At 42.2% G+C, this 576716-nt stretch overlaps 1 protein-coding gene and 1 non-coding gene across 2 annotated transcripts; one reads left to right on the top strand and one right to left on the bottom strand.

Annotated features, from left to right (window-relative positions):
• Positions 1–184443: 184443 nt before the first annotated feature.
• LOC124606339 lies at positions 184444–556851 on the bottom strand. Its single transcript, XM_047138321.1, has 5 exons — positions 556738–556851; positions 292122–292182; positions 231372–231503; positions 196656–196770; positions 184444–184727 (listed from the first exon to the last, which is right to left on the bottom strand). Exons 2-5 carry the CDS (start codon positions 292128–292130, stop codon positions 184444–184446), a joined length of 540 nt encoding a protein of 179 aa, XP_046994277.1. The 5' UTR covers positions 292131–292182; positions 556738–556851.
• Positions 390760–390834, top strand: Trnas-cga. The gene has a single exon. It is a non-coding gene; the product is annotated as a tRNA-Ser (tRNA).
• Positions 556852–576716: the final 19865 nt, after the last annotated feature.

Genomic DNA, 576716 nt, shown 5'->3' with positions numbered 1-576716 from the left:
TAAATTGAAATGCTTTCATGAACAACAAATACAAATGAAAAATGCGGTGGTACGACTGACCTAAGGTGCCAATTACTTGCGAATTAGTAACATTACACAAAGGTAAGAAAATAATTTGAAAGAGAAGAAAAAAACGTCATGAGCGATTAAAAAGTGAATAAAATAACATAGAAGAACAAAAATGTGGGCTAAGATGAAAGAGTGCGAAGAAGGGTATAAAACAGGTATTTACAGTTATAATACTATGCCATCAGAGTAAGCACTCTACAGTAGATCATCAAAAAGTTGAAAAAAAAAGTTTTTATTTGAAGCCGAGATGCTCATGCATTACAGATGAGGGTTTGTTTTTGTAATATGAATAAATTTCGAATTCTCCTAACGTATGATGAAGTAGCCGTTTGGGTGCATTATGTAAAATTTTCATATTGCTAGAAATGCAAACTTCAGAGTGATCATGCTCATCGAGATGCTGACCAAACAAACATTTGGTACGTGCAGTACCAGTGGTATGCTCTACAAACCCTATTAAAAAGTTGCAGCCAGGTTGTCCAATACACTGTTTGCCGCAGCCGTTGCACTGTATTTTCTGGATGCCAGATATATGATATTCATTAGATTCGGAGATTTCATGTTTTAATTTCTTTTGTTGTAGGTTGTTAGTTGTGAAGGCTATCGTCAAATTACGTTGTTTTAAAAAATTATTTTATCGTGTATTAACCAGCTGTTTCTTCATTATTGTAAAATTATTCTATCTAATGTTGACGTGTTATTTACTAATAAATCCATCTTTCTGTACATAATTCTTTCGGCTTGTACCTGACAGGCTAACGCCGACATGCTGTCAGCTGTAGGCGGATTGTCCAATATTTAAGGAATAGATTTACTGCTCTCTGCAGCAGTTGACTACTGTCATTCAACGGTTCCAGCTCCATACACAAGAACAGCTGTCGTCGGAGAAGACCTGAAGCATTAAGGGACGGGGGCAGGAGAACGTCTCCCATAACATAATACTGCTCCCACCAGCCTGCATCCATGGCGCGCTACGCGTTTCGGCCCGCAGTTCACCTTCATGACAGCGTTTTTGGAGACGACCATCGATGGAATGTAGCGAAAGTGTCATTCACTCGAGGAGCCGACACGTCTCCATCGATCGATGGTCGAATCTCGATGGACCCGTCTCCACTGCAGTAGTAATTGACGATGTCGTTGCGTCAACATGTGAAGACGTAGAGGTTGTCTACTGCGTAGCTCCATGTTGGACAACGTACAATGAACGGCGTGCTCCGAAACAATTGTGCGTGCACCAACATTGTTCTCTTTCGGCCGAGAGGCCAAGGATCACCTTCCATCCTAATTTACAGACCAGACAAGCCTCCGAACCCCACGTTCTGTGAAGAAGCAAAGACCTCCTACCATTTAACACCTAGTGGTAATTTCACCACCACCCGTGGTTTAGGGGTAGCGTCTTTGATTCATAGTCAAAACGTCTTCGGTCCCGGGATCGATCCCCTCCACTGCCTAAATTTTGATAAATAATCACCATTGGCGGCCGAAGACTTCCGGCATAAGATGTCAGCCTCATTCTGCCAACGGCCTTGTCAAAGAGGGCGGAGGAGCGGATAGAATTTCAGGGCACTCTCTTGTCCTAGGGGTGGGAAATTGTCCCTAAAGGCGGAAGAATCAGCAATGATCAACGACATGAGGATGCAGAAGGCAATGGAAACCACTGCATTAGAGACACGTAACGTGTAACCACAGGACATGTGGCCTGTAATTGAAGAAGTGTCATGATGATCTCTCCATTGGCAAAAGATTCCGGAATAGTCCCCCATTCGGATCTCCGGGAAGGGACTGCCAAGGGGGAGGTTACAATGAGAAAAAGATTCAGTAATCAACGAAAGGATAATGTTCTACGAGTCGGGGCGTGGAATATCAGAAGCTTGAACGTGGTAGGGGAAGCAGAAAATCTGAAAAGGGAAATGCAAAGGCTCAATCTAGATATAGTAGGGGTCAGTGAAGTGAGGTGGGAGAAAGACAAGGATATCTGGTCAGATGAGTATCGGGTAATATCAACAGCAGCAGAAAATGGTATGACAGGTGTAGGATTCGTAATGAATAGGAAGGTAGGGCAGAGGGTGTGTTACTGAGGACAGTTCAGCGACCGGGTTGTTCTAATCAGAATCGACAGCAGACCAACACCGACAACGATAGTTCAGATATACATGCCGACGTCCCAAGCTGAAGATGAACAGATAGAGAAAGTGTATGAGGATATTGAAAGGGTAATGCACTATGTAAAGGGGGACGAAAATCTAATAGTCATGGGCGACTGGAATGCAGTTGTGGGGTAAGGAGTAGAAGAAAAGGTTACAGGAGAATATGGGCTTGGGACAATGAATGACAGAGGAGAAAGACTAATTCAGTTCTGTAACAAGTTTCAGCTAGTAATAGCGAATACCCTGTTCAAGAATCACAAGAGGAGGAGGTATACTTGGAAAAGGCCGGGAGATACGGGAAGATTTCAATTAGATTTCATCATGGTCAGACAGAGATTCCGAAATCAGATACTGGATTGTAAGGCGTACCCAGGAGCAGATATAGACTCAGATCACAATATAGTAGTGATGAAGAGTAGGCTGAAGTTCAAGACATTAGTCAGGAAGAATCAATACGCAAAGAAGTGGGATACGGAAGTACTAAGGAATGACGAGACACGTTTGAAGTTCTCTAACGCTATAGATACAGCAACACGGAATAGCGCAGTAGACAGTACAGTTGAAGAGGAATGGACATCTCTAAAAAGGGCCATCACAGAAGTTGAGAAGGAAAACACAGATACAAAGAAGGTAGCTGCGAAGAAACCATGGGTAACAGAAGAAATACTTCAGTTGATTGATGAAAGGAGGAAGTACAAACATGTTCCGGGAAAATCAGGAATACAGAAATACAAGTCGCTGAGGAATGAAATAAGTAGGAAGTGCAGGGAAGCTAAGACGAAATGGCTGCAGGCAAAATTTGAAGACATCGAAAAAGATACGATGGTCGGACGGACAGACTGAGCATACAGGAAAGTTAAAACAACCTTAGGTGACATTAAAAGCAACGGTGGTAACATTAAGAGTGCAACGGGAATTCCACTGTTAAATGCAGAGGAGAGAGCAAATAGGTGGAAAGAATACGTTGAAAGCCTCTATGAGGGTGAAGATTTGTCTGATGTGATAGAAGAAGAAACAGGAGTCGATTTAGAAGAGATAGGGGATGCAGTATTAGAATCGGAATTTAAAAGAGCTTTGGAGGACTTACGGTTAAATGAGGCAGAAGGGATAGATAACATTCCATCAGAATTTCTAAAACCAATTGGGGGAAGTGGCTACAAAACTACTATTCACGTTGGTGTGTAGAATATATGAGTCTGGCGATATACCATTTGACTTTCGGAAAAGCACCATCCACACAATTCCAAAGACGGCAAGAGCTGACAAGTGCGAGAATTATCGCACAATCAGCTTAACAGCTCATGCATCGAAGCTGCTTACAAGAATAATATACAGAAGAATGGAAAAGAAAATTGAGAATGCGCTAGGTGACGATCAGTTTGGCTTTAGGAAAAGTAAAGGGACGAGAGAGGCAATTCTTACGTTACGGTTAATAATGAAAGCAAGGCTAAAGAAAAATCAAGACACTTTCCTAGGACTTGTCGACCTGGAAAAAGCGTTCGACAATATAAAATGGTGCAAGCTGTTCGAGATTCTGAAAAAAGTAGGGGTAAGCTATGGGGAAATAAAAGAAAGGTTCAGGAGTGGAATAAAAATACAAGGTGAAAGGATATCAATGATACGATTCGCTGATGACATTGCTATCCTGAGTGAAAGTGAAGAAGAATTAAACGATCTGCTGAACGGAATGAACAGTCTAATGAGTACACAGTATGGTTTGAGAGTAAATTGGAGAAAGACGAAGGTAATACGAAGTAGTTTAAATGAGAACAGCGAGAAACTTAACATCAGGATTGATGGTCACGAAGTCAAAGAAGTTAAGGAATTCTGCTACTTGGCAGTAAAATAACCAATGATGGACGGAGCAAGGAGGACATCAAAAGCAGACTCGCTATGGCAAAAAAGGCATTTCTGGCCAAGAGAAGTCTACTAATATCAAAAACCGGCCTTAATTTGAGGAAGAAATTTCTGAGGATGTACGTCTGGAGTACAGCATTGTATGGTAGTGAAACATGGACTGTGGGAAAACCGGAACAGAAGAGAATCGAAGCATTTGAGATGTGGTGCTATAGACGAATGTTGAAAATTAGGTGGACTGATAAGGTAAGGAATGAGGAGGTTCTACACAGAATCGGAGAGGAAAGGAATATGTGGAAAACACTGATAAGGAGAAGACACAGGATGATAGGACATCTGCTAAGACATGAGGGAATGACTTCCATGGTACTAGAGGGAGCTGTAGAGGGCAAAAACTTTAGAGGAAGACAGAGATTGTAATACGTCAAGCAAATAATTGACTTAGGTTGCAAGTGCTACTCTGAGATGAAGAGGTTAGCACAGGAAAGGAATTTGTGGCGGGCCGCATCAAACCAGTCAGTAGACTGATGACCAAAAAAAGGTAATTTCACTCCCCTTTTACCTCCTTCCGTAGATGCTCACGACTGTAGCAAGTGAACACTAGACCAGCTTCGACGTTGCCGAGATACTCTTTCAGCATCTTTGCGTAATAATCATCTGCCCTTTGGTTCAAATGTCACTGAGCACTATGGGACTTAACATCTATGGTCATCGGTCCGCTATACTTAGAACTACTTAAACCTAACTAATCTAAGGATATCCGTACCCGAGGCAGGATTCGAACGTGGGACCGTAGCAGCAGCGCCGTTACGGACTGAAGCGCCTAGAACCGCTCGGCCACAACGGCCGGCACTGCCATTTGTCAAAGCCACCTATCTCAATTTATTTCCCCATTTGCAGCCGATATCTTCGCTAGGGTGATCCCCTGACCGTGTCTGCTCCGCATGCATGCTTCTGTTACCGCGTCACCTGCCCGCAGCGCCACCAGGTGGCTCCAACCTCACGGTGGACATTGGTCAAAACGTTTTGGCTCAAGTGTGTACATGTACGTTTTGTAATTTTGTAGCTAATTTTAAATTCTTTTAATGTATCGCTCTAATACGTGTTCTGTATTACATTACAGCTGTAGGTCTGAAGATGATCAGGTGATGATGAAAACGGCCAACTATCAATAAATGTGCCTATCGAACTAGATTGATAATTATTGTTAAAGATTATATTTTGATTCCTGATATCTGAAATAATGTTTGAAAAAATAACCAGTATTCAAATGTGATATCCAAATAAGAGACGAACTGCGTAATCTTTATTTGTATGCACAAAATAGGTCGCTGAAATAGAAATTGTTAGCATATCGAAGCATGTAGTGCTCTTCGGGTCAGTTTGCGAAACGTAAGGACGAAAGTAACTTCCGCATGATGTGTCACAGTCATGTAATACAGCTCGATGAAGCCTGGACCCATACAAAGAAATCGAAGGAACTGCGGCAATATAGTACTGAAGGTCATTGAAAGAAGTAGCCCATGAGACGAACAGAAATGACGCCGTTGTTCAAAGACAAGAATTACACTGAGGCCAACGCTGCTCCTGATGATGCCCTGGATATTACGAAAGACGGGGCATTGTTCTTAATAGGGTATGTGATCACCATAGATGGCAACGCGTGCTTTGCAACCTGCCCTCAAACTGGCCACGTGGTTGGTAAAGAGTTCTTGTGGTAGAGCGATCCATTACTCAACAGTGCAATTGGCAAACGTTCGCTGGTCAATTGTGGATGTGGATGTGCTAGAGTAAGTTTCCTCAACGCAGCCTACACATGCTCGGTGGTATTTAAGTCGGGGAAACCGGCAGGCCAATCCATTCGCCGAATATCGGCTTCTTGCATGAGCTTCTCCACCTGCACCATTCGATGCTGTCTCAAATTGTCATCCGTGAAGATGAAATCACGACCAAATGTACCCCTAAAAAGACACAAACACAGGGGAGGAGTACAGACTTACACAGCTGAGAGTACTATGTTCAGAGATTTTGGAGTTCAGTACCGACATTCGACACTATGCTTCCCCACGCCATAACAACTAGCCCACCGAAACGATCATGTTCGACATTGTAGCTGGGTGCATTACTTTCACCAGCCACTCAACATATGAAGATACTTCCAGAATTGTCGAATATTGCTTTAATGGTCGAAGTGTTATAGAGCGAGTAGGTGTAACGTCGCAAGGGCGTACTGGTATCCTGATCTGTGAACACTGAACACTCCGGTCAACGTTATTGCGAAACTGACTCCTTCCCATCATGCCTCTTTTCGAGGATGCGTTCGATCAACAACTGCGCTGATGAAGGAGGTTTTGGAATGACAGGATTTTTGGCAAATGGACTGGCGCAACCGTCCCCGCGACTTAAACCTCATCGATGACGTAGTGGGATACATTCTTCAGACGTATTGAATCACCTCCAAACGCACCAGGAACCACCAAGCGATTGTCAACCACGTTGTTAGAGTAATGGGACGTCATACCACACGACCTTTTTACTTACGTTGTAGCCAGCTTGTAGGCACATTGCAAAAAATGCATCGTCGCCATGGTAATCACACACCCCATTCAGGACCATACCCTGCTATGCAGGACACCTTCAAGAGTCTCGTTGACTTCACTGTAATCATTGCCTTTGAATAGAAACGTCATTTCTGTTCGTGTCACTGCATGTTTCTTTCAGTTACCATCTGTACTATAATGCAGCAATCCTTTCTTTGTAAGCTTCAAGTTTCTTCGAGAAGTATTACTTGGTGGTGATTCACAATAGGGAAGCTGCTTTCGTTCTGACGTTTGGCACACTAGTGTATTATTGAGGCTGCCTTAATGCTGTTACTATTGTGACGTCTGATAGTGTACTTACGACTGCCAGTAGTGTTAATGTGAAATACAGTAATAAATGTATCGCAATTTACGATGTCTTGGTTTGGGTCAAGTTCGTCCCACTTCTGCAAAAAATTCAAACATGTCTTTCTTTGTAACCTTTACCAATCTTTCCTAGTGTTAATTAAAGATAACGTCTGAAAAAACCTGTAATATTCCATTCGAACAGACCATTGCGACTGCTGCTGCAATCAAAGACGCGGACGATTTCCTACCTAGTATGTTAGAATCGTGGAAAAGATTTCAAATACTAGTGTAACGTTTCTGAGCTATTGTGAAAGGGTTATAGGACGGTAACACGGGATCCGCAAGTCGACTGTGAGACGCGCTCATCTCCTAGAGTGGGCGAGTCATCGGCTTGGCGGCGTATCGCTGAGCCGGCACGCTGCCGCAGATCCGACGGCAGCGACGTAACGAGATGGTGCTGCGGGCTTATCGCACGGTCCACAGGCCGAGTAATGACTGGAGTGCTTCGCCAGAGGTGGCAGACGGCGGTGCTTCGAGCCGGATGATCTGTGCCAGTATCTCGTAGACCTTCCAGGCTTGGGAGCGGTTTTTGCAAGCGCCTTTGTTATGTAAGCTTGGTGAAGCTAGAAATCGAAATATCAGTTGAGGAGTACACCCTAGATTTTATGATAATTTTTATTTTCCGGTTATTCTTCTAAATTCGAGTTCACAAATGTGCATCCAGGTCGTATAGAGCACAAAAACTGCTTCTTATTTTTTCAGTTTCCTTTCTTTGCTATCTTCTGTCCTGTCGTACCTTATAGCTTTGTTGCCTGTTGGTACTTCTAAGTACCACCTTTTTCAGTCTTTGTTTATTCCGACTGTGAACATATTTCTTGTATCCTGGGTTGATGGTTCTTTTAACTACATGTTTATCTCGAAATGAAAACACTTCACTGCCTCCAAGATCTTGTTTACTCTTCAGAACTAGTACTTGTATAATCTTTTACTAGCTTAGGTACACCTCTTTGTAATAAATTTATAGTTTTTATTTACGAAATAAATTAAAACCTTATAGTACTTTGGAGAACCGTCTGGCCGTGTGTGGGCTTTTCGTGCACAGTTATGCAAGCAGTACTCGTCGAAATCTCGAGATTTTATTCCGAATTGACGCGACAAGAAAACGGAGAATGATTAGCATATGAGTGCCACCGCGAAAGACTTCGTTCTTATATGGAAGCGCTGTTTTTAGCTTTTCTGATGTTTTTCGTTGCATTTCTGTAGCTTTGTAGATCTGGTTTCATACCCCTCAAGCTCATTTTAATAATGGCAGTGTTTTCATTACTGTAAATGTTTTAATCAGCAGGTCCACTTTCTGTGCGCGGACAGTAGTGCAGGTGACGAAATTTTTGCAGCTCTTCTCGAAGATTGACCCGATGATAATGATGCTACTGAAGCACAGGATGATGAAGACAATGCTGCTAATGCAACTGATGCTAATAATCCTGCAGCTTGATGTTCTGATTTTGTTTTCAAAACAGGGTTGATGGAATTTGCATATTTGAGCTCGAAATCAATTTACCTGAAACTGTAGAGTAAACTCTCGCAAAAGCGGAAAGCTTTCTGAGGCTGTAGTTGACCCAGGATGGAGGGAACGTGGATACCTCATTTTCTTCAAGCGAATAAATACAGTGGATTAACACAACTCACTGAAGCCAGTATTTTGCGGTTAGATACTGTGGATTCTTGCGGACAGAAAAGGCTTCATTACTTTTACGTTTATCAAGGGGGATAAGAAGCTTTGGAGAAACAATATGAAAACAGTGTGTTAGGAGGAAGTATAGTTGCAGGTTTGTGAAAGAAAATTTGTTGCGGAAACAAGATACTATTTTTAGGTAACTATTTTACTCACTTTGCTCTTTGATAGAAGTAGAATAAACTTTCTCTCGTGGCATAGTGAGGATAAACTACAAACGTTTCGCAACAGGCATTTCAAAAAAAAAAAAATGGTTCAAATGGCTCTGAGCACTATGGGACTCAACTGCTGAGGTCATTAGTCCCCTAGAACTTAGAACTAGTTAAACCTAACTAACCTAAAGACATCACAAACATCCATGCCCGAGGCAGGATTCGAACTTCCGACCGTAGCGGTCTTGCGGTTCCAGACTGCAGCGCCTTTAACCGCACGGCCACTTCGGCCGGCACAACAGGCATTTCACCTCCTAAGGAAATTAAAAGAGGTACTATGAGCCGTATGGCAAAATTCCACTTCTTGAGATTAGGGGAACTGTTGCCGAGGGACTGATGGATCAAATGAATGCAGAATAGCGTATTAGTTCTGGAATTGCGAGGAAAATTCTGACGGAAAGCAGTAAATGTAACAAAAGGAAGAACTTAGTCCAAAAAACATAAGCCTTTCTAATATTGACTGATTTGTAGCCCTAGCACATTTCAATATATTTCCATTCACTATTTAGGAAAAGTGCTGTACTGAGAATTGTTGGTCTGCAGGCTATTGGAGGGCCATACAGTACTAAAAAAAAACCACCTTCCCAAAATGAAAAAAAAAAACAGAATTGCGATTCCCCACGCCCTCCGAACACCGAACACCAAAAAAAATTTTTTTGAATGACTTCGACAGTTCATACAATGAGGCGTTAAATCAACTTCGAGACTGAGATTCATTCTGTTACGTTGCATGTAGATGATTCTGAATTCTGTCGAGGTCATGGTAATGATTGATATGAGTGTAGACATTCAATAAAACTCTTCTGGGTGTGTGAAGACGTAGTGATAGGATAAATTTACCGACGCTAGTGGGTGGGACGGGCAACAGCACAGACAGGAACTCTAATAATTCAATTGAGAATGATGTGATAAAGCGAGCTTCAGCAAAGCGACACGCTGGTGTTGGGCCTGTTCTGAGGCACCACGACCAACCTTACTTAAACTTAATTAGAGGTGGAACAGCTGCTGGATCAGATAAGGGATCTCACATCGATGTGGTTCCTGTCGATTCTATCAGCTGGTGGTACTGTACTAGGCGTTGCCTTCACCTCAACAGGAAAGCAAAGGGAAAACTGTCTAAGCCAATAGCAAATAACTTAAGGGGGCGGGGCACAATCACAAGTGGTAAAGTAGTAGTACTTACAAGTTATAGAGCGGCAATTTTTTAGGTTAGGGAGGAGAGAAACAGAAGATGTTCAGAGACAGGGTGAAAAATGAAATTTACATTGACGAAAACAGGCAGGCAGAAAGAAAATTTTAGTGTACCTAAATCATGCAGACAACCTCTGATTGAACCTGGAGATACTCAAAAATTAACAGGAAAATTAGGTTCCTCTAGTTATAATTAAGCCAGAACCACAAAAATTAAGTTAACGTTATTGCATCACAATATCCGAAGGGTAAGGTTAATGAGTTGCTTATCTGTGTTGAAAAATTGGAGTGAAACACACCGGTTGATATAATCTGCCTCTCTGAACGTCATGTGACTACTGGTATAGAATGTTAGATGTTACAGTATTCAAGTTTGCCTCTTACTTATGTAGAGAAAATATGGAGACAGGGGGGGGGGCTGCCACTTGCCACATTTGTCGAAACTTTTTTGATTTCAAGAACATTGATATTAATAAATTTTGCTCAGAGCAGCATATAGAAGCTTGTCCAACAGAAGTAGTATTTCATAAGAAGTGCTTTATAATAGTGGTCCGTTGATCGTCAACGGGCCAAATATCTCACGAAATAAGCGTCAAACGAAAAAACTGCAAAGAACGTAAATAAATATGAATGTTTTAGCTGGACCACATTTTTCGCTTTGTGATGGATGGCACTGTAATAGTCACAAACATATGGCTCACAATTTTAGACGAGCAGTTGGTAACAGGTAGATTTTTTAAATTAAAATACAGAACGTAGGTACGTTTGAACATTTTATTTCCGTTGTTCCGATGTGATACATGTAGCTTTGTGAACTTGTCATTTCTGAGAACGCATGCTGTTACAGCGTGATTACCTGTAAATACCACATTAATGCAATAAATGCTGAAAATGATTTGCGTCAACCTCAATGCATTTGGCAATACATGTAATGACATTCCTCTCAACAGCGAGTAGTACGCCTTCCGTAATGTTAGCACATGCACTGACAATGCGCTGACGCATGTTGTCAGGCGTTGTCGGTGGATCAAGATAGCAAATAGCCTTCAACTTTCCCCACAGAAAGAATTCCGAGGACGTCAGATCCGGTGAACGTGCGGACAATGGTATGGTGCTTCGACGACCAATCTACCTGTCATGAAATATGTTATTCAATACCGCTTCAACCGCACTCGAGCTATGTGAAGGACGTCCATCACTTAGGAAATACATCGTCATTCTGTCATGCAGTGAAACATCTTGTAGTAACATCGGTAGCACATTACGTAGGAAATCAGCATACATTGCCATCGATAAAATGGGGACCAACTATCCTTCCTCCCATAATGCCCCACCTTACATTAACCCACCAAGGTCGCTGATGTTCCACTTGTCGCAGCCATCGAGGATTTAACGTGTCCAATAGCGCATATTATGCCGGTTTACGTTACCGCTGTTGGTGAATGACGCTTCGTCGCTAAATACAACGCGTGCAGTAAATCTGTTATCTTCCCGTAATTTCTCTTGCGCCCAGTGGCAGAACTGCACGCGACGTTCAAAGTCGTCGCCATGCAATTCCTGGTGCATATAAATATGGTACGGGTACAATTGATGTTGATGTAGCATTCTCAACACGGACATTTTTAAGATCAGCGATTTTCGCGCAATTTCTCTGCTACTGATGTGCGGATCAGCCGCGACAGCAGCTAAAACACCTACTTGGGCAGCATCATTTGTTGCAGCTCGTAGTTGACGTTTCACGTGTGGCTGAACGCTTCCTGTTTCATTAGATAACGTAACTATCCGGCTCACCGATACTTGGATGATGTCGCCCAGGATACCGAGCAGCATACATAGCACACGCCCGTTGGGCATTTTGATCACAATAGCCATACATCAACACGATATCGACCTTTTCCGCAATTGGTAAAAGGTCCATTTTAACACGGGCAACGTATCACGAAGCAAATACTGTCCGCACTGGCGGAATGTTACCTGATACCATGTACTTATACGTTTGTGACTGTTACAGCGCCATCTATCACAAAGCGAAAAAGTGGTCCAACTAAAACATTCATATTTCTTTACGTACTACACGAATATGTAATAAAAAATGGGAGTTCCTATTTAAAAAACACAGTTGATATCCGTTTTATCTATGGCAGCGTCATCTAGCGGGCCAACCAGAGAGCCATCTGGTTTCCCCCTCCAACCTAGACGAGTTTCGTTCTTTGTAGTTTTTTTCGTTTGATGCTTATTTCGTGAGATATTTGGCCCAGTCACTATCAATGGACCACCCTGTACACAGGCGTCCTTTAGGAAATTTTAACCTCTTCACAAAAAATCTAGACTCTCTGTTGTCCCACGTCATACTAACAAACAAGGAAATATTGGTTGCTGGTGATTTTAATGTGAATTTATTTAATAGCTCTGTCAGTGAGCAATTACTGCCAGCAGTAACACTATCGTTCGACTTAGCTCTTACTGTGAACTTTGCAACTAGGGTATGTAAATGCTCTGAGATTGATATCGATAATATCTTTGTATACAGATCTACGGAAAGAAGTCATATCACAAAACCAGCAGTGAATCGGCTATCTGATCATGTCAAGCAGCATCTTGTCTTAAATGATGAAACGTGTCGTGATAAAAAAATCTATTAACTCTGGGTACAGGATAGTAATAAATCAGTCAAAAATTGTCAGGGACTTGTTCAAAGACATGAACTCGATAGACGTTTAAAATACTTCTGACTAAAATTGAAAATACAAAGCATTCATTAATTAAGTTACTTCCACTTTCTAAATTTTTTTTCTTAAAGGTAACTCAGCTCACACAGAAGTCAGAAAATAAACCATGCATTATACAAGCAATAAAGACATCATGTGGCACAAAAAGGAGACTCTATATACTATCTAGGAACAGCTCTGATGTTAGCATTGTAATGCATTACAAAAAACACTGCAAAATATTGAAGCAAGTAATCCAGAAATCGAACATGCTTCATCATGAGAAAAAGATGATCACATCAGGCAGCAACAAAAAAAGTGTATGGGATGTAGTGAAGACAGAGACAGTTGCAGCCAAAAAGGAAGAGGAACAGATAGCTATAAAAATAAATATACTTTGGTAACGAATGCATGTAGTGTTGAAAACCTCTTAAATAAGTACTTTATTTCAGTTACTGACAGCTCTTGGGGTTATCAGGTTTGGTGGGCAGTGCAGTGGAGTATCCGAGACCAGTCTTTAAAAACAATTTCAGTAAAACAGAAATGACATTCAGATCTGAGTATTCTAGCGGGTAAGATATCATATCAACGAAGTTAATGAAAGAGGGCTATCTTAAGTTGTTCGTGTAATCGATCTCTTATCAGCGGAACATTTCCAGACTGGCTAAAATATGCCAAAGTTAAGCCTCTTTACGAGAAGGGCCATAACGAGATACCATCAAACTATCGACTAATTTCCGTTTTGCAAACTTTCTCAAACAGATTCGACATAATTGTGTTGAATTGTCTTCTTAAGCATCTGGCTGCAAATAATATGTTTCCCAAGTTACAGCCAGAGTTTCTTAAGGGTTGTGATGAAGACAAAGCTATTTACACTTACAGTGAGAATGTGCTTAATTCATTAGATAATAAATTAGACGCTACTGGCATTTTCTGTCACTTGTCAAAAGCCATTGACTGTGTGAACCACAGCATTCTCTTAAGTAAATTAGACTATTATGGTGTCACTGGGAATGCTGCGAAATGGTTCGAGTCTTATTTAACTAACAGGTAAGAAAGGGTATTGTTGCAAAAAGCCAGTCTTCATATGATTGGTCTTTAATTACATGTGGTGTTCCTCACAGTGCCATCTTGGGTCTGTTGCCTTTCCTTGTGTATATTATGACCTTTCGTCTGTTATATCGCCAGATGCTAGGTTTGTTTTGTTTGCAAATGACACAAACATTGCAATAAGTAGAAAGTCAAGGACAGATTTAGAAATAAATGCTAATCAAATTTTTAAAACATTAATAAATGTTTTAAAGCTAATTCAATGTCATTAATCTATGAAAAGACCAACTATATGCATTTCAGAACCTGTAAGAAATTTCCATCCAGCATGTGCATAACATACGAAGACATGCAGATCAAAGTGGTTGATAGGGTTAAATTTCTGGGATTACAAGTCGATAATAATTTCAGTTGGGAAGCGTATAGAACAGAATTGCTTAAGCGCCTAAACAAGTCTGTATTAGCAGTGAGTATTAAGTCAGATATAGGAGATATAAAGAAAACATGCATACTTTACTTACATTCATTCTATTATATCATATGGGATCATATTGTGGGGTAACTCATCGAACTGAGAAAAAGATTTTAGTGTGCAAAAGTGTGTTATAAGAATCATTTGTGGTGTAAATTCAAAAACATCACGCTTACCAGATCAAGGAACTTTGTATTCTAACCACTGCTGCTCAGTGTGTTTATTCCTTAATGAAATTTGTTGCAAGTAATATATCTCTATTTCCAAACTATAGCTCAGTACTAGGAATACCAGGAATAAGAACAATCTACATAAAGACCTAACACCACTTATCGTGGCCCAAAAAGGGGTCCAATATTCAGGAACACACATTTTCAAAAAAATTTCCAGCAACCATTAAAAACTTGGTTTCAGATAAATCATGATTTAAACGTAGATTGAAATAATTTTTATAGTCAACTCCTTATACTCTATAGATGAATATCTTAACAGGAACTATTAGACCAGCTTAATTAAAAAATGTCCGTTAGATTTCAGTTTTGACAGCACTTGGTCACAACAGTCAACATTTTGTGTACTATAAGTTTTTTTTAAAAAGTGCATAACAATGTTTCATTCTGACAGCATATTAATTCTGTAAATATTAGCAGTTCCAGTTTATTGTAATGTAATCACATATTTTGACTATTACCAGGGTAGTACTACAAATGTTTTATGTTTTCTTATGTTATACTTTTTGACATGTTCCACACCCACGAGAATCATCTGTATTTAGGCCCATGGAACTTAAACTGAATATAATCTAATAAGTGTTCGTTCTCGATAATGGTCAACTTAGGGCTTACAAAACATCTTGGCACATCATAAAATCATCAAAGTATTTTTAGTGCCTGGTAAATATTAAGAGTTGACACTAGACTACTGGAAAGGTAAGTTTTCTTGGTGGGCTCTGACCTAGTAATTTTACAATAAATTTATTGTTAGAAGAGGAACTTCAGGAAGATGTGGCAGTTACGTTTGCTCAGTTTTGTCGCACATTGTCTATAAAGATAAGACCCTACCAGAGTGGTATGACGTATGTAGGTATGTACTGCCAGTCTTCACTGCTGAGAAAATCAACGGCACACCAGACTACAGCGACCTCAAAGGTTGGCTGTGGTGCAAAATTGCCTATCAGTATTACATGCAATGGATTACGAACGTACTAAGATTCTGGTTCAAATGGCTCTGAGCACTATGGGACTTAAAATCGATGGTCATCAGTCCCCTACAACTTAGAACTACTTAAACCTAAATAACCTAAGGACATCACACTAAGATTCTGATTCCGATATTGTGTAATTAGAGAATCCATCGAGATTGGAATAGGAGACTTGCTGATTAGTTGTGATAGTGATTACATTCTCAATCTACGTACCTTCACTTTATCTGATTAAGGGGGGATAGAAGTATTCAATAATGAACTGACTTCGGCGGCAAGCGGAGCAACAGCTAAGGCACTGTCAGCACACATTGGTGGGAGTGAAACGTGGAGAGAGCGAAGTGTTGGAAGGAGGAAGGAGAAGGAGATGCTGGAAACATGGACCGCTTCTGGGCGCTGACCATTCACATGGTAGCAGGCCGTCGAAAGATGGGGAAGGGGGAGGGTGGAAGGGAGGAGGGGAGAGGATTTAAAGACCCGGCGACAGCTCCCAGGGAATCAGTTCATCAACGCACCTCATAGTCGTTGCCGAAATATTGTGCCCGTTGGACACTAGCACGAACTATTTCGCCAATCATATTATCATGTGATAATGATTGTGTTACGTTACTCACACCATATCATCAGGGCTGAAAGCACTAACACCCGTCTCATTGCCAATACGAGCCAACTTGTATATGTCTTTGGTCTGAAATGTTCCATAGCGACTTAAATTAATGTTTTGCCACTCTGAGAACTGTATGTGCTATATCTTGGACAGATATGGTTTTATCCTACTGGTAACTGATAGTGGTTACAACGTTATTTACGTTTTGCCGAAAAACAGCCGCGTCGTTAAAGGTACGAGATTTGTTGCTTACTATGGAACTGATTGCACTCGTTTTTCGATTCGGGCTCAATCTTTACGCCGTAAACGTTTTCACCAAATTCTTGCAGCTGATTAAGTGGACCAGCAATTAAGTACAGGCGTGTCTTTCCGTTCCAACTTATAATATCATATAAGAGGAATATCACGGAAGTAACTGGACTTTCGCAATATGATTGAATGATTACCAGTTATCTGCAGTTGGCGTCATTGTTTTCATTGGAGTGCAAATTTCATTCCACAGATGTCTGCCGTCGTTGGTTTCACTGCTTATGAAAGTTACAGCACGGTTTCTACGGGACTTTCTAGACTTTCCGAGAGTATTTCTGTCTAACGGAACGAAATGTAATGTCCACAATAAACTTTTAAGCCATTGTCATTCAGTCAAGAGATTTTGTTGAAAGTAGTAGTTCCTTTGTACTGCGAGAAGCTTTGTTTCTTTTCTGAAGACGTAGTATTCTCTACTTTTTAAGTATTCTGCGATCTTAGTTTACTTGATAATTAAACTACTGAAAGCAAGATTCCATCGCAAATATATTAATGTTGACTAATTATTCCACCGCACAAATTTTACTTCACAGCACTGGTATTTATTTATTTCAAGTAAGTTTTCTCCTTATTATATCACTTTCATGTTACGTAATTCGGCTGAAGATTTACCTCGCGTGCTGTCTGGTACAGAGAAACCGATCTACTGAAACCGCCTCGAATTTTATATGGCTGCAAGATACAATAGTAATATTTGTGGTACGGCGTACGTAAACAAATTAACTAAATTAGCTCGCTGTTTACGGAAGACAAGGTGGAATTCTTCCTTTCACACCATTATCAGTCTCCATGGCCCATTAACTCGAAGCCGTGTCTGTTATTCACTTTTTACTCAGATTATGAGATGGAGTGTAACCGCAGAGCACGTAGTCGCCGGTGGGAGGGGGCCATTTGGCTGGGATACCGTCACGTACTAACCCCGCGACGAGCGGTTGGCCGAGGGCGCAATTCGAGGGCGTTATGACCTTTTAAAGAGGCGCTGTGTGTCTGCGGGGTCGATGTCTGCGCCGCTCTTTGTATGAGAGCAGCCACCCATAACACGAGCGGAAATGTCAACAATAACATCGACGTCCACCTGTCTATACAACGAAAACCTCAGCAAAGCGCATAAAAGAGTATGCTTCCCATTGTTCCACGTACTGGGATTCAGTACCGGTCCATTCACATATCGATAACGGGGAAGGTGGTAGCTTAAATGTCTCTTAGGGGGCTGTAACTCACATCTACATGTGTAATCTGCAAAACACCTTCAAATGTACCTGTTATCAGGCTTAATTTTCCCGTTCCATTCACGTTTGGAACGCGGGAAGAATGATTGCTTAAGTGCTTCTGTGTTTGTGCTATAAGTAATCTACTCTTATTCTCATCATCCCACGGAAACGATACTTAGTGAGGTGTACATTCCTAGTCATAATTTAAAGCCGGTTCTCGAAACTTTCTAAGCAGGCGTTCTTGCGACTTCAGTGGACCACCTGAAGATGATGGGCTGGTGACCAACAGAAACATCGTACAATGAATTAAACGGTGTCCGCTATGGTCCCAAACTTGTTTGAGCAAGAAATCCTGAATCCAGTCACAAATTTCGTTGGATACACGTTATGATCTGATGTTATCTGTCCGATTCACACAGGAATGGTGCCAAAGAGTTTGTAGTGTATCCCTAGATTCGTCACTTCATAAAAGTCCGTGAGACTTTATAAGGGGTATTTTGCAGGAAAGTTGGTGTATTTCTTCGATTTTCTACCAGTTGGTGAACTTCAGTATTTCCATGACGCACTCACAGACTCAAATATTGCTGTAACCATTAGCACTCCACTTGTTATTTATGTGCAGTGTCCCCAATTAGTCCTATTTCTCCAACATTCTGGAATGGATTGCATAAGCATTTTTATGCTATTTCCCTTGTAGATATATTACTTTTGCCCAATAAGGTACTCAAGAACAAACGTCTGCAACCTTCTTGGCCTGCGACTGAGCATTTCATTCTTTTGAATACAAATCTTCTCGCTTTTCAGTCTATGTGACTTTGAATAAAACACTCGAGCTTTCAGCAGCTGGCAAGAACAGCTGTCGAAAGCTCGAGTGTTGTATTCGACGTGATGCAGTTTGAAAAGGGACAAGATTTTATTCAGGCATGTCACGGAGAAAAACTCCGACGACACGTATAATACTCAGATAAACTGTCACTACGAGGTATTTGTAACTGTTAAGTTATTCTTATATTGCTTTTGTAAAACTGACACTTTCGAATTTTGCTTTGGGTAGCGCCTACTATTTTACAACTCTAAACTTTCCAAAAAAGACGCCAGTCTTTGCACCTCATTGTAATCTTAGGACAGTCGTACTGACTAAATGCGCTGCGTCATCTGGAAGAAGAGGTTATAATTAATATGGTATGCAAGGTCATTAATATACAGTTTAAGAAGCACCGACGCAAGTATAACTTCCTAGGGCAAACCTGAAGCTACTTCAACATCTGTAGACGACCCTCGATCCAAGATAACATGCAGCATCCTCTCTACGACGATATCCTCACTACTGACACAATTTCTGTTTCATGGCCCATAAAGGTGTAATTTTGTCAATAAGTTATGTTTTGTTTCTGAATTGAATGGTTGTAGGAAGTCAAATAATACTGCATGTAATAGCCTACCCAGTGGCTCTCAGGAAGTCGTGCGAGAATTGCGAGTGGCGGTTCGCATTACTGGTATTTTCGGACTTAGTGCTGGTTGCCATGGGGCAGGTCCTGATTGTGGTTGCTCAGTATCACTGAGTTCGCGGTACGTCAAAAAATATATCATAGATATTGGATCACTTCTTTTATCTCAAATGATTCAAATGGCTCTGAGCACTATGGGACTTAACTGGTGTGGTCATCAGTCCCCTAGAACTTAGAACTACTTAAACCTAACTAACCTAAAGACATCACACACATCCATTCCCGCGGCAGGATTCGAACCTGCGACCGTAGTGGTCGCGCGGTTCCAGACTGTAGCGCCTAGAATCGCTCGGCCACTCCAGCCGGCCTCTGTTATCTCCACTACTGTATACAATTCGCAGTGCTTCATTCCGTCAGACTGAGAAACTGCTTAACCAGTGAACGATCGTTCGTAGATGCAAACATCGAATGACGGTTCCTAATTTTTAATTTCTCATCATTTCTTGCAGACAGATTATGACGTACAACGTTTGCTTCCTTTCATTCTTCATTGCGTTGACTTTAGAATGAATGCGTTGTTAGCTGCGACAATAAGTACTGCAGAAAGCTGGGAGGGGTCTGAACGACGCCAATCTAAGCTATTTTCTAAATAGGCAAGGAAAAGTAATTGTCACTAGACACTGTGTTCATCTTAACTGAAGACACTGAAATACCTCGAAAACTACACATCGGATAGAAAAAAGTTACTATTCCAATTTATTCTCCTCGGAGGGGCACATCCTACGATACCACACTCAATCCACCACATCACCCCATGAGTGGGTGGCGGTGGCAACTTTGAAAAATTCAACTAAAACACCCATTTTTAATCGCAGATTAATTTTCTACGCCAGAAACTACATACGTTTTGTCTTAAGCAGTTTCACTGCTTCACCACAGACGGCGCCGTAATCGGAGGAACAGAAATGGGTACACAACCATTATTTACAACATGCTGCTGAGTGGTCCTTGGATATCCAATGGTACGCAGGATCCCACTTCCATGCTGCGGGGATAGGACAGGCCAGTATGTCATACCTTCGAACTGGAAACCTCATTCGCAACGTTGTAATCCTCCGACATATCGAACAGAGGGCTACTCGACGTGCCGTTGTGGCTGTGGCTCGAAGTGAACGCTACTCTACTGTTTCAATTAGAGTAAATGTTCAAACGTAGTACCGCAAACTTAGAAACACTTAGTGATCCGCTTTTAAATGACCCAAGACACGACAAAGGCATATCTTCGGGAGTGTTAGCACGTCCTGTTGGCACTTGCTGGTAAACCTTAACCTTTAAATGCCCCCACAGAGAGAAATCTGGCGACGTCAAATGCGATGCCATCAAATCCGAGGACTTAGCGAGCCATTTAATAGGGCCACCCCTACATATCCTCCGACGACTGTAAACATGATCTAATACCTCCCGTGCTTCAACTGCGTAGTGTGCTGGACAACCGTCATTGTGAACCCACATACGTAGTTGAACGTCGAGGGCAACATCCTACAATAATACCCGCAGTTCCTGTACCTAAAACGTTCTTCAATATTTGGATCCATTCAGCATGCTGTCGATAAAATACTAACCAATGAGTTTGCTCCTAATGATTCCACACCATACGTTAACCGACCAAGTAGCTTGATAGCTTGCCTTAACCACTAGGGATTGTCTACAGTCCTGCAACACATGTTATTCCGGTTAACGCTGGCATGGTTTGTGAATATAGATTCATTGGGAAATAGTACTTCGCAAAGAACGTGGGGGTCGTTTGTATTTTTTCACGAGCCCATTCTCAAAATACTACCTGGTTATGGAAATCGATGCATGAGGTTCTTGATGCGGTGACACGTGGCTTGTATGACACTTATGATGATGTAATGTGGTGTCAATGCTGCCTACGAACATACCGAAACTGCAGTGTAATTGCCGGGCGCTAATCCGTGGATTAGGGTAAACTGCCGCTACTACGGCTGTGTCATCAGCTTCTCCTGTAATATGTTTGCTTCGTTTCCTTTTGCCATCAGGCGTAAAGGCATTCACAACCTTGTAAAACAACGAGCGAGCGGGAGCTTTCTCTGGAAAACACTCTGCGTACGATGCAACAGCAGCCTCAACATTTCTCCTACAGTCTCTGAAAATCAGGATCACTTCAATATTTTCTTCTATGGTTGAAACAGTCATCGCCACTTGCAAGTCTGTTCTCCAACTGATACGCAGGTGTGTAGCAACAACCACAGCGAAAGTATGCTTGGTGCCGTTATGTGTCATACGTCTGAACGATATGTGAGATCAGGTGGAAGTGCACGCCTGTTATGACTCGTCGTAGTTCGCTACATAGCCGCGGTGGCGCTTCGAGTAGTCCCCTGTTCGATGTATCCCATCCGCGCAGCAAGGAAATGCAGTCCCATGTGCCTCTGGATACTCAAGAGCCACTGAGAGATGCTGTCGTTCAGTCACGACTGTCTACCCATTTCTATGCCTCCGATTATAGCGCCATCTGTGGTGTAACGAAGAAAATGCTCCTGACAAGATGTTTGTAGATTTTGTCGTAGAATCGTAATCTACAATAAAAAATGGGGGTTCACATTGAAGATTTAGAAGTTTCCCCCGACACCCAAGCACGGGGTGCATGTCGGATGGAGTGTTGTATATTTGGATGTCCCCTGCCGCACCAAACAAATTGGAATTGTAACTAATTATGTCCGATGTGTATTTTTCGATACATTTCAACATCTTCAGTTAAAATGAACACACACTACAGAGATAGAAATCTAGAGTTTCTGAATAAGGATATTATAATACTTTTTTGATCTGCATTTATACGAACTATCTAATGAATCCTTCCTCTTGAGCTGCGTCTCATATTAGTGTCGTTCGATCCCGCAAAGCAGTTCTTGAGCTGCTGTTCCTAAGTGAAAAGTTAACAAATAGTCAATGATTATTGGGTGCAGTTCCTAGATATACAGTTACCCTTATCAGCTAGCTACCAACATGGTAAAGAGACTGGAAACACAAATGTATGACGATCTCAACGAGTTTCTTTAAGTACATTTCAGGAGACGACAATGTTTGTTTATTACGTGGGACTGAAATCTGGCAGTTAAAATTGGAAGGGAAAGAAAAGTAGTAGGGGCCCATGGTCTGAGGAAAATGAAACTTTCCATGGTAGAATTCCGCACATAGTGGAAGTTTATCAACACGTTTAATAACTTCAGACATTTGTAGACGAAGAAAAAGCTGGAAACGCAGCAGGTTTTCATATTCGTTACAGTATTGTATTGCAGAGATCAGAAAACTAGCTTTCATATTTGCAGGAGCAGATGTGAAATTTGGCCATAATTGATTTGTTATGGACTTCACGTTTAGGTTGAAGAAATAACAGATGGGCAGGAAATAAGGGGGACTGGATCTGGATAATTTGAAAGACACAGAGGATGTTACCCGGTTTCAAGAGAGCATTTGGTATTGTCCGAAAAATGAGAAAAAAATTCAACAGATGACGAATTATTACTATGAGGAATAAAATTTTGCAGGCAGCAGAGATTCTAGACAAAGAAACGAGGCGTAGCTTAGACCCGTGTGTACATTACTTTACAAGAGCAGTAAACATAAAAGTGTAGAAAATGATGCAGGAAAAAAGGAAACAGATATCATGACTAAGGTAAAAATGCCGCCTACTTGCAACACGCGTCCTCAATTATTTGGATATCTTCCATTCTCGGTCTTCAACTACAGTTTTCACCCTCTGCAGCTCCCTCTAGCACCATGGAAGAAGTTCGCTGATGTCTTAACAAATGTCCTATCATCCTCGTCAGTGTTTACCATATATTCCTTTCCTCGCCGGTGCGCCAGAGAATCTCTTCGTTCCTTACGTTATCAGTCCGCCTAACATTCAATGATCTTCTGTGCATCACATTTCAAATGGTTCGATCCTCTTCTGTTCCAGTTTCCTGCAGTGTCTCACTACATACAATTCTGTGCTCCAAACGTACATTCTTAGAATTTTTTTTATCAAATAAAGACCTATGTTTGACACTAATAGAGTTCTCTTGGCCAAGAATGGCATGTTTGCCAGCGCTATCTACTTTTTATCTTCTTTTAACTCCGACCATCACGGGTTACCTTGCTTCTCACGTATCAGGTCGTACTCATTAGACCATTCAACATATCGTATATTTCCCCTTCACTTTCACTGAGGATGGCAAGATAATCAGTGACACTTATCATTGATATTCTTTCATCTTGAATATTAATCCCGCTCTCGAACCTAAAGAAATAAAATAAAGACATTATTATAGGAGAGGAATAGGCAGTAGATGGAAAAAGGATGGGAGATACGGTGTTGTGAGAAGAATCTGGCAGGACACTAAGTAACTCGAAACAAGCACCCTCGAGTAAATGACTTTCATCCGTAATTATTAAGGTACTTGGGAAACCAGCCATGGTAATACATTTCTACCTGGTGCGCTAGCTTATGAAGCACGCTTAATTCCCTCTTAGGATAAATAGGGAGATATAATGCAGCTCGCTACAAGGAAGCTACGGACGTCCGACGTCTCAAAAGATTGAATTAGTGCAACATAATATCACATATTGCTTATCATGAACAGTCTGTCGATGTCCATGATAGTTTTGTGTGCTACACATTGGAGGCAAACGGTTTCAAATGGATCTTATTGAACGATTAGAGATTTAAATTCTCAGCTAAAATGATCTCAAAAAATCTCTAACGAAGCAACTGAATCTATGCAAAAGTTCTTCTCCTAGAATTTCCAAAACTTCCTGCCACAGAAAGGCAAAACGACTATACTAAGACGTATCCACCGTCCTGTATTAACTATATTCTCTTAGTCGTGTGGTCAACTGAGGCCTTCTGTAATTCATTTTCTCTTCAGTTATTTGGTAAATATTTCACTCTTTTAGTCATGTAACAACTATGGCACTCTGTAACACAGTCTGTCTTTAATTAAATAATAGACATTTCACTCCATTTGTATATCTTTTTTGTAAATTTTTTATCCATATAAAATTTGTACTGCCAATAAAAGAACACAAATGAGGCTGTACTTGTAAACATTTATTTTATAGTACAATGCACTTTATGCCATAATTCACGTAGCAAAGTGTAGTATCTATGAATTTCATATTCACTGTAATTATATTCAGTGTTTAACTTCTGTAAATAAGTGTAAAACAGAGTGCAACTAGACACTGTGAGAATTTGTGTGTATTACTTGGTAATGTACGAGGGTTGAATGAAAAGTAATACCTGCACCTTCACTAACTTGGTTGAGACGCGAATGTTTTAAATAAATCAAACGCAGAAATAATACTTAGAATGTGATCTTTAACTACCAATATTCACTTTTCCACATTCTCACAAGCCAAATGGATACATTTATGCCAATGATGGAAAAGTTTTGTGAAGCCGTCACGGCAGAAGTTGACACACTGTTTCCTCAACCACAGTCTCACATTCCTCTCAAAGTCTTCATCAGAAGCATAATGATGTTCCGCAGATCGTCTTTCATTATCGGGAATTGATGGAAGTCAGATGGTGCTAAGTCTGGACTGTATGGAGGATGCCGTACGGTGGTGAGATTGTCTCTGGAGTTCTGCTGTGGTGGCACGAGCAGTGTGTGGTTTGGCATTGACATGCTGCAGGAAAATATATCCTTTTCCCTGCGGACCCTTGTTATGCTTCGTTTCAGTGTTCGCAGCGTTGTGATGTAACGATATGACCATCGTCCTGAATTAATCTGTCAACATTTTGCTTGCGAAACTCGGTCGTTGCTGTCACAGGACGTCCAACTCTTTGTTTGTCACGCAGGTAAGATGTTCTCGCCTCAATATCTTCAAACTCACTCGCCCAACGACGCACAGTACTCACATCAACACAATCACCATAAACTGCTTTCATTCTCTGATGAGTCTCCTTCGGGTGACACCTCCTGCTGTCAAGAATTCGATGAGTGCACGTTACTTAAATCGCATTGACCGACCGTCTGCGTAGGGTTCCATACTTAACAACACAACCGTTCAATGCAAAGGTTTCCCGCCAACTGGAGCTGTAGAGAAGATGCTACGGAACAAGCCAATACCTACCACATACCTACGCTGTAAACTGTTGAAGAGTTACGAAGGTGGAGGCATTAATTTTCAGACAGCCCACGTACATTAATGAGAAGGATTAACAATAGGTATCGCGATGCAGTACACTGCAAGTACCCGAGACATACCAACTTTACTTTCATTAACATTTAGTTACCGACTATTAAATTTCCGAAATTTTCGGCAGCATCATCACAAACCGCGTCTTGCTGTACTTGGTCCACGATATAACATTACTCTAAAAACTCGACCTGATGATGAGCTTGCAGTTGCTCGAAATCTAGTTAATGGTACAATAAATACTATTGAAAAAACCAAAACGGGGTGCTTGTGCAGTACATTTATACCCAGATAAATCGCCAGTTTTAACGGCGCAATGTTGATTTTCTTGTAGCTTCTCACTCAAATACTATTTCTTACTAGCCATTCTAATGATTAATTAACGTTTTCAAGTTCCATATAGAGATCTTTTACTTCTTCGTCTTGGAATTGGCTGAAAACCTCTTCGATCGCCAACGACGGAGATGACGTCGTTGACGTCAGTGACAGACTGCATCCGTTATGTTATACAGTGACGTAAATAAGGTGTCTACACACACTGGCAAATGCCATTTCTTATGTGGGGTGCTTACTGGCATGACACTGAAGCTAAAAGGGGACACAAACTCCAATAATTCAGTGTCAAGCCGCGACCGTACCGCAGACTCCTCCTATCTCCAGTACCTTCGCTGTAGTCTTTGTGTCATTAATACCTGATTCCGCTCTCTTCGTTGTTACTGAGGGCTGACACTCCACGCCCCTGGAATTTAAATTTTGTCTTACGACAATGGATCCAGAAAAAGTTTACTTTCATGGACCTGACCGTTGCAAAACCGTTGGAAGCAAGATCGCACATGAGCAGCGTCACCCCATCGCCTCTGTAAGCAAGCGGTTATCTGAGAGAAAAGCGACGCCGTAAGATACCTAAAACTAAATTTACACATATCACGAAAGAGGGAGCTGCATGTATAAGTAAGGAGTAAGCTCATGAGGCGTGTGTTAGATAACATTGTGGTTACGCTTATAGTGGGTAATCGCTCAATAATTCAGGTACATAGTTCAATATCACATACACGTCATCAACACGTAGTTCTAAAGAAAAAGCCGAAATATAAATTAATGTAGCTAGAGACAGCTTATGAGACTAGGCGAAAGTCAGTATCAAAACCTATAAATAAAGAAGGCAAATTAGGTCCGTAACTGAACGTAGACTACAATTCCGGCACTACTCTTTACTTGATAGTACTCTTATTTTTATTGTTTCTTGTATAAGGATTTTGTTGGGGAAGGTATAAACAATGAGAATTTTTATATTAACATTCCGATGAGCTCTCGGAATCACTAAACTTTAAGTGAGAAATAAATCAAGAAGAAATATGCAAATATCAGTTAGTTATTTAATTAAAGAGGAAATCACCAATGTTTCTCTAAGACTGTTCTGGTACTGAGAAATTTATTTCAGGATTAGAAACTGCCAGAAAAATAATTTTTCCCCTGTATTTGACATTTCACGGGAGCTATGAAATGTTTCTCTCCAGTACGCCTACTACTTACTAACACCAACGTACGTAGTTTCATAAATCGCCTTATGCATTACAAACATAAGCATGGCCCTACAAATCTACAGCTTTGTAACTAAGGCACATATGTGTGACAAGGTACGAGTTCTTTTCACGAGAGCCAAAGGCTGCGATTGGAGGGTGAACACAGCGAAAGCAGGGGACTAGTGATGGTAAATACAATGTGCGAAGCGACAGCGGCGTAATCAGCTTACAAAAGCTGTTTACAGAAACGTTAGCGATCCGCTATCCAGCGGTGGTTGGTGCTGAGAAATTCTGTCGCCTACTTCAAAGAAATGTTAACTTTACACATCATCACGGTCAGACGTGTTGTTTCTGTTTGTGTCGAGTATCGTGTGACTTATAATGGAAGTCCCTCAATTAATTTTGTCAAAGGGATTTTCCATCAACGCGTTTGTGAAGCATGTTTGCGAAGTCGTTATTTCATTAAAATGGCAACAGGTAAATTCATGTTTGCTTGCAGAGACGTTTATAGTTTCAGAGTTTACTAGTGCAAGCCCATCGTGATCTGTATGAAATCATATGTTATAATCAGACTAAGAGCAGCCGACCAGTTGCAAAGGATAAAATAATCTTTACCTAGGTTTCAATAGATATAAATCTATCTTCTTCAGAAGACGGCAGTATTATAACAACATGAAGTGATATGTCCTTATCGTTTAGGCAAACATCTGCATAGTTACATTAATCATATAAAATATAGCCCTGAAAACAGGGTTTGTCAGACAAATAAAATAGGTACGTGGAAGTTGGAGGGTCTTTCCTCTTCTTTGTGTTGATTGATGGTGGAGAGGATTTCCCTACGTCAGAACGTATACAGCGGCACCCCAAGTCCTCTTCCGCCGCGCCCAATTCATCTCGGCGCCAGTAGGCTGAGGGACATTCCGCTGCAGCTGGTTCTTACTGGTGCGTGCTGTTGCATTCAAGAGTAGGCCTGAAACATGTTTTTAAAAACTTCATAAAAATTCCAATGCATAAAATCACTTTTCTCATTAAGTAGTAGGTCTGGGTTTTTCACTTGATGAGCGTATATTTCAATCTCTTCGAGCACGTTGAGATAGAGACTTTTTGGAGTTTTATGTAGCACCTACATTTGTTCATTTATATTGCTCACTTCATGTTTACTATCCTTTACATGCGCTCCAAATACTGTCCGATTGCTATGACTGCAATGTTCCCAGTATCGAATTTCAAAATTCCGCCCTGTCTGCATTTACTCTATAGGTGCATATTGGCCGATATATTGTGTTTAAATAGACATCTAGCTTTATTTACCGTATATGTTTGTGCGATTGGTGGTATTTCAGCTTTTGATTCACTTCTGCGGAAAAAATCCCTCATTTGGATCCTCTATTAGGAATTCTCAGTACCTGCAATTTCTTTTGCTTCCATTTAACCCAAACTTCACTCCCTCACTTATTATTTCAATATTTACTGTATTTTATGCAAGGTTGTAAATCGTTGTTGTTTTTTGGCTCTACTGCATATAATTATCAGTGGATAGCTATAAAATGTTCTACAAAAATGCATCTGTGTTGAGAATATATTAGTCAACATTTTCCGTAGTGAAGAACTGATGGTGGCGATTCAGTGTTGAAGCGAAGTTGCTTAGATCATCAGTACTGCGGCGTAATAGGAAAACATCCCTCTCATTAAAACTAAACCTTTGGAACCTATGGAATGTTGCTCCCCCACAGTAAATTCTGATTACAGGTATCGGATAAGATCACCAATTTATTCTTATTCGAATGCTGTTGAGTCACTGGGTGATGTCTTCAGCCATCTGAGATAATAATGACATCACCGTTACCACTTATTTCCTCCATGCACACAACTGTCACGCAAAGTACCACTTAAATCAACACAGATAAGATTCTGTAAGAGTAGTAGATGTTTCAGTTAGCAACATTATTCCACATTTGACAGCAGACTCCCTCGACGAAATGGTTCTCTCTGCGTTGCATAGGCTGGCAAGTAGGTTTTGTTTCTCTAACTCTGTGAGCGAAGTTCCTGATGTGCTGAAGCTGGTAATTCATGGACGGAGTACAAGCTTGCAGCAGTTTTGTCAGTTCTTTCGTTAAAATGTTGATGTAAAGCGAAAGATGCAACACCTAAAATTATTAACAAGGAAACTTAGCTTGTTTTAGTCATAAATCTACCAGAGGATGTCTATGATTTTTTTTTCAGTATAGGCATAGGTGACGAAGACGCAGCTTAAATTGGATGTACGGTTTGTTCAGCAGATTTATATTGACGTGAACATAAACAACGAGAAATTAATTTTAATTCTTTATTTTAAATATTTTGTAGTGGACATAGTTCTACTGGTGAAGTGATAAATTACTGATATTTGTTATAGTTATTTTGAGATACTGCGTGGCTTCACCTATTGAACCTCATAATCCCAGCTATTATCAGTTAGGAAATGTTTGTTAAAAGTCTTGCAACACTGCACACATCTCATACTCTTAATGACATCTCCTCTTCATATATGATTCTATCAGTCTCTTCCTTCACTATATCAACATTGCCTTTATACTGTTACTAGGTGTGACTTTCTTGTCCCGCGTGCCAGAAGTCGTTGGGACTTATCGTCTAGTAGACGAGGGGGGACCCAAAAGAAACCGGACTCCGAGGGTGCTGCAACTCGTAGACGTAGTGCAGGGTTCTCAAGCTAGATGGTGTTAGTAGAGACCTCCATGAAACAGCTATTCAGACGGCGTCAGTGTAGAGATGAACGTACAAGTGTGGTATTGTGTTTCTCTGACTGTTGGCGGGTTACCTCTGCGAAGTCGTTATGGCACCTTTATAAGAACAAAGAGTGTGTGTTAAATTTTGTATCCTGCTTAAAAAAACTGCAACGGAGACACACCAAATGCTTCAGGAAGCTTTCCAGGAGGACTCTATAAGCCGCACACAGGTTTTCGAGTGGTTAGGGCGCTTTAAATGTGGTGAGATGGGTGTTGAAGACCGAGCTAGTTCTGGACACCCTTCAACATCGCGAAATGAAGAGAACATTGAAAAGGTCTGCCACAAGATCAGCGAGGGTAGTCGCCAAACGATCGACCAAATTTCAGCAGAGACAGGAATCGGTTGGAGCTCGTGCCAGCGGATTTTGAGTGAGGAATTGCACATGAGACGTGTTGCTGCTAAATTTGTTCCGCGCCTTCTCCCACAGGAGCAAAAAACCAACCGCATGAATGTGTGTCAGGACTTGAAAACAAAGATTGCACGTGATCCAAACTTCTTGAACAAAGTCATTACAGGAGATGAGAGTTGGTGATACGGGTATGACCAAGAAACCAAGCAAGCGTCAAGCCAGTGCAGGACTCCCAACTCTCTCAGACAAAAAAAAAGCAAGACAAGTGAGGTCAAATGTGAAGACGATGATCATGGTCTTTTTTGATGTTCGTGGAATTGTGCATCGGGAATTCGTACCCCCTGGCCAGACTGTTAACCAGCACTTTTACTTGGATATTTTAAGGCTTCTGCGAGAGGATGTGAGGAGGAAACGCCCGGAACTTTAGCGATCAGGTGACTGGTTTCTGCATCACGACAACGCTCCAGCACACACGGCCTTAGGAGTGAGCCACTATTTGGCATCTCAGAGGTGGTCTGTCGTTCCCCACGCTCCCTATTCGCCGGATCTAGCCCCGTGCGACTTTTTCCTATTTCCACGAATGAAAAAAAAGGCAAAAAGGGGACCATTATGACGAGGTGGAGGCGGTAAAAACAGCTTCGCAAAGGGCACTGGACAATATCAAACTTGAAGACTTCCAAACATGCTTTCAACAGTGGGGAAAGAGACTTGACAAGTGCATCGCATGTGATGGAGGATATTTTGAAGGTGACTGAAGCAATATTGTAAAATGCTCATCAATAAATTTTTATGACAACAATCCGATTTCTTTTGGGTCCCCCCTCGTCTATTCTTTTCAGCTTCTGCTCTTTGACCGCTTTTGTCTGAACGAACTTCCGGGTTCCCAGGGGTCGATGCCAGCCGAGTAACGAATACCTGAGGAACAGCACAGACAATACAGTGCAGAGTCGCCTGGAGGAGAAAGCGAGAGTGTGGCGTGGGGTGTGCTTTGGCTGTCCACTTCTTGTTCGTACAGGCAACGGGTGTGTGGTCGTAACGAAAGGGGCAGTCTATGTTGTCAGCCGCCCAACCTGCGGTGCGTTCTCTGTTATAATATTGTGCAAGGCAGAGCTTCATAAGAAAGCAGATACTGGAACGACTTCACCACAGCACAACAGACTGTAATGGTGGGCAATTTCTTGTTTGAACTTCGCCATTCTGCTTCTGTGCGCTTCAAGTTTTGTAGACATTGTCCGTTAAGTGGTGAATGTTGCATGATCTTTCTGTCTCATTCCACCAACGTTCTGTGCTGGCGGTAAGTGCAGATCTTATTTAGTTTACTATTATTATTATTATTGCTATTGGGGGAATACCCGTCAGCATAGTCTTGCTGGCATTCAGCTGCAGTTCGGCAAGGTAGTATACATTTTTGTGTATCTTCTTCGCCTCTCTGTGTTCCTTGATGAAGAAAACTTTCTTTCCTAATTATTTGTCTTATACTACGTAGGTTAACATAATATTCTGTGTTTTGAACACAACTGGTTCCGTACTTGTGTTGTATGATGATTAACGGAACCTACTGAGCCGTTGGCGGCAGTTTAGCTTAATGCAGTGAGCTGAAGAAATACGGCTGGTATTAACGCGTAACTGATCAGCGCTCAGTAGATACGGTAAAACTGTTGCATGATTGTTTGTCGGTCTTGGCGCTGCTGTCGTATATCAATGTGAAGCAAATTTCATGAGGTTACTATAATATAAGTTAACAATACTACTATTTGTGGCACACTAATTAAACTATCACGTATTAAAATTTCCCACCAGGTCATAGATTTGAACTTCCATCTATCAGATATATCTCCTTGGCCGCTTCATCAGATATATTTTCCTGTGTGTCAGAAACGTTTCCTTAGAATATACGGCTGCATCTTTAATAATTTTGAGAATGCTGTACTTCTTGTCATGTGTGATTATGTACTACCATGGCTCGTGGGGAGGATTATAAATTATTCTGTCCAAAAGACACTTAAACGAAACAGTGATATCTCAACAGTTGTTAGAATGATGTGGGTCGTTGCTGTTTTCAGTCATATCAAAATTGTGGCTTTCATTCAAGGAGGACTTATAATTGTGTATTAATTTCAGTTACTGGAATAATAATTTGCTATCTGTTTTCTTTATTGCCTGTTTTATTCTCCAGCGTTACGTTTGTTCTGGTAGTTTTTTTTTTTACGTTCACTGCCTTACTGAAAGTCTTCAGTACTTTTTATTTGGTACATCCAAAGGGAATTCATCCAAAATATTAATGGTCTTGCTTATTACGAAATTTTCGGAACTGTCTGTCGTTAATAAACCTTTGTAACATATCGACCACAGACTCTTTCGGAGGATACAAATAACATGAATTTAAATCTATCCTGGCAGCAGGCTCATGGATACTGATAGGAGTCATGAGAGTGTAATTTTTAAATAAATGTATTTGTTGGAGATGTAATAATCTTATTTTTTTTTAGGGTTGCTTGAGTATTTTTTTATTTTATATTTTCAGATCGTGTTCCTGTTGCATACTAGATCTGAATAATTGTTAAACAAATGTTACCTGATGGGATTTTTTTTCTGACTTCAATTGTGTTCAGTTCAAAATCAGTTCCCAATCCCCTCCCTGCCGTCTTGTATCTCTTTCTCTTAATGTATTTGCTGTGATGCACCTATTACTATCTTTGATATTTGGCAGTTCGTCTTGTAATGAGGTTTAACATTAACATGAGAGTTGTTCCTGACTGGCAGGTATACTGTCCTTCATATCTTGCAAGAGTCCTGTAAGCCATTAGTAACTCATGCCTTCCTTGTAGCCCGCATCTCGTGGTCGTGCGGTAGCGTTCTCGCTTCCCACGCCCGGGTTCCCGGGTTCGATTCCCGGCGGGGTCAGGGATTTTCTCTGCCTCGTGATGGCTGGGTGTTGTGTGATGTCCTTAGGTTAGTTAGGTTTAAGTAGTTCTAAGTTCTAGGGGACTGATGACCTAAGATGTTAAGTCCCATAGTGCTCAGAGCCATTTGAACCAAGCCCTTCCTTGTAAACTTTGGTATAATCTGGGTTACATTTACGTGAAAACAGATGCGGACATCCTTGATAACAGTGTTACGTTTTTCATTCATATTCTGAGACTGAAAGTGCTACTGAAATTCATGTCTTTTTACAGTTTCCTAAAATACTAACATTTTGTATACTGACGACCTCCCTAAACCCCGATTTCATAGATTCCGTATCTTAATCGGTACTACTATTACCACAAGGAATTTCATGTAATGCTTTGGAAAGCTATAGACTATTGGTTTTGTAGTATAATTTTTTCTCACCTCCTTATTTAGGCGATTTCGCTTAGAGGACCAGCGCAGCCATCAGGCTCCCCTTTCACTGGATTCAGTTCCCTGCTTTCTCTCTCTAATCAGCCTCTACGTCGATCTCAACAAGTCCTCACCTATTCCATATCCCCAGATTTTCTTTGGCCTGCTCTGTGGCCTTCTATCCATGTAACATGCCCTATCCATACAAGTTCTTTGGTTCTCAACTTGTCTACGATATTAGGACTGCTGCAGATGTCATCCAGCCGCAAATATGCCCGATCCTCCATTCCTCAGAGGTCTCATTTTGCGCCGGGGTATAGGTCTTCCTTCACACTTTACGCTAGAAAACGAAAAGATCATTTAAGTCCTTTTTCCGTACTCCCAAGTTTCGTAATCGTATAGCCTTATAAAATACGTTTTGTAGTACTACAGTTTGAAATTCCTTGTTAGTCTGTGATTTGAAAGGCTCACTCAGGCTGAAGCACTATGTGTTTGTGGTCTGCATCCTCGCTTGGATATATGCCTCACACGATGCGTCTTCTGCAAAGATTGGCACCCAAATATTTAAAGTTATGAACCGTTCTAGAGGATCAGGTTTCGATTGCCAGTGGCTGGAATGGGTCTCTTGTAAAGGCAAGTCTCTTACTTATCATAACACATTCAGCCTTCGGCTCATAATCAAGGAGACTGATTCTGCTCCCTGTCGCCTTCTCATTACCAGTCATTTCCATCAGTTCCTCCTCAGAATCTGACAGCAGGGCCACAATGTCGGCAAGTACGAGATCCTCGCGAAAGTCCTAAGAAAAGCGTCTTTAATTATCTTTTCAAGCTCTAGGTTAACAATATTGGTGACACATGGTGTCCTTTCCTGATCCATTGTGTTTGTGTTAAAGCCCACTGTTACTTGTCTCCCGAACTTCATTTTGCCTTTCGAATCAGTGAGACGAACTTCAATTAAGCTGACGAGTTTCTTCGGCATTCCACATTCTGTTAGAAAATGTGCCAGACTCTCCCTGTGAATGCAGCTAGATAAAACTAAACTCGGCCCCAACAGACCGTGAAGACAAAACGGGTCCGACCGGCCGACATGTCATCCTCAGTACAGGCGGATATGGAGGGGCATGTGGTTAGCACAAGGCTCCCTTCTGCTATATTTGATCTTAAGTCTTCCAAAGCTATCTTAAATTCTCATTCTAATTGTAAGGTATCAGGCAAATCCAACACCTTCCATGAAAACCCTGACATGATAAGCAAATCCAGTAGTATGTCACATAGCTTCAAATAAATCGTGACATTAAATTAACCAAAGTAATACGAGTAACGAGTGAACAAATGGAATACCACAGACAAACACAAGAATGCCTAAATGCATGTCATACCTTCCCACCGTTAGACAGACGCAGTTCCGAGGGGAGAAACGAGAGCAGAAGACGAGACCAGAACCGTGTTAAGTTAGAAGGCCCTGCGATAAGGGACGGACACCCACGTCGCCAGCTAACCGCTAGGACCACACCACAGCCGCAAGTTTTAGCGTGAGACGTTTTCGCGTCTCTGTTACGTCAGCACCACCCCCAAGCCCATGTTAAAAGCTAGAGCCCTCCAGAAGAACAGTATACATCTTACGATAACACAGAAAGGGCCACGCCAACCACAAGTTTTAGCGTGAGACTTTTTCGCGTCTCTGTTACGTTGCAATCTTTAAAAACATTGCCCCACCACGAAAAGTATAACGTATCTCATTGGATGGACAGAATTTTTGTAGGCGGAGCTTAAGGTTAACATTGAGACCCTGACTGGTCAGATGAAAACACAGCAGGATAGTTTTTTTAAACCGTGCCGTTGGTGGGGAGGCTTGCGTGCCTCAACGATACAGATAGCCGTACCGTAGGTGCAACCACAACGGACGGGGATCTGTTGAGAGGCCAGACAAACGTGTGGTTCCTGAAGAGGGGCAGCAGCCTTTTCAGTAGCTGCAGGCGCAACAGTCTGGATGATTGACTGATCTGGCCTTGTAACACTAACCAAAATGGCCTTGCTGTTGTGGTACTGTGAACGGCTAAAAGCAAGGGGAAACTACAGCCGTAATTTTTCCCGAGGGCATGCAGCTTTACTGTAGAGAGCTGCATCAAACCAGTCTCAGGACTGAAGACCACAACAACAACAACATGTGCACACATGTTAGGAACAGTGGCAGAAACCATGCAGAATGTTGCGGCGACATGCCGATCGTACGAAGATTTCAGAGAGAAGTTTCTCTCACGATATTGGTCCAGCGAAGCACAGAACAGAGTGAAGTACGAATTATTACAGAAGCCATATTTTGAAAATTCAGGAGAGAAGAGTCCCGTGAAATTTTTCGAATTAATGGCAAAGAAAAATCAATGCTTAGATGTACCATACAGTGACGGCGTGTTGATTAAATTATGTGCGATGAAGCTACCATTGAAATACCAGCAATGATTAGTAGGTCGCGCAGGCAATGAAGTCGAAGCATTTAAAGGTATTCTAAGGGAACTAGAGTTCATATTTTCGGAAGATGACGCAAGAAAAAGACGAAGCGCACGTGAAAACGAAAGCCAAAAACAGTGGAATCCACGAGACACAGTTCGAAGAAACAGTAATTACGAACCATGTGATAACTTCGCACCAAGAAACGACAATAGATTTCAACAAAGAACCAGTTATGGATTTAGAAGAGAATATGGCAGTAACTGTAATTCACCCAGGAACGGCAACAACTATTACAGAGGGAATAACGACAACCGGAACGGGTACTGGAGAACCAATAGACTGACAAATTATCAACAAAGAAACCACTATCATCAAGCTGAACAAGAGAAGAGAATACAGATAGAAGAGGTGGAGGTAAGACCACCAAACCCCGATAAACGTTCGAATTGACAGCTAAGCGCCCATGCCAAAGAGAATGACGCAACGACCCAGGACAATTGCAGCACCTTGAACAGAGAAGTATAAATCTTATCACGAGAAGAGAACATGGAAGGAACAAATCCGCAGGGACCAAATGAAAACGAAGACAAGAAAATGACAATATCGTGTTGGGACAAAATTAATTGGGAGAATACTGACGAGAAATATGAATTACCAGAAGCATGCACAACGAATGTAGGAGGAAAGGAGAGCTATTTGAGATGGAAACCAGGGAAAGTGAATTCAATGAGGATAATGCGCAGTTGACAGAAGTTGAAACTAAGTTACGAGTGGGCACGCAACCAAACGTATATAATGAAGGAAGTTATGAAGCGATAATTAGAGCATTTAGATGCGATTATGTGGAAGTAGCGAGGAAGAAGGAGAAGATAGACAAGGATGAGAAAAAAGTAGAGGATGTTGAAGAAAGTGTAAATGAAGGAAGAAATAGAGAAGAGGAAATAAAAGAGAGAGAAGTAGCAGTCGAAGCTTATCCTACAGAAAGTTCGAATTCACAAGGGGAATTCCTAAAAAGACTCATGTATGATTCAGTGGAGGATTCGTTGATGCAAGAAGAAGAACAGAACCAACCCTTTCAAATTCAACCAATTGTGAAGGCCATGGTAAAGCATATCCCAGTCAATATTGTAATTGATAGCGGAAGTGAACTGACTGCGATCTCAGAAAATTTATTCATGCAGTATAATGCCAATGAGGAATTGCCAGTTCTGAAAACACGTAAGAATAAAGTAAGAGGTCCTATTAGAAACAATGCTGAGGAAGTTACAAGACAAACAAGGTTAACTCTTTCGTGTCAAGGTCAAAATATCGAAGCCAACTTCGTGATTATACCTAAACTAACTGTAGATTTGATTATAGGTGCAGATTTTTTAAATGAGAGACGAGCGATAATAGATACGGGGAAAGGTAGCGTAACATTCAGGAATGTCACTCTTCTCTTTGAGCAAAAGCTAAAATTAGAAGAAATACCAGTTATAAACAAACAATTAAGAATGACAAGAGATAAAGAGGATGAAGAATTAGAATGGTGTGCACAAAAGCGGGAATCGCCTCAACTCATGTTAGAAGTCCATAAAGAAATCGACAAAAATTTGCAAGAAGTTCAAGATACTTCGGAACGAAGTAAAAGAGAATTTGAGGGTATTTTACGAGATAAAGCAGAGGTATTTTCACCTAAGACTGGCAGTATTAAAGACTTTCAGTACAAGTTTGAAGATTAATTTTATTACTGGTAAATAATCAGAACAATATTTCAAGATTATGTTGCAGATAAGATCGTCAGGAGAAAGAAGAATGAAGAGAGAGGAAGGTGGAAAAAAGAAAGTAGTTTCAATAAAAACAAAAACAAAAATAACACCAATAGCACCATAGATTAAGGTGAAGGGATAAAGCGTAGATAGTCTAACAGTATGAAATACTGAAATGCTGTACACCACAACACTACACAAAAAATAAAAAAATAAAAGAAATAAAAACGAATTTGAGGATTCTTTTAGAAGTTGTGACTCAAAATATCTTAGAATTGTAACATGGAAAGGGCGCCGAAATTTGTAAAGCTTTTAAGAAGACGTAAAACAATGTAGGTACTAGACATATGCTAGATGACTGTAAGTAAAACTTTTTGTAAGAACCATTGTAAAAACTCCAGGAAGGACGAGATGCAACGACCCACAAGTTGCTACAAGAGAAGTATCAAGACAGAAAAGGACGTAATTAGCAAGACACGATTCCTACAAGGCAGAATTGTCGAGAGAAGGGAAAGGACAGTGAGACCAACAAAGGGCACTTGTAAATCTACTGGTGAAGGGACCGGTGCAGGGACTGACAAGAAAACACCAGACTTTCACCGCTCGTAAACCCCGGGATGCCCCCACTCAGTGGAGCGAGCAAAAAACGGCCCGACGAGAAGACCGCTTGGGCAAGCCACCACTGGCAAAAAAATATGTGTAAAAGTCACACAACCGCTATTAAACAGCACGCTGATGCACGAAACTGAAGAAAACGTCCACAAAGTGGAAATGACATGCACAAACCATTTATCAAACTGTTACTAAGAGGAGAACTTCAAAGCGACTAGTTATCAATAAATATTTCCATATCCTGCCAGAGAAGAACCAAGAAGCAAGTAAGAAGCAGAGAAAAAGCAGGAAGAACAGAAGTTGAAGATACACAAGATTGAGACCAAGAAAGAAAATGGGTGAAGAATAGATGACATACCTTCCCAAATCCCTATCCTATTGTAAACTAGTCGTCTGCGAAGTATTACAACGAAAAACGACCGCTTTCAGCGACACATAGCGATGAGTTTCACGCATACAAAGCCAGTAAACCATGAGATTCTGCACTCACAGCTCCATTCCATTATGGGACCTCCACAACAGCAACACACACTTGCAAAACCAACAACGAACGACGAACGAAGCTGTACATCAAATACTTGCCGACATCCATCTCGCTCAAGTCCATCACCTTTGTGCAAAAACATTCGCCAACCTCATGCTTAAACATTCATAGGACTGTGTGAATGTGTGAAATCAAATTATGTGATGTAGGAATTGTGCAAGAGAAATATGTGAAAAACTAAATAAGTTAAGCACACCAAACAGCTAATAAACTACAAAATAACAGTCATTGATTATGGACTTAAGTAAAAAAATAGACTATCGATAAAAATAAGTCATTAGTACTGAAATAGACAGTATATAAAGAAAAAAAGTAAGGCATAATAAACACTAAAACTATATGCCACTTATTTTCTCCTCATAAAAATAAAAGAATAACTATATTTTAATTATTTTCTCCTAATAAAAACAAAGAATAAAAAATTATCTTGTTGGATGTTTTCCCTTTTTTTAACATTTGTACCATTTGTTAGGAAAATACCTCAATACTTGTGTATATATATTTCTTTGTCAAAGCAATTCTTGGAAATAATTCTTATTTGTTAGTGTAACAATGTTGAAATGAGTGTCTAGAAACAAAAACATTTTTCTTGTACGTGATATCTAGAAAATGTGTTAGGATTAGATTTTACTTAATTACTACATTTATAAAAAAATATATTTCTAAGAAAATCGATGTGAAAGACTCCTCACTTTCGAAAACAAACTTCTTAAAAAACAAACTTCACACTTAAATAAAGGAAGAAAATAATTAAAAATTAATAATAGCATAAAAATATTCTTCTCTTGTCATTTTTGAGAATAATGTGGAAGAATATAAATATACAAACTACTAATAAAAACAGAATAAAGTGGCTGAACAGTAGGAAATAAAATTTAGATAAAGGAATAAATTTTGAGTGACTTAGACAACGATTTAATCATTGCCGAAATTCAGTGCAAAAATTAAGTTCGAAGGGTGGTGTTACGTAAGGGTCAGGCAAATCCAACACCCTCCATGAAAACCCTGGCATGATAGTCAAATCCAGTAGTATGTCACATAGCTTCAAATAAATCGTGACATTAAATTAACCAAAGTAATATGAGTAACGAGTGAGCAAATGGAATACCACACACTAACACAAGAATGCCTAAATGCATGTCATACCTTCCCACCGTGAGACAGATGCAGTTCCGAGGGGAGGAACGAGAACAGAAGCCGAGAGCAGAACCGTGTTAAGTTAGAAGGCCCTACGATAAGGGACAGACATCCACGTCGCCAGCTAACCGCTAGGACCACACCCCAGCCGCAAGTTTTAGCGTGAGACTTTTTCGCGTCTCTGTTACGACAGGACCACCCCCCAGCCCATGTTAAAAAATAGAGCCCTCTAGAAGAACAGTATAGATCTTATGATAACACTAAAAGGACCACACCAGCTGCAAGTTTTAGCGTAAGACTTTTTCGCGTCTCTGTTACGTTGCAAAATTTAAAAACATTGCCCCACCACGAAAAGTATAACGTTTCTCATTGGATACACAGAATTTTTGTAGGCGTGTAACGCCAGAAATGCATATCCTCCTATTTCCATCTATTGCATTGCAAATTTTTTCCTTATTTTGTTACCTGAATATATAACATTTCTGTGTCTTTGTATATTGTAATTGTTTTACTCTTTGTATATATATGAATTTATGTCGATGTATAATTGGTTTGTTTTGTGAATATTATTTGTATTTATGTCCTGGGTCTGGCCTAGGGAAAACTATACTATCGAACGAATACATCGATAGGTCGTGTGGAGAACGAAAGTGTTTAGGATCTTTGGTAGTGTTAACTCTGCCGCGTGGAGCGCGGGCTGAACAGATAGGGTCTGGCTGGGGTGGTGCAGTGGAGCAGGTGTGTTGTGTGAAGCTCCCGCGAGTTGCCGCGCTTTCGGGGTTTGGCAGCATGTAATGGTGCTCGACTTGCGATGATAGTTTCTGACATGGTGTCGCGGACGGGAAGCATTAGCTGGCGCACATCAAGAGCCCGTTTCATCTGGTGACCGTGTCGAGAAGAAGGCGCGCCAACATCCAGCTTCTGCAACAGCGACGGCCGACAGTGAGGGACTGTCGCCACCTCCTCGATCGACGGCTTCAAACCTTCAATCAACCAACAAGGAAGACTGGAAGCGCGTAAAGTTTTAGAACTGTATGGCAGACCTCAGCTTTTCAAACTTTTAAAATTGTTGCATCACAAAATTACAGCATCTTAGCATGAACGTTTGTTGCTCATTGTCCCAATTGCATTACCAACCAGGGTCCTTTCCCTTTCCAAAAAATGAACCCGAGTGTCGTTGAAATTCAAACGCCACCATTAAAGTAATATAATCCGATTTCACTGCTTTAATTTCAAAGGTCAGTTAAGGTATTCATTGCTGGCTACAATATTTAGATTACACAAGCACAAATGAAGAGTGCGAGTTTTGTTACCATATTTTAGCTTATCTGTGACTGCAGCTCAGCTTGGTATGTACTAAATTTTACTCTTGTTAATTGTTCAGAATCATTTAATTCAAGTTCAAAGTTAAATCTCTTATTTCTAAATTGCGTAGATTCAAGTAGCTTTTGAAATGAATGTTGAGGTAGTCCAAGACTAAAGGTATTTTACTGAACATCGATGTGCTTCAGAAAGAAAGCTCACTATTAACTTCAGTCACTAAATTAACTTTCAATTTTCCGGTTTTATTAATTCTTTTGCTAAATTATGTCAGAGTGTAGCGAAATTTATTACTTCTGACAAACTTTCAGTTTTCACACTGCACGTGTCAACCTTCAGTCGCCACGCTTCTAGTGCTAATTATATGTGTAATAACCTTTCTTCTTCAATTACTATAGTAATTGTCCTTAGGACTGGCGACCGTAATTTCCCCAAATCTCAAATATCTAATTACCGCTAGTTAATTGTTAACGTAACGGTCGCACATTTACTTTCTTTATTAACTTTACCCCTTTTCAAAATTAATTTCCACCTGTTTCATTAGCATTTTTCCTTTCATTAAGATGTAACCCTTTCCTCCCTCTTTACCGACGGTTTAACTTCGGTGACGATTGCTTTTCCCAAGTTTCCATTAGGTACACGCGGTTTAATTTTTCACTGTCATTAAGGTCGATAAGTGAGGGGGAGGTTACAGGCGGAGCTTAGGGTTAACATTGAGACCCTGACTACTCAGGTGAAAACACAGCCAGATATATTTTTTAAACCAAGTTTGGTAAATTGTTGTAAGGTGAAGTTAGGGGAGGGTTGCTTCCGAGACGGCGAGGTGAGCGGAGCTGTGCTGCTCGCCGCCCCCTGACGAACACCGTCAAGGTAATGAACGCACACGATGCCGCATAACAGCGCATAAAGCTTCACTCAGAACTGCAGAAGTCTCATCTGTTACACCTCCTTTTTGCGTAATACTAGTGTCGATCGTCAATTAAAGCTCATGGTGTTCACATTTGCCACTTGAAGTAAAAATCTGAAACGCGATGATTTTTCTGTTACACAATTATTGAGAAGCCACATCAGCCGCTGTAATTTACGCCAAGTTAGATAAGTAATTAAAGAGAATTGAGAGTCACTGTAGACCATTCTGATAGTTTTCTCTCTTGTGAAACTTAATTTAAACCTAGATTATAGATGTGACATGGCATAGGCCATCCTTCGATCCATTGTAGAAGTCAGGGAATATTCGTCCACATTTTTGTTGAACGCAGTTGGTTTTTACCGTCCTGTATTAAAGCATTTCCTTTTATCAATAGTGCAATTTATAAACAATGTTGTGTGAGTAGAATAAAATTGCCAATGGTAAACTTAACTGCTTTTTCGACGTTGTTTTACCAGCTAACTAAAAATAGGAAAGCCTTGAACCCCTTCCACTAAATTTAGTTAGTACTAAGATTCTTTTACAGGGAGTGCAGTGGAGCTGACGCTGAAATCATTAAGTATTTGGTTATATCATCGCTAGTCTCACTGAACTCTTCTGAATTCTGCATGTCATGTGTGGTCTGGCGTCTCCTTACCAGCAACAGGTCCCAGGTTCAAAGCAGTCAATTCCCTAAAAAACACGCTCAGAGCGTCGTTGCGCGAAAGTGGTAGGGAGACACGATACAGAACAAACAGACAACACGCAGAATGTTAGATAATAACAGCTTACCTATCTCTTCTAAATCGACTACTTTTTGCTCTTCTATCGCATCGGACGTATCCGCCCATTCACAGAGGGTTTCATTGTATTCTTTCCACCTATCCGCTCTCTCCTCTGCATTTAAGAATGGAATTCCGGTTGCACTGTTCACGTTATCACCCTTGCTTTTAATGTAACGGAAGGTTGATTTCACTTACCCGTATGCTGAGTCCGTCCTTCCGACACTCATTTCCTTTTCCATTTCTTCACATTTTTCATACAGAGATATCTTCTTACGGGGGAACCTCCCCATGGCACCCCCCTCAGATTTAGTTATAAGTGTTTCACAGTGGATAGGCCTTGAAAAACTGAACACAGGTCGACTGAGAAAACAGGAAGAAGTTGTGTGGAACTGTGAAAAAATAAGCAAAATATACAAACTCAGTAGATCATGGGAAGATAAGCAAGGTTAAGGAGACTGGGAATACAGGAGCGCCGTGGTCTCGTGGTAACGTGAGCAGCTGCGGAACGCAACGTCCTTGGTTCAAATCTTCCATCGAGTGTAAAGTTTAATTTTTTATTTTCAGTTTATGTGACAAACTGTTATGTTTTCATCACTTTTTTGGGAGTGATTATCACATCCACAAGAAAACCTAAATCGGGCAAGGTAGAAGAATCTTTTTACCCATTCACCAAGTGTACAAGTTAGGTGGGTCGACAACATATTCCTGTCATGTGACGCACATGCCGTTACCAGTGTCGTATAGAATATACCGGATGTGTTTTCCTGTGGAGGAATCGGTTGACCTATGACCTTGCGATCAAATGTTTTCGGTTCCCATTGGAGAGGCACGTCCTTTCGTCTACTAATCGCGCGGATTTGCGATGTGGTCGCAAAACACAGACACTAAACTTATTACAGTGAACAGAGACGTCAATGAACGAACGGACAGATAATAACTATGCAAAAATAAAGAAAGTAAACTTTTCACTCTAGGGAAGACTTGAACCAAGGACCTCTCATTCCGCAGCTGCACACGCTACCACGAGACCACGGCGCTCCTGTTGCATATGATGTTGCATATGTGACCCATGAAGTACTCAGTTTGTATATTTTGCTTATTTTTTCACAGTTCCACACAACTTCTTCCTGTTTTCTCAATTGATCTGTGTTCAGTTTATCGAGGCCTATCCACTGTGCCAACTTATAACTAAATCTGAGGGGGGTGCGATGGGGAGGTTTCCTTGTTAGTTCCCCTACACTTCCTATTTGTTTCATTCCTCAGTGACTTGTATTTCTGCATTCCTGAGTTTCCTGGAACATTTTAGTACTTCCTTCTTTCATCGATCAACTGAAGTAGTTCTTTTGTCAGCCATGGTTTTGTTGCAGGTAACTTCTTTGTACGTATGCTTTTCTTTTCAAATTCTATAATGGCACTATCAAGAAATGTCCATTCCTCTTCAAATGTAATACCTACGAAGTTATTCCTTACTGCTGTATCTATAGCCTTAGAGAACTTCAAGCGTATCTCGTCATTCCTCAATACTTTCGTATCCCACTTCTTAGCGTATCTTTTTGTATCTGATTTAGGAGTCTGTCTGACCATGATGTAATCTAGCTGAAACCTTCCCATATCACTCAGCCTTTTCCAAGTATGCCTCTTCCTCTTGTGATTGTTGAACCGAGTATTCACTATTACGAAGGGAAATTTATTACAGAACTCAATTAGTCTTTCTCCTCTCTCTCATTCCTTGCCACAAGCCCTTCTGTAACCATTTCTTCTATTCCTTCCCCTTCAACTGCATTCCAGTCCCTCATGACTATTAGGTTTTCATCTCCCTTTTCGTACTGTATTACCATTTCAATATCCTCATATACCTTCTCTGTCTCTTCAACTTTAGCTTGTGACGTCGGGATGTTTACCTGAATTATGTTGTCCGTGTTGGTTTCCTGTCAGTTCTGATAAGAAGAGCCCTATCGCTGAACAACTCACAATAACGCACTCTCTCCCCCACCTTTCTATTCATACCGAATCCTGCTGCTGATATTACCCTATACTCATCTGACCGGAAATCCTTGTCTTCTTTCCACTTCACTTCATTGATCCCTACCATATCTAGAGTGAGCCTTTGCACTTTGTAAAGAAACTGCTTCTCTACTTCTAAGAAAAAAACCCTTTTGAATAATAAAACATGACCTTTACAAGGAATCTGATTGCCCCTGTTTGTCATGGACGAAAAAAAAAATTGGCATAGTCTTTGTCAGAACGTGCAAATTCTTATGTGAGGCCAATCTAAATATGGTATGCCAATGTTTACATAATAAAAAAATAAATTAGGTAAATCAGTTAAATTATTATATAGATGCGATAAATCACTTTAATGGGGGCCAAATTCCAGTAAACCCGCAAAAGTAAAAACAAATTATTGTAGGGGCCTACATAGACATCGAGCATCTGCTAGATACCCACGAAATACGTAATTTTGTTTTGAAGCTAACAGCCAATGAGAAAATAAGTGCAGTATTCACCCGGAAGGTGTGGCCGATCGGTTCTAGCCACTATAGTCTGGAACCGCGCGACCGCTATGGTCGCAGGTTCGAATCCTGCCTCGGGCATGGTTTAAGTAGTTCGAAGTTATTGGGGACTGATGAGCTCGGAAGTTAAGTCCCATAGTGCTGAGAGCCGTTTGAACCATTTGCAATTTTAAAGCAATAATGGCGGACAGTATCAGCTGGTAATATACGTAATTTTATGGTAGCTAATATTAATATGTACTCCCTCCAAAAGAAGTTACAAACAAACATCAAAATAAAATTATAATGAGCAACAAAATTTCTGAAAAGAATTTTGAAAGAAAATTATTAATTGAAATTTAATTTGGCGGGTTTTCAACAGTGTCAACAAGACGAAATAATGAAAAGAATATTTACTGGAGTTTTACAAAATTGAGATATTGTGACTGTATTTTTAAAATAGTTAATTTAACTGCAATTGTCTTTAATTTTGAAATGAGAGCGAGCGTAATAATTTTCTTTTAATGTCGTAACTGTTGCTGCAGACAGTGCGATGGCGTCAGTGGTGGTCCGCGCGGACGATGTTCGAAGTAAATCCTGGTTCGTGGCGTGAAGATAATGATGGATCCTCCTGTTTCATAATATTTCAGTTACGGCGATGGTCCACGTCTCCGTTGTAGTCGAATCAGCTGGCAGCACTGGCGCGATAATAGTAGTTGCAGTGTGTGCGTTGTCATTACGCGCGCGACGTTTTATTATTAAAAGTTTATTAATCACGCGGTGCGGGTAGGTCGGAATAATGCAATGTCTTTAGTATTTATGATATATAGCCGGTTAATGCCAATACTTCGTGCAGTTCTTTCACCGTGTTGCCACACGAAAACAGTTACATGTGTTTATCACTATAACAGTCCATTAAACATCAGTTCAAATTACGTCGTCGTCATTAAGACAATTTGGACGATATAGTAAATGTTTCTTGATCAAATCACAGCACTGTTCTTTTACTTAACATTTTGATTTGTTCTACTTTCACGCAATTCTAACAGTGTCTCCACGACAATGGTGTCTGATTCATGGCTAATTGTCACAAGTTCACCCAGTTTGTTAAATCGTCACCGGAAACACTCGATATACTTTTCAGGTTTTACTGTTCACTTAATGATGCACAATGTGCTATTAACAAAGCGGACGCGCTGTAATTAACTGTTCCTCCTCATACCACCGTCTTTCACGCCGAACTTCGCCACGTTTTTCCTCCCGCGAACCGGCCACGTACCACAACAACTCGCACGCTCTCTATCGGTAATCGTTCGCTCTCTCTCTGACAGAGTACTTCTCCTAGCCTAACCAAATATTTACAAAGCATATAAAGCCAGAACATACATATTCGTACAATATAAAAAATAAAACAGTAGCAAAATGAATGAAGAAACAATGTGACGTATTAACAAATAAAGAATAGTTGAAAGAAATGATACATACGTACTATGACAAGGTAATGCACAAAAGAAAAAAAATATTATCGACTTTCGGGGAAAGCAGAGTCTTTACAAATTCCCTTTTCAGATTTTCTAGTTTCCCTACCATGTTCGCGCTTCTGACATTCCACGACCCGGCCCGTAAAATGTTACTATTTCCTTGATTATTCAATCTTTTCCTCATGGTAACCTCCCTCTTGCCAGTCCCCTCCCGGGGACTATTACGGAATCTTATAGTAAAGGAGAGATAATCACGACACTTCTTCAGTTACAGGCCACATGTCATGTGGATACGTTTCACGTGTCTTTAATGCAATAGTTTCCACTGCCTTCTGCATCCTCATGCCGTTTATCCTTGCCGATTCTTCCGCTTTTAGGAGCAGTTTCCTAACTCTAGGACAAGAGTGCCCCGAACCTTTGTCTGCTCCTCCGCTCTCTTTGACAAACCGTTTGCAGAATGAAGGTGATTTCTTATGCTGGAAGTCTTCGGCCGCCAATGCTGATTGTAAATCAAAATTCGAGCAGCGGCGTGATTCGAGCCCAGGACCGAAGACCTTCTGAATGTTAATCAAAGACGCTACCCCAACACCACCAGTTTTCATGTCTGCCGTTTATACTCTCAAGTTGCCACTTATTTACACACAGTGATGTGATCAGAACTGTGCAAATAATTAACTTCTTAAAAAACAAGAAAACAAAATTTCTAATATACAGGATGTGACAAAAAGGTACGGCCAAACTTTCAGGAAACATTCCTCACACACAAATAAAGAAAAGATCTTATGTGGACAGGTGTCCTGAAACGCTTGATTTCCATGTTAGAGCTCATTTTAGTTTCGTCAGTATGTACTGTACTTCCTAGATTCACCGCCAGTTGGCCCAATTGAAGGAAGGTAATGTTGACTTCGGTGCTTGTGTTGACATGCGACTCATTGCTCGACAGTACTAGCATCAAGCACATCAGTACGTATCATCAACAGGTTAGTGTTCATCACGAACGTGGTTTTGCAGTCGGTGCAATGTTTACAAATGCGGAGTTGGCAGATGCCCATATTGATGTATGGATTAGCACGGGGCAATAACCGTGGTGGGGTACGTTTGTATCGAGACAGATTTCCGGAACGAAGGTGTCCCGACAGGAAGACGTTCGAAGCAATTGATCGGCGTCTTAGGGAGCATGGAGCATTCCAGCCTATGTCTCGCGACTGGGGACGACCGAGAACGACGAGGACACCAGCAATGGACGAGGCAATTCTTTGTGCAGTTGACGATAACCCTAATGTCAGCGTCAGAGAAGTTGCTACTGTACAAGGTAACGTTGACCACGTCACTGTATGGAGAGTGCTACGGGAGAACCAGTTGTTTCCGTACCATGCACAGAGTGTGCAGGCACTATCAGCAGCTGATTGGCCTCCACGGGTACACTTCTGCGAATGGTTCATCCAACAATGTGTCAATCCTCATTTCAGTGCAAATGTTCTCTTTACGGATGAGGCTTCATTCCAACGTGATCAAATTGTAAATTTTCACAATCAACATGTGTGGGCTGACGAGAATCCGCACGCAGCTGTGTAATTACGTCATCAACACAGATTTTCTGCGAACGTTTGGGCAGGCATTGTTGGTGATGTCTTGATTGGGCCCCATGTTCTTCCACCTACGCTAAATGGAGCACGTTATCATGATTTCATACGGGATACTCTACCTGTGCTGCGAGAACACGTGCCTTTGCAAGTACGACACATGTGGTTAATGCACGATGGAGCTCCTGCACATTTCAGTCGAAGTGTTCGTACTCTTCTCAACAACATATTCGGAGACCGATGGATTGGTAGAGGCGGACCGATTCCATGGCCTCCACGCTCTCCTGGCCTCAACCCTCTTGACTTTCATTTGTGGGGGAATTTGAAAGCTCTTGTCTACGCAACCGCGGTACCAAATGTAGATACTCTTCGTGCTCGTATTGTGGACGGCTGTGATACAATACGCCATTCTCCAGGGCTGCATCAGCGCATCAGGGATTCCATGCGACGGAAGGTGGATGCATGTATCCTCGCTAACGGAGGACATTTTGAACATTTCCTGTAACAAAGTGATCTCACGCTGGTACGTTCTGTTACTGTGTGTTACCATTCCATGATTAATGTGATTTGAAGAGAAGTAATAAAATGAGCTGTAAAATGGAAAGTAAGCGTCCACATAACATATTTTCTTTCTTTGTGTGTGAGGAATGTTTCCTGAAAGTTCGGCCGTACCTTTTTGTAACACCCTGTATATTGTAAGTTTTGTTCACTCTGTGTCCAGTGATGTACATCGGGTATCCTAGCACGGTGCTATTACCGAAATCTTACACAGTTAATGCATGAAAATTGTTCAACATAACTGAGACTTGTTGGCTGCACTGACAATTTTTAAGAGTTCGATATTGTCTGTTCAGTGCTCGGTGATTCCACTGTATGTGAGTGAATAAAATTAAATTAAAAATCCTTTTTTTAAAGTACTCTCCTCGTAATTTTTATTTAAGCCGAAGTATTGCTCTTACTGTAATGTCTTTTACTCATCTCCTTATGGTAGTAGTTCCGAAACGCGCCATGCATATTTGGTGATCAATAAAGGCATTCTTATAATATTATATAGGTTATTGGACGTAGAAAACTCAACTACAGAAATTGAGGGCGTTCTGTACGGATTAGACCTTGTTCCATTTTAACAGGGCCCCCTTCGGTCTGTCCATGATTGCGACCGATTTGTGGCACCTCTTACATTTGATCCTGCGGGATTCTGAATACAAGTTTGTATGTAATTACCTGGGGCTGTAGAGATGCACACCGTCTGTTTTGAGAAACACCCAGGTCACCTCAGGCAAGTGTAGGGGCATTTGCAGGAAACTGACCTCTTTGTGAAATATTCGAAGGTGGTGTTAGGTAGAAGAGAGTTTTCCTTTCTGGGACTTGTAGCTACTGGTCATACTCGAACCGAGGCCTTTTATGATTTTTCGGTGCCGTTCGGGATTAGCGGAGCGGTCTCAGGCGCTGTAGTCATGGACTGCGCGGATGGTCTCGGCGGAGTGCTTGTCCTTAGGATAGTTTAGGTTAAGTAGTGTGTAAGCGTAGGGACTGATGACCTTAGCAGTTAAGTCCCATAAGATTTCACATACATTTGAGCATTTGATTTTTCGGTTCCGCATGATAAAAAGGCCATACTACCTGATTTGTCGGCATGGTCATACCTTTATAGAGAAGTCGTGTAGAGATTCGCACAATTTAGGTTCTCTCATTAATCAGTTACGTCAGAATGTGGAAAAGTTCATTTGGAGTGACTGCCATCAGGTGGCGTTCTGTGCAGTAATGCTCCTGTACTACGGACAAATGGTTCAAATGGCTCTGACCACTATGGGACTTATGATCTGAGGTCATCAGTCCCCTAGAATTTAGAACAACTTAAACCTAACTATCGTAAGGACATCACACACATCCATACCCGAGGCAGGATTCGAACCTGCGGCCGTAGCGTACTACGGACACCCTATTTTAACTTGACTTTCATTTTGCAGACTGATGTATCCAGTGTGCATGTAGCATCAATCGTGTTACGGGAATGTAACAGGTAAGATAGGGCCTTCGCTTACGCTTCACGTGTATTTTCTCCCACCGACACCAAATATTCCTTTTACGAACATCAATCCCTCGTGGTGGTCTTTGAATTGGAGAGAATAAAGACTTTGTTTGGAACCTCGTAAATTTCATCTAGGGACCTATAAGCAAGCGTTGAGTTGGGTTTTGGCGAGGCCGTAAAGACAAGGGTAATACGCCGTTATTCTGTATGCACTTCTACGTTCCAGTTAGAGGTGGCGCATAATACAGGCTGTCAAAATCAGATTGGAGATGCCTTGAGCCGGATTTCCAAGCGCCGGAGTTAGAAAGTAAGCAAATTCCAGGAGTGGAATTGGAAGAGGTCAAGGTAGTCTTGACGGAGATGCTACCTGTGCTCACTGACCTCAAGGAAGAGATAAGTCAACAGCCGAAGTTACAGTCCCTTTGAGGTGGCCTGGAAAGGGAGTAGAGAGTTATCCCTTGAAGAAGGGAATGTTTTTCGGAACCCACTATGATGCGAGGTCGAAGTTTTCTATGGCCAGAATATTTATTCCAGATATATTTCTTCCTTCAGTCGATATACAGAGGGCATTCTGGTTTCTTTAAGACTAGGCTTAAGAACAGAGTGCAGTTAACCTGGAAGGAAACGGACGCTGATATCGGCCGGCGGGTTGCAAGTTACAAGGTCTGTAAGAGGGCCAAACCTAGGACAGGAATGAAGAAGGGGTTGCTTCCGTCTACTAGGGAATATCAGCCGGCATGCAAGTTGCTTGTCGATTGCCTGGTTCCGTTACCACATGCCCAAAAGAGTAATCTTTCTCATTTCAACGTAGTTACTAGACGTGTGTGTAGCTGATCTGTAGTAGAGGCACTACATCTGTCCTAAGTATCCAACATCTGGATGGGATAATTGCCAGCTTTGGCCCTCCTAGACGTGAAGTGAGCGACAGTGCTCCTCCTCTTATTTATAGAGAACTTAAAAGGTTTTCTTTAGACCATGTTTTATCATATACCGAACACCTCTTACTTTCCCCAGCAATCATTTTGTGAGAGGAGTTGGAACCGGTCACTGAAATTCGCATTTAACACAGCAAATCGTGAGACGCACAGAGCGACACCAGCATAATTAATGTTTTCCTTCTCCCTTAATTCTCCTTTGCTCAACATGAGATTGTTAAATGATCTTTTGCCCGAGAGGCTCGACCAAGATGGTCTTAGACATAAATGGAAGCCTGCTAAAAGCAACATTAGACTGTCACATCATAGGAACACTAACATGCGTAATGGAGGCAGAAAGGCTGTTTCGATAGCGGTTGACAATCGGGTCTTCGAAAATTTTTGGAGGAGAGGTCGCGGCGCTTAAGGGGTAGCTGGATAGTTACCTGGCAGTTATTGCTCAGGTCCCATGGACAATGTTTGGTCGTTAGCAGATTGTCGCCCATCAATTTCTTGCTCAATGATGAAGCATAAGGCAAAACAATTAGGGCACAGTTGAATCAAATTAAATGTGGGTACAGTGATAGGGGTTAAAAGCGCACTAATGCCCCTCAGCTCCCCCCCCCCCCTCCCCCTTTCACACTTTATCGCCCAAAGATTCTTCCGTCACCAGGCGAATACTGATGGCGGTATGGTCTTTGGAATGGTGAGCTTTTACAGCAGGGAGCACACGCACATCGGAGGGAGAGAGGGTACGAAGAGGAGGTGTGGTGCTGCAACACAGGTGGCGCTCTCTGGTACTGCTGAGGGTGAGCAGCGAGTCGTAGCCAGTGAACGGACGTATACGGCAGTCTGAAGTGTGATGCATAGTGGAACCATGTGAAGCAATGGGTAGTGGGACTGCGTTTCGTCGTGACGATGTGGTAGGTAGTTATGCACGGAATAGCCGTCGTGGTTGTTGTCCTTATCGACACTCGCCTCCTGCAAATGACTGCTGCTGCACTCTGCAGGGTTTCATCGGGAGTTAAATCCTGTAGAACAAACTTCAATATTCCGTAGTGAGCTGCCGAAATTTGAGTTTTGCCTTTGCACAATTTGATTATGGAGGTGACATTAACAAAATCACTACCCAGTGTTAGGTACTTTGTTACCGCTCGGATGGCTGCAATATCCAGCAAGACTACGTTGCATATGCTGATTTTGTTCAACTGTGCCCCCATTCTCACAATGTTAGATGTGTTCAAACTGATCAGATTGTGCCAACACATTACCGATAAAGTGTAGTAACAGAATAAATCTAGAAAATCACTTGCCGTGCTGAATGGCAACCTATCTAAGTAATGTAGATAACGGTGCCTTTCACACTTGAGTGGGTGTATTACACTACTTTATCGTCTTGTCATCTCACTAATTTTTCCTGTTTATTTTTGATTACTGTCAATGCTAAAAGAAAGCAGTTACTTTTGACGTGTTTTAGATTTAGTCTAATGTTCTCGTAAGTTTCCACCTTCATCTGTTCTGTTCGGTTACGCAGAGCGGTGTGTTTAGAGCTCTGTAAGAGGGTCCCTAAAGGGCATCGGCGCTGCTGGCGGCTGTGCTATACGAATGTGGTGGGTAAAAATTGTGCTACCTTTTAACAGTTGTGTGATGAAATGCCGTTTTCTTGTATTTTAAGTGGGTCTGAGTATTTATTTATTTACACGTCAAGTTCCGTAGGACCAAATTGAGGAGCAAATCTCCAAGGTCAAGGAACGTGTCAGTACCCGAAATAACAACATAAAAGTAATAACAGATAAAATAAGATGTGAGTAGGCTGTTTAGGTGTTTATATTGGTAACGCCACGTAGCGCTCTGCATGGAAATCACTGGCTGTGCTGTGTGGAGTCTGTGGCTGGGTGGCACTGTTGTAATATTTGCTATTGTAGAGTTGGGCTGCTGGCTGTTAACAGCGCGTAGCGTTGCGCAGTTGGATGTGAGCCGCCAGCAGTGGTGGGTGTGGGGAAGTGAGATGGCGGATTTTTGAGAGCGGATGATCTGGACGTGTGTCCATCAGAGCGAGTATATTTGTAAGAATGGATGTCATGAACTGCTATATATATTATGACTTTTGAACACTATCAAGGTAAATACATTGTTTGTTCTCTATCAAAATGTTTCATTTGCTAACTATGCCAATCAGTAGTTAGTGCCTTCAGTAGTTTGAATCTTTTATTTAGCTGGCAGTAGTGGCGCTCACTGTATTGCAGTAGTTACAGTAACGAAGATTTTTGTGAGGTAAGTGATTTTTGAAACGTATAGGTTAATGTTAGTCAGGGCCATTCTTTTGTAGGGATTATTGAAAGTCAGATTGCGTTGCGCTAAAAAATATTGTGCGTCAGTTTAGTATTGATCAGAATAGGTAAAGAGCGAAATGTCTGAGTACGTTCAGTTTTGCTCAGCTGTTTGAAAATCAAATAATGTAAGAGATTTATCAGCACAGTAATTCAATAATTTTTCTAAGGGGACGTTTCATAAGTCGACCCTTAGCCGAGGATACCTCACTGGAATCTTCTGATTTTTTTCTCGTAGTTTGTATAATTAGTGTAGCTTTCGTTTATTGCTAGCGCGTAATTGTAGAGAGAATCTCCTTTGTAGTTGCAGTCTTTCATTGTTGTACAGTAAAACAGTTGTGACATGTATGTAGATTTGCACCAAGTAGATATTATTTTCAGTGCTATGTTAATGTGTTTTCTTATTTTGCTCTTCAAATTGTAGTTTTCTGTGTTATCGTGTGAAATATTGTGACAATAATGGCGTGTGAAAATCGTAACACTAGGCTCCAAAGTGAACTGAGAAATAATAGTGACGACGAGCGTAGCTTATCGGCACCACTGTGTAATGAATTAACAGACATTCAAAGTGTTAATTCGGTAATTGTGCATAGGGTAATAGAGCGGGCGGCAAATAATGGCGTAGACAGTGAAACAATTAGTGAACACGGAAGCATTAACGATCGATCGGTCGGCAACAGCTCGCCTCAGGAATCCGAAATGACAGGACACAATCTCGCAAATACTGTAGATTCAGGGTTTGGGTCCTCACCGTTTTCTGAAATAAGTTAAGACACATTTTCTGCTTGTCAAAATGTGAATGTTGCCGGTGCAAATTCACTGCCGAAAAGATCTGAGGAACATGTTTCAGACACCAGTGCATTGGTATTACAATTAATACAACAAATGGGACGAACACAGCAAAAGGTTCAAAAGTTAGACACAATGGAACAAAATCTTCAAAAGCTAGACACAATGGAACAAAATCTTCAAAAGCTAGACACAATGGAACAAAATCTTTAAAAGTTAGACACAATGGAACAAAATCTTCAAAGGTTAGACACCACACTTGAACAAACACGTGAAGATTTAACTACTGAGTTACATAAAATCGAATCGAAAGGTCTGTAATGACGTAAAAACACAAATTTGTGAACATTTCCAACCCATTTTTTGGCGGCATGAAAATACATTACAGAATCACGAAGCAGCCATAAAAGAACTGTAGGCTATTGTTCATGGAAATCACGACACCTTGCAAGCTAAGATTGACTCAGTTGCATCTACTGACTTAGAATCTGTTAACATGCAACAATGTTTGAAGTTAAATATCCAGTCAAGAACCAAGAGAAGTTATTTAAACAGAAATTACGAATGCATTGTTATAGTGAACTGAGGACACGGTGTTATTGTGTGTGTACCTTCTTGCTTGTTAATTGCAGGATTACATAATGATTATAAGGCTTACATACTTAGAAAATATACTGCTAATGAGATTTTAATGCAACGTTTTAGTTTACCTGAAAATACATTCTGGATTTACTTTCTGAGAGATACCAGATGACACAGTGGTTAGTTTATTTGACAGCTACACGATTATGTCACGACACTACACTACTAATGAGTGACACAATTTACATTATTGCTTTCGCGCTGCAACTGTTTAATATCTGCACTGTTTTTCTGAATTCTTCTGGAAAGTAAAACATGTTTTAGTAGTAACTTATGTGGTATAGCTGCAATGAGACAGCCTTTTCCGTAGCACAACAATACGTTACAGCACAGTACTTTCTTCATCACAGCAATAAGCGTAATAACTAACATATCTATACGCAAAGCATTTCACTTTTTATTATGAGGAGGTGAGTACACTGACTTCAGCAGAACTTAGCTTTCGGTGGACGATAACTACGACACTTCCACAGAGATTATTTTACAACAAGACGCACAGTTTAGTGCTACAGTACACGTATTTGAGTGATTAATTTTGTATTTAAAATATTTATTTTTAAAGATTTTTGAATTACAACGATACAAAGGTTTTCCGTGACACATTTCATTCCATTGCTGTAATCTGTAACTCCTGAAGATATAATTACATTAATCCTCAGGGGGTACACGTTTACTTTGTGTACCATGTGTTTGGCAAGCACAAGGAACACTAGCTAATATGGTATTTGCTTATACAACTTTACAGAGTTGCACCATATTTCTCTAACACGTAATTACACAGGTATCTGATCATTTAACTGAAAGAGACAAACATTTTTTTTTACGTCAGTGACAGATATTTACGTACTTACACAGTTGGATAACTTCACACTTATGAAATTGTATTTTGTCTGTACTTTGTGAACTGTTCAAATTTTTTCGGAACCATTGTGATACTATGAGAGTTTTTAATGATTTATTTGGTATGGGATCATGATTTTAAAGTATGTTTGAGGTTGATGACACTGTTGAAATGAGCAGAGAATTTTTTTTTAGAGTTTGAAATTCTTGCAGAAATCTACGACGTTTTTGAGATTTGACTCAGGTGTTATGATGTTATAATTATGACAACGATGTGTATTATGCTGTTGAGGTGTGTTTATGATCAATGAGATGATGCTACATGAGGAATTTGATTATGCTACGTATTTATTATGATGAAATATTGAAGAAGTGTCGACGAATATGTATACGTGTAATATGATAAGGAATAATGAGTAGTGGTTAGGGACGTTGATTTGTGAAAAAGGATGTTGGAAACCAAGAATCGTACTTTAACAGTTATGAAATATGTGTAAATGCATGAATGTATTACAATGCTGACGAAAACTTTTTGGACACTGTTATATATATATAGGACTTTGTTTCTACACATTTGTAACGGAAATTCTCGACCTATGAAATTTTTTATATGAGACTGTCACTGTAGTGCAAACTGCTGTCGTAAATATTTCAGTAAGAAAGTTAAGTGACCTTGACGTAATGCGTTATGCGCGACCAGCTTTGCGAGTCGCCTGGAGAAAAAGCCATTAGGTGAAAAAAAAAGAGACCATTAACCTCGCTATAGACATTCCTTTGTAGAAAGCATTGCAAATGCGACACGCTCTTAACCTCGCTATTGACATTCCTTTGTAGAAAGCATTGCAAATACGACACGCTCAAACTTGAAAACATATGATTACACTGTGGAGCTCTTAATTTATGATATTTACTAAAATGCCTAATGAAATGATGAGAAACATTTTACATCTATTGTCTTTCTAGTTGAGAGATTGCTCATTTTGTTTAATATCTAGTTTCTAGCTGCACTGCAGCATTGATTAAAATAAAATTTAGTAGATGTACTAATATAGACATTTTATGCCTACAGATCCAGTAAATAATAATTTTATGATATACTTCCAAAAAAAATGAGGGAGCACAAAAAGACATTTCCCTTCACAGGAACTGCATACACAATTTTCTTTTCAAGTACTTGGTAATTTATTTTGTAGAATAAGTTGTGGTGCACCACTTTAATTACATAGACATTAAGATGTGAATATACATTTCCCTTATCTGCATTGTTGTCTTTAGTGTAATATTTTTTTTGCTTAAGCTTTGTCATTTTTAGATATTAGTTATTGCATTTGCTGCAGCTGTTTGCCAGGCAGAGTGCTACTGAATTTCACTTTGCATTACTCTGTTAAGCCACTTTTACTACTGATTTATTTTTCTTGTTTGCTGCACAGTGCCTTATATTAGTTGTAATATTGGAATTGCTTTGCCTATTTAGATTTACTGCCGCTGGCTTTGCCAATTTGTATTTTTTGTCATTGCTGCTTGTGTTAATTGTTTTGTGCTGCTGCATTGCCTCATCCCTTAGTTTAGCATCTGAGCTCAGTAGATTTAAGTTAGCTTAAGATGGGGTAGGCTATATAAGAGAACAAGTTGTGATGAATTGGAAGAAATGCATTGAGAAGCTACTAGAAAATGGTTTGGCCAAAAAAGTATTTTGAAAGAGGATGTGAACAAAAAAGTAAGGTTCAGGGACAACAGGTTTAGGTAGGATTTTCTTGGAAATAAATGATGAGGTAAGATAATGGAAATAAATAGTGAGATAAGAAAAATGTGAACATATAAATACAGAAAGCATGCTTGGATAGGATTTTTTTGGTGGAAACAAATGTTAAAATAAGAGGAAAGATATTTCGAATGAAGTTTTGGGGTGGACTGCAGTACCAAATGTCACACTGAAAACAAACCGTGTCCTCTCCTTTTGTATCATTGCGCTATGTGTTTGTGTATCCTTGTGTATTTGTGTTCTTCATGTATTTATGTGGTTAGCTAATAAGAGATATGTTGTAGAATTTCTCTAATTATATGTTATTTTCTTTGTAAAGATGTTTAGACATTATTTATCCTGTTTTGTTTTAATGCTCATGTGTGAAGTTGATGTTTCAAAAGTTATTCTGATCTTTTATGTATGTACTTATGTCACAATTCCTGTAACACTGATGTTTATGTTATTTCAATTCTTTAGTAAATCCCGTATTACTACAAATGTTATCTGTGCTGTTATGTTCTTTAATGATGAATTTTGTAACTTTGTTATTGTATTCTCATGTTATAATATAGTAATTGACATCAGTTCATCAAATTAAGTAACTTGTAAGCATTCATTTCACTGCACACATTTCTGTTGGTCATAATATATGCACAATATGTGAAAAACAAAGGGGACTGTTAGTGCTCCCACATATGTTGATAATTCAGCAAGGGACTAGTTAACAGCGTTTCTGGTTCTAAGGACAACTTTGTGAGTGCACAAGTGGTGGTTTATGGACTTTCTGTATAGTACAAGACTCTTCAATGGTGATTGTGCACCTGCACAGTCGCAACAGATGGCTGCTGGCCGTCTCTACAAGGACTGAAGTGGTTCTGCACCTTTAATGGCCCATAAATACCATTATTTCTACAAGGACTGCAGTGGGTCTGCACCTATGGTGGCCCACCAATACCATAATCTCTACCAGGACTATAGTGGGTCTGCTCTGTGATGACCTACCTACCAATATTCTTCAAATCTTCGACTGACTCTGCTGTGGGTTTGCTCTGTTGTGGCCCATTACCTGTGCGTGCATTTGATTTCTTTGTTATTGTAATTATGAAATTTTTTTTTCAAATCTGTATTGGCCACTGCCCAAAACAATTTGTAAAATTTTTTTTGGGGAACATGGGGGCTATGTAAGTACACTGTTTAGGTTTTTATATTGGTAACGCCACGTAGCGCTCTGTATGAAAATCACTGGCTGTGCTGTGTGCAGTCTGTGGCTGGGTGGCATTGTTGTAATATTCGCTATTGTAGTGTTGGGTTGTTGGCTGTTAACAGCGCGTAGCGTTGCGCAGTTGGAGGTGAGTCGCCAGCAGTGGTGAATGTGGGGAAGTGAGATGGCGGATTTTTGAGAGTGGATGATCTGGACGTGTGTCCATCAGAGAGAGTAAATTTGTAAGAGTGGATGTCATGAACTGCTATATATATTATGACTTTTGAACTCTATTAAGGTAAATACATTGTTAGTTCTCTATCAAAATGTTTCATTTGCTAACTATGCCTATCAGTAGTTAGTACCTTCAGTAGTTTGAATCTTTTATTTAGCTGGCAGTAGTGGCGCTCACTGTATTGCAGTAGTTACAGTAACTAAGATTTTTGTGAGGTAAGTGATTTGTGAAAGGTATAGGTTAATGTTAATCAGGGCCATTCTTTTGTAGGGATTATTGAAGGTCAGACTGCGTTGCGCTAAAAAATATTGTGTGTCAATTTAGTGTTGATCAGAATAGGTAAAGAGCGAAATGTCTGAGTACGTTCAGTTTTGCTCAGCTGTTTGAAAATCAAATAATGTATGAGATTTATCAGCACAGTAATTCAATAACTTTTCTAAGAGGACGTTTCAATAACAGATAAAAATAAGATGTTTATGAACCCGAAAAAAGTCAATCCATAATTTTAAATAAACGCAAGCAACGATACAGCAAGAACCACCTTAATTTTTCAGGTAACTCCTCGACAGAATAGAGGAAGTGTCCTATGAGGAAACTCATCAGTTTCGTCATTTTTATGTTTTCCGTCTTTACCTTAGTTGCCCTAAATTCGTGGAGGTATGAACCGCCTATGAAGCTAAATGAAGGCAGTTTGTTCGTTGCCAGTTTCGATTTGAATGCGCGTGGCTTACTTCTGATTTTTTTAATTCGAATGGTAGCTTAAGTAAAATGGATGCAGCAGTATACTGCACACCTTTCTGCACAAGAGTTGAGGAAGTCCGATCCAAATGCAGATTAGTTTTCTGCCGATTATTACCTTAGTGAAAGCTATTTAACCTTCGGAATAAGCTAATACTGTTGTCAATAAATGACAGTAAATAATATATATATTAAGAGGCCAATGTCAGACTCGTGAACAGGGATCGACAAGAAGTTCGTGAACTTACACTACTTACTGCACTAACTGCCCGTTTCTGGCCACAAAATATCTTTTTAGAGTGGGAAGAGGTACCCCAAAATAGAATACCATATGACATTAGCGAATGAAAATAAGCAAAGTACACTAATTTTCGTGTTGAACGATCACTCACTTAAGGTACAGTTAGAATAAGAGAAATCGCTGCATTAAATATTTGAACAAGATCCTGAACTTGGTCTTTCGAAGACAGTTTACTATCCATCTGAACACCAAGAAATTTGAACTGTTCAGTTTCACTAATTTTATGCCCATTCTGTGTAAGGAAGGCGTCAGGTTTTGTAGAATTGTGTGTTAGAAACTGTAAAAACTGAGTCTTACTGTGATTAAGCGTTAGTTTATTTTCTACAAGCCATGAACTTAGGTCATGAACTGCACTATTAGAAACCAAGTCAATGTTGCACAGAACATCAGGAAACAGAAATACTTTAGAAATAGTCTTAATACTAGAGGGCATACCATTTATATAAATAAGGAACATGATGGAATGTCCCCAGAGAAAATACCCTCTACCACGCACCAATTAATCATTTTCAATCAAACCATCCACATTCATTCACTTTGGAAAAGTTATCTGATCTGATTTTCTCGTAATATATGCGGCGACAGCTCGACGACGCCAAAGTATTTTCTAGTGCGTTTATTCTTTGAAATAACAGAGATGCATATATGCATTCTCCATGGTTGTTAGAGTGGTAACTAGGACAGCTTCTGGAGTATCTGTTGAGGGATTGACGTGTTTCTGAGAGATACATATCCTGCTATTCTTCTCGCTAAAGCGAGCCAATTAACATTTGTGCCGCTAGCGGTTTGTTTGAAGAGAAAGAGACTGTAAAAGGAAAATAATTAAGGCGTGGAATCACCGGAGATCTGGACATGTAATGTAATGGAGATGGATTTAAACACAATTTCCTTCATAATTAAGGTTTGTGACTTTTTTGTTCTGGAGTGAATGAACGAATGAGTTTTTTCTGAATCATTTGATGATCACGTTGGCCCTGTATTTAGTGGGGAAGTTTCAGCTGTGCCAAAGAGAGCCTGCAGTCACTGAGTCTGTGTTAAATCGTCCAAAAAGGCTTCGTACACATCTTGAATTCGCAATATTTCGTAAAAGGAACAAATTGTCCAAACGATTGATTCTCCCGGCTAACAGCAGTGTTTAACAGTAATAATAAATGTTAAGATCTCTTACAGCATGCCAGCCGCTGATTACCAAGACGAAGGATTCCACCAAAGATCCTATTTGACTGACTTCACGTAATGAAATATTATATTAAAAACTGTACATAGATAATGGAGAGAAGGAGAGAGAGCGAACGAAAATAGAGATAATACTAATAATCCTCCATTAGTCTAATTTTTTCGTCTGTCTTATCACGCATGAGCCAAGAACAGGGAGGGCCTTACTTTATAGATTTATGTGTGAAGGTGAAGGGATCTAAAAGGCAACAGATACACGTCTATACAGACAAGACATCACACAGAGATAGCTGCTAGCTGAATTCATCATCTATTCTTAGATAAAGAGACGGCAACTTATTATCCGAACATTAAAATGTTAAAATGGCCAATCCGTGACAGGACACGTTTTTGGACGTTGCTAAAATAATTTTTTTCTCTGTTTCATGTCAACTACGACGAGCTAACCTAACTGACGCTTGGAAAAGAGAGGAAAGACTCGTAGGTAATATAATTGGATCTACAAATAAAGCCGAAAGACAGCACGCTGGGCGCTTAGAAAAGGCCAGATCTATATTTTTATTATTAAACCTAGCTAGTACAGTTGAAGTATACGCTTTTCTGTGTTATTTGATATTTGAATATTTATTAATAGCGTTCATGTTAGATATAGGAAGTGTTTTGATTGACCTATCCCAGTTGCATATATCTGTTTATGTATATTAAGAAAGTAGACACAGAAGTACTCTTGTGTGAAGGGAGTTACATATAGTGACAGTAGAAGGGAGTTATATATAGTGACAGTAGAACATTTATATGGTTTTAACTAAGGCAATGTCTGGGATGAGTCAAGCAGAGCAAATCAGCCTTCAGCTGTTAGCACTGATAATAATGATGCAGTAAGAAGTCTTGTAGGACCGATGGTAATAGATTAGCGCAACAGAACGCCCTGTAGACACGGCTGGAGGTGTAACATCAAGTACGCAGCAGGGATTAGATCCATTGGTAATTATCATGAGACAGATGCAGATGATAATCGAGAGCATGAATACTTTGAAAACCGACATTAATGCGAAATTTGCCTCAGTTACTGAAGGGCAGGAAAATCTCAAAACCGATATTAAAGCACAATTAGTGACAGTCAATCAAACTCAAGAAGAGATGAAATTAGTCCAGACTGAGATTAAGCAGCAGTTACAAGACAGTTTTTCCGAATTAGGGCAGTGGTTAGAGGCGAAGACCAAGGAACTCAAAGATCAGGCCAAAGAGACGGAACGAAAATTAACTGCACAAATAGAATTGGTGAAAGTACAATGTGAGGAATCTACTCACCGCGTACGTGTCGAAATGAAGGAGTATGTGGCTATTAAGATAGATACTGTACGGGAATTAGTGGAAATGTTTCCGCAATTAGTACAAAAGCAAGACGCCATGTCATGTGCAATTGCGCAACTTCCTGAATTGGCACGTACACAGACTAACCTAAAGGAAAGCGTTGAACATCTGACAGAGCGTCAAGACGTTATAGACCACCAAATTAACGTATTTACGGGTAAATTATCCGAAATCACATTAGAAAACAAAATTCTAATGTGTGAAAACGTTGAGCAAAATGTTAAGGCAGCATTCAAGTGTTTATCTGGCAAACAGGAAGAGAATTTGTTTGGGAAAGAACTTGAGGAGGTGTGACAGCAGTTAGGTGCTGATTTGGAGCATTGGAAACAAACGATAGAAGAGTCGATGCGCGCTTCACAACAAAGCTCAGAACAAATGAATACAGGGCAGCAGCAGAAGTTGGCAGCGACTATAGAGCCAGTAACTGCCCATTCGCATACAATACCGACTTATGCGAGTGATTCAAACATTAAATTGCCACAAGCTGGTTGTTCACTTGAATTCTTATCTGACGGAGATTACGAAAGCCTTTGCTATGGCGAAGAAAAAGTGATAAAGCATCGACAATTCCAGATTTTTAACCCTGACAAAAGGGGGGTCCATCCAATTATTTTTATTCGAAGTTTCAGAGGAGTGCTACCCTGAAATTGGTCGGAGTGGCCGAAGATCAGTTTTGTTACAGGATATATACAAGGTTCGGGGGCGATCTGGGCATCGGACATGACTTCTGTTTGCCCGTCGTATGACGATTTTTAGCAAAGTTCTGGTCAGATGGGGTACAGGAACGCCTAAGGCAGGAGGTGCTCTACCCAGAGCCTTTCTCCTTTTCGATAGGAAGCCTTAGAAGGTATTTCGAAAAATATATAAATAAAACGAGATACTGGGACAGATCTATGCCCTTGCCAGACATAATAAACATACTTAAGGCAAGACTACCAACTAGCATCCGGAATCAATTGATTTACGGCAACGACAAAGACTTGGAGTCGTTCCTCATGACGTTAGACCATATAGATATTATCGACGAGAACAACCAGAAAGCCCGTGATAACAGATTCCAATATAGGGTGATAGAACCTCTGCCAAACGGTAGGAAATGTGGAAGAATGGCTTATACCAATGGCGATCGATCGACACTTAGAAGGAATGAACAGAGATCGTTAAATAATGGAGGAACCCCTAAAAATCTCAATAGTAATCCCGGCAATGATCTTGCGAGGGGCCATTCAAGGAACAACAGGAACGGGAAAAGATACAACCCCGTGTGGGGGAACGAAAGAAATTTCAGACCCCAAGCCTGGAATAATAACAATAATAGAATGTGGAATCAACTGGGAGGAATGAATTCAAATAGCCAACATCAGTGGGGACGGACATCTACGAATCAACCGGTAATTACCGAAGTGATGGATGATGTCAACCAGCAGACAAATCAAAATCCAACAAACTTGTAAGGACCCCATCGTGCCCGAGAGGAGCGGTCAACAATTGATTGGGGGGCAACAGGATATGTGTGCCCATGCTAACGTATAATGATGGACAATTACTGGCAGATGAACTGACCGAGGAACCACAATATGAGGATAAGGAACAGGTGGCAGTAGCCGAAGTGCAAGTCATTGTGGAGACCGTACCTATAGTGGCGGTTTTATACACAGCTGCAACCACAAATGTTGTTTCGGAGGCACTATTCAACAGGATCAGAAATATAAGACGAGTACCAGTATTTCCAGTTAAAATTGCAGAATAATTGGCGCCGTTGGGGCTCGATCGGCTAATGTAAAGGTGCAGTCACTACTTGGTGTGGAATTCGGAAATGTAGCAATATTAAGCACATTCCTTGTTGTGAAAAATTTGGTGGTAGATTGCATTATCGGAGTCGACAGCCTACGTCAATACGGATGCAGAATAGATTTTAAAACAGGAAAAATTTGGTTGAATGTTAATATACAAGAAATTGCGTTGGAGTTGTTGAAAAAAAAAAAGCCTTACGAGGAAATATAATTGTGGGATCAGTGTGCAAGTAATCAGGACGGCCCAAAATTCTAAAGAGCACGTAATTAATGAGTTCCAAGTCAACGAAGATTTCGGTCAATTAGTGTTCGGAAAGTTAAATGAATCCGACTGCATTATCGAAGATCAGAAGAAGCAGCTCAATGAATTATTATGAACGTATGAAAACGGTTCCAATGAAACGCCAGGAGTTATTAAGGGATACATATGCCATATCTACGTTAAGCCGCACGAAACGTATTGTAGAACTTTCTATCCTGTTCCCTGGAGGTTAAAGGCTCAAGTTCAAAAGGAAATAGATCGCAAGTTGAAATGGGGTTTGACCGAGCCCTCTACAAGCCCATTCTGCTCCCCATTGTTAGTCATGCCAAAAGCAAATGGGACTGTTAGAGTGGTACTCGACGCCAGAGAAATAAATAAAATCATAATTCCAGTGAGAAGACATCCGGAAAACTTAGACGAACTTAAACGACGGTTCCAGGATGTCCAATATTTGCCGAGCATTGATTTGCGGAGCTCTTATTGGCAAGTCAAGCTGGATGAGTCATCAAGGAAGTATACGGCTTTCATTTATTCCGGAAGAAGTTACCAAATTCCTTTTGGACTCAACATTAGTGCTGGAATCTTTATAGCAGCTCTAGATTATGCACTAGGCCCAGAACTCAGAAGCAGGATAACAGTGTTTGTTGATGATTTGCTTATTGCATCGAAAACTTGGGAGGAGCATATTACCTTACTGAACCGAGTGTTGGACGTGTTTAAAACCATGGGAATAACTGCTAACCTACAGAAATCCCATTTTGCATGAAACTTAATCAAGTTCCTGGGGCATATAATTGACGCAAAGGGAATTTTACCAACCAAGGAGAAGCTAATTGCAATTAGTAAGTTTCCAACACCCAGAAATAGGAGGCAATTAAAAGGGTTTATGGGCCTTGCCTCATTTTTTAGAAGATTCGTAACAAATCAGGCAATGAACGCAACAGCTCTAAACAGTCTGTTGAGGAAGGATGTGCCCTGGCTCTGGACATTAGAGTGTCAAGAAGCATTCGAAGAGATTAAGAAGCAATTAGTAAATGCACCGCTTTTTTACCATCCGGACATGCGAGAAGAATTTTACTTGTCAACAGATTCTTCGAACGTGGGTATTGGAGGGTGCCTTTTCCAAGTACGCAAGATAAATGGACAACTCACCTTCTGTCGTATTGTGTTTGCTAGTCGTGTTTTGTCCAACTGTGAACGAACTTACACGACGACAGAATTAGAGGCTCTTGCGGTCGTCTGGGGATTTAAAAAATTTCATTATTATGTATATGGGTCAGAGACTATCGTATATTGCGATCATCAATCATTAAAGTTTTTACAAACGTGTAAACTGTAACACCCCAGGCTGATGGACTCTCGCTCTGCAACAATACCAATTTAAGATCGTGCATGTCTCAGGACAGCAAAGAATTACTGCTGACGCTCTATCAAGGCCACCACAGGGTTTGACCAAAGAGATTGAAGTAAATAATAATTCAGAATTCCCTGTTTTGCTGCTGCAGGAAAATCCATATAAGATGTACTACGTGAATTTGTGTGCGCATATGGCACAGTTACAGAAAAGGGATGCTCAATGGGGAAGTGTCTTTCCAAGGTTACAACAGCAACCCTCGGATCAGATGGCAAATTATTACAAGCTGGTAAATGGCGTATTATTTTTCCGCTGTGGAAGGCCAAACAAAGGCCGTTGGTGTGTTTGTATACCTGAGGCGCAAATAGAGAAACTCGTATGGATCACCCATTTAACCCGGGGACATTTCGGTGCGACAAAATGTGCAGACAAGATAAGTGTGTACTGTTATTTTGCCAACATAAAGTGCAGAGTGCATCAGGTCTTGAAGAAATGCTTAATCTGTCAAAAAGCAAAGCCGGATTCAATAGGGAGTAAGCACCCATTATGCTCTATATTAGTCCGAGAACCAAAAGAATTAATTTTGTGCGATCTGTGTGGACCGTTACCTACTTCAAGATGATGTGTTAGATATGTGTTGGCATTTCTCGATGTGTGTACGAAATACGTAAAGCTATACCCGATAAAGGAGGCTACAGCCAAAGTAATTGTATATGGCAAGGGATTATCTTCCACATGTTGGTATACCTAAGGCGATAATAACAGACAATGCTAAGATATTCACGGGACTCCGATGGAAACAGGCTTTGCCTCAAGTCAGTGTGAAACACATACTAACATCATTTTACCACCAACAACGCAATTTGGTTGAGAGAATTTTAGAGAGTTCAATCGATTTATGAGGGACTATTGCCATAATAAGCAGACTGCGTGGGCAAATTATGTGGAGGAATTTGAGCAGATATACAACAACTCCTCCACTGGATATACACCTCATGAATTGATGTTCGAGGCAAAAGAAGAAAACTTCTGGACTGAACGTATGCCCAAAACTCAGGAGATGCCTTGGGAAGAAAAAATAAGACAAGCCATCATAAATATGACGCAAAAGGCTGATCAGAGAAAATAACAATATGGCAAATTAATCAAGAGGGTACAGGCGTACCACGTCAGAGAGAAGGCACTAGTCAAAAGACATACCAAATCATCCTTAATAAAGAAAAGTATAAAGAAATGGGAGTTATTATATACTGGCCCATACATCATTCTACAAATTCCGAACCCTGGGGCTTATCTGTTAGCATACCCGGGATCTAACAAAATTAAATGGTTATTTTCCCATAACGACTTGAAAAAATTTAATGCAGATTAGAAGATAGGGAGGAATGCTGTTGCGAGTGACAGAGATGAACGCTCGTAAAAACATAACAATAAACTGTGTGTGATTAGTGTTAGAAAACTTTAAACTGAAATAATTAATCAGTGACACAGATTGTAGAAATAGTGAATAACTATTACTATCGAGTGCAGCAAAGAAGATAGTGGAGATAGGCTTCACCTGTGTTTGGGTAAACACAGAACTTTAGCATTGCTAATGTAATCAAGAATTACAAAGGATATGAATGACCTTCAAGAAGAAAGAAATATTTCCCGAAAATGACGCTGCATAATCAAAAGAGGTTCCCAGTGAATGTTCATATATAATTTCAAGTGCACGCTTAGATGTGTAAACGTGTGAAGTGAAGTTTTGCGGTTAAGTAGTGAATCATGAGTGATGGTTAACGCCGCAAAGATAATTTCCCGAGCAAAACAATTGACGTCGGCGCGAGAGTTAGAATCGATATAGACGACACAGATATGCTTTGTAAGAGACTCGCTTTAAATGCGAGGCAAAACTGATTGATGTTGAACTTCAAAAAAGTGTCATACTTAGACGTTAAAAGTTCTTGATTTATTGTTTAATGTCAAAAGAAAGTATTATTCATAGAATTAGTGGTTATTTAATGGGTCTTGTTCACTTTGGAATTTTGTTCGAAAATCTATTTCCATATATGTGCATGTATGAATGACGGATGAATCAGAGAATAAATGAAAGAAGTGAATCCACACTCCTCACTACTAATAACTTTTACATTACAGCAATCAAGCGGAGAAATATATGTATTTAGGATAAAATTTTTATGAGTATAGATAAGTGATATGACTTTTCAAGGAAATGATGGATTATGTCCTTGTATAAAATGAACCACACTTTTCATTATTCGATGATTTGAATCCAAAATTTACTACAAGTTGCATGAATCCTTTAAGTTACGAAGAATCAGTCATTGACAGAAAATGTGTCAGAATTTTTGGACATATAAGCACAAGTGTTCATGCGAAGTCTAAAAGAAAATTCAAACTAGAGCAAATATTATGATGTTTTCGGCAACAGCATTAGTCAATAGATAAATGGAAACCGTAGGTCAATGGCTAAATTCCTTGCAGTACATCGTAAGAAATGGGATGCATGAAGCCATAGGGATTTTGTTTTCAAATAGGAGAATCTTGTATGGTGCAACCTAACCAGTTCTTTTAAAGGAAGAGTTTCCCGGTCGTTGCTAATTCTTTTGGAATGAATGTTGCATGTGAAATCTGGTATCCCTGTCCCCTCTACTCTTCCCATTGTGGGCCGCGTAGAAGACCGACTACAAATGTGGACGTCGGGGACATGCAAGATCCGGGGGAGTTTCAGCACCGCAAGATATTGTCCTGGGAACAAGATTGCAAAAAAAAAAAAAAAAAAAAAAAAAAAAAAAAAAAAAAAAAAAAAAAAAAAACTCGAGTTATTGATTGTAAAATCTTTTTTTTGCTAGAGGCACAAATCACTCTTCTCCAAATCGTTATGTAAATCGATCCCTATCTTTCCTTTAGGGATCAATTTGAAAATTATTTTTTCTCTTCTGTAGGCTTTCCTATCTTCTATGTACCGTAGGCTGGGAGTCTAGGCTTAAGAGGTTTTCCAAGGTTAACCCGCTTAAAAAAGTTCCCGAATGGGTAGACCTTGATAACAGTTTCATGAGAGATCATCTTCCTTGTTTGTGCACAGCAGACACATGACCTTGATGCACGTAAAAGCAATACAACCGCGGTACCTGTCTCTTTATTTCTTCTGTTTTCAATGTTTCTTTTCTTCGTTTATCTTAAACATAATTTTTTTTTCAGTCGGAGGACTGACACTCATCACTTCCGGGTTACCCACATTAATAGATAGCTCGCAAAGTGTGTTCGGTAAATCAAAATTAGGCTCACAAACTTCACTCGCTGCGAGGGGAATTGTAATGTCCCCACAGAAAATACCCTCTACCACGCACCAATTAATCATTTTCAATCAAACCATTCACTTTGGAAAAGTTATCTGATCTGATTTTCTCGTAATATATGCGGCGACAGCTAGACAACGCCAAAGTATTTTCTAGTGCGTTTATTCTTTGAAATAACGGAGATGCATATATGCATTCTCCATGGTTGTTAGAGTGGTAACTAGGACAGTTTCTGGAGTATCTGTTGAGGGATTGACGTGCTTCTGAGAGATACATATTCTGCTTTTCTTCTCGCTAAAGCGAGCCAGTTAACATTTGTGCCGCAAGCGGTTTGTTTGAAGAGAAAGAGACTGTAAAAGGAAAATAATTAAGGCGTGGAATCACCGGAGATCTGGACATGTAATGTAATGGAGATGGATTTAATACACAATTTCCTTCATAAATAAGGTTTGTGACTTTTTTGTTCTGGAGTGAATGAACGAATGAGTTTTTTCTGAATCATTTGATGATCACGTTGGCCCTGTAATTAGTGGGGAAGTTTCAGCTGTGTCGAAGAGAGCCTGCAATCACTGAGTCTGTGTTAAATCGTCCAAAAAGGCTTTGTACACATCTGGAATTCGCAATCTTTTGTAAAAGGAACAAATTGTCCAAACGATTGATCCTCCTGACTGACTGCAGTGTTTAACAGTAATAATAAATGTAAAGATCTCTTACAGCAAGCCAGCCGCTGATTACCAAGACGAAGGACTCCACCAAAGATCCTATTTGGCTGATTTCATGTAATGAAGTATCATATTAAAAAATGTACCTAGATAAAGGAGGGGAAGAGAGAGAGCGAATGAAAATAGAGATAATACTAATAATCCTCCATTAGTCTAATTTTTTCGCCTGTCTTATCACGGATCAGTCAAGAATTGGGAGGGCATTACTTTATAGATTTATGTGTGAAGGTGAAGAGATCTTAAAGGCAACAGATACACGTCTATACAGACAAGACATTACACAGAGATAGCGGCTAGCTGCATTCATTATCTATTCTTAGATAAAGAGACGGCAACTTATTATCCAAACATTAAAATGTTAAAAGGAGTGGCCCCAACACTGATCCCAGCGGCACCCCCCACTTGACCCTACCCCCACTCAGAGCCTACATCACAGCCATTCTCAACATTGCGAACAATAACCTTTTTCTGTCCTTTGATAAAGTGAGAGGTGAACCAATTGTGAGCTACTCCCCATATTCTGCAATGGTCCAACTTCTGGAGCAATATTTTGTAATCAACGCAATCAAACACCCTAGTTAAATCAAAAAATATGCCTAGCGTTCGAAACCTTTTATTTAACCCATCCAGTACCTCACAGACAAAAGAGTATATAGCATTTCCAGTTCTTAAACGACTTCTAAGCCGAACTGTACATTTGATAGCAAATCGTGTGATATAAAATGATCAATTATCCTTAGATACACAATATTTTCAATAACTTGAGCAAACACTGATGGCATAGAAGTAGTTCTACAATTATCTGCATTACCTCTTTCTCCCTTTTTATAATGCGGCTTTACTAGTGAGTACTTTACTCGTTCAGGAAACTACCACTCCTAAAGGAAAAATTACACATATGGCTAAATACAGAGCTATCATGAGCACCATAGTACTTTAATATTCTGCTAGGCACTTCATCATATCCACGAGAGTCCTTAGTCTTCAGTGTTTTAATTAGTGTCTCCATCTCCCCCTTGTCTGTATGCACAAGGAGTATTTCAGACATCCATCTCGGAAAGGTATTTGCCAAGAAAATTATATGATTCCCTGTAGAAACAAAATTTTTAATTTATTCACCAGCAATGCTCGGAAAATTATTGTTAAATACGGTACATATTTCTGGTTTAACAGTAACAGAAATATTTTTACTACGAATTCACTTGATATCGTCGACTTTCTGCTGCTGACCAGACACTTCCTTCACAGCTGACCATATTGTTTTCATTTTCTGCGGAGAATTAGCTATTCTATTTGCATTGCACATACTCTTTGACGTCCGAATAACATTTTTAAGCACCTTACAATACTGTTAGTAAGGGGCTACTGAAGCTTGATTGTGACTACTTCTAACATTTAGGTATAATTCCCACTTCGTTCTACATGATGTCCATATCCCACTAGTCAGCCACCCGGGCTGCCTATTACTGCTAGTACCCAGTTTAGAACGTTCTAATGCGAAAAAACTCTCAAAGAGCGTGAGAAATGTGTTAAGGAACGTATTTTATTTATCATCTTGGTTATTGGCACTATAAACATCCTGCCACTCTTGTTGCTTGACAAGGTTTGAAAAGCACTCTATTGCAGTTGGATCTACTTTCCTACATAGTTTGTAATTATATGTGACATCTGTTTGAGTACAAAAGCCTTTCAGTTTTGATATTTGTGCATCATGGTCTGAAAGTCCATTCACCCTTTTACCAACAGAATGCCCAACTAGCAATGAAGAATGAATAAAAATATTCTCTGTGGCTTTGCTACTGTTCCCCTGTACTCTAGTTGGAAAGAGTACAGACTGCATCAGATTATATGAATTTCGCAGATCTACCAACATCTTTTTTCTTGCTTCATCAAATACAAAATTTATATTGAAGTCCCTACATATAAGTAAGTTTTGGTACTTTCTACAAAGTGAATCAAGAAACATCTGTAGCTTGAGCAGAAATGCTCTGAGCTGAGAGTCAGGGGACCTATAAACAACAATAATTAGAAGTTTAGTTTCACTAAATTAAACTGCCCCTGCACAACATTGAAATATCTGTTCAGTGCAGCGCCTTGGTACGTCTATGGACTGAAATGGGGTACTGATTTTTACGTACATAGCCACTGCCCTCCCCCCCCCCTCCCCCAAGGAACTGCTTGAAAAACAGCCAGCTAATCTGTATAGTGGTAAAGGAAGCCTCTGAACTGGCAAATTATTTAAAGGTGCTCTGAGATGCCAATAATTTCAGAGTTATCATCTATAAGCAGTTCACTAACTTTCTGTAATATCTCATATTTTGATGAAATATGCTAATTCCTTCTCTACTTGGAAACATGATGTCCTCTGAGGGTAGGCTCCTAGTTAGAGGAACTCCCCTTCAACAGCTGACTTCTGTCTAAAAGAAGGTGCAGCTCTAACAACAACTACTAGAGGAATTTTTCCATGAGTGATCCCACCAGTTGCACGAAATTAGTACCACCAGTTTGAGTAGCTATCTTTATCAGGTCACCACCTACTTCATATTCCCTGTCCTTATCAAGACTGTCTTCTGCTCCATCCACTATCACTACCTGATCCTCCCTCGTAAAACTCCTACATCCCTACGCTGTCAGTCACCTGAGCCAACCCTGCACTAGGCTTCACAATGCTGGTTACCTGGTACTCACTCCCCAACACTTCCTGCGACTGCTGGCCCACACCTCTAATGTGCGAACTACCTAGCAGCAGAACCTTCTTCTTCCTGTTAGACTTTGCAACTGACCTAGGCCTCCTAATTGCTGGGGACTGCGGCATGTTCCCTAAACTGTCTGAATACCTCCTCTTCCTAGCTACCTTCTTGCCAACTGCCAGTTCCCACTCCCCACACCCTTCACCCTCCTCAACCTATCTAGTTCCTCCTTTGCGCACTGTAAGTGCACCTTATGGGCAAAGATCTTACGATCCTACTCTTCTATATATTTAGCTATTTTGGAAAATTTGCTCGCGCTGATTGTTTAGCAATGTGGGGCGACCGTTTTGACACATTGCTGTTACCAGAACCTTACGCGAATAAAGGGCGATAATGGTTCAATAAAATTCGTTTTGACTGGGTACACTGGCAAGTTTTATATGTGCAGTTTTGTCAGACACTGAAGTTAATGTGCTTTTCAACGTATTTTATTTTGTTTTAAAATAAGGTTAAAATTGTTCACGAAAGTAATAACTGGTTGTCTGCGCACTGCGCAAGGCAGACATCTTACTGAAGGAAAGAACTTACTCCTGTGCCTTAGAAGGGAGATTAATTTTTTCTTCTTTCTTGTGTCGTTAGATTGTTCTGAAGTGAGATAGAAGGTCACGAGATTCCTCTGAGTGGAAACCAGTGGGCTCATGTGAGAACACACCAATTTTATTTCAAATACTTGACGATACACGCTAGTTGCAGCAGACAACCAGTCAGTATTTTCGTGAGCAATTGTAACCTTATTTCAAAACAAAATAAAATATGGCGAAAACCACATTAACTTCAGTGCCTGCCAAAATTGCACATATATAACTTGCCAGTGTACACAGTCAAGGTGAATTTCATTGAACAATTATCGCGCTTTATTCACGTAAGGTACTGGTAACAGCAATAAATAGGGTGAAGGAACAGGATGATAGGACATATGTTACGATATGAGGGAATGATTTCCATGGTATTATAGGGAGCTATAGAAGGCAAAAACTGTAGAGGAAGCAGAGATTGGAATTCATCCATCAAATAATAGACGATACAGGTTGCAAGTACTACTCTGAGGCGAAGAGGTTGGCACAGGTGAGGAATTCGTGGCGGGCCTCGTCAAATCAGTCAGAACACTGATAACCTCCACCAAAAATAGGCAGAAATAAAAAATATCAAGACAATTAGTCATTAAATGACCAAATCAGAGATCATCTGCTATAACTGGAAATAAAAGGTCATTTATAGTGACATTCAGAACACGAAATTTACGAGTGGTGCCCGTAGATTAGCAGAGGAGGAGGTAGACTAAATGTGGTAATCTAGTTACCTTATGCTGTGTGAAAGAATGGTTTACTGCTTTTTTCGTTCGAGAATTTCCGTTAGCTAATTAATAACGTTTAGAAAGTGATAGTAATATTGTCAAATACAAGCACTGCATGTGAAAAAAAAATTATTTTTCTTTTTGTCCTAACATCTTTAAATTTTTCAAAAAAGTGTGATTAATGTGTAAAAACCTTAAAATTAGCGGAAAAATAAGTGTATCACATAAATATAAAATAAAATTATTAAAAGTATTTTATTTTAAATTAAATTTATATCACACAAAAATACTTTACACATATCTATTATAGAAAAGTGCTTCACAAACATACTTCACTCCCAAAAATCGCACGTATAAATGTCAAATTCACTTCCTGTACACAAAGAGTGAGTCGACCCCTCACATACTACATACTTAATACGCCGTTCTCCCGAACGTCTTGGTAAATTCGCCTTGTGAAGATAACGTTGCAGCCTGATACACATTTTTAATTGCGTTTTTTTAATAATTTCTCTTACTTCCTTTCTCTTTTATCTTCATCAAACATTGGAAAGGTTATTTAACGACGAATTTTGAAAATTTAATTCTAGCTATAACTGTATTTCTGTCCAGATAGTTATGTATGTGATTGCCATTTTCAATTATTTCAACGTTGTATACTTTCTTATTTGATAACATGTTATTTGAATTAATTTTCTATGGACAGAGTGACACGATGTTTTTATCTTGTATAAAACTGTAAATTGATGTATTAAGACTCTTCGAAAGTGTTACGTGAAGCAGGATGTATGAGCGAGATAGAATCATGTGGATAGGTCGAAAGAGAAGACATCAACGTAGAGTCGGAAGCGAGATGAAGGGTGTGAATGTGACTGACATGCGTATGTACTGCTACACATTGGTGTTCATGGCAGGTGAAAAATGTTATTGTATGGATACTGCTACACTTACGATGTCGGTGTGTACCATAATTAAAGAACCTTGACTTTACATGTTGAGGTGCCCATTCATCAGAACTCCTTGAAAATAAAAAATTTGTCCGCATGCTTAGTAGGGTGGTATCGTTCTTGGCTCCCTTGCAGCGGGACAGGGTTCGATTCCCGGCCGGGTTGGAGATTTTCTCCGCCCGTGGACTGGGTGTTGTGTTGTCCTCTTCACCATTTCATCCTCATCATTGGCGCGCTAGTCGTCCAATGTGGCGTCGACTGAAAAAGACTTGCACTTGGCGCGCCGAAACTCCACGAATGGCGCCTCCTGGCCAACTATGCCATAGGCTCATTTCATTTCATAAAACTTTGAAAAACCTGCCGATGGGCTATGAGCACAAGCTGTTTAGTGCTTACCACGTACTGTGAAATTAAACAGAAAATATGGAACGCGATTTTACGTTCTATATAAATACTAAGAACTCTAATAGTGGATGTACGGTGTGCTGACCACCACGTAATTGAAGTGATTACGGAGACAAATGCACACGTCATGTATTATTTGGTAAAAACAACACACGGATAGTTTGCGGTTGAATTAACTTGATTTACTGCCGTAAAGCGGACTGGTGTACTGCGGTCGGTAAGCCTTAAACCTGATAACTGTTGCTAAAGTGTATAAAAAACATTTAAGACGTCAGGTTACGTCAGGCGATAATGGAAATAAGAGCGTTTTATTCTCGTCGTTGTATCCAGATAAGCAGATTGGAATTAATTCTGCAAACATCGAGCGTACCTGGTACTTACGGAACTGGTGTTCACGACGAAAAAGATCAGCAAGATGAGACCAACTATGTGATTAAAAGTTCAAGGTACCTGGACTAATGATGCAGATGTCGACGACTAGCAGGCAGCATCAGCTAAGTAGAAACTGTTATGGACGAATATTGGATCACATCGCGAACAACAATGCTGTAAACAGTGATGTAAAACTCTTATACAGGAGCGACAATAACTTTTCATGGCCAGCCTCTGTGACCGAGCGGTTCTAGGCGCTTCAGTTCAGAACCCCGCTGCTGTTACGGGCGCATGTTCGAATCCTGCCTCGGGCATGGATGTATGTGATGTCCTTAGGTTAGTTAGGTTTCAGTAGTTGTAAGTCTAGGGGACTGTTGACCTCAGATGTTGAGTCCCATAGTGCTCAGAGCCATTTGAACCATTTTTGAAGATTTCTTGGTCACTCATTTTGCGTAACAGTAAATAGCTTTACTGAAATAACATTGAGAACGGTAGGTAAAAATTGGTCAGGCGCAGCGCGGTTGGTGGCGTGGCCTTTCAAATTCCTGGCGCCAGTAGCTCGATTTGTCATGTGATGTCCCTCGAGTTTGAGGCCACTACGATCTTTGCTCGAGGTTGGTGATGGGGAATGGGACGTATTATGGCGTGGCGAGTTGGGGTGTGATAACGAAGGGGGAAGGATGGTGTGAGAGGCCGCCTGGTGCCTAACGCGAGGACCTGTGCAAGTGCCTTCGGCACGGACTCCAGTGAGTGGTTGCTGGGCATATTTGTGGGCCATTTGAATCCGTGGCTGACTTATAGTGGCGTTTCGTGCGCAGCGTGGCCAGCCAGCTCAGGGACATGGCACAGCAATCAGAGAGTTGAAGACAGTTTAGCTGTGCTGTGTCCTGGCAAACTTAAGCTACTCGTTAACATCACAAAGTTTTGGATTTTGACGTCTCAGCTGTTATTTTCATATCGATAGCAATAGGTCCGTTCAGATCATTGCAGTTTATTAGTTGATTTATTTCCTCACCTGTTGGTTCCTTGAACTGTGTCCGTTGCTTGCTTTTCCGGACTCTATACTGGCCTTGGTTGCTTGTTAACAGGGTAGCTTAAACTGAGTGAGCCGATTGGAGTTCCCGAGCTGGAGAGATAACGTTTTTCTTCTATGCTGTGGCCGGACCCCCCCCCCCCCCCCCTCCGCGTGTCACGCAGTACGTAGATGCTTGAGTTTTAGCTGACCTCCCTGCCAAACGTCTTGGAACACCAGTTAACTACCTCTCTCTTCTAATACGGCCGGGTGCCAGTTTCGAGATAATCTTCGTGCATTGCAGACGTCATCGCTCTGCAGAATATATTGGCTTAGGAGGTGTCTGCGTTTCAAAATTTGCAATTGCTGAGGCTATGTATTTGGGTTTGGCAGCCTTGTTTTCTTACGGGTGTACACAACGAAAAGGGCCTCGGAAGGCCGGTCCTCTCTTTGTAGCCTTTCTTGGCCTTCCAATTTGGTGTAGTCTTCTGCTTCTTGCGTTTAAGCCTTCTGCTGAACATTCAAACTCTTGGCTACTTAACTAAAGCAGTTATTCATGAAGGCCAACCTGTTTTCTCTTTGGTAGTCTTACTTGACTGGAGTTGTTATTAAAGAAGGCTTACCTTTTGGTGTTTGGTAATTTTACTTCACTCAAGCTGTTATTATTTTCGGCCTGTCTGATTTCTATTTGGTAATTTTACTTCACAGAATTTGATATTAGAGAAGACTTCCCTGTTTTCTATTTGGTGGTTTCATTTAACTGTGGCTCTTATTAAAGAACGCCTGCCTGTAGTTGGTAATTTTACATAACAGAAGCAGCTAATACTGAAGACCTGCCTGTTCCCTTTTAATTAAATGAATAGCACTCCGTCGTCAGGCCACGAGTGGCCTACCGGCACCATCCAACCGCCGTGTCATCCTCAGTGGAGGATGCGGATAGGAGGGGCGTGGGGTCAGCACACCGCTCTCCCGGCCGTTATGATGGTATTCTTGACCGAAGCCGCTACTAATCGGTCGAGTAGCTCCTCAATTGGCATCACGAGGCTGAGTGCACCCCGAAAAATGGCAACAGCCTATGGTGGCCTGGATGGCCACCCATCCAAGTGCCGACCAAGCCCGACAGCGCTTAACTTCGATGATCTAACGGGAACCGGTGTATCCACTGCGGCAAGGCAGTTGCAAATTAAATTAAGAGCTATTTCTTAATTTTGGTTAGCTCAGACTCTTATGTAACAAGGCCTACGCGTTTTTATTGCCCTATGGTTGAGATCTGATGTCTTACTCAATCCGTGCTGTCATTAACTGAAATTGTGATTGCCTCTGTTACAGAGGTATTTATCTCATTAAGGTAATAACAAGAAATGGCTCATGATCCTACTTGGGTCCTACGTCCTACGTCCATTTATCCATAATTGTACGTTTTATGTGGTTTCATTAATTTAATTACTTCTCTTTACAACCATAATTACTTTGGAAACATGTTCGGACACATTCATTCCTGCAAACAATAGCGTCTCATAGTAATGAGATAAGAGTTAAACCGTTCCGATTTTATTTCATTTGCTTTTAATTTCCAAAGTTTCTTTATGTAGTCTGTTTTTGCATATTTTGTTTTTCTGCATTCAATCTTGTACGAATTATTGTGCTCTGCAGATGAATATTGCGCACTATGCATTTTTTGCTATTACATGACTAGAAACACATCACGGGTTGTTCAATTCGTAGGAGGATAGTTTATCTGTGGTAATCTCTTAGGATTAGTTCAATAGTTAATCATTGATAATGTTTATGTTTTTGGGTAATTACTTGCACATGTGAATGTACTGTTCAGCCAAATTGAAGAACAGTACGGTATTACTTGTTCCAGTTAACTTAAAATTCCCAGGGAGATTGATCGCAATATTGGCAGTCCGAGTCGTTGAACACCGTCTGTTCAACACGAGTTGTGGTTCGAGGAGGTGCTGTTTCAGATGGTACAGTTATATTTTGTGACTTCCTTTGATCCGTTAACTCCACAACCTCCACAAATAATGCTAATAGCATCTTCATCAGAAAGTTTTCCTTTCTCAATAGTAATGTCCAGATCCAATTAACTCAAGATATATTTGATGCATTGGACTCTTCGTCTGAACCCTGATTTAACTTACGAGATTTTTTGTTCGTTTTTCTAGGATCAGCTTAAGGTTTTTCTGTTTTTGGCATGGGCCTTCGGCATCTTCTGTTTACCCTTAAATAAGGAGTCTTTGAAGCGTGTTTTATGAAGTGAAAATGTGAAACCGACTGATGGGCCTGTCTTACGATATCTGTCAGAAACTTGTTTGAGTGGGGGATATTTCATAATATTTTTTGGACACACTCTTATGTTTGATGTGACATTAACCAACAATTTGAACATCTACTTTCTTTTAACTGAATTTCTCTTGGGCTGCTTGTTGCTTTGTGTCTAAAGATGTTCTGATAGTTTTCCTGCCTGAAGTCATTATTTACGTCTGGAGAGGCTGCATTCCCATCAGTTACTGGGTTGTTTCTGATTTTCTCTCAAACTTTTTCCCCATCTAATGACAGTAGTGCTTGCAGAGACTGAGGAGCTAGATGGTGGTATGAAGTACCTCCAGCGCTCATTATAGGATACGATAGTCACCAGAGAGCCTAGATGTGCTGATGCAATTCCACCTACTTGATGTTCACGTCTCAGTCCAATAACAAATCTTCCTCTAGACGACAGTGATCCCATTCTTGCCTGTGTTGTAAACACCATCAGCACTATATGAGAAATTGGAATTACGGAAGTGCCCGATTCCATCCTTCTGCTTTGACCCATGACGTCATCAATATGGAGGCAACGTCTGTTCTAAGTATTTCCAATATGGCACCTGTGGCGTAACTACATACACACGGCAACGAACACGAAAATACACATAAATAAGACAATAACATCTCCATGCAGAAATGCAATCACACTAACGGGACAACGTGAAAAATTGGGGGTTTTAGGGTGGGGACAAGCTATATACAGCAGTGAAAAAACACGTCACAATTCCAAAACACACAAAATGTAAAAAAAACAAACATAATTGGAATCGGTCATTTCCCTTGATCTATATAGGTCAACAACAACTATTGATACCAAAAAACCAACTACAACTACTAAAAACAAAACGAAAACCACAACACTTCAATCTAAAAATCAAACATCCAACAATAAGTTCAAAAATGGTTGAAATGGCTCTGAGCACTATGGGACTTAACTTCTCAGGTCATCAGTCCCCTAGAACTTAGAACTACTTAAACCTAACCTAAGGACATCACACCCATCCATGCCTGAGGCAGACTCTAGCGCCTAGAACCGCTCGGCCACTTCGGTCGGCCCCACAATAAGTTAAAACACATTCAGTGCACCATAACTATACAAAACATCGAAATTCGGGAGGAATAGACCCAAAATAACAATTACTTAAGAACCAACAAATTCTGCTGCAGCAAACTAGGTGGGACACACAAACACGCACACACAAACACGGACGCACGCACAGACGCGCGAACGCTCACGCACACGCACATAGCCACATGTACCCATCCCTGGTCCAAGATGACGGAACCCTGATCAACCTCATGTTCTCGTAACAAATACTACACAACCTCAGCGATCAGTCCAAATAACTGGAGGAATTTAATAACGGACAACATATCCTCCCCCATCTCCAACCGAAACATAATGCGGTTACATTTCATTGTCATATTCAGACCTAACAACAGAAGACACAAAAATTCAACATCTTACCGCACCACATACAGCAAACCAGTAACACCAAACACATAAACAAAAAACATTAATTGAAAACTCACTGGAAAAGCTTCCAATCCTTACATTCCTAGCTACAAACACCGCCAATGATTTCACACATCCAACACCAAGGCTCAAATGAACCCAATACAACATATTACACACACACACACACACACACACACACACACACACAGAGAGAGAGAGAGAGAGAGAGAGAGAGAGAGAGAGAGAGAAAGAGAGAGAGAGAGAGAGAAAGAGAGAGAGGCACCAGTAGCAGGCGCCATCAAACACAACAAGACATGTGCAAATACAACCAACTCAAAAACCCTGTACCGTAATGAAGTCACACACAATATTCTTACGTCACAGGTGAAAGCAGACGGGTGTAATCTGACCTTTTCATTGACCAAAGAAATTACTGTACTCACCACCCAAAATGCAAAAACTTATCATCAAGCACAAGAAGACATGTGCAAATACGAGGTGCATTCAAGTTCTAAGGCCTCCGACTTTTTTTTCTAATTAACTACTCACCCGAAATCTATGAAACTGGCGTTATTTCTCGACGTAATCGCCCTGCAGACGTACACATTTTTCACAACGCTGACGCCATGATTCCATGGCAGCGGCGAAGGCTTCTTTACGACTCTGTTTTGACCACTGGAAAATCGCTGAGGCAATAGCAGCACGGCTGGTGAATGTGTGGCCACGGAGAGTGTCTTTCATTGTAGGAAAAAGCCAAAAGTCACTAGGAGCCAGGTCAGGTGAATAGGGAGCATGAAGAATCACTTCAAAGTTGTTATCACGAAGAAACTGTTGCGTAACGTTAGCTCGATGTGTGGGTGTGTTGTCTTGGTGAAACAGCACACGCGCAGCCCTTCCCGGACGTTTTTGTTGCAGCACAGGAAGGAATTTGTTCTTGAAAACATTTTCGTAGGATGCACCTGTTACCTTAGTGCCCTTTGGAACGCAATGGGTAAGGATTACGCCCTCGCTGTCCCAGAACATGGACACCATCATTTTTTCAGCACTGGCGGTTACCCGAAATTTTTTTGGTGGCGGTGAATCTGTGTGCTTCCATTGAGCTGACTGGCGCTTTGTTTCTGGATTGAAAAATGCCATCAACTTCTCATCCATTGTCACAACCGACGAAAAGAAAGTCCCATTCACGCTGTCGTTGTGCGTCAACATTGCTTGGCAACATGCCACATGGGCAGCCATGTGCTCGTCCGTCAGCATTCGTGGCACCCTCCTGGATGACACTTTTCGAATTTTCAGGTCGTCATGCAGGATTGTGTGCACAGAACCCACAGAAATGCCAACTCTGGAGGCGATCTGCTCAACAGTCATTCGGCGATCCCCCAATACAATTCTCTCCACTTTCTCGATCATGTCGTCAGACCGGTTCGTGCGAGCCCGAGGTTGTTTCGGTTTGTTGTCACATGATGTTCTGCCTTCATTAAATTATCGCACCCACGAACGCACTTTCGACACATCCGTAACTCCATCACCACATGTCTCCTTCAAGTGTCGATGAATTTCAATTGGTTTCACACCACACAAATTCAGAAAATGAATGATTGCACGCTGTTCAACTAAGGAAAAAGTCGCCATTTTAAGTATTTAAAAGAGTTCTCATTCTCGCGGCTGGCGGTAAAATTCCATCTGCCGTATGGTGCTGCCAACTCTAGGACGTACTGACAATGAACGCGGCCTCATTTTAAAACAATACGCATGTTTCTATCTCTTTCCAGTCCGGAGGAAAAAAAAAATCGAAGGCCTTAGAAATTGAATGCACCTTGTACAACCAACTCAAAAACCCTGCACCGTAATGATGTCACACACAATATTCTTACGCCACGGGTCAAAGCAGATGGGTGTAATCTGACCTTTTCATTGACCAAAGAAATTACTGTACTCACCACCCAAAATCCAAAAGCTTACCTGTAGCATATCATTGAACTTATTTGTTGTTGAAAGTGATGTCCCAACAGGTGTGTAATTTTTCATTATTTTCGAGTCGTCTAAGAAGGTCAAACCTTGATCCACCACCAGCACTTGAAGTAAATGGATGATTTACTCATATTTTATAACATTTTCTCACCTTGATAGCCAGTCTCTTGACATGTTGCGTGGTAAGGCAACTAAAGCGATTATACACACATAAAAATTTTTTACATCACTTCGGTTCCAAGATTTCCTTAACCGTTACAGAAAATTGGAATGGAGATCGACATAAACATCATTTCCACCCTTTTTGTTGCTAATGAAAACCACACATTGCACGTTGTACCACCATACAGCCAGACATTGAGGTGGCGGTCTAGATTGCTGCACACACCGGTACCTCTAATAACCAGTAGCACGTCCTCTTGCATTGAAGCATGCCTGTATTCGTCGTGGCATACTATACACAAGTTATTAAATATCTTCAACATTTTGCGGTCCTGTCGGCAACTGTATAAATATTAATTTTAATTTCAATAATCAACATCCTCAGTTGCACCGTTTACCTAGAATTTACCTGGGTTTCAGAGGGATAACCTAACCTTCTTCAGAATAATTGTGACTAGCGGTAGTCCAAAGTTCCAGCACAGCACTCGTGGCTGCCGCGTCACGGTCGCGAAATGGGACTGAGGCAGTTCCAGGTAAGTTTTACAGTCTAACTATAATTTGTGGATTTGTAGTTTTAGCTTGACAATTCCACTATGGACAAATGGTAGTTACTATTATTCTTAAGGAGGTTGGGTTATCCCGACTGAAACCTAGGTAAATTCTAGGTAAACAGTGCAACTGAGGATGTTGATTATTAAAATTAAAATTAATACACAAGTTCATCAAGGCACTATTGGTCCAGATTGTCCCACTCATCAACGGCCATTCGGCGTAGAACACTCAGGGTAATTAGTCGTCACGTCTTCCATAAGCAGTCCTTTTCAGTCTAGCCCAGGCCTGTTCGATAGGATTCATGTCTGGAGAACATACTGTTCACTCTAGTCGAGCGATGTCGTTATCCTGATAGAAGTCATTCACAAGATGTGCTCGATGGGGGCGCGAATTGTTGTCCATGAAGACGAATGCACCGCCAATATGCTGCCAATATACTTGCACTATCCGTCGGAGGATGGCATTCACATATCGTACAGCGATTACGGCACCTTCCATGACCACCAGCGGCGTACGTTGGCAACACATAATGCCACCCCAAAAGAGCAGGGAACCTCCACCTTGTTGCATTCGCTGGGCAATGTGTCTAAGGCGTTCACCCTGACCAGGCTGCCTCCAAACACGGCTCCGTCAATTGTCTGGGTGAAGGCATATGCGACACTCATCGATGAAGAGAATGTGTTGCCAATCCTGAGCGGTCCATTCGGCATACTGTTGGGCGCATCACCGCGCTGCATGGTGTCGTGGTTGCAAAGATGGACCTCAACATGGATGTCGGAAGTGAAGCTGCGCATCATGTGGCCTATTACGCTCAGTTTGAGTCCTAATACGACTTCCTACGCCTACAGGAAAAGCGTTATTTAGCATGCTGTCGGGGTTCTTCCGAGCCGTAATCCGTAGGTGGCGGTCATCCACTGCAGTAGTAGCCCTTGAGCGGCTTGAGTGAGGTATCTCATCGACTGTTTCTGTCTCTCTGTATCTCCTCCATGTCCGAACAACATCGCTTTGGTTCACTCATAGATTCCGGGACACTTCGTTTGTTGAGAGCCCTTCCTGTCACAAAGTAACAATGCAGACGCGATCGAACCGCGGTATTGCCAGCGAGGCATGGCTGTACGACAGACAACACGAGCCGTGTACCCCTTCCTGGTGGAATGACTATAACTGATCGGCTGTCAGACCCCCTCCGTGTAATAGAGCGCTGCTCATGCATGGTTGTTTACATCTTTGGGTGGGTTTAGTGAGATATCTAAACAGCCGAAATGACCGTTGTAAGTAGGCTGTTTAGGTTTTCTTATTGGTAACGCCACGCAGCGCTCTGTATGAAAATCACTGGCTGTGCTGTGTGCAGTCTGTGGCTAGTTTGCATTGTTGTCTGCCATTGTAGTGTTGGGCAGCTGGATGTTAACAGCGCGTAGCGTTGCGCAGTTGGAGGTGAGCCGCAGCAGTGGTGGACGTGGGGAAGTGAGATGGCGGGTTTTTGAGAGCGGATGATCTGGACGTGTGACCATCAGAGACAGTACATTTGTAAGACTGGATGTCATGAACTTATATATATATATATATATATATATATATATATATATATATATATATATATATATATGACTTTTGAACAATATTAAGGTAAATACATTGTTTGTTCTTTATCAAAATCTTTCTTTTGCTAACTGTGCCTATCAGTAGTTAGTGCCTTCAGTAGGTTGAATCTTTTATTTAGCTGGCAGTAGTGGCGCTCGCTGTATTGCAGTAGTTCGAGTAACGAAGATTTTTGTGAGGTAAGTGATTTGTGAAACGTATAGGTTAATGTTAGTTAGGGCCATTCTTTTGTAGGGATTTTTGAAAGTCAGATTGCGTTGCGCTAAAAAATTGTGTGTCAGTTTAAGCACAGTCATGTATAATTTTTCTAAGGGGACGTTTCACCGTGTCTATGATACATTATCCACAGTCAACGTATATATTCAGGAGTTCTGGGAACCAGGGTGTTGGAAAACTTTTTTTGATATATGTGTATATTCCAACATGGAACTCCAATATGGCAACTTAACAATAGTGTCGGTAATTACATGCTAAACCCAACTCTACAGGAAAACACTTTCCCCATTTGACATATCACTAGGTAGAAATCTTTGAAGTGTCGCATGATGTACCTTGAATCCTTCACTGCTCTTTTTAACAACATCTGCATTTCCCTTAAGGCTCCTATAGCCTTACACATGTTTCCAGCAACCCATTCCTTCAAAATAGCCCATCGCATCCGATCTGTTTGCTTCGGTGGCATAACAAATGCAAAAGTATATTAAAAGTAATTTATCTGGTGTAGGTATTCCCAAAACGTTTCCACAGTACAACCTTGTGTGCGCTTCCACTTTATACACTGTAGGCTATTCTAAATTTCGTTAGTTAACATTAATAAATTAACCATCTAAATTTGAGTAAAGACTGTCACAATGTTCTATGTACCATCTTGTATAATCTACCTGACGTAAATAAAAATACCCACAAGATTAGCAGACAGATTTAGTATCAAGAACATGTTTTTAAAAAGGTTTAAAAAATTCATGAATGTAAACTGAATCACTGTTACGGTGTGTATTGCTTTTCTAACTCTTAGCTCACCAATCGTGACAGGTGGATAACAGCAACAATTTTCCGCTAACCCTGTTAGAGTACAGCACTCTCCAGTCCAGATAATAGACATTCACATACTGCCCTCATTCATGTTGCTGTTGTGGTCTTCAGAACAGAAACTGGTTTGATGCAGCTCTCCATGCCACGTTAACCTGTGCAAGCTGTATGTCCTGCACCCCACATCCCTCTGAATCTGTTCTGTGTATTTATGTCTAGGTCTCGCTCTTCAGTTTTTACCCTACGTACTTCCCTCCAGTACTAAACTGATGATCCCTTGATACCTCAGAACGTGTCCTACCAACTGATCCTTTCTTGTGGTCAAGTTGTGCCACTAATTCCTCTTCTCCCTAATTCTGTTCACTACCTCTTCAATAGTTATGTAATCTGAGAGAATGCAGGGCACTCTCACTTCTGATTTGGCCATGCCGCTTAATGTTCTTAGGGAAGATGATCTTTATTACGATCTGACTTCATTCATCACGATGAAATGGTGGGCAGTAGTTAAGTCTATTGCTCTAGTGAAGGAATAGCGGTCAGCTTTACCTGCGTTCAAAGAAACAGTGTGCCGATTTAAATGACTGCTGGAAATGCGTACGGCAACTGAGGGCCGAGGGGAGCGCTTTCTTTCTGCGGAACCTGGGTGGAAACATTTCCGCACTGCCGAGTTCCGCAGTATCATTCTGCAGACACATTGGTTGGTGCCGGTCAGTCGGCAGCCACGTCCAGGTAGACTAACTAGCGCTGAGAAGTCGCCGCTGCAGTGGCCAGCTCATTATAGACCAGCAATTGAACATATGATGGGCCATTGTTAGGCAGGAAGCTGACGAGACAACTGTGAGCGTTCTGCGAATTTCCGTGGGACAGGTCACTGGTGCCCAGACGTCCAGACTCTGTTACAAAACGTATTTGTGAAGGCACTTGGCTTTTAGCTAGTTTATGGCCATTCTTTGGAAACTTCGAAATGGATGCAACAGGGGAGATAATGATCTTTTTATGGAGGGCTGTGGTCCCATCTTGGTCGTATTGTTAGCAAAAGACACAGCATAAATGCGTGGGAAAGACGCCATGAAGTTGAATATTTATGTTTTTCTTTTATCCCAATTAACTTTAAAGTCTCTGATTGGTCAAATCGGTGTATGCCGAGCAAGGAGCTGTCTCCTATCTGGAATGCATCACTACAGCTCGTGATTGGCTTGTGCTAACGTGGGAGAAGTCTAAGATATAAATGTGCTTTGCTACCGAGCTGCCGAGGGAAGTGAAGAGAAAGAGAAGTAGTCACTCTTGTGTCTGATGCTTCGCTAGTAAATAACTGCAGGTCTCTACCTAAATGGTGATACTTGTGTCCTTTGCTAGTGTGCCACTTACCAGCCTGTGCCAGTCACCTTCTAAACCCTCAGAGGTAGTGCTTCTAACATCACGCCCACAATGAGTAATGCATGGGTATACTTATTTGAGTCGTCTGTCAAAAATTTGGCATATTCCGTCACGCATTGTCGTGGGACAGAGTCATATTGGTTTGGCAGACCAGCAAACGGGTCCCACTGCACACTGGGGTTTCAGACGCTCATAGGGAAGTACCTGTGTTCTGAATTACCTGAACACGAAACCGCGCACTTGTATTTTTCGGGCGTGTTCAATTAATAACAGATTGTTGCCTTCCATGACTTCACTGCCCAGTGTGGCCGAGTGGTTCTAGGCGCTTCAGCCTGGAACCGCGTGACCGCTACGGTCGTAGGTTCGAATGCTGCCTCCGGCATGGATGTGTGTGATATCTTAGGTTAGTTAGGTGTAGGTAGTTCTAAGTTATAGGGGTCTGATGACCTCAGCTGTTAAGTCCTATAGTGCTCAGAGCCATTTGAACCATTTTCTTCCATGACTTCAGCCACCGAAAGCATCGTGGTGTGCCGCCCTGACCAGCAGAGGGGTAAAGTATTTGCTGCTACGGCGTAGGGCTCCGATATATGTTTCTCAGCACCCTATTCTTTCGAACCATATTTTCGTTCTTGGAATAGTGGAGTATAGATGCTTGACTGTGGGGTAGTTTTTGTGCCATACCCCGGATTCACGTGTACGAAGTCAGATAGAGCGATAAGTGTTCTGGTTAGTGTCGTGTGTTGATACCAGCTGATTACTATGTCCACCATAGACCCCATATTAGTGAAGGGGTTTCTCAAATGAAAATTTGTGTGTGACCTTTCTTTACCATTTTTTTGTCTTGTGATGTTAAGAATGAATAAATCTATTGTCATTTAGATCACAACTCCCTCCTGTGTTCTGATTAACATTTACGTTTCCATTTTTATCAAAGTCCAGAATGTAAAAGAAAGTAATAAGTTTGCATTTCTACCCATCTAATCTTCAGCATTCTTCTGTAGCACCACATTTCGAAAGCTTCTATTCTCTTCTTGTCTAAACTTTTTATCGTCTATGTTTCACTGCCACTGATGGCCACACTCCATACAAATACTTTCAGAGAAGACTTCCTGACGCTTAGATGTAAACTTGATGTCAACAAACTTCTCTTCTTCAGAAATGCTTTCCTTGCCATTGCCAGTCTACATTTTATATCTTCTCTACTTCGACCATCATCAGTTATTTTGCTTCCCATATAGCAAAACTCATCTACTACTTTACGTGTTTGAATTCGAGGTACTTCAAGCGTTGCTGTAGAAATAAAAGGTTTCCTTGTTGTTGCTAGAAGAAATTGTGGGTCACGTAAACATTACGGTGTTATACTCCTAGATTTTTATTTTTTGGTAGCAGTTTCATAGCCATGACAAACACCATAACCAACAGACATATTCGTACAACTGTTAGTTAAGTATTGGTTTAGTAGTTAACGACAAATTTTCGGTGATTTCATAGAATTTTAGCTTCTTACGTTAAAAGTAGCTGAACATGTGATAATGAAAGAAACTGTCGAGTGTAATGTACAGCAATTAACTGAAAATGCCGTGTCAGCTTCTACAGGCACTCAACCAAGAGATCCATTAATGGAATTGTTTCGGAAATTAGAAATGTGAGTGACAATGACCGCAGTGCTTAATCAAGTCGCTGTTGTGCCGACAAAGCCGGAGAGTGTGGTGCTATCGATATTTCGCATCGTGAGACTCACGACCGGCACCACCGCAGACGCTACTGGAAGCGTGTCAACCAGAAAGAGGCCCGAGCATGACGTGGCCGAGGGCGCACCTACGCGGAAGCGTTGCCACGCTATTTATCCAGTCCCAACAGCTCGATACTCTAGGTTCGATTGCGATTCTACTGTTAGCCGACCACAAAATTATTGCACCTCGGAGTGAGGGAGCCTCGTTTGGGTTACCATGAGTTCTCATCGTGATACTTCACGAGCACCGCGTGGCGTTGCCGAGCGATCTGAGACGCCTTATCACGGTTCGCGCGGCTCCCCGTGGTGGAGGTTAGAGTCCTCCCTCTGGCATGGGTGTGTGTGCTGTCCATACCGTAAGCTAATTTAAGTTAGATTAAGTAGTGTGTAAGCCTAGGGACCGATGTCCTCTGCATTTTTGTCCCGTAAGACCTTACCACAAATTTCCAGATGTCACGAGCACATGCTGAACCAGTTGATAGTATCTGCAAAGTTGTCTTGAAATCATTCACAATGCAATGCGTTTTCCTTAGCCACCACTGTATTGATTTTGTTAAACGTCACCGCATTTTACCGATAACGACCACTGGCGACGAAGAGCATTCGGATCGTGGTAGTTACTGGAGTGTGTCAATAAGTGTCACGGGACGAAGTATTGTCCACATAGTTCAGGCAGATTGTCTCTACGTAGTGGGTGCGATGTCCTGTCAGCAAACTTTGTGTAAATAGCGGACTTGCGCTCATTGCTGTACTGTTCCACATATGGGTCGCACTTCATACATAAGTTAAGTAATTGTCTTCATTAATAAGTAGTTCATTTCGAATTGTGTCAGCGTTCTTTATTGTTTAAGGATGAATGTCCTTACCCTCAAAATGTGACGTAGTATTGTCCACCAGTTGTCTCAAAACCTATGGTTCTGTGTCCTTCCCCTAACAAGTGGCAACGCGTCGTTTACTGTGTGTGCTCTTTTTTAATAATCATGCCTCTTTCCTCACTGAACCACTTTCTCTGTCACAAGTCATTCATTACGAAATTTATTCGCTTACTGAGAATACTTTGATATCAGAGGCATAAGGTACAGATTTTCTACCAATGAGGACAAGAAAATTTTATACCAGACCGGTATTCGAACCTGGAATCCCCGCTTTCTATCAGCAGTCGTATTATGCACTTTGTGTACATGTGCATTCTCCCCAGACCGATCCACACCGTTATATGTCACACTGTCTGCATACCCCAATCCTCACAACATTACTTGGATTCTCGCAGTAAGGAGAATGAAACCACGTGTTCAGTGTTACTGTCGTAGATTTTGCCCATCTAGGTTTGTAGTTGCAGATGTAAGTGGTCTGACTGAAAGGGGTGTAATACAGGGATGTAGTTTTTCGTCCCTATTGTTCAACGTCTACATCGAAGAAACAATGATGGGAATAAGAGGTTCAGGAGTGGAATTAAAATTCAAAGTGACAGGATATCATTGAAGCAATTCGCTGATTACATTGCTACCCTGCGTGAAAGTGATGAAGAATTACATGATCTGCTGAACAGAATGGAGAAACTACTGAGTAAAGAATATGGATTGACAGTAAATCGAATAAAGACGAAAGTAATGAGAACTAGCGGAAATGAGAACAGCTAGAACCTTAACATCAGGATTGTTGATCGCGAAGTAAATGAAGTTATGGAATTCTGCTATCTAGGCAGTGAAATAACCAATGACGGACAGAGTAAGCAGGACATCAAAAGCAGACTAGCAATGGCAAAAAGGGCATTCCTGGCCAAGAGAAGTCTACCAAAATCGAACATAGGCCTTAATTTAAAGAAGAAGTTTCTGAGAATGTACGTCTGGAGTACAGCATTGTTTGGTAGTGAAACAAGGACTGTGGAAAAACAAGAACAGAGGAGAATAGAAGCAACTGAGACGCGGTGCTACAGAAGAATCTTGAAACCTGGGTGGACTGACAAGGTAAGGACTGAGGAGATTTTGTGCAGAATCAGAGAGGAAAGGAACATGTGGAAAACACTGATAAGGAGAAGGGACACGGTGACAGGATACCTGTTGAGACATGAGGGAATGACTTCCATGGTGCTAGAGGGAGATGTAGAGGGCAAAAACTGTAGAGAGACAGAGATTCGAATACATCCAGATAATAATTGAGGACTAAGTTACATGTGCTATTCTGAGATAAACAGTTTGGCATACAAGAGGAATTCGTGACAGGCATCACGCCAGTCAGAAGACTGTTAACCCTCCACCCCCCCTCCACCCCCCCCCCCCCCAACACCACCCCCAAGAAAATAAACACTTAGATCTATATCCAACAACAAATTTCTTTTTTAAAGAAATGCTTTTCTTGCCTTTGCTGGGCTACATTTTATATTCTCTCTACTTCAGCCACCTTCAATCATTTTGCTGCCCCAATAGCAATACTCATGTGCTATCTTGAGTTTCTAGTTTTCTAATCTAATTCCCTCAGCACCATCTTATTTCATTCGACCACATTCCTAAAAATTAGTCCCCACCCGGAAATCCGAATAGGGAACTATTTTACCTCCGGAAATATTTTTCCCAAGAATACGCCATCGTCATTTAACCATACAGTACAGCTGCATGTCCTCAGGAAAAGTCACAGCTGTAGTTTCGCCTTGCCTTCAGCCATTCGCAATACGAGCACAGCAAGGCCGTTTTGGTGTATGTTACATGACCAGGTAAATGAATCATCCAGTTTGGTGCTCCTGTAACTAATACGGCTGCTGCCCGTCTTCGGGAGCCATACGTTGGTCTGGCTTCTCCACAGATATCCCTCCGACGTGACTGCACCTGCTGTACAGCTATCCCTATCGCTGAGGCAGTAATGTATCTAACGAACTTGATAAGTCAGCCAGCAAAGTAATACATGCGTTACTTGGAATTAAGGAAAAAATGGGTTTGCTTAATAAAGGACAAGCTCAAGATAAAGTAACGGTGCTGCGCTTCAACACAAACTGGTGCAGTAATGTGAGCTGTTGTTGAGTCGGACACAGTGTAAGCAATGCAACGCAAATGCCTGATTGTTGCAACATTTGTAAAGCGTGGAAACTGCTGAAGCAAACTACACATCGAAGCTCTCGGTGCAAAATGACATACAGAAAGTAGGATTCGCCAGTGGATACATCATTGATGATGTTGCTTTGTGGGCTATGGGGGCCGCAGAATACTGTCAAACCAACGAATGAGAACCACTGTTTCTAGCCAAATCCTGGCCGTCTCGCATACAACTACACCTCAGAAAAGAAGTGTTTAACGGAGAACAACTCTATTTCCTACAGGAATAACTGGAAAATTACTTTGAGAAGCATATTGATAAGACATGTTGCTGCATTGGCCAGTGTCACATCGTGACATTCTGCATATCATTAAAGCGAAGCTGCCTATTGATGTTAAGGAAAAATTGATACAAGAATCCGAAACAATCTCACAGGAATTCATGCCAGTTCTCAATTCTATAGAGCTGATACATGAAGATGCAAAAGCTAGAGCAGGTAAGCCAGTAAATCATTTGGCTGTTGCCAGTGATAGCAACATACGTGTTACCGTGAGGGACGCCACAAGCATCGATAAAATGCTGATGACCAGAAGCGCAACAACACATATTACAGGAGTAACAGCAACAATCAAAAGAAAAACTACAATATGCACAAGACAGGAGCATTGGTACAACCCTGGTTTATGCTGACTAGTAACAACCAATAGCCCAACAGCCAGTAGAATAGGCAGAATGACCTGATCTGGCCAATAATAATGGAACTTATCGACGATACTACATATGGTCATATCTAGCCCTGATCTTTTGGTCGGTGAGTGGAGTATGCGCTGTTATAGAATGATAAATATTCTTAGGTACAAAGACGGTAAGGATGGTAGACGGTAGCTATGTCACCCTGCTTGTCACCCTGCTTACTGCGAACGCCCTTGGTGATTTTAAATTTAGTGTAGTATACGAGAGCTGCAGTCCTGCATATGGTTTTTAAATAATACTGCCGCGCGGGATTAGCAGAGCGTCAAAGGTGCTGCAGTCGTAGACTGTGCGGCTGATCACGGCGGAGGTTCGAGTCCTCCCTCGGGCATGGGTGTGTGCGTTTGTCCTTAGGATAATTTAGGTTAAGCAGTTTGTAAGCTTAGGGACTGATCAACTTAGCAGTTAAGTCCCATAAGATTTCACACAAATTTGAACATTTAAATAATATTCTACATTTTCATGAGGATCAGAACTATATATGTACCGTATCTGCATTCGTGGCCGCGCGGGGTAGCCGCGCGGTCTAGGGCGTATTTCCACGGTCCGCGCGGCTGGTCCCGTTAGAGTTTCGAGTCCTCCTTCGGACACGGGTGTGTGTGTGGTCCTTAGCGTGAGTTATTTTACGTTAGATTAAATAGTGTGTAATGGTAGGGACCCATGACCTAAGCAGTTAAGTCCCATAAGACCTTACCACAAATTTCCAAATTTTTTGCATTTGTGGATGAGTCTAAATATGGTGACCCCTCGGCTACTAAATTAATCTGATCATGTCCTCAAGATCCGATTCCCGAAACAATTCGCGGTGTTAGATGCAGAATTAAACTGGCAAAAAAAAAAAAAAATAAATAAATAAATAACAGCACAAAGGAAGAGTTCCGCAACATAAATTTTAGTTGGGAGGCATTTTTTACATCTGAAAAACGACTATTCAAATTTCGTGCCAGATGCTTAAGGGGGGATTGGGTTGATTTGGTGGAAGAGACCGAACAGCGAGGTCATCGGTCTCATCGGATTAGGGAAGTATGGGGAAGTAAGTAGACCGTGCCCTTTCAAAGGAACCAACCTGACATTTGCCTGAAGCGACTTAGGAAAATCACGGAAAACCTAAATCAGGATGGCCGGACGAGGGATTGAACCGTCGTCCTCCCCGAATGCGATGCGTAAGAGCGGCGCTAGTAGCGCCGCTACGGGGAGGCACGTGGCACTAACGACAGGAAGGACAATCGTGTCCGGCGTATGACAGTGGCGCATCGAACTGCATCTGCAGCAGCAATTTTAGCAGCAGGTGGCACCACAGTGACGCAATGAACTGTTACAAATCGGTTACTTCAAGGATAACTTCGAGCCAGTTGCCCTGTGACGAGTGTCACACTGACGACAAACCACCGTCATATGTGAATTCAGACGTGAAACCTCATTGGAAGGCAGGATGGAGATCAGTTGAGGGCGTGCAACCAGCATGTCTGCGTGCAAGACACGTTGACCTACACCTGGGGTTACAGTCTGGTGTGCGATTTTGTATAACAGCAGGAGCGCTAACGTGGTAATCTCATGCACGCTGACTGCAAATCTGTACGTCAGTCTGGTAATTCGCCCTGTCATATTGGCATTCATGGAGAGCATTCCAGGGGTTGTTGCAGCCAATCATTTTGTGCGGAGTATCGATATGATGCCTTCGCCTGCTAGATCACCAGATCTGCGTCCCGTCGTGCACGTATGGGAAATCATCGGACGACAACTTTAACTCCTCCACAAACAGCCTTAGGCGTCCATGCATTCACTGACCAAGTGCAAGAAGCATGGGACTCCACTCCACAAACTAAAATTCGGTACTTGTAAAACACAACTGTTGCACCTTTGCATGCTTGCATTCAACACTCTCGCGGTTACACTCGTTATTAATGTATCAGCATTTAACGTTTGCAATGGCTTATCTCTTCGTTATATTAACCCGTAACCATGGAATAGTGGAACGTCCACTTATAACACTTAATGAATTACTGTGCTGATAAACCTCTTACATTATTTGCTTTTCAAACAGCTGAGCAAAACTGAAGGTACTCAGACATTTCTCTCTTTACTTATTCTGATCATCACTAAACTGTCACACAACATTTTTAGCGCACCGCAATCTGGCTTTCAAAAACCCCTACAAAATAATGGCCCTGACTAACATTAACCTATACGTTTCACAAATCACTTACCTCACAAAAATCTTCGTTACTCGAACTACAGCAATACAGCGAGCGCCACTACTGCCAGCTAAATAAAAGATTCAAACTACTGAAGGCACTAATTACTGATAGACATAGTTAGCAAATGAAAGATTTTGATAGAGAACAAACAATGTATTTACCTTAATAGTGTTCAGAAGTGATAATATATATATAGCAGTCCATGATATCCAATATTACAAATTTACTGTCTCTGATGGACACACGTCCAGATCGTCCGCTCTCAAAATTCCGCCGTCTCCTCCCCACATCCACCACTGCTGGCGACTCACCTCCAACTGCGCAACGTTACGCGCTGTTCACATCCACCTGCCCAACACTACAATGGCAGACAACAATGCAAACTAGCCACAGACTGCACGCAGCACAGCCAGTGATTTTCATACAGAGCGCTCCGTGGCGGTGGCGTTACCAATATAAGAACCTGAACAGCCTACTTACAATATCCTTCACTTAAATTTGTTTCCTAGATACATATATTCACGAAATTTCATTAATTTACATTACCTGTTCTCTGGTGCTGCAATTTTTTTCCGTCAGTGTACATGCGATCTTGAGACCACTGTAGTAGACGAGACGGTTTGTTACTGCTGAATTCCTTGTCTGTTCCGTCTTCAAGAACCACTTGACTCTTTTAACACCCAGGATGTCCCTCTATGCCTACAACGGCTGGGAATGGACGTGTCATCCTACTGGGTACCAGGCCACTTGTGTATTATGTGAAACGATATGAGTTGCAGCAGCCAAGGAGGCATGTCACGTCACCAGGTAGTTCAACGCTCTATGCCGCTATACCCTTTCGCCTCACTGTTGAGGTACGACTCAGATGCAGATGGGCAGAATAGCAGCTGGAAGTGTCAGACAGCAGGGTATGTCCATGAAAGGGAACAGCTGGATCATTGCCTATCTCCTGCCAGTCGCACAGATGTGATAATGTCCTTTCCAGTAGTCTTCAAATGGGACACAGCCCTATGACACGTGGCCTCTTTTTCCGGTGATAGGTCCAACGTGTGAATCGCGTGGCGTACAGACCACAGTGTACCACATTTTAGTACAATGTATTTTATATCCAGACAAGAGAGCAGCAGATAATTTACCGACAGATTTTCCCCTCTATTACCCCATTTTTATTAAGTCTATTTCTTGTCTGACTATGTTCGTTACAATTTAGCCAAGTGGTTCGAGTGTAACTTCCCAATGAGCAAGATATTTCAAATTTTACATATAGGTCAGTAGTGAGTGACAGTGGAATGTTATCTCCATTCCATGTTGGTCCGTGTACAATGTGTGGGGGGTAGGGGTGAAGAAGTATGATTATGGCTGACATCCCGGTTGCTTTGCAGGACCAGTGCGTTGTGAGGGTAGTGGCACAATGTGTTTCACGCAGTATGGGAGATGATGGGCAGAATACACACACACACACACACACACACACACAGAGAGAGAGAGAGAGAGAGAGAGAGAGAGAGAGAGAGAGAGAGAGAGAGAGAGGAGGGGTTGGGGTTAAAGGAAAATTTTTCTTGTCCATGCGTTCAGTACATGCGTTCAGTAGAAGCCTTACAGTTGAATTGAAACTAACTTTCCAGTGAGCAACCAACAATTTCAGACATTGCCCAGAACTGGAAAACAGTGCAATATTAACTCGTTTACTTGTCTGGTATGTACTGGAGGATACTTTATTTACCACCGCTATTTTCCACCTTTCCTGTTCCAGTCCCAAATGGTTCACAGGAGGAATGATTGCTAGTCAGCCTTTATGTGAGTTCGAATTTCTCTAATTTTTACAGTAAAAGTCATCGCGCGACATATAAATTTTAGGGACAATGTATTGGATGAGTCAGGTGCAGAAAAACGTAAATAAGCCTCAAAATTTCCAAGTGTCTGTGCCGTAATCTCGTTCATATGTCTGAAATCGATTGAACAGTTTCACATACGTCAAACTAAAAATTAGAAAGTAAATATTTAAATAAAAATAATTTTTTAATTCATGACGTATCTTAATTGGATTTAAAGGATAAAAATAATATCTCCCAGCCCCATACAGATCACTAACCCCATACAGATAGTGCTGATATTTTGGGATTGTGAAATTTTTATAGCTAATTTAAGACTGACAACGAAATAACCTGGGGCAAATGCTGTATTTACCTGATGTATGAATAGTTAACCCCATGACAACTATATACTGCATGTGACCCACATTACGTTTAGCATCAAAGAGTGTAACATCCTCTATGATTAATGGAACACCACAGACAGCAATGCATTCACATCACAAGACGCTAGGTAAAGGTATGGAGTATAATGCAAATTATTTGCGTAAACTCTGACGACTAGAAGCTTTATACCATAGATTATGCTCCTCTTGGTGGGCAACTGTGGATTTAGCGGTAGTTTTCCAGCCCAAGGACAAAACAGTGACCTGAACCCTCTGTCCACTCCTCCGCCATCTTTGCAATGCCGTTGCCAGAATGAGGGTGACTTAATGCACCGTACGTCTTCGGCCGCCAAAGCGCATTATTTATCAAAAATTAAGCAGTGGCATGTTTCGAGTGCAGGATACAGGACGTTTTGATTAGAAATACCAGTCCCCGCATGCCTAGATAGACTTACTCATACAACCGTCACTTTTGGATATTCTTATTACACTAAAAGACAAACTGCAGAACGTAATTAAACACCACACAGCAGTTGTTCTGTAAGTTATTAGTTGACACCATGTGGATGTGATTGGTACAGAGTACAGTGGAGCACATTGAAAATACTGTTTGTTAAAGACTAATACATTTAAGCAGGCTTTTGTATGTTCAAACACATGACCGTTTCTTGGCTACATATTGTAGCCTCTAGTCTCGTTATACCACACTCCTGAGTGCAGGAAGACGTAAAAGTTTCTCAGAGTCAAATTTCTGGGAACGTAAAATCTGTAAGATGGTTACCAATAATTTTGTTTACCTCCAAATTGTGATTTGACATATAAATTTATTTTATATATTTACTCTGCAATAAAAGGCCAACTGTGTTAAATTTGTTCATAATCGCATTTTTGTTTCCCTGGTGCTCTCCATCCTTATAGGAGTTACAGATTACTATCAGGTAGTTGAGTTTCTCCCACTTGTTAAAAATCCCTGCAGAAATCCTGCGTTATATGCAAAACTATGTACATTAAGCTGATGCAATATTCCAGGAAGCTCATCGAGTAGAACATTTTAATGTGACCTAATTCCACTTTATATGGTGTACCAGCAGGATAATTATATTTCTTCAAAGTTGTTCCAGTGTTCCTTACCGACTTTTACCAATATTACTTTTGCTGTCACATTGTCATTCCCAGAGTGGAAGAGTTAGTTTCGTCTTGCCATATGTCTTGCCGTGACGAGCTTTGATAATTTACTATGAAGATAGATTCACACATCTCCTTTAACATTTCAGACTCCAGTTTTCTGACTGCTCCTGTTGGTCCAGAAACGTTACAGACACGTTTTGTGACAGCATTGTGGTCGTTAAACTCTTTGGTCAAGTGGACTCTCAGCCTTTATTAGAGGAGGGGCAGTCCATAACCTCAAAGGATGAGATGTGTTGATCATTTAAGTGTGGACAGGCATTTTAAGTAATTCCAAAATGTTCAGCACTTCATACATATTAGTTATAGTATCATGATGTCACAGAACTGGAGGCACAAGGCTCATGGGAGCACAGGTGCATGGAGCATGGTGCAGGGTGTTCTTCATGCAATTCGCTGGAGCATAGGACTTGGCGGGGGCAAGCTGTGCTTCTGGTTGGATGATGATACCAGCGAAATATGACATGCATGCAGACTGCAATCCAGTTTCCCTCCCTCAAAAGTGCGAAAGCAGTGCTGTACCTCATGCTGCATTGGTTGCAGAGTGGGGAGGGGATAGGGTGCTCAGGGTAGGGTGGGTCCCTCCCCTCTTATCTTTGATCTTTCCACATGACAGGATGTCATAATTTCTGGCGTGCCCTCAAATATAAGGGAGTGCTGATGCCGATGTCAGGAGCATTGCATGAGATTTCCGAAAATGACCTCTTGGGTTGGGTCAAAGTTTCTAGAATGCCCACTACCATATTACTCCTAAGCCCAATTCATAACTGAGGATTGTGTTTGGTCAACACACGGATGCACAATGGATGCCTGCTGCAGTCGGCCCCATGTTCGGCAATTTTCGCTCAATGTTGTGCTTTGAATACTTGTGGCAGCAGGAGCATTACGTACTGTCATTAAATTAACCACACATTAAAACTACAGTGCTTTACAGAGCAGGACCTCCACGTTATTTAATGAGCCAGGTATGACCAAATACCCAATCGCCTAAATTCTTCGTTTGTGTTTCTTATTGTCTGTAGTTCTTTTATAATTATTCAAGGTATTTTAAAATGCCTGCAATTATGTTGACATCAACTCATGGGTATTCCGCTATCTAAACCTTAACCATAGACATTTGTGACACTAAAGCACTAACAGCCCAGCAGGCTACCCATTCCCGAGATTCGCCAGGATATAAAAATCAGCTCTTTTTAAATTCGCTGATGTCAGTGGATTGCGCATTTGACGGTCATTTTCATAGCTGGACTGATTCCCCATCCTCGTCTGCACTGATTATACCTACTGTGTCACATGCTTACTTCACCATTACATGGTATTCGAGATCACGGTCGACACTGGGTATAGTAATTTCGAGCATCGGAGCATTATATAATGAACGTATTGCACTTGGTTAGGTTGAAAATAACAAATCAAGGGCTTATTTCAATAGTGGTACAAGTCCATTTTTGTTCATTCTGAGATACAGAGTGCTAAAGTTAAATGAGCGCTGAAAAATCTGCAGCCGGCCGCGGTGGTCTAGCGGTTCTGGCGCTGCAGTCCGGAACCGCGGGACTGCTACGGTCGCAGGTTCGAATCCTGCCTCGGGCATGGGTGTGTGTGATGTCCTTAGGTTAGTTAGGTTTAAGTAGTTCTAAGTTCTAGGGGACTTATGACCTAAGATGTTGAGTCCCATAGTGCTCAGAGCCATTTGAACCATTTTTTTGAAAAATCTGCATTTGAGATACCAGAAATATTCAAGTATATATTGAAGTATATATAGTTGAATATTTTTGTTATCTCGACTGCAGATTTTTCAGTACTCATTTAACTTTAGGACTCTGTATCTCAGAATGAACAAAAATGGACTTCTACCACTGTTGAAATAAGCCTTCAAATGTAAGTATTTCACACAATACTGCATAGAGATCATTTATGAGGTTACCAAAACGTGCTTCTGAACACGAAATCAGAACCAGGCCACTACTGTACCTCATGCAGGTTTCCTAACACAGGACTGCCACCTTCCCTATTTAGGTAATCTGGAAGTAATCGATCTACCTATGTCGAGTAAAAGTGCAAGCGTACATGAACCGACATTCCAGGGACTTCTGATATATTTCCTTACGTGATGTTTAGTAGTCCTTATATGTTTTACATAAAATTGTTCATATCTTATTAAGCTGGCTGAGAAAAGGGACGTTTTGTACGTAATGAACAAATTGCTCTGCACATTTAGCAAGAAGTGAAGCAATTTTTTTATAGCATAAGTTTAAGGTTATCTCTTCTTTCAGTTCGGTGAACGAGATAATGGCAGGAAGGATCAACTAGGAGTTTTAAATGCAAGCGTTTAATTTGTAAAGCATTGAGAAGTGTCCTGTGTACCGGCGTGGTTTTAACGGCTTCGTTAACAGGTGGCGCGCAATTTATGAGGAACGTGGTGTTTATATACCGCCTCTGTGCCTGACGGACGCTGACGACAGACAATATACGCGAAACGCACCGCAGGTGTTATTCGAACTCGCTCGCTCGTCCCCCAGCGCTGCGTCCCCAAATATTCTGCATTTCTTCCGATGGCTAATTAGAGGGCACTGCATATAGAAGTTGACCTGCTGCCCCGATGTAACTGGATACGTCAATTTGTATCGCAGTTTATGGTGTGTGACGCATAGAAGCTGAACTGACATTTTTCATTGCATTCGGGGTGTCAATGTGTACCCTGGTAAATATATATAGACTTCTATTATTGCTATAAAACGTAAGTCAGAACTGCTGTATATTTCAGGAATAAATAAAGAGGTACGGTTAATTGTAGTTTACTTGGTGCTATTTAGCTTATATACTTGTAAAGCAGTAATAGCAGACTGCCTCTATAGAAAGGAGAGATTAAAAGAACAAAAGCACTAAACGAAGATTAGTTTCACTAAAGGTAAGGCAAAAAACAAGGGAAGCAACATCACAGATAAACGGCAGAACACTCTTTCTTTGAGTACCCACAACGCAATTTAGTGACGTAGTTCGTTGCAATCACAACAAATGGCATACCACAGGGAGACAGATAAATCACCTACTATATGAACAAAAAACTAAGTAGGAGTAAAAAATACGAAAGACCAAAATCATATTAATACTAGAAACCGTACCATCTACATCTACATGTACAACCATGCTGTGCAAACCACTACGAAGTGAATAGCAGGAGGTACTTCTCATTGTTACTGGAGGCCTTTCCCGTTCCATTCACGTACGGAGCGCGGAAAGAATGATTGCTTAAACACCTCTACGCGCGCTAAAAGTAATACAGTCTGATCATGACTTTGCTATCGCTTCAGGACTGATGCGTAGGAGCTATAGTTTCCAGCATTCAGTGCTGTTTCTGTTGCATTGACTGCTAACCTTTGTGTCCTTATTTCTTCCTACCACTGCTCTGTGACAACAATTTGCCACGTCGGAACAATAGACGTTGGGGGTCCTAGTATGTTTTACTACATTCCTCACTTAAAGCTGATTCTTGAAACATTGTAAGTAGTCTTTGACATGCTAGGCTACGTGTATATTCAAGCGCTTCATCGTTCTGTTTCTTCGTCGTATCCGTCATGCTCTCCCATGGACCAAACATACCTGTGACTTTTCGCGCTGCCCTCCTTTGCATAAGTTCAATAGCTTTAGTTAGTCGTATGTGGTACGGGTCCTACACACTTGATTAATATGCTACAGTGTAAGCAGTCTCCTTTATATATCGATAACATTTATAACATTGCCGTAGTAGCTTACCAATTATGAGCTGACCGCTACCTGGGAAGACGGAAAGATGATAATGAATAAAGGTTGTTATTACTTTCGCCTCCTCAGGGGTCAACTATTTACTTTTCTGGAAAAGCTTCGCTCCACGAAGAATATTATCCACAATGAAGGGTGATAATGATCATTGTAGTCTACCACAGAGTAATACTGGAAGTAGCGATGGCACTCGATCCGGGAGTAAGTCGGTTCAAATTGTGTTGGTGGAAAAAGTAGAAGCGGTAGTGGTGGCTTAAAGTTCCTGAGCACCAGACTTGAGCCTATGTGCTGGTTTAAATACAAAACCTCTCCATAGTATCTCATGAAGTGAGAGCGTGTGACACTGTCGATGGTGATATGTCCGTTGGATGGGAACAGTAGGCTTGACTTCCCCTTTGCTGCTGTTCAGGAGAAGTAGGCTGTCTGCCGGCAGCCCTTTCAACCTCTCCCTTCTATCATCATTAACATCATCATCATACAACATAAACGTTACACAACACAAATTCACACATACGATACATACGTGGTCCATTATAAATAATATAATGGTGTACGTTGTAAATAAACAGAAAATGAATAAGTAAATAGTGGAAAGTTACACTAAGTTAAAGATACAGGCTGTCGCCATTTTTAAAAGTATATCCATAATGAGGACGGTCAATCACGTTTTGTTATACTGTTAATTAAATGCAAGACTTCCTTTCTGAGAGACTGCAGCTTCATTGGTGCCAAAAAAGAAGTAAATATTCCCACACATTAGTATTTCTTATTATTGACTGCGGCGGACAGAGAACAGGCCTGAAATTCTGTGTCTCCTTTCATACAATAGCTGTAAATGAAAAGCGGATAATTACGTGGCATTAATATACGATGATATTGTCTGGCTTTGAAATATATTTAATGATTCGATATATTATTACTTAGAGACTAACCTGTTGGTGCTTACACTGTGGTAGGTGGAACAAGAAAAATAGCGCGAAACAGCAAGGGTCTTTCTCGCTGCTAATAGAGAAAAGTGAAGGTTGTGCCTTCTTTTTTTTTTAAGCGATATTATTACAGCAAGTTAAATATTACTAGCGTATTCTTTGGTCCTTTTTCTCATAGTATACATTTTATACTTTACGTATGGCTAGAAAAAGAAAAAATTGACATGAGGTTCATATATTTGCCCCTTTAAATGGCTATGTCACATGCTGTTATGGAGTAACAGTTCATATTATAAGCACAATGAATTTATAAGATTAGTATATACAAGAGAAGATAACGTGCAGTTTTACATATTTTAAGTAAACAGTTCGGCAAGTTATTTACAGTCACTGGTACTGGAATTCCATGATGAGTTAAATTAATGTCTGAGCAGTATCATTGCTCGGAGGAAGGATGATAGAGCTTTCCAGTGACGCGTTTTTCTCGGGCGTTGGCGCAGTAGGTCCACTGCTGGAGTGACGTTGCAGATAGCTTCTATGACGTCGTCTGGTTAGATTGAGCATCGTTGATGCCCCTCGCAGTCCGCATACACAGCGTCGATCAGTTGTTCCCCAGCTCGATGCCTGCTCGCCCAGCGCTAAAATTTCCGGATACATGAAACAATCGTAGTATAACATTAGTTTCTTCAACAATAAAAAAAAGCTGTACCAACTTGGCACAGACAAAAACAAAACACATACAGAAATGTACGTCAAACTTACATAGATTTTCTTAACAAAAATAACAGAAATATACTCTCTTACTCTAGATGTTATGTGTTATGCATCATTTATTATTTATGTGGCGTTAATTAAATAAGGACTTGGATTTTCCCAATGTATGCTGAAGATCAGACTAGTAGATCACGTAACTAATGAGGAGGTTCTGAATAGCATGGGGAGAAGAGAAATGTGTGGCACAACTTGACTAGAAGAAGGGGTCGGTTGATAGGACATGTTCCGAGTCATCAAGGGATCACCAATTTAGTAGTGGAGGGTAAAAATCATGGAGGGAGACCAAGAGAAGAATACCCTTTGCAGTTTCAGAAGGAAGTAGATTGCAGTAGGTACTTGGAGATAAGGAATCTTGCTCAGAATAGAGTAGCATGGAGAGCTGGACCGAAGACACAGAACAGCATAAGAAGAGATTTGACACTGAGTCAAGTGTAACAGTGCGTTACTCATAGTGACCAACAATCGTCTTTCCACAAGTCAATAACTATCAGTTCAATCGATTATATACATTTTTATTGTTTTGTGGTGCTCACTTTATTTTTGTAAATATGCAGTATCGCGTATATCTGAATGCTCCATGAGTCCCAAAGCGTACTCCCGCGCAGTCCTTTTAACTTTGGCGTACCTGCCGCTCATTCGACAAATGTTCGCTGCACGTTACAGGATATGTATGTGTTCTACAGTTTCATCGTCGAAGGCTGGTGATGGAGTCGTGTTTTGAGGAGTCTTCCGTCTTGGGATCGATAGGCTTCTCTTTGGTGACGCACTACAAGGAGTAAGCGGTCCTAGCTCTCTACAAGGTAAATACACAATGCTGTCTTCTCGACCTAGTGTTTTTCAGCATTGTGACAACTTCCATGCAAAGCACTCTGTCTTCACCCCAACACACTGACCATCACTAACCTATCACCTCACTGTTGCTGATTTCGGGTTCAGTCGCTTAAAAGTTCAGGTACCCTTGTACTATTTCTTTTGTTTACGATTGGGCTTTCATGTATGCATACAGTGTGTCCTAGTCTTTTGCATTTACATCCCTTAATCGTTTAGGTATTTTTTAAACAATGGTTAAAATGTTCGCTTATCATCTTTTCTCAATTTTAATAATTAACATAATCTGGGTAAAAATTTGTACTCTACTAGAACTAGTCTTACAATGCGTCTCACTTATGGAAAGACATGATAGGGGTACGTCACTACTACACACTATTATCCAAAGTATATGAGTGTGCATTAGCAAAACTCCTATTAAAGATACAAATTAAGCACGAAACACACAGTGGCCCAGTTAAAGCAAGCAGAGAAACTCTCGAGTGACCGAGCGAGGTGGCGCAGTGGTTAGCACACTGGACTCGCATTCGGGAGGACGACGGTTCAATCCCGTCTCCAGCCATCCTGATTTAGGTTTTCCGTGATTTCCCTAAATCGTTTCAGGCAAATGCCGGGATGGTTCCTTTGATAGGGCACGGCCGACTTCCTTCCCAATCCTTCCCTAACCCGAGCTTGCGCTCCGTCTCTAATGACCTCGTTGTCGACGGAACGTTAAACACTAACCACCACCACCACCACCACTCTCGAGTGACAGATCACAGGTCAGCTATACATTCTTCCCTTTGTTTCTTTTTCTCTTCTTAGTGTACTACCTGATCCTGATTTGTGAACAAGCCGTATCTTCGTGTCGTTGTGGTACAATTCAGTTGGTTCAGAACATACAGTTGTTTGTAGCTGGATCCAATTACCCTCTTTAATTGTTGTTTTTGCGGCGACATGTTCATATTCTACTAAACTCTAGCCATTCTTCGACTTGAAGCGCACTTCTGCATTCGGAAAAACAGATCGTAATCCCATAGGAGCTTATCAGCATGAAACAAAACCATAATCAAAATAAGTTGGTGCTATTACAATTCCTTTTTGTTCGCTAAACAAATATACATCTACAGATCAAATTTCGCTAAATATTGTTTCGGTGTAACCGATACAGGTGCATTTCGTGAGTATTAGTGTCAGTGTTCACTCTTTAGGCAATACAAAATCTGTTACTGTTTTGGTTTAAATACGTTGTCTGCAAGTCTGCGGTTTCATTGGATTAGCGCGGCAATTGGAGTATGTCTCGCACTCGGAGTTAAGCACGTCGTGTGCTTTCGTGGCTGATACCTAATTTGAAAGTTATTTATTGACGGCGTTTTGCGCAAGTTAAAATTTCATTAAATTCTTATGCGGATGTAAACCTTGGATTTTGTTGGTTCTAGGATTCACGAGCAGATAACAACCAGCAGGTGGAATGTGTTTGATGATATATGGTCCTTCATAAAGAAAAGTCCATTTTCTATTCCTGAGATTGAGCTGCGAAGATTTTCGGTGGCTTTACAGTAAACCATAGTTTCCTACTTCGTAATTTTGTATGTGAGATTCTTGTTGTGCTGAAATTTCCAAATGTGTGCTTTTAGGGTGAGTGGAGCTGACACAGTCTTTCCCTTATGTTCGTACGATTCATTGTTTTTACTAACGTTCACCATAAAGTCTGCAGAAGTGTGTTGTGTATCACAATTAGGATGATGATTCACTAGCTGCTCAAATAAGTTGAGACACTCTAACCAGTTAGTGGGTTGATTACGTGCATATCTTCGTATAAAACGATTAAACTCATGGAAAACCCGTTCGCATGGATTTCCTTGCCAATTAAATAGGGATATTAAAATTTTTTGTATGTCTTTTGCCGTAAAAACTTCCTCAATTTTTTCCAGTGCTGTAAGATGGATTATCAGTTAACTGCTAATCGGGTTTCCTACTGCTTTAATGGAGTTACCTGCGATTCATTTGATAATTGAAGTAGCTGTAACTGGCTTATTAGCTTATAGTCTTACAAATTTGGGAAAAGTTATACAGTGCAATTAAACACACATCAAAGAAGTTTTGCATCATCTCGGTTCCAAGAGTTCTGGAACCTGTACAGAGAATTGAAATAGAGATCAACATAAGAATCATTTCCGCCCCATTTATTGCGCATGAAACCCACACATTGCGTATAGTACCGCCATACAGCTAGACCTTCAGATGTGTCGGTCCAGATTGCTGTATACACCGGTACCTCTAATACCTAGTAGCACGTCCTCTTGCATTGATGCATGCCTGTATTCGTCATGGCATACTATCTACAAGTTCGTCAAAGCACTGTTGGTCCAGATTGTCCCAGTTATCAACAGCGATTCGGCGTAGATACCTCAGAGTGGTTGGGGGGTCACGCTGTCCATAAACATTCTTTTTCAGTCTATTCCAGGCATGTTAGATAGGGTTCATTTCTTTAGAATATGCTGGCCACTCTAGTTCAGCACTGTCGCTATCCTGAAGGAAGTCATTCCCAAGATGTGCACGATGAGGGCGTGAACTGTCGTCAATGAAGGCGAATGCCCCGCCAATATGCTGCTGATATGGTCGAACTATCGGTCGGAGGATGGCACTCACGTATCGTACAACCGTAACGACGTCTTCCGTGACCACCAGCAACCACGTCGGTCCCACATAATGCCACCCCAAAACAGCAGGGACCCTCCACCTTGCAGCACTAGCTGGACAGTGTTTCTAAGGCGTTCAGAATGACGGGGTTTCCTCCAAACACGTCTCAGACGATTGTCTGGTTGAAGACGTATGCTACACTCATCGGTGAAGAGAACTTGTTTCCAGTCCTGATCGGTCCATTCGGCATGTTGTTTGGCCCATCTTTACCGCGCTGCATGGTGTCGTGGTTGCAAAGATGGACCTCGCCATGAACGTCATGAGTGTAGTTGCGCATCATGCGGTCTATTCCGCACAGTCTGAGTCGTAACACGACTTCCTATGCCTACAAGAAAATCGTTATTCACCATGGTGGTGTTGCTGTCAGGGTTCTTAATTTCCATAATTCGTAGGTAGCGGTCTTCCACTGCAGTAGTAGCTCTTGGGCGGCCTGAGCGAGGCATGTCATCGACAGTTCCTGTCTCTTTGTATCTCCTCCAAGTCCGAAAAACATCTCTCTGGTTCGCTCTGAGACGCCTAGGCATTTCCCTTTTTGAGAGCCCTTCCTGGCAGGAAGTAACAATGCGTATGTGATCGAACCGCGGTATTGACCGTCTACGCATGGTTGAACTACTGACAACACGAGCCGTGTACCTCCGTCCTGGTGGAATGACTGGAATTGATCGGTCGTTGGATCCGCTCCGTCTAGTAGTCCCTGTTCATGTATGGTTGTTTACATCTTTGGGCGGGTTTAGTGACATCTCTGAACAGTAGAAGGGACTGTCCCTGTCATACAATATCAACAGTCAACGTCTGCCTTCAGGAGTTCTGGGAACAGGGGTTATGCAAAACTTTTATTGACGTGTGTATATTTGACATCTCCACGGGCAGCAGGACATGGCCCTGCAATGCTGAAGACAGTTATATGGAATGGTTTACTAGGCAAGATAGGATGCAGATCAGTCTTACAGGTTATGTTAATCGGTTTTGTCTTTTGACAGATGACATAAGTGCATAACTGTCCATGTACCTTATGTCACGTGTTGGGACAGTAGCGAAATAAGTTAAACAGCCTCATACAGTTCGTGGTATCGCAATGCCACCAGGTGTGAAGTGTGTAAGAAATAAGATTATCTTCACTATCGTATGGTATGCATATACACCAAGAGTTTGTGTTGAGGTGCTTTCTATAGAACAATACGTTATAGTAAAAGGTTTAGTATTGTCCCAACTGCTTGCATTATCTTGTCTAAGGTGTTTCTCACTTTATGCCACCATGGATGTGCTTCTTCAGTTTTTCCGTGTTTCTACACATGTCAATATAGTATTATTGGTAGTGTTCATCTTTCGTGAGTGAAATGCGATAGTCTGTTACTTGTTTTATAGTTCCCGAATTTTCGTTTAGACATCGTAGCAGTTTCGAAAACGTGTCAGTTACAAAGATTTCTTTTCCTGCTCTATGAATTGTTTCAAATGAATATTTCTTTAAGGACAATGCTCATCACGCTAGTCGAATATGCAATAATCTACATGACATCAAAAAACCCAAAGCTTGATCAGTATATGTCTTCAAGTTTCTCCATAAATGTAGCAACAGAATTTTTGAATGACCATACTGATGCTAATGTTTCTAATTGCATTGCTGTAAAGGAACGCTCGTATTCATTGAGTATTCTATTCACAAAGGCAGTCATTTTGGCTTCATAGTTACATTGCTTTTATCAGTTTGAAATAGTCACGAGCCAAAATCTCTGAAGCGTCTGTAGCTACACAAAACTCTTTGTTCATATCAAGATAGGATACCTGAATTAACTAATGCTTCCTTGATTGCGTTACGATTATTTATACATTCCTGTCTCCAAAGCCATAAGATATTTATCTGAAGTGGATTAGTAATTCTGTTATCTTTTGTAACTGATGTCGAAGAAGAACCAAAGATCAGGAAATGCTTTTAGGTCTTTCTTCGTATGTGGAAATGGGAAATATCTGGAGTGGATTAATCTTATCAGGATTTGGTTGTTTTCCCTGTGATGACATTGTGTCTTAACCACTTGATATTTTCGTTTTAAGTTTAGACTTTTGAAGGATTGCCCTAACTCTTGCCTATGAAGTTCTTTATTATTCGATTTATTTCTATCAGAATGTTGTAAGCAAATAGCACTCCAGAACTGATATTGATCTGAGAGGTAGGAAGCTAAACTGATAAATCTACCGCCAAAAACAACGGTTCTATATTTTCTAGATTCTGGCATCCGTTTCAGCTGCCAGTAGAACGGTTTCAAATCTGTAGTGGTAAGATACCTGACATCATGAAACTTTTCGAGTTGTTCCTCAAGGCTTTCAGGCCAGTTACATACTAGTATGGTTATCTTATTTATGGCTCGTATGTCTAGCAGATGGTGAATTCTTCCACTATGCTTGGTTGCAGCTAGCAATGGACTGCGATATGTTGATTTGCAAGGTTAGGTTATGTACCATTCAAGCATTTATCTAATTTCATCCCTTACTGCTGCTAACTTTGAACAAGGTATCACGTAAGTGTTATGGCAAAACGTCGTGGGGGCGAACTTCCATATTGTAAACATGTTTAAATAACACGTGGTTTGTTTGTAAATTCTAGTAAATAATATAGCAGTATATCATATAATTTAAATTGTTGTTCTTCTGTATTAGCAGTAGATGCAGTTACTTTGTGGCCTATGGGTTTCTTTAAATATGTTATCTCGTCATTGGTCGCATGATGGCTAGCGTATTGTCTGTCATAATTTCCTCATAATTGTATACGATAGTTTCGGCCATGATTTAACTTTTGTCAGTCAGGAGTTAGCATAATCTTTCCGCCATTGAGCGTTAAGAAACATTTCCTAAGCAGAAATCGTTTGTTCTGTCTTTGTACCTTACAAAATCCACGTATACACGGTAACTATCAGTCACTAACTGATCAGTTGCTAAGAACGGACATCAGTTCACTCAATTTCACAGCTCATCAATAAAATACATATCTCACCCGAAGTGACTTAACGCCAACTGTGCAAACGATTTTGCACTTCTGTGCAGGAACGGATTGGGGCCTAGTTCCCTCATTCTTTCATACAAGTAACATGTCACAGTATACATCGCTGCCCCCATATCCAAGATCCCAGACAAGTATAGTAGGGGTACCACCAACAACAGCTTCTGTTGTGACCTGAATTCCTTCGCTCTTTTGACCACGACACTTAGTATCTTCTTCTGTCAACTGATCTTGAATATCTGCGTCATTATTATACCATAGCATGTGAACGGGATTCGTCAGAAAACTATTCCTTGTAGTTTTCTTTGGTTGTAACAGGTTGTTAGCCCTTTTATGGTCCTTACTCACCATCAGGGGGTATGGTGAAGCTGTTTTCAGTTTGACTTACCGTCATTTGATGGCTGTGGCTTCTTTGCAACTTATACTGCATTTACGAGGGTTGACTGAAAAGTAATGCCTCCACCTTCTTAATTCTTCAACAGTTGACAGCATTGATCTGTGGTAGGTACTGTCTTGTTCCGTAGCCTTTACACCTCCAGTTTGCGGGAAGCCTTAGCACTGAACGGTTGTGTTGTTACAGTGTACAGTATGGAACCCAGCGCAGACGGTCGGTCAATGCGATTTAAGCAACGTGCAGTCATTGAATTCTTGACAGCAGAAGTCGTCACCTCAAAGGAGAGAAAGCAATTTATGGTTATTGTGTTGATGTGAGTACTGTGCGTCGTTGGGCGAGTATTTTTAAAGAGGCGGGAACATCTGAACTGCGTGACAAACAAAGAATTGGACGTCCTGTGACAGCAACCACCGGGTGTCACAAGCAAAACGTTAACAGATTGATTCAGGACGACCGTCGTATCACTCAGAGAGAAATTACAGGCACAATCGGCATTTCACAAGAACGTGTGGGTCACATTATTGCTTTGCTTGGCTGTCGGAAGATCTGTGCATGATGGGTACCCTGGAATTCCATTCAACAAATCTTGCAATACTTCTTCACTTGCACTGAGGGTAGCAATGTCAGGAACGAATTTTATCACTGATGTAATATCGCCCTGAATTTTAGTTCCACTCTTTAACCTCTCTTTTATTTCCGTCACAGCTTCTTCGTGATTGAACAGTGGGGCCCGAAGACTACATCCCAGTGTCACATCCTTTCTAATGCGACAACTTCGTTCTTAACCTTCCCGTCTTATTGTTTCCTAGTGCTTATTGTAACATACATATTGTGTATTATTCATCTTTGTCAACAGCTTAACTCTCGTTCTCTCAACATTTCTCAGATCTTGAAGCATTTCACAATCCCTAGCACTTTTTGCGGTCGACAAACACTATGAACATTTCTCGACGTTTTTTCGCCCCTGCTTCCATTATTAACCTCAACGTCACAACCGCCTCGCTGGTGCCTCTCCTAAAGCCAAACTGATTTTTGTCTGACATATCCTCAATTTTGTTTCCCATTCTTCTGTATATTATTCTTGTTATCAACTTAGATGCATGACCTGTTACAATGATTGTGCGACAATTCTCGCTTTTATTGGCTCTTTCAATCTTCGTAACCGTGTGGATGCTGTTTTTCTGAAAGTCTGGTGGTATATCGCCAGAAAGTCTGGAGGTCTGTATCTCATAGATTCTATATATCGACGTAATGGTTCTTTATTACCGCTTTTCTCAATGATTTTAGAAATTCCGGTGGATTGTTATCTGCCGCTTCTACCTCATTTATCGTCCGAAGCTCTTTTAAATTCTGGTTATAATACTGGATCCCCTATCTCTTGTATGTAGATTCCCGTTTCTTCTTGTATCACGTCAGACAAATCTTCACCCTCATAGAGGCCAACAACATACTCTTTCCACCTATCCGCTCTCTAAATTGCACCGAGCGAGGTGGTACAGTGGTTAGTATACCGGACTCGCATTCGTGGAGACGATGGTTGAAACTCGCGTCCGTCAATCCTGACTTAGCCCCCCTCACGGATCTCACAGTTCTTTCCTGAGTTCGCGCGTGGCGCACACAGTGCCCCGAGCTATTGCAGGTCATTCTTCATTCCCTAGCTGCATTTCCTTCTCCCTGCCCCCTCCCTCCCTCCCTCCATATTCCCGCTCCTTCCCCGTTGCCATCTGCTTCCCCTCTCATTTATGTCGACCTGGCTATTCCCCTCGTTTCCTGTTTTGGTTGCAGTTTTGTTCCTTTTGCCTGTTCTTTCACCCTTTTGGCGTTTCGGTTCTCACTTGAGGTTTTACCTCCACTTAAAAATTTCTTGTTTCTCGTGTGAGCCGTATGGGGAAGAACTCCCTACCTAGCATCTACGGTGTGGATTCCTCTCCCCTCTCCCTTCCCCTCACCATTCCCAACTGTAGCCCCCTTCCACCCTGCTAGGTCACTATCACGTGTAGCCAGTCCGTGTGGTGGGGCTGTTACGTACCCATATGGCTGAGCCCCCTGACAACACAGGGATCACAGGGATCACTGATAACTGAGCTGTTCCCTCCCCGTGTACCCAAGGAGTGGTTGCTCGTCTTCTTGGAGCATCGGAACTCCCGGTAACCGCCGCCATGCCAGACGGCCCTTGCTGTGCCTGGGTGGTGTAACGTAGCAGGTTATTACGAGATTCCATTCATTGCAGTAAGGCACGCAGCCGTTTGTTACGGTGGCTGCATGACGACTACTTTCTTTTTTTTTTCTTTTTTTTTCGCTTTGTTCACAACGTAGCTGACGCTGCCTGTGCCTGCTGTGAGATCTGTATAGAGTAACATTCAGTCGGTACGAAAATTAACACCCTCTATGAATCTAACTAATCGATATTACGAGGGTCAGTCAAAAAGTAATGCCTCCTATTTTTTTTTCTACGTTTAATTGTCAGGAAATTTAAATGCAATTACATAGGTTGAAAACCACAACATTGAGGATTATTTTGTCATTTTTCAATGTAATCTCCGCCCATCTCTACAGTTTTGGTCCATCTTTGAACAAGGGCATGTATCCCAGCACGGTAAAAATCACAGCTCTGCTTCCTAAGCCATTGACGCACGGATGTTTTGACGGCCTCCTCATCTTCAAAATGAATCCCACGATGAGCTTCTTTTAGTGGCCCGAACAGATGGAAGTCTGATGGTGCCAGGTCAGGGCTGTATGGGGGATGAAGCAAAACTTCCCATCCAATTTTGACAATCTCGTCAGAGGTGTGACGACTGGTGTGTGGTCTTGCATTGTCATGCAAAAGAAGAACATCTGCCATTGATTTTGTTGGGCGAACTCGCTGAAGACGTGCTTTAAGTTTGTTGAGGGTTGTGACGTATTGAACAGAATTTATTGTGCATCCCTGCTCCAAAAAATCAACCAGAATCACACCCTCTGTATCCCAGAAAACTGTTGCCATAACTTTCCCTGCCGATCGCACAGTTTTGAATTTTTTCTTCCTCGGCGAGCTTGTGTGACGCCACTCCATTGACTGCCTCTTTGATTCGGGTTCAAAAAAATGCACCCATGTTTCGTCCCCGGTCACAATTTTTTTCAGAAACTCATCTCCCTCCAAACGGAAGCGCTGCAAGTGTTGGGAGGCTATTGTTTTCCTTGCCTCTTTATTCTGATCGGTTAACATTCTTGGAACCCACCGTGCACAAACTTTTGAGTACCCCAATTGTTTAATAATCGTGATCACACTGCCTTTACTAAGAGAAATAATGCGACACACTTCATCTGCAGTCACCCGACGGTCACCACGAATGATGTCATCAACTTGCTGAATGTTGTGTGGAGTCACTGCACTCACCGGCCTGCCGCTCCGCTTTTCGTCAGTCAACGGTGTTAGCCCTTCAGCTTCCTTACAACGACGAACCCATCGTCTAACAGTGCTGACATCCACTGTCACAACACCATACACCTTCTTCAGTCTTTCATGAATGCGTATGGGCGTTTCACCTTCTGCATTCAAGAATTCAATCACACAACGCTGTCTCAAACGAACATCGATGTCGGCCATCTTACAAACTTCTGCTGTGCTGCCACCTGTTGACACAGAAAGTTACTACTGCAGTGGATTGCAGAAGAAGGTTTGAGGAATGGCGCCAAATTCAAATTTTTCACTTAACTTAATTTCTTTAAGTAGAAAAAAAATGGGAGGCATTACTTTTTGACCGACCCTCGTAGTTACCACTCGGTTTTGTTCAAATTTGGTACACAGGCTTTTGTTATTTAGAGGATCATGCTGTCAAATTTTCAGAATTTTAATTATTGTAATTCACGAGATAATGAAAATTACCTAAAAGTTCTAAAACCGACGCTTATGTTTTAAAACCCAGTTAGGAACAATAACAAATTGACTTTCATTATCATTTGAAGCCATTACTAAGTTATCAGTGCATAAAATCAATTAATTAGAATTTTCTTTTCAAAACTTTAGTTACTTTACATTAAATAATACAAAAATCGGGTAAAATTATTATTTGATTATATTTTATTGTGTCAGTGTGAGTGTGTGTGTGTGTGTGTGTGTGTGTGTGTGTGTGTGTGTGTGAGAGAGAGAATCATTGACAAAGTGTATGTGGGACATACGTTAAAACGTAATGTAATTTTTCATAAAACGTTGTACAAACGAACCGTGGGGAAGTTATGGTGCAGTCACGATTCGGATGACGTATGTCTGTGTGAGCTTGCTTTTGTGTTGAAGCAGCCAGAATGTAAGTTAGATGCGAAATAAGTTTATTTATCAATTTGGAGAATATTTTGAACTTCACTTATTTTGCTTGTTCAATATACTAGAAATTGAAGTTTTAATTACATTAATTACGCCGGCCAGTGTGGCCGAGCGGTTCTAGGCGCTTCAGTCTGGAACCGCGCGACCGCTGTGGCCGCAGGTTCGAATCCTGCCTTGGGCATAGATATGTGTGATGTCCTTAGGTTAGTTAGGTTTAAGTAGTTCTAAGTTCTAGGGGACTGATGACCTCAGATGTTAAGTCCCATAGTTCTCAGAGTCATTTGAACCATTTTTGAACATTATTTACTATCAGACTAGTGATTAGATAAGGCAAGTTTGCCGCGGGAACGATCTGGAAGTAACATTCTGATTGGTCGCTTAGATAAACAGCCAAACAGAATTAAGCTGTTCCCGCGCGAATATAGTGAGGTGGGCAGAGTGTACAGGAGCTCGAGATAGTCACTTGCTAACCGTCCTACGGATAACACCATGTTAGACAGCTCCGTAATAATAGTCTGTAAGATGATGAACTAGTGAGTTCACTTCGCTTCGAAAGTGTCGTGGCTGAAGCGACTGGAGTAAAGAACATTTTAATGAAAGTTTGGTGTTTATTAATTAAATAGTTGGAGATTTGAGTGTGTGAACTTTCTGGTCGTAGTAACAGTTCCGCGTGGCATATTTCGGGCTCTGTACGAAATACTTTGGCGAGCACTTCTTACTAACGAGACCATTGAAACAACCGAATGTTAACTCGCGAAGAGTGGTGGATCTGTGACTGTTATATCGTGAAAATTAGTCAGGTCGGACTTGCAACTATTCTGGCTGCTTTTAGAGTGAAAATGTGTTTTACAGACAGGGAATTTTGAAGGATAGGCTAATACCATAGAAAATACGGACTTGATAGCCATTTCATGTGTTTCTAAATGAACGAAAAGCACATTCAACATAATTTTAAATGATTTCTTAAAGTAGACTGCATCATTCGAACGCCAGATTTGTAAAAAATGAACTTTCAGGAACTGACTTTCAACTCAAGGTAATGGTCTCTGGGTGGTAGATATTAGGTAGTGATTTTATCAACGCTGCTTTACACTACCAGAACGTATCTGCTACTGCAGAGTGAGAGGACGTCGGAGAGAAGCATTTCGTGGTAGCTGGACTTTCGACAAGTGATAGAGGGAACGCAGACGACCGACTCCACAGGTGGCGCCCATGGAGAGAGCCTCTGGTCAGAGTGGGTGGTAATAGGGTGGATCCTTGGTGCATGAAGCGTATCAAGTTGCAAAAATCTGGCCGTTCTCACACGGCCATTTCTTTGAATGGTGAAGGATCCATAAATAAATGCTGCCTTGTATGGCCTGGCAGCCTTCCTTTCCCTTGCTGCACCATGGGAGGAGGGCCAGGCTCGCCGTGTTAGGCTGAAACCCTTTCTCCGTTACTTTGTCTGTACTAGGACGGATTGGGACACATTCACTGCCACAAATCCACTGTTTTTTGGGGAAAATATCGAGGACAAGTTTGGTGAAGTGGAGTCTATTAGTAAGATAGTAAGATGCGGTCAGGCTCCCTGTTGATCAAAGCTTCTTCTGCCGCCCAATCCGCAGCTCTTCGTGCCTGTGATCGTCTTGGCAACGTCTCAGTGTCTATCACTCCTCGCCTATCTCTGAATCACTGAATGGTCCAGGCAGTCATTTTTCATAGGGACCTCATCCTGCAAACTGATTAGGAACTCGGGGCTAATCTGTAGTGGCATGGCGTTCATTTCTTTCCACATGTGCAGAAGGGACGTTTCCCTACATTGGTCATCCCATGATGGTCTTTGTGACAGTGACCACTTCCCAGTGACTCTATCGTTCCCCTGCTGCCGGCAGGCAGGCCCCCACTTGAAGCATTCCGCAGGGCCAATTGGCCATTATACACGTCTTCTGACCGTTTTGGCACCTCCCTCTCTAATTCCATTGATGTAGTCGTTCAAGGCACCTCAGCCGCTCTTCTTCATGCTGCTGGCACTGTTGTTCCCCTATCCACAGAGCCCCCTCGTCATCGGCCGGTACCATGATGGGTCAAGGACGTTGCAATCACTGTCCAGGACTGCCCACGGGCGCTGCAGTGATTTAAGTGACACCCCTTCCAGAGCAGACTACTCACTTTTAAGGGTCCTCGTGCTAAGGCTCGTTATCTTGTTAAGCGGAGTAAAAAGAAATGCTTGGAGTGCTATGTTTCCTTCCTGGGGACATATACCTCTTTATCGTAGGTTTTGTCAAAGCTCCGTAGCGTTCTCGGCAGTCAGCAACAGTTAACTGTCCAGAGTCTCAACATCCAAGGAGCTCTGTGCACTGATCCATTGGTCCTCGCGGTACATATTTTGTGATGGCATCGTCGTCCGCGTCCTACCCTCCTACCTTTCTCCAACAGAAACGCAGAGTTGAACAGACACCCCTCCATTTCATCCCACACCACGTTGAGCATTAAAATGCACCTTTTTTTGAATGGAAATTGGTGCAGGCTCCTAGCTCTTCATGAGACACAGCCAGACGGCCAAACTCCATTCACAATCAGATGATCGACTGCTTGGACGTTTCTCAGAGGCAACAGCTCCTCAGGGTCTTGAATCACATGTGGCTCACAGGTGCTTTTCCGTCACAGTGGCGAGACAGTATAGCTATACCCATCCTTAAGCCCAGGAAAAACCCAATGTATCTAGACAGCTACCACCCCATTAGCCTTACGAATGTGCTTTGTAAACTGCTCGAATGGATGGTCAACTTGAGATTACGTTGGGTACTCGAATCCATGGGCCTTTTGTCACCATATCAGAGTGGCTTCCGGGCAGGGCGATCTCCTACTGACCATTTAATCCGATTGGAATCAGTCAACAGATAGGCTTTTACTCACCGCCGGCACCTTGTCGCAGTTTTTCTTTGACCTACATAAGGTGTATGACATGGCTTGGCGCTATCACATTTTATTTACCCTCCATGACTGGGGCTTCCGTGGCCCCTTCCAGTTTTTATCCGTTAGTTTTTATCATACCAGCTCTTCCGGATTCGAGTTGGTACTTCACTCAGCACCCCTCAGCCTCAGGAGAATGGTATCCCACAGGGTTCTGTGCTAAGTGTCACACTCTTCCTCATGCCATAAACGGGCTTGTGATCCCTGTTGGGCCTCTGGTTACCCTGGCATTACGTGTTGACGATTTTGATTCTGGTGCAGCTCCCACTCAGTGACGTCTGCTGAGCGCCATCCCCAAGGCGCTATCGGACCAGCCTCTGCGTGGGCCACCACCCATGGCTTCCAGTTTTCCCTCTCCAAAACGCGGTTTATGCAATTTGTTGTCGATCCTCAGTACACCCTGTTCCAGAGCTTTAGTTAGGCAACCAGCTCCTCAAACGTTTTTTATTCCAAGTCTCTGATCATAATATCAATTCTCTAGACGATGACCGGTTTCAGTCCATAATGACCATCCTCAGACCTTTTTTACACCTGTGAGACGTCCATATTTCTATTGTCTATTGTCAAACCACAATTTATGAAAGATGTTTATATTTTATTAATAGGATTAAGTAGGAATAATTAATATTTGTCATATTGGAAATAATTGTGGTGGCAGGGAATGTCTGCACCAAAGTATTGTTGGCAGGAGAGACCTAATTTTGAAAAGGGCGGGAGAGACCGCGTATCGATACATTTTAAGGAAAGATCGGGAAAGACCTCGCATTGATACATTTTGTAATGGTAGCAGCGATTGTCTGCACCAGAAAGCATTGTTCGCAGGAAAGGCCGCACATTAGCGTTCGTAGGAAGTCAGTAGTAAGCGAGACGTGAAGCGAGTCGGTAGCAGGTCTGAAGCGAGAGGTTGAGAGGAGCGGTTTGCCTGCCCGCCGCGAGCTATGATTTACAAGAGATTATAAACGGATGCACAGAGACATCAGCTAACTATTATCGTAAGAGGAACTAATATCATTGAATAATTTTCTTCAGAATCTCAAGACTACTGAAGGTATGTTTGCGCAATGTTAGTTGTAAGATTTTTGTAAAAAGTAAGTCAGATTTGAACGTTTGTAAAATCATTTCATCCAGAATATAATTAATTTTTGCCAGAAATATTGCATTACTGATTATAATCCATCCCAAAAACCATCAACATAAAATTTTGCAAAATTTTATTATTGTCAAGAAAAAGTTTAACTATGAATTACGTAACTTCAACCGAATTAATTAAAGAATAACGTCAGCTTTGCTATTAAAGAATAACCTCAGCTTTGGTAATAAATACAGCCACTTATTATGACAGCCCACCAGCAGCTAATAGAGTATGGTAAACCAGAGTAAGTATATTCATGTCGCAGTTCGATGTAGCAGTCAGATGGTGATCCAGTAACAGTAAAAAAGGTAAGGAACAGTTTTGGGGTATTGCAGGTATACGCTGAGGACCACAACGACGACACATTCTATGTTTCGTCGAAATAATCAGCAAATCACTTTTAATAAGTAGCATTTAAATTTGTATGCGAAGATTGAGAAAGAGAATTAATTTCAAAGGGAAGATTTAATTTGTTATTATTAAGCAAGAGATAGAAAACCTAAGGGAAGGTTTTATAGGTTATTGTAGAAGGGAAGGTTGCGTAGCAACAAAAGAGATATAGAGGAGATGGGTAGGTTTCACACCATGTCCTAAAGTGATAAGGCCATAATGGCATCACTTAAGGACATGGTGTAAAAAAGATCTGAGGATGGTCATTACGGACTGAAACCGGTCATCGTCTAAAGAATTGATATTGAGCTCAGAGACTGGAATAAGAAACATTTGACAGTATTGGATCACTATTTGTGTACGCGATTATGTCGCAGTTGGTGAAACCAGCTCCTCGATGTTGCTGCACAGACCTGTTTCTTTGGTCTTATTTTTGATAAGAAGCGACATGGTTGCCCCATATTTGCCACTTAAAGACTGCATGTGGAAAGTTAATGCTCTCCACGACCTGGTCCACACATCTTCGGGTGCACACTGCTCCCCTTTTCTCCATCTTTACCATGCTCTGGTATTGTCCAGACTCGATTATGGTAGTCAGGTTTATGGCTCAGCAGCTCCTTCCACTCTGAAACTCCTTGACCCTGCCCATTATTGTGGGGTGCGTCTGGCTATTGGTGTCTCTCGCACTAGTCCTGTTGATAGTCTCCTCACAGAAGCAGGGAGTCCCCTCTACACACCTGACAGAGCCAACTCCCTGTTTCTATTTCAGTCGCCGTTCGCCAATTCCCTGACCATCCTGTGTATGCTGTGATCTTCGCATATGAGGGATGTCTCCCTCCTAACATCCGCCCATTGGTGGGATTGCCAGTTGGTATGCATCTCGCTAACCTCTGCTGGGATCTCCACCTGCACTCCCAGGACTGCACCCCCTGTCCTTCCTCACATAACCCCCCACCCCCTGGGATAGTGCCAGTGCCTCGACCTCGGATTATCTCTTAAAGGGTCCCAAGGTCTCTGTTGCTCCTATGGTTCACTGTTTACTGGTGTCTTGTCTGTGTCATCCTTGCAGAGTTCTAGGATGCCATCATCTTTTACACTGATGTTTCTAAGACTACTGATAAGGTGGGATATGCTTTCACGTCTCCCACCAGCATCGAGCACCATTTGCTGCCAGGATCATGCAGTGTATTTACAGCAGAGCTTCTAGCCATTCACAGGGCCCTCTTTTTTGTTTCTCAGACCTCCCACCATAGTGTTGTAATTTGTTCCGACTCCTTGAGCAGCCTGCGGGCTGTTGATCGATGCTGCTGTCGTCACCCCTTGGTCTCGGCCATCCATGACCTTCTCTCTGCCCTTGAGCGTGCCGTCTGTTCAGTAGTCTTCCTTTGAGTCCCAATTCATGTGCGAATCCCAGGGAATGAATTGGCTGACCGTTTGGCTAGAGAAGCAGATACTTATCCCCCATTTCCTTTATCGATTCTAGCTATGGATGTGGGGCTCTACGTCAAATCTTCCTTTGCCCAACAGTGGAATGCCATCTGGAACGCCACTGTTCCTAGTAATAAAGTCCGCACAATCAAGGGGTCTACTGCAGTTTGGGTCACGTCTCACGCCCCTCTTGGAAGGAGTCCAATGTTTTATGCCACTTACACATTGACCATACCCGGCACACCCATTGTTTCCTCCTGCGTAACGACCCCCACAATGTGGTTGTGGCACCAGACTGACGATATCTCACGTATTGGTGGCATGTCCCCTTCTTTCGTCCCATTGTGCTAAGTATAGTCTTCCTGCTTCCTTAAATTTAATATTAGCAGACGATCCATGGATGGTTGACCTGGTCTTCGGTTCCCTCCATGAAAGTGGTTTTTCCAGATATAAGGTTCTTCTATAGTCTTGGAACAGGGGCGGGATGGTTGTGGATGGGACTCCTTCTGCGGTCTTCACGGTCTGTGACCTAATGAACTCCCACTTTTTTTACAATTTTTAGATTTGGTCTCATCTCTTATGCCCTTACTGTGTGTTTAATGTTCATTCATCTGCAGTTTGACTCCACTGACTGAATCCGTCCACCTTTAGCAGACCCACTTTCTTCTGTAACCCACTTCGGAATCACAGGACTAATGACCTCCCCGTTTGGTCCCATACTCTCTCAATTAATTAATCAATCAATCCTGATTTAGGGTTTCCGTGATTTCCCTAAATAGCTTCAGGCAACTGCTGGGATGGTTCTTTTGAAAGAGCACGTCCGATTTCCTTCCCCATTCTTCCCTAATCCGATGGGACTGATGATCCCGCTGTTAGGTCCCTCCTCCAAATCAACCAACCAACCAACCGATCTCTCATCTGCATTTAATAGTCGAATTCCCACTGCACTATTAACGTTACCGCCCTCACGTTTAATTAATCGATTGTTGTTTTTATTTCTCGATATTCCGAGTCAGTTTTTTCTACTCACTTCATTTTAGATTTCTTCACAACTGTTATGCTGGCGTTCCACTTTAGCTTCCCTGCTTATTTCCCTCATTCATAAGTGCCTTTTATATCGGTATCCTTGTACCTGTATTTCCCTGAGCTCCATATTCACTCATGGCGAGTGTCACCTTTTGCCATATTCCAAATACATGTTACAGACGTTGCCTGTGAGTTGACTGACGAATCGCTTTATCGGGAAAAGACGACTTCAACGTTCCGCACAATATATAATTTCTTCTGCAAACGCTTGCATTCGTCGACTTCTTTGTCGAAAATGCGCGCATGTATTCGAGAGTCTTTATACTTAAATCCAACGGTAACGGACGACTATTTAAACGGCATTCATTTATTTCATTACGGTCTCCGAAATAAACAAAAACTATCGATTCACAGTAGCGTACATTTAATAAACGAAACGGCAGCACGTATTCCTTTCATGGAATACACAACCGCCTCAACAGCGCCTTCCGTAAACCGCCCTCGCACACCGCACTTTGTGGAGCCGGCCGCGTATTCACCACGTGGGTCTGTGAGTAATCACCTGGCAGCCGCGCACGTCCTAACGAGGCAGCCGCCAGCCAGTGCTGCCCTTGGTTTTCATTACGGCGCGGCTTCTGGGGACGTGCCTCGCCGCGGTGCATTGTGGGTGACCCTACGCCGCCGAGGCACAACAAAAGACGGCGGTCATTACAACGCGGGGCCTCACTGCGCCAGAGAGCAGAGCCGCCAAGAACGAGCAAGTCCACCTGAGCCGTGCTCAGTGAAACTGTCTGTTAATTTGCTAACGTCTCTCACCAAAATGCCTTGGCTCGAGATGTTCATTTATTACTTCGCGCACCACAAAAAAGGAAGTTGAAGCAGTTCCTTTTCTTAATGAGGCGTTGCCACTCACTTGTCTGGATATTAACGACTGATGCTGTTCTTACTGCTTTTCACTATCTTGATGTGTTTTCATAATTATTGTATGTACCAAGTACCTAAATGTTAATAAAATCTATCACCAGTCAAACCATTTTTTTTTTTTTTGTACAGCTATCGGTCATTACCGATATAAATTTAGTAAGGTGAAACAATTTTCGGTATGCCGGCTTCTCTTACGTGTAATCATGCTTACTTCGAGTTATTTAATGAAATACTCTTAACCTTCCTGTCACGTAGTAATTCCCCTATGCACCTATTGCACCAGACTTCGTATTTGCTACTGCGTATCCTCTGTCCCGAGCATAAATTAAAAGAACACGTGGCTGCTACTGTGTTACATTCTTTATGTTAATGCTAGTGAACAATGTATAACCCTGAAAAAATTTTCAAGCCAAAGTGAATTTTCTATAGAAGGAATGATATTGGCACCTCAGGACTTGAGCATGACAATTACACACACAAATTACAGCTTCATTTTGTTTAATTAAAAAAAAAACATAAATAAAAAATAAATTAAGGAAGCTCTCATAAGCATTACACGTATTCCTTTTATTTGCTGTAGATTTCAAGACCACAACTTACAAAAATTATAACTGAACAATTCAAAATACTTGAACAAAATTACCACAGCAAAGTTTTCAAAGCATTTTTCATTTCCTGATACTACCGCAATGATCAGTGTTAAGTTGACATTATTTGTCCTAATTTAATTTTCTTTTCGTGGAATGTGTAAAACATTTCCTGTGAGCAGCGAAGCAAAGGAACATTTGCACTGCTCACGCTGTAGGTAGGTAAAGCCTCCGCAACGTTCCACCCTGCATTTGGATATCGTCTTCTGAAGATGGAAATCAAGCTGTAAAAAAATATTACCCCATTCTCATGACATAAACAAGATTGGCATTGAGGTCCAAGATATCACGTATGTTGCCCAAACTTTTAAAACATATAAATCCGTAACAAAATTAATTTATACTTTGCAGTAACTGAGGAATATCTAAACAGTATTAATAAGTAAATAATGGGTATGAAAACACTTTTAATAAGAAAAAGATACGTCTTTTGCTGCTGTGCAGTTGCATAAACCGAAGTTTGCTATCGGTGCTGCCACCTTGTGTTGCTCGGCAGAAGATTGATCAAGTGAGCTGTGACAAATCAATGTGCATCGTACTGATACCAGAGGGCAGGAAAGGCCAGCTGCGAACACACCAGAGCAAAGAATAAAACGTGGAGGTATCATATATGATACCCCAGGACTGAACATTTTAAAGTAATCTTTACCACCTTCACAATTTATTCTCTTTAAGAAGTCTTCGACTTTCAAGATACGAAATCCTGAATAAGAACAGCACAAGTGTTAATCTTTCTAAAGCTCTGCTACAAACTTCCATGAATGTCTGCTCTCTCTAACACTTCTTCCATTACCTACAAAGAATTGTTAACATCCTTCTATTGTACCATATATCAATTTTAGTACCTTATCCGTCTTCAGCAACTGTAGTTGTATTTATTGAAAAAATCAGCAACCACTTGCACAAAAGAAATTTTGTTTCCTTAACCGGTATGAGGCACCTAGTGCCCTTTTTCAGAAGGTTATAACTGACGCATTATTTGAGAGTGTCAAAAATAAGAGGCATTCAGCATATTACTGCCTTCAGTTAGGGCAGATTCAGGAGGCGTTCATCAACACTGACAGTCATTCTCTGCCAAGGGGTGGTAAACTATTTGTGCATAAGATGACTTCTAGCGCGTCTGAGGTCACATTGTAACTGTGGTTCGGGAACCCCATTCCCGGCACAATTGTCGTCTGCAACGGCAAGACGCTGCTCTGTTGTGGCACACCTCGCGTACTGTACACACACTCAGCTGACTGCCAGATACCTGCCGAATACGCTGCAGCTGACCACAGAAGTATACTGAATGCATCATACTTTTGACACCTGAGAATAACTTTCTGAAGAAGGGCACTGGTTGCAGGTTGCTGATTATTTCAATGAATGTGTCAGTTGTATCGACTGCTCTGCTTTGTCCACGGCAAAATTTTCACATTCAAACTAGACTGTGCTCCTGTCGTAGTGTTTTGCTTACTAGAGGCAGTCAAGTTTAGGTTAATATTTGATACTTGGAACATCATTTTCACTGCGGAAATTTTTCTTCACTCCTCTATTCAGTTGTATTGTGTAATATTGTATCCTACTTGCTTACTGAAATACTTGCTGCATATTCTTCATCTCAGATATTCAGCGAATAGCTGCCCTTCCTTCAGGTGATTAACTATGAATTTCATCTTGATCTTTTATAAATGTCTTAATGTAGATTCTGTGATGAATGTCCATCCATTAATATCTCAGCATTTCTTGTAAGTCTAGCTTTCTTTTTACTAAGTCTGCAATTACCACAATGTTTGTGTTTGCTTTACATTTTCTATTGATATTCTCTTCTCATCTCGGCTTTCCAGAGTACTAATTACATCTCGGTAGTGACAAGCTGCAACCTTTATTTAACCATCATATTTGCAGATTTTTACATTTTAAATAGTACTTCCATTTATTAATTTCAATACTGTTTATCATCATTTCTTAGATTCTCTACTTCGTCCTAGTTCACTTCAGGATTCCGAACTTCTTATCCCTCTACCATTCTCTGGGTCTTGGAATGCGTTGGTTTATGGATTATACATTGTCGTTATTTATCTTTACGAAATACAAAGTCAGATTTTGTTTCTGTATTTTTCCTATCTATTTGGTAATGAAACTACTGTTCTCACAAGAGTACAGTTGTTTCAACCCAATTTATTACACCTTGTACTATTATTCATCAAATATCTCCATAACTGAAACGCTTTTGCCTTTTCATGGAGATATACAGGCGGGATACAGGCATCTGGGTGTAGAAAATAACTGTTCAGGGCTCATCAAATAACATTAAACAATTTTATTTGTTAATTACAGTTCCACATATAGCACATGTTGATCGATAAAAGACGAAAGTACAGAAATGCTCAGTGACATTCAAGAATAAAGAAATTGAAGTCACTTGGGAATGAAATAAATTGAAAGTGCAGGGAAGCTAAGACGAAATGGCTGGATGTAGAATGTGAAGAAATCGAAAAAGGATAGATTACCGGAAGGACTGACTCAGCCTACAGGAAAGTCAAAACAACCTTCGATAAATTAAAAGCAAGGGTTGTAGCACAGGGTTCAACGGGATTTCCACTGTTAAATGCAGAGGAGAAAGCGGATAGGTGTAAAAAAATACATTGAAAGCCTTTACGAGTGGGAGAAACGTTTGACTACGTGATACAGGAAGAAACAGGAGTCGATATAACAGAGATAGGGGACTGAGTATTAGAATCAGATATTGAAATATCTTTGGAAGACCTAAGATCAAGTAAGGCAGGTGAGGTAGATAAAACTCCATATTAATTTTGAAAACTATATGGAGAAGTGGCAAGAAACGACTCCTTATATTGATACGTAGCATGTCTGAGTCTGGCTATATACACTCTGGCTTCCAGAAAAACGTCATGTACACAGTTCCAATTATTGCAACAGCCGACAGGTGCGGGAACTACTGCACAATCCGCTTAATAGCTCATACATCGAAGTTACTGTCAAAATTTATATACAGAAGAATGGAAAAGTGGGAATGTTTAGATGACGATCAGTTTGGATTTAGGAAAGGTAAAGTAACCAGAGAGGCAGTTTGACGATGCGGTTGATAATTTAACCAAGAATGAAGAAAAATCAAGGCACGTTCATAGTACTTGCTGACCTGGGAAAAGTGTTCGACAAGGTAATACACTAGAGGTACAAGAGCAAAGAGTGAACAATGAGTATGGAACATCAAGAAGAAAGTGCTCGGTTTAAGACGGGTGTAAGACAGGGATTTAGTATTTCGCTTCTACTGTTCAGTCTATACATCAAAGAAACGATGATGGAAAGAGAAGAAAGGTTCATAAGGGGAATGAAAATTCGAGTGACAGGATATCAGTGATTAGATTTGCTGGTGACATTGCTGTCCTTAGTGAAAATGAAGAATAATTACAGGATGTGCTGAGTGGAATAAACGGTGCAATGAATAGCGACTATGAACTGAGAGTAAATCGGAGAAAGATGAAAGTAATAAGAAATAGCGGAAATGAGACAGCGAGAAACTTAACATCAGGATTGATGGTCACGAATTAGATAAAGTTAAGGAATTCTGCTACCTAGACAGTAAAATAACCAATGATGGACAAAGCAAGGACGACATCTGAAGCAGACTAGCAACGAGAAAAAGGCCATTACTGATCAAGAGACGTCTCCTAGTAACAAACATTGGGCTTATTCTGAGGAAGAAATATTTGAGAATGTACGTTTGGAGTACTGCATTGTATGGTAGTGAAGCATGGACTGTGGGAAAACCGGAACAGAAAAGAATCAAAGCATTTGAGATTGGAGCTACAGAACAATTTTGAAAATTAGGTGGACTGATGTAATGAGTGAGGAGGTTCTACGTGGAATCGGCGAGGGAATTAATGTATGTAAAACACTGAAAAGGAGTGACAGGATGGTAGGACTTCTGTTGAGACTTCAGAGAGTAACTTCCATGACACTAGAGGGAGACGTAGAGGGTCAAAACTCTGAGGAAGACATTTATTGTTGCATATCAAGCAACTAGTTAAGGTAGGTTGCAAGTTCTACCTTGAGATGAGGCGACAGGCCCGGAGAGGAATTCGTGGCGTTCGGCACCAGACCAGCCAGAAGACTGACGTCTCAAAAAATAAGTACATAAATCAAATAAGTAATAAAATCGCGATGGCTGCACTAATATCGTCCGAACTACTACGGGTATCAACGATTCGCGAGTAGGGGGTTAATCGGCGATGAACGCTGCGTTACAGCGTGCGGTAAACTGGAAATTTAAGTCAGTCAGGGATCGCGTCCGGATGGCCGAGGCGGTTAAGGTAATCGCTCATGAGAAGCAGCAAGCCAGGATTCGAATCACGGTCCAGCATAAAGTTTCGAATTTCGCCATTGCATTACAACAGTGCTTTGTGCGGCCGAACGTCACGAATTTCCACGCAGCCCTTTGTTTTCTTTCCACATTCTTTATTTCATATAAATGCCTGTCAACGTCCGACTCGCGCATCGCCTTCAAACCGTCTCTTGTCACTGCGCGCGCCCTCTCGCCGCACTAGCAGGAAGCGAAACAGCCGCACCAGCGAGGTTGGACGGCTTCGTATCAGTACGAACGTATCAGTATCGCTAGTGCTGTTATAAAAACTGTTAAACTAGAGCTCACCTTACAACGAAAGATTCTCTGCAAACAGTAGACGGTACTATTGTTCGGCCTGTATTGTAAGACCATGTTCAGAACGCTTGTTCGCCTATTTCTTCAGTTATTTTCTATTCTGGTGGCTGATATGCAAGGAAAGTTACTTCGTGTCTTCTGGAAACCTTCTTTAACAATAATGTGTGACATTATGCTTCGTGTTTTATTTCTTCCATTTATATAGCGACTTTTTTCTACGCTGCGGATAAATTTCATTATATCCGAACATAGGTCTCTGTGACATAGGTATCTTTCGTCCTCATTACATTATATGGAGAGATACTTCGTTTAGGTCCGTAGTGGCGTTCCGAAGGCCACCAAAAAAGCTAGTGCATTGTTTGCAATAGTTATTTCTTCAGTTTGATTTAAGTTCACGAGACAGTTAACTGATGCTGTTATTCTGTTCGACTTTTATTATACACTGCTGGCCACCGTAAATGCAACACCCTGAAGGAAGCATCCGAATCAAGTGAAATTTACACCATGAGTTTGCAGCGATGAGATATGCAACTGATTAGAATTTCAGCGCAGACACACATCACGCGCGCCAGTGGCGCCACCTCATAACGCCATTTAAGGCTTGGCGATTTCGACGAGTGTACGTTCGGCACGTGTGTTAACCTTGTGGTTGTTTCACAAGACGATCAGTTATGCCTCGTAGACAACAGAGAACATCTTTCGATCAAGTATCCGAGTTCGACAGAGGAAGAATAGTGGCTTACCGATATTGTGGATTATCATACAGAGAAATCGCTAGTCGTGTTGGACGAAACCAAACAACTGTAATGCGGATATGTGACCGTTGGATGCAGGAGGGTACGACGGACCGACGTGGTCGATCGCATTCACCTCGGTGCACCACTGCACGTGCTGATAGGCAAATTGTGCGCATGGCAGTGACGGATCGCTCAGTGACATCCCGAACCATAGCACAGCATATTGCGTCTGTAACGCATCATCCAGTGTCTGCGCGTACCATTCGACGCCGTTTACAGCAGAGTGGTCTGTCCGCAAGACGTCCATTGCTTCGTCTACCATTGACGCAGAACCACAGACGTCTCCGTCGCCAATGGTGTGATGACAGACGGATGTGGACGGCAGAATGGAATGACGTTGTCTTTACTGACGAGGCACGCTTCTGTCTGCAGCACCACGATGGACGGATTCGAGTGTGGAGACACCGTGGAGAGAGGATGCTGGACAGCTGCATTATGCACCGCCACACTGGTCTTGCACCGGGTATTATGGTATGGGGCGGTATTGGATATTACTCTCGCACGCCTCTAGTACGCATTGTCGGTACTTTAAATAGCCGGCGCTACATTTCCGAGGTGCTGGAGCCAGTTGTCCTTCCTTACCTTCAGGGCTTGGCCACAGTCATATTTCAACAGGATAATGCGCGACCACACGTGGCACGCATTGTCCAAAGGTTCTTCGTCAATAACCAGATTGAATTGCTTCCCTGGCCGGCTCGCTCTCCGGATCTTTCGCCGATAGAAAACATGTGGTCCATGGTTGCTCAACGAGTGACCCAGATTACATCCCCAGCTGCCACACCAGATGATCTTTGGCAACGTGTGGAAGCTGCTTGGGCTGCTGTACCCCAGGAACATGTCCAACGTCTCTTTGACTCAATGCCGAGACGTGTGGCAGTGGTGATCTCCAAAAATGGCGGCTACTCTGGCTACTGAATCTGGCAGGAACCACATGTCACAGACGCCTGTAAACGTAATCATTTGATACTTGGTCAACATGTTATCTACAAAATAGATTTTGTTGTGCTACCTCTTGTCTTTCTTGGTGTTGCATTTACGGTGGCCGGCAGTGTATTTGCAGCCGTAGCGAGAACCATTCATATTACTGCAGACTTTATAGCACAGTGCTGTGACGTTTGTTTGGTGCGTCGTCAAGCTCTCCTCAATATTACTTTACTGCCGGCGCAACAACTTTAACGCCGCGACTGATCTGTCAGTGGATCATTAAACTACTCACACCTTCTTCAGGAATCTCTGGAAGTAGTTAACGGGGCAATACCGCCCACTGGCTTCGTACTTAAATTATATTTACACTATTTCAGGCTGTTGTTGAAACTTCTTAAAGCCGACTATGTTTATGCAAGCTTAATACTTTCAAATAACTTTCTTTGTTTGCCATAATCAGGCAAATGGCTCTTCTGGGAAAAAAATACCAGCGATATTGTCAGTATCATAGAAGTTGGTCACTATAGGAGTTACGACTGCTACGGAAGGCATCATAATCGTGAATCTAATAATTACACGGTCCAGTCACATTAATGTGATCATTTGTGTAAAGGCTGAGTAACCAGCTTTTGCAGCTTCGATCGTTATGAGGCTTGCAGGAAGAGAGTAAATGATATTCTGGAAGGTACCGACAGGGATGTGGAGCCATGCCGACTCCGGTGCAGCGGTCAGTGGCGCTAAATATCTCGGTAGGTGATCCGTGCCACGGACAGTTCGATCAAGGAGGGTCCGCAGATTCTCGAGTGGGTTTAAATCTGGGGACTTTCGTCACCAGGGGAGCACGCTAAACTCACCCTGACGCTCCTCAAATCACCCACATGCACTGCCAGTTTTGTAACATGTTGCTTGTCCTGCTGGTAGTTGCCATCGGGCCGACGAAGAACAGATTACATGTAGGAATGGAAATGGTCCCCAAGGATAGATCCATTGTGCCTTCCAGAAAGACGATATCACCCAGGGAATGCCGCGATAACATTCTCCACCCCATAACACTTCCTGTTCCGGCCTGACCCTTCCGATGATTGATGGATGATGTTTGTTTTCATTCATGTGGAACATAAAATGTGATTCATTTGAAGAGGCTACCCCTCACCACCCTGTGGACGTCCACTGGTACTGTTGGAGTGTAAATTCTCGCCCTCGTTGGCATCGAACCAGCCAGAATGGGTGCCTGAACCAGGCGTGTGCTGTGGATGCCAATAAGCGCAGTGCGAAATTTTCGCTCTCCAGCGGAGTGTGTGCTGATAAGAAACTTCCTGGCAGATTAAAACTGTGTGCCGGACCGAGACTCGAACTCGGGACCTTTGCCTTTCGCGGGCAAGTGATCTACCGACTGAGCTACCCAAGCACGACACACGCCCCGTCCTCACAGCTTTAATTCCGCCAGTACCTCGTCTCCTACCTTCCAAACTTTACAGAAGTCGTGCTTGGGTAGCTCAGTCGGTAAAGGAATTGCCCGCGAAAAGCAAAGGTCCCGAGTTCGAGCCTCGGTCCGGCAAATACTTTTAATCTGCCAGGAAGTTTCATATCAGCGCACACTCCGCTGTAGAGTGAAAATTTCACTCTAGAAACAATCCTCAGGCTGTGGCTAAGCCATGTCTCCGCAATATCCTTTCTTTCAGCAGTGCTAGTTCTGCAAGGTTCGCAGGAGGCCTTCTGTAAAGTTTGGAAGGTAGGAGACGAGGTACTGGCGGAATTAAAGCCGTGAGGACGGGGCGTGAGTCGTGCTTGGGTAGTTCAGTCGGTAGAGCACTTGCCAGCGAAAGGCAAAGGTCCCGAGTTCGTGTCTCGGTCCGGCGAACAGTTTTAATCTGCCAGGAAGTTTCATATCAGCCCACACTCCTCTGTAGAGTGAAAATTTCATTCTAGAAACAATCCTCAAGCTGTGGCTAAGCCATGTCTCCGCAATATCCTTTCTATCAGGAGTGTTAGTTCTGCATGGTTCGCAGGAGAGCTTCTGTAAAGTTTGGAAGGTAGGAGACGGGGTACTGGCGGAATTAAAGCTATGTGGACGGGGCGTGAGTCGTGTTTTGGTAGTTCAGTCGGTAGAGCACTTGCCCGCGAAAGGCAAAGGTCCCGAGTTAGAGTCTCGGTCCGGCGCACAGTTTAATCTGCCAGGAAGTTTCATGAATGTTTTAGTTGGACCACTGTTTTCGCTTTGTGGTGGATGGCGCTGTAATAGTCACAAACATATGCCTCACAATTTTAGACGAACAGTTGGTAACAGGTAGGTTTTTTAAATTAAAATACAGAACGTAGGTACGTTTGAACATTTTATTTCGGTTGTTCCAATGTGATACACGTACCTTTGTGAACTTATCATTTCTGAGAACGAATGCTGTTACAGCGTGATTACCTATTAATACCACATTATTGATCAAAATGATGTCCGTCAATCTCAATGCATTTGGCAATACGTGTAACGACATTCCTCTCAACAGCGAGTAGTTGGCCTTCCGTAATGTTCGCACATGCATTGACAATGCTCTGACGCATGTTGTCAGAAGTTGTCGGTGGATCACGATAGCAAATATCCTTCAACTTTCCCCACAGAATGAAATCAGGGGACGTCAGATCCGGTGAACATGCGGGCCATGGTATGGTGTTTCGACGACCAATCCACCTGTCATGAAACATGCTATTCAATACCGCTTCAACCGCACGCGACCTATGTGTGGGACATCCATCATGTTGGGAGTACATCGCCATTCTGTCATGCAGTGCAACATCTTGTAGTAACAGCGGTAGAACATTGAGTAGGAAATCAGCATACATTGCACCATTTAGACTGCCATCGATAAAATGGGGTCCTATTATCCTTTCCTCCCATAATGCTGCACCGTACATTAACCCGCCACGGTCGCTGATGTTCCACTTATCACAGCCATCGTGGATTTCCCGTTGCCCAGTAGTGCATATTATGCCAGTTTACGTGACCGCTGTTGGTGAATGACGCTTTGTCGCTAAATTGAACACATGCAAAAAATCTGTCATCGTCCCGTAATTTCTCTTGTGCCCAATGGCAGAATTGTACACGACGCTAAAAGTCGTCGCCATGCAATTCCTGGTGCATAGAAATATGGTACGGGTGCAGTGAATGTTGATGTAGCATTCTCAACACCGACGATTTTGAGATTCCCGATTCTCGCGCAATTTGTCTGCTACTGACGTGCGCGACAGCAGCTAAAACACCTACTTGGGCATCATTTGTTGCTGTCGTGGTTGACGTTTCACATGTGGCTGAACACTTCCTGTTTCCTTAAATAACGTAACTATCTGGCAAACAGTCCAGACACTTGTATGATGTCGTCCAGGATACCGAGCAGCATACACAGCACACACCCGTTGGGCATTTAGATCACAACAGCCATACATCAACATGACGTCGACCTTTTTTTTTTTTTCTTTATTGTGATTTCATTCCCCTGCCCCATATGGGGCAGGGGAGGGCTGTCAGCGGCACAATCCGCCGCACTTCAGCCGAGTGACATGAGCTTAAAATAAGAATAAAATGGTACATACATAAGGCGATAAAGGGGAACCTAAAACAGAATAATGGGAGGAATTGGAGGGAAAAAATATAGACTGACACGGAGACGTTCATGGAGGACAGTTAAAAAAAAGTCACCAGAAAGTTAAAAAACACAGTTGGCGATTCTTCAAAACCCAGAGAAGACACTGAATTCACATGCACACGTTAAAAGTCGGCCACAGTAGTAAAAACACTCCAGAACAACACACTTAAAACCTGCTTGGAGCTCACACGACGATGAAGAAAACTGCCAGGTGGGACCTGCCGAGGGAAAGGGCAGAGAGGATGGAAAAATAGGGGAGAGCAAGGGGCAGCAGGGGAAGCGGCAGGAAGAAGAGAGGAGGGGCATCAGTGGGTACACAAAGAGGCACGAGACACATGGGGCAGCAGATGAAGAGGGAAGACAGGGCAGGATAGAGTGCAGACACACTGAATGGAGGCACAAGAGATGGAGGGCGAGTAGGAGGGGGAAGCCGCTCAGGAGGAGGGAGGTGGAAGAGAGGAAGCCCTGACGAGGAGGCAATAAGATGGGGTAGATGTCAGGGCGAAGCTCATCATCCGGGGGGGGGGGGGGGGGGGTAGACGGTGGAAGTTGTGCTGGGAAAGGAGATGAAGGGTGTGGAGATGGGGAGAGGGTGGGACACAAAAATAAAGGTGCGGCAACTGGTTGGGGGTGGAGAGGAAGGGAGACACCATGGGGCGAGGGGGATCAAGGCGGCAGACAATATAAAGTGTGCAGATGTCTTCAAGGAAAAGGAGAAGGTGGGGGAAGGGGATGAGGTCATAGAGGATGCGCATTAGGGATGGAAGGCGGATGCAGAAGGCGAGGCAGAGCGCATGCCGTTCGAGGATTTGGAGGGCTTTATAGAACAGGGGAGGGGCGGAAATCCAAGCTACGCTGGCATAACAGAGGTTGGGGTGGATCAAGGATTTTCGACCTTTTCCGCAATTGGTGAATGGTCCATTTTAACATGGGTAATGTATCACGAAGCAAATACTGTCTGAACTGGCGGAATGTTACGTGATACCACATACTTATACGTTTGTGACTATTACAGCGCCATCCATCGCAAAGCGAAAAAAGTAGTCCAACTAAAACATTCATATTTCTTTACATACTACACGAATATGTAATAAAAATTGGCTTCTTATTTTAAAAAAAAACTCAGTTGATATCCGTTTGATCCATGGCAGCGGCATCTAGCGGGCCAATCATAGCGCCATCTGGTTTCCCCCTTCAATCTAGACGAATTTCGTTCATTGTAGTTCTTTCGTTTGATGCTTATTTCATGAGATATTTGGCCCTGTCACTATCAATGGACCACCCTGTATATACTCCACTGCTAGTGATGCAAGCTATCGTCTGTGAGTGGTTATTGTACACTGTCATCGTATAGATCGGGTGGCCACATTAATGTAACTGGACCGTGTATATGAAGTGTTCAGTTATATGACTGGCTTCAAGCTTACAGTTCGTGCCACATATTAAGATCTTTTCTACTACATGAGATGAAAGTCATTCAGTGACAGGTGGTTAGAAAAATTAACACCACATTGTCGGCCAATCAACAAATGGGCCACTACACATGTATCGAAGAGGAAGTAAACCACTAGTCATACATTGGGCTGTTAAAATACTGCTGTGAAAGTCAACCACCAAAATACCCAAAGAATCATACATGTCATCTCGTTTACGAACGTATGAAAATATCCTGTTGTGATGCAAACTACATAGCCTTGAGACAGAATAGCATACGTAGATTCATAGTGTGCATCACTTACAGAATTGTAATATGTGCCTTTGGACCTTATGATAGAAAACTTATTTGTGTATGTTATGCGATTTATGACAGTATAAGAAAGGATAGAAACACAGCCAAACACTAGGTAATAGAGAGCTATATTTGAATAAGAATGGAAGATGTTTCCTGCCGGACATATTTTCTTACATATCTCTGGCACAAGTCCAAATTGCTCTTCAGTTAATTTTGTGTCCAGCATATTCTCCAGGCACTGCTCATAAAATTCGGGATGTTAACAGCATGCAATGCCCACCAGCATAACACCGAGATCCTAACAAGCATTCACAGAGTGGTATGCCGTGCTTTTCTAAATTGCGTGAATTGTGTGTAGTTAATTTGTGTGAGGAATAGAGGGTTGTGAAATCCATTCCCACAGTCACTGAAGTTGTTTTGTAAGTCAAAGATGGACCAATCTGTGCAAGTCGATGGTGTTCATGTTATGCTTGAGAAAAGTTAAAATTATTTCCTTCGAAGTGCAGGTTACTTTCAAAACTGATACCATAACATAATGAATCACATCATATAACATTAAACTACAAACTCTATTTATTTAGCTGCATCAAATTTCCTCAATTTCTTACCGACTTATCTGAAGTGCCCGCAGAATGTAGCTTGTCAAAAGCCTTAAAACCTTGATGTAACATTAAAGGAAGGAGTGGATTTCAGAACAAGCCTTGATCAGTGACAAAATTTAAAAAGAGAAATACCAAGCTGAGGAAATATTAGCCTGCTTATAAGGTGTACAGGAAACATAATTATTTACGCAGGCTGACAACCCCACAATCCTACAAACGAAGTATTGTCGATGTTCTTGTTTGGAGAAATCATGTTTCATGTGCTACTTTTTTCACCTTTCCTTTGTCTTATAATGGTTTTCTTTTTCAAATTAGCGATCAGGAATTGTATGTGTCTGAAGCAACTGTTTGTCAACGGGTTTCTGACAACCAACTATATATGACAGAGATGCTTTAGCAGAGAAGCCAGTCATTGATAGCTACAATAATAACCGCCTTTTGGTGACATGCGTTAGACAGTAGTTTTAAGACCAACCCCTCAGGGTCCAAGAAAGAAGACTATCGCTTTTGCACTCATCTGTTTTGCTTAGTACACTCTTAGCATTATTCTACTAGCTCCTTCGGTCCTTAATTTCTGGGTCAAAGCTGTAACATGTAGAGATGGACGATTTGTTCCTGAACTGATTCAGAGACGTGGAGCCTTCTGCGCCGTGAGTAGTCAGTGACTCAAGAGAATGTACTGGTAGCTCTTTTGATCCAAAATGTCTCCCTAGTGACACAGGCGAGCAGAACGAAGTTTCTATGATAGGCTTCTGCAACAGTGTCCCTCACAACACAATAAATTAATCACAGTGATGCAGATGTTATATATTCCATTATAATAAAAAAAAGCTCTCAGGCTGCTGTGGACGTTGTTTATGGATTTGTTAGTGCTTTAGTCAGTCATCAAAAGAATAAAATGCTAAGAAGTGTCAGTTTTTTAGATATTGAATGAACACAGAAAACAGTTTTCTGCCTTTCATTTCGTGTCTTGATTTTGAAAAGCTTGTAAGAAGCTACTGTGACAGACCATTCGATGCCTCACAGTGCGTGGTGAGCAAGGTAGCCCACTACAGATTGAATGAGTTGCGAGGTACTGACTCACAAGAGAACGTGAGCTGGTTCTGTGCTCACTACTCATCGCGCGCTAGCTGCTTACGACTTCACTAGAGTGAGTTGATGCATTCTTGACCCACTCACTGATTCACTTTGCAGTGCACTTCGTCCATTCACAGATTCAGCTTGCAGCTCACACTCATTCCTTACTGGCTGAGCACTCTCCATTCGAGCTCAGTTCGCCTTGTGTATTCATCTTAATAATAATTTGAATCTTATGTCATTCATATCAGGAGATAACTTAAAGTTCTTCTGACTCCTCATAAGACCGAGAGAGACGTCTTGGGTTTAAGCTTTCAACAGTACTACTGGAACAATGGAGGACTAAATTAAAAACTCAGTTAAAGTAGTATGTTGTAGACAGTTTCCAGTCTTAATAGAGACATACTACAGAATGTATTTAAAACTGGGTAAGGCCGATTATAACGCGTCTGGTATAAAATCACTGCCATAATAACTCAAACACCAGAGAGAAAGGCTGGCTAGTGCTGAGTTTCTGGACGGAATAAATTGATACAATTAGTATATTTAATAATGAACTCAGACATGAAAGGCAACAAAAATTTTTATCTTAATATTCCAGGCACACACTTTATAAAAGAAGTTTACATTTGGTAAGCACCCAGAACAATGAGGACAAAAGCAATAAAACATAAATTTAAAGTACTGCAAAATAAAGGAACGCAATTATTAACTAAGTGGCTTGACGACGACCAATGTGTTTAAAATATTTTTAAAACAGTTGCATTTAGTAACTCACCCTAGTCGGCAACCAAGATAATCAAAATTTTTAAGTAAATAGTATTTGGGAACCAGATGTGGCAGCAGTCAGATTAAACTACCGAAACAACGAACATGAGGATATAACTATTGGCTTCACTATGTTTAAAATGAGTAACCAAAACTCAGAAAGCACCTCCTGAAGTGAAATCTTTAGAAAACAAGACTCTTCACTGGACTGTTTTTTAAGATTTTCAATTTCTTACAGTATGAGAACCCATAAACAGTAAGCGACTGCCGTAACGTCGACGTTTTTCCTGAAAGAAATAATTAACAACGCCTCAAGCCTACTGTCCACTAGACATGGCATCAAATTCAGGGACTTAGGCTCCAACCCACGACTCGCTGCTGCCCAAACAGTAAGCAAACAGCCATATCCAACAGCATGCACTCCCCGTTAACTGTCAATACATTTGCCTCGATACTCCAAGTAGACACAACTCCTGAACCCAGTCCTTGAGTCGTTAACAGAGCTATTAGCTAAATATCGCTCGTAAGTTGTAACTACTGCAGTGGGTGCTCACCCACATCATCTGTAGCTCGTATGCGAGCCTAAATCCCTTGAAGCACTACCTCGTTACACCTAGTGGGACGCCTGAGATGCAGTAGTTACCTAGCAAAGGGTCAATCCCTCAACAGCAGGATCTGATTTATTACGTATCTCAGCTATGTTCAGGCACTGTGAGAGTAACTTTTCAAAAAGTGGACGATTGGAATGAGGTGGCAACAGTCATTGGATAGTAATATGCATGTATACAGACGGCAGGGATTCATGTGAAAGGATTTCCGACGTGATTTAACAGATATTGAAGGTGGAATTGTGGTTGGAGGTTTACGCATGGTACCTTCAATTTCGGAAGTCATTAGGGAATTCCATATTCCGAGATGAACTGCACCAATACAGAATTTCACGTTGTACATTTCACCACCGACAACGCGGCCTTCACTTAACGATAAAAGAGCAATGGCGTCTGCATACAGTTGTCACTGTTAAAAGACAAGCGTCACAGCGCGAGATAACCGCAGGAATCAGTATGGGACGTACGACGAACATATTAGTGATGACAGTGCAGCGAAATTTTGCGTTAATGGGCTATGGCAACAGACAACTGATGCGAGTGTCTTTGTTAACAGCACGACATCGCCTGCAGCGCCTCTCCTGGGCTCGTGACCGTATTGACTGGACCGTAGACGATTGGAAAACCTTGGCCTGGTCGAATGAGTCCCGTTGTCAGTTGGTAAGAGCTGATGCTAGGGATCAAGTGGACGCAGACTCACAAAGCTATGGACCCAAATTGTCAACATGGCACTGTGCAAGCTGGAGGTGGCGCCATTATGGTGTGGGCTGTGTTTACATGGAATGCACTGGGTCCTCTGCTTCAGCTGAAACGATCATTCACTGCAAACGGTTATGTTCGGCTATCTGGACACCATGTGCAGCCATTGACGTATTTGATGTTGTAACACCGAAAATGCAGATAAAATGCTTTATGCACCAGCCAAAATTTTTCAACGTTTAATATCGTTTGGTAACTTGTAATATACTGCTAATTCTGAATATGTTACCTTTATCACAAAAATTATATTTAATACGTAATGGATGAAATACTGTAGTTTTTTTGTGAACGTAGATAACTCATTGTAATTACAATGTAAATGTTGAAAATTGCTGGATAATCGCCAAGGGATCTGACTTTAACTGTATCGATAGCAACGACGAAATGGCAGTAACTGCGTCGTTGTTTCCCTTTGCGTATGGAGAGCCTCTGTCGCGCTACGAGCAGAAAGGAGATACAGCAGCTGGAGTCTGAAAGAGTGTGTGAGTGTTTGTTGGGCGCTCCTGCAGTTACAATCGCGCCAGTGTATGCGCACTAATTTGTTAACCATAGAGTATTGAGAGCACGATCGGAGTGAACAACTGGAGGAAGCTGCAATTCTAATTATTGCTTGTCCCATAATGATCCGTGGCTCTCGAAACGACTCATAGTTCTCAAGTAGCAATAGCAGCTGCTACTCAGCTTTGTCATCTTCTTTTCAACCAACATGCTTCTGGAGGTGTGTAGATGACATATTTTTCACCTGGCCACATGAACGTGATGCTCTCAGCAGATTTTTCGACCTCTTCAACTATCTTCATCCCAGCATTAAATTTACCATGGAGGTTGAAAGTGATAGGACGTTTCCATTCTTGGATGTTATGGTTTACAAGACCTAGATGATACTCTGGGACATAGTGTTCACCGAAAGCCGACGCGCAGTGATCGGTTCCTGCGTGCCAAGAGTTGTCATCCACCATACCAACGCAGTGGCGTCCTTAGAACCCTGGTACGAAGAGCATATGCCTTTTCTGACGCGGACAGTTAAACCCAAGAACTTGCGCATTTGATGACTGTTTTTGCGGAAACTGGATACTCTAAGCAGATTCGTCGGGCTATGGAGTTTGGACCATCACCGGTGGCCTGTATTCCTTATGCTGGGGGCATGTGGTTGAAGATCGGAAGAATTTTAAGGAGTTTTGACATTAGGAGTGTGTTCCGTCCACCTTCCAATATTAGGACACTATTTGGTTTTGAGACATACGATTTAGGGCTTAGTACGTCTGGTATATATAAAATTCCGTGTCAGTGTGGGAAAGGCTCACATCAGCCGTTCGATTCGCACAGTTTATGACATGAGTGGAACAACGCCGTCATACGAGACTACAACAGCTAAAAAAAGTCAGCGGTAAGAGAACATTGCTTAAACGAGGAGCACGGTATGACATTCGACCCGACTGTGATAGTTGCCAACACCTCTGGTTTTTGAAACAGTGTTCATAAAGAAACAGTTGAAATTAGGTTGACGGATGATTTGATTAACAGAGACAGTGGGTTTCCTCTTAGCAGGACATGGAACCCCGTACTATCTCGCATGAAAATAGAACGTTCTTTGGTGCGTCTAGTCCGAGTCTTCGAAAACAGTCTCTGAGTGCTATATATTGCGGCCGGCGGTGTTATAAAATAACCGCAACCTTGCCAAATTTTCGTTTGTTACTTTAAATTTGGACACCAGTGTAACTGACCCGGTAACATATACACAAAACTCAACAATGGAGAACAACCCAAAACGACGAGGCACACAGTTACATACTCTACTGCCATACACTTACTAGAACTTAACGTTCTGCTAGCATGCTACTCATAAATACAATGAGTGGTGAGCCTGACTCACAATAGAGTGCAATACCCGTTACAGATAGTACAATTTATTACTCACAAGAATGAAAAAGGTTTCACACTGCCCCGAATCGTAGACCAGCGTGATTCAGAGAAGTCTTGTCCTAAAAGACCAAGCCGTCTAAAAGTGTCATATGCGGTTGGTAATGAATTAGTGACAACTCATACCTCGCTAAGTTATAAAAATTGCAATTCACTGGCGCTAAATACACCTCCCTGGTATTTGCCCGAAACAGTGGCAAGTAACAGTGGCAAATCTGCATGTTCCTATGGTTTCACAGACGACACTCTGCGGACATCATTAATGCCCGTGCGATTCGATATGGCCACACACGGTAAACACAACCAGAAATGCCAACGGAATGGTACTCACTAAAGGCACTGCATCAAGCTGGGATGGAAGTTCAGACAGCGACGACGGTGATGCTACAGTCGAGGCGCCACTATAGAAGAGGAAGGCGATGCAAAAGCTTTCACGCCAATTTGTAAAGCCTGGGCTGAGTCCCTTACGCTCGGAGTACAGTGGATGGCCAGTTAGTGCTCTGTGTGCTAGTAAAATAGCATTAGAAAGAAATATATTTATTGGAGATGTATGTGTTACAATTGTATCATCTTTTCGAAGGCAGTAAGAAGCTTACGAACACAGTACAAAGAGTACAATACAGAGACCCCACTTCTCATCAGTCTGTCGAAGCTATTGTCTCCACCGAGGCAGCGCACGTAATACCGTGATGACGTGCAGGGTAATGAGCAGCATGTGCTGCTGGTACAATGGCATCAACCATGACATCGTTAGCTGCTTGTTACTAGGGATCTCTTGTGGATATCGAAGGGACGTGCTCCAGTAAACTCTGCACGTAATGTAAATGGCAATGCAGAGTTACGGCATGCCTCTCCACCCACAGGCAGGCCGCAGGGGCAGTAAACTTTAGTGCAGCTCCCACATACAGCAAACTTCAGTAGTTCGACTCTCAGTAAAACGGAGGTAGATGTCCCGAAGACTTCTCAGCAGTGGATGAGGAATTTAGAAGCTCACAGCGACTAGGTTCGGTACACCAGGCAGGGAGAAGTCATGTGGAAGACAGTAGGTAGCACGTCTCAAAGACTGCATCATATCTTGGTCAAAGTAACTGAATACCATACGGGCTTGGAAGTGTATCTATTACTTTCCTTCTGAAGCAGTAGGTCAACGGGCCGGAAGGCGTTCTCAGCGAATATCTACTTGTTCGTGCTGCATCGAGCTGTGACGTCAGAGTGACGTTATGAGCACGGCTCATTGACGTCATGTTGATGAATTAACGAGTCATATTTCTTACTCGAGCAAGGTGAAGTAAATGCTTTTGAGGTTATTTGTAGTATCGGTCCTCTGGCTTGTTCTGATTGCTACGCGGCACGCTGGCCGTGTGTAACTACGTTGGAGAGAACCTCAAACCTCAACAAAATTTTGCCTTTGTAGATGACATCCTTCTGCAGCACAACAGATAACAAAAGATATTTTAGACGAAGGTGTAAGATGTTTCTCCTCAGCAGCCCCTCTACGATGGAGTAATTATTGAACAAGGATAATTAGCTATTAAGAGAAATGTGTAAATTTTCAGGATGTAGCAATTTATATTTTTTCACTTTTGCTAGGTATATAAATGTGTGCTATTATTTTTCCGGTGACAGATTCCACATTCTAGCGTTTATCGTCAGTATGATCTATGGAATACTAAACTGAGAAGGTTACAGGTACGTAATTATGGGCAGGCTTAGCATCAGCAAGGAACTAATTTGCATTTCTAATACCTACCACAGTATTTGGCACACACCTACAGTTTATTAAAATGTTGTAATGGCATAAAACCAGAAAACAGGGGTACCAAAATAAAAAAGAAAACCGGAAGTCCCAACGCCTGCTGATCATATTGTTATGTTTGTAAGCTAATTAAACTTCCTTATGAAATTAATGTAACTCTAAGACAGAAAGGAACGACACACCACAAAGGAATTATCCTGATGGGATATACATGTAAGGACAATCAAATGATTAAACAGACAAACGATTTCCCAAACTGACTAACATCTGGCCCTTACGCAAGCACTCAGTGATGAAGTTGAGTATCTCCTGAGGGATGCCCTGTCAAACTCTGCGCAATTAGTGCCTTAGATTTTCAAAATTTCGAACTGGTTGGAGAACCCTGCCCACAATGCACCAAACATTCTCGTCTTGGGAAACAACCGGTGACCATGCAGGCCAAGGTAGGGCTTCGTAGGCATAAAGATAAGCAGTAGAAAATCTCGCGGTGTGCAGGCAGGCGTTATCCTGCTGAACATTAAGCCCAGGACTGCTTTCCATGAAGGGAAATCTGGTACCGAGCGCTGCGGGTTTCAAATCCGCGCCAGACGACATGGACCTCGATTACCACTAGAGGTCTCTGCAGCCGTCGCGCCGTTAGCCTGTACAGGCTCCCTACGCGCCGAAGGCCTGGCTGCGCGCGTTCCTGGCCCGCGTATAATGTGAGGGCGCCCTAGCAGCCAATAGCGACGTACTCTATGATGTACAGGGCTATTACAAATGATTGAAGCGATTTCATAAATTCACTGTAGCTCCATTCATTGACATGTGGTCACGGCACACTACAGATACGTAGAAAAACCCGTAAAGTTTTGTTGGGCTGAAGCCGCACTTCAGGTTTCAGCCGCCAGAGCGCTCGAGAGCGCAGTGAGACAAAATGGCGACAGGAGCCGAGAAAGCGTATGTCGTGCTTGAAATGCACTCACATCAGTCATAACAGTGCAACGACACTTCAGGACGAAGTTCAACAAAGATAACTCCATTCGGCGATGGTATGCGCAGTTTAAAGCTTCTGGATGCCTCTGTAAGGGGAAATCAACGGGTCGGCCTGCAGTGAGCGAAGAAACGGTTGAACGCATGCGGGCAAGTTTCGCGCGTAGCCCGCGGAAGTCGACGAATAATGTAAGCAGGGAGCTAAACGTACCACAGCCGATGGTTTGGAAAATCTTACGGAAAAGGCTAAAGCAGAAGCCTTACCGTTTACAATTGCTACAAGCCCAGACACTCGATGATATAGTCAAACGCTTTGAATTTTCGGCACTGTTGCAACAGCTCATGGAAGAGGAAGCGTTCAGTGCGAAACTTGTTTTCAGTGATGAAGCAACACTTTTTCTTAATGGTGAAGTGAACAGACCCAATGTGCGAATCTGGGCGGTAGAGAATCCTCACGCATTCGTGCAGCAAATACGCAATTCACCAAAAGTTAACGTGTTTTGTGCAATCTCACGGTTTAAAGTTTACGGCCCTTTTTTCTTCTGCGAAAAAAAACGTTACAGGACAAGTGTATCTGGACATGCTGGAAAATTGGCTCATGCCACAACTGGAGACCGACAGCGCCGACTTCATCTTTCAACAGGATGGTGCTCCACCGCACTTCCATCATGATGTTCGGCATTTCTTAAAGAGGAGATTGGAAAACCGATGGATCGGTCGTGGTGGAGATCATGATCAGCAATTCATGTCATGGCCTCCATGCTCTCCCGACTTAACCCCATCCGATTTCTTTCTGTGAGGTTATGTGAAAGATTCAGTGTTTAAACCTCCTCTACCAAGAAACGTGCAGAACTGCGAGCTCGCGTCAACGATGCTTTCGAACTCATTGGTGGGGACATGCTGCGCCGAATGTGGGAGGAACTTGATTATCGGCTTGATGTCTGCCGAATCACTAAAGGGGCACATATCGAACATTTGTGAATGCCTAAAAAAACTTTTTGGGTTTTTGTATGTGTGTGCAAAGCATTGTGAAAATATCTCAAATAATAAAGTTATTGTAGAGCTGTGAAATCGCTTCAATCATTTGTAAGAACCCTGCATTTCAGCGCCTGCCTCTCACTCAGCGAGGCAGTCTGATATGCACGTGAGTCTCTCGATATCTCGTTTACAGACATCGTGTTTACTTTGCTTGTTTCCGTGTCCGAGTGGATGTTGATTTCTTGAGGTTTTCGCTTGTGTCTCCGTTGCTTCTTGCGTGTTGCTGTTCTTGGTGTCTTGCTCGGTCGTTTGTTATTGTGTGTGTCCGTCCTTTCCCGTTTGTCCGTCTTGTTTGTTCGTGGACTACTCCCATTCGAGCCCGCCACGCTTCCGTTCACGGCCACGCCGCGACCGGAACGGTCACGGTTACAACAGGGAACAAAGCAGGGCGTAAAATATGGTTGTCGTATTACTGTGCTGTAAGGGTGCCGTGGACGGCTACCAAAGGGGTCCTGCTATGAAATTAAACGGCACCAGAGACCATCAGTCCTGGTTGTCTTGTCGTATGGCGGTCGACATTCAGGCTGGTATCCCATCGCTGTCTGGGGCATTTCCAGATATGTCTTCGGCCTGGAATGACTGGAGTGGGATTTAGCGATATCACATCTACCGTTCTGTTCTGATAATCCCTTTATGTCACACCGTTTTTGGTCTTAGAGTGTATTAAAAATACTTTTCTCCAGGGCAGCATAATGAATACCAAATTTTTATGTAAGACTAATACTGCCCGTTATACTGTTACACGCAGTTCTATGACGAGCTACTTGGAGAGAAGCTGCCGTCCGACCTGTCATTTGACTTTCGGCTGTTTCTCCAAATCCAGCGCAGAGTTTGTGCTGCTTTCGCAAAAGGATGTCGGTGTCAATGACCTGGCGACATTTGTCACCACCAGACGCTCATCCGATGTCATCGATTAATATACGTTGACACAAGTTTGCCTTGAATTAATTCATCAATGGACACCAATTTAAAAGAAAACAATTTTCGTTATAAACAAGAAACATCGTCACCTTCATTTTTTTAAAACCTGTATTCAAATGAGTCAGATGTGACTTATGAAATAAATATTTATATGCTACAGAAACTAAGTATTAAAAACGAAAGAAAATAAATATTTATGTACTATTTTTATCCAATACAGACTTTAAGAACGTGTAATAGATCATCTGTCACCAATATATGCGAAAGACCTTAATGTAAAATGAGTAAAAGTTGGCGATCTACACACTTCACTCTCGTTCCTTTGGCTCTTTCTCCCGTGCGTTGCGACCAAATAGAGAGGGAGAAAGACTTAAATGTAATATTTTGCATGATTCTCTTCTATGCGATTGCAATCTTTCTCGCCGTATTCCACTGATGAATTCTTCACGGGTTATCAGGCGAGTGGTGGCGTCGTCTTGTCGCAACGTCTGAATGAGATTCGTACCCATCATCTTCTGGTGAATTACCTCGCCAGAAGATGATAGGTACGAAACTCATTGAAACGTTGCGACAAGACGACGCCACCACCCGCCTGATAACCCGAGAAGAATTCATCATGATTCTCATCTGCTAATTCATATCTTCTAAATTCTCGTTTCGCCTTATACACACACATCAAAAAATGCTTGCATCACCCCAGTTCCCAGAACTCCTGAAGATAGACGTTGACTGGATATTGCATCACAGACACAGTACCTTTGACTGTTCAGACATGTCACTAAACCCGCCCAAAGATGTAAACAACCATGCATGAGCAGCGCCTATTAGACGGAGGGGGTCCGCCGAAAGCCGATCAGTTCCAGTCATTCCGCCAGGGAGGAGGTCCACGGTTCGTGTTGTCTGTTGTTCAACTATGCCAAGACGGTCAATGCCGCGGTTCGATCGCGTCCGCATTATGACTTTTTGCCAGGAAGGGCGCTCAAAAAGAGAACTGTCCATGCGTCTCAGAGTGAACCAAAGCGATATTGTTCGGGCATGTAGGAGATACAGAGAGACAAGAACTGTCGATGACATGCCTCGCTCAGGCCACCCAAGGGCTGCTACTGCAGTGGATGACCGCTAGTTACGGGTTATGGATCGGAGGAACCCTGACAGCAACGCCACCATGTTGAATAATGCTTTTCGAGCAGCCACAGGACGCCGTGTTACGACTCAAACTGTGCGCAATGGACTGCATGATGCGCAACTTCACGCCCGAAGTCAGTGGCGAGATCCATACTTCTTGTACATTACATATTGTTTTAGCGAAGAGGATTCTGTTCTCAAAATTTCTGTATCCTAATTAGAGGATTAGCTTTTTTTGTTACAGAGTTTTTTCATGTTTCAGAAATGACAAACTTCACACAAAGTGTGCATCACTTATGAACTAACATTCACTATACGTACACTCATTTTTCATAGCATGGACTTCACACTTTCTCTAACCATAATCCCAAAACAATTCTCACAAAGATAAAAGAAAATAAATGATTGCCCTTACTTAGTGCTTACATGAAGTCCATTAGAAAGTAAACTGCTTATAACTACTTTGTGCAGTGTTTCATACCAAATACGTAATGAATGTCCACACATGTATGAAATTTGAAATTATGAATTCCATGCTAGTTTCACTTAGAGAGTATCTGGCCCCCAAGTATTTCTTTTGGAGCCAATGTTGTATTTGCCCGTTTGGGAGATAGCTTCATCATGTGATATATGCATAAATAATTGAGCGCAGAAAATAAAATTAAGAAATATGAGGAAGAAGTAAAAGGACAGGTACAAAAGAAATCTGTAGCGTACTTATTATTTCAGGTCCTTGTGGCAGTATAAGGCTTTACATGTCTTACAATCGGGATATGCCACAATACAACACCCCTCATGTCGGATTAAAATTTTTTTCTATGCGTCAGTGTATAGTAACTGTAACATTTTCTTTTTGTTTTTTAAAAGAAGTGGCTTACGGTACATTATCAGTAGTATTTTCTCAGTTACTCAAAAGCGTCGAGTGTGGTGTCGATCAGTGAAATAAGTTCTTGTCGATTACTTCTACTTGCAGAGGTAAAGATGAGTAACTAACAGCTCGCATCTGCGAATGAGCTGCAACATACATGATACAAAGTTATCAATTACTACGATTCTCCTTGCGTCCAGCGATTTAGGCGACAGACTCGTTGGGAGGTACAGTTAACCCCAAAATATAAAAGGTATTGTTTATCTCCAGTTTCAGAAGAAAAAATTATCCACACTATTTGAGATCGTTATCTTTTCAGAAAAATTACGGATGTATTTCTGTCACTGTGGGGAACCTCCTTTTCTCTACGTCGTTTACGGCACTGCCTAACACTAATGTTTAATGGGCGATGAATTTGTCAAAGTGGAACAACAGTGCAGACAATGCAACACATTTTCGGTTATAAGGATATTTCAAGGCATTGGAGTACTGCAAACCTAGTGTGAATTTTTACACGTCATTGCAGTGTGTGTCCTGCACACTTGGCCAAATACGAGGGCAGCCAGTAGTGTTTGCAACAGTTCCTGACCGAAATTCGCCATGGGACTGTGCCTAGCTGGGCTGGCCGTGGCGCTGTTTGCGAACAGCCGGGTTCGCCGTTCATCAGGCGCGCGCGTGTGTCGCGGCTGTTTGCCCAGGGCGTGGCGGTGCTGAATGAGACGTCACGCCAGTCGGCCGTTTCACGTGAACGCTGGGGCGCCGCCTGCGTGCACACAAACGCAAACATTTGTGGACGGCTATTTGTGGCACGACGTGGAAATATGAAAACTGGAACTCGGCAGACATAACTCTCCAGCGTATGGTTGCTACTTGGAAATGAGGAACTGTATTTGCGATTTGTTACTGAGACTCAGACATTCAACATGAGCAGAAATGTACGACCCTAGATAAAACAATGTAAGCTAAGTCCACATTATTTGACAGGAAATCTAACGCAAAATACAGTAACGGTGGATGCGCCTACTTTCTATATTTTTTGCTTTATATGAAAGTTCTTTTCCAAACTATGCGTCAGTGTTTACTATGCTTTTGAAACGCTATTCACGAAGTGTGTTGTTTTGTAAATGGTTACGTTTCTAACATACTTTGCGTGCTGCGACGTTCCTGCTGTGCATGTAATAAGTTAAGTGGGGGATATACATGGATCTAACTTCAGTGCGGCACGTAAATACCCTACGGACGAGCCGTACACTGTTTATTTTACGCCCTTTTGCTGATTGGCCAATTGTTTTATTAAAAGTTGATCCTGCTGTCGAATAATTGAGGATAGACAAGTTATGTGGATTATAAATTTGGAACATAATAAAACAGGAAATCATTTGTAATAAACGTAGGTAACATTACAAATTCAACTTTTAAGAACAGGTGGTTTACTGAGTTGAAAGGTGGTCCTACAAGCAGTCAGTTGTTGAATTACATCGCAGCCCTTCAATTAACCAGTGTGACAAGAAAGATGACATAACTCACATTCATATGAAGTCACGGCATGAAATCAACATATAAACTGCTGCATTTTTAGATGCCTGCGTCTTAGAACCGACAAAAATACATAAATTCAATCACACTCCTCTGCTTTTCTCTCCGAAGGCCGAAAATTCTAGATCGATGTCCGGAACTATTCTCACGTCCTGCTCCCAAAAGCACCTGTCCCACCACCAACGAAGCAAAATGAACTTCACAGCAAACATAAACATACCCAACGTCTTGCAGACAAACAAAAATTACGCGAAGCGAAATGTAATGTGAGGAGGGCCATGCGAGATGTGTTAAATGAATTCGAAAGTAAAGTTCTATGTACTGACTTGGCAGAAAATCCTAAGAAATTTTGTCTTATGTCAAAGCGGTAGGTGGATCAAACCAAACGTCCAGACACTCTGTGACCAAAAAGGTACTGAAACTGAGGATAACAGACTAAAGGCCGAAATACTAATTGTCTTTTTCCAAAGCTGGTTCACAGAGGAAGACAGTATTGTAGTTCCTTCTCTAGATTGTCGCACAGATGACAAAATGGTAGATATCGAAATAGACGACAGAGGGATAGAGAAACAATTAAAATCACTCAAAAGAGGAAAGGCCGCTGGACCTGATGGGATACCAGTTCGATTTTACACAGAGTACGCGAAGGAACTTGCCCCCCATCTTGCAGCGATGTACCGTAGGTCTCTAGAAGAGCGTAGCGTTCCAAAGGATTGGAAAAAGGCACAGGTCATCCCAGTTTTCAAGAAGGGACGTCGAACAAATGTGCAGAACTATAGACCTATATCGCTAACGTCGATCAGTTGTATAATTTTGGAACACGTATTATGTTCGAATATAATGACTTTTCTTGAAACTAGAACTCTACTCTGTAGGAATCAGCATGGGTTTCGAAAAAGACGATCGTGTGAAACCCAGCTCGCGCTATTCGTCCACGAGACTCAGAGGGCAGGGGACTGAAGACCATAGATGTTAAGTCCCATAGTGCTCAGAGCCATTTGAACTCAGAGGGCCATAGACACGGGTTCCCAGGTAGATGCCGTGTTTCTTGACTTCCGCAAGGCTTTCGATACAGTTCCCCACAATCGTTTAATGTACAAAGTAAGAGCATGTGGACTATCAGACCAGTTGTGTGATTGGATAGAAGAGTTGCTAGATAACAGAACGCAGCATGTCATTCTCAATGGAGAGAAGTCTTCCGAAGTAAGAGTGATTTCAGGTGTGCTTCAGGGGAGTGTCGAAGGACCGTTGCTATTCACAATATACATAAATGACCCTGTGGATGACATCGGAAGTTCATGAGGCATTTTGCGGATTATGCTGTGGTATATCGAGAGGTTGTAACAATGGAAAATTGTACTGAAATGCAGGAGGATCTGCAGTGAATTGACGCAAGGTGCAGGGAATGGTAATTGAATCTCAATGTAGACAAGTGTAATTTGCTGCGAATATATAGAAAGAAAGATCCCTTATCATTTAGCTACAACATAGCAGGTCAGCAACTGGAAGCAGTTAATTCCATAAATTATCTGGGAGTACGCATTAAGAGTGATTTAAAATGGAATAATTATATAAATTTAATCGTCGGTAAAGCAGATGCCAGACTGAGTTTCATTGGAACAATCCTAAGGAAATGCAATCCGAAAACAAAGGAACTAAGTTACAGTACGCTTGTTCACCCACTGCTTCAATACTGGTCAGAAGTGTGGGATCCGTACCAGATAGGGTTGATAGAAGAGATAAGATCCAACGGAGAGCAGCGCGCTTCGTTATAGGATCATTTAGTAAGCGCGAAAGCGTGACGCAGATGATAAACTCCAGTGGAAGACTCTGCAGGATAGACGCTCAGTAGACCGGTACGGGCTTTTGAAGTTTCGAGAACATACCGAGGAGTCAAGCAGTATACAGCTCCCTTGTGAAGAGACCATGAGGATAAGACCAGAGAGATTAGAGCCCACACAGAGGCATACAGACAATCCTTCTTTCCACGAACAATACGAGACTGGAATAGAAGGGAGAACCGATAGAGGTACTCAAGGTACCCTCCGCCACACACCGTCAGGTGGCTTGCGGAGTATGGATGTAGAAGTAGATGTAGACTTCCAAAGCCATGACACTTCAGCCAATGAGAGCTGGAGCTGCTACCCACTAAGCTACACACTTCGTACAACAGTTTGAAGTATATGCCAATGGACCACCATTCCTTCACTAATATCACTAAAATACATATCCTAATTGACAGGTTAGGCCATTCTCACCCTAATGGGTCTATAACTAAAACGCCTATTGTAATTGATACGTCGATCATGACGTGGTTGCTGACACCAATACTTGTTGTTGTTGTCGTCTTTAGTCCAGAGACTGGTTCGATGCAGCTCTCCATGCTGCTATCCTGTGCAAGCTTCCTCATCTCCCAGTACTTACTGCAACCTACATCCTTCTGAATCTGCTTAGTGTATTCATCTATTGGTCTCCTTCTACGATTTTTACCCTCCAAGCTGCCCTCCAATACTAAATTGGTGATCCCGTGATGCCTCCTTAAAATATGCCCAACAAACCGATCCCTTCTTCTAGTCAAGTTGTGCCACAAATTTCTCTTCTCTCCAATTCTATTCAATACCTCCTCATTAGTTACGTGATCTACCCATCTAATCTGCAGCATTCTTCTGTAGCACCACATTTCGAAAGCTTCTTTCTCTTCTTGTCTAAACTACTTGTTGTCCATGTTTCACTTCCATATATGGCTACACTCCATACAAATACTTTCAGAAACGACTTCCTGACACTTAAATCTATACTCGATGTTAACAAATTTCTCTTCTTCAGAAACGCTTTCCTTGCCATTGCCAGTCTACATTTTATATCCTCTCTACTTCGACCATCATCAGTTATTTCCCTCCTCAAATAGCAAAACTCCTTTACTACTTTAAGCATCTCATTTCCTAATCTGAATGCCACAGCATCACACGATTTAATTCGACTACATTCCATTATCCTCGTTTTGCTTTTGTTGTTGTTCATCTCGTATCCTCCTTTCAAGACACTGTCCATTCCGTTCAACTGCTCATCCAGGTCCTTTGCTGTCTGTGACAGAATTACAATGTCATCGGCGAACCTCAAAGTTTTTATTTCTTCTCCATGGATATTAATTCCTACTCCAAATTTTTCTTTTGCCTCCGTTACTGCTTGCTCAATATACAGATTGAATAACATCGGGGAAAGGCTACAACCCTGTCTCTCACCCTTTCCAAGCACTGCTTCCCTTTCATGCCCTTCGACTCTTATAGCTGCCATCTGGTTTCTGTACAAATTGTATATAGCATTTTACCCCTACCATCTTCAGAATTTGAAAGAGAGTATTCCAGTCAACGTTCTCAAAAGCTTTCTCTAAGTCTACAACTGCTAGTAACGTACCTTTGCCTTTCCTTAATCTATTTTCTAAGATAAGTCGTTGGCTCAATATTGCCTCACGTCATCGAACATTTCTACGGAATCCAAACTGATCTTCCCCGAGATCGGCTTCAGGCAGTTTTTCCATTCGTCTGTAAAGAATTCGCGTTAGTATTTTGCAGCCGTGGGTCATTAAACTGATAGTTCGGGTTTTTTTTCCTGTCTGTCAACACCTGCTTTCTTTGGGATTGGAATTATTATATTCTTCTTGAAGTCTGAGGGTATTTCGCCTGTCTCATACATCTTGCTCACTAGATGGTAGATTTTAATTAGGCCTGGCTCTCCCATGCCTTTCACTAGTTCTAATGGAATGATGTCTACTCCCAGGGCATTCTTCTTAAGATCTTTAAGTGCACTCATCATGCTGCATCATACCTCGTATTTCATCTTCATCTACATTGTCTTCCATTTCCATAATGTTGTCCTCAAGAACATCGCGCTTCTATAGACCCTCTATGTACTCCCTCCACCTTTCTGCTTTCCTGTCTTTGCTTACAACTGGGTTTCTATCTGAGCTTTTAATATTCATGCAAGTGGTTCTCTTTTCTCCAAAGGTGTCTTTAAGTTTCCTGTAGGCGGTATCTATCTTACCCCTAGTGATATGTGCCTCTACATCCTTACATTTGTCCTCTAGCCATCCCTGCTTAGCCATTTTGCACTTCCTGTCAGTCTCATTTTTGAGACTTTTGTATTCCTTTTAGCCTGCTTCATTAACTGCATTTTTGTATTTTTCCTTTTCATCACTTAAATTCAATATCTCTTCTGTTACCCAAGGATTTCTATTAGCCGTTGTCTTTTTACCTACGTGGTCTTCTGCTGCCTTCGCTATTTCATCTCTCAAAGCTACCGATGGCTACTATGCAATGACATTACTGGCCATATGGTCTGTCGGGTATCATAACACTGTTTATCAGCCAGTAAATGTAAACACTTGTGGAATTAACTGCTTTATTACAAAAACATTTATGATTGCAAGTGGCAGTTTCTTATATAATAACGGTCATCTCACACATCCTTGGGATTGGATCTTCTGTACCATATCGAAGGAGTCTCACTGCCCCAATCACAGAATCCTATTAGAGAAATTAAGTTTTCGTGGAATAAGGAAATCTCGCTGAGTTCCCAGTTAAGAAACGTAATACAAACTTTACGCTGAAACTGAGCAAAAAAGCATCAACACAGGAAAAAGTAAATATTTTTAGGAAGTTATTAGCTGGATTCGCAGAAATGGACTATGTCTAACGTTTGTAAGATACACAGTTTATTCGTTTTTATGCTGCCAAAATTATCCCGCCTCCTAATTACCTATTACACTGAAGCGCCAAAAAAACTGGTAGAAGCATGCGTATTCAAATAGAGAGATATGCAAACAGGAAGATTACGACACTGCGGTCGGTAATCCCTGTCTAAGTCCACAAGTGTCTGGCGCAGTTGCTCGATCGGTTACTGTTACAATGGCAGGTGATCAAAATTTAAGTGAGTCTGAACGTGGTGCTATATTCGGCGCTCGAGCGGTGGGACACAGCATCTCCGAGGTAGCGATGAAGTTGGGATTTTCTCGTACGCCCATTTTGGGACCAACGACGACGACTGAAGAGAATCGTGCAACGTGACGGAAGTACAAACCGTCTGCAAATTGCTGCAGATTTCAAAGATGGGCCGTCAACAAGCATCACCATGTTAACCATTCAAAGAAACATCATCGATAAGGGCTTTCGGAGCCGAAGGGTCATTCGTGTATCATTGATGACTGCACTACTCAAAGCTTTAAGCGTCGCTTGGGCCCGTCAACACCGACTTTGGACTGTTGATGACTGGAAACATGTTGCCTGATCGGACGAGTCTCGTTTCAAATTGTACCCAGCGGATGGACCTTTATAGGTATGGAGAGATCATCATGAATCCATGGAACCTGCACGACAGCAGGGAACTGTTCAAGCTGGTGAAGTCTCTATAATGTCGTGGGGCGTGTGCAGTTGGAGTGATACGGGACCCCCGATACGTCTACATACGACTCTGACATGTGACACGTACGTAAGCACTGTGTCTGACCAGCAGCATCGATTCATGCCCAGTGTGTATTCCGACGGACCTGAGCAATTCCAGCAGGACAATACATAACACACACGTCCGAAATTTGCTGTAGAGTGGCTCCAGGAGCACTCTTCTGATTTTAAAGACTTCCGCTGGTCACCAAACTCCCCAGACATGAACATTGTTGAGCATATCTTGGATGCCATGCAACGTGGTGTACAGAAGAGATCTCCAGCCTCTCGAGTCTTACGGATTTATGGACAACCCTTCGAGATTCATGGTATCTGTTCCGTCCAGCACTACTTCAGAAATTAGTGGAGTCCATGCCACGTCGCGTTGCGGCACTTCTGCGTGCTCGCGGGGTCCCTACACGATATTAGGCAGCTGTACCAGTTTCTTTGGCTCGTCAGTTTACAGCAGAAAGATATAAAATAGGGGGTAGATCCTAAGTCTTAGTTCTGGTTACTAAAGTAAACTTAAACAGACTGAATTGATCATATAGTAAATCAACTAAAACATTTAGTCTCAGCTACTTTTGCAGTAAGGATAATTAAGAACTTTATATTTTGCTTTTCTTCGTTGATAAATGTCATATGAGTGATATTGTAGGATAGGAAAGCACTTACTGCGAAAAACCAAATATTTAGAATTATTTGTGGGGTTCTCTGTGTGAGTATGCCACTAGAGCTGTACGTAAGTGGGTATTCGTACCAATCCCTGACACGTTGTAATCCATGACGTAACTGCTTCCATGAGATTTAACGCTAATTGAGTCACTGCCCATTAGGAAAACGTTACTAATAGGTTAACTAGAATGTAATCTGTAGTTAATAGTGGCCCTAAACTAAGCTGCCGTTACAGGGTCATACCAAAGTCTGTATTATAACTTCGCGGATTGTCAATTGACATACGTAAAGAAGCAAACGAAAAATTCCGATCGCCCAAGTAGCTGAGCAGCTGACACATTTGAAAAGGATTTTCTCTTGAACGATCTGTGGTCTAAGACAGACTAAGAATACCTGAATACAAAGTTAAACCTGAAGAAAACACCTACATCTAACATCTAATTTAAAATGAGAAGAGTAAACCACGTTAACTTTAAACAAAGGGGATTAGTTTCATAATTTCTCTCATCGTGTGCTATCAGAACTTTTGAGCTCAGGTGTATATGTGTCGAAATCCAGCTGTTTCAAACGTCACCGTCTCCGAAGGTGACGTATTTACGCTATTACAGAGGCAGGTCGTATACTCATATACCACATATCGTTCAAGACAGAATGCTCTTGAAGTGTGTAAGCTACTTGTGTCAACCGGAATTTTGCATTTGTTTCTTTGTCAGTAACAATTAGATATAGAGGGTGGTCAGAAAATAGCTGAAACCCTTGTGGGGATGTGTCAGTGCTGGTTATACTGAGACATAAACGTTAAGAAAAAATTTGCATACCTTACGCCGTTTCCGAGTTATTTAGCACTTAAGTTGTCCAATAAGGTTATCGTGCGCGCAAATTCAAGTTTCAGCTAACCAAGGAAAGCGTTCGTTTGGCAACGCCGGCCCTGACAGGCCGCTAGAATGTGAGCGCCCTACGCCCCTATTGACTAATTTCAGTAACAAATAACACGGAAACGGCGCGACTTATCTAACGTTTTCCGTAACATTTTTGTTTCAGTATAATCTTCCCTGTAACATCAGTACAAGCGTTTCGGTAAATAATGCTGTGGAGCTACCTATCTGTGTTTCAGCTATTTATAATATGCAGTTTTCATTATTATAATGATGAAAACGTTTTCGAATACCGCTTAACTGAAGGAGACCAACCGAGAATAAATGAAACTAATTTCTACAGCATGATGTTAAATTGTAACCTCTACTTGCGTCCCGACGGAGGTTCGAGTCCTGCCTCGGGCGTTGGTGTGTGTGTTTGTCCTTAGGCTAATTTAGGTTAAGTAGTGTGTAAGTTTAGGGATTGATGACCTTAGCAGTTAAGTCCCATAAGATTTCACACACATTTGAAAATTTTTTTCTACTTGCGTACTTATTTGCAGAATATCATGATTGCTGTATATCGTGCACGCTTTTGGTCCTTATTCCAAATTCCTAAATGTTGCTATTTATCTTCACAAGTCATATTCTTTTGAAGGCCAAAGATTACATACCTCCTGCAAAGCGATAGGGAGCGATAACGTATTTTAACATAAGGAAAACGGGAAGGACCGTGCCTACAAATCAACTGGTTATTATGTCAGGTAAATAACAATTTATTGATAAGTTAAAATCTAATTTAAAATCAAAGAAATAAATACTACAATTTAGATCTTAAGGCCACATTTTAAAAGAAATATAACATGCTTTTAATAGTAATAATATTAAAAGAACCAGCTACGTAAAACTAAATTTGAAATTTGCAATTTAAATCTTAAGGCCTCAGTTTGAAGGGATACGACTACAAGGTTACTCTTTTCAGATTAATGTAGCCAAACGAAGCCACATTTAACACTCATATTTTGTAGGGTGTCGGCGCTGCTTGGATGCAAGAGGTGCCTTGAGATGGTAACTTTTTACAAATAAATCGGTCCAGGACGAAGCAGATGAATCAGGCTGCGAGCAACGTGAAGCGGCAGTCCATACAACTGGATGAATTGCGGGGTCACTAACCGATGAGCGGACGGCCACAAAGTGGCCCCTTTCCACAGCCGGAGGCCCACACTAACTGGTTGACGCGACGACGGCAGATCCGACCAACCGGCCAACACGTTTTCCACACCACTCGTCCAACAGCCAATTTCCTGCGTCGGACAGATGCGACTTTCGCAGACCAACTTGCCTCGAGCAGCCCAGCTCAGCTCTCACAAAGGAACTCGTTGTCACAAACAACTCGGCTCTAACCGTGCAGCCGCCGCTGTGGCCGAGCAGTTCTATGCGATTCCGTTGGAACCGCGCTGCTACGGTCGCTGATTCGAATCCTGCCTCGGGCTTGGATGTGTGTGATTCGGAAGTGCCATCGGGGTTGCACGAACTTGAGATCAGATCTTGATACTCAGAAATAAACCTATTTTGTATTTACGTGTATCAACCCATGACACATCTCCTCATTTTTGGTCAATAACTGCACCCAGCATCAATCATCTCAACACCCACGGAACCTTTATTAGCTCCCAAGATAGCACAGTTTAACGTTCGAATCTAGATCTGAAGGTTACAGCTGCATTAAAGGCTTACATACAGGGCTTGCCTCACCGAGGATCGCAAAACTTCTCTCACCTATCCCTAGTGCAAAGCCAATCATCTACTTAACGCCTTCGGCAAGTGCAATGCGCAACAATCATATCGCACAATTACCTGAGTCCAAACCGAAACCTTCACCCGCAAAATCTGGAGCTACTTCTCAAACGTCTCCCCTGTGACCTCTCTACTCGACGAAACCGATTTCTCACTTATAGCTACTTTGTCATTAGATGGGACGCAAACGGTGTCCTTGCATGTATGGGAAGAGAAAGTACTACTTAAATTAGCAAAACCCGCTAAATTGATCTAATGTTCAAATAATACACATACTCTTAACGTCGTGTGTGGGTTAGGGTTCGCAGTATAACGTAACAACACCTGTGTTGTACATGAAATTCAAACAGACAGGGTCTATGTTCCAAAATAGAAATACATACATTTAACCTGAAAAGAAATGGAAGAATAACATTGTCAGTTGGTTTCCTGATGAATAGAAACTGAGATAGCCAGATGTAATCATGAAAGGACGACTAAATATAAGGCCATAATAGACTGTTTAAAGTTTATTGTCAAATCCTAACAGAACAAGAAGTTTCTTTGCAGTTGGTCATCAGACGTGGAACCTTCAGAGGTGCTTTTACATTAACCGAATGTAACAATTTTTTGATTAAGCAATGACAGATGTTAAAAATAAGTGAGAAAAATAATACGAACCCTCTTACTATCTGTGTGTCAACGGTAAAGCAATGATCATCATGTGAACGTTTTGAATAACTTACCCCACTTAGTTGAAATGTAATTTACGATTGTTGGTAATACAGTTTAACAACAAAAAACACCATATAAAGAAAGAAATTATGTTTTACAACCAATGTTTCATCTGAAGAACATGTACAAATGAGTTACATTAATGCAAACCAATTTATTGATTCACATTTACTTAACCTGATTCATCATAAATCGGTCTAAAATGAGTTACTGAGAAAAATTAAACGATACAACATGCAGTGTCCACTTACACAATCAATTTCAACTTGTGCTAAGAATAGTGGAAATAAATATGATGACGACTAATACTGTTAATGACAATTATTAAATTTACTCATTGATGGCGTTTGATATCAAAAAATACTTTTAAATATCGTATTTGTTTTCACTGTTACTATATTATTCTACTATAAACTATCATTCAGTCTGAGATTTTGTCTATTAAGTATCTGTGTAACTTAGGGAACTTGACAGTGATCTGTGACCAATCGCAGTGGGGGACATGGCAGTCTGCTTAATACACAATTTAGACTAAACTCATCAACATTCACTTGAGAACTAGGCAGTCACATTTGCTAAAACTTATTAACCTATATGCTTAGTATTTTTCAAAAACGTTATGAGACACAACAAATAATCAGTCTTTGTCCTTCTTTTTTATGGTATTAGGGACGTCAGTATGTATAGTTAATAAGCAAGTACCGTGTTACAGTTCATCACGGAACTGCAGGCGATGTTAATGCACTGCTCCTGCGCTTCTAGATACATCCTAGATCAATAATATATCTGAAGAATGCGTCCTTCCCTGATATTGTGTTATTACAGCCAGACCATATTATACTGCGTAAGTCATCGAAAACAAAAAAAGCTGGACAGTCTATTTAAAACCAAAAGCAATGCACGAATCTCGCAGTAGACGTATGTGGGAGACTGAAGAATTCCTGTTGTACAGCCAGTTGTTTTTCGTAAATATACATTTGTGCACGCAGCGGTGCAGTTGATACATCCTTAAGGGGTAATGCTCACGAAATATATTTTAAGACATTAATAGTGTAAAACGTATTCCAGCGCAGTATTAAATAACATAAAATTCTCATGCGAGCAAAATATTAAATAGTCCATAAATTTCTAACAGAGTTACCAGTGAAGATACTTATGGTACGAGACATTGTTACAATGATATAATGTTCTAATTTTCAGCCTCAAGAAACTTCCCCAAAACGCTGGGTAAAGAAGAATTGTATGTTGATGTCGGTTCACGTACTACACATTAGATATTCTACTTCTGTACAAACAACCTTTCACTGTTGATCTTCCATAAAATGTTTCAACTATGAATCTATAGGGTAATTTGTTGCCAAAATGACCATTTGTTTTGTGCTGTCTGCTAACAAGGAAAACAATCTTTCAGAAATCATACGCATCGAGTAGATATCACAATGGGTAATAGTATTTCCTTAGCAGAATACGATGAATTGCTTAGCAGCACTGTACTTAAAGCAGATGTCTGTATGTAAACCTCACATGAAGAAGAGACCTTTGTGGTACGTGGAAGGTATTCACCGTGGTTTCGTTCCATCCATAGCACGTTAAGACGAATAAGCCGACATTCAGTTGGTTCAAGGTACACGACGCTTTCTATCTGCTTTATTCTACAAGCTCGAGACTGTTGTTAAAGAGTCATAATCAGGTACCTAACATTTAAAAGATCAGTTTCCTGCAGGAAACGTTAATGTTCATTTCATTAAGTAACAACAGGATGTCAGACTACTTTTGAGGTCGATGGATCAAACTATAAGAGTTTGATTCGCAGTAGCCTAATCTATTTGTATTGACGAAGTGAGGCAGTGAGCTATGATTCCAAATGGAATAAATGCCGCATCTTCTGGAGTGACACTATTTGAAACGATGAATTAATTTTTATCACTGAAATCTTATATTAGTTCGGCAAATGGTATTGAAGATGATGTTCTAAATGATACAGCTCGATCTGATGATCATATTCTCACTCCTGGACAAAATTTATGCCTAAAATAAAGAAACGTAATGTTTTCCAGCTTCATCTAATAAAAGCATTTATAGCTGAGTAGGATAACAGAAAGCGTATAAAAACTCAATTCGGTACACTTCACATCTACTAAAACAGCGTTTGTATCCTGTAGTACAGTCAGCGAAAGGAGGTCCCTGATATCTGCAGTAGACTCTACACTGGTGCTTGGCGCGCCTGCTTTTACCAAACACATAACAGCGGTTACACTCTAAATCGCACAAATCGAACGGCTGTCGATTCAGCTTAATATCTGGGAGCTACATTTACGAATAACTAAGGCTGAAACGATCACAGAGATGATGCAGTGAGGAAAGCAAACCAAAGAGCCCGTTTTATTGGCAGAGCTCTTAGAAGATGCTACAGGTTTGCTAAAGAGATTGCGCACATTAAGCTTATTAGTCCACTGCTGTAGTACTGACGTGCTGCACGCGATCCTTGTCGCATAAGATTGCCGGAGGACATCCAGTAAGTCCAAAGGAGGGCACCTCGTTTTGTACTATCAGGGTATCACGGACATGATAAGCGAGTTGGAGTAGCAATCATTCAAACAAAGGTGTCTTTCAATGCGACGAGATGTTTTCATGATATTTAAGTCACTAACTTCCTCCTTTGAATGCAAAAATATTTCACTTTTAACAATATGCGTAGGAAGAAATAATCATCGTATTAAAATTGAAGAAATCAGAGCTCGTACCGAATGGTGTAAGTGTTCATTTCTACCACGCGATATTAGAGGTAAAGCGGCAGAGTAAGTCAGAATATGGTCTATGTACGCTCTGCCAGGCACTACGAATTTCATGGTACTCGAGTAGATGTAAATGTAGATGAAGACGATTTTATGTCAGTGTCTACTGCAACACATTAGTGGTATTGTACCTTTGTAAATGACTACTATCCACGCATCAGGTCGAAGGCTGGAAAGAGAGCCGTCAGCTGTCAGGGATCGTCTTTCATAGATCAGCTACCGCCCTTGGTAGAATATCAGTGTAATAACGCATATGTAACACACAGATATGGGGTCCGCAGCTCGTGGTCTCGCGGTAGCGTTCTCGCTTCTCGAGCACGGGGTCCCGGGTTCGATTCCCGGCGGGGTCAGGGATTTTCACCTGCCTCGAGATGACTGGGTGTTATGTCGCCATCATCATTATTCATCCCCATTACGGTCGGAGAAAGGCAACGGCAAACCACCTCCACTAGGACCTTGCCAAGTACGGCGGTGCGGGTCTCCTGCATCGTCCCCTACGCTCTGTTACGGAGTATGGCACTTCATCATCATCATCAACGCAGATGTGGGATAAGGCGCTAAATCCTTTCATAGGCGTAAAAGAAAAAGAATATTACTCACGGAACTAAACTATCCAGGGTAGGGACTGATTGCTGTACTGTCAAATCAACCGCTATTTGCATTATTTAAAGGAAAATTTGCATGCCATTTCAACAAAATAACCACACAACGGGAATCCGTGGAAGACTGTTTAGCTACTGTGCGTATCTCTGGTAAATATTGCGTACATGTGCGGTCTGAGGCGTCTCGTTACGGTCCGCACGGCTCCCTCCGTCGGAGGTTCGAGTCCTCCTTCGAGCATGGGTGTGTGTGTGTGTGTTGTCCTTAGCGTAAGTTACTTTAGGTTAGATTAAGTAGTGCGTAAGCTTAGGGACCGATGACCTCAGCTGTTTAGTTCCATAAAACCTTACCACAAATTTCCAAATTGTGGTCTCGAAAACTAATTCAAAACTACGACAAGCAGCACCAATTGTGAAACCTATCGAAAAGGTCTAGTTCCCAACCCTAAACTGCATAGAAGGACAAGAAATTATGAGATCAATAACAAATAAAACATACAGCAGTACCACGGATTACAGACTAGAATCCGTCTACAGGTAAGATACATGTTCCAGTGCCTAGAAGGAACTTACAAGACTTTGAAGCTCAAACGATATATGTTATTGCTTTGTGGATGAAGTAGCAAAAATTAATAACAACCTAGTAAAAAATGGAAACAGATAATGACAAACCGGTTAGTGTGCCTGAGGATGGTATTAATAATGATCTGAACGACTTACATAAGGTTTCAGAAGAATGTTAGTGGTATTATTTGATTTTTAGTGGTCTCTGTTTTGTATAGCTTTGGCGGTAATGCTGTGACACTGCCTGTGTTCCTCCTCTATGTTGTGCCTTGTAGGGGACGAGTAACTTAAGCCCACATCGATTCAATATGAATTCGTGTTTCGGACTAGGCCACTAGCCAACTGCGCTATACATCGATGAACAAACAGGATTTGCAATACACGATGCGCCAGTGGAGTATCGTCCTTGTTCCGCAGAGGACGTCGTGGGACGTGCCGCGGTGGGACGCGTCACGCGCTCGCCGACAGCTGCGGCGGCGGCGGCGGCGGCGGCTGCAAGTGGCAACCGCTGTGACGTCAGACGGCCCAGGCGACCCTGGAGACGCCGTCTGGCGCGACGGCGCTGGACAGCCCCGGCACGACGACGCTGACCGACGCCAGCGGCGGCGGCGCCAGGGCGTCCGGCGGTCAGTCGGGGTCGTAGCGCCAGTCGACGCGCAGCAGCGCGCACTCGGAGAACAGCGTCCCAGCGGCCAGGACCAGCAGCACCTGCCAGACACGTCAACTCTGCAACGCCCCGGCAACAAGCGGTCGCCCGAGCAAATCGCATTTCAAGCCTGGTAACTCTGAGGGCCGATCAAGGAGTTTCTGTTCTAGTGCGTTGCTGCAAGCGTATATGCAAAGTAGAGAGAGTCCGGTGTCCGTGCATAGTTTGAATTACCTAAATATTTCACCACAGTATTGCGGAAACGGAAAGTTCTGTTGATTATGCTTTAAAAAAAAATGGTTCAAATTGTTATAAGCACTATGGGACCTAACATCGGAGGTCATCAGTCCCCTAGAACTTAGAACTACTGAAACCTAACTAACCTAAAGACATCACACACTTCCACGCCCGAGGCAGGATTCGAACTTCCGACCATAGCAGCAGCGCGGTTCCGGACTGAAGCGCCTATAACCGCTCGGCCACAGCGGCCGCCTGTGCTTTTCACATAACTGATTGGTAATCGGGGGGTCGTATTGTTATCCAATCAACAGAGTATAACAATACTTAGAAAGTCTATTTTTGTGCAAACTTACACTTTTTGAAATGGGAAAATGTTTGTTGACAGTAACAAACTAAAAGAAGGATAAATTAGAAATTCTGTGGTGTTTATTGCAAGTTTCTAGTCCAAATCGTTTACAGTATATGGTATTTTGAAAAATTCCCTTACTGACACTTGTTAGCACCGATGAACCTGCGTAGTTGCTAGGGTCACTGGGACTTGCTAGTCGTTTAGTGCGTGACAACAGCCGTAGCAGTAGCTCGTGATTGGACGTTGGGATTTACCAATACAGAAAAAAGCCGACATGTTCATGGTGGATGGAGAGTGTACGAAGAATGCAGTTCGTTTTTGTATGGTGTATGTTGCAGATGTGCAAATACTAGTCAACCGTCTTGGCAATTATTTATCAAGCTCTTCAATCAGTTACAAGAAAGCTGCAGTGTAAAACTAAGACAAAGTAACAGAAGGGAACAAGTGACAATAGAAGAAGGTGAAATTAATGTTTCTGCTGCTGTTGCAGTTGAACCGCACTTTAGCTCCCGCGCAATTGCACGAGAAAAGTTGCACGGGGTAGGCAAATTACTACGCTTTCTCCATCGACATGGCTTCCATCTGTCTCCATCATCAGCCTCTTGGAAACGATATGAGAATCGTGTTAACTTCGGCATGTGGCATTAAGAAAGGATATTCCAGATGTGCCGTGTATATTGTCTACTGATGAAGCCGTATTTACCAGTTATATTCAGGTAAATCACCGAAGTATGGACTACTGGTCTGTTGGCAATTCCCATTGGCCTGTCGAGGTGGAACGTCAGCGTCCATGGAGTGTAAAAATATGTTGCGGGATAGCGAACCAGCAGTTCGTAGGCCTGCTTTTCGTAGACGGATCATTGAACGCGCACGAGTAACACAGCCTCCTAACAGATCATCTCCTATGGATGCTACAAGATGTTCCTCTGCAGACTAGGAGGAACCTTTGGTACCAACGTAACGGCTATCCAGCCCGTAGTCCACGAAGTACTACAGCATTTCTTCACAAATCGTTCACAGATCGTTGGATCGAACGCAAAGGATCAGTACAATGACCAGCCCGGCCCGCCGATTTTTCGTCTGAAGAAAACTGGAAGACGCTATCTACAGGCACATGTCTGCTACAATCAATGATATGCAGCAACGTATTACTGCATCCGGCTTGGACACATCCGCTGAAATAGTAGCGTGTGAGCAGCAGTCGTTCCACACTAGACTAGAAGTATGTATTGCTGCTGTCGCTGGTCATTTTGAACTCAACCTGTGATGGTCAATTATCTCGTTATTGATCAGACTCCACATAACTAGTGTAGGTACCTGTGTTGTTCTTTACTGTGTGCTATCACAGGTATTATACAAGTCTCGGTGCAGGAACATTTCGGAATACGATATCCCGTAAACGACTTGCACTTGAATTATGCAACAAACTCCACTGACATTGTACTTACCCCACTTCTTGTTTATTATTGTCAATACGCACTGTTCCATGTAAAAAAATGTATTTTACACAAAAAGTACGCTCTCTATTATGACAATATATTGATTGACTAACAATACGAGCTCCTGACTGCCAATTCCTTTAGTGAAAACCCCCCATCAAAACACTTTCCATTTCCACAATATCTGCGATGCTAGTTTTAGGTGATTCACGCTGTATAAGGATCGATAAATGATGCAACGTTAACTACACTACTGGCCATTAAAATTACTACACCAAGAAGAAATGCAGATGATAAATAGGTATTCATTGGACAAATATATTATACTAGAACTGACATGTTATTATATTTTCACGCAATTTGGGTGCATAGATCCAGAGAAATCAGCACCCAGAACAACCACCTCTGGCCGAAATAACGGCCTTGATAAGCCGGGGCATTGAGTTAAACAGAGCTTCGATGGCGTGTACAGGTACAGCTGCCCATGCAGCATGAACACGATACCACAGTTCATCAAGAGTAGTGACTGACGTATTGTGACGATCCAGTTGTTCGGCAACCATTGACCAGACGTTCTCAATTAGTGAGAGATCTGGAGAATGTGCTGGCCAGGGCAGCAGTCGAACATTTTCTGTATCCAGAAAGGCCCATACAGGACCTGCAACATGCGGTCGTGCATTATCCTGCTGAGATGTAGGGTTTCGCAGGGATCGAATGAAGGGTAGAGCCACGGGTCGTAACACATCTGAAATGTGACGTCCACTGTTCAAAGTGCCGTCAATGCGAGCAAGAGGTGACCGAGACGTGTAACCAATGGCACCCCATACCATCATGCCGCATTATACGCCAGTTTGGAGATGACGAATACGCGCTTCCAATGTGCGTTCACCGCGATGTCCCCAAACACGGATGCGTCCAAAAAATGGCTCTGAGCACTATGGGACTTAACTTCTGAGGTCATCAGTCCCCTAGAACTTAGAACTACTTAAAACTAACTAACCTGAGGACATTACACACATCCATGCCCAGGATGCGTCCATGATGATGCCGTAAACCGAACCTGGATTCATCCGCAAAAAATGACGTTTTGCCATTCGTGCAACCAGGTTCATAGTTGAGTACACCATCGCAGGCGCTCCTGTCCGTGATGCAGCATCAAGGGTAACTGCAGCCATGGTCTCCGAGCCGATTTTCCATTCTGTTGCAAACGTCGTCGAACTGTTCGTGCAGATGGTTGTTGTCTTGCAAACGTCCCCATTTGTTGTCTCAGGGATCGAGACGTGGCTGCACGATCCGTTACAGCCATGCGGATAAGATGCCTGCCATCTCGACTGCTAGTGATACGAGGCCGTTGGGATCCAGCACGGCGTTCCGTACTGCCCTCCTGAACCCACCGATTCCATATTCTGCTAACAGTCATTGGATCTCGACCAACGCGAGCAGCAATGTCGCGATACGATTAACCGCAATCACGATAGGCTACAATCCGACCTTTATCAAAGTCGAAAACGTGATGGTACGCATTTCTCCTCCTTACACGAGGCATCACAACAACGTTTCACCAGGCAACGCCGGTCAACTGCTGTTTGTGTATAAGAAATCGGTTGGAAACTTTCCTCATGTCAGCACGTTGTAGGTGTCGCCACCGGCGCCAGCCTTGTGTAAATGCTCTGAAAAGCTAATCATTTTCATATCACAGCATCTTCTTCCTGTCGGTTAAATTTCGCGTCTGTAGCACGTCTTCTTTGTAGTGTAGCTATTTTAATGGCCAGTGGTGTATATTATTACCCAATGAGCACATATAGGACTAGCGTAACTTTATTCTCTTCTTGGCTGTTGAAGGATAAATGCCGGTAGACATCCATCGGAGAATGGAGAACGTGTGTGGGGGTAGCATGATTGTCGAAAGCCACCGTTATGGAATGGTGCGCCAAGTTCCGTACTAGCAACGCGGTCCCCACATCGCAAATGTCATAATGCAGAGAAGTTACAGCAACTAAAATATAAGACACTCGAGCACCCGCCAAGTAATCCTGATCTTTTCCTAAGTCACTATAAGGCATCGAAGAGTCGAAGATTACTCTCGGACGAGGATATGCAGTAGGGGTGCTTCTCCACGCAACAGGACACGTCTCTTACCAAACTGTCATCTTCAGCCTGGTACGTCGTTGGCAAGATTCCTCAATGCTCACGGCGATTTTACCAGATTGGCATTACGATTCTAGGCTGTACGGGCTTCGAACGGAATCTTCTTGATCGACCCTTGTAACAAAATGAAGTGAAATATACATATGAAATGAGTTCATTGTCTGCTTGATATTAAATCTAGAGTGACAATTATTTAAATAAAACAGATTTCAATACAGTTTCTAAAATGAACAGAAAGTAAATTTCTCCCAGTTCCGCAGAGATTCCTAACCTCATACAGACTCTCGTGAAAATTTCAGCGTGTGGGTTTTTAATAACTATGAGAACAATTCTAAAATTTAAAACGAAAAACATCGGTCTCATGCAATAGATTACTGACGCATGAATAGGTCACTTAAACCACCAACATTTTTACTGCACTGCGGATGATACGGACTGTTGTGTGTGTTTCCTCAACGACAGATAATCTCTACACTCCTTACTTTTATTTACTATACGTGTCCATTTTTTTCGTTTTATATTTTACTAGGACTGTCATAGCTGTTAAAAATTCGCAAACACAAGCTTTCAGGACTATCGATATGGGTTTAGGAACCTGTGTGGAGCAAGAAGCAATTATTTTACACTCTTTAGTGCAGTTTAAAGAGTTGTAATACTAAGAATTTTCTGTATTTAAATAGCTATTTTGTGTTTTTTACATGTACTGAAGGGATTATAACAGATGCATATGACGTATTTCAGGTTTATTTCAGTTTACTTTCACCTGAATCAAATATTTTACCTCCTCCCATGTATATCTCGCGAAAACATCGTGGGAATTATGATTAGAGAGAATAGTGCTCACACAGAGGATTACAAGAAATCGTTCTTACTGAAACATCCGTAACTGTGCAGCCGTGGAACGCAAAGTATGCTCTACCACGCACCAGACAAGAAAATGGCTCTGAGCACTATGGGACTTAACATCTATGGTCATCAGTCCCCTAGAACTTAGAACTACGTAACCCTAACTAACCTAAGGACAGCACACAACACCCAGCCATCACGAGGCAGACAAGAAACCGAGTTAATATTGCACTATCTTCCATTTCTGAGCTACACCGAAAGTTGAACGTCTCTTGCTCGCCGGGAAGTCAGTTTAAAATAAAACGCAAAGTTTTTACCGTACAAACAAACAGACAAGGAACCGACTTAATCAAAACATGTTAAAAATATAGCGTTATTCATTAGCACCCCTGGAGTTTCAGGCAAGCAGTGTGCGTACAGTACAAGATATAAAGAAAACTTACACGTATTACTGGACAGAGAATCTTTCCGAATTTCGATTCGTGATACGGGTCACGGTGTAACTGGACTAGGTGGCAGACCTGTCACAACAAGCAGAGAAACCTTATGCTCCGTATTACGTGTCTTATTAGTTCACGCCTGCATATAGACAACCCGATGAACTGATTTTCAAAGCAAGCTGCTGCCGTGCTATCCTGGGCATTTCGTGTCAGTGATTTATATGATCTGAAGTTTATTGCTTCAGAAATTGTGCCCGTATCGAGAACGAGTAATGTGAGTTACAAACATTCATCATTTTGATTTGAAGCTCCTTGTGTTGGCCGTGTTTGCAGTTAAAATTGTTGGATGTGAGTTGCGCCAGTTATGCAAAACGCCGTTTTCTCTCAGTACCCAAAGACGTATCGGCACCACTGTGCCCTCATCAGTGGGTTTTCATTTGCATTTATTCTGCAATGTGAACATTTTTGTTAAATGATTATAAAATTATGTCCATCTTTAGTCCAAACAACTGATCGCATCTTGTTGTAAATACCTCTACATTCGGGGTTGCATGAATTTTCTGGATCACTTGTGTGTTAATCACTACAGGTAGCTTGTCATTTGCAACCAAACGATGATGATGAGAAAGTTATTTGCTGGGCGTTAAAGCTATCTTATAGAGTGTAATTTAGTTTGTCGCGATATTTTCGCGCCTATATTCATTTTTACTTACGTTTTCGTGTGGCAAGCACTTCCATTCTCCGCATTACAAACGTCAACAGATGCTCTATTGCATGTATCTGACTATTTTCTGTATATCTTAAAATTTTCGCACATTCTTGTTCTGAAAACCTTGAGGAATGTATGAAAAACCCCCCGCTTAAGAATTGCTATCAAATATACGGGCCCGCATCTCGTGGTCGTGCGGTAGCGTTCTCGCTTCCCACGCCCGGGTTCCCGGTTTCGATTCCCTGCGGGGTCAGGGATTTTCTCTGCCTCGTGATGGCTGGGTGTTGTGTGATGTCTTTAGGTTAGTTAAGTTTAAGTAGTTCTAAGTTCTAGGGGACTGATGACCTAAGATGTTAAGTCCCATAGTGCTGAGAGCCATTCGAACCAAATATACGGAAACAGATAGTTAATTTCTTTCTTTGTGTTATGATGCTAAGAAATGTAGGGTGCCTTACAGGCAAGTTAATCTTTTAGCGCATTGGTTTCTACTGATAAGATGTGCTGTTGTGTTAGAAGAATCTGAAAACTCAGTATACCTATCTAGGGATTACAGTTTATGTTTCTAACGACACTGGATTTGTAAATACTACAGTAATGAAAGTGAATCCGTGGTATGTACTTCCGTATTACCTTATAACCGATGCAAAGAGTTACCAACGGTTTATAAGTTTACTGCTACGTATCTGCACGAGAAATGGTACTGAACGCTCAGATAAGCCTTTGAACTGTCTTATTAATTTCTTTCTGCACAAAATAGAACATAACAAAGACAATGTTCCTCGTAAAAGTATAGATCCCACAATGCTGCTCCACTGCTAACAGAGTTCGACAAAAAAAGCTTTGAATTTTACGATGCAGGAGCAGAGAAACGGTGGTTATTAGAAAGTATTCCAAAATAGAAATTCATACTTTGAAAGCACAGTTTTAATCTGCCAGGAAGTTTCATATCAGCGCACACTCCGCTGCAGAGTGAAAATCTCATTCTGGAATTTCAAAATGGTTCACATGGCTCTAAGCACTATGGGACTTAACATGTGAGGTCATCAGTCCCCTAGACTTAGAACTACTTAAACCTAACTAACCTAAGGACACCACACTTATCCATGGCCGAGGCAGGATTAGAACCTACGTGGTTCCGGACTAAAGCACCTAGAACCGCTCTACCACAGCGGTCGGCTGCTGTTTCGAATGAATATTTATTATCTTTAAGTTAACCAAGAGTTGGTCTTATTTTATTAATACATATTCTGATAGCAAAAACATAGAAAACTATGAATTTATTTTGTTGAATAGATACACTCAAGTTTCATTCACTTCAGGAAGTTGTGCGTTCCCAAAAGAGGTGTTGTCTGGTTCTCTGTAACTACAGCCTGTCTACGAGCACTCACAGTGTGGAGGATAGTGCTGTTGTGCCTTACCTTATTTCGTGCTCTGTTACAGTCTCCCATAAGCAAGTTTGAATTTTAGAGCGAAGGCAGCAAACTTAAAAAGAAAAGATTGTCATCTCCCAGAGCATCTGTTTGTCTCCCCATACTTAAAATGCTATTTCGATCCTCCTGTTCCATCCTTCTCTTTCCCCAATCTTCTTTTTTCTACTTATGCTTCCTTCGGAACAGTGCGATCTGGGAAACCAGTCCTCATCTTCAGTGTACGAAAGTACTGTGCCCTTCTAATATTAGTTCCCACGACACTCGTCTCTGTCATTTTATCATTTATGCCATTGACGTCGTCTTCCGAATTTCACCGAAGGAGACGTGAGGTTTCCTACCATCCAGCTCTAAAGAACAACATGTCGAATGAACTGCAAGAGAGTTGCAATTTGCACTCCTTGGGTGGAGGACTAGCAGCTGAACCAGATTTGGACTGGGGAGTTTGCACACTCTTCGCAAACGTATCTTTCGAGTTTTTCCATTTCTTTCTACATTCGTCCCATATTACCACGAGAATTTTTCGCATTAAAATAAAAAAAAAATATCGTTGAAGTAAACTATATCAACAAAGCGTGCTTCGAAAATGATAGTGTGAGTTAGGAGGAAATGTACATGACTTGAGGAGTGATAGCACTGGTGACTAATCAAAGAACCTTGTTATATTCCGCATAGTTTCCGAGATACCGTGAATAACTCCAAAAGTGGACCTCGAACAAAAACGTGCTGCAGTACAAGATTAAGGTACATTAAATTTTCAACAAACAAAGTACCTATAATTTTTTTTCTGTAGGGCTAATAGTTTGCACGATGAGTACGAGATAATATTGAAAATCTCGCGCGACGCCCATGCGTCGTAGCTTAGATAGATTTTTATAGGGCAATTTGAAGTAGTTTCCCTACTTGATGGACAACAAATGTCCTGCATCAAATTATTCGCCTCTAATTCCTCTACACTACTGTGGTGCATTGTAAACAACGACAATGCACTGAGTAGTACAGAAAATAAATAACATTGTACATTAGACTCATTCTATCTCAGAAACCACACGCAATAGCGCATATGTCCATTGGAGATTTTTTACTCAGGATCACACCCCTCAAAGCATGCATCTTTATTTCTGACTCATCCTGCACACTTCTATTCTTAATTGCTTAAAATTAAAATGTATAAATAAATAGAATAGGATCTTATATTGCAAGTAAGTACTAGACCTGTTTAATTACTAATTTTCTTTAAAATTGTTATTTATTCAAGTACACAATTGTAATTTTCACTATAATTAATTGAATCATGTCATACGAAGTCGATTTGTTCTCTTTTCTGTCAGGTTTTTGGCCACAGACCCACTTTCAGACATCTAGCATATGAGTTTAGACTACGAAGATGTACTGTTAGCTTGACAGTTTATGAAACGTGTTCACCTATTGTGCTAGAGTTTTTACCTGAAGAACAGTCAAGAATGTAGCAGGAAAATGTTTTCTGTCATGAAAATTCCCGAACTGCATCGGAATAATAGACGGACGTCATTGAGAGCTCAAATGCCCACCACATAGTGCACGTAGGTATTTCAAGTACCTGAAATACTTTTCAGTGTTTCTGATTACGATAAAAAGTTTTTTTTAATTAATGTGGGCGCTAGGGGAAAACAAAATGACGGGATAGTTTTTAAGACCAGCGAATTGTTTAGACAGCCGGAAAACAACGGATTTAATGTACCTCACAGGAAAATCTTGCCGAGCAGCAGTAATTCAGCACCACACGTTATCACTGGAGATGATGCGTTCAAATTGAAACCGTATCTTCTGCGTCCGCTTCCAGAAAAACGTATAATAATATATCATGAACACTTTAATACTAGTCTATGAAAAGCTAGAAAAACCAATGAAATTACTTTTGGGATTTTACGGACGAAATGGCTCTTTACAGGAACATGTTTAGAAGTATCGGACGTGTCTGAAGTAAACAAGCTTGTACAAACTGTTTGCGTATTGCACAATATTATCAGAGGCAGGGGTGGCATTAACGAAGCCAAACAACGTATCATTTCTCCATGAAAAGACCGTGAATGAATTGAGAAGTCGATAGAATCCCGTTCCAAATCAATATAGAAGGCGAAACGCAGAAGAAATGGAAATAAGGAATAATTGCGTGAGCTATTTTAATCGATAGCCATCGTGCTTTGTAAATTATTGGTGACATATTTTAATGTTACAATACCAATTTTACTAGTTATTGAACTATTTCTTGTCCAACACTCGTAGGCAATAATAAAAAAATATATTCATTAGTAAATGATCAGATTTGTATGAAACTGGTTAAGATAGTAACTCTTACACGACGAGTTTATAGCATTTCCTATTTCATCCCACAATTTCTTTGTCACAGAGGTATTTTTGAAATTATTTTGACTGTCATTCCACAAACATGGCCTGGTTTGAACTTCTGAGATCCACGTCTCACCCTCGAGTCAATCAGTTTTCACTTCTCTGCCATCTTTGCTGCACGACAGCTTCCAAACGACTGGAAAAGACTGAGCGGTAAACGAAATTTAATGTCTCAGGCGAGCGGTGAGCGGTGAAGCTCAAGCGACGCTATGTTTCGCGTCGCTGCACGCGATTGTCCCAGCCGGCCGCCAGACGTTTCCTTTGAACTCAATGTAAACATAAACGTGAGCGGCGCCGCTTTATTGCTTCTCGCCCGTTGCTCGCCGATTATCGCTCCTATCGTAGCCGAGGCCTTTACTCTCCGAAAACGCTCGCGTCACCTGTTGGCTGGTGAGGCCTGTTGGTCTTTGAGGCCTGGCGGTCAGGATGGAGGTATGGCTTTTGATAGTATACCGATAAAAGGTATTTTACTAAAAATTTCGATATGTGCTTGCCATACTTTCGGCGATGATATATCGAATTCATGATGGCAATATCCAGTGCCGATATTTTTATTTTATATTATACTTTCTTCACAATTTTCGGTAATTATTTGAAGTTTTTCTTCTGAAATTGCAGTAGAACATAGTTTAACGTTCACTATCTGCAGGGGTGCCGACTTATAGAAAAATAGTGGGGGGGAGGTGCATACTGGGGGTCTTGCCCCGTAAAATTTTCTGCATTTTAGATGAAAAATAGTGAGTTTAAAATTTTTTTAAGCATTTTATAGTCATATGATCAACGTTAGAACACCAAAAACTCGACTCTCGATAACTCGACACTCCGGGAAACACGACAAGCCTGACACATTTGTTGGCTCTGAAAAAGAAACAAAACAAACACGCACGGTATTTTCGTAAGAAGCTAATTTAAATTACAATAATAATAATAATCATGCTTATAGAGTATTACAGATCAGTGTCAGCTCCCCGGTAGCTGAGTGATTGAGCTCTCATTGGGGGCTTAACAACCAAGCTCTCTGGCCTCACCGTACGCCAACACTCTTTTCGCTTTCGGGCATATGCTGTTGAACTCTTCCTCCTCATTCGCTCCGGCTCTGAGATTCGAGAAGTTCTCGAATTGATTAATCGTTATGGGGCTGCCACTGGCAGTGCCATTAATGTCGCCAAATCTTCGACAATGCACATTGGACGAGGCATCCAGGATGATGAAGTGGCACCCCTGCCGCTTGTGCAGACTTTTCGGTACCTGGGCATTACCTTTACCCCCACGGTCTCACGCACAGCAGCAACGAATCTCCATCACCTGTTACACCTCATGCGCAACGACGTCCGCCAGAACCTTCTGCGCCGCCAGGACACAATTCAACGCGTTGAGTTTCTTATTCGTTATTTGACATCAAAACTGGTCCACCTCGCACAATTTCTCCCTCTGCCAACTGCCACTGGGCGCAACCTTCAGGCAGCATTTGGTTATTATCTCACGGCTGGTTCCATGTTTAAAGTCCGTTATGAGAAAGTTGCCCTGCTCCTGCGGGATGGTGGCCTCGGGCTCGTCGATGTTTGAATGTGAGCTGCAGCCTTCTATATGAGTACCATGAGAAAACAGAGGACCGGCCGGCTCACGTCTCTAACACGCAGCTTGTTTGAGGTCCTCCTGCCTGCTTCCACCTCACCACCGGTATCTGTCGGCTGTATCGTGCATTTGTCTCGTATTCCGACCTTTTTCGTCCACAACAGTTACATACATACCAGTCTTCCAGGTACGCGCTCACCCAGGACTACTGTAATGTGTAGTTGTTGTGTACATAGTTCCGCGTAGTCAGCGCGTACACAACTTTCCCAATAGAAAGCGCCCCGCTAAGCACAACAGCGCAGGCGCAGCGCTCGTCCGTCTCCGCACTACGAGATGGCGCTTTCTTAGAGACGGACCAAATTCTGCTTCCGCCCATCCGCGTAATAATGTGTAACGCAGCCAATGAGATTGCTGCTAACGTAGAAACTTATCTCCTCGCGGATCACACTCGCGCAGTGATACCTGAACGCGCGAGGTATTATAACGAGTGTACAGACCTCCGATTAGTCAGTCTGCATCAGTCTGAATTAGTCTGCATTAGTCTGCACTTGTTTGTACCAGTCTATAGTCAAGTTTCAGTCTGCGCCTAATAAGAGTATCATATTCCTGTACATCGCCATGAAGAGAAATGTATAGACACTTTGTCAAGTATAAGAGATATGTCAGAATAAGATTAACGTACCAAGACCAAAGGAATCTCAGATTCTCCATTGTAAATAGCATCCAGAACCCAGTTAAGCTATTTTTATGCTTGTTATTATTTTAATAAATGTGTGTGAAAATTAATCACGTTCTGTTTAAAGTTGGTTCCCACACCACAGTAGTAATGGCAAAATTCAAACGACTCTGCACAATTACAACACACCAGTAAACCCAGAAGAAGGCCATTGTTACCATAACCGAAACGTTCGTTTCTCCAGTTTATTTCTAACATTATGAGGCGGTACCATTATCTGAAAACGTTTTGACAACTGATTGTTGTCGTGGAAAAATACGGTTATATAGGGTCACGGTAGATAAAATAGACTTAGCTTCGTTTAGTTAAGCAGAGGTGAAGACGTGTGCGCAGGATAGCCTAGCATAATATCTGCATCAAATTAATTATAGTGCACCACTCATCACGTAGGGTGCTTGGAGATTCCGGCCTCAGCTGCGAGAAGGACTTCTTTTTTTTTCTTTTTTTTTTTTTTTCTTATGAATGGTCTGATGCACGGAGGCAGCGAGTACGGACGAAAGGAGCGTTTCAATAAATGTCATACGCCTGCAGGCCTGACCAAAGCAACCTGACTTCATTTCAAAGAGTTGTACATCTACATTTACAGCATAATCCGCAAGCCACCTAATGGGGGTGGCGGAGAGTACTTCTGGTATCAGTAACTGGCCTCTTCTATCTTGGTAGCCGAGCGGTTCTAGGCACTTCAGTCTGGAACCGCGCGACCGCTACGGTCGCAGGTTCGAATCCTGCCTCGGGCATGGATGTGTGTGTATTGGCTCTAGTTTCTCGAATTTTCTCCTCGTGATCATTACGAGAGATGACTATGGGAATAAGTAATATGTTATCCTACTCTTCCCGGAATGTTCTCTCTCAAAATTTAAATAGTAAACCTCTCCGTGACGCACAACGTCTCTCTTGTAACAACTGCCAATGGAGTCTCCGTAGATAAATATGTGTGTCTGTTCTTTCTGACAGGTCAGAAAGAACAGACATAATTTTGATCCAGCAGCCATTGTGAATTAAGACACAAAGGAATTACAGACGTTGGCTGCAAGCTGGCATTGACTGATCAGTTGAAAATTTGTGCCGAATTCGGGTCTCCTGCTTCCCCATTGACTGCAATCAACTCCCGCTTGCAGCGAGTGTCTGCAATTCCTTTGTGTCTTATTGGAAATTTGTGGTAAGAACTATGGGACATCTGTCCCTAGGCTTACACACTAAGGACAACCCGAGGGAGGGGGAGGGGGGGGGGGAGAAGCCGCGCGAGCCACGGCACGGCGCCTAGACCGGACGGCTACCCCGCGCGGCACTTTGTGCCTTAGTTCATAATGGCCACTGGATGAAGATAGTATCTGTTATTTCGGACTTTTCTCTTCAATAGAGAGGCACACCATACCCGAATAGAAGGGAGAACCGATAGAGGTACTCAAGGTACTCTCCGCCACACACCGTCAGGTGGCTTGCGGAGTGTGGATGTAGATGTAGATGTAGAACTCGTATAGGAATCGGCGAAATGCCGCGAGTAATGAGGGTCATGGGAAGTAGCACTACATTAGTGGTGAGTGGATAAGGTGAGAATTTGGATCTGACGGGAGGCGTGCTAGGGTGGTCCCTGTAGTTGGAATGACCACTGTGTCAAATGGTTCAAATGGCTCTGAGCATTATGGGACTCAACTGCTGTGGTCATCAGTCCCCTAGAACTTATAACTACTTAAACCTAACTAACCTAAGGACGTCACACACACCCATGCCCGAGGCAGGATTCGAACCTGCGACCGTAGCAGCAGCGCGGCTCCGGACTGGAGCGCCTAGAACCGCACGGCCACCGCGGCCGGCACCACTGTGTCCGGACGACTTAGTAATAAGAGTATTTGCCAAGCAAGCAGGAGACGCGGGTTCGAATCCCGGTCCGGCACAAATTTTCTTCTTCCCCGTTGACTGCAATCAATACCCGCTTGCAACCAGTATATGTAATTCCTATGCGTCCGAGTTTCAAAGCTTCGTCTAATGAAACAAATTTCCACTCGGAATTACGAGTCTTAATGTACTACTAACACAAAAAAATCTGAACTGCTTATATGCAATGGACTCCTCGGGATCGGTGACGTGAAGCACAAGACAGCATGGACAGTCGTGTGTACGGTATCAGTGTGAAATAATGAGTGGATCTTATCTTTTCTTTTCAGTACTGGGCAAATTTCTGGCCAGCCACCTAATTTAAAACTCTACCGGAAAGTTGCTGCCTGGTCTGTTAGCCGGCGCGTTTATAAGATATCTAGTGAGGCAGTGGTCGGCTGTAACGTTAGCGTTTCCGGCCACGCGGAGGCGGCCGCGACCCCTAAATGTAGCGTCGTTCACTTAGCGAGGTCATCATCGAACAGCCTTAATGTCCTATCCCAGTGATGGCTCCTACATCTTACACCTAGAGCCTTCGCTCCATACGGTACCTAATGGCTTGTGGTAGAATGTACCGTGTCTACCACTGTCGAACCCAACCCCACCCCCACCCCACCCAACCCTTCCCTGTTACCGCAGAGGATGGCTCGCGGGAAGAACGATTGGTGGTAAGGCTCTGTCTGCGCTCGAACCACTATATCTTAACTTTCATTGACTTTCCGCGGAATATACGGAGCAGGAAGCATTATGTTCGGAGATACTGCTAGGAACGTATGCTCTGTATGTTTTAATAGTGTGCACAGCGGCTGTATTGCCGCTGGAGGTGACTGAGCATCTCTGTGACGTTCCCGCGCCTACTGAAAGAACCTGAAACGAAACCCACTGCTCTCCTTTAGATCTTACCTATTTTCGCCATCATTCCTTTCTAGTGCAGATCCTAGGCTGACCAGCAATATACAAGTGTTAGTCGAGCGAGTGATCTGTAACTTACTTTGTGGCTGGACTACGCCTCCTGAGGATGCTGACAATGAATCCCTCTCTGTCATCTGCCATAATTGTAAATACTTTACATCGCTCCGTACGAATACTCCAAGATATTTTATGGATGACGCTTACTCCTAGGTATTTTATGGATGCAAATGCTTGAGGTGATGGTTCTTCAGTTGTCATAGGGAAATGACATTCCTCAAGTATATTCTAGAGGCTTATGCGCTCCTGCTATTACAGTTCGATTAATGTTACTAAAGTACTGTAACGAGCACAATCTTCGTAATGTGCTGTCACTGCTACAATCATGTTAAAGTTGCTGTTCATTGTAGTTACTGTTGTTAGTACTACGGCAAGTGCCGGCCGGAGTGGCCAAGCGGTTCTAGGCGCTTCAGTCTGGAACCGCGCGACCGCTACGGTCGCAGGTTCGAATCCTGCCTCGGGCATGGATCTGTGATGTTCTTAGGTTAGTTAGGTTTAAGTAGTTCTAAGTTCTATGGGACTGATGACCTCAGCAGTTAAGTCCCATAGTGCTCAGAGCCATTTGAACCATTTTGAACTACGGCAAGTGATGCTACTCACCATTCGTCGCTATTGGCTTTCTTTTCTCCTGATTGTGACACTACTGTACTACTCTATGATATGCAATTTTGTAATAGATCATACTTATATTCTACATCAATTAACAATTTCAGGATACTTTCTATTGCGTGCTTGCTTCCTATATACGTTTTTGTTACTCCAGTAAGCGTCTATGGCTCATAAGAAATTATTGTAATCATACAGAAACTAGGTGTATAGCTCTACTTCAACCCTGTGGCCGTTTTGACAAAGTCTTTACTAAATTTTTCTACCTCAAGTAACACAAATGTTAGAATTACTGATTTCAAGTTACTACAAGCTCATCAGCAGATGCTATCAATATGTTAACGAGTCACTACGTAGAGTATTCACATTATCTATTGGCGGCATGGTAATACAACAAAACGGTAATGATAGAGGAATATGCCCAAAAGAAGAAGACCAATTTTGTTTCTGATTTTTAAAAACATAAAAATAACAAACATTTATGTTTTAAGGGCGTGTAGTATTTACTTTCCAAGCCTATGCACCTTTTATATTTTACTCATACAAAACATCATTGAAAGGTATTACAAGAAAACTTATTTTCAAGAAACTGTCATTTGACGGGTTTGGTAAATAGATGCCAAAAACGGACCCCTTCTAAAATAAATAAAATGGCAATAAATCTAATAGGAAAAAGGTATTAAATTAGAGGAACCATAATCTAGTTCCAAATTAGGTATAATACTTTCCGTAAGCTTATAGAACTGTGGTTTCTTTGTCGAACCCAGGAGTTCTGCTATTAAATGTTCCTGCAGACTCACCGTTTTTGTTACGCTTGAGGCAAGACTAACTCACTCTTCAAGAGCAATTTCGTGTTTCAAAGGATGTTCAGAGTGATCTCTCTTTGCAAGTTCTACCACCATTTTGATAGTCCGAGTAACCCCTAAGAAAGAAGTTTCCATAACAATATTAAACAAGCTATTTACGGAAAATTGTAGTTCTACCTATTCAGTTTTGGGTGCTATCTCTGAAGTACTGTACTTCATGCTGAGCAGATCCATAAATACAGGTACTGAAACATTGAACTGTTTACTGGTTTTCTTCCATCTATTCTCGTTTTGTGAACTGTATTGATAGCTTTAGTCACTGAAGATGGGCCACCGGCCGCTGTGGTTGAGCGGTTCTAGGCGCTTCAGTCCGGAACCGTGTCTGCTACGGTCGCAGGTTCGAATCCTGCCTCGTGCATGAATGTGTTTGATGTCCTTAGGTTAGTTAGGTTTAAGTAGTTCTAAGTCTAGGCTACTGATGATCTCAGAAATTAAGACCCACAGTGCTTAGAGGCATTTGAACGATTGTTGAAGATGGGCCACACTTTCTTTCATCAACCTTCCCCTTTAGCCTCTTTGAATCTGCAGTAGAGTTCTAAGAGAATAATAATGTATACTAGACCACGCAACCTTCAAACATGAAAAAGTAAGGAATTCGCTTGAAACAATCGAAAAGGTTCCAGTTTAGGCAATTACAACCTACATTTTGTTAATAGAAAAATTTTTCCTACAAAGGACGAAGGGCAGCATCGGTGGTAGACTTTTAATCTGTTTATAGCAGGTTGATTTCATCTACTGTGTAACTATCTTCAATGCAGTTACGAGGGTGAGTCAAATGGAAACTAAATATTTTTTTAATGTTATTTATTGTGCAGATGTGGTACAAACCTGTATCTTTTTTCAATACAATCTCTTCCACGCTCAATGCAAGTCATCCAGCGCTTACAAAGTGCATAAATTCCTTAAGAAAAAAATTCTTTTTGTAGTCCGGCAACCACTCATGCTACGCTTGGCGTACCTCTTCATCAGAACGGAACTTCTTTCCTCCCATTGGGTCTTTGAGTGGTCCAAACATATGGAAATCACTTGGGGCAAGGTCTGGTGAGTATGGTGAATGGAAGACACTCAAAATGCAGGTCTGTGATTGTTGCAACTGTTGTATGGACAGTGAGGGTCCTAGCATTATCATGTTGCAAAAGGAGACCTGCTGACAGTAACCCATGTCGCTTTGATTTGATTGCAGGCCGCAGACGATTTTTTAAGAGATCTCTGCATGATGCGCTGGTGACAATGGTCCCTCTAGGCATGTAATGCTCCAACATGACGCCTTTTTCGTCACAAAAGAGAGTCAGCATAACCTACCCCGCTGATCGTTCTGTTTGAAACTTCTTTGGTTCTGGTGATGAGGAATGGCGCCATTCCTTGCTCGCTCTCTTCGTTTCCTGTTGGTGGAAGTGAACCTAGGTTTCGTCCCCAGTAACGGTTCTTATTCAAAGCGCCGAAGAAGTTCTTCAGAAGCATCAACACATCGTTCCCACATTTCAGGAGTCAGCTGCCGAGGCACCCATCTTGCAGACGCTTTGTGAAACTGGAGCACATGATGCACAATGTGGTGTGCTGACCCATGACTAATCTGTAGCCGGCCTGTGTGGCCGAGCGGTTCTAGGCTCTTCAGTCTCGAACCACGCGACCGCTACGGTCGCTGGTTCGAATCCTGCCTCGGGCATGGGTGTGTGTGATGTCTTTAGGTTACTAAGGTTTAAGTAGTTCTAAACTCTAGGGGACTGATGACCTCAGAAGTTAAGTCCCATAGTGCACAGAGCCATTTTTGAACTAATCTGTAAACATGCTGCAATGCCATTCAGGGTCACTCGGCGGTTTTCCTTCATTACGGCTTCAACTGCTGCAATGTTCTGTGGAGTCACAACTCGTTATGCCTGACGTGGACGAGGAACATCTTCCACTGAAGTCACACCATTAAGAGCATCCTACTCCATTCGTATATTTGCTGCTGTGACAGAAATGCATCACCGTACTGAACCTTCAATCGTCGATGATTTTCAATAGACTTCACACCTTCACTACGCAAAAACCGAATGACAGGACGCTGTTCTTCCCTGGTGCAAGTCGCAAGTGGGGCAGCCATTTTTATACTGATACTGTGACGGTATGTGTGCAATTTGCACTATGCTGCAACCTACAGGCCTTTCTGCACGCTGTTTGCAGCACGCTTACCAACTTAATGGATAACGGCGCGAAATTTCGATTTGTTATAATGATGATTAATCGTAAATATCCATCTGATACCATGTGCGATTTGATTTACGATGACTTCGATATAACTGTACTGAAGATAACTACAAAGTAGCTGAAATCTATTCGTGATAAAGAGAATAAAAGTGTACGACCGATGCTGCCCTCCCCCCTAACTACGATCTCAGTAATACGGTGTTGGAGCACGCAGTTTTTGAGAAAAACAGAGCTGAATACATTTTGAACCAGACATTTCAGAGAAACCTTTAAGTCATAGGCTCTAGCCTTAAGTCTTACTGTTGAGCAACACGTATTTGTTGAAAGGTTTACGGGCTAATGTCCGGGAGAAATAACGAACAAGGTAACACAATATGAAACGTTTTGCCGTTGTCAAAACATGTAATGTTGGAGTGATTGTAATGTTGAAGCATTAAGTTGTTCTGAAAGCGATGCTGATATTCAAGATGATAAAAGCGGGTTAAAAGCTGTGAGCTATCTGGGGAAGTTATCCTTGCATTACTGAGCAACCTGTTTCACCAGGTATCCAGTGTAGTTCACCAAATTGCCAACCAGGCTAACATTAATTATATTCTTTTAATAGTCATGTTACGACAACCGGATATATATATATATATATATATATATATATATATATATATATATATATAATTTAAATAAAAAGAAATAAATCAGTTTATATTTGTGATTGTCAAAATGTGAGTTTGTAATCTTATGGAACACATTAGGTATGGAGCCAAGATTGGGAGACTGAATACAACACTGCATTCATAACATAACACACGAATAACGTTGAAACATATGCAAGAGGAAATTGACCACAACCAGCAGATTCAATTTTCACCCAAAGATGTTAGAGTCATAGCAAAATCCTGTTGGTCATGAAATTACCACAGATTGGTATACTAAATTCATACTACCTCTCTGTGAAATCCTCCCGAAAAGAATAGCTGAGGGCTACTTTGATGATGACACCACATGCTTCACGTGGTCAACTTGGTTTGCACAAAGAGTGTAACTCCACAATAATTTTGATAATTAAAATAAATTACATCGAAACGCAATTTACAAAAGAAAAACCTTGAACTGGTTACTATCGTCTTACTATTAACTTGATGGGTCAAAAAATTGTATAAGCACGTGGTACTGGTCTCACAAAGTATTGAAGATAAAGAAAAGTTGCTATATTGAAAAATATTGTCAAGACGAGATGTTATAATCTGAAGCACATTCGCATTTTAGATTGATGATGTTAGTTAGAGTTACGGATCATCAAGACATAGTTCCACTTTAATCACAAAGTAGTGACAAAGCAACTACTGGAAGATATTCTGAACTTCACACTCGAATTACACTTTGTTGCAATTTAAGATAACATAAGATATTTTAGATCTAAACCCGAAATAAATGTGATTAAATTTTCAGTTAGGCTGAACTTAAGAAATCCATTGTCCTACAGACTTAGCAGAGACGCGCTTAGCCAGAGATCTTACCACTTCAGACGCTCGCTGTGGACAGACTGGAGTGGGCCCCTACCGAGAGTGCCTCACAGATACAAACGGAAGTGACTAGAGAGGCAGCTTGCTATACCAACATGACAAGGGACAGACAGGAGCATACCAAGAATAGAAACCTCTTTGCTTTTAGAAAGCGTAGCTACTTGTTCCGACGTTGGTCCTACTGTTCTCTAGCAGACAGGCCTGTCTGCTACCGTCAAGCATGCAACTAGAAACACATTTGTTCAGTCATCCTTTCACACAGAAGGGAAGAGGGATGACAGTATCTTATCGTGTACACTATATAAAAGAAAGAGCATGTAGGTTCCATATGAGACTGTGCGACATGAATTACATATAAACTGTGTTTTAAGGTGTAGTAGTGTGACAGATCGTTCTTGATTATGTGTAAAAGTAACAGGTTCCACTGCTCAGTCTCCTCCCAGATAGTCAGAAACACCACAGTGAATTTAGAAGTGGAATGTATGCCGTAAATGACAACAGTTTTAAGAAATTAGCATGAAAGGAATCCAACAGAGACCTTTCATGATAAGCAAAGAAAGCGACTATTGTAGCCCGCTACAAAATGGCTGAAGTCAGAAACTGATATATACAGTTGGTTCTACTAGAATGCTGGAGATTTTAGAGCCAAGAACTAGGTGTCCGCTTGAGGGCGGTGTACAGTCCAGTTTTGGGCACTTCCTTTGCCATTCGTGCGACCTTAGGTCGAAACGTTTGACAAAACAGAAACTTTAGACAGTGGTCATTGTGGAATCACCGTTGTCTGCGTCTCACCGTCGCTTCTAGTGTGGCCACTCACCGCGGCGAGCACAGCCAGGTTGCCGGCATCAGGGTCTCCGCCGTGTGCGGCGGCGGCGGAGGGCGCGAGGGCGGTGCGCGCCGCCTGGACGAGCAGCGCGGCGTGCAGAGCGCATGCGCAGCCCCAGAGCGCGGCCACGGGCCAGCGGGGGCCCAGGAGGCGCCGGCAGCGGGACGGGCCGCGGGGGCGGTAGCCGCCGAAGCCGCGGCTCACGTGGATGCTGGCCGCTGCCGGCAGAGTGCGAACAACAGCTGTCAGTCTGCGGGCGCTCCACCTCTACAGGCCACTTTGGACTCTGATGTCTACAATACATTACGGAATTTCCAATCTTCATCACACGTTTATTTACAAGGTTACGCATAAAATATCATCCGAAATTCTGATAAACGCATTCTCTGAAAATTATTTCGAGCAGTTAGTTCATGAGCCCACGCGAATAGTAAACGGTTGTCAAAACACAGTTGACCTCGTAACAAATAATCCTGAGTTAATAACCAGCTTCAAAACCGATGTAGGGATTAGTGAACACAAGGTTGTCGTAGCGAGATTGAATAATTTAATCCACAAATCCTCGAAAAATTAGCAAAAAATATACCAATTTAAAAAAAAACAGATAACATTTCAAAAAAATGGCTCTGAGCGCTATGGGACTTAACTTCCGAGGTCATCAGTCCCCTAGAACTTAGAACTACTTAAACCTAACTAACCTAAGGACACCACACCATGCCCAAGGCAGGATTCGAACCTGCGACCGTAACGGCCGCGCGGCTCCACATTGTAGTGCCTAGAACCGCTCGGCCACTACGGCTGGCATAAAATTTCACTTGACGCCTTCCTGAGAGACAATCTCCACTCACTACAAATAAATAAAATATGTATAGACCAGATGTGGTTTGAATACAAAGAAATAGTATCGGCAGCAATTGAGAGATTTATACCAAATAAACTAACAAACGACGGAACTGATCCTCCTTGGTACACAAAACGGGTTAAAATACTGTTGCAGAAACAACGAAACAAACATGCCTAATTTAAACAGACGAAAAATCCCCAAGATTGGCAATCCTTTACAGAAGCTCGAAACTTAGCGCGGAGTTCAATGCGAGACGCCTATAACAGTTTCCACAACGAAACTTCTTCTCGAAACCTGACAGAAAATCCAAAGAGATTCTGGTCGTTTGTGAAGTATGTTAGCGGCAAGAAACAATCAGTGCCTTCTCTGCGCAATAACAATGGAGATACTATCGACGACAGTGCTGCCAAAGCACAGCCTTCCGAAATGCCTTCACAAAACAAGACGAAGTAAATATTCGAGAATTCGAATCGAGAACAGCTACCAACATGAGTAACGTAGAAGTAAATATCCTCCGAGTAGTGAAGCAACTCAAATTACTTAATAAAAGCAAGTCTTCTGGTCCAGACTGTATACCATTTAGGTTCCTTTCGAAGTAAGCTGATGCATTACCTCCATACATAACAATCATATACAACCGTTCGCTCGACGAAAGAACCGTACCCAACGACTGGAAAGTTGCACAGGTCACTCCAGTATTCAAGAAAGGTAGTAGGAGTAATCCACGTAAACGAAAGGCCCATATCGTTAACATCGATATGCAGCAGGATTTTACAACATATATTGTGTTCGAACATTATCAATTACCTCGAACGAAACGGTCTATTGCCACACAGTCAACATGGGATTAGAAAACTTCGTTCTGTGAAACACAACTAGCTTTTTATTCACATGAAGCGCTGAGTGCTGTTGACAAGGGATTTCAGATCTATTCCGTATTCCTGGATTTCTGGAAGGCTTTTGACACTGTACCACACAAGCGGCTCGTAGTAAAATTGCATGCTTATGGAATATCTTCTCAGTTATGTGACTGGATTTGCGATTTACTGTCAGAGGGGTCACAGTTCGTAGTAATTGACGGAAAGTCATCCAGTAAAACAGAAATGATTTCAGGCGTTCCCCAAGGTAGTGTTATAGGCCCTTTGCTGTTCCTTATCTATATAAACGATTCGGGAGAAAATCTGAGCAGCCGTCTTAGGTTGTTTGCAGATGACGCTGTCGTTTATCAACTAATGAAGTCATCAGAAGATCAAAACAAACTGCAAAACGATTTAGAAAAATATCTGAATGGTGCGAAAAGTGACAGTTGACCCTAAATAACGAAAAGTGTGAGGTCATCCACATGAGTCCTAAAAGGAACTCGTTAAACGTCGGTTACACGATAAATCAGTCTAATCCAAAAGCCGTAAATTTAACTAAATACCTAGGTATTACAGTTACGAACAACTTAAATTGGAAAGAAATTTTGTGGGGAAGGCTAACCAAAGGCTGCGTTTTATTGGCAGGACACTAAGAAAATGTAACAGACTTACTAAGGAGACTGCCTACACTAAGCTTGTCGGTCCTCTTTTAGAATACTGCTGCGCGGTGTGGGATCCTTACCAGGTAGGACTGACGGAGTACATCTAAAAAGCTCAAAGAAAGGCAGCTCGTTTTGTATTATCGCGAAATATGGGAGAGAGTGTCACAGAAATGATACTGCATTTGGGCTGGAAATCATTAAAAGATAAGCGTTTTTCATTGCGACGGAATCTTCTCACGAAATTCCAATCACCAACTTTCTCCTCCGAATGCGAAAACATTTTTTTGACACCGACCTACATAGGGCGAAACGATCACCACGATAAAATAAGGGAAATCAGAGCTCGTACGGAAAGATATAGGTGTTCATTCTTTCTACGCGCTATACGAGATTGGAATAACACAGAATTGTGAAGGTGGTTTGATGAACCCTCTGCCAGGCACTTAAATGTGATTTGGAGAGTATCCATATAGGTGTAGATGTAGAAGGGCGTACTGAATGGTGATTATTCCAAATTTTTTACTTGTAAACTGTTAAATATTCTTGAATGAAACAAACGTTATTTACATTCTACAAATTTATTCTTAATGTCTTCCACAAATTTATTCTTAATGTCTTCATTCGTGTGATTCTCTTCGTCTCATTGGATACTTCTTTCATTTATCTTCTGTACTGCACTGAGGTGACTAGGTGACAATGGCATGGGAGAGCGATATGCACATATACAGATTACAGTAGGTATGAAAGCGCAGTGCTTGGCAGAGCTTTCATTGATATTAAGATAATTCATGTGAAAAGGCTTCCGGTGCGATTACAGCCTCGCGACGGGAATTAACAGACTTTGGTAATTGAAGCTAGACACATGGGACATTCCTTTCCGAAACCCGTTAGGGAATTCTATATTCCGCGATCCACAGTGTCAAGAGTGTGCCGAGAATGACGAATCACAGGCATTACCTATCAGCACTGACAACGCCGTGGCCGATTACCTTCACTTTACCACCGAGGGCAGAAGGAGTTGTCAGTGCTTCAAAATGGTTCAAATGGCTCTGAGCACTATGGGACCTAACTGCTGTGGTCTTCAGTCCTCTAGAACTTAGAACTACTAAAACCTAACTAACCTAAGGACATCACACACATCCATGCCCGAGGCAGGATTCGAACCTGCGACCGTAGTGGTCGCGCGGTTCCAGACTGTAGGGCCTAGAACCGCTCAGCCACTCCGACCGGCAGTTGTCAGTGCTAACAGACAACCAACACTGCGTGCAATAACCGCAGAAATTTGGCATGAGACGACCGACACGAGTTCCTTCGCCAACAGCATCACACTGTCTATAGCGCCTCACTTGGACTCGTCACAGTATCGGTTAGACCCAAGGCGGCTGGAAAACCGTGGTCTGGTCAGATGAGTGCCGATTTCATTTGGTAAGAGCTGATGGTAATGTACGAGTGTGGTGCAGACTCCAAGAAGCCATGGACCAAAGTTGTCAACAACGCACTGTGCAAGCTGTTGATGGCTCCATATGGGTATGGGATGTGTTTGCGTGGAATGGACTGATCCCTCTGGTCCAGCTAAACCGACCATTGACTGGAAACGTTATGTTCGGCCTTTCCAAAACAGAATCGAATTTTTATGGATGACAATACGCCATGTCACCAGGCCACGGTTGTTCACGATTGGTTTGAAGGAAGGTCTGGACAATTCGAGCAAATCATTTGGTCCGAAATTAATACCATGGAAGATTTATGAGACATAATCGACGCGTCAGTTTGCACTCCAAATCCCCCACCGGTAACACTTCCGCAATTATGGATGGATATAGAGGAAGCCTGGCTCAATATTTGTACAGGGGCTTCCAATGACATGTTGAGTAAATACCACGTCGAGTTTCTGCATTACGTCCGGCAAATTGATCCGATACGACATTAGTAGTTATCCCATGACTTTTGTCGTGTCAACGTATTTTCATCCCTCTACCGCTAAAACGCTCCGAGTTGTAGCGTGCAACGTGGCGGTGTGTAATACAATTGAGTCGGAGCGCGATTCGTGAGAAACAGTTTGTTGTAATAGAGTTTCGACTTCAAACAACTCGTCCAATCATGGAGCACCCTCCCCTTCGCAATGACAATGTCAGCCCACTTACGAGTATTCTGTCATGTACAACATTCCGACACCTTGAGTTTATTGTCATAGATCATCCTTCGCACAGTCCCAACTTGGCTCTATTTGATTTTAATTTGTTTCAAATACTTAAAGGACGCATTCGAGCTACGCTGCAAGTGGAGGCGAGGTTGTGACTCTGTCAATGAAGTCAAACATTCTACAGTGACGGTATCAACAAACTGGTCTCTCGGTGGGAGGTATGTATTCAATGCCACCATGACTATATTGAGAAATAAATATGTTGGCATGAGCAATAAAGATGTCAAATGTTAATAACATTTCTTTTATTTAAAGCTTTTAAGAGGCTTCGGACGCGTAATTACATCTACAGTACAGAATAGAGACTGAGAGTAAACGGAAGAAAAGCGAAAGTAATCAGAGATGGTGATCACGAAGTAGACGAAATTGAAGAACTCTACAACCTACGCAGCAAAATAACCCATGATAGACGGACTAAGGAGGACATAAGAAACAGACTAGCACTGTCAAATATCCATTCCTGGCCAAGAAAAGTCCACTAGTCAATAGGCCTCAATTCGAGAAAGAAATTTGTGGGAATGTACATTTGTAGCACAACACTGTATGGTAGAGAAACAAAGGTTTTGGGGAAAACGGAACAGTAGAGAATCGAGGCACTAAAGGTGAATGTTGAAAATTAAGTGGAATGATAAGCTAAGGAATCAGGAGATTGTCCACCAAATCGGCGAGGAAAGGAATGTACGGAAAACACGGTCGCAAAGAAGGAGAAGGACGATAGGACATTGGAATATATATATCAAATAACTAAGGACGTAGTTTGCAGTTGGTTGGCAGAAATGAAAAGTTTGCACAGAAGAGGAATTCGTAGCTCAAACGAATCTGAAGGCTGATGACTCAAACTAAGTGAAAATATTTGTTCATAATATACTTTCCTCTGCTGCCAAGCGCGTCTTTCCCTCATTCATTTCTTGCACTACACCTTTCGGAGAATGATTGTCATCTCCAAATGGTTCTTTCGTATATTATTGCATTGTCGCTGTTGTTGTTGTTGTTGTTGTTGTGGTGGTGGTGGTGGTCCCGAATCCAGAGACCAGTTTCATTCAACTCTCCATGCTCCGCTATCCTCTGCAAGCCTTCCATCTCCGAGTAACTACTGTAACCTACATCCTACTGTATCTGCTTACTGCATTCATCTCTTGGTCTTCCTCTACGATTTTGAACTCCACGCTTCCCTTCAATACTAAACTGGTGATCCCTTGATGTCTCAGAACGTGTCCTATCAACCGATACCTTCTTCTACTCAAGTTGCGCCACAGATTCCTCTTCTCCCCAATTCCATTCAGCGCCTCCTCATTAATTACGTGACCTGCCCATCTAATCTTCAGCATCCTTCTGTAGCACCAAATTTCGAAAGCTTCTATTCTCTTCTTGTCTAAACTACTTACCGTTCATGTTTCACTTCCATACAGGGCTACACTCCATACAAATACTTTCAGAAAATACTTCCTGACACTTAAATCTATACTTGATGTTAACAAATTTATCATATTCAGAAATGCTTTCCTTGTCATAGCCGGTCTACATTTTATATCCTCTCTACTTCTACCATTCTCAGTTAGTTTAATCCAAAAATAGCAAAACTCATCTACTACTTTAAGTGTCTCATTTCCTAATCTACGAGAGTTGTTCGGAAAGTAAGGAACGATCAGTCGCGAAATGGAAACCACAGTGAAAATGAAAAATGTTTTTTTGCATATTTTGCTACACCTTCTAGATACTTCTCTACATAGTCGCCGCTCAGACTTAGACATTTGACTGAGCACTATACCAAATTTCCAACACCATCGTCATGCTTTCGTGCTTTCCGAAACTCTCTACGCTGGTATATAGCGTGTAGCCCGCACCCAGGTATTGTCTTCGTATCCAGCGTTTCATGTGAAGAGAGATGATACTCAGGACGAGCAAATTAGGGCTGTGTTGTGGGTGATGGTACACTTCCCATCGAAAAGGCTGCAGGAGCGTCTTCACTGCCCCTGCAGAGTGTGGCTGAGAATTGCCATGAAGAAGGAAGTGCTTGGCAGTATTCTCAGCGGGCCCTCTTACTTGGCGGGAGGCATCGTTGTTCTAGGCACCTTTACTCGCTCACAGTGCGCTCACAACAGAAAAGAGCGTCTTGATGCGATCGACGGGCGTACTAGAGACACTGCAGAAAGCGTCTGTAGAAAGCCTCGTCGGATTTTCACAGTGGTTTCCATTTCACGACCAATCGTTCCTCACATTCCGAATAGCCTCGTAATTCCCTCGGCATCACCTGATTTAATGCGACTACATTCCGTTATCCTCGTTTTGCTTTTGTTGATGTTCATATTATATCCTCCATTCAAGACACTGTCCACTCCGTCCAGCTGCTCTTCCAGGTCCTTTGCTGTATCTGACGGAATTACATTGTCTTCAGCGAACCTCAAACTTTTTATTTCTTCTCTATGGATCTTAACTCCTATTCCCAATTTTCCTTTGTTTAGTTTAACATTTTCTCAATATACAGATTGAATAACATCGGAGGTAGGCTACAACCCTGTCTCACTCCCTTTCCTACTACTGCTGCCCTTTCATGTCCCTCGACTCTTGCAACTGCGATCTGGTTCCTGTAGAGATTGTAAATCGCCATCCGCTCGCTGGATTTTACACTTGCCACCTTCAGAATTTAAAAGAGAGTTTTCCAGTCAACATTGTCAAAAGCTTTCTGTAAGTCTAAAAATGCTAGAATCTTAGGTTAACCTTTCCTTAATCTAAGATCAGTCATAGGATCACTGTTGCCTCACGCTTTTCATCATTTCTACGGAACCGAAACTGATCTTCCCGCAGGTCGGTTTCCACAAGTTTTTCCATATGTCTGTAAAGAATTCGTGTTAGTATTTTCCAGCTGTGATTTATTAAACTTATAGTTCACTAATTTTCACACGTGTCAACGCCTGTTTCCTTTGGAGTTCGAATTAATATATCCCTGAAGTCTGAGGGTATTTCGTCTGTTCCATATATCTTTCTCACCAGATAGTATAGTTTTGTCATGGCTGGTTCTTCCAAAGCTATCAGCAGTTCTAATGGAATTTTGTATAATCCCGGCGCCTTGTTTCGACTTGGATCTTTCAGAGCTCTGTCAAACTTTTGACGCAGTATCCTATCCCCCATTTCAGCTTTGTCTATGTCCTCATCCATTTCCTTATGTTGCGCACTAGTACATCGCCCTTGAATAGACTCCCTGTTTACTCCTTCCACCTTTCTCTTCTTTGCTTAGGACTGGTTTACCATCTGAGCTCTTGATATTCATACAGGTACTACTCTCTTCTTCAAAGATCTGTTTAATTTTCCTGTAGGCAGTATCTACCTTACTCTAATGATATAACATTCTTACATTTTTCCTCTAGCCATCCCTGCTTAGCCATTTTGCACTTCCTGTCAATCTCATTTACTAAATTTTTATATTTTCTTTCTTCAACAGTCAAATTTAATATCTCTTGTGTTACCCAAGGATTTCTATTCGCCCTCATCTTTTTGTCTGCTTCATCCTCTGCTGCCTTCACTATTTCATCTCTCAGAGCTACCCACACCTCTTTTACTACATGTCTTTCCCCTGTTCTTGTTGATCGTTCCCTAATTCTCTCTCTGAAACTCTGGTTCTTTCAGTTTATCCAGGTCCTATCTCGTTTAATTTCTATCTCTTTGCAGTTTCTTCAGTCTTATTTTACAGTTCATAACCAATAAAATGTGTTCAGTGTCCACATCTTCCCCTGGAAACGTCTTACAATTTAAAACCTGGTACCAAAATTTCTGTCTTACCATTGTATAATAAATCTGAATGCTTCTAGTGTCTCCAGGCCTCTTCGACGTGTAGAACCTTCTTTCATGATTCTTAAACCAAGTGTTACCTGTGATTAAGTTATGCTCTGTGCAAAATTCGACCAGGCGGCTTCCTCGTTTATTCCTTACCCCCATTTCATATTCATCTACTACTTTTCCTTCTCATCCTTTTCCTACCATTGAATTTCAGGCCCCCTTGACTGTTAAATTTTTGTCTCCCTTAACTATCTGAATAATTTCTTTTATCGTATCATACATTTCTTCAATCTCTTCGGCATCTGCGGAGCTAGTTGGCATGTAAACTTGTACCACTGTAGTAGCGTGGGCTTCGTGTCTATCTTGGCTACAATAATGCATCGTCTATGGTGTTCGTAGTAGCTTATCCGGGCTCCTAATTTGTATTCGTTATTAAACCTACACCTGCATTTGCCTTATTTGAGTTTGTATTTATAACCCTGTATTCACTTGACCAGAAGTCTTGTTCCTCCTGCCACTGAAATTCACTAATTCCCACTGTATCTAACTTTAACCCACCCACTTCCGTTTTTAATTTTCTAACCTATCCGTCCGATTAAGTGATCTAACATCCCACGCTCCGATCCGTAGAACGCCAGTTTTCTTTCTCCTGATAACAACGTCCTCCTGATTGGTCCTCGCCCCGAGATCCGAATGGGGGACTATTTTACGCTAGGAATATTTTACCTAAGAGGTTTCCCGTTGCTTTCAGCCGTTCGCGTTACGTTACCAACACAACAAGGCTGTTTTGATTAATCTTACAAGCCCCGATCAATCAATCATCCAGACTGCTGCGCCTGCAACTACTGAAAAGGCTGCGGCCCCTCTCAGAAACCACAAAATTGCATAACTTCTGAACTGCTTGTGTTAGGACGTTCAAACTGCATGGTCGGCTGCGGGGCATGTTGGTAATTTGTATGGACTTTGTGCTGTTTGGTTTAGCGACGAAACCTACTTTAATTTGGATGGGTTCGTCAATAAGCAAAATTGGCGCATTTGGGGGACTGAGAATCCGTGTTTCGCGATCGAGAAGTCTCTTCACTCTTTACGGGTGACTGTGTGGTGTGCAATGTCGAGTCACTGAAATATCGGCGTGATATTCCTTCATGGCGTGGTGACAACAGAACAGTACGTGAAGGTTAGGGAAGATGATTTCTTCTTCATTATCCAAAGCGGTCCTGATTTCGACAAGATGTGGTTCATGCAAGTCGGAACTCGACCGTATAGCAGGAGTGTGTTTGGTATCCTCAAGGTGCACTTTGAGGATCGCATTCTGGCTCTGGGGTACCTAGAGGCTACTGGCATTGCCCATGATTGGCCGCTATATTATCCGGATCTGAACACATGCGACTCGTTTTTGTGTGAGGCTTTGTTAATGACAATGTGTATAGAAATAAACCCAGACAAATACTGAGCTGAAAATAGTCATTCAGGAGGTTATCGACAGCATCGATGTTCCGACACTTAATAGATGATGCAGGACTTCGCTATTCGTCTGCCCCATATCATCGCCAATAATGGAAGCACATCGAACACGTCATAACCTACATCCGAATACTTGTAGTGATGTTTACATGTTGAGTAAAGTTTGTGCATGGCCTAGTTTGCACCTAATTTAGGTTTCTTTTATATATATAGTTCTATACTTGTCACCCTGTATGATGTTTTCGATGTGTGAGGTCCTGCATTGTTGCAGCCGGTTTTTTTGTGCTTCGAAGAGAGGCACTACGGATTAAGAGTAGACAGTCAGTAACATTATCCATTTTCTGATCTTCTTCGTTCTCCAGATTTCATGTCCTGACATAATCTCTTGAACCTATCATTCATGCTTTCTTCTCGTCTTCTGAGACAGGTCCCTTTTGTCTTTCCACTTCTCCTCACACCTTGAAACACAGATATTTCTCATCATTTATCTACATTCTTTCCTGTCCTTGAATTTTAATTCTGGGATTCTGAGTTCTTTAAGAATTTTATTACATTATTGGAAACATCCCAATCTCTCTGTCTTTGGCCTTATTAAATTCCAGATTTTCTTTGTTAAGCGATCACCGTTCATACTGAAGATACGCTCACAAAAGTAAACATTTTCTTTCCCATCGATGAGTTACTGATCCTTTTTTATCTGTACGGCTCCTCATCACGTGCCCACTAATACGTTGTTACCAAAACTTTTCATTAGTAACCTGCATTCTCTTTCAACTAATACGTCGATTGTAGAAAACGTATGTTCATACTTAAATACTCTGAACAGTATAACCCTTTTGGCTTGACAACTGTATTTTAGTGTGTTAAGTTTCTCGTCATCTGATAAGCGTGTCCCAGTTTGCAGCTCACAAGACTGATCGCTTCCTCTTCTAAGCCATTCTGTTCGATTACCCTATCTATGTTTTTCACAAGATTAATCTCCTTTGGTTTTAAATCATCCATTCTGCTCCACCTATGTTGTTCCTCATGAATATTGTATTCTTTCAAAGGATATCAGTAAATGTAAGTTCGCAGCTCAAACGATCAGTCTTCATTATTGCCGACTTAAAATTGCTGGGAAAGTGGCCTAGGTCGTTTGCACAGCCGAAGCAATCAAATGACAACCCCCCCCCCCCCCGCCCCCACACGTTTCAGATACGGCCCTAGTCCGAACCGTTCTTCATTCTCGTCTTGTATGGTTCAAATGGCTCTGAGCACTATGGGACTTAACAGCTGTGGTCATCAGTCCCCTAGAACTTAGAACTACTTAAACCTAACTAACCTAAGGACATCACACACATCCATGCCCGAGGCAGGATTCGAACCTGCGACCGTAGCAGTCACGCGGTTCCGGACTGCGTGCCTAGAACCGCGAGACCACCGCGGCCGGCGTCTTGCATGTTTGAGTGTAACCTGACTACAAGAAAACAATGAGTTCCTTTTATATATACCTATATACTCGCCTTCAGCTTTATACAAAGGTCCACCTATGAACACAAAAATATTCGTGTTTATCCACCACCGTAACGGCAACTGAATAATGCCGCAACCCACACGACACGCACAAATGCCAAAATCACCTACAGGAATGAACGGATTTTTGACTGGTCTACAGCATGTCCTGATATGTCGTTGGAACGCGATGAGCAAACTTTTACTTTCACATCAACTTCCGGCCAGAAATCTTTCATGCCTTTCAGGCACGGCATAAACTCCGGAAGATAGCTCCAAAATGGTTCAAATGGCTCTAAGCACTATAGGACTTAACATCTGAGGTCATCAGTCCCCTAGACTTGGAACTACTTAAACCTAACCAACCTAAGGACATCACCCACATCCAAGCCCGAGGCAGGAATCGAACCTGCGACCGCAGCAGCAGCAGCAGCGTGGTTCCGGACCGAAGCGCCTAGAATCGCTCGGCCACAGAGGCCGGCGGGAAGATAGCTTTTAGAAGACGTTTGCCACCGTGTCACAACGCATGAAAGTTTGTATTCTCGTCCATGTCGGAAAAACCTTATACTGATGTCGTTGATGGATACCAGTTCTGAAAGGAATGAAGTTTTACCCACTGACCACCCTTTACATAAAGAACACCTCGACACAGTCTGACAAATGCCGAAATAGCATTTCCATACTGATATTTCGGACACGAAAATGTACGATGACTTCTTGAACATCTAGTAAGGCAACGCAACGAACTTATGATCGTGTTTGGGCTCAGGTTGATTCCCTATGTGCGAGTACGCACTCACCGTCTTGAAAACAGTAGCTGGCGCAGAACTGGAAGCACCTTGGCTCACCTGCAGCGGCCACGGTGGCTGCGCCGGCGGGAATTCCCAGTGCGAGGTTGAGAGCGCCCTGCTCCTCGATGAACGTCACCGTGCCCATCACCATCGCGGAGATGCCGCACACGATCTGCAGCAACGCGCGAGAACAGGTCAGCGTGCGTGAAAACGTGCCATCAAGGTCGTGTCTACTTACCGGCAACTTGTGGACGGTCCCGGTCAGCTCATAATATATACAGACAGAAAACGTTATACGTTCTTGCATGTATGACCTGCTATACAAAATATATTTATTGAACACGAATGCACATATCAAAAATAGTATAGTATACAGTACTGTTTGTAAAAGGCATTTATAGAAATAAATTATATTTACACCATGTGTAGCGTATATTGTTCTAAACTACCTATAATATCACAGACCAATTAATATTATACACCCGCGATCGGCATTTGATGAAACTGCCGAAATCCTCCATACATCGGCACTCCAAGATACTGACGTAATAAACGCGTGTATGAAAAACTTAATGACGTGATCTACTATGAAAGGCTGCAAGACGAAAAAGAGGTGATTACGTAATAATAACAAGAGAATCAAACCTTACCGACAATGGTGAATATTTTTATAAGTAGGGAACAGATGTAGAGATGCAGTTGTTACAATGAAAGATAATAAAATAGTGTCCAATACTATGATGCCACCGTCCTATAAGAAATGAAGCATGTGTTATGTACATTTTAATCCACATTCAAAAAAGTTTTAAATTGATACCTTGGAATCGACCTGTCTAAGATTACTGAAATAATTTACAATACTACAACACAGACAAAGAGAGTTAACTGAAGTATCAGTTTTGGCAATCGTTATAAAATGATTATGACCGTATACTGTTTTGACAGTATATTACTACCACTGGTACAGTGAGTGTCCTGAGAAGAATACCGAATTCTTTGAAATGCCTGGCGCTGAAGTAAAAGTCGATAAATAATGATTTACCGTTCGAGGAATAAATAAATGTGTACACTTTTTCAAGTGGTCTCCTCAATCCCAAAAATTAATCACATTCTTCCTTGTGGTAACTACCTTACCTCAGAGCTACATTGAATATCAGGAATAAAAATGGAAATTACCACCCACTAAGAATTATGTCTTGTTATTCGCATTTAAATATGAAGTAACATTTAAATTCCGTTAGACATTTTAGTTAATGTTAAAGAAAGTTCTAAGTTGACTTAATCTTTCAAACATGGTCTCCAACACAGTCCTCTAAACGTTGCGCAAACATGAATCATCAACAATTAGTTGCAGACCCTTCACAAGATAGATAACACTCTTCTTACCACGGCGAATAAAATAGTTCCCTGAGTCACTTGATTGGCATATTGTAGGAGGCTGTACTCCCGATAAAGGCTCGGAGGAACCATGACAGCAACGCCACCATGTTGAATAATGATTTTTGTGTACCCACAGAACGTCGTGTTACGACTCAAACTTTGCGCAATAGGCTGCAAGATAAGCAACTTCACTTCGAACGTCCGTGGCGGGGCCCGTCTTTGCAACCACGACACCATGCAGCGCGGTACAAATGAGCTCAACAACATGCAGAATGGACCTCTCAGGATTAGCATCACGCTCTCTTCGCCGATGAGTGTAGCATATGTCTTCAACCAGACAATCGTCGGAGACGTTTTTGGATTTAACCCGGTCAGGCTGAACGCCTTAGCCACACTGTCCAGCGAGTGCAGCAAGGTGGAGGTTCCCTACTGTTTTGGTTTGGTGTTATGTGGAGCCAACGTACGCCGCTGGTGGTCGTGGAAGGCGCCGTAACGGCTGTACGATACGTGAATGCCATCCTCCGACCGATAGCGAAACCATATCGGCAGCATATTGGCGATGCATTGGTCTTCATGGACGTCAATTGGCGCCCCCATCGTGCACATCTTGTGAATGACTTCCTTCAGGATAACGACATCGCTCGACTAGAGTGGCCAGCATGTTCTCCAGACATGAACCCTATCGAACATTTCTGGAATGGATTGAAAAGGGGTGTTTACGGACGACGTGACCCACCAACCTATCCGAGGGATCTACGCTGAATCGCCGTTGAGGAGTGCGACAATCTGGACCAACTGTGCCTTGATAAACGTGTGGATAGTATACCACGTCGAATACAGGTATGCACCAATACAAGAGGACGTGCAACTGGGTACTAGAGGTACCGGTGTGTACAGCAATCTGGACCACGACCTGTGAAGGTCCCGCTGTATGGTGGTATAACACGCTATGTGTGGCTTTCATGAGCAATGAGAAAGGCGGGAATGATGTTTATTTTGATTTCTGTTCCAATTTTCTGCAGAGATTCCGGAACTCTCGGAACTTAGGTGATACAAAACATTTTTTGATGTGCGTAGTTACTTCCATGAAATATCTGGGAGTACGCTTCCGAAGCGACTGAAATGGAACGACTACATAAAGTTAGTCGTGAGTGAAGCAGATGCCAAACAGAGGTACGTTGGAAGAAACCTCAAAAATGTAGTCCATAAACTAAGGTAGTAGCTTACAAAACACTCGTCCAGTATTAAAATGTTGCTCTTCATATAGGATCTCTGCTAGATTGACAGTGGAACAAGAGACGATTCGAAGAAGAGCGACGCATTTCATTACAGATTCATTTAGTAAGGATGAAAGCGTCACGGTGATCCACCAGCTCCAATGGCAGCCGCTGCAAGAGAGGCAATGTCCATCACGGTGTGGTGTATACTGACGTGACAAAAGTCTTAGAATACCGCTTAATATCGTGTGGTCCCTGCTTTCGCCCGATGCAGTGCAGAAACTCAGCAAGTCAATGTGACGTGGATTCAACAAGTAGATGGAAGTCTCATTCTGAAATACTAAGCCATGCTGCCCCTAAAGCCATCCATTATTGCGAAAGTGTTGCGGGTTCAGGGTACTGAACACGAACGGACCTGTCGATTATGTCCCACAAATGCCCGACAGGGTTCATATCAGGCGATCTGTGTGTCCAAACCATTCTCTCACTGTGCAGACTGTTCTTCAAACAGCTGAAAACAACTGTGGCCTGGTGACATGGCGCGATGTTATTCATAAAAATGCCATCGTCTTTTTGGAACGTGAAGTCCATGAATGGCACCAGATGTGTCCAAGCAGACCAACATAACCCGAGGACCCAAACAATTCCATGTAAACACAATCCACACCGTTATGGAGCCACCACCAGCTTCCACTTGAGTCCACGGCTTCGCAGGGTTTCTGCCACACTCTAACCCTGCCACCAGCTTTTACCAACTGAAATCGAGACTCATCTCACTAGGGCACGGTGTTCGAGTCGTCTAGGGTCCAACCGATACGGTGAAGACCCCATCCAACCGATACGGTGAAGATCCCAGGAGAGGCGCTGCGGGTGATGTCATGCTGAAAGCAAAGGCACTCGGGTCGGTCGTCTACTGCCATAGCCCAATAACGCCAAATTCAACGGCACTCTCCTAAAGGATACGTTCGTCACATGTCCCACACTGGTTTCGGCGTTTATTTCACGCACTAATGGTTGCCTGTTAGCACTGACGACTCTACGCAAACGCGGCTGCTTTCGGTCGTTAGGTGTCCGTCGTGAGAGATAATGCTTGAAATGTGATATTCTCGGCGCACTATTGATAGTGTGGATTTCGAAATACTTAATTTCCTAACGACTTCCGAAATGTAGTTCTCCTTGTTCCTACCTACAACTACAACTCCGCGTTCAAAGTCTGCTAATTGCCGTCGTGCGGTCATAATCATGTCGGAAACCTTTTCACATGAATCACTCGAGTACAGCCGCACCCATGAACTGCCCATTTATATACCACTGGCCATTAAACTTGCTACACTACGAAGATGACGTACTACAGACGCGAAATTTAACCGACAGGAAGAAGATGCTCTGATATGCAAATGATTAGCTTTTCGGAGCATTCACACCAGGTTGGCGCCGGTGGCGACACCTACAACGTGCTGACATGAGGAAAGTTTCCAACCGATTTCTCATACACAAACAGCAGTTGACCGGCGTTGCCTGCTGAAAGGTTGTTGTGACAGCTCGTGTAAGGAGGAGAAATGCGTACCATCACGTTTCCGACTTTGATAAAGGTCGGATTGTAGCCTACCGCGATTGCGGCTTATCGTATCGCGACATTGCTGCTCACGTTGGTCGAGATCCAATGACTGTTAACAGAATATGGAATCGGTGGGTTCAGGAGGGTAATACGGAACGCCGTGCTGGATCCCAATGGCCTCATATCACTAGCGTTCGAGATGACAGGCATCTTATCCGCATGGCTGTAACGGATCGTGCAGCCACGTCTCGATCCCTGAGTCGACGTTTGCAAGACAACAACCATCTGTACGAAAAGTTCGACGACGTTTGCAGCAGCATGGACTATCAGCTCGGACACCGTGGCTGCAGTTATCCTTGACACTGCATCACAGACAGGAGCGCCTGCGATGGTGTACTCAACGACGAACCTGGGTGCACGAATGGAAAAACGTCATTTTTTCGAATGAATCCAGGTTCTGTGTACAGCATCACAATGGTCGCATCCGTGGTTGGTTACATTGTGGTGAACGAACATTGGAAGCGTGTATTCGTCATCGCCATACTAGCGTTTCATCCGGCGTGATGGTATGTGGTGCCGTTGGTTACACGTCTCGGTCACCTCTTTTTCACATTGACGGCACTTTGAACAGTGGGCGCTACATTTCAGATGTGTTACGACCTGTGGCGGTTCCCTTCATTCGATTCCTGGCAAACCCTATAATTCAGCAGGATAATGCACGACCGCATGTTGCAGGTTCTGTACGGGCCTTTCTGGATACATCATAATGTTCGACTGCTGCCAGCACATTCTCCAGATCTCTCACCAATTGACAACGTCTGGTCAATGGTGGCCGAGCAACTGGCTCGTCACAATACGCGTCACTACTATTGATGAACTGTGGTACCGTGTTGAAGCTGCATGGGCAGCTGTACCTGTACACGCCATCCAAGCTCTGTTTGACGCAATGCCCAGGCGTATCAAGGCCGTTATTACGGCCAGAGGTGGTTGTTCTGCGTACTGGTTTCTCAGGTTCTATGCACCCTAACTGCGTGAAGATGTAATCCCATGTCAGTTCTAGTGTAATATATTTGTCCAATGAATACCCGTTTATTATCTGCATTTCTTCTTGGTGTAGCTGTTTTAATGGCCTGTATGTTGCGAACGCGATACTACTGCTATCTGTATACGTGCGTATGGCTATGTCACGGCTTCTGTCCCCTCAGCGGATTGTTAAATTTTCCGAGAGCTGTGTTCCTAGAAGAGATAATGGATATATTGGTTCCTCATTGATATCTCGCGTAATACTATGAAGATAGGATTAGACAGCGAGCGAATAGTTTTTGAGAGTAGTCGGACGCAGCCTGTCGTGGGGAGAAGCCTGCCCTGGCCGTGCTAGTGGCGCCAGAGGACATTTTTGTATTAATCGGGGATTTTTGGTAATTTGCCTTTTTGCTGCACGTAGTTGTTGCTTCATTGTGCACTGGGGGATTTTGCCAGATTTATGTATCCGTACGTTGAAAGTCATATGCGTATCATTGTTATGACCGGATATGTGATTATTGGTTAAAGATGTTGTAGGATAATGAAAGTTTCTGCTGTTCAGACCGTCCAAGGAAAAGAAAGGTCTGAGTATAGTTGATCAGTGTGTGAACCGTCAACTTTCAGAATATAGTAAATAAAAAGTTTTCATTGATTCCTTTCACTTTTTACTCTGCTTAGGCTTTGTTGACTATACCCTTCCTGACCATTCCGTTTTCTTAAAAAAGAAAAAGGCGTTGTGACCATGCATTGCACTGTGCATGGTTCGCAGTATTTCTTTTGAATTAATTGAGCTTGTTTCTGGATGTATAATTGTTATGCAATGGCAGCGGCAGGACGAGGTAAATTGTCTGTTGTGCGCGCAGGGGCATTACAGTATAATTATTAGGACATATTTGTGAATAATTTAAAAATCGGAGTCAGATACAAGGGAATTGATTTTTCGTGATTTATACGAAGAGTAATTAATTTCTGTTTTTTGTTCTCTGTCAGGGTACTGACATATCCGATAGTAGGAAGTTCCATAAAATGTTCGAATACGTACATGTGGGAATAATGGTTAACATTTAAGATTTTATGATAACGATAATAAAGTTTCACTAGAAAGCCCAACAATTTTTGAAGAAAAAGTATAAATAAGAATATTATTGTCAGAGGTAGATTTTTACTCATTTCCGTACATTCGTTGTTATAATAATAATTTTTGACATTAAACTTCCACCAGGCTACATTTAAGATTTTATGATAATGATAATTAAGTTTCACTAGAAAGCCCAACAATTTTTGAAGAAAAAGTATAGATAAGAATAATATTATCGGAGGTAAATTTTTACTCATTTCCGTACATTCGTTGTTATAATAATAATTTTTGACATTAAACTTCCACCAGGCTAATAATAATAATAATAATAATAATAATAATAACTGTTGATAATAAATCTTCTAGAGTAACATCCATTATGTGTTATACACCATTCAGATTGATTAAATGGTATGTTTTGCTACAAGTTGTCACCCTTGTATACATAACTGTCTCGTCGCGCCAAAGTTATAAGGTGAAGGAGATACTAACCACAAGGGCAAGCTGAAAAATAAAATGAAAGTTAGCACTGAAAGAGAAGGGACAGAATTTCGAGACAAAACAGAAACAGTGGGGAAAACAACGCTGTTCTTTTCTGACGTGGAAGAAAGATCAAGAACATCACACTTTTCTTCGAGCAAGTGAGCAGTAAACTAACAGTCGGGACATGGTCCACATCATAGATACTTACATTCACTTGTGTATGTGGACGATATGCATCCTGGACTATATCATCTGGGAGTGTGCGATCAGTCAAGATGTTACAGACTACGACCGGGCTGGAACACCTTTGGAAATAGATTTGTCTATCACGTAATGAGGGAGGAGGATCTGTGGCACATGGTGGACTTGCTACAGCGGAAATATCAGCTTACGAGTCGCGCGGGGTAGCCGCGCAGTCTGAGGCGCCTTGCCACGGTCAGCGCGGCTCACCCCGTCGGAGGTTCGCGTCCTCCCTCGGGCATGGGTGTGTGTGTTGTCCTTAGCGTAAGTTAAAGTAAGATTAAGCAGTGTGTAAGGCTAGGGACCGATGACCTCAGCAGTCTGGTCCCATAGGAACTTACCACAAATTTTTCAGCTTACGAGTCCGAAGCCTACGAGGGCGACAGACAACCAAGAAAAGGGGATACACATGATAACGAGATGCACCATGGCAGACCATCCATCTGCACCGACCTTCAGGAATGAGCGAGGAGATTAGCCTCACGGAGTATCAGGAAGTATGTCTGAGAAGCTGACAGGCAATTCCCAATCTTTACACGCTGAGTGGCATTGCAACACAGTCCCTGTAAATCATCAGCTGTGCGTCAGTATTCCAGAGGTTGACAATACTGACAATATGAGTAAATCTAGTTTGCCTTCTAATACCAAGTACTGTAGTGTACTGCTTTGTAGCATAGTGTTGTATAGTGAGCGTATTTCAGAGTTAAAAATTATAAAATCTGCGATGTATTGCTGGAGGGTCATCTGTAGCATGTACTCTCTGGACTGCGGACGAGGAAAAACAGAAGTCGAAAGGAAGGTATTTCTTTTACTTTTAGTTTCCCTCTTCGTCTTCTTTTCTGCTTTCTACTAATACAAATGAAATTTTATGTTGGTGTATTATGTGCGGTATTCATATATAGCAGTTCATATGCCACGTTTGTTATATTTCTGTTCTTAGGTAACAGATGAAAACAATTTTAGAAGAAATAACAGCGCTCTAAGGAACACCTTTAAAATATTAATTAAAAACGTTATTGCCCACACGAAATAATTTATTTTAATTTTAAAAGGTGACCGGTTTCGACCTGTGTGGTATCATCTTCAGACCAATTACTCCATCTTAGTCCATGCTGACTGTTGGAGATGTAGTCACGGAGCAGGTGCTGTTCTGGAAGGCGTAAGCAGTAGTTCTTCATGCCTTCTCAGAGGATCCCTGCCCCATTCCTCCTTCTCCAACAGTGAGTACGAAGTTAACGTCATTTGGAGTGCATATACTCGGCATGTCTCGCCGCTGCCTGTTTTTTACTCTGCTTCCTCCAACTGCTGCTGCACTACTTAATGTTCCCGTTCAAGTTAAGTCCATGCTTGCAATAATTCTGAATTTGTGTCCGTTAGCTTGTGGCCTTCACCTCTGCGTTATGATCCCAACATATAGAATTATCTGTTGTAACTTAATTATTATTTTGTTATTGAAAAAGAGGTGTTAAATCTTCGATTTATGTGTTTTCCTTGGTTTAAAATTTACCTTGCCTAGTATTAGTGTTAAATTGTTTTTCATTGTTTTTGGATATGGTTTGAGGATTTTTTATCGGTATAGTATAAACCACATTTTATACTCACGATTTTATAATTAAGGGCGATCTGGACTGTTCGGGTACTATTGATGAGATTGACGTCTGGTTTTATTACGCCTTTAGCGTTATTACATTCTATTGCTTATATAGGGAGTGTCTTTGTCTTAAAGAATTTTAAGTTCCTATGGTTACAATTAACTTTAAATTTTACTATAAATTATTTAAATTGGCATTGAATTTTAGTCCGCAGCTCGTGGTCGTGCGGTAGCGTTCTCGCTTCCCACGCCCGGGTTCCCGGGTTCGATTCCCGGCGGGGTTAGGGATTTTCTCTGCCTCGTGATGACTGGGTGTTGTGTGCTGTCCTTAGGTTAGTTAGGTTTAAGTAGTTCTAAGTTCTAGGGGGCTGATGACCTTAGATGTTAAGTCCCATAGTGCTCAGAGCCATTTGAACCATTGAATTTTAAATGAGTTTCTCAGTGTTTGATCTTTTAATTAATTGAAAAGCCTTAATTGGCAGCTAAGCGATTGGAACTCTGTAAAATAAATTTGTATTCTGCCAGTGAATGAAGTGTGTAAAAGTCCCACTGGTCCAGCCCTTTCCTGTTTTCCTTCCTGGCTGAATTAAGAGGCTGTAATTATCACCATGTCAGAGGCCAAGAGATTTTCTTAATTAATATTCGAAATGTAAAATTTGATTTTCTATTGTCATGCCAGAAACAGGTAAACCACTAAAACATGACCATGCATTGAATAAAATTAACACGATTCTCAAAAGATAATACGCACAGCTTTCTCACTTTTCGAATGAATGTGACGCTTCACCAAAACATAACAGATCTAGCTAAAAGGGAGAAGAAAATTTAATTTGGAATGCATAGCTGAAGGCACAAAGTCGAGGGATTGAAAAAAGGACTAGGCTGTATTTGCTACGGTTCAAATTCAAATATGTACAAAAGACAAACAAATTACGACATTTAGCTGCTGTTGGGCATTGATTTACATCAATGATCAAAGCTGAAAATTTGTGCTGACCGGGATTCAAGTCTGGGTGTCCTGCTTATCTTCGCAGATGCTCTGACCAGTGAGCCACCCGTACATAGCCGTCATCGCAATTGCACGAACCACCCTACCACGTCTCTGCCCATTATGGCGTGCAGACTTGCTATGGTAAGCCGTGCAGTTGCGGTAACCATGGTGTCCGGATGACTCAGTGGCCAGAGAATCTGCCTAGGAAGCAGTAAACCCGAGTTCGAATCCAAGTTTGGCAGGAATTTTCAGCTATACCCACTGGTTTAAATCAGAGTCCATTAGCAGCTACATGTTGCAATTCCTTTCTTTGTGTCTTGATTGATGATGGCTGCAGGATAAAAATGGTGTGTGAAAGAACGAGCTCTATGCATATAATTCAAACAAGACTGACGATTGATCCATAGAGTGCAGATGCACATCATGCTCGAAATATTCCGGGAATTGGAAAAACGCCCCGAGTAATGAGGGTAATGGTAGGCGCAAAACGTCATTACATAGGTATGTCCGGATACTTTCGATCACATAATATCATTAAAAAAAATAATTTCATTCGTGCCAACCGGCATAATGGGAATAATGGGAATTTGAGTCTGACACGAGGCGTGCTAGGCTAATCCGTGCAGCTTCGATGGCCGTTGAGTCCGGTTGGCTCAGTGGTCTGAGGATCTGCTAGTAAGCATGAGACCCGGATTCGAACACCGGTCTGGCACAAATTTTAAACTTCCTCATTGATTTAAATTATTGCTAATTAGTAGCTGCATGTAGTAATCCCTATGTGTCTTGGCTGATAATGGCTGCACGATCGAAATGGTGCCTGTTCTCTTGGACATGTCCCTAGGCTAACAGGACGCGTCATTGTACTGTCGACTGAGTTATCAATACACTTTATTAAGATTATAGGTCAACGTAACAAAAAAGTAGTTGAACTTCTCCAGTAGTGATGAACCTCCAGCAAATGCCTGACACACACTACGTGTCGATTGGTATGAGACGATGATGAAGACAACGCAATAGCTAGTCCCTGAGCGGGGAAAAACCTCGAACCTAGCAGGGAATCGAACCCGGGGCCCCTTGCACGGCATTCCGTCGTGCTGACCACTCAGCTATCGAGGCGGACATCCATAGGATGAGACATGCCGAACAATTTTTGTACGAATCACATAAATCTGTCCAGAGGTTTCTAAGGCTTTTGGAGCAATTTACACCAATCGAATAGACATGAGTCCATATCCATTAAGTACACTCAATATATCAGCGTCTTACTACTACCACTAAGCGTTAAAGTTTTCGTTCAGCCACTGTACCTGCAAAACGGCTTCGTTGAGTAGGTGAGAAAGGCGAACACGCTTACAGAAAGAGATGGCAGAGAGCGACTTTTATGTGTAGGCTATGAAATCGTAAATGCGTCAGGTTACGGCCACATGATCTGAAGAGGAGGTATTACGAAGAATTTTGTGGCAAGAACTCTTCCTGCTGATGCCGCTGTGGATCTGTAGTCCCGCCATAAAAAAACTTTATCTTCGCCGCGGCGTGTAAGCGGAGCAAGTAAGCTATTGAATCGTCTCCAAAAACAATAAACGGTGCTCGGAAATGTTCTGCGGTAATCGGGGGTGAGTTTTCGCTTTCGGTTTCCTAGCAGAAAATAAATTACCTCTCTGAATTTTCCCTTACCTCATTTCATGTCGTGAGTGTCTATTACTTTTTACTTTCCGTGCTAGGTAGCGCGGCTCCAGTCCAACACCGGCAGTTGGGGGGGGAGGGGGGGGTGAAACTTTGACAATCCCAGCCACTCGTGATGGCGAAACGTGAGAAAAATCATCAGACGAGCCCGACACAGAAACCAACAGGCAGTTTCTCATGCTTTTTATGCATGGTGTGGATACATACTCCGTAAGGTTCCGTTCTCTTAATTGTCCTAACAAAACACCTATGTATTTATTGAACAATTGACGGCTGAGGATAATATGCAGCTTATTGCTAACATCTTAGTACACACGTTGAATGTGCGACAAATAAGATACAACCATAAATAATAGCGATGGAGGTAGATAAATAAGGAAGCCGACTATACAAACGATCTGCCTAAAGGAGGGATGTAGTGAACTGACAGTTTGAAGTACTCTACTGTGTTCTTGCGGAACAGGAGGTGAAAGAAGTTTGTTAATCCAGGAGTCTAAGGATATATTGAAATTCGGCTTTAACACCACGTCAAAACAATGTCGTTACAGGCAGTGCTAAGCCCGAATTTGGCTCACACAACGAATGAAACTACGGAGTATTTCATGTCACGGTACCCTAATGGGAATAGGTAAGTCGATCTTCTTGAGAAGAAACCCAGTGTCACGTAATTTCGTAATTAAACAGCTTCCAGGTCAGTATGAAACTTTATTTGTAGGAACCAAACCGGTTCCGCAATATCAAGTAATATTCTCATGTGGGTATCTGAACGAAACACAAAACTTACGGTCAACATTACGATTCGATTCGAAAACCAACACCAGTCCTAATAATGTAAGCTATACGACAACCACATCTCGGTAAAACATTAAGCGAATAAGTAAACGCGATTGGAAGAAGGGAGACTCAACCTTCTCTAAAAACAGCGCTTTATCCGCAACAAGCGGGACGTCACGAATCAAATTCACCAACTGAAGAAGACTGACATGCTGAAATAGTGTTAACTTACAATTAAAGGAAAAAATAAGAAAAGTCCCACCTAGTAACATTGATGGTGCGACAGCATCCGCCCAACACTTCGTTGTATGACGTGAGTTTTTGACCGTCAGGTTATCAACGTTAATAGTTAGGACTTTTCTTATTGTTTTATATCATTGTGGATTAACGCGGTTTCATCATGTCAGTTTTTTCAGTTGGTGAATTTGATCGGCGACGCCAACTTGTAGAGGAACAGCCTTGTGTTTAGAGAAGGTTGAGTGCCACCCCCCCGCCCCGCCCCTCCGCTCTTGCCATTCAGCAGAAAATTTAGGATAGTCCAGTTTTAAGCTGAGCTTCATTAACACCAACATATTTCCTTGCACCACAGAAATATGTGGTCAAAATGATATCCAGTGTATTTACAGTGATAAGCCAAAACGCAACCAGGTGCTGTTATAGGCACGTGTCACGATAAGAAAAGCATATAAGCGGAGCAGAGATGAATGGGAAACGTTGCAGATTCGACACGGACCGCAGTTGTGAAACTAAACTGGTACGTACAACAACATAAAGGAATGATTTTATGGGGCTGGGGCTGTGAGTAAACTCCTTGGAAACAGCAAGCTGTTTCGCTGTAACTCTCGTGAGCATCTACGAAAAGTGATTGAACAACAGTGAAACTAAAACCGGACAAGGTACTGGACATCAGCATCTCACTACACAACATGTAAATAGGAGGCTTGTCAGCTCCGTAAAGCAGGCTGGGCATCGACCTGTGGCAGACCTGGTGACTGAGAGCAGAGCTGGTTCAGGTACAACAGTTTCGGAGTACGCAGTACAACGCATGTAGTTGAATATAGGGCTCAGATACAGCCGACCTGTACGTATTCCCGTGCCTCCCAACAACGTCGTCAGTTACGATTGAAGTGTGTATAAGATCATCGAGATTGGACCTTCGATCGATGAAAACGTGTTGTCTGGGCGGACGAATAAGGCTTCTTCTAAAATTTGGTCGATGGTCATCAAGGAGAAAAACGGCTCGAAATATGCATCGCGTCATGGACACATGTTGTTGGGGTCAGTGATATGCTATGGGCGGCATTCACGTGCTCGCGAATGGGGCCTTCCCCGACTGTGGTGGCTTCTTTTAGCGGGATATCTGCCCGTCTTACAAAGCCAGAATCGTACTACGGTTGTTTGAGGGGTATGATGGTGAATTCCCGCTGATTTCTTGTACAGCAAACTCTCCTCATCTAAAACGGATGGAACACGTCTGCAACTTTTACAGGCTCCAGCTCCGCGTCCAAACACCAACCTACCTGTAATTTACGAAATTGCATGGACGATATCAAGGTATCTGGTGCCGCATACTTCCGAAAATCTGGTAAGACGAATCGAGTCCGTGGCTCGCAGAGTCACTTCTAATTGTGTTCCAGATGCGATTCAGGACGTTATTAAGAAGGTGGCCACTATGTTTCCAGTTTTCAATGTACGTTCAGTGAACTGTTCAATCATTCCAGAGTTTATAAGGATTTGTAGCTACCACACTAATAGAGGCTTGAAATGAAAATAATTTAATTTTTCTTCTTAATCATTTCACGTGCAGCAACGTAACTTGCTTCATATAGTTTTGACATCATCAGCATTCTTGTGTACGATAATTACATGATCGTTAGTAAATAATCGAGCTGTATAATTCAGTTTATACATGAGACCACCTTTATCCAGTCTTTATAACCTCGGAAGTAAGAATATAAATGAGAATTGATATTTTGTCCAATCTTGGTCAGTAACTTTAGAAAAATATTCCGTTTTAAGAGTCTGATATCTTAAACCATTACTAATGCACAGATACTGAGCTAGTAAGATTACTTACACTAATATAACAACATTGCCCCATGCTTCAGACACTAAATTTGGTCGTAATTTTTCATCAGTTTTCTCATATAACTAATGCACAAACTCGTACAACATGGATTGAACTAATTTTCTTTCTTTCTGCAGTAATCTGAAGCAAGAGAAAATATGACAAAGAACATGATCCTACGAGCTGACAGTTGTTTCCAATATTTTATTTCTTTCTGCAGTAATCTGAAGTACGAGAAAATATGAGGAGTGAACGTGATATTACGACCTGACAGTTGTTTTCCATATGTTAAATGTAATAATTATTTCGATAAACAACAATTTTTGTAATTACCTTGCCGTACCGTATAGTGCCTTACGCTGTACAGATGTGAATCTAGGAACATGGCCTTGGTACTGTAGTAAGCGTAGATGTTTCTGTAAATGAATCATATTTTACACAACGTAAGTATGCTTTCTCATATTTTCCTACACCCGTGTTTGAGGACACCTCAGTCTGCATATGTGATAGCCATAAAAATTGAGAAGCGAGGAGCAAGATTATTTAACTGCTAGTGATAGGAATGGAACACCTTTAATACGATGGAAGTAGATCAGATTGGCCGGACTGGTAATAAAATAAAGACTGCTGCCCACAGTTAAGGGAAACCTAACAGTCCTTTACTTCGGTCAAGAAATACAGCATTAGGTATTTTACTGCAACAAAACGTGAAGTCGAATGACGAATTGAAAGTGGAAACGAATCGTTCTAAGTGCAAAATCTCATATTTGTCACAAGTAAAAAAAAGAACCCTATTTATACGAAGGCTGTTCAATAAAGAATGATCATAATTTTTTTTGACAACATACCTTTACTTATCCTCATAATTTTCATGGTCCTTCTCAAAGTAGTCTCCCATGAATGCGATGCACTTGTCCCAGCGTTTCTGCCACTCTTCAAATACATGCTGGAAACAATTTTTTTAGAGGTCCTTCAAAATCGCCCCAGCAGCCTTCACCACTGCTTCTGATGAATGATAATGCCTCCCGTGAAGCCGTTTCTCCATCTTAGGGAACAGATAAACGTCACATGGGGCTAAATCCGGACTGTAGGGAGAGTGAGTGATGCACTTCACGTTGATTTTTGCAAGATATTAAGCAACAACGTTGGTAATATGCGGCCGCGTATTATCGTGGTGCAGCATCCACCCTGCTTCACGGAAATGTGATCTTCTGCGCCTTTTATGGACTTGCAATGTTTTCAGGGCATCCCTGTAGCATTATCCAGTTACTGATGTGTGTGCTGGTACAACACGCTGATAAACCGTTCCATGAATATTAAAGAATGAGATGACCATAACTTTCCCAGCAGAAGCAACGACTTTTGATTTTTTGGGGGTTGGTGATGAACGAGATTTCCACACTGAGCTTTACAGCTTGCCCTCAGGATCAAAAGGATGTAGCCAAGTTTTATCAACAGTGATTACATTTGAAAGAAACTCCGGATCTTCCTCTAACAACAACATTAACTGCGTGCAGACCTCAAAGCGAATGTCCTTTTGTTCGGGGATCAACATTCTTGGAACCCATCGCGCACAAACACGTGTCATGTGTAATTTTTCTCTCACCGAAGTGTGGGTGGCACCCAATGAAATTCTGAATATTTCAGAAAGTGATCTTTAAGTAATTCGTCGATCCTCTCTCACAATGAGAGTAGCAGCGTTGATGCTTTCTTCCGTGGAGCACGGGGTCCACCTTCCTTGGAAATTGATTGTCTCCCCCCTTTAAACATTTTAAACCAACTTAGAGCAATGCTATAGGGAAGAACAGATTCTCCATAGGCCTCCTGCAACATTGTATAGGCCTCAGCTGAAAATTTGTTGAGACGAAAGCGATTTTCTAAGCTGCATATTGTTCCTCGCGTGTTACCTCCATTGCAGCGGTAGGCATTGCCTGACTTTGCCTGCGTCCCATAGGTGGGAACCAGGTGTCGCAACAATGAAACTACTACATCGTATTTGTTGCACATTAAGCTAACAGAATATCATAAGATTAAATTTTAGCGCGAGAAATTATGACCATAAAAATTATGATCCTTCTTTACGGAAAACCCTCGTTTATAACTGATTTACGTCTCAAAAATTGAGAAGGTATGCTGATATTAAGGAATTATGCTGAACATCACATCATTGCAAAACATAACAGCGAAATCTGAAAAATTAATACCTTGCTACGAACGTTCTAAGTACCGTATCAGGAAACACAGGATCTGGGTGCTAATAAGGAAGTTTTAGCAACTGGGTTCTTGCAAAGAAGGGAACAACAACCACCACTAGTAATAGCGCTACATATTCACCTAAATAGTCCGTTATCAGTTTGAACCGATTTGTTCATCTTCAGACGGCTATTAACGGTTATATTGCATTTGTTTCTTGTTAGAGCAGTTGCTGGCTGCTTTTTCAGCAATCAATGTAAACAACAACCAATTAATACAAACGTGAACTGCCGTGTGAAGGTGAACTTGTCGGCTCGGGATCGGTAACAGCGCTACTTGCCTAAGTAGACAGCGTTATTAACAGTGGCTGGTAGCTGTTTTCTTGTTTGGAAGAAATCAGTTAGTATTTTGTACACAACCACCGTCTCAAAAATTTTTCCGACATAACAGCAGGAAAAAAGAGTTGGTTCCAAATGCTATTAACACAGAGACACTACGTTTGACTCGTGATAATACAAGTCCAGAAATACAGCATTAGGTATTTTACTAGAAGGACTGTAGTCAACGGATAACATTTGTCTCTTTCAAATTTTGGAACTACAGAGGGAAGCACATCTTGGCACAAAGACTACACAGCATCTACTAACGCATGATTAAAAGGCTTTCTCCATCGTTTGGCTCCTGGATGGAGTCTGTGGATATGCAGGATAATACCGAGGATAGAACAGGATTGAAATGTTGTTTCTTGACAAAAAAATGTTCTAAGAATATTTGACTTCCACTCTTCGTATCTAAACACAATGACGTATGTGCAACTATCACCTACTTTCGTTGTGAATGACTTGCTTTATTGTATACATCCACCATTATGCTAATCTCATGAGTTTCCTTAAAAAAAATTTTGACTTCAGTGCTTAGTAGCCATACAACTTACACAAATACCTGACTTACATGTGTCTCTTTAAGGTAAAATACAGCTCTGGGAAAAATACTGAACAGGGCCAGCTGCAAAAGACAGGCAGTTTCGGATTTGGAAAGAATCTTGTTATCTGTCCTTAAATTATTATTTCATTGAAACTAACGTGTGGGCTTGTAGGATGTCTAAGAATCTATTTGATTGTGTCACTACTAATGTCATATTGACCATTCTTTTGAATAACGAAGTGCTGTGTTTTGCGTTGCACTGGTCACACTTGAAGTCAAATGCATTTGGATGGTATGTTTTAACAGCGTTCATCATGAAATGTAGCTCAACCAGCTTGTTTTGTAAGCAACATCTACGCTGGACTTTTGTAATCTTGTTTACAGTTGCAGTAAGCAAATTTTTGCATGTGCAAATATCGTCTTGCCATATATATAATCCATACATATTATACAAAAGTATGTATGTGTGTAACCACTGCCTCCAATTTCGACTAAACTTGGCACACACATCCTTTACCGTCAGACAACAATGCTATAAGCGTAAAAACCAAATACCTATAATATTTCAGGAGATATGAAATCATAAACACTAAGATGAGTGAAAAGCTGCCGCATTTTGATTGACGTCTAAGTTCATTAGCTCTTTCCTAGCCCTTCAATTCGCAACACATTTTTTCAGACTGTATCTACATATGCCTTTGAATTTACCTACAAAAGTATATAGTTATGTGACACAAAGACCAGGAGATAAAATGTAATAAACACTGAGCTGCGTATAAAACTGCTGCCGCATGCGTGACGCTTAAATTTATTATTCCCTTGTTACTGACACTATTCGCAACGTATTTCACAGACAGTAACCATATGTACCGTTGAATGTACCTACACAAATATATCATTATACGCCACATAGTTCAAGAGATATGACATCACGAACACTGATATGTGTGAAAAAATGCCGCATTGTGCATAACTTTTTAATACATTTATTCTTTACCTCTTAATTCGGATACCTTCTGCGTATTACTTTGTATGGCTGTCTCACAATTTCAAAAGCGTTTTCACAGTGGCATGGAAATGAATTCTTTTTGCTATTACACTACCAACCGATTTTGCCTTTTGTTTTCTTTTCCAATTAAAAATTGATAAAATGAATGCCAGGGCAATTCAGGGTTTGTCGGCAATTACCATGAATTTAGCAAGCAGAAATATCTTCTCGTTACTCTTGTTCTCGAAATTTAATTACCTCTTATACGGATCCACGGCAACGGCCTTGCCGCAGTGGATACACCAGTTCCCGTGACATCACCGAAGTTAAGCACTGTTGGGCGTGGCTGGCACTTGGATGGGTGACCATCCAGCCGCTATGCGCTGTTGCCGTTTTTTGGGGTGCACTCAGCCTCGTGATGCCACATGAGGAGCTACTCGACCAAATAGTAGCGGCTCCGGTAAAAAAAAAAACCATCATAACAATCGGGCGAGCGGTGTGCTGACCACACGCCCCTCCTATCCGCATCCTCAACTTAGGATGACACGGCTGTCGGATGGTCCCGATGGGCCACTTGTGGCCTGAAGACGGAGTGCATATACTGTTCCGGCTGTACAAAACGTTCCAGGACGAATACCAGCGATTCAAAGTAAAGAATAGAACATTCAAACTTCTCAAGTATAAAAAATATGTGGAACGTCTTCGGTAGAAAAATTGCTCTCTAATGTGGGTGAAGTAATTAATGTTGACGGAGCACTACGCCGATAAAAGACATTAATACAGTCCATATAACGTCACCACTGATAGCAGAGGGAAGAAAGACGCTGATAATGGATATAAGAGCTACATTTTATGTTCTGTCGGTGATGAATTTATTAGTGACCAGTAGTGAAAGAAAACTATTTGTCTGTCACGAGAAATCCACATTTAGTTCTTTCTTTGAAAGCACTTAAGAATCCCGGCACCGGTTTGAGAAGCGTTGCTGAGGTGTTGGAACATGGCCAGGGTAGTTAATGGCAGGGTGGCCTTTGCCGCACGAAGTGAAACGGGGAGAACCTGAATGAAGAAAGATGTGGGAGGTTCACCACGGGAAGTGCTTTCGCTAGCCTCCCTTGGAATTCGTTTCTCTTGCAGGGACTTGATGAGAAATTCTCCCCTCCAGACTCCAACCGTTACAAGAAAAAGAAATGGAAGTTGCGACGACGAAAAAGAGAGGAATGTGAAAAGAAAGACTAGCGGGAAGTACGATTAGATGGGAAGAATTGTATAGGAAGTACGGAATTCAGTCCAGTGTCCTGAGCGATATATTACCTCAGACTAATTAACTTCAGCATACGCGCTAGATCCAAGTTTATAATCAGCATTACAGGAATGGCAAAAAACTCTACGGTCTGACATACTGATCATTTGTGTACAATGGTTGCTCAGGTATCATTCTCCCTTTCATTTGTCATTATAAAGACATCTTCTCTATTATTGATTTTTCTGTATTCATCAGACGTCATTCTTCGTCAGAATAATGTTTTGAACGGGAAACCATGAACAGTATTCAGCAGACTCGGATTACTCCCGAAATAGGTAGGTAAGCTTCGTCCACTATACTTTTCGAAAAGATTCTGGGCAATGACAATGTCTTGCAACTCTCATTTCAAAAAATTTAAAATGATTTTCAATTTTCGAAACCATTCAGTAATTACATTCATTCAGTAATTACATTGTTCGTGGAAGAGTAATGAAAAATTTTCTCTTAATGATAACATACCATTGAATCTGATAGACGTACTACGTGAGAAAACAAGTAATAAGTTAACCAAGGAGGGACATATAACGTAAATCTTCTCAGATGGTTAAATGAAACTGCATTACTGTTAAGAGAAAAAGTTTAGTTAGAAGTAGTCCAAGAGCACGTCACACAGTTTGAAATAGAAACGAAGTTTCTATCTCGGAGCTTTATGCGATTTGAAACGCACACGTAACACACAGATATAATTTACGCCCATGGAACATGATCACAGCTACGAATAGTGAAAAATACGTCTCTACCGACAAATACTGAGAATTTCAGATATGCCATGTATGCAAGCAACATTTTCTGTTACGTATGTTTCTCAAATTATACGAAAAATACATTAACCTGTGAGTCGCAAACGTCCTGTGCTGTACTTTTTAAACTACAGCGGATGGTATGTTTGTGCCATGATACCTGCCTGATCAGACTGCTTACTTGCAGTTAACTATAGGAAAGCAGTGAATTTCAGTACGTCCTTGTGCCCTGGGTTAAGCATGAAGCTTTAATTTTTTCCCGCGACAAGCTATGTTTACTCTCTTACGTGCTACATATGTTAATGTAGAAACTACTTGGCATTCTGTGTTACTTAATTACATCTTGTGGCTGGTATTTCTGTTACTGGGTGACAGCTAGATTAAGTGAATCTGATGAAAGTACGCAGATACTTCATGATAGATATAGCTATAGGGTACGAAAATATGATGATTCAGCAAATGATCGATTACACAAGAATCATTAGTTAATGGGCCTAAGTATTAAGAATAGACGATTTCAAAATTGCCCGTGATAAGGGAAAATTAGAGATCGGGGTTCCAGACATCGCGAGAAAGCATGAAACAGCACTGTGTACTTTATGGATATACTAGCATTGTATGAACAGATATCTTATTTCGTTTCGACGATATTTTTACGCAGTTGAGTGGAACGCTCTCCCAGTGTTAAACAGTCCCAATAAAATTATTAATTGTAAAAGCTCCATTCTAAAATTTCGTTCACAAGAGAAAAAGGGCCCGATGTAATATATATCTTCTTCTAGAGAATGTTCCATTGTCCGATTAAAGTCCACTGCATTTTTTACGCGGTCGAGAATCTTTTTCCTTAATATTTAGAACATCATGGGGATTTGGCTTCTAAGTCTATAGTGTTTTATGTTCCGTCTGTCTCCTTCATTCGTGAAGAAGGCTAACTATAACAATCACGTGAATTACATACTTTCTCATAAACGAATTATACTATTTTTGAGGCTACTGGGTTGCGCATGGGAGGTTTCTAGCAACTATTTCGCACAGTGGAATAGGAAAAAGGAAACGTGTGAAATTTTCTTTTAATAAAAATAGTGATTTCCAGTGAATGTAAATTATTAATAAAATGTAACTGTGTCTCTAACGATGCTGATCAATTCAGTGTAGTACCAGTCCTTGTCACCTCATACACTGATGAGCCACAGCGATATTGAATGCCACCTCGTGGTGACGTGAGCACGTGACGCAGCAAGGAAAGTGGAGCAGGATGAATAGGCAACATTTCTTTCGACAAAACGGTTCGCAAACATAGAAATCCACTGACATAAATGACTTTGACGAAGTGCAGTTGCCGGCCGCGGTGGTGGAGCGGTCCTAGGCGCTTCAGTCTGGAACCGTGCGACCGCTACGACCGCAGGTTCGAATCCTGCCTCGGACATGGATGTGTGTGATGTCCTTAGATTAGTTAGGTTTAAGTAGTTCTAAGTTCTAGCGGACTGATGACCTCAGCTTCAAAAAATGGCTCTGAGCACTATGGGACTTAACATCTATGGTCATAGTCCCCTAGAACTTAGAACTACTTAAACCTAACTAACCTAAGGACAGCACACAACACCCAGCCATCACGAGGCAGAGAAAATCCCTGACCCCGCCTTGAATCGAACCCGGGAACCCGGGCGTGGGAAGCGAGAACGCTACCGCACGACCACGAGATGCGGGCGATGACCTCAGCTGTTAAGTTCCATAGTGCTCAGAGCCATTTGAACCATTTGAAGTGCAGTTTAGTATGGAGTGGCGCCTGGGAAAGGCCTTGGAAATGGCAAAGCTACTCAGCTGCTCCAGTGCTAGCATAGTGATCATGTATGAAAAATGGTTGAAGGACGGCGAAATGACGAGTAAGCGAGAGGATGATGGACGTGACCTCTGCATTAAAGAACGAGATCGAAGGTCAGCCCGCTCTGTAAAGCAGAGATCTGACGACATAGTTCAGTACGGGTGCAGACGCAAATCTTTTGTAGCACCTCGTGCAGCACACATTGTTGAACGCGACACTCCTCAGCAGACGACTTTAACGTGTTCCAGTGTTGTCGAAATCGCAGTGTCCGTCATGATGGCAGTGCACATGGAATCACACACATTAGACTGTGGATCAAAGAAAACGTGCCGCCTGGTCAAGTGAGTCATGTTTCTTTCTTTATCAGGTCGATGGTCGTAAACACATGCACTGTCATCCAAGCGAACGGTTGTTCGAAACATTCGCCGCACCACGGACACAGGCTGGTAGGGGCAGTATTATGCTGTGGCGGACATTCACCTCGGATTTATAGTGGTCATAGAAGTATGACAACTGTGAACAATTGAAGCATCATTGTGGATCACGAGCACCTCATCACACGTGATGACTTCCCCAAGGGAATCGCATCGTGCAGCAAAGTAACTGTCCTTCTCACAGTGCCAGAATCGTGACCCCACGTTGATGTTTTGGCCACCGGATTGTTCGATTCTTATCGCGATGGAACGAAAAAAAACAGTATCGGACGCCAGATCTACGCCCACAAACCACTGGTCCGTTAAGAAAAGGAAATGCTTGACCTACGTGTAGTCACTTGTTGTCTCAAGCATTCGGAAACTTACCAATTACTTGATGTGAGTCTTCAGGTTTTGGCGGCGCAAAGACTGTTCCATTAAGTTTCGGGTGTGCAGTCGCAAGAAATATCCTCCTTCTTCTAATATTTCGGCTGTATAACGTTCAGACATCTTCAAAGTGAGCCGCAAGACTACCGCTCCACTGCTCGCTTCGTCCCTTTATACTCGTGTACCGCGCGACTGCGCATGCGGCCACAGATGCAAATGCGCCAGAGACGATGGTCGGCGGCAGAGACGTGCAAAATGCGCGAGTTCTATCTATGACTCCGCAGTTGATCTGTGTTGGCATATCAATATATCATTGTGAGCTGCACTGTGACGACGTCTTTGCGAGTTTATTACAGCAAGTGCCGGATTCCATGATTTAACGAGATTCAAACCACTATCTCTATTAATTAAATTCGTCGTCAAGCGAATTTCAATTGCCTCCTTCACTATCGAGTCCCAAAAGGATGATGCAGTTGCCTAAATTTCGACGTTGTTATACAACATACGGTGACCATTCTCAATACATCGCTCTGCCACTGCCGACATGTTAGCTTGTAAAAGTAGGGGTAAACTATAGGGAGAGACGGGTCATATACAATATGTACAACAACCAAGAGGGACCTACGCTCTCCCAGTGTTAAACAGTCCCAATAAAATTATTAATTGTAAAAGCTCCATTCTAAAATTTCGTTCACAAGAGAAAAAGGGCCCGATGTAATGTATATCTTCTTCTAGAGAATGTTCCATTGTCTGATTAAAGTCCACTGCATTTTTTACGCGGTCGAGAATCTTTTTCCTTAATATTTAGAACATCATTGGGATTTTGCTTCTAAGTTTATAGTGTTTTATGTTCCGTCGGTCTCCTTCATTCGTGAAGAAGGCTAACTATAACAATCATGTGAATTACATACTTTCTCATAAACGAATTATACTATTTTTGAGGCTACTGGGCTGCGCATGGGAGGTTTCTAGCAACTATTTCGCACAGTGGAATAGGAAAAAGGAAACGTGTGAAATTTTCTTTTAATCAAAATAGTGATTTCCAGTGAATGTAAATTATTAATAAAACGTAACTGTGTCTCTAATGATGCTGATCAATTCAGTGTAGTACCAGTCCTTGTCACCTCATACACTGATGAGCCACAGCGATATTGAATGCCACCTCGTGGTGACGTGAGCACGTGACGCAGCAAGGAAAGGGGAGCAGGATGAATAGGCAACATTTCTTTCGACAAAACGGTTCGCAAACATAGAAATCCACTGACATAAATGACTTTGACGAAGTGCAGTTGCCGGCCGGGGTGGCGGAGCGGTCCTAGGCGTTTCAGTCGGGAACCGCGCGACCGCTACGACTGCAGGTTCGAATCCTGCCTCGGACATGGATGTGTGTGATGTCCTTAGATTAGTTAGGTTTAAGTTGTTCTAAGTTCTAGCGGACTGATGACCTCAGCTGTTAAGTTCCATAGTGCTCAGAGCCATTTGAACCATTTGAAGTGCAGTTTAGTATGGAGTGGCGCCTGGGAAAGGCCTTGGAAATGGCAAAGCTACTTAGCTGCTCCAGTGCTAGCATAGTGATCATGTATGAAAAATGGTTGAAGGACGGCCAAATGACGAGTAAGCGAGAGGATGATGGACGTGACCTCTGCATTAAAGAACGAGATCGAAGGTCAGCCCGCTCTGTAAAGCAGAGATCTGACGACATAGTTCAGCACGGGTGCAGACGCAAATCTTTTGTAGCACCTCGTGCAGCACACATTGTTGAACGCGACACTCCTCAGCAGACGACTTTAACGTGTTCCAGTGTTGTCGAAATCGCAGTGTCCGTCATGATGGCAGTGCACATGGAATCACACACATTAGACTGTGGATCAAAGAAAACGTGCCGCCTGGTCAAGTGAGTCATGTTTCTTGCTTTATCAGGTCGATGGTCGTAAACACATGCACTGTCATCCAAGCGAACGGTTGTTCGAAACATTCGCCGCACTACGGACACAGGCTGATAGGGGCAGTATTATGCTATGGCGGACATTCACCTCGGATTTATAGTGGTCATCGAAGTATGACAACTGTGAACAATTGAAGCATCATTGTGGATCACGAGCACCTCATCACACGTGATGACTTCCCCAAGGGAATCGCATCGTGCACCAAAGTAACTGTCCTTCTCACAGTGCCAGAATCGTGACCCCACGTTGGTGTTTTGGCCACCGGATTGTTCGATTCTTAGCGCGATGGAACGAAAAAAACAGTATCGGACGCCAGATCTACGCCCACAAACCAGTGGTCCGTTAAGAAAAGGAAAAGCTTGACCTACGTGTAGTCACTTGTTGTCTCAAGCATTCGGAAACTTACCAATTACTTGATGTGAGTCTTCGGGTTTTGGCGGCGCAAAGACTGTTCCATTAAGTTTCGGGTGTGCAGTCGCAAGAAATATCCTTCTTCTACTAATATTTCGGCTGTATAACGTTCAGCCATCTTCAGAGTGAGCCGCAGGACTACCGCTCCACTGCTAGCTTCGTCCCTTTGTACTCGTGTACCGCGCGATTGCGCATGCGGCCACAGATGCAAATGCGCCAGAGACGTTGGTCGGCGGCAGAGACGTGCCAAATGCGCGAGTTCTATCTATGACTCCGCAGTTGATCTGTGTTGGCATATCAATATATCATTGTGAGCTGCACTGTGACGACGTCTTTGCGAGTTTATTACAGCAAGTGCCGGATTCCATGATTTAACGAGATTCAAACCACTATCTCTATTAATTAAATTCGTCGTCAAGCGAATTTCAATTGCCTCCTTCACTATCGAGTCCCAAAAGGATGATGCAGTTGCCTAAATTTCGACGTTGTTATACAACATACGGTGACCATTCTCAATACATCGCTCTGCCACTGCCGACATGTTAGCTTGTAAAAGTAGGGGTAAACTATAGGGAGAGACGGGTCATATACAATATGTACAACAACCAAGAGGGACCTACGCTCTCCCAGTGTTAAACAGTCCCAATAAAATTATTAATTGTAAAAGCTCCATTCTAAAATTTCGTTCACAAGAGAAAAAGGGCCCGATGTAATGTATATCTTCTTCTAGAGAATGTTCCATTGTCTGATTAAAGTCCACTGCATTTTTTACGCGGTCGAGAATCTTTTTCCTTAATATTTAGAACATCATTGGGATTTTGCTTCTAAGTTTATAGTGTTTTATGTTCCGTCGGTCTCCTTCATTCGTGAAGAAGGCTAACTATAACAATCATGTGAATTACATACTTTCTCATAAACGAATTATACTATTTTTGAGGCTACTGGGCTGCGCATGGGAGGTTTCTAGCAACTATTTCGCACAGTGGAATAGGAAAAAGGAAACGTGTGAAATTTTCTTTTAATCAAAATAGTGATTTCCAGTGAATGTAAATTATTAATAAAACGTAACTGTGTCTCTAATGATGCTGATCAATTCAGTGTAGTACCAGTCCTTGTCACCTCATACACTGATGAGCCACAGCGATATTGAATGCCACCTCGTGGTGACGTGAGCACGTGACGCAGCAAGGAAAGGGGAGCAGGATGAATAGGCAACATTTCTTTCGACAAAACGGTTCGCAAACATAGAAATCCACTGACATAAATGACTTTGACGAAGTGCAGTTGCCGGCCGGGGTGGCGGAGCGGTCCTAGGCGTTTCAGTCGGGAACCGCGCGACCGCTACGACTGCAGGTTCGAATCCTGCCTCGGACATGGATGTGTGTGATGTCCTTAGATTAGTTAGGTTTAAGTTGTTCTAAGTTCTAGCGGACTGATGACCTCAGCTGTTAAGTTCCATAGTGCTCAGAGCCATTTGAACCATTTGAAGTGCAGTTTAGTATGGAGTGGCGCCTGGGAAAGGCCTTGGAAATGGCAAAGCTACTTAGCTGCTCCAGTGCTAGCATAGTGATCATGTATGAAAAATGGTTGAAGGACGGCCAAATGACGAGTAAGCGAGAGGATGATGGACGTGACCTCTGCATTAAAGAACGAGATCGAAGGTCAGCCCGCTCTGTAAAGCAGAGATCTGACGACATAGTTCAGCACGGGTGCAGACGCAAATCTTTTGTAGCACCTCGTGCAGCACACATTGTTGAACGCGACACTCCTCAGCAGACGACTTTAACGTGTTCCAGTGTTGTCGAAATCGCAGTGTCCGTCATGATGGCAGTGCACATGGAATCACACACATTAGACTGTGGATCAAAGAAAACGTGCCGCCTGGTCAAGTGAGTCATGTTTCTTGCTTTATCAGGTCGATGGTCGTAAACACATGCACTGTCATCCAAGCGAACGGTTGTTCGAAACATTCGCCGCACTACGGACACAGGCTGATAGGGGCAGTATTATGCTATGGCGGACATTCACCTCGGATTTATAGTGGTCATCGAAGTATGACAACTGTGAACAATTGAAGCATCATTGTGGATCACGAGCACCTCATCACACGTGATGACTTCCCCAAGGGAATCGCATCGTGCACCAAAGTAACTGTCCTTCTCACAGTGCCAGAATCGTGACCCCACGTTGGTGTTTTGGCCACCGGATTGTTCGATTCTTAGCGCGATGGAACGAAAAAAACAGTATCGGACGCCAGATCTACGCCCACAAACCAGTGGTCCGTTAAGAAAAGGAAAAGCTTGACCTACGTGTAGTCACTTGTTGTCTCAAGCATTCGGAAACTTACCAATTACTTGATGTGAGTCTTCGGGTTTTGGCGGCGCAAAGACTGTTCCATTAAGTTTCGGGTGTGCAGTCGCAAGAAATATCCTTCTTCTACTAATATTTCGGCTGTATAACGTTCAGCCATCTTCAGAGTGAGCCGCAGGACTACCGCTCCACTGCTAGCTTCGTCCCTTTGTACTCGTGTACCGCGCGATTGCGCATGCGGCCACAGATGCAAATGCGCCAGAGACGTTGGTCGGCGGCAGAGACGTGCCAAATGCGCGAGTTGTATCTATGACTCCGCAGTTGATCTGTGTTGGCATATCAATATATCATTGTGAGCTGCACTGTGACGACGTCTTTGCGAGTTTAATACAGCAAGTGCCGGATTCCATTATTTATCGAGATTGAAACCACTATCTCTATCAATTAAATTCGTCGTCAAGCGAATTTCAATTGCCTCCTTCACTATCGAGTCCCAAAAGGATGATGCAGTTGCCAAAATTTCGACGTTGTTATACAACATACCGTGACCATTATCAATACAGTGCTCTGCCACTGGTGACTTGTTGGCTTGTAAAAGTAGGGGTAAGTTATAGGGAGAGACGGGTCATATACAATATGTACAACAACCAAGAGGGAATAATAAGAGTGGACGATCAAGAACGTAGTGCTCGTATTAAGAAGGGTGTAAGACAAGGCTGTAGCCTTTTGCCCCTACTCTTCAATCTGTACATCGAGGAAGCAATTGTGGAAATAAAAGAAAGGTTCAGGAGTGGAATTAAAATACAAGGTGAAAGGATATCAATGATACGATTCGCTGATTACATTGCTATCCTGAGTGAAAGTGAAGAAGAATTAAATGATCTGCTGAACGGAATGAACGGTCTAATGAGTACTCAGTATGGTTTGACAGTAAATCGGGTAAAGACGAAGATAATGAGAAGTAGTAGAAATGAGAACAGCGAGAAACTTAACATCAAGATTGATGGTCACGAAGTCAATGAATTTATGGAATTCTGCTACCTAGGCAGTAAAATACACAATGACGGACGGAGCAAGGAGGACATCAATAGCAGACTCGCTATGGCAAAAAAGGCATTTCTGGCCAAGAGAAGTCTACTAATATCAAATACCGGCCTTAATTTGAGGAAGAAATTTCTGACGATGTACGTCTGGAGTACAGCATTGTATGGTAGTGAAACATGGACTGTGGGAAAAACGGAACAGAAGAGAATCGAAGCATTTGAGATGTGGTGCTATAGACGAATGTTGAAAATTAGGTGGACTGATAAGGTAAGGAATGAGGAGGTTCTACGCAGAATCGGAGAAGAAAGGAATATGTGGAAAACACTGATAAGGAGATGGGACAGGATGATAGGACATCTGCTGAGACATGAGGAAATGACCTCCATGGTACTAGAGGGAGCTGTAGAGGGCAAAAACTGTAGAGGAAGACAGAGATTGGAATACGTCAAGCAAATAATTGAGGACGTAGGTTGCAAGTGCTACTCTGAGATGAAGAGGTTAGCACAGGAAAGGAATTCGTGGCGGGCCGCATCAAACCAAAAAAAAAAGTCGTGTGTACCTCTGGTGTTCTGTACATCTTTCTTGGACAGTACGAGTTGTCTGTCCGGTGTAAGAAAGGCCACATTCACAGGGAATTTTGTAAACTCCAGATTTTCGGAGCAGCAAATCATCTTTGACAGAGCCCACGAGTGCAGCTGTTTTGGATGGAGAACGAAAAATCACTTTTACTTTGTGTCTGCCGAGAATGCGTCCTGTTTTTGATGAGAGGCTACCCACATATGGCAGGAAGGCCATCGATTTAAATGTTTCTTCATCCGCTTCTGCTTTCTTTGTGGCCTCTTTCGGTTTCATTTTCAGTGCCCTCTGTATTTGTTGTGGAGAGTACCCATTGTCTTCAAACACTCTTTGTAAGTGGGAAAGTTCATCTTGCAGACTGCTTTCGTCAGAAGTAATATGCGCTCTGTGAGTCAAAGTTCGGAGAACACTCATTGTCTGGGCAGGATGGTGGCAGCTATTTGCACGTAAATACAGATCGGTGTGCGTCGGCTTCCTATACACTTTATGTCCCAAAGTGCCATCCTCTCTGCGCCGAACCAAAACATCCAAGAATGGAAGGCATCCCTCCTTTTCAATTTCCATTGTCAACTTTATTTGATCGTGGAGGGAGTTCAGATGTCTTAAGAAGTCTTGCATGTTGTCTTCACCATGGGGCCAAACTACAAAGGTGTCGTCAACATACCTCCAGAATACCGTGGGTTTCAAGTCAGCAGATTCAAGTGCCTTCTCCTCGAAGTCCTCTATAAATAAATTGGCCATCAGAGGGGGTAAGGGACTACCCACGGCGACTCCGTCCGTCTGTTCAAAAAGTTCGTTGTTAAATAAGAAATATGTGGAGGTCAGAACATGTTTAAATAAAGCTGAAATCTCTTTGTCAAAACTTCTTTCAATAAGTTGTAGAGATTCTGGAAGGGGAACCTTTGTAAATAAAGCCACCACATCAAAGCTAACTAATATATCAGACGGGTTCATTTTCAATGATTTCAGTTTACTAAAGAAGTCAGCCGAGTTTCTTATGTGGTGAGTACATTTTCCCACAAGAGGCCTGAACAATGATGCCAGATGTTTGGCAACGTCATAGGTCGGAGAGCCTATGTTACTCACTATGGGGCGTAGAGGAACGTCTTTCTTGTGGACCTTTGGTAGTCCATAAAGTCTAGGAGGCACCGGACCACTTGGTTTCAATCTCCAAACAACTTCTGGTGGAAAGTGAGAATCACTCAGAAGCGAAACAGTTTTCTTCGCCACTCGATTAGTGGGATCCCTGCTGATCTTCCAGTACATGCTATCACTCAATAAATTGTACATTTTATCATGGTATTCGTCCCGAGACAATGAAACAGTAGCATTACGTTTATCTGCTGGGAGTACCACCGTCTGAGCATCCAGGCGCAGCTTGCGTAGAGCAGTCCTCTCTGCCACAGATATATTGCTCCTTTGTGGGCGAGCCTTCATAATTGCACGGCGTGTTTCACGTCTTATTTCTTCTGCTGAATCGGAGGGAAGTGGTCGAACAGCTTCTTCAATGGTGCTGATAAACGAAGGCAATGGCAGAACCTGTGACGTGGGTGCAAAATTCAGTCCCTTACTCAAAACCATCATCGTTCAAAATGGCTCTGAGCACTATGGGACTCAACTGCTGAGGTCATTAGTCCCCTAGAACTTAGAACTAGTTAAACCTAACTAACCTAAGGACATCACAAACATCCATGCCCGAGGCAGGATTCGAACCTGCGACCGTAGCGGTCTTGCGGTTCCAGACTGCAGCGCCTTTAACCGCACGGCCACTTCGGCCGGCACCATCATCGTAGTATCGTCCAAATCTCTACCTCTCATATTAATAACAGGGCGTTGAATAACAGTTTCTCGCTGCAATGTCGTCTTCAGTCGACTAAATTTTGCAGTCTGTCGGGATGTGGCCACCTCACGAATCCAGTCTGATTTGGCCCAAGTTGTACCATCAATCCAATTCCAAGAGTCATAGGGTATCTCCACAGACATCTTCAGGTGCAGGCGATAAAGTTCTTCAGAAACCAGGTCCAATTTTCGGCGAGTGAAATGGATCCTCTCCTTAACAATAGCAGAGCCAGCTTTTGTTAAAATCTTATTCATAGACGTCGGTTTTATAAAATGTACTAATCTGGCAAACTTCGGAATTATGCCCTGGTCACGGTATCTTAGTAAAAAACTTAAAGAGCTCAGTAATCTCGTTCTCAAGTGTCGAAGCTTATCCAATCGTCGAACACATAAAGCCATCTCCTCCCCGCAGAGGTACTTGATGTGAATCTTCAGGTTTTGGCGGCGCAAAGACTGTTCCATTAAGTTTCGGGTGTGCAGCCGCAAAAAATCTCCTTCTTCTTCTAATATTTCGGCTGTATAACGTTCAGCCATCTTCAGAGTGAGCCGCAAGACTGCCGCTCCATTGCTCGCTTCGTCCCTTTATACTCGTATACCGCGCGACTGTGCATGCGGCCACAGATGCAAATGCACCAGAGATGTTGGTCGGCGGTAGAGACGTGCATAATGCGCGAGTTGTATCTATGACTCCACAGTTGATCTGCGTTGGCATATCAATGTATCATTGTGAGCTGCACTGTGTTACTTGTTGGATACATTCCACGTAGAATCGCTGCTGCATTGCTTTCCAACGGTTGACCAACACGCCATGAAGTCGGTGGTCACAATATTTTCTCTCATCACTGTATCGGAGCTGTTATCTGAAGAGCCAGACTTCAAGCAATACGTGTTACCTCACAAGCAACTAGTTACTCCTGGCCTGCTGTTCAGCTTTTCCTTTGCTTATGTTCTGACTCACCCATTGGCCTCTACGAGTAAGTGCGATTTGGTTTTCCTGAATAGCTCAAGGATAAACTGGGATTATTCATCCGAAATATCTCTGCCGATCTACTTTTTATCCTCTACCAATCCTCCCCCAACCTACAGGGTTCGACAAAAAGAGGGACAAAGTCGAGAACACATTACCATACCTAATAAGTCTTAGGAAACCTGTTGGCACTGAAACCTGTTTCCAGCCGCCTCGAAATGTGTAAACACAGGCCCTGCAAATTTTTCACGGGCATGTTTTACCATTCGTCCTGCAAAAGAGTGGCAAGTTCAGGTAACGTTTAGGGAGCTGGGCAAGGATGACTAATCCTTCTCTTGAAAGTAGACCACAAAGGCTCAATAATATTGAGGTCAGTGTTGACCAGGAGAGATGCTCACAAAACCAGACCTCGGCGACGTTAGCTGTGTGAACAGGGAACCTGCCGTTTTGGAAGGCGCATCACAATTGAAGAACAAATTTTATACCATGGGATAGACCTCATCATTCACCCATAGAACCGTTGGTTGTAACGCGATCTTGCAGAGTAGCCCTGGGGCACATTAATATCACAATGTGGTTGGCCAAATCATAAGCGAGTCTTTGGTCGTAACCTTGCCAGAAGCTGGAAACAATGAAAAACCAGACGCATAGGACCAAATGACTTTTCCAATGTTCCATGGCACTGGTTTTGTGACTTCGGCATTACGTTTTCTTGTTGAGGGCTTTTTCAGCCTTGGTAAGTTGTTTTGAAGTTCCAGCTCACCCCGGAGTCCCCTTCTCATGGAGTTCCCTTCATGTTGCTTTTGTCCTGGCGAGGTTCGTGAGAGTGATATTCTGTTCTGCTGTGGTTTTTGCAGCTGTCGTCCTCTTTGTTTTTCGTCTCATGCCTCTTAATGGTCGTCTTTCACGATAACACCCACACGCTGTTACTTGGCGGATGATGTTTTTCCGCTTTCCTGTTTATGGTATAAATCTTGCACACGGTGAGTCTCGAAGCAACAGGAAATTCATTCACCTTGATTACGGTAGTACACATCGTTCGAACACCTACAATTTGGCCGCGCTCGAATTCACTTCGCTCCGACATAATGCACTCACAAATACACTCCTGGAAATTGAAATAAGAACACCGTGAATTCATTGTCCCAGGAAGGGGAAACATTATTGACACATTCCTGGGGTCAGATACATCACATGATCACACTGACAGAACCACAGGCACATAGACACAGGCAACAGAGCATGCACAATGTCGGCACTAGTACAGTGTATATCCACCTTTCGCAGCAATGCAGGCTGCTATTCTCCCATGGAGACGCTCGTAGAGATGCTGGATGTAGTCCTGTGGAACGGCTTGCCATGCCATTTCCACCTGGAGCCTCAGTTGGACCAGCGTTCGTGCTGGACGTGCAGACCGCGTGAGACGACGCTTCATCCAGTCCCAAACATGCTCAATGGGGGACAGATCCGGAGATCTTGCTGGCCAGGGTAGTTGACTTACACCTTCTAGAGCACGTTGGGTGGCACGGGATACATGCGGACGTGCATTGTCCTGTTGGATCAGCAAGTTCCCTTGCCGGTCTAGGAATGGTAGAACGATGGGTTCGATGATGGTTTGGATGTACCGTGCACTATTCAGTGTCCCCTCGACGATCACCAGTGGTGTACGGCCAGTGTAGGAGATCGCTCCCCACACCATGATGCCGGGTGTTGGCCCTGTGTGCCTCGGTCGTATGCAGTCCTGATTGTGGCGCTCACCTGCACGGCGCCAAACACGCATACGACCATCATTGGCACCAAGGCAGAAGCGACTCTCATCGCTGAAGACGACACGTCTCCATTCGTCCCTCCATTCACGCCTGTCGCGACACCACTGGAGGCGGGCTGCACGATGTTGGGGCGTGAGCGGAAGACGGCCTAACGGTGTGCGGGACCGTAGCCCAGCTTCATGGAGACGGTTGCGAATGGTCCTCGCCGATACCCCAGGAGCAACAGTGTCCCTAATTTGCTGGGAAGTGGCGGTGCGGTCCCCTACGGCACTGCGTAGGATCCTACGGTCTTGGCGTGCATCCGTGCGTCGCTGCGGTCCGGTCCCAGGTCGACGGGCACGTGCACCTTCCGCCGACCACTGGCGACAACATCGATGTACTGTGGAGACCTCACGCCCCACGTGTTGAGCAATTCGGCGGTACGTCCACCCGGCCTCCCGCATGCCCACTATACGCCCTCGCTCAAAGTCCGTCAACTGCACATACGGTTCACGTCCACGCTGTCGCGGAATGGTACCAGTGTTAAAGACTGCGATGGAGCTCCGTATGCTACGGCAAACTGGCTGACACTGACGGCGGCGGTGCACAAATGCTGCGCAGCTAGCGCCATTCGACGGCCAACACCGCGGTTCCTGGTGTGTCCGCTGTGCCGTGCGTGTGATATTTGCTTGTACAGCCCTCTCGCAGTGTCCGGAGCAAGTATGGTGGGTCTGACACACCGGTGTCAATGTGTTCTTTTTTCCATTTCCAGGAGTGTACATAGAATCATAGAATACTGTTCTGATCACTATCGACACTTGCAGTGTCTTGAGGACATTCTACAGAAGCCGTTCGTTATCAAATACATCAGCGCAAACTGCAGACTTGGCTAGCATTTGCATTTGCACTCAAGCATGCGTTTCTCACGGACTTCCCGTATTTTTGTCCAACTCCTGTACTTCCCTTTTGTTAAGCGCTTATCTACTACGATGGTCGCTATCTACTTTGGGTACTGTTATTACCTCCTCACCATAATGTGTCTAAGACTTATCATACACTAGTGACTGTCACCTTACCTGCAAAACGCGCAGTCTGAGTACGAGGGCGAACGGATAGCTGGCTTCCAGGAGTCCCGGGTCGTCAGGCGTGGTGCACCCGCTGCTCGCCAGGGGCACAGCGCTCGATTCCTTGCGCCGGTCCAGCACCGCCTGCACATATGAACGAACCAACATTACATCCCGGTCTTATGTACCTTTGAGAAGAAACGTTCCGTTATACGTAGAATCTTCATCACCAGATTTGTAACATTATCTTCTCCTCCCTTCACTGTGATGGCAAATTTTATCCTTTCACTTCCTGTCCCCCGCCCCCCCCCCCCACAACCCTTATGAACGGTCGCCAGGCACATCCTGAATAATAAATAATTTACAGACTTTTGGTGACAAGTAAAACATCTCAGACAATTACTTTGTGCATTAATAAATACATCATAAAAAAAAGATGAACCTTTGGAACTGACAGATGACACTAGAAGATGGTTAAAAATTCATGCGGATAATTTTTTAATAGATTTTATTATTGTGTAAACATTATAGAGTGTTAATGTGACCGACTAGCATTGAAATTCTCAGTCTACTTCTTTGCCCTGTACCGAGGATGAGCTACTCTGATTTGTCATTTCTTAAAAGTCACGGTAGGAACAGGGCAGACAGGAACAGTATTTGGGAAATCCCTCAGTTCATGAATGAACGATAAGGCCATCCATGAACTGACGTAGTAAAATACTTGTACAAAAAGCGCTTTAATCTACCTACATTTTCAATGCCACTATTCCTAACCTGTTACAAAGAACTGTGAGAGAAAGACATGGCGATGACGTCTATGAAGATCCACTTGACGTGTACAGTAGAGGAATGTATACTGACACAATTTACCGGGAGTAACTGTACTTGATGTCAGGGGAAGAACGGTTTTAGTACATTAGTTTCCGTCCTGTGGCAGGATTTATAGTCAGTTCAGTACGACGACAGATAACAATGACAAAAGTGTTTTTGACGTGTGAAATGCACTTATCATTTACAGTGCACGTTACTTCTCTTTAGATCTGAATGAAATTATATTACTCGCTGTGCGCATGTATAGACCTAGAACTACTTGAACATTTACTTGACTGTCTGACGAAATTATACAGTTTTTATCTCTTATTCGTTATGACTAGGAAAGAAAGAAATTAAGGAAAAATAAGTGTGTTGTTTCGCCGTTATCGGTGTTCTAGAGGGGTAGTAGTGCAGACACATCTGGGTATGAAATTGGGCGTAGCCTATTCTAGCGAAATAATTCTGAACACCATTGCAAAGATTTTGAGAAACTACGGGACATGCAATTCAGGAAGTTATGGAGTGAAATGATTAGTAAGGCTCGATCGAATACCTTTCTCGTTTCATCATCGCGATTATTACTAACCTAGAAACTGACTTGCTTATGGGAATGAACACCATTCAATGGTTATTCCACAATGTAAACATTAAGACATTGTAAACACAGTGACATTTTTTCTGCATAACAGACAAAAAATTGCACTAGTGCTATTTGCCCTCCTGACAGGTACCTTGAAATGAGAAAGCCTTAGGAGTTAAGCCTTAGGAGTCCACTGGATAAATACGAAGACTAAGTGTTATACAGTCACTTAAAAATGCTGGAAGCTGTTGCAAATAGAATGTGTGAGGTCGTGAATTACAGAAACTGACCGTTAGTACCAATGAAATGTTTAGTTAATATTAACAGAAAAATTGTAATTCCCATTAAAGGGGTGGTGTGTTACACCACGACATAGTGTTCAGATATTAATTTCTAAGAATCGGTTCGTCGATCTGCTGTGATCCTCTTGTGCCATTCTTTTCATTTCAACGTAGCACCTACAACCGACGTCAGTAATTGTTTGTTGTGCATACTACAATCCCTGCTTTCCCCAACACCCCCCCCCCCCCAAACCCTCCACAGTGTCCTCAAGTACCTTGGAGTTTATTCCCAACCGGCTGATGTGGCCGAGCGGTTCTAGGCGCTTCAGTCTGGAACCGCTCGAACGTTGCGGTCGCATGTTCGAATCCTGGCACGGGCATGGATGTGTTTGATGTCCCTAGGTTAGTTAGGTTTAACTAGTTCTAAGTTCTATGGGACTGATGATCTCAGATGTTAAGTCCCATAGTGCTCAGAGCCATTTGAACCGTTTGAGGTTATTGCCTAATGTGAAAACAAATGTCCTATCCTGACACTCCTTGTTCTACTTTGTATTTTTGACACACTGTTCTCCAGAATTCTAGAGCGCTCTGGATAAAGTAGGTAGCATATTAACAACTGTCTCGAAATGGACAGAAAGCTTGCAGTCATAGGACGGATGGTCAGCGTGGGTATAGCGACAAACGGGGTTGGAAATTGGAAATTTGTGGTAAGGTCTTATGCGACCAAACATAACTTGCGCTAAGGACAACACACACACGCAAGCCCGAGGGAGGACTCGAACCTCCGACGGAGTGAGCCGCCCGTACCGTGACAAGACCCCTCTGACCGCCCGGCTAAACGGGGTTGGAACAACATTTAGCAGCTAAAGGAACGGGAAAAAAACAGTTACCGTGCGCTATGTGATGATGAAGACAGCATTTGGGTGGCTTCACAAGAGGAAGAATCATCGGGAAAATGGAAGAAGGAAGAAGCGTGGCGAGTGTAGCTCAGGAGTTTGGTATTGCTCACAGCACTGTTTCAGGCGTAAGGGGAATGTTTCGAACTATAGGCGTTGTTGCCTGAATGAGTGGATGTTGTCGACCACAATCGCTACATTGCACAACAAGCGCTCGCAACCACATTTAACGAGAGTGGAAGGCACTCTCCACTGCGGCACGACAACTACATTATAGTGATATCTTTGCCCACAGTACATTGTGTTACGCTGACAAATCGACGGCACCGTTTGTGATGGTACCAAGAGTATAGGAACTGGACCACCGAGGAGTGGGCTCGAGTGCTCTACTCTGAGAGAGCACGTTTAGTCTGGGTAATGGTTCTGGACGTACCGTCATATGGCGAGAAGTGGAAATACGTGATGGCTCCACGAACATGATCGTTCTGAGGTTCTGTGTCATCGTGTGGGGAGGCAAAATGTGGCATGGGCATAATGACCTCCAGATGTCTGAATACGGTACTGTCACCAGCCAATGTTAATTTGTCTCTGTACTCCTTCCCCATGGGTTTCCTTTCACTGATAAATTTGGCTCTGACTTCATTTTTATGGCTGACAACGGCCGCTCAAGCAGGTGGTGTGGCTCTGGAAACGAAAGGACATTTAGGGAATGGCCTGATCTGCCTATTCGTCCGACATAAATTCCATCGAGCAACTGTGGGATGTGTTGTATTACGACGACCATCCAATTGCTGTCAACCGTGCTCGTGGAAGAATGAACCGCTCAACCGCAAGAAATCCTTACCAACCTTGTGGTCATCGTGGGAGAACGTTGCAGAGCATACGTTGTCGTCGGTGGTGATCCCATACCCTATTAACAATCTTGTCTAGGCCATTGTAATGTCCAGGAAACTGTTATAAATCAGAGTGTCTTCTGTGTAATTATTTGGATTTTCTCATGTTGAAAAATTAGAAGGAATGATCTGGTTTTTTTTTTTTTTTTTTTTTTTTTTTTTTTTTTTTTTTTTTTTTTTGTAAAAGCTTTCAGTAGCCAAGATCGCATCAGTTCGTCTCTATTTTTCACAACCGGTTTCGACGGATATCACTATTATTACTCGGATTAATCGCGGCTGGCTACAAGTGGAATCGAGTCCTCATCCACCACGTATCAGTCTAATTTCTTAACATCGACACCATACAAATTCATGGCAAAGGAACGAGACCTTGATTTAATAATTAAATAGCTGCGTTGACATATTGGTACACCATTTGTATGGGAGCTTTGAATTTGTCTTTCTGCAGGTTTCATAAAACTCGGTGGCAGTGGCCATCAAACGTTTCTCCTTAGTGTTATTATCTCGAATTGGCAAATGAATTTCTATGTACTTACACATGAGACTCGCAAGCGACATTTCCTCATGGAAACTGCTGTCTTCGCCTTGGAAGAAAAGGTGATGGTGATAATGGTATGAGCACCACTCAATATTTAAAACTGGTGTCGTATCTGTCGCACTACTAAACCTAAATGGGACAGTTCTCAGAGATTTTGTGGAGATTACTAAATTCGTAGTTGCAGCTTAAAACAGTATTTTAGTATTTTGAGCAACAATTTATGTATAATAAACGAATTAGTTGTACACCGTTGATCGGAAACATTATGAGCACTCCTCGAAGCGAGACAGAATGCTTCCCGGTGATATTACGGGCACGTGATGCGGCAAGGAACTTGTGAGCGTTAATTTAGAATATGTCTACCCTGTGCCTTTATGTCGGCTTGAAGTCTTTAGAGGAATGAGGTGCCTGAAAGTTTGTGGATGACTGGGAACCCATTCTTCCTCATTAGCCGCAAAGCAGAGAAGTTTAGTGGTGCTGGACGCTGGGGTCTGTAGAGAAGTCGAAATTCCATCTCACCACGAAGGTGTAGCACTGGGTTCAGCTCGGGACTCTGGAGAAGCCAGGACACTTCAGGTATTTTACAGTTCTCAAAACCGTTTCCTCGCATGTGCTTCCTGGCAATGTGTATTGTCATGCTGACTCAATCATCGTCTGCGAACTGTTTCTCTACTGTAAGCAGTACACAATGCAGCAAATTATGTTCACATCCTTCCGCAGTTGTTTTCTTAAACACAATAATGGGACACGAAAAGAAAGAAAAACGATTCCGTAACACCACCTCCTCCGGACTTCACTGTAGCCACTGCACAAGACGAGAGGTTTCGATTTGCTAGCATTCTTCACACCCAAACCCTTTAGTCGAATTGTTGCAATATACAGCGTGATTCATCATTGCAGATCATTTGTTTCTAGTAATCCACTGTTCAATAACGTCCCTATTTATACCACCTCAAGCGTCGCTTAGCATTCACGACGGAAATGTGTGCCTTTATAAGGAGCTGCACGACCATTACACCAACTCTTTTTTAACTCTCTAAGCAGTCACTGAGCTACTTCGACTGCTGGTGGTTCCTTCGAGTTTACTCTTCACAATCACAACACCAACTGTCGAGCGTTGAACTGTTCCTGACAATTTTGTTACTCGGGTGACATCCAATGATTAGTCCACGTTCGAAGTCATTGAGCGCTTCGGATGGACAACTTCTTCCTGTAACCCCAACTCCTTTTCTAGTGACAATAAAGCACAGGTCGCCTCTTTTTCAATTAACAGATCTAGCTCACATGACATTTGGTGGGCAGTTCCGCATTACGTTTAATTTTTATCAGATGGTGTATAAACGAGACACAGACGAAAGCGAGAAGCCACCGCGATTCTTGACACCACCAGAAGTGGGACACTGTTCTTCGTACATTGTGTTATCACCATGAATGTCATGCAGTGCAGTGTGCTCCCCTGCTGGCTACAAGGTTCGTAAGGAGCGTTCCATTCTCCCTCCAGTAAGGCTGACGACAGCTGGATAGTCGCTGGAGCATGTGGACGATCTACAATACGCTTCCCAAACGCATCCTAAACGTTATTGATGGGATTTAAGTCCGGGGAACGGACAGGTCGTACATTCACCGAATGCCCTCTCGTCCCAAGAGCCCCTGCACCTCCTCGGTTTGATGCAGTCGTGCGTCGCCTTCCATAAAAACGAAGTTAGTACTATTAAAAAGACGCATTGCGTAGCCCCATAGGGCGAGAGGTGGTAACACGTAATGCACTCAGGAACATTGTCACATGTGATTGTCTTGGTGATTAAAGTGTTATGCTGTCGGAATGGATAATGTTGCATGGGTGTACCGATCTCCAAACACCTTCTCAAGAGAAACCCACCGGTCAGTGTTATTGCGACACGATTTGTTCCCCATGTGTATCTTCTTCACTGATGCATTCGGCTCAGAGTTCATTTTTATGGATGACAATGCACGACCACAGCGAACAGCGCAGGCGGAGGGGCTCTTGGAACGAGAATACACTAGGCGAATGGACTATAGCAGCCTTACCCCCGACTTATATCACAAACAGCACGTGTGGGATGCATTAGAGAGTCGTATTGGAGCACGTCCGCATGCACCATCGACCGTCCGTCAGTCGTCAACCGCGTTCTTGGAGGAATGGATTCGATCATCGTCACTGGACTGTGGACCAATGGGAACATGTCACCTGGTGGGATGAACCACGACTGTTGATACGCCAGCTCGATGGCCGTGTGTAGATTGACCATCATCCAGGCTAATGACTGGACGAAACATACACCACGCCGCGAACATATTTCGTGGTGGCTGTTTTACGCTGCGGGACTCATTCGCGTGGTTTCCATAACGACTGTGGTCGGAATCAAAGGAACCGTTGCGGCCGTGGGCTATGTAAACTTTGTTCGTTGTTGTCGACGGCGATGGACTCTTCCAGTAGGATAACTGACCATCTCAGATAGAAAGAATCGTGCAGCAGTGGTTTAACGTAGTGGTAGGAACAATGAGAAGTAGCAGATGAAAACAGTCGATACAGGTAGCAGTTGGAAATTAATCGACTAAGACGAATTTTACTTCTATGCAACGGTTTATTTATTCATTCACTCACTTTAGTGGAGCGAGACTCTAGGAACAACCGAATGAAACGAACCGATTTAGTGTGTTGTAGGTTTGTGTATGGTTTAGATTATTACTCATTCTTCTCTTTCGAGTGAAACAAGTCTTTAGCAGCAACAGAAAGAAAATAAACGATGCAGTCCGTTGCAGTTTTGCATTTTGACGAAATTAATGATTTGTCTTGGAACTGAAACCAGTTTGTGGCCGGCCGGAGTGGCCGAGCGGTTCTAGGCGCTTCAGTCTGGAACCGCGCGACCGCTTCGTTCGCAGGTTCGAATCCTGCCTCGGGCATGGATGTGTGTGATGTCCTTAGGTTAGTTAGGTTTAGGTAGTTCTAAGTTCTAGGGGACTGATGACCTCAGCTGTCAAGTCTCATAGTGCTCAGAGCCATTTGAACCATTTTTGACCCAGTTTGTGGCGTTTCCGTCGGTAGAACCATGCACTCGTTCTATCAACTGAAACCATTCTGTAGTGTTTATCTGACTGAATCTTCTGAGCGAAACCAGTTTTATGAATTTTCGCAGGGTGAACTAAGGCAATGGTATCTAACTGATGTATGCAAAACTCCTGAGAGTAGTCCTACCTCCGAGACTACATGAAGATACGTGACGGACATTATAAATGTTCGGTTAGTGATCTACCGAAAAGACTAATTGTACATTTCATCGCTTATAACTGATTAAGACATTTCCGTGTATTAAGTTGTATCTAACTAATCTGAAGTATTTTTAGGGGTACAATGTTGATTATTAAAATTATCAAAGGGATACGTGAAGAAAGAAGAAACATCACTAAATTTTAGTGACAGCTACAGTTCTGTTTTACCGAAACGTGTGAAGATGTCCAAAATTAAAAGTCGCCTGAATGTAGCCATTAATCACTTTTACTTGTGTCGGAGGTTAATATTTTGTACGGGGAAATACGTCTCCAGCCACAAGCGTACATATCACACCCATGTACGTAAAAATGTTTACATCCCACAGCCTGCGAGAACTATCAGGCAAAGTATTTCACGAGGATGATGGAATGAACCACTGTCGCAAACCGTCTGGAGAACCAGAAGCTGCAATTTTAGTCTCCTGACTCCCAGCGCACTGAGTTCTGAGCGGAAACAATTGATCGTTTAGGCAGTATTAAATCATTATTGACGATTGCACTTTGTTATATCGGTTTTTGTCACTATTTTTGTCGTTCTGATATTTGATTTTTATTTGGTGCCAGTAAGTAGCAGGTTGTTCAGTTTTTTATCCATGTGCATAAAAGTGCGTTTATTTAAGAGTGAACTCGATATGGAAAAAAATGCCTCAACATTTAGCTGCATGGGAATTGTAGACAAAACCAGACAAAGATGTTTCAGTCAGCATGAGCTTTATAAAGATAAGATATTTCCTTGATTCTTCCAGTAAAGTTATGGAACATGTTCAAAGGAAATGCCACCAGTTCTTAAACATTGCGTCAGCGGCTAATTCTTCAGAACGAACAATAGGGAATCATACCGCTACATCCGCTGCTGGTAAAATGTCTGCCTCTTCAGCCTCTGGACCCATGCTGTGTACCTGTTTTTCTACTAGTACTGTCACTTCATGGCTGTAGCACGTGCATCAAGTATTCAACTTCATTTCGCACGAAGCTTTGCAATAATCAGTGGTAAACGAACCGTCTGGTCGTTCAAGTATTGCAGCCCCGCAAGCGCCAGGAAAAATTCTACTATAGGCGACCATCTTTGATATTATGAAGGTAACAGAACAATATAGTGGTGAAAGAATTTCCACCTTCTTTGGGCACTACTGTAATGCAAGCTCTGACGTTAAGATACTATCTCCGTGGTATTCTTATCATAGCTGCCCTCAAATGAGGGTAGTTACGGGCAATAAACTGATTTAAATCAGATATGTTTCAATGACTGCGGACAGGAGGACGAACATAAAAACACAATGGTTTTTAACACTAGCAGCGCTCTCTATTGAACAGTACCAACTTCATTCTGCTGAACTGGCCATTGTACAGTACCGCAGTTCCGCAGACACTGAAAGAACATTTTTTTCCTGAATGAGGTACCAGTGACAGTGTTTTCTCTTGTCACTTACAGTGCATGTGTTAAGGTAGATGCAGCAAACAAACTGGCATCTACATTTACATCATAGTCTGCAAGCCATTACTGACTAAGTCACGCTCCCCTGTTCCGGTCTCAAAAGGTGCGTCTGCAGAATGATTGTTGACAAGTCATTGTACTAACTCTAATTTCTTGAATTCTATAGTCGTGGACATTTCATGAGATGTCTGGGGGAGGAAGTAACATGTTCCAAGAAAGTGCTCTCTCGAAATTTCCATAGTAAAACTTTCCTTGATACACAAAGCCTGTCTGGAGTTTGTTGAACATCTCTGTAATGTCAGATATCCTCTCGCACTGACTAAACGATCCCATGACGAAACGTGCCGCTCTTCATTGGACCCTCTGTATCTCTTCTATCACGCCGATGTGGAAAAATTCCATATCGATGAACAATACTCAATAATCGGTAGACCAGTCCCTCATAAGCCACTTCCTTCGTGGATGAGTTACATTTCCTTAAGATCCCTCCTACTACTCTTAGTCTAACAACTGCTTTTCCTACTTTTTGATTAATGTGGTCATTCCACTTAATGTTTCTCTGGATAGTTACTTCTAGATGTTTTTCGGTAGATACTGCTTCCAGAAATGTTTCATCATTGGTGTAATTGTAAAGAACATCCTGTGTATTTAGCAGTATTTTATGTTTATTTACATTCACAGTCAACTGCCATAGCTTGCGACATTCACAATCCGCTTCACGTCATTCTGCAAATCGATATTGTCTTCTGGTCTTTTACTTTCTTGTAGACAACCACATCATCTGCGAACAGTCTTAAAGAGCTTCTGATGATTTTTACTAGATAATTTATATACATTGTAAACAGCGACTGTCCTATCATATTTCCTTGGGATAGTCCGGAAATTACATTAATCTGTGATTTTGATCAAGGAAGCGACTTCTTGGGTTCCACCTGCAAGGAATTCTGGAATGCATTCGCACATCTGGTACGATACTCGATAAATTCGTACATTTTTCACTTAACGGTAGTGTAGGGCGGTGCCAAATACCTTCCTGAAGTCAAGCAACACGGGATAAATCTGAGCGCCGTTATCTACCATATCATGGATTAAATGTTGTTCATTACGGTTGCGCTATTTATATACGTAATTTAGTAGTGTTTGGTGAGTTCGACACCCCTGAATCAGCAACAACAACCTCCACTAGTGCCGCAAAACCGTTGGTCATTTCTATGGGAAATCGGTTCACAACATCCTCCATGGTCCAACGATGTCAAAGAGTATTGACTATGAAGGCAGGCACAAATATAAGAATACATCTAGTGCAGTATCTGATAAAAAGGATTAACGCCTTATGAAATAAGACAGCATCAGTGACTGTACCAAAGCGTCACTTCGACCCCTCGCAGCTGGTGCTATCGAAGGCCGGAAAAATCTGCACAGTCTGCAGAATCTCTTGAAATCGAGGAATATGGACCAAATTTTTTCACTAAAGCGTTGGTCAAAAGTAGACTGTAAATTAAAAATCTACCATACCACTGAGAGCTAGGGTTCGGTTAATACTTTTAATATTTCCGTGGTAACTGATGTATAAATGAAAAGTAATTTGTGGTTTGAGCAAAATTCAATACTTACTAACGCATTTATTGTGTTTTGAAATCAATAGAAACTACACGAAAACGCAGAGACCTTAATCTGTAGCTTTCCCCTAAACTAATTAACGGAAACCTATCTGTTTTCATAATAACATTGAGTGTGTACACTCACAGCTGATTAAAACAATGGTACAGGATGGTGTAATGTAATTCAACGAAATAATTTTCAGACATTATTTTAAAACTTTGAACGCACTGGTGTGATAAAGGTGTGCGCCAGAAACGGTAATGCGACATTGTCTCAGTTTGATTCCCCATCGATTCGAGTCAACCATTGTCGCATCGGTTACACAATACAAGCATGCACATCAGGAAAGAAATATCTGCATAATAACACTAACGCGAAGGCACATTTGAACACAATGAGATTACCTTTTGAGACAATCCTACATTTCATCATGCAGATTTTTGTGTTTACATTAATTTAAAAGGTTGCAAATTCGGAATTTAAAAAACTTATTTCTTTGTCTGCACTGTTTAAATGCCAATATAAAATACAGAATGTCATAGCGATGTACAAGAAACTCCAATGAAAACAAAGAATCTTTAACTGTTATATAAATATAAACATGAGTGGGAGAAATTTTATTTTTTAAGTAAAGTGATAAATTCCATCAGATACACAGTACTTAAAAATGTTATTCATATTCTGAAGTTATAATAAATACAGAAATTCAAGGAAAATAAACAAATGATAACAAATATTTTCCACGAAATAGGCAGACGCATACGCTTTAAAAGCACCTGTTTAAGCAACCCAATTTTTAAAATGATTGTACGGCATTTTAAATCTGTTCCGTGCCTCAACATTTAACGATGCTGAATTATCGGTGATGAGTGTAAACCAGCAGAACACGAGAGCCAAAGCTTCAATAACATTCAATTAAAAAGTAATTATTCATTTAATTAAATGTAAACTTAGAGTGCACCACCAGCTATTAAAATTTTGCAACCAACCAAGCACTGATATTAAATATCAGAAGTAACAAATATTCATATTTATGTAAACAAATACACAGATTTTTGAAATGCCATATTTATAGAAATACACTTGTTATTTATCTCCCCATGATATTAGATAGGTAATCTGTCTCTAAAATCGTAGTTGACTTCGTAGCAGTTGAGGAGAGCCCCGCCTACCGTCCTAAGGGAGCCATGGGTCTGATGATGGTTATGTAAAAATAACCGAAACTGGTTACCTATGTCATTGAAACATAAATCTTGTGATCAAGATTGAACTTTAGTCAAAATATAGGAACTGGTAGGTTTTCCTCCCTGTTTCTGCCCTGTCCCAGGTTTCTTGATGATGATGATACTGTTTGATTTGCGGGGCGCTCAACTGCGCGGTCATCAGCACCCGTACAAAGTATCAATTCTTATACAGTCCATTTTCTTCACAATTCAGTCTAGACGCTGTCACGAAGATGATGATGGTGAAATGATAAGGACAACACAAACACTCAGCCCCTGGGCAGAGAAAATCCTCAACCAGGCAGGGTACCGAACCCGGGACCACATGATCCAGAGGCAGCGACGCTAGTCACTAGACCACGAACTGCGGTCCTCAGATTTCTTGCCATTCTCTCTCAATGCACGCCTTTATTTCCTTATTCGATACGGCTCTTGTGCACAATATCTCCTGTATATTATCATAGTCGCGCTTTGGAACCATTGTTGTGCATGTCTCTTTGTTGTTGCTATATCTAGACGTAGGAAGTCAAATATCATCAACAGCGCCTCAGTCGGTGTTCTTCTTATGTGCCGGTCAGTCACAGAAGTACACTTCTCTGTGCTCGCCGTAGAGCCTTTGCTGTCCTTACATTTCAGCTGCCACTATGTGCAATAAGAAGATACCACAACGCAATCTCACTTCCTACTATGGGCTATTGGCCGAGCGTTTTCGCTCATTGAGCCGCTATTAACCCAAACGGTCAATCTGTAGCCCATAATAGCAAGTAAGATTACTCTGTGGTATGTTCTTATTGCACTTATAGGCAGCTGAAAATTCCTTTGGCCAGTTGTTGCTATTTAATTTGGTATTTTAATGCCTCTCTGGTAGACGATTTCTACATGTGCACAGAAGTTTCGCTTTTCGTCCATGTCAGTTCTATGGTACTTATATACTGATTTAGTAATTTATTCTGACTGTGATATTTATAGTTCTTGATAATGTTCTTTTTAGTAACATATAAGCTATACTGTAAGCTGCTATCGTTAATTTGTTTCCTGTGCACCAGTTACTTTGTCTTACAGGAAGTATTCTATTGTTTTCCTCTAATTTAACCCTCGTGTTAGCAGATACTACAATTAGCAGATTGCCTGCGTAAGCGATGCAGGCTCTAGTATTTGTCATACTCTGAAGCTGGTTTAGTAATGGTTTTATGCCAGCATCCCAGAACTCAGGACAACATACTGAGCCCTATGGGCAGCTTTTGTGATGTCTTACACAGTTTTCATTGCAGGACATTCTAATGCACCTGCCTGTCTGTGCGATAATCTCATAGATTCTTATAGACATACCTGGGACTTTCCATCTGTTTCAGTCTTTTGAACAGGTAGGCCACCACAAATTATCAAACGCCCCAGCCATATAAATTATTATGCCTAAAGCATACTTGTCGTTTGATGCGTTCGCAATATCCATCCTCGATGGATTTCTCTTTCCTGAAACCGTACTGAAAGAGGCTAATGCTTATTGCCTGTCTGTCGTCCCTCAGGTGACGACATGGAAGCTTTTCCGGTACTTGGCTACCGCATTTACCAAAAAAATCAGCCTGTATGATTTCGGTTCTCTTCAGTCTTTGTCTTCCCCCCCCCCCCCCCCTTTTTAGGTATAGTGGTATTCGAGATTTTCAAATCCTGGGCACCTGATCATGCGAAAGACATTCGCTTAATAAAAGTGTTTTTGATCCACACTTTGGTCTATATTATATCAGGTTCTGGTGTTTCCTTCTTCTTTAACGCCATTATTGCCAGTCTCACTTCCTGCTCTGGAAATGGAAACACAACACCGTTATTCACATGCTACTCCAGTAATTCAGAGCGAAGACGCTGATAGTACTCTGTGTCTTACATCGTTGTATCGTCCGGCAAGTTCTGAGTAGATACTGCACTGATGTCTCCCAGTCTGCCGGCATCGTGCTATCGGATCGTCTCAGGGTTAATAATACGGTTGGTGATTGAACCTTGTTTGTTGCAAATCTGTATGGAAGTCCCTGAATGTATGTTACCACTTGGTCCTTAAGGCAGGCCTCCCATTTTTCTACACTTTTTTTGTTGTAGTATTTTATAGTGTTGTTTGTTCGACGGAAACTCCTCCTTTCTTGTTATTCTGTTGCCTATAAGGATCTTCGGCAGTTCTGGAGGAACTCCAGGAAATTTTAAACTCTTTTGACTTCCTAACAAATGTTGGGCTCGCCTTGTCTTGTGCTGTCTGCAACGCTCGTAGTGATTCGTACACTTTGGCGACAACACCAAATCCGCTTCTTTGCAGTGGTTCTATCTTGAATTCTGCCTTTAAAAATTCCCAACTTGCCTTTTGTAGATTGTATAGTCACTCGGGATGGATGTTAGCGACTGAGTCATTATCTGCGTTTGCAACTTTGAACTATATGAGACTACAGCCACTTGTTGTTAATTCCATCACAAATCTTCCAGTTGACAATGTGGTCATAATTTTTTTAAATTTATGAGTGTGACATCTACAATTGTTGACGCACCTGTGCGATTTTGGAAAGTTGGTAGATTGACATGAGTGCCAAGTTTTTGTGAAATGTCCTGAAGGGAGAGTCCTATTTCATCCGTTACTCTCCTATGCCACAATGCTGTGTCTGTCGACACAGTATTGCTGCTATTTTTAAGTTTTCATATATGATTGTATCTTCTGCTGTTCTTGTTGTGGCCTTCAGTCCTGAGTCTGGTTTGATGCAGCTCTCCATGCTACTCTATCTTGTGCAAGTTTCTGCATCTCCAAGTACCTATTGCAGCCTACATCCTCCTGAATCTGCTTAGTAGATTCATCTCTTAGTCTCACTCTATACAGTACCTCCTCATTACTTACGTGATCTACCCATCTAATCTTCTAATCTTTGACATTCTTCCACACCACCACATTTACAGAGCTTCTATTCCCTTGTTGTCAAATGGTTCAAATGGCTCTGAGCGCTATGCGACTTAACTGCTGAGGTCATCAGTCGCCTAGAACTTAGAACTAATTAAACCTAACTAACCTAAGGACATCACACACATCCATGCCCGAGGCAGGATTCGAACCTGCGACCGTAGCGGTCGCCCGGTTCCAGACTGTAGCGCCCAGAACCGCACGGCCACTCTGGCCGGCCTCTTCTTGACGAAACTGCTTATCGTCCATGTTTCACTTTCATACAGGGCTACATTCCACACAAATACTTTCAGAAAAGGCTTGCTGACACTTACATCTATACTCGATGTTAACAAATTTCTCTTCTTCAGAAATGTTTCCTTGCCAATGCCAGTCCACATTTTATATCCTCTCTACTATGAGCGCATCATCAGTTATTTAGCTCCCCAAATAACAAAACTCATTTATCACTTTAAGTGTCTCATTTCCTAATCCAATTCCCACAGCATCACCTGATTTAATTCGACTACATTCCATTAACCTCGTTTTGCTTTTGTTGACGTTCATCTTATATCCTCCTTTCAAGACACTGTCCATTACGTTCACCTACTCTTCCAGGTCCTTTTCTGTCTCTAACAGAATTGCAATGTCATCGGCAAACCTCAAAGTTTTTATTTCTTGTCCAAGGATTTTAATTCCTACTAAATATTTCATTTGTTTCCTTTATTGCTTGCTCAATGTGCATATTGAATAACACCGGAGATAGGCTGCATCCCTGTCTCACTCGCATCCCAACCATTGCTTCCCTTTCATGCCCTCGACTCGTTCAACTGACATATTTGTCCCCAGCCACCGCTAGAATTTCTAAGAGAGTATTCCAGTCAACATTGTCAAAAACTTTCTCTAAGTCTACAAATACTAGAAACGTTGTTTACCTTTCCTTAATCTATCTTCTAAGATAAGTCGTAGTGTCACAAATGCCTCACGTGTTCCACCATTTCTACGGGATCCTTACTGATCGTTCCCGAAGTCGGCTTCTACAATTTCTCCATTTGTCTGTAAATAATTCGTGTTAATATTCCGCAGCCGTGAATTACGAAACTGATAGTTAGGTAATTTTCACACATGACAACACCTGCTTTATTTGGGATTGGAATTATTATATTGTTCTTGAAGTCTGAAGGCATCTCGCCTGTCTCATACATCTTGCTCACCAGATGGAAGAGTTTTGTCGTGGCTGGCTCTCCCAATGCTATCAGTAGCTCTAATAGAATGTTATCTACTCCCGGGGCCTTGTTTCAACTTAGGTTTTTCAGTGCTCTGTCAAACTCTTGACGCAATGTCATATCTCCCATTTGATAATCATCTACGTCCTCTTCCATTTACACAATATTGCCCTCAAGTACCTCGCCTTTGTATAAACCCTCCAATACTCCTTCCACCTCCTCCCTCTCCAGACTATTGAATATATTAATTATTGATGTAAAATTTTCCCTAGGCAGTCATTATTTCTGATACTAAAATGTAAACTTTCACGGCCGGAAATATGTCCATTATAATTATCCGGGCTGTTATGCCGTGGTCGGTTGATGAATTCTGAGGTGATTCCCAACGTTTCGTCTCCGACTGCGGGAGACATCTTCAAGAGGGTCATTAGCTTGATGGAAGGTCCAACACACACACACTGGCTCGCTACTGACTGCCGCTAAATGCCGTGTCCGCGCGCCCCCGCGCCGCGGCGTGACGTCACGTGTTTTGAAAACGTCAGTGCAATTGGCCGCTGTCCGTCGCCGTCGATCGCCGTTCCCATCACCCAGTAGTGGACGAGTGGTACACATCTTCTTTAACACCGGCATCCATATACCATTTAATTTGACGCCCTCCTCTTTTCGCTTGAAATTATTTGGGTGTTTAGCGATTTCGATTGCCTCCCTGTAGAGCCTTTCGTAGTATCCGCTCGTGGCCGCTAGTGCTTGCGTCTCCTCGAAACGAATATTGTGGTTCCCTGGCTGGAAAGCATGCTCCACAACAGCTGATCGTTCCGTTTCTCCTCTTCTACAATTTCCCTTGTGCTCTTCCAAACATTTAGAAACAGTTCTTTTGGTGGTACCCACATAAACATCACCACAGCTGCATGGAATCCTATACACTCCAGATTTTTCCAATGGTTTGCGAGCGTCCTTGGCAGGACTAAGGTATTCCTGTATCTTCTTGGTGGGCTTGTAAATTACGGTAATATTCCGCTTCGTCAAAATCCTCCCTATTCTTTCCGTTACATTTTTAACAAACGGCAGGAAAACCTTAGATTTTGCAGTAGCCTGTACGTCAATATGACTTCTGCGTGGCTGCCTCAACGCACGTTTTATTTCGGCGGACGAATATCCGTTCTTCGTTAGTGCATTGTGGAGATGTTCCATCTCAGCGCCGAGCAACTCAGGTTCACAAATATTTCTAGCTCTGTCCGCTAACGTCTCGATAACACCCCGCTTCTGTTGTGGGTGGTGGTTCGAATCCCGGTGCAAATAACGGTCCGTGTGCGTGGGTTTGCGGTACACTGAGTGGCCCAAACTACCATTTTCGTTTCTAAACACAAGCACATCGAGGAAATGTAGTTTGCCGTCTACCTCCTCCTCCATAGTAAACTGAATTCTTGAGTTTATACTGTTCATATGTTCGTGGAACCGGCTTAGTTCCTCCCTACCATGTCTCCACAACACAAACGTGTCATTCACGTATCGGAACCATACATTTGGTTTCTTGCTGGCAGTACCTAAGGCCTGTTCTTCGAATTTCTCCATAAAGAAGTTTGCAATTACGGGACTTAGGGGGCTTCCCATAGCCACGGCATCCGTTTGCTCATAAAACTGTTCATTCCACTTGAAGTATGTGGTCGTCAAACAACACTTAAACAGCTCTAAAATATCGGCAGGAAAAATTCGATCCAGCTGTTCCAATACATCATTAAGTGGAACCATGGTAAACAGCGATACCACATCGAAGCTGACCAATATGTCCCCCGGCTGGACCACTATGCCATTCAATCTGCTGATGAAATGTGTCGAATTCTTTATATACGAGTCCGAACGGCCTACATGTGGTTTTAACAGTGTAGTCAAAAACTTGGCTAACGAGTAGGTGGGCGAACCAATGGCACTTAGTATCGGTCTTAACGGAACATTTTCTTTATGAATTTTGGGCAATCCATAAAGCCTCGGTGGTAGCGCAACCGAACTGCAGAGACCTTTCTGTACACTCTCTTCAATGGAGGACTTTTTTATTAACCGCGACACAGTTCTGAGAACGTTGTTAGTGGGGTCCTTATTCAGCTTCCTATATGCTTGCGGATCCAGTAGATCCGTAATTTTTCTCTGATAGTCGGCCACATCCATAACCACCGTTGCGCTTCCATTGTCAGCTGGGAGAACCAAAATACTATCGTCGTCATTCAGGAGTTTTAAAGATCTTCTCTCACCCACAGTTATATTACTTTTCGGCGGTTTTGGATTGGCTAATATTCTCACTGTTTCTATACGGATTTCTTCAGCTGTTACGGAATCTACACTGCGAATTCCTGCTTCTACATTGGCTATAATTTCTTCCGTGGGCACAAAACGCGGACTAACAGCAAAATTTCCTCCCTTGGCAAGCACAGATGTCTCATCGTCAGATAACGAACGTTTGGACAAATTGATAACGGTCCGGGAAACGTCTAAATGCCGAACAGTCTGATTAGGTAGCAAATTATCAAACTTCTTCTTCTGTCTACTAGATGTCGTCAACATACGCTTCCCCATTGTATCATGCAGTAGTGTATCAATTTTATCCCAGTCACCGCTGCACAGTTTATTACTGATCGTAATATGGAGAGACATTAACTTACAGTTTGTGCTTGCCAAGTCCCGTCGTGTCTGCTGAGTGCGCTCTCGTAGTAAGGCCTCCTCAGTCCCTTTGAAAATGCGTTGTGCCTTTCCCGATTAGAACAGTGGCTTTATCTTCAGAAACTTCGGTATAACGCCGACGGCTCTGCAACGAGACAGGCATGTGCACCTTCCGCCGACCACTGGCGACAACATCGATGTACTGTGGAGACCTCACGCCCCACGTGTTGAGCAATTCGGCGGTACGTCCACCCGGCCTCCCGCATGCCCACTATACGCCCTCGCTCAAAGTCCGTCAACTGCACATACGGTTCACGTCCACGCTGTCGCGGCATGCTACCAGTGTTAAAGACTGCGATGGAGCTCCGTATGCCACGGCAAACTGGCTGACACTGACGGCGGCGGTGCACAAATGCTGCGCAGCTAGCGCCATTCAACGGCCAACACCGCGGTTCCTGGTGTGTCCGCTGTGCCGTGCGTGTGATCATTGCTTGTACAGCCCTCTCGCAGTGTCCGGAGCAAGTATGGTGGGTCTGACACACCGGTGTCAATGTGTTCTTTTTTCCATTTCCAGGAGTGTATGATCTGCCGGCGTACGAACTCAGGTTTGCTGCCGAAGTGTTGGCCTAAGAGCAGTCGGCGGCGCCTGTAGCTTCGACGCGCTGGAGAGTCGTTCGATGATGATTCCGGACACGCGTTCCTGTCCTTAATTTGTTGAGCACTACACCGACACCCTAACAGTTAGTCGGTGTGGTTTTGTAACACTCTCTATACGCTCATCTTCTTTAATTAGTTTTTCTGCTATTAAAAGGTTATATACAAAGACAGGTACAAGAAAGGTATCTGCGGAGGAACTATGGCTGATAAAAGAAATACTTCCGTTCATCGACAAAACAACGACGTATAGAAATGGTTAGGAAAACTCAAGAATACAGAAATGCAATCATTTAGGAATGAAATAAACAGGAGGTGCATGGAAGCTAAAGCGAAATGGCTGCATGAAGAATGTGAAGAAATCTAAAAAGAACTGATTGTCTGGAGAACTCATTCAGCATAGAAAAAAGTTACCGTTCGGTGAAATTAAAATAAAGACAGGTAAAATTAATAGCGCAATGGGAATTCCACTGTTAATTGCAGAGGAATAAGGAAATCGTTGGAAGAGCACACTGGATAACTCCATGAGGACTTTTCTGATGACGTGATAGAAGAAATAAACTGGAGTCCATCGGGAACGTATACGGGATCCGGTATTTGAATCAGAATTTAAAATAGCTTTGGAAGAATTACTATCAAAGAAGGCAGAAGGAATAGATAACTTTCCATTGGAATTTCTAAAATCCTTGGGGAAAGTGGCAACAAAACGACTATATTGCGTGTAAAATGTATTAGACTGGCGGGATAGCATCAGACGATCGAAAAAACACCATCCACACAATTCCGAAGACATCAAGTGCCAACAAATGCGAGATTTATCTCACAGTCAGCTTTATAGCTCAAGCAGCCACGTTTATGACAATAATAACATACAGAAGAGTGGAAAAGAAAACTGAGGATTAGTTAGATTACAGTCGGTTTGGCTTTAGGGAAGACAGAGGCACCAGAAAAGCAAATCTGACTTCTCGGTTGCGCGTGGAAGCAAGGCTGAACAAAAGTCTAGACCCATTCATAGGATCTGTTGACCTAAAAAAAGCGTTCGACAATGTCCCCCCATGAACCATGGACCTTGCCGTTGGTGGGGAGGCTTGCGTGCCTTAGCGATACAGATAGCCGTACCGTAGGTGCAACCACAACGGAGGGGTATCTGTTGAGAGGCCAGACAAACGTGTGGTTCCTGAAGAGGGGCAGCAGCCTTTTCAGTAGTTGCAAGGGCAACAGTCTGGATGACTGACTGATCTGGCCTTGTAACAATAACCAAAACGGCCTTGCTGTGCTGGTACTGCGAACGGCTGAAAGCAAGGGGAAACTACAGCCGTAATTTTTCCCGAGGGCATGCAGCTTTACTGTACGATTACATGATGATGGCGTCCTCTTGGGTAAAATATTCCGGAGGTAAAATAGTCCCCCATTCGGATCTCCGGGCGGGGACTACTCAAGAGGATGTCGTTATCAGGAGAAAGAAAACTGGCGTTCTACGGATCGGAGCGTGGAATGTCAGATCCCTTAATCGGGCAGGTAGGTTAGAAAATTTAAAAAGGGAAATGGATAGGTTGAAGTTAGATATAGTGGGAATTAGTGAAGTTCGGTGGCAGGAGGAACAAGACCTCTGGTCAGGTGACTACAGGGTTATAAACACAAAATCAAATAGGGGTAATGCAGGAGTAGGTTTAATAATGAATAGGAAAATAGGAATGCGGGTAAGCTACTACAAACAGCATAGTGAACGCATTATTGTGGCCAAGATAGATACGAAGCCCACACCTACTACAGTAGTACAAGTTTATATGCCAAATTGCTCTGCAGATGACGAAGAAATTGAAGAAATGTACGATGAAATAAAAGAAATTATTCAGATTGTGAAGGGAGACGAAAATTTAATAGTCATGGGTGACTGGAATTCGAGTGTAGGAAAAGGGAGAGAAGGAAACATAGTAGGTTAATATGGATTGGGGGACAGAACTGAAAGAGGAAGCCGCCTGGTAGAATTTTGCACAGAGCACAACATAATCATAACTAACACTTGGTTTAAGAATCATGAAAGAAGGTTGTATACATGGAAGAACCCTGGAGATACTAAAAGGTATGACCTGTAGATTAAAACTGAAGAAACTGCAAAAAGGTGGGAATTTAAGGAGATGGGACCTGGATAAACTAAAAGAACCAGAGGTTGTACAGAGATTCAGGGAGAGCATAAGGGAGCAATTGACAGGAATGGGGGAAATAAATACAGTAGAAGAAGAATGGGTAGCTTTGAGGGATGAAGTAGTGAAGGCAGCAGAGGATCAAGTAGGTAAAAAGGCGAGGGCTAGTAGAAATCCTTGGGTAACAGAAGAAATATTGAATTTAATTGATGAAAGGAGAAAATATAAAAATGCAGTAAATGAAACAGGCAAAAAGGAATACAAACGTCTCAAAAATGAGATCGACAGGAAGTGCAAAATGGCTAAGCAGGGATGGCTAGAGGACAAATGTAAGGATGTAGAGGCCTATCTCACTAGGGGTAAGATAGATACCGCCTACAGGAAAATTAAAGAGACCTTTGGAGATAAGAGAACGACTTGTATGAATGTCAAGAGCTCAGATGGAAACCCAGTTCTAAGCAAAGAAGGGAAAGCAGAAAGGTGGAAGGAGTATATAGAGGGTCTATACAAGGGCGATGTACTTGAGGACAATATTATGGAAATGGAAGAGGATGTAGATGAAGATGAAATGGGAGATACGATACTGCGTGAAGAGTTTGACAGAGCACTGAAAGACCTGGGTCGAAACAAGGCCCCCGGAGTAGACAATATTCCATTGGAACTACTGACGGCCGTGGGAGAGCCAGTCCTGACAAAACTCTACCATCTGGTGAGCAAGATGTATGAAACAGGCGAAATACCCTCAGACTTCAAGAAGAATATAATAATTCCAATCCCAAAGAAAGCAGGTGTTGACAGATGTGAAAATTACCGAACTATCAGCTTAATAAGTCACAGCTGCAAAATACTAACACGAATTCTTTACAGACGAATGGAAAAACTAGTAGAAGCCAACCTCGGGGAAGATCAGTTTGGATTCCGTAGAAACACTGGAACACGTGAGGCAATACTGACCTTACGACTTATCTTAGAAGAAAGATTAAGGAAAGGCAAACCTACGTTTCTAGCATTTGTAGACTTAGAGAAAGCTTTTGACAATGTTGACTGGAATACTCTCTTTCAAATTCTAAAGGTGGCAGGGGTAAAATACAGGGAGCGAAAGGCTATTTACAATTTGTACAGAAACCAGATGGCAGTTATAAGAGTCGAGGGACATGAAAGGGAAGCAGTGGTTGGGAAGGGAGTAAGACAGGGTTGTAGCCTCTCCCCGATGTTGTTCAATCTGTATATTGAGCAAGCAGTAAAGGAAACAAAAGAAAAATTTGGAGTAGGTATTAAAATTCATGGAGAAGGAATAAAAACTTTGAGGTTCGCCGATGACATTGTAATTCTGTCAGAGACAGCAAAGGACTTGGAAGAGCAGTTGAATGGAATGGACAGTGTCTTGAAAGGAGGACATAAGATGAACATCAACAAAAGCAAAACAAGGATAATGGAATGTAGTCTAATTAAGTCGGGTGATGCTGAGGGAATTAGATTAGGAAATGAGGCACTTAAAGTAGTGAAGGAGTTTTGCTATTTGGGGAGCAAAATAACTGATGATGGTCGAAGTAGAGAGGATATAAAATGTAGGCTGGCAATGGCAAGGAAAGCGTTTCTGAAGAAGAGAAATTTGTTAACATCCAGTATTGATTTAAGTGTCAGGAAGTCATTTCTGAAAGTATTCGTATGGAGTGTAGCCATGTATGGAAGTGAAACATGGACGGTAAATAGTTTGGACAAGAAGAGAATAGAAGCTTTCGAAATGTGGTGCTACAGAAGAATGCTGAAGATTAGATGGGTAGATCACGTAACTAATGAGGAAGTATTGAATAGGATTGGGGAGAAGAGAAGTTTGTGGCACAACTTGACCAGAAGAAGGGATCGGTTGGTAGGACATGTTCTGAGGCATCAAGGGATCACCAATTTAGTATTGGAGGGCAGCGTGGAGGGTAAAAATCGTAGAGGGAGACCAAGAGATGAATACACTAAGCATATTCAGAAGGATGTAGGTTGCAGTAGGTACTGGGAGATGAAAAAGCTTGCACAGGATAGAGTAGCATGGAGAGCTGCATCAAACCAGTCTCAGGACTGAAGACCACAACAACAACAACAATGTCAAATGGCAGAAGATGTCCGAAACAATAAGGAAAATAGGGGTAAACTGTAAGGAAAAATGGGTAGAATACAATATGTACTCGAACCAAGAGGGAAGAATAATATTGTAAGATCAAGAACGAAAGCTCGGATTAAAAAGAAGGTAAGACAGGGATGTAGACTTTCACCCCTCAGTTTAACTTTTACCTCGAAGAAACAATGACGGAAATAAAAAAAAGTTTAAATTTCCGGGTGAAAGGTGTCAGTGATAATATTTACTAATGGAACTGCTATTCTCAGTTAAAGTGAAGAAGAATTACAGGATTTACTGAATGGAATGAACAGTCTAATGAGTGCAGAATGTGGAATGAGAGAAAGTCGAAGAAATACGGAGATAATGGGAAATATCAAAAAAGAGAATAGTGAGAAACTGAACATTAAAAATTGTCATTACGATGTAGACGAAGTTAAGGAATTCTGCTACCTTGGTAGCAAAAGACCCATGACAGACGGAGCAAGAAGGAAATAAAAAGCAGATTAGTACTGGCCGAAAGGGCATTCCTGGCCAACAGAAGTTTACGGGCATCAAATATAGGGCATATTTTGAGGTAGAAATTTCTGATAATGTACGTATAGAGAATAACATTGTATGGTATGGAAACATGGACTGTGGGAAAACCGGAAGAAAAGGGAATCGAAGCTTTTGAGATGTGATGATACAGAGGAATGTTGAAAATTATGTGCTGTGATAAGGTAAGGAATGAGAAAGTTCTCCGCTGAAGGACGAGGAAACAAATACATGGGAAACAGAGACAAAAAGGAGGGAGAGGATGATAGGACATGTGTTGAGACATAAGACTAGAGGGATCTTTAGAGGGAAAAACCTGTAGATGAAGACGGAGATTGGAATACATCCAGAAAATAATTGAGTTGGTTGGTTGCAAATTTCTACTCTGAGATGAAGGGGCTGGGACGGGAGAGGAAATAGTGTTGGGCTGCATCAAACGTATCAACAGACGATTTAAAGAAAAAAGAAAGCATATAAGAATGTATTCAAGTTGCGTTTTCGGTTACCATGTTGTACACCGTTATTTCATATCCTTGGCCGAAGTTTCGGAGCGTTTCATTACCCCAAATGACACAAGCGGTTTGAAAAGAAAAGACCGGTTTAGCTGGAAGTCCTTTATTTACAGGCAAGACCTATTTCGCATCATCACAAGGTGCAATCTGTAGAAACTGATATACAATGATTCATGTAAGGCAAGAAAACAAAATATAAAGTGTATACGGGATGAACATACAAAACCAGGTCCTCTTCCGACAGAGAGAAAGCAGTTGCATCTTGACACGCCATACAATGCAGGGCGGCCGCTTGTTGTGGTTAAATTCAGCATCTTGCCATCTGGATTCGCAATGCTAGCTTTCAGTCTACTGAAGTGTTAACGTACTACACGATATTCAGCCTCGTTTCAGTTCATGTCAGCTTCGTGCAAAGCTTGAAAATGGTTTCATACCATATTTTTTTTATTGGAGAGGGGGGGGGGGAGGCGGATTAACTACAATTTTAAGTACGAATAACAGGGTCTTCACCAGTATGTTTGTCAATGCATTTTAGACAAATGAGCGACCAGTATCTCTTCATTGTTCACATTATTCGTGGACGATATATACGGTCAATACTGGGATCACTATTTTGGTATTTTAGGTGCCTGCTAGCTCACAGGACCGTTTCGCGTAGTTTAGGGTTTATTAGTACTTTACCTACATGGCAGTCTCTTATCAGGAATTTATTTTTATTGGCTTTCGTCCTTTCTAGGTACCACCGTAACGTTCAGCGTTATTTTATGTTTGCCGTTGACGATGAAAGCTGTGTCGTTCCATTCTCTTTTCTCGATCGGAATACGACTTGATTTTGTGTGTTAATCCCGTATACAATTTTAATTTTAATTATGTTTCTTGCCTTACGTGAGTCTTTGTCTATCAGTTTGTACAGATTGCACCTTCTAATGCAGCTAAAATACTGCGAAACCAGTCATGCCTTTAAATGAAGACCTTACAGCAAAAGCGGTCTTTTTCTCATCAATACGATATATTCAGGCTGTGGCTGCCCCGACTTCGGAGTCTGCCGCGCAACACAATCGTGTTTTTGTGGTTTGGTCAAGTAGTGTGGAATCTATTAGGAACAGATCTTCATCGAAGATAATGTTCAAGTAGAATCGAATGTAATGCTGTCTCCCATCTGCCTGACGACACTACTGCCTTACATTCCTTTTGTCCTCAGAGACACAGCGCACATCATCGAGGATTTTCGGTGCAATAACCGATTTTCGTGGTCCTTCACGAAATTCATAACCGACGGAAACACTACCACGCCGATAATGAGAATATCAACTGTAAACAACGGAAAATCCAGGATGGATTGCAACAATATAATGAAAATAGTATATAGTACATAGTCGGCATAAGGTGGCATAACGTTTTGATATTTCAAAATTGTTAAGTCTTTCGTGGCCACTTATTGACAAACCGCCTAAGGCTTCTGTCTCGGGTTCTTCGGCCGACGTTCTTCTAATGATTTTAATGACGTTTCGCCAACGCGAGTGGCGGGAATTGTCAAAGCTTCACCCTCCATTGCCGGTGGTGAACTGGAGCCGAGCTCGCGGCCGCTGACTATATGTACCTGGCGCGCCAACGTCCGAGGGCTTCTCCGCGGTCATTTCCGGTGCAGTTCTCCTCTTGCTACCTGCGACGGTCGTTCGCTGCAGTACGGGAAGGCAGGATCCGTTTACCTTAAGGCTTTTTGATATTTGCTTTGTTAGATGACTGGTTCATTTATATGAGGCTGCCGCATAGTTGTACTTCTTGTATTAAGTGGTTCTTAAGACCAAAACCCATAGGCTCATATTCAATGTGTATTTCATCTGTATGTTTTTTAATATAAGACCAGACCGATATGCATTTGTGTAACCCTGCAGTGTTCTTAAATTTGTATACGACTTTTGGTACGTTTTGTATATGACCAGACAGATTTGCACTTTTGTAACTCAGCAGTTCCATAAAATTTGCATTTATTTTTGGTATGTTTTATATGTAACCAGGCAGATGTGCATTTGATATGACCGGAAAAGTCTGCGCTCAAACGCAATGTGTGTTTTATTGGTATTTTTATATATGACCAGACGGGTATGCACTGTGTAACCCTGTAATGCTCTAAAAATTTGTATGTACTCTCGGTAGATTTTTTATATCACCAGACTGATGTGCTGTTTATAATCCTGCAACTCCCGTAAAAAATCTACACTCCTGGAAATGGAAAAAGAACACATTGACACCGGTGTGTCAGACCCACCATACTTGCTCCGGACACTGAGAGAGGGCTGTACAAGCAATGATCACACGCACGGCACAGCGGACACACCAGGAACCGCGGTGTTGGCCGTTGAATGGCGCTAGCTGCGCAGCATTTGTGCACCGCCGCCGTCAGTGTCAGCCAGTTTGCCGTGGCATACGGAGCTCCATCGCAGTCTCTAACACTGGTAGCATGCCGCGACAGCGTGGACGTGAACCTATGTGCCGTTGACGGACTTTGAGCGAGGGCGTATAGTGGGCATGCGGGAGGCCGGGTGGACGTACCGCCGAATTGCTCAACACGTGGGGCGTGAGGTCTCCACAGTACATCGATGTTGTCGCCAGTGGTCGGCGGAAGGTGCACGTGCCCGTCGACCTGGGACCGGACCGCAGCGACGCACCGATGCACGCCAAGACCATAGGATCCTACGCAGTGCCGTAGGGGACCGCACCGCCACTTCCCAGCAAATTAGGGCCACTGTTGCTCCTGGGGTATCGGCGAGGACCATTCGCAACCGTCTCCATGAAGCTGGGCTACGGTCCCGCACACCGTTAGGCCGTCTTCCGCTCACGCCCCAACATCGGGCAGCCCGCCTCTAGTGGTGTCGCGACAGGCGTGAATGGAGGGACGAATGGAGACGTGTCGTCTTCAGCGATGAGAGTAGCTTCTGCCTTGGTGCCAATGATGGTCGTATGCGTGTTTGGCGCCGTGCAGGTGAGCGCCACAATCAGGACTGCATACGACCGAGGCACACAGGGCCAACACCCGGCATCATGGTGTGGGGAGCGATCTCCTACACTGGCCGTACACCACTGGTGATCGTCGAGGGGACACTGAATAGTGCACGGTACATCCAAACCGTCATCGAACCCATCGTTCTACCATTCCTAGACCGGCAAGGGAACTTGCTGTTCCAACAGGACAATGCACGTCCGCATGTATCCCGTGCCACCCAACGTGCTCTAGAAGGTGTAAGTCAACTACCCTGGCCAGCAAGATCTCCGGATCTGTCCCCCATTGAGCATGTTTGGGACTTGATGAAGCGTCGTCTCACGCGGTCTGCACGTCCAGCACGAACGCTGGTCCAACTGAGGCGCCAGGTGGGAATGGCATGGCAAGCCGTTCCACAGGACTACATCCAGCATCTCTACGATCGTCTCCATGGGAGAATTGCTGCGAAAGGTGGATATACACTGTACTAGTGCCGACATTGTGCATGCTCTGTTGCCTGTGTCTATGTGCCTGTGGTTCTGTCAGTGTGATCATGTGATGTATCTGACCCCAGGAATGTGTCAATAAAGTTTCCCCTTCCTGGGACAATGAATTCACGGTGTTCTTATTTCAATTTCCAGGAGTGTATGTATGTTCGTATCTTATTACGTATGGGGCCAGACAGATGTACGTTCTTGTAATTCCGCAGTTCTCATGAAATTTGCATTTGCTTTGAGATATGTCGTATATGTGACCAGGCATATGTGCAGTTGTGTAGGTCTGCTGCTTTCATAAGTTTTGTATATGTTTACGTGATACAGTAATCTAGAATTATATACAATCCCTAATGACGTAGTGTTACCACACACGCAGAGCCTGTTATGACGCGAGCTGTGACATTCATTGGCGCCTCTTCTGGCAGCGCCATCTCGTGACGCGGCCTGTAGTGTAAGAACAGAGCTGGAGCTGCGGTAGTACGTAGCTTGCTCTTGTATGTGATGGAGACACTTAACATTTATAACGTCATCTCTCTTGGACGCCTATGTGCTACTTACGACAATTTTGTAAGGCCTAGGTGTTACAGGCAACTATTAATATTACCATGGTTTGCCTTCATGTTGTAACCTGTATTGTTCTAAGGTACGTTACTAAATTTATATGTTATATAAGTGGGATCCAAATCCACTTTTATAGTGTTTTATGTCCTCTCTAGATACGATGATGGCTGCTTTAGTTTCGCCGAAACCGATAATCATGGAATAAAAAGAATTCGTGCCATCTTGGCTACCAGTTTATTGTTTTACAAGCATCTAGATCGCACCCATATGAGCACAATGTGCTCCCTACAATATAATGAAAATGATAGTTGCTACTTACCATACAGTGGAGTTGCCAAGTCGCAAAAAGACTTTTGGAAAGTCAGCTGTCGACCAACAAGGCCTTTGTCAAAACTAGACAACACACAGACACACACACGCACACAAACACATGCAAACGCTACACATGACGGCAGTCTCTGGCAGTTGGAGCCTGACCGAGCCAGACAGTGTCAGGCTCCAGCTGTCAGAGACTGCCGTCATGTGTAGTTCAGTTGCGTCTGGGTGTGTGTGTGTGTGTCAAAGGCCTTGTTGGCCGAAAGCTAACATTCCGACAGTCTTTTATTGTGCCTTTCTGCGACTCAGCGTCTCCGCTATATGGTGAGTAGCAACTATTCTTTTCATTATATTGCAGCTATTAACAGTCTTATATTAACCTAATTAATCATCAAATGTTGAATAAAGAGTTTGGAAGTGTTGATATGAGTTAGCAGATTTTCGAAATTCCTAAAAGATCATCTAACGTACACCTTCAGGTGAATTTTCAGTTCTTTTTCGCAAGACTGTTGCCTTAAAACGTTTAAACTCACTGCGCAGACAGTTTATGAGCTGCCTTTTTATTTAAACAATGGGAATCGGAAAGTTTTGAAACAATAGTCGGGGAAAGTGTTGTACTTTGCGGAAAGTGTATCTAGAAATTCACGATTTTTATCGTTCGGTGTTACAACCTAGTGACCAGTTTTAGAATCTCATGGAGGAATGCGCGCATAAGTCACGAGAAACAATTTCTGGCATTTTGTACTGTTTACTTCGCTGTAAGCCATTAAGGCCGTGTTTTGTTGGAGGTTTGTAAATATTTTGAGATCAAAAAATTTAAGTGCTGCACAAGCTATTACAAATATATGGAGGATGCTATTAAGTCTTTAGTTACGAAAGTTAACGCTGCGCAAAATTCGTGAGGACGGTTACGCCATACTTCGTCGATCTTACACCATCATTCAGAGTGGAGCCGATTAAGGTTCTCTAAAGCGGAACATGTGGTATTTGTGAATTAACTGAGTTTCTTTAACATCTTAACAATTTTACCCGTGTCGAAAATAGAAACCTGTGTTGGTTTTCAACAGCTTCTATTTCAAAATGTAACTTATAAGTAGTTTTTGGTAATACTTCTGTTTTTTTCCACATGCTGATTATTGGTATGTGGTGAAGTTATAATGTGGCAGACTATTAAAGATAGTACTGACAAGATTTCTAGGTTGCAACACTTCCAGTAGAACAACTGTTCCTACATTCGTGACCACGTTGCACCTTGGAACAGTATTTCGCATTTGGAAAAGCCTTACTTTATCACGGTAATTTCTGTTACTTAAAAATGACTCTAGTATTCAAAAGGTGAATATCAATATTTAAAAATTTTAGAAGCCACACAAAACTTCTATTATAATGCTGACTGGGGGTGAAAGTATGATGTGTTATTCAATTGAGACTAATGGCACGTGGTAGTCCACAGGAATGAGCCAGCTCACAATGCAGCCAGAAGCGCCTGTGAAGGACACGTGGATGCGCAGTTGGCCACTCCAGTACACGCTTTAATCTCATACCTCAGACGATTTCTCTTGTGTCAGAGGGAAGATGAATGGTTGCCAATAAAAACCAATGGGCTACGCCAGGTGACTCACACTGCAAAGTCATAACAGACATCATTCCAATCGTTCAGACTGAAAGAGGTGGAACAACACGACTACGAATAGGTCACTTATTTTTCAGACTCACTCAGCACAGGAAGAAGATACCCTAGTTTTCAGCGCTTCTGGCGTGGCGGTTGCAATTCACCACATTCTGAAATCTTTTTTATTCTGCAAGGAGGAGACCAAAAATTGGTCTGGGTATTGGCCTAAAATCTATTTCAGCGAAAAGTGAGCTGAATGAGGGAAAGGTTTAATGTTTGTATTTTATGTGGACTCTAATTCAAACTATTAGGTAAAACTAGAGTATTTTAATACATTACAGAGTGGTTGGTTAATATACAGGGTGTAAAATTTAAGTTGATAAAGTAGAATAACTCGAAAAATAAGCTTCACAGGAAAAAATGTGTAGAATCCAAAGTTGATTACTTTCGAGGGGGGACATCTGCTGGTACTAAAATTAGTCCGCCACCCCCCAGCGTCCTTGGGGTGGGGCGGGAGGCAACTTTAAAATTTTAAATAGGAACCCCCATTTTTTATTGCAGAATCGTATTCTACATAAGAAAATACGTACATATTGTCTTAAAAATTAATTTTGATTATTGGTAGTTGGCGCTGTAATTCAAGAAAATCCATGTTCTCATTTTTGCGTGGAAAACGGTTACGGATAAATAAAAAACACTAATTTACTTCGTAAATTTTGATTCGCTAGAACTAAAACTCTCCCTCTCTCCCCATAGGGTGCGGTTTGAGAGAGAGTAATTGCAGTCTTACAAATGTTTACCCAAATATTAATTTTTTTCGCAGATTCGGAGAAGTTTTGTTTATTTTGTGGTTATGAGGCACACAACTTTTAATTACCAACCAAATCATCTGACTAGCTAACTAACTAACCAAACATCCTACTTACTAACGTGTGAACTCATTAACTAAAAAACTGACTCACGAACATAATTTTTTATTAGATTCGGAGTAATCACTCTTGTTTGTCGAGAAGTCTCACAACTGGGGTACTTGCTTAATTTGAGTCGTTTTTTTCGGGTGGAAAAACGTAGAAAATGACATTAACAAATTTATTGACTTAAATCACATTTTTCACACCTTTATTTTATTTTATTTCGGAATATCGCGGCTGTTACGTCGATTACACTTTCTTGAATTACAACGCCAACTACCAAGAATCAAAAGAAATGTTTAAGACAAAATATACGTAGTTTTTTATGTAGAATCTGATTCTGCAATTAATAATGGGGGTTCCTATGTGAAATTTCCTCCCGCCCACCCCATGGGGCTGGCGCCCACCTCGAAAACAATCAACTTGGGACTCTAGGCATTTTTTCGTGTTAAGCTTATTTTTCGAGTTATTAGGGTTTGTCAATTTAAAATTTACACCCTTTGTATCTCTCATTACTACACCAACGATGTTCTTTATATAATTTTGTCTTGTCGGCAAGAATTTGTTGCTCCAGTTGTAACCATTTAAGACGACATACTATTTCGATTCAGAATAATTCCGCGATTGTGATAATCGTCCATTTTCTGTGAGTTATACTTAAAATACATACTTCATATGATTTTAGTTTCTCCATGTATAGGTTTATATATGCTACTAGTATCTTTTTACTCAGCCATATTAGCATGATAGGGAATCTTTTCCCACGTCGCCAATGACCATATATCGTGAGTGCCTTAAACACTAATCAATCCACCCTTCCATTATAACGAAGGACAGGAAAAATCTGCATCGGAGCACTTTCTGCATATGACAACAATATCAAAAATCTTTGTGTTGTCAACATTTTTAAACTAAATAATACTGTTTTATAGTGATGGGACAAAACGAATTAAAACAACACCTTCGGTCGGTTGCTAGAAAGCAGTCGATCTTTCGGTTGTAGTTTTAAGTGTCGGTTGAATTCATTCTTTTGACTGAAGCCAGACTGTGGGAACAGCGGAATGAAAAACAATCGATTTAGTCCTTTGTATCATGACGTATCGGTTCAAATGTTCATTCATTCTTTCGAGTGAAACCAGTTTGTCAGTGCTATCGAATGAAAACTGTCGAAGCAGTCCGCCACTTTCAGTTGTGAGAGGAAAAATTCGATGATTTTCCCATTGTTAAATCATTATTGTTGAGCTCACACTGTTTCGTCTGCATTCACTGTAACTGCCGTTCTGGTATTTGCTTCTTACAGGGTGATAATAAGTAACTTTTAATTCAGTTGTTCGTCCGTGTTTGTGAATAGGCATTTTGTTCACAGCGAACTTTGCGCCAGGGACAGAGAGTTGAAATGCTCAGTGGCTTGGGTATGGAAGAAATTAAAGAATTGGGTTTGTTACTGATACCAAATTCAGTACGATATACAACATCTGAATGATTAATTGATATTATAGAACTGTGATAATGAAATACATTCGAAGAAAATTAACAAATGATGAAATACAGTACAACTCTCAGAAAAGTTCGACAAGCGATTAAGTCACCATACAATTAAGAAATTTAATCTTAAATGCTTTCTGTTCAAGACTCCTCAGCATTTACCGAAACAGAATGATGGGCGCAAACAAGATGGAAGAGGAAGACAGAGCTTCAATAAATTTAAATACAAAAGCAACAGTTAATGAACTTAAACATAAATTTGCAACTAATTATCTACGTTTTAAAACAACAAAAAATCCATATTAATTACTAAAAGTAGGGAAAATTTTTATTCGAGCAAATAAATACACAGATTTTGAATATACTTCATTTTTAGAAACAAATTATTTAGCGCCTCTCCCTGAAACAAGTTTCTTTATTTGTCTCTAAGGAAGTTGGGTACCCTTGTCATGGTTCACGTATTACCGAAAATACTAAAATACTGTTAAATGAAGTCAGTGAATCCCAGAGACTGAGTGAAGATATCCCTACCTGTGGTGTGACTGTTGGAGACTTGTGTCAGTTGATTTTCTCACATTAGTGAAATCAAATACGGACAGCGAGTGAAAAATATTCATAGAGAACTCCTAAAGTGGCAACATATTAGTTTGCCTTATTTGGTCTTAATTTGTACGTGTATAAACTTATATAGAGATAGAGAAAGTGTATGAGGATATTGAAAGGGTAATGCAGTATGTAAAGGGGGACGAAAATCTAATAGTCATGGGCGACTGGAATGCAGTTGTAGGGGAAGGAGTAGAAGAAAAGGTTACAGAAGGATATGGACTTGGGACAAGGAATGAAAGAGGAGAAAGACTAATTGAGTTCTGTAACAAGTTTCAGCTAGTAATAGCGAATACCCTGTTCAAGAATCACAAGAGGAGGAGGTATACTTGGAAAAGGCCGGGAGATACTGGAAGATTTCAATTAGATTACATCATGGTCAGACAGAGATTCCGAAATCAGATACTGGATTGTAAGGCGTACCCAGGAACAGATATAGACTCAGATCACAATATAGTAGTGATGAGGAGTAGGCTGAAGTTCAAGACATTATTCAGGAAGAAGCAATACGCAAAGAAGTGGGATACGGAAGTACTAAGGAATGACGAGATACGTTTGAAGTTCTCTAACGGTATACATACAGCAATAAGGAATAGCGCAGTAGACAGTACAGTTGAAGGGGAATGGACATCTCTAAAAAGGGCCATCACAGAAGTTGGGAAGGAAAACATAGGTACAAAGAAGGTAGCTGCGAAGAAACCATGGGTAACAGAAGAAATACTTCAGTTGATTGATGAAAGGAGGAAGTACAAACATGTTCCGGGAAAATCAGGAATACAGAAATTCAAGTCGCTGAGGAAGAAATAAATAGGATGTGCAGGGAAGCTAAGACGAAATGGCTGCAGGAAAAATGTGAAGACATCGAAAAAGATATGATTGTCGGTAGGACAGACTTAGCATACAGGAAAGTCAAAACAACCTTTGGTGACATTAAAAGCAACGGTGGTAACATTAAGGGTAAAACGGGAATTCCACTGTTAAATGCAGAGGAGAGAGCAGATAGGTGGAAAGAATACATTGAAAGCCTCTATGAGGGTGAAGATTTGTCTGGTGTGATAGAAGAAGAAACAGGAGTCGATTTAGAAGAGATAGGGGATCCAGTATTAGAATCGAAATTTAAAAGAGCTTTGGAGGACTTACGGTCAAATAAGGCAGATGGGATGGATAACATTCCATCAGAATTTCTAAAATCATTGGGGGAAGTGGCAACAAAACGACTATTCACGTTGGTGTGTAGAATATATGAGTCTGGCGACATACCATCTGACTTTCGGAAAAGCATCATCCACACAACTCCGAAGACGGCAAGAGCTGACAAGTGCGAGAATTATCGCACAATCAGCTTAACAGCTCATGCATCGAAGCTGCTTACAAGAATAATAAACAGAAGAATGGAAAATAAAATTGAGAATGCGCTAGGTGACGATCAGTTTGGCTTTAGGAAAAGTAAAGGGACGAGAGAGGCAATTCTGACGTTACGGCTAATAATGGAAGCAAGACTAAAAAGAAATCAGGACACTTTCATAGGATTTGTCGACCTGGAAAAAGCGTTCGACAATATAAAATGGTGCAAGCTGTTCGAGATTCTGAGAAAAGTAGGAGTAAGCTATAAGGAGAGACGGGTCATATACAATGTGTACAACAACCAAGAGGGAATAATAAGAGTGGACGATCAAGAACGAAGTGCTCGTATTAAGAAGGGTGTAAGACAAGGCTGTAGCCTTTCGCCCCTACTCTTGAATCTGTACATCGGGGCAGCAATGATGGAAATAAAAGAAAGGTTCAGGAGTGGAATTAAAATACAAGGTGAAAGGATATCAATGATACGATTCGCTGATGACATTGCTATCCTGAGTGAAAGTGAAGAAGAATTAAATAATCTGCTGAACGAAACGAACAGTCTAATGAGTACACAGTATGGTTTGAGAGTAAATCGGAGAAAGACGAAGGTCATGAGAAGTAGTAGAAATGAGAACAGCGAGAAACTTAACATCCGGATTGATCGTCACGAAGTCAATGAAGTTAAGGAATTCTGCTACCTAGGCAGTAAAATAACCAATGACGGACGGAGCAAGGAGGACGTCAAAAGGAGACTCGCTATGGCAAAAAAGGCATTTCCGGCCAAGAGAAGTCTACTAATATCAAATACCGGCCTTAATATGAGGAAGAAATTTCTGACGATGTACGTCTGGAGTACAGCATTGGATGGTAGTGAAACATGGACTGTGGGAAAACCGGAACAGAAGAGAATCGAAGCATTTGAGATGTGGTTCTATAGACGAATGTTGAAAATTAGGTTGACTGATAAGGTAAGGCATGAGGAGGTTCTACGCAGAATCGGAGAGGAAAGGAATATGTGGAAAACACTGGTAAGGAGAAGGGACAGGATGATAGGACATCTGCTAAGACATGAGGGAATGACTTCCATGGTACTAGAGGGAGCTGTAGAGGCCAAAAACTGTAGAAGAAGACAGAGATTGGAATACGTCAAGCAAATAATTGAGGACATAGGTTGCAAGCTCTACTCTGAGATGAAGAGGTTGGCAGAGGAGAGGAATTCGTGGCGGGCCGCATCAAATCAGTCAGTAGACTGATGACCAAAAAAAAAAAAAAAATAAACTTATATATATATAAGACTTAGCTCCATATGTTGTCAGTGCACCTGAGCTTTTATTTGTGATAGAGTATTAGAACAATGGTAACATTGACAGTACAGCACATATTTAAGAACATTTTACGATGTAATAAGTGTCGTACTCATCGGATCTTGTAGGACTCTCGCAGTCAAAAGGCTACACATTGTATAGTTTTGTATTCTGACAGAATGTAACTTTTGTAGTGTTATTTGAAAATGGCCCTAAGGCCGAAATTGCAATCCTAATAATAAATATTTCATAGAGTCAACGGCGACTATGATGTCATTTAAGAAACTTTAAGTTATTTAGCTACCCAGGCTTTTCAGGAGCAGGGGCTACACTCCTCACCTTCAATGTTTTCTCAAGTGGTATAGTACAACACATAATAATTTACTATGTTAGAGATCAATCTTAGCTAATTTTTCTGTTTTCACAGCATTCTCCAAGCACCCTTCTGAATCAGGTTTTGTTAATTGTGGCGATCACTTGCGAAACATTGGCAGGTGTTTCACTTCAAAGGAAAACGAATTATTATTAGGATTTGAAGATTTTTACTGTTTTTCCGGCTGCTTTTCTTTGATCTTTCGCGAAGCAGAAACTGTCGTCTCTAGATTCGAATGCTTGTTACGAAACAATGGAGCTCTTTTGGTTCAGAATGGGATATTCATTACAGCTGTTCGCCGTTTTCCATTATGAAACTAACCGCCCGTGCATTTATTTTTTGCATTGCCTCGTTAAAAACTTGTCTCAGACATTCAGCTAAAAGCATTCATCTCTGAATGTAAGAATACTGATGAGGATGTGGCTCGTTCGTAATTCTGCAAGTGGCTTCCATAGCTCGGAGCTCATTGTGCCTTTTCTACCTAGTACGAAAGGCTAGGTGAACAACGGACACGGGAAACTCTTGAGAGAATGGGAGACCCTGGATGAGCTGCCTGGGAATGCGAGAAATATTCTCAGTCTTCTTGGCGAATTCTTCTCAAAGACGCATTAATCTCGAGCTCTTGTAATTGAGTGCTGATGTCCACAAGAAAAGAAATCATAAAAACAAATCAAAGCGAGGCAGATGAAAAATATGCAAGCAAATTGTCTATTATTTAGGAAGTAATCGCCATAGCTACCGCTGTGAGACAAGACGGTCAGTGCCTTCATGGAAACATATTTTCGGCTGCGCAAGGAAGCATAATTATAAAGGCGTGCATATACTCATCCGATGCAAATCGTTGCTGACGGATGACTATCTTCAGGCCTCCAGAAATATGGTGGACATTGGATGAGATAGGGAACTGTACGGAGAATGTGGAAGGGCTTCTCAGTGAAACTTCTGCACTGTAGTCGAAACAACAGGCACGCCAGCCTCAGGAGAGTCATGAAGTCCTTTTTGTTCGACTGCAAGCGCCAGCTACTCATTGACTTTCTGTGTGACGGCGTCACAATTAACGCACAGCGGTATAGGGACACTTTGCATAGAATCTGGCGCGCCAAGTTCTAAACACCTGGAATGTTCGAGGACGCCATCATTCTGTTGCAGGATAACAGCCGCCAACATTACTCGAATGTTGTTTCGACTACGCTGCAGACATTTCGCTGGGAATCCCTCATACGTTTTTCATTGCAATCTCGATCTCTCCCCATGCGCCGGCCGAAGTGGCCGTGCGGTTAAAGGCGCTGCAGTCTGGAACCGCAAGACCGCTACGGTCGCAGGTTCGAATCCTGCCTCGGGCTTGGATGTTTGTGATGTCCTTAGGTTAGTTAGGTTTAACTAGTTCTAAGTTCTAGGGGACTAATGACCTCAGCAGTTGAGTCCCATAGTGCTCAGAGCCATTTGAACCATTTGAACCATCTCCCCATGCGACCTCCGTGTACAGGGTTAGTCAGATGGATGGACCCATTTTAATTAAGTTGCATTTCACGGCATGTGAACAGGACATGAACAATCTACATACCGAAGGAAAGAGGACGACCCAAAGTTTGGTTAACCACTAGTGGCGTAAAGATCGCGAGGACGTTACCGTTGCGTAAACGGCTGCTAGGGTACTCGAGGCAGTGGACAGTAAAAAGACTATGATGCACTAGCAAATTTTTTAGAGTCTTGAGATTGATGTTTTCTGAACCTACGGCAACTTCAAAAGACTTCATTTTCCATCATGCTAAATCTCCGCCCAGTTGGCACCGTCAGGTCTGAGAACTTTCAAATCAATCCCTTCGTCGGCGATGGATAGGTCGCATGAGAAATAAAGACCTAGCTTTACACTTCTGGCCACCGAGATCTCCTCATGTCTCACCCTCTGCCCTTTTCTTGTGCGGCTGTGTGTAAGGAGGCTGTTTACGGCCCAACTTTACAAGCAACTCTGACCCAGTTGTTGAACGGGGCCGCTGCTGAGTCAAACATTCTAATATGAGACTTCTGCTTCGCGTGTAGGACTAGTTTGGTTACCGTTTAGGCATCTGCCGTGCAGAAAAGGGGAGACATGTTGAACATTTATAACCGGTGTTAACAGAAAAATTGAAAATTTCTCCCTTTGATTAGTATGTAAGGCAACGGCCTTGCCGTAGTGGTAACGCCGGTTCCCGTCGGACTCCGAAATCAAGCGCTGTCAGGCTGGGCTAGCACTTGGATGGGTGACCATCCGGTCTGCCGAGCACTGTCGGCAAGTGGGGTGCACTCAGCCCTGGTGAGGCAAACTGAGGAGCTACTTGATTGAGAAGTAGCGGCTCCGGTCGCGGAAACTGACATACGTCCGGGAGAGCGGTGTGCGGACTATATGTCCCTATATATCCGCTTCCAGTGAGGATTGTGGCCTGAGGATGAGACGGCGGCCAGTCGGTACCATTGGGCCTTCATGGCCTGTTCGGGAGGAGTTTAGTTTAGTTTAGTATTAGTATGTAAACTGTTCATGTAGAATTTACATTCCATGAAATGCAAATCATTTAATTTGCGTTCACCTTTTAGAATAAATGTGTGTTTGGAGCCCTGAGAAAAGAGATTATCGGGCTTGGATTTGTTTCAGATGAAGAACTGCTCACCTGGGTTCAATCTTGGTTTCTTAGGCAACAGTAAACATGTTTCAGTGGAAATACTGACAGTATTGTGTCACAGTGGGATGAATGTAGTAACAGTTGGACGATTACTTTGGAAATAATAAAGTTTATTTACTTTTTTCCATGTGTCTCATTATTGTTTGAGTGCCCCTTATATAGGTGTACCTGCAAAGACGATGTCGATTTAGATCCAATGAAGGCATATGCCACCTGCGGGGCAGTAGATGTACTGATCATGGTTTCAACGTCGTCAGCCAACAGACAGCGGAGTGGCACAGCTACCAGTGTGCCATGTGTGTCTGTCCTATAATAAGGAATGCTCACAGCGACAAGGCTCAGTGCAGCGAAAACGTGTGAAGCAAGGAGGCAACCATTCCACGGAGACGTGTTTCCTACAATCAGCTATGTACGTTTGACAGGGAACTGGTATCATGGGTCACGTGAACATTCTCACAGTCTTAGAGTAGGTTCTGGACGTGGTCGCAGTAGAGACGCCCGCCAGTATCGTCGTATTGTAAAGACAGCAGTGGCCGATCGTACAGCTACACCACAGGTAAGAGGGCCTGTGAGCCTAGATGTGTCAGCACAAACTACTACGAACGGGTTACTGTCAGTGGGCGCACCTCGATCCCGTCTTCCACACGCACTACAGCAGCGACGTGCGGTCGCGATTGGTGCCCTGAGAGGATCACTTGGGAAATGAAATGTGTGGTATTGAAACATGAACTGTGGGAAAACGGGAAGAGAAAGGAATCGAAGCATTTGAGGTGTGATGATACAGAAGAATGTTGAAAATTATGTGCTGTGACAAGTTAAGGTATGACAAAGTTCTCCGATTAAGGGCGCGGAAACGAATACATGGGAACCACTGACAAAAGGAGAGACAGGATGATAGGACATCTGCTAAAACATAAGACTAGAGGGATGTATAGAGGGTAAGACGTGTAGAGGAAGGAGAAGATCGCAATACATCCAGAAAATACTTGTGTTGGTTGGTTACAATTACTACTCTGAGATGAAGACGTTGGGACAGGAGAGGAAATAGTTTCGGGCCTCATCAAACGTATCAGGAGCAAGAAAGCATGTAAGAATGTATTTAAGTTGAATTTTCGGTAACAATGTTGTACACCGGTATTTCATATTCTTTGCTGAATTTTCGAAGCGTTTCATTACCCCAAATAACACAAGCGTTATGAAAACATAAGACCGGTTTAGCTGTAAGCCCTTTATTTATAGGCACGACCTCTTAAGCATCATCACAATATGCAATCTGTAGAAATTGATAGACAATGATTCATGTAAGGCAAGAAAACAAAACTAAAATATAAAGCGTATACGGGATGAACATACAAAATCAGGTCATCTTCCGACAGAGAGAAAGCAGTTGCTTCTTGGCACGCCATACAATGCAGTGCGGCCTCTTGTTGTGGTTAAATTCAGCATCTTGCCATCTGGATTCGCAATGCTAGCTTTCAGCCCACTGAGGTGTTTACGTACTACACGATATTCAGCTTCGTTTCACTTTATGTCAGTTTCGAGCAAAGCTTGCAAATAGTTTCATACCGGATTTTTTATGGAGATTAACTACAATTTTTAGTTCGAATAACAAGGTCATTATCAGTATATTTGTCAATGCATTTTAGACAAATGAGCGGCCAGTAGCTCTTCATTGTTCACATTATTCCGTCGATGGTATATACAGTCTGTACTGCGATAACTATTTTGTTATATGGGCAGGCTGCTAGCTCACAGGATACCGTTTCGCATATTTTAGGATGCATTAGTAATCTGCCTACCTGGCAGTCTCTTATTAGAAATTTCTTTTTATTAGCTTTCGTCCTTTCTACGTATCACCGTGACGTTCAGCGTTATTTTACGTTTGCCGTTCACGATGAAAGCCGTGTCATTCCATTCTCTTTTCTCGATCAGTATATGACTGGTCTTCAGCGATGAGATCAGGTTGTGCCTTGATGCAAGTGATGGTCTTTCGCGCACACGACATAGACCTGGTGAACTCTGTCTTGTAGAGTCCATTCGTGCAAGAAACTCTGGCACGAGTTTACCTTCCATGAAATGCAAATCATTTAATTTGAGTGGTGATAAGCTAAAACGCTCGTTCACCTTTAGTGTTCCTGGAGGAGGCCCTACCCAGTACTCGGTACTTGCAGAATGTTGTTGGACCACTTATTTTTCCGTTCTATTGTCTTCTTGCAACACAAAGGTGATTACTGCTGACCCAAAAAGTGCCCGCGAACTTAACTTGCCTTGCAAAACGTGCAGCAGCTTCCCTAGGCAGCACGCTCTCCGTACTTGTCTGTAATGGAGCATGCGACGAGAGTTGACTCTTGCGGCTCGTCAACCAATAACTCATACATAACTACGTGAACAGGTCGAGTAGGCGTGGCATAAAGTATCCCAGGACAGTATTCGCCATCTGAACGGTCGACTGGATGCCAGAGTCAGCGCCTGCATTTCTGCCTGGTGGAGGCTACTCCACATACTAAAATGGGTCGATACGTGGTACCTCACGACCGCTTGTGCTTTTGATCTGTAAATGTAATCATTTCACGTAGTCCACACACGCTGTTGCAACATTAAATATTGAGTGAATTGGAAACATCTAAGGAGGTGTACAGTCCTTTTCCTGCTAGTATGTAGATTACATATAATTTCTGTTCACTTTCTGTATGTACTAACTACACCTTATCTATGGGTCAACAGTTATCTGAATCCCTCTTCCATGGATACCTCTTCATCACAGAGTAGCACTTACAGCCGACGTTTTCAGTTATTTGTTGGATATGTATCAGTCTCTCTTTCTGTTTTTACGCTCCACACACAGCTTCTTCTAAAGCCTCAAGGATATCCCATGATGTCTGTTGTATCATCCTGTCTCCTCTTCTTGTCAGTATTTTCCAAGTTCTCATTCCTATGCCAAATTTGTTTAGAACCGCCTCATTTCTTTCCTTCAGTTTCCACCAAGGAACACCACGTCTTTATTTCTTTCCAGTTTCCCACAGACTATGATTCACATCCGTTCAGTGTTGTAGTCCAAGTGAACATTATTAGAAATTTCATTCTCGAATCAATGCCTGTCATTGATACTAGTAGACTCATTTTAACGAACGAGGACTGCCCACTTTTCCTGTGCTGGTCTCTGTCTTATAATTAGATCCTTGTTTGTCAGGCGCAATCTTGTTTCGAAGATACTGCAGGTCCTTCACTTCTTATACTTCGTGGTTCTCAATTATGAATTCACGTTAATCATCATTTTTGCTACTCACAACTTCCATATATCCTGTGCTCATTAAACAATACTGTTCAAACTCCCTGCAACTATTCCTCACTTTCACTAAGGACTGAAATGTCTTCAGAAAATATTAGCGCAGATGTCTTTCCGCCACTTCTCAACGTTAAATTTGTCTATTCGACCTTACCTTCACAAATGTTTGTATATATATATATATATATATATATATATATATATATATATATATATGTGTGTGTGTGTGTGTGTGTGTGTGTGTGTGTATGGCATTATATACAAAACGGTAAACGCGACTTGCTTCAATCAGTTCAAATGAAAGTTGTTTGTGATCTATTCATATTTAATTCGTATCAAGTGTAACACATGTAAAGACGTTTGAATGTGTACTACTAGCATGCAGAATTGAATGTATTACAATAAAGTCCGTTCACTTACATTGCGAGTACCAACTGCTACCTGTCACCAGATAGTGCAGTTGGTGTCAGGTATCATGTGGTACACATTGCACCTCCGTGATAGGGCTGCATACGTCATCTGCGGCTTATGATCTGAAGACTGTCGCAAATAATTTATTGCGATGTCAACTGCCCATATTTCGTAAAATACTAAGAATAATCAATACTGTATTTCTTGAAGTACTCATGTGAATAACTTCACTCTGTTCTTTATTCAGGGTTCATTGTCTCTTTTCGCACCATACCGATATCTTATCTAAATAAATTTGCAATTCGTTTTGGTCTTCTGATGATTTTACAAGAAGGTAAATGACAGCATCATCTGCAAACAATGTAAGAGGGCTACTCAGATCATCTCATAAGTCGTTAATATAGATCAGGAACAATAGAGGGCGCATGATACTTCCTTGCGTAAGTTATTACTTCTGTTATACTTGACGACTTTCCATCCATTACTCCGAACTGTGTCCTTTCTGACAGGAAATCACGAATCCCGTCGCACAACTGAGAAGATGTTCCATAGTCACGCAGATTGGTTCGAAGACGCTTGTGAGGAACAGGGTCGAAAGCCTTCTGGAAATATACAAATATGAAATCAATTTGACATCCCCTGTCGGTAGCACACATTACTTCATGAGCATAAAGAGCTAGCTGTGATTCACAAGAACGATATTTTCTGAATCCTTGCTGATTATTCGCCAATAAATAGTTTACTTCGAGGTAATTCATAATGTTTGAACACAGTATTTGTTCCAAAACACTTCTGCAAATCGACGTCGTGATATGGGTCTGAATTCAGTACTCCTATTTCCCATTTTGGGTATTGGTGTGACTTGAGCAATTTTCGAGTCGTTGGGAACGAATATTTCTATGAGCGAGCGGTTGTATATAATTGCTAAATATGGAGCTGTAGCATCAGCATACTATGAAAGGAACCTGACTGGTATAAAATCCACACTGGAGGCCTTGCCTTTATTAAGTGATTTAAGCTGTTTTGCAATACCGAGGATATCTACTATGTTTCTCGTCTTGGCCGTTGTTCTTGATTGGAATTTAGGATTATTTACTTCGTCTTCTTTGGCAAAGGAGTTTCAAAACCGTGTGTAATAACTATGCTTTAGTGGCATAGTCATCAGTGACTTCACCGTTGTTATCGCGCAGTGAAGGTACTGTTTGTGTCTTGCCACTGGTGTGTTTTATGTATGACCAGAATCTCTTTGCGATTTCTGCCAGATTCCGAGACAGAGTTTCGTTGTGGAAATTATTAATAGTGTTGCAGAGAAGGGTGTGAGGAGAAACAATTTGTTGGGAATAAAGTCGAAACGTTGCGTTGTCTCCAGAGTCCAGTTAGCCAATCAGGACGTTGCGCAGGGCAGAGACGGTCTCACCAAACGTGCTCTTCGTTTGATTTAAAAACCGAACAAGAGGACGATACATAAATTGAACATGGGACGGTTGTATGGATCGAACCCGAACCAAAGGCTGACCAGTTCGTGCGCTGTAACATACACTATGAGAAGAACTAAGACTGCTTGTATCTGGCGGGCTGCTTGAATCTGCGTGCACAGCGGCAAGATTGGCTAACTTCAGCGCCAATTAAATCGGATACGTCTCAATATATCGAATTTTACGTTAACAATTATTTCTCATAACGGACTATTCTGTAACACTACTACAAGGTTTTGAAACTGTTTCAGACCATCCCACATAGTGTGGAAGAAAGCTCTTTAGTTTTACTCTAACCTTTGCTTTAGTATTTATACAGCTTTTTATGATAGCTGGAAAGATGTTGGAAATACGTTTTTCTGAATAGTGTAAACCTTCGTAGACAGGAGTCGCTAGCTAAGACGTTTTTAACCGTGTCGGTGTTCTTGCATTGATTTAGTTATCTGAAGAGATCTTAGTAACCAATGTTTGGTTTCACAAAGGAAGAATCTGGGAAAACTTGATCTGTTTACCCTGTTCTGGGAACAAATTTCTGCATGCCACCATAAATAATTCGCATGTCATCCTTTCGGATAGGAAAAATTTTATATGATGCGGCAAAATGGTCGAAAGTATTCAGCATACACCAGGTTTGTAATTTTTGAGTCACTATGACAGAGAACGGTCGAATTGTAAACAGAGATATGTTTTGATTTTTCAGCAGTTTTATTGTAAATTCCTCCACCAGCTCCCTACCTCCACCAGCTGAATTTATTGTCAAATTTTAATCCATGGAATTTAAAGAAAATTTATGAGCATTTGATACTGAACCTATTGGATGTATAGAACTATAGCATGCATATTTGTTTGACGAGAATGACAAAGCCGGCCTTCTGACCGAGTGGTTCTAAGCCCTTCAGTCCGGAACAACGTTGCTCAAACGGTCGCAGGTTCGAATCCCGCCTCGGGCATGGATGTGTGTGATGTGCTTAGGTTAGTTAGGTTTAAGTAGTTCTAAGTCTAGGGGACTGATGACCTCAGATGTTAAGTCCAATAGTGCTTAGAGCCATTGCAACCATTTGAGAATGACAAAGAAAGTAGCCTATCAGAGAGAAAGAACTGTTTTCAAAACATTCCTAAGATATGATAATCCCAAGATGAATTGCGGAAGCAGTACTTTCTGAGTGATTATCTATATCGATGATGATCCTGAAAATGAAACCTAGGATTAGCTTCAACAGGATTTCAAATGGAATATCACCCAGCCTTCCTGTACTACTTTGATTGCCATATCCAGTACCTTATATGCCAACCCGGTGAAAATTGGGATAAACGGCAGGAAACATAAGAAAAAGATACTGAGGTTCTGTTGCTGGTTTCTGTACAGTTAATATATATCGGTATACTTGTACTATAACAAAAAAATACATTGTAAGACAAAAAAAAACGATTTTTGGGCTAAGTGTCTTAGTTAGGGCAGCTGATACGGCACGGCGAATGATATCAGCACACAAATGGAGCAAAAGTCTGTACTTGTTAACTATTGAAACGTCCCCTTTGAACAATTATACAAGACTGTGCTTAAACTGACACACAATATTTTTAGCGCAACACAATCTGACTTTCAATAATCCCTACAAAAGAATGGCCCTGACTAATATTAACCTATACCTTTCACAAATCACTTACCTCACAAAAATCTTCGTTATTCGAACTACTGCAATACAGCGAGCGCCATTACTGCCAGCTAAATAAAAGATTCAAACTACGGAAGGCACTAACTACTGATAGGCATAGTTAGCAAATGAAAGATTTTAATAGAGAACAAACAATGTATTTACCTTAATAGTGTAGAAAACTCATAATATACATAGCAGTTCATGATATCCAGTATTACAAATTTCAAAACTCCACCATCTCTCTCCCCACATCCATCACTGCTGGCGGCTCACCTCCAACTGCGCAACGCTATGCGCTGTTAACATCCAACTGCCCAACACTACAATGGCAGACAACAACGCAAACTAGCCACAGACTGCACACAGCACAGCCAGTGATTTCCATACAGAGCGCTACGTAACGTTGCCAATAAGAAAACATAAATAGCCTACTTACACTATGAAATGTATAGAAAGCTATCTTTAGTCTGTTTATTTACAGTTAGGATCCTGTATCTGATCCATACGTGAACCGACTGTGCATATCAAATGCAGTAAATATATAAAGATATAGTGTAGAGCTCTTATAACTTTGCATATTAGTGGCTAAAAAAACTACTTAAATTCTGGTCCATTCTTGAAACACGTTTCAATTCCGTAAGCAATATTTCGATTTTAATCGTTATATTGAAAATATGTTTTCCTTCCTGTGGGCTTTTGATGGAAACAGTATTGTACCTACGTTGCTCTGATTTTCCTTAAACTAGAAAATCAGAATTTGTGTATACTTGAACACTTCGGCTAAATTGTTCCCATGTTTACTGTAGTCCAGGGAAAGTTCGGCACTCAAATTATTGTCATGACCGAGAGCTGGCTGAACCCTGAAGTAGGTAGTTCTGAGATATTTAGCGATTCGTGGAGCCTGTATCGAAAAGACGGACTACACGCCATAGGAGGGGCTGTGGTTATTGCAGCTGAAAAAATATGGTTTGTATTGAGGTTATTGAGGTCAGGTTTGAGTATGACAGTGACATTATTCTGTCGCTTTTAATGGGTGTAGGTGAAATAAAGTTAATTGCTGGATGTTTTTGCCAGCCACTCGATTTCGCTCAGACAGTTTTACGGTCACTGACAGATGGTCTACTGCCAGTACTGCGGAAATACGCAGATCATGAAATATTTGTTGGGGGCGACTTTACCTTCCGAGCATAGATTGTGACGTCTATGGACTCCTTGCCGGGGTAAAGACACAGTTTTGCCACTTATTTCGAAAACTGTTTTCCCAAAACTGTCTTGAGCAGCTAGTTCGACGGCCCACCTAAACGGAGACGTCAGTATAGACGCAGGGATTAGTGATTATCATGTGATCATAACAATTTTTGTCACTTAAGCTAATAAATCAATCAAATAGGCTAGGGGAGTATTTGTACTACAATGAGCAGACACTTGTTAGCATCCCACATGGACAATGAACTGATGTCATTTAACTCAAGTACGATGGACGTGAGGAATTTATGCCAAGTTTAAATTCTGAGTTAGAATATAATAAATTTCCTTCAGAGGGGAAGAACATCTGGCGACAGATCAGAACCGCTTTAGAAAGCATCACTCATGGAAAACTCAGCTTGTCCTATTTTCACATGAGATTCTGCGAACCAACTAAGGGGCTACTGGTGAATTCCATACTCCCAGAAATACGTAAAGCATTTTACACTATGCTGCATTGCCAATTGTTAGCAAAAGTACAATCATATGGAGTAGGTTCCCGGGTTTGTGAGAGGTTCGGACACTTGTTAAGTAACAGAATCCAGTGTGTTATCTTCAATTGCTCGTGTTCGTCAGAGACAAGGGTATTGTCAAGAGTGCCAGAGTGAAGTGTGTTATGACCGTAGTTATATTCTGTATACATAAGTGATCTGGCAGACAGTGTAAGCGGCAGTCTGCGGCTGTTTGCTGATGATGTTGTGGTGTAGGTGATGGTGTCGTCGTTGGGTGACAATAAGAGGTTACAAGATGAATTAGAAAAAATTTCTGGTTGGTGTGATAAATGGCAGCTAGCTCTAAATGTAGAAAAATGTAAGTTAAGCAGATGAGCAGGAAAAACAAACGCATAATGTTCAAATACAGTATTAGTAGTGTCACATGAATTAAATGTCTAGGTGTAACGTTGCAAAACAATATGAAATGGAACCAGCCAGCATGTAAGAACTAGAGTAGGCAAGGCCACTTCGGCTTATTGGGAGAATTTTTGGAAAATGCGGCCCATCTGTAAAAGACATCGCATGCAGAACTCATCTGCGACACATTGTTGAGTGCTCTTCGAGTGCTTGGGATCAGCACCACGTCGGATTAAAGGAAGACATCGAAGCAATTTAGAGGCGAGCAGCTAGCTTTGTTACCGGTAGGTTCGAAGAACACGCAAGTATTACGGAGACGTTTTGGGAAGTCAAATGGGAATCACTGGAGGAAAGGTGACGTTGTTTTCGAGGATCAGTAATGAGAAAATCTGGAAAAGCGGCATTTAAGGCTGACAGTAGAACGAATGTATTGCCATCGAAGTGCCTTCCACCTGAAGACAAGAACAGAGACATTAGGGCTCGTAGGGAGGTGTATAGACAGCAGTTTCTTTTTCGCTCTGAACGCTGGTGGAACGGAAAAGTAACTGTCTAGTTACGGTACAGGGTCTCCTCCGCGACGCACCATGCGGTGGCTTGCAGAGTATGTTTGTAGATGTAGAAAGCTCATCATAAGGGCTAAGCTGGTTCTAAGTAGTTAAAAATATGCAAGGCGGTTAACATCGTTCAAGTTGCTATAACAGATCGTGAGAACTGATTGATCTTTATTTACAAGTTATTATTTTAAGAATTACAAAACTTCCATTTTGCTATTAGGAGAAATAATTTTATTCCTTTTATTTATTTTATTTTACTTTTTTAAAATGAAGCTCTAAAATGTTTTGTTAAGTGGTTTGTGTAAAAGAAAGAAAGAAATAAAACAGGTATTATCGATATCAAGTACAGCAAATGAGATGACACAAGGGTTATTTTAATAATTTGAGATTCTAAGTTAAACACTGAGCCTTAAATTTTCAGTCGGCTCCTCGGCAGCTGTAAAAAATTTCGAACACCATTCAAAGCGACGTCATATGTTCACACCAATGCAGCTTTCTACGAGTATGTCAAAACAGCGAGGCGCTGAGCAGACGAACTCTCTGACTCTGCATTTACAGATCTATCAGGAGCTGTTTGTGAAGTATTTAAAAGTTTTGAATAAAAATTTAAATCACTTATTAAATTTCTAAAATCTAAAACGCTAAAGCACTAAGTCTGCAATGATTACTCTCATTACTTTGAACAAACGAAAGATTTTAATACGCCATTTGTTCATTTCCCAATTTTTGTTTGGCTTTGAAAATTCGGACGAAATCCATTATGCAATTTTCCCTGAAATCACTAATTAAATTTTTCTTCATTACTCTGGAGACTTTTTGAAGAAATTTAATTCTTATCCAAAACTAGATCTCTCGTTGGTAAATTATAAACCCACCTTGTCCATTTCCCACTTTTCGTTTGGCTACGAAATTTGAACCAAAAATCCATTCTGAAAGTTATAGATATATTGATTTCACTGCGCTCTAATATGTGACTTCCGCAGATCGTGATCTAGTGGATAGCGTTGCTGCCTCAGGATCACGGGGTCTCTGGTTAGATTCCCGGCCGGCTTGGGGAATTTTCTCTGCCTCGGGACTGGGTGTTTGTGCAGTCCTAATCATTTCATCATCGTTCGTGAAAATGGCTCGACTGGAGTGTCTAAAGATTGGGACTTAGTGCGGGCGCTGACGACCGCGCACTTGAGCGCCCCAAAAACCAAACATCCATCATCATCATCTAATATTTGACGACGATATATATTTTGTTAGTAATTAATAACCGGAAAATTAAGGGAGTTTGCTCATAGTAGATCGTAGTTAAGATCATAATTCTTTCACTAGAAAGGGATAAATTTTTCGCTTATGATCTGCTACACTGAATTAGCGTGTATCGTAGCGGAATGATAATGTAAAAACGTAATGAGAGTGGTACGAATGCAATGGTATAACTTTTATTTCGCGATTACTGTATAACGTGATGGACGTATGTACCCCTTGTGCAATATGTTCGCAATAATTGGCTGTCACTTTCATTTAATATCTAGATATTGTGCTTGACGAGGTTGCACAATTAAATCGCATTGTCAGACTGTGGTAGCGGCTCGCTTAACAGGACTTCTTTAATGCATGTGAAACAAAGAAGTTATGTTACAGGTTAAGCTTATTACGAGTGCTTCCAATAACAACTGTGCAGTTAATGCCACTCCTCAACTTTGTTTCACAGAAGAAAGAGATGCTGTAAACCAGGGCCGGCCAAACGCTGCACAGTGTGCAGACATGCGGAAGTGTTGCACATGTGCGCACGTGTGCGACAGGGAGCGACAGCGACATCTGTTATTAGACATGTGTCCTAAATGAACGGCGGCTATTCCACTTCCATGTTTATGTGGTACAAGCAAGAGGAAAATTGGTCATTAAACCGATTGTTTCAATGTATACTTACATTTAGGGTTTTTTAAATGTGTGAAGGGCTACGCTCAGCTGAAGTGGATAAAACTTAACATTCATCTAACTGTCGGTTATTATGCAGATTTCAGACGGAACTGATGAAAGATATAGCAATAATGGTATTGAAATAACCGGTGATCATCGAGAGGTCTGCAGGCATCTCCGGCGGTAATTCGGAAGAATACCACCCTTCGATTGTGCCATTCCAGCACTAATCTAAGCGTTAGGGTTTCAGGTGCCAGCCAGCCAGCCAGCCAGCCGAGCAGCAGCAGCAGCGGTCCCGGCCAGCAGCAGCGGTCCAGCCAGCCCTCCAGCAGCGGCAGCAGCGGCCCCGGCCCCGTCCGCAGCAGCAGCGGCAACTGCGGCGTTCCTGCCAGCCGTCGCCAGCGCCAGCGCCAGCAGCGTGGGACTCTGGTCTTCGTCCGTCTTCGTCCGTCTTCGTCCGTCTTCGTCCGTCCACAGTTTTTTCCTCTCCTTTTCGGACTGTGCATTTTTCGTTCATCCCTGTCGTCAAGCCAGCCCCCACCACCACTGCCACTACCACCACCACTGCCATTGTGTACACGTCGCCCTCCGCCGCCACCACCACCATTACATGGTGTGCCCAGTCACCCCCCTCTTTCCATCCCTCCTCTTCTCACTCTACCTTCACCCTCGTTGTTTGTCGCCCTCTCTCCAGCTTCTTCCTCCCGCTCCTCTCCCTCTGATCCTTTCCCCCCACTCCCCCAGCCTGTCACTGCAGCTCCAGCTAGGGTGGTGGCCCGTCGGGCCACTGCCCATGCCCAGCTCTCCCCATCGCCTTCGCCATCACCGCCACCACTCTCGCCGTCGCCGTCGCCTTCGCCGTCACCATCTCCGGCGCCGACTGCTGCATCCACGCCAGGATGTGCCACTTCCCGCCACCTCCCTATAGCTCTCATCCCTCATGTCACCACCCACCCTTCTGCCACTGTTAAACGCCCTAGTGGCACCACCACCTCCTCCGCTCCCAAAAAGGCCCCACCCCATCCTCCTTCCCCCCACTCATGATCCCATGGATGTCTCCCCACCTGGCCCTGCTCCCTCCGCCTCCTCCTCCTCCTCCTCCCCCTCCTCCTCCTCCCCCCCTCTTTATACTAATACCTCCTTTCCCATCCCGATCCTTCCTTTTTTGAGGCCCGGAACCTCTCCCTCCTACTCCGCCAACACTTCCCTGGTGCCCCCATCTCACTCCCTGGTTTACAGGATTCAGTTCTCATCTCCTCCCACAGCCCCACCCTACATAGTGACATCCTCTCTCACCTCCCCATCACCCAGTTCGGCCCCAAAGCCTCCCTCACTCCTGCTCCTTCTCCATCTCCTACCTGGCAAACCCAACCCCGCATCACCCACTGACCCTCACCGCCATGGTCACTCGGCTTAGTCCGACAATCACAGAGGAGGAGGTGTTGGCGGATCTCAAAGCACATCCCTCGCTGAAGGTGCGGGCAGTCCTCCGCATTTTTAACTCGGCCGGCCCCACCCACCTTATGCGGGTTTTCTACATCTACATCTACATCTACATTGATACTGCTCAAGCCACCCAACGGTGTGTGGCGGAGGGCACTTTACGTGCCACTGTCATTACCTCCCTTTCCTGTTCCAGTCGCGTATGGTTCGCGGGAAGAACGACTGTCTGAAAGCCTCCGTGCGCGCTCTAATCTCTCTAATTTTACATTCGTGATCTCCTCGGGAGGTATAAGTAGGGGGAAGCAATATATTCGATACCTCATCCAGAAACGCACCCTCTCGAAACCTGGCGAGCAAGCTACACCGCGATGCAGAGCGCCTCTCTTGCAGAGTCTGTCACTTGAGATTATTAAACATCTCCGTAACGCTATCACGGTTACCAAATAACCATGTGACGAAACGCGCCGCTCTTCTTTGGATCTTCTCTATCTCCTCCGTCAGACCGATCTGGTATGGATCCCACACTGATGAGCAATACTCAAGTATAGGTCGAACGAGTGTTTTGTAAGCCACCTCCTTTGTTGATGGACTACATTTTCTAAGCACTCTCCCAATGAATCTCAACCTGGTACCTGCCTTACCAACAATTAATTTTATATGATCATTCCACTTCAAATCGTTCCGCACGCATACTCCCAGATATTTTACAGAAGTAACTGCTACCAGTGTTTGTTCCGCTATCATATAATCATACAATAAAGGATCCTTCTTTCTATGTATTCGCAATACATTACATTTGTCTATGTTAAGGGTCAGTTGCCACTCCCTGCACCAAGTGCCTATCCGCTGCAAATCTTCCTGCATTTCGCTACAATTTTCTAATGCTGCAACTTCTCTGTATACTACAGCATCATCCGCGAAAAGCCGCATGGAACTTCCGACACTATCTACTAGGTCATTTATATATATTGTGATAAGCAATGGTCCCATAACACTCCCCTGTGGCATGCCAGAGGTTACTTTAACGTCTGTAGACGTCTCTCCATTGATAACAACATGCTGTGTTCTGTTTGATGAAAACTCTTCAATCCAGCCACACAGCTGCTCTGATATTCCGTAGGCTCTTACTTTGTTTATCAGGCGACAGTGCGGAACTGTATCGAACGCCTTCCGGAAGTCAAGAAAAATAGCATCTACCTGGGAGCCTGTATCTAATATTTTCTGGGTCTCATGAACAAATAAAGCGAGTTGGGTCTAACACGATCGCTGTTTCCGGAATCCATGTTGATTCCTACATAGTAGATTCTGGGTTTCCAGAAATGACATGATACGCGAGCAAAAAACATGTTCTAAAATTCTACAAGAGATCGACGTCAGAGATATAGGTCTATAGTTTTGCGCATCTGCTCGACGACCCTTCTTGAAGACTGGGACTACCTGTGCTCTTTTCCAATCATTTGGAACCCTCCGTTCCTCTAGAGACTTGCGGTACACGGCTGTTAGAAGGGGGGCAAGTTCTTTCGCGTACTCTGTGTAGAATCGAATTGGTATCCCATCAGGTCCAGTGGACTTTCCTCTATTGAGTGATTCCAGTTGCTTTTCTATTCCTTGGACACTTATTTCGATGTCAGCCATTTTTTCGTTTGTGCGAGGATTTAGAGAAGGAACTGCAGTGCGGTCTTCCTCTGTGAAATAGCTTTGGAAAAAGGTGTTTAGTATTTCAGCTTTACGCGTGTCATCCTCTGTTTCAATGCCATCTTCATCCCGTAGTGTCTGGATATGCTGTTTCGAGCCACTTACTGATTTAACATAAGACCAGAACTTCCTAGGATTTTCTGTCAAGTCGGTACATAGAATTTTACTTTCGAATTCAATGAACGCTTCACGCATAGCCCTCCTTACGCTAACTTTGACATCGTTTAGCTTCTGTTTGTCTGAGAGGTTTTGGCTGCGTTTAAACTTGGAGTGAAGCTCTCTTTGCTTTCGCAGTAGTTTCCTAACTTTGTTGTTGTACCACGGTGGGTTTTTCCCGTCCCTCACAGTTTTACTCGGCACGTACCTGTCTAAAACACATTTTACGATTGCCTTGAACTTTTTCCATAAACACTCAACATTGTCAGTGTCGGAACAGAAATTTTCGTTTTGATCTGTTAGGTAGTCTTAAATCTGCCTTCTATTACTCTTGCTAAACAGATAAACCTTCCTCCCTTTTTTTATATTCCTATTAACTTCCATATTCAGGGATGCTGCAACGGCCTTATGATCACTGATTCCCTGTTCTGTACATACAGAGTCGAAAAGTTCGGGTCTGTTTGTTATCAGTAGGTCCAAGATGTTATCTCCATGAGTCGGTTCTCTGTTTAATTGCTCGAGGTAATTTTCGGATAGTGCACTCAGTATAATGTCACTCGATGCTCTGTCCCTACCACCCGTCCTAAACATGTGAGTGTCCCAGTCTATATCTGGTAAATTGAAATCTCCACCTAAGACTATAACATGCTGAGAAAATTTATGTGAAATGTATTCCAAATTTTCTCTCAGTTGTTCTGCCACTAATGCTGCTGAGTCGGGAGGTCGGTAAGAGGAGCCAATTATTAACCTAGTTCGGTTGTTTAGTGTAACCTCCACCCATAATAATTCACAGGAACTATCTACTTCTACTTCACTACAGGATAAACTACTACTAACAGCGACGAACACTCCACCACCGGTTGCATGCACTCTATCCTTTCTAAACACCGTCTGTACCTTTGTAAAAATTTCGGCAGCTTAAGCCAGCTTTCTGTACCTATAACGATTTCAGCTTCGGTGCTTTCTATCAGCGCTTGAAGTTCCGGTACTTTACCAACGCAGCTTCGACAGTTAACAATTAGAATACCGATTGCTGCTTGGTCCCCGCATGTCCTGACTTTGCCCCGCACCCGTTGAGGCTGTTGCCCTTTCTGTACTTGCCCAAGGCCATCTAACCTAAAAAACCGCCCAGCCCACGCCACACAACCCCTGCTACCCGTGTAGCCGCTTGTTGCGTGTAGTGGACTCCTGACCTATCCAGCGGAACCCGAAACCCCACCACCCTATGGCGCAAGTCGAGGAATCTGCAGCCCACACGGTCGCAGAACCGTCTCAGCCTCTGATTCAGACCCTCCACTCGACTCTGTACCAAAGGTCCGCAGTCAGTTCTGTCGACGATGCTGCAGATGGTGAGCTCTGCTTTCATCCCGCTAGCGAGACTGGCAGTCTTCACCAAATCAGATAGCCGCTGGAAGCCAGAGAGGATTTCCTCCGATCCATAGCGACACACATCATTGGTGCCGACATGAGCGACCACCTGCAGATGGGTGCACCCTGTACCCTTCATGGCATCCGGAAGGACCCTTTCCACATCTGGAATGACTCCCCCCGGTATGCACATGGAGTGGACATTGGTTTTCTTCCCCTCTCTTGCTGCCATTTCCCTAAGGGGCCCCATTACGCGCCTGACGTTCGAGCTCCCAACTACCAGTAAGCCCACCCTCTGAAACTGCCCGGATCTTGCAGACTGAGGGGCAACCTCTGGAACAGGACAAGCAGCCATGTCAGGCCGAAGATCAGTATCAGCCTGAGACAGAGCCTGAAACCGGTTCGTCAGACAAACTGGAGAGGCTTTCCGTTCAGCCCTCCGGAATGTCTTTCGCCCCCTGCCACACCTTGAAACGACCTCCCACTCTACCACAGGTGAGGGATCAGCCTCAATGCAGGCAGTATCCAGGGCAACCACAGTCATAGTCCGATCAGGGGATGCGTGGGATGCCCCCTCCATTGACAGTCTCCTGATGGAGGGTGCCCTCCTCTTCAACCAGCGCTATAAGGTCGACCCCTCCCATTCCCCTCCTCAGTCCCTGCACTGCCAGAGGTGTCTGTGCCATATAACGCACACCCAGCAGCCGAGTGCCGTGAGGCCCCCACCTGCCCGCATTCTCGGCAAGTGCCCTAACCTTCAATCCCCTCTGTCCTATAATACCTGCAATCTCCCCCCACCGAGCGAGGTGGCGCAGTGGTTAGACACTGGACTCGCATTCGGGAGGACGACGGTTCAATCCCGCGTCCGGCCATCCTGATTTAGGTTTTCCGTGATTTCCCTAAATCACTCCAGGCAAATGCCGGGATGGTTCCTCTGAAAGGGCACGGCCGACTTCCTTCCCCATCCTTCCCTAATCCGATGAGACCGATGACCACGCTGTCTGGTCTCCTTCCCCAAAACAACCAACCAACCAATCTCCCCCATCCCACCTACTCCCAAAAGTGTAAAGCCCGACCACCTCTGACCGCTGCTGAACTAACCATCCCTGTCTGTCCTGTGGACGCCCCCACCCCTCCTGGCAATGCCCTTCGTCCCCCCCCTCCCCACCACTGAGGACATCATCAGGTTCCTCACCATTGTCCTGCAATACGTCCATCCTTTCCAGCGCCCTCACACCCTCCAACAGGACTCCCTCGCCGCCCGTTCCATCTTCCACCTAATATGTATGCCACCTACTCCCACAACCAGGCCCATTTCACCTTCTCCTGTCTCGACACCCTCGTCTAAATCCCTGTCATGTCGCGACAGCACCGTATCCTGTTCAACAACATCCATTCCCCTCCCTCCAACAAGAACCTCTTCATGCACACCCTTGCCACCCACCACGTGGATGCCTTCCTCCTCAATGAAACCTTCCTCGAACCCCACCACACCATCCACACTTCGCCCTACCTTTTCAACCGCTCCGAAAATCCCCTCCCAATTGCGCGTGGCAGAGTTGCCATTGGTCGCCACCACCCGATAACGGACCGGCTCCAACCTCTCCTTCCCGACCCCACTGAACACCTGATCCTAAGTCTCTTCTTCCCCGGCCTTACCGTCACCTGCGCCAAGATCTATGTCCGCCCTAACGCCCCTATTCCTTTCGACTTCCCCTCCCACATTGATCGTACCTTCTCCTCCTACGTGATTGCCGCCGACCTGACCCAGCTACGGTGGTGGCATCCGTTCCTCTCAACCCTCCAAGGCGACCTCGTCCCCATTCCCCAACACGCCCGCCCCGAATCCAACTCCACCCCCATATCATCCTCTCCTCCCCCAACCTCCTTGGCCGCATAGCGGTGGATGTCCTGGACCCCATTGGTAGTGACCATTTCCCTCTCCTCCTCACCGTTTCAGATGGTCGTCTCCCCCGCCCCGACCCTCATAATGACCCTCCCCTGAAGTACGTCCATGACTATTCCCGTGCCGACTGGAATGCCTACTGGGATGCCCTCTCTGATGTGTTGGTAAATGTGCCAACACCTTGTAGATATAGGAGGCCGAAATGCACGCTATCTAACGCAGACAGGCGTGAATTCTGGAACAGGATAAGTAGTGAATTCTAATAAGAAAAGTATGCAGCTCCTCGAATACTTAACTTTTATTTATTCTTGTGGTACATCGCTCCTGATAATACAAATAAGACTCTCTTCAGATACGGTTAATGGCGCCTTGCTAGGTCGTAGCCATGGACTTAGCTGAAGGCTATTCTAACTGTCTCTCGGAAAATGAGATAAAGGCTTCGTCAGTGTAGTCGCTAGCAAAGTCGTCGTACAACTGGGGCGAGTGCTCGTCCGTAACTCGAAACCTGCCTTGTGGTGGCGCTCGGTCTGCGATCACACAGTGGCGACACACGGGTCCGACATGTACTAAATGGACCGCGGCCGATTTAAGCTACCACCTAGCAAGTGTGGTGTCTGGCGGTGACACCACACTCTCCACCTGGGTCGAAGGACACCCCTTCATCTACCACCACCCTGACGATGTTACCCATGCCGCCTCCTTTCTCCAGCAGACCTTTTCTGAGGCCATGGAGGCCCATGTCCCTACTGTCGCCATCAACCCCCACCACCCTACCTTACCCCCACAGGCTGTCCTCCTCCTCCATGAATCCTGCCGTCTCTACCGTGCCTTCTTCCATACGTGTGACCCGGACACACTACGAAGCCACCGGCAACTCCAGCGACACATCCGAAACTTGCTTGCGGCTAAGAAACGCCGGGACTGTCGACAGACATGCACCTGTTTAAATGCTACCCTACCTATAAACTCGTCCAAGTACTGGTCAGCCTTCCGTCGCCTTACCGGAACTAAACCCTCCCCCTACTATCCTCTTCTCCATGATGATCACCCCTTTCCTGACACCCTCAGTAAGGCCAATGACTTTGCCTCCTACTTTTCCGATGTCTTCTCCATCCCCGATGATCCCCAGTTCGATTACTCCCTCTTCCTGGGTGTCCACAATCGAACTGATACCTCTGTCCCTCCCCTCGCACCTGGTTTCCAGTACTTGGACATCATTGCACACAAGGAACTCAATACCCACAGGATCTCATTGCTACACTCCACACAAAACGCAACACCGCTCCTGGTCACAATCGTGTCACCTACCGCCACCATTGTGAAGCTCCTGTCTCGTTCCTCTCCACCCTGGGCAGGCTCTACAATGTAGTCCGGTCCACCGGCTACTACTCTGACCTGTGGAAAACCTCCCGTATCGTGATGTTCCTTAAACCCGGTGAACCGCTTCCGCCATCTCCTCCTATCGGCCCATCAGCCTTATCTTGGTCTTCAGCAAGGTCCTGGAATCCATCCTCTCCCAACACATCCACCAGCATCTCCACCAGCATCTCCGCCTCCTTCCCGTTACCCAGTGTGGCTTTCGACCGCCCTGCTCTTCTGGTGACCTTCTCCTCCACCACACTCATCTCCTTTCTGAACAGCTAAATTCCTGTCGCTCCGCAATCTTCGTCTCCCTGGACCTCGAACGAGTCTATGACCACGTATGGCATTCTGATCACCTCTTCAAGCTCCAAGACATTGCCCTTCCCATTAACTACGTCCGTCTGATCTGCTCCTTTCTTTCCCACTGTCCTTCCTACATCACCATCCATAACATGGACTCCTACACCTTTTTTCCCTCCGCTGGTGTGCCCCAAGGCTCCGTCCTCTCCCCCCTTCTGTACCTTTTGTATACGGCGGACACGCCGCCGCCGTCACCCCCCGTCCACCTTCTACAGTTTGCTGATGACACCGCCTTCCTTGCCCTCGCCCCCACCCTGCAGCGTTCCCAACACCTTGTTCAAACTCATCTTGACCGGTTCACCACTTGGTGCAACCAGTGGTTGCTCAAGGTCAATCCCTCCAAAACCCAGGCGATCATTGTAGGCAATACCACCCCTTCCTTCCGCCTCCTTCATTTCTATGTCACCATATATGGCCGTCCTATGGCCCTCACCCCCACCCTTAAGTACCTTGGCGTCACCCTCGACCGTCGCCTCTCCTAGACCCCCCATCTCTGGACAATTCAAGGCAAGGCACGCTCCCGACTCCGTCTCCTTAAGCTTCTTTCCGGCTGTATGTGGGGTCTGGACCTCTCCACCATACTCCACACCTATAAATCCCTCATCCGCCCTATCCTCTGTTATGCCCATCCTGCTTGGATCTCCGTCCCCATACCTTTTACAAATCCCTTCAGATCCTATCGCATCCGTCTCCCCTCCCCCACGAGGATCCTGTACGACCTTATTCCGTTCCCCCACCTCCTCCTTTTCCTTGAACGGATACAGATCCTGTACACCTCCCGAAAACTCGATCTTCCTCACCCACTTGTCTCCCCCGTCCTCTCCCATCCCCACCTGCTGCCGCACCTGTATTCCCACGTCCCACCCAGTCTCCATCTCTCCACCCTCCTTACCCTCTCCCAAGGTGGCTTCCGCCGGCTCCCTCTCCCTGATGATGCCCTCCTCCCCTCCATATACCCCTCCTACCAACTTTGATCCTCCCTCCCTCTTCCTGTGTTTGCTCCTTTGGGCACCCTCCCTCCCTCCATTCTCTCCCTCTTCCATCCCTTCTCCATTTCCCCCATTCCTCCCCCGGGCTTCCCCTCCCCTGTCCTTCTACTCCTCCCCCCATTTACTCAGCCATTGGCATCTTTGTTCTCCCCTCTCCCCCACCTCACTCTTCTTCCCCTCTTGGCGGGTCCCCGGACTCGCACACGCTACGTGGACTTTCGCGCGCCGGAGATCATCGCCATCAGTGTCTCGTGTGTGCCGTCGTGTTTAGTGTTCAGTGTTCACCGTCGCACTCCATCGTTCACCTGTGCCATCGCCATCTTCAGTGTTTGTGCGTCGAGTCAACAGTTTGTAGTGTGGATTATCGTCGAGTGTGAACGGCTCCGTGTTTGTCTTTAGGTGTCTACTGTTTTATTACCCACCGTTATGTCACTTATGTGTATTCTTTCTGTTGTTTATTTATCTATTCTATGGCTGAAGAGCGGCGTAACATGCTGCTGACAGCCTGCCTGTTTGTGCGGGTTTGAAAATAACAATAAAGAAACAAAATCGAGAGGTCTGTGGTTATCATTATGTTCAGAGGTCAGTGAGACAGAAGTTATGTGGGTGTAACTGAGGGCACCGAGGATTGGTTATAGGAAACCTAGCATTAGTTTAATGTTATTTGAAATCATGAATAAGATTCGTTGGAAGTCTCTAAGTGCTCTCTTTCTTAAATACTAGCTCAAAAACATTACGCCTATTTAACTGCCGTCAGTCAAGCTTCCTTAATAAAAACGCACGGTTGTTAACTGTATTACATGTCTTACTGGGTTAAACTGTTAACATAAAAGTAGATGTCTCAATGAGTAGACTGCGACTGTACTTTAAATTTTTAATACGCGAAATACCTTCCCATGGCTGGCTTGCAAGCTGTGGAAAGAGCACTAGAATGCGCCGGTACAGAGTATCCCAGCAAGTGGATAAAGCGACATCTGTGCGTAGAAACATGCACTACATGAACGCTGACGGCTGCGGCGTGCACGCTGCGACCCGGAAGTTGCACATGTGCAGGAGCACCGCACGCGTGCAAAATTTCTGGCCGGCCCTGCTGTAAACGCTCACAGAACATAAAAGATCTACTGTAGAGATAGTGCGGACCAATATTCGGTATTTTCTTACCTTATCCATTATCCTCTTATGTGAAATCGGCCACGGAATATCTGTAGAGGCGCAGTAACACCTGCATAAATAAAAAAAGATATAATGATTAGAACAGATACAAAACAGTAGCTGGAGGCTTCCTCAGTAATAGAGAAAGTATGGTTAGACTTTACAATATGATATCAACAGACAGAAACTGTGATGTCGCATCTTCCAGGGGTGTTTATAACTGTCATGTGGAAACGAAGTGACTTTAGCGGCAAATTAGTGCCAACGCTGTTATTTATTATGAACTTAGGGTTGAACATTAATTTTACATGTGTTCCTGACTGAACGAGAGATGACACAAAAACGTATTGAGTCTCATTTTCAGTTAAATTGCTATAGAGATTAACAAGTTACCTACTAACGGCCAGATAGCAATTTCAGTTACGGTAGAGCGCAGGATCACGCGCAGAGTCTCATTTCCGAGGTAACAGTCACCAAATCTTACCAACAGTATGGTTAGCAAAGACGTTCATGGGAAAAGTCACATTTTGGTGTGTCACAGAAAATGTTTCAACTTTCGTCAATTATTTGTTTCTCCTTTGCTAGGAATTCTTACATTTGACCTACAGAAATCAGACAACTTTACATTTCAGCTTGATTTGGAATGGACTAAACTCGCTTCGGCGACTGGTGTGGACCAGCACCCCGTGTAAACGAAAGCCTGACAAGTAGTGCGTGACGTCAGAACATGGCTTCCCACGCAGTCTAAATAGTATTCAACAGTGTCATGGAACAGTACTTGTGAAGTCATGCGGCGAATTTCACGTCATTCTACTATTATAGTGAATGCTGTTCCTGCTTTAGTGTATGTGATTTGGTTGTTTATTTTCTGTGCAAGAAACTGGTGATCTTTTTTCTTGAAGGTGAAAATTTCGTTGCCAGCAAAACGTCACTTTGTTGCTCTGTGCCGAATTGTAGAGGAAATTACGAGGGGACTGATGACCATAGATGTTAAGTCCCATAGTGCTCAGAGCCATTTGAACCAAGGAAATTACGATGTTGGACCAAAAGTAACTGTGTTTAAATTTCCGGAGGATGATGCAACGAGGAAGATATGGTTGTCGAGTATTCGCAGAGATAACTTTACTCTTTCTTCAAGTTCAAGCATGAGTATTTGTTATGTTTATTTCTTAAAAGAGGTTACGTGTGCTAACAAAAAAGAGGCCTTAATGCATTGTGGAAGGTCAGCGACATTTTGACTAATATATAAGATCATAACTGCGTAAATGCCGAAGAAAACAATGTTTCCCTGTCTTGGCGATTCTACAGTTTAGCTGGTTTAGGATATATAAATTCTCTACTCTGAAGGTTCACGCAGTATAGCCTAAGCACAGTCATACTTAAATAGTTTAATACCTTCGTATATCTATATACTTCCTCTTTGTGCTGTTTGTTGCTAGGAATACAAGACGGTTTATGATTAAATATATGCACATAAGATACAGACAAATTTAGATGTATTCTGGGACTAGTATTAAGCTCTGTTTTTTTTCTGTAAATGTCTTCAGGAAGATGCTTCTTCAAAGACAAGGAATGTGGTTTATCCAGACATTGACAGTTAAACAAAAACAATGTCTCATTCACTTATTTTTGATAAATTATTGATAGGAATTTGAAGTTCAGTGCAGGGAATAATACTGTTAGAGAATACAGTAAGCTTCCGACTTTACAATGCACAAATAAATATTTTTCTCTAAATCCATAGAAAGGGAAAATGAATGAGTACATTAATGGATTAAGAGGGCATCAGAGAAAACAAAGGAACAAACTGTGAAAACACATGTAAAAAATAGTTGTGTATTTTACAAATTCTTACTTACGGAGTCTGGAATTTGAGATTCATGCCAGTGACCTTCACTGCTGTCTTATAGATACAACTAAAGTACTTGAAAACAATTGTGTGCTCATGTTTAACATAATGGATAGCACATAACTGGCATTGTATTAGCTTCATTATATTGTCAGTTTTTATGTAAGTTATGAAGCGATTTATTGACTAGGGAATAGCAGCTGATGTAGGTTGATTCTTACAAAATACAGAAACAAAGCAGTTTCTGTCTCATAAAAAGCGCTACCATTAAGTATTTCATAGTTCTATAGGATACACATAGTTGGAGAATTACTTTGAATTATTCTGTTACCTGTTACTCTGTTTCACATTTCACAGTTGTTTCTATGGAACACATCTGTGAGAGTTTGGTGTCGTCATGTTTTCATGTATGTGTGGGATCTGTGTGTGTGGGGAGGGGGGGAGCGGGCAGTGCGAATGTGTGTTTGTGTGTGCGTGTGTGAGTATGTGTGTGTGTGTGTGTGTGTGTGTGTGTGTGTGTGTCTGTGTGTTGCCACAGTCAAAAGAGTCTTTTAATAGAGCAAGAGATTTAGCAAAAATCCCATCTCCCGAGTGAGCATATGAGCATCAAGGCAAAATTATAAAAACAATATCACTGTTATTGAATTATGCTTTGCACATTAGTCAATGTTTTTAATTATTGATGGGGCAAGTACTTTCTTCATTTCACCATTTATTGAAGAGCTTGTTGTGATGACGTGTGACTGCATGTGCTGTGATTTTGTAGTGTTAGCGTTTTATGGAGTTACTATGCAATGGCCATATCACTTATGTATTTCTCTGCGTGTGAGTTGGGAGTGTATTTGTATTTGGGAATCAGAAACTAACTTCATATAGATAAATAGTTCTCACACTATTAGTACTGTCATTACATTCATTTGTAGGTACCTTACTCATTTTTTATTCATTTTTAATTACAGGTATGTCATGTTCACTTCCACAAGGATGATATTTGGGAAACACAAATTGTGGATGAAAGACCTGGTCAGTTATAAGACGTGAAGGGCCAGATGAGAAAATGCAGAGGCTTGGAAATGAGCAGTTCGCAGAGTTACAATATACACTACTGCCCATTATATTTGCTACACCACGAAGATGACGTGCTAGAGATGCGAAAATTAACCGACAGGAAGAAGATGCTGTGGTATACAAATGATTTACTTTTCAGAGCATTCTCACAAAGTTGGCGCCGGTGGCGACGCCTACAACGTGCTGACATAAGGAAAGTTTCCAACCGATTTCTCATACACAAACAGCAGTTGACAGGCGTTGCCTGGTGAATCGTTGTTGTGATGCCTCGTGTAAGGAGGAGAAATGCGTACCATCATGTTTCCGACTTTGGTAAAGGTCGGATTGTAGCCTATCGCGATTGCTGTTTATCGTATAGCGACATTGTTGCTCGCGTCGGTCGAGATCCAATGACTGTTAGCATAATATGGAATCGGTGGGTTCAGGAGGGTAATACGGAACGCCGTGCTGGATCCCAACGGCCTCTTATCACTAGCGGTCGAGATGACAGGCATCTTATCCGCATGGCTGTGACGGATCGTGCAGCCACGTCTCGATCTCTTAGTCAACAGACAGGGACGTTTGCTAGACCACAACCATCTGCACGAACAGTTCGGCGACGTTTGCAACAGCATGGAGTATCAGCTCGGAGACCATGGCTGCGGTTACCCATGACGCTGCATCACAGACAGTAGCGCCTGCGGTGGTGTACTTAACGACGAACATGGGTGCACGAATGGCAAAACGTCATTTTTTCGGATGAATTCAGGTTCTGTTTACAGCATCATGATGGTCGCATTCGTATTTTGTGACATCGCGGTGAACGGACATTGGAAGTGTGTATTCGTCATCGCCATACTGGCGTATCACCCGGCGTGATGGTATGGGGTGCCATTGGTTACATTTCACGGTCACCTCTTGTTCGCATTGACGGCACTTTGAACAGTAGACGTTACATTTCAGATGTGTTACGACCCGTGGCTCTACCCTTCATTCGATCCCTACGAAACCCTACATTTCAGCAGGATAATGCACGACTGCAATTTGCAGGTCCTGTACGGGCCGTTCTGGATACAGAAAATGTTCGACTGCTGCCCTGGCCAGAACATTCTCCAGATCTCTCATCAATTAAAACGTCTGGTGAATGGTGGCCGAGCAACTGGCTCTTCACAATACGCCAGTCACTATTCTTGATGAACTGTGGTATCGTGTTGAAGCTGCTTGGGTAACTGTACCTGTACACGCCATCCAAGCTCTGTTTGACTCAATGGCCAGGCGTATCAAGGCCGTTATTACGGCCAGAGGTGGTTGTTCTGGGTACTGATTTCTCAGGATATATGCACCCAAATTGCCTCAAAATGTAAACACATGTCAGTTCTAGTATAATATATTTGTCCAATGAATACCCGTTTACCATCTGCATTTCTTCTTGGTGTAGCAATTTTAATGGCCAGTAGTGTAGTTTATCTTCCCCGAAGATGTATGAAGACACTTTCAGCTTCAGTTCCTTTGAAGAGTTGATGTTACGTACCAAGGAAGGGTAATTGCCCTGCGAGTAGAGTGTGATTGAAAAGAACAATGATTTTGTGTTTTTTTCTGAAGTTAACAAGAAAACCATCATCATTCATTACACATTCTGTCTTTGCAAATAGTAAATTATATGTTTCATTATTTAAGAAAGTTGTGCAAATTAAGACATTATGAAAAAGGCCTTTTCCTCTAATTATAACTAATATCCATGACTGCGTACTGAAAGTGTTCTCAGTGGCAGATTGTTGGTACTCAGGAACTTGTATAAACAGCTTTGTAGAGACAGTGGAAGTAAGTCTAGGAGTGCTAAAAGACAGTGTACAGGAGTGTGGAAAGGACATGGTAGACTTTATACAGGGCGAATCACTAACTATTGCCACCAAGAATAGCCTCGAAAGTATGATAGGAGCTGAAAGGTTTATGGGACCAAAGTTGAATGGAACAACGGAGGCCGTAATATGACGATGGTTTTTGTTTCTAGGTGGGGCCCCTTCAGAGATATAAAGCTCAACTTTGTTTTTGAAATGGGATGCTATAGTTTGGTACTTATTTCCTGATAGCGGCTATCGAGACGAATACAACGACGTGTAACAGTAAGGTCTTTGTAGGTCAACGAAGGTCACAAAGGTGGCATGAACGTCCATTTACATTAGGTGTTTGAAGTGATGGCCATTAGTATCAATGCAGTGCAGCAAACTTATTATCACGGATAGAGTTGTATTCGCTATCACATCGGCACTTATCGAAGCACATGCTCTAATAATTCCCTCTCTCCTCCGTGTCCAATCCAACGATTTGGGAGTTTTCTCTGCAACTCATTTCCAGTCATCAGCGAAAAATGTGCCGGACACTCATTGTGTTGATACCACATTCTATTCCTTGTTTCTAAAGGTATTTCTTTGAACAACGGACCTAATGTTTCTTTCAGAAATGTGGTGTACTTCCTACCATTAAGATTTCCTTCGATGAAATAGGGGCCTATAATTGTGTTCTCCCGAATCCCACACCATAAATTCACCGGCCACGGTTTTGGTGTGCAACTTGCCGCAGCCAACATGGATTATAAGTTGCCCAATAATGCATGTTATGCAAATTAACATTTCCATGGCTCGTGAATGTAGCTTCGTCAGTAAATAAAATCAACTTAATAAATATGTCATCCCACTGAATCTGAAGTTGATCCCATCGGCAGAATTCAGTGCGACGCATACAATCCGTAGCAGATAATTCTTGGTGGAGACTTATATGTTAAGGATGATATTCATGGCGATGCACAACACAAACAATACTACTCTGGCTCTTGCCAGATTCCCTTGCGATATGACGCGAAGTAAAACAAGGATCTCGAACCACACTGGCAAGAGTACCAATTTCCGATTCCTCTTTAGTAACTTTCCTTTGCCGGATATGTTTCCGACGCCTTAAAGATCCAGTTGTTCTCAATTTATCATACACATATATAAACGCATGGCGTGTAGGGTGAGTACTTTGAGGATATCTTTCAGCGTATTAGTCTCTAGCGCTCACTGAATTGCGTTGACATTCACTGTAAATGAGAAGCATATCGATTTGTTCTTCGAAGGAATACATCGATCACATTTGCTTGATTCGACGATACTAGTCTTACCATACCTATCAGTATTGTATTGAGAAACCGTCGAATGGTGTTTACAACTCAATGGCACGTTAGATGGGTACGCCGTATTCGGCGAATATTTACTGTTTGCATGCTATACGAGAGAGACTTGTCAGAGCATGTGCTTCCATAAGTACTGGAGTGATAAGGAATACCACTAAATACATGATACGAAGATTGCAGTACTGCATTGATACCAATGCTAATCACTTCGAACGCCTTCTGTAAATGGACGTTCACTCCTCCAGTTTACGTTCATTGACCGTATAAGACTGTTACACATCATTGGATTCGTCTCGATAGCCTCTATCAGAAAATAAGTATCAATCTATAGGATCATATTTAAAAAAACATAGTTGACGTTCATATATCTGACACCACCCCACTTATCAACAAAAACTAACGTCATATTATGGCCCCTGTTGCCCCATGCTACATTTGTCCCGTAAACTTTTCAGCTCCCATCATACTTTCAGAGTTATTCTAGGTGGCAGTAGTTAGTGACTCACGATGTATGTGAAGTTGGTCTTACAAATGTCAAGAAATTTAGTCATAGGTTTAGTTCTTAATTTATGATACTTTGTTGTTTGTTATTTTCGTCTTCTCATGCTTACAAATTTTTACATAGCAGTCCATTAATTAAAATACCACATTCTAGCACTCTGCGGAAGATCTGCAACTGTTTTAATGGGAATCCGTCTCATGAAAGGCTTGGGGCAAGTAATCCTGCCGTGTGCAAGACGCAAATTTCAGTACATGAACAACGATGGTGTCAATGTTATTTTTAGTGTAGATGAAATTCATCTAAATTCTTATTTAGTATATAGAGGAAGTAGCGTTTTGCGGACCTCATATAACTCGGAAGACGCTGCAAATTCAGCATTTGTATTTATGTCAATTCTGAGTACAGGGACGTTGTTCATATTTTATCAGAGAAAACCATTTCAGATAATTTATTATATAATGAGCCATTGTCCGTAATAAATGACCTTTACAGCCTGTTGCTGTGGCCAAACGGACTGCGAGACCCGGCACCATACTCTGTGCGTGACGTCACTGAGCGGGTGCGCAGGCTTTGCTATATAGGGTGTACTGTGTGGACAGTAGGAAAACCAAGAGGTTTAGGTGCAAATTTGATAGAGGTATCTACTGGACTCTGAATCACAAGAACATCAAGAAAAGTCATTTCTCCTGATAATGAAACAGGAATTTAACACTTTTGAGACTGGCCTCAGCTACCCAGAATGGGCCAGTGGGATTGTTATTAACATATTTTTCGAAAATCGTAACTTTCTAACTGCGACTGCAATAAATATGTGTAATGTTTCATTTGAAACGATGAGGTCTGGATTATCTTTCTTAAAAATCTTATGATAGAATATTAACCTTAGCAGATACACAAAATGTTTCACTAAATCTTGTTTTTATTCTCATAAAAGAAAAAGAAGCATTATAATATGCCTCGTTGTGGTATGTTTTGAACAAAGAATTTTGCAGTTCGGGCAGCACCAGGGCGCTCTTTTAGGGCAGGTTTTTACCATCCGGCTGTTACTGACACTGGAGCATACGTTACAGACACTCGTCGGAAACGATTTTGTGCGAGAGTAACTGACGCTCCCTGAAGCCTACTGAGGATCCTTCCACAATGCGCTAAATTATACGTAAATGGTACGCAAGGTTTAAAATTCCTACAAATAACGTGAATGCGTTGGTTCTCCGAGTAAGTTATTCGAATTTCAACAGTTTTCATAGAGCACAGAAGCTTTTCTCTCTTTCAGTAAGAGCTGACTCCTGCACTTGCCCGTATGTCAGGTTACGTTGTTAGTTGTTACGGGGGGGGGGGGGGGGGGGCTGCCGTTCCTCTCCAATAGATTACGCCCCTCACACCCCATTTCATTCGAGTAGACTGTCTCTGGAACAAATTGTGCCAAACATGTGCGCAGTTGTTGGCTCAATATCAAATGCCACCAGGCGAGAATATTAGAGCGTGGGCATATCTTTCTTATTACCTAGCAGTACTAAACCAATTAACGTTGTGTTTCATTTACGTTCAACACATGTCACAAGACCGTATATTTTATACTACTAAAGATAGAAGCTTGGGGTGAATTTTGGGTTACTCATCGAAACTAAATGCTTATTTTAGCACCAGCTCTATGTTTCTGGATTATGCATTAGCTGTGTTGCTGCTGGCAAGCTCGCTCCCTCGTTCACAAGTTGAAATCGAAATGACACAATTACAGAATACATTTTTCGTTCACCCTTTATGCAGGTGCAATTCAATTGCACCTGTAATACGCGCCTGGCAGAAGACTCATATGGCACTAAAGAATTAGGCTTCTGTAGACTGCATACAAAACTATTCTGAATGAACGATACTGTTGAACGAACACATAGGGATCACCTGTGGATTTCCCCTAACATATACGACCAGTGTTGTAAGGAACCAATTATTCTGACAGTGGTAATTTATTTGCTAAGCCAACTCGTGACCTGTTCATTGTTTGATAAAGAGACAGCTGAGGGTACAACCGTGGTCCAAAACCGTGGAAATTATAGGTTTAATAGTGCGGAGAGTGTGTTGAGAAGGATCAATGTGTAAGATTGGCCCACTGCGGTCAGTCTTGCAATCGGCAACTGGCCTCCAACAGTGGAGAGCCGACGACCGGGCGATAATACGACAGATGTCAAAGGTTCAGCGTTGATGCTGGCTGCAGGTTTAAAAATATATAAAATATATTGTAAGTACCTGTTTGGTAAGATCCGCTGTACAACAAACCGTACAACAAACTACCTGGCGCTTCGTCAGGTGTAATTGGTATTGCCTCTGAAGAACTAAATGAAATGCTGTGTGGCTAGAGCCTCCCGTCGGGTAGACTCTTCGCCGGGTGCAAGTCGTTCGAGTTGGCGCCACTTCGGCGACTTGAGTGTCGATGGGGATGAAATGATGATGTTAAGAACAACACAACATCCAGTCCCTGAGCGGAGAAAATCTCCGACCCAGCCGGGAATCGAACCCGGACCGTTAGGTATGACATTCCGTCGCACTGATCACTCAGCTACCAGGGGCGGACTCTGAATAACTCACACGAGTGCACGATACTCTACTGGCGCCATACATGACGTTCTGATACAATTATAAACTGTAACTTGTCATTAATAGATTCAACTTACTGAAGTGACTTTCTCATCAAATAAACTTTGTGGTTGTTCCAGTTGAGCAGTTCTAGCTTATTTACGATTACGAAGAAGTGGCAGTATATATTATTCCGTGGCAGTGAGATTACTATTTGACTTAAGTTAATTTTTCGCTTACTGTTTTAGTTAAGAATTTTTCTCCTCCAAGTTTTTCTACAAGTCGGACTACAGTGAAACACGTCAGCGCTAATCGACTATTACTAGAATGGGAATAATTGCTGGGATTTCTGTTAAAGCTTCGTTTTTGTGTGACTTGTGCCTCTGTCGGTGACTGCATCTCAAAGCACTCAGGTTTTCTGAGAACGGTCGGTTGACTGAACACCTGCCGACGAAGAACGCAAATGCCCATAGGGTAGTAGAAAGCCGCAGTATCTTGAGACTTCTGGTACCATCGTGGAGTGCTTTGAGCTGTAGGAGGCTCAGAGCCGAACAGTAGGGGAAAATTTCGACCCATAGTTGAAGTGCACCTGTTGGAACGTAGAACGCTAGAAGCCTTATCTTGTTCTGTTATCGACATCTCGTTTCGACCCACACTGAGTAACAAACGAGCTCGCTAAAAACCTCCACCGGGCAACTTACGATTCGTGTCAACGAATTCTTCTGATTTGCATGCAGAAGTTAAGACTCACCACATGTTTCTACAGAGTATGTTCTTTTACGTGGAAGATGTAGTCTTGCGAAACAGGATGAGTCTTAACTATTTATTTCAAGTTTCTGCTAGCAGTCACTTTTTATTTTATGCTTAATCTAACATAATGCAACGCGTTTCGGGCATGTTCTGTTCATCTTCTGGCGTTTATACATACATACATACATATAGAGAAATGTTACTTTAAAATAAACAGTCTTAAACTAGATTAATCTAGAACTCTTTGTCCATTGTTTTTTACAATATCTGCTGGTATGGCATTTGGTGGGAAGGGGGAGGTGGAAGTGTATGGGCTACTGGCACCAGGGGGGTGAAATTCATATAGGGATTTCCGGTAATACGACGTTGGTTTGGTCCCAGGCCACTTGGAGCTCTGCAAGTTTAGCAATTTATAGTCTCGTGTTCCTATTGGATGACGTAGTCTTCCATAATTGTTTTGGTATCGTAGCAACGTGATCGTGACTTTTCGTTTCAATTTCAAAGAATGTTGCTATAATTCTGCTTAATTTTTCGATGCATTCGTAATATTTGATGGTGTGATGATTCAGTATTTACTTTTTCACTTTTGTTTCATATAGAACACGAGGTTGTATCATCACATTACGTTCTGTGGACTCTTGTATATTTGTTCCTGCAAAGAAATATAATTTCCGTTGCTCAGTTTACTTAAAGGGTAAGTATATTTCTTATTTCTGTTCATATTTCCTTGTATTTCATAGAGAATCCCATGCTAGCAGCTTTTGGCATAGTTGGTATTCAACTTTCCGAATCCTGTAATGGAATACAATTCTGGCTTTGATTCATCTTCCTTTTTGCCACGAAGTACTCTTAGTGACATAATAGGTACCATTTATTGTGCCGTTTACTACATACCAAATATTGGACGTGTTACAATTGATTCGTAATGCCTCGAATGTGTTCTATTTCCCGTTTTCGACAGTAAATATTCTGTACAGTACATAACACTCTATCCAGGTAAAAAGTGTTTGTTGCTGTTGTATCGACAAAGGTTGTGTTCTCACATAATAAGACATTTGTTTGGAAATCACATAAAGGAGGTCCTTCAAGCAGTTGGACATTTACACGTATTATTGTAGCAATATCCAATGCAGTAGAAATCTTCTCGCACTTTAATGCTCAACACAATGTAATACAGGTTTACAGCTGTAACTGTTACTGATAATGTACAGTTGAATTTGGTAACTACCATGGTATCTAGATGCTGAAATATACTGAAATTGGACAATAAGCAGCGTTTCTACTGCCTGATAGCACTGTTTAACGAAGTAGTGTTGAATATAGAATATAGTGCAACTACGCTCACGCAATTATATATAGCGTGATGTGCATATCCGTAGTATAAATGAGAATTTCTTTCGTTTCTTCACTATTTTGCAGCAATGCCACATCAGATTACAAGCCATGACAACAGTTATCAATACTTCAGTACAGGATAGCTGCATTTAGACATAAGCTAATTTGATTTTTGAGAATGAAATGAATTTCACATTGAGTTTTCTTTTACATTAATCAATGTAAACCACACCTGATCTTTTTTCTCGTTCCTAATTTTGGGTTTGAATAACATTTCAGACGCATGAGGATGGATCATACAGGAAGAGAAGAATCCAGTTTGAAACTGAAATTGAAATCCTCATGCAAGTTTCCTGGATGCAGGAGCAGTTATTATGTAAAAACAAATTCCAAACACAAGAATAAACATTTTTATAAATTTCCAGCTGCATCAAAAAGTGAGACTTTAAAGAAGTGGAAATTGATCTGTAATATAGGTGAAGGTGTCAACTGTAGTTATTATTATGTGTGTGAAGATAATTTTTATGAAGCAGATTTTGTGAACTTTACTAGACACAGGCTAAATCCAGGTGTTATACCAAAGCACATGGAACTGGTGTTGTATCACCCTCCCTCCACCATATGTGTTACACTGGTGGTGGTGGTGGTGGTGGTGGTGGCAGTTTCACCACATCGGGTGCAAATATAAGTGTGCACGAGACAGGTCACAATGCAATATCTACAGTAATACAACGAAGCAGTCCCCCTTTCCAGAGCACAGATGATGATGAGTACAGCTTTCTATCCTCACCTGTTTATGATGTTGAAAGTAGTCCAGGTGTAATGGGATCTGGCGTTTCTAAACGTGATTTAATTCCAAGAAAACACAAAATGTATAAACTGCATAGAATTACAGTTTCCAGAGTGCGTAAATTGACAAAAACAGCTACAGAATGAGAGGAATAAATTGAAAATTCTAAAAGAGTTGTATGATGACAGGATATTTCATTTAATAGAAGAAGAGTTGAATGATGTCACTAAAACTTTTAATAATACTCAGCTAAGAAATGCCAATATGCAGCCCACAGCAGTAGTGTGGTCTATACAAGATAAGGCAATTGCTTTATCTATTTATAAGCGAAGTCCCCGGCTGAACAGATATTTGGCCACATACTTCTCCCTTCCATCTGTCAGGCTGCTCAAGGAAGTGCTTTCCCACATACCATTTGATATAGGACTTAATCCAGCTTTATTAAACTTTTTAACAAGGGAAGTAAGTAATACGCATGAAAATGACAAGTATTGTGCTCTACGTTTTGATGAAATGTCTCTGGATGATGGTATGTACTATGATGCACACAAAAAGCTAATCTTTGGGTATCAGGACTTGGGTCATTTAGGACGTTCACCTGTAGCTGCTAGTCAAGCATTGGTTATTATGCTGAAAGGCATTCACAGAACTTGGAAACAAGTTCTAGCATATTACTTTACTGCAACCACTTTCCACTACACCCATTTGAAATCACTCATTGTTCACATCATAAGTGAATACAGAATATTGGGTTCAAAGTGGTTTGTACTGTATGTGACCAGTATGCAACAAACCAAAAGGCCCTTAAGCAACTGTGTGAAGCAAATTTGTTGAAGCCCAGTCAATAATCAACCAATTGTTACCATTTATGATGTACCACATCTGCTCAAAAACACAAGAAACGCTTTCATAGATAATAAAATTCAATTTGAACCTCACAAAGCAGCAAAGTTTGAGTACATCAGTACAGTGTTCTTTTTGGATAAAAAAAAACAGTTCAAAACTCTACCCAAATTAAAAGCACAACACTAACGTTTCTGATTCCCATGTCAAAATGAAGGTAAAAGTTGCTGCTGCACAAATGAGCCATACTGTTGCAGCTGCAATTGAAACATATGTTTCTACTCATACATTACCATCCGAAGCTATACACACAGCTGAGTTTATGGAAAAGGTAGATAATCTCTTTGATTCACTCAACAGTAATGAGCAATATCCCAGGGATGGAAAACAGTTTAGGTGAGCTTTACCAGAAAATTCCCCACATTTAGAAATGTGGTATAACATATTGAGGGAAATAGCCAGCTGGCTAATAATAGATTTGAAAATGGGAAGAAACAAGACTAATATGTTTAGCTTCATAAAAGGTTGGCAGATTACATTACAGTCTATTATTTTCTTGTGGAAGACCTTCAAAGTGGTTGGCTTTAAGTACTTAAATTTAAAGGCGTTCAATCAAGATGCTTTAGAAACTTTCTTTTGTTGTATAAGACAATATGGTATTGGTAATACAAACCCAACTTGTTTTCAGTTTGTACAAGCTCTGAAGACTTGTGTTTTCAATCATATGACTTTGCCTTTCAAAGCCATGAGTGTAAGTAACTGTGAAAATGATGATTACACTCCCTTGAGCAGTTTTGTGTCACTTTTTGGCAGCTAGTGGTAGGAGTGAACATTTAAGTGAATGTGAGATGAATGACACTGATACACCTGAGCAAATTTATTCTTGCTCAGATGGTTATCATCGAGTCTGTAGAAGATCAACAATCCTTAGCCTATGTAGCACACTATGTACTAAAAGCCATAGATGTACCACATGATTGTGAAACATGTAATTCCAGTCTCTACTCCTCTGTTGTGACTGAAAATCATTTGTTTACCTCATTTAAAGAGAATAGTGAGGAGCATTCTCATTTGAAATATGCAAGTGAAAGAGTCATGATTTTCCTAAGGGCACTCCATGATCAGCTGTATGAGTATCTAAATAGTCATGGTCACACAACAAGACTACATGATAATTTTTTAAAAAAATTGTTCTGTCTCATACAACAATTTGTAATAAACATAACATTGAAGACAGAATTCTGAAGATCAGTATTCCATTTATAATATACAAGTATGTGAAAGAAAAGAAATTTACAAACAAGAGGAAATTGTGTGTGCAACAACTTAAAAAGAAGTTCAAATCATGTTAAAAGACTTTGTATTTTGTTTATTATGTGTATAATGAGAGTAAGCTCCCTACACATATACAAATGTTGTGTTAAAAGCAGAGAATTACATGTTCTTGTATCAAAATCATGCCTTTGATTTGTTATGACAATATCTGGTAATTCAGCAGGAACATAACGTAACACTTTCTAGATGTGATGATTGAATTCTAAAAGTATAATGAATAAAATTGCTGTCAAGGGGAATTTGTGTTAATTTTCAGTAGTGTACCAAACAAAGTTTTGAAAGAGGAAATAAATAAATAAAAATGTTAAAGTAAATGTTGTACCAGCGTCTTCTTTCATTATTTAAACATGATGGGTGTTGCCAAAATAACAGCCAAGTTGGGGAAAAAAGAAAAAAAATGTTATGTGTTCAGTTCATTTTATTTGTATGTCTCATTGGCATAAACATTTTGGCTACATTCATGGAGTGTCTACCTGCTCTGCTCCCAATTTATTTTTCAGTTGATGTAAAGTAGTATTTTGTGTGTTTCATAAATTTATTTGAACTATGCAGAAGTTCAATTTCAGATGACTGAATATCCATAAATAACAATCAACAGAAAAAATAATAAATCGGATTTTGTAGACTTTACAGTACATCCTTGGTTTGTAGCACAGATTTTTTTGTAAATGACCTCTTGGATATCCATTAGCTGTGTAGTTATTTATTTGTGTAACCTACTATTCCACTTTCGATCATGCGAGTGGACATAAAGTGCTTTAGGATTTGTGGAAACGTAAAAGTCATTTATATATGCATGCAATGTCAGATGATTTTATAGTCTGACATATGCTAAAGCTCGATTATTTCCACATGATAATGGCCACACGGCCAAAATCGCAATATTGAGTTTTACAAAAAAATTTCACAGTCAAAAGGTGACGTCGTAATTTACGAAAATTTTCACAATGTAAACTGCAGCTACGAGTAGTTACTGTTTGTTTTTGATTGAGATTTCTTTTATATATTACTTTGCAAGATCTCAAAAACCTTTATTACTGCACTATGCAGCCCACTTTCATAGATTAAATGAAAAATATTGTCATCTAATTCGCGTATTTAGAAATAAACGTAAGAGATTTTCGCGCCATATTTTTTTGTATTGAAGTTCACAGCCTGGCCACAAGTAGCGCTGGTGTCGTTCTGTGTTTCTGTATAATAATGTGGTCTTTGCACTTCTACTATATTGGTGTTCTGTGGCTGGCACTGACACCACTACACCAAACTCCTCAACACATCCCTCCTCCCACAAAAAAGCTGCTTATAGATCAATGCCGAACAGACCACACAAATTTTGACTACAACGTACAGAACTCCAACCAGAAATAGAAACCATAACATATACAGCAATAAACAATGGATATGAACCTTCTGTAATTAATACCATGTCACAACAGACAAAAAATAGACCGAACAAAGAACATCAAACTACACTCAGCACTGACAGTGGCCCAGCAGTAAAATATGTAAAAATGCCTTATCTTGGAATAGTATCTGACAAATTAGCAAGACTATTCAAAAACACAAAATCAGCTTCTTCACCAACAACAACATAAGTAGGAAGCTTATTCACAATATAAAACCACCAGATACAAGTCTTGATGCATCTGGCATTTACAAAATTACCTACAGCCAATGTAATAAATATTATATCGGCCAAACAGGCAAACATTTCAGAACCCGATTCAAAGAACATTTAGACTGCTACAGGCTTGATAAATGTAAGCAACTCACGTTAGAGACACAGACCGTCCATTTAAAATCGAAAACAACCTCGAAGCTTTACACAAAATAGGAAAAGGCAAAAGAATGGATATCATGGAAGAAATGGAAATTTTCATACATAACACAAAGCATGGAGATAACATTCTTAATTAAATAACCCAATTCAATAACTCAAAATTGTTCAACAGTCTTACAACAGTTCTAACTCAATAGATTCAAGATATATGAATGTAAATAATTGACTACAAACCTGTCAGTACCAAGATATCGATACAAAACCTCGATAATCGATACATACTTAAATGCTACAGTCTGCCATCTTGTGTTGTGTGTATAACATCCAAGCAATTTGTGCAGTGAATTACGTTGGCAATCGCTGACAAAATATAATGAGCAATAGTGTAATGTCAGTCAAAAGCTCCGCCATTACAACAATGATGCAAGTGAAGCAGCAAGATGATGAAATTGTAAGTGGTCAACTGTCATATGAATGCATTTCACACTATTTTCGTAAGACATAACTGATGCAAATCTATCTGCATCCTATACAAGCTGTGATATACATAGTCAACCACAAGGACGAAAACCAGCGGAAGACATCACTGATTTCTAACCATACACCGCCCACCTCCTTCCCCCCAAATGCCACACCAGCAGCTACAGTAAAAAACAATAGACAAAGAGATCTAGATTAATCTAGTTTAAGACTGCTTATTTTAAGTAACATATCTCTATATATATGTATGTATGTATGTATGTATAGACGCCTGAAGATGAACAGAACATGTTGGAAACGCGTTGCATTATGTTAGATTAAGTATAAAATAGAAATTGACTGGTAGCAGAAACTTTGAATAAATAATTATCCCACACAGTCACGGTGCACAAACATAGCCATTATGGCTGAAAATAGTAATGAAGGATGAGTCTTTTTTGAAATACTCTGTACTGGGTGGCGTCTATTTAATGTTGACAAATGCATCAAAATCCACATTACAGTTTTCGCGAAGAAAACATTTGAGTGCAACTAATGGACTTCACGCAAGTGTACGACAATCCTGCAAGCGAGCTGAACAGAAATTTTTCGATTGTGCCTAATTTCACTTTTGAGTGGTAAAACACTCCCTGAAAGGTAACCTGTCATTTTAGATTCAGACAGAATTTTGTCGAAACGATGATATATAAAAGCGATTTTCATGTAAAAGTTGATATGTAATTGATGTTCTTGAAAACTGAATAATCAGCGCTTTTAATAATTTGAAATTTTTCAATATACCCCACCACCGTTAGTTAATTCTGAAAAATGAAAAGTTTTGTTACAACGTACATTAAAGAGAGTTCCAAGATACATACATCCCTGTACAATAAAGCTGGTTTCTGAAATATCATTCTCGGATAATAAGCTGTACCCAATGTGCTGGCGGATTATTTTCGACATAGCTACTTAAAATATTTAAACATCCATTACAATTGAAATTCTTTACTTTACTTATACTTATTTCAATTTTTAAGTGTTATTTTACGTTTTACCTTCATTTTTTTCTCGTTTTCTAGTCTATCGTTTCTCTTACGTATAATGCGTCATTTGAAAATAGTAAGTAACTCGTTATAATGAGGGAGCATAAGCGGCCAAAGACACTACTAACTAGGCATAACCACCTATGGCAAGCTAACACACACCAACAAGCGACAAACGTCGGCAAGCCCCTGCATATCAGTAACGCTGACTGGATATGCCAGCTGCTATTAAAGCCGACCAACAGGCTACAGCAGGGACACCGACGAGCTCTCCTACTGACGCACAAACAAATCGCCAACGTCATCCTACACTGTTCATTTGATATACGACCTATCGAACACAAAACAATGATGAGCCTAACTGTTCCAGGTATGCTGACGCTGACCGAGAGATCAACACCGGCAACCAGCGACAGCCGCCGAGTAACAGCACCACACAACGTCAAAGGTATTGACATGCATGATACCCACAGTAGTGCATGAACTGTGGCAGGCAGTAAGACATCCGCTACTGCTCTTACCACCCGACCTAACTATCGCAGAGGTTTTTCTTTCCTTTGCTCTTGCCTTGGTACTTTTTCTCCTCTGCCCTTCAAACCACTACGCTTCGTTCGACTTTCGACACAATCTATCTTCAAATGAGCGCGTATTAATGGTTAACGTTAACCAGACGTACGCAAACATCGCAGTACCCACATCCTGCGACGCATCACATCAGTGAAGACTAACAATTATGCAGAGATGGTAGTATACTTTTGAGTTGGCCATCATGCCGGTGTGGGCGCGAAAAAATAGTCGTTATTATGATAGTAAATAATTTCAACAATGATAATCTATAATAAAATGTTTAAAACATAAAGTTTTCGTATATCATGCACATACAATGAATACGTAATATACATGAAGGAGGAGACCATATGAAACAGCATAATTTCAAATTGTCACTGGTAATTTGTATCAGGCGTATTTCAGTACAATGGTTAGCCTTAGCAAAAACAATTGATTATGTACTAATGATTGTTTCTCAAGTGTAGACTGACAACATACTCATTCAGCAGAACGAGATCTGAAAGTTTTCCCTGAAAGATCTTCCAACGTCGAAAGCTCACTAAGTCCCAAGCCTGTACCTGTGTTGTAGGGCCGGCCGTTGTGGTCGAGCGGTTCTAGGCGCTACATTCTGGAACCGCGCGATCGCTACGGTCGCAGGTTTGAATCCTGTGTGTGATGTCCATAGGTTAGTTAGGTTTAAGTAGTTCTAAGTTCTAGGGGACTAGTGACCTCAGCAGTTGAGTCTCGTAGTGCTCAGAGCCCTGTGGGATCACCAGATAATCCTCGTCCTCAGGTACGTTGCTCTAAAAGGTTATTTCACAAAGGTAGCCCCAAGAATCTAACAAGTTTAGAGACATTTCTCCTTCACTGTGAAAAAAAAAAATCTTTCAGATATCTTTTGACCTGGTCAGACAATTGTTTACCAGATTCCGATTTGACGACAGGGACATGCGGGGCTTCAAGAAGTGATTCTCGAATTCTCGGTCCTAGCTCGCCATTAGAATCCTTTACAATAAGGGAAGGCGGGTTCTCAGTGTGAGACACCCTTTTGCGTGTCATACCAGAACAAGAAACATCTGGTGATCCCAAAGAGCTCGATGGCATAGCTACAGCCGTGGGGGAACTTCGTGTGAAGACTTTCAGAATTAGTTTCATCGAATAATTATGATGTCAATCTCCACGTGAAAAACAGTATAACCAAACTGCAGTCATTATTCCGTAATCAATTCACTTCGTCAAGACTTTCCACTCTACTAAAGTATGCCTCATACAAATCAACAGCGGTAATTTGAAAACCTGCTGAACTTTGTTTTGTATTGTCTCCTCCGTTCTGTATATTACGTGAAGAAATTTCGTTCATTTTATGTGTGTGATGCAAAAAACGGTTTCAGCATTTTCTTACATATTATCATTACTGTAATTATTTTCTATCGTAATAATGAGTTACTTATTATCGTCAATTAACAAACTACGTGGATGTAAAACGATGAACCAAAAAACAAAAAGAAAACAAACTTTCATTTTCCAAATTAGAGCCCTGTTCGGTTTAATTACTTTTATTTTTTGTAGACTTTCCATCAGAGGAGTCAGTTGTATACTTTCCTCCTACTTATCGATATCACTTCTTCGAGAAAGATAGTCTTATACAATTAGAAAAAATCCATTAGGCATACACGCGATCCACGGTCATATTTTATGTCGCAAGTAGGATAGGCCGATTAGTAAGAGGGAGGTTACAAACTGTCGGCACCACGATATCCTGAAGGAGATCACAACTCATAGGTCGAAAGGCTGATCGTATAGAAGATATACGATACCGGAAAAGGAATTACTACGCCTGAAAAGACAACGTCGATATTGATCCAATGACGAAACGTACCACTTACGGTTCAAAAAATGGTTCAAATGGCTCTGAGCACTATGGGACTTAACATCTACGGTCATCAGTCTCCCAAGAACTTAGAACTACTTAAACCTAACTAACCTAAGGACCGCACACAACACCCAGTCATCACGAGGCAGAGAAAATCCCTGACCCCACCGGGAATCGAACCCGGGAACCAGGGCGCGAGAAGCGAGAACGCTACCGCACAACCACGAGCTACGGACACCACTTAGGGGATAGTAGATGTACTCATGATGGTTGCAATGTCGTCCGCCAACAAATAGCGTAGTGGCATAGCTATCACAGTGCCATCTGTATCTGGAATTTGGTAGGGAATGCTCACAGCCCGAAGGCTTAGTACGGTGAAAACGTGTCAAACGGGCAGGCACCTGTGCCACGAAGACGCACTCTTGCTTCCTACAACCAAAATAGCAAGTTTGAAAGTGGTCAAATCGTGTCCTTCCGACTGACAGAATAGTCCTTTCGAATAATTGTCATACAAGTTAGGCGTGCTGCGTCAGTTGAGGAACGATCTGGTATCAGTAGTCACGTGAACATTCTCACATCCATAGATGAGGTTCTTGACGTCGACGCAGCATGGACGCCCGTCAGCATCGTTTTATTGTAAGAGCAGCTACCACAGCACAGGGAATAGGGCTAGTGAGCCCAGATGTGTCAGTACAAACTTTTGCGTGCTGGTTCAAATGGCTCTGAGCACTATGGGACTTATCATCTGAGGTCATCAGTCCCCTAGAACTTAGAATTACTTAAACCTAACTAACCTAAGGACATCACACACATACACGCCCGAGGCAGGATTCGAACCTGCGACCGTAGCGGTCGCACGGTTTCAGACTGTAGTGCCTAGAACCGCTCGGCCACACCGGCCGGCTTGCGTGCTGGTAATTAGCAATAGAACAACGGGCATGCATACTTCTAGCCCATCTTCCGCTCAAGCCACAGCATCGTCGAGCACTGCTCGACTCGTGCAGTCAGAGGATCACTTCGAAAATGGAATGGCGCGCCGTGGCCTTCAGCAATGAAATCAGATTATATCTGCACCCAAGTGACGGTCGTTTGCGCTTATAACGTACACCTGGTGAGTGCTGTCTAGGAGAGTGCATTCGTCCAAGACCCACTGACACCACCCCTCTCATTATGGTCTGGGGTGCGATAAATTACAACTCTCGCTCACCTTCGATGTTTCAGGAGGGGAGGCTAAGCAGCTCTCGGTACTCGCAGAATGCTGTTAGACTCATTCTTTTGCCGTTCTTGCAACAGTATGGTGATGTGTGGCCCCACACACTGACCGTGAAACTGAACGTGCTCTGCAACAAGTTCAGCATGTTCCCTGGCCAGCACGACCTCCGGACTTGTCTGTAATCGAGCACGTGTGAGATATGGTGGGATGAGAAGCGACGCCGCGACTCGTTAACCAACTGCTCTTACAGAACTACATGAACACGTCGAGCATGAGTGGTGTAACGTATCGCCATCTGTAGGATGGACTGGATGTCAGAGTCAGCGCCTGCATTGCCACCCGTGTAGGCTGCACGTCGTACTGATATGCGTGTTTCGTCATGAATCGATACCTGGCACCACAGAGTCGCTTGTCCTATTGATCTGTAAAATTAATCATTTCATGTGCTCCATACGCGCTGGTGCAACAGTATATTTTGAGTGAAACTTGGAAACTTGTAACAGCGTGTACTAATTTTTGTTCTTTCCGGTATTGTATAATGCGTCCTAACAACCTAGAAGGGGGGGGGGGGGTTGGGTTGATTTTGGGGAAGGAGACCAGACAGCGAGGTCATCGGTCTCATGGGATTAGGAAAGGACGGGGAAGGAAGTCGGCCGTGCCGTTTGAAAGGAACCATCCCGGCATTTGCCTAGAGCGGTTTAGGGAAATCACGGAAAACCTAAATCTGGATGGCCGGACGCGGGATTGAACCGTTGTCCTCCCGAATGCGAGTCCAGTGTTTAACCACTGCGCCACCTCGCTCGGTCAACCTAGAAGGTTTCATCTCCATCCAAACGATCATTTCTGGGAACGCTTCACAAAGAATGCCTTTAAGTAAGTTAGCAAGGAGTCTGTAAACTAACGCGTTTTACGGAAAGCTTACAGAATTTTTTTTCCAAAACACGCGACTCTAATTGTTGGCTAAAAACAATTAGTATGGTAAAAACAATTAGTTTTGGACCTACGTAATGAAAATTCACAAAAGAAAAACTGTGGAGGAAACCGAATGAATTCGTTTAAAGTAGGAAGTGGGCTATGCTTAAGAAAGTAATCAAATTTTGTTGGTTCGTATGCCAATTCGGGCCCAAGATCTGCTGAAATATCCTTCGAATCTATGGCTTCGCAATGTTTGAATATATTTCTTAACGATTTATTGATGTGAAACTAAGATCGATAACATTTAGTACTGTCTTAATGACACTAAGGCATTTTCAGTGACCTATACCAACAACGACGGCCGGCCGAAGTGGCCGTGCGGCTATAGGCGCTGCAGTCTGGAACCGCGAGACCGGTACGGTCGCAGGTTCTAGTGTGTGTGTGTGTTGTTTAACGTCCCGTCGACAACGAGGTCATTAGAGTCGCAGGTTCTAATCCTGCCTTGAGCATGGATGTGTGTGATGTCCTTAGGTTAGTTAGGTTTAACTTGTTCTGAGTTCTAGGGGAGTAATGACCTCAGAAGTTGAGTCCTATAGTGCTCAGAGCCATTTGAACCAACCAACAACGACGTGTTACCTTACGATCACCACTAGAAAAAATAAAAGTACAAATTTCGTTAATTTTCACTGACCTCCACCAACCACATATTTCTAAAAATGTCTACTCTGCATAACTGGCGTGCAGAATCTGGAAACGCTGGACAACACATTTGCTGTGGAAAGCTGCATCATCCACTGCACATCAATTAAACTTGAGTTTTTGGATTAAGTACAACTGGAAAAATTAAAGAAGCTGCTAGTGGATTTCACTGTAAAACTATGAATATTTTCTTCAAAATTTTATGAATCAAGTAGATGATTATAAAGAATCCCCCTCGATGGCAAATAGAAACCGGAATTTCACCTATGTTTCGGCGCGGATAACCAGACCTTCTTCGGAACACACTAAAATTACAAACTGCCTAAAGAGGCATGGTCCAACATTAATACGTAACGCCCAAAAGGGGCAAAAGACTCGCATGAAATGTAAAATAAACGGTACGCGTGTACCATGTCAATAGCTGTAGTTAGCTCAAACGTCAGAAGCGTACTTCCACACTCCAGCCAATGTTTGGTGAGCCGCGGGCTCTCAGGTAAACAGAGGTGGCGCCGCAGCTAGGCTGTGAGAATGTCAGAAAGGAACGCGCATGCGCAAATTGAGAAATCGTCTTCTTCCATGTGATTAGCTCATAATGTGATCCGATGACAGTGTCAAAGGCGCAGGAAGTTAATGCGAGTGTATGTATAATTTCCTAGTTCGAGGACAATCCCATAGAACTATACAACAGAATATAGGCTGAAACTATATATGTGGGATAGTAAATTCCACGGATGGCCGAAACACATGCACACAGGACAGACAAAATACTATAACCTAGAAGCAGGCCAAAAATATAGGGGAAGCATAACCCATTCCTCAATTTCTTGGGTCGGTGATAGTCAATATCCGGTTTCTGTTAGCAACCGAGGCGGATTCTTTATAATCATTAAATTATTCACGGTCGCTGACGCTCTGCAATGTTAAAAGTTCTCAATAACGTAGGTAACTAGATTACAGTAGTTGCAAAAGATGAGCATAAAGTACCCCTTCCAGCTTAGGTATGGCTAGGGTTGATGAACAAATAGCAACTAAGTGCACTCAAAGTTCGATCAAAGGCAAGGATATATCACCTACAGGATCACGCCAAGTGTGCAAATTCTGTGGTTTTTTAAAAAAAAAAAAACCTTCTTGTTGTGAACAACTTTCTTTATTTAGGAAGACAGGAACGGCATCCATATATAAGAATCATAAAGCGCTTTTAAATGCCGTATATAAAACAATGTCGATACCATTGTGTGACTTGTTAGTATATACGAAGTGATGTATGTGACCGACAGATGTAAGCGAATGAAGAAAATAGCGAAACGAGGGTAAAAGTAAGGAGGATGAGAGTTGAATGATCAGTTAACTACTAGGTGGTTAGACACGGTACACAAGCTTAGAGTGGGGAAATAAGTAGGCCATGACCTTTCAAAGTATCCATGTCGGCAATTAAAGTAATTAGTAGAAGCGCGAGAGTATTGCAAGGCGTATGAGCTACTTTCAGATGAAGCAGAAAGCCAAGGCATCTCTTCCATAATTCGAGAGTGTACGCTTAGGTGCTTTTATGCTATTATATTGTATGACATTATTATTACATTGTAAGACATTCCTCATTTCTTCTAGCATTAGCTTTAATAAGCACGGAAAACCTAAATGCTCATGCTCGAATTGAATTTGAATTTCCATTCTTTTGAAAACGAGATCCGCATCTTACTCCAGAACCACCTCAATAATGAAAAGCGAAGCACACTGTCATGCTCGGAGGTAAAGGGATTTCGAAAATCCTGTAGTTACCTCCACGAAAAGAACAAAGCGACAGACAAGTTAAAACAGAAAGCTGATTGTAGCGTATACGAAGAATGCTAAAGCGAAATATCAATACTTAGACGAGCGAGAAGCGACGATTGGAGTTTAAATCTTCTACATATGAATATTACAACGGAAATTGAGGTAAATACTGTTCGCGGCAGAGTTAAATTATAAGCTCACGGCAGCCGGGCGTGTTCCTAACCCAGTGGCTGAGGGGTTAATGGGACTTATTAGTGGAAGAGCTGGTTGTTGCTCCCTCGCCTTTGCGGTGATCAAATTTACTCGCGCCGCGTTGATGAGGCAGACATGGACCGCAGCGGGGCGCGAGAAGCTACTGCCGAGGGTCCCTGCCCTCGCACTCTCGAGTCGTTCCTGCGGCAGTTTCCGAAGTTCCTGCACAACAGCGTTCTCACATGCAACCCCGTACACAGTCACGCGTACACACGAGCATCCCAACCCCTGGAAGTTCGCGGAAGAACGTTTAGCTCTATAGCGTGGGAGTACTGCGAGGCGTGTGAGCTAATTTCGCATGAAGCAGAAAGCCAAGACGGTTCTTCCACAATTCGAGAGTGTGATCGTAGGTGGTTTTATATGCTTACATTGTAAAACATTCGTCATTTTGTCTAGCTCAAAGATGAATAATTTGCGCTTGGCTGACAGCCTGCTCAAAAACTAGTGGTCGACAGATATGCCATCCCCATTATTCGGCTGTCAAGGAGGGGAGACATGGTGGCATCAAGTTTCGGATCATCCTATGTGGCAACAACGTCCTTTGTTACATTCTAAACCTTTCCGCAGTTTCTCGTGAAGTGAAAGAATGTGAATTTTTTCATAGTGACCCATTCATCGGACTGAGATGTTAATGTGGGCGTGTTGTTTGTTCCAGAGAAGCAGGCTGTGCCAAAGCAGGACGTCTCCCTCTCTCCCTCCCTCTCTCTCTCTCTCTCTCTCTCTCTCTCTCTCTCTCTCTTTAATCCTTTCCGTAAACCGTAAGATAACGAGCAGCAGGCTGTAACACCACTCACGTTAGTGATTCACACAACCCAGAAGAAACTTTAAAACTTCCATCTCTGTGACAGAAATACATTTTTTAATCGATATGCATGCCTTCCAAAACTCTGCGCATAAATACGGGATTTTCCGGTGCTTACACTTCGGGTTCTATTGGTGATAAAAAAGTGTCATCAAATTGTTTGCATACTTCTTAGGTTAGTGACCATTTGTATAGTCAACAGAAGGATCTTCTAAATTTCACTATCCTTCAGTACAGTGTCAAATTGAGATTATTAAATATTTCTTCCTCCTTCACCATATCGGTAGGCTCCTTTTGCATTTGATGTGGTAAACAGTGTGCTTGATCGCAGTTATGGAAGCAGTGTAGCTCATCGGCTGTTCTCTGGAATACTGCCAGAAAATGGTTATTTTGCTATATTTTCGCCCTCACTAGTGGACCAAAACCCAGCCGAGGATTACAAGATGGCTGCACACAGACAAAGGCGGAAATTTTTGGGATATACTCGTAAGATTCCTGTCTCAAACAACCAGGAAAATCTTCCTCTTAATTATATCCGTTTCCAAGATTCAAAGTCACACTATTTGTACTCATAAAATATGTAAAAACCGGTATGAGGCAAAAAAAATATTTTATAAAGCGAAGTAGCATGGAAAAATATGCTGTAAAATGTCTCCGTTATCATCTGGGCACGACAAGTTTTAGTATTAGAGCACGTGCAAAATTTTCTTCCACGTAAAATCCGGTCTCAACTGTAAAATTAGTTTTGTGATATTACAATTTCACATGAGTGAACTATTTAAATTTTACTGACCAATGTATTTCTTTTCATTTGAGTTACATGCCATGCTGCAGCAGATAAATGTGCGAACCAGTAGAAAAACGCTCCTATCGGAGCTCAAATAATGTGAATATGTTCCTGTTTATTTAAAAGATTCCGACTGAAAAGTGGTGCACCGTCTGCCTCATTCTACATTCCAGAGCACGTTTAAAATATTTCCCAATAATTTTTACTTGGGAACTTATTTGCGGTTATCTATGCTGAGAGAGAAGAGAGCGGCATTGCCAAAGATACGTAAAAGTAATATATACTGGAAGGTAATGGACAGTAGTTGTTGTATAGGAGGATCGAAAGAGACAATGGCAGTGAGAGAGAAAAAGAGGGACACAGTGACAGTGGAGCGTAATTGACAACGACAGAACGGTGGTAGGAAAAGAGTAAGAGGGGGGTGGGGGGTGGGAAGGAGCAATAAAGAGAAAGACAAAGTGGAAGTGTGTGAGAGCCAGTCATAATGAGAGAAGGAGTACTGACAACGACAGTGAGGAAGAAAGAGGTAGATCGAACAGCAGCATAAGGAAGGAAGGAATCAGATATTGGTAGTGACAGAGAGGAAGAGGGAGACAGAGTGAGAGGGGACTGTAGTACTAGAATTGAACGAAGGGGATTATAACCGTGACACAGGAGAAAGTGACAAAGAGACACAAAGTGATGATGACAGAGAGCTGAGCTGAATGACGGAGAGAGAAATGGCAACTGGGAGTGGAAGGGTATGAGCGACTTAACAGCAACGGACTAGTCAGTGTGAATTATAGTTAGGAGAGCTTGTGGGAGCTTGAGGTGAAGTTTCATGCTAAGAAACAGCGCGAATATGTTTGAATGTAAAAATTTTTGGGAAAATTTTTAAAAGTGCTAAGAAAGGTAGAAAGAGGCATCTGGTACCCCACTTTTCCGTTAGAGTCTTTTGAATAAAGAGGAACACACTCGCATTTTCAATGCTCCTATAACATTTTTTCCGCTGGCAACTTCACGTAGTATCGATGACGCTCCCAGCGATACTTACACGTGTTATTTTATTTTCAATCGAATTCAGTGTTACATGGCACTGTCTTCAGACCGCTAAATAACTAATACGTCATACACCTGCTTTGCATAACCTCCTCATTTTAATTGGTGTTTCAGTTGAAAGCTATAAACTGAGAAAGGGCAACTGACAGTGGATAGGTGTGGGCGACTTACAGCGATGGACAGGTGCATGTTAGTGAGTAAGTTAGTGGACCTTGTAGGAGTGAGAGGTGAGTTGCATGTTAAAAAAAGAGGAATGTGATCAGATGCCAAAATTTTTGGGAACGTTCAAAATGGTTCAAATGGCTTTGAGCACTATGGGACTTAAAGTCTGAGGTCATCAGTCCCCTAGAACATAGAACTACTTAAACCTAACTAACCTAAGGACATCACACACATCAATGCCCGATGCAGGATTCGAACCTGCGACCGTAGCGGTCGCGCGAGTCCGGACTGAAGCGCCTAGAACCGCTCTGCCACCACTGCCGGCCGTCTAGTAAACATGGACTCTACACTTCTTTATCTGCGATGTTTTGGAGCGAATCTCTTCCGCTGCAAATTCTTTGCTTTCCATATATTGGGAGGAGGTAGTGTAGACCAAAACACGAAAAAGTTGTCTAGTATACATAGTATTTAAAATGCATACCTTAGGAGCTATTAGAATTTCTTCAGCGTAAGTGTGCTTCGCAGAAGCAAATATGAACCAGTTCTCACAGGTCTTAAGGTATGTAGTTCAGAGGTCATGTGTACCGGACATTTTTCCTTGTTTTGTGCCGTACTACACTCTCTCAACATATGGAAAACGAAGAGCTTACCGTAGAAGAGATATGTTTAACATTATCGATGATGAAGGAGCGCTCACGTTGCTTTTGAGGTAAGCATTTAGGAGCCAATGTTGACCAGAGTTTTTTGCTACGAATGATCGTTCCTGTCTTACCCCTGATTATTCACCATCCCTCCAGGAACATCCTGTATAGCGATGGGAAAACCCAACGACCAGCATTTTGAAGGCGAAAGTAAAAGATTTCCTGAATGCTTACTAATAAGCAAGTAGTCTAAGGTTTTCCACCGCAGATACCACTGCGAACCATAACTATTTATGGTCATTTGGAAATTCGTAAATTTGTGGTAAGATCCAATGGGACCAAACTGCTAAGGTCATCGGTCCCTAAGGTTACATACTACTTAATCTAACTTATACTAACTTACGCTACGGACAAAACACACACCAGTGGCCGATGAAGGACTCGAACCTGTGAAGCGAGGCAGCGCGGACCGTGACAAGCCGCCTTAGACCCCGTGGCTAGCCAGCGCGGCTACGGTCATTTAGAAACCTGCTGAACATGTTGCTAGTGATAGAAAAATATAAAGGAAAGAAGACCAGCAATAAACTCAGGACTACAACTACGATTAATGGAGAAACCATTCTCATCCAGTTGCCAGAATATTTCGAAACCGATGCCGTGGACTCCGAAGGTCTGAAAATCGTTTAACACAGAACCACGCAAATTATTGTTTACGAATGTGTGCCCGTACTATCAAAGGAAATTTGTGAATGGTTGGAATATTTCTTGGTAGAAATGACGCAATGTTTTATCTTGGGTCAAGAGTCGACAGGTGCAGAAGAAATTTTGAACTCCTCAGTAAAGAGTGTTTGGAATACGGCTATTCATGTTGTGCTTTGATGAAATGGCAGTGAGTTTGAAGAGGATCATCACAATTTTGCAGATTATGTAGTTCTCGATAATGGAGTGCTGTCTAACAAAATTGCACAAATACTCAATCTGTTCGCAAAAAGATAAAAAATTGGCAACTTTTTGGGGATACTCAAAAATGTATAACTGTACTCTCCACACAACAAAAAAAAAAATTGTTGTATTCTATAACTTCAGTACCATTCAGTTACAGCTACAGCCAGTCAACTCACAAAAATGCCTGTCTGTAACAATTTTTAGATGTGAGGTGGAATGATTGCATATTATCAGTCGTAGGTGGTGGAAATGGTTCAAATGGCTCTGAGCACTATGGGACTCAACTGCTGTGGTTATCAGTCCCCTAGAACTTAGAACTACTTGAACCTAACTAACCTAAGGACATCACACACATCCATGCCCGAGGCAGGATTCGAACCTGCGACCGTAGCAGTCGCACGGTTCCGGACTGCGCGCCTAGAACCGCGAGACCACCGCGGCCGGCGTAGGTGGTGGAACACCTCGGTTCATTGATGGGGTATTGATAAAGTGTAATCAGTCAACAAACGCGATTGCTTACAAAATGCACGGCTGACCCACAGGAGAATATTGCTCAAGTGTGTGACATCATACCAAGTAGGGCTAACAGATGATACTGAACGTATACAAAGGAGGCCGGTTACAGACGGGTTTCGGAGAGCGTCATAGACATGTTGACAAACTGCAGACCCTTGAAAACAGACACAACCTACAGCGCGAAAGCCCATTTAATATAAGGACAGTCCATTGAAAACGAGAAAATTTAAGTAACCTGATTATTTTTTTTCAAAAGCAGTCGCCATAACTGTTAAAATATTTATCTCTCTGTGAGACAAGACGGTCAGTGCCCTTATGAAAAGATATTTGCGGTAGTCTCCGGAACCGTGATTTGACCTAGGGGTGCGACACTTCTTCTTCCGAAGCAAATCACCGGCCAAGAATTTCTTACTTCTGGGGTCCAAAAATGTGCGCTTGAGGAGGGATCGGAACTGTATGCAGGACGTGTAAGGGCTTCCCAGCGAAACATCTGCCGGAACGAACTTGGCAGCATGTGTACCAGCCCATATATTCTCCCGGCAGTCACGATCTCTCCCCATACGATTTCCATGTTTTGGAACCCTAAGGAGAGATATTTGTAGCTCTTAGTTTGCTACAGACGAAGAGGTGCACGCTTAAGTACATTCGCGCTTCCGCAGGCAACTGCTATCACTTTTCGATGAAGGCATCGACCGTGTTGTTAACAGTGGAACAAACGTATTAATAGTTATGGCAATTAGTTTTGAAATAACGCACAGTTTCTTTACTCTATTTCCATTTGTCTGTGTTTCATTCAACAACCCCTTATAATAAACGGTATCCTTATATTTTTCTCATTTTTCTCGTTTTCATTTGGCTGCCTTTTTTATCACCGAAGCTGGAATAATTTACAACGCCGCAAATATTGAAAGGTACCACTGAAAGAAGGTTAGATTAACTATAGAGAGTAATGAGATATTTAAACAACCATTCCTTTCACACTCTATGCACGAAATGAACGGAAACAAACCGTAACGCGTGGTACAATGGAAGTGCCCTTTGCCAAGCATCTCACGATCGTTTGAATAGATAGAGATGCAGAGAAGCACAGAGTGGGAGGTAACGCGTTTTTAGAATTTCGCGGACAGGGTGCACAAAGGTATTCTGTCATTCTTTGCACTCGTCTGGCAGCAACAGACATGACCTGAAGACATTGCAGATGCGCGTAAATCTCGTTCATCGTCACTCCAGAATTCGGAGTTTCTATGGCAGCATCAGATTCCTACCTGACGTTCAAATGAAAAGAGGACCCCTGTTTCAAATCCCAGAAATGTAGTGTATCGCCGTCCATGTGATACCGTACAAAATTCATTGTAAAATTTTCATATCTCATACAAAGTTCAAGCGATTCTCAGAGAGAGTTACATTAAACGATACTTTCTCAAATGTCATGGCCTCTTTGCTTAATAATTGTGTTTTATGAGTTTATCGTGTGTGTGAATCTCTGTTGTTTTTTCGCACTTCGTGAATAAAACTCCAATCACTTCTATGTACAACACAATGAGCAATTTGATCAATATACAAATTCTTAGTTTATTTTAAATCGGTGCCCCATTTTCCAATTTCTGCTATTTCTTTTTTTCTTGGTCACTTTCAAAGTGTTGGTTTGTTATTATTATTCGTATCAAGAGAGTTACTGTAACCTTATACGTGATATCAAGCGAGCATCCACACCACACACCGAAGGACAAAGAAATTTTTCCAGTTAGTTCACGGCATTTACACGCTCCATTTTTCCGACACCAGAGATTAGGTTCCCTTAAGGGCATGTAAGCGTTTTTGTTGTTGGTGGTCTTCCCGTTTCAAGGCAGCTTGGAAGCGTCGTACAGTCACAATGAAACCACATGTAGAAATAAGTTGTCGTGTGAAACTGGGATAAATATAAATTGAAGTGGGAAAGCTGAAAGTGATAATGTTGTGACTACTCCCTGTGTAGTATTTCATATTGCAGTGTGGTGTATGTCATGTAATTTGGGTATGTGTGGTTTGCATGGGAGAGTAGCGAGGTAGTTTCAAAAGATTAGTGGGTTATGCGTGTTCCTTTTGTACTGCTCGGTCTGGAGGATAGTTTTGTGATGATGATTGTGAGAGGCGAAGTGTGAGAAACAATAAAAGATCCACCATCCTATCCAGAAAGTGCACTGTAGCGTTAAATAGTTACGAGACCGTAAGGTAGAGAATCACCAATGTTAAGCCATGCCCACTGGGCGGAATTTCTCATGTGTTATTGTTGTAGGTTATAGAATTTGTGTGTTTAGGTTATAGAATTTATCGGAATAAATGAGATAGTGAAAATAAAAAGATTGGTGGCCTTTTCCTTCGAATTGTATTTTGTCATGATATCCAGAATTTATAATGTGTGCGCCACTCATATTCAGTGCAATGGCCATGTGTTGATAAAAGCCGTTAAATAAAAAGGAAAGAAAATGTGGTATTGCCAGTGCGTAGTGAACAGTCAGAATTCTGTAAATTACTGATAGTCAGATACATGTTTCCGTTGCGTATTATTCATACAGGAGGATAATTTGTAACTAAATTGTGAGTACAAGAGTTCATGGTACTCGATAAATAAGAATAATTCCACTCGCTTGGCAGACCACTCATCTTGCAGGCCTGACTGCTTGATGCCACAATATGAGCAAGGCATGTGGGTGCCTCTCATAATTTCGACCCTGCCAGGATTTTTTTTTGCCAGGATTTTGCTGTTAGGGTTTGCTGTTAAGATTTTTTTTTTTGATGGAAATATTGTGTAGCGCTAAGAAGTAAATTTTTTTTTGTTTGCAATTTCTTTCTGGATTGTTGAGGATCTTTTATTTTTTTTATGTGATTAATTGCTATATCGTCCAAGGCTGGAAGATCGTTGCATTTTTTTTTTTTTTTTTTTTTTTGCGTAATGTCCATAGTAACTAGGTCGCAGTCGAAAAGTGTAGTCACCATGGAGAATAGTGATTCTGGCGTGAACGTAGCAGTGCGGCAGGAAGTAGCTGTCGACCATGGGTTAATGAGCGAGAACGGCAAACCCTCGGAAGGGGCTGAATTGTTCAGCGGACTGCGGCTAGGTGATCCTTTATGCGGTGGGCTTTGTCCACAAACGGGGGCTTTTCCCGACGACGCGGACGAGCTGGGACTAGGTCAGGTATGCAGTGAAAGTGAAGCTCCCCTTAGCGAAGCTACCGTTTCTCAGGCGAACGAGGTGAGCACACCGAAAGTAGCAAATGACAATGTGCTACTGCAGTTTTTACAGAGGATGGATAGAGATAAACGGGAGAGAGATAGGGTGATTAAGGAAATATTGGAAGCCATGGATAAAGGTAATAAGGAAAGATGGGAAGCGATGGATAAAGATAGTAAGGAAAGTATGGATGCATTGGATAAGGGAAATCAAGAGGCAATGAAGAAGCTACACTCAGTTATTGATGAGCGTCTGCCCACAGTTAATAATCGGTTAGATGAGGGGGAGAAGAATCTGGGTGCGTTGAAACAAGTTTGTGATGCCGTGAAAGAAAAAGCCAGTAATTAGGAGGTATGAATAATTGCAATAGAGAGTGATATAACAGAACGTAGGGACGTGTTGCCAGATGAGCGAATCAAAGAGGTAGTGGAGGACTTACTTGCAGATAAACAAGGGGCGTTAGACAGCGTGGAAGCTCAAATCACCCGGCAAGAAGTGGCGCTAAATAGACACAGGGATAAAGTTGCGGAGGTAGTGGTCAGAAAGAATAAGATTAGTGCAGATGTAGAAAAGATCAGTATAAGAGGGGAGACGGGTTCTGACAGTACGCAGCGAGAGGTTTATGCTGACCAGGAGGAGATACAATCACCATTACAGTTTAAAGAGGCACAATTAGAAATAAATAGGAAACATAGGGAAGAACTAGCACAGTTGCACATAATGTGCAGTGGCGAAGGTGACACACCACCAGGTAGATTGCAGACGGAGGGTGAGATAAATTCAAAAAAGGAAAATAGCCAGAAAGAGGAAGACGAATTCAGAGAGTCAGAAGAACGGTTGTGTCGGATAAAGCAGGTGGCAAACCCAACTGGGTATAGTCCAAGGCTGTCTCAATTTCAAGATTCATTACCTTCATCGTGGGGACTCCTCCTCAAAATGAAGATTGAGTGTAACCATTTGAGGGACGAGGCTAAAGCGAAAATGCAGGAAGTTATTAAAGACTGTAGTAGCTATTTAAATGAATTCTAGTCGAAAAGTAAGCAGGACCAGATTAAGCAAAGCATATTGATGATGCCAAATTGTAACGAAGGTGGTATAATAGATCCAGTGGTGTGCTATCAGGAAATGCTGAGACAAAATAGGTATTTGGATGTGCCATACGAACCTGGAGAGTTCATTAGGATCTGTATAACGAAGTTGCCAGTGAGATTGTGCAGAGATATAGTGATAGCAGGCAGAGGCTTGGACGATTCCGCGTCATCTCAGCACTTGTTACAGGAACTGGGTAATGAGAGCAACATTGTGAATGGAGACACGACTCATAGGTCAGATAGAGTCGAGGATAGGAACGGCAGAAACCATCAGAATGACAGGAGAGCATGGAATCCTGGCATTTCATTCTTGTAATAATGCATTGAAGGATAGGAGAAACTAATCCAACATATCAGCCCTTAGTATCTTGCCTTAAAACACATGCCGCTGGCACTGGGAATTGTCTAGGTAGGAGACATGCTCTACTGATAAGTAGGAATGCAAATACCTTACTTCTGATCAGAGAATAAAACATCAGTAATGGCATCTGGCTCTCAGAGCAAAATTTGCAAATTTTTATTTCGAACACTAAAGTAAAATGACTGTTTCCTCAAAACAAACCAGTTGCTAAAAAAATGATATGTAATAATGCCAATGAGTCCAGTTTAATTAGTGTGATTTGACTATTGCAGGTACTTAACACGTAATGTAAAAAGTCAACATTGTGATCTGTATGGAATAGGGTACGTTTATACTGCTGTTACAGGTATCATCAACAATGTGATCGAAGTTTTTAAATTAGATGCCATCTGATCGGTAGTATGTCATTGTCATAGTGACAGTTATGAGGTGTTGCGTATGGTTGTTCAGAATCTGGTGTTAGGGAAAGAGGACACTAGCACCAAAGTTTCTAACACTTGGGTTGTCCCATCTCTCCCAGCTTGTATACTCTCTGCACACATTTATTTTTCATGTAAGCTCAGATTCCTAGCAAGCAAATTCTTTCCTGTGTATAGTGGACCATTCAGAGTGAGCCGGATTGTCCATGAAAATGCTGTACTGATTGAGACGATCAAGACAAAACAATCTCGTGGGCTTCATCACATTTCTAACATCAAATTATGGAAAAGTTAAGGATAGATCGAAAGTAGGCAATTTATGGTAGATAGTCAGTGTATTTATTTGTGGTGTGTAACGTTGTGCAGGGGCAAATCGAACATAACAATTTTCAGGCGGGATGTCAGGAAGTATGACGGAATAGACTGGTCGAATGAGTCATGAACAGGAGTCGACAGAGTGGTGTATGTACGTATTTTTTGTCATATGAATAAGGATCAAGCAGAAACGACGTGATGATTAATGAGTGGATAAAGATGGAAGATAGAGAGAGAAGCGACGTGATAAATAGTAGCTGATAAAGGTGATATTTAAGGAGAGAAGTGACGTGAAGCAGTGTGATTAATAAAGAGATGAAACAGTGGTAAATAAAGGTGAGTAGAATTGAATAATGTGGAGATGTATTAGATGTGTGTTACAGAGAGGCCTGTGTATGCTGCAATCGAGATTGATGCGAATGGCGAAGGAAGACCAGGAAATGATGGTGTAATGGACGGACGGAGAGCCGAAATACGAATGAAGAGATGAGGACAACTGCACAACGTGAAAGGACATAAAGGGAGTATGAGATCCAGATGGTGAACGTTGTGGAAAACTGACGTAAAATTTAATATAAGTGTAAATCTAATTCTTACCATAACACTTGCTATATGAAAAAAAGTAATTTTTGTTGTTGTTGTTGAAGCCCGGTACCAGTAGAACTAATCAAAACGGTTCCAAGAATGTGTACAGTTGTTTTTCAGGATGAATAATTCGTGTATTTTTTGTTCTTAGATGAAATGTCGCAATTCTAAGTTGATATTTAGCAGGATGAATAATCGGTAAAGTGAATGCAGAGGTAAGCCGATGGAGAGAGGTGCCAGAGTGAAAGGACGAATTCGGAGACTGGAATGCTATCTCCGAAACAGCTTCATGTGTTATATGGTTGAGTATAAGGGAGCAAAGGTATGGTACGTTGTCGTCAGTGTGGTGGTGTTAAGGTTAGCTGACTTCTAGACCTATTCTGTTAGTGTATTAATGGGTTGAATGAGAAGGAAAATGTGATGTCTTGTGAGTGAGAGTCGTAGAGTAGTGTGATCAGTGCGCACACTCCTGTAAAGGGGATGCTACCGATCCATAACTAAAATATTATTGTGTTTTATTGTTTGATTGGGATGAACCTCGATGGCAGGTCAGGATCTGACATGTGGATGGTGCATACGTGTCCTAGAAATGTTGTTATATATAATAAAATGTAAAATATATAAAGAGATACTAATTTCAGTCTGTCACAAGCACAAAGGTGCATTGTATGTTGTAGATTTAGAGTCACCAGTTTCTAAAATGTTTATTGTGTTAGGATGTTAAAGTAGTTTACTATTTAATAACATGTGGTAGGTAATTGTGAGCTGTGTAGATTATTTCTTTTTTTTTTTTTTTTTTGTTAGAACACTTTCAATGGGTTTTAATTTCAGTCTGTCACAAGCACAAAGGTGCATTGTATGTTGTACATTTAGTGTCATCAGTTTCTAAAATGTTTATTGTGTTAGGATGTTAAAAAAGTTTACTATTTAATAACACGTGGTATGTAATTGAGAGCTGTGTAGATTATTTCTTATTTTTTTCTTAGAACACTTTCAAGAGGTATTAATTTCAGTCTGTCACAAGCACAAAGGTATATTGTAGTTTTAGAATAAACAGTTTCTAATATTTTCACTGTGATAGGATGTAAGAGTAGTCTACTATTTGATATTGTAATTATGAGCTGTATAGATTGCTTATTATTACTTTTTTTTTTTTTTACACTTTCATGTTTTGTATGAGGGACGACAGGTACAATCAATAGCACAAGTATGGGCTGTATATAGAAAAGAGATAGATGTTGATGTATGTGTAGAAAGCTAGGGTGTATAATTTTATGTTTTTTAGAACAAAGATTCTTTTATTACCAATGTATCTAATAGATCATACATGTAATCAATGAGTATTTAAGTACTGTAAGAATATCCTTTTGTCTGTAATGTTGCGAGATGCACGGAAGGGTATGACTGATTGGGTGTCGTAACGCCCATACCGCTAGCGGGGCGAAGCTGACGTCGCCATGGGAGAGGTGACAAAGCCGCAGCACTCCCCACTCCACTGCCAGTCGGGGTACACTCCACGCGCCCGCTACAGCAGGTCAACGGCCCGGGGCGACACGCACGTACCACTGGCCATTCATAAGTTCCGTCACCCTTACGACTGGGGAAAGTATCCCGCGGAGGCAACAGCGGGTGGCTTCTTCTGCTCAACGGCGGAGTGACGGCAGAATGAACGACGCAGGGCAGAGTCCGGCGGGCATTTGTTACCAGTAACTATTAACTAGTACTGGACTGTGGAGCCGTGAAACAAGATGACTGCTCGTTACGTCTCCATAAGGTGGAAATTGAAGGACTGGTGTTTCCACGTTGTGTCTTTAGCAGACAGGACGATTGTTTTCTTTTGTCTTGACCACTGAACGGTGGGATCCATAAACTTTTGGCAGTGACTTGTTAAGTGTGCTTTGTGAATTGTATGTGGACGCTTGGTATACTTAAAGAGGACAGTTGTCGTTTGGTGACTAATTATTGTATGAACACAAGAAACTAAAGTGGGACATTGACATTTGCATTTGCAGTAGGAGACATTTCTTTAATTGGTGCGGGAATAAGTGCTGTTTGTTGGAACTTACGACTTTTAATTACACCATGAACTGAAAGGACAGAACCGTGGGTAATAGTAGTTGTAGGGCCATTTCTGGACGACCAGATTCATGTGGATGGTACTCTGAGAGTGACTATGACATTTGTGTTTAATGTGAGATGCAGTTTACTGTACAGTGCGTGTTCAAAATGCCGATTTGAGTGACTTAAAGACTTTCGTCCGGGTAACCATGAAAGAGATTTGACACCGAGACAGTGTTTCTGGGGAACCTGTCAGCAACTTTTTTGACCCCAAAGAAAATAACAGAATGAAATGATTCCGTGTGAGTCGCAAGATAGGGAATAATGTATTTGTACCTGTAATTGTGTAAATTTTTTTATATGTTTCATTCCTGAAGGGACAGCAAGTGTAATTGTATTTCATTAACATACGTGTTTAGAATAGTTAGTGTTGTTTTTTTTGTTTGTTCTGGGTTATTAAGTTCACGTAGCATGTTTATTAGAATATTTGGTACAATGATGCTTTAATTATTAGTCAGTGGCGTAATGCTAACGTACCGGCTCTTGTTGCATTGGTCAGTAAAGTTGTCACAGGGGACAAGAGTTTGCATTTCACAAGAAATATCGGAATTAACTGATGCATTTTGATGCCGTGGACAGTAATGATCTTGTTGGTGTGTTGACTGAAGCCACCTATTTTCATCATCACAGTGGTGATATTTCACATTAAAGTGTAACGAAGGCTAGTCGAAATGCAAGTTCTCGTCGTCTAAGTGTGTAACAACAGAGAAATGAGCAGTAGAGTAAGAAACGAGAGCTACTGGTGGATTCAAGCACTTATTGCTAACTATTTATTGCGTGTATTGATCAAAGTTGATGGACTGGCTGGCTCAGCAGCTGGTATTTGTACTGGTGGACAAGGATAAGGTTAAACTCACAGTCGAGTAGTGGTGGCAATTGCTTAAGTGATGATAGTTAATGAGGTATGACATGATGTCTTAGATGAACTATATTACGTAACCAGTATGAAACTTGTGGTGTATATCATTGTTTTTCGTCTCAGTTTTATTTCTCTGTAGGTTTGATGTATATTTTAGAGTACTGATATGGAGCCTGACTTCTACGTGTAACTAGTGTACGAAATTTTTTTCTTTTGTTGATTTTGCTTTGTGTTTAGACATTGCCGTGTAAATATTAGGTTAGGTTAGGTTAGTGTTTTTTTTAACGTCCCGTCGACAACGAGGTCATTAGAGACGGAGCACAAGCTCGGGTTAGGGAAGGATGGGGAAGGAAATCGGCCGTGCCCTTTCAGAGGAACCATCCCGACATTTGCCTGAAACGATTTAGGGAAATCACGGAAAACCTAATTCAGGATGGCTGGAGACGGGATTGAACCGTCGTCCTCCCGAATGCGAGTCCAGTGTGCTAACCACTGCGCCACCTCGCTCGGTAAAGATTATTACAACGCAATTTATGAATGTCAGATTACTTGTTCTGTGTTTGGACGGTGAGCTATTTAAAATTTCGTGAGTACAATTAGTATTATTTTTTTATACGTCATAGAATTAGTGAAGTTTGGATTACTCATAAAAATAACGAAGATCCCAGTAACTAAGCAAATTTTTATCTCAACATTATTTTTTATTTGTATGATGTAATGTTTTATTTGTCATGTGGATTGTTGTAAATTTGTATGTGTACGTTACTCCGGATTGTGGAGAGTACAACAATGGAACAACTTTGTCAATAATTTGGTAAAGTAACAGCATTTGGTCGTCTATTTGAGGTCACCAAGGGCTAAGGTCTCCTCCTGGTTATTATGATGACTTGCTAAGTTTGTTCTGATCGAGTTTTCTCTAAAAAAATGTTCGGAGCTACCCTCGCATTGCAAGGATAGTTCCGTGCCATTTTTTTCTGCATGGGTAGCCGGTGGTGAAAGGGTACAGTACAGCCCGACATTGAAAATAGGTACAACATACTTCATTATTCTTGTCTGAACAACATACTTTTTCTAATAATAACTCAGTTTCAATTAATACAGCGAAGCCGGACACCAGTGTGGGAAAGAATGACAATTTATTTATTTAATTGATCACATGTGCACTCCCACAAAATAAATCCCTACATCCAGTTTGGTGAGATCTGTGAAATGAATGAATGTATGGTCGTCTGCTAACCGCAGATAGTGAATGTCAGTATATGATCATCTTTGAGACGATCCTTTGGCCACCTTTGGTGGAACCAAAGAGACGAAACTTACCGGAGCTTTGAGCGCCTGATATGTGGCTGACCAATACAGTAGCATGGTCTTCCCCCACCTCGACAGAGGTGCGTGATGACCTGAAGAACGGCCATGTTTCAGCACTCTGCCGCTGGGCCTTGTGCTGTTAAGACCTGTCTTAGTTGTGCTCCGTAGAGACAAAAGAGTGGAGACATGGTATGCATGTGGAATATTTAAGAGTAGTTTGAAATAATAATTTCTCTATTTCAGGAACTTTTGTGGGGAGAATTAAATGTCAGGCAGGTAATATTAATGGGATTGTAGTAATCTTTGGAAGTGACCAACGGTCACAATGAAACCACGTGTAGCAATAAGTTGAAATACTTCCGTGTGCTTAAGTTAAGCTGAATTACTAGCGTGTGACCAATAAGTTGAAATATTTAAGAAATAGCGTGTGTACCATAAGTTGAAATATTTAAGAAATGGCGTGTGCAGGACTTGAAATTAGAGACTAGTACTTCCACGTGGTGAGTCCTGTGTGAGTCTCAAACTGTGCATGAGACAAAAGATAAAGAGAAGTACTCGTCCATGGTATCAGTTGAGGACTCGCGTGTGTGATGAATACGTTCTTAATATTACTTTGCGTGATATGATTCCGTGTGACGCTAGATTCAAACTCTGAGAGAGAAGCAAGGTGAGTCGGCCGTCTATCCAGCAACGCCACTTGGCTTGCATTGCACAGGAAGACGTGCATATATCTCCAGAGTTCATAGTAGGAAAGTAGAATTACAAAGTGGGGCAGTGTCGTGTGAAACTGGGATAAATGTTAATTGAAGTGGGAAAGCTGAAAGTGATAATGTTGTGACTATTCCCTGTGTAGTATTTCATATTGCAGTGTGGTGTATGTCATGTAATTTGGGTATGTGTGGTTTGCATGGGAGAGTAGCGAGGTAGTTTCAAAAGATTAGTGGGTTATGCGTGTTCCTTTTGTACTGCTCGGTCTGGAGGATAGTTTCGTGATGATGATTGTGAGAGTCGAAGTGTGAGAAATAATAAAAGATCCACCATCCTATCCAGAAAGTGCACTGTAGCGTTAAATAATTACGAGACCGTAAGGTAGAGAATCACCAATGTTAAGCCATGCCCACTGGGCGGAATTTCTCATGCGTTATTGTTGTAGGTTATAGAATTTGTGTGTTTAGGTTATAGAATTTATCGGAATAAATAAGATAGTGAAAAGAAAAGATTGGTGGCCTTTTCCTTCGAATTGTATTTTGTCATGATATCCAGAATTTATAATGTGTGCGCCACTCATATTCAGTGCGATGGCCACGTGTTGATAAAAGCCGTTAAATAAAAAGGAAAGAAAATGTGGTATTGCCAGTGCGTAGTGAACAGTCAGAGTTCTGTAAATTACTGATAGTCAGATGCGTGTTTCCGTTGCATATTATTCATACAGGAGGATAATTTGTAACTAAATTGTGGGTACGAGAGTTCATGTTACTCGATAAATAAGAATGATTCCACTCGCTTTGCAGACCACTCATCTTGCAGGCCTGACTACTTGATGCCACAGTATGAGTAAGGCATGTAGGTGCCTCTCAGCTTCGATGGCCGAAACGTATTATTCATTCATTCGGTGACGCAGATTTGCACCAAGAAAAATTTTGTGATATCGGACTCTGGCCATAGACGACTAAGCATTTACGGAAGTTAGGAAATTATCAGTTTCTTGTCACCTCGGCTAGCGGATGAGCCCTTAAGTTATAGAATCATCCAGGACGAATGTTTCAGTTCGTAATGGAGTGTGCAACGCTGTGCAATTTTTTGACAACTTATATCTTATTTTAAGTGTCAGTATACGTAGAAAGAACCATGTCATTCGTGTGGAATGCCCTTACCGACTTATGTATCATTTCTTACTAAGGAAAAAAAGGAAAACAGTACAGCGTCCATGAGGCACTGAATCGCAGAACTTTTTGTAGTAGTCCAGTAATAACTAAATCTCTTTGTTTTATTAATTTCAGATAATAAGGGCCAGCAGCCTTCCATTTGTACGTAAATCGAAAAGATAAAGTTCTAAAATTTAGAAAATAAAACGAAAACATTGTTTTCTTAACAAAAAATCTAGAATCGTTAAGACATAAAAAGTTTCAAACACTTCACTGAAATCTGAACTACTTTCGAAGCTATAGCTTTCGTTATGAATACAAACTTGCTCAAAAAAAATGAAATTTCGTACACATAAATTTAAACAAATGCGTAGTTCTTGGCAGTTTACTTTACTGAAAAAGCTTAGCTAAAATTATCTCATCTCTACGGTGAAGTGAGAAGTAAAATTTTTTGAACCTGTTCTTCGTATTTAGAACTCTGTCTAATACAGTGGTCTCCTTTGTAATATATTTTACATATTCGTCTATACTTGCATTATTTGCCTTCGTTGTAGAATATGAGAATTTGCCAAAGTTCCAAGCGTAGCTGTTGGTCTACGTTACAGGAAAGAAACGCAATACTGGCAAAAAAGCATGTAGAATATGAGAATTTGCCAAAGTTCCAAGCGTAGCTGTTGGTCTACGTTACAGGAAAGAAACGCAATACTGGCAAAAAAGCATCTTTCTAAGTTTTTGCAGTCTCTGTAATCCCACTAACCATCACGATATTTTACTAATTCTGTTCCACATTTGGAATTAGTCTTCACGGATTAGTGTGCGTCCCGGATTGTCGAGAATCCTGAAATAGTTACAGTTCTGTGTAGTTTTTCGCCCGTCGGACACTTTTCATTTACAATGTCATATGACGTGGACAGCACTATTAGTATAAGATTTTTAATATTTTCTTCCAGACTTTTCCAGTTTATCGCTGGACAGTTATCCCCCAAGGGTTTGCCCTGAGTGGCTGTGAGATAGCGATAATTGTTGCTGATATTAAGTTGCTGTGAAATATCATCAACATAGCTCACTTACATCTAGTAAGTTCGGACGTTTTCGTGTTGAGCGTTGATGCGTCAGATATGGACTGGAGCAGTTTAGTCGGTAGAGGTTAGGCTGCTAAATATATTTTTTTGTGAACAGCTACATCGACTAACTGCACTATCTTAAAGATGTGGATCATATACATTTTGTAGAGCAATGCATCCATCAATGTGACGTAATACATTAGTTGGCTAGGTGATTTTAAGATATTTCATCTACATACGAATCAGTTCGCTGCAGCGATAAGTGAGATACCGAAGGATGACCCAGAAGACGGGTGACCGCTTAATCGCTGCCATAAACTCCTTACTAGCTGCCAAACGCTGCGGCAATTTTCCAGAGTAGTCAGTGGGATTAGCGCTTCTGGAAGAACGGATGTTTCGGAGGATTGGTTTGGTCAAAGTCTAGTGGGGTGTTTCCGGAATGAATATTTCACACTGGAGCGAGATGTGCGCCGTAATGATATTTTCTGGAAGAGAAATTGGGCAGTATTTTACTGTCCGTAGTGAAGTGGTAATAGCAGAACGGATCGGTAAGGGAGCACAATGGCTGCGAACGTGGACTGTACAATGGACATTTCAGGAGGAACTTTAAAGTTTTATTCCTGCTTAGCTTCTTCTCCGTTTGAAAAATATCGTTTCTATGTGATCATTCTAGATTTCTTCCTTTTCCTTTACGTTTGAGCCACTATGGGCTACGGTTATTTCAACTCTTCCTCTTTTCTTTTTCCAACAATTTTCTCATGATTTGTCACTGTGGCTCTCTTACTTCTTCTGTCCATGTGGATTCAGTCTTCTTCTTGAGTTTTCGTGGACACCTACGAAATCTTGTAATTTCTTTCTGAGTGGCAGCTGTTCCTCAGTATCTTCGGGGAGTAATTAGGAGATTGTCCATGCATTCCAACGTCTTTGCACCACGTGTTATCCATTTTTAATTTACCGAAGTAAGTGATGACAGTCTTCTGTATGCGTGGTCGTGAAAAACTGTTCTTCTTTTCCTAATAATTCTCCAAGTTTCTCAATATACATTTATGAAGTTCTCTAATATGAAGTCGTCTACACTGCTCTTGCTCCTTAACTGGTAACATAGTTGTCCTTGATATTTCTCCTTGTGTGATTTCCAGTGCTTCGATCATCGACTTTTTGACTAGAGTTAAAAACTTTGCTGCATAAAGTGGTTCTGGTTGAATTACTGCAGAATAGTATATGGGTTTAGGATTGAAGGATATTGATTTCTTTTCTCCGAAATGTCTAGTTCAATTACTTGTTTGTGTTCTTAGTTTTTCCATATTTAGTTTTCATTACCTCCGGATGATGCTTTCATGTTTATCACGAATTTGGTTCTCTCATTTATTAGTCTATTCTTTCAGCTTGTTCTCTGAGCAATTCTGCATGTCTAGCTACTGTTTCAAGTGAGCCTGAAAAAGTACCTCGGCAGCTTATTTTTAAGTTGTTCCTTTTGCAATCAACTCCTTCCATTATTTGACTTTCTCCTAATAACATTCTCCATTCCCTTATGTCCTTTCCTTGAACACAATTAAAGAACAGTGGACGGAAAACATCTTCTGTCTGCCTCTAGTTTCAATCTCAAAAGCGGTGTTTTGTAATGTTCGTCTAATTACAGCTATTGTTTTCACTATAATTCCCGTTTGCTGAGAATTGCCAATACGGATTCTAAAAATGTTTTCCGGTACTCAACTAGCTCCTTATTCTTACAAACTAATGAGTGCTACAGAAAGGGGATGTCAAATTTATTCCATATTTTTAGACTTCCAAATGGCTTTTGACACCGTATCTCAGGAGCGACTTCTAATTAAATGGTGTGCCTATAGACTTTCCTCTCAGCTGTGTAACTGGATTCGTGATTTCCTGTCAGAGAGGTAACTGACGGAAAGTCATTGATTGAAACGTAAGTAATATTAGGCGCTCCCCTAGAAAATGTTATAGGTCCTCTGTTTTTCCTGAGCTGCATAAACGACACTCAAGACATCAGAGTAACCATCTTACACTGTGTGCAGATGATGCTGTCATTTAGTGTCTCGTAAAAACCAGTTGCAAAGTGATTTAAACAAGATATCTGTATCGAGCGAGAAGTGGCAATTGACTAACTAACGGGAAAGTGTGAAGTCATCCACATGAATACTAAAAGAAAACCGCCAAATTTCGCTTAAACGATAAATTACACAAATCTAAACGCTGTATATTCTATTAAATAGCTAGTGTTCACAATTACGAATCACATAAAATGGAACGGTCACCCAGATAATGTTGTGTGTAAAGCAAACCAGAGACTACGAGTTATTGACACAACACTAGCACAAAACCAAGGCGATTTTCGTAGCAGCAGGTTCTTCTAGTGAAATTTCAATCATCAACTTCCTCCTCATTCTGTTGGCATCCAGCTGCGTAGGGAGAAATGATCATCACGACAAAAGAAGAGCAATCAGGGCTCGTACATACATATTTAAATACTAGTTTTTCCCACGCGCTATTCGAGAGAGGATCGGTGGAGATAGACTTGAAGGTGGTTCGATAAACCCTCTGAAAGGCGCTTATTTGTGAATTGCAGAGTAATCGTGTATATTGATGTTCATGTAGATTGGCTTAAGTGACATATGGTTGCTAATGTTTGGACATTTACTATGTGTTTCTTTTTTATTATTGCCTTTTGATTAAGCTGTTTATAATGTTAAGTTAAAGCATGAGAACTGTTCATATTCCTAACAAACAAAATAGTATTAAATATAATACTGTTACGGTGTTATTGAAGATGCTTTAGAATAAAGCAAAGCGAGTTTGGTCTCAGTAAGACTTTGGTAACAGCCACAAAAGACGGTATTGATCTCTGTAGCTCAATATGAAAACTGTGGTGTCACCGCCAGACACCACACTTGCTAGGTGGTAGCCTTTAAATCGGCCGCGGTCCATTAGTATACGTCGGACCCGCGTGTCGTCACTGTCAGTGATTGCAGACCGAGCGCCGCCACACGGCAGGTCTAGAGAGACTTCCTAGCACTCGCCCCAGTTGTACAGCCGACCTTGCTAGCGATGGTTCACTGACAAATTACGCTCTCATTTGCCGAGACGATAGTTAGCATAGCCTTCAACTACGTCATTTGCTACGACCTAGCAAGGCGCCATTATCATTTGCTATTAATCTTGTGATGCATGTACCGTAACGAGAGATGTTCTCCAATTATGGATTAAAGTTAAGTATTCTACCAATTACCTCCTGTTTTGCTAGTCTTATTTCTCTAACCTGTTCCAGACCTCACGCCAGTCTGCGTGTATTTAAACGTGTGCATTTCGGCCTCCTCTAGCAACACTTCACATGGCGCCGAGGATTTTGTGTTTGTTGATAGACTGATTTCATTGTGTCATGGCTTCGCCACAATCTTCAGATGTACTGTCCGAATTTTATCGCTTGCAGAATAGCAGACGCAGGCCTTATTGGATGCCCTTGGACAGCTTGTCCAGGGTCAACGTGCAATGCAAACCGATGCGGCCGCCGCCGCTCCACCACTCCCACAGCCACAACACGCAGTTGCACCACCTTTTCGTCCTTTTGATGCGGCACTGGAAAGCTGGACGGAGTGGGCACGCCAATTTGGATTCCATCTCGCCGCCTACAGGATTCAAGGTAAAGAGCGGCAGCCTTTTTTGTTAGCATCCGTCGGGGACCACACGTACCGAGTGATAGTGAAATTATTTCCCCGATGCGACGTAGCAACTCTGTCCTACGACGAAATTTTGTCTGCATTAGATGCCTATTTCACAGAATCAGTCAGTATAGTTGCCAAAAGGTATACACTCTTTCGTACAAAACGTACGGCCAGTCAGACACATCGGGTGTGGGTTGCAACATTGCAAGGCCTTACTAGGGATTGTGCTTTTGTGTGTGAATGTAGACTCCCTTATTCAGATACTATGGTGCGTGATGCAACTGCACAGAACGTTTCTGATGTTCGTAGAAGGGAACAGATTTTGAAACTAGTCAATCCCTCCCTTCAATAAGTGATAGACATATTGGATCAGCAGGACACACTTGACTTTGTTCAGGAATCGTTTGAAACTTCGCCAGCTGTGTGTCACATTAACCGGCCCACCGGGCGAGCTGCACGGAACAGTAAACAGCCCTCGTGCCCGTCCGCGCAGCTGCCGCCAAGCTCTCTGCTAAGTGTGCCGCGCAAGCAGGCAAATGCAGTGCTAAAATCATGCCTGCGGTGTGCTACTAGACATTCGCGTGAGGATTACCCGTCACGCCAAGCTATTTGCTTTTTCTGTAATAAAAAAGGACATGTTCAGAGTGTTTGCCAGAAAAAGCTCCGATCGGACACACACAACCATTCCAGGCCCTTTGCTTCGCGCTGGAATCGGAATCGAACCAAGAATACTCAGGCTCGTGAAACTTCGCCCATGGACATTCATGTACTTAATTCCACTCCACCCAGTGCCACTCGCTCTAACAGTGCCTGTGTTCGTCCCACAAATAGTGTGCGTCGACATAGCAGGAAATCACGTCAAGTCGTGAGTGATTCTGTACCAGTGTCTGTTCACGTTGCACGAGACAGTCGCTCTTGTCGTCAGCAGGACAGTAAACTTTTTGTAGACTTGGACATTCATGGCAAGGTCATACCACTCCAGCTCGATACTGGAGCTGCAGTTTCATTGATCAATAAAGACACGTACAAGCAACTGGGCACACCTCCGTTGCCTGCCGCAAATGTTAAGTTAAATAGTTATTCCGGTCAGAATATCCCTGTGTTAGGACAGTGCAGCCTTCTTGCAACATACAAGGGACGAACAAAACTTGTGTCATTTTACGTACTTCGTTCTTCTTCTGCAGTGAACTTGTTTGGTTTAGATTTATTTCAGTTCTTTAACTTGTCTATAGTCAATCAGGTCCAATCAGTGAACCAGACTGTGCCTTCCACCAGTGTTTCTAGTCTATGTGATGAATTTGCAGACATTTTTGCACCGGGCCTAGGTTGCGCTAAGAACTATAAAGCACATTTGGAACTGAAAGTCGACGCGCAACCGTAATTTTTCAGAGCGCGCAATGTTCCCCACGCATTGCGTGATGAGGTCGCAAGAACATTACACGATTTGGAATCACAAGGTGTAATTGAACGTGTGCAGGCTTCTCTCTGGGCATTACCCTTAGTAATTTTGCCAAAACCTTCCGGAAAATTGACTTTGTGTGGACTTCAAGGCAATGGTGAATCCACAACTAGTGTTTGCAACTTATCCTTTACCCCGCCCGGAAGATCTTTTTGACAAACTGTGCCTGGGTAAATATTTCTCGAATTTGGACCTCGCAGATGCGTACTTGAAAATACCGGTGGACGAAGAATCCCAGCGCGTCGTGGTGGTTGACACGCATCTTGGTTTGTATCGATTCAAAAGACTACCATTCGGGTGTGCATCCGCCCTATGCGTTGTTTCAGCAATATCTGCAAATTGTTTGTGCGTCGGTCCCTACTGCAGCAAACTATCTGGACGATATAGTGTTCTCCGGAAAGACGGAAGAAGAACATTTATCTAATCTCAGAACATTATTTCAGGTCTTGCGAACCAATGGTCTTCGCTTGCGGAAGGGCAAATGTGTATTTTTTCTCGTGCTTACCATATTTGGGACATGTAATCAATGCACAAGGCATACATCCGAGTCCAGAGCACCTCCGTGCCATACAGGACTTGCCTTCGCCGCAGAATTTGAAGCAGATGCAGAGTGTGCTGGGTAAAATTAATTATTACAACCGATATATGCGCCACGCCTCTTCCATTTCAGCTCCTCTTCATCGCTTACGCCGTAAAGGTGTTCCGCTCGTCTGGACGACGGTATGCGAACGCGCCTTTCACCAGTTGAAATCGGCGTTGCTTTCTAATACTTGACTTACGCCATTCGATCCCCAGAAACCCCTTTTGTTAATGGTAGATGCATCGGATTTCTGGATCGGTGCTGTGCTTGCGCACAAAGATGGATCGCATGATCGCCCTATTGCCTTTGCGTCCAAATTGCTCTCGTCTGCGCAAAGAAATTATTCACAGATCGAGAAAGAAGCTTTGGCTCTCGTATTTGGTGTTACTAAGTTTCATGATTTCTTGTATGGCCGTCACTTTACAATCATCACAGACCACAAACCCTTGACATCGCTTTTTCATCCGAACAAGCCTGTTCCTCCGCGTACAGCGCAGGAATTCATTCGCTGGGCGATTTTCCTCTCGCAGTACCGCTACGATATCTTGTATCGGTCCACTGCTAAGCACGGAAACGCCGATGCGTTGTCCCGTTTGCCTGTTGCTGAGGACAGAGCATTCGATTCTTCCGAATTTGCTTGCCTGTTCATTGATTTGGAAACCGATGACGTGGTCGAATCGTTTCCGATTGATTTTCGTCGTGTAGCTACAGCCACAGCTGCTGACCCTGTCCTTGCTACCGTTTTGCGTTTTGTTGCTACGCAATGGCCCTTGTCAAAGTTACGCATCGAGGATCCGTTGGTTCGCCGATTTTTTGCTCACAAGGAGAGACTTTTTGTTCGACGTGGTGTTTTGCTGTTGCGTTCTGATAATGATCAGTCCAGGGTCGTGGTCCCATGTTCGTTACAGTCCTCTGTCTTACGGCTTCTCCACCAAGGACATTGGGGTACAGTGAGAGCGAAACAACTTGCTCGTCAGCACTGTACTTGGTTCGGAATCGATGCTGCGATTACGAATATGTGCTCTTCTTGCACGGCGTGTGCCGAACAACAATCCGCACCGCCGCGGAAATTCTTTGCATGGCCGAAAGCCACTTCCCCTTGGCAACGCTTATACATCGATTTTGCTGGTCCATTCTGGAATGCTAGATGGTTGGTTGTGGTAGATTCATTCAGTAATTTTCCTTTTGTTGCCCGGATGTCTTCCACGACGTCACCTGCCACCATCCAAGCGTTATCCGCTATCTTTCGTATTGAAGGTCTTCCACAGACTATTGTTTCCGACAATGGCCCACAATTCATGTCTGCAGAATTTCAGTCATTCTGCAAGGCCAATGGTATTCAATATCTAACGTCCGCGCCGTTTTCGCCTCAGTCAAACGGTGCCGCTGAACGTTTGGTTCGGACTTTCAAGTCACAGATGTTGAAGTTGAAAGAGTCGCATTCTCGGGAGGACGCGTTATTGCTCTTCTTGTCCTCGTATCGCTCTCAGCCTCGCGATGGTCGCTCGTCGGCTGAGTTGCTTCATGGTCGTCCTCATCGAACCTTGATGTCTTTGTTGCATCCACCGCATCAGGTTCCTGTGCTGCGGCAGCCACCTGCTTTTGATCCAGGCGACGTTGTATACTATCGCAACTATCGAGGTTCACGGCGTTGGCTCGCAGGGCGCATTCTTCGCTGCCTCAGCCGCGCTATGTATCTGGTTTTGGGGGCCTCTGGTGAGGTGCGTCGGCATCTCAATCAGCTGCGCCTCTGTCGTCGAAAGGGTTCTGCCGCTCCCCGTTTGCTTCCAGCGACGGTGCCGTCCGGTCAGCGCCCTGGGGACCCATCTACTGGCTCGCCTCATCCCCAGGTGGTACCGACGCTGCCTTCCATTTTGCCCCATGGCAACGCGCCGCCGCCGCCTGTTCTCCCGCCGGCGACGCCCGCAGTGGACGCTTCGCTGCAGCCGCCAAGCGCCTCCCTGGGTCACGCGCCGCCGATAGCTTCCCGTGACCAGCTGTCCTCCGACATGGAACTCTTGCCCGCTCCGGATCAGATGTCGTCTTCGCCCGTCGGGTACCCCGGCGCGATGGTGGTCGACCCTTCGGCCCCTCCTGTCTATTTACGGGCGCATACACTGCATTTTGGCGTGCACCCTGGACTAGGTTTTCAGGCGTTTCCTAGCTCCCCTCGGACCGAATGGTCGGGTGCGGGTGGCACAGTCTCGCCTGTTGTTAGGCTCCCCACCTCGTCGCATGCGTCAACATGGGGTCCTCCCCACGGCTGGCGGAAGCCTTATAACACAAACGTACGCCGATTTGCGGGGGCGGAATGTGGTGTCACCGCCAGACACCACACTTGCTAGGTGGTAGCCTTTAAATCGGCCGCGGTCCGTTAGTACACGTCGGACCGGCGTGTCGCCACTGTCAGTGATTGCAGACCGAGCGCCACCACACGGCAGGTCTAGAGAGACGTCCTGGCACTCGCCCCAGTTGTACAGCCGACTTTGCCAGAGATGGATCACTGACAAATACGCTCTCATTTGTCGAGACGATAGTTAGCATAGCCTTCAGCTACATCATTTGCTACGACTTAGCAAGGCGCCATAGCATTTGATAATTAATATTGTGAAGCATGTACCGTAACGAGAGATGTTCTCCAATTATGGATTAAAGTTAAGTATTCTACCAATTACCTCCTGTTTTGCTAGTCTTATTTCTCTGACCTGTTCCAGACCTCACGCCAGTCTGCGTGTATTTAAACGCGTGCATTTCGGCCTCCTCTAGCAACACTTCAAAAACCTTGTGGTAAGTGTAACATTTCACTGTCCTCCAAGTCACTCAAGATTTCTGAAGCTTCTCTTCACTTAACGAGTATCGGACCGATGACGTACTTAGTTCAAACTATCCAAACCCGACACAGAATCGCGAAAAATTACATCAGTCAGGAGAGGTAAGATTTCTCACCCATATTGCTGAACAGACGCATGCGTTGCAAGATGCCACTACTTCAAGGCTTTTCGCGTGGCTGCTCCAAGCGGTACAGTTATGGCAACAGATCTTTTCTGAGGAGCCAGTGCACATTAATAAAATTATAACGGAATTTAATAACAACGCGATCTGTCAAGAGATCCTGAGCACTGTATCCTCAGTGTGTCCCACTGATCTTTCTATTTCTCACATCTGTGGATATGGAATTCACTATGATAGTAAAATCGTTTAGTAAAACAGATTTGGAATTTATTTGACAAATGATAAAATAAATCTTGGAAGGATTAAACATTCATTACAACTATTTTCAGTTCAATGAGTACATAGGTGGCCACATTTATGACGCAATTTGGTTGAATGAAATATTCATTCTGCAGCGGAATGTGTGCTGATATGAAACTTCTTGGCAGATTAAAACTGTGTGCCGGACCGAGACTCGAAGTTTGGAAGGTAGGAGACGCGGTACTGGTTCAGGTAAAGCTGTGAGAACCGGTCGTGAATCATGCTTGGGTAGTTGAGTCGATAGAGCACTTGCCCCCGAAAGGCAAAGGTACCGAGTTCGAGTCACAGGCCGGCTGGGGTGACCGAGCGGTTCTAGGCGCTACAGTCTGGAACCGCGCGACCGCTACTGTCGCAGGTTCGAATCCTGCCTCGGGCATGGATGTGTGTGATGTCCTTAGGTTAGGTAGGTTTAAGTAGTTCTAAGATCTAGGGGACTGATGACCTCAGAAGTTACGTCCCATAGTGCTGAGAGCCATTTGAACCATTTTTTTTGAGTCACGGTCCGGCACACAGTTTTAATCTGCAAGGACGTTTCACGCTATTTAGTTGTTGGTAAAGTTCACAGATGGATAGAGATGACAATTTGGTACGACAGTTCACAATCAGTGTCACTAAATCACCAAGTTGCATAGTAGGTACGCACTGATTGCAAAGCGTGGTGTTGACAGCGACTGAAGACAAATATCTTGTTGGGACTTAGCGAGCGACTGAGAGGTCAGCACTTCCATCCAAACTAATAAGTTGTTGTGCCTATCCATCAGTATCAAGCTGGTGCTGGTGCTCATTTCGGCGTGTGCTCTCCATGGCTAATGGGCAGGCATGCGCTCCTCTGAGTAGGTATGAGTCTCCGGGTCTGTAATCTGACACCGAATGTTCCACTCTAACTCCTCGAATCATAAGACACAAACCCCATTCAAAATCTTGAATGTCTAAAAAGCGCACTCCGCTCCTGGTGGCAGTTCCCACGCGTGGCTAAGACTTCGAAGACAGTTATTCGATTTATGGCCGACGCTGGCCAATGACATAATTTTCTAATGTTTTCCATCTCCCGCCAACAGCTTTGTAAAATCTCCCTTCCCAATCGACTTCCTTACGACTCTTCTCTATCTAAAAGGTGGCGTTAAGGGCATACGTCAAATACTGTCTACCAGTGGCAGACTGTGCTTTTATCACCAGTGCGACTTCGCCGTTGTAGGAAATAAAAAGTAAAAACCAATATTTACACTCTCGGCGTATAGAGCCTAAAAAGCGCACTCCGCTCTTGGTGACAGTTTCCACGCAGGGCTAAAACTTTCTAGATAGTTACTCGATTTATGGCCGACGCTCGCCAATGGCATAATTTTCTAATGTTTTCCATCCTCACTCCAACAGCTCTGTAAAAACTCCTCTCCTAATCGACTTCCTTACCACTCTTCTCTGTCTAAAAGGTGGGGCTAAGGGCATACGTAAAAGACTGTCTACTAATTGCAGACTGCGCTTTTACCACCAGTGCAACTACGCCGTTGTAGGAAACAAAAAGGAAAAATCAATAATTACACTCTCGGCGTAGGCTTGGAGGCCACCACCCACGCAGTAAAGTCACTTACGATTGTGTTACTAGCGCTGTGCGGGCACGTTTTGATAGCGATAGCCCCCCCCTCGTCATTACCCTCTCTGGCCGCAACAGCTTTTGAAGCGATTTGTGCCCTCCAGAGGGCATGTCTGTGGGCCTGCAATTAAGCCCTGTTGCGGCCAGGAGGCGCTTTCGAAATGACGGGTGGTTGAGGGGTGTGTTTGACAGCGGCTGGAGTAAATGCCGTGACCTCTTGGCCGACAATATCCTTGGCCCGCTGTTGAAAGTTCCGTTTCTGGTCACGGCGAGTGCGGCGGGTTTAAGTGTTGGCTGGTGTCTTGAAGACTGCTCGTTAAAAAACTATCTCTGCGCGATGCATGGAACAGGACTTGTTTGTGGCATCTGAATTTACAAGGTGCCTGTGCCCAGTGTGGTTCCGTCTCACAGTTTCAAAAACCGAGTACTGGGACATCTGGCGAATAGCAAACGTTGGTTCCTGATTCTTAGCAAACTCCTCATAATATCTACTTGATGACAGCCCTTGGTCGAGTGGTTCTCGTCTTACACTCCGATCTGCAAGAAATTATCGTGAGCATCCGATTACTGTCTGCATATTTATATTGTGTTGCACAGTGGCTGTCCTAACTCGCCGCCCTGGCTATCCACCATGACATGTAAACACCTTCATTCATGATTATTTTATGTGATCTTACTCAGGTTAAGTTCCTGTGAATGTGTTTGTATGAACTAGGGGTGCTCGAGCCATTTAAAAAAGTCTGACTGCACTTAATTAAAATTTCTTATTTACTGTATTTTGTAATTAGGTACTTCATACGGAACGTTCGCCTTTTCCAACTGTATTTATAGTGACTATTTGTGTTGTAAATGCAAACTGTTAATTAGTGATTCGTATGTTACAGCATAGCATGATGTATCTGCTGTGTATACTGTGGGTTCAGCTAAAGAGACCTGGCTACAACAAATGCCTTACTGAGACTATTTCTCTACTCGCAATCGCCATGCACAATTAGGTGTAGAAAGAGAAACTGTTTGGCTCTGCAACTCACACTTGTATCATACTTTGAATTTAATGTTTTCTTGTTATTCCGATTGTTTCGATCCAGTGGTTTTCCTTCTAATTATCTGAGTCGATGGCTCATGTTAATGACCTGTACCATTTTCATTGTGTTTTAGAAACTGGTAATGAAGAATACGCGGGTTAATTGTATAGACTTGTGGTCTGATTAGACCTCTGCGCTAAGCATCCAATGTTTTCTTTTTTTCAACTAAACTTTGTTCCCAAAAAATATTTTTCTTTTAATTTCATTCTGTCATTTCCTAAATCTATGTAATATTTACCAACAGCTGAGTTGTTGGAAATTAATTTGATTAATTCCAGGGGTAGTTGCTCAGATAGTCTTGCCACATTTTCTGTGTTTTAATAAATTGATTTGTGGTTTTAATAAATATGTTAATAAATGTTACAGGTGAAAAGAGTTATTAGTAAAGGGGACATCTGTCTGCGGTACACCAGGCCACCTCTTAACCAGTTCTCCTTCGTTGGTGGGGTCAACTTCCTATCTTGAAATGGGAACCCCACCCACTTTTTCACTGCATATTCAGACACTACGCCAAAAATTGCCGACCGTTAACTCAAAGCATTTTTTCTCTCTTATTGTAGATGGGGAGGACGACATTTCAAACCTACATCCGGCCATCCTGATTTAAGCTTTCGGTGATTTCCCTAAATCGCTTCAGGCAAATGCTGGAATAGTTCCTTAAAAATGGCACGACCGATTTCCTTCCCCATCCTTCCCTACTCTAACGGGACCGACGACCTTGCAGGTTGGTCTCCTCCCACGAACAGATGTGCAGAACTATAAACCTATATATCTAACATCGATTAGTTATAGAATTTTGGCACACGTATTATGTTCGAGTATAATGACTTTTATGAAGATTATAAATCTACTCTATAGGAATCAGCATGGGTTTAGAAAAAGAGGATCGTGTGAAACCCAGCTCACGCTATTCGTCCACGAGAGTCAGAGGGCCATAGACACGGGTTCACAGGTAGATGCCGTGTTTCTTGACTTCCGCAAGACATTTGATACAGTTCCTCACAGTCGTTTAAAAAGTAAGAGCATATGGACTATCAGACCAATTGTATGATTGGATTGAAGAGTTCCTAGATAACAGAACGCAGCATGTCATTCTCAATGGAGAGAAGTCTTCCGAAGTAAGAGTGATTTCAGGTGTTCCGCAGGGGAGTGTCGTAGGATCGTTCCTATTCACAATATATATAAATGGCCTTGTAGATAACATCGGAAGTTCACTGAGGCTTTTTGCGGATGATGCTGTGGTATATCGAGAGGTTGTAACAATCGTAAATTGTACTGAAATGCAGGAGGATTTGCAGCGAATTGACGCATGGTGCAGGGAATGGCAATTGAATCTCAATGTAGACAAGTGTAATGTGCTGCGAATACATAGAAAGAAAGATCCCTTAATATTTAGCTACAATATAGCAGGTCAGCTAATTCCATAAATTATCTGGTAGTAGGCATGAGGAGTGATTTAAAATGGAATGACCATATAAAATTAATCGTCGGTAAAGCAGATGCCACACCCAGAATCATAGGAAGAATCCTAAGGAAATGCTGTCCGAAAACAAAGGAAGTAGGTTACAGTACACTTGTTCGCCCACTGCTTGAATACTGCTCACCGGCGTGGGATCCGTACCAGATAGGGTTGATAGAAGAGATAGAGAAGATACAACGGGGAGCAGCGCTCTTCGTTACAGGGTCATTTAGTAATCGTGAAAGTGTTACGGAGATGATAGATAAACTCCAGTGGAAGACTCTGCAAGAGAGACGCTCAGTAGCTTGGTACGGGCTTTTGTTGAAGTCTCGAGAAAATACCTTCGCCGGGAGTCAATCAAGATATTGCTCCTCCCTATGTGTATCACGCGAAGAGACCATGAGGATAAAAACAGATAGATTAAAGCACACACAGATGCATACCGACCATCTTTCTTTCCACGAACAATACGAGACTGGAATAGAAGGGAGAACCGATAGAAGTACTCAAGGTACCCTCCACCACACACCGTCAGGTGGCTTGCGGAGTGTGGATGTAGCTGTAGATGTAGATTTGAGGAACCGAATGATCTAGCTTAAATTGCCACCACGGGTTAAAAGGGAGCTATAACAAACATTTCCGGCATGTGCAATCGTGTCAAGAACATTTAGCTGATTACATTGAAAGAATTCGCGAAGCAATTAGCGCGTTAGAACTACAGGTTACTGAAAATATCGTGAAGAATATCTTAGAGGAAATGAAACTGGATGATCGCTCCAGGGTCATGTTTTCTAGTAGAGCCACGTCCCTTGCGGAATTAAATGATGGTGGTCGCTATTGATGGGTTGCTGTTCGCTGACTAAGGTCGTAATAAACTCACTGAGCCTGAACCTAGCTATAGAGGGAGCTCCGAAGGGTGTGGTGGCCCTCTCTCTGATCAGTTTAAAGTAGGACCTTGCTAGCGATGCGGTAGTGACCAGAATTTAGTGCGAGATATACCGGTTAAGAGGGGGCCTCGCACCAACAGTTGACGCCATGAGAAACAGATAGTAGCTGGCCAGCGAACACCGCCTAAACATTGTGGCATATTAGGGCAGAATAGTACAGACGCTACTCTATGTTTGTGTGCAACTGAAAAAATACCAGGAGCCTGTGTGTACCTTGCTAGACTCTGGTAGTAGTGTTTCGTTATTATTATGGTATCTTGAACTTAGGGGGATTTGTCGAACGCCTCCCTTGCGTGCGTCATATCAGATGTCGAGCTGCTAACGGACAGATATTACGTCTGGTAGGTGAAATGCAGGGGAAATTGAGCATTCTGGGATTGTCGTGGCCGGTTAATGGTGGTCAGGGATCTGTCATTCACGAAGAAATAAATCTGAGAGCGAGCTAGACTATTTTTATAAGGTTTGACTGTGAGCCCAGCTTCCCTCATACGACACAAATCTTGAAGGCGCTGTAAGTGGTCATCAAAGGTGGCACTATAAACGACCACATCATCCTAATACCTATGAGCACAGTTTTAAACACAGCTGATTAGCTCAGTGAACGTCTATATTTTAAAGCTAAACTAAGTATGCCCTTGGTCACAAATTGTTTGTCTTTTGACCAAGTTTCAACACTTCTATGAGTGCCTTCACCGAATTTCTGATGAAGGCACTCATAGAAGCATTGAAACCTCGTCAAAAGACTAAAAACTTGTGACCAACGGTTTATTTAGTTTAACTTTAATTTATAAATACACTTGAATTTTAGATCTCCCAAAACTTTATCTAGAAGACGAGACAAGACAACGACTCCAGTCGAGGTCCGACAGAAACTATTAAATTCGTACAAAATTCTATTCAGTGCAGAAAGCAGTGTCATGCTTGGAATCTTCAGTTAATGGGATCTGGTAATACGCTTGGTTCAAATCTACAACATAAAGAATCGCATCGCAAAGCCATGAAAAACAATTGTGGAGATCTGGCAAAGAGACAGACTTCAAAATAACTTTCTCATTCCATCAAAATGGTGCATAGTGTCCGACCACAACATCGATTAAAAACATTTTCATATCTCGGCACTTGCTAATAGTTTGTCTCACGTGAGGTACCCTTGCGTACGCAAGGCAGAAAGTGCATGGCCAGTGAGACACAAATAGAATGATGTCACCTTATCACGTCAGCGAAATAATCGTCCAATAGCAACAGAGAAGTAGATCGCCACTACGATCTCCCAATAAGATGTAATCGGTTAACGGCCACCAGCTGCTTGGCTGGGCAGACTGTCTCAGGACACAGCCGTTACAACTGTCGCCTTTACAATGCCTTTTCAGAACACCTCTTAGGCAACCGGGTTACCTCACCTCCTTGGGCAATCGCACCTTCTCCTCTCCACCTGCCAACTAGAACTCACTCGCGCTCGCCAGTGGATCCGCTCACCGCCGCGCCACCTCGCGATCGGCTCACAGGCCGAAAAGTTAGCGCCTCTGAACAAATGTCGATAGCCGCAAAGCCAGCATGGCTCAACCTCCACCACAAAAAGCCATTCGCCGGTCAGGCGAAGCTAAAAAATAACAAACTTAGCTACCTTCCTCAACGTGGCTAACAAGCACCTGGGATGCTTTCCCGGTGGCCCGGTTGTGCACCAGAATATGCACAGGACTCAGGAATTTAAGCAGCGAACAGGGTCCCATAAATCGGGGGAGGGAGGGGGGTTTATTATCCCGGATGGAACGTCCTCTTGCTTTGACCCAGTACCAAAATTCCGCACGAACACATAATCACCCACATTACTCCTAAAGGGGTGCCTATCCTGATTATGCCGATGAGTGTGCCTCCCATGCGCTAGCTCGATATTACGTTTGGCATGTGGGCACTGATCGTGTCAGGCAGAATTTCGCCTAGTGACCACAAAGTTAGCCGGCGTGTAGTTAAGCGGATACACGAACGTTGAAGACGCTGGCATCGGCATAATCAGGGTAGGCGCCGCTTTAGGAGTAATGTGGGTGATAGTGTGTTTGTGTGGAATTTTGGTACCGGGTCAAAGCAAGAGGACGCTTGGAATCCTGTCGGCTGCTTAAATTCCTGAGTCCTGTGAATATTCTGGTACGCAACCGGGCCACCGGTGCTTGTTAGCGAAGTTGAGGTAGGTGGCTAAGTTTGCTTTTTTAGCTTCGCCTGACCGGCGAATGGCTTTTTGTGGTGGAGGTTCAGCCATGCTGGCTTTGCGGCTATCGACATTTGTTCAGAGACGCTAACTTTTCGGCCTGTGAGCCGATCGCGAGGTGGCGCGGCAGTTTGCGGATGCACTGGCCAGCGCGAGTGAGTTTTAGTTGGCAAGCGGATAGGAGAAGGTGCGATTGCCCAAGGAGGTGAGGTAACTCGGTCGCTTAAGAGGTGTTCTGAAAAGGCATTGTAAAGGCGACAGCTGTAATGGCTGTGTCCTGAGATAGTCTGCCCAGCCAAGCAGCTGGTGGCCGTTAACCAATTCTCAGATAACCCTGACGTCCTTCTGGAAGGACGACGTCACTCACTGTTGAAATTATTTATTTTTGCGAATAACGCATTGTCCAATGAACTGTGACGCATTGTCATATGAAGTAGGCGTAGTCAGTTGCGTGCTGCGACAGTCAGTTTGACGGTGTCGTTCATAGTGAGTGAGAAACTGTGTCTTGAAGATAGGGCCGATTTTACCAAGGACGAACTGACTGACTGTGTCATCGATGGGTATGTATATTTTCTTTCATATTGCCTCAATATTTCTGAAACTTGTCATACAATATCCTAAAGAATTAACCTATATGTATTATTTATGGGTTCATATTAGGATTGAAAGTTGTCGTCAGTTGTAATTCAATAATGTTTTCAACCATCCTTCCAGAAGGACGTCAGGGTAGTATGTTGTCAACTTCTATTCACAGGAAACGATGTACACTGATGAAACTTTTGGACGTGTTAGAATCAGAAGATGAGGAAATACTTACTACTGGTGTGAATGTAACATTACACCCTCCTCTAAATTCTACTGATGACGTAACTGATGAAGATTCGGGTGCTGAAGAAAGTCCAAGTGTAGATAAATTACCAGCAAGTCAGCTCAGTGTTACTGCGCTTTGTGATTTGGTCATTTATACCAATGATAATGCTGTGAATACAACAAGGAAACAATCCTTTACCTCTGATGTTGTTCCAGGACCCTCCAGCAGTCCAACAACAGTAACAATAACAACGACAACCACAAACAAACCAGCAAGCCTATCGAAGAATAAAGTTCGAAATCTCAAGAAATATAAGTGGAAAAGTGGTGAAATAGTTTATCCAACACCTGTATGGCTTCTAATGTTCACAATTGGAATGAACCAAGGGCGTACACCGCTTAAGTATTTCCAACAGTTTTTTGATAATGAAGTGCTTTTAATGATGGTCACCTACACAAACCAGTACGCAGCCAATAGAAATAGACTAGGTGATTGTTCAGAAGATGAGATGTTCGTGTTTATTGCAATACGTCTGCTAATTGGATATGTAACAGTGTCACGCAGAAAGATGTACTGGCAATCAGATGAAGATAGTCACAACGACCTCGCAACAAATGCCATGTCCAGAGATCAATTTGACTTTATCTTTTCCAATTTACATGTATGCAACAATGACAATTTAGATAAATCAGGCCGTTTTGGGAACATCCGCCCACTACTGTGTATGCTGAATGATAGATTCAAACAATTTGCGCCATCATTCTGTCGATGAATCAATGGTCCCATACTTCGGATGTCACGGGTACAAACAATTCATAAAAGGGAAACCAATCCGACGCGGATTCAAATTTTGGTGTGGAGGTACAAGTGGTGGATATATTTTTTGGCTCTAACCCTACCTAGGAGCTGGCACGTATAGTAAGGATTATGAAACGAAAGGTATGGGGTACGGTGTGGTAATGACTTATGTTGACCAGTTACTTCCACATGTTACATATCGAATATACTTTCATAACCTCTTTGCCAGCGTTGAACTACTACATGACCTAAAAGAGAGGGGCGTGGAAGCAACAGGAACAATAAGAGGAGACAGAGTTAAGAATTGTACTATATCATGTGTAGATAAAATGATGAAAGAAAATAGAGGATCATATGAAGTTTGTTCTGACTCAGCATCCGGGATTTCCATTGTACGTTGGAATGACAACAATGTTATTACTGTAGCCACCAACTTTGACAGAGTGCAAAAACTACGCTCTGTAGCAAGATTTTCCAGGGAACAAAAGAATAGGATTAGCGTGCCTCAACCTAACTTATTACACTCCTACAATGCTCATATGGGACGCATAGATAGAGCTAACCAAAATGTATCCCTATATACATGCTCTATAAGCAGGAAAAAGTGGTAATTCCCGATCGTTGCACATTTAACAGACATTGCAGAGCAAAATGCCTAGGATCGTTACAAGCACAACGAAGAACCCATAGATCATCTGACATTTCGTCGTCGAATTGTCTCTGAAATTCTTGATTTGATGGTAGAGAACATTATGTTGCTGAATTACCAACGGACGAGGAAACAAAAATGAAGAAGCAGCTGAAATGTCGAAGTTGCCATAAAAAACTACTACTATGTGCGTAAAATTTGACGAACCACTTAGTATTTGTTGCTTTTTGTCTTATCATAATTGTGCATAAAATATGTGTATAGGTTATTTTCTTTGTTTTTTGTATTCATTAGCTGTTATAGCCCATAAATCAATTTTATTTATCTTCATTTGAAAGTATAAAAACCGAAACAGTTACTTGTGCAAAGTCATATACTTTAAAACATGTTCTCTTATTGTCCTGACGTCCTTCTGGAAGGACCCCCATTTTTGGAAATACTAAATAAAAATAAATAATCCAAGTAGTTTTTACTTTCTTCCTTACAACCTTGTGAATGAATGTAGATAAGATATAAATCAATTTTGAAAAACAAATAATTCAGGACTATCTACGTTAATGTTCGGGTATCCGCTTAACTAACCGCCGGCTAACTTTGTGGTCACTGGACGAAATTCTGTCTGACAAGATTAGTCCCCACATGCGAAAAGTAATATCGAGCTAGCGCATGGGAGGCAGACTCATCGGCATGATCAGGGTAGGCGCCCCTCTAGGAGTAATGTGGGTGAATGTGTGTTTGTGCGGAATTTTGGTACTGGGTCAAAGCAGGAGGACGTTCTATCCAGGAAATTACACCCCCCCCCCCCCCCCCCACGATTTATGGGACCCTGTCGGCTGCTTAAATTCCTGAGTCCTGTGCATATTCTGGTGCACAACCGGGCCACCGGGAAAGCATACCAGGTGCCACGTTGAGGAAGGTGGCTAAGTTTGGTTTTTTTAGCTTCGCCTGACCGGCGAATGGCTTTGGTGGTGGAGGTTGAGCCATGCTGGCTTTGCGGCTATCGACATTTGGTCAGAGACGCTAACTTTTCGGCCTGTGAGCCGATAGCGAGGTGGCGCGGCGGTGAGCAGATCCACTGGCGAGCGCGAGTGAGTTTTAGTTGGCAGATGGAGAGGAGAAGGTGCGATTGACCAAGGAGGTGAGGTAACCCGGTCGCTTAAGAGGTGTTCTGAAAAGGCATTGTAAAGGTGACAGTTGTAACGGCTGTGTCCTGAGACAGTCTGCCCAGCCAAGCAGCCGGTGGCCGTTAACCGATTACATCTTATTGGGAGATTGTAGTGGCGATCTACTTCTCTGATGCTATTGGACGATTATTTCGCTGCCGTGATAAGGTGACAGCATTCTATTTGTGTTTCACTGATCATGCACTTTCTGCCTTCCGTACTGCAAGGGTACCTCACGTGAGACAAACTATTAGCAAGTGCCGAGTTATGAAAATGTCAGTAATCCATGTTGTGGACGGACACTACGCACCATTTTGATGGAACTCATGTTGCTTGGTGTTTAGTAGCGTCGGTATTCTGCCGTACCATCCAAGCAGTGTGGCTTATTGTGTATAATGTTTAAAAACTGAGTGTTTAGTTTGTTCCAAACAATCTGGTGGATATTGAACTGTATGATATACCAAAGTACGCTAACTCTGTGAGACACCTGTACGGATGTCTGAATGTTGGCAGCTATCAAGGCCTCGATTATCGTAAGGATAAAATGTCATCTGGTGTTTCTTGGGGAGCATCACGTGTGGAAGTGAGTTCAATCGGTTACTTAAAATATCTTAACCATGGGTGTGTTACTTGTAAGCTAAATTTAGCATCCGCAATTTGTTTAAACTGTTGCGATACTGCTACTGTGCCATTTTATTTAAAGTTGTTTTAAGTGATGGATTTTGGTTTTATTATCATAGCACGTGTTGTTCCTGTATCAGGACACGCGATTTGTTGGACTATAATTGTTGAAAATTTGCTCTACATCTCTGACTAGGGGGTGGGCGGGGGCTACACCGTCAATTTCGCGCTTGTTCTTGGATCTGACGGAATTGAACGTTCCGTTAAGACCCAGATGCACCCAGTAACAGTCCTCTGAATTTGTACATGTTGTCTAGATCCATGGAACCCATAAAAAATATAAATATTACCGGATTCGGCAAGTAGTTACCATCTTCATACGTGCTTAATGCACGAAAAATTTTCTTGCAGGTAGATGAATAAATGTTATTGAGGACCCTTAAATTCATAAAGCCATTTAAAATTTCGGTGGATTAACAGCTAATCGTCACGTAATTAATGTTTGAAGCGCATATCGTCCTCCGTTTGCATCCACGGACATGACAGGGAGAAGGTACAGGAAAATGGAGTGAAGGAGTAAGAGATGAAGGAGGAAAGCACTGACCAAGAAGGAGGAGAAGAGCTCTGCATCTGTTTATGTTTGAATTTTAAATTGTATATATCCCTATTGCATAGCACACCTCATGCATGTAAGTGGAGATTAAATGGAATGGAACAGAATGGAACCGAATAGAATAGCGTGTTATACAAGTAAATACGTTACGTCGTAATGACATATTCAACTGAATTTTTCCAAGTTACCTGCAAACAGTTTTGGAGTAGTGTGACTCTTCAAGCTTTCCCGGCGGATGTGTTGTAAATAGTCTTGACGAATTTGCCGCGGGATCACGTTGTCCAAATTCTACAATATTTCCTCGGATCAACTGCCCGACATCTTCAGGTGGTTCAACCTTGCTGGTGGCTAGGTACGACTGACGGTTCTACACGTCGACGACCCGTTCCTGGAACACGCTCGTGAAGAAAGCGCAGGCGCCGAAATCGCCCAATGATTTGCAGTAGGATGGTGCCGTATTCAAACTCGCTCTGCCGAGATTCGCAGAGCGGCTTTCCTGCGCGTGCGATGTATGCTGCGTTAGCCAACAGTGAGGCCAGACGTTACTCACCAACGGCCGTACTAAACCAATGTTACGACGGGCATGCTATCGAAGAATCTTTATTTTCGCGTTGTGATCTAATAGCAGCCGTTGCAAGGTTCGAGGCTGTGCTCAGCTGAAATCCCGTATCCTTGTTGATGAGATTATCGGCTGTACGGATATGTATTGCTTCCTTAATGAAGCAAACCCAGAAAGATCATGCCGGGCATAAGACTTCCGTCTTTTCATAAATCATCCGATGTCCTGTATTCAGACAGTATTCCGCAACTGCCGACTTACCCAGTTGACGAAGGCGTGTATGACGCTGATGTTCATCGCAGCGTTCTTGTACTGTGCGGCACGTCTGGCCTATATATGCTGCCCCACATTGACCAGGAAACTTCGACACACTACATTTCCTCATACCAAGGTCATCCTTAACCGAAGCCAACAGATTCCCCAGTTTTGCAGATGGCTAAAATCACACTTAATGGTTCAAGTGGCTCTGAGCACTATGGGACTTAACATCTGAGGTCATCAGTCCCATAGAACTTAGAACTACGTAAACCTAACTAACCTAAGTACATCACACACATCCATGTCCGAGGCATGATTCGAACCTGCGACAGTAGCGGTTCCAGACTGAAGCGCCTAGAACCGTTCGGGCACACCGGCCGGCAACACACTTAATTTCATATTTTCCGAGCAATCTTCCAGATCTTGACGACATGGCACCAAAATACGGCAAAAAGGGCCTAAGTAGTGGGTGTCTTCGTATCTTCATTCATTTCATGATCTTTGAAAAAGTGAACGGTGTCGCCAATGGGAAGCTCTGTGTCTATGTGGTGGCTAATTATTTTATGGAAAACTTTGTAGAAAAGCACTACAGTCAGCCACTCTCAAACCCTTTGTTTTCTGTGGTATGTGGATGATAAAAAATGGTTCAAATGGCTCGGAGCACTATGGGACTCAACTGCGGAGGTCATTAGTCCCCTAGAACTCAGAACTAGTTAAACCTAACTAACCTAAGGACATCACAAACATCCATGCCCGAGGCAGGATTCGAACCTGCGACCGTAGCGGTCTTGCGGTTTCAGACTGCAGCGCCTTTAACCGCACGGCCACTTCGGCCGGCTGTGGATGATACATTTGTGGTGCGGCCACATGTACTTGATACTCTACTTTCGTTTCTTCAGCATATGGATTCGCCCCATCCGAATGTAAACTTCACAGTGAAAGTGGAAAAAGATGGTACTTCATCTTTTCTTCATGTTTTGGCGCGGAGGAATGATGGAACCTTGGCACACAGCGTCTGTCGCAAGCCAATGCGTACAGATCTATATGTGCAGGCCACAAGCTGCCATCATCCTGCATAATGCGAGCACATGTAGTATCTAATCCTTAAAGCCTGTCGAGTGGCCGGCCGGTGTGGCCGAGCGGTTGTAGGCGCTTCAGTCTGGAACCGTACGACCGCTACGGTCGTAGGTTCGAATCCTGCCTCGGGCATAGATGTGTGCGTTGTCCTTAGGTCAGTCAGGTTTAAGTAGTTCTATGTTCTAGGGGACTGATGACCTCAGATGTTATGTTCCATAGTGCTCAGAGCCATTTTTAGGCCTGTCGAGTGAAATTCAACATTTGAAGACAGTGTTCCGACAAAACGGCTATTCTGAGAGACAAATACGTAATGCATTCAGGCCCAGGCGAGTTCAATATATGGAGCAGAATGAAGATACGAAGACACCCACCACTTTGGCCTTTTTGCCGTATTTTGGTGCCATGTCGTCAAGAATCGGAAGAGTCTTCGGAAGATATGGAATTGTGTTTTTGAACCACCTGCAAAACTGAGAAACCTGTTGGGTTCGGTTACAGATGACCTTGGCCTGAGTAAATGTGATGTGCACAAGATTCCTTGTCAATGTGGGGCAGAGTATACAGGCCAGGCCAGACATGCCGCACGGTACAAGAATGCTGCGACGAACATCAGCGTCATACACGCCTTCGTCAACCGGAAAAGTCGGCAATAACGGAACACTGTCTGAATACAGAACATCGGATGATTTATGAAAAGACGGAAGTTTTATCCTCGGCATCATCTTTCTGGGATTGAGTCATTAAGGAAGCAATACTTATCCCTACAGCCGATAATCCCATCAACAAGAATACGGGATTTCAACTGAGCAGTCCGCAGCTCGTGGTTGTGCGGTAGCGTTCTCGCTTCCCACGCCCGGGTTCCTGGGTTCGATTCCCGGCGTGGTCAGGGATTTTCTCTGCCTCGTGATGACTGGGTGTTTGTGTGCTGTCCTTAGGTTAGTTAGGTTTGAGTAGTTCTAAGTTCTAGGGGACTGATGACCATTGATATTAAGTCCCATAGTGCTCAGAGCCATTTGAACCATTTTTCAACTGAGCACAGCATGGAAGCCTGCATTGGCTGCAATTAAATCGGGACGCGAAAATCGAGATCCGTAGATAGCAGGTCCGTCATATAGCATTGATCTAGTATGGCCGTTAGTGAGATTCGTCTGGCCGGACTGTTGGCAAACGCAGCGTACAGCGCACGCGCAGGTGAACCGCTGTGCGATTTTCAGTAGAGCGAGTTTGAATCTAACTTCAAATCATTGCGCATGCGCAATTTCCGCTCTGCGCATTCTCCGCGCTCGTATTCTAGAAACGGGGCGTCGACGTGCCGATACCGTCAGTCGCACCTAGCCACCAGCAAGGCTGAACCAGCTGGAGATGTCGGACAGTTGCTCCGAGGATATATTGTGGAATTTGCACAACGTTATCCGGCGGCAAACTCGTGAAGTCTAGTTTTGGAGTATTTCGTAGAACAGGCCTATTTCCGAGATATTGCCATTGTCAAGTACATCTGCGAATAAAACGGTTTGTAAATTCCATTTAGTATTGCAATATTTTGATGTGGAGTTAATTTATATTTTTCCTCTAACCCCTGTCTTCCATATCCATTAATGATAAGGTCGGGAGATATTTCAGTTTGACATTTATCGTGTGACGAGTTGATGTGCATTCAGTGAAATTTTAAATGACTTCATGATGTTCATAGTGCACAACTATATTTGTTTATACATCTGCATAATGGATTGTAACGCGTGTGTAGGTGGCAACTATTTACTGAGACTATGAATTCTGCTGTTGCTTCATAGATAGTATGTTAGATAAATTTTACTCAGGAATAGATTTAATGAGAATTTGTTGTTAATATATCAATTTCTGTGAATGGACTGCTTCAGGTCGTTCTTGACACAAACAATTCACATTAACCGACTTTGGATCTAGAGAATTTCGTCCTATCTTGATATGTCACTCTAAACCACTACAAACGTTCTTACGTCGTTAGCGTATTATGGGTGGAAATTTTGTACAGTTTCAAAATGGTTTTAGTGAGACTGTCCAAAAATGGATAGCACTGAATCAGTTACATTTTATCTATTTGTTATCATGAAAATTTATCAAGGCCTTTCTATAAAAAAGTATTAATTGTTTCATTTATATTGTTTTAAATTAATATCTGGCAGTATGACTTAACACGTGCCGTTCACATCAAGAGATAAAGGCAAGGTTTCATTGCTGAATCTAACGAAAAGCATTGTACAATGTTTTCTATTCCCACACTCCATTTCCTCTTTCAGAGATACGATTTAAAACAATTTGCAAATTCCTTATCACACAATGGTATTTAACTTACTGAAATGTAAACAAAAGCATTTCACACCACGCATAGAAACTAGCAACCGGTATTTATGACTTGTCGCGTTGTCTTTCGCCCAAATCTTGGTCTCGCAAATCACCGTAATAGTATTACGCCCTATAGTACCTGTTGTACCGTTGTACGCCGAACCACATTAATGAGAGGCCCAGAGCCACCCAGTTCAACTCGGTAATTAGGTCACATGATGCTGAAACTTCGCTGGGGTTTCGCAAACAGAGTTTGCAGTACAGTAACAGCACTGGTCTGCACAACGTCAATTACTGTATACCCTCAGATATATGTGCCTGGCACTGACGTTCAGAAAGCACAGCCGAAGCCACGGACTTGTTGTTACTTACATCATATATCGCTACTCACATATCACTGAAATGTCACATTCATGGTACTGGCATATTCAAGAACGTACAATAATAAAACAAGGAAGTACTCTATAGCACAAATGAGACAGAGTGTCCTGGAAATGTGGCCTGAACTGATCTTCCAAACTGTTTTCTCATTCATTTGTCAATTAGGTACTATAATATTAATTTTTGTACACTCCTGGAAATGGAAAAAAGAACACATTGACACCGGTGTGTCAGACCCACCATACTTGCTCCGGACACTGCGAGAGGGCTGTACAAGCAATGATCACACGCACGGCACAGCGGACACACCAGGAACCGCGGTGTTGGCCGTCGAATGGCGCTAGCTGCGCAGCATTTGTGCACCGCCGCCGTCAGTGTCAGCCAGTTTGCCGTGGCATACGGAACTCCATCGCAGTCTTTAACACTGGTAGCATGCCGCGACAGCGTGGACGTGAACCGTATGTGCAGTTGACGGACTTTGAGCAAGGGCGTATAGTGGGCATGCGGGAGGCCGGGTGGACGTACCGCCGAATTGCTCAACACGTGGGGCGTGAGGTCTCCACAGTACATCGATGTTGTCGCCAGTGGTCGGCGGAAGGTGCACGTGCCCGTCGACCTGGGACCGGACCGCAGCGACGCACGGATGCACGCCAAGACCGTAGGATCCTACGCAGTGCCGTAGGGGACCGCACCGCCACTTCCCAGCAAATTAGGGACACTGTTGCTCCTGGGGTATCGGCGAGGACCATTCGCAACCGTCTCCATGAAGCTGGGCTACGGTCCCGCACACCGTTAGGCCGTCTTCCGCTCACGCCCCAACATCGTGCAGCCCGCCTCCAGTGGTGTCGCGACAGGCGTGAATGGAGGGACGAATGGAGATGTGTCGTCTTCAGCGATGAGAGTCGCTTCTGCCTTGGTGCCAATGATGGTCGTACGCGTGTTTGGCGCCGTGCAGGTGAGCGCCACAATCAGGACTGCATACGACCGAGGTGCACAGGGCCAACACCCGGCATCATGGTGTGGGGAGCGATCTCCTACACTGGCCGTACACCACTGGTGATCGTCGAGGGGACACTGAATAGTGCACGGTACATCCAAACCGTCATCGAACCCATCGTTCTACCATTCCTAGACCGGCAAGGGAACTTGCTGTTCCAACAGGACAATGCACGTCCGCATGTATCCCGTGCCACCCAACGTGCTCTAGAAGGTGTAAGTCAACTACCCTGGCCAGCAAGATCTCCGGATCTGTCCCCCATTGAGCATGTTTGGGACTGGATGAAGCGTCGTCTCACGCGGTTCGCACGTCCAGCACGAACGCTGGTCCAACTGAGGCGCCAGGTGGAAATGGCATGGCAAGCCATTCCACAGGACTACATCCAGCATCTCTACGATCGTCTCCATGGGAGAATAGCAGCCTGCATTGCTGCGAAAGGTGGATATACACTGTACTAGTGCCGACATTGTGCATGCTCTGTTGCCTGTGTCTATGTGCCTGTGGTTCTGTCAGTGTGATCATGTGATGTATCTGACCCCAGGAATGTGTCAATAAAGTTTCCCCTTCCTGGGACAATGAATTCACGGTGTTCTTATTTCAATTTCCAGGAGTGTATATTCGTATATTTTTATGTTTGAATAAGCGTTTTCTATTAGACAATACTATATAGTACAGGTCGCTACTGCAGTTCCTGCTATTCAGGATGTCGTCGAGTGTGAATCTATGGCGTGCAAGGTTCACTAGATGACGTTAGCGTTTGATTTTACCTGAAGAAATCAAACTGCACTACTCACATAACACATTAAGTGATGCTGTGTCTGAATAGAGTTCCCACCTTCCATGTTCTGTGACACCTATGAGGGAGGTGACAGATTGGCCATCAGGTGCATACGATTTATATTCTGTCAATACCATGGGGGCGACATCCAGCAAATATCAAAGTGAAGAGCGCCAAATGTTTGAATATTATCATATGCTTGGATATTTATTTATCTGATTAGTATTTGAGAGTAACGGTGCAAAAAAAAAGTGTATATATACAGAATGAAGCGAGGAATTTGTACCAACACCGTGACACGAACCCGGGTCTCCTGCTCACTAGGCAGATGTGTTGACCTTTGCAATGCTGTTAGAGTTTAAGGGGAATCCCAAGCGAGCTGATGCGCGAATGGGAGTTTGGAATGAGGGCTGTCAGTGCAGTTCTCAAGACCACTGTTTCAAGGCGGCATAGTGGTTAGCGCATCTGCCTTGAGAGCAGGAGATGTGGGTTCGAATCCTGGACCTGGTACAAATTTTCATTCGTCGTTTCAGTCTGAAATTACATCAAAAAGTTTCCCATCACCCCGGTTCCCAGAAGTCCTGAACACAGACGTTGACTATGGATACTGTATCACAGGCACAGTCACTTCAACTGTTTAGTGATGTCACTAAGCCCGCCCAAAGATGTAAACAACCACGCATGAGCAGTACCTATTAGAAGGATGGGGTCCGGCAGCCGACCGGTTCCGGTCATTCCGCAAGAAAGGGGGTACACAGCTCGTGTTGCCTGTAATTCAACCATGCCTAGACGCTCAATACCGCAAATCAATCGCGTCCGCGTTGTTACTTTCTGCCAGGAAGGGCACTCATAAGGGAAGGGTCCAGGCATCTCGGAGTGAACCAAAGCGACGTTGCTCGGATATGGAGGAGATACAGAGAGACAGGAAATGTCGATGACATACCTCGCTCAGGCCGCCCAAGGGCTCCTGCTGCAGTGGATCACCGCTACCTACGGATTACGGGTCAGAGGAAGACTGACAACGCTAGCACTTGAAATAATGCTTTTCGTGCAGCCGCAGGACGTCGTGTTAAGGCTCAAACTGTGCGCAATAGGCTGCATGATGAGCAACTTCACTCCCAACGACCATGGCGAGGTCCATCTTTGCAACCACGACACCATGCAGCGCGGTACAGATGGGCCAAACAACATGCCGAATTGACCGCTCAGGATTGGCATCACGTTCTCTTCACCGATGAGTGTCGCATATGCCTTCAACCAGACAATCGTCGGAGACATGTTTGGAGGCAATCCGGTCAGGCTGAATGCCTTAGACACACTGTCCGGCGAGTGTAGCAAGGTCGTTACCTGCTGTTTTGGGGTGGCATTATGTGGGGCCGAAATACGCCGCTGGTGGTCATGGAAGGCTGGCTGTACGATACGTAAACGCCTTTCTCCGACCGATAGTGCAACCAAATGGGCGACATATTGGCGAGGCATTCGTCTTCATGGACGGCAATTCGCGCCCCCATCGTGCACATGTTGTGAATGAGTACTTCTAGAATAACGACACCACTGGACGAGTGGCCTGCATGTTCCCCAGACAAGAAACCTATCGAACATGCCTGGGATGGATTGGAAAGGACCGTTTATGGATGATGTGACCCACCAACCACTGTGGGATCTATGCCAAAGCGCCATGGAGGAATGGGACAATCTGGACCAACAGTGCCTTGATGACACTGTGGATGGGCAAGCATCAATGCAAGAGGACGTGCGTCTGGGTATTAGAGGCACCGGAGTGTGCAGGAATTTGAACCACCACCTCTGAGAGTCTTGCTGTATGGTGTTACACCTGACATTTCACTCACATTTACTTCATATTGAGTTTCATTTCGGGAATAATTAAAACGCTACACTAGCTTTGACTATTTCCATAAAACCTCATATCAGTTTAGTTTCATAATAAATTAATTTACATTCATATTATAGAATAAACATGCGTAAAGTCATCGATCATCCTCATATACAATTATACATCCGCATTTTTGGGTATCACAAATCTTTAAATAAGAAACATTGTACATAATACCTTTCACACTATTCATGGGAGCTTATTTATGGAGCAGGTGGAAAAGAATCGGCTTCTACTTCAAATATTTTTCATTAAGGTGTAACTTATGTATTCGTTACATGTGTTTAATTGCCATATTTGTTGTTGTCATTCGATGTGTAGAAATTGCGGGAGTCATTTCTTTTCTTGGACGTGAGAAATAATTTTTAAAAATTTCTGGTAATCTCCCATGGGACCGAACTGCTGATGTCAGCGGTCCCTGGGCTTACACGCTACTTAACACTAGAAGGGTGGAAGAGGTAAAAGTGACCCCTGTCACACGTTTTTCGTTCACTGTCATATCCATTTTATTTTCTTCGTTAGTGAAATTATGACTCTTTTCTAATTTTTTCTCCTCTTTCTGAAGATGTTTTAGTATTTGCCAAATATTTTGTCGTCACCATATCATATAGTATAGCTAGAATGGTGGAAGGGCTCAATTTGACCACAATGTAATGTCTCCTCTGAATATAAGTAAATTATCCAACAATACAGTGGGAACAGTGAGTAGTACCTAAAAGGAGTAGCTTCTCATTGTTGCAACTTGGCACGTGGACATTCCAGTCCACCACAGCTTATGTTGTCACTCAGACTAACTTTGTCTGACAAACACATTTTCGAACAAGTATCGTCAGCATGGACTTCGTGATGAAGTGTTACATATCTTACAGAATTCTGAAGTCGAATCGGAAATTGACTTCACTGACGAAGATGATGATTATGTGCTTGACACAAGTTAAGATGAAGATTGTGAACGAGGGGCGATTAGTGGATGAGTATTCAGATGCTGATATACTTTAGTCATCACCTCTTTCACCACAGCAGGTACAGTTGGAAGTGTCTACAAAGATGATTGCAAGGGTGGAACCGTGTGGGAGATTGGAAATTATTCATCCTCTGGAAGGCAGTCACCTGTGAATGTTCTGAAGGAGAGAGGAGGTCCCATTGCATATGCTTGGCAACATGTAGACAGCTCTGTCATCAGTGCCCTCCGTCTTATTTCTGATGAAACAATGGTCATGAAGAAATACACAGAATCGAATGCTCTAAAAGTACTGAAAAACAATTACTAGACTGTGTCACTTGAGGAGTTGGAGAAACTGATAGCCATCATGTAAGTTCGGGATGTATTGTGCTCAAAAGGTATGTCTGTGAATGATCCCTGGTCGCACTCTTTGGGGCCTGCTTTTATCAATGACATTATGCCAAGGGACAGACATCAGGAGCTTCTCACATTCCTCGGTTTTGAGGAAAAATCGACACAGGCTGAATGCCTGGCAGGCAACAAACTCGCTCTTGTATCTGAAATTTGGGGAAAGTTCATTGAAAACAGTATTCGCGCTTACTGCCCTAGAGAAAATATAATCATTGACGAACAATATTACCAAGCAAAGGAAGATGCAGGTTTACTCAGTTCATGTCCAACAAACCAGAAAAATACGGTCTCAAATACTGGTTGGCTGTTGACGTAACGACAAAGTATATATGTTATACTTTCCCATAACTCGGCAAAGAGGACACGCATAGAAATAAGCAACCACCTGGAGAGTAATTCGTTCTGCGTCTCATTTGCAAATCAAGGAAGAAATGTGATGACAGACAACTTCTTTACGTCTCTTCAACTCGCTAAAAAAGTCAAAGAAAAGAAAACTTCTTTTGTTGGTACAGTGAACAAGATCCGCCATGAAATGCCCGTTGAAGTAAAGAAGCCGAATAATGAAATACACTCCACCACAATATTGCATAACAGTGGCAACTCAGACTGCATCTTGACTGTATACCGAGAAAGAAACAATAAAAGTGTCATTCTTCTGAGTAAGCTACATGTTGAAAGCAATAAGCAAAAAAACAAAGAAAAACCTGAAACCGTAATGTTCCACAATGCAACAAAGTGGCTGATCAAATGTTCCGTAAATATACTACGAAGGTTGCATGTAGGAGATTGACAATGCATGTCTTCTACAACATACTGGACATGGCGGCAATAAATCCATGAGCCATCTATAATATAGTAACGAACAAGAAAATGGAAAGGAAGAAGTTATTTCTTCAACTCTCAAATGAACTCAATGGAACGAAAGAGCAAGAACATCAATCAAAGCAAGAGGATATGGGAATGATATCACCTAGGAAGCGGAGGAAGGGCCAAATCAGCCTATGCAAAGGTAACAAGACCAGCGAAAACTGTGTAAAGTGCTGCAAAGCCATGTGCGTAAAATGTGCGCGTAAAATAGAAATCACCTGTGATAAGTGCGTCTACCTGCTTCAAATGACTTGAGTGGAAAGTAATACAGAGCTGTTTGGAAAACACATGTGAGAGTGAAATGGACCAAATATGTTAAACATGTCTTGAAGGTTGTATGAATAGTTAATAAATTGAAATCTGTAATTAAGAAAATTGTTAGCAATATCAGTAATAAATTTTTGATACATTGTTGTTCATATAAATTAGTAATTATTATTTACAATTGTAAATAATTATTGGGAGTACTAGAAATAAAGTATGGATTAACAAACACTAAAAATAGCACTAGTTTAAGTCAAATATGAAAATATTTTCTGCCCTTTTAGGAATGTCAGAAACACCACCGTTCTAGTGTTCATTTAACTCAAATTAACTTACGCTAAAGACGACACACACACACCATACCTAAGGGAGGATTCGAACCTCCGACGGGGGGAGAGTCGCACGAACCGTGGCAAGGCGACTCAGCCAGTACGGCTACCACGTGCGGCACGAAGAATGGTCCTGTTTGTAATGGTTATGTACACACGTACACACACATATATGCATATTGTAAAGAGGAAACGGTTGTTGGAAGTTTCTAAAGCAGTGACTGTTCCCTGTTGTAGGTTGGCCACTTACTAGTTCGCTAGCATCGAACCTATATGATTACAACGTCGCTTACCAGACTGCTACTGCGTGTAGTTCGAATTGTTAATTCATATCCCTTATATACATATAACATTCCTTACAACTATATTTTATTCACTTGAGGTGCAGCTCGTTAAACTTTGAAGCTAACATGTGACTCTCGAAGCTTAGTCATATATTCTATCACGTCGTATCAATGCACTATACGCTGAAAAGAAAAAAAAAACTTAAAACTAAATGTGTAGTAGCTCAATGGCCACTCATTCGGTCATTTTTTTACGTCAGTATGCAGCCGTTTTATTCGCCTGTTCTGCCCAGTAGATCACAGCTTCATCTACCTTTATGCTGTAAAGAGAAGTATCTACCAAATTCTGTAAAGAGTGAGACATTTATGCTCCTCATCTATGTATCCTGCTTTCATCTTGGCTGTCACCGTTCATATCCTTAAATGTATCTTACACGTACTATAGTACATTTTCTCTAAACATCTGTACATACCTGTATATGTCAGGGCAACAGTATTATTTTGTGTCCATATTGCTTGTAGTCTCTTCTAAATTTCCTTAGTTCAACAATGCATATATTTATTAGATGTAGTCCACCTTAAGGTTGTTGTTGTTGTTGTGGTCTTCAGTCCAGAGACTGGTTTGATGCAGTTCCCCATACTACTCTATCCTGTGCAAGCTTCTTCATCTCCCAGTACCTACTGCAACCTACATCCTTCTGAATCTCTTTAGTGTGTTCATCTCTTGCTCTCCCTCTACGATTTTTACCCTCTGCACTGCCCTCCAATAATAAAGTAGTGATCCCTCGATGCCTCAGAATACTTCCTACCAACCGATCCCTTCTTCTAGTCACGTTGTGCCACAAATTTCGCTTCTCCCCAATTGTATTCAATTCCTCCTCATTAGTTATGTGATCTACCCATCTAATCTTCAGCATTCTTCTGTAGCACCACATTTCGAAAGCTTCTATTCTCTTTTTGCCTAAACTATTTATCGTCCACGTATCACTTCCATACATGGCTACACTCAATACAAATACTTTCAGAAACGACTTCCTGACACTTAAATCTATACTCGATGTTAACAAATTTATCTTCTTCAGAAACGCTTTCCTTGCCACTGCCAGTCTACATTTTATATCCTCTCTACTTCGACTTTCATCAGATATTTTGCTTCACAAATAACAAAACTCCTTTACTACTTTAAGACTCTTATTTCCTACTCTAAATCCCTCAGCATATTCCGGCTTAATTCGACTACATTCCATTATCCTCGTTTTGCTTTGGTTGATGTTCATCTTATATCCCCCTTTCAAGACACTGACCATTCCGTTCATCTGCTCTTCCCGGTCCTTTGCTGTCTCTAAGAGGGTTACGTCATCGCCAAACCTCAAAGTTTTAATTTCTTCTCCAAGGATTTTAAATCCTACTCCGAATTTCTCTTTTGTTTCCTTTACTGCTTGCTCAATATACAGATTGAATAACATCAGGAATAGGCTACCACCCTGTCTCACACACCTCCCAACGACTGCTTCCCTTTCATGCCCCTCGACTTTTAAAACAAGCCATCTGGTTTCTGTGCAAATTGTAAATAGCCTTTCGCTGCCTGTATTTTACCCCTACCACCTTCAGAATTTGAAAGAGAGTATTCCAGTCAATATTGTCGAAAGATTTCTCTAAGTCTACAAATGTTATAAACGTAGGTTTGCCTTTCGTTAATCTATTTTCTAAAATAGAACGTAGGGTCAGTATTGCTTCACGTGTTCCAACATTTCTACTGAATCCTAACTGATCTTCCACAAGGTCGGCTTCTACCAGTTTTTCCATTCGTCTGTAAAGAATTCATATTAGTATTTTGCAGCCGTGACATATTAAATTGATATTTCGGTAATTTTCACGTCTGTCAAACCTGCTTTCTTTGGGATTGGAATTATTATATTCTTCTTGAAGTCTGAAGGCATTTCGCCTGGCTCATACATCTTGCTCACCATGTGGTAGAGTTTTGTCAGGGCTATCTCTCCCAAAGCTATCAGTGGTTCTAATGGAATGCTGTCATCTCCTGGGGCCTTGTTTCGACTTAGGCCTTTCAGTGCTCTGTCAAACTCTCCACGCAGTATCATATCTCCCATTTCATCTTCATCTATATCCTCTTCCATTTCCATAATATTGTCGACAAGAACATGATCCTCTGCTGCCTTCACTATTTCATCTCTCAAAGCTACCCATTCTTCTTCTACTGTATTTCTTCCTCCCATTCTTGTTAATCGTTCCCTAATGATCTCCCTGAATTTCTGTACAATCTCTGGTTCTGACAGTTTATCCAGTTCCCATCTCCTTAAATTCTCACCTTTTTTCAGTTTCTTTAGTTTTAATCTACAGTTCATAATTGTGGTCAGAGTCCATATCTGCCCCTGAAATTGTCTCACAACTTCAAACCTGGTTCCTAAATCTCTGTCTTACCATTATATAATCTATTTGAAACCTGTCGGTATCTCCAGGCTTCTTCCATGTATACAAGCTACTTTTATGTTTCTTGAACCAAGTGTTAGCTATGATTAAGTTATGCTCTGCGCAAAATTCTACCAGGCGGCTTCCTCTTTCATTCCTCACCTCCATTCCATATTCACGTACCACGTTTCCTTCTCTTCCTTTTCCTACTATCGGATTCCAGTCACCAATGACTATTAAATTTTCGTCTCCCATCACTATCTGAATAATTTCTTTTATCTCATCATACATTTCATCAATCTCTTCATCATCTGCAGACCTAGTCGGCATATAAACTTATACAACTGTGGTAGGCGTGGGTTTCGTATCCATCTTGGCCACAATAATGCATTCACTATGCTGTTTATAGTAGCTTACACGCATTCCTATTTTTTAAATTCATTATTAAACCTACTCCTGCATTACGTGTATTTGATTTTGTATTTATATGCCTGTATTCACCTGACCAGAAGTGTTGTTCCTCGTGCCACCGAACTTTACTAATTCCCACTAAATCTAAATTTAACCTATCCATTTCCCTTTTTCAATTTTCTAACCTACCTGCCCGATCAAGCGATCTGACATTGCACGCTCCGACCAGTAGAACGTCAGTTTCCTTTCTCCTGATAACTACGTCCTCTTGAGTAGTCCCCGCCCGGAGATCCGAATTGGGGACTATTTTACCTCCGGAATATTTTACTCAAGAGGACGCCATCATCATATAACCATACAGTAAAGCTGCAAAGCTGCATGCCCTCGGGAAGAATTACGGCTGTAGTTTCCTCTTGCTTTCAGCTGTTCGCAGTACCAGCACAGCAAGGCCGTTTTGGTTAGTGTTACAAGCCCAGATCAGTCAATCATTCAGATTGCTGCCCCTGCAGCTACTGACAAGGCTGCTGCCCCTCTTCAGGAACCACACGTTTGTCTAGCCTCTCAACTGAAAACCCTCTGTTGTGGTTGCACCTACGGTACGGCTATCTCTATCGTTGAGGCACGCAAGCCTCCCCACCAACGGCAAAGTCCATGGTTCAAGGGGGGGGGGGGGGGACCTTAAGGTAATTGTTACAATATTGTTATTCCTTCTTTCTTCCCATATGTATATAATTTTTATAAATACGTGTGTGAGCGAATTGCGCTTAATTGCCTTAGGAAGCAGTCGTTTATCATGTAAGCTGTCTAATAATTAAAACTCCTGCGGCCGTGTTTACGTACACATGCGTGCGAGTCGGTTTCACTTCGTCTGCTGACGTAGCTCACCGTTGCCATTACATTACAGTGTGTGTCGCAAGGTCCCCTTCCTTCACCACTCTTCGCGTCAAGTGAAGCGCTGTATCGTTTAACAGCTCTCTCCATATCAAAATACAAGTAAAATCTCTTATATCAAAATAAGTTTCCTTAGTACTAGTATTCAAAAGGAAACAGAAATTAAAATAATATTATGTACACTATGTACCGTCATTTTCAGTAAAAATACTTGTGCCAAAAATGTTTCTTCCACAAATGCCTTTAAGCTTTTGGGGGGGGGGGGGGGGGGGGTTGTGACCTTTGTCTCTACCAGTCTTCTCGTAAATCAATCTCTAATCTCGAGGAAGCTATGGACGGTCCTGTATAAATTAATTGCCACTTCTTGATTAAGTTTTATATTTTTGTTGACTTACAATGGGTTAGTAACACATTTTGTTGGCCTTCACTAAACTGTGTAAAACGCTTCAGTTTCTGATCATAGATTCTCCTCTGTGATTACTGCTTGTTTAATTTTCTCCTCTAATGTCATTTCCGCCACTGGTATTTTTGGTAGGGGTGACTCCCATTCGTCCTTTTGTCTGATGTAAAACATTAATTCATTTGGTGTGAAACCAGTAGAGGAATTTGTAAGACTGTTAATGACCGTATTGTACGCATTGTGTGTGTGTGTGTGTGTGTGTGTGTGTGTGTGTGTATGTGCGAGTGGAGTATGTATTTTCTTATTAACCGATTGAAATCCATTAATACTCTTTCTACAGGAGATTCTTCGGGGCGGAATCGTGATACTAAAATGTTTTATACCCTGTGATGTCATAAATTGCTTCCATTTCTATCTTATAAAATGAGGCATTGTCAGTAAGTACACTAAGTGATCAAAAGTATCCGGACAACCCCAAAAATATACTTTTCTCATATGAGGTGCATTGTACTGCCACCTACTGCCAGGTACTCCATATCAGCGACCTCAGTAGTCATTAGACATCGTGAGAGAGTAGTATGGGGCGCTCCTCTGAACTCATGGGCTTCGAACGCGATCAGGTGATAGGGTGTCACTTGTGTCACACGTCTGTACGCGAGATTTCCTCACTCCTAAACATCCCTAGGTTCACTGTTTCCAATGTAATGTTGAAGTGGAAACGTGAGGGCACACGTTCAGCACAAAAGCGTACAGGCCGACATCGTCTGTCGACTGACAGAGACCGCAGACAGATGAAGAGGGTCGTAGAGAGTAATAGGCAGACTTCTATCCAGACCATCACACAGGAATTCCAAACTGTACCAGGATCCACTGCAAGTTCTATGACAGTTAGGCGGGAGGTGAGAAAACTTGGATTTCATGGTCGAGCGGCTGGTTATAAGCCACACATCACACAGGTAAATGCCAAACGACGCCTCGCTTGGTGTAAGGAGCGTCAACATTGGACGATTAAGCAGTGGAAAAACGTTCTGTGGAGTGAAGAATCACGGAACATAATGTGGCGATCCTATGGCAGGTCGTGAGTATGTCGAATGTCCGGTGACCGTTATCTGCCAGCGTGTATAGTGCCAACAGTAAAATTCGGAGGCGGTGGTGTTATGGCTTGCACCTCTTGTTGTTTTGCGTGGCACTAACACAGCAGAGGCCTACACTGATGTTTTAAGCACCTTCTTACTTGCCTCTGTTGAAGAGCAATTCGGGGATGGTGATTGCATCTTTCAAGACGATCGAGCACCTGTTCATAATGCACAGCCTGTGGCGGAGTGGTCACACGACTATGTCAAGCCTTGAAGTTCTCTAAGGCTATAGATACAGCAATAAGGAATCGCTCAGTAGGCACTACAGTTGAAGAGATATGGACGTCTCTAAAAAGTTCCATCACAGAATTGGGAAGGACAACACAGATACAAAGACGGTAACTGCTAAGAAACCATGGGTAACAGAAGAAGTGCTTGAGTTGATTGATGAAACGAGGAAGTACAAAAATATTCCGGGAAACAGAAATGAAAGTCGCTGAGGAATGAAGTGCAGGCCAGCTAATACGAAATGGTTGCAGGAAAAATGTGAAGACATCGAAAAAGAAATGAATTTAGGAAGGACAGTTTCTGCATACAGGAAAATGTAAAGAACCTTCGGTGGCATGAAACGCAGGGGTGGTAACATTAATATAGAGACGGGAATTCCAATGTTAAAAGCAGAGGAAGGAGCGGATAGGTAGAAAGAATACGCTGAAAGCCTCTATGAGGGGGAAGATTTGTCTGGTGTCATAGAAGAAGAAACAGGATTTTATTTAGAAGAGATAGGGGAACCAGTATTAAAATCAGAATTTAAAAGAGCTTTCCAGGACTTAAAGTCAAATAAGGCAGAAGAGATTGATAACATTACGTCAGAAATCCTAAATTCATCGGGGGGAGTGGCAACAAAACAACTATTCACATTGGTGTGTGGAATTTATGAGTCTGGCTACTTACCATGTGACTTTCTTAAAAGCATCATCCACACAATTCCGAAGACGGCAATACCTGACAAGTGTCCCTGACTTTATAGCAAAAAGATTTTGCTATTAAGTTGACTCCGGGAACTTGGAGTCTCCAGTGACGGACACTCAATAGAAGATGGCTGGACGATGCCATCCCAAAAATCGTGGCAAGAAGTCAACATGATCCGACTGCTGTATTGTACTTTGCATAAGTAAAGTTCTGATCTCAGAATCCTGTTCCAAAAATTCACTAAATACATCTAGACCTTGCGTTGGCAATCTAGAGCGTTGGCAGTTATGTTCTGGGAGCCCTTGATACAGTTTCTAAATGAAATTCTTGCAGATATAGACACCACCTTGCCAGTCTCCTGTGCAGTAATGTGCATGTCAAAAAATGAGAGGGACTAGTGGTTACAATACGCTTTTCTAATCTCAACCCATAAAAAGTACTCAAATTTATGTACAGCCCAGACAGCTGCCTAACTTCCTGATGCTGATAGAGAGTACCACCTTCTGGCATTAGTTAATGTGTGGCTAGCAAAACTAATTATCTTTGTTAATATCTTACCATCTTCTTCTCTGATTTGGAATAGACTTGCCCCAGATCCTGCGAGGAGTGGTCTGTGCACAGATAGAATTCCTTTGCCATTTCAGGGTGATTAAGTATATTTACATTCACTAATGCCTCTTTATTATTATTTAAATCCTCTTGGCACTTCTCATCCCACAGCCATGGTTTGATTTTGCGTAATAAATTAAGCAGGCCATTACTGTTTATCGGTTGTTTGTGTATGAACTTTCAGAAGAATGATGCAGATCGTAAATAAGCTGTAAGTCGTTTCTTGTTCCTAGGTGCAGGAAAATTGCATATGTCATCAGGTTTATTAGGATCAGGGAGAATATCTTGTTCAGAGATAATGTGACCAAAACATATTACCTCCTCCGTGCCAAAATTAGACTTTGTTTTTTTTTTTAATCGGCTGTTACACTGTTATGTGTAAAACGCTATATAACTTTCTCAATCGGTTAAATGTGTTCTGACCAAGTGGGGATGGCGATTAAAAAGTTATCAACATAGACCGTAACCTTTCCAAGTAGCTCTGGTCCTAATACTTTATCTAACGCTATATGAATACACCTGTACTTATATTCATGCCAATTGGCAGGACACAGAATTCTAAGCTTCTACCACCACATACAAATGCTGTGTACTTTCTGCTTTCTGGATAGTTTCATTTGCCAGTAGGAGGACCTCAGGTCCAGTATGGTAGAATAGTGGGTAATATGGAACTTCAAAAGTTGTTCATCCAGGTTGTCAGGCCTGACTCAAACTGGTACTAGCATCTTATTAATACCTCCAGCATCCAGAACCAATCCCACTGATCCATCTGGTTTATGTACAGGCAATATGGGGCTACAATAAGGTGGAAAGGAAGGTTGAGTGATCTCTCATTTAATCTTTCGATTGATTTCTTCTTGTACTGCCTCTCTTTTCGTCCAAGGAATATGATGATAAACAAAAAGTTTCATGTGGGTAAACATCCGTTTTTTCCTGATAGTATTCGATAACTACTGCTTGTTTTCGAAACACATGTGCATACTTAAATAACAGATCTGTAAGTTTCTGTTGTTCCTATTTATTACAGGTGCTGGACTCACTTACCTTTGCTCTACTATTTCATAGATTACATCTGATTCTGACCCTTGTTCATTATATTGAGTGTTTACAAATAATAAAGTAGGAAATACCAATTGAACTGTCACATCAGAATCCTCCTTCAGCTTGACCTTCTACTGTGACATTTTCATTAAAGTGACAGAAAATACCTGTCTGTTTACAATGAAATAGTATTTACCACTTCCTATGTCAATTTGCGTCTTCTAAGTTCTAAACATGTCTGTCCAAATCAAACAATGTAATATTAATTTGTCAATGTTAGGTAAATTATGTTTGAGAGTTAAGTGCACTACTTTCAATGAATAAGTGCTTGTAACTTCACTACTTTTTATTTGTTTCCAGCGACTGTCTGTATTCTGAAATTCTGCACTGGGAACGTGGGAATTTTACCTCTTTTCTTAAACTCTTGGAAAAATTCGGTTGACAATTAGTTATTCCGTACAGCTGTGTCTGTAACTAAGTCCACTTCCATGTCGAATGTCGTTTTCTTTGTAACTGCCTGTATGTGCTCTTCATACAAGTTCTTCTGAACTTCCTCCTCATGTCGGTATAAATCATCTTTCATATCATATTGTTCATCGTATCTCACAAAACGTGTTTATACGTGTATTTCCTGCACTCCCTATCTGGTCAGCAGCGTGGGGTCTCACTGCGACTGGTTCGAGTTTTCCACCGGTGCAGCACATTTGACCTCGGTGACCAGAGTAATTTCATTGAGCTGTACACTGTGTGTTGTGTTACCGCAATTCGTGTCATTGGCTGTGCATGACCAATCTTTGTGCGAATTCGTGTTGGTGATTGCGAAATTGTAGTTCGCGCTATTATGTTGTCCAATGCTGTGGCACAGCATGTGGCATTTGATTGTTGCTGACCGCTTTCCACTGCATCGGCTGGTTGTTACCACTTATAAGTGGCGGATAGCCTTGTACTGGCGGAACCCAGTTAGCTTGTCCATTGCAGTTGTTCCTGTTGTTCAGATAACCTCGTTTAAATCTTTTCTTTTTCCCATTTCCGTTTCCATTACCATACCCATTCCCTTTTTGTATGTACTGTGTCGGATATGGCTGTCATGCTTTTTGTCTAGTAACATTATTATTTACAGGTTGGTTTCCAAAGATGGGATGAGGTGTTTGTTTATCTGCTGCTTTATATTGCCATGGTGCCTCTTCACAAATCAGGTCAATGGAATCCAAAACTGACAATAGGTTCTCCGTGTCGTGTTCTGATGTGGTTACTAATTTTTCCCTTATGTGTGGCGGAAATCGGCTTTTTAAGTCTTCAATACATCACCTGTGATACGGAATTGGTCCACTATCTGTTCTTTCTTGAACACATTTTATAATAACCCCACAACCTACCATGTTTGCATTAAATGGAGCAGGGCTAAAACCTTCATGACGTAATCTCCCTTGAACGGTTTCCAATCAGTAGTTGTTTAAAGAAGTACGTTGAAATTGCTCATAACTGTGACAACGTTCTGCCATTTCAGTGGCCCACAAAAGAACGTCACTTTGGGTGTAACCACCAACAAATCTTATCTATTGAGCCTCTGTCCAGTTTAACTAAAGTACCTTGCAGAACACACTGATAAAAACTACGGGGTTCATCTGCTTTCAGTCTGTCGAATACGTGGGAAACTAATTCTGTCCAAGCATCCCTTCGTCAACGAAGATGGATGATAAACATGCGGCATTATCTGACATTGGTGTGTTGTTAAAAGAGTGCGAAGCTCTGTGTGGCAATTGTGCATGTGTTGTAGTTACTGCTGCAGTTAAATTAAAAATTTTGCAATTTTTACTCGTGCTCGCCATCGGGCTTGTGACAAGATGTTTCCCATTTCTGCATGGCCCCTTCTACCACGTCTACATACAGTATACTTTGCATTTAGATACTTTCTTCTGCGCTAATGTACTATATGATATAAGGTAACCTACATCTCCTCTTTTGGTTACATCGTATAATTTTTCCCTACCAAAGTTCTTTCTCTTTTGACACATTCAGACTCTAATTCCAAGATCTCTACTCTTAATGTTAGCTCCCTTACTACTACGAATCGTAAGCCTTCAGAGCCCTCGTGTAACTTGTTGCCAGTAGTGGTAAATTTTTTGTATAGTATTAGACATTAGGTTTTGATTTGCTTTTACACTATCATTCATGTCCGTGATTTTCTTTAATTCACTTTCTACGTGTTCTTGATTCTCACTAAGTGAACCTACCTTTTCGTTCGAGACAGCAATCCTTTCTTTAACATCAAAAATAACCTCCTGTTTCTTTTTTTCATTTCTTTCAAATTTTCAGATATCTCTGTGTGTAAATTTTCTGTCATATCGCTGAATTTTTGTGTGACGCTGTTCTGGAAATCTTTCAAGATATGTTTTTGTTCTCTTTTGATATCTGAATAACGTTACGACGGATCGTTACATTTTGTGTTCAAGTTACTATGCTGTTGCGCAACTCTATTGAATTTCGTGCTCATATCATGGAATTTAGTGTTCACAGTTGTCAGTAATTTCTGTAACAGCTCATAGTTGGTACTATTGTCGTTGCTATCAGCTGTACTTTGCATGTTAATATCGGGATTACTGATAATTGGTGTCCCTCCCACGTTGCCAACTTACACTGCTGTCTCTCGTTCCTCTGCTTCGTTCAGCAGCGATATATCACTTCGGTAGATTCATGAAACAGTATCTGCTGTCTCACGTACCTCTGCTTCGTTCAGTAGCGATATATCACTTCAGTAGTTGCATGAAACAGTATCACTGATAGTCATCATAGTATCGTCATAGTTTGTCTGTGTATCTGTGCTGTCATTTTTTACATCTGCTATACCTATCACCGATTTATATTGGCTTTTTGCTAGCTGCGCTGGTGGCGCTTCGTTTTCACTTATCAAAATGGTTCAAATGGCTCTGAGCATTATGGGACTTAACATCTATGGTCATCAGTCCCCTAGAACTTAGAACTACTTAAACCTAACTAACCTAAGGACATCACACAACACCCAGTCATCACGAGGCAGAGAAAATACCTGACCCCGCTGGGAATCGAACACGCGAAACCGGGCGCGGGAAGCGAGAACGCTACCGCACGACCAAGAGGTGCGGACTTTCATTCATCTGTTCGTGCAAATCATCACCACTTTGGCCGATACCACATTCTGTATTACGATCAACAATGGGTAATTTTTGGCCAGCCATTTTGATCGTGCTAGCAATTACCAAAATACTAATAAAAATCAGTAGAAAAATGTTTATGTAAATAAATTTTGTATGTGGAACCTGCAATTTCCTATGAAATCACGTTTCGATAAATTCCTGTCAATTTGTCGAAAAGTGTTACGACACAAATTATTGAAATTTTAATGATAATTTGCACTATACTGTTGAGTCGAAGTTTTGTAAGGTTTTAGAGTCCTTTCTATTAATAAATTTTATAGCTAACAACAAGAGAGGCGCTACTAAGAGTATCATGCAAGCTATTGCGCAAATTTCCCACCTTCTCTGCGTAGTCAAGCAGCTCACTTACATCTCCCTTCTATTTAACTCTCTGCTCCTAGTTTTTTATATTATGCTCCTTTTTTTCATATTGTATGTCTTTTATTGCACTCGTATTCAAGCAACAAGAAAATAGACAAATTAATGTTTCGTTTTGCACAATAATGAAAAAAAATTGCGTATGTTCATAAAACATTCGCTATAAAAAGTCTGTTCATGTTTAGCTACGACATTGTCCTAGAAAAACGGTCGACAACTGTGTCAGTATGTTGGTCCATTTTGGAGTAACCGTGCTGGGAGGCAGTATTAATTGGAATGAAATTTACATAATGAGACATAATTGCTACTTGTAGTACTGGAATTAAGGCATGGATTCTTTTTGAAGCTAATTTGGTGTTATAGACACTCTTTTCATAGGGTAAGAAAAATACAATGCAATGTACAAATACTGAAGTCACAAAAATGCATAATGTATATAGGATAATTTTTCTTACACTGACCATGAAGATTTTTAGAATGTCTGACTTTGCAGCAAACTTGGTGCTTAACAAAAAGTCAATTGTTCGACTATTACACGTATATATTTAATAGAAGTCACTATTAGGGTGCACTGATATCATTAATTTACCTATAATATTCTGAGGTTGCCGATCATGCAGTCCATCCACAAAATCTTAATTATTAGCACATATATATTTTAAGATGTCTTTCAGGATGGAAGAAATTACTGCCTCTTCTTTGACTGCAGGCAAGCCATCCTTATATACGGATCTCGGAATATTTTGGCGTAATAAATAAAAATATTCTTGCAGCTATAAGAATGCTTAATACAAATATATATTCTAGCATTTTCATACACAAATCATTGACGCACGAGTAAAAATTACACGTCGTTTTCATGTGAGATCTTAAACATATGTACTCTCAAGCGAGATTGAAACAAAAGTTGTTAAAAAAATTGAATATTCTCTTCACATTGCTCTTCTGTTACAGAGATAATTTTAAAAGCCTCTCTTTGCCGTCATCTGGGGCAAGGTGAAACGTCCCCTTAGAACAATTGTACATGACTGTGCTTTAACTGACACACAATATTTTTAGCGCAACGCAATCAGACTTTCAAAAATCCCTACAAAAGAATGGCCCTGACTAACATTAACCTATATGTTTCACAAATCACTTACCTCACCAAAAATCTTGGTTACTCGAACTACTCCAATACAGCGAGCGCTACTACTGCCAGCTAAATAAAAGATTCAAACTACGGAAGGCACTAACTACTGATAGGCATAGTTAGCAAATGAAAGATTTTAATAGAGAACAAACAATGTATTTACCTCAATAGTGTTCAAAAGTCATAATGTATATAGCAGTTCATGATATCCAGTATTACAAATTTCAAAACTCCGCCAGCTCTCTCCTCACATCCACCACTGCTGGCGGCTCACCTCCAACTGCGCAACGCTACGCGCTGTTAACGGCCAACTGCCCAACACTACAAAGCCAACAATAATGCAAACCAGCCACAGACTGCACACAGCACAGACAGTGATTTTCAGAGCGCTACGTGGCATTACCAATATAACAACCTAAACAGCCTACTTACATAGCCCCCATGCTCCCTACAAAAAATTTTACAAACTGTTATGGGCACTGGCCAATACATATCTGTTAAAATTTTTTTCACAATTACAATAACAAAGAAATCATATGCTCACACTTATTGATACAATGTTGGTCAAAAGCTAAAATTTTCTCACAGTTCATAAAGACAGTCCTGATCGTTCATCGGAGTAAAATTGTCGTTTCTTTTCTCAAAGTCTGAGCAGTAAAAGACAATGCACACGGAAGTAATGGATTTCCATGCAGTCTTGAAGAAGTAGTGTTGTCCTTCCAACGGAAATACAGTGCTGACTCTTGACATGCTGACAGGTAATGGGCCACAACAGAGCAAACCCACCGCAGAGTCATTCGACATTTTGAAGAATATTGGTAGGTAGGTCATCACAGAGCAGACCCACTGTAGTCCTGGTAGAGATTACGGTATTGGTGGGCCACCAGAGGTGCAGGCCCACTGCAGTCCTTGTAGAAATAATGGTACTGGTGGGTCATCAAAGATGCAGACCCACTGTAGTGCTTGTAGAGATGGCCAGTAGCCATCTGTTTGACAGTGCAGGTGCACAATCACTATTGAAGAGTCTTGCGGATAATATAGTAAGTCCATAAACCACCACTTGTGCACTCACAAAGTTTTTTTTTCTAATTGTCCTTAGAACCAGCAATGCTGTTATCCAGTCCCTTGCTGAATTATTAACGCACGTGCAAACACTAACAGTCCCTACTTCTCACATATTGTCCATATACTATGACCAACAGAAATGTGCGTAGCGAAATGTAACTTACAAGTTAATAATATGATGAACTGCTGTCAATTACAATTTTATAACATAAGAATACAATTGCAAAGGTACAAAATACATCATTAAAGAACATAACAATACAGATAACATTTGTAGTATAGGCTTTACAATAGAATATAAATAAACATATACATCAGTGTTACAGGAATTATGACATAAGTAAATACATAAAAAATCAGAATAATTATTAAAACATCAACTTCACACATGAGCAATAAAACAAAACAGAATAAATAATGTGTAAACATCTTTACAAAGTAAATAACAAATTATTAATGCAAATTATATTTGAGAATAACAGTCTTCCTCATCATAGTTCATGTAGCTGAGTATTAGAAAAATTGTACAACATAAGTCTTATCAGATAAACATATAAATACAGGAAGAACATAAATACACAAGGGTACACAAACATATAGCGGAATAATACAAGGAAAGGAAAGGGTTTGTTTTACTGCAGTATTTTGCAAACAAAACTTTCTTTACTTCTCGGAGATCTCCCTTCATTCTTCATTATTTCCAAAAGTCCTATCCATACCTGCTTTCTGTACTTTTTTCGTAAAACTTCTCAATACATTTCTTCCAATTCATCGCAACTCATTCTCTTATATAGTCTACCCCCTCTTAAGCTAACTTAAATCTACTACGCTCAGATGCTAAACTAAGGGAGGAGGCAATGCAGCAGCATAAAACAATGAATACAAACAGCAATGAAAAAAATGGAACTTGTCAAAGCAAGCTGCAATAAATCTAAATTACCAAGCAATGCAACATTACAACTAATATGAGCCAATGTGCAGCAACAAGAAAAATAAATCAGTAGTAAAACTAGCTTAACAGAGTAATACAAAGTGAAATTTAGTAGCACTATGCCTGGCAAACAGCAGCAGCAAATGCAATAACTTATATCTAAACATGACATAGCTGAAGCAAAAAAAAATATTACATTAAAGACAACAATGCAGACAAGGGAAATGTATATTCACATCTTAATGTCTGTGTAATTAATGTGGTGCACCACAAGAAGTTATTCTACCAAAAAAATTCCGTATGCAATTCCTGTGAAGGGAAATGTCTTTTTATCCTCCTTCATTTTTTTGAATAGATCATAAAATCATTTACTGGATCTGTAGGCATAAAATATTTATATTAGTGCATCTATTAAATTTTATTTTAACCAATGCTGCTGCAGCTAGAAACTTGATATTAAACAAAATGGGTAAATAAATACATAAATACAAGCCATATAGCATTTCTCTCAACTAGCAAGACAATAGCCGTGAAATGTTTCTCATCGTTTCACTAGGCATTTTAGTAAATATCATAAATTAAGGGCTCCACAGTATAATCATATGTTTTCAAGTTTGAGCGTGTCATATTTGCGATGCTTTCTACAAAGGAATGTCAATAGCGAGGGTAATGGCCTCCCCTTTTTTTTCTACCTGTGCCTCTGAAAAGGCACACACTAATGGCTTTTTCTCCAGGCGTCTGACACAGCTGGGTGCCCACGATGCATTACGTGCAGGTGGTCACTTAACTTTCTTATGGAAATATTTACGACAGCAGTTTCCGCTACAGTGACAGTCTCATATAAAAATATTTCACAGGTCAACAATTTGCGTTACAAATCTGTAGAAACAAAATCCTATTGATATAACAGTGTCCAAAAAATTTTCGTCGGCATTGTGATACATTCACGCATTTACATACATTTCATAACTCTTAAAGTACGATTCTTGGTTTCCAACAACCTTTTTCACAAATCAGCTTACCTAACCACTACTGATTATTCCTTACCTTCTTACACATATACATATTCGTAGACATTCTTCAATATTTCATCATAATAAATACGTAGCATAATCAAATTCCTCATGTAGCATCATCTCATTGATCATAAACATACCTCAACAGCATAATACACATCGTCGTCGTAATAATAACATCATAACAGATCAATCACATCTCAAAATCGTAGCTTTCTGAATACTTTAAAACCTAAAAAAATTCTCTGGTCATTTCAAAAGTGTCATCTACCTCAAACGTACTTTAATAATCATGATCTCATACCAAATACATCATTCAAAGCTCTCATAGTATCACAATGGCTCTGAAAAAATATGAACAGTTCATAAAGTACAGACAAATACAGTTTCATTCGTGTGAAGTTATTCAACTGTGTAATTACGTAAACATGTGCCACTGATGTAGTAAAAAAATGTTTGTTTCTCTGTTAAACGATCAGATAGCTGTGTAATTTGTGTGTTAGAGAAATATGGTACCGATGTGTAAAGTTGTATAAGCAAATACTAGCTAGGGCTCCTTGTGCTTGCCAAACACATGGTACACAATGTACGCATGCACCCCCCTGAGGATTAACGTAATTATACCCTCAGGTGTTACAGATTATAGCAATGGAATGAAATGTATTACAGAAAACCTTTGTATCATTGTCCTCCAAATGTCTTTGAAAATAAATGATTTAAGTGCAAAATTAATCACTCAAATACGTGTCCTGTAGCACTAAATGTGCGTCTTGCAGTAAGATAATCTCTGTGGAAGTGTCGTAGTTACTGTCCTCCGAAAGCTAAGTTCTGCAGAAGCCAATGTACGTACCTCATGATAAACAAAAGTAAAATGCTTTGCGTATAGATATCTCAGATATTACGCTTATTGCCGCAATGAAGAAAGTACTGTGCTGTAACGTATTGTTGTGCTACGGAAAAGGCTGTCTCATTGTAGCTATACCACAAAAGTTACTACTAAAACATGTTTTACTTTCCAGAATAATTCAGAAAAACTGTGCAGATATAAAACAGAAACACTGCAAAAGGAACATTGTAAATGGTCACTCATTAGTAGCGTCGTGATAAAATCGAGTAGCTGTCACATAACCTAACCACTGTGTCATCTGGTATCTCACAGAAAGTACTTTAAATCCAGAATGTATTTTCAAGTAAACCAAAATGTTGCATTAAAATCTCATTAGCAGTACTGGTAAATGTTCTAAGTATGTGAGCCTTATAGTCGTTATGTAATCGTGCAAATAGCAAGCAAGAATGTACAAATAACAACACTGTGTCGTCTGTTCACTATAACAATGTATTCGTAAATACTGTCTAAATATGTTCCCTAGGTTCTAGACTGGATAGTGAACTTCAAAACATTGTTGCATGTTAATAGATTCTAAGTCTGACAAAGCATACTAATAATGTAAAGAGAAAGGTTATATGGCAAAGACAAAGTAAAAAAGCAGATTATCTTTCTATAAATGGTTTTACATGTGAAATGTGGTGTAAACCTTTACTCTTCCTAGTACTCAGAGTTTCAACTTCAACGCAATTATCATGTGGTATATGGTACATCGGTAAAGAATGCTAAAATTTTTCTCAAGGTTAGCGTCTATGTAATGTTTCCCTGAGCCAGCCGGCGTACGTGGCTGCCTGCGGTGCGAGTCATTGTCGTTTCTTTGTTGGCGCCCGTCGTTATTGGGATTTGGAGGTCTAACTTCTACAAATTCACCTTGACGAGAAGGCCCTGCCCTGTTTGAAGCTCGCCAGTTCTGATGGAATTCAGGTCTGTCGTTTTGTCGGTAGTTTACATAGTTTCTTGTTTGTCGGTCATGTGGTGGAGAATTCTCCCGGAATCGTAACTGCGCGCTGAACTGTTGCGTCTGAAGTTATTCTGTCTCCCTTGATAATAATTGTTTTTGTTCCCATATTGTCTGTTTCTATGGTAATCTCTGTCATGTTCATTACTACACAATGCGATCTTTCTCTGTAACTAATATTACTCTGCCAGTGGTTGTCACATGGGTGGTGCCTGTTTTGGTCACGATTTGCGTTGTGAGAATAGACTTGTTGTGTCCAGTTATTGTTTCTGTCGTCACGGAATTGTGACGGATGTGACCTGTAGTGATTGTTTTCCTGTTTTCGCATCCTGCGACTGTCTGTGTCAATTTCTAATTCTTGTAAGAGTCCCTGAAAAGCTTCAATGTCGTCTTTGCGTCGCCCTGCCAAAATAATATTTCTTAAATGTTCAGGCAATTTCATTAAGCAAATGCGGATGAGTTCTGAGGGGCTGTATGGGTTTTACAGGTACTGATTCTTGTGCAACATGTCTTCAAAATATTTCACAAGACTGGAAAATTCAGATTGTTCGAAATGTTTCATCATTATGATGTCATGTTTTACTCGGTCTAGTGTAGCTTGAGACCAATATGCTGAGAGGAAGGCATGATAAAATTCTCCTTCGCTGTGACAACCGTGAATGACCGATCACATTCTTACAGCTGGTTCATTCTCTAAATAGCCACACATAAATTCTAATCTGTGCTCTAATGACCAGTTGGGAGAAAAACAATGAGAGAATTGATGGAGCCACGCTTGTGGATGAATGTCTTTGCCAGAATTCTTAAATGTTTTAAATTTACGTGTAGTAATGAACAGCTTATAGTCAAAGTCATCATGTCGGCGAGTCGCATATCGCTCATTGTTACGTCGTTTCGGCGGTTCCATTTCAAAATTCGGTAAACCTTGCCAATTTCTTTCATAATTTGCGAAATTCCCTGTGTTATTATTTTGTGGCTTTTCCGTATTTCTATGTCCCTCTTCCCGTATTGGGGCGCGAGTGTCCTCTGAAATACGTAATTCTTGTATTACCTGTGTCAGCTGATCTTGTTCTTCCCAGACTTCTCTTTGGTGTTGCGTATTTATTTGATTCTAATTTTGTTTGAATTTCCTAATTTGTTGGCACTCTTCTGTGTCATTAAAGACTAATGGTTTTGTGTCATTCAGATTATCATCTACCTTAGTAGATAAAATATTTAGCTGATCTGAAAGTTCAACTACTTTCTCTGATAATGAACTAATTTCCTCCATGTGTCTTTGTGAACCAATTTTCAGAGTATCTACTGTGTCCTTTAAGTTTTCCTGAGTTTTTGCAAGTTGCGTAACCGAATCGGTAGATGCAACTAATTCAGTTTTAGCTTGCAAGGTCTCATGATTTTCATGAACAATAGTTTGCAGTTCCTTTTATGGCTGCTTCGTGATTCTGTAATGCATTTTCATGCCGCGAAAAAATATGTTGAAAATGCTCACGAATTTGTGTTTTTACATCATTACAGACTTTTTGACATTTCGATTCAATGTTATGTAACTCAGTAGTTAAATCTTCACGTGTTTGTTCAAGCTTATGTTCCACTGAGTCTAACTTTTGAAGCTTTTGTGCCATTGCGTCTAACTGTTGCTGTGTTTGTCTCTGGTGTTGTTCCATTGTGTCTAACTTTTGAAGATTTTCTTCCATTGTGTCTAACTTTTGAAGATTTTGTTCCATTGCGTATAACTTTTGAAGCTTTTGCTGTGTTTGTCTCTGATTTTGTTCCATTTGTTGCATTAGCTGTAATAACAATGCATTAGTGTCTTTAATATGTTCCACTACGCTTTTCGGCAGTGCTTTTTCACCGGCAACATTCACACTTTGACAAGCAGAAAATGTGTCTTGACTCATTTGAGAAAACGGTGAGGACCCAAAACCTAAGTCTACAGTATTTGCAATATTGTGTTCTGTCATTTCGGATTCCTGATGCGAGCTGTTGCCGACCGATCGATCGATAATGCTTCCCTGTTCACTACCTGTTTCACTGTCTACACCATTATTTCCCGCCCGCTCCATTTCCCTATGCACAATTACCAAATTACTACTTCGAATGTCTGTTAATTTACTACACAGTGGTGCTGATAAGCTACGCTCGTCGTCACTATTATTTCTCAGTTTACTTTGGAGCCTAGTGTTACGTTTTTCACACGCCATTATTGTCACAATATTTCACACGATAACACAGAAAAACACAATTTGAAGACCAAAAATAAGCGAACACATTAACATAGCACTGAAAATAATATCTAGTTCATTGCAAGCGCAGATGCGAAATACTTGGTGCAAATCTACATGCATGCCACAACAGTTTTACTGTACAACAATGAATGACTGCAACTACAAAGGAGATTCTCTCTACAATTACGTGCTAGCAATAAACAATAGCTACACTAAATACACAAACTACAATAAAAAAATCAGAAAATTCCGGTGAGGTATCCTCGGCTAAGGGTCGACATATGAAACGTCCCCTTAGAACAATTGTACATGACTGTGCTTAAACTGACACGCAATATTTTTAGCGCAACGCAATCTGACTTTCAAAAATCCCTACAAAAGAATGGCCCTGATTAACATTAACCTATACGTTTCACAAATCACTTACCTCACCAAAAATCTTCGTTACTCGACCTACTGCAATACAGCGAGCGCCACTACTGCCATCTAAATATAAGATTCAAACTACGGAAGGCACTAACTACTGATTGGCATAGTTAGCAAATGAAAGATTTTAATAGACAACAAACAATGTATTTACCTCAATAGTGTTCAAAAGTCATAATGTATATAGCAGTTCATGATATCCAGTATTACAAATTTGAAAACTCCGCCAGCTCTCTCCTCACATCCACCACCGCTGGCGGCTCACCTCCAACTGCGCAACGCTACGCGCTGTTAACAGCCAACTGCCCAACACTACAATAGCCAACAACAATGCAAACCAGCCACAGACTGCACACAGCACAGTCAGTGATTTTCAGAGCGCTACTTGGCGTTACCAATATAAGAACCTAAACAGCCTACTTACAAACGTACAAATTTTTACTACAAATGAGGAAAAGAAAATAATACAAATTAAGAACGAGAAAAAAATAAAAAGGTAAGATATATGGAACTTGTTGTTAATGTATTACACAACATATGGCTAAATTTAGGTTTAGGAACAAAAAATATGTTCAAATGTAGATAGGGTCATGTTGTAGCTAGAAGACATTCCGAACTCAGTCATACCATAATAAGTTAACCCTCAAATACTTCAATCTAATGTCGTGGAAGAGAATGGCTTTCTGTGCACCACCATTGCTAATTAGAAACTTCAATAGACACTACGAAACCTATGACAGTGTCTTTGGGAGTGATATTTGTCATCCGATGAAGGGACTTTTCCAACAAGAAACTTTGTGTCACATGCAACATATCGCCTATGAAACACGTCCTAACTCTAGAACGAACAGCCGGCCGGGGTGCCCGAGCGGTTCTAGGCGGTGCGGTTCTAGGCGCTTCAGTTTGTAACAGCGTGACCGCTACGGTCGCAGGTTCGAATCCTGCCTCGGGCAAGGATGTGTGTGATGACCTTAGGTGAGTTAGGTTTAATTACTTCTAAGTTCTAGGCGACTGATGACATCAGAAGTTGAGTCGCATAGTGCTCAGAGCCATTTGAACCATTTTTGGTTCTAGGCGCTACAGCCTGGAACCGCGCCACCGCTACGGACGCAGGTTTGAATCCTGCCTCGGGCATGGATGTGTGTGATGTAGTAAATGATAAAAGTTTTTCTTCAATGCATTTTGTGGGGTTTGTCTGTGAGAAAAAGTTTCACAGATCATCGTAAATCAAGCGTGAGCTTTGCTGCAAGTTGGTAATTGCTCTCGTCCCCAAATACCGGAGGGTTCTAATTTCACTGGCATGTCGTGGGCTAGATCTTTTCTTTTAAATGTACGTAGGTTGTTCTTTCCCCCAAAGAGATCGTTTCCAAACGTAAGTGACTATTGTATCAAGTTTGGCTGAAATAGGTCCATTAGCTTAGGAGATGATGTGAAATATGCGTACATAAATACAGTGTTATAATATATAAGGATTTCAAGATATACACTGAAGCGCCATAGAAACGGGTACACCTGCCTAGTAACGTGAGAGTCCCCCCCCCCCCCCCCCCCCCCCGAGCACGCAGAAGTGCCGCAACACGACGTGGCATGGACTAGGCTAATCCGATGTAGGGAGGGAATTGACACCATGAATCCTGCAGGGCTGTGCATAAATCCGTAAGAGTACGAGGAAGTGGAGACCTGAACAGCATGTTGCAAGGCATCCCAGATATGCTCAGTAACGTTCATGTCTGGGGAATTTGGTGGCCAGTGGAAGTGCCCAAGTCCGTAGGAATGCACAATCGACATGAATGGATGGAGGTGATGAGATGGGAAGCATACGTACATGTCCTCTGTCAGAATCGTATCTAGACGTATCGGATGTCCCATATCAATCCACCTGCAAGCGCCTCATGTCATTACAGAGCCTCCACTAGCTTGAACAGTCCCCTGTTGATGCGCAGGGTCCACGGATTGATGAGGTTGTGTCCATACCCTTACACGTCCATCCGCTTGATACAATTTGAAACGAGACTCGCTCTACCAGACAACATGTTACCTGTCATCAACAGTCCAATTTTTATGTTGACGGGCCCTGGCGAGACGTAAAACTTTCTGTCGTACAGTCATCAATCGTACACGATTGGGTCTGCGGCTCCGAAATCCCATATCGATGATGTTTCGTTGAATAATTAGCACGCTCACACTTGTTGATGGCCCAGCACTGAAATCTGCAACAATCTGCAGAAGGGTTGCACTTCTGTCATGCCGAACGATTCTCTTCAGACGTCGTTGGTCCCGTTCTTTCAGGATGTTTTTCCGGCAGTTGCGATGTCGGATATTTGAAGTTTTAACGGATGCCTGTTATTCACTGTTACACTCGTGAAATGGTCGTTCGGGAAAAACCCCACTTAATGCTGTGTCCCGTCGATCGTGCGCCGACTAGAACACCCCGTTCAAACTCACATAAATTTTGATAACCTACCACTGTATCAGCAGTAACGGATCTAACAACTGTGCGAGACACATGTCCCATATAGGAGTTGCTGATCGATGCGCCGTCTTCTGCCTGTTTACATATCTGTGCATTTGAATACGCATGCCTATATCAGTTTCTTTGGCACTTCAGTGTATTATGGGTATGACATTAAGTATAAAATGAAGTCGTACTAGAGTCTGTCTTGGAAGAAGTTCGTGATTTAATTTTCGAAATTCAAAGACGCACATGCGACATCAAAACAGTATACAGATCTTTGTACTAGATAAAAGTCACTTACTTGGGAAACTGAATAAGATTGCATGTATGTACATAATCAAATCATATACTGGAAAGGAGTAATGAAAGATCGATACTAGCAAGGCTTCCAGTCACTTCCCGTATATACGAAGCGTTCAGCATGTGACGTGTTGATCGCAGTCAGGCTATGTTTCAGTTATAAGCCAGGAAGTTGTAATATATTCTGTAGGCCAACTATTACTTTGTGTGTAAATGTGCGCAGAATTTTGAAGCTAGAGCAATTGGTAATAGAGGTAAACCAGTTCTAATGTTGAAACTTCCTGGCAGATTAAAACTGTGTGCCCGACCGAGACGCGAACTCGGGACCTTTGCCTTTCGCGGGCAAGTGCTCTACCAACTGGGCTACCGAAGCACGACTCACTCCCGGTACTCACAGCTTTACTTCTGCCAGTACCTCGTCTCCTACCTTCCAAACTTTACAGAAGCTCTCCTGCGAACCTTGCAGAACAACCACTCCTGAAAGAACGGATATTGCGGAGACATGGCTCAGCCACAGCCTGGGGAATGTTTTCAGAATGAGATTTTCACTCTGCAGCGGAGTGTGCGCTGATATGAAACTTCCTGGCAGATTAAAACTGTGTGCCCGACCGAGACTCGAACTCGGGACCTTTGCCTTTCGCGGGCAAGTGCTCTACCAACTGAGTTACCGAAGCACGACTAACGCACGGTACTCACAGCTTTACTTCTGCCAGTACCTCGTCTCCTACCTTCCAAACTTTACAGAAGCTCTCCTGCTGTGAGTACCGGGCGTGAGTCGTGCTTCGGTAGCTCAGTTGGTAGAGCGCTTGCCCGCGAAAGGCAAAGGTCCCGAGTTCGAGTCTCGGTCGGGCACACAGTATTAATCTGCCAGGAAGTTTCATATCAGCGCACACTCCGCTGCAGAGTGAAAATCTCATTCTGAAAACATTCCCCAGGCTGTGGCTGAGCCATGTCTCCGCAATATCCGTTCTTTCAGGAGTGCTAGTTCTGCAAGGTTCGCAGGAGAGCTTCTGTAAAGTTTGGAAGGTAGGAGACGAGGTACTGGCAGAAGTAAAGCTGTGAGTACCGGGAGTGAGTCGTGCTTCGGTAGCTCAGTTGGTAGAGCACTTGCCCGCGAAAGGCAAAGGTCCCGAGTTCGAGTCTCGGTCGGGCACACAGTTTTAATCTGCCAGGAAGTTTCATATCAGCGCACACTCCGCTGCAGAGTGAAAATCTCATTCTGGAAAGTTCTAATGTTGTTCATATTTTCAAGAGTATTCTTGAAGATGGAATACTCGTACAAGTATCATATTACTCAGTCACAGTACAGTCCTTAAATCTGAAGGTTCCATTAATCTAAGGAATTCTAGAAGATCTGAAATATCTTAAATATTCAAACGTGAGCTGAAGACTTCCTTGTGTCACCCACCTTTTGCCCTGTATGGCAGTTGACTTCAGTAATGTAGAAATTTGGTTCTAATGCATGCGGAGGGCCGGTAGCAGTTGATATGAAGTTAAATTCATATCACTTACTACGTGGCTTCCGCATGGAACACGCCTATCTCACCACTGACTACTAGTGTTAGACACATACGGTTGCTCTCAACAGGTATGGGCCAGAAGATGATGATGTAACAACATCTAAACTAGTTGCCAATGAAAACCTTAATATAGCTGGAGGAATGTCGTCATTTTTTAACAAAAAAATTCTGGTCCTACGTAAGATTGCTAAACGGGTCTAAGGCTTCCATTCAGTTGCTCGTAGACCAGTTTGTTGTGGTAGTTGAAGACAGTACAACGGAAGACGAAGTTTTAAATTCCATGTTTAAGAAACCTTACACGCAGGAGAAACGTCGTTTGATCATCGCACAGACTTCTGTGCAATCGAACGAGTTGAAAACAATTAAGTCATCAGGACGGGATGGAATCCCAATTTGGTTTTAGCTTGCATTTATCGCGCGTCCCTCGCCCAGCGCCAAGTCCCAAGTGACAGAAAAACTGCACAGGTGACTGCTGTATAGAAGAAAGTTAAATTAACGGACCCCCAGAATTAGATCAATATATTTACATTGGGTTTGCTGCAGAATCCTTGAATATATACTCAGTTTTCTTGAGAGAGATGAGCGTCTCCCCGCGGATCAGCACGGTTATAGCATCGCTTGTACGAAACACAGCTTGCTCTTTTCTCACTTAAGATGCTGCGAACCATGGATGCAGAACAACAGGCAGATTACATATTCCTTGATTTCCGTAAAGCATTTGACACGAAGCCACACTGTCGACTGTTAAGAAAGGTACAAACATACGGAATATCTTCCCAAGTACGTGAGTGGCTCAAAGACTTCTTAAGTAATAGAATTCAGAATGTTGCCATCGACGGTGAGTATTCATCAGCGACAAGATTATTGTCTCGAGGACCGCAGGAAAGTGTAATAAAACTCCTGTTGTGTTTCCTGTACATAAATGATCTGGCGGATAGGTCAAGGGAGGATTACTACCTTTGGCCCGAAAAAAGCATGTTCTTTGAGAATTTTTTTCTCGGGATGTGTTATAGATATCAGTGTTAAATTTGGTCAAAACGTTTATTGATATTTCCTCTACAAACTGAAAATTTTTAGACCGGAAATTTCGAAGACCAAAGGTGGAAGTGCCGTCGGAACGAAACAAAATTTCGATGTAGACCTCCACGCGCGGTATGTCACAGGTCAGCCGGATGGTCTGAAATCAAAATTGAGTTGACGTTAGCGAAGTATATGAGATTCTTTAGGAGCTGTACCTCACTTACGTTATTTGGGCCGTAGGAAACAAAATGGCGGCCATTTGAAGAAAAAAAGGGTTTTATGTTTATCGATTTTTCGACTTCGTCAGTCAAGTAAAAATATTTATAGTTGATGGATCCGAATAAATGTGGTACAACTCCTATACCATTTAGTTAACGTCGTCGGAAACAAAGAATCATGCCAATCGGTTTACTAGATTTGAAGTTATCGGACCGCGCGATGGAAAAAAGGCAATTTCGAGACAAACGCGTTTGAAGTTTTGACTACAAATAAATGCAATATTATGCAACTTACGTTCAATCTGCTATTCCGGGTCCATAAACTAGACCTTCCTCTTCCTCACAGATGGCGTTCTGCTCGATCTGGGCCATCCTGCGCTTCTCCAGAGCCGCTCGTACGGCCGGTGACAAGCGGTTTTCGGCCGCTTGAATCCGGTGGTCGTACAAATGCTTGGCGAACTGCGGCGAATAAAGTTCCAAGGTGACGTCCATCGTTGTCGTGGTCTTCAGAATAGCTGAACACCCTTCATTGAAGCTGCTCACTGTCAGGGAAGTCGCCATCTCCAAAGTCTTCGCACCAGAATTCAAATGCTTAGGGGTTAAATTCTAAACACACGCGTTCAAACTTTCATTTGAATTTTGTGTGTTGCCTCCCAAGCACCGGTATAATAACTCGTCATCCGAAAGAGCCTCGTAGATCGGATGAATCTCTTTTTGAACTACTTAGGAGAGCGGCTGCTCGTGTTGATATTGATCCAGATGTCCGGTAGCCTCTGCAATGCGCCACTTGCACCAACTAATTTCCCCAGCTGGACAATTTTGGTGTTGTGGGTGGTCATTCGTCGAACACTTGTGGAAATACGTTGCCCAAATTGCCTTCTTCATCTGTTCACCACCTAACTGGAATGCCGTTAGATTGCCAAGCCATAGTACGTCGTAAGCTCCTTGATCACTTTATGAGTTTTATTCAAGGACAAGCACATAGCATAATTTTACCGGGCTACAAAGTCGAAATTCCGGGAAAAAAACTGGTGAGTGAAAAAGGCCGATTTCAGGAAGTTGCATTCTTTTGTTCAATCGCGAAAAAAAACATTTTCCTTCCGTATTCGACAAAACCGTTTCAGGGGTGGACCCAAAAATGCAACTAAAAATTGATTTTTTTAACCAAAAGGTGGTAAACCTCCAGTTAAGCATCATTCGGCGGCTGTTCGCCGATGATGGCGCGGTGTACGGAAAGGTGTCAAGATTGAGTGACTGTAGGAAGGTTCAAGACTCCTTAGACAATATTTTGAGTGGGTCTGATGAACTGCAGCAAGTTCTAACAGTGGGAAAATGTAAGGTAATGCAGATGATTCAAATGGCTCTAAACACTATGGGACATAACATCTGAAGTCATGAGTCTCCTAGACTTAGAACTCCTGAAACTTAACTAACTTAAGGATATCACACACATCCATGCCTGATGAAGGATTCGAATCGGCGCCGTAGCAGAAGTGCGGTTTCGGACTGAGGCGCCTCGAACTGCTCGGCCACAGCGGCCGGCTAATGTAGATGAATACGAAAAAGTAACCCATGACTTTCGAGGACAAGATCAGAAGTGTGCTGCTTGACGCAGTCACGTACATTAAATATCTGTGCCTAACATTGCTAAGCAATATGAAATGGAATGTCCATGTAAGGATTGCAGTAGGAAAGACGAGTGGTCGACTTCGGTGTAGTGGGAGAACTTTAGGAAATCTTGGTTCATCTGCAGAGGATACTGCATATAGGACACTAGTGCCACCCATTGTTGTGTACTGTTCGACACTTTGGGAGTAGGACGAGGTCGGACTAATGGAAGACATCGAAGCAATTCAGAGGGTGGTTGCTAAGTTCGTTACCGGTAGGTTCGAACAAAACGCAAGTATCACGGAGATGCTTCGGGAACTCAAATGGGAACCCCTGGAGGGAGGGGATATCCTTATCGAGGAGCTCTATTGAGAAAATTTAGAGTACTGGCATTGGAGGCAGACTGCAGAACGAATCTACTGCCTCCAATGTACATTTCGCGTTAAGGAGCTTCCAGTTAAGGATATCGAGATTAGGGCTCTACCGAGGCACATCGATAGTCGGTTATCTTTCGTTCTGTTTTCAAGTGGAACAAACGAAACTTAACATGAAGTAACAAACGCTCAGCAATACTTTGCCTCAACAGCCTCCCTTCGTAAGCACCATCAGCAGTGGGGCAATATTTGGGTACTATTTTTGGGAAATGTTCTCGCGGAACTGCTCTCCCTGTTCGTCACTTACGGCCTCAAGATTATCGGGGACGAGGTCCAACTGATCGTTCTAGATACTTTAGTTTACGACTAAGTAAATAGCCTCAAAAGTGGTCTTTTGTATGTGTCTACGACGAACTATGTTCGGTTTTCCAGACACTGCTGTTTACTTGTGCATAATTGGCTTTAAAAGTAGTCGTGCGTAAGTGTCTACGACGAAGAGTTATCGGTTTGAGTGAATGCTTGTTGTTGAGTGTAGAGCTAAAAGTAATGGGAAGAATCATGAACTGAAAGTAAACTACTTTTCAGTACATGCAGTCGTTAATGAATGTAAGTGTTGAAAAATTTGTGCTGACTAACAAGAACGTTTAGAAATTTCGAAACCACATTTAATGTATTTTGAACTGGGAGAGGAATCATTATCCGACGCTTAGCACCTACTGATCATATGATGGTCCATCATTACGAACCAGGCGGTAAGCAAGACAACGTGGTGCAGAAACATCCATCTTTGCCAGTAGCAAAAATTTTCAAAGGCCAAAATTCTGATTTACAGCTGGTGACACTGTTTTAGGACCTGAAAGATTCATTTGTGTTTCATTACACTCACAAAGGTACACCGATAGATGGAATAAAGCAAAATCTGATACCCAAAACAAAAACTTTGGAAAGCTTTCAAAAGGTGTGATTTCGAACGAGGGTAACAGTCCTTTCTCATATGGTTGAGAATATGGTTGGCTGCACTAAAAAGCTTTGTTTTCACCACCAGTTGTGTAGTCCGTGCTACTTTATCCATTATGTCCGATGAAGGAGTACTTGCGTGAACCCAAGTATCCGTCGGCAGAGAAGAACGTACGTGGAGTCGGTGCAAGAGTGCATGTGCACAGTGCAACATATTTGTCCCTGGACGCCATTAGAAATCTTGTCAAGAAATGAAAGAAATAGCGGTTCAGAGAGATTACAGAAATAAGGGTATTACTTGGAAACCTGTTTCCCCAATAAAAAAATTTCCTTTCATAACAAGCTGTTTACTTTTTGACTTACCCTCGTAGAAACTACCATATAAATATGGTTAATTAACGAGAAATAATAATGGCCAACGAGAGGCTCGAAGACGTTTGATATAAGGAATTTTAAAAGAGAAAAGTGAATAAAGTCCTGTGATTAGATCCCCGGGTCGTTGTTAGCCTATTCGAAAAGAGTGTACAAGTTTCCTTAACGAACCATAAGTAATTAAGATGAGAAAGTAAGGTACCTCACCACCCATAACTACGTCGTACCTCAGAAACGCCTGGTGAAATTTCAGTCAGACTAGTGGCTCATAGAAAGTAAAATCTAAAAATAAGTATTTAAGTGATAAAATAAATTAAAGTAATAAAATAAAATAATAAAATAAAAATAAAGTAATAAAATAAGTAATTAAGATGAGAAAGTGAGTAACCTCACCACCCATAACTACGGCGTACCTCAGAAAAGCGTGGCGAAATTTCAATCAGATTAGTGGCTTATAGAAAGTACAATCTAAAAATAAACGGCTATTGTAGTTGGGAAAATGCGAAAATGGTAACAGGCGAAGGTAATCGTAAACGATCTGTATTAGTTTCAGATCCACGCTTTTCGGGGTTTTTATGCCAGAAGTGGTACTGGGAGGATGAAGCGTTTGAACATAATAGGCCAAAGCTCAAACCACTGAAAGGCCAAAAAAATGTTCAAATGTGTGTGAAATCTTATGGGACTTAACTGCTAAGGTCATCAGTCCCTAATCTTATACACTACTTAACCTAAATTATGCTAAGGACAAATACACACACCCATGCCCGAGGGAGGACTCGAACCTACGCCGGGACCAGCCACACAGTCCATGACTGCAGCGCCTGAGACCGCTCGGCTAATCCCGCGAGGCACTGAACGGCCGCTTCGTTACTTAAGCAGAGGGGAGTCATTGTTGCCTAAAGATTACACGGACAGGATTACGAAGAAAAGGGAAGCCGGTAACCAGCGGCTGTATCACCTCCTCAAAATTCTATTGGTGGAGCTCAGAACGTGCACTGACGTGCACTCCCTATTGTAGTGCCCAGAAGAACACACGCATGATATGTCGGAAATCATTCCTGTTTAATGCCAATGGTCACTTCTAGCATCTCTCACCGCTTTGGAAAAGCAAGGGCTGGTGTCCAATGCTAGGTTCACCTCCCACGTAACATAACCAACTTCTCAAAAAATGGTTCAAATGGCTCTGAGCACTATGGGACTCAACTGCTGACGTCATTAGTCCCCTAGAACTTAGATGTAGGTAAACCTAACTAACCTAAGGACATCACAAACATCCATGTCCGAGGCAGGATTCGAACCTGCGACCGTAGCGGTCTTGCAGTTCCAGACTGCAGCGCCTTTAACCACACGGCCACTTCGGCCGGCTACCAACTTCTCATAACTGAATCTGCAGTACAGAAATTACGTCCATAGAAATTGGATTATGTATGTTAGGCAATGAGATCCACAAGGGGCTATCGCGCATGACAATGATAGTGGGGAAAGAAGCACCTCCAGTCTGGAAGGAAGGACGTAAGTTGTCATACCATCTTAGTGTCCAGATGCCAACAGATCTGTCGTAAGAAATGAAATTTTTACTTCTTCCTGTAAGGGCAGTGGGACTGAGTCGCTTTCCGAGATTTATCGACACACAAAAAGAGTGGAAGCGATTTTTTTTTGGAGACCTCAACCTACTATTTTAATGGAAACCTCTACGAGTTGCCTCTGTTCAACGTTCGTTCCAGGGATGCCATGGCGCATTCATGAACGATGAAGATTTTCGGATCAGTGGTCCGGTACCTTAATTATTGTCCGATATCTTAATTACCTTATAGGATTATTGCAGGTTGGCAGCCCTGACGCCGGCTCCGAGCACCTTTCGCTTGCTGCGTTACAAGTAATTTAGCTAGTATTTTTTAATCGTTTTTTCTGTCTATTCTATAGTATTTACGTGCATTAGTGTCAGATACACGTGATAAAGTAAAGGTTTCAGTTTTTATTTGCGTCTGGATAAGATAAGCGATCTTTCTATTTAGGTCAGTTCCGGTGTATGCAAACGTTTGTTTACATTCTCAACTGACGTTAAATACGCGGGATTAATTCAGTGCACAATACTCAGTATTTGCGATTATTAGTGTCATTTAGGCTCAATACACTGAAGGTAGCAGTTTTTATACATTTTGTTAGGTTATTTATCGCGTGAACGTAAACGTTTGTTTACATTATCAATACGAGGGTTAATCAGTTTAAGTTAGTGTACATTACTCAGTTTTCGCCTTTATTAGTGTCATTTAGACTCGATACATTGAAGGTAGCAGTTTTCATACGTTTTATTAGGAATAGTGACACTGACAGTGATTTCTAGCCTCACTTGTATACGTTTGACTAGCGCAACCTGCGACCATTAACAATTAAGCAAACGTAAAATACGTGGTAAATTAGTATTACTCTACAATAACTGAGTAAATCAGTGTTACAATACAACTTCTGAGCCCTTCTCACGTACGGTTTAGTTAGCAGAAAGCTAAAACTCACCTCGCCGTCTGCTTAAATTCCTTAGCTTGTTGTGAGCTTTAGTGATCGTGTACTGTAAGCCCATCGGTTCCTATAAAGTAGAATTCGTATTTGTGCTTTACATTCTGAACTCTTATTGTTAGCTAAAGATTTTGTTTTGTACCTGCATCTGTCAGTGTACAATACCCAGTGTTTACGTTTATTAGTGTCATTTAGACACGGTACATTTAAGGTAGCAGTTTTTATAGTTGTATTAGGTCACTTTCACGTGTACGTAAACGCTTGTTTAAATTACAAATACGAGGGATAATCAGTAGGTGCAACTTACCGTAGGTCACTGTTTAGTTCGTTCATAATATTCACTAGATAGCCTCTAGCTGTTTACTGTAGGTTACTGATTTATTCTTTAGTATTCACTTAATAGCACCTAGCACGAAAATAAGCACCAGATCTCGCTCCTGCCATAAATTTTTATTTTCTTGATTGAGTGTCCTTTCTGCCAACTAGAGTGTAGCTGTTAACCTTGTGTGGCAGGAGGTTTCTTTTAGTTTTTTATAGTAAATCAGTTTTTAGCTAGATGGATAGCGACTGTGTCTGTTGTGTGCGGATGCAGGAGGAGTTGGTCACAGTCCAAATGCAGCTGGAAGCTTTGTTGGCCTCAGTCAACAAGCTCCAGAGTGCCTCCTTGAGGTGCAGCGGGCATCGGGTGCCTGGGGCAGCCTCTGTAGGGGGAGAGGGGGGGGGGCGGTGTCACATTTCTCTGTCACTGAGCCGATCTCAGGTACGACTGAGCTGGCCAGCCCACCCTGACCTCACTGTGGGTGGCAGATTGTGTCTAAGTCTCGAGCCTGAAAGCGAAGGCTGCATGGGGGACGCAGGCTCCTGCCAAATCTCATGCACTTTACTAATAGATTCAGTGTGCTATCTGATGCGGGGGGGCGGGGGGGGGGGGAGGGGTGAGCCGGATCAGAGTGCACCTTCTGCCAGGATAGTGGCTGCTCCTTCAACAAGGTCCAGACAGGCACGTGGGGGTAGGGGTTTGTTAGTTATTGGGAGTTCCAATGTTAGGCAGGTCAGGGAGCCCCTCAGGAACATAGTGGCTAGGGCGGGGAAGAAGTCCAACGTTCACTCAGTGTGCTTGGTGCTTGCCGGGGGCCTTTCCGGGATGTGGAAAAGGCTCTTCCGACTGCTATCGAGTGTGCGGGGTGCAGTCAGCTGCAGATTGTTGCACATGTCACCACCAATTATGCCTGTCGTCGGTGTTCCGAGGAAATCCTTGGGTCCTTTCGATGGTGGCTAAAATGGTGAAGGTGGCCTCCATCTCTCGAGAAGTGGAAGCCAAGCTGATGACCTGCAGCATCGTAACCAGAGTGTATTGGGGTCCTCTGGTTTGGAGTCGAGTGGACAATCTAAACCAGAGGCTACGTCGACTCTGTGACGAAAATGGTTGTAGATTCCTCGACCTACGTTATGGGGTGGAAGGTTGTAGGACGCCCCTCGATAGATCAGGGGTGCACTACACAAAGGATGCAGCTACATGGGTAGCACACTGCTTGTGGCTTGCGGCTTGCATATGGTTTTTTTTTTCTTTTTTCTTTTTTTTTTTTACACTAGGTTCCTCCCCACGGGAAACAAACCGCTGGCCTGAAAAATTACCAGTTCATGAACTTATATGGGTCTTCAAACTGTAAAAGTTATTAGTTCGCCTAAACAGGTCATTCCAAAGGATTTATATATGCTTAATCTCATGTTAGTGAATGGCCGAAGTGTCTGTAGCGAGAACCCCGAGTTAATCCACGAAATAAACAGTGGCAAGCCAATATTGTATTACGTGCCGAAAGCTGGTTGAAACCAGACATAAAAAGCAGTGAAATTTTGAACTCGGATAGGACAGTGTTTAGGTAGGATAGGACTGATGCTATGGGAGGTGGTGTGTTCATTGCAGTTAAAAGCTGTTAAAATGCAGTTGAGAGCGATACTGGGTCAGACTGTGAAATAGTCTGGATAAAGCTGTCAATTAGACAAGGATCGTTCATTGTCATCAGAGGCTTTCGTAGACCACCAGCATCACCAACAAACGTCGTAGAACGTTTCAGGGAAAGTCTTGAGTACATAGGAAGTAAATGTCCAAATTATCCATTAGTTATAGGTGGAGACTTTAATCTAGCATCCATTGACTGGGAAAACTACACGTTTATCACAGGGGGCAGAATCAAAGATTCGTGTGAAGTTATTCTTGGAGCGCTCTCAATGTACAACTTTGACCAATCGGTTAGAAAACCAACTCGAGATGGGGACATATTAGATATCTTGGAGACAAACAGACCTGATCGTTTTGAGGAAATTGATCTAGAAGAAGGTATTAGCGACCATAATGTCGTTGTGGCTTCTGTGTCAGTGAAAGTTGCACAAAAAACCAAAGAAACAGCGTAGAGTTTCCTTGTTTGGGAGAGCAAATAAAAGTGTCATTAATGAATATCTTCACAGTCAGCTACAAGCATTCACTGCGGGCCACAAAGATATTGAGCATCTTTGGTCGGAATTTAAAGGTATTGTCCACCATGTACTAGAAAATTATGTGCCTAGCAAAAGTATAGGGGAGGGAAAGGATCCACCTTCGTACAACAAACATATTAGGAAGTTGCTGAGAAAGCAGCGCATTTTGCATAGTCGTTTTAAACGTAGTCACTGCCTCGCTGACAAACAGAAATTATACGAAATGAAAGCAGCTGTAAGAAGGACAATGAGAGATTCTTTTAACGAATTTGAAAGCAATATTTTATCTGCAGATTCTAAAAATAACCCCAAAAAATTTTGGTCGTACTTAAAATCTATGAACGCTACAAATAATTCAATACCGTCTCTTGCTGACAGTACGGGTAATGTAACTGATGATGATAAACAGAAGGCCGAAATTCTAATCCTAGCTTTCAAAAACTCGTTTACGGTAGAGGACAGCAGCACCATACCCCCTTTCAATTATCGAGCAAACGAAAGGATGGCTGACATAGTGTTTAGTGTATCTGAGATTGTAAATCAATTAATACCCTCAGACGCCAGGGAGGCACCTGGTCCAGACGGTATGCCCGTAAGATCTTATGTTGACTATGCTACAAATATAGCACCATTCTTATCCATCATCTATCAGAGATCATTGGAACAGCGGAAAGTTCCACGGGACTGGAAGGCCCAGTTCATAGTAATCTATAAAAAGGGTAGAAAGTCGGATGCACATAATTACCGGTCAATTTCACTGACATCGATTTGTTGTAGAATCATGGAACATATTTTGTGTTCAGACATGATGACCTTTCTTCACTCTGAGAAGCTCATCTGCAGAGACCAGCACGGTTTTAGGAAACAGCGGTCATTCGAGACACAGCTAGCCCTCTTTGTGCATGATATACAACAGGCTCTAAATACCGGCTACCAGGTTGATGCCATATATCTCGACTTTCGGGCCGGCGGGAATGGCCGAGTGGTTGTAGGCGCTACAGTCTGGAACGGCGCGACCGCTACGTTCGCAGGTTCGAATCCTGCCTCGGGCATGGATGTGCGTGATGCCCATCGGTTGGTTAGGTTTCAGTAGTTCTAAGTTCTAGGGGACTGATGACCTCAGAAGTTAAGTCCCATAGTGGTCAGAGCCATTTTTTCGACTTTCGGAAGGCGTTCGACTCAGTTCCGCATTGTCACTTGCTAGAAAAAGTGCATTTTCATGGTCTATCCGATGAAATATACGGTTGGATAGAAAGTTTTCTAACAGACAGGGAGCAGTATGTCGTCCTGAACGGGGACATTTCAACAGAAACAAGCACAACTTCAGGTGTGCCCTAGAGCAGCGTAATATGTCCGCTGCTTTTTACGATTTACGTAAACGATCTGCTTGATGGTATTGACACCGGCCTGAGACTGTTTGCCGATGAAGCTGTAGTCTACAGGAAAGTAGTATCACATGAGAGTTGTGAACAAATCAATAAGGATTTGCAGAAAATAAATGTGTGGTGTAATGACTGGCAGTTATCTCTCAATATTAGTAAGTGTACCCCACTGCGTATAACAAGGCGAATGTACCCATTAACGTGCGAGTACAAAATATATGCCCAGCCTCTGGAAGCCCGGGTTCCCGGGTTCGATTCCCGGCGGGGTCAGGGATTTTCTCTGCCTCGTGATGACTGGGTGTTGTGTGATGTCCTTAAGTTAGTTAGGTTTAAGTAGTTCTAAGTTCTAGGGGACTGATGACCATAAATGTTAAGTCCCATAGTGCTCAGAGCCATTTGAACCATTTTTGTCTCTGGAAGCGCTAACGTCCGTCAAGTATCTGGTGTGACTATTCGAAATGATCTCAAATGGAATGATCAGATTACACAAGTAACGGGTAAGGCGAACTCTAGATTGAATCCTGAAGCGATGCAGTCCTTCAACAAAGGAAATAGCTTACAATACGTTAGTTCGTCCAGTCCTGGAGTATTGTTCGTCTTTTTGGGACCCTTACCAGTTGGGTCTCATTTAAGAGATTGAGAAGGTCCAAGAAGGAGCGGCAAGATTCGTGACTGGCACATTTAGCCATCGCGACAGCCTTACAAATCTCATAAAAAGCTTCAAGTGGGACACACTTGCAGGTAGACGGCGCGATAAACAGAAGGGGCTGCTCACTAAATTCCGAAATCCGATCTTCACCGAGGATGTAGAGCATATATTATTACCACCAACTTTCAAATCGCACAATGACCACCATTCAAAGATAAGGGAAATAAGAGTTCGTACTGCGGCCTTCAGACAGTCGTTTTTCCCTCGCGCGATCCGCGAGTGGAACAGAGGGGGGGGGGGGGGGGCGGATATATGACTTTGGCGCGAATTGTGCCCTCCGCCATACACCGCTTGGTGGCTGGTGGTGTGTATATACGTAGATTTGTAGATGTAGATAATTGAATGTGGGAAGTAGACTGTCTGGAACACCTGACTCTCATGATCGTAATAAATTAGTTGGACGGATTCTAAGCCTCACAACTGCCCACGAATTTTTATGGTATTTTATGAATATTTAAACAAATAACGGCTAATTTGTGTACATGTGACGTGCTCCATATTCATTTCTTAATCAACCCATGCAGAAGTTGTTTGCCGTTTACATCCATTTCCGCGCAATTACCTAAGAAATGAGGCTTCAGAAAATGTGAGAGACAATAACTTTGGATTCACAGTATGTAATTTTCTTTGTGCTCTAAGGAAAAGTGAGAAACCCACTTGTCATAAGGCATTCTGTTAGGACGACAATAAGCTGAAACCCCTCTTAAGCTATGAAAAATGAGAAATCAACTAAATTGTTCATTTTGGGTTTGATAGATCGTTGTGACCTTTGACATCTACTTTATGCCTCTTTGTATTGATGCTATACAGTATTGTACAGATACATTTACTACTAAATTAATACGGTATTGACTTAAGTAATTGTGTCTATACACTTCCTTGAAAAAGTGATACACCCAGGAGATATGGCCGGATATCAATGTATGTTCGTACAAATGAACAACTACCTGGGGGGGGGGGGGGGGGGGGTATATTCAATGGTATGTGAAATGTAGAACGTCTACTAGGTTGGATTAGCGTTGTTCGTGCTCTGCTAGGGTGTCAGGGTTGTCAGAAAAAATACAACGGAAAACCAGTCCAAAGTTGCTAATTTCACTTTGTTTATTCACGCGATGACTATAACCCATTTTCAAATGATCACAACATAGCCGACAATGGTACTTCAGAAAATGTAAAAACCACGTCAAAAATCAGCAAACGAACAGTTACACCGCATACAGAGTGTATTTCCGAATAACTGAGTTATAAGCATGCACTGTAACTGTTCGTTTGCACATTTTTAGAGTGGTTTTTACATTATCGGAGGTACCACTGTTGACTGTTTAATGATCATTTTAAAATGGGTCCCGATCCGAAACTAGTAACCACGTTAACAGAAAAAGTGAAATTTTGTAACATTTTACTGCTTTTTCAGTGTACTGTTTAACAGACGTTACTGACCCATAGCACGCTGGAAATTCGTAAATTGTCAGGCACAGTCTGGATGGGTTGTAAGGGTGTTGCAGGGGAGCTTGTGCTGAGAAATAACTGCTAAAAAAAAAAAACATATGCTAGGTGGCATTGTTTCCGGGTTATTTAGCATTTGAGTCAGCGAGTCAGGCCACTGTGCGCTCAAGTTCAAGCAACTGTACGCGCTACTATGCGGTAACGTACAGGTATCTGTGGGTTCCGCAGTTACCACTTGTTGAAATGCTCGTTACTAGTTACATGTGTGTCTATTCTGAAGTGACAAAATTTAAGGTAGGTGAGGAAACCGAACGAAGAGCACTGTTTCTGGCAGACTGCAACACCCTTACGGATATTTTTTGCAGACTGTTCCTGAAAACCCTGTATAAGGACTACGAATAGCGTCGAATGTTGGGTAATCACTTCGTACTACACGGAGATGACGTGTATTCGTGTGAGAAAGACGTATTAGCACCTTATATAGTCGGAAAGGAGACTAATTGTGGATCTCCATTAGACCAGCTGATCAAATTATACAGTATTAAGATCTGTGGGGCATTCGGGTGTGGCAGTGGACCAACGTTGAACTGCAAGCGAACATTAGGTTCGCCTTCTTCTCGTCAAGGTTACTGTGGACCACGTCTGATCTTCGCAAGAGAAAATCGCTATATTGTGTACGGAGCACATCGTTACCCCCTCCACATATACACCTGCCATCCGAGAACATGTAGTGGACTTACTGCAATGAGCTGATTTGTCCGGGAAAATCGGTCGTAGACACTCAGCAACAGGACTATGGCATTACCTTCCAGTCTGTTGACTGCCATTAACATCGCTACCCAGACCACTGAGTTAGGAGAGGTGCCGTGACAGGGAAGAATGGTCTGGAGATGAAAGGCACTGCACTGTGCGCAGCGATGAATAGCACGTTCTTCACTACCTTCGGAAGGTCATCCTTGGAGAGTATTGCGGCGAACTGTGAAGAGGTCCCATCTGACAGTATTTTGGAGAGACAGTCCTCCTGTGGTTATGGTGTAGGGAGACATCGGCAAGATTTTAGTTCATGAGTGACTGATGTTCGGAGAACTCCGATGACATCACGGACACACTGTCTTCTCATGTGTTACCTGGCACGCAGCATTATCGTCATTCCATATTTCAAAAGGACAACGTTCGCCACACGTGCCACGTATCGCTATCAACTGTCTGCGTGATCTACACATCTCCATCTATCTACATCTGTTTGATTACTCTGCTATTCACAATAAAGTGCCTGGCAGAGCGTTCAATGAATCACATTCAAGCTGTCTCCCTACCGTTCCACACTCGAATGGCGAACGGAAAAAACGAGCAATAAAATTTTTCTATGCCAGCAATGAATGATTTCTCTTATTTTATAGGGATGATCATTTCTCCCTATGTAGGTGGGTGCTAACTGAATGTTTTCGCAATCGCAGAAGAAAACTGGTGATTGGAATTTCATGAGAAGATCCCGTCGCAACGAAAAACGCCTTTGTTTTAACGATTGCCACTCCATTTCACGTATCATCTCTGTGGCACTATTTCCACTATTTCGAGATAATACAAAACGAGCTGCCCTTCTTTGTGCTTTCTCGATCTCCTCCGGCAGTCCCACCTGATGCGGATCCCACACCGCACAGCAATACACCAGAATAGGGAGGACAAGCATGGTGTAAGCAGATTGTTTAGCAGAGGTGTGGCACCTAAGTGTTCTGCCAATGAGTAGCAGTCTTTCGTTTTCTCTACACACAACATTATCTATGTGATCGTTAAATTTTAGGTTATTTGTAATTGTAATCCCTAAGTATTTAGCTGAATTTACAGCTTGCAGATTTGTGTGGCATATCGCACAATCGAAATATAGTGGGTTTCTTTTAGTACTCATGTGAATAACTCCACTCCTTTCTTTATTCAAGTTCAATTACCACCTTTCGCTCCATACAGATATTTTATCTAAATCATTTTGCAATTCGTTTTGGTCATCTGATGACTTAACAAGACGGTAAATGACAGCACCATCTGCAAACAATATAATACTGCTACTGAGATGGTCTCCTGTGTCCTTAATATACAGGGTGGTCCTTTGATCATGACCAACCCAAATATCTCACAAAATAAGCGTCAAACGATAAAACTACAAAGAACGAAACTTGTCTAGCTTTAAGGGGGAAGCCAGATGGCGCTGTGGTTGGCCGGATAGATGGTGATGCCATAGGTCAAACGGATATAAACTGCGTTTTTTAAAATAGGAACCCCCATTTTTTATCATATGTTCGTGTAGTACGCAAAAAAATATGAGTGTTTTAGTTGGACCGCTTTTTTCACTTTGTGATACATGGCGCTGTAATAGTCACAAACATATGGCTCACAATTTTAGACGAACAGTTAGTAACAGGTATGTTTTTTAAATGAAAATACAGAACGTAGATAAGTTTGGACATTTTATTTCGGTTGTTCCAAGGTGATACATGTACCTTCGTGAACTCATCGTTTCTGAGAACGCATGCTGTTACAGTGTGATTACCTTTGAATTCCACATTAATGCAGTAAAAGCTCAAAATGATGTCCGTCAACCTCAATGCATTTGGCAATACGTGTGACGACATTCCTCTCAATAGCGAGTAATTCGCCTTCAGTAATGTTCGCACATGCACTGCAATGCGCTGACGCATGTTGTCAGGCGTTGTCGGTGGATCACGACAGCAAATATCTTTCAACTTTCCCCACAGATCCGGTGAACGTGCGGGCCGTGGTATGGCGCTTCGATGACCAATCCACCTGTCATGAAATATGCTACTCAATACCACTTCAACCGCACGCGAGCTATGTGCCGGACATCCATCATGTTGGAAGTGCATCGCCATTCTGTCATGCAGTGAAACATCTTGCAGTAACACCGGTAGAACATTGCGTAGGAAATCACTATACATTGCACCATTTAGATTGCCATCGATAAAATGGGGGCCAATTATCCTTCCTCCCATAATGCCACAAAATACATTAACCCGCCAAGGTCATTGAAGTTCCACTTGTTGCGCCCATCGTGGATTTTCCGTTGCCCAATACTGCATATTATGCCGGTTTACGTTACCGCTGTAGGTGAATGACGCTTCTTCGCTAAATAGAACGCGTGCAAAAAATCGGTCATCGTCCCGTAATTTCCCTTGCGCCCAGTGGCAGAACTGTACGCGACGTTCAAAGTCGTCGCCATGCAATTCCTGGTGCATAGAAATATGGTATAGGTGCCATCGATGTTGGTGTAGCATTTTCAGCACCGATGTTTTTGAGATTCCCGATTCTCGCGCAATTTGTCTGCTACAGATGTGCGGATTAGCCGCGACAGCAACTAAACACCTACTTGGGCATCATCATTTGTTGCAGGTCGTGGTTTACGTTTCACATGCGGCTGAACACTTCCTGGTTCCTTAAATAACGTAACAATCCGGCGAACGGTCAGGAAACTTGGATGATGTCGTCCAGGATACCGAGCAGCAAACATAGCACACGCACGCTGAGCATTTTGATCACAATACCATACATCAACACGATATCGACCTTTCCCGCAATTGATAAACGGCCATTTTAACACAGGTAATGTATCACGAAGCAAATACCGTCCGCAGTCGCGGAATGTTATGTGATACCACGTACTTACACATTTGTAACTATTACAGCGGCATCTATCACAAAGCAAAAAAGTGGTCCAACTAAAACATTCATATTTCTTTACGTACTACACGAATATGTAATAAAAATGGGGGTTCCTATTTAAAAAAAAAAAAACCACAGTTGATATCTGTTTGACCAAGGCAGCGCCATCTAGCGGGCCAACCATAGCGCCTTCTGGTTCTCCCCTTCAAGCTATACGAGTTTCTTTCTTTGTAGTTTTTTCGTTTGATGCTTACTTCATGAGATATTTGGCCCAGTACTTTCAACGGACCACCCGGTAGATTAGGAACAATAGGGGGTCTATAACACTTCCTTGGGGAACGCTGGATACTGCTTCCGTTTTACTCGATAACTTTCCATCTGTTACTGTGCACTGTGACCTTTCTGACAGGAAGTCACGAAACCAGTCGCACAGCAGAGACGATATTCCATAGGCAAGCAGTTTGGTTAGAAGACCCTTGTGAGGAACCGTGTCGAAAGACTCTGGAAATCTAAAAACATGGAATGAATTAGACATCTCCTGCCGATAGCAGTCATTACTTCATGAGAGTAAAGAGCTAGTTGTGTTTCGCGAGAACGATATTTTCTGAATCCGTGCTGACTATGTGTCGATAAATCGTTTTCTTCAAGGTGCTTCATAATCTTCGAATACAGTATATATTCCAAAACCCTTCTTCAAATCGACATTAGTGATTTGGCCTGCAATTCAATGGATTACTCTTACTTCCCATTTTGGGTATTGGTGTGACTTCAGAAATTTTCTAGACAAAAGGGAAATGCAAAGGCTCAATCTAGATATAGTAGGGGTCTGTGAAGTGATGTGGAAAAAAGGCAAGGATTCCTGGTCGGATGAGTATAGGATAATATCAACAGCAACAGAAAATGTTATAACAGAAGTAGGATTCGTTATGAACAGGGAGGTAGGGCAGAGAGTGTGTTACTGTCGTAGCGGCACCACTATTTAAGATAGGAAAAAATTAGATTCGGAGCAACATATCTGAGTGCACAAGTTACAGCTAGGCGCAGGCTTGTTGACAGTAAGTTACAGTTACCAGCGGTTGCGTAGTAGAATGGAGGCCACTGGGCAGTAGAATCACTGAAAAAGAGTAAACGCTTCAGTTTGCATGGCGCAAGTTACAGGCTGGAGAGGCTCACTGACCCATCCTAGGTGTTCTGTGTGCATGACTCGGAGTGGTGTGTTAGCAAAACAGAGGTGCACAGCCGTGTATAAATAGGTGACGGTTTTGTAACGAGTGGGATTCAAGTGTGGCACCTCTCCTGGATGGCGGGGTGTTTGACACCACCGGCTACACGCATCAGTAGATGGGGCGCAAGCGTTCCAGTCCATGGTGGGTCACTGGTTCGATCCTCTAAGGCCAACGTGGGGTCTGTAGTCAGTCAGCAGCAGGCCACTCAATGGCTCGCTACCGTGGGCAGTCTTGTTGGCTCCCAACACGCACTGGAGGCATCCCGAGGGGACGGCCATAGATTTGGCCATCAGATCACAGGCACTTGTTGTCGCCCACGATCTTAACCACGACCCCGAAGAAGCATGCAGCAGGCCACCTCGTGGCTCCCAGCGACCGGCGCTGAGGCAACAGGGACAAAGGCCGCTGAGTCGGCTGCCAGCGCATCGTGATGTCGTCAAAATACCAGTGATGCACACGCCTGACACGACGCAGTATGTTGCATGGGTCGCTCAGGTACCCCTTCTGCACCAAGGTGTTTGCAGACAGCGAAGTGGCGTCCTCGGCATCGCGGGACCGTGTGACGCAGACAGAGAGGAACACGGCACTGTAGCTGGGAATAATAAAACACCTCATGATCACTACCGAGTTTTAATATGGCCTATCCTGACAGTTTCCATCCACGTCCAACATTCCTCCACAGCACACCAACATCTACATTTGGCAGTGACGCCCACACTGTGAACAATTCAGTGACAGGATTGTTTTTATTAGAATCGACAGCAAACAAACACCGACAATAATAGTTCGGGTATATATGCCGACATCGAATGCTGAAGATGAAGAGATAGAGAAAGTGTATGAGGATATTGAAAGGGTAATACCGTATGTAAAGGTGTATGGAAGGCTAATAGTAAAGGTAAACTGGAATTCGGTGGCAGGGGTCGCAGTATAAGAATCAGGAGAACATGTGTTTGGGACAAGGAATGAGAGGGGAGAAAGACTAATTGAGTTCTGTAACAAGTTTCACCTAGCAGCAGCTAATTCCCTGTTCAAGTATCGCAAAAGGAGGAAGTGTACTTGGAAAAGGCCAGCAGATACGGGATGATTTCAGTTAGATTACATCATAGTCAGACAGAGATTCTGAAATCAGACACTGGATCATAAGGTGTGCCCAGGAGCAGATATAGACTCAGATCACAATATAGTACTGATGGAGAGTAGGCTTAAGTTCAAGACATTAGTCAAGAAAAATCAGTACGCAAAGCAGCGCGATACGGAAGTTCTAAGGAATGATGAGATATGATTGAAGTTCTCTACGGCTATAGACACAGCAATAAAGAATAGTTCATCAGGCAGTACAGTTGAAGAGGAATGGACATCTCCATAAAGAGCCATCATAGAAATGGGGAAGGAAAACATAGGTACAAAGAAGGTAACTGCAAAGAAACCATGGGTAACAGAAGAAATACTTCAGTTGGTTGGTGAAAGGAGGAACTACAAAAATATTCTGGGAAACTGAGGAGTACAGAAGTATAAGTCGCTGATGAATGAAAATGTGAAGACACCAAAAAAGAAATGATTGTCGGAGAGACAGACTCAGCATACACAAAAGTCAAAACAGCCTTCGGTGACATTAAAGCAGGGGTGATAACAGTAAGAGTGAAGGAATTCCACTGTTAAATGCAGAGGAGAGAGCAGATAGGTGGAAAGAATACACTGAAAGCCTCTATAAGGGGGAAGATTTCTCTGATGTGATAGCAGGAGAAACAGGATTCGATTTAGAAGAAATAGGGGGTTCAGTATCAGAACCAGAATTTAAAAGAGCTTTCCAGGACTTAAGGTCAAATAAGGCAGACGGGATAACATTCCGTCAGAATTTCTAAAATCTTCGGGGGAAGTGGCCACAAAACGACTAATCACGTCGGTGTGTAGAATATATGAGTTTGGCGACAAACCATCTGACTTTCGGAAAAGCATCATCCACACAATTCCGAAAACGACAATATCTGACAAGTGCGAAAATTATCCCACAATCACCTTAACAGCTCTTGCATCCAAGTTGCTTACAAGAATAATCTACAGAAGAGTGGAAAAGAAAATTGAAGATGCGCAATATGACGATCAGCTTGGCTTTAGGAAAAGTAAAGGCACGAGAGAGGCAATTCTGACGTTGGGGTTAGTAATGGAAGCAAGACTAAAGAAAAATCAAGACACGTTCATAGGATCTGTCGACCTGGAAACAGCGTTCGAAAATATAAAATGGTGCAAGATGTTGAAACTCTGAAAAAAGTAAGGGTAAGCTATAGGGAGGGACGGGTCATATACAACATGTACAACGACTAAGAGGGAATAATAAGAGTGGACGACCAAGAATGAAGTGTTCGTATTAAAAAGGGTGTAAGACAAGGATATAGCCCTTCGCTCCTGCTGTTCAATCTGCTCATCGAGGAAGCAATGATGGAAATAAAAGAAAGATTCGGGAGTGAAATTAGAATTCAAGGTGGAAGGATATCATTGATACGATTCGCTGAGGTCATTGCTATCCTAAGTGAAAGTGAGGAAGAATTACATGGTCCGCTGAACGGAATGAACAGTCTAATGAGTACAGAGTACGGATTGAGAGTAAATCGGAGGAAGACGAAGGTAGCAGAAATGAGAACAACGAGAAACTTAACATCAGAATCGCTGGTTACGAAGTCGATGTAGTTAGGGAATTCTGCTGCCTAGACAGTAAAATAACCAATGACGGACGGAGCAAGAAGGATATCAAAGGCAAACTAGCACTGTCAAAAATGGCATTCCTAGCCAAGAGAAGTCAACCAATATCAAATATTGGCCTTAATTTGAGGAAGAAATTTATGAGATTATACGTCTCGAGTACAGCGTTGTGTATGTGTATGTGTCGAAAGCACTGATTAGGCTAATGGACATGATGATAGAACATCTGTTAATACTGAGGGAATTATTTCCATCGTACTAGAGAGAGCTGTGCAGGGCAAAAATTGTACAGAAAGACAGATTGGAATTCATCCAGCAGATAATTGAGATCGTAGGTTGCAAGTGCTACTCTGAGATGAAGAGGTTAGCACAGGGATTCTTGGCGGCCGCATGAAACCAGTCAGAAGATTGATGACCATAAAAAAAAGTACTAATCCTACTGTGTGCTAGTGGTTGTACATAACTGCTAAATATGGGGCCATTGTATCAGATTACTCTGAAAGGAACCTGACTGGTGTACAATCTGGACCGGAATCCTTGCCTTTATTAAGTGATTTAAGCTGCTTTGCGACACCGAGGATGTCTACTTCTATGTTTCCCTCCTTGGCAGTTGTTCTTGATTTGAATTCATGAACATTTACTTCGTCTTCTTTGGTGAAGGGGTTTCGGAAAACGCTGTTTAATAACTCTGCTTTAGTGGCAGTCATCAGTGACTTCACCGTTGTTATCGCGCAGTGAAGGTATTGACTGTGTCTTGCCACTGGTGTACTTTATGTAATGTCATAATCTCTTTGGGTTTTCTACCAGATTTCGAGACAGAGTTTCGTTGTGGAAAGTATTAAAAGCAACTCGCATCGAAGCACGCGCTAGATTTCGAACTTCTGCTAAACTTTGCCAGTCTTGGGGATTTTGCGTTCTTTTAAATTTGGCATGCTTTTTTCGCTGCTTCTGCAACAGCGATTTGACCCATTGTCTGTACCATTACTTATTAATTTATATGAATATATCTCTCAATTGCTTTAGATAAACTCTCTTCGAAATCATTCCACAACTTTTCTACGCTTACATGATCAGATCGGAAGGCGTGAAGACTGTCTCTTAAAATGGCGTTAAGGGCATTTTTATCAGCTTTTTTAAAATATACTGTGGGTTTCTTTTTGATGATTGTCGGTGTTACGGTAATCAGCCTAGCAGCAACTGCCTTGTGGTCGCTAATCCCTGCATTCGTCACAATACTCGCAATTTCACCAGGGTTATAGTTGCTAAGAGGTCATGTATGCTTTCGCAAATATTTATGCTTCGACTGGCCTCATGAACTAATTGTTCAAAGTAATTTTCTGAGAAAGCATTCAATACATACACTCCTGGAAACGGAAAAAAGAACACATTGACACCGGTGTGTCAGACCCACCATACTTGCTCCGGACACTGCGAGAGGGCTGTACAAGCAATGATCACACGCACGGCACAGCGGACACACCAGTAACCGCGGTGTTGGCCGTCGAATGGCGCTAGCTGCGCAGCATTTGTGCACCGCCGCCGTCAGTGTCAGCCAGTTTGCCGTGGCATACGGAGCTCCATCGCAGTCTTTAACACTGGTAGCATGCCGCGACAGCGTGGACGTGAACCGTATGTGCAGTTGACGGACTTTGAGCGAGGGCGTATAGTGGGCATGCAGGAGGCCGGGTGGACGTACCGCCGAATTGCTCAACACGTGGGGCGTGAGGTTTCCACAGTACATCGATGTTGTCGCCAGTGGTCGGCGGAAGGTGCACGTGCCCGTCGACCTGGGACCGGACCGCAGCAACGCACGGATGCACGCCAAGACCGTAGGATCCTACGCGGTGCCGTAGGGGACCGCACCGCCACTTCCCAGCAAATTAGGGACACTGTTGCTCCTGGGGTATTGGCGAGGACCATTCGCAACCGTCTCCATGAAGCTGGGCTACGGTCCCGCACACCGTTAGGCCGTCTTCCGCTCACGCCCCAACATCGTGCAGCCCGCCTCCAGTGGTGTCGCGACAGGCGTGAATGGAGGGACGAATGGAGACGTGTCGTCTTCAGCGATGAGAGTCGCTTCTGCCTTGGTGCCAATGATGGTCGTATGCGTGTTTGGCGCCGTGCAGGTGAGCGCCACAATCAGGACTGCATACGACCGAGGCACACAGGGCCAACACCCGGCATCATGGTGTGGGGAGCGATCTCCTACACTGGCCGTACACCACTGGTGATCGTCGAGGGGACACTGAATTGTGCACGGTACATCCAAACCGTCATCGAAACCATCGTTCTACCATTCCTAGACCGGCAAGGGAACTTGCTGTTCCAACAGGACAATGCACGTCCGCATGTATCCCGTGGCACCCAACGTCCAACTGAGGCGCCAGGTGGAAATGGCATGGCAAGCCATTCCACAGGACTACATCCAGCATCTCTACGATCGTCTCCATGGGAGAATAGCAGCCTGCATTGCTGCGAAAGGTGGATATACACTGTACTAGTGCCGACATTGTGCATGCTCTGTTGCCTGTGTCTATGTGCCTGTGGTTCTGTCAGTGTGATCATGTGATGTATCTGACCCCAGGAATGTGTCAATAAAGTTTCCCCTTCCTGGGACAATGAATTCACGGTGTTCGTATTTCAATTTCCAGGAGTGTAGATAGAAGTCACTACCGACTATAACTGTAAGAGCGGGGTACTTACTTGAAATGAGACTGAAGTTTTCCTTGAACTGTTCAGCAACTGTATCTAACTATATCTTCTGAGTCGGGGGGTTAATATTTTAGTCCGATTGTCAAGTATAACCTCTACCCATACTATTTCGCAGGAACTATCTACTTCAATTTCACTACGAGCAAACTACTTCTGGCAGCCATAAACACTCTACCACCATCTGTATTTCACATATCCTTTTCAACACTATTACATCGTTTAAAAAACTTTCGCTGAATTTATTTCGGGCTTTAGCCAGCTTTCGGTACCTGTAACTATTTGAGCTTCAGTGCTTTCTATTAGGGCTTGGAGCTCTGGTACTTTCCCATTACAGCTATGACAAATTACAACTACAATACCGATCGTTTCTACAACTACCTTACTGCCCTCTTGTAGAGTGAATAACTGAGACCCTCTAACCTAAAAAACAACCAAGTCCTTTCCACACAGCCCCCGCTACCCGTGCAGCCGCCTCCTGTGTGTAGTGGACTCCAAACCTATTGAGCGGAACCCGGAAACCCACCATCTGACGGCACAAGTCAAGGGACATGCAGTCTACACGGTCACAGAACAACCTGAGTATGTGATTGAGACCCTCCAATCGGCTATGCACCAAAAGACCACGGTTGGTTCTATCGACGATGCAGCAGACTGTGAGCTCCTCCTTAATCTCACAAGCAAGACTGGCAGTCTTAACATTTCCGATAGTCACCCGAAGCCAGAGAGAATCTCCTCCGATCCAAAGCGACACACTTCATTGGTACCAACATGAGACCACTTGCTGTTGTCTGCACGCTATAGTCTTCATTTCATCCGGAATCACTCTCTCCACATCTGGAATGACTCCCCCCAGTATACACACTGAGTGCACCTGGCTTCCTTCCCCTCCTTGGCAGTTATGTTCTTAAGGAGCCCATTATGGGCTTAATGTTGGAGCGCTCAACTACCAACAAAACCACTCTCTCTGAATGATCAGACCTTGCGGGCCGAGAAGCTTCCTCTGGAATGTGGTGGGCAACTGCATCCGGCTTAGAGACACCGTCAGCCATAAATAACGCCCGCAAACTGTTAGGTCCTATGATTGGCCTCTTGTAAAGTTTTATGCTGCCTGCCAGACTTCGGAATGATCTCCTACTCGACCACAGGTGAGCGGTCAACTTCAGTGCAGGCAGTACCCGGGGCAGCCATAGCAGTGGACCGATCAGGGTACATGTGGGACGTGCTCGACGTCCCTCACATCTCTGCGTCCGACCCCCACAGTGATACCCTTGGCAGCATCCTCAAGCTGTGTGACGGAAGCCAACGCAGCGTGGAGCAGTGAGTGAAGGATCGTCAACTCAGCTCTCATCTGTACACTGCATCACAGTTCCTATCCATTACTGCAGTCGGCCCTGTTTGAAGCTCGTAACAAATTGTAACAAACCAACAACGTACTTGCCTTATTTGCAGGAGGAGCATGAGGTGCTCTGTCTCTGATGGTCTGTCCGACACTGAGCTATACTAACCAAAACAAACAAAAGCCTCTAAGATACGGGGGTCAATATAAGGGTCAATAACAACATCAGAGGTACGGTACGCTACATTGCTATTAAAATAAAAGCTTGTGCCTAGTAATCACTCACACATGCAAGAAATTACAAAAATAAACTAGTAACTGCACAGATAACTGAAAACAAGTGGCTCCTGTTTGATGCTCGTAAAAATATATAACAAACGAGCGGTGTACTCGCCTTATTAGGTGATCTTTATGTACTCTCATATTCTGGAAGATCCCCATAGCTGTCCTGGTTAGAACATATGTGGGACCAGTTTGGACAGCAACACAATTCCAGTGTCAATATGCGGGATGTTAAGGGCCAGATACAACACTTGTTGGACAGATTGCCTCAGGGGAGAATACAACAGGTTTATGGCGCTCTACCCGACCGATTCAGTGAATGAATGCGTAATAGAGGGAGTGCAACCTTACACTGAAAAACAGGCTCGTACTTTTAAATGATGGTGAATTTCACTCGATTAGTAATACCTAGAATAATATCACCCATCCTCTTAAGCCGTGAAATTGTACTTCGTGCTCTCCTCTCTTTCAGGATACCTCTCGTTTTTGTCAGGTACTGTAATTTCTATTGAAAGAATGTGTCCACTTTTCGGTGGTATTCAGTTCACAAAACTGGAGACGATTATTTCTGCAGCAATTTTTCCAGTTTCATATTCTATAGAATGAACTCTAATTTCTAATATAGTTGTGGTCGAGAAGTTGTCTATTCACAAATTTGATCTATCAGGATCCGTATGCAATGTTCTCTAAATCCCTATTTACGCTACGTAGTGAGGCTAAAATTACGACACCGGATAACACTGTGCAGTTGACGTGGAACAGTTAGCCAATAACGAATACTGACTTACCGACTCTTTGCGTTTAGCTTTCGGCAATCCCCGTGATGCTGGACGTACCATTGAGGAGCAATCATATCGTATTTTTATTCTCCGAGGGTCCTGCATTCGCGCAGCCAGAACTATAAGGACCTCCCTTACATCTCTGCCACGTGTCTCCCAACAGTGTCAAAGACTGCCTTTCTTTAATATCCTTCCTGGAAGTGTGCGCCACGTTTTACGAGTACGACATTCGTTTCAAGGTAGACTTTTTGAGTGTTCCTTTTACGGCAGCCTCTGTTTTTTTTTCTTTTATGTGACTGTGATGAGAGGGTGCTGATCTACGTATTATTACAGACTTTAAAAGACATCGGCTCTCTTTTCTTCTCATTTGCGTCCTCCTCCACCTTTCAGCGACAAGAAGGTATATCTACCTTCTGTTTTCATGACTTTCTCTCTTCCAGTTTCAACTGATTATAATTACGAGCGTTCTTTTGAGAGCAGCACTTGAGAGCTGTCTCTTTTTATTTGAAAGAACGTTGGTGCGAGACCGAGTAATGATATAGAGCCCGAAATCAACAAGCCATGTGGATATACGTATGTGATGGTCGTTGTTTGTTCAGGGTTGCAGGTCCAGCGATACAACTTTTGTTTGACGTGACCTTACAAACCACAAAGAAAAATTTTGAGTAATGTTTGTTTATTATTGTACAGTGAAAACAGTAACGCAGAGGAAACGCTGTGAAACATTTCGCTGCATCGGTATTGCTAGCTTCCTTCTAGGGAAGCACGATATCAATATTTCTTTACTCACTAGTAGCTAAACAATATCTTTTAGATAATACTGCAGCGTCGGGGAAAATTAACTCTCTACAGAAAACTGTTAACGACTCTTTCAATAAGTAACTAATTCCCATGAATAGAATATGCTCCTTCCGCTTGAAGTTACTAGATTTTGCCACATTTCTGTCATTGTAGATATCAGTGGAGGACCACGGCGCAATTTCTAAACTTGCGTGAGCGAACTCACCTGGTATTGCAGTACGAAGTATGGCTATCCGTCGTACAAGTACAGAGGTGATGGAGAAATGTGAAAGGACCTCGTGCGTCAGTAGATGCAAATACCATAAGAAACAGAAACTCGAAGTTAATCGACACGGATTCTTTATTAGAAGTTAAGACAAGCGGTCGACCCTAAACAGAGGGCGGAGGAAAATGTGCAGGTGGTTCACGAAATGTTCACTCGGAGACCTCCAAAATCGCCAGCTGCGGTGGCCGAGTAGTTCTAGGCGCTTCAGTCCGGAACTGGGCGACTGCTACGGTCACAGATTCGAATCCTGCCTCGGGCATGGGTGTGTGTGATGTCCTTAGTATAGTTAGGATAAGTAGTTCTAAGTTCTAGGGGACTGATGACCTAGATGTTAAGTCCCTTAGTGCTCAGACCCATTTGAACCATTTTGAACCTCCAAAATCACTAAGAAATGCATCTCGTGAAGGTCGTTTGACCTGACACACAATCCGCACTGTTCCGAGGAAAGATTTGAATTTTCCTCGATGGAAAGCACATTAATGACAAGAATTATTGCCGGATCATTGTGATCGTCGGTTAGAATGGTTCAAATGGCTCTGAGCACTATGGGACTGAACTTCTGAGGTCATCAGTCCCCTAGAACTTAGAACACCTTAAACCTAACTAACCTAAGGACATCACACACATCCATGCCTGAGGCAGGATTCGAACCTGAGACCGTAGCGGTGGCGCGGTTCCAGACTGTAGCGCCTAGAACCGCTCGGCCACTCCAGCCGGCTCGGTTAGAATATGGGAGAGATTATGCATGCTTGGTGTGAAGACTGGTCCGATATTTTCGTAACATTTCTATTTTTCGATGAGGCAGTGTTTCATGTTGTGGGTTTTTTAACCAGCAAAATTGTTAATACTGGGCAACAGGGGACCCGAGGGTGGTTGTTGAACAAAACCAACATCACCCAAGGGTCGCAGTCTCGTGCAATATGACACCCACGAAAGTTCTGGTTTCATATCTGATTCTACATCTACATCTACATCTACATCCATACTCCGTAAGCCACCTGACGGTGTGTGGCGGAGGGTACCTTGAGTACCTCTATCGGTTCTCCCTTCTATTCCAGTCTCGCATTGTTCTTGGAAAGAAGGATTGTCGGTATGCTTCTGTGTGGGCTCTAATCTCTCTGATTTTATCCTCATGGTCTCTTCGCGAGGTACACGTAGGAGGGACCAATATACTGCTTGACTCTTCGGTGGAGGTATGTTCTCGAAACTTTAACAAAAGCCCGTACCGAGCTACTGAGCGTCTCTCCTGCAGAGTCTACCACTGGAGTTTATCATCTCTGGACACAATGACTCCACAACAGTACCATGGTATGCTCGAAAACTATCTTAGCGGTATTGTATCCACACGGGAAAATTACAATGACCTACTCTTTGCGCAATATGGGGCCCCGCCTCACTTCGTGTGGCTCGACACCCATTCTCCAGGACGGTGGTTGGGACATCGTGACGCCCTTGTATGGCAACCAAGGAGTCCTGACACGACGTCCTTGTGATTTATTCTTCTGCAGGGTGGATGAAAGAGGAAATTTACAGCGCAAAATCAATAGTTCTTGAGGAATTGGCGAATCGAATCCGCCTAGTATTTGGAAACTTACTGCTGGATCCACATTCGTTTACGAAAATCGGTAGTTAATGACCGTGCGTATGTTGAACTCCAGAAATGCACAAGAATTCTAGCAATTTAAAGAACAAAATGTTTTTTGTTTCAAGGAAATTGGTTAAGAATTTAATTTTTTTAAGAGGGACTTAATTCCCGCCCAACCTGCAGTTACAAGGATGAATTTATTATTTACTGTTTCTGCTACTGAAATACTTTACTCACTTCAAAAGATTTTTCTCCAAGAAATGTCAAAATTAAAAAGAGCACTGTTCTCGCATCACGCTTTGCTAGATGAGTTCGTTGAAGCTGTCTTTCCTCAAAACCTTATACGCCAGTGCGAGTGAGATGTGGTTCTGACTTTCAATACATATTAATAACTGTGGGTATAATTTCTTCAGGAGTAGCTAACTAAGAAAACTTTCACCACTCGAAGAGAGCTCTTATACTAAATACAAATAAAAAGTCTACTATGGAGAGGGAGAAAGAATTCCAGGTAGTTTCGTATTATGACCGAGAATGTTTATAACTTTACATCATGTTAAACTTTTATCACGAAGCGTTTTAGATTGTGCGTCACAAAGGCGTTTCTGCCTTTATCAGTCGATTAGCTATAGGACGTGCGGTCACAGGCAATCTCGTATTTATGAAAAGGGCGGATAGTTCAATAGAATTAAATCCTTCGCTGAATACTTCCTGATGCGATCGGCTAGTATGGCGCATGGTTCAAATTTTATCTCCAGAAAGAACACTTATTATATTACTTACAGAGACAGTTTGAAGAGAAATAAGCCATGAATTTGATTCACGTGGCTGTGGTGAGTAGTGTGTTTGCCGCCAATAAGTACCCCAACAGAAATTGAAACAAGAGTTGTCAAACTACTCTACACTATATACAATTTTGCGTCTCCGTCAAGTACCGAATTCGTGATCCCTTATAATACACAAAGAAACTTCCTGTAGCTCCCAGCCTTGTGTTAGCGTTTTGAAGCCCCTACGACAGTGTGGCTGGATTTTTCCTATTCAGGCAATCCCTCGAATAGAAGTACGCTGAGTAGATCCCGTTCCACGTTACTGCCCATTCTAAATCGTCAATGACGACCGACGAGATTCTAATCGGGGACCGCTGCTTAACCAACTGCATTAATCATGGAAACATGAGAAGTAAATGCATTTAGAATATTTTAGCGAATCTGATAAATTTCTTAGGCACATAACCTATTTCATACTGTGCTTGGAATACATTAGTATTACTGAGATGTTGTCTATCAGTCTAGAGCGGTGTAGCCGTTCTTGTAGGAGTCGTCGGCTGATGCTCGTATCCGAGTTTTCATTTCTCTCCTGAGATTTCCTTTGTCACGGTTCAGGCGTGGAAGTGTCGTTGATGGCTTAGCAATCGAATCCTAGCGTGGAACAGGCGGCCACAGACATTACAGCTGATGGAAGGTGGAGGACGTGGCTGAGCCTGGAGGAGTTTACGTCTCTGGCGTTTGTCATTCTCCATTCTTCGACGTTCCAGCTCAAAGTTTTGAAGAGCATTTGAGGTAACTGAGCGCCAGCGACTTCGGTCTTCTGCTACTGTGGACCAGTTACTCGGATCGATGTTCAAGTTTTTCAGATTTTTCTTGTACTGATCCTTATAAGGTTTGAGAGGGGCACCTCGTGGCCTTTTACCTGTGCTCACTTCGCTGTACAGCATTTGTCGTGGAAGTCTGTCATTTTTCATCCGCTGGACATGTCCGACCCATCTGAGTTGATGCCCAATGATAAGAGCTTCCATGCTATGTATTTTTGCTTTCTCTAGAACAGCCGTGTTGGATATGAAGTCATCCCATTTCAGGTTCATGATATATCTTAGCTTCTGTTGGTTGAAGCGTTCTAGTTTCTTCAGATCGCAGCGATATAGCGTCCAGGTTTCGCAACCATATAGCAGGGTGGAAATGACTACAGCTTTGTACACCATCAGTTTGGTGCACAGTGTTAGGTCTTTATTCAGGAAGACACGCTTTTTAAGACGACCAAATGCTACATGTGCAGCACGTAATCTATTCTCCACATCTTTTCCAGATGAGCAGTTGGATGACAGTATGCTTCCCAGGTAGAGGAAATGGTCCACTTGTTCCAAGAGTGTATCATAGATGGATATGCTGAAGTCAGGAACGGAGGAGCCAGGAGTTGGCTGCGCCATCACCTTTGTCTTTGGAATATTGATGGAGAGACCAAATCGTTCGTACGCCCTGCTGAAGGAATCAACTGACAGCTGCAACTCTGCAGGTGAATGAGCTGGAGAGGCATTGTCATCAGCATACTGCAGCTCTGTCACACGAGTGGTACTGGTGAACCTTCTTGAATGGAGTCTGGACTTGTTGAATAATCCTCCATCAAACCTGTACTTTAGTTCTATTCCTGCATTGTTTACGGTTGTCTCGTAAAGCATAGCTGCCAGATACAATGCAGATAATGTAGGTGCAAGAACGCATCCTTGTTTAAGCCCACTTGTTATTGGGAATTCACCAGTCATTTCATTCTGGCAGAGGACCTGTCCAGTCATATCAACGTGGAGAGCTTCAATCAGGTCAACAAAATGTTCAGGGCAGCCGAAGCGTTTCAAGACCATCCACATGGCTTCTCTGGGAACTGTATCAAAGGCCTTTTCTAGATCGTAGAAAACAAGTAGTAAAGGCTTTTGCTGTTCTCTGCACTTCTCCTGTAGTTGTCGTGCACAGAAGATCATGTCAATTGTCCCTCTTGAAGGTCGAAACCCGTATTGAGACTCAGGTAGTATAGTCTCTGAAAGTGTCTGGAGCCGATTTAAAAGGATTCTTGCAAAAATTTTTCCAGTGACAGAGAGTAGAGATATTCCCCGGTAGTTACCACAGACGCTTCTGTCGCCCTTTTTGTCGGGTTTCCCACATTAATATAATAAGTGAGAAGAGTCTAGTTTTTAGAGGCAAGCCGCCACCCTCAATAAGCTCCATCGGGATGCTGTCAGGTCCAGGAGCCTTCCCAGGTTTCACACTCTTGAGTGCCTTGCAAAATTCTTGAAAAGTTGGAGGATCAGCCAGCCAGGGTTTTGGAGGGTGCTGTGGGACATTTTTGAGAAAATCTCCAGCGGCAGTAGAAGGGCTGTTTAACAGTGAGCTGAAGTGCTCTTTCCAACGATTTAAGATGTCCTGACTTTCAGTAAGAATGGTGGAGTTGTCAGCAGCTTTCAGTGCTCCTGATGAGGAGCGGATAGGTCCATACAGCTCTTTAATACCAGCGTAAAAGCCACGCAGGCTCCTTGCATCAGAAAGTTTTTGGAGTTCTGTGGCTTTCTGTTGCCACCATTTGTTTTTGATTACTCGTATTTCACTTTGACATTTCTGCTTGAGTTCTTGAAAGTGTGCTTTCTTTTCTGCGCAGGATGGATCTTGAGCAAGGGATAGGTAAGCATCCCGCTTTGCATTGATGATGGCTTGGATTTCTCCGTGGTTGTCATCAAACCAGTCACTTCTTTTCCGTGCACTACAACCAACAACATTCTCAGCAGTTTCTTTGATGATGTTCTTTAATGTGGTCCATTCTTGTTCGACGTCATCTGTGGTTGCTGGAGCTTTGTTAAGTTGTTCAGACAGTATGTCTTGGAAGTGTGAGCGAACGTTTTGTTGTTCAGGTTGCTTATGTTGAATTTTCTGCGTGGTGGGTTTGAAAAGTGGGATCGTGGCTTGCGATACTTTGGTACTCTCAAACGGCTGACTAAAAGTCTATGGTCCGTCCAGCACTCATTGATGTTTAGTGCTGCTTTTGTGATGAGAATGTCTTTCTTGTCACGCTGTCGCGTAATAACGTAGTCTATAAGATGCCAATGTTTGGAGCGTGGGTGCATCCATGTGGTCTTATAGCGGTTACGCAAACGGAATTGGGTATTGGAGATGAAAAGCTCGTGTTCAGCACATAGACCAAGAAGTAGCAACCCATTTGCATTGCAGTTTACCACCCTTTGTTTACCTATGACATCTCTCCAAAAACGGTTGTCCCTTCCCACTCTGGCATTGAAATCACCAAGTAAAATTCATTTATCTTGAATGGGTATTTTAGAGAGAGTACTGTTCAGTTGGTGGTAGAACTGATTCTTTGTGTCTTCATCACTGTCTAAAGTAGGAGCATATGCAGAGACGAAGGTGATGAATCTGTCTGAACCAATGGGTACTCTAAGAGTCATGAGTCTTTCATTAATTGAGACAGGTGTAAGTCGAAGATCTTTCACTATTTTTGTTTTTACGGCAAATCCTGCACCATGGATACGTGGTTCTCCTGCATCCTTTCCCTTCCAGAAGATGGTGTACCCTGAACGTACCTCACTAATGTGTCCCTCACCTGAGAGTCTTGTCTCACTCAAGGCAGCTATGTCTATATCTAGCCGGGCTAGTTCTTGGGTGATAAGAGCGGTTCTTCTCTCTGGCCTGTAATTGTTCACGTCCAGGAGGGTCCTGACATTCCATGTCCCTATTGTCATAATCATTTCATTCTTCTTTTGTGTACGTCCGCAGTATAAGGAGTGACCTACTGGGTGCGGATTCCCAGCCCGGTTCAAGTGTGACTTCCGATGTTTAGCCCACTTTTTCTAGGGCCTTCCCCATTCAGGGTGGGTAGCGGTCATCCTAAATAGGCCTGCCCAGTCGCAGATGCAGGACCGGATTCCCGAGTAGTCACACGGGTTCTCAGGAAGGCGACCATCACACACCTGCCGCCAGTGTGCAGGTCCAGACTAGTAGCTTCCAGCCTCACTCGGAGCCTGCTACCATCGTCCTTATCCCATCGCCATTGGTCTTTAGAGAAAATGACAGGAGAAATTGCCATTTGCGTGAATTTCTTTAAGGTGGATTACAGCTTGCGAGGAAGTGACCCACACACTATAATTCTGGAACAATTCATCACGGCACATATGTATGTGACATGTGACTTCAGGTACCAGAACTGCAACGAACTGCCGCGAGCTCAATGAAGGCTCAGCGGCGCCTTTACAGCCAGTTCGTCTGGCATGACCTCTTCCGCCTCCACGATCTTTGAGAACCTGGGATATAATATTCTTCTTCCACTCGCTTCGCCGTTGGGTCGAAGGGTAGATAATAGATACTAGAGAGGAAAGTGAAAGACACCCTTGGGCCTCGGAAACCTAATACCGTTGGGGCCGAAGAATCCAAGAGTTGGCCGAGGGGGGCCGGATAGGAAAGGAAACAGGAGAAGCCTGACACAAGTAAGTGGAAGTAATGCCAGGCTTAGCTAAGGGCCCGTGTGGTTGCCACCCACATACTCCCAAGACGGGAGCCCCCTGCGGTAGTAGGAGTACCGTTTAACACTGAGTGCCAAACCAGGACTCGAAACTGCACTTTGATCGCTAATACCAAAATTTAAAATTTCAGTCGCGATGTAGCTTACGGTTTTTTGTCAGTAGCGGCAGTATTTGTAGTAGTAGCAGTAGTATCATAATCGTAACATTTTCAGGTATTACAAGAGACGATGAGCGCATCACGGTGAGATCTGCTGTTTACAATACCGACAGTGTTCGTCCCAGGACGATTCAGACAAAATTTACTTTCTCCAGAATTCAGCTCGTGACCTGAGCACGCTTTAAGAAATTGATGTTCATACGTAGGCTAACCAACAGACGTATTCCTCGCGCAAGACTCGTAAATGGCAGAGGCAATGATAGTGGCTTGCCGAGTTCAGACGTAGATTTAGAACAACCAGTAACATGAGAGGCGCAATGAATGGTTTCGATACCACGTGCTGGTCAATGTAAAACGGTACGAGATGTTTATTACAAGCAGAAGGAAACAAGCTGCAGGGAGAGGAGAGTTATTTGGATTATACCCAAGAGTCAACAGGGTGTACTGAGAATGGAAGATCCGGAATGAATTACTCGGATTATAAACTTGCGTAGTCAACTATTTCAGTGACAGAACAACAAGGATATTATTCGCTTGTGACATTGCTATTCTCAGTTAAGTTAGGGAACAATTATGGGACATGGTGAATGATTCATAATTCGATTGACGATCGACCGAAGACTACGGGTAGTACTGAAGAGCAGAAATGAGATTACAGACTTTTTTATTGTGGAAAGAAAACTGTCGACGACGATGAAGACAATGTGAAGGAATTCTGCTACGTTGTTAGAAACATAGCGCAGAACACATTACGGACGAAACAAGAACACCGCATGACCAGACCAGCACTGGTTAAGAGGCTGTTTATAAGGTATTTCTTAAGACGAGAAGTCTTTTGGTATCAAGCATAGTCCTTAAAGAAAAGAAATATGTACATTTGGAGTACAGCATTGTATATAAGTGAATGATGATCTGTGTGAAAACCGAAAAACATGATAGTCGAAGCGTGGGAGAAGTGGTGCAACAGAGGATGTTGGAAACTATATGGACTGATACTGTAGGAAATGAGGGGGTCCTACACAGATTCGGGGGCAAGGCAATATGTGGAATAGACTGGCTAGGACGACTTGCTGGTAGTCTGTTGAGACGTCGGGGAATGGCTTATGTGACAGCTGCTGCAACTGTACGAGAAGACATATTAGAATTTATCCAGTAAGGGGTAGGAAATACTACACTGCGATGACGAAGTTGACACAGAAGAGGAAGTAGTGGCGGGGCACATGAAACCAGTTAGGTGAGTGATGGCATATCAAATGTATAGGGAGTGCGTCGGAATCATCCCACACATTCGAATTAATGGCAAAAATTACTGCAAATAAGTTTGTACCTCTTCCACGTGTCACAATCTAAAATAAAAATATCTTCTCATATAAGTGTTGTGCAGGTAAAAAATGTGTGAAATACAGACCTATAAAAAAATTTCACTATCTACCAATGGAAATAGAATGTCTAACAGATGGCAGGAGTGCTTTCAATTGTAAATTAAGATTCTTTCTCCTGAATGACCTCAGCTAGATTCGGGAAATGCTGAACGGTGACAGTTTATACAGAAAATACCAGTCGCTCGTCTGTCTGCTCCGACATGGGCATAGTACTCTTTTGTTCACTGCTGCTACGTGAGAAAGGTTAATGTGTTCACCAGTTTCTCATAAGCCCTCATCATTTGTGGATACTAGTTGATACATCGCTAATGTACGATGTTCACGACGATCTCTGATATTTGGTAAGACTGTCAGTCTTTGCAATGGCATAATGACACAGTGGGTCATATTTTCTATTCAGATTGCTTATTCTTAGGTGGTACTTACGTAAATGTTCATCGGGCTTTAGAAACACAAATAGGTCGGACTATGAACCCTGTATGCACAGGTACGTAGTGTATTGATGACAATGCGTCTCCTACCGGCCTGATGATTAGACGCAGCTAAGTTTGTCTTCTTTAGTATGTAATAACTTGGCTTAAGGGTTGTCGTATACACAGTTCGTGTCACCCTACTCTTTATCTTGTACAATTTACTACAAAATTCCAAATCTCAAGATGGCTGACTGTTTTAGCCGAAACTACTTATCAATGATTGTACATAATTATTGCGATATTGATTCATAAATGACACCATGTAAGAATACTTAATCTAAATATATATTTTCAGCCTTTTTTTAAATGTGTGTGTTTGTTCCATACCATAACGTTTAACCTGAATTTTATCTAGAGAATACGTAACTAAATTACTAATAAAGTAGCACCGGATAGAATTCCTTATATCGCTTGTGGAACGTACATCACTTATGAATTTTACGTATAGACACGCCACATTTTTTTAACTCAAAGGTATATGAGCTACAGTTCAGCAGTATGCTCTATTCTCGACTAATACGGACAAAAATGAATTCTCCAAAAAGTTTTAAGATAGCGAGTTATTATTTTTGCACCTAACAGTAGGACAAAGAGATGAGTAGTTGTATCTGTGCGTATGGGGGTGTGGAGCTGTGTGTGAGTTCTCAATCGAAAAGCTTTCCTCGCTTCCAGTGCAGAAACTAGCGGTGTATCTGTTTAATCGGAGCATTGTACCATTACTGACCATGAGACGAGTAAATGACACAGTTCCTATTTTGTTTGGAGTGATGTTTACGGCGTAAACAGTCGTGGTGATGTGCTAAACGAGAAGGGCAGCACCCCCATTATGGCACTGTACCTACCTCCACTGCCTCGGAAACAGCTCGTAACAGGAGCAGACGTAACTATCCGTTAGCAGTCGTTGGCTCCGCTTTCAGAGCATCAGCAGGCTATATTTGAGATCAACTCCGTAACGCAAAAGCATAATGAGGATTACTGTAGCTCGTGCAGCCACTGTGTGGATACACCGAAAACTAGTCCGACAATTTATCTTCAGCTGCTTTCAAAAGATATGCGAGAGTGTTGAACCACAGTACACCGCGAACGTACAAGTGTACCGAGGTGCGGCTTTCACTAAACCGTAGCGACAGCCGGGCTTCTATTTAACTGTATACTATACCGTGTGTCAGTGGAAACAGACGCTGAAATGGAGCTAGACTTCATAATATAGTAACAACGCAATAACAGGTTCCTGCTGTCAGGAGAAAATGTGCCACGAACTTCTGCCCTTACTGCATTAAGTGCAGGTGAATAATTGACTCAGGGACGATATGGGTATTTATTATTATTATTATTATTATTATCTGAAGTACTCTAAATTTTAATACTGAACACTGAGACACACTACAAAGCGATTCCGAACAGACAGTACTGCAGGTCTAATTTCATAGTCGCTTAAGGCGATACAAGCGGATTTCATACGCCATTTCATGTCATTAGGAATTGTCGGCATTTCCTTAAATGCGTCCTCTTTTCATTTTACACACAGATAGAAATCCATTGGTGTTAAGAATGATGAGTGTTTCCAGGGCAACTGATCCAGTACTGAACAAATTGGGACTCTGGAGCAGAGTGTGCGCCGCCTGAAACTTTCTGACAGGTTGAAACAGCCTGCCTTGGTACTTCTGGGGGAAACTGCCCTGCCAACTGAGCTACATGATTACGACTTAGGACCTCCTCCGACCTCATAGCTTTACTTGAAGCAGCACATCATCTCCTACGCCGCACCGTATAGCCGCGCGGTCTGGGGCCTCTTGCCACGGCTCGCGTGGCTTCCCCCGTCCGAGGTTCGAGTCCTCCCTCCAGCATGCATGTGTCTGTTACCCTTAGTGTAACTTAGTTTAAGTTAGATTAAGTAGCGTGTAAGCCTAGAGACCGATGACCTCGCAGTTTGTTCCCATAAAAACTTACCACCATAATCATCTCCTGCAGCTCAAACTTCACCAATGTTTTTCGCATACCTGGAGGGACTAGCACTCCTTGGAGAAAGGATACTGTGGAGACAAGGCTTCGACGCAGTGTAACACCTATGTTCAATATCGGTAGTGTTTCTTATATGTAAATTTTCTATTTTCTCATGCAGAATATTATATCTGTGTTTCTTTGACTCAACACGTCTGGTAAAGGAGGCAAGGAAAGCAACGAGACTTGACCAGTTATGACTCGGATGCGGATGTATGTTGTCTGTCAAATCATGACATTATTGTTTTATGTTGGATCATAAAATTTCGACGCTGAGAAGACAACTTACAGAGCAATTTTACATCAAAGTCCATGGTTACGTATGACGACTTCATAATTATGCCTCAGAAGACCACCACAGGCCACCAACTTCAGTAAAAGTTAAGTTTAGTTTTGTATATGTCAACACTGAACAGAAATTTGCTTAATACTCAAGTAGCGATAAAATTTCAACCTTGTGTTGAGAACACTGATTTATGTTCAGTAAAGTACCTGCGTAGTTTCCTATTCCTAGAGGTAAAAATATTTGCATCGAAATGCAAAATCTTTACTGTTTTGATAGAGTGTATCAACTTTCGAGGAGTAATTATTGTCTCAAGTGTTCAGTTAATCTTTTCTACGAAATGCTCCACTTGATCAATGAAATGAAGAGTTGAAGTATTTCAGAAGAATGAATTCAAAGAAAAATCGGTAAATTCCCTATTTAATTTTCATTCTTATCGTAAGTAGAAGCATTGCTCGGTACTAAAATTAATACAAGACAATTGTGATTATTAAGTAGGACTTCGTAATGGAGATTAACTTTAGTGCTTTAAAAGAGAGAGTATACATCAGTGGGAAATACTTCGTTTCCAAGACTTCTCAATCTTTTATCTGTGCTATTCATGCCTCGTTGCCTTACCAAAACTTGATAGAGTGTAATGTTATTTTCGCACCCATTAAAAAAAGAGCAGATTTATGCCCCAAGTAAAAGAATAAACACCTGTTTAACATTAAATTTATTTGAAATCACTTTGCCTATTTAGGTCTACGAGTGTCTTTGATTTACATTACTACAGTTTTACTTTACAGCCACAGTAACATTGGTTCTGTCCGCGATAGCATAACTACGACTTCCTGTCAAAATACGGTCCACAGCTCGTTGTCTAGTGGTTAGCTTTACTCTCTCTCGATGACGGGGTCCCTCATTCGATTCTCGGTCGGGTCTTACTGTCCTCATCATATCATCATCATTCGGGAAAATGGCGAGACAGGACTGTGTAAGGTTTGGGAATTTGTATGAGCACTGACAATCGCGTCGTTAAGCGCCCCACAATCCAAACAACATCATCAACTTGTCAAAATACAGGGTGTAGCAGGTAAAAATGAAGATTTTTTACTTGTAACTGAGAACAATGTACTGAACAAAATTACATCAGTATTTACTTCATCTGCAGCTATAGCTATTGTAGCTACTAGGAGAGGACTGCTTTCAGAATGTTTAATATCTCCAAGTAAATGTGGTAAGAGCAAGCCATTAATGCTTATTATCTCGAGGGCAGCAAGTCAGGTGTTGAACTGTGGACACGTGGATATGAAACAGTTAGTCTACACTGACAGGTGTTCAGTTATGACAGTGCATAAGGCATCAGGCCGTAAACTTTGCGAGGTACCTGCGGGAAGTGATGTGCGCATATATCAAGATATCACATATTAAAGTGTAATCATTCAGGTGACGAATCGCATCTGATTAATTTCCGTTAGATATCCACCACGGTCAACTCTTCATTTCTGCAGTAGGAGTGACACTATCGGGAACTGACTTTGTTGGTAATAATAGCAGTGCTATGGCACCATAAAGTAATTTTTCCCAAAAAGAAAAAAAAATATTTGAAATCTCCTGGCAGAGCAAAACTGTGTTCCAGAGTGGGAATCATCTTTTGAATTTCGATATCGCAGTCGGTGGAGCACTTTCTCGCGAAAGGCGAAGGTCCTGGTTAAAGTCGTGGTCATTCACATGGTTTTGGTTCAAATGGTTCTGAGCACTATGGGACTTAACATCTGTGGTCATCAGTCCCCTAGAACGTAGAACTATTTAAACCGAACTAACCTAAGGACATCACACACATCCATACCCGAGGCAGGATTCGAACCTGCGACCGTAGCAGTCGCGCGGTTCCGGACTGCGCGCCTAGAACCGCTAGACCACCCCGGCCGGCTCACATGGTTTTAATCAGCCACGAAGTAACAGATCAGCGCACACTTCACGGGAGAGTGAAATTCATTTGGAAAACAGTCCCCATACTATACTTAATCCGTGTATGCGAAGTATCCTTTCTTCCACGAGTACTAGCTATGTGAGGTGTATGGTGTCCGATAAAATTTAATGTGACTTTGTTAGTAGAGTTCCACTTGAAATTGTCTTGATTAGAGATGGTCTCTATTCACAGGCAATAAAGCTTAACATGACTTGACTGGCTTCAGGAATGATTCTTCACATATACTCATACGTTGACATTCTATTGGCATCTTAAATGTCCTACGATCATTTAAGACCTAGAAATGCAGTTTTGTCACGGAACAACATAATAAAACGACAAAACAGCCTTTCCCCAGAAACTGCTGAATCAAGCTGACCTTCCATAATTTTACAATAATTTATTAAAGCACAGAAGAGCTTGCTATTTGAATTAACTGCTGTGAGCAGAACTGGCTCCAATAAAACTACGCTGGAATAAAAGCAAGAGATTATTTCTTTAATTACGTCTACACTTATATCTGTCACACCTTATGTAATCCTAAATCCTATAAGCGTTATGGTTACTCAGTATTTCCATCTTGAAAAAATCACACACCTAAACTGATTTCTGGTCCAGCACACAGTATTAATCTGAAGGAATTTCAGCCAATCCACTAATCTTCAAATGTTTTATTGTGAGGGTCTGTTGGTATCTGTGCGGAATGGGCGAGAAGTCAGTTGTGTTGGTATCATATAGGTTATCTAGTGGGCTGTCCCAATAATTGTGGTAACATATCTGTTAGGAATCGTAGATACATACGGCTATTTAGGGTCTCATTAATAAAACAGCGACCAAGGTTCTCCTCCTAAAATGTCCACATCACACGTTAACTGACCAACATCATTGTTTATCCACGTATCTCAGGCAGCGTGTATTTTCAAGTGACCAACAGTCCATATTGCGGGACTGATTTTCCCACGAGTCGTAAAGGATGTTTCATCTACAAAACTAGATCTTATATAAGAAACCACATCACCATTCCTTGGATTTTATCCAAATCTGAACGCCACTGCAGAGAATCTGTTGGTGGGTTGATATAAGAAAATGATGAAATGCGTTGGGATGGAAAGTTGGTCAACTGCTTACTTGGGTGAAGCCACTCCGACTGTCAAACTGCGACGAGGAACATGTGGACTATGTATTACTGTTGATAATGTTAGTTGCGTTTCTGTCACTATTTGCTGCTCTTTCGCGTCGGGCTATTTTTTTCTCCATACTTCCCTAGCTTCAAGGTTGTTATAAAGATTGCAAAAAGGCACATCGTGATGGGTTCCTATGATCAGTATGCCTTTCAGCATGCAGCAGTGCCACTGGTAAGATAGGTGGACGTCATTAGAGATAAACGAAATCCTACTCAGTTTTCTTTGTTGTAAGAAATGTTAATAGCTTCAAAGCAAAGTGTCCGATTGATGTGAGAGCAATAAGCAGGCTGATGGTCTTGAAGCAAACACATATAAACGTTAAATGTCTGCTTATATTTGGGATATCTTTCAAACGTTCAGAATTAATTGCTAACTGCAGAAAATTTACCACATTGTCCGCCATAGATAACTGAAAATCGCTGTGCCATAGTTTTACTCTTTATGGACGTATTTGAGGTCATCTCTCCTCGCTTCCTCATCTTGTATAAACCAACAAGTCTTTCCCCAAATATGTGTTCAGCACTTAAACGAACGCAGCTCTTGCTCCTCTCCCTGCGTCCACCTCTTCCTCTGATTGTCCACCTCATCCTCCCACCTCTATCTGTAGGTCTCCTCCCCTAACCCTTTATCTTCAGCTCCTCAAACCCCTTCCTTTCCTCGCTTCCTCCACCCCTCCTCTTCCTCCTCCTCCTCCTCCTCCTCCATCTTCACTTCCCCTCATCTCTTCCCACCTGCCGCTATGACTCTAAATCTTCCATGTGCGTCGAGGGTGTTCCCCTCCTCCTGTCTCTCTGTAGAGCTTCTCCTCTTCCTCGCTTTGTCTCTCCTTTCCACTATCCATGTCAATCTTTCCACATACGCAGCTCCTGTAGTACAGTTCAACAAAGCAGGCGGATACAACTCCCGCAGCACACCGGATCTGTGGGGCAGGCTACACGTCAGGGCCTTGAAAAAATTTTCCCCTGCAATGCAGGTTGTTATGCACAGCAGACCGCTTCGACTCCAACAATAAGACTGTCATTTACGGCAGCCGACATATCCGGGAAAGGAAGACCGTTTCTTACTCTGCAACGCAGATTGCTTGGGCAGTTCGATACTGTTCTATACAACAAGCCTGTCGTGCAGGGCAGCCTATATACCACCAGCTGAAAAAAAAGAGCATGGTTTTGTCCGTAACTCCGTTCATATTGGAGCCAGGAGGCTATAAACGAAACCGTGGTGATACTCGTGAGGCTTGAAATCTATCCAGATGACTAGAAGGAGATCGCAGATATACCCACATACATAATAGATTTCTTCTGGCAGGAAGCACAAGAGCTTTTCATCAACAATATGCGCTAGGAAAGCCTGCATTCACACTGATATCACACACTTACAAGGTTTTGTGGTTTCACGACGCCAATGTGTGGATTTGATTGTAGTGGGGAAACATAGAAACACGTAACATACATGATATGCTACTACGAGGATGTTCAGGAACAATGTGTTTGGGTCGAGTCCATGGTGGACAGTCAAAGATATTTTATAAAAGATATTTTAATAAAATAATTGATGGTTTACTGCTGTCCTTTTAGCAACCTTCTTATAAAAGTGTGGCCCAAGTTTTTATAGAAAATTTGTCAAATATCTTTCATAGTGTAGTACTGGTCTAACCGGTGCCGTGATTTCTGCGTTGCAGACCACTGGGGTTCATTGCCCGGTAATGGAGCGGGCTGGCCGGTTGATGGCCCTATTGTGGTGCCGACAGCAGGGGTTCGTTCTTCACGGCCTAGTCTCCGCCTCCCTGCAGCTTGTTTATGGCCTCAGCACGGCGCTGACCACTTCAGTGCGCCGTAGCCGAGGGTGCGACGCTGGCTTTCATATACGCAGTTTATGGCTGCGGTGTAGAGTTCGGCGCCCGATATAGCAATGGCGGCGGAAGGGAAAAGCAGCTGCAGGCACACCTGGAAACTCCTCGGTTATATACGTTTCCCTCAGCAACGTTGGAGACATATTTACTTAACGTCAGTCGAATTCCGCGAATCTGATGACCAAGTATTACAGATACTCAAAAGGCAATCAATGATTTGAATTTCTTGGACGTATTATTCAACGAGACGGTTCCACCTCAGGAAAGATCATTGTATCACATTTATGACGTTGGGTATAAGATAATTAGCAGAGAAAAGTATGACATCTGTCAGAAATTTTGGTAGTATCTTTGATCACCTTTGAATAAATTCCCTTTTCTCTTCTGATTAGTATTTCATGTTTCATGTCTATGAACCAAATGCCGGGTCGTTATAATTAAAGGATCTCTAACATGTTGTAACAGGGAAACTAATTACAATATGAGTACCAAACTTGATATGGGGTGCATGATGTCGATTCGTCACAGCGCCACCGTTCAATTCCAACTATGGCCACCAGGTGCCGTAGTCAGTCATTGTGACTCATAGCTTCACATATCTGACCAGTCGCACTGCACTTGTTAACGTGTCAAAATGAGCTTGTAAAAAAGGAGCAGAGAGTTATTGATGAAGCTCTATTATCGAAACAACAGTAATGCTGGAAGTGCACTTCGAGAATATCGCTGACTGAAAGGATTACGTAAGGGTCCTCTTTCTCCACCTGCTGTGCGGAGCATGATGAATAAATTCGAATCAGCTGGAGAACTGACGACGTGTTGACTTCGTTCTACACTTTTTCACAAGGACGAAGGTGACAAGGGCCGGCCCTGGACCATCCTCTGGCCAGACGAAGCTCATTTTTCTCTAACGGATGAAGTGCAAGCTCAGAATGGCCACTGTGGGGATCTTAACCTCCAGTCACTGTGCATCAGGTTAATCATTGGCCCATACTTTTTTGAACAGGTTGGCGCTCAATGACCAGAGTTACTGCGATATGCTTCGTCAGCATATCATACCCGCACAATGGGAGACAAACGCACTGAACTCATCAGTTTTCATGCAAGATGGGATCCCACTGCACATCGTTTATGAAGTTCACCTGCTTCTCCAAATCACGTTTGGAAACGATGGAATTACCAGCCGATCGTTTCCCGATGCTTGGCCTACGTGATCACCTGATTTCACTCCCTGGTTGTGGGACTACCTGAAAAACGGGGTTTACCAGCGGAACATTTACACACGTGCTGATCTGGGGCGCAACATATCAACAGAGGTAGCCAGTATACCTAGGACATACATCGTTGTGTTGTGCAGGATGCAACCCTGCGCTTTCAGGCTCTTCTGGGCACTGATGAGCGCCACAGTAAACCTCCCCTGTAGCAGTAATGATGCCCGTTTGTAATGATATGATGTACCGTGGCAGCTCATTAAAAGTGTTTTAGTTGACTTGATTCTACATTAGTCCTCATCCCCAAGTCTTTGACATTTATGCTACCAAGTTTGGTACCCGTATGGCAATGAGTTTCTGTGTTATAACGTGTTAGATAGGGAAAGTCTAGCTATAATCAGCAGATATATCTTATGTTGTTGCCAGAGAGTTTACTTTTTCTTGAAAGTACATAAATGGTCCAAATGGCTCTGAGCACTATGGGACTTCACATCTGAGGCCATCAGTCCCCTAGAACTTAGAACTACTTAAACCTAACTAATCTAAGGACATCACACACATCCATGCCCGAGGCAGGATTTGAACCTGTGACCGTAGAGGTCGCGCGGTTCCAGACTGAAGCACCTAGAAACGCTCGGCCACAACGGCCGGAAAAGTACATACATCTCCAAGCCCATATGACTTAAAATTTTATAGTGAAGTTTGTGATGTGATTTAGCGTTGTCACTATACTTGTCGCTGGAAGTCAAGTACAATATTCCCTTAGTTCTGCAGGACTTTCTGTTAGCACTCGTGGCCCAGATTTTAGGATCCTCTACACATAATACTAAATTAAACCCCCAACTTGCATTATTGTGTCTGTATTTGAAGGCTAATCTGAGGAACTGCTCTAGTGATTGCGATGCGGTCTTCACTAATAGACAGACCCACCCACGAGGATGGTTCGTGTATGTAATGTGTTACCGTTACGCCCAAAAGTGGTCTAACCGTCGAGAGTAAGTGCTGCATGTGCAAAGCTGGGACAGGTCGCCAGTCTGATCTACATACAGTCGTTAGTTCTTCACGAAGCCATTTTCAAAAATTGGTTCAAATGGCTCTGAGCTCTATGGGACTTAACTTCTGAGGTCATCAGTACCCTAGAACTACTTAAACCTAACTAACCTAAAGACATCACACACATCCATGCCCGAGGTAGGATTCGAACCTGCGACCGTAGCGGTCGCGCGTTTCCAGAATGAAGCGCCTAGAACCGCTCGACCACAGCGGCCGGCGAAGTTATATTAGCAACATCCTTTGGTGCCACAATTCTCGTTGCTCTCTATTTTACTGTAATTCAATTCCCATTAACCTTAGGTCACACTCTGGAATGCCTAAAACACGTACTATCAATTTTGGACCATCATGTATATCTTTCCATTCAACGTACTACTGAGTCCCATTTTAATAACGCTATTATTAGGAAAGGTCTTTATTCAATTAATTAATAGAATTCAGAAATTTTAAATAGAACTTTTTCACATTATGAGTCAGCAAGAGCAAGGTACTTCATTTTGTTCCACTCCATAACAAATGTTGTTGCGCATAAGTTATTTTTGCATGTGTGCTAGTTATGCGAGGTATGCGGGAAGGCTTCCTTAAGGTTTGTGAACTAGTTGAGACGTTGTGATAGAACTGCGTCTGTATAGCCATATTTTACGTTGCGCCTTGATAATTCGAACGCTGTGAGAACTGTCCACAGGAGGCTAGATTTCGAGTTTAATCTCAACTATCCTTTTCCCCCCAGCTTTGCAGGCATGCGTATCACACGTGCTGTACGAAACTCTTGGTCTAACTTCGCCTATCCTGCCTATCTTCCCATCATTTCCATGCCTCCCTATCTGTCCATCTGCTCCCACAAACTTCTCGGCCCACCTTGTGTTCCCTCATCTCTTTCTGTCTGCCTCAACCTCCATCCCCTCTCTCTCTGTCCATCTCTTCTCCCCTCCCCTCCTCCCTCTCTCTCTTTAGGTCCCCTCCTGCCACCTCTCTCCCTGTCCATCCTCCATGCCTTTCTCTCTCTATCCATTCCCTCCTGGCCCCCTGTCTCGTCATCTCCTGCTCTGCCCATCTCAACCTTCCATCAGGTGTGCCCATCCATGTGTCTAACCTCTGCTGAAGAGATCGCTAAAGCAGGCTGGTAATGTTCCCACATACAGCTCTCGTGCAGCACCGCTCATGTGCCAGTGGCTTAACGACTCTTTTTTTCCCCCCACGACATGCAAGCTGACATGCAAAGCAAATGGCTCTGAGCACTATGGGACTTAACATCCGTAGTCATCAGTCCCCTAGAACTTAGAACTACTTAAACCTAAATAACCTAAGGACATCACACACATCCATGCCCGAGGCAGGATTCGAACCTGCGACCGTAGCAGTCGCGCAGTTCCGAACTGAGCGCCTAGAACCGCGAGACCACCGCGGCCGGCGCCATGCAAAGCAGGCCAATGAACTAGGCGCATACTACTCCAAAGCAACATGACTATTGAGTTCAACAGCCTACACAATTGGGGCTGCAAACCGTTTCTTGCCTTGACTTGTAGGTTGCCCTGCACAGCAAGTCGATAATTCAGGTCAATACTATTCCCACACAACATCCCTATATGACAGGTGAATAAAAAAAGTTATATGTCTATATCTCTGCCAATTTTACAATTGAGGCATTAAACCTCCCCCCTCTTGTTGATCCTTTTGTGGTAAGGGGTGTTTGTGCCAAATTTGGTCCAATTTGGTCCAGGGACCTGGGAGGAGTTCCCAAACATAGGCAAGTGGAAAATATGAGATTTTTCTGTAACAACTGAAGCTGAGACGGTGGGTCGTAAAACATGTGCTGGAATGGTGTGTAAGAGCGTTGCCTGGGAATAGTAATGTTCTGGTGTCGAACCTCTCTTTGCTTCACAGTAGAGTGTTTATGTCAGCATTGGAGTTTTGAAAACAAGACACTCTCCTTTTAACGCTAATAAAATCTATTCTGGACATATATATTCCTTGGCACTTAACGTCATTAAAATGAGACTTGCTTGCAACCAACATCCCCAGTTATTTGTTTGATATAGTGCATGCAACTCCTGCTTTTTCATACAGCTTATAACCTCTACAGCTCCCTCACGTATGGTGGACATCATTCCTTCCTTAATGTCCTAATACATGTCATATCATCCTGCCCTATCATCTCGTCAGTATTGTACGCTCATCTCCTTGTTGATTTTGTGTAGTGCCTCCTCATTTTTTTATCAGTCCATCAATTTTTTTTCCTTCAGTAGCGTCACATCTCATTACTTCGGTTCTCTTCATTTTCTGTTTCCCACAACCCATCGTTCCCAACCTCACAATGCTAAGTTTCATATGTACATTTTTAGGAATTTTTTCCTCAAATCAAGTCCAGTGTCTGATCCTTGTAGAGTCCTTTGCCCAATAATGCGCTCTTTGCTTGTGCTAGTGTGCGTTTTATATCATCTTTGTTTCATTTGCCATGTGTTTCTTCGCTAGCAAATTGGCAATATTCCTTCCCCTCATATTCTAGGTGGTCCAGTGTTTTACTTACGTTTATCGTTAATTTTTTTTTTTGTGCTAGTAGCCCGAGAAGTCCCGAGAATCTCTCTTAAATTTTCTTAAGCGCTACCATCACAATAATACAGCGCACGTTAAGGGGCTCCAGAACGCCCTATACTTGCAATGTTAAAATAACGCTTATAAATTACATCTTTCCTCACAAAGTATTTGAGGTAGGAAGTTGAACTTTTTACAGATTATTTATTGGAATATGGGCTACAACTTGACACAGGGATTTTACAAAATTTTAGTTCAGTTATTAAAGATGATTTTTTTTCAATTGTAATGAAAATTCACAACATTTTTTTGCAATTTTTTATTTATATATGCAAAAATATACAGCTTTTTGGAAAAAGGCTGTGTTAAATTATGCAGAAGGTACTGTGTAACATTTACTGAAAGTTTGAGACAAATATGTTTGGAAGCTCCTTAGAAAACATGTAATTAGTATGAGAAAATAAAAGTTATGGGAATCGAGCGACAAAGATTGGATTAACTTTTTAGTGCATTCCAGGTCCATAGGATGGATTATCTTCATCCTCTGCAAACTCCTCCTCCAGCTTCCTCTTGTTCCTCCTCCTGTTTACTCTTGCTTGTATTTCTAGACTCTTTACAGCCCTGTCTGCAGCCCGAAGGCGTTCCTTGTCTAAAGCAAGCATCGCTCGTACCATGTTAGAACCTATCTTCATTCCCATATTTCTAAATGCCTTGCACCTTACAATGTTGCCATCATTGAAAGTCGCAACAGCATCATACACACCAAAGTGAAGTGTTTCTATTCCAACAAATACAGTCTTGGGGATTCTCGACCATATAACACTATTTACACTTTCATTGGGGTTTTGAGTTTTTCCGTGAATACACTTTTTCAACAGTTCAGGTGCTGCTAAGTCTCTGAAAATAGGTTTTATCACCTCCATTATTGCATGAGGCAGACTATGCTTATGAGTGTACACTTCACCAGTTAGCAATCCTTTGTTATATTTACACCAACTGTCTTCTTCTTTGGGACACAAGCTATGTTGGGGATTTTCATCGGTTGAAGAAGTATGAAAAAAAAAAAAGAGCCCAAACAGCCTTCTTCATTTCGTCGACACTTTGTGTATTTTGCCTAATAGCCATTCCATAATAGTTCTGTATTTTGTCAATTACACTGTCAGTTAACCTTCCCTTCCCATCCAACCCTTTACCATCACTGAGTTTTTGTTTTTTGTACGAAGCTTTCAGTCGCCGAAGCCTTGTTCCCATTCGCTTCTGTACGTGTCCAATACACTCAAATTTCTGCACTACAACATCATAACCATAGGGCTTAAGTCCTTGAACTTGTTTGAAACTTTTAGAATCACCGTCACCAAGGTAATTAACATATCGCACTTTATCACACGCCTCAGAACGCTGGAATATACTGGCAACACCAGCCACTTCCATTCCTCCACTACTGCCACTATAGTTAGCTTTGCAATTATTTTCATGTGTACCTTTATATTTTTGTGGACATCTACAGTACTTTGATATTACTGCTACATCTAAAACTTTCCCTGTATACATACTGGTGGCAGATACTACACCATGAAGAGATGTGTGTCCCCGTTTATGCCAGGTACCACCGAACGCTGCAGTCAAGTCTCTGTTACCATTATTTTCCATTACTGCCTCTTCCACAGCGTTCTTCATAGATTCTATACAGACATCCTCTACTTTAGACCCTATTAATTTATTATAGGTCGTAAACTTGGTTGGGGGATTTGGAAGATTCATGACGCCACAGAAAATTGCACCTGCAGTAGCACACTTACCAACTGAACGCAAGGAATAAACAAATCTAATGTTGTGTTCGTAGCTTTTGCTACCATTTTCTTCAGTTGCAGTTACTGCAACACTGTTCCAAAAGGTGGTCATGTATGAACACTTATCACATTTCAGTTGTATTTCACTAGCAAGTCCTACGTGCTTTATTATGGAGAGTTCCAGACCCACTTCACTACAATGAATACATCTCACACAGTTTGAAAAAATTCCTTTGAGAACCGACATATCAAATATTTCATTCACATTCGATTCGCCCATAAAACATTCATAGTTTTCACTCATTGAACCAAGCTTCTTCTGTGAAGTATTTTCTTTCCCACTTTGACTGCTATGAGCAGGTGTACTTGAGAGGTTAGGTTCACTCACTTGGTTATCTTTATTGTTTACAGTAATAACACATACCTTTGGCTTTCCAACATTTCTCCTTTTCTTAAACGCCTTCGGAGGATTTCTAATAACTTTACTTTTACTCATTATTATACTTCAACAAAACAGAGACTCAAGAAACAGAATTAATTACGAATATTTTCGAGATAACGACAGAGTAAATAAACATGAAACAATCGACAATCACACCAGCGATATATATTGAACCATCACAGGTTAGCCACAACACATACTTTATCTCGCATCACTAAAATGTACCTGATGAACACGGACGTTAATAATAACACCATTTGACAGCAGTTTAACAGCGCCACAGTGGGTCACGCCCATGCTGAACACATTTCAAAAAAAAATTAAAAATAGTTGTAGTCTTCGGAATTGAATAAATTATATATCTATTAAAAGGTAATAGTCTGCAGATTCAGAAAACGCAAAAAAGTAAAAATTGAACTTTTCATGATTTTGAGCCTTTCCGGAGCCCCTTAAAGCCAAGTAATAAAACTTTCACACGATGGTATCATTTACGCTGCTGTATATACCACCAGTAGAGTCTTATGCACCACCAAACAAAAATGTTGCCGGAATTGTTTGAGACTAAACAGTTTATGAGAAGGGGCCTACGTTGTAAAAACCACCTGTCTCCTAATTCGGATCTAAGAATCTACCTGCCATGTGTGGTGCTAATATATCTTTCTGTCAACGGACTTTCCTACACAGACCATCCAGAAGATTGTGCCACTATCTACACGAGAGATCGTCAGCACTGTGAAGTTAAGAGTCATAATTAATCAAGGCCGGTGACCAACTACTTAAATTACGGTTCCGTGTATTCGATTTGTGGCTGTCGACTGGTGTCCACTGAATTGTCACTCGTGCACTTAACACAATCACTGTCTCTGTATCACCTTTGTGATCCAGATATTCTGGCACCTTCTGTACTCCGTTAACAAAATTGCACAAACAATTTTCCCCAAATTCCTCCTGTTAAGGATGCTGGTACACTATGCTGAACATCCCGAATACACACGTTATTTCATAGCATGTGGTCCTGATTCTTTCGGCTTGGACAAACCCCATGTAAACCTTCTGAGTAGCCCTCATCCAAATGCTCCCATAGCGAGGGCATCAAATACTCTACCATAAACTACTCTACCTTTCCTGCCATCTAAGACCAACCAATGAAATACTGTGTGGTGAACGCTCACAATACCTTAAGTAGCAGAAACTTCCACACATCAAGTTTTATTCTCATAAGATGTACACCAAATTTTCCTAACACACCAGCGCCTGATAATTATTCCTCCGACTCTCATTTCAATTGTGGAGTTGCCATAATGCACATAAGCTCTTTACAAACCATATTTGCGCCCCTATGTCGCAATAAATCCGCTACAACAACCTCATGACTCTTCATAATTATGTACACCAGCTTGTTAGGGAAGGCAGTACTGTAATGTATGAGGTGACAAAGTATCTTCAGAAAGAAATAAAGTCAAATATCACTAATATCATTACAAAAACATTTTTGTTACTCTTAATATCTTCATTGTGAAATTCGATATAGCAAACAAAAAAGTGCTGATACCTCACAACTAATTATCCCTAAAAATTGGTATAGTTCTATTCCTAACATTTACACACTTATTCATACAAAAATAACTATTCCGCATATTGGGTTTAAATTTTCCTCCTTCCTTGTCCCAGATATTCCATACAGTTCATAATTCAGACAATCTCTCTTGTCTCATATCTGCCTGCGGTCACAATAGCAACACATCACTAACCTCTTTCTTCTATCTTGTTGCCTCCTTGGATGCTGTGACGATCTGAACTAACTTCTTGTGCAGTGCGTTCCCCTGAATTCAATTTGTCAGCCGTTTCATAAATGTCTGAAATGGACATTCCTCATCTACAAATCTTCATCTGGATTGGTCTCCCAGTCTCTTTCATCCTCTTTCTCTGCATCCTATCTTCCATCTCTTCTTACTGGTTGTTGGCCGTGTCGTCTAATGCGCGCGAAGAACTAATCAGTCCTCTTCAAATGCTCTATTTTACTCACCATCTACATCACCACAATTTTCATTTTGTGCCTTAGTGTCATGACCTTTCTTCTTCCTCTGCTGCAAGGTTTCTGTCCCGTTTACATATCTATTACATAAGCTCGGTTCACACCGATTTCTTTTCTTGTTTCTCTTACAGCCATTTCCACATACATCATCAGTCACTACTGCATTGGACGTCCCATGCGATTATTAGGCCTTGAACTCGGTGGTATGATTTCTACAATATCCATCTGTTGCCTATTTCTGCCTTCTCTTGTCAGTTTGATGCAAAATGTCTGTCTGTCTGTCTGGCTGGCTGTGGGCCTGCATCCCACTGCAACGCGGGGTCGGCCGTGTTATTACAGTTTCGGCAGTGTTAGTTGCAGAAGGTGACCAGATGCCCTTCCTACCCCCACCCTGAACACCCCGGGATGTAAGTAGTGTACCCAAGCTGTCTGCTTCTAGTGTAAGCTATGAAATAGTGGGAACGTTTTCAAATGTTTGTGAGTCATGTAACTGAGGCGGAATCTGGGGGACCAGCACAGTATTCACCAAGTGGGATGCGGAAAACAGCCTAAAAGCCACATCCAGGCTGGCTGGCATATCAGCCATCGTCGTTAATCCGCCGAGCGGACTCGATTTGACGCCAGCACGCCTACCCGAGTCCGGGAAGCAGCGCATTAGCGCTTTCGGCTACCCTGGTGGGTGCCAATTCGCTGCGAAATGTGGCTCAATATTTGGTTGACTGTAAATTCCTGCTCGTCTATTTGCTGTGGAGTGACTGAAAGGAATACCTCCTGCTGGTGCTCTATTACTTTGGTTCCTCCTGTCGTTATTCCGTCACAGCACATAGCTATAGTTAATGCAACTTTTACAATTCTCTTGTTCTCTTCTTCTCTTCCTATCTTGGTCTTCGTCAAACGTGAATTCTAATGCGTACAACACGTTGTCGAACACTTCGACGTTATCGCTGCATCTGTGTCCCAGTAAATGTTCGTATCTAACTTAAAAAGTCATGTAGCAAAAAATAAAAACGTATGATTTCATTAGGGAACATCTGGGAATTGCTTCTTTCTTAATAAGTTGTTGGTTAACTTCATTGGGCTCCTCTACCCTGATGCTTCCGGAAATTTCCTCATTGCCATCTCTTCTTTAATTCGTTCCTGTAATTCCCTGACGAATAGATCGCAAGGAAAACCTCCCTAAATTCTCTCTGTGATGAGGAAGTTTGTGTGCCTGTACCCATTGTTTAAGCCATGTCCCCTTCATAATATGCTAACGAAAAGTCCTATTTATATCATAGTAGTTCCACTGGTGTCACCGACAAATCAAATTGAGAAATCTGCACCCGGGGTGGAGTGTGTTTCCTCTGTACTTGTGCACCTGAAATCTGTTACGGAAAGGAAGTGTTGAAAATCAGATACCTCTTCCTTCCTAGCGCACATCCTAGTTCCTCTTGGTGACTCTCTATTCTCTTCCTCTCGTCTTGCATTTGCTTACTACTGCAGCTTATCCTTGCATTAAATCTGGTCATTTCTTGTGTATGGGTTCTCCTCAGTAATATACAACTGTATGCTTCCGTCATGTCGGCCTCTAATCCTAGCACTTGCGTTATTTGAGCTCTGAATCTGTCAACATTTTTTCTTTGCTATTGTGATTTTTCAGTTGAAGTGGTTGTTTAACCTCTTTTGATGCTGAAGATGGAGCTGTGTTTGAGCTATCTGACCCCGTACCTCTACTGCGAAATTTTTGCACCGTGAGTTCTCGTTAATGTACTCTGACTGTCCTGTGACTTCGTCTTGTGTGCTGGCAATACATTCTTCAGGGTCACCTATCCGCTCTTCCGTCCTGCCTATCCAATTTTCCTCGATTTCTATCTTATCGCTAATTTTCTCAGGGTCTCATTCTGTGGCTAGAAGTTGTTCTAAGCGTGTTTTCTCTCTCTCTCTTCTCTGTCCGAGTTTCTGTAGCTTCAGCTTGTGCTTCTTTCGCTACTTTTTTGAACTCTTTCGTTTATGTGGTTGCTAGTACACATTTTTCCCTCACTGGTTCTCTACTTAGTTTTGCTTCCTGTATGGCTTCTTTCCTTATTTGTCCTAATCTTGGATTCGTTTCTCTTCGCGACCTTTCCTCTTCCTATCTCATCTCTCTAACCTCTTTTTGTATCCCTTCCGCCTCTTTCTTTGTCTCTTTTGTTCCTCTCCTAGTCTCTCCTATTCTGCCTTTGCTTCGTCTTTTGCTTTTCTTACCTTTTCATCAATTTCTTTCCTGAACTCTTCTAATCTTTGTGGCACGCTTCTTGAAGTCCTATTTCCTATACCATATTGTTCCTCTCCTTAATTTACCTTATAAATGCGAATATAGTAACATCTCTGCCTCCCCAGTCACCTCTTCTTCTTGGAGCTGACGCTCGCAAACTCGTAGAGGATACATCTTTGGTGGCACGTCCATTCTCCGCCACCTCATAACTTCTGATTTTTACTACACTGTTACCATATCGCGAAGCGACCGCCGCCTCTTGATCACTGTCATAACCCACAGCAGCAGCTAGTTCCATGCTTTCTTCTAGCCCTTTTCAATTTCTGGATGCACGCTGAGCTGCCTGTTCTGTAGGAAATGTAATCTGCTCCTCCCAGTGCCTACTTTTCCCTGTACTGACTTTGCTCCATGTTTCTTACCTGATTAACTATAGACGGAACTCTTACTAACCTCATATGGCTCCTTTTTCTAATTTGCATCTAAAACTACTCAAATATGTTTCAGAAAACCCACCACAAAATTTTAAAACTCTAAAATGCGTAGCCCTTGTATACAGGGTGTTACAAAAATGTAAGGCCAAACTTTCAGGAAACATTCCTCACACACAAAGGAAGAAAATATGTTATGTGAACATGTGTCCGGAAACGCCTACTTTCCGTGTTAGAGCTCATTTTATCACTTCTCTTCAAATCACATTAATCATGGAATGGAAACACACAGCAACAAAACGTACCAGAGTGACTTCAAACACTTCGTTACAGGAAATGTTCAAAATGTCCTCCGTTAGCGAGGATACACGTATCCACCCTCCGTCGCATGGAATCCCTGATGCGCTGATGCAGCCCTGGAGAATGGCGTTTTGTATCACAGCCGTCCACAATACGAGCACGAAGAGTCTCTACATTTGGTACCAGGGTTGCGTAGACAAGAGCTTTCAAATGCCCCCATTAATGAAAGTCAAGAGGGTTGAGGTCAGGAGAGCGTGGAGGTCATGGAATTGGTCCGCCTCTACCAATCCATCGGTCACCGAACCTGTTGTTGAGAAGCGTACGAACACTTCGACTGAAAAGTGCAGTAGCTCCATCGTGCATGAACCACATGTTGTGTCGTACTTGTAAAGGCACATGTTCTAGCAGCACAGGTAGAGTATCCCGTATGAAATCATGATAACGTGTTCCATTGAGCGTAGGTGGAAGAACAAACTAAAATGATCTCTAACATGGAAATTAAGCGTTTCCGGACACATGTCCACATAACATCTTTTCTTTATTTGTGTGTGAGGAATGTTTCCTGAAAGTTTGGCCGTACCTTTTTGTAACACCCTGTATACAGATCCATCCCAAAGCTACAAAGCTGTCGCTAATGCCGATACTCAGCCGAATGTGGAACGGAATCCACCGAGAAAGGGGAAAAAATGTAAGAAAAAATACATACGTTAAATGGTGACACCAACAACGTAATCTACTATTATAATATCACGTTTCTGTTGTATATCAAATACTTTCCTACGAAAAGCAATTAACTGACAACGATCGGAATATTTGCTGTCAGTTGAATGTTTACGACCTAACTGCTTCATAAAAGATCACAGAAATGCCAAAATCCTGACACTTCCACCAAATTGTGCGAAACCCCCTTCTCGGTTAAACATAAAGTAATGATGCTACCTAGATCTCTGCCCAGTGAAACACAGTAAGGTAGGAAGTTATGACGAGATAACATTCATTGCAGTAAGGCAGGCAGCCGTGTAGCCCAGTGGCTGCCGGATTGTATCTTCGCTATGACACTTAGCGCAGCTGACGCTACTAGCCGTGAGAACGGTCTCCAGTACCATCTGGTAGGAAAGTAAATTCATACCCCCTACGAATCTAAATAAACTGTAGTAATTATCATGCGATTTTGCTCACATTTGGTATACCATCTTTTGTTATTAAGTAAAGGAGCTTGTAAAAAGTTCAGTGTTTTAACTGTTATAGTTACGGAGATTGAGAAAATTACTTAAAAGTCCAAAAACCGACACTTATGTTTGAAAATCAGTTAGGAACAATAGCAGTTTGTCTTTTATTATTATTTTTATTATCATCTAAAGTCATAAACAGAGTTCTTAGTATATAAAACCACTTAATTGAAGTTATCTTTTCCAAACTCTGCATTTCGTAGTCTAAACATCATTCAAAATTATCTGCTTATTATGTTGTTGGGTGAATCCATGGGAATGAATGAGAGAGTCTCTGTGGGACATACGTTAAAACTTAATATTGTTATATATAACACTTGATAAATTTGATCCGGCCGGTGTGGCCGTGCGGTTCTAGGCACTTCAGTCCGGAACCGCGCTGCTGCTACGGTCGCAGGTTCGAATCATGCCTCGGGCATGGATGTGTGATGTACTTAGGTTAGTTAGTTAGGTTTAAGTAGTTCTAAGTTCTAGGGGAATGATGACCTCAGATGTCAAGTCCCATAGTGCTCTGAGCCACCTGAACCATTTTGATAAATTTGAATCGTGGGAAAGTTGTGGTGCAACCACGAAGCTGATGACGCATGTTGAAGTGTGCTTGATTTTGTAAGAGAGCAGCCCGAACAGAAGTCAGAAGTGAATAAGTTTATAAATTAATTTTAAGATTATTTTTTATTTCGGACTATTTTATTAAACATTGTATTAAAAATAGGCATTGGAAAGAAGTAAATGGTTTTCTGATTAGTGATTGGCTCAGACAGGATTTGCCGTGAGAATGATCTAGAAGGATCGTTGTGGTTGGTCATTCAAACAATTAGCCAATCAGAATTAAGCTGTTCCCGGGCGCAGAAACTTAGATAGGCATAGAGTGGGGTGATATCGAGAGAGTCGCTCAACAACCTTCGTACGTGTAACATCACGCTAAATGTCGCCGAGAAAATAACTTGCAAAATGAAGAACTGTTGAGTTCATCGCAGATAGAAAGTGCCAAGACTTGGGCAGTTTAAGTTACGAACATTGTGAGGACAATTTGATTAATTAATTGATGTTATGAGGCTGTGATATTTCGGTCTTAGTGAAAGTACGCGTGGGATATTCAGTACACTTTATGGAGTACTTTGGCGAGCACTTCTAGCTTTGAAAACCACTGGTACGACCGAAGTTTCAACTCGCTACAGAAGTGCGTTGGTAACTGTCAGATCATTAATCGGGTCGGACTGGTAGATATTCTAGCTGTGTTTCTTTTTCTCTTTGGCGAGCACTTCTAGCTTTGAAGACCACTGGTACGACCGAAGTTTCAACTCGCTACAGAAGTGCGTTGGTAACTGTCAGATCATTAATCGGGTCGGACTGGTAGATATTCTAGCTGTGTTTCTTTTTTTTTTCGTTTGAGAACATTTTGTACAGACTGTGAGATGGGAGCAGTTAAAAACAGTAAATTCAGACTTGATAGATAATTTATGTGCTTCCTTGAGAATAAAAACCAGAAGGCTTAGTGCAGGTAAACTGTATTTATCCACCACCCTAAGTGTGGTAGGTATTAGGTCGTGGTTTCATGAACGTTGCTTTGCACGGCCTAGCGAGTATCTACTACTGCAGAGTGAAGGGACGTCATAAGGAAGCCGTACTGAGGTAGGTGGACCATTAATGAGAGACTATACGAATGAACAACGACGATACAATCCTCCTTGCCGCAACGGCTAATTAAACCGTCTGCAAAGCAAAGAATAAATGCTAATATATTGGCGCAGCATTGCCTCAGTGGGTGGTCGTAACCATAAATTATCCCTAATTATGCAAAAGGGCAGCCGCTGCACATCAGTATCACTATTATTGAAGTGTGAATGCGTTGGCTACGGTAGGTGCCAAAGGCTCGACAAGTGCTCGTGTTTGCTTGCAGTTGCTGCATGGTTCTTGGACGACTCCTCAACCAGAACTGTGCTTGGCACAGTCTCCACCCGAAGCGTCTCGACCGATGTGTCTCAGCTGAGAGCAAGATTCAAAGTGTCGAAAAGGTGCAGACTGCCTCTGTCCGTTGTAAGATTTTCGCACCTTAAGTAGCAATTACCAACAATAAAATTATATTTAGCGTCCTAACAATAAAAAAAAAATAAGCTGACACTAGTTGCACTCCCGGCAAAGCTGACAAAAATTTGGCCATCCCAATCAAGAGTAGTGATGCACCACTTCTAGACTTTCACTTAATGATGTTTAAGCGCGGCCGAGTGGTTCTAGGCGCTTCAGTCGGGTACCGCGCTGCTGCTACGGTCGCAGGTTCCAATCTTGCCCCGGGCATCGATGTGTGTGATATCCTTCGGTTAGTTAGGTTTAAGAAGTTCAAAGTCTAGGGGACTTATGACGTCAGATGTTAACTCCCAAAGTGCTTAGAGCCATTTGAACCATTTTTTTTAAAGCCAGCCACAATGTCTTATTTTTAGTGCCTCTGACACGTTCTTTTCTAGCGTTGGAATACCAAAAGAATTAAAAAAGCAGGGCTAGGCACAGAACTGGTAACGGAACCGTGTGCTCATTATTTTCAGGTAATGGATATCTATTTTAGAAAGTATAGCGTCCCAAGTGAAATAATACGAAGAGACTTAAAAAACAGTATTTATAGAGAAGAGACATTTAAAAATTGAATAATGTACATTGTTCTCATGTACCCGTATTGTAATAATTTCTCTGTGTAAGTTCCGAGGGCAAAGAAATACAACAAAATGATCTAAAGAGACGACAAGATAAACTCTTTTGTTAATTTTTTAGTCATCTTCACTTCTTCTCTTGCCTTGGTTGCGTGTAGACCGACATCTTGCGAGTGCTGGCAAATGTGCATTTTTCTCCACAGCCGCCCGACGTTGCAGAAAATACGTAGCTTTAAGATTCTAATTTTCTGTACCACAGCCGAGAGCCAGAGCCAGAACTCCGACTACAATGCAATGGTTAATGGAGGTAAGAAAAAATACTCTCGCAAGTGTGTGGGCCGCAATTGTAATTAATAACTAAAGATTTCTTGCTTTAAAGTGAGCTGACTAGCCGAGGAACTTAATATGAAAAGTTTATTCAGTTGTTCAACTTATATGTTCTTGCTTTAAGATTCAGCGAGTCTAACGTTCATTAACGTAACAAATAATTTAAGATTAATACTGGTAGAAAGTAGAACTTCACAAAAGCATTTAATTGTAAATCAACATAAAATGAAATATTTTTATTAAGGCCCACCAAGTAAGAAGGCAACAATCAACGTTACAAACAAATAATAAACTAAATTACGACGGCCGACATACGTGAGATTGGCGCCGCAAGTTTGGGGCCCGATCTATATGATTCTATTGTAATGTATTGTAATGAATGTAATTATGTATGTGCATAATTGTTGATAAATATTAACGCCTATATTAATTCTTTTACATGTACAACAACAAAACCACACGCTGAGGAGATCTGGAGAAGAAATAGTGTAGAAAAGAGAAACGATTACGAGAAACAGAAATAACAAAGGTAAGGCCTATTGTGCAAACATTCTGTGTAGCTCTGTGCGGAATATCGAACCCATATGCACATGAGATACCTTCGGTGCCAAAATAGTAAGTAAAGTGCTAATTAATTTGTCTTTATTTCTGTATTTATGTGTTTATTTTTGGAGGGGATAATTATCCGTGTATGTGTCAGTGTTAAGGATTTGTCAGTGACTTAAAGTGAATTTCGTATGGGTAATATAACATCAACGATATATATTTTTTTTATTACGAGTGGAATATGAAAGTGTGGATAATATTCATTCAATTATGTAATTATTTCTTAAAAAGATGATAATTATGTAAAACAGAGACGATATTTATCTCACATTCTTTGTTAATCTATGTCGTTCTTTTCTTTTGTTTTGTACCCTTTTGCCATCTTCTTCTGATGTACATCGCCGACGCAAGACGAGAATCGATTTGAGGTCTGTTAAATGAAAAATGTTTAATGTAAAATTATTGTACTTTTATGTTCATTTGCTGGTAAAAAGAAAAAGAACCAAATGCGTTAAAACTATTTATGATTAATTATTGAAAAATTCACTTCCTCTTTTAATTATAATTTTGTATTAATGGTTTTATCATAGCTGCAAGAAGGGCTGCCATTGTTAGTTGCGATTATATAGCAACTTCGTCTGTACTTCTACTTGAAAATAGCATGGGTTTGTGTTAATCCAATTTCCAAAACAATTTAATAATTTTTTTATTGGTGGCATCAATTTAACTGATTAACTATTTATTGGGAAAAGGAAAATCTTGATTAAGAAAGAAATCCTCTATCTTCTGTTGGTCGCCATCTTAGCTTTTATTACAGCAGCAAATTTAAATTACTTGAAACTGCAAACAATATTCCGATATGTAAGAAATAAATGTGCGCCAGTGGTACTGAACTCTATTAATAAGAGAAAAAAATTAATCGAATCAGGCTGCATTTTCTAAGAACAGTGCTGAGGGTATTAATTGTTGAACAAGATTTCATTGCTGATGTATGACTCCAAAATTAAACTATGGACAAACAATGGAGAAAAATAATTTTCGGTAGCTTACGTCACTGTAGTGTGCAGGTGGTGTTCTGTGGTTCCTTTTCATGATCAATTTGCTAAGAATAATTAAATCCATCGAAGACAAAAAAATTATGGAAGCTCTGATGTACGATCTGTAATTTTAGTGATATGAACACAGCTTACAGTCAACATTATTACACTAAGGTGGAATTCTTGTGCAATTTGAACAAAATAATTATCCGGGATAAGTTGTAGTTTGAATAATGCATTATACATGTGCATAATAAAAAAACAGAGTGAATTCAAACCGCTGAATACCATAGAGTATCGTATCATCCATATTCATTGCACTTGTCCATGTTGATGATACACAAAAGCCGCCACACTGGCCCCCAAGCAGGGACCATCAATGCACATTTGTTCATTTAAATGAAATATTAAAACAAAAAAAAATTCGTAATTTATTACAGGTATAAATCGCCACTACAATGTATTGCTGTTACTACTAATACTTGAGCTGGTGCGACACACGAATGAAGTAGAGCACTGCTGACCACTTCAGAGCAGTATAAAGGTAGGAACACAAATTCAAGTATGGTTTGCGTAATTTGGCAGTAACTCGAAAGTATCATTCGTTGCGTGCAAGTTAGATTCAACACCATCAGTGATAAGTAGTAGAGATTCAATAAACCGGCTGCGAGAAAGTTGCTTTGCAAAATATTCTCTACACAGATCTAAAGAGTATTCATTGTTAATATATAGTGTATACCTGTCCTTTTTCCCCCCTAAGGTAAGTCTTTCCGCTCCCGGGATTGCAATGACTCCTTACCCTCTCCCTTAAAACCCACATCCTTCCATCTTTCTCTCTCCTTCCCTCTTTCCTGGCGAACCAACCGTTGGTTGCGAAAGCTTTAATTTTGTGTGTATGTTTGTGTTTGTTTGCGTGCCTATCGACCTGCCACCAGCACTTTCGTTTGTTAAGTCACATCATCTTTGTTTATATATATATATATATATATATATATATATATATATAGATGGGTGTGATAGTTATAAGATTATTAAGTGGTGATGTATATGTTCAGTGATGTATATATAGACTTGATGTGTTATATTGTGTATAAAATGGTTAGGCCAAAGAAACTGGTTAAAGTGAGGATGCGGAAGTAGAAATGGTATCAGATCCTCCAGTAGAGCAATCTGTTCACACTCCTACTCAGCCATTAGAGAATTTAATTACCGATGACGATTTTGTAGGTGATGTTCCGACAGGTAGTGAGACTGAAGAGCTGCAGAAGCAAACTGGCACTCCACCAGTCAATCACTTAGAAAATACGGACACTATTTGTACTGGCCCAGGGGCACAAGTGCACAACGCACAAGCTATGCCATTACAGGATATGTTAACAGCATTATTCGAAAAATTTACTACCCACCAGAGGGGAGAAAGGGCTAGAGAGAGACAGGAATAAGAAATTAATGACTAAGAAAGGGAAAGGAAGTGAGTTGAAAGTATCAACAACATATTTCTTAAAAGAGATGAGGAAATTATCTGGCAGATCAATCAAACTTTAAACGAACGGGATAGTGCAATTACTAATCACGTGAAACAAGAGATCGATGAAGTGCAATCCACGATCGAACCGTTAGTGAAAGATCTAGTTCAGGTTAGCAGCCTTCAAACTGATGTGGATAAACTTGAAAATAGATTCAAAGCTCTAGCCGCAGCTGTCGAAACATTGAAGGAAGATATTCCTTCAGAAATTCATTGGCAAGTCAAAACCGAGATAGCCAGAGTGATGTATCCTGAAAACCGTAGCCCACAAAATCTGTCAGTACGCAGCAATAACAACACTGATGCTGACAGGCAAACGTACACAGAACATTCTACACCGAATCTTCTTGTACCGCAAAGAAAATCAGAATTTGGTAATCAAATGATTTTTCCGCAGCAATGCGTGACAACAAGAAACAATCATGACAACGAAACAGAGTGTAAAAAGGTAAATGCAACACCTGCAAATGATAGCAGTTCAATGCAACTAACAACTCTGATGCATGAAGAGAGTCTCATCAAGCATCGGCAGTTTCATATCTTCAATGAAGAAACCAAAAGAAACGTACACCCTGTTGTATTTATCCGTAATTTCAAAAGTGTTCTTCCAAAATCATGGTCAGAAGAACAAAAGATACAATTTGTGGTATCACATATCTCTGGTGATGCGTAATTACGGGCATTAAATGCCCCAGAAACTTGTAAAACCTTTCATGATATAGAAAGGCGTTTTAAGATCAATTTTGGTCGGCGTCTATTCAACAGCGACTTCGTGAAATAGTATACAATGCCGAAGTCTATAATCTGAAATCAGGTTCATTAAGGGAATATTTTGAAAAATATGTTAACATGACCAGATAATTCGAGCAAGTGTCAATGGGAGTATAAGTGGGATACCAAGTACAATTCTGCTCGATACAGGTGCAAATGTAGCCGTAATGAATATGCAATTTTTCAAGAAGATTTCGCAACTAGGAAAATTACCGATCTTACCCATCGCAAATTGCAAGGTTATTGGAGCATTGGGAAATAAGACAAAAACCATAAAATTCCATTATCCGTACCAGTGGTACTTGCACTTGAGTTCCTTCGGGAAAAGGAAGGTATAATTAATCTTGGCCGGGGGACGTGTGATCTTAATAACCAGCAGCGACCAATGACTTTGATATTGAATCGGGAGTTCGGTGCAAATCTTCCATTAACGCAAAAGGTAAACCTTTCTGTCAGTAAACAGAAGATGTTAATGTTGAATCAACATTACCCACATATATGTGCTAAAAAACCGAAATAACGATGTACCCAGCAATGCGAATGACATCATGGCAACAATACAAGAAAAAATAAAGGAGACAACTTGCATTAATACTTCTGAAGCCAAGCAGTTGACCGAATTATTGTCTGAATATAATGAGGTATTCGTTGAACAACCTGGTATCATAAAAGATTATCAATATAAAATGAATGCATTCCCGCACAAGACCTATTGTAGAGCAACTTACTCGGTTCCCTGGACTAGGGGCTATATTGCAATAAAGACATGAAAAAATATTTTTTACAATAAAATGTTTGTATTTAGAAAGGACTAATAAGAGGTGCTAATGTACCGAACATTAATAAATGTGATGTTTAGTTTTAGTAATGCAATGATATTATATGATTGTTAGTTTGTCGATTTACACATCAAGTGTCACAATCTAATATTCTTGAATTATTTGTGCAAGAAGTAAAGAATCTCCATGATAAACACATTTTAATAAAAAAAATCACTATCTTCATAAAAGTTCACTTAAATATTATTGTATTAGATATAATAAATTTTATTATTTTTTGTGGCATACATATCAATGAAATGCATAAAACATTTTAAATGAGATTGAGTCATACATACAACGAGTGTTGGTCATGTGTGAGCTGTGTGATCATGTCAGCCACCTCTCGAATAGTATCTGACTGTGTACTAATTAATGTACACATTTCAGCATGAGTTTATATAAAATAACTTATCAGGGACATTCCGGTTAAAAGAAGTCAAACATGGATCTCAGTCCCAAGAAATGATAAAATATGTGTGTTTGCCATGAAAATGGAAATGTACTGTTATCTCGATTGTTCGAGAATGATCAAATGATTAGAGCAACGTAGCAGATTCCTAAAGTTTTATACTGTATTATGTTTACGTAACTGGATAAAATTTTGATCTTGCTAGTCAATCATTGTAAAGCGAAAATATGTGCAAATGTACCAGACCTTTTTTCAGGAAAGGTGTCGTTCGCATATAGACTGTGTGTAAGTGCTATGGACATGTACTCACAGAAATCTGAAACTAGATCTGTGTCTTACAAGAACTGCACAAAAGTCTAGTGGACACTGATTTATTTAGCGAAAAATGTGAACAGTGATAAACTGTGATCAAGAAACCTTAAGAACACTCATGTAGTGTCGAAGGTAACAGCAATGCTATGGACGTTAAGTTCTGTAGCCAATATTAGCAGTTAAAAAGAACTCGTGACCTCTAATAATTCGATTCGGAGCGTCTTTGCGGGTAAAATATTATGTAGCTGACTGTAGAGCCAGCCGCGCCGCACAAAAACAATGCAACGTTGCCTTCGCAGCGCGTCGCGAGAGAGAAAGTGTAATCACATTCTCCGAGTATACACAAAGCACGCTACGGACACGTGTGTGATTAACAGTGCCGTGATTGAAATGTGCATATTGTGATGAATTCCTAAATGAATCACTACATTGTATTGAACAGTGTCAAGATACAGGTAATAATTAATTCCTTCTGTGTGAATGCGAGTGATACGGACACTAACAAATTTTCTCCACAGGATGGTAAGAGTGTTTATCTTGTCACTGACACATGTATTTCGACGATTCATGTACCCGTCTTGAACTGCATGACGAGGCACAAGAGAATCCAGACCTGCTGCAGGGGTAGTTCCGCCCGGCAGCAGATCGCAACCACGACGCAGCCGACGGCAGTTGACGCTACGCCGACGCGGCCAGGGGCGGACCGGCGGCAGTCACTACCTGGCTGTTCCGACGGGTCGACGTGGAAGAAATTTTTATCATACACAAGAAATATATTAAAACTGTTAAAAAAGAAAAAACACATCATAAAACTTCAATGTACACTCCTGGAAATGGAAAAAAGAACACATTGACGCCGGTGTGTCAGACCCACCATACTTGCTCCGGACACTGCGAGAGGGATGTACAAGCAATGATCACACGCACGGCACAGCGGACACACCAGGAACCGCGGTGTTGGCCGTCGAATGGCGCTAGCTGCGCAGCATTTGTGCACCGCCGCCGTCAGTGTCAGCCAGTTTGCCGTGGCATACGGAGCTCCATAGCAGTCTTTAACACTGGTAGCATGCCGCGACAGCGTGGACGTGAACCGTATGTGCAGTTGACGGACTTTGAGCGAGGGCGTATAGTGGGCATGCGGGAGGCCGGGTGGACGTACCGCCGAATTGCTCAACACGTGGGGCGTGAGGTCTCCACAGTACATCGATGTTGTCGCCAGTGGTCGGCGGAAGGTGCACGTGCCCGTCGACCTGGGACCGGACCGCAGCGACGCACGGATGCACGCCAAGACCGTAGGATCCTACGCAGTGCCGTAGGGGACCGCACCGCCACTTCCCAGCAAATTAGGGACACTGTTGCTCCTGGGGTATCGGCGAGGACCATTCGCAACCGTCTCCATGAAGCTGGGCTACGGTCCCGCACACCGTTAGGCCGTCTTCCGCTCACGCCCCAACATCGTGCAGCCCGCCTCCAGTGGTGTCGCGACAGGCGTGAATGGAGGGACGAATGGAGACGTGTCGTCTTCAGCGATGAGAGTCGCTTCTGCCTTGGTGCCAATGATGGTCGTATGCGTGTTTGGTGCCGTGCAGGTGGGCGCCACAATCAGGACTGCATACGACCGAGGCACACAGGGCCAACATCCGGCACCATGGTGTGGGGAGCGATCTCCTACACTGGCCGTACACCACTGGTGATCGTCGAGGGGACACTGAATAGTGCACGGTACATCCAAACCGTCATCGAACCCATCGTTCTACCATTCCTAGACCGGCAAGGGAACTTGCTGTTCCAACAGGACAATGCACATCCGCATGTATCCCGTGCCACCCAACGTGCTCTAGAAGGTGTAAGTCAACTACCCTGGCCAGCAAGATCTTCGGATCTGTCCCCCGTTGAGCATGTTTGGGACTGGATGAAGCGTCGTCTCACGCGGTCTGCACGTCCAGCACGAACGCTGGTCCAACTGAGGCTCCAGGTGGAAATGGCATGGCAAGCCGTTCCACAGGACTACATCCAGCATCTCTACGATCGTATCCATGGGAGAATAGCAGCCTGCATTGCTGCGAAAGGTGGATATACACTGTACTAGTGCCGACATTGTGCATGCTCTGTTGCCTGTGTTTACGTGCCTGTGGTTCTGTCAGTGTGATCATGTGATGTATCTGACCCCAGGAATGTGTCAATGAAGTTTCCCCTTCCTGGGACAATGAATTCACGGTGTTCTTATTTCAATTTCCAGGAGTGTATTTCGCACATTCGACAGAAACATAGTTTCGTGTTCCAGTTTGTACAATCTCAACTATGTTAAACCTGACTGTAAATAGTAGGTGACTGTATTGTCTTGAAGCCCCTTGCACAGTTTTGATCCCGGTTTTCCGATTCCAGCTCAATTGAAACACAGTTTTCTGTGACAAGTTACACTGAAGTCAAATATTCGGACATTAAAAACAATGAATATTCGTGGAGTATGTGGACTGATAAAAAAAACGGTGATGTGAAATAAACATGGTAAATAAACTTTTTCTAATCAGCCCAAGGGGCAATATAACATCCACGATATATTACGAGTGGAATATGAACGTGTGGATAATTTTCATTCAATTATGTAATTATTTCTTAAAAAGATGATAATTACGTAAAACAGAGACAATATTTGTCTCACATTCTTTGTTAATCTATGTCATTCTTTTCTCTTGTTTTGTTCCCTTTTGTCGTCTTCTTCTGATGTACATCGCCGAGGCAAGACGCGAATCAATTTGAGGTCTGTTAAATGAAAAATATTTAATGTAAAATTATTGTACATTTATGTTCATTTGCTTGTAAAAACAAACAGAGCCAAATTCGTTAAAACTATTTATGATTAATTATTGAAAAATCCTCTTCCTCTTTTAATTATAATTTTGTATTAATGGTTTTATCATAGCTGCAAGAAGGGCAGCCATTGTTAGTTGCGATTATATAGCAACTTCGTCCGTACTTCTAGATGAAAATAGCATAGCTTTGTGTAAAACTAATTTCCAAAACAGTTTAATAATTTTTATATTGGTGGCATCAATTTAACTGATTAACTATTTATTGGGAATGCGCTAGGTGACGATCAGTTTGGCTTTAGGAAAAGTAAAGGGACGAGAGAGGCAATTCTGACGTTATGGCTAATAATGGAAGTAAGGCTAAAGAAAAATCAAGACATTTTCATAGGATTTGTCGACTTGGAAAAAGCGTTCGACAATATAAAATGGTGCAAGCTGTTCGAGATTCTGAAAAAAGTAGGGGTAAGGTATAGGGAGAGACGGGTCATATACAATATGTACAACAACCAAGAGGGAATAATAAGAGTGGACGATCAAGAACGAAGTGCTCGTATTAAGAAGGGTGTAAGACAAGGCTGTAGCCTTTCGCCCCTACTCTTCAATCTGTACATCGAGGAAGCAATGATGGAAATAAAAGAAAGGTTCAGGAGTGGGATTAAAATATAAGGTGAAAGGATATCAATGATACGATTCGCTGATGACCTTGCTATCCTGAGTGAAAGTGAAGAAGAATTAAATGATCTGCTGAACGGAATGAAAAATCTAATGAGTACACAGTATGATTTGAGAGTAAATCGGAGAAAGACGAAGGTAATGAGAAGTAGTGGTGGTGGTGATGGTTAGTGTTTAACGTCCCGTCGACAACGAGGTCATTAGAGACGGAGCGCACGCTCGGGTTAGGGAAGGATTGGGAAGGAAATCGGCCGTGCCCTTTCAAAGGAACCATCCCGGCATTTGCCTGAAACGATTTAGGGAAATCACGGAAAACCTAAATCAGGATGGCTGGAGACGGGATTGAACCGTCGTCCTCCCGAATAATGAGAAGTAGTAGAAATGAGAACAGCGAGAAACTTAACATCAGGATTGATGGTCACGAAGTCAATGAAGTTAAGTTACCTAGGCAGTAACATAACCAATGATTAACGGAGCAAGGAGGACATCAAAAGCAGACTCGCTATGGCAAAAAAGGCATTTCTGGCCAAGAGAAGTCTGCTAATATCAAATACCGGCCTTAATTTGAGGAAGAAATTGCTGAGGATGTAGGTCTGGAGTACAGCATTGTATGGTGGTGAAACATGGACTGTGGGAAAATAGGAACAGAAGAGAATCGAAGCATTTGAGATGTGGTGCTATAGACGAATGTTGAAAATTAGGTGGACTGATAAGGTAAGGAATGAGGAGGTTCTACGCAGAATCGGAGAGGAAAGGAATATGTGGAAAACACTGATAAGGAGAAGGGACAGGATGATAGGTCATCTGCTAAGACATGAGGGAATGACTTCCATGGTACTAGAGGGAGCTATAGAGGGCAAAAACTGTAGAGGAAGACAGAGATTGGAATACGTCAACAAATAATTGAGGACGTAGGTTGCAAGTGTTACTCTGAGATGAAGAGGTTAGCACAGGAAAGGAATTCGTGGCGGGCCGCATCAAACCAGTAGACTGATGATCAAAAAAAAAAAAAAACTGATTAACTATTTATTGGGAAAAGGAAAATCTTAATTAAGAAAGAAACCCTCTATCTTTTGTTGGTCGCAATCTTAACTTTTATTACAGCAGCAAATTTAAATTACTTGAATCTGCAAACAATATTCCGATATGTAAGAAATAAATGTGCACCGGTCTTACTGAACTGTATTAATAAGAGGAAAAAAAATTAATCGAATCAGACTGCATTTTCTAAGAACAATGCTGAGGGTATTAATTGTTGAAAAAGATTTCATTGCTGATGTATGAGGCCAAAATTAAACTACGGACGAACCACGGAGAAAAATATTTTTTTGCTAGCATACGTCACTGTTGTGTGCGGGTGGTATTCTGTGGTTCCTTTTCATGATCAATTTGCTAAGAATAATTAAACCCATCGAAGACAAAAAAATTATAAAAGCTCTGATGTACGATCTGCAATTTTAGTGATATGAACACAGCTTGCAGTCAACATTATTACACTAAGGCGGAATTCTTGTGCAATTTGAACAAAATAATTATCCGGGATAAGTTGTAGTTTGAATATTGCACTATACATGTGTATAATATTGTCAGTATCATTTACAAAATCAAATCAATGCAACTGCTATAAAAAACCAGAGTGAATTCAAACCGCTGAATACCATAGAGTATCGCATCATCCATATTCATTGCACTAGCCCATGTTGTTGATACAGAAAAACCGCCACAGTAAGATAGGACAACCTAAAGCATCCGTATCAGATTAACAAAATTCTGTTAACATGGAAAGTGAGGCTCAATTGCAATAAGTAAACGCATTCCAAGCCACCGCCTCGGATAACAATATTTTCGGAAAGGGGGGGGGGGGGGGGTTAGGATCCGTGGACGGGGAATGACGCTCCACAGCAGAATGGGAATAGAATAACAACAACTCCACTGCCTGGGCAGGGGGCCAATCGAGTGCTAGATTAAGCGGAGCACCAGTATGCTCACCGATTGCAGACTATTTTGCAGAATTTATGCGCAGGTTAGAAGAAAGAGATAGGGAGAGAAAAAATGGTTCAAATGGCTCTGAGCACTATGGGACTCAAATCTTAAGTCATAAGTCCCCTAGAACTTAGAACTACTTAAACCCTAACCTAAGGACACACCCATGCCCGAGGCAGGATTCGAACCTGCGACCGTAGCAGTCCCGCCGTTCCGGACTGCAGCGCCACAACCGCACGGCCACCGCGGCCGGCGATATGGAGAGAGATCAGAAATTTTCTCAGATGCTCTATGAGCAAGAGTAAGAAAGAGAACAGAAAGAAAGGGAAAAAGAAAGAATGTCAGAGCAGAGGGAAAAAGAAAGAGGCGAAAAACTGGTTCAGATGCTATATGAGCAAGAGCAACAAAGAGAACAGAAAGAAAGGAAAAAAGAAAGAATGGCAGAACAGAGGGAAAAAGAAAGAGACGAAAAACAGATATCGCAGGATAGGCTTGAAGACAATGTCCAGACTTTAACCAATCGCGTGGATATTGTGGAGATGGATGGACGGAAAAGTACTGATACATATTTGGAAGTGCAAGCTCAAAAAGTCGAAAAAGAATTTAATGAAGGGCTAGAAGTAAAGGATCGCGAGATATCTGCAAAGATTGAAAGCGATGTAAAAACAACTGTAGAACAACCGACTGCGGCCGCGAGTGTAAATATTGACGCTAGCACTGCCGCACTACACGCCCAATTAACACAGATCAAATCCCGTGTGACAGCGGAGTTGCCGAATTGGCAACAGGAGGTCGCACGGAGATTGTATGCGTTGGAAAGCAATGTAAGCAGTGGTGGACAGATAATGAATTCCGACTCCGCGTACTGATTACTATAATAACGCAGACTGTATGCAGGGTGCGAGTGCGCAACCGCAACCTCATGTGAATTACGGGCACGAACAATATGAGATACCGTGTAGCGCACGTCACGAAGTAATGAATGCCACAGAAGGTAGCAATCAGATGTGCAAAAAGGAGGACACTGTGGTAAAACATAGGACATTCCAACCCTTCAATAGAGAAAAACGAAATGTCCACCCTGTGGTATTCATTAAGAGCTTCAGGAATGTTTTTCCCAGGACATGGACGGAAAGACGAAGAATAAGGTTCGTGGTCTCCTTTATTCAAGGTGACGCGGCACTGTGGGCCACCGACGTGTCCGAAAAATGTCTAAAGATGCAACAGTTTGAAGGTGCTTTCTTGTAAAATTTCTGATCCGATAGCGCCCAAGAAAGACTACGCAAGGAGTTTTACAGTCCAGAAAAGTACAATCCTAAGGTGAGAACGTTACGCAAATATTTTGAATAGTATGTAAACAAAACCTGGTACTGGGACGAGCCCATGTCCAATCGTGACATAGTCAGATTAATAAAATTGAAGTTGCCCAGTGAAATTAAAAGATATTTCATCAATGTGCCGGAAAATTATATAGAACAATTCATGGATATAGTGTACTCTGTTGACTTATTGATCGAAGACACGAAAACCGAAAACAAGTGGAACCATGCAGGCTGTAATCAACAAAAAGCCGATTACAATGGCAGCTACAGTAACGGTAGTAATTCAGTACCAAATGGTAACGTGAATAGGCAAGAGCACCGGCAACAGAATCGAGGCACAAACAATAGCAATGGTTATAACGGCAACGGTTATAATCCTCAAAATCGGAAGAGACATCATGATGGACGCATGACTAATGGATATAATGGTAACGGCAATCCGCAATGGCGGAACAACCGATACAAGTTGTGTGGTTGTGGTGAACCGACACCATAGTGGAAACAAAATACAGCGCCAAAATGGAACGCCAACCCAGATCCATCACAGAACACAGGAAGTTACGACCGACCACCGCGAAACCAAAGCTATACACAGTATCAAAATATACCATCGGGGAGGCAGGGCGGCCAACCCAACAGTAGCAACTACAACAACCAGAACCACAATGTGACGTTAGTGGAAGTGACAGACAACTGTCAGCCCACTAATGCTCATCCGTTAAACTAAAGACAGCCACAATATGCTCTCCGTTGTTGGCTGCAGGATGGTGTTGTGAGGGCACATTCACGGATGACAGCTATAAACTTTGTACGCTGAGATACAATGAGGGAATAAAAATAGAAAAGGAACTTGTAGACATACCGCAGAAATGTAACCGAACCGACAAAAGTGTTGTGCAGGCTATGTTGCAAGCAGATTTCTATGGAGCACCAATACAGATAATAGTCGATACCGGTGCGTCAACCAATGTCATGAGTGCAAATTTTTACAAGTACTTGAGTCAAAATAATGGAATACCAGTATTGCCAGTGAAGAATTGTCGTGTAACAGGTGCAATAGGTGCGCAATCTCATATCATAAAGCACCAGGTGCAAGTCGAGTTTACGGTAGTAAATGAAGCAATGAAAAGCTCGCCCCCAGTAGTTAAGGGATTAGGTGTTGCTTGCATCCTGGGGATGGAATTTTTACGCCAGAGGGACGCAAAAATCGACCTCTTGTGCGGGGAAGTATGCCTTATGAATGAGGGTAGACGTGTAATTTTGCCATTGTTGAGGACACGGGAAGTGCATGGTAAATATTGCCGGAGCTTTCAGTCTAGATTCGAAGGAATACAGGTAATGAATTTATATTCTGACTTACGTACAAGACAAGCATATCATAAAGAGTTTATTACTGAAGACAGAGAGGAAAAAAGGAAACTGAAAGCCATAAAAGTCAGGGAGTCCGAACATTTGAACGAAGCACAACTAAACGAATTTACTCAGCTACTTACAGATTATGAGAATGTGTTTTCGGAAAAATCCGATGTTATCGAGGGCTACCTACGCCTTTAACATCGAAGTGGTACCTCACGATACTTTCTGTCACGTAAACTACACCATCCCGTGGTCAAAGAAGGAGGCAGTTACGAAGGAAATAAGAAAAACGCTTGATTGGGGGATAATTGAACCATCTCCATCCCCGTACAGCAGTCCGCTCGTGGCAGTAGCGAAAGCAGACGGCAGTATACTTCTCGTGCTTGATACGCGCGCTATTAACAAAATAATTGTACCTGCCAGAACGCGACCAGAAAACCTGGATGAACAGATACAGAAGTTTTATGGAGTTAAGTATCTGACCTCTGTCGATACGCGTTCGTCGTATTGGCAAATCCTACTACCTTAATCATCAAGAAAGTACACTGCCTTTGTGTTTGCTGGCAGAAGTTACCAATTTAAAGTTTTACCATTTGGATTAAATGTTAGTGCAGGTGTCTTCATTGCAGCTCTCGTTACAGTATCAGGACCAGATTTGTGGGACCGAGTAACGTTGTATGTCGATGACTTATTAATAGCTACTCCCGATTGGGAAAGCCACATGGACACGCTGAGATTCGTACTAAAAAGATTTTCTGGGGTGGGCGTAACCGCAAACCCCGCAAAATCCAAATTTGGCAGGGAGAGAACAAAATTTCGTGGTCATGTAATATCACCTACTGGCATTGTGGCCGATCCGAAGAAAATGGCAGCAATTGAGTACTTCCCCCTCCTAGAACGGAGAAGCAGTTAAAGGCATTTCTGGGTCTAGAGTCATTTTTCATACCTGACCAGCTTTTAAATGATAATAATGAAATAATATCTCCTTTTCTTTTGTACATGACTATATTCATAACCAACTGTATATTATATTGCTATGCAAATAACTTCATCTCTATTACTGTGAGTGCAACAAACATTGTTAAGTACCAAGACCGAAAGATACAATGTGACATATGTAGACTGCGTAGGAAAACATCTGCGTGTGGACACTGTGCACGTGAAATAGGAATTATTTATGTCAAAAAACACGATCATTTTTTATGACATAAACAGTTCGGGGGGCCATATAGCGTCCCAGTGAAATAATACGAAAAGACTTTAAAAAAAGTATTTATAAAGAAGAGACATTTAAAAATTGAATAATATACATTGTTCTCATGTACCCGTATTATAATAATTTGTCTGTGTAAGTTTCGAGGGCAAAGAAATATAAGAAAATGATCTAAAGAGGCGATAAGATACACTCTTTTGTTAATTTTTTAGTCATCTTCACTTCTTCTCTTGTCTTGGTTGCGTGTAGACGGACATCCTGCGAGTGCTGGCAAATGTAAGCATATTTGTACTATTAAGCATGTAATATAATGATTTAATATTATTGTTCACTTTTAATTTGTAAGAGGTGATCCCGATTTCATGTCCGCCTTCCTCTGAATTAACCTGCATTCAAGTAATTTATAGTTCAACAATCGCAGCGGCCGATGCATCCAACGACGCCATTACGTGGCGGTATTAACTTATAAAATTTAGCGGAAGCGAAAAAACTCGCCCGCTATTAACATAATATACATTTTTCTCCACAGACGCCCGACGTTTCAGAAAATACGTAGCTTTAAGATTCTAATTTTCAGTACCACAGCCGAGAGCCAGAGCCAGGACACCGACTACAATGCCATGGTTAACGGAGGTAAGAAAAAATCCTCTCGCGCGTGAGTGGGCCGCAATTTTAGCTAATAACTAAAGATTTTTTGCTTTAAAGTGAGCTGACTAGCCGAGGAAATTAATATGAAAAGTTTATTCCTTTGTTCAACTTATATGTTCATGCTTTAAGATTCAGCGAGTCTAACATCCATTAACGTAACAAATAATTTAACATTAATTTTGGTAAAAAGGAGAGCTTCACAAATCATTTAATTGTAAATCAAAATAAAATGTAATATCATTTTTATTAAGGCCCACCACGTAAGAAGGCAACAATCAAGGTTACAAACAAGTAATAAATTAAATTACGACGGCCGACGAACGCGAGAAAAGTTTCCAAGATCGATATCTTCTTTAGGATGAATAGATCTAAGAAACCACCCCTGGTGTTTAAGAATCGTCATTCCACCAGAGAAGCATTTTGTGGACGTGCAAAGCAATAGAACCTTTAACTGGGGTGCCTGACTGGTGTCGTCTCTCCAGGAAACGATTGTCGCAACGAGCGGATCGTGGTCCAGCAGCAGTCTCTTGTACCTGTGGCCTCGCGCGATCCTCATCTCATTAAGTTCAGTGGTGGTCATGGCGATCCCTTTGTTACAATGTCATGTCTGCTTTGGGTCTGACGTACCTCACGCAGTACACATGCAAGATCCGACTACACTTGAAGAAATTAATTAAAAAAAAAAGATTTAGCCTAGACGGTCACTTTCAGCATGTTGAAAAAAATCAAGCGTTTGCGTAATCTGCCTGATTTCGAATGGATGTAATTGAGATGTTATTAATTTGTATATCAAACCGTCTCGAATTTTCATATTAAATGTAACTAATTAGGATATTAAAGTGGCGTGGAACGAAAAAAGATAAAGCACATGGCTTTGACTCTTTTCAAATGCGACACAGCTCAACTGCAAGTCAACGTCTTGCAAGAAATGACTGCCTGGCGCAATTGGAACGCTTTTTGCAGTCCGCAAGCGGTGGTTGTATTCTTGTGATAGGGCGTACTGGTTGAAAATGCTAACTATGCAAAGTGAATGTTTCGCAATTCATGAAGGTCTGTCTGAAGAGTTTCATTGGTCTTTTGTGAAAAACAGCCAGTGTAAGACTTCCGACTTCCTTGAAGTGGCACTTTTTATTATCTTCATGAACCGTACAGAATATGGCAGATGGAATTATTGTTCATCTGACAGTGAAGAAAGCTGGATATATCACTAACCATAGATAGTTGCCCAACGAATGAAAGTAGCAAGTAACAGTTTGTCTATAAAGGTGTGTGTGTATGGGGGGGGGGAGCCTTGGTGTGTATCAAAAATTATTAACAAGCTGTTGAAAACCGCATAATTTTTCTCTTAGTACTGTTGATTTTACAATCCCTGGTAAATTTATTCTCTTTCAATTATTATTGTTATTTCAGTGACTTTATACAATATACGACCTATAAATATACGACGAAATGAAGAATTTTGTAGAAAACAATTATCAGAATTATGGAGCAATAGTGAGACTTGTACTACAGTATCCGTAATAGTTAAATGACGCTGGAAGAACCAGTAGAACGAAGAATATTAGAGACAAAACAACACTAGAGTACGATAAATATATGATAACAGTTGCTGAATGCAAAAATTCCTAGATACGGAAAGACTAGCACAGGTTTGTAAAAGATGGCCAACTGGACAGCATCAAATTATTCGTATGATGGTCCTGAAATTCTGCGTTTCAGAGATAGAAAAATGGGAAGGCTACAAGCTGCTAGGCAGCTTTCTCGATAGTTCTTGCACTTGTCAGCTTTCGTAGTCTTCAGAATCGTATGGAAGATATCTTTCCGGATGTCAGATAGTATACTGCCGAGTCACACATTCCAAACATCAACGTGGATAGTCAGGTTAATGCTGCGTCCCCCCAACATTATAGGGTTTCTGATGGAATGTTATAGAGCCCTTCTGCTTTATTTGATCTTAAGCCTTCCAAAGCTCTTTTACATTCCAACATTTGACCCCGTGTCTCTTCTATACCGACTTCTGTTTCTTAATCTATCACATCAGACGATTCTTCCCCCTATTAGAGGCCTTCAGTGTATTCTTTCGACGTATCCGCTCTCTCCTCTGTACTTAACAGTGGATTTTCTATTGGACTCTTAATGTAACCCCTATTGCCTTTAATTTCACAGAAGGATGTTTTCATTTTCCTTCACGCTGAATCACTCATTTCTTTTTCGCGATTTCGTCACGTTTTAGAAGGAGTCAGCCTTAGTTTCGCTGCACTTCCTATTTATTTCCTTTCTAAATTACTTGTATTCCCGCATACCTGAATGTCCCTGAAGATTTCTGTACTTCATTCTTTCATTAATCAACTGTAGTATTTCTTGTGTTACGGATGATTAATTCGCAGTTCCTTCTTTGTACGTATGTTTTTATTTCCGTAATAGATATCTTTAAATGAGAGCCTGCCCTTTTAGAGATATCGATTACTTTTCACCTGTACTGTCTCGTGAGCTACTCCTTACCAAAGTATCTTTAGCCTTAGAGAACTTCAAACGTATCTTTTCATTTGTTACTACGTCTATATCCCACTTCTTTCCACACTTAGTCATCCTGACCAATCTCTGAAACGTCAGCCTAATATTTGTCACTACTACGTTTGATTTGAATGTATATCTATCCCGATTTGAGAATCTCTGTCCGGCCATTATGTGATCCAACTACAATCTTCCGACATCTCTCGGCCATTTCCAAATGTAACTCCTCCTCTTGTGATTCTTGAACAGAGCATTCACTGATAGCAACAGAAATGTATTAGAGTGGTCAATTAGTATTTCTCCTATCTCACGCTAATACCAATTTTGCCTAGAACAGCATATGGAAGCATGTGCAACAGAATTAGAATTTCACAAAAAATCCTTCATAATATTAAGTGTATATCGAGCACCTGCAGGTAACTTTAATCTGTTTGTAAACCATCTTGAAGCTGTACTGGCCCATTTAACAACCAAAAACAAAGAAATAGTGGTTGCTGGTGATTTCAATGTAGATTTCCTTAAAGACTCTCCCAGTAAGAACTTATTTGAGTTAGTAACACAATCATTCAACTTAATTCCCATTGTAAAGTTCCCCACTAAGGTAGCCACTTGCTCACAAACAGCCATTGATAATATCTTTATAGAAAAGTCCAATGAACAAAATTATATTACAAAACCAATACTCAATGGCCTCTCACACCATGACATGCAGTTCCTTCTGTTAAATGTTAATACTGAACAGGATATAAAATCTGTTAAATCCGAGCTCAAGAGGGTAATCAATAAGTCAAAAATTGATTATTTTAGGACACTTCTCAGAGACATTCACTGGAATGATGTTTACAGTGCTCATGGCATGAATGAAAAATATAACACTTTTGCTAATAAAGTGCTTACCTTATTCGAACACCGTTTTCCCCCAAAACCTACCAAGGTTAGAGGAAAGTCTACAAAAATGCCATGGATTACTCGAGGAATAGGGGTATCTTGTAAAACAAAAAGAAAACTGTATCTGTCAATCCGAAACAGTTCCGATGTTGATGCTATAAACATTACAAGAAATACTGCAAAATATTGAAGACTGTAATACAGATGTCAAATCAAATATATTACAAGGAAAAGATAGTCACATCAGACAACAAAATAAAGACAATATGGGATACAGTGAAGGAGGAGACCGGTAGAACCAGACATGAAGAGGAACAAATAGCATTAAGAATAATTAATACATTGGTGACAGATGTGTATACAGTTGCAGAGCTTTTTAATAAACATTTTATAACTGTTACTGAAAAGATGGGGTTGTCAGGTTTGGTAGATGCTGCTATGGAATACCTCAGACCAGAAATTTCAAGCAACTTCCATAATATGAATTTGACCCTCACTACCCCAACAGAAATAATCTCCATCATAAAATCTTTAAAATCAAAAACATCTAGTGGGTATGATGAAATATCAACGAAGTTAATTATAGCATGTGATTCTGAGCTAAGTAAAGTATTAAGCTATCTGTGTAACCAGTCATTTATCAGTGGAATATTTCCTGAATGGCTGAAATATGCTGAAGTTAAGCCACTGTTTAAGAAGGGAGATAAAGAAATAGCATCAAATTTCCGTCCAATTTCACTGTTTCCAGCATTCTCAAAAATTTTCGAAAAAGTAATGTACGGATGGCTTTATAACCGTCTTATCTCAAATAACATACTGTCAAAGTCACAGTTTGGATTTCTAAAAGGTTCTGGTATTGAGAAGACTATCTACACTTACAGTGAAAATGTGCTTAATTCATTAGACAAAAAATAGCAGGCAACCGGTATATTTTGTGATCTGACTGTGTAAATCACAATATCCTTTTAAGTAAGAGTATTATAGTGCAACAGGAAATGCTGCAAAATGGTTCAAATCTTATATCTCTGGCAGGAAACAAAAGGTGTTATTAGGAAAGAGATATGTATCAAGCTATCAGGCATCATCCAACTGGGAACTAATTACGTGAGGGCTCCCACAAGGTTCCATTTTGGGGCCCTTACTTTTTCTTGTGTATATCAATGACCTTTCATCAGTAACAGTACCAGATGCCAAGTTCGTTTTGTTTGCCGATGATACAAACATTGCAATAAACAGCAAATCAAGCGTAGTCTTAGAAAGATCAGCTAATAAAATATTTGTGGACATTAATCACTTGCTCCTAACCAATTCTTTGTCACTAAACTTTGAAAAGACACACTACATGCAGTTCAGAACTTGTAAGGGGTGTCCCATGAGTATATGTCTAAAATACGATGACAAGAAGATAGAAGAAGTGGACAGTGTTAAATTCTTGGGATTACAGCTTGATAATAAATTCAACTGGGAGGAGCACACCACAGAACTGCTGAAGCGTCTTAACAAATCTCTGTTTGCAACGCGAATTATGTCAGACATAGGGGAAATAAAATTGAAAAAGCTGGCATACTATGCTTACTTTCATTCCATAATGTCATATGGGATAATTTTTCGGGGTAATTCATCAAGCCAAGCTAAAGTTTTGTGCGCACAAAAACGTGCAGTAAGAGTTATATGCGGTGTGAACTCAAGAACATCCTGCAGAAGCCTGTTTAGGGAACTAGGGATACTAACTACTGCTTCCCAATATATTTATTCCTTTATGAAATTTGTGATTAAAAATATATCACTTTTTCAAACCAACAGTTTAATTCATGGAATCAATACTAGAAATAAGAATAATCTTCACAAGGATTTAAAGTCACTTTGTCTTGTACAAAAAGGTGTGCATTATTCAGGAACACACATTTTCAATAACTTGCCAGCAGCCATAAAAAGCTTAACAACCAATGAAATTCAGTTTATGAGAAGCCTGCAGGATTTATTGGTGGCCAGCTCCTTCTACTCCATCAATGAATTTTTCAGTAAAACCAACTGATTTGTATATATATATATATATACAATATAACTTCTGCGCAATTTCAGTGCAGTATTTTGTGTGTGTGTGTGTGTGTGTGTGTGTGTGTGTGCGTGTGTGTGTGTGTGTGTGTGTGTGTGTATGTAATCTAACTTCTGCACCATTTCAATGTAGTAATGTGTTCATTGTAAATAAGTATTATAGTATTTGTATTACGTGTTTATTACCTTATAAATAAATAAAAAACTTTTTTATTTTAAATTCAGTGCATTAGTATTTGTAAAATAACTTTCTTAAATCATCTATCTTGCTATGGCCATTCCATCGTCGATGGGCTCCTGACATCCCCACGTGCCGCTCTGAGAGTTGGCTGGGCGGCATGGATGGGTCGGCTGGTACAGGGTGGGATGAGAAGAGGCATTCTGACTCTCCTACATCTCTCAATGTCTGACCGTGGTTGTGGTCCACTTCCGGGAGGTACGGGTGTTGTGCGTCAGATGTATCTGGAGATTGTAAGTGACTGTGATGAGTAAGCACAAAGAACAGTTTTTGGTTTTATTGGTTTTATCTTTACAGATTTTGTCCATTGTCTGTAGACATATAAGTTATATGACGGTTCTGACACTATTAAATAAATAAATATAGTTCAGTGACTGCTGTTGTTGTTTATGATGATGTGATCGAAGGCAGAGGTTGAATTCGGTTTCTCGCTCGTAGCCTGTTCATCCCTAATAACTCTAAGGTGACACTAGAGCTCGTCATCCCAAACCGACGGGTGGACTGACATTAAAGTTTATGTGCTGTCACTCGATCACACATTGCAGAGAGTCTTGGAGCTGAATGGACAACATTACAGAAATGAACGAGCATTGCGTTAGTATCTCTCCTCCTCTTGCTGCCTGTCCCAACGACGAAAATTTCATCTACCACCGGGATTTGAAGCAATTACTTCCGAGTAAGCATTAGATGAAAGTAGCGACATATGATAGGAGACAAGCTGTGGATGGGGAAATTAACGATCTTCTTTCTGGTCACAGTGACAGATGAGTTTACACTCCACTGCATTTTCATAGGTAAGCCAGCTGCAATATGTCAGGGAGTCAATGGCATACATATTTCACAACGTCTTTTTTTAACGGAGAGAATTATATGTATTAACTATAGGGACTTCCTCTCTACTTTACCTGACAACAAGGGGAGTTTCATTGTGTTGACCCTTTTCCGGATATTTAGGTTGCAGGTGTTACCGTGTTGCAGGGTGGAAGGATGATGAAGATTTATTTAAGTATTAGCCACCCTAATATTTCTGCTCTGAATCATTACATTTCCTAATTTTTGTTATAATTCCTTACAAGTTTTAATACATAAAAGATTATGCCATTGTATCATTGGTGTATTTGCTCTATCTGAGACAGTGTCTACGAAAACCAATAACCATTACTTTCATATACCAGACTGATGTGTTAGTATGACGATAAATGGCCTCACTGTTGAGAATCATAAAATATCTCACCGTTTTCATGTGGCGTGGCGAATTCCGAAAACCATGAAGGAATGCGCTGTGCAATATTATTAAAAGTCCCGTTTGCACGAGAAACAGTATTACTGTACGCTAGTGTGTTCAAAATGTTCAAATGTATGTGAAATCTTATGGGACTCAACTGCTAAGGTCATCAGTCCCTCAGCTTACACACTACTTAACCTAAATTATCCCAAGGACAAACACACAAACCCATGCAAGAGCGAGGTCTCGAAACTCCACCGGGACCAGCCGCACAGTCCATGACTATGCTAGAGTGTGTTACGTATGTAAATCAAATGAAAATTATTTATAACGGAAGTAATAGTTTTTAGCCACGTTTCGTATGCGACACGGCCTGAGATTCCACCTTGTGGCAGGAATGTTGATATTTATACAAAGGTCAGCACTTTATCATCAGGTGAGGTTGTGCACTGCAGTCAATAAGAGCGGTTTCTGCATCAAACACGAGTGGCCACAGAATGCCGTGTGGTCGGTCATCTGCAGCAAAAGGCCGTCGCTGACGTTCGCCCCACATGGCTGGTCTCAGCCGAGAGCCAGGCAGCCGACCGTTGTTCGCCTGGGCAGCGAAAAATACGGCGCGCTTGGACGCATTCCAGGCGCAGGGAAAAGCAGAGCGTTAATGGAGGGGCGCTCACAAGGTCTAATGCTGCTGCGTTATTTTAAACCTCGCCATACGTAATTTTCCTCCAGCTGCGCTTTCTAGCTCCATGTAACTCCATTATGTTTATGCAATTTTATTAAGTACACTGAGGTTTATGCTGAAGCAGGCGAACTGCTGAAATAAAGTTCTCAGATTTCATATTTGTTTTAGAAATCTGTAAGCACTTTCATATTAATATGACTTTGGCTTAAACAGTTACATAAATATCGTCCGGTCTACCGTGAATGATACGACGTTTAACGTTAAATTTGACCTTTATGAAAACAGACGACAGGTTTCGTGGTGGATACAGATGTTGACCACGTTTCCGCAAGAGAGAGATATCTACCACCGAAAAAGAGGAGGTAGATTGTTTTACAGCCACCAAGTCGATCTATAAATGACATATCAAAAAAACATTTAATCTGTTTCTAGTAATTAATCTTCTGACAAGTTTTCTCCCGTGTCAATCTTTTCATCTCAGAGTAACACTTGCAACCTTTGTCGTTGTTGTCCAAATATTCCATTCCTCACAGATACTGTGGAAAACTTCCTCATTCCTTACGTTATCACTCTACCTAATTTTTCGACATTATTCTGTAGCAACACATCTCAAATGTTTACATTCTCTTCTCTTCCGGTCTTCCCAGACTCTGCGCCTCACTCAAAAAAAAAAAAAAAAAAAAAAAATTGTGCTCCAAGAGTACATTCTCAGAAACTTCTTCCTATGTTTGAACGTAGCAGACTTCTCTGCAGAAATGCCTTTTTCGCCAGTGGTAGTCTGCTTATTCGACTTACTCTCAATCCACATTCAGTATTCATTAGCATGTTACTCTCCTTAACTTTCTCTGACGATAGCAGTTCATCAGTGAATCTTATTCTTGATACTTTTTTACCTTGAATTATTATTGCACTCTTGAATCTTTATTTTATTTCTATTATTGCTTTTTCGATGTATAGATGAAAGAGTATGGACGGAAGACTACAGCTGTCTTACAGCCTTTTTAATGTCAGCACCATCCTCTTGGTCTCTGTATGTCCATTCTTCTTGTATCATGTCGTCAGATAAGTCCTCCCCTTCGTAGAGGCCCTCAATGTACACTTTCCTCCTATCCACTCCCTCCTCTGCATTACACTTTCCTCCTACCCACTCCCTCCTCTGCATTTAACAGTAGAATTCCCATTTCACTCTTAAGGTTATAGCCCTTGATTTTAATAGCACTGGTTGTTGTTTTGACTTTTCTTTTTGCTGCGAAAGTCATATGAACATACTTTCTTGTTCAATTTCTTCGCATTTTACTTGTAGCCATTTCGCTGTAGCTTACCCACACTTATTTATGCCATTTCTAAATGACTTTTATTTCTGTATTCTTGTATTTCCAATATCAGTTTTGTATTTATTTCTTTCGCCGATCAGATGATTTATTTATTCCGTTATCCATAGTTTCTTCGCAGTTACTTCCCTTGGATCTACGTTTTTCTCTCGAACTTCTATGGTTGCTCTTTTCAGAGATGTCCATTCCTCTTCAACTGAACTGTCTGTTGTTCTATAATCTACCGCAATATCTACAGCCTCGGTGAATTTCAAGAGAGTTTTTTCATTCCTTAGTATTTCTTTATCCCACTGCTTAAAACATCGATTCCTTCTAGTCAGTCTCTTAAGCTTCAACCTATTCCTCATCATTATCAGATTGTGATATGAGTCTACATCTGGCCCTAGGTACTTCTTACAATCCAACATCTGATTTTACAATCTCTGCCAGATGACAATGTAGTCTAGCTAAAACCTCCATCTAGCTCCCTGCATTTTTCCAATGGCCGAATGAGAATAACTTCTCACGACGGATATCTTCAGCGGCCATTGCTGGTAATTTTTATGAGAATTTTAAGCAGAGTCGAGTTTCGAACTCTGGACTGAAGACGTTTTTGTTACCACACAAAAACGCTACCTTTAGACCATGGGGCACTTTTCGCTTTTAACCTGTCTACAAACATTTAGTCTTCCAAAATCGCGAGAAATTCATGGAACCGAGTCATGGGAAGATCTGATTCCGTAGAACTGGTTTTCTCCTGGAAGATGACATTAACCTTTGTTTCACCCTGATACTTTTAACTGTTTACATGCTAGTTTGATATTTTTCAAGTTCGTTCTGACAAACTGTGACGTTAATATCTTATTCCAGTGGCGACGCCACAAGAGCACTGTTCTGCCTCATTGGATGGCTTTATGAGATTCTTGGAGTGATGCTTCTAGAAGCGTCAATCACTATTACACTTCTTCTTACGTTTATCTCACAAAAAGGACATGAAAGTAACATTAGAGAGATTAGGGAAGCTTAAAAAAAGAACTGTTTTTACCCCGACTGGAAGGTAGGGAGCAAGTGACAGTCTGTAGCGATACAAGTATTTTATCACATCAAGGATGCTCATATGATATAGAGAAAATATGTGCCAAGCTTCTTGGTTGCTTGTTGTTAGGGATTTGGCAAAGAGGCTGCTTCTTGGCAGACGACCGGAGAGCGGGCCTCTTGAGTTCAGAGTCGGTGGAAAAGACGCAGTTTCATGCAAAATGACCTTACCACGAAGTTAAAAACACAGAAATTCTTCTGATGTTCCTGCGAGAGTAGCATGCCTACGGCACCAGTCGGCTAGGTAGTTTGGGAGGAGCCAGCAGAAGAGGTTCTGTGACACCAAACAGCTTCTAATGCTGAACAGGAGCTCACCTCTAGATGGGCAGTGTTATAGTGTGTTTATATTGCCGCCTTGCTACTCACTGCTCGTCGGCAGTGCCCGTCAATGATGAATCACACCCACTGCGTCTTACCTGTCCATTCAACCTACGCCATCGCTGCTCACCTCACTGCTCGCTATGCTCCTTGCCCAGAGATGTTATCAATATGGTACGTCCTGAAATTCGAGCCGTGATTGGCTGCTTCAAGGTCACTGCAGAAGTGCTCGATATGTGAACGGAGAACTGTAATTACTCCCAGTGGACAGTGAGCAGCGAGGCCGCAGCGTCGATGGAACAACGCTACTGGCTAGCAGCGAAGCGCGACGTGCCAGCGTCGAGCAGTGAAGTTCCAGCAGTGAGGATGCAGCATAAACGTACGCTTAGAGACGAGACGTGTTGTGTGAGAATATCCATGAAGTTTGAGCATCTGCGTCAGTGAACCACTGAAGTCACTGCCGCTACATTAAACGACACTGCAGCGTGAAAGGAGATCGTCTGTGTCGTGAAAAACCCTGCCACCATTGTTCCTCTGACTATTCCCAAGTTCAACCGAATCCTTGGCTTCCTTCATTTTCTGTGCATTGAAAGTTAGTAACTGTATAAGCAGCTATTACAAAGATTCTTGTGAAACAACTTTGTTTTCAGGGCAGCTGCCACTTTGAAAGTAAGCCTTGTGCAATAAAAACTGCAAACAGTATTCATACGTTCACAAATTCTTTTGCAAATTTGGAGAATATCCTACATTTGTGATGGTGCCCCCCACTCGTCTCGCATTTCTGGAATTGACGTCAGGAGCAAATTGATGTTCCTTATTCCTGATAACTGTTTAGTTTAATATGGGCGGTTATCATTGATTAACACTTATATGGCGAGCGTATTTTATTCAACTACTAGTGACCCAATCGAGCTTTTCACACAAAGCACTAAGTATCGATATCCTGATAATTTGTCTGGCGTAGTGATAATTTTGTTTACAACCCAAAGCAATGAGTTATTATTAAAATTCGGAGTACGATGTTAGGTTACTGAATATCATCTCTATCAGATTTGAGCGGTACTTTCCAGGAAAGATCTCAAGAAGCACGGATCTATTCCATAATGGTGTTCAGGGTGGCTTCTCAAGTCACTGATAGGAGCTACAGGGTACGACACTGACCATTCAACCAGACACCAGTGATAGTACGAGCAACAGCGACTTACGGGCTGCCTAACTCTAATGCCAGTGCAGCGTGCTCTGGCTGATGGACGACAACTGAGTTCAGAAAATGCAGCCACTTTCCAACCACCTCACTCAGGGCCCAGTCCGGCGTGAGCTACATTTTATGTTTGACCATTTCTGACATTCACCAAATTAACATTGCTACTAAGCACCCTCTGCTATACAAAATCGCTGTGACATCCCGACTATTACAAAACACTTGTACAGAACACTGCCACACAACGTTGGTACAAAGCATCGTCTGTTACGCAACATTGTTACGGAGTACCCTCTGCTACGCACAAATGGTAGCTCCGCCACCTCACAACATGTTATGAAACATCGTTCACCACGCAAAAATGAAAAAGCACTCTCTGCCACACAACATTGGTACGAAGGGCAGTAGGCAACGAAACTTCGCAACAAAGCCCCCTCTGCACGCAAAATCAGTGGATATATCCTGTGGCCACGCGACACTGTTAAGGGCCACTCTCTGTCCCACAACATCGGTATAAACACTCTCTGCCACACATAATCGATGTGGAGCACCCTCCACCACGCAGTATCGTATTGAAGCACCCTCTGTCACGAAGCATCGTTCCTGAGCACTTTCTATCATACAATGTTAATAAGAAGGACACACTGGCATGTAACGTTCGTGACAAGGACCCTCTGCAGTGTTATGTCACTAAGAAACATTATCACCCAGCAGCATTTATATGAATTACCAACGCTGGTAAAAGGCACCTTCTGTTATGTATTATCGGTATTAATCACTCGCTGCCACGTAACATCGGTAGTAAGCACTTCTGCCATGCAACACTGGCACAAAACATTCTCTGCCACAAACACTAGGTATTTAGCACACTTTGCCTCGCAATACGAAACATAGCAGCCTAGGTCATATCGTCACCCAATTTCGTTATGAAGCGCCCTCTGCCAAGCTTAATCGGACACTCCCTCTACCATCTAAAATTGGTACAAAACTCTCTCTGCCATGCAAGGTTGGTACGGATCACCCTCTGCCACACAAAGTGATTCCAGGCACCCTGTGCAATACAACATCGCATACACCGTCTGCGACACAAAAGTGGTAAGGTGTTCCTTCTGCCACAAACGGTGAAGGTGGAGTGTTGTAAAGGAATCTTTTACGTACTTCTCTTCCAAAGAACTTTTGATGGACTGTTGAACAGCATTAAAAGCAAATGGAAGGATCGAGTGTCAATCGTCTGAAAGTTGTGGTTTCTCTGGTGTGCCCACTGAAAATTTGTGAAAGTAATTCAAAATTTTGATCCTAAACGTAACTAAACTGTGCTCCGGGGCTGAATGTGCAAGCATGTAAGGTACCTACCACTGTAAAATCGAACGGTTCATCTGACAGTAATATCGTTGTAGTCCTACACGTAAGATAAAATTTACCACAATGTTGCATCTTCATTTAAGTAGAAGACGTCGTCTCTGGAAATCAGATGAATCTTATTCAGACACACTGTACAAGTATGTCCTTCTAATAAAGCTACTTCACACTTATTCTAAATTGTAAAATATGTCGGAACTGAATCTCACAAACGGTTTGTGTTAGATGGTCAAATGGCATACCCTCGAGTGTAATGTTCAAAGTCGATTTCGACTGATTTCTGCTGAGGAGGAAATTAATGCAAAACGTATTCAAGTACAAGTATTGTAGTCACCAAAGGCTACGCGGGATGGGATAGGTTCGAAACTGACGACGTGCAAGGAAAGTTTTAACCTTCTATGGAGGATATCAACAAAGTTTTAGCGCTTCCAATAGATTTTCGTTTAGATATAGCGAGAAGCATTTTCGCATTGTTGCCGCACATCGCAGATTTGCAACGCCTCAATTACTGTTATAAGAAGTAACAGCTTGCTGTGACAATTTATGGATACAGTTGAGTAACTGCTTGCTGGGAGTTGTCTGTAGTGTGACCATATTAGTTTCAGCTACTGATATTTATCGTTAGTGTTCTTCAAAAGCATAAGTTATGAACTTTTAAAAAATAGTGTACAAAATGTTAATTCTTAGATAAATCTGAATAGCAAATCCAGTGTGCAGCGGTTCGGCTACTTTGTTTCTTCTTTTGTTTGTCCTCGGTGTCGACGTACTGGCGCGCGGGGTAGCCGCGCGGTCTGAGGGCGCCTTGCATGGTCCGAGAGGCTCGCCCCGTCGGAGGTTCGCGTCCTCCCTCGGGCATGTGTGTGTGTGTGTGTGTGTGTGTGTGTGTGTGTGTGTGTGTGTGTGTGTGTGTCTGTGCCTGTCTGTGTGTATGTGTGTGTGTGTGTGTGTGTGTGTGTGTGTGTGTGTGTGTGTGTAGTGTCCTTACTGTAAGTTAGTTTTAGATTAAGTATTGCGTGGGCTTAGGGACCGATGACCTTAGTTAGCAGTTTGGTCCCATAAGACCTTACCACAAATTTCCATTTTTCTTTTTGTCGACGTACTAGCTGAAAAGAAAGGGGGTGGATTTGCAGTACTGTCTACTGTAAATGTTGTATCCAACAGCTACATTTCACAGTCTTTACTTTCACTGTTCACAACACCACAATTTAAACACAGTTATATGGCCACTGCGCTATTCTTTACTTTTCAATAAGTCTCATTAATAGTTTTCAGGCGAATATCCACATACCGCTACAATAGTTTACCGTTGAACATCTGTGAACTGTGAAAAACCTGTCCACAAAGTTCGAAAGCCGTGAAGAATACAAAGGTACTTATGAAAACAGTCCCACAGTCACTATCATTGTTTTTACACATGGCCTAATTGTGTAACACTTACGAGCCGTGCTGGCCACAGCTTATGCGTTGGTTTAAACCTTGGATGTTACTCTACGTTTGGTTTCTCGATGTTATTGCGGTTATACCGTGGTTCTTCCCCTTTCTACGTGTGGCAGCAGCGGTGTATATCGATATTCGCGTCTTCTACTATCTTTGGTGTGGTGCAGATAGTTTCTGGCTATCCAGTGTGCAGCAGTCGGTCGGTTGGTTTGAATCAACCAGGAAATGTCTGCGCGGCGCTTTGGGCCGGGCCCGCTGGCTTTCTCTACGCAGTGTCGGAGTGTGTGGGAGCTGTTCCGATTGCTACGGGGCTCGTGGCTCACCGACCCAGGACATCAAAGTTGAGTGGTGATTTAATTACCGAAGCCAGTCTGTTCACATTGTGCCGTTGGTTTTCATGGTTGGCTGTTGGGGGTATTCGGGTGAGCAACACCGAGTGTTCGAGCTGGCGAAAGTTTAGGCCAATACAGTGGAGTTTAACTGTATTGTGGTTATTTGAAGTCCAAGTGCACCAGTGAAATTTTCTGCCTTGTGGCCATTAGCATTCCACTTACCTATCCTGGCTGCTGACGAAAAATTCAGTCAGTGTCCTTTCCTCACCGTGTCGCCGCAGTCCAACACGTGTGTGTAGTTTTGAAAGCTTATGCACATTTGGTTGTGCGCGGCTACACCTTTTCCGTTTTGGCTTGAGAGTTCCTTGTGTAGTGGTCACGTGGAAAGCAAGTTATCTGGCAGTGGGTCTGTTGACTGTCTCTTGGTTGGGCTCGTGGCGGATTGGATATAGTTGAGGCGACTAACTGTCTCCCCTAGGTGAACGTTAGTATTTCAAGTGCAGACCGGCCCTCAGAAACTTCTGAGCGCCACTGGCTGTACTGCCTTTTCTTATTGGTGTTTGACTGTGTATTTTAATGCTTAATAGACGATGGTTTGAATCTGTATGCTTTTACTTGGTTTCAAAATAATGGGCCGTCTGCCGTTTTAAAATTGAATATTCCCTACATGTCAAGTCTTGCATTGTTTTGGCCTTCAGCCTCACATAAAATATTTTTTTGCATGAAGCTTTGGGCCTTCTGCCTTTTGAAAAGTCATTGTAGTTGTGTTTTTCAATCACAGGCCTTCAGCCCTCTTAAAATTAAAATTCCTTACTTACTAAGTCTTGGACTGTTTGGGCCTCCAGCCTCATTTAAAATATCTTTTTCCTGCTTAAACCTTTGAGCCTTCTACCTTTTGAAAGTATATTTTAGTTGTGTTTTTCAATCATGGGCCTTCAGCTGTCTTAAAATTTAAATTCCTTACTTGTTAAATCTTAAATTGTTCGGGCCTTCAACCTCATTTAAAGAAAAAAATTAAGGATAAGACGTTGGGCTTTCTGCCTTGTAAAAATTTATTTTAGTTGGGTTTTGAATCATGGGCCTTACAGGTAAAATTTAAATGTAAAATTCCCTATTGTTATGTCTTAGATTGTTCGGGCCTTCAGCCTCTTTCTTAAGGATAAAACTTCGAGCCATCTGCCTTTGAAAATTTATTGTAGTTGTGTTCTTAAATATTGAGCCTTCAGCCGGTTTAAATTTAAAATTCCTTACTTGTCAAGTCTTAGATTATTTGGACCTTCAGCCTCATTTAAAAAATATTATTTAAGGCTATATCCTAGCGCTCTCTGCCTTTTGAAAATTTGTTGTAGTTGTGTTGTAAATAATGGGCTTTCAGCCGTTTTAAAAATTGAAGAGGTTGTGCCCTTAGGCCATAAGATTGTGTGACATATTAAGCGATAGTTAAGCTCGGAAATTTCCTCTGTAATTTTTGGGCAACTAAATAAAGTTATATGTGTTCGAGTGTAACTGACAGCTGCTCATTTTTGGCCCCTTTACACAATTCCAACTACCTTTTCTTTCCTGAAGATTTAACCAGGCTTTTCAACTTATTTCACTGTTACGTTGAAGCATTGCTGTTGTTCTAACCAACACAGGTTTCTCGTCTGAAGCACAACCATGGATTGACTGTCTCATGACCTAAATTCGGGCCCTTACATATCCTCACAATAATGGCGGCCGAAACAACACAGTTCAAAGTCAAATTTACAGAAATTACAATTATAGCTTAACTCATTAAATTAACTGAATACATGGAAAAATTCGTTCCTTTCAACAGTTTCTTCTAATACAAGGATTAGGCCGAATTATTTGTCTAAATCGTGAAATTAACAAATATCGTAATGCAAACAATACTTTGGACAAAACTGTTAATTACTTTGGAATTAAGAGCCAGATTTGCTATCGTGTTTTCGAATAGGTCCAAATAGAACCTTTAAGAATACTCTTTGCTGTTTTTCCAAATATTTTTACTTAGTACACAGGTCCTACCATAATATCGATTCACTCTGAAGCGATACATGTCTCTCTAAAATGAGATTAAATATTTTCCTCTCCCACCAGTTTCAGGGATGTAAAGTCACAAAACGGACACTTGTGTAATAACATAACTAAACTATCAACTACTTGCGTGCGTTATATTTTCCACTGCTCTAACGCCATTCGTAAAATAAAGAAAAGAATTTCTTACTACATTTAAAATGACGGAGTATAGAAATATAACTTGTATCATATTAAAAAAAAATTCGTGCTGATTCCAAAACTAGTCTTAGATTTTACTAGACTACAATATTTTAGAAGTTATGGAGAATTTAATATTATCTCTCGATTTCATATCTTGGTGATATAATTCGGCTGATACGCTTAGTTTAGTTATACGTGTAAAACATTGCCTTCCATACCACGCACATGTTGAGTAAATGTTCCTTTTAAAAACAGACGTTATATTCCACAACCTGTTCCACCATTTGTAGTTGACACAATTATGGAAGTAGTCAAACGAATGGGTCCCCCATCAAATCTATTATCGTATTAGCCTGTTATTATGCCTGAGCCCTTCTTTGTAATACACTGCAGCGCCAGAGAAGCGGGTACAGGAACGCGTATTCAAGCACAGTGATATGTAAACATGCAGAATACGTCGCTGCTGTCGGCAACGCCTTTATAAGACAACAAGTGTCTGGCGCAGTTGTTAGATCGGTTACTGCTGCTATAATGGCAGGTTATCAAGATTAAATGAGTTTGAACGTATTGTTACAGTCGGCGAGCGAGCGATGGGACACAGTATCTCCGAGGTAGCGATGAAGTTCGGATTTTCCCGTACGACCATGTCACAAGAGTACAGTGAATATCAGGAATCCGGTAAAAAATAAAATCTCCGACATCGCTGCGGCCGGAAAAAGATCCTGCAAGAACGGGACCAACGACGGCTGAAGATAATTGTCCAACGTGACAGAAATGCAACCCTTCAGCAAATTGCAGCAGATTTCAATGCTTGGTCATCAATAAGTGTCAGCGTGCAAACCATTGAACAAAACATCATCGATATTGGCCGTCGGAGCCAAAGGCCTACTCGTGTACCCTTGATGACTGCATGACACCAAGTTTTATACCTCGTATGGCTCCATCAACACCGACATTGGACTGCTGATGACTGGAAACTTGGTATCTGGTCGGACGTGTCTCGTTTCAAATTGCATCGAGAGGATGGAAGTCTACGGGTATGCAGACAACCTCATGAATCCATGGGCCCTGCATGTCAGCAGGGGACTGTTCAAGCTGGTGGAGGCTCTGTAATGGTGTGGAGCGTATGCAGTTGGAGTGATATATGACCCTTAATTGCGACGGAGTTGGACAATTCTAGTAGCACACGACCAGAATTGCTACAGAGTGGCTCCAGGAACACTCTTCTGAGATTACACACCTCCGCTGGACACCAAACTCCACAGATATGAACATCATTGAGCATAACTGGAATGCCTTGTAACGTGCTGTTCAGAAGAGATCTCCACCCCCTCATTAATTTACGGTTTCATGGACAACCCCACAGGATTCATGGTGTCAATTCCAACACTACTTCAAACATTAGTCGAGTCTGTGCCACGTCGTGTTGCGGCACTTCTCCGTGCTCGGTGGGGGCCTACAACATATTAGGCTGGTATACCAATTTCTTTGGCTTTTCAGTGTAGATCATATTGTTTATTAAAATAATATGGGTTCAACATTCGAAATATGAATTTCTTACTGGTATCTTACCCTAAGATTTAGAAGTACTGTGGGTAAGTTTGGAATTAGCGAGCAATCATCGGTTTTGTGTTGTTGTTATAACTATGTACTATATATGAGAAAAATGGAATTCATATGATACAGAAACAGAGTGTCTTTTGTTTGGTGATACGATCGACTGTGCTTCGATAATCGATCATGAAACTATGTCAGAAATTTCACAATTAATGAGGACTGTTCATTTGAAAATAAAGAAATCTTATGTATTTTCACAAAGCAGAAAATTACTTTTATAATTATTCATATGACACCGTTAATTAATCTGCGCCGTTAAATTACCACTGTAACTAATGGATAAGGCTACAAAATATTTTATATGAACATGATTAATATGTATTATCTTCTAAAATACATTTGTTGTGTACTTTAAGTAATATAAACGCAAAACTCTCGATTATTTGTCTGTATTAGTTAATAATTCTGACGGTAGAGCGCTATAAATAGAAGACAGAATCAATAAAAAATGAAAAAGATATCCCTCACACTTGAACAGGAAGTATACCAGAAGAGGAAGACAAATGTTGATGGTGTTAGGATAGCAACCAGCCACAAATTTACTTTCAGTTCCTTTATTCAAAGGCTACCGTTACCGGTTTCCAATCGTCGTGATTCATCCTCAGACGGTTTACATGCTTTCTTTATGACATGTGGTATGTTTTTTACAGATTAATTGTCCTAAAATATAAATATAAATAATACGTAATTACAAACATGCCACAGACAGATGGTTGCGTTATAGATTTTCGTTGCCTGTGACGTACGTGAAACGTCGGTTTCGAGTGTTTGTTTTCATAAAATTCGTCCAACAGACGTGAATACATTCCTACTGCATTCTTATTGTTGCACCCGTAAATTGTTCTCACTGGACACTTAAGATTTTTCACTGACATGATTTTCACCACACACCACATGTTTTGATACATACAAAGAGCTTGCAAACATGTGAGTATCACAGATGCTCTGATACATCGTAACATTTGTCAATGATGTGTGTCACGTTTGATTTTGTATGTTCCTGGTTTACGGTAGGGACTCTTGGAGGCATTTACATTATGGATTACTTTTTGTTGTAATTTATTATTTGTGAAAAAGCTGATTGTGATATTTTTCTTCTTTTTTAATAAGTTATATATATATATATATATATATATATATATATATATATATATATGTTTTATATATAGTTATATATATATAAGTTTTATATATATATATAATAAGTAATAATATTTGTGGAAAAGATGATTGTGATATTTTTCTTCTTTTTTAATAAGTTATATATATATATATATATATATATATATATATATATATATATATATATAACTTTGTAATTATTTTAGCAATATCAACTAAAAAAAATTCAATGTCTCTGTACTAGTATAAAAGGCATTACAGTTATGTAAATGAATATATGATCCTTTCCAAACATAGGACATCATCGCCAAATGTTACGATATATCATAGCATCTGTGATACTCATATGTTTGTAAGCTCTTTGTATGTATCAAAACATGTGGTGTGTGGTGAAAATTTTCACGGTGAAAAATCTTAAGTGTTCAGTGAGAACAATTTACGTGTGCAACAAGAAGAATGCAGTGGGAATGCATTTACATCTTTTGGACGAATTTTATGAAAACAAACACTTGGAACCGATGTTTCACGTACGTCACAGACAACGAAAATCTATAACGCAACCATCTGTGTGTGGCGTATTTATAATTATGTATTATTTATATTTATATTTTAGGGCAATTAATCTGTAAAAAAATACACCACATGTCATAAAGAAAGCATGTAAACCGTCTGAGGATGAATCACAACGATTGGAAACCGGTAACGGTAGCCTTTGAATAGAGGAACTGTAAGTAAATTTGTGGCTGGTTGCTGTCGTAACACCATCAACATTTGTCTTCATACAACAGCCACGGTCTCCATCATGTCATCATATGACAAAATTGCATACCAGAAGAGGCTTCATCAGATCTGACCGAAAGGTTAAAGAAGCCGTTTGAAGACAAAGTAAATGTTGGCAACAACTTCCTCCGTGACTAAAGCACACGAATAGCTTATTCTTTGTGAGAAGAAGAATGGGAAAGTGCCATTATTGTGAGTACCACTCAGAAACTTTTCAGAGCAAATACGTGATGCTGGATACAATCTCTGAGACGCGCAGACGTCTCTGCAAGAATGCTTCTGTAAATGGAGGACAGTATCCCCCTTCCCCAGGGAGCTTCTTACGCAAGAGAGGCTGCACGATGGAGTGAAAGCTGCTACATCAAAGGAACCGGAATATTATCCTCACCCAAAATACTGCCTGCGGTTGGCGAAAATTTCCGCAGCCTGGTGTGTGCTTGTTCCTTGCTTCTTGTTATCAATGGTGCTGAGTACACACGTCCCATAGAATACATAGATTAGTGTCAAAACTATGCTCGGAATGTAACCTTCCCTCCATCGACTATAGCGCGAAGATTTCACCAGCACTTTATAATAACAACAGAATGTATATCGTGAAAATCATTACATTGCACAACGAATATTACGGCAGTATAATCTCACTCCAAGTCATTACAATTCTCTATTTTTATTCATGTGTTATAGTTTGTCCAGTTTCATTGTGTGCCTGAGGAATAACTAAATAAGAATAGTTAATTTTTCAGTCTATAAAATGTCCCTCGCTACGTAATTATAGCTTTACTGTACGGCGGTGTTTTATTTAGCGCCTGCAATGCAGCAAACTTCATGCATCATTTTAAAGGTTTTGTTTACTACGATTTGTCGAGCAGAGACTTAATTCACTGTCTGGAAGTTCATTTGTTCCCTTTTTAGTAAGACAGAGGCGACACGAAAGTGAAAAAGTTCACGTTCATGAGCTCAAAGCACACTTATAGTATTAACCCAGTCTGACACATACACATCACGTATATACGCCACACGTATTCCGAAAGACACGTATTCCGAAAGACGAAAATCGAACCTCGAAAGCATTTTACATTATCATTTTTACATATGAAGGTCTTACGCGGAGCCTGCCCGAGTGGCCGAGCGGTTCTAGGCGCTACAGTCTGGAACCGCGCGACCGCTACGGTCGCAGGTTCGAATCCTGCCTTGGGCATGGATGTGTGTGATGTCTTAGGTTAGTTAGGTTTAAGTAGTTCTACGTTCTAGCGGACTGATGAGCTTAGAAGTTAAGTCTCATGGTGCTCAGAGCCATTTGAGCCAATCTTACGCGGGTTTGCTAGCGAATTAAATATGGCGCCTGCAAAACAGGTGTTCCAGTTCCTGCCTTAGTCATCATAATCGATAGTATTCTTCAATTAAATATTAGACAGTTTCACACTCAGTCTAATATATCTGCTTTACCTTCGCTGCACAATAAGTTACCAGGTCAATATTAGTTGGACTTTTGAAAACAAGTCCTAACAATCAATGTACGGTACAAAAATCGTATTGCTTTACATGGGACGATTTTCCAGAATTAATTTTCGAATATTGTTATGACGAACCAGAAATGATAATGAAATCGGTTTTTGGGAGCCCCCATGTAACCATACACTGCTCAGCCAGAATACCATGTCCAACGACCTACAATCGATATAAACTCTTCCAGACGATAGCAGCATAACCTGGTGAGGCATGACTGCTAGTTGCACACATGGACGATGCATTTTATGTCAGTGAAAGAGCGGTCTGTGTGTAGAATGGGGAAGGCGATCAATTTATCTGAGTTTTACCGAGGGCAGATGATGATTACTCGGAGGTCCGGCACGAGAATTTCGGAAAATTCATGACTAGTCGGATGTTCGAAGAGTGCCGTGGTGTGTGACTTCAACACGTGGTGAAACCAAGATGAAACCAGGTCCAGACGTCGCGGGGTTGGCGGCCACACCTCATTACAGACGTCGGACAAATGCTGGACAGATGTCGGACGTTGCAGGCTGGGAAGACTGGTCAAGCAGGACCGGCGGCTCATTCTGGCAGAACTGACATCGGACTGTAATGCTGGCCAGAGTACGAGCGTGTCCGAACACACGGTGCACCGAACACTCGTAACGACCGGCCGCCGCATCTGACGGCCCGTGCGTGTGCCAGTGTTAACACCACGACGTCGGCAGCTACGGATGAAATGGACATGTGGCCTTAGGGCACTGGACGTTGGCGCTGAGGCGAATCTGATGAAAACCCGATACCTTCTTCATCATGCTGATCAGTGGGCGCGAGACTGTCGCCTTCCAGAGTAGCAGGTCTTTGACACGTGTGCTGCGGTACGGAGGTAAGCTAGCGGTGGCCTCATTATGCTCTGGGGAACATTCACGTGAGCATTTATGGGAGCAGTGGAGCTAGTGAAACTCATAATGGCAGCCAAGGAGTATCGTACATTCATTGTAGACTATGTAAACCCCTTCACGACGATCATGTTTCCCGACGGCTGTGGCATTTTTCAACAAGATAATACGCTACGTCAGAATACCAGGAGCGTGATGGAGTTGTTAGAGGAACACACTGGCGAGTTACATATGATGTTTTGACCCCAAAACTGGTCAGATCTCAGCCCGATCGAACACATCTGGAATATGACTGAGAACGTATTGTCGGAGCTCATCGACCTCCTCCCCCAAATTTACGGGAATTAGGTGAATTGTGTGTGCAGATATGGTGTCAACTTTCTCCAGGGACCTATCAATGTCTTATTGGTTCCGTGCTACGACGCGTCGCTGTGTACATACCGGTCACTAGGTAGGTTGTCATAATATTCTGCCTCATCACTGTTGTAGCAATCACGATACTACAACAAACTTTTTGTTAGACAAGGCTTGTCACCTAAAACTTGCACCGCAGATATTGCGGAAATGGAAAGTGCTATTGATCTGCGGTTTTCACAGAATGCATTGGTAGTCAGTGGCACGTACAGCTAGCCAATAAAGAAATCGGAATAATACTTAGAAATTGTAATTTTTGTACAAGCACAAAATTTTTTGAATGCAAAAATGCCTATTGAAATTAATAAACTAAAAGTAGGGTAAATTAGAACGTCAATGATTTTTGTTTCAGGATTCTAGCGCGAGTCGTTTACGAGACCCGTATTTTGAGATGTTTCCACAACGACATTTGTGCTATTCAACCAACGTAGTTATTAGGTACTATGTTGTTATGTTTGCTTACAATGTAGCTGTGTGTTCCTTCAGTGCACTGACTTGCTGTTCAGTTCGTGTGTAACATTACAAGTAGTAGGTCGAGAGTGGATGATAGGATTTACCAATGGAGAAAAAGCCGACATGCTCGTAGTGTATGGTGAGTGTAGGATGAATGCAGTTCGTTCTTGAACTGCATGTGATGCAATATATAGACGTCATCCATCTCGGCAATTATTTATCAGCCTCTAGAGCTACGGGCAGGTGGCAGTGTAACACCTAGACAACGTAACAAAAGGAAAGAGGTAACGACGGAAGATGGGAAATTAATGTTCTTGTGCTGTTGCAGTTGATACGCCCGGTAGCTCCCTCACAATCCCACGAGGAAGTGGCATGAGTCAGACAAGTGTCCTATGTATTCTCAATCGGTATAGGGTTCATTCCTATCACATCTCTGTCCATCAAGAGCTGCATAAAAACGATTACGAGAATCAGGAGCTGCATGAAAACGAATATGAGAATCGTGTTAATTTCTGTAGATCGGCATTAAGACAGGATACTCAATGGTTTATCATTTATCTCGTTTAGTGATGATGCCACCTTTACCAATCACGGCCAGGTAAACCGCAGAAACATGAATTTTTTGCCTGTTGGCAATCCCGGTTGGCTTCGTCAGCTGGAACGTTAGAATCGAAAAGTGCAAATGTGTGCTGTGGGATGGTGAAACATCATCTTAATAGGCCCGTATTTCATAGACGGAACACTAAACGGGCTTAAGTATCGCAGCCTCGTAAGAGACCGTATTCCACGGATGCTAGAAGCCGTTCTTCTGCAGACTAGGAGGGATGATTCAAATGGCTCTGAGCACCATGGGACTTAATTTCTGTGGTCATCAGTCCCCTAGAACTTAGAACTACTTAAACCTAACTAACCTAAGGACATCATACACATCCATGCCCGAGGCAGGATTCGAACCTGCGACCGTAACAGTCGCGCGGTTCCGGACTGAGCGCCTTAACCGCGAGACCACCGCGGCCGGCAGACTAGGAGGGAACTGTAGCGCCAACGTGATCGCTGTTCCATGGATGCCAAAAGACGTTCCTCTGCAGACTATGCGGAAACTGTGGTACCAACATGATGGCTGTCCAACCCATAGTGCACGAACTATTGCAGCATGTCTTCACGAACTGTTTCCAAATAGTTGGACTGGACGCAGAGGACCTGTATCTTGGCCGGCTCGTACTCCGGATTTGACGCCTGTAGACTTTTTTCCTGCGGTTAAAGCTGAAAGACGTCTTCTACATAAACATACCAACTGCACCCGATGGTGTTCGAACGTCGCCGCTGAAATGCTAGCACGTGTTGCAGCAGTCATTCCATACCAGACTGGAAGCATATTTTGCCGCTGCCGGTGGTCATTTTGAACACAAACTGTGATGGTTGACTGTGTGGTTACTGGTCAGGGTCCTCACAACTAGCGTATACACTTGAAGTGTTCTTTAGTCTCTGTCGCTGTTGGAACTATTCAAAATCGATATCTCGTAAGCGACTCGCACTAGAATCCTACAACAAACAACACTGGCATTCTGATTTATTCTACTTTTATATCATTAATGCCAACAGGCATAATTCCATTAAAAAAGTGTACCTTTCCAAAAAATACACTATTACAGTTTGTTGGTTGGCTAACAATAAAAGCCTCCGACTGACAATCGCTACTGTGAAAACCGGAAATCAAGAGCGCTTTCCATTTCTGAAATATTTGCGGTGTACTGTGACAGTAGCACTCCAACAGGCCAGAAAGCAATACTGTTGAATAATAATTCGTATGAGTGCGAATATTATGGTTTATAATGATGAATAACATAGTGTTTACAATAGGTACCGTATGGAGCGCCATGAAAGTCGACAATAACCCTCTATGGACAGAATTATGATGTAATACAAACAAAAAACACTAAATGCTATATTTGTATTACTTAGGGGTCACTTTAAACATATTTTGATTATAAATCCAAAAAGTCATGTTTAAACAATATATATTTTTAACACTACAAATTTGTTATGGTAGGCTTTTAGGGTTACAGGCAATTAAATGTTGGAGAGGAATACAAACATATATACTTTTCTTACAATTGAAAATATTTATGAATTTAAAACGTTTGACTTGTATACTTCTCATTCCCTATGAAAGTCCAAAATAAAGTTTTTTTTTCTCCTGATAGACAAATGAACACCACATTTCTGGCACACGATTGATGGATTTCCTTTGCAGTTTGGCTTTTAATATCTACCTCTCTTGTCAGACATAACTGGCCAATGTCCAACATTGTCCTGACAAACAACCCTTTGGGGGATTGGCTTAGATGCATGTCCTACGTTCTTCTTCTTTAGATATTCGACATCAATACTTGAAGAAGGTATACCCCTCTTTCTCTCACTCAGGTCCTTGTTCATTTTGCACAACGCTTCAGCTATTTCAGCCTTGAACTGACAAAGCTTCCTTTGTTTATTTTTGTTTACACCCAAACGAATCACAGTCTCTTCTGTACAGCAACCATGCATTCCCTATCACCATATCAAGGAAGCGAAAAAATAAATGCTGGTAGTACTTTTTTGATCTGATGTTTATCCGGTATAGTGCAGTCAGTGGGTCTAAAAGATCTACTCCTCCCATAAATTGGTTGTAAATAAGAATTATTGACGTGCAGTCGACTTCAATCTTTGGTTTGGCCTTTTTATCCCATCGTTTCACCTTACTTATTGGTTCTGCAGCAGAAAAAGTAGAGGCAAGTACTGCAGATCTGTTGTCAAACCATTTGAAAACTCTCACACACTGTCCATCAATATCTGCCTGTCGTTCATCGTATGCACCTCTCCCCTTTTTTTTCAAATCTTTATCAGTTGTCAACACACATCCATGTAATCTATTGGCTCTAACTGTGCCCAGACAAAAAATCTTCATGTTTGCAACCTCTGTAAGTAGTGGTATTGTCATAAACCAATTGTCAAAATGTAACAAATGGTTTCTTTGTTGTGGAATAACCTTACAAAGACGCATAACAACATTGGCGTTAGCCCCTAAATCTTCCATTCCTTCCAGTGGATCACGTTTCCCACAATACACTTGGAAATGGACAATTCTTTGTTGTAACATAAAATATATATTTTATAACCCCACTTGTGAGGCTTTTTTGGCATATATTGTTTCAAACTAGCCATTTCTTTGAACGGTACCATCTGCTCATTGACACATAGCATCCCATCAGTAGGTAGTTTGTTGAATTTTTCGAGCGAATGACTTATCAATGGCCTTATCTTGGAAAGTTTGTCTTTACAAGTACGTTCTGAATCAGTCATTCTGGTGTTGTCATTGAAATGGAGATTGGATTCTATGTCTTCCCACCGGTCTTGACTCATCACGTCCGATGCGCAAGAGACGCCAAATAAGCTGGACCAATAAATTCGTGTACGTGGTACAGTGACAAGCGACACATGAAACACTGTTCCGATAAATTGTTCCAGTTCACTGACACAGTTGGAGAGCTTTACTTGGATTGTTCTGAACAGAATACAAGTTTGTTGTTGCGTTATATGTTCCAATAGTTGACGGTCAAAGAGGTGTCTGAAATAATCCACTGGTTTCTTGATTGTAGTAGATTCGGGGATGGAGCCTAGCCATCATGTTATATCGCGAGGACTATTGTCTTTGCTAATGTTTCTCCAAACTGGTCTTCGCTTATTGGATACACATGATGACGAAGGAGCCGAAATGTTATCTGCGTCAGGAACATTGCTAACATCCTCATCACTGATGCCTGGAAGTTACAAATATAATACAGAGTTTAGTGTCCTAAAGCTGTACATATTGCTACAGTGCAACCAAGTGATAAAAGCAAAGACCATACCACTTTGAGAACTGCTGATCACAGATTCCCTATTTGTTGGCACATAATCCTCCTTATCGCTAAAGGAGGCACTCAGACAACTGTCCTCACTCGCCCGTATCTCGTGGTCGTGCGGTAGCGTTCTCGCTTCCCACGCCCGGGTTCCCGGGTTCGATTCCCGGCGGGGTCAGGGATTTTCTCTGTCTCGTGATGGCTGGGTGTTGTGTGATGCCCTTAGGTTAGTTAGGCTTAAGTAGTTCTATGTTCTAGGGGACTGATGACCATAGATGTTAAGTCCCATAGTGCTCAGAGCCATTTGAACTATTTCTGTCCTCACTCTCTTCACCAGCTACATGCGCCACAACACTATTCTTCTTCCCATAAAATGCTGCAGGATTCATTTTCTAGAAAGAACAACAGTTTCCGTGCAAGTGCACGAGTTGACATATTTCTAACATTTGAACAAAAGCTCTCATATTCTGGCAGTAATTGTTATGGTAATTGCTTTTCATCCAGATATGCCTCAAAGTAATCTCTATCACACAATATTTACATATAGTTGGTAACTTACATTTTTCAACACAAATTGTAATAAATATAGACAGCTGAAATGCACACTACCACGCTTCACTCAACTCCCAAGATGCAACTGTTGACGTAGCTGAAAATGTTTCCTAAGCGCGGCGCCACTTCCAATACTTGTAGTCTGAAGCGCTACGAATATGCTACGCTCGTCACCTGCGAGAAAAAGCTTCGCACTGTGCAGATACAGCAATATATTTTAAGCGTTACAAATTTGTCGAGGTCGTCCATAGAGCGATAACTAAAAGGTAACACCACATTTGACTTCCATTAATTCCCCAAGGACCTTGAGAGGTTCAAAAAATGGCTCTGAACCCTATGGGACTCAACTGCTGAGGTCATAAGTCCCTTATAACTTAGAACTACTTAAACCTGACTAACCTAAGGACATCACACACATCCATCCCCGGGGCAGGATTCGAACCTGCGACCATAGCGGTCGCGCGGTTCCGGTCTGTAGCGGCTAGAACTGCTCGGCCACTCCGGCCGGCCCTTGAGAGGTATTAAATGATATATTGCAAGACAGTTAACTTAAGATTCTCGCATGGCCAACAGATAATTACTGACGAATGTCGTTTTATTTAAAAAATGGTTAATAAACAGCAGAGACCAGACTTATTACAGAAAGACGTAAATCTACTCAACAACATGTAGTTTTGTTCACTAAACGTCCATTCGAATCAGTGAATATGGAACCCAGGAAACTTGAATGGAATGCAATAACTACACTGTGTAACGTAGTAAATAAGACACGAAAAACATAAGTGAAGAATGATCGACACAGACGAGATAATAAAACATGATAAGCAATAAAACTGTTTCCCACCACTGACGACCCTACATCAACAGTTGTTATTACATTTGAACGGTAAACGGCAAGAGCTATCAAGTGAAAGCAGTTATAATTCCGAAGGTCGAGTGAAGTGTTATAATGTGCAAAAGTGCTGTGTATCATTCAGAGTCGAATCACAGTAAGAGCACCTAACAACAGAAATACGTGCTTCTCATGCATGAAATACACTCCTGGAAATGGAAAAAAGAACACATTGACACCGGTGTGTCAGACCCACCATACTTGCTCCGGACACTGCGAGAGGGCTGTACAAGCAATGATCACACGCACGGCACAGCGGACACACCAGGAACCGCGGTGTTGGCCGTCGAATGGCGCTAGCTGCGCAGCATTTGTGCACCGCCGCCGTCAGTGTCAGCCAGTTTGCCGTGGCATACGGAGCTCCATCGCAGTCTTTAACACTGGTAGCATGCCGCGACAGCGTGGACGTGAACCGTATGTGCAGTTGACGGACTTTAAGCGAGGGCGTATAGTGGGCATGCGGGGGGCCGGGTGGACGTACCTCCGAATTGCTCAACACGTGGGGCGTGTGGTCTCCACAGTACATCGATGTTGTCGCCAGTGGTCGGCGGAAGGTGCACGTACCCGTCGACCTGGGACCGGACCGCAGTGACGCACGGATGCACGCCAAGACCGTAGGATCCTACGCAGTGCCGTAGGGGACTGCACCGCCACTTCCCAGCAAATTAGGGACACTGTTGCTCCTGGGGTATCGGCGTGGACCATTCGCAACCGTCTCCATGAAGCTGGGCTACGGTCCCGCACACCGTTAGGCCGTCTTCCGCTCACGCCCCAACATCGTGCAGCCCGCCTCCAGTGGTGTCGCGACAGGCGTGAATGGAGGGACGAATGGAGACGTGTCGTCTTCAGCGATGAGAGTCGCTTCTGCCTTGGTGCCAATGATGGTCGTATGCGTGTTTGGCGCCGTGCAGGTGAGCGCCACAATCAGGACTGCATACGACCGAGGCACACAGGGCCAACACCCGGCATCATGGTGTGGGGAGCGATCTCCTACACTGGCCGTACACCACTGGTGATCGTCGAGGGGACACTGAATAGTGCACGGTACATCCAAACCGTCATCGAACCCATCGTTCTACCATTCCTAGACCGGCAAGGGAACGTGCTGTTCCAACAGGACAATGCACGTCCGCATGTATCCCGTGCCACCCAACGTGCTCTAGAGGGTGTAAGTCAACTACCTTGGCCAGCAAGACCTCCGGATCTGTCCCCCATTGAGCATGTTTGGGACTGGATGAAGCGTCGTCTCACGCGGTCTGCACGTCCAGCACGAACGCTGGTCCAACTGAGGCGCCAGGTGGAAATGGCATGGCAAGCCGTTCCACAGGACTACATCCAGCATCTCTACGATCGTCTCCATGGGAGAATAGCAGCCTGCATTGCTGCGAAAGGTGGATATACACTGTACTAGTGCCGACATTGTGCATGCTCTGTAGCCTGTGTCTATGTGCCTGTGGTTCTGTCAGTGTGATCATGTGATGTATCTGACCCCAGGAATGTGTCAATAAAGTTTCCCCTTCCTGGGACAATGAATTCACGGTGTTCTTATTTCAATTTCCAGGAGTGTATGTGCTGGTATTATCTTTCTTTTAGCAGAATAAGCTGCAGTTATGCACATAGTCGTAAGAATTTCTTCATAAACTAGTTGTAACTTACATCACTGAATTAGTGAGATTGGGCTATTCTTACATTTATTTAACGATAATTTCTGTTTCTTGATAATTACTAATGCTTGGAACACAAAATATGTTAATTGTGTCATCCATTATATATAAAAATAAATTAAAACAAACGCTAGTCTTACTGCTGGCTTTCTCTTCGCTGTGTGCACTAGCGTAGTTTTATACTGTCAGACGGTTACAACCTTCACAGCAGTGAATGTCGCATCTGCGAATGTTTTAGATGCTTTAGAAACGAGCTCCGCCATTTATTGTGAAGGGATAGCCGCCACTGCAAGAGCAATGAACAGTTTATTACTAATTGGGGAGTACTAATCAAAATACAACTTACGTAGAGTTATATGAGCGCATGCAGACTTAACGTTTGTGCTCCAAGCAAAAAATGAAGGATAAGGTAACAAGAATTCCACTTCTATATTCTCTCTGTTTTTAAATAAAACCAGAATTTTATGTTCTCACCATTCAACAGAGGGCAAAAGTGAAAATAAGTGGTTTTATATCATTCTCTCGCCCATGATAAAAGGCGCCTTATTCTGTTAATCGTTTAAAAATGTTCACTAGCCTGGGACTCGAGGCAGTACGACAACCAGACAAAATAAAATATAAATTTGCCAAACAAGAAGGGAACTTTAATAGCGCGAACAAAGAAATTAAAAAATTTCGATCCGAGCAACTGATGTTAACCAAGGGACAAGTACGAAAAGTTGCTGAGTGAAAAGGGGTTTCATTTCGTGATTCGATTGCTTTCAACAAGCGTGCGAAAAATGGAGGAATAGAGATAAAATGTCTTTCGAAAGCTGTAGACCAATGGTTTCCTCTTAGCGTCTTTCAGAATGAAACCTATTATATCCTTAGCAGCAGCTCAAAGTGCTCTTCATGGTTTTCATACGTGAATATGTCAGTACACGAATTTGATACATGGCACAAAAGAATGTATGTAAGGTTTCCATTTCATTACAAACCCCATAACTGATGACGACAGGATTGGAAAGTATTATGTTCGGACTACATTGCCGTCAAAAAGTCGCAACACCATAATGTAGAGTATTTTAAATATTTTGTGGCTGTTAGCTCAGCAAGCGCGAATGGAATTATATAAAATGTAATAATCAGCCAACCGGCTGCACATATTAAAAAAAAAAAAACACATTCGCCAGGTTTCGATAGTTCTAAGACTCTCTTCATCTGATGAAGATAGTCTTAGAACTATGGAAAGTTGGTTAATGTGTTTTTTTTAATTGTGTGCCACCAGGTGGGTATTATTATTTTATATAATGTAGAGTAATGAACAGTGTAATGAAGAGTACTGAATAGTTTGGGTACCATACTGTATGTAAGTAACTAACATTGCAAGACCACAGGCTAATGTGAGTGGGAGTGGGATGTAAGCCATTGCGAATGTGGTATACAGCTACATTAATAACCGGTAAAACGACCAGAATGTCGATCGCAAGCTTCCAAACGTGCATGCGTTGTGTTGTACCAGCTGACGGATGTCAATTTGTGGGCTGGAATTCCATGCCCGTTGCACTTGGTCAGCCAATGCACGGGCGATTAACGCCGGTTGTGGAAGATGCTAGAGTTGTCGTCCGCTGATGTCCCATGTGTGCTCGATTGGAGAGAGGTCTGGCGAGGGAGCCGGCCAAAGCAAAATGTGGACCCTCTGTAGAGAATATTCGGTTACAACGGCGGTATATGGGCCATGTTAAAACACCCCCAGTAACGCTGTCCATCAGCGGCAGTACAACAGGACGATTCGCCAGACTGACCTCAAATTTGCTGTCAGGATGCCTAAGATAACCATGAGACTGCTCCTGCTGTCATACTAAATCACGCTCCAAACCGTACATAACATCAGGTGTAGGTCCAGGGTGTCTAGCAAGTAGACAGACAGATTTCAAGACGTCAACTGGCCACGTTCTAACCAACACACGGCCATCATCGGCACCGAGGCAGAAGCAGCTTCCATCAGAAAACACAACAGACCTCTAGGGCATATTCTCAAGCATCAAGGGATCACCAATTTGGTACTGGAGGGCTGCGTGTAGGGTAAAAATCGTAGAGGGAAACCAGGAGATGAATACACTAAACAGATTCAGAGGGATGTAGGTTGCAGTAGGTACAGGGAGATGAAGAAGCTTGCACAGGATAGAATAGCATGGAGAGCTGCATCAAACCAGTCTCTGGACTGAAGACCACAACAGCAACAGCAACTCTACCCTGCCCTCCAATGAGCTGTCGCTTGACACTTGTCCACGAAGTAACCGATCTGTAAAAGTACGTTGTGTCACTGTGGTACCAACTCCTGATCATATTGCTGCTGCAGATGCACTACGATGCCTCAGTCATACGCTGAACACGACGGTCTTCCATCTCGTAGTGCCACGTGGCCTTCTGGAGCCCGGTGTTCTTGTGACCGTACATTCCATTGAAGATGGCTGGCAGCGAATCATGTACAGCGCTACATTCCTGCTAAGCCTTCTGCACTCTTGCAAAAGGAACATTCAGCTTCTTGCAACATGATCTCGTTGAAACACACTTAGGTGTTGATAGCGGCGTCTTTGTCGCCTTAAAGGCATTCTTGATCAACATCCGCTCGCCACGTCCAATCTCAAAGACAATAACGCTCACGAGTATTACAGCGTGCATTTAAAGGAAGTTCGGTTTTAAGTCTTAGGCAACTGGCTCGAAATTCGAACAGGCTTTATCTCCGAGATATGGAGACACGCCTACAGCTATCATGTATCTCGCACGAGTCCTTCCTGCTGCTGCGAATTTCTTTCCGTCAGTGTATCACTTACGTAGATGACTTGTTCCCGTATCGATTAATATCGTACAGCATTCGAACGTCTTACAAATTTAGCAATTGATCAATAACGATATCACTCTGAGTTCGATGTAGCCAATGAATACGACCATAGAGAGAGAAGAAAACTTCCTCGCTCGATTTTGTTAGGTAACTGGAGAACGACTAAGAATAATATTAATTTTTTATCCGACATTTCTCCCAGTGTTCCTAAAGTAACAAACTGTGGCGTTTGTCGAAATGGAAGTAAGACTCGGCAGCCAAGCGACGAAGATGGTGGGCTGATAAGAGGGTGGACTCGTATTCGGGAGAACAGCGGTTCAAACCCCTGTTCGGGAGGCCATATCTGTGTTTCTCGTCATTTCCCGGATCCGTTTAAGATGAATATCGTTTAGAAAGGACAAAGACACAGCCGAACTCATTACACAAACCGAGAGAGTGCTCCATCACTAATGGCCTACTCGTTGACAGGCCGTTATATTCTGCTCTTGTTTATCTCATTTCACAGCCTGTTTGGTGCAACTGAAGTGCGGTAGGGTTTGGGCCTGGATCGGATTCAAGACCGACCATTCTGCTCATTTTTTATTCACTCACTTTCACATAAACAGGACCCTGCAACGCATGTCACCACTTCTCGACACAATATACATGACGTCCCACCTAGCTTTCTACGTGATATTATTCGGAAATGAAACAAAATGTGGAAATTGCAATTGTCAAGGATGTACCTACGTCAGGGGCTCACACAATGGGCAGTAATTAACAGTCCCTACAAGCAAAAAAATTACACTCAACACAAAGTCACATGTTTTAAAATGGCACATGTATGTATTTAGCAGGGATATGAGAATTAGAGATGGCATACTTAGTATCACTGATCTAGACGTTCTACCTTGTGCAGTACTTTGACTGCAAATAACACGAACGGGGCCACCGTATCTGCCGTAATGCGGGTTGCCTGCAATGTCCTGAACCAGCTGTAGGCGACCCGTGCCCTACGTTTTGTGGCAGTAGCTGTGGTGCAGGTGCCTTCCTTTAGATTCTAGGTATTTCAGGAGGTGTGAGGTTTATAAGAGTGAAAACAAGTCTTCCGCCACTAATTTAACCACTAGTTTTAAATTCTTTACAAAGAATATAAATGTGCCATTTACAAAAAACGTAACTATGTGTTGAAAGTAATGGTTATTTACATTTGTGGATTGTGTATTTCTGCCCATTGTGTCATGTAAATCCCTGGCCAATCACATTTTCCAGATTTTGTTCCATTTCAGAGATATACGAGGTGCCAGAATTTTGTAGAACACCCTGTATAATACAGTCAATTGGTGCTCAAAACTACTCCTTGCGGGGAAGGTGCTGAATCCGAATATGAGGCTGTTTAACTAAATTTCATGATGCAACACTGAAAAAAGGAAAAAAAAATAGAATCTCATTTTGGTGGCTGTTTGCTTATAATTCCACACGTATTACTTTCTCGAAAATAATGTCCCACATGTGAAATAAAAGTACGTAAAATTTCCTACCTGGAGAACCGTTGGGGCTCAAGCGCTAATTGAAAATTGGCGTAGGTCTCTGCCTCAACCAAAACCTACCTTCCCACCGCAGATATCCAGTTTTTTATTTAGGACTGTCATTTAGCGAATTGTTCTTGGCTTGAAGTTAAAAATTATGTAGAAGGGTTTCTTTTGTTATCTGCTTAGATAATTTCATATATAACAAAAGAATGCATATCCAGATTCACATTATATTTAAATTCCGTTCAAATATAATTCCTCTTAGCACGTCTTTTAATTTTATTCTCTCTCTCCCTTCTCCAGGGCGAGATTGGGAACATTTTTCCACATACGTGAGTTATCATCCTTTTCCCTCGCTCACTTTCACCCGTGTCAGTCTTCGTTACTAACTGTGAAACACAATATATACGCTCAAATCTTGCGCTTGGGTGTCCCAGGTACTCCTCTCACCTCGGAGCCCAAACCGACATAGCAGGAAGAAATTGTCGAAGCAGGAAACATGTTTCTTATGGCTCTGTAGCGCAAACAACATGTGATTAGCTCGAACGATTTGAGATGCAGGCAATACGTATCTTCAGCTCACAAAAGTAAAACCAACATTGCCTCTCTACCCTTTACCGAAGATGGTGCATGACGGTATTGACTGTGAGTTTTCTTTTGACTGCATCGGTGGTTATCTAGTTAAACCACACGAGATGAACAAGAAAGAGATCCGAAAGATTGGATATGGAAAAGAAAAAGGAGTTGTCTCGTGCCAACGACCACACTTTGAACCCCGCACGTCACTCCACACTCTGGCTATTTCTTGTAAACGTAAAACAGGCTGCCAGTGCAATTGTGGATGCCGGAAAACAGGCATTCGGCACATTGTGCGAATGCCTGTGTGAAATCGTCGAACAGTCGAAAAACACCACTCATAGATGAATGGCAGATCCAGGAAAGAGACTGATAAGAAACTTACGAAAGACTCCTACGCTATGCGTAACGTATGCCTAATTTCACAATTTTTTCGTATCCTTCATCTCTCTCTTTGAGGTATGATCACAAGTTGTTGTTTTCTCACTACCTACGTCATTTTCCAGGTGAACGAACCCCGAGACGCATGACAGAGCAAACCGAACGTGTGCCAGGATCCGTCACCTTCGACGAATCTCAACCAGGACCCTCTAATCAACAACATAAAATGCTTTTTCTCCATATAACGATATCATATATAATCATAAGATAATATGTAATATTTTTTTAAGCTTTATCGTTAGAATTTCAACTTTTTGGTAACACAATTTATGCATTTTGGGACAATTACCTTGATCATTATGAACACTTGAGAAAATTACCTGTATTTTCACATAAACGACAAAAATAAGATACTTTCGGAGACCTGGGACGAACACTGAGTAAAAAATAGATTAGAGTTTTCGAGTAAAAAGACATTTTTTTCTTTTTTGAGTCAGTGTAAATGTGCCACTTACGAAGTAGCACTTGTTGCCCAACGTTACTTGTAGAAAAGAAATCTTAATAGTGAAATCTGTTGGAACGTTTACGAAAGTTAATTTCGAATAGGAAAGTTATTTACGAAAATTTGACAGTTTCCAGGCTATAAGCAAAAAACCTCCAAAAATGATAATTTGCCTGCAAGGGGTGTATTCGTATGTCTCAACTGATAGCACGCTGAAGATTAAGAAGTGGGCTAGAGTTCTGCTCCTTCACACAGTTATGACTTATCGAAATGGTCACATTCGTAAGAGATGAATGATAAGGTAAGAGAGTTTTGGTTTTAGTTCCTGTTTCGTTTTTATTTAGAATTATTGTGTCATATATTTCACTGGTATATGGATTGTACAAAAACGTGGTACAAAGCTAAAATATATAGGCAAGAAGAAAACTGAGGTGTTTATAGAACCGGTAGGGGTTGAAATCATGGTGAAGTGTATGGTGACATGACAAAAAAATTATTCTCAATTTTGTAACTGGTTTGTGAAACGAGATTACAGTGACGTCGTGATTATAGTATTACCTCTTTGCATCCCTCGAGCCATACGCTGCTCACAAAAGTAATTAATTATTCTTGTCACTGTACCCGCAACAACCGGCCCGACGTCGCTTTATGGTTTCTCCGGAAATTTAATTTATCTCGGGAAGTTGCCCTTTCTCCAAACTTCAACGACGAAAAAAATCTCTCTTCCTCAGCCACACAGCACGGTATTACGGTGTCTCCTGCATTCTGTTTAAAACTTTTTTCTTGCACCCGTTTCGTCACAAGACATTATTCAAAGTCATTTCGTCCTTTAAGACGTACAAAGCCTCTACACATTTATATTAATGTCATGGATTTGCGTAATTAATGAATACGAAAACTGACAGGCCATCCACCAATTATAAAAGCTGGTCGTTCCATTTAATGTACGGGAAAGTGAGACGGTATTTGAACAGCTCTGCTGTATAGGTAGAAAAAAAAAATTATTTCGCTACTGAAACACCCATTAAGCTGAGCCATCATAAACAGCGATACCACATCGAAAATGACCAATATGTACTCCGGCTGGACCAGTGTGTCACTTAGCGTGCCGAAATGTTGATGAAAGAGCCCCATACGTTGCATTCATAGGGAGGCCCCTAAGCCTGTCCACTGAAACACAGAACATCTGGTTAATTTACGTAGACGATAGCTTAGTGTTGTTTAGCCACTGCGCCCTAAACCTACGATCACAAAAAATTGTTGCTCAAATTAAGGCAGTCGTTTGCTAATAGTAGATTTGTCTTTGTCAGGAAACCCCTTTCCGCTATTGTTAGCCAACTTTGCTTCTTACTTCCTCCTTGCTCCTTCCGTCATGGGTTATTCTCCCGCCTACGTAGCAGAATTCCTTAACTCTTACTTCGTGATCCCACTTCATCCACTTTATCATCAGTCTTCATGCTTAGTTTACCGCTGTTCTCATTTCTGCTACTTCTCATTACTTTCATCTTTCTTCGATCTGCTCTCAGTCCATAGTCTGTACTCACTGGACTATTCATTGCATTCACCAGATTCTGTAATCCTCCTTCACTTTCACTGAGGATAGAAACATCACAGCGAATCTTATTACTGATATTCTTTCACCTTGAAATTTAGTTCCATTCTTGAACCCTACTTTTATTTGCATTACTGCTTGTTCGATGTATTCATTGAACAGTTGGGGCGAAAGACTACATGAGTGTATTATACTCGTTTTAATACGATCACCTTGTTCTCGATCTATGTATAACCATTCTTCTGATCGATGGTCTGTGGGACCACGGCTGTTCAATTACCTAATACAATGAAACACCAGCAGCTGTCGTCTAGATGTTATTGTGTTATATGGCAATCAATTTCGGTGACTCAGTACACTATCTTCAAGCCTTAGCTGCTTCTGAGGGTGTGAATGATCGTTTACAGGACCCCTTTAGTGTCCAATATCCGTGAACTGACTTCTGTAGAATGCTATAGCAGCGACGCTCTGTCTGCAACATCTCTGCTACTGTATTCTATGGAATCTAGCTTGTAGATGTAAGCCGCTGGCGAAATCGTGTATATGATGGGAGTTCATCCTCTCAGCATCACCTATGGCCTGAACATGGTGTATTTCCATCAAAACTCGTTACCACAAAATCAAATAACATCTAAACGGCGGCTTAGTTGTTTCACTTTATTACGTCGTTCTCTGCCTTTCACTCTTACTGTTCCCTTTTGGCTCTTGTACATATTGTGTATCAGTCGTCTTTCGTTATAGCTTACCCGATTTTTCTCAGAATTTTGAACATCTTGCACCATTTGACAGTGCTGAAAGCTCTTTCCAGTTCGAAAAATCCGATGAACGTGTCTTGATTTTTCTTTTCTTTTCCGGCCGGCCAAATGTGCTTTGGAAGACTTAAGATCAAGTAAGGGAGAAGGTAAAAAATGTATTTCCTCAGAATTTTTAAAATCGTTGTGGAAGTGGCTACAAAACTACTAATGACATTGTTACATCGAAGGTACACGTCTGGCGAAATACCATCTGACATTTGGAAAACATAATCCACACAACTTCGAAGACTTCAAGAGCCGAAAGTGTGAGAATTATCGCATAATCAGCTTAACATCTCATGCATTCAATTTTTAACAAATAAAATATACAGAAACAGGGAAAAGAAAACGGGGCATGTTTTACATAGCGATCAGTTTGGCTATAGCAAAGGTAAAAGCACCAGGGAGCCCTTGTATGTACTCTCGCCGCCGGCCGGAGTGGCCGTGCGGTTCTGGGCGCTACAGTCTGGAACCGAGCGACCAGGTTCGAATCCTGCCTCGGGCATGGATGTGTGTGATGTCCTTAGGTTAGTTAGGTTTCATTAGTTCTAAGTTCTACGCGACTGATGACCTTAGAAGTTAAGTCGCTTAGTGCTCAGAGCCATTTGAACCATTGCACTCTCGCCACCTATCCACTCTCACCTCTACATTTAACAGTGGAATTCACTTTGCACTCTTGATTTTAAAAGCTTTAATTTTAATTTCACTGAAGATTGTTTTGACTTTCCTACCGCTGAGGTGATCCTTCTTACAATAATTTCCCTTTCGATTTCTTCCCATTTTCGATGCATTCGTGTCGCCTTCACTTCTATGCACATTCCTGAACTTCTCTGAACATTTTTGCACTTTCTTTCTTCGATCAACTTCAGTACACGGTTTCTTTGCACTCACTTTATTGCTACCTGTGTGTTTCTTTCCAGCTTCTGTGACTGCCCTTGATTGTGCTCTGCATTCCTCTTCAGCTGAACTTCCTACTGATACGTTCATTACCGCTGTTATATACCCTCAAAGAACTTCAAAAGTTTCTCCATATTCCTTTGTACTTCTGTATCCCTCTTTTTTGCGCATTGATTCTTCCTGGCTAGTCTCTTGAACTTCAGCCTACTCTTCATCACTACTACGAGGGGCGTTCAGAAAGTAAGCTCCGATCGGTCGCGAAATGGAAACGACTATGAAAATCCGATAAAGCTTTGCACAGATGTGTTGGGTAGTGTATCTAGTATAACCCCAGTTAGCATCACGTCGCTCTTCTCATTTCTGAGCTCGCAGTGAGTGCGTAAAGATGTCTAGAAAATAGTGTCTGCCGCCAAGTACGAGGGCCTGGTGAGAAATTTCGCCTGAAGCTATGCAGCTAACATTACATAACTGTCGTGCTGTTTCGTCTTCACGACAATTCTCAGCCGCATTCTGGAGGGGCAATGAAGATGCTCCTGCATCGTTTTCAAATGGAAATGTTAGATTACCCACAATACAGTCCGCAATTGTCTCCCCCTGAGTTTCATCTCTGGTCACATGAACCGCTGTCTTTGAAGACAACATTTTGACACAGACAACGAGGTGTAGGCCAGCGTGGAGAATTGGCGGAAAGCACTGGCGGCTGCCTTCTATGGTGAGGCTATTGAAAAGTTGGTACAACGCTATGACAAAAGTCTAAGTCAGAACGGCGACTACGTAGAGAAGTAGCTGAAAGGTGTAGCTAATTGTTACAAGTAAAACATTTCTGATGTTCACTGTGGTTTCAATTTGGCAATCAATCGGAGCTTACTTTCTGAACAGGCCTCGTATATTGTGATCTGAGTCTATATCTGCTCCTGGGTACGCCTTACAATCCAGTATCTGATTTCGGAATCTGTGCCTGAACATGTTGTAATCTAACTGAAATCTTCCAGTATCTCCAAGCCTTTTCCAAGTATACCTCCTCCTTTTTGAGCAGAGTATTCGCTATTACTTGCTGATATTTATTGCAGAACTCAATCGCTCTCCTCTCCCGCTCGTAGTTCCAAGCCCATATCGTCCTGTAAGCCTATCTGCTAATCCTTCCGCTGCAACTGCATTCCAGTCCCCCGAGACTATTAGATTTTCATCTCCCTTTCCATACTAAATTACTTGTTCAATATCCTCATATACTGTGTCTATCTCTACAACTTCCCCTTACGAAGTTGTCACGTATACCTAAACTATCGTTGTCAGTGATGATTTGTCGCCTATTCTAATAATAACAACCCTTTCAATAAACTGTTCACAGTAACTAACTCTCTACCCTTCCTTCCTATTCATAACGACTCCTACTCCCGTTATTCCATTTTCTGCTGCTCCTACCCTTCGCTCCTCTGACCAGAAACCCATATGGTCTTTCCATTTAAATTCACTGATCCCCTCAGTATTTACACTGAACCCTAGCACTTCCCCTTTTCAGATTTTCTAAGTTCGCTACCACATGCAGATTTCTGACATTCCACGCTCCGACTCTCACGACGTTTCGTTGATCGTTCAGTTTTTTTCTCGAAGACACGCTCTTAGTGTACATCACGTTTACATAAATTTTCAAGCCGTTTTACTAACAGATCATTTGGCAGAAAAAGATTCATCCCATTCCACACGATGAAGGTAGGTACTTAGAGTGAATTGTAAGTTACACATCAAAAGTAAATGCCTTGGCGCCAACTATAAGTTTTCGGTTCACGTGACTGCCGGTTGTCGTCCCCATGCCGCAGTTGTCTCGGTTATTTATTAACCGATATGCATCGATTTAATACAGCAACAAAAGGCATTTTGCGTTCTCCGTTTAAGCAACATTAATTCAGCTGCGACGGTGCGACGCGATTTTCATCGAGAGTATGGAATTGCACTGCCTACAGAGTACGGAACGTAAGAATCTCGTCTTTCACAGTTCGCCCCCAATACCGCATATTTGTGAAACACTTCTTTCAACAACTGTAAGGTGACACGTCGCATAGGAACTGGAGTGCTTCCGACGTCTCGAGACACGTTCACATTAGTATGAGACGAGTTTGAGTACAGTCTGGATGTTCATCGTCCGTTCGCGGGAGGGTAGATTGAAAACTTGTGGGAGATAAATACGGTGTAAGATATTCATACATGTCATACACGTTCCAGTCACATTAATGTGACCATCGTCTATGTTGGACCTCAACGTGCAATAACCACTCACAGACAGCGGGTGGCAGCACTAGCACTGATGGGTATACAAAAGCACGTTGGTAGGGGGTTGGGGGAGATGAAGGGGGGGGGGGGGAGGGGGGCGAATAACAGTGCTGCCGTTTTTCGTATCGCGGAAATGGGCGATCTACCTACCTTCAAAAGGCATGATCGGCTTTCGGGCCAAGACTGGAAGCATTTTCGGAAAGGCTAAGTTTGTGAACTGTTCACATGCCGCCATTGTTAAAGTATACCTTTCACGGCTAAATGACGGTACCCATAACCGGGGTCGAGGAACAGCGGGACGTAAGTGATACTGGTGAACGACGGCTACGGATATTTGTACGGATGAATAGTCATGCAAGTGATGAGCAACTGACCGCCAAAACCAACTAAGGGCCTACTAACAGTGTCACCTCAACGGCGCTTAAGCGAAAGTTGCTTTGTGTGGGCCTCCTCAGCCTGTGCATTCCTCACGAACCTGAGCCGTGGCGTTGCTGGCGCACCAGCGTATTTGTGAGTAGGCCTACCTCGCCTTCGCGCTCTTATCATAGCTTGCGGCGCGTACTATGGTAAGTTTTGGCTGCCTTATCCTTGCCGGAGGAGTTAACTGGAGACTCTCGCCAAGGACGGGAACAGTTGGCGTTCGATGTTACCTGAGGCCGGAGTGCGCTTGGGGTGGAGCGGGATCCGGCCACGTGTATGGGGCAGCTTGGTGGACAGCCCGTCCTGTCGCCTGTAAGGAGGCCTATTGCTGCCTTGGGTTGCGTGCTGCTGGTTCCGGACACGGCTGTCTACGGTCGTCCGCTGCCTTATTGCCGCCTGCTGTACCCGACGCAAGCCATATCGGACGTCCAGCGAAACGTTAAATTAGATTGTACTCAGGGCATGTGTGTAAAGGTGTTGAGGGCTGCTAGCTCAGTTCTAGTAACTGTAAGCGCATAGGTGTTACCGTGGAAGTAAAGGTATGCCTATGAAGAGTTCATGGTGATGAAGACAGGTGTTAAATATAAATATAATGCACGAGCGTACCTCATCCAGCTCGTGGGAAATTGTTGTTTGATGTAATATGTAATCAGCTGCAAGACCGTATTCTGTTTATCAAATATACTGCGTTCGAATGTTTGGTAGCCTTAGTGCAGCGAGCCCCAGTAAAGCTTATAATGAAGTTTTCAGAATTGTACTCGTTACGGTTTTCACTGAACAGCGGGGCATAAGAGTTCATGTAATTTAATTGTGACTAAGATTGGAGTGCTCGCTGGCCTTGCTAGTAATTGTAGGTGGTTTAAATATCTTAATAGCAGGCAAATCTCCTTAAGGATATTGATAAGGTTTGCGCTGTTGGTTGTACCTTGCCTGTATAGTTCATTCGTAGTGGGGCGAAGGCAGTGTGCCGTTTAATTGGTGAATAGTTTAACCTGTTATTTAATATCTTTTGGTGGTTGTTTACATTGTCCCTTCGGATCTCTTCTGTGCGCTTGTGAAATGTTACAGCTGGCTGGCTGGTGTTTTGGAGTCAGCGCTACCTTTCCACCTATGGGTTCCAGGGCTGTGAAATCCCGGGTAGCGGGAGGTGACTCCGGATCGAAGCTCGAGAAGTGGGTCATGGACGAACTGCCGCCTTCCGCCCTCGCCTCTCCAAGTTAAGTTTTGGTTCTGCCTTCGAGCGACCTGGCGTCACACCTCGCTAATTAATTCTGGCGTTAATTATATTTATTTGGGTATTTATTATATTTATTAGTTTTATTAAACCTTGTCTCAGGAGCAACATACGATTGTGAAAGGTTGTTGCTGTGCTACTCTTAGTAAGACTTTGCGCTGAGTAATTGTGTTACTGGGCCTTGGAGCCGAAGTTTGAAACCTTAGTAAGCCTTAGTGATACTGATCCACTCTTGAGTGTGAAACAAGTGCCTTTATATTAACTTCATCCTGCTATTTATTGGGTGCATCTCTGGTAGGTTTTTATTTAGGTAAATGTTTTGGAGAATATCAGTTCTGTGTCCGAAGACTAGTAAGAAATATTTTGTGTCTTAATTTAAGCCTTCAGCCGCATAACTGTCAGTGGTTTTAAAATTTTCATATATATGAGACAGATTTTATTTCATAAAAAGACATTGGTAGCAGATTCACTAAATTCTTGTGACTTACTATTCTTATCACCTAAAGTAATCAGGATTAAGATATTGTTGTTGTAAAGGAATTTGTTGATATGAGTGTTAAATAAAACGTGTGATAACAAAAGGGATCCAGTCCTTCCTATTGTTGCCCCATTCCCTAGTACAAGATCGTTTCAGTACCCATGCTGACTGCCGTTCACTTGTGATGAAGGCTAGAATTTGCACGGCAGTGCCACCAACTTGAGATCCATTGAGGGGCGACAGGTGGTCCACATGAATCAGGTTCTATGCTCCATCGAACAGAAGGCCTTTGGTGTGAACTGCCTGAAACATCTGAGAGCGAATACCCAGTAACAATGAGGTAGCTTTATGGTCTGGGGAGTGATTGCGTGGCACTACCTGGTGATCTCGTCTTCTGGAAGGCACAACGGATCAACAGAGGTATGCAACCACTGTTGGCCACAGTGTCCGCCCCTGCATGCATTTCTGATTACCTCGGTACGATGGCGTCTACCAATAGGACTATCCAATGTGACGCACCTGTCGTATTTTACGTGCGTGTTACGAAGAGCACCAGAATCATCTTATCGTACTCCCCCGGCCACCTAACTTACCGGATTTAAACCTAATTGAGAATCGGGCTGTTGGTGCCCTTGATCCTCAACCGGAAAGTCTAGCCCAACTGACCACGAGACTGTGTTTGGAATGGCTCCAACTCCTTTTCGGTACTTTCCAGAACCTCGTTGACTCACTTCCTGCAGCTCCCACGCTGTAAGAGGTGGTTTTACAGGCTTTCGACAAGTTGTCACACTAATTTGAATGGACATTGTATGTATCCTTGATATATTTAATGGTTCTTGTGAAAGTAAAATCTAAGTATTCCTATGCGTAAGTTAAATTACGCACAAAGTAGAGACATACGATTCTTTTAAAATCGTGTGAACGTATTTGAAACACCCTTATTTTAGTTCACACCGCTTTGGGTCTGGCAGACTTATGATGAGATCGTTAATTTCTGTTTCTATTAGTACAGATATCTTTTCTGCAACTACTGCGAACCAAAACCTAAATGATCCGTGGACTGTACTTGCTGCTATGAGGAGTTACAGTAAGTACATACAACTTAGTGAATTTACGCATGGTTTCTGGACAAGGAAAACTGGGAAATTCATCCTAACTGGAAGTCAGAGTATCTCTGACTACGACAACGATTTACATCTTTACTCCACGATCCACTTAGTCGTGTGTGTTTGAGGGTACCTTGGGGACCACCTGATGTATACACTGATACGTGGAAGCGTATCCACTGCCAGCCGCGAGATTGTATGCCGCGTGGCGGCGTTGCGAGCACGAGACCCGGTATGGAAAGTACGATATACGACGGAGCATAGACGAATGAACAACCATTCTAACGACGATATGGGTCGAAAATGGAAAAGTAGACTGACGTAGTGACTTTGACTAACTAGGAAACATCGACTGGGCGACATACTTTAAGACAAAAAAAAAAAAAGAACACGTGCTATATATCAGCCAATGCAATCGATCTCGTGCGAAAATTTGGGCCATAAATGTGGCAGTACGAACTTATGACCTTTAGAAAACAGAGCTCTTAAACATTCGCGAACATCGTTTGTTTGTCACTCGCTCCCGCCCCACACGAAATACTGTACGTTGGGGTGACAACGAGAACTGTCATGTTCGCGGGATTTTGAAGCACAAAAGAGATGAGACGGAAGGTGTCCGTACCTGCCAAACACGTTTTGGAACCTTGTTGGACAACTCGCATTAACTTACACAAGAAAATAATAATTCCTAAGTAATTTGAGTACGTGATATGTCAACTTAACATTCAGCGATACTAACACTTTGCCGTCCGCACGTCTCTTTCAAACTGATTCACTTGGCGCCGGCAGCGCTAATTCGGATTACTTGGCTTGTCATCGGCCGTTATTGACATTATCAAGTGATTACAAATTGTTATGTGTTACCAATCTCATCGTAGTTTCTCTTAAGTTCTCAACTCTGTTCCCGTACTTTCATGAAATTTCGAAGATATACATACGTAAATAGACAAAAAATTTGTTTCAAATATTTGTTTATTTAAACTTTTTGGAAAAATAATCAGTCACAAATTGCATTTTCAAAAGCCAGTCGGCATTATCCGGTTTATTGTTGTTACCGAAAAATGTAAAAGTGATTATATTTATCTGAATCGGTTGCGGGACATCGTTTTGCGAAATATCAGTGTGTCTATCAATGGATTCGTTGACCAATAATTGTCGATCCTTGCTTTTTTTACAATTCCTATAAGGGTAGCAAGCCCAAACCATTTTCTAATTTCGGGACCCGTAACGTCGACAAATTTGGCATTTTTATCCAATTTTCATCTATTGCAATTGGGACTGTAGTACTTGTTGTTTTCGTCACTAGTATATTCAAATAGATCGTTCCCAATATATAATTCGAGGATATCCTCGACGCTCTGTATGTCTTTGGGAAATATGTTTGGATCCGAAAATCCTTCAAATTTATTATTAGTCCTCGGTAAATCAAAGTCTGACCACTGTGCGCTGTCTTCTTCGTCTGACTCATTGAGTCAGTTGGCAACCGTAGCGTTCGCCGAATTCTTCTTGGACGTATTTCACTATGTTCCGAAGACTCTGCTTCACTTTCATTTTTTCGATATCCAATGTCTTCTTCCCAATTGGCCAAGTCCTCCGAAACGTCAAAGACGTCCGCGCATTCGTCGTAAATAATCGTATGGTCTATTTCGTCTGCCGTGATGAAAGGGCAGAAATACTTGTAAAAATCAGAACTTCATACCGTGTGTAACGTCTTTGTTACCTAAAAAAAACACCAACAGAATGCAAAAAATACTTAAGTGCTGTCACTGGCCACTGCGCGATACTACGCTCACGACACCACTGTGGTGTCGCCGGCCACAGGGCGATACCATACAAACGACACCGCTGTGGTGTCGCCGGACGGCAGAGTGTTAATAGCTAAATAGCATTATGCTACTTCTTTAATAACACATCTCCAATTTTTCATTCATTTTCACTGCATTTCTGAAGCGCAAATTAAAAATGTTGAAAGCAAAGAAGCCTCTGGCAGCACGTACTGTGACACAGTGAACAAAGCGTTTTACGAGTGTTAATAGCTTTACAAAAATTTCTTACATCATTGTACAGTTCATCATGCTAGGGCGTTAAGCGGCTGAATTAGAACGGATTGGGGCGTACTTTCAGAAGATCACAACTGCGTTCCATCAGAATTACAGTCAAATTTTTCACGAAGGATCGATTTTTGGGCTGAAATCTTGCTATTGTGCCATTTCCTTCTTAAAGTATGGGATCATGTTTATGATGTTCCCTTTCAAGTGACACCAGGAAGACAGATTGAATTCACAGGTCTTTTCAACCAGTAAACGCATCGTTGGGTGGGAAAAATTTGTGTGTGCACTGATTAGATTTGACAACATTCCGTGTCCTCTGTTTCAACAGGAAAGATGGTTATGGCTCGATGCCTAGGAAAGAGCGTCTCCGAAACTGTGCTGATAGTCAGCTATTCGCGTACTGTTTTGAATATCCATAGAAAATGGTTGAGGGATAGTGACAGCAACGCAGTTGATGGATGACCACGCCTATTCGCAGAACGTGCAGTTCGGATGCTCTGTACAACCGATACGTAGCGATCTGTGGTTTGACGACAGGGTGCATTGCTGATGCAGTCACAAGCGTTTCGAAGCACACTGTTCCTGGGGAGCTGTTGAACTTGAGAGCGCTGCAGCAGACTGCCCTTACGTGTTCCCATGTTGACCCAACGACTTCGCAGTTAGGATTTCAATGGGCACTAGATCTACGAGATTGGATCGTGGATCAGTAGAAACAAGTTTTCTCATTGGACAATAGTGTTTGTTGCTAGATCAGGTCGATGGTCGAGACTGGACATGCGGACAACCAAGCGAACGGTTGCTCGGAAACATACCATGTCTTGTAAACATACCGGTGGGGGCAGAATTATGATGTGAGGGACATTCGCCAGTACTCCCATGGGACCTGAGGCAGTAATCGAAAGTGCCGTGTCAGTCTCGAGTACATGAACGCTTTAGCGAACCGCCTGTATTGTTTCGTCCTTAATGTGTTCCACGACGGCTATGCTACCTTCCAATGGGAAAACTATCTATTTCTCTTGTACTGCAGTAGTTACAGAAGCTACTGAGAAACTACTGATTGGCCACCAATTAATTGGTGGAACACATCTGGAACGCTATCGGGCGCCAGTTGTGCGTTTACACATCAATTGCCCGTTACATACAAGGATAGTGTGGCCTCTGCCTTAACAGAGGACGTCCAGAAATCTATGATGGACCTGTCGAGTTGATTCCGCGCAAAATAGCTGCTAAATTAGGCTGTAAAAGTGGAACAACAACCCAATAAGCAGGTCGTTCGGTTCATCAGTGTGTACTGAGGAAAATAATGAACTGTAGGCCACCGCTGAGATACGTCCGATGTCATGGCCAGGTCTGAAGATTTATGTACATTAAAAATTACATTATTATTATTATTTATTGCCAGATTACCGACCTCTTACCTGATGTTTAAAACAGGTCGTACATCTTACAATTTTCGTTTTTCATCTTTTTACAGTTTTCTTTTCTTTTCATCTACATCTACGTGATTACTCTGCAATTCACATTTAAGTGCTTGGCAGAGGGTTCATCGAACCACAATCATACTATCTCCCTACCATTCCAATCCCGAACAGCGCGCGGGAAAAACGAACACCTAAACCTTTCTGTTCGAGCTCTGATTTCTCTTACTTTATTTTGATGATCATTCCTACCTATGTAGGTTGGGCTCAACAAAATATTTTCGCATTCGGAAGAGAAAGTTGGTGACTGAAATTTCGTAAATAGGTCTCGCCGCGACGGAAAACGTCTTTGCTTTAATGACTTCCATCCCAACTCGCGTATCATATCTGCCACACTCTCTCCCCTATTACGCGATAATACAAAACGAGCTGCCTTTTTTTGCACCCTTTCGATGTTTTCGGTCAATCCCACCTGGTAAGGATCCCACACCGCGCAGCAATATTCTAACAGAGGACGAACGAGTGTAGTGTAAGCTGTCTCTTTAGCGGACTTGTTGCATCTTCTAAGTGTCCTGCCAATGAAACGCAACCATTGGCTCGCCTTCGCCACAATATTATCTATGTAGTCTTTCCAACCGAAGTTGTTTGTATTTTTTACACCCAGGTACTTAATTGAATCGACAGCCTTGAGAATTGTACTATTTATCGAGTAATCGAATTCCAACGGATTTCTTTTGGAACTCATGTGGATCACCTCACACTTATCGTTATTTAGCGTCAACTGCCACCTGCCACACCATACAGCAATCTTTTCTAAATAACTTTGCAACTGATACTGGTCTTCGGATGACCTTACTAGACGGTAAATTATAGCATCATCTGCGAACAACCTAAGAGAACTGCTCAGATTGTCACCCAGGTCATTTATACGGATCAGGAACAGCAGAGGTCCCAGGACGCTTCCCTGGGGAACACCTGATATCACTTCAGTTTTACTCGATGATTTGCCGTCTATTACTACGAACTGCGACCTTCCTGACAGGAAATCACGAATCCAGTCGCACCACTGAGACGATACCCCATAGGCCCGCAGCTTGATTAGAAGTCGCTTGTGAGGAACGGTGTGAAAAGCTTTCCGGAAATCTAGAAATACGGAATCAACTTGAGATCCCCTGTCGATAGCGGCCATTACTTCGTGCGAATAAAGAGCTAACTGCGTTGCAGAAGAACGATGTTTTCTGAAACCATGCTGATTACGTATCAATAGATCGTTCCCCTCGAGGGGATTCATTATGTTTGAATATAGTATATGCTCCAAAACCCTACTGCAAACTGACGTCAATGATATAGGTCTGTAGTTCGATGGATTACTCCTACTACCCTTCTTAAACACTGGTGCGAGCTGCGCAGTTTTCCAATCTGTAGGTACAGATCTATCGGTGAGCGAGCGGTTGTTTATGATTGCTAAGTAGGGGGCTATTTTATCAGCGTAATTTGAAAGGAACCTAATCGGTATACAATCTGGACCTGAAGACTTGCCCGTATCAAGCGATCTGAGTTGCTTCGCAACCCCTAGGGTATCTACTTCTAAGAAACTCATGCTAGCAGCTGTTCGTGTTTCAAATTCTGGAATATTCCATTCGTCTTATTTTATCTACAACATTTACAAAGAATGATACTTTTCAAAACAAGAATTATGAAAGGTTGAAATATAAATAAAATTTTGTTGTTTTTTTAAGAAGAGTATAAAAAGATAATAGGATAGAGGAGAGATTTGTTAGTACCATCACCGAATGTGACTGATGATGAATACCTCGGAATGGTTTCTTCGAGCCGTTGACCGCCAATCGCACACTCACAGAAACACACGTGCACGCACACACACACACGCACACACACACACACACACACACACACACAAACACACAGACACGAATGATTAATAGTAGAGAAATAATATTGCTTATCCTATTTATTACTAATCTTATGTACTAACTACTTTAGGTGGCCATCCATGTATAGCATTTGGTGATTTCTTGGCTAGATCGCCAGCACCTTATGCTTATTTACTGTCACATCTCAGCTTCCTCCTCCTGTTCCTCCTCATTGTCACTGTTTTCGCTGTCACTGTGGGTATCGCTGTCCACCCTCTGGAGATTGTTGTTACGTTGCACGTAGGCATGTCTGTTACGTCGTGTCCACGTGTACTCTTCGTGTGTTGTCTTTGAAATACTGTTTGTCAGTGCGTTTAATTGTGCCCATTGTTCTTCGTCTCTTATTGTTGTGTGTATATCTATGTCTGTGTAGTCTTCAGTGTAGTGTATGTCTATTGGTCGCGTATTGCCCGCAGGAAAAGACAGTGTGTTCTGGGGAACCTTCTTCCTCGCAGGTGCATGTAGATGTCTGCCCCAGACTCACGCGGGTTAAGTGCTTTGGATAAGGTCCGTGTCCGGTTAAGAAATGTACCATACCGCGGCTGGGATCGATATGTCTCATTCTCAGTCGGTCCCTTATGTCACGAGGAAGTCGTGCAGTCCACATCCCTTATCACTTACATCCCACTCACCTTGCCATGTGTCCAAACGCCAATTTTTAAGGTGACGTATCGTCTCTATCGGCACACCGGTTATTGTGTGTACCTTATCCAGTCTCCCCACCTTTAGCTTGCCACTTACTATAAGGGGAACCATCCTAATCCCAACCCAGAGAAAACCCAAACCTGTGTCTTCCACCTAAAGAACAGACAATCTGCAAGAAGACTACAACTTAACTGGGAAGGAGTGCCCCTGGAACATTGCGAAACACCAAAATACATAGGCGTCACCCTGGATAGAGCACTCACCTATAAAAAGCACTGCATGAACAGTAAACACAAAGTAGCCGCGAGAAACGAACATTGTGCGCAAACTAACGGGCACTACATGGGGGGCACAGCGTGGAATAGTGATAACCAAAGCTCTTGCTTTGTGCTATTCAACAGCGGAGTAGGCGTGCCCAGTGTGGTACAATTCTAGCCACGCCAAGCAAGTGGACATGCCGCTTAATGAATCCTGCCGCATCATCACAGGCTGTCTGAGGCCAACCCCGACTGATAAATTGTACTGCTTGGCAGGCACGGCCCCGCCACATATTAGAAGGAAAGTAGCGGCCAGGCAGGAAAAGACAAAGGCGATGACCTCACAGCAGAAAACATCGTCAGTTCACCACAGCAAGTGAGGCTGGCAATGTGGCGAGAAGAAAACGCGCACCTTGGGGAATGGTTAGTGCCAAACGAAGAACTCCTTCCCGGCCATATGGAAGGATGGACGACATGGAAATCTCTTAATAGGCTGCGCGCTGGTGTCACACGATCCAGAGAGAATATGCGCAAATGGGGCCTCTCAAATGAACTGGCGCTGTGTGACTGCGAACACACTCAAACCACCACCCACTTCACGCAGTGTGTGCTGTGCCCGAGCACCCGCACCATAAAGGATTTGATGAACGCCACCCCGGAAGCGCTGGACGTGGCCAGGTTCTGGTCCAAGACATCATAAAATAAAAAACTACTTGAACCTGCTTATACATCTGTATACTTTTATACTCTTTTTGTATTTGTTATATACTTGATACGTATGTGTTAACTATTTTGATTTTATGTACGATGCTTCTGACACGATTAAATAAATAAACCTTTAACCAGTACCTTGCAGCTGTGTTCTGTTTACAAGGATCTCTTCAGTGGAATCAGAGTCAAGGTCAGACTGACCTTTTAGGATACTATAGAGATGACGTGGCGAGGAGGAAAGGAGAAGAATGTGTAGGGCGTTAGACATATGTCAGGCAACGTTTACGGAGATGGGGATATTACCTCGTCCAACAGGTGACCGCTCGGTTAGGCAGCTTGTGGGCTGACCTTTCGCGGCTGCCCTTTCAAGGGCTACGCCCCGAGAGCAGGCGAAGAGTCGCGCAGAGCCCTCGCTCGCCACTGTCCTCTGGCTCCCAGCCCGGGGAGTCACGGACCGTGACCCGTGTCTGCTCCGGCGGTGGCTCTGCTCTCGCTCTCTCTCCCAGCAGCCTTATCGACCGCTAATGGCGTGTGCCGGCGTGGCGTGTCGTGGCTTGGCGTGGCGTCACTGGCCTTTTGTCCCTTGGCTTTCGTTGAGCCCGCGATACATCTTCCACAGCAACTGTCACCGTCGTTAGCAAAAAGTGAACGACCGTGCCAGTCCGTACATTTATGAGAAATTCATGAAACAATATACCTAATAGTGTCTTACATTTTTGGTGTTACTATTTTTTTCTACGTTGAAACATTCCCGTCTCCTCTATACCTCTTTTGTTAATGATAACCTTCCCTTTTCAACAACCTATGAAACCTTCCCTTAGGATTTCTATCTCTTGCTTATTAATAACAAATGAAATCTTCCCTTTGAAATTTATTCTCTTTCTCAATCTTCGCATACAAATTTAAATGCAGCTTATTAAAAGTGATTTTCTGATTATTTCGACGAAACATAGAATGTGTCGTCGTCGTGGCCCTCAGTCGTTATGTGCAATAACACAAAACCGTTCCTTACCTTTTTTTTTTACTGTTACTGGATGGCCATCTGACTGCTACATCGAACTGCGACATGAATATACTTACTTTGGTTTACTATACTCTATTAACTGCTGGTGGGCTGTCATAATAAGTGGCTGTATTTATTACCAAAGCTGACGTTATTCTTTATTAGCAAAGATGTCGTTATACTTTAATTAATTTGACTGAAGTTACGTAATTCACAGTTACACTTTCTCTTGACAACAATAAAATTTTTTGCATAGTTTTATGTTGATGGTTTTCGGGATGGATTATAATCAGTAATGCAACATTGCTGGCAAAAATTAATTATATTCTGAAAACGCATCAAATATTTACTGTTGGCAATAAAATGATTTTACAAACGTTCAAATGGGACTTAATTTTTGCAATAATCTTACAACTAGCATTGCGCAAACTTACCTTCAGTAGTCTTGAGTTTCGCACAGAAAATAATTCAATAATATTAACTCCGCTACGCCGGTCCCAAACCCGGGGCCTCACCATACAAGAGGTGAGGAAGGAGGAGGGGGAGGAGTAACAACCTCGTTAAAAAACCAAGGTTCACCTGGCCCGGGTGATAGCACCTTGTAAGGGCTCCTTGCTAGGACTACAGTGAAGACCTCAACGGTAGTGAAGGCTGAGGGAATAGTTCTCGGTACGGCGGAACTAGCGGAAGAGGCAACCAAAGAAAAAAATCCACCTGGCGTCTGTCTTGAAACAAGCGGCTGAGTGGTCAGCGTCTGTCCACCAGTGGTGCGGCTGAAAACCATTCCTCGGAGCTAATAACCTCGAGTAGAATCCTTAGGGGACTTGTTCCCCTAACCCAACAAACAATCAATGGATACGCACCTTGTAAGAGATTTTACCCCAGGGAGTAACCAATCTCCCATTTCTAAGGAAATTAAAAGTAGGCATTCGGATTCTGGGGGCCTACATCAATGTGCGAAGGATGAGTCGGAGCATCCTGAAACCTGCCTTAAGCAAGCAACAAATAAAATTAAGCACAAAAATATAAACTACTTGGCAAGGTTCAACGTAAACTCACTTCTAAAAACAGGAAAACTTAAAACGTTAATAAATTTTATAAAACACAAAAATATAATGATAACTGCACTCCAAGAAACAAGCTATACTGATGAACATTCATTTGATTCAGAGTGATTCAGAATCTTCAAAGGGAATCCAGGAAAAAGAGTTATGAAGAATGTACCCCAATTAGGAACAGGATTCATTGTAAACCAAAAGATATTAAACTCGATAGTAGAATTTAAATCTGCCAATGAAAGGCTTTTAACATTACCCTTCAAATCAGTAAACAAACTGTATGACATTGTAAACTCACATGCACCAACAAATGAGAAAAACAGAACACAAAAAGAACAAACAGAAATTTTTTGGCAGGAGCTGTCAAACACCTTAGACCAGATTTCATCCAAAAACACAATAATATTGTTGTGAGACTTTAATGCTCAAATCAGCAAAGAACGTCATCATCAATCCGTAGTAGGCAAATTCCCTGCACATAAAAGAACCAATGCAAATGGAGAAAGACGTATTCGTTTATGCAGAGAACATGACATAGTTCTAAAGTCTACATATTTCAAAAAACTCCCTAGAAAACAAACCACATGGGTATCCCCGAATCCAGTCTGTGGGGAGAAACAACTAGACCATGTTGCTATAAGCAGACTGTCTGCATCAGAGATACTCAATGTAAAAGTTGCTAAGAGTGCGAGTTTAGATTCAGATCACTATCTATCTGTCGTTAAATTCAAAATTACACCAATATATAAAAGAAAGAGCGAATATCAACCTAAAAAGTTTGACACTCAGAAATTAACCAAGGAACACAATTTCAGGACACTTTTGGAAAAGAAAACACCTAAAACATGGGAACAACTTCAAAAAGATATAGTACAAACAGCAGAAGAAACCATCCTTACCAAAAAATGGAAACATGCCTCGTGGAATGATGAGTGTGACAAACTAATCCTAACAAGACAACGAGCTTGGAACATTTGGAATGCCAACAAAAATGATAAAAATAGGAACTCCCTAAAAGAAGCCCCGAAGCAAGCATCAAAAGGCCTTAAAAAGATCCAAGTTCAATACATAAAAGACCAACTAGCATCAATAGACTCCAACTTCAAACAGAACAATGCTAGGGACTTTTACAAAACCGTCAAAAGTAACTTAAAGAAATACTGTCCTCCTAGTCTATTTTTCACGGACCCAAAAACGCAGAAAACTGCATACAATAGCATAGAGAACTGTAGAATACCTGCTGAATATTTTGAAGAACTACATAACTACTATCCACCGAAAGAAATATTTAATTTCAATATTGTAAACCCAACACCACCAGACTCCAAGCCGCCAACCACGGAAGAAATAAAAGAAATCATAAAAGAGCTTAAAAATAATAAAGACCCTGGAGAGGATAATATAGTTGCTGAACTATGGAAGTACTCTAGTGACAACATGATACAGTGTCTATCAGAAATACTAAAAGAAATCTGGACAACACACAGTTTACCACCAGACTGGACATCTGCATTAAAACATCCACTACATAAAAAAGGGAAGAAAACAGATCCTAGCAACTATAGGGGAATCTCCCTCTTACCAGTGACCTATAAGATCTTGTCTAAGGCGCTTTTAAAAAGAGCAGAATAGATACTTGACAAACAGCTAGGAGAGTATCAGGCTGGATTTAGGAGGGGAAGGTCATGTGCAGAACAAATATTAAATTTAAAGAACATAATAGAAATGAGGAAAATCAGAAACTTAAAATATGTAATTACTTTTGTGGATTTTAAAAAAGCTTATGATTAAATTGACAGAAATACATTGCTTGATATCTTAAAAGAATTGGGACTCGATGCTAAAACAACTGCAATAATTAAAGGTACTTTGACAAATACAAAATCGAAAGTAAAATTTAGGGGAGAGCTCTCAAAATCGTTTCAAATAAAGTCAGGTGTTCGACAGGGAGATGGTCTGCCACCTCTGCTTTTCAACTGTGTCTTGGAGAAGGTAGTTCGGGAATGGAGGAAGGCCATCAATACTAAAGGGATTCAACTAGGGAGAAATCCAAACAAGATCACTGTCGACTGTTTAGCCTTCGCAGATGACATGGCATTGATTACAGATTCACTAGACAGTGCCCAAGAACAAATAAGAGAACTACAAAAACAAGCAGACAAAGTAGGACTACAAATATCCTATGAAAAAACAAAGTTTATGACAAACATCTGTGATGCTCCTCAAAATATTGCAGTTGACAACAACACAATACACAAAACAGATTCCTTTAAATACCTAGGAGAGTGGATTACATACAATGCCAAAGCAGAGATAGCTATAGAAACTAGAGTGCACAAAATGGAAAGAGTGTTTCATACGACCAAAAACGTTTATAATAAAAAATCCTTGTCCTGGAACACGAAATTAAGACACTACCAAACAGTGGCCAGACCTGAAGCTCTCTATGCGGCAGAAACACTTAAATTAACAACAAATGGAGAGCTTGAGAAACTAGAGAAGGTCGAAAGAAGAATATTAAGGAAAATACTGGGAGCTAAAAGAAACGATAATGCTGAATACAGGTTAAGACCAAACAGAGAGCTATATCTGAAAACGGAGAAACTAACTGATGTAATGAGGAAGAGGAGACTACAGTTTTTTGGACATATATTCAGAATGGATAACAACAGACTAACCAAGCGGATATTCACATTACTCAATAGCTACAAATCCAAGCCAGCATGGTTCATACAGACTGAAAACGACATTGAAAATGCTGGAGTTACAATAGACACGATACAGAACACATTTCAGAAAGGCAGTTCAAAAGGCAGAAGTTCAGGAGAGAAAGAAAATAACTAGACGAAAGTGGACTCAAGAAGAAAGGGAACAACACTCTAAAAGGATGAAGGAAATTTGGAAACTGAAGAAATCTAATACAATGAAGAGTAGCCAAAGTTGATTCATCGTACCCTCCAAATGGGTTGTTCGAAAGAAAAAAAAAATTAGTTTCTCTTATGATAATAGTTAGTTGATGTCTCTGTACATCTGTTTATAATCTCTTGTAAATCATAGCTGGTGGCTGGCAGGCACACTACTCCTCTCAACCTCTCGCTTCAGACCTGCTACCAACTCGCTTCACATCTCGCTTACTACTGACATCCTTCGAACGCTAAAGTGCGGTCTCTCCTGCCAACAACGCTTTCTGCTACCATTACAAAATGTATCAATGCGCGGTCTTTCCCGCTCTTTTCTTAAAATGTATCCGTAAGCGGTTTCTCCTGTCCTTTTTAAAATTATATCAATAATTCTTCGGTGCAGATATTCTCTGCTAGCACAATTATTTCCAACATGACAAATATTAATTATTCCTACTTAATCCTATTAATAAAATATAAACATCTTTCATAAATTGTGGTTTGACAATAGACAATAGAAATATACACGTCTTACAACGTCAGTGCATCTATTCAAATTCAACGATTTTATTTGAGACACTTTAAATCCCATGTTGCTGTGTATCTCTGACAACGGGGATCTTGTAGAAAATTAGGTACAACGTTGCTTCAAACTGACGGAAGGCGTGACATTAGCTACCTGTGCATGTAATTCTCATACAGGAAATGTGATTTTGTAAAAGGGATTTATTATGGTGTTCCTTCAGAACAAGTAAGGGTACCGCGAGGAGTGCCCCAGCGATGTGTGATAAGACCGCTGTTGTTCGCTACATACATAAATGATTTGGCGGACATGGTGGGCCGCAATATGCGGTTATTAGCTGAAGATGCTGCGGTGTAAAGTAAGATGTCGGCGACGGTAGGAAGGTACAAGACGACATATACAAAATTTCTAGTTGGTGTGAGGAATGGCAGTTAGCTCTAGATGTGGAAAAATATTACTTATTGCCGATGGCTAGGAAGACCGAATCTGTAATGTTTACTAATGTCTTGCTTGACACTCTGAAGTGGTTGAAAGATCTGGGCATAGCGTTGTAAAGAGATGTGAAATGGAACGAGCACGTAAGAACTGTGGTAGGAAAGACAAACTATCGACTTTTGTTGACTGGGAGAATTTTAGGAAAGAGTGGTTCACCTGTAAAGGATACCGCGTATATGACGCTCGTGCTACCTACTCTTGAGTGCTGCTCGAGTATTTGGGATCCCTACAAGGTCAGATTGGAGGAAGATCTCGAAGCAGTTCAGAGGAGTGTGCTAGGTTTGTTACCGATAGGTCCGAACAACAAGTAAGTGTAAGGAGATGCTTCGGGAACTCAAACGAGAATCCGTGGAGGGAAGGCGAGAGACGACATTGAGAGCATTTAGGGAACCGTCATTTGAAGCTGACTGCCGGGTAAGGACCATGAAGATAAGATACGAAAAATTTGCGCTCATACGGAGGCATACAGACAGTCGTATTTCCCTCGCATCTATTAGCGAGAGGAACCCAAGAGGTCATGACTAGTAGGGGTGCAGGGTATCCTCCGCCATGCACCGTATGGTGGTTTGCTGCATATCTGTGTACATGTAGATGTAGGAAGTACTTCTAGTTAGCAACTATTTATTTCCAAGACCAATCATTTACATGATTTTAGGATCGAGCCACCTTTCTGCCCCTGACGCTATTGACACCGAAAATCCGTTTCGCAGACGTTTCTCTTCCTTTGCTTATGCTGTAGATTCTCGTTTCTGTGAGAAAAGCGGAAACTGTGGTAGCCATTTTGGAAAACATTTTGTATGTAATCCGCAAGCCACTACACCGTGTATCGTGAATAGAATTTTGTCTATATAATAGCCGTGTTAAATTCTAAATCGTTGGCGCATGCATGCCTATCTGCTTGGCTTTGTACTTCCCCACATTTGTCTTATCTTAATCCCAAGACGCTTACAAGTCATATCTTTTCGTTTTGTGTTATATTTATTTACTGAACGTAGCAACATTAGGGCCATGAGGCCCTCTGAAACGTGTAATGTGGCATTATACATATTTTGCATTATATTAAGACAAACCTGTCGTTAGTTACACATAACGTTCAGAGGATGGACACAAATACTGAAAGACCAAAAATGAAACACTGCAAATTGTTCGCATTCAAAACAGCTTCCAGTAGTATTGAAAAGGATAAATATATTTTCTGTTTGGTTTTCGAGGGAATGTTATATCACTCTTCCTGTAAAAAGGTGTTAAGTGCAGGTAGCGATAATGGAAGAAGATAGCGATCACGCGCATTTCTCCGCAACGTTGCCATAAAAATGTTGTTTGACTAGGGCCTCCCGTCGGGCAGACCGTTCACCGGCTTCAAGTCTTTCGATTTGACGCCACTTCGGCGACTTGCGAGTCGATGGGGATGGAACGATGATGATTAGGACAACACAACACCCAGTCTCTAAGCGGAGAAATTTCCGACACAGCCAGGAATCGAACCCGGGCCCTTAGGATTGACATTCTGTCGCGCTGACCACTTTTCTTTCTTTTTTCTTTATTAAAACATCATACAAGCACATAAGCACAAAAACAAAATAATGAAGTGCTGGATCTGTTTCAACACGAATTGTATCCTACGATAGACTGAAGAACACATTTCAGCATAGTGCCATTTGTAAGCTTACAAAACAGAACAAAAATATTAAACTGACAATAGCATCTTCAGTCCAGACAGAGACACAGAACCAAAACGCAAACATATTAAGGAGAATTATATATATATATATATATATATATATATATATATATATATATATATATATATATATATATATATAAATTGAGTGTCTTAACTAGAATTGCAGTTCTGTCAATTGATTCACAACCGTCCAAACTCTTCACAGAAAGTCATTTGGAGCATACAAACGAATAACAAAGACATGCACAGGCAACATAAATTAATGAAAACGTCAAATGAAGTTAAATTAACACCAATGAGAAGTCGGGAGCAGTCCTAGGAACAGGTGTAACGCCTTATTCGTCGTGTATTTTGTTCGCTACGTAGTCTTGCATGTGATTTGTGTCCTTACCGGCGTCGAGAATTACCCGACACCTTGTTTTTCAAAAATTATGTCTAACATGTTATCAAACATCGTCCTGAAATTTGGGTAACGTTTCATCTTCCAACGTGCCGTTCTCATATAAGCCTCGAAACTAATGAGATTATCTTCACTAATGTGGATGATGGTATATGTCACACACTGCCCTAACAGCCACATCACGGTGTTGTTCTGGTAGCGGGAAAATGTTTCGTGTCCGGCCAGAGCAGGATGTCGGTGCAGTGGCTGGCTGGGCTGCTGCGGGTAATCAGACCCAGCCTCTGCTGCACCCATTTCCAGTTAATGAGATGGCCGCCACAAGTGAAGCGATGGCGTAAGGTGTCGACCAGATTAGAGCGGACGCATTTATCACTGTCACATTTTATGCAACCTTTCATTAGTGGGTATAACATCGTGTACCACTTTATACCATGTGGACGCCACCTCAGCAATGTGGACGGTTAAACTTATGTTGTCCAAAACTGCCTTCCAATGAAAACTAGGGTATTGAAGTTCAATGGGATTCCGAACTATTGGAGATGTCCATCTTTTTAATAACAGGTGCGTCGTCGGCAAATCCTGCGTGAAATAATGTCCATCAATACAGCTTACTTCAAGAAAAAACTGCTTGACATGTCGTAGTTTGCAATGCATTTTACCTACATCAATGGGTGGGTGCATATCGGCGGGTTGTAAGGTTCGGAAGAGCCAAATGGATACGTTGAGAGGTTCCCTGTCCAACAAGTGGGTGACTAGTTTAATATATAACGCAGTACATTTTCGGTTAATGACAGGCATGTTGAGTCCGCCGGCCTGTCTGGAAAACGTCAGCGTGGTGTATTTCACTTTGAACAGATGCCCTTGCCAGATAAATCTATTAGAGACTTTCATCACGTGTTTGGCCTGCATCTTGGGGACTGGAAATATTTGGGCCGTATAGTACGCTTTACTGAATACATAATTGCTGAGGAGTCGTATGCGTTGGAGAATGTCAACGGACCGCCAATTGTTTTCATAAATGGCACCTTGCATTTTATTGGTGACCTGCTTCCAATTTTTTGCATTCATTTTTAGCGGGCGTTTGTCCATAATCATCCTCAGAAGGGTGTGGGCTTCGACACGCTTCGCCCAAGGTACAATAACTGAGTCGTATCCTCGAATGTTGACAAAGGTGCAATTATTGGCGTTGATTTTAGCACCGGAAGCACGACAGTAGTCGTCTACCGCGGTCTTGAGGGTTGATACGTCTCCGTCTTTGCGCAGCAACACTCAGACGTCGTCAGCGTAAGCACGAACCACGAAGGACGTCCCGACGATCGAAAGGCTTGCAAGTTTGTCATGAATAGAGCGTAAGAGCGGCTCGAGCGATAAAACAAATAACATCATGGAGAGAGGGCTCCCCTGCGGCACTCCTCTTTGGACCTCGATGGGTTGAGTAAGCTGTCCATTTACGCTGACTCAGGTTGTAATGCCCGTGATGAAATGTTGCACCACATTAATAAACCGTTGATCAAAACCACACCGCTGCAGTAGCTGTAGGAGGTACACGTTTCGGACGCGATCAAATGCCTTGCAAAAGTCGATAAACAGCAATGCGAGATTCACGTTAGTGACTGACGCTATGGATATTACATCTCTATATTCCGAAAGGGGCGTCATAATAGTGCGACCAGGGAAGCATGATTGATGGTTGTGAATCACTTGCTTCATTAATGGAGACAATCTGCTGTTGAGTGCTCTGGCAAAGGTTTTGTAATCAAAATTGAGTAAAGTAATCGGTCGTACGTTATCTAAGGTTTTTAGGTGTTTGCTTTTCGGTATCAATACTATTCGACCTTCCTTCATTTCGGCCGACACATCACTCCCTCGCATCACTTCATTGAGAACATCTGTAAATACGTGTCCGATTATGGGCCAGAAACACGCATAAAGTTCCTGTGGCAAAACATCAGGGTCAGGGGATTTATTCGATGGCGAGACAGAAATCAGTTCAAGGACTTCATCTGGAGCAAAATCGTGTACGACCACCGAGTTCTCCGCGGGCGTGACTACGGTGGGCAGAGCACGCACGATATCGCCGCCGTCATCACCATATGTATCGCATTGCGAGTACAGATCCGTGAAGTATCGGTAAACAGCAGTAAGAATATCACTCTGTCTGGTCATACGGAGTCCATCATATGTGTCCATCTCCCCGATAAAAGCTCGCTTGCGATGGGCACGATGCATTATGAGGTGATACAGCGATGCAAGTTCGTCCGCTTCAAGCGATTTTGCTTTAAATCTGATCTTCAGTCCTTCAACCTGCGTTCGCTTATTCCTATAAGCTTCGCCTTTATTTGTTTGATGGTCGTCAGCTGCGCGTTGGTTCGTGACGTAGTAGCATATAACTCTCGCAGAACTCTCTGGTAAAAATGAATCGTGCGTTTGACATCTTGCGCCCGTTGCCAACTGTAGTTTCTTAAGGATAATCGCATTTTCCGTTTAACCACAACATTCAAACAGGCTATCTTGCTCGGATATCTGCAGCATTGCTTGAGACAATCCGCCCATGTCGTGGAGATGCCATCTTGTAGCGCGGCATCGGCGAGAATAGAAACATTTAAGCTCCACGGAATCCATGCCATTTAATATGCTGTTTGGCCAGATTTATCGTGACACAGACGGCGCAGTGGTCGGAGAAACTAGCCGGAATGACATCGGCGTCCGAAACATGCTGGCAAATGTTCTTAGAGATGTACAAACGGTCTAGACGACTACATGCGGTGGCGGTCAGGTACATGTACTTTATCAGGGTAGGAAATTTTAGTTCATCCATTAGCTGCAGGTGACGCACCAGATCATTTAGTTCCCTACAGTAATTAAAGTTTGGCGATTGATCTTTCCTGTGGATCACACAGTTAAAATCACCATTAATTATCAACTAGGTTGGGTTGCGGCGTAACAAGTAGATGATGTCTTGTTTAAAGAAGTTAGCTCTTTCTGATTTTAGGGTCGTTCCAGATGGAGCATATTTATTGAAGAGGGTGACGTCAAAAATTTGGCTAGCTATGTCTCTACCGGAGTCCAACATTTCGATATTGCTTACTGGGATTCCGTCTCGTGATAGAATTGCCGTGCTTGTACCCCCGTTCGTCGCGGTGTTTACGATTGTTGCAAATCCTGATACATGAAAACTTAAGATAGACATTTCCTGTCACAGAACTATATCAGCTTCGGACTCACAGATAAACTGCCGCAGCATTGCTAATTTTCAATCTGTCCTAACCTTATTTATATTCAGGGACAAGAACTTACAAGCTTGACTCATGATCGTTCGAGACGTGTGGGTGTTGGGAAGCGCAGGAAGCCCAGTCCATATCACCGTCGGACTTCGAACCGACGTCCGCAGGTCTTGTACCAGTTTTTGCGCTGACTTTACTTTTTTATTTACTTCCAGCCACGGAGTCATTTGGTTTACCTTTATTTTACCGTCGCATAGACGTCCGAAGTGTCATAGAAAACGGCGGAGACGGCGAGTCATGGCTGTAAGCAGTATGTGAAAGTCCTTGCTTCGGAACTGGTGACGGCATTCCGAAGACGCGGCTTCAGTTGGCTCACTGTGTTTGTTTGGAGCCGCACTGGCTGTTTGTATTCAACTTCCTTGTTGCTCGTGTTGTGTGGAAGCAGTTCCGAGGTGGCGGGTGTTTATGTTATGCTCTACACCGCTTGCATCATCCTCTGTGTTTACGGTGGGCAGTTGACTGACTGCCGCCTCTTGTGTGTTGACCACCTGTGGCGAGTCGGCAAGCGGCAACGCAACGGATTGCTGTAAACACTCGACTGCACTCGTTTCTGCGTCGGGAGTTTGAATGTGAATTTGGCAGGTTGTAACTGAGCCATCCGACATATGCGTGTCCTGTGTGGAGGCCCGTGACTCCGCGTCATCGGTTTGATTTTTTTCGACCTGGTCACCGGAGCCACTACCGTCACTAGTACGGCGTCGTTTGTTGCCGACAGATAATGCAACGCCGGCGGCTAAGGGGTGACTGGCCACGCGTTTCTGAGGTAAAGGTGGGAAGGTGCCGTTACCGAGATCGTTGTCCTCTAACACAGATGCACTTGGTTGGGAGTCAATCACAGAAGGCGTCTGGTTTTGAGTTAGGACGTCAGCCAATGTTAATCTCTGTCGTTGTTGCAGATTGTTTCGAAGTACGACAACGCGCCGTGGGCAATCATCTCGTAAATGCCCACTCGTGTTGCAGATAAAACAAGTGCCTACATGTCGATCGTAAATGACATGAGCCTTATAACCACAAACCACTATATAGAAAGGTATATTGACTTTAACGGCCACGTCAACTGAGCGAACCCCACTATAACATTGGAGTTTGTGACCGCTCGACCAGTTTTCGTTTCTAATCTGTCGGATGTCACCGTATTTGGCGAGGACATCTCTAAGAAAACCATTCTCAACCTCAGGTGGCGAATTGAACACTCGCACTTGTTTATAGTCAATGTCAGCGTTAGCTATTGAAACTGTACTCACCGACTGATCACGATGTCGGAACTCTGCTTTTCCACCAGTATTCACCAAAATTTTCTCCAGTTGTATATGGTCTACAAACTTTACAAAGAAACAGTATTCTGCCATGTCATAATATGCTGCGTGGACCTGGGCGGACGTGATGCTAATAATATCTGCTATTCAGTCATGGATTTCTAGAGAACTCGGTTGCACATTCCTGGGAGATTTCTGAAATACAAAACACAGGGTATTCTTAACGGGGTACACTGGGAGCCATAACTGCACTATATGAGCGGCCGAGACCGATGTGAGTGAATTAAGAAACTTGTGTACGACGGTAGTGAAGAAGCACCGAGAATATCACAGGTCACAATCTTAGAATTTCTATAAACACGGCTTGCGGCGCTACGACTACGCGGAAGTACCGACACGTCCGGTCGCTGTCGCATCCCAAGCGGAACTGGTACGGACCATTCAAAAGCTCGGTAATACTGAGACCTCGTGGCTGTGGGGAGAGGGGGGGGGGGGGCGGAGAGATGCGACAACTCGTTCTTGTGCTCACAAAAACGGTCTTCGACGGTGAGAGCTGTGCGAATAGGGACCCTGTCGTCTGAATCACAGCGTCAGCATTGGGGAATAAACGTTGTACCGACTGATGGACCTGTTCAGCAAAACAGTCAGATAATTCCCGTAGAGTAGCCAGGAAGCCCATGAAATACAACGATATGGCCATCACGTTCATCCCCGAAAACCTACCTTTTTTCATTCCTGGGACATCAATTTGGACAGACTATGGTCGCAAAGTGAAACACGTAAGACTGATACGATCAAATTAATTTCTTACATTGTTCCATAGCGCTAGATTTATGACTTCTGTGCCACGTTCCCTTGTTAACATAGTTTAAATAATGACCAGTCGTTTTGGAATTCCAGCTGTCCCAGCAGTTTCCTGCTTGTGGAGTTCCCTTCGGTTGTTTTGGAACTGAAAGATTCACATGCGCAACATTCAGTCTGAAATGACTTTCGCAGCTATCGCCCTTTCATTTTTGTCACAATCCTCTTCAATGACTCCCAGCACGATCACACAACACACAGTTTCGTACGTGTTGTGACTTAGTAGTTTATGTTTTCCGATATCCATATAGTGGGATATAATTCTTGCATGCGGTGCTTCGGTTATATCAGCTACGAAAGCACCCACCAAAGGAACACCAATAATGTGCCCATTTTGAATGCACTTAGCTCCGGTACAACGCACTGACAACTTTACAGAACACTGTTCTGACCACGAATGACACTAGCAACGTATTGAGGAAATCGCACAGGTTCCGCTAGTGTTCAAATAGGACAGTGCAACCTGCCGCATCTGCATTTATGTTCATGTTCAAGCAAGTATTACTGGCTGTGTTTGCATATTTTGGTCCATCCCCTGTAGACCATTATAAAGCATTTAGTAATTCTGCACTGTGTAAATAGGATAAAATAGATACTGTTTATATTCGTTCATGAGAAGTACAACAACGGACATAACATAAACCACAAGGAGATCTTAGAAAAGTGCGAGTCGGAGAGAAGAAGGAACATGACAAATCACATGTTTCGAAGGAAAGGAAAGTGATGTGACTGCCTGAGAAATGAAGAGAGAAAGAGGGGTAAACGGGAGAAATTGGAAGAATTTGTCTGACAAGGGGAAATTTTAATTTCTGGGCAAACGCTATGAGTGTTACAGAAGGAAGAGGGAGTTTGCATCTGATTTTGTTTTATGGATTGACACAGCTATTGTACTGGATAAAGGGGACCTTGCGTTTAAATACCATTAGATGACAGGTACTTAATATCTCATGAGCCGATTGTGCTACAGCGTTACAACGCATCCAACTACAAAGTTCGCGTGGAGACAGTCATAATGTGGAATGTGCACTCATTCTCATAAATTAAGGGTAATTGCAGAATGTTGTGAAACACAACGTGATATTATACAAAACTGGCGCTGATAGCATAGTCACATAGTAAACACACACGACACAGATGTGTCGGAAAAGGAATTAGATACAATTGAATGTCATCGATAATGTTTTAAGAACAGGTTGTCACACAAATATCAACGAAAGTAAAACAAATATTATGCAGTACAGTGTAATTAAAGCAAACTATACGAAAGAATTAGAATAGCAAATGAGACACTAGTAGCAGCACATGATATTTGCTCTTTGGTCAGCCAAAAATGACGTGGTCCATGTTTGATAGGATATGAAATGCAAACAGGTAACAGCAAGAAATGTGTTTCCGAAAAACAGAAACTTGTTGGCTGTTAATATAATTTTTAAGCGGTGGAGCTTCTTTCTGAAGGTAATTTTACGGAGTGTAGTCTCATGCTGATGCGAATCATGGGCCATAAGCAGTAAGGACAAGAAGAGAATGTTTTTGTTGTTGTTGTTGTGGTCTTCAGTCCAGAGACTGTTTTGGTGCAGCTCTCCATGCTACTCTATCCTGTGCAAGCTTCTTCATCTCCCAGTGCCTACTGCAACCTACATCCTTCTGAAACTGTTTAGTGCATTCATCTCTTGGTCTCCCTCTACGATTTTTGCCCTCCGCGCTGCCCTCCAACACTAAATAGGTGATTCCTTGATGCCTCAGAATATGTCCTACCAATCAATCCCTTCTTCTAGTCAAGTTGTGCCACAAATTTCTCTTCTCCTCAATTCTATTCAGTACCTCCTCATTAGTTATGTGATCTACCCATATAATCTTCAGCATCTATCTGTAGCACCACATTTCGAAAGTTTCTGTTCTCTTATTATCTAAACTATTTATCGTCCACGTTTCACTTGCATACATGGCTACACTCCATACAAATACTTTCAGAAGAGACTTCCTGACACTTAAATCCATACTCGATGTTAACAAATTTCTCTTCTTCAGAAACGCTATCGTTGCTATTACCAGTCTACGTTTTATATCCTCTCTACTTCGACCATCATTAGTTATTTCGCTCCCCAAATAGCAAAACTCATTTACTACTTTAAGTGTCTCATTTCCTAATCTAATACCCTCAGCATCACCCTATTTAATTCGACTACATTCCATTATCCTCGTTTTGCTTTTGTTGATGTTCAGCTTATATCCTCCTTTCAAGACACTGTCCATTCTGTTCAGCTGCTGTTCCAGGTCCTTTGCTGTCTTTGACAGAATTACAATGTCATCGGCGAACTTCAAAGTTTTAATTTCTTCTCCATAGGTTTTAATACCTAGCCCGAATTTTTCTTTTCTTTTCTTTACTGCTTGCTCAGTATACAGATTGAATAACATTGGGGAGAGGCTACAACCCTGTCTCACTCCCTTCCCAACCACTGCTTCCCTTTCATGTGGCTCGACTCTTATAACTGCCATCTGGTTTCTGTACAAATTATAAATGTCCTTTCGCTCCATGTATTTTACCCCTGCCATCTTCAGAATTTGAAAGAGAGTATTCTCTGAGTCTACAAATGCTAGAAACGTAGGTTTGCCTTTCCTTAATCTATTTTCTAAAGTAGGTCGTAGGGTCAATATTGCCTCACGTGTTCCAACATTTCTACGGAATCCTAACTGATCTTCCCCGAGGTCGGCCTCTGCCAGTTTTTTCACTCGTCTGTAAAGAATTCGTGTTAGTATTTTGCAGCCGTGGCTTATTAAAGTAATAGTTGGGTAATTTTCATATCTGTCAGCCCCTGCTTTCTTTCAGATTGGAATTATTATATTCTTCTTGAAGTCTGAGAGTATTTCGCCTGTCTCTGTATCTTGCTCACCAGATGGTAGAGTTTTGTCAGGGGTGGCTCTCCGAAGGCTATCAGTAGTTCTAATGGAATGTTCTCTACTCCCGGGGCCTTGTTTCGACTTAAGCTTTTGAAATAAGGGGCTACAGTAAAAGGTTGGAAATTATGTAGCTAGTTCGAATAACTACTGAATCGAAGTGGGAAGAAAGCCTGAGGCAACAGGGAATCGTGAATTTCGTAATGGAAGAAAGTGGGTGGAGAAGGAGGTGCAGTTGGGGGGGGGGGGGGGGGAGCTGAATATAACATGAAAATTTACGTAGGTGGCCGTAGTTACGCAGAGAAGAAGAAACGTGCACAGTGGATGACTAGGGAGGACAGCTGCGTCAACCAAATATTCTGACCACAACAACGTCAAGAATTACCACAAGAAGAAGAATTAGCATACCTCTACCGTCTACATCGGTATCTTTACAACTACATTTACATACACATTTACATCTAAGTAAACATCTACGTTTATAACTACATCAACATCTATATTCCGCAACACACACTATTGTGTACGGCAGCAGAGTTTTCAGTTGCGCTGTTGCGTCCCCGTTTCTTGTTACTGCAGCGAAAGGTGAGCGGGAGCTATGATTGTTGGGTAAGCCGTGCATGCTCTGTATATGAGATATGAGTAAGATGAAGGAAGCAACATATTAGATGATTTTCCTAGGAACGTATTCTCTTGGAATTACAACAGTGCAGGACTCCGTGACGTACATTACCTCTCCCGTAGTCTCACCCACTGGAATTGTGTGATCAGCCCTTGATGCTTTCGCTCTTTCTAAACTAACTTATGACTGTATGCTCTATTTGTATTTCCCTCTTATTTATTTCTTCTATCAGTCCGACCTAGTAAGGATCCCAGACTGTAGAGCATCCTCAAGTACAGATCAAACCAGAGTTTTTAAGCTACAGTAAGCGTTTATTCAAAATCTGAAGCTTTAAAACATGTTCAACCTGATTTATTAAAAGACATTAAGCAATACGCTAGGAGCTGTATGAAAAATGTTTAATTGCAAGACCAGTATTCAGGAATGTAGTCGTTCTTCAACGGCATGAGATGTCTCCTTCTACACCAAACGCTCAAACAACAGTCTAGTAATTATGTTTACATGCAACTCATCGTATATAGCAAGATGTCGTCCAACATACACGCTGCAGCACACCAAACACAACACGTTCGACCTTAGGTTCCTGTGATTTTCCTTTGGAACTTGACGGCTGTTGTTTATTCGAAAAGACATAGCTACAGCGTTTTGATCCACAAATTTGACTTATTGTAAGGAAAGAGAATAGTAAATTTCAATCTTTTCCCTTCTCAAGAAATGTGGTGTTGTTTGAATTAACACGTAATCTTGTATGATGATGAAATACGTTTAGTGTTAGTAGAGTGCTGTGATACGTGAAATGTGAATGCTGTATTCCACATCTGGAACTGAGCAGCGGTACCTACCCCAAGCAGGGTGTTTTCTTCCTTTTCTACTAACAGGGAGCCACTAACGAAACAAATCAAAGATTGCGTTATCAGCATACGATACTTATTTCTTCTGAAGTACATAAGAGGAACGTGGTTACACACTAAAGAGGAGGTACAATATCTTGTGCGAAACGAATAGACCGAACTGAACTTCTTGGCCTCGGACGACGCGGTGCTTTGCCCTTACCAGCATGTGAACAGTCCCTCCCACGAGAGCAGGTGGGGTTTATGTCTACACGTCTAGTACTCTCTGTTCTCCTTAGTCATGAACGAAAGAGATTACCGCCAGAACTAGCACTTCTCAAGTTTTATTGTTGATAATGAGGCTGAAATTACAGGAGACTGAGGATACAAAGGAAGGAATAAAATTAAAGTCTGTGTTAGGTGTCTAAGATGTCTCTTTCACTGCAGCCGTTCTCCTTATAAACCGAAGATATGAAAAATTCTTGTTCTGCTCTTTTTGACATGTCACCATTGAACTTTAGATATAACTGAACAGTCTAAAACTCAGGTGAACCTATTACGTCATATAGGTTTGCATAAAAACGCCTCGTAAAGTCATTCTCGCTAGAAATTCGCTACTCTCATAAAAAGAGGTGTACGCCAGTACTTACCACTTTTTTAGTTGTTCCGTTGACTATGTCTAAACAGAACTCAGTCAATGATGCTGATATACATAAGCGTATTGGAAAGTAGTGGCTACGGGGTCCGTTAAGAAATGTCGACAAATTCTTGTACAAACTGTAGGAAACAATTTAGCATTCTTTGCTTCAATCTTTTGCCAATTTCCTATATGAGAAACGGCGAAACAGGAACTTCACTGTTCTTACGCAGTGATGCGATACAAGATTCCAGAAAGGCTTCAGCGAAAGCAAAGCAGTCCTTACGTATTTGTGAGAAACATTCGAGAGCTCATGAATACAAACGCAATCACTAATTCTACGTGATGCTGCATGTAACAATATGTTAATATTACCCTATTAACTGAATCTATACTAATAAGAAATTGTAAAATCCTTGTCCCTCTATGTCTGTATACAAACACGCTCAACTGCAAAACTACTACACGAATTTTAGTATCGTACTCACATATAACTTAAGAGAGAGGGGCGGGGGAGGCGTAGATAGACGAACGAACATAAGTTGAGGAGATGGACAAAGAGGAGGCGTAGCAGATGAATAGAAAGAGGGGGATTAGCAGATGAACAGAGAGAAGGGGTGGGGAAGACGGAGAGAGAGATTTGGGGGGAAGGAGGGGGGGAATGGAGAGAAACCGGGGCAGAGGGAATTGACAGGGAGAGAGAGGGAAAGTGCAGACTGAGTAATAGAATTGAAATAAGTGTGGTATACATTTACAGACAAACAAATTATTACAATTTCAGATAAATGAGATTACATATTCAAAAGAAAGAGCTCCACAAATTGAGCAAGTCAATAACGCATTGGTCCACCTGTGGCCTTTAAACAAGGCAGTTATTCGGCTTGGCACTGATTGACAGACTTGCTGGATGTCCTCCTGTGGGATACAGTGCCGAATTCCGTCCATCTGACGCCTTAGATCACCTACATCACTTGCTGGTAGGAGGTTCTGTTCATAATGCCCCAAACGTTCTCAACTGGAGAGAGATTCAGGGACCTTGCTGGCCAAGGTAGGATTTGGCAAGCACGAAGAGAAGCAGTAGAAACTATCTCCGTGTGCTGGTGAGTATTATCTTGCTGAAATGTGAGCCCAGGATGGCTTGCCACGAACGGTAACTAAACGGGGCATACACTATCGTCGATACCGTCGATGTAACGCTGTGCTGTAAGGCTGGCAACTAAAGGAGTCCTCCTACGAAAAGACATTGGACCCTAGATCACCAGTCATAGTTGTCGGATCGTAAGTCGGTTGGTATCCCACCGCTGTTCGTAGTGTCTCTAGACGAGTCTTCGGCCTGGAATCTCAATGACGACTAGATTTGTCTTCAGTGACGAGTCCCGCTTCCAATTGGATCCCGTTGACTAGAGAAGACTTGTCTGGAGACGCCCAAGACAGCTGTGCGAAAACAGCCTGACTGTCGCCCCCTATTGGACCGAGAACCAAGAGTGATGGTCTGTAGTGCCTTTTCTTTTATGACAGAACCCCTTTCATTGTCATACGCGGTATGCTTTGTAGTACAGCGGTAAGTCGACCATATCCTATGACCTTGTTTGTTGCCCTTCATGACAAGTTATCTAGGGCTGTCCTTGCAGCAACACACGGTGATAGTTTTTAGTGCTTGTCTTCAAGGTTGTCAAACCTCACCTGGGCCAGTAAGGTCGCCGGATCACTCTTAACCACTTGATAACGCTGGAAACATTATGGGCAGGGATCTCCAACTATATCGCGATTTTGATTATGTAACGCGTCTATTGCACAGGAGTTAGCAAGATATCCCTCAGGTGGACATCCGACAACACTATCAATCAATGCCAATCTGAATAACTGCTTGGGTAACGGCCAGAGGTGGATCAATCTGATATTGACTTTGCCAGCCGGAGTGGCCGAGCTGTTAAAGGCGCTACAGTCTGGAACCGCACGACCACTACGGTCGCAGGTTCGAATCCTGCCTCGGGCATGGATGTGTTTGATGTCCTTAGGTTAGTTAGGTTTAAGTAGTTCTAAGCTCTAGGGGACTTATGACCATAGCCGTTGAGTCCCATAGTGCTCAGAGCCATTTGAACCATTTTTTTTTTGTTACTGACTTGCAGAAGTAGTGAAGCTTTTTCTCTTGAATAAGTTATCCGATTTCTCTGTTATTTTAATAATCTACTTGTTTGTACATTAACATCACATTTACTTCATTCTGTACCATTCGGACAATTTCTTCGTGATACGTTCTTTTTTTGTCTTAGAGTGTATATACCAGAGCAACTCCCGGTACGCGACTAGCTCCAAGGCAAATTTGCACTAAGTGCAGGAATGACTTTCACTATTGTAAACAGTAATTTGTGTTATGGGAAAGAAAACCTGGTTTTTGGTTGTTAAGGGATAGGTTTATCGAATAGAGAACGTGGAAAGCGAGAATAAGGTGCCGGAATGTATTAGTGTACAGGGTGAATCACCTAACTCTTGCACCGCAAATATTGAGAAAATAAAAAATGCTGTTACTGTGCGGTTTTAACAGACTGGATTGGTAGTCAGAGGGTCTTATTGTTAACTAATCAACAGATTTTAATAATACTAATGCAGGGCATTTTTATCAAGACATACACTTTTCAAATGGAACAACGAGTATTTTCGTTTACAGCCTAAAAGTAGCGTAAATTAGATTGTCAGTGGTGTTTGTTACAGGATTCTAGTGCGAGTCGTTTATGAGACATCTTGTTTTGAGACTTTCACACACCGATACTTGTACAATACCTGTGCTATTAAACCTAAAGAACAACACTAATTACGTGTAGTCGGGCCAATAATGAGACACTGATCTTCGCAGGTGGAGTTCTGTAAGTTCCCCGGCAGCGGCAATACACCCTTCCAGTGTGGTATGGAAGACTGCTACAGATATGTTAGCATTTCAGCGGAGATATCTGAGCAGTTTGCCGTAGTACGTCGTTACATATCTTCGGGTGCAGTTGACATGTCTTCGTAGACTATGTATTTCAGCTTTCCCCGTAGAAAAATAGGCTACAGGCGTCAAATCCGGGAAACAGAGTGGCCAAAGTACAGGTCCTATACGTCCGATCCAACGATTTGGGTAATTCGTGTGGACTAGCAGTAGTAATTCATGCACTGAGGGCTGGACTGCAATAGTATTGGTACGACAGGTTCTTCCTAGTGAGCAGAGAAACGTCCTCTAGCATCAGTGGAAGATGCTCTGTTAGGAGGCTGCGATACTGTGCGTGATGAATGTTGCAGCTATGAAAAAAGCGTCTTTGAGCTGAAGGTTCCCTATAACGCACCACCCGTTTGTCTCCATGGACACCGACATTCTGCCTGACTAAGCCAATGGGGACTGTCAACAGACCAATTACGAAACAAGTTACGTCATACATCTGGAGTGTCTTAATGCTCATATACAGAAATCAACACGAGTGTCATAATCGTTTCCATGTAGTTCTTCAAGAGAGACGTGTGACAGTGATGTAGCCCATGTCGATGGAGGATGTGTAGGACAGTTGTCTGACTGATGCTGTGAGGTGCCCGATTTTATGGACTTCTTAGAGTAAGTAATTAGAACAGCACCTCTATTTTAATTTCGATAAGAGACCGCTTACGAGTTGTTTAGAACATTGACGTTTGTGGGCAAAGAAGATGATGTTATTAATCGTTTGTGTTACATGCTGAGCGGAACAGGCAGTCAGAATACGCCGAATGTTTTTGCTGAGAAACCACAGGAAACGAAGACAGGCATCGTGAACTAGAGGGCCTCACCTCTGTGCGTGACACGAACGGAACAGCGTTTCTGAACGGGCTGTCTCCATGTGGTGTTGTGGGGCGGTCGTATTTTGGAAGCAGTGGCACAGCGGAGGATGCAGGCCCGCCGGCTAAAAGCCGGCTCTTAGCAGTACGCTTTTGTACGAGCTCGGGCCGTTGAGCCGTGGGCCGTGGGCCGTGGAGCTCCGGTCCAGCTGCACTCCATAGTTTTTTTTCATTTATTTAAAAGGCAGGAGTAGGAGTATTGCTGGAATTTTCCACTCAACTGCGAGTCTGAGCCTTTCCCGTGGGCGGAGACGACGTTTCACTTTGTACGACGTTTTGATCACAATAGAGAAGCACCCAGACAGCCATTAGCTATCGAGTAGATGTACCAGCGCATCTCTAAGAGCTGTATATTTGTCACTATGTAAGCATAGTGGGGTAATTAAGAAGCTCTAAGAGCAGTTGGATATTTAAAGTGCTCTTCTTTCTCGTGTGCTCGTAATGAGACATTGTGTTGGCACTAAAGCCGTCGGCACACGGACCGTGCATCCGAACGTTGAGCGTTGAGCGTGCCAGGTTTCTTACAGCATAGCGTGGAATAGCACGCTCGGGAGTGTTTCCACACGCGCAGAGCAATATCTGGCATGTCAAATATTCTGAGCGTGCGTCTGAGCGCTGACCAATGAGATGGCACAACGCCACCTGCGTCACAAGCACGCCGCCATGTGAGTTGTGAGGTGCCATATTGGCATTCATTTCAAGCCTATATGTACAGGGCTATTACAAATGATTGAAGCGATTTCACAGCTCTACAATAACTTTATTATTTTAGATATTTTCACAATGCTTTGCACACACATACAAAAACTCAAAAAGTTTTTTTAGGCATTCACAAATGGTCGATATGTGCCCCTTTAGTGATTCGGCAGACATCAAGCCGATAATCAAGTTCCTCCCACACTCGGCGGAGCATGTCCCCATCAATGAGTTCGAAAGCATCGTTGACGCGAGCTCGCAGTTCTGGCACGTTTCTTGGCAGAGGAGGTTTAAGCACTGAATCTTTCACATAACCCCACAAAAAGAAATCGCATGGGGTTAAGTCTGGAGAGCGTGGAGGCCATGACATGAATTGCTGATCATGATCCCCACCACGACCGATCCATCGGTTTTCCAATCTCCTCCTTAAGAAATGCCGAACATCATGATGGAAGTGCGGTGGAGCACCATCCTGTTGAAAGATGAAGTCGGCGCTGTCGGTCTCCAGTTGTGGCATGCGCCAATTTTCTAGCATGTCCAGATACACGTGTCCTGTAACGTTTTTTCGCAGATGAAAAAGGGGCCGTAAATTTTAAACCGTGAGGCATCCAGAAGCTTTAAACTGCGCATACCATCGCCGAATGGAGTTAGCAGTTGGTGGATCTTTGTTGAACTTCGTCCTGAAGTGTCGTTGCACTGTTATGACTGACTGATGTGAGTGCATTTCAAGCACGACTACGCTTTCTCGGCTCCTGTCGCCATTTTGTCTCACTGCGCTCTCGAGCGCTCTGGTAGCAGAAACCTGAAGTGCGGCTTCAGCCAAACAAAACTTTATGAGTTTTTCTGCGTATCTGTAGTGTGTCGTGACCGTATGTCAATGTATGGAGCTACAGTGAATTTATGAAATCGCTTCAATCATTTGTAATAGCCCTGCATGTATGCCGTCTCTGAGCACCAGCAAATTGAGAATCACTGGAAAACCCGTTGTTAACTGTGTGATTCGTTCCAATAAAATAATGAGAAACATCATATTCGTGGCAAAAGAATTAATGTAACTTCCGTTTTATGAGAGTAGGCTATTTGAATGCAGCGACACACTGCAGAACCACCCAAAACGCATTGTTCTTGATACAATTTGTTGTAATTATATTTCAATTAGTAACATATCTACGAATGAGGTTTTCAGCAACGGGTAACGTAAATGATTATGTGCGAAGGGCGTGATGTTGGTTTAGCGTAATGAGCAGCGTCACTGTCCTGTATAGATTTGTTTGGTGGGGCGGTGGTTTGCGTCTTGACCCTTCCAGTTTTTTTCCTGACATTCTCGTTTATAATAGGTTCTGATAATTTATTATTAGTTTAATATACGTATATGCTATAATATCTGATGTTATGTAAATATAAGTTCACCCTTTTTGTGGGGTGACTTTGTTCGATTGGCTTAATCTATAGGACATCTTGCGCTACTTGTATAAAGAAATTTTGCTCCTTTTCCTTTTACGCTTCGTAATTGACATGTTGCAAAGATTCTGCTACTGTGTAGGAACAGTGATCAAGTAAGACTGACCTCGGAGCTTTACTAAAATGTGGGAATGATGAAATAATGTTTATCTTATGCGCAGAAGTATTCCAAATTTGTAACGCATTGTAATGGAACTTTTATGAACCTGTGTCCTTATTGATTCGACATGGTACTTTCCTTTTCGTAGACGATGGAGGAAATGTGCGTTTTAATAGAGCTATCGTGGGAATTTTAGGCGCTCCCGTTGGGCAAACTGTGTGATTTACGAACTAGAAACATCCCTCAACTGTCGCTGGAGTGCGTTGCGATCGCGTATACCACGTTGGGGCCCACGTACCGTATGCACAAGTCGCATCGTTCCTGAGCGTTCAGCAGCACGTTGAACTGGGCACGCTCAACGTTAACGTTCGACAGCACGGTCCGTGTGCCGACAGCTTAAGCACTACGGGACTTAACATCTGAGGTCATCAGTCCCGTAGACTTAGAGCTGCTTAAACCTAACTAACCTAAGGACATCACACACATCCATGCCTGAGGTAGGATCGAACCTGCGACCGTAGTAGCAGCGCGGTTCCGGAATGCAGTTGCTAGAACCGCTCGGTCACAAGGTCAGGCGACACTGTGTTCATCTGGCCAGTAGTTAAGCAGGTGATCTCAATCGCACACGGTACGATACCAGAGCTGTTCAAAGAGAGAAGTATAAGGGAATTCAAATGAAACCCGGTCATTAGTGTAAAGTAACGGTAACGATTTCATTAACTCAAAAATGTAGTTGGACACAGTACACATACCCGCCAAAACTGTTGGCACATTTATCCCATTGCGACACTAGCCGGTCGATTCCATCCATGAATAAGGTGGTAGGGTGCTGCCGGATCCAGGCCTGGACCCAGTCACACACTTCGATGTCCGCGAATAGCTTGTATTAGAGATCCAAACACACGAAAGTCACACTGTGAGAGGTCGGGACTGAACGGTGGATGTTCCAGCGTTTCCCACCGAAACTGCTGCAATGTCGTCTTCACGGCATTGGCCGTGTGGGGGCAGGCATTATCATGCAGGAGGAAAACAACAGTGAACAACATACCTCGGCGTTTCGGCTTGATGGCTCGTCTAAGGTTTTGGAAAGTGGCTTGGTAACGCTGGGAATTGATGGTGGTCCCCGTTTCAGGAACTCGACAGGCACTGGGCCCTTGTGGTCAAATAAAGGACATCATGAACTTACCAGACCTGGTGTGCACGGACTTTGATTTCTTTGGAGGTGGTGAAGTCACATGTTCCCACTGCTTGCTCTGACGCTTGCTTTCTGATTCAAAATTGTGACATCATGTTTCGTCATCTGTGATAATAAGCCACAGAAAGCCGCATTCCTCCTCATGATAAGGTTGAAGATGACTCAAAGACAGTGCCAGTCGAGTATTGCGCTGTTCGGCGATCTGTTGGTAGGGAACCCACTGCGCACAGATTTTTCGAAAGTTCAAGTGCTGGTGCATTATGGTGTGGATGGTGCCGACGCTAATACCCATTAACCGACGGATCTCGTCCAGGTTATTTCGCGGTTGTCCAAGACTAAAGCATCCACTTGCGCAAACATTTCCGGTATGATGACACGATGAACCTGTACAGGACGAGCATCGTCCTCCAATGACTCGCGGCTCTCGAGGAATCGTTTGCGCCAGTCCTCAACATTTGAACGACCCAGACAGTACTCATCGTACACAGCCTTCATCCGTCGATACATTTCACGTTCTCCAACCACCTCCGCCGCGAAAACTCGAATCACTCCTGGTGGTTTCTGCTGACTCGCCTGCATGCTCTGTAGTGGACGATAACTTGTGTGACCACCGCCTCTTCAGAGTGAAAGCATACTGGCGCTTTGCAACATTAAACGGTGCGCACGCGTCAGTCTCTCTACCAATATATGGCGCCACCATACCAGCAGTTAAGTGGCGCCACCTTACGTGTAAGGCAAAGGTAGACGCACTGACCAGGTTTCATTTGAATGACAATATTAGTTCAAGACAGTAGACAGGTTTCAGAGCTACAGCGAGCGTCTACCGACGGTGGGGGAGCCTCAGTCAGTCAGTCAGTAGCAGCCGCTTTCACTGTCGTTTTGGATATGGTGATACCGCAGCTCGGCAGAATATAGGACCTTAATCCAGGAAATGCGTTGAGTTCGATGCCATTGTGCTGTGTTAAAATGCTGTCAGATTCATTTGGGAATTGGTTAATTTTCTTGATATATCTTGACCACGTCCTTTTTTGTCAGTATTTAGTTAGATCGCGTTGCGGAATTTATTTAAGAGGGAAACAAGTTCAATACCATTCCAGACTCAAAGCGATTGTTATGAATAGTGGGTATTCTTGTCAATGCTAACGGCTCATTGAAAAAAAGGGTTCACAATGAATTTTATGTATATTTATATACAAATACTTTTTTCTCTCTTTATAATTTTCCACCATCGCTTCCAATGCCACTTCTTCATGCGACTGCGTGGGAGCAAATATACGGTTCAACTGCAACAGCAACAGAACATTAATTCCCCCCTCTTCTATCGTCACTTGATTGCTTCCGTTGCGTTGTCCAGGTGTTACGCTACTAGTTTCACTTGAAGAAGATGACAAACAATTTCCGAGATAGGTTACGTCTGTTGCGATATTTTGCCTCATATACCGTTTTTTATTCAGTCTTCTGACTGGTTTGATGCGGTCCGCCTTCAATTCTTCTCAGGGTACCACTTCCAACCTACGTCCTCAATTATCTGCTGGATGTATTTCAATCTCTATCTTTTTCTACAGGTTTTTCCCTCCGTAGCTCCCTCTACAACCATGGAAATTATTCTATGATGTCTTAACAGATGTCGTGTCATCATGTCTCTCTTTCTTTTCAGTGTTTTCATTATACTGCTTTCTTCTCCGATTCTGCGCACAACCCTCTCATTCCTTATGAGTCCACCTAATTTTTAACATTCGTGTATAGCATCACAACTGAAATGTTTCTATTCTCCTCTGTTATAGTTTGCCCACAGTCCATGTTACACTACAATGATGTGCTCCTAATGTAAATTCTCAGAAATTTATTCGTCAAATTAAGGTCTGTGTTTGATACTAGTAGATTTCTGTAGGTCTGGAGTGCCCTTTTTGCCTGTGCTAGATTACTTTTAATGTTCTCCTTGTTCCGACGATCCTGTGATTCTTCTTCACTTTCACTGAGGATGAAAATGTCATCAGCGAACCTTAACATTGATATCCTTCCATCTTTAATTTTTATCCAAAGCTTGAGCTTTTCTTTTATTGCCGTCATTACTTATTCGATGCATAGTTTGAGCGGCTGGGCGAAAGACAACATCCATGACCTACACCCATTTTAATCCGAGCACTTCTTTCTTGGTCTCTCACTCTTATTACTCCTTCTTGGCTCCTGTACGTGTTGTATATTACCCGCCTCTCACTATAGTTTACCCCTGTTTTTCTCAGAATATTGAAAATCTGCACCATTTGACCTTGTCGAACGCTTTTTCAGGTCGACAAATCTTTTGAACGCATCTTAATTTTTCTTTAATCTTGCTTCCGTTATCAACCCAACGTCGTAGCTGCCTCTATAGTGTGTTTAACTTTTCAAAATCCAAACTGATGGTCATCTAGCACAGCTCTAATCCCAAGTAATTACCTTGGGAAGCGAATGAAGTCCAAAATGAACACTGGCCACTTCACATGGTGAAGGGTCCACACCCGTTGGTAATGTGGTAGGTAGTGTGAAGTTAAGTTGCCGGAGCAGTACCTGAGAGGGAATTGTGGGAGGTGACAGAGAAGAAGTGCTCACCGATTACTGGCGATCAAGGGAGACATCGAAGATGAGGGCATAGGATGTATCCGCTATGGAGAATGTCACGCCAGCATGACCGTGGTACTACAGCTTAGAGCCTTTCCACTGGGCTGTTGTAAAAGGTGCCAGAGGCCAAACGTATTGCACACTGGTGGGATGTAATGAGACGGCTTCATAGATGAAACACCCATAGTCAGTTTCGAAAGGACAAGGAATAGGTACCAATGGAGGATGGTGGTCCTATCCACTCCCCAGGAACTACCACTTAGGGCACGTAGGACACTGAGGGACCGTGTACAGCATGTGGTCAGTTAAGACACGTAGCAGGACCAAGAAAGTTTTCTGTAAAGCAAAAGCTCTAGGAATTTCGTAGTGTCACAAAGAAAGAACAACAGGCCCAAGATATAAAGGTGGTGGAAGAAACCTATTGCGAAGCCAGACAGTTTTGTCAGTGGAAAAGAGAGAGCCACTCTCGATTCTTCGCGATAAAGACGATCGACACGTCGTTGAAGACGCCGCTCAATAGATCGCCAAATCGTTTACGAAAAGCGAGCCGAAGATAGCTGGCAGGAGACAGGCCATAATAGGCTTAATGGCTATAGCAAAGAGAACAGAGCCTTGAGGCACACTGTTCTCGTGGATATAGGTGTCCGATAAGACGGAACCCACACATACCTTGAAAACTCTTTTTTTTAAATTCCTGAAGGCAATGAGACAGGCGGCCGCAAAATCATATGTACGTTCTAAATAGAGTTCGGAGGATACCAGCCCCCCAGCTGGTATCGTAGGCTTAACCCCAAATCAATAAACATTGTCACAGGCTGGTATTTCCGCAGAAAACCATTAATTACATGGGGTAACAAAGTGAGGAGATGGTGACTGAACTGCGTAACGGTTGCCTCATAATCCACATTATTCAGTGGTGTGCAGACTGTAAGAGTTGAGCCACCACATCAGCCATCCATGAATCGCACGTTCCATCACCTTGCAAACACGGCTGAGATAGAAATGTGGCGGTAGCTAGAAGGAAGATGTTGATCCTTGCTGGGCTTGGGTTTGTCTGTGAAAGTGGCTTCACACCAGCGTCTGGGAAACATGCCCTGCCCAAATGGGACTGTATGTATAAAGGAGAAAGTGCTTTCCTGGAAGCGAAAGATGCTGCAACGTCAGAATGTGAGCATTGGCCAGCCCTGGGGCAGAAGATGGGGATGAAGTGAGAGCATGGTATAGTTCCTCATTGTAAAGGCTGCATTGCAATACTCACCATCGTGAACATTCCACTCGTGCTGGCGGGAGGAAGGAAGGTTTATGGTTGGTGGAGCTCGAAATATCCGCAAAACAGTGGAATAAGGCGTTGTAGATAACAATAGGGTCGACAATGACAGCATCATCCACGTTCAGGCCTGCAGTTACGGAGTCCACAGCTCTTGACGTAGTAGGTACTGTTACTGCCTCTGGATCACAGAGTCCTATGTTCGTTCCCGGCTTTCTTTTTAACGTCTATGATTGCCCTTTTTGGAGATGTTCATTCCTCTTCATATGAACTTGCTAGTGACCTATTCCTTATTGCAGTATCTATATACTTAGAGAACTATAAGTTTATCTCTTCATTCATTTGTACTTCTGTATCTCGTTTCTTTGTGTGTTGATTCATCGTGACTAGACACTCGAACTTCTGTCTAATAATCAGCGCTACTAAATTGTGATACGAGTATATATACTCTCCTGAGAACGCCTTACAATCCAGTATCTGATTTCAGAATCTCGGTTTGACAGTGGTGTAATGTAACTGAAATCTTCCTGTATCTCCTGGTCTTTTCAAACTATACCTTATCTGATTTTGGGATGGAGTATTCACTATTACTAGCTGAAATTTATTGCACAATTGAGTTGGTCCTTTTCCTCTCTCGTTCCTATTACCAATTCCGTATTCTCCTGCAACCCTTTCTTCTACTCCTTCCCGTACAACCACATTCCAGTCCCTCACGACTGTTAGATTTCCATCTCCCCTTATGAATTGAATTATCCTTTATCGTCTCCATATACTTTATTTCTTTACCTTCAGCTTGCGACGCCAAAATGTATACCTCAATAACATTATGACTAAACTGTTCACAGCAGTATACTCTCTGCCCTATCTTCCCATTCGCAACGAGTCCAACTCCCGTTATAAGATTTTCTGCTACTTTGATGTTACCAGAAACCGTTGTCTTCTTTCCATTTCACTTCCCTGTCCTCCACTACACATAGACTAAACCTTGGCATTTTCTTTTTTTGGATTTTCTAGCTTCCGTAACATTCTCAAAGTTATAACACTCCACACCCAGACTCATAGAACTTTATCCTTTCATTGGTTACTCAGTCTTTTTCCCTTGTTCACCTCCACCTTGGAAACCCCTCCCGGAGATGGGGACTACATCGGAATCTTTCGCCAATGGAGAGATCATCATGATACTTCTTCAGTTACAGGCCACACATCCTGTGGCGTCACGTCATGTATCTTTAGAGCAGTGGTTTCCATTGGCTCATGCATCCTCATGCCGTTGATCATTGCTGATTCTTCCACCTTTACAGGCAGTTTCCTACCACAAGAGCAAAGGAGTTCCCTAAACATCTGTCCACTCTCTCTTTCACAAACTCGTTACCAGACTGTGGGTGACATCTTCTGCCACAAATCTGCAGCCACAGCTTCTGATGATTTTCATTCAAAATTTCAGCAGTGGCAGTGTTCGAACCCAGAAGCTAAGTCGTTTTGATTACTGCTCAAAGACACCACGCCTACAGAATGGGTGCATCACTGCATACCTCAATTTTTTCGAGTCGTCTGTCACCTGACTACTTTAATGCAGCCCCCCAACATTTCCTATTCTCTAGCAACTTTTCATCTCAGAGTAGCACTTTCAAAATACATCAATTATTTGCTCGATATACTCCAATCTCTGTCTTCCTCTAAAGATTTTATGTTCTACAGCTGGCCGGTCGTAATGACCGAGCGGTTATAGGTGCTACAGTATGGAACCGCTCGACAGCTACGTCGCAGGTTCGAATCCTGCCTCGGGCATGGATGTGAGTGATGTCCTTAGCTTAGTTAGGTTAAAGTAGTTCTAAGTTCTAGGGGACTGATGACCTCAGAAGTTAAGTCCCATAGTGCTCAGAGCCATTCTTCTACAGATCCCTCTGTTACCATTGTAGTTATTCCCTGATGTCTTAACAGATTTACTGTCACACTGTCCCTTCTTATTGTCAGTTTTTTCTACATATTCGTTTCCTCTCCAATTCTGCGCAGAACTTCCTCAAACCTTATCAGTCCACCTAATTTTCTACATCAGTCTGTAGCACCACATCTCAAATGCTTCGATGCTCTTATGCTCCGCTTTTCCACCGAGCGAGGTGGCGCAGTGGTTAGACACTGGACTCGCATTCGGGAGGACGACGGTTCAATCCCGCGTCCGGCCATCCTGATTTAGGTTTTCCGTGATTTCCCTAAATCACTTCAGGCAAATGCCGGGATGGTTCCTCTGAAAGGGCACGGCCGACTTCCTTCCCCATCCTTCCCTAATTCGATGAGACCGATGACCACGCTGTCTGGTCTCTTTCCCCAAACAACCAACCAACCAATCCGCTTTTCCCACAGTCCATGCTTCACTACCATACAATCCTGTGCTCCAGATGTACATAGAAATTTCTTCCTGATATTAAGGCCTACGTTTGATACTAGTAGACTTCTCTTGGAGAGGAACGCCCCCTTTGCCAGTGGTGGTCTGCTTTTGATGTCATATTTGCTCCATCCACCTGTGAATATTCTGCAGCCTAGGTAGCAGAATTCCTTAACTTCATCTGCTTCGTCACTCCTGTCCTGACCCTAAGTTTCTCGCATTTCTCACTTCTCCTTATTCCCTTTACTTTCAGCATTCTTTGATTTGTTCGCAGTCCGTATCTTGTACTCATTACACTGTTCATGCCATTCAGCAGATCATGTAACTCATATTCAATTTCACTCTGGAAGGCAGTATCATCAGCTAATCGTATCATTCATATCCTCTTATCTTTAATTTTAATTGCACTCCTGAATCCTGAACGTTACTTTTATTTCCATCATTTCTTCTCCGATGGAACAGCATGGGCGAAATGCCGCACCTAGCGTTAAACTCATTCATGCCTCTTATTATTCCCTCTTGGCTCTTGTACATGTTTCATATTACCTGTCTCTCCGTATAGCGTACACCTATTTTCTTCAGAATTTTGAACGTCTAGCGCCTTTTTACAGAGTAGAACACTTTTTCCAGGTCGACAAACCCCACGAACGTGTATTTGTCTTTAGGCTTGCGTCCGTTATCAACCTCAACGTGACAATGGAATTTCTGTTGCCTTCACCTTTCCTAAAGCCAAACAGCTCGCCATCTAACATATAATCAGATTTCTTTTCTATTCCTCTGTGTATTATTTTTGTCATCAACTTCGATGCATGAGCCGTTAACTCGGCTGTGCGATACCTGTCAGCTCTTGCAGTCTTTGGAACTGTGTGGATGATATTTTTCCGAAAGTCGGATGGTATATCGCCAGATTCGTACATTCTACACACCAACGTGTATGCTCGTTTTGTTTCCATTTTCCCCAATGGTTTTAGAAATTTTGATGGAGTGTTATCTATCCCTTATTCCTTATTCGATTTTAGGTTTTCCAAAGGTCCCTTGAATTCTAATACTAGATCCCCTACCTCTTCTAAATAGACTCCTGTTTCTTCTTCTATCACATCAGGCATAATTTCTCCCCCATTTAGGACTTCAATGTGGTATTTCCACCCATCGGCTTTCTTCTCTGCATTTAACAGTGCAATTCCTATTGCACTCTTAATGCTACTATCCTTGCTTCTACTTTCACCGAAAATTATTTTGACTTTCCTCTATGCTGGGTCAGTCCTCATAACAGTCATTTCTTCTATGATTTCTTCACATTTAGCATGCAGCCATTTCGTGTTAGCTTCCCTGCACGTCATATTTACGTCGTTCCTCAGCGACTTTTGTTTCTGTATTCCTTAATTCCCCTGAACATTTTTGTACTTCCATCTTTCATAGATCAGCTGAAGTATTTCTTCTGTTATCCATTGTTCCTTTGCAGTTACCTCTTTGTACATATATTTTTCTTTACAACTTCTATGACTTCCCTTTACAGAGATATTCCTTTCTCTTAAATTGTACTGCATACTAAGCTGTTCCTTATTGTAGTATCCTCTTCATCCCTTAGTACGGTACTTCTATATCCCATTTCTTCGAGTACTGATTCTTCCTGACTAATCGTAAACGCCAGCCTGAGTGGCCGTGCGGTTCTAGGCGCTACAGTCTGGAGACGAGCGACCGCTACGGTCGCAGGTTCGAATCCTCCCTCGGGCATGGATGTGTGTGATGTCCTTAGGTTAGTTAGGTTTAAGTAGTTCTATGTTCTAGGGAACTGATGACCTCAGAAGTTAAGTCCCATAGTGCTCAGAGCCATTTGAACCATTTTTTAATCGTAAACTTCAGCCCACTCTTCATCACCACTACATTGTCATCTGAGTCTATATCTGGTCCTGGGTAAGCCTTACAAACCACCATCTGATTTCAGAATCTCTGCCAGACCATGGCGTAATTTAACTGAAATCTTCCATTATCCCCCGTCCTTTTCCAAGAACACTTTCTCCTCTTGTCATTCTTTAACAGAGTTATGTTTTTTATTTGGTAACAGGCATGCGTGGATTGTAGCATTCATACTGCAAACATTCATAGAGCTTGTTGCCACTCAATGTATATTATTAACATCAGGCACTATCAATGAAGCACAATAGGCCAGGCGTGAAAATTAACCTGTGAGGTTCGGAAACACATACCGAAACTGCTGACACAATCATCAATAAACGCTTTAAAAAAATGAAATGGAGTTTCAGTCCCCTGTCAATGTAATGTTGAAACTGAAGAATAAATGTATTCTTCTTACAGTCTCTATACACCATTAGCATGTCTGAATGTTCTGCATTGCTAAAGACGCCGCGGTGGTCTCGTGGTTCTAGGCGCGCAGTCCGGAACCGCGCGACTGCTACGGTCGCAGGTTCGAATCCTGCCTCGGGCGTGGATGTGTGTGATGTCCTTAGGTTAGTTAGGTTTAAGTAGTTCTATGTTCTAGGGAACTGATGACCTCAGAAGTTAAGTTCCATAGTGCTCAGAGCCATTTGAACCATTATTGCATTGGTAAATTCCATCGTCCACTCATCGCCTATTGCTTGGACTGTCACACACTGACTAGGAAGCCACAGTGCACTAAGGGAAGAGGCAAGCACACTGTAAGCAAACATAACATATTACCTAGCTGCTAGGCGGGTTGAATGGCACAGACGTGTGTCGCTGTGGAAACTTTTCAACATACGGTATCTCATAAACGACTCGCTTTAGAATACTGCAGCTAGCACCACTGCGATTCTACTTTACCCTGTTTTTAGTTTTTTGATGTCAATAGGCATTGTTACTCTTAAAGTGTATCTCTGCACAAAAATACACCGTATAAGTATTATTACAGTCTGTTGTGTGGCTCACAACACGAGCCCCTGACTACCAAGCCATTTTGTGAAAACTCACATCAGCAACACTTTCTGCTTCCGCAGTGATTGCGGTGTAAGTTTTAGTAGATTCACTCTGTATATAGGATTAACCAGAACTTCATAGTGAAAATTTAGAGGTTTTGAAGAATATTTTCTGAGTACTTGGGTACAACGGACGCGCCATCTCGGGTGATTCGTTATTTATTCGGTTTGTTACAACAGTTACCTTAATTTCTGTGAAAATATGTGAATAACAATGACGAAACCTGTGATACGCAACAATCAAAATGTACAAAGCACAGAACAGAAATATCCAGAAATATCCGCAAAATACTGTGATGTGGTTCTGGTTGCTGCCACAGCAGCTTAGCGTAGCATCGTTTTGCAGCGCTGCCACAGCATTTAGGGAACCTGTAGACGATTTGCATCTGTGTTTGGTCTTCATGGATAAGCTTATTCATATGATTCGTATGACCGTGTATTGGTGTTGACATTAAAGAAACACTTCGGAAAAACGGACTTCAGGTAGAACTAAGTTGTAGTGCATGGAGGCTTGATTGTGAAAAGTGCATTACAGGTGGGAGCAGCAAGTACCGAGAATTAATGCTATAAGTTACTTTCCAAACAAGGCACACAGCTCATACATTGACGTTTTGACTGTTGTGAATACAATTTCAGTTAAATTCAGCTAAAGATAAATAGTGGTTAGGAATAAAACGAGATGCCGGAAAGGAATTACTTAGAAAATATCAATAAACCACCTCGGAAATTTTGTCGGTTATGTTCAGGTAAGCCGGAAACCTAACAAACAAATCAATTGATACGGTATAAAATCGCCATTTTCATGTGTTTTACTTATAAATATATAATGTTGTATAACACAAATATAACATTTGGTTAAAATTTTTCACTTGTATGACCATTTCGTCACAGTGCATTTTTATAGACAAATATTTCGATTTACATTAAAGTGATGTTTTTACATCACCGTGATCGAAGCCACTTACAAGAACAGTCTTTAAAGGAGCATGACGACGTGGTCAGATACCCGGAAAGAATTTAATGAAAATGGCGACGTCCAAAGAAGCCTATGCCCGAACTAATATATATATATATATATATATATATATATATATATATATATATATATATATATATATTTCAGCTGCATTAAGTTGGTTGTTGTCAAGTAGCTGAACATAGGAACAGAAAGTCTGAACACAGCACTGTAGCTAAATTTCGTTCTTTTTTTTCCACATAATGTAGGTGAATTCATCACCTGCAAAGAGACTAAATGTAATATTCGAGAGCAAAGCTTAGTAGATAATTAGTTGTTTGAATCTACAAAGCAATATCATGATACACGTTTTAAGACAGTCTGTCTGTTTTTATACTTAGTCCTGATTTTTATGAGTGTTTCACGTTTCTAAGTAAACCAAGCAAATAAGTGTGTGTGTGTGTGTGTGTGTGTGTGTATAATTGACAAATGAAAGCGGAATAAAGGGAAAAAGAGAAAAAAAATCTATGTTGGTTCTGTTTACTTTCCAAAGTAGATAACGGTATCTCATTGTATTCAGTTTCATGGTGATATTTTCCCTATGCACTTCTAACGATGTGTGATGAACTACCAAAAAATAAGATTTTTTTCCCCTTTTGGATGGCATGTAATTAAACCGTTCTAACAACTTCAATTGTTAGCAGAGTCATTTAGTACCATACATGAAAATAAACTTTGCATAATTCTATGCACCCACTGATGAGTCGGTATATGCAAAATAACAGATAAAAAAGAAACCCAACTGAACGTCTGCGTGTGCCATAGAATTAGTTCTTAAAGCATTAACTGCAAACAAAAGATTATTTACACCACGATGTTCAATAGTAACTTATTAATTCGCGTTTGCTTCCAACAGATAATACTTTTAATTTCATACAAGAATAAATGTGTTTCAAGAACGGTATAGCTGTTATTAAGAAAGAGACGTAGTTTAGGGTATTTAACAACAGGAGCAAAATTTGGGATCAAATTAACTTATCCATAGATTATTAGTATATTAATTATTCAACACTGTAATTATGTTCAAGTACAGGGTGATTCAAAAAGAATACCACAACTTTAAAAATGTGTATTTAATGAAAGAAACATAATATAACCTTCTGTTATACATCACTACAAAGAGTATTTGAAAAGGGTTTTTTTTTCACTCAAAAACAAGTTCAGAGATGTTCAATATGGCCCGCTCCAGACACTCGAGCAATATCAACCCGATACTCCAACATGTTCCACACTCTCTGTAGCATATCAGGCGCAACGGTTTGGATAGCTGCTGTTATTTCTCGTTTCAAATCATCAATGGTGGCTGGGAGAGGTGGCCGAAACACCATATCCTTAACATACCCCCATAAGAAAAAATCGCAGGTGGTAAGATCAGGGCTTCTTGGAGGCCAGTGATGAAGTGCTCTGTCACGGGCTGCCTGGCGGCCGATCTATCGCCTCGGGTAGTTGACGTTCAGGTTTCATAACTAACCTTTTTCGTAGGACTCTCCATACAGTTGGTTGTGGAATTTGCAGCTCTCTGCTAGCTCTGCGAGTCGATTTTCCTGGGCTGCGAACAAATGCTTGCTGGATGCGTGCTACATTTCCATCACTCGTTCTCGGCCGTCCAGAACTTTTCCCTTTGCACAAACACCCATTCTCTGTAAACTGTTTATTCCAACGTTTAATACACCACCTATCAGGAGGTTTAACACCATACTTCGTTCGAAATGCAGGCTGAACAACTGTCATCGATTCACTTCTGCCGTACTCAATAACACAAAAAGCTTTCTGTTGAGCGGTCGCCATCTTTGCATCAACTTACGCTGACGCCTAGTCAACAGCGCCTCAAGCGAACATATGTACAACTAAATGAAACTTTATAGCTCCCTTAATTCGCCGACAGATAGTGCTTAGCTCTGCCTTTTGTCGTTGCAGAGTTTTAAATTCCTAAAGTTGTGGTATTCTTTTAGAATCACCCTGTATTTTGTGGATTTAATCTGCTCTTATTAAACCCATAATGAATCGCGTACATTACCATTTCAGCTTCACCGTTCTCATGTTAATAAGGCGTCTCTCCTTAATCCCCAGAAGGGGTCGTATCTTTGGTAATGGTTGACGAAGTATCTCCAATTCGAAACTAAAGGAACTGGTACTGATTTACATCAATCATATGTTCCTATTAAGCTGTCATTGCAGGGCGTGGTGTAATGCTCCATTATATAAAGATAGAGACGCATAAAATGTTGTTTGTAGAATCCCAAGGGCAAACTTATGCCTCCAACGAGATATACATGGTCGCATAAAGCGGTAACTATAGACATTGCATTTCGATTTCAGTTCACAACGGAACCCTGTACAAATGTATTGAAAGAACTTCTGTAATTGTTACTTAAATAATAAATTAGAATCTCCTCCGCAAACTTCAAGATTCTATTTAAATGCAGTCATTTGTAACGAGCTCTATGTATAGGCGCACCTGTTAGGGAAAGGTCACTTGAAGGACAGTCGCAGACGGCCGATGCTCTCGGTGCAACGTACTTTGCTGCTCACCGATTTCCGATGTCCACCACGAGGTGGGCAGCTCCGTCGATGTCAGAGGCGACAGCTGTTCTCCCAGTGGCAGCGCGACGCACACTGCTGGCCAACAGTTTGCCGGCGGAGGGCCGCGTCGGCGGGAGACCGGCTCACGCATGCGCGTTTCCATCCGGCGGAGAAATTCTGACTAGTGGCCGTACTGGCCGTCTCGGATTAAGTGACCATGGAGACGGCGGGCTACATATTACTCGCTCTATTCATCGTAGATCGAGATCGACAGAGGAATTTTTCACTACTGACAAAAAGTCTTCACATATCTGATATTATCAGAACAGGAAAAATCGATCGTAAGCAGAAAATCAAATAGAGCATTTTAATTATTTTAAAATATAGCTATGAGAGTTTTTATAATTTTCAAAAATTTTTCGCTTCATTGCCTCAATCGTATTTAATATCAAAAACTTTATGAAGCTATGATCAACTTCTGTAGCGTAACTACCGTCGCCAGATGCTGTTACGGAATACAACATTATTCCATCATCCATAATACTCTTGTTTCAAATCTTCAGGTAATGTCATATTCAGCCAGGCTAGCTGTGACAAGAATTGAAACATAGAACCTGTTCAGCGTTGTAAATTAATTTATACAAAGCGAAACGTGTATGTAATCATTATCGTTAAAATCAGTAACTGAGAACAATGATTTGTCACATATAGTATCAAACCAGCAGCGTACAACACAGTTGAACTCCAAGAGCATTCTCATTTTGAAATCTTCAGTTAAATTTTTTTATGTACAGCCATGCTGTCACAGGAATTGAAACAAAGAGCTTGTACAGCGTCGCAAAAGATTTATACATTCAATTCACTATTTTTGTTACAGCCAGTAATACAGTCAGTAACCACAAATAGATTTGTCATGTAAGCTATACTTAAAGTCAAAAGTAAATCATAATTTTATACATATTTTACAGCGCTGTACTTAATCTGCGTTCCTATTGCTGTCACTGATGGCATGGCTGAATATAACATTTTCCTTGAAGAATGAAAATACGACTATTATTGACTCACAACAGTGTTGTACACTGATAGTTGAATTTATAACAGGACTGCTGCAAGTGATATGAATACGGTAGTTAAGCTACTGAAACTGGTTGTCACTTTGTAAAAATTTTTGATGTTAAAATGTGATGAGATAAAATGTAGAATGACATAAAATGTAATGAGATAAAATGTAGAAAATGTTTATAAATTTTAAAACAACGTTAACGAAAATTTTTAAAATTTTCACAATTCTACATTTGAATAAAAAGTCAGGAAGCATGTGTGTTGTTCCTATTTTCACTTTTGCACTGAAGTAGCGCCTAACACTTTTCGCAAGATAATCTACTGCTGAACACAAAAATCCTCAACGATAGTTGATGACTCGGAATCTTATTATTTATTTATTCCACTGAACAGAAGGAATGGCGTGATGAAAAAAGTCTCCAATGAGAACGCAGTGTTACTTTCTTCCACAAAACAGATTCCTCTAAAATTGTACGCACAGACAAAGAGACATAATTTTGATCTGAGACTAACGAGCTGATTAGGCTGGTTGAAAAATAAGCAAGGGAGTGAGAGAGAGAGAGAGAGAGAGAAAGAGAGAGAGAGAGAGAGAGAGAAGAGAGAGAGAGAGAGAGAGGAAATGAAAGGGAGCTTTAAGTAGAATAAAGTTCATAATGACAGATGAAACTAGAAGAGGAAAATTATGAGAAAGGCTATTACACCTTTATAGATATCTGATATGAATGCAGTGAACACGTGACTAAAAGAACACTATAATCTCAAATAGAAGCGAAATGGGCTTCCCTCGTGCTATGCGGAGTCGGTAAAATACACTCCACATATTGCCGGCCGAAGTGGCCGTGCGGTTAAAGGCGCTGCAGTCTGGAACCGCAAGACCGCTACGGTCGCAGGTTCGAATCCTGCCGCGGGCATGGATGTTTGTGATGTCCTTAGGTTAGTTAGGTTTAAGTAGTTCTAAGTTCTAGGGGACTAATGACCTCAGCAGTTGAGTCCCATAGTACTCAGGGCCATTTGAACCATTTGAACACTCCACATATTAGCTGGGAACACAGAAATTACTCGCCGAATTACAGCTCTTTTTGACCCGATGTGTAGTTTTCGTCTTATTTCAGTTTCTTCAATGAAAATGAACACCTTATATAAATGGTGTTCATTTTAAATGAAGAGAGTGAAATATCTCGAAAACTACATCAGATGAAAAAAGTTATAATTCCTGTTTGTTTGTCTCAGAGGGGGGCGTCCAAAGATACCACATTGGACCTGCCACCCCACCCCGTGAATGGATGGAGAGGGGCACTTTGAAATATTCAGGTGGAACCCCCTTTCTTTATTGCAGCTTACGATCCGACGGCAAACTCTACATAAGTTTTATCTGAGGCATTTCCTGTGCTTCGCCACAGATGGTACTGTAATCGTTGGAACTGAAATGGTACACAGTCGTAATGCATGAAATGTTACTCAATGGCCGTTGAATGTCCAACGGCACGTAGGATGATCACCTGCAAGCTGCGAAGGTAGGACAGCCAAGTATTTGGTAATTTCTATTTGGAAACCTCATTCGCTACGTCATCCGACATATCGAACAGAGAACTACTCGACTTCCCACCGTGGTCGTGTAGCAGACTACTACCCACGATAACGCCTGGAGCTCACATGCAGTGCAGACGTAGAACAGGTAAAGCCTCTCAACACTATAATACACTCCTGGAAATGGAAAAAAGAACACATTGACACCGGTGTGTCAGACCCACCATACTTGCTCCGGACACTGCGAGAGGGCTGTACAAGCAATGATCACACGCACGGCACAGCAGACACACCAGGAACCGCGGTGTTGGCCGTCGAATGGCGCTAGCTGCGCAGCATTTGTGCACCGCCACCGTCAGTGTCAGCCAGTTTGCCGTGGCATACGGAGCTCCATCGAAGTCTTTAACACTGGTAGCATGCCGCGACAGCGTAGACGTGAACCGTATGTGCAGTTGACGGACTATGAGCGAGGGCGTATAGTGGGCATGCGGGAGAGCGGGTGGACGTACCGCCGAATTGCTCAACGCGTGGGGCGTGAGGTCTCCACAGTACATCGATGTTGTCGCCAGTGGTCGGCGGAAGGTGCACGTGCCCGTCGACCTGGGACCGGACCGCAGCGACGCACGGATGCACGCCAAGACCGTAGGATCCTACGCAGTGCCGTAGGGGACCACACCGCCACTTCCCAGCAAATTAGGGACACTGTTGCTCCTGGGGTATCGGCGAGGACCATTCGCAACCGTCTCCATGAAGCTGGGCTACGGTCCCGCACACCGTTAGGCCGTCTTCCGCTCACGCCCCAACATCGTGCAGGCCGCCTCCAGTGGTGTCGCGACAGGCGTGAATGGAGGGACGAATGGAGACGTGTCGTCTTCAGCGATGAGAGTCGCTTCTGCCTTGGTGCCAATGATCGTTGTATGCGTGTTTGGCGCCGTGCAGGTGAGCGCCACAATCAGGACTGCATACGACCGAGGCAGACAGGGCCTACACCCGGCATCATGGTGTGGGGAGCGATCTCCTACACTGGCCGTACACCACTGGTGATCGTCGAGGGGACACTGAATAGTGCACGGTACATCCAAACCGTCGTCGAACCCATCGTTCTACCATTCCTAGACCGGCAAGGGAACTTGCTGTTCCAACAGGACAATGCACGTCCGCATGTACCCCGTGCCACCCAACGTGCTCTAGAAGGTGTAAGTCAACTACCCCGGCCAGCAAGATCTCCGGATCTGTCCCCCATTGAGCATGTTTGGGACTGGATGAAGCGTCGTCTCACGCGGTCTGCACGTCCAGCACGAACGCTGGTCCAACTGAGGCGCCAGGTGGAAATGGCATGGCAAGCCGTTCCACAGGACTACATCCAGCATCTCTACGATCGTCTCCATGGGAGAATAGCAGCCTGCATTGCTGCGAAAGGTGGATATACACTGTACTAGTGCCGACATTGTGCATGCTCTGTTGCCTGTGTCTATGTGCCTGTGGTTCTGTCAGTGTGATCATGTGATGTATCTGACCCCAGGAATGTGTCAATAAAGTTTCCCCTTCCTGGGACAATGAATTCACGGTGTTCTTATTTCAATTTCCAGGAGTGTACTTGCACAGTGTTCATGGCCTGCACACCTGACTGTCATTTAATAAAGAACAGATGTGCAAGTGGACCATGAATATTGCAACCGCAGAAGGAAAAAAAGCGTAAATGATCCTAATTTACGGAGAATACACAAAAAACGTTGGGACTGCTGTGGCCTTGCATGCCGAGTGTTATCCAGAGAAAGCTTCCTCTCCTTTGTTTTTTTACTTGGTTGTGAACGCTATTATTTCTAATGGAAGCGTACAGACCGATAAAAGAAAAGGAAGCAAACATGTAACAGGAGAAGCTAATGAAATAGCTGTACTAGCAGCAGTGCACCACAACCCACGGATAAGCGCCCGGAAATTACACCATGATTCCGGTATGTTCGTAGCCAGGATTTCCACAATATTGCATCGTTAGGAGTATCGTCCCAGCCACTTTTCATTGCATCAAGAACTTCATGGCGCCAATTTCCATATCGGGGTAATGTTTTTTAAATGGGCACAACAACAAACGCAAGCGTCCCTCACATTCTATGTCGAGGTCCTATTTTTCGATGAGTCGGCATTCACGAATCATTGTAGCGTAAACCGACATAGCATGCATTACTGGAGTGTAGACAATCCCTAATGGTTACTGCAAGTTGACCATCAACGTCCTTGGCTGGTAGAAGTATGGTGTTGCATCATGGGGAATAATGTGATTGGGCAATACTTTATCGACTGCACCTTTGATGGACGTAATTATCGAACGATTTTGGAACAGGAACTGCCGGTACTACTGCAGAATGTTGCCTTAGGCGTTCGACAACTCATGTGGTATCAGCACGCCCATTGCCCAGAGCATTACTCAATCGAAGCACGAGAGATTTTAGGCTCTCATCACGCTCGTTGGTGTATCGGCAGAGACGGCCGCATTAATTAGCTCGCTAGGTCGCCTGATTTCTTTATGTGGGGATATTTGAAAGGTAAGACGTACCAGCAAGTGCCATGAGGCCGTGAAGACATGATCAACCGCAACAGAAACACCTGCGTTGAGATTCCAGGAGATACGCTGCTCTCCTTTGTATGGTCATTTGAAAAGCGATCACTAAGTGTATTGAAGTTGACGGTACTACTGTTGCCTCGAGCCACGATCACAGCGGCGCGTCGAGTACTCCCCGTACGATTTGTCAGAAGAATGAAACGTTGCGATGGGGGTTTCCAATTTGAAGTAATCAAATACTGGCCCGTTCTACCATCGCAACATGGACGTGGGGACCCATATGCCATTGGATATTCAAGAGACATTGAGTAGCATGTCGTAAATTATGATCGTGTACCCATTTCTAAAATTACGATTCTGTATCCTTTTCTATTTCTCCGATTACAGCTCCATCTGTGGCGAAAAGAGTCAAATGCTTCAGACAAAACGCTTGTAGATTTTGAAGTAGAATGGTAAGTTGCATTAAAAAACGGTCGTTCCCACTGAAGATTAAAAGTTGCCCCCCATCACCCGCGCCCGAGATAGGGTGGGGGTCAGATGTATCGTTGGATGTCCCCTCCAAGACAAACAAATCGTAATTGTAACTTTTCTTGATCCTACGTGTAGTTTTCGAGATCCTTCAATGTCTTCAGTTAAAATGAACACTTGCGGGTGTAAGTACAGATATTTTTTATGTCGTATCTTCATATGTATGCGTACCAGTGTGTTGGTCGGGTTTTCTCTGCGTAGAACACGCCACGAACATTACAAACCGATATTTTTTGCATGGTCGTACTGCACTAATAAGTGGACTATGCCTGTGAGTACAGATTAACTATTCTGATTTTTTTTATAAAATGCTTTTTAACCATCAACTGTTTATTTGTCCCATTAGTCATCTACCGGTTCTGGTTATTAACCATCATCCAGGATGCAAGGTACAACAGATTACTGAAAAGAATCCTATATGCCTTTGAAGCTGAACAATATCGGAATTATCCAGTGAAACCGTCCAAAAATCTGACGTAATATGTCTTAGAATACTGACAGAAATTTGTCTTAGAACACTGACACTTTTTGGTGCTTCTGTCATGAGATACGATTGTCAGTATTCTATGACAAATGGATGCCAAGAATTTGGTGGGTTGTAGGACAGGGACAAAGGATGAAATGCAGACGTAAAGTAATATCTTATTTACTTAGCTTGAGTAAGAGGAAGTCCAGAATACAATCCGCTGCGTATTCTTAAGATAGGGCGCTTTGTCACAAACAGGAACAACAAAGGCTACTGATGGCTCCAATGGCTCTGAGCACTATGGGACTCAACTGCTGTGGTCATAAGTCCCCTAGAACTTAGAACTACTTAAACCTAACTAACCTAAGGACATCCGTGTCAATGTGGGAAAGCTTACGTTGGTCGTTCTATTCGCACAGTGAATGACAGGTGTGTGGAACATCGCCGTCACACGAGGCTACAACAGCCGGAAAAATCGGCCGTAGCAGAACACTGTCTGAATGAGAGACACAAAATGAAATTTGAGGAAACTGTTGTAATTGCCAACATTTCCGGTTTTGGAATAGCGTGTATAAAGAGCCGATCGAAATTAGGTTGTCTGATAATTTAATCAACAGGGACAATGGGTTTCCTCTTAGTAAAACGTGGAATCCTGTATTATCTCGCATTAAAACAGAACGTTCTTCGGTGCGGCCTTGATTGCGATATATCGTTGCCAGCAGTGTTTCACTAAGGGCGGCGCCATCTCCCTGTTTTGGAAGTCAGAAACCGTGATGGGCGGCGCATGCGCCGTGTACTGAACGGTGGCCTATATAGGACGTCGAATTGCAATCTTGCGTCAGTTCTCAGCGGAACTCATCAGCAGAAGCAGCATTCCCTGAAGATGGCGAACAGTTGGATCGCCGAAATATCGAGTCAAGTTGATTTTAGGATCCGACAGCAAACCCGAAAAGACTTTCAAGACTTATTACGCCGGGAAAGCCTACGTAGTTACACTTGTCATTATGTTAGCCACTGCTTATCAGTCTCATTAGGTTGCCCACATAAATGAAAGAATTCATAACGCACAGTTGGCACGTTAGTTTTCTAATCGCAGTATTTGCCTCACACCCTAATTAGATCTTCATAAAGGACATTTTCTGGACAGGTGGTTGGAAAGAGTTTACAGGCCAGTCGGTAACTGATCCTCCAACTGCTGCAAGAAAATGAGGATGTCTGTCTCTACGTTTAGTCTGATGTGAGTCAAGCTGTGTACACTTCTCAGATTGTTCATCTAGTTTTGAATCAAATGCATAGATAGGTGGTACAGGATTAGGCGCTTCTTTGTGTGGCAGTGTAGCGCATGCTTGGGTCGACGGGAGCTTTTCATCAAGTCTGTTAGCTGCTGCACCTGCTGAACCTGGAATGGAACAGTCTGAGCTCTGGACAATGCTTGCAGATGACTGGCCATGACTAGTAAACAGAAAAATTGCTATGAAAATAAAGCGCAAAGTGCAACCCTTAAGCTGGAGCAAAGCACGCATTAGAGCCGTACTATTTGTTATGGAGTCATACTATGTTATTGAGTCATACTGTTTACTATCAGTTGAAAAAAAGCCATTTAATCATTTCCAATATAATTTCTGAAGTACTATAATACAGAAGCGAAGTCATGGTAAGCACAGCCCTGGACCACAGTACTGTAGAGAATACACACGATTAAATTCGCCTCCATATATTTTTACACTGGACGAGAGAGCTAGAGTGAACACACCTATGGGAAAAGTGTCGTCGTCAGGTGTCTAGTCGGCCCGGTGGTGGATGATAGGGAGTTGGTGGTTTCTAAGACTGATAAGAGGCAAATGTAGTGTTAAATTACATCATTTTACTTAAGAAAGAGCAAGTCCGGAATATAATGTGTTGCTTGTCCTGGTGGTAGGGTCGTTAATCTTAATCACAAAAGAGACTACTGACAACGCTTCGAGTACAGATACATAGAGTCCTTGGGTGAAGCAGCGTTCTATAAGTTGGTTCTGTAGTGGTTCTGGCCGCGCTGTCAGAAGAGGGCGTATCTCGGAGCTAGCCACAAACTGGCGGTGTAGTCACATGGGTTACAGTCAACTTTTAGGTACGTACTACACACCGTAGTGTCGACAGTGTACGATAACACAGAAAGGAATCACAAATTAGTTCTAAAATACCACCAGGAGTCCAGCGGCGCAGTGACAAAGCATAGAAAAAATGGTGTACTATAGTCGAAAATCACCTCAGAAGCCGCATGTTTTTTAGTGAATGCTTAAGGGCGTTTATATGGTGTAAAGAGCCATGCCACTGCACAATGGACGCCTGGAAACGAGTGATTTGGAGCGACGAATCACGTCAAGCGCTATGCCAATCTCATGTAAGGCTTGGGTTCGGCGAATGCGATACATGGAACCATCAACAAGTCTGGAGGGGATGTTGTTACGAAATGGGGGTATTTTTCATCTTTAAGGTGAGGACGTCTTACTGTGCTTAAAAAATTCCTAAATACAGATGAAGATGAACACATTTTACAGCTTTGTGCACTACGTTCAACAGAGGAACATCACGCAGAAAATGATTGTATCCGCTTAACAGCCCAACCTATCGTAAAGCAGCATCTTTCAAGCAGTAACACCCCTGAAATGGACTGGCGCGACAAAAACTCGATGGAACACCTTTAGGATGAGTTAAAAGGCCGACATTGCTTGAGAATCACGCATCAGTTCTCCCTACTGTCTCTGTTTTTCGCTCTTGTGATAGTATGAGAAGCCATTCCTCCACAGACTGTGTAACATCACATTCAAAATTTCTCCAGCAGAAATCAAGCTTTCACACAGGCGAAACGTAGACACAGTTCGTGTTAACACACGTAATGGTACATAAATCTCATACTAGTTACCATCCAACAGATGTTATATACAAAATTCCACAAGCCAACAAGAAAGTTTTAGGAAAAATGAAGGATGAGTGTATTTGAAATATTACGGAAGAATATAACGGAAGAATTTTGTAGCCTGAGCGCTAAAATGTATGCTTATAAAATTAATAACAAGCTAGAGGAAAATATCGAAGCTATCAAGAAATGTGTTGTTAAAAATGAAACAGGCTTAGAAGATTATAAACAATGTTTGCTCAACTATACAGAACTATGAATTCATTATAAAGCATTAAACATGAATTTTGTTTAATACATGTAGATAAACAAACATTATGTCGGTATTATGATAATAGTTGTCTTTTGGAAATTAAATGAATACATAGCTGTATGGACATTATTTATAATTATCACATTCACAATCAAAGACTTTATTCGCGTATATTATGTATCTATTCAAAAGTTAATAGGAAAAATAAAAAAGGAGATCATAATAATTTTTTGGATATAAATTGAGCTCCTACTTTAGAAGCTCAATAGTGCAGACAATCCTAATTTGTTTAAAAAAATTGGTGAGCTAGAGATAAATTTTTCTATAACAGTACTGGACGTCAATATTTTAATACTGGATGGGGAGAAAGAATTTGTATGGTGCTTAATAACGAGTTTAACATTGTTTTGCCAGACCGATATTTGAAATTATTAAGGAACTGGGATTTTCAATTTTTTGAAGAAGTGCAGATTAAACTGAGGTACAATGGCTAAAAGGAAATTAAAACAGTAACAATGAATATCATGATCTGGAATGTTGGAAATGCCGTGTGGCTATGGCCTCCCGTCGGGTAGACCGTTCGCCTGGTGCAAGTCTCTCGATTTGACGCCACTTCGTCGAATTGCGTGTCGATGGGGATGAAATGATGATGATTAGCACAACACAACACCCAGTCCCTGAGCGGAGAAACTCGCCGACCCAGCCGGGAATCGAACCCGGGCCGTTAGGTATGACATTCCGTCGCGCTGACCACTCAGCTTCCAGGGGCGGACATCTGGAATGTTGAGATTAATGAATATTATTCCTGCTACTTGTTGCTGTGCTGGCTCGTATATTCTTTCTCAAATGAGCCAGATTTCAGTGGTTCCTTATAAAATCTTTATTTATGCTCAAACTGTTTAAAAAAATTATATCGAGAACTGTTTCTCTAATAAAAAAACACGTTTCCCTTGTTCTTTAAACTGAATGTAACAAAACCAAAATACAAATAATGAAAATTCAGCTATATTTATACATAATTTATATTGAATTAGATAGAAATTAGGTGGGTTCCAGTAGATATAATTTGTAAGTTCTGAGTCATCCACTATAATGAATCAAAATTTAGTTATTTTTATATATATAATTTTGATACATCTTCAGTGGATAGCTCAGACCCTACAATTAATGTCTACTCTGAACAGAGACAGGACGGAGCAGAATTTCATGCAGGCTAGGGGGCAAACGCTCGTATTGCATTCCTGTTATCAGATAGTTAGTAGTTTATTTATCCACAGACCATTTATAAATTACGTCAGACATGTAATCTTAATTGGAGGAATATTTAAAAAACTAAATGCTTCACGCATGCAGTAATATTATCTCATGTAAGTCTAAGTTATGTAACAAAGGTCAGGACAGCTGGTGTAATCAGCTACCCTGCTCAAAGTTGCGGTAATGGTGCAAGTTAATTAGGCAGGTTGTGGGTTGGACCGAGGTGGATGTGCACTGATAAATCATAAAAGAGACATTTGTTTATTTGTTCTGTAAGGCACTGTCCTTGTATTGCTGGAGTCAGTTGTCAATCGTTGACCTTCCAGTGTGGAGAGGGTGGTAACCTCAGCAGCTGGCCACCGATAACAAGACCCGGTCACCGCACAAAGCTGGCTGCAGTGGGGCAGTCAGCACTCCGATGGTGATGAAACTCAATGTCAGAACACCGGATAGAGGGGCAAATAGCTAGGTTAGCTTCTGAAGAATTTGGGAACATTTACTGCCGCTACACAGGGTTTAGTGCAATAGCATATGTAGTGGCGAACGAAAGACCCCAGCGAGGACACGGGCGACAGTGGCCTCTGTTGCTGGAGTGCCCTCACAAGGAAAGACTGCAGCAGCCGAATGTACCAGTACAAGGAAAGTGGTGGCTCAGGAGCTTGTCAACAGACAAGTAACACTGGATGAAATAAACGGAGAAATCATTGAAACTTCCTGGCAGATTAAAACTGTGTGCCCGACCGAGACTCGAAATCGGGATCTTTGCCCTTCGCGGGGAAGTGCTCTACCATCTGAGCTACCGAAGCACGACCCACACCCGGTCCTCATACCTTTATTTCTGCCAGTATCTTCTGTGAGGACCGGGCGTGAGTCGTGCTTCGGTAACTCAGATGGTAGAGCGCTTGCCCGCGAAAGGCGAAGGTCCCGAGTTCGAGTCTCGGTCCGGCACACAGTTTTAATCTGCCAGGAAGTTTCATATCAGCGCACACTCCGCTGCAGAGTGAAAATCTCATTCCGGAAAAATCATTGTGAGACGTACCACGAACGTATCCCTTAGGAGAGTGCGGTGTAATTTCTCGTTAATGGGCTATAGCAGCGTACGACCGAGTGCCTTTGCTAACAAAACGGCGTCGCTTACAGCGCCTTTTCTGGTTTTTTGATCATACCAATTGCACCCTAGACGAGATATTGCGCAACAAATGACGAGGTCATTGTCTTTGAACTACTTTTCAGTTTCGATCTGAAATGAAACAACTTAGTCTTGTAGCACGAGTGAACAACAGCAAGCACAACATCGTAAGACGTTACTGCGCAGTATAATCTGACGCTAAAATAAACGATGTCGAGTACCTCGAATGACACGATGCGAATATTCCAGCTCGCAAGCCAAAAGATGCGTATAACTGCAAGAACAGATTTTTCCGCTCAAAAAACCCTAGTGAATGTTGCTTTGGCTATTCACTGCTTCATTCGTCAGTGGAGACGGTTCCATTAGCTTTAGCTGATTTCGGAACTGGGCTGCAGAAAATGAACAGCACTGCTCTCACAAAGCAACGCAATTTCCGTAACCCTTAAACAACAGCTCCCCTCGCTCTTACATTCCCTTATTCTGAAAGAGGAGCTGTTGAGAATCTCTACTGAATTTAGCAACGATTGTATGCCTTGACTTTGTACTGAGTTTCTTGGCGAGCTTTACTGGAACATTCGGAGGAGTCAGCCTTACTTCTCCATGGAGATTAGTTACACTTCACACGTTTTTCATCTTCGAGACGTGTTATTGCTTCGTTATTGAAAACTATTGTACAACGTTCGCCCTGAGCATTATTGCTCTGAAATGTTGTGGCTAGGGCCTGCCGTCCGGTAGACCGGTCACCTGGCACAACTCTTTCTAGTTGACGCCATTTCGGCGACTTACGTGTCGATGGGGGTGAGATGACTAGTCGTTTTACATACATATAATCTTTAGTGACTAATAAGCTAAAGTTAGTAGTTTGTCTTAATAATTGAGTAAATGTTGATAATTTGAAGAGGGAAAAATATTGTTTTGAAGAGTTTCGCCGGCCGGAGTGGCCGAGAGGTTCTAGGCGCTACAGTCTGGAACCGCGCGACCGCTACGGTCGCAGGTTCGAATCCTGCCTCGGGAATGGATATGTGCGATGTCCTTAGGTTAGTTAGGTTTAAGTAGTTCTAAGTTCTAGGGGACAGATGACCTCAGAAGTTGCCTCCCATAGTGCTCAGAGTAATTTTTGAAGAGTTTCTGATAACACGAATGGAACACTTATAGTTGAAATAGAAAAGTAGCAGCGCCAAATGAAGATGGATTACATACTATGACAGACGCCGATTAACTTATCTTCTTGTCCATAAACGTTCGAGGCCATTACTACTATATCTCGGCATTAAAAAACGAAAACCTCTCCCACTTCTGTCAGTTTTCCGCGCTGCTGTTTCTCGCTTGACTATAAATGCCGTGAGCGATTCCACTCATTTGCTCTAAGAAGTCTCATGTCAGAGCATTGTACAATGGCAAATGCCATGAGTGAGAGTATTTGCACAGATGTGAACACTTCTGTTTGTTGAAAGCACGACGAATATTACAAATGTAGTAGCCTAATCCGATGCTACGCATCTTTTACCTCCTACCTCGTATTTTGCCCTCTTCTGTACCAAGTTAACGCTCTGTGGCGGGTTTGGTGCACAGTGACCGCTACGTGGAGACGAAAGACCCGTTTTCCAAGTGTTCAGAACTGGCATGACTTTTGGAACTAGGAGTTTTTATTTACATAAATGTGTTATTTATTAAGGTTTAGCCTAGTACTAGTTGAGTTCAGTTCTGTCAATGTGAGTCGGCTTGTGACTGTCACTATTCCAAACTGATTATAGAACCTAATGGTATAGAATACAGATGTAATTGTTCAGATTGACGAATCGTACTTTATAGTTAGTGAAAATTGTTGAATCTAGCTACCTTAATTCTGAGGCATGTCCTTAGTTACCTGTTGGCTAGTGTCACGAACTCGAGCTGTTTACTAAACTGTTTGCATGTACAAAAAGAACTAAAGAAGAATTTCTGCATTTGTAGTACGTTAAATTTTTTACTAAATATTTAACGAGTTGTCTCTGTGTTACAGGATAGGTGATTGTATCTTTTGTTAATTGTGATCTTGTTAAAGATGCCTGAGTACCATGATTGAAATTATAATGAAGGTTTCTAGTACTCTGATAGCGGCAACCACCGTCCTATGTTAGTAGAGAAGAAGGAATTATTGTTACTGGCGTCACTTCTGGCACCGCCTCTATCGTCATAAATTTGAACCACTTTTGTCAGTCATTTTGGTTATTTCGAAGGCAATAGCCGATGGTTGATATTTGTAACATAATCATTGGATCATATGTTTTACTCTTTTTAATGCAAATGTATATTTTGTACTTCATCTAATATTCTTTACAAAATGGAAGTGATTTTATACTGTTGCCCTATTGAGGTGTTTGCCACCAGTTGCGTATTGAAACTTAGTTTTTTCAGTCAATGTTATTCTTTAGTTTTTGCTTTAAAAATAAATTCATTAGTGTTTTTAGAAATGTTAATAAATTTATTATGGCTCAGTAACTTTCCAGTCAACACCAGCTCCCTACCGCATTGCAGATAGCAATCATTACTTCGCGAGAATAAACAGCTCGTTGTGTTTCACAAGAACGATGCTTTCTGAACTCTAGCCTGAATGCTGGAGAGCAGCAGCGGGTGGCTGCTGACTATGATGACTGCGGACGCCCCGGCAGAGGCGCCAGGGCATGAGCGGCCAGGCAGAAATCCGTGGATCGCGGCCAAGCGGCAGCAGTAGCGGGGTAACATAGTTCCGGCGAAGATTACAATGCTGTGGAACAGGCCGGATGTAGCTAGGTTGCCCAGCTGGCTGACCAATGTTGGAGGTGGGTTAAAATGCAGCTGCTCCGGGCTAGCACTGCTGAAGATGGCTGTATTTCTGTGTCACAGCGATCGATTGTTTAGGTTAGAGCGTCTCAGGAAACTATAGAAAAGGCGTCAGTCTAGAAGACTGCAGAGCAAACACAGGAAGGTAGATCTGGCAACAGTCGGTATTGTAGTTGCACTCCGTCGTAGCTGTGTTGGAAAAGAACCAGAGCTCGAAGAGCTAACGGAAAGCACTGACGCTCAAATCGTTATAGGTACTGACATCCTGAAGTAAGTTCACCTGAAATTTTCACAGAAATCTAACGGTGTATAGGTCATATACAGTTGACGATACAGAGTTTATTTGGCCAGAAGTAGTTTATCATACCGTGGAATTGAAGTAAATAGTTTCTGTAAATTGGTGTGGGTAGAGGGTATGAAACCTCCCGGCAGACTAAAACTGTGAGCCGGACCGACACTCGAACTCGGGAACTTTGCCTTTCGCGAATAAGTACTGTACCGACTCAGCTACCCTAGCAAGACTCACAATCCGTCATCACTGCTTCAATTCTGTCAGTACCTCGTCTCTTACCTACCTGAAGGAGTGAGGATAGGTCGTGAGTCGTGCTTGAGTAGCTTAGTCGGTAGAATACTTACCCGCGAAAGTAAAAGGTCCCGATTTCGAGTCACGGTCCGGCACTCAATTTTAATCAGCCAGGAAGTTTCATATTAGCGCAAACTCCACTCCAGAGTGAAAATTTTATTCTCGGTATTGAGAATACTTGCCAACCAAAATAAATTAATACACGACTCAGATGATACAGTTGCTGAACTGTTCAAAACCCCAGTCACGCAATTATAGTTAGTAGTAACTTTAATTTACCATAAATATGTTGGCGAAAATACGTGTTTAAAGTCAGTGCTCGGTATAAAATATCGCCTGAAATCATTCTGAACGCATTTTCAGAAAGTTATTTTGAACAATTAGTTCAAAAATGCATCCGTAGTGCAAACGTCCGCGAAAACATACTGAGCTCTCAGTAATAAATAATTTGAGCAAATTAGGATCGTCATGACAGATACAGTGCTTAGTGGTTGTTGCTAGACTGAATACTGTAACGTCCAAACCCTCTAACAACAAACGCGAAGTAACGGCTTTTCAAAAAAGCAGTTAAAAATAGTCTTGACGGCTTTAGGTACTCCAGTCTCACTACGTAAGCGTAGACTGGATGCGGTTTATACACGAAGAAGTAGTATCGATGGTACTTGAGAGACCACATGAATTACATTAATAAGACACGATACTGATTCCCCAAGGTACACAGAACATTTCAGAACACTGTTGCAGAAGCGAAGAAAAAGGCCTGCCAAAATAAGAATAGCGGCAACATCCCAAGATTCGCGAAGTTTAACGTAAGCTGGAAATTTTACAGGAGATACTTGTAATAGTTTCCACAGCGAAACTCTGTCTAAATCTGCCACAAAACCAGAAGAGATTCTGGTCGTATGTAAATTAGAGCGGGTGCAAAATGCAACCAGTACCTTCAAAAATGGTTCAAATGGCTCTAAGCACTATGGGACTTAACATCTGAGGTCATCCGTCCCCTAGACTTGGAACTATTTAAACCTGACTAACCTAAGGACATCACACACATCCATGCCCGAAGCAGGATTCGAACCTGCGACCGTAGAGCATCGCGGTCCCGGACTGAAGCGGCCGTCCCAAGTGCCTTCACTAGGCAATAGTAATGGTGAAGTTACTGACGACAGTGCCATTAAAGTAGAGTCAGTAAAAACAGTTTTCTGAAATTATTTCATCAAGGAAGAAGAAGTAAATATTCCGGAATTCATATCAAGAACAACTCTAAACACGAGTAATTTAAAAGTGGATGTTCTTCGAATATTCTTGGGGTAGTGAAGCTGCTTCAGCACTTAATCAAGGCAAGCCTCTAGTCCAGACTGTATACGAGTCAGGTCCCTTTCAGAGTATGCTAATACAACAGCTCCATACTTAGCTACAATACACAATTGCCCGCTCGTAGAAAGATCCGTACCATAAGACTGGAGAGTGGTACAGGTGGCACCAATAGTCAAGAAATGAGAGAGGAACAATCCGCTGAATTACAGACCATTATTTCTAACGTCGATCTGCAATAGGATTTCGGACAATATAACTGTGTTCGAACATTTTGAATTACCTCTTAGACAACAATTTCTAGGCGAATATCCAACACAAATTTAGAAGATATCCATCTTCTGAGACACAATAGATCTTTATTCCCGCGAAGTAATCGGCTCTGCCGACAGGGGATGTCAAATTGATTCCATATTTCTAGACATCCAGAAGGCATTTGGAAACCTTCCTCACAAGCGACTTCTATTCAAATTGCGTGGCAATGGAGTAACGTCTCTTGTGTGATTATATGCGTGATTTACTGACAGAAAGATCACATTTCGTATTAACTGACGACGACTCATCGAATAAAACAAAAGTAATAAATGGCATTCCCGAAGGAAGTGTTATAGGCATTCTACTGTTACCGACCAAAGCAAACTAGAAGACTATCTGAGCAGCCCACTTCGATTGTTAGGAGATGTACCGTCTTGTAAAATCATCAGTACTGTACCCATGGTCTATGGGCGGCGGCACGGTAGCTCAGAGTGTTCGGTCAGACAGCTGGTTGATCTCTGTAATAAAAAAAAAAAAATGAGCGGAAGGATCAACAAACGAACTTGAACGGATGTCTTGTGACGTACGAAATGAATAACTCAACTACCAACAACGAACAAAATACAAAAAAAAAAAATGGGTAGTGTCTTCGATTCATAGTCAAAACGTCGTCGGTCCCGGGCTCGAATCCCGCCGCTGCTTAAATTTTGATTAATAATTAGCATTGGTGGCCGAAACTTCCGGCATAAGAAGCGACTCTCATTCTGCCAACTGCTTTGTCAAAGAGGGCGGAGGTGCGGAAAGAGGTTCAGGGCATTCTCTTGCCTATAAAGGCGGAAGAATTAGCAATGATCAACGGCATGAGGATACAGAGGGCTACGGAAGCCAGTGAATTAAAGTCACGTAACGTCTATCCACAGGACACGAGGCCTCTAATTGAAGAATTGTCATGATGATCTCTTCATTGGCAAAAGATTCCGGAATATTACCCCATTTGGCTCTGGGAGGGGAATGCCAAGGGGGAGGTTACCATGAGAAAAAGACTGAAAAATCAACGAAAGGATAACGTTGTACGAGTCGGGGTGTGGAATTCAGAAGCTTGGACGTGATAGAGAAACTACAAAATCTGAAATGGGAAATGAAAAGGCTCAATCTAGATATTGTAGGAGCCAGTGAAGTGAAGTAGAAAGAAGATAAGGATTTCTGGTCAGATGAATATAGGGAATATCTACAGCAGCAGAAAATGGCATAACGGAAGTAGGATTCGTTATGAATAGGAAGGTAGGGCAGAGAGTGTGTTACTGTGAACAGTTCAGCGACAAGGTAGTTCTTATCAGAATCGGCACCAAACCAACACCGACAACGATATTTCAGGTATACATTCCGACGTCGCAAGCTGAAGATGAAGATATAGAAAAAGTGTCTGAGGATACTGAAAGGGTAATACCGTATGTAAAGGGGGACGAAAATCTAACAGTCACGAGAAACTGGAATGCAGTTGTAGGGGAAGGAGTAAAAGAAAAGGTTAGAGGAAAATATGGACTTGGGACAACGAATGAGGGAGAAGAAAGACTGCTTGAGTTCTGTGACAAGTTTCAGCAAGTAATAGCGAATACTTTGATCAAGAATCACAAGAGCGGGAGGTATTATTGGAAAATGCCAAGTGATACGGGAAGATTTCAGCTAGATTCCATCATGGACAGAGATTCGGAATTCAGATACTGGATTGTAAGGTGTACCCAGAAGCAAATGGAGACTCAAATCACAATATAGTAGTGATGAAGAGTAGACTGAAGTTTAAGAGGTTAGTCAGGAAGAATCAATACGCAAAGAAGTGGGATACGGAAGTACTAAGGAATGACGAGATACGATTGAGGTTCTCTAAGGCTATACATACAGCAAAAAGGAATAGCTCAGTATCCGGTACAGTTGAAGACGAATAGACATCTCTAAAAAGGGCAATCACAAAAGCTGGGAAGAAAAACATAAGTGCAAAGATGGTAACTGCGAAGAAACCATGGGTAACAGAAGAAATACTTCAATTCATCGATGAAAGCAGGTAGAAACTCAGGAATACAGACATAGAGGTCGCTGAGTAATGAATAAGTAGGAAGTGCACGTAAGCTAAGATTAAATGTTTGCAGGAAATATGAGAAGGCACCGAAAACGAAATGAATGTCGGAAGGACAGACACAGCATACAGGAAAGTAAAAACAACCTTCGGTAACATTAAAAGCAAGGATGATAACATTAAGAGTGCAACGGAAATTCCACTGTTAAATGCAAAGGAAAAAGCGGATAGGTGGAAAGATTACATTGAAAGCCTCTATGGGGGATATTTGTCTGATGCAGAAGGTCCCCAGAAGACCCCAACTTGTTAAACAACATTGTTGACTTAGGCTTGGTATGTTTAGGGTTAATGAGTGTAATAAGTGTCAACTGATGTCACTGGTAGTGGATTCAATGACGTGTCCGAAACCAAATGCCCAGCATAGATAGTGTGGTAGGGTATCAGCTTGTAATCTGCTGTAACCAGACAAAACACTTAATCAGAGAGGAATTACAAAATGCTATTGAAAATACCATGTATGCAGCAATAATTGTGGAAAAGGTTAGCTTACTGACTCGTGCAAGTGGAATGATGAAAATTTAATGAAAAAGATGTAGTGCCTCTCTCAATCCATCCCACCCATGAATGAAGTAGCTGTTGTGTTGGTAAACAGAGGAGTTAAGTGGTTCAGTGTGCGAGTTATTCTGTTCATGTGTGATATAATTCTAGTGATCTGTGTAGGCACTGCTCTAGTTTCAGTTTCACGAAGGAATCATATAGGAAAGCAAAGCCCTCCTCGCAGCTGGAGGTAGCGTATTAGCTATTTGTTGGCGGGTGGCTAGACATACCTCACTAACACAAGGCCGTCCACATGATTTTCGGTACCTGACGAACGACTACGGTTGGATGAAACAAATAATACAAAGATATGGAAGGAAAGAAACAGGTCAGTGGGAACCTGGCAGTTTCTTATTGATAAAAACACGTGGCGCTCAAACTTCTAAATTCCGTTCACAGTGTTATTGTAGAGGATATGTATTATCAATTGCACTAACTACCGTAGTCAATGAGCAACAATTTAAAATGCCCTACTCCAATGGCCAGATAACATAGTACAATACACTTTGCGAAAGAATTCCGTAAGTGTCTTGCAGGGAGGCGCTGTTTTCTCCTGTTCGAGCAGGTCACATGGTGACAGAGATTTTGATGTTAAGTACTTAGTGGTGTAAGGAGGCCTT

The sequence above is a fragment of the Schistocerca americana genome, chromosome 3, assembly GCF_021461395.2.
Source record: "Schistocerca americana isolate TAMUIC-IGC-003095 chromosome 3, iqSchAmer2.1, whole genome shotgun sequence".
Lineage (NCBI taxonomy): Eukaryota > Metazoa > Arthropoda > Insecta > Orthoptera > Acrididae > Schistocerca > Schistocerca americana.
The sequence above is the reverse complement of the archived record's forward strand: the minus strand, read 5'-3'. Positions and strand labels throughout refer to the sequence as shown.

Coding starts and splice junctions, on each gene's coding strand:
- LOC124606339 (XM_047138321.1), bottom strand. Junction 196,771..231,371: donor TCAGACTGCGCGTTTTGCAG/GTAAGGTGACAG, acceptor GCGTTGCTGCAG/ATCGTGTGCGGCATCTCCGC. Junction 184,728..196,655: donor AGCCACCGTGGCCGCTGCAG/GTGAGCCAAGGT, acceptor CTCTGCCGGCAG/CGGCCAGCATCCACGTGAGC.